The sequence below is a fragment of the Lagenorhynchus albirostris genome, chromosome X, assembly GCF_949774975.1.
Source record: "Lagenorhynchus albirostris chromosome X, mLagAlb1.1, whole genome shotgun sequence".
Classification (NCBI taxonomy): domain Eukaryota; kingdom Metazoa; phylum Chordata; class Mammalia; order Artiodactyla; family Delphinidae; genus Lagenorhynchus; species Lagenorhynchus albirostris.
The window spans coordinates 108,724,264-109,300,979 of NC_083116.1; the positions used below are offsets into that span (position 1 = coordinate 108,724,264).

General features: G+C 36.7%; 2 pseudogenes; both read right to left on the minus strand.

Moving 5' to 3' along the window:
• Window positions 1–105,527: 105,527 nt before the first annotated feature.
• On the minus strand, window positions 105,528–106,948 carry LOC132513882 (melanoma-associated antigen B4-like; annotated as a pseudogene).
• Window positions 106,949–416,796: 309,848 nt separating this feature from the next.
• LOC132513204 (ferritin light chain-like) lies at window positions 416,797–420,697 on the minus strand (annotated as a pseudogene).
• Between the last annotated feature and the right edge of the window lie 156,019 nt (window positions 420,698–576,716).

The following is a 576,716-nucleotide window of genomic DNA, read 5'->3' on the forward strand; positions in this document are numbered from 1 at the left end:
CTTCTTGAAAATTTTCTTCGTGTCTGGCTTAGGTTGCTCTCCTGTTTTCTTAAGCACCACAGACATCTGTGTATAATTACAGTGTATTGCACTGAATGGCAAATATTGACTTATTCATACTTTCCACTAGGTTATAAACTTTGTGAATGACTGAATCTTTCTTGCTAGTCGTTGAAAAACTAGCAACTAGCAAAAATGGCAATATAGTGCACTCAATAAAAATAGCTCAAATTAATTAAAGAAAACATCTTAAGTGATTTATTAGGTGGTGTCATTGCCAATGATTATCATAGTCCAAAAGAGACAGAACGTATTATATTTCCTTTAAAAAATTCTCCTGGGGGAAAAAACTTCAAAAAATGAAGAGGAGAAATTCTTAATATTATTGGGAAATCTAGTAGCCAATATGTCTTTAAATTTTATTTTTGTTTAGTTATAAGTCCATACAAAATTTTCATTATTTATTTTCTAATTAAGGCACATTTAATATCAATGTAGTCTTTTTGACCAGACCTATTACTTAGATTTAAATGAGAGCATACTCACGGTCAATTTTGGCAAATTGAGATGCTGAGTTTCATTACGTATGCAATTGAATGTGAAGAAATCCAATTCATTCCAGGTGCCATCTTTAGGAATAGACAGTGATTGCCTTTACTGAAGATTGTGTGCTCCTTATATTTATTTATTTATTCATATTTCAGAGTATGCGTATATTGTGGTTGATTACATTAACTTCCTGATCCCTCACCTCTGCCTATATCCATGCACTTTTCTGTGTTTTTTGTAGCCTCCTGGCTCTTAGCTTGCTTTGGCCTAAGGGATATTAGCATATGTGATGTTAAGCAGAGACTTGAAATGAGCTTGCACATTAGGTTATGCACTCTCTTGTGCCTCTGTTATTACCATGAAAACATTCCTGACCTAGTCTACTGGAGGATGAGAGACATTTGGGCACAGCCAAGTCACCCAATACACCCCAGCCAAAGTCAGCCTAGATCAGTTGACCACCAGATCACCTCAGAACATGTGAGTGAGGCCCGTCAAGATGGGCAGAGCTGCTTAGCTGACTTCCAGTGGAGTGTGTGCACAATGAGTGTTTACTGCTGTATGCCACTGAGGTTTTGTAGTTGTTTGTTGTGCAGAAAAAGATAACTGGTACATTGCAATCATTTCTATATTCAAAGTTCATTCAGAGTAGTTTCTGAAGAAACATTAAAAAGTTACTCTTACGTAAGTGGCAAACTTGAAATCAGTTTCTTTAAATAATTGAACAAAGTGATAAAAAATATTCTGACCCTGTCAATAAACCATAAACAATAGAAATTGAAGGAGTATTTAATAGTACAAAATCTCTCTTTGAATGTATTGAACATCCCTTTTTCATTACTTTGGCTCTAAAGCAGGAGCCAGGTGGCAGAAACAATGTTACCTGTAAAATATTTCCTCTTCCTGGATCCAGGTGACTTCATTTACCTTCCTCTTTTGCATTTTGGCTAGACTTGTATACTTGAGTTTTTACCTATAACGATATGAGAGAAGTGATGTGTTATTTATGGTTCAAGGCAATTAAGGATGGGTATGGGTTCTCCATGTTCACTCTCTCTCCCTCATGTACAGCTGAAAGTGAATAAATTTTAGTAGTGGGTTTTTTCAAAAAGAAATCCAGATCCACAATGCACTTTTGAGGGAAAGTCACCAGGCAGAACCAATGGATCTGAATTGGACTATGACATGAGCAAGAAGTAGACTTTGGTCTATTTGTGTATTGTGGCCATTAACATTAATTATCCTAAATAATACAAGGTTACATTCTCAAAATCCTTTAAATACTATGCAGGTGAATGTTCTAGGTATAAAATTGTACTCATTATCTACTGCTGCATAATATATTTACCCCAAAACTTAGTAACTTGAAACAACAGTATGGATTATTTCATAGTTTCTGTGGGTCAGGAATTCAGGAGTGGCCTCAGTAGGTGGTTTTGTCTTAAGATCTCTCATGAGGTTGCATTCATCAGGTTGGTTGGGGCTGCAGTCATTCGAAGCTGGAAGATATGCTTCCAAGCTCACTCGTGTGGTTGTTGGCCAACTCCACTTCCTTGCCGTGTGTGTGTCACTCCATGAGCTTCTATGGAGAGCCTTCACGACAAGGCAGCTAGCTACTCCCATAACAAATGATTCAAGAGAGAAAATGCCACAGTCTTTTATAATTGAATCTCAGAAGTGCTGTACCATTACTTCTTCTGTATTCTACTGGTCATACAAGGCAACTCTGATACAGTGTGGGCATGAATACTGGGAGAAGGGGATCCCTGGAGAATATCTGAGCATCCCTGTAGCTACCACAAACACAATAGAGAATGGGGAGGCTTGAGATGAACTGGTGAGTGAATGCCCTACTCAAGTAATTCTTTTTATACTTTTTAGAATACTGTATGGGTCAAAAAAAGCAAATCTGTGGGTCTCATTACAACTGGAAGGAAATACTCTTTTAAAAACACTGTATGTATCCAGGGAAAAGGTGGGTAACAGGATGTTTCAGTGAAAGAGAAAATGATATACTATTGTAATTGTGGGACTCGAGAGACATTGTTCCAGCTAATGATTAAGAACTCTCCAGACAATAGGGGCTTCTTAGACAATGGGTGAATTTCCAGGATGTCCGGCCCCCTTCCGAGAAGGAGGGAGATAACAAAATGTGAAAAAGGTGTCTGTCAAAGACCAATCAGGCAGCTGGGGAGAAGGAGGGAGATAACAAAATGTAAAAAAGGTGTCTGTCAAAGACCAATCAGGCAGCTGGGGACAAGTTCCCTCTCTGGTCCGAGCCTAAGCCGGGACCAATCAGCAGGAGAACACAACCAAATCTATAATTTACATACGGGGAAGTGGGAACCTATAAAACTGACATATTCGCGCCCAAAAGGGTTCCTTCTTCGACCTCCTGCGTGAGGACCAAGGAACCCCGGTGCACCGGCCTTCAATAAACCTCTTGCGTTTTGCATCGACTTCCGACTCTTGTTGTTTCCTGGGCGAGTCGAAACTCCTAGGAGACCGCGCAGGTCTAACAGTAATATGTGTTATTTTCAAGTTGTATCAAGAGAGAAAAGAGAAAATGTCCTTTCTGTGTATCTTTGACTTGAAATGGTAAGATCTTCTTTTATTTCAGTTAGTGTTGAGGGGCAGGTGGTATAATTGTTTCAAGCTGAGTACTTAGTAGCTATCATTATAGGCACATTAAGATAATGTAAAAATGTAATTTGCATAAAATGTCATTATAATAATCTTTAAGTCATTTTGCCCACTGTAAAGAGGATCCAAAAGAAAGCCACATGGGTAAAATTTTAATTTTTACTGCTTGTTTAAAAAGAAACATAAAAATTGTAGTCATACCTTGATTCTCATGAATGTACACTAGGTCTCCCATTTTTAGCCATATATTCAATATTTGCCAAAAAAAAAAAAGTAGGAGTTGGAAGAACATAACTATAAAAATAATTCCCAGTACGTGGCTCACCAATTGAGAAAAAAAGAGGTGGGTGGAATATTAAGGAATATAAAAGGAAAACAGTATATATTATAATTTCTGGAACTTGGAGAAAATAGAGGTGCATTTCTAACATAGATTAAGTTAATGGCATCTCTAATTGATAGAGACAGAAGGAAGAATTCAGAATCTGAGGAGAGAAAGGCAAGAAAATTGGAAAATAGATTTTGTTCTATTTTAAATGTCACAATTTTTTTTCAGCTTACATATAGATCCCACATCCTTATTATTATGGATGTGTGGTGTGTATGATCTTTAATCACACAGTTAACAGTAAAACATATATATGCTTATCTTTCTATTGTGACAGAGTTCATTTTCATGTTTTCTAGAGCAATTACCAAAACTCTGTATTAGAAAAACTCTCATGGCAGATGAGGAAAATGAATTATAGCTCATATTGATATTCCCCAAAGGGAGTTCTATTAAAATGGAAATGACCATTGAAGATGTCCAGATTAGGTAAAAATACTGGATGATAAAAAAGGCAGCATCATGGTTTTTATTTGGTATAATGAATAACTACTTCAAATTTCTGTAATGGTATCTTGGCTGTCAATAATGGCAGAAGAGCTATTCAATAAAACAGAAATTTTAAGATATCTAACATATACCTGTTTAGGTGGAAATCAGAACAGATGGTTTTAGAAATCAGTATATAGTGTTGATTTTATGCTCTATAAGCATATAATATTGACTCCACTTTCAACTTTTCATAACAGTTTGTGGGTCATCGTTAGGGTATGGGGGCAGAAGACTGATCTCGGACTTGACCTAGACCTGGAGCTCCTATTTTTGGCTGTGCAATATCTGGTGATCTGAGGCTCAAATCAACAATTGTGAAATGAAGGTAATGAGGCTTGCCTCAAAGGACAGTTGTGAGAGTTAAATGAGCAACACATTTGCAAATAATTTGGAACTTGAAAAGTACTATGCAAATGTTGGTTATTAACACATATCTCCAACCTATACTGGAAAACAGTTTTTCTCCTTTTCTGCTTTATTTTCCTTCCTTTCTACCATTTTGTGCCTCTGTCACTGCTGCTGTCATAGGACTAGTATCTAAACAGTTCCTGCACTTATAGCCTACTTATAGTCTGCTGTTTCTGATATGCTGGGCACTGAGAATCAAAGTTAAACAAAAAGCAAACTATCTGAGTTGCTTGTTGGAATTTTTGCATTAAATAAATAAGACTGTAATTTAAAGACTCTGGTGTAAAACAGAAGGCAATAATTGTGCAGTAAACTGGTAGCCTTGTTTGGAATGATCTGGATCATCTGCTATTTATTTATCTCCTGGTTCCTGCTGAGTTCCAGAAAGATGAAATCTAAGAAGTGTGAAATAAGAATAAATGAAATGTTATAGTATTGTGGTTATGTGGATATTATATATGAATATATAAATATATTTTGGGATATATAAAATGACACAGCTCTTCCCTAGGTAACAATATGTCCATGTGGAGTTTGCTTACTATTTCTCAAATCTAATGCCTAATCTCATGTCATTCTCACATCTGAATGGTCTCAAGAAAAATAAAGCAAATTTTACTTCTAAAATAATTCCCAGATACTGCCACACTAAAGTTCCAGTATAATATTTGTGTCATCAATAATAGACTGAAATGTACAAGATGTTTAATAAATATTCAATCAGGTAAATAGTGTAATATATGTATTTCTGAAAACCCCTTCCATTGTCTCCTTTGGCTCCTGTGGATAGCAGTGTCAGAGAGTGTAATACAGTGCCCCATACAGGATGATTTTCTTGAATGTCTCCCACACTAATCTGTAAATGCCTTTAGAGTGCAAATCACATCCCATTCTCCTTGCATTCCAGATACTAGCATAAGACTGATATTTAGTAGTTCTCAATAAATGTTTTTGAATGGATGAATCAAAGATGAGAGCAAAGAGGAGGGATGACTAAATACAGCCAAAAGTAGTGAGAGAAAAATTCACGTATAGTATTAACAATTAATGTCTCTCTCTCATTTTGATTTTTTGTTATTTGGATTTTATTTTCTATTGTTTACAAATTCATTTAGGAATAATTAACATATCATTGATGCCACCTATTGTAAGTGTTCAATTCAATCATTTTTGGTAAATCTGTGCAGTTGTGAATCTATCACTACAATCCACTTTTAGAACATTTCCATCACATCAAAAAGTTTCCATTTTCCCTTTTGCAGCCAATCCTCACTCCCACTCCCAGCCTCAGGCAACTAACTACTCATCTACTTTCTGTATCTATAGTGTCTTTTTTTTTTTTTTTTTTGCCTAAAAATCTCATATAAATTGAAAAAACAAGCTATAGTCCTTAGTGACTGTCTTCTATCACTTAGCATAATGTTTTCAAGATTCATCCATGTTGTAACATGTATCAGGATTTCATTCTTCTTTTGCTCAAATGTATTCCATTGTATGTATATATCACCTTTTGTTCATCCCTTCATCTTGGTTTTGCAGACCTACCCTTTTTTGGATTTAATCTTTCTTTGAGCTCTGATAGTTTTAGGAGTAGTTCCTGAGTCTGGCTGGCCCCAGCTCCTGGAAGGAGCCTTTTTATAAGCTTCCCAAGAGGCTTTCTGGTTTTCACACTTAGCTTTTAATTGTCAATTAATCACTCTACGCCTCTTTTAAAAACTTTTCTCCGAGTGTCAATTATATTTAACATTATCTATTTCCACTGTCTTTTTAAAAATTTATTATTATTATTTATTATTATTATTTTATGGCTGCATTGGGTCTTCATTGCTGCGTGTGGGCTTTCTCTAGTTGTGGTGAGTGGGGGTTACTCTTCGCTGTGGTGCATGAGCTTCTCATTGCAGTGGCTTCTCTTGTTGCAGAGCACGGGCTCTAGGCGTGTGGGCTTCAGTAGTTGCAGCACATGGGCTCAGTAGTTGTAGTGCACAGGCTCTAGGGTGCGCGGGCTTCACTAGTTGTGGTGCAAGGGCTTAGTTGCTCCGCGGCATGTGGGATCTTCCTGGACCAGGGCTTGAACCCTTGTCCCCTGCATTGGCAGGTGGATTCTTAACCACTCCGCCATCAGGGAAGTCCCTCCACTGTCTTTATAGAAACTACTCCCTTCACTTTTCTCAAATGCCTGATACACAATCACACCTACTCATTCATTTCCTTTCACTAGAATACCACCCCAGTTAACCATAGTTAAAGTTTTTTTAATTTCACTGTTACCTGTTCCAGGGAATATGTGTGCTCTACATACCAATAGTGACGGAGTCGTCATTGCCAGCTGAACAGTTGAAGATCCTATCTTAGTATTTGGTCTCTCGGACCACTCCTGGCCCAACTATCAATGGTGGGGTTCTCCAAGAAGCAGACTCTAAGATGAAGATTAGTGTGCAAAAATTTTCTTAGGGAGTGCTCTTTGCATCAACATCTGCCAGAAGGAAGTAGAGGAAGCAGGATTTGTCAGAAGGGGAGGTTGGGCTGTGATGCTGTCAATGAAAGCTTCATACAACTGAATGGAGCTCTGAAGCTGAGAGGGATGGCCCTGTAAAGTTGTCCAGAGTTGAAGCAAGGGAAGCATACCCTTGTATTGATCGTTGAGAATGACTTTGAGCAAGATAACTCCATCAGTGGAGACAATTCTTAAGGAGGGCTCCTCTTCTAAGAGTAAGAGATTAGGGTTGTCTATTAACACTGCTCCTTGCAGCTGGGGGAATAAATGCTTCTGTCCTGAAGGGGAATCCAGATGGTATATCACAGCATCATAGAATCAAAAGGATTTTCTCACTGATGACATGAAGGGGATAAGGTAAATTGAGGCATGAATCCAAGGTTTTTGGCCTGAGCAACTAGAAGGATGGAGTTGTTGTTAACTGAGACGGCAAAGGCAATAAGTGAAGTTTTCTGAGGGGGATTTCAGGAATTTAGTTTAGGCCATGTTGTGTGTGACATGTCAATTAAACATCCAAGTAGATATGTTACGTTGACAGTTGGATATATAAGACTGTCAAAGACTCAGGATGATTTTATGAATAGCTGCCAGTATTTTTCAACTGCACTTTCCCGTTCTTGTGTTGTTGTTTTGTTTTCTGGTGACCTTTGAAAATATTTTCAATCAACTTCCTTAGTACAAGTACCTGGTTGTTCCATTTACTGAAATCTTGGACATCTAAGCATAACTTTTTTTATATTTTCACACTTGAATGGCAACTTGAGTACATATTAATTCCTGTGGAATGCGAAAATGCCCTTATTACTTTTTTCATGCATAGGTATTTATGACTATTTCTAGACTATTTCTCTTCACTTCAGCTATAGTGTATTGTCATAGAACCCATGCTTTAGTTATTGTTTGTAGATTCATGCTCGAACATAATCAACAGCAAAAATCTACCTACACCCTGTGTTTTAAGACGCTCAGAATGTGTTGATTGATTTTGGCTTTTTCTCAATCACTGAGGCCAATAAGAACTTACTTATTAAGATGGGGCATCTGCTGATATTTAAAAAGCTCAATAGTATTCTTGGTTAATATTTTGTCCCAATTATACAGATTTATTTAGGATGGTTAATATCAAATCAGCTGTTAACATTTTTGTCTTATCTCTGTTGTTATAAGAAGTCATATAAAATACTTCTGGCCTTAGAATATGTTCTTTTCTTATTTTTTGGTTTCAAACACTACTCTTGTTGGGCAGTTAGGAATAAGACTAGTAAATCTTTCAGTCACTCAAATATCTTAATATCAACCTAGAATTTTTAATTTGTGTATTAAAGATGAATAGAGGTTTATCACATAGATAGTGGTAAGGAATACAAGTAGCAAAGAATAGTAAGTCCTAAATAATAATATCACAGGTTATGTACAAGGAAATGTGAAGTCAGAGTGAGGATATGGGCAGAAACGGACCTATTTTTATACTTAATTCCAGATATATATAATACATTTCACATATATATTATATAAATATATATCTGGCTTTAGGTTCACAGAAATTCTTTACTCTTACACTAGCCAGGTAATAAGGAGTTTTATATGCTGACTACGCTTTCATTCATATTTCTACTGTTGAGCTTAGCATCAATAACAAAATTCCACAGCTTGGTAGGCAGATCTAGGACTTTGAAAAATTACAGGCAATAATTATGGTGAATATGTTCCTACAGGTTAAATCCTATGGTCCTCTCTTAGAAATACTCAATTCAATGACACTTCAATAACAAGACCATGAATTAAATTAGGAAGAGAAACTAAGTCTTTAAAAAGGTGTTGCTTTTTCAAAGTCAACGATAGTGACTATTTGGAATAGAACCCTGGTGCCTTGTGTACCAGTGCAGAGCTATTTCCAATATTCCTCATGACCACAAAATCCAAGGCTTCAATCTGACATTTATTTTCTGTTGTGGATATTGATTTCCTAGGGAAAAAAATGAAATGTGCTGTTGTGGTCCTGTGTGCTTTATTGACCAAATAAACTCTAATTGATTAAGAAGGCTTATGTACTGTCCTTTAGTTTGTATATTACTGCAAATTTATTTTAATAAGCTTCTTCAGTGATGGTTGATTGCAACTACATATATTAATAAACAGTACTACTAATGTACAAACAGTTATTACAGACTTATATGTTTTATAGGCCTGCCTTAGCCCAAATAAAACCTTCAGTGTATTTTATAGTACTTCGTGAGGAGCTTTATAATTAAGCTTATGTTTAATTGGGAAGAGGCATGACAATACAATGCAGTTCCTCGAATCCTTTGATTTTTGCTGACTGCATTGAAAACTACAGAAGCCAAAGAACGCTACCAGATATATTTATGACTAAGTTATAAATGATGCCTTTCGTTAAATATTTTTCTAAAAATGTAATATCTTGGTTAAGTTAAAAATTTTTTATCCCACCCAAGATATTGAAGGCTCGAAAACTATTACATTTCTCTTCAATATTCCTTATCCCCACATTTCGTTTAATATTAGCTTAGTTAATTTTTCCTGTGTATTGATTATTATGAGCAAACTGGGTATAATTCAGTTTACTTAGGTATGCTAAATTAACCATTCTTGGCTACAAACAAAATTAATTTAGTGTAAACACGTTTTTTTTTGGGGGGGAGATATAATACTAGCCACTAGATGGAGATAAAGATGAACTCCTTTATGATTTTCCTAGTCTCCACTGACAGTGTCCACTGCAATAGTAGAAAAACTTAACGGAAAAATGATTTTGTTACCCTGTGCAACCTTGACTGTTGCTTCTTATTTTATCTCCCCTAAACTGTGTTAAATACAAAAGTAGGGATAGGATATGGAAAATATCCAGCAGCAAATAAAGTGTATATTGGCTTTAAATATTTTAAACTACAGCCTTATTTTGACAATCATGGTAAATTGCCTTGCTGTCGTAAACTATATATCCAACTTCGAATTGTAAAACACTACAGGGCACACAAAATAAACTTTCTTAATTCAATCATTCTGCATTGCTATGACTCCTACTGAACGGCATGATTCAGGTCTGTCTACTTCATTGAGCAATACCATTAAACAAGAGAATATAATCAATATTTTTAGAATACTTCAGCCCACAGCAGAATACACCTTTTTTCCAAGTCCACAGGAACATATTCCCAGACAGGCCATATCCTAAGACACAAAACTAACCTCAAAAAATGTAAAGGAATTAAAATATAACTTATGCTCTTTGACCATCAGGGAATCAAACTAGAAATCAATAACAGAAACAGGAAAATCTTCAAACACTTAAAATTAAATAGCACACTTCTAAGTATTTTATAGGTCAAAGAAGAAAGCTCAAGAGAAGTAAAAAATACATCAAACTAGGGCTTCCCTGGTGGCACAGTGGTTGAGAATCCGCCTGCCGATGCAGGGGACACGGGTTCGTGCCCTGGTCCGGGAGGATCCCACGTGCCGCGGAGTGGCTGGGCCCGTGAGCCATGGCCGCTGAGCCTGCACGTCCGGAGCCTGTGCTCCGCAATGGGAGAGGCCACAACAGTGAGAGGTGCGCATACAGAAAAAAAAAAAAAAAATCAAACTGAATGAAAATGAAAATGCAAGATATCAAAATTTGTGGGACACAGATAAAGCAGTACTGAGAGTGAAGTTTATCGCACTAAATGTTTGCATTACAAAAGAGGAAAAGTCTTATCAATAATCCATGCACCCATTTCAAGCAACTAGAAAATAACAAAATATATCCAAAACAAGCAGAAAGTGATAATAAAGATAAGACCAGAAATCAATTAAATTGGAAACACAGAACAGTACAGGAAAACAACAAAAGCAATTGCTGGTTCATTGAAAAGATCAATAAAATTTATAACAACCATAAAATGGAGAGGAAAATATTTTACTAGTATCAGGAATGAAACAGTAGATATCATTACAGATGAATAAGGGGATACTATGTGCAACTAACAAAATCTGTGCAGGGTCTGTATGCAGGAAACTACAAAATCCTAATGAAATAAAGAGAATCTGAGTAAATGGACAAACATGCCATGTTCTTGGAAGACTGACTGACCATAGTAAAGATGTCAGTTCTCCCCAGATTGGTCTATAGGCTAAACACAATTGAGTCTATCGTTATTTAAAAAACAAAACAGGAGGAGAGCTTCAAGATGGCAGAGGAGAAAGACGTGGAGATCACCTTCCTCCCCATAAATACATCAAAAATGCATCTACTTGTGGAACAACTCCTACAGAGCACCTACTGAATGCTGGCAGAAGACCTCAGACCTCACAAAATGCAAGAAAATCCCCACGTACCTGGGTAGGGCCAAAGAAAAAAGAATAAACAGAGACAAAAGAATAGGGATGGGACCTGCACCAGTGGGAGGGAGCTGTGAAGGAGGAAAGGTTTCCACACCCTAGGAAGCCCCTTCATGGGCGGAGACTGCGGGTGGCGGAGGGGGGAAGCTTCGGAGCCACAGAGGAGAGCACAGCCACAGGAGTGCAGAGGGCAAAGCGGAGAAATTCCCACACAGAGGACCATTGCTGACCAGCACTCACCAGCCTGAGAGGCTGGGGTGGGCGGGGGCTGGGACCTGAGACTCGGGCTTTGGTCAGATTAGAGGGAGAGGACTGGGGCTGGCTGCGTGAGCACAGCCTGAAGGGAGCTAGTGCACCACAGCTAGCTGGGACGGGGTCGGGGAAAAGTCTGGACCTGCTGGAGAGGCGAGAGACCTTTGTTTCAGGATGCGCAAGGAGAGGGAATTCCTTCCCCATGTGCCCACAGAAGGCAGAGCACCACCTAAATGAGCTCCAGAGATGGGCGCAAGCCATGGCTATCAGCTCGGACCCCAGAGATGGGCATGAAGTGCTAAGGCTGCTACTGCTGCCACCAAAAATCCTGTGTGCAAGCACAGACCACTATCCACACCCCTCTGGGAGCCTGTGCAGCATGCCACTGCCAGGGTCCCGTGATCCAGGGACAACTTCCCTGGGAGAACGCATGACCCACCTCAGGCTGTTGCAACATCACGCCAGCCTCTGCCGCCTCAAGCTTGCCCCACATTCCAATTATGACTACCGTACCCATCCCTCCCCCCTGGCCTGAGTGAGCAAGGAAGCCCTAATCAACTGTTGCTTTAACCCTCTCCTGTCTGGGCGGAAACAGACTCCTGAGGGCAGCCTACATGCAGAGGTGGGGCCAAAACCAAAGCGGAACCGCAGGAGCTGTGCGAACAAAGAAGAGAAAGGTAAATTTCTCTGTGAAGCCTCAGGAGCAGCACATTAAATCCCCACAATCAACTTGGTAAACTCTTCATCTGAAGAATACCTGAAAAGACAACGAATGTTCCCAAAATTGAGGCAGTGGACTTTGGGAGCAACTGTAGACTTAGAGCTTGCTTTTTGAGTCTAATTTGTTTCTGGTTTTATGTTTATCTTAGTTTAGTATTTAGAGCTTATTATCATTGGTGGATTTGTTTATTGGTTTGGTTGCTCTCTTCCTTTTCTTTTTCTTTTATATATATATTTTTTCCTTTTTCTTTTTTCATGCCTGTGTATGTGTATGCTTCTTTGTGTGATTTTGTCTGTGTAGGTTTGTTTTTACCATTTGTCCTAGGGTTCTGACTATCCGTTTTTTTGTTTTTTTGTTTTGTTTTGTTTCCTTTACTTTCTGTTGTTTTTTGATGGTTGTTTTGTTTTTCTTCCTTCCTTTTCTTGTGAGCTGTGTGGCTGGCAGGGTCTTGGTGCTCCAGCCAGGTGTTGGGCTGAGCCTACAAGGTGGGAGGGACGAGTCCAGGACATTGGACCACCAGGAACCTCACGGCCGCATGTAATATCAATTGGCGAGAGCTCTCCCAGAGATCTTAGTCTCAACACTAAGACCCAGCTCCATCCAACGGCCAGCAAGCTCCAGTATGAAGCCCCATGCCAGACAACTAGCAAGACAGGAACACAATCCCAGCCATTAGCAGAGAAGCTGCCTAAAATCATAATAAGTTCACAGACACTCCAAAACACACCACTGGATGTGACCCTACCCACCAGAAGGACAAGATACAGAACCACCCACCAGAACACAGGCACCAGTCCCCTCCACCAGGAAGCCTACACAAGCAACTGACCCAACATCACCCACTGGGGGCAGACACCAAAAACAATTGGAACTATGAACCAGCAGCCTGTGAAAAGGAGACCCCACACATAGTAAGTATAACAAAATGAGAAAAGACAGAAATGCAGCAGATAAAGGAGCAAGGTAAAAACGAACCACACCAAACAAATGAAGGGGAAATAGGCAGTCTACCTGAAAAAGAATTCAGAGTAATGGTAGTAAAGATGATCCAAAATCTTGGAAATAGAATGGAGAAAAATACAAGAAACATTTAACAAGGACCTAGAAGAACTAAAGAGCAAACAAACAATGATGAACAACACAATAAATGAAATTAAAAATTCTCTAGGAGGAATCAATAGCAGAATAACTGAGGCAGAAGAATGGATAAGGGACCTGGAAGATAAAGTAGTGGAAATAACTGCCACGGAGCAGAATAAAGAAAAAAGAATGAAAAGAATTGAGGACAGTCTCACAGACCTCTGGGACAACATTAAACGCACCAACATTCGAATAACAGGGGTCCCCAGAAGAAGAAGAGCAAAAGAAAGGGTCTGAGAAAATTTTGAAGAGATTATAGTTGAAAACTTCCCTAACATGGGAAAGGAAATAGTCAAGTCCGGGAAGTTCAGAGAGTCTCATACAGGATAAATACAAGGAGAAACATTCCAAGACACATATTAATCAAACTATCAAAAATTAAATACAAAGAAAACATATTAAAAGCAGCAAGGGAAAAGCAACAAATAACATACAAGGGAAGCCTCATAAGGTTAACAACTGATATTTCAGCAGAAACTCTGCAAGCCAGAAGGGAGCGGCAGGACATATTTAAAGTGATGAAAGGGAAAAGCCTACAACCAAGATTACTGTACGCAGTAAGGATCACATTCAGATTCAACGGAGAAATTAAAACCTTTATAGACAAGCAAAAGTTAAGAGACTTCGGCACCACCAAACCAGCTTTACAACAAATGCTAAAGGAACTTCTCTAGGCAGGAAACACAAGAGAAGGGAAAGACCTACAATAATGAACCCAAAACAATTAAGAAAATGGTAATAGGAACATACATATCGATGATTGCCTTAAATGTAAATGGATTAAATGCTCCAACCTAAAGACACAGACGGGCTGAATGGATAAAAAAACAAGACCCATATATATGCTGTCTACAAGAGACCCACTTCAGACCTAGGGACACATACAGACTGAAAGTGAGGGGATGGAAAAAGATATCCCATGCAAATGGCAATGAAAAGAAAGCTGGAGTAGCAATACTCATGTCAGACAAAATAGACTTTAAAATAAAGACTATAACAAGAGACAAAGAAGGACACTACATAATGACCAAGGGATCAATCCAAGAAGAAGATATAACAACTGTAAATATTTATGCACCCAACATAGGAGCACTTCAGTACATAAGGCAAATGCTAAGAGCCATAAAAGGGGAAATCGATAGTAACACAATCATAGTAGGGGACTTTAACCCCCCACTTTCACCAATGGACAGATCATCCAAAATGAAAATAAATAAGGAAACACAGCTTTTAATTACACATTGAACAAGATGGACTTAATTGATATTTATAGGACATTCCATCCAAAAACAACAGAATACACTTTCTTCTCAAGTGCTCATGGAACATTCTCCAGGATAGATCATATCTTGGGTCACAAATCAAGCCTTGGTAAATTTAAGAAAATTGAAATCATATCAAGTATCTTTTCTGACCACAACGCTATGAGACTAGATATCAATTACAGGAAAAAAAACTGTAAAAAAATACAAACACATGGAGGCTAAACAATATGCTACTCAGTAACCAAGAGATCACTGAAGAAATCAAAGAGGAAATCAAAAAATACCTAGAAACAAATGACACTGGAAACACGATGATCCAAAACCCATGGGATGCAGCAAAAGCAGTTCTAAGAAGGAAGTTTATAGCAATACAGTCCTACCTCAAGAAACAAGAAAAATCTCAAATAAACAACCTAACCTTACACCTAAAGCAATTAGAGAAAGAAGAACAAAAAACCCCTCAAAGTTAGCAGTAGGAAAGAAATCATAAAGATCTGATGAGAAATAAATGAAAAAGAAAGGAAGGAAGCAATAGCATAGACCAATAAAACTAAAAGCTGGTTCTTTGAGAAGATAAACAAAATTGATAAACCATTAGCCAGACACATCAGGAAAAAAAGGAAGACTCAGATCAACAGAATTAGAAATGAAAAAGGAGAAGTGAGAACTGACACTGGAGAAATACAAAGGATCATGAGAGATTACTACAAGCAACTCTATGCCAATAAAATGAACAAGCACGAAGAAATAGACAAATTCTTGGAAAGGTACAATTTTCCAAGACTGAACCAGGAAGAAATAGAAAACATGAACAGAACAATCACAAGCACTGAAATTGAAACTGTGATTAAAAATCTTCCAACAAACAAAAGCCCAGGACCAGATGGCTTCACAGGTGAATTCTATCAAACTTTTAGAGAAAAGCTAACACCTATGCTTCTCAAACTCTTCCAAAATACAGAAGAGGGAGGAACACTCCCAAACTCATTCTACAAGGCCACCATCACCCTGATACCAAAACCAGACAAAGACGTCAAAAAAAAAGACAACTACAGGCCAATATCATTGATGAACATAGATGCAAAAATCCTCAACAAAATACCAGCAAAAAAAATCCAACAGCACATTAAAAGGATCATACACCATGATCAAGTGTGGTTTATCCCAGGAATTCAAGGATTCTTCAATATATGCAAATCAATCAATGTGTTACACCATATTAACAAACTGAAGGATAAAAACCATATGATCTCAATAGATGCAGAAAAATTTTTTGATAAAATTCCACGCCTATTTATGATAAAAACTCCCCAGAAAGTAGGAGTAGAGTGAACTTACCTGAACATAATAAAGGCCATATATGACAAACCCACAGCCAACATCATTCTCATTGGTGAAAAACTGAAAGCATTTCCTCTAAGACCAGGAACAAGACAAGGTTGCCCATTCTCACCACTATTATTCAACATAGTTTTCGAAGTTTTAACCACAGCAATCTGAGAAGAAAAGGAATCCAATAAAGGATTCCAATAAAAGGAATCCAAATCAGAAAAGAAGAAGTAAAACTGTCACTCTTTGCAGATGACATGATACTACACATAGAGATTCCTAAAGATGCTACCAGAAAACTACTAGAGCTAATCAATGAATTTGGTAAAGTAGCAGCATACAAAATTAATGCACAGAAATCTCTTGCATTCCTATACACTAATGATGAAAAATGTGAAAGTGAAATTAAGAAAACACTCCTATTTACCATTGCATCAAAAAGAATAAAATATCTAAGAATAAACCTACCTAAGGAGACAAAAGACCTGTATTCAGAAAATTATAAGACACTGATGAAAGAAATTAAAGATGATAAAAACAGATGGAGAGATATACCATGTTCTTGGATTGGAAGAATCAATATTGTGAAAATGACTCTACTACACAAAGCAATCTACAGATTCAATGCAATCCCTATCAAATTACCAATGGCATTTTTCCAGAAGTAGAACAAAAAATCTTAAAATTTGTATGGAGACACAAAAGACCCCAAGTAGCCAAAGCAATCTTGAGGGAAAAACACAGAGCTGGAGGAATCAGACTCCCTGACTTCAGACTGTACTACAAAGCTACAGTAATCAAGACAGTATGGTAGTGGCACAAAAACAAATATAGATCAATGGAACAAGATAGAAAGCCCATAGATAAGCCCACACACATATGATCACCTTATCTTTGACAAAGGAGGCAAGAATATACAATGGAGAAAAGACAGCCTCTTCAATAAGTTGTGCTGGGAAAACTGGACAGCTACATGTAAAAGAATGAAATTAGAACACTTCCTAACACCATACACAAAAATAAACTCAAAATGGATTAAAGACTTAAATGTAAGGCCAGACACGATAAAACTCTTAGAGGAAAACATAGGAAGAACACTCTATGACATAAATCACAGCAAGATCCTTTTTGACATGCATCCTAGAGAAATGGAAATAAAAACAAAAATAAACAAATGGGACCTAATGAAACATAAAGCTTTTCCACAACAAAGGAAACCTTAAACAAGATGATAAGACAACCCTCACAATGGGAGAAAATGTTTGCAAATGAAGCAACTAACAAAGGATTAATCTCCAAAATATACAAGCAGGTCATGCATCTCAATATCAAAAAAACAAAGGACCCAATCCAAAAGTGGGCAGAAGACCTAAATAGACATTTCTCCAAAGAAGATATAGAGATGGCCAACAAATACCTGAAAGGATGTTCAACATCACTAATCATTAGAGAAATGCAAATCAAGACCACAGTTAGGTATCACCTCACACTGGTCAGAATGGCCATCATCAAAAAATCTAGAAACAATAAATGCTGGAGAGGGTGTGGAGAAAAGGGAACCCTCTTGCACTCTTGGTGGGAATGTAAATTGATACAGCCCCTATGGAGGTTCCTTAAAAAACTAAAAAGAGAACTACCATACGACCCAGCAATCCCACTACTGGGCATATACCCAGAGAAAACCATAATTCAAAAAGACACATGCACCCCAATGTTCATTGCAGCACTATTTACAATAGCCAGGTCATGGAAGCAACCTAAGTGCCCATTGACAGATGAATGGATAAAGAAGAAGTGGTACACATATACAGTGGAATACTACTCAACCATAAAAAGGAACGAAATTGGGTCATTTGTAGAGACGTGGATGGATCTAGAGGGTGTCATACAGAGTGAAGTAAGTCAGAAAGAGAAAAACAAATATTGTACATTAACGCATATATGTGGAACCTAGAAAAATTGTGCAGATGAACCAGTTTGCGGGGCAGAAATAGAGACACAGACGTAGAGAACAAACGTATGGACACCAAGGGGGGAAAGTGTCCGGGGGTGGGGGGCACGGCAGTGGTTGTGTGATGAATTGGGAGATTGTGATTGACATATATACACTAATATGTATAAAATGGATAACTAATAAGAACCTGCTGTATAAAAAAATAAATAAAATTAAATGAAAAAAAAAAGTCACGTACCCCAGTGTTCATTGCAGCACTATTTACAATAGCCAGGACATGGAAGCAACCTGAGGATCCATTGACAGATGAATGGATAAAGAAGATGTGGCACATATATACAACGGAATATTATTTGACCATAAAAAGAAATAAAATTGAGTTATTTGTAGTGAGGTGGATGGACCTAGAGTCTGTCATACAGAGTGAAGTAAGTCAGAAAGAGAAAAACAAATACTGTATGCTAACACATATATATGGAATCTGAAAAAAACGAATGGTTCTTATGAACCTAGGGGAAGGACAGAAATAAAGATGCTGATGTACAGAATGGACTTGAGGACATGGGGATTGGGAAGGGTAAGGTGGGACAAAGTGAAAGAGGAGCATTGACATATATACACTACCAGATGTAAAATAGATAGCTAGTGGGAAGCAGCTGCACAGCACAGGAAGATCAACTTGGTGCTTTGTGTGGGATAGGGAGTGTGGGAGGGAGGCACAAGAGGGAAGAGATATAGGGATATATGTATGCATATAACTGATTCACTTTGTTATACAGCAGAAACTAACACAACCTTGTAAAGCAATTATACTCCAATAAAGATGTTAAAAGAATAATAATAATAAAAGCAACAAAACAAAACACCCAGAGACATTGTTTATCCAGTGCTCTCCATATTACCATATCTAATGGATCTTTTTCAGGTTTTTAAAAAAATTAACTTCTGTGTGATGATTATTAAATTATCTGCTTCAGCCATGGTGAACAATTGTAGTTTCTCAAATGCACTGTTCTGTTTTCTCCATATATCTTCTTTAATTTCATCCACCAAAATTTAGCTCATGCTAATATCCCTCTGGTAGGGTTTCCTGAACCTCATTTTCATTTAAACCTGTCTCATAGGTGTTCCCATAGCACGTTTGACTTACCTACTATTAAATTTAACTCATTGTGTTGACTTCTTTGACTCTTTTGGTAAAACAACCTTTGGCTATTTTTTTCTGACTCCTGATTCAGGTTTCATTCATCCATTCATTCAATAAATGTCTTCTCTTTGCAGGCGTTGTGCTACTCAATGTGTGTACAATCATTTGTAACACACTTCTTAAATTCCTCACTCTTCTCTAATCCACATATTGGTTTGAGGGTAATAAGAAATTTATTTTCATTTTTGGTCTTATTTCCTTAAAAATATAGCAAATTCTTAATTTTTTTTGTTTCACATAATTAAGGGCAATGCAATGTGAAAGTAATTGACAGATATAAGCTACTATGTACCATGCTTTTTGAAATGCATTGAAAAAACATTTATCTGGTTTGTGTTCTCATGGAGGTTAATATATGATACCGACTAGATTTTCAAGAATTTTTTTTTGTCTTTGACAGACACAAACAATAAATGTTATATGAAGAATGCTTTAAACATATTTTCATATCTGGACACACATAGTTTTAATAGTACAGCTGCCCCCCAAACCCATGTTGTGCCTCAAATGACTTCATTTGTGTGAGAAATTTGAGTGAAAAATATGCTTACCTTATTTTATATTATTTTTCATCATAGTGAATATTAAAAAATGTGGACTTACATTTATCATAGAAAATAATTTTGAGCCTCATATATTTTGCAGTTTTAGAATGTAATTTCTAAACTTTTGATATTTTAAGATTCATTCTTGAGAGTATTTTAATCAAGTGATAGCAGAAAAGATCGATAAAACCACAAAATGGTTTTAACTATAGCTAAAATTATTCTCTAATTGGAAGACTAATCAAAATATGCTGATGTCTTAGTATTACTTATCATTTCAACTACACAAGGCTATTTGCATTGAACGTGGGAGAGCAGAATCATCTTCAAGTCAACCTCTTAAATTTACTGCATGGAAATACTTACAGGAGACAAAATACCATAGTACTGTCCAACTAGTATTTTATATTATAGGATATTAGAAATGCATTCCTTTTTTCTTCCTGGCCTATTAGTAGTATACATGTTTTGTTGTAATTATATTGGTTTTGTTTTACATTTTATCCATCTGTTGTTTACTTAGAACTGTATGTTCTAGGGTATAGTCAGAGCCACCTTTCATATTTCATACCTTCTGGGATGTATCATTTAATTCTTCTTTAAGGTATCACTCAGTTCTACATCTTGCTATAGCTATATTCATAAGTGGCAAATACCTGTTTTGAACATTTTGTCTGGGGACAGATTTTCCAGTTATTGTTTTTAGCTATAGTTAGATGAAACTATGTAGCAATATTTTAAGGGCAGATAATGACTATAATATTGATGATATTAATGGAAATTAAATACGTTTTTGTAAAATAAATGATATTGTAATTTGTTCATTATATTCTTCATTCTTCCTAATACTTGGATTTCTGATGCAATAATAAGAATAGAGAATGGAATAATAAGTCAGAAATATCACTGAAGTCCAGAGCTTCCCTACTCTAAGTTACCTCTGCAAATGCACAATCAAATCCCTAAATGTTTTGTGCTAACTTTAGGGCCTCATTTATATCTATCACTGAGGAATTTTATTTCTCAATTGAATCTAGATAATCTTCCCCCAAAAGCGATGACATTTCCATGGCTTTACTAAAAAAAGCTAAGTGCATTTTTGTGTACTTTTCCAAAATATCTGAAAAAGCCATTGGCATATATTCATTTAGAAGACCTTACCGCACATTTAACAACCTCTGAAACTTCAGATTGTGAAGTTTAAAAGTAAGTGGCTCTTGTTAGATAATTAATTTCCTATCAACATCACAACACATAGTTTCCATCCCCTAGAAGAGTTACTGAGGAATTTAATTGCGATTTTCTAGACTTGAATAATTTGAGATTGCTTGTGTCGTGGCAATACGATTACATATATAGAGTAGATCCTGAGGATGGTGTGTCATATTTATTTTATTCTCAATACCAAGTAATGTAAATATTTTAAATAGAATGCTCAGTTAATCTTTTTCTACTAATCTGTCATAGTAAACTCTTTCCCAGTCTCTAAAAACATTACATACATATGTAGGTGGATATGTACACACACATGTGAGTATAAGCATATATGATATATGTTAAGGATAAAAAGTTTATGAAATTATAAATTAAAAACTTTAAGCTTCTCTATCATACCTCACTACAAGGATCCTTAGCTCCCTTCCTAAAAGATATTATTAATATTTTTATTAAAATTAGCTTTTTATCATTCCCAAGTTATTGAACATATGGGTTACGTTTTGCTTTTAAAATCAATACAAAATTAAATAACATTATAATTAGTTCTTGTCATAGTTTTTGAAGAGGGATTTGGGGTAGTTTCCCAGCACCCCCCCAAAAAAAAAATAATTGGTAAGTCAGCCAGTTTCTGGAGTTTAAATTTTCTTGTACATGGAAAAATTGGCCTCCAAAATTGTTGAACTTATTTAGATGCTCACGAGTAGTTTTGTTTGTTTGTTTTGTTTTGTTTTTTATTGGAGTATAGTTGCTTTACAATGTTGTGTTAGTTTCTGCTGTACAGCAAAGTGAATCAGCTATGCGTATACATATATGCCCTCCTTTTTGGATTTCCTTCCCATTTAGGTCACCATAGAGCACTGAGTAGAGTTCCTTGTGCTGTACAGTAGGTTCTCATTAGTTATCTATTTTATACATAGTAGTGTATATATGTCAATCCCAATCTCCCAATTCATCCCACCCCCCCGTTCCCCCTTGGTGTCCATATGTTTGTTCTCTACATCTGTGTCTCTGTTGCTGCTTTGCAAATAGGTTCATCTGTACCATTTTTCTAGATTCCACATATATACGTTAATATATGGTATTTGTTTTTCTCTTTCTGACTTACTTCACTTTGTATGACAGTCTCTAGGTCCGTCCATCTCTCTGCAAATGGCACAATATTGTTCCTTCTTACGGCTGAGTAATATTCCATTGTATATATGTACCATATCTTCTTTATCCATTCCTCTGTTGATGGACATTTAGGTTGCTTCCATGTCCTGGCTATTGTAACTAGTGCTGTAATGAACTTTGAGATGCATGTATCTTTTCAAATTATGGTTTTCTCCAGGTATGTGCCCAGGAGTGGGATTGCTGGGTCATATGGTAGTTCTATTTTTAGTTTTTTAAGGAACCTCTATACTGTTCTCCATAGTGGCTGTATCAATTTACATTCTCAACAAGAGTGTAAGAGGATCCCCTTTTCTGCACACCCTCTCCAGCATTTATTGCTTGTCGGTTTTTCGATGATGGCCATTCTGACTGGTGTGAGGTGATACCTCATTGTAGTTTTTATTTGCATTTCTCTAGTAATTAGTGATATTCAGCATCTTCTCATGTGGTTTTAACTGTTTCCACATCTGTGCCAAATTGTAATTTTACTTAATTTTATAAATTTTACCTATTTTACAGTTGAAAAATGTTTTTTACATTTCACTATTAAACATCCTTTTATATTTTTAGCCATTTGTATTTCTTTTAACTGCCTGATCATAAACCTTTCACATTTTTTCTATTTTATATCTTGTCTTACACACACACACACACACACACACACACACACACACACACATACACACACACACTGCTTACATTTGATATTACTTGGAATTTTAGAACAAATCTAAATAATAGTGTTGTTATTCAGGGCTCTTTAGTTTTTCTAAATTTTCATGGAATTTTTCTAGTGTCTTTTTATTAAGCATGATGCTTTCCTTGATTTTATAGATATAGATAAATAAAGACAATTATTTTAAAAAATTAGGACTGCAGGACTTATTTATCTACTAGCTACAAGTTTGTACCCTTAAACAACATAAAGAAGTCCTGGGATCTAATGCAGAGCATAGTGGTTATAGTCAATGATATTGTATTACAAACTTCAAAGTTGCTAAGAGACTAGCTTTTAATTGTCCCCACCAGAAAAAAGAAATGGTAATTATGTGACATAATAGAGGTGTGACCTAACGCCATGGTGGCGATAATGTTGCAGTACATAAATGTGTCAAGTCAACACGTTGTATACCTTAAATTTATACAATGTTTTGTGTCAATTATATCTCAGTTAAAAAAATCAAGACTGAATATATTTTTTTTTGTTTTTAATGCCACATGGTAATCATAAACATAAATTTTTACTCTGATATACTTAAAATATAAATGTATATATATACACATACATACATATATAACTGGCAATTTTGAACCACCCTTGTATTCTTGTCCTGCCATTATTCATTCATACTACGTGTACTTAGTGTGTGCCTAAAACGTGGCAGGCATTTTCTCAGAAGCTAGAGATTCAGAACTAAACAAAACATGTAAAATCCTTGCCCTAAAGGTATATAGTTATTTTAATGTATCAGTATTTCCTCTTTTCTAACACTTGATTTCTTACCTGGGTATTGATATTAATAAATTATACTGATTTGAATTTTGTTGTCAATATTATTCTGACATCAAAACAATATTTTAAGCATTACCTTAATTACTGCTCTGGAAAATTTTAAATTACATTGGAATTAACTTCTTGGTTTGAAATTATTATGAAATCATCTTGACCTTTTAATTTTTAGTGAGGTATTTTATCAATATTTTAAAATTAATTTTCATGCAGTGATTGGCTTGTATAGATTTTCCGTCTCTTCTGGGGTTAATTTTGGTAATCGATGTTATTTACTTAATCCTGATTTTCAAAGAATTTTGTGCAAATTATTCTAAAGAATTTTGAGATATATCTTTTAATTTCCTATCTTTTTTCCTTTCCTCATTTCTAATTTTGCTATCATAGCATTTTATCCTTTTTCATATATTAATCTAGTAGCATTATAATATCATTAAAATATATATAAACTAACTAGTTTAGGATTTTGAATACTATTATTGATTTAATCCTTTAAAATTTTTCTTTTTTCCATGGCTATATTTTTTTAATTTAACATGGAAAATGTAACAATTTTAAAATATTATTTCTTATTTAGGGATATATGAGTCAAAGGGCATGAATTGTTTTTCACTGAAAATAGCTTTAGTGTTATCTATTTTTAAAACATGTGTATCCTTAATCATGATTGTGTCTATACTATGCAGTGTTGATTTGGGTTTCATCTTTAAGAGTTGTATGACAGTGTTTTCTTTGTAATTTAAAAATATTTTGAGATAATTTCAGGGTTTTTTTCCGCCTTAATTTTAAATATTACACCATTGTGGTCAGAAAATATCGCTCTTTCTTTTTTACTTTCTTAAATGAATTGTGATTTTCCTTGTGGTCTAACATATGCTCAATTTTAATACTTGCCTTATCATCACATAAAGTTTTGTGTTACCAGGTTATAGAGAATAATATATGGCTATAGCAGATACTAGTAGTCCCCTGCCCGTATCTCTCAGACCCTACAGTTTTCAGTGTGTGCCTTTGAACTTTCAGCTGCCAGTATCTGTATCTCTCTGCCACAAAGCTTTTTCTGAACTTTTAAAAGGCTGTTTTGGGGCTTCCCTGGTGGCACAGTGGTTGAGAGTCCGCCTGCCGATGCAGGGGACGCGGATTCGTGCCCCGGTCCGGGAGGATCCCACATGCCACGGAGCGGCTAGGCCCGTGAGCCATGGCCGCTGAGCCTGCGCATCCGGAGCCTGTGCCCCGCAACGGGAGAGGCCACAACAGTGAGAGGCCTGCGTACCGGAAAAAAAAAAAAAGGCTGTTCTGTTCCCATGCAGCAGGCCAGAAGTTCTGGTGAGTTAATACATGCCCTGCAACCCTCAACCCATGTCTGCTGTGATATGGTATATAAATACCCTAGTTGCCTCCCCACTTGTGTACGAAAATGTGGTCATATTTTATACTATTTCTTAGAGTTTTTCCATGTGATTAATCTGTGGCAGGTAGTTTAATTATGCATGTTCTATTGGATGCTTTCCCTTAACTAGATAGCTTCTCTGTTCCCTACTTGTGTCCCTAGTCTTCCCTAATGAACACATTTCAGTGGGATTCTTATCTTAAGACCTGCTTCTGGGAGAATTCAAAATAAGACAATACCAATCTTATTAATACATTTTTCCTGATAGGTTACATGGTTAACTGCTCAAAAAGATTATGTGAATTCTTCATTAGGTATTCATGGTGGTTTAAAGTCGGTTTCTCATTCATTGTTTCCCTTAATTTTGTTCTTGCAGTCTGTGTTTCATATTTTGGACATTTGGTTTTTCACTATATAAATATTAATCACAAAGTTTTATTATCAATGTGGACAGTGCTCTTTATCATCATCACATGCCCTTCTTTTTCTTCTTTAAGAAGTCTCCATTGTCTAGGATTAATATCATGGCACAACTCAGTTCATACTTTCACTTTTAAGTCATTTTAGATACACCTATTAGATGCAGTATGTATTTGCTACTGTTATTTTATCTGCTTAGCCTTTTGCTTCTAATATGTACCGTATCCTGTTTCTACTTATTGATATACAAATATTTGGTCTTAATTCTTTCATTTTACTTTATGTTATTTTATATTCAGTGCTTCCTTTGTTTTCTCTTGTCTGCTGTGGGAATTGTGTGAGTGTGGGCTTCTTTGTTCTAGTGTTTAGCTTTATAACCTTAGATGACAATATGATGAATTCTGAATGGAAGGAACCTCTATTCTTCAGGTTGCCAAAGGGTGAAAGACCTTCCTTGAAGAGAGATTAATATGTGCCCTTGCTCAGGAGGCGAATATTGTTCTAGAGAGAATGAGAGTAGGTATAGCCTTAATGAAACACTGGCCCTTTCTCTGTTATTGTCCCTGAGTGGGGAAAAGAATTACTTAAAAGAAAAGCACTGTAGTGTGGTCCTTGTAGTTCAGGCATTTAAATTCTTCATGATTTGAAGTACCTTAAGATATCAAATATCCTAGTTTTCCAACCCTTTAAAACAGTGCATTAAATTAGTTCAAATTCAAGCGAATCTCTTCCAGTTTTAAAAAATCTGCTAAAGCTTTCCTTTTTGATGATTCTTGCTTTCACTTTGTGATGGGGGTGTGGGGCATTAATAATCATTGGCATGATGTTTGTAAAGTCATTTGTCAGTACTTTTCCAGATAATTATTTTTTTAATTAAAAAAATATCTTTATTGGAGTATAATTGCTTTACAATGTTGTGTTAGTTTCTGCTGTACAACAAAGTCAATCAGCTATATGTATACATATATCCCCATATCCCCTCCCTCTTGAGCCTCCCTCCCACCCTCCCTATCCCACCCCTCTAGATCTAGATAATTATAATAAAAATGATATAGTGATATCTAATACATAGAATTTACTATGTAACACTGGTCCATATTTTTTATGTGTAGTAATTCATTTAATCCTCATGAGTTAAATTTGGATTACATTGCATACAACTATGAGTTGTATATTAATACTACTACAAATTTACATCTGAAAAAATTGGTTAGCAGGAGGCTATGTATCCTTGTCCAGGGGTTCACATGCCTTGAATAGTATAGCCATGAGTTGAATTCATAATTCACGATACTTGGTTTCTGAACTCTTAACCACTCTTAACCGTGACAATACACATTCTCAGACAGGAGTCATCTTTTAAGAATATATACCTGGAGGGATAAGAAATTTCACTCTAGTCTTCCTACTTGTTACACCTAAAACCTGGATAAGACAAATGAAAGCAAACAGCAGAAGACTATGAAAGGGAGAGAAAAGAAGTCAGACCCAGCTAGGGACACTGGGATTCCAGGAAAGACTCAGAGTTGAGTCTTTTAGGGTTCTTTTTTTCGTCTCCTATATATCCCCAACCTGAGTGCCAGAGAAATTCTCAACCCAGAAATGCCAACAGGTGTTGAAAAAGACCCAAAGAACAATGGAAAAAATCAGCTTAAGTCTGCTCTCTTTGGCCAGGAGACTGCGAGGGCAGTGTTTCTCAATCAGGGATGATTTTGTTCCCCAGGGTATGTTTGGCAATGTCTGGAGACATTTGTGGTGGTCACTTCCAGGGTTCGAGAGTTCTACTGGGTTGATGGAAAGAATCAATAAGCAGTCTATAATAGGAATAGAAAAGGGTTTTATTCAAGCCAAACTGAAGACTGTAGCCCCGATACCACCTCTAAGATAGATAGCTCTGAGTAACTGTTCTAGAGAAGCATGATTTTCAGCACAGTTTTATATCTTGTCAGAACAAAGAACATCAAACATGAAAATTATCTGGCCCCAAATATGAATAGTGCCGAGGTTGAGAAATCCTGCTCTAAGTGGTCCAATCAAGGATCAGTAAACTATGGCTCTGCTCGCCAAATCCAGCCTACTCTGTTTTTGTTAATAACATTTCACTGGAACTTTGCTTGTGTATAATACATATGATGTGTGTGTGAGTGTGTGTGTGGGAGGTGGGGTGGGAGAGGCACTTGTTATGGACACTGTTAATAGGGATTGTTTTTGTTCAAAGTAACAAAGAAAAGGATTAGCTTTTAAGCAGAATCTTCCTGAAATATACAGAGGCTGAAAAGAAGGCCAAGCCTATACTCTATTTTTTGCTTCACAGTTTCCCTGAGATCTGGTGGTGTTGTTTCCCTGATCAGCATACTCTGGGGGAAAGATATTCTGCTATAGGCCTTGCATATTCTGTTACACTTCTCTACTCAGCTGTTTCTCTTTGCATTTGCAGATGTACTAATAAAGTAGGCAAGAAATAGCAACAGACTATCTCTATAAGTGAATATTACCAAGGAAAATATTCTGTTGGCAGGAAAATGAAATTATATTTAAAAGTTATTATTTTCAGTGGAATTTATTACTTCCTCATCATGCCTTCACTGTAATTTCTACATAAAATAATATTTTAATAATATTTAACATAAGTATGAACTAGGTAACACACTGCAAATTCCTCAGTAAAGGATATTTGCACAGTTTTATAGTTATTCTTCTTCAAGATACATATTGATTACAAAGGAGAAAATAGGAAATTTACAGTGGAGAAACCTGACAGACACCACCTTAACCAAGTGATGATAAAGGTCAATATCATCAGTAATAAGACATATTGATATTATGAATCCCTTGATATGATGCACTGAGAAGAACTCACCGTCACTTCTGTGGTATTCTTGGCAAAAAATGTGTAACTGAAATTCATTATGAGGAAACATCACACAAGCCTAAATTGAGGAACATTCAGCAAAATAACTGGTCAAAACTCTTTAAACCTGTCGAGGTCATGACACTTCCCCAGGTTGGAAGGCATGACAACTAAATGCAGTGCGCCCTTCTGGATTGAATCCTGGAACAGTAAAAGGACATTATTGTGATAATTGGTAATATTAGATTAAGTTTTGTAGATTAGCTGGTAGTGTTCTATCAGCGATAATTTCCTGGTTCTGATGTATTATGATTATATAATATGATAATTTTGGGGGGGAGCTGTATAAAGATAAAGGAACTGTGTACTATTTTTGTAATGTCTTTTGGTTATATATATTGCTTTTTGCTCCACCAAGCCTAACACAAATTAGCAGCTCTAGGAAAGCTTGAATTAATAAATATACATGCATTGGTTTAATGTTAAATTTTATTTGTCTATACTTTCTTTTAACTGTTTGTTTCCTGATACTAGATCTTACTTTCATCTCCAAAGAAGCCAATTATTTTCTCTTTTTATGTAGAAACCTGAAAAATTCCAGTACTTAACTGTGTCTGCATTTATTTTCAAAGATTAATGAAACCCCAAGTCTTCTACTACAAGACATTGCGCTAGGAGCCTCTCTAGGACAATAAGGAAATCACTGATGGTACAGATAACACCAGCAGAAGGGCCTGATTTGAAGTGTTAGCATATAATTCATATTTAGCATTGGATTCGTGAACCTATGTTAATAACTGAAATATACATGTATATATTTTTTTAACCTTTTAATTTTTAAAAAATTTTTGTTGTTTTCTTTCATTTGTATTGAACCTTTTGACTTATAGCACTCAGACCAGCCATTATGAACACTTCTTTAAAGCTGTCATAGCGTTTGATATTCACACATCTCCTCTCACTTAAAAGGTACTTATAGTAGATGTATGAGATAGAAGTAATTCCACAAGCCTCACATGAAAACCTCTGCTTGTATGCATTCCATATGTTTAACAGTTAAAAAGAATAAAATTTATTTTGTTTTTATAATCTCGATAAATATCATGACTATTGTAAAAATATTTGGTGGCGCCATTGTTTCAAGGCTCTAGGTTGAAACAAATTAATTGTAACTTGGTCATCCTTTGGATTAAAACAAAAAATAAATCTAAAAATCTTGTTATTTGGGAGCAGCTAAGTCTATTGATATATGAGCATTGATATCTGTTACTCCATATTTAAATAGAAATTAACTTAAAGTTGAAATGTAGTATTTTATTGTCAAGACAAGAACAAAACTCGGCATCACCTCCCCGGAATCAATAACTCTTACATAGCTAGATTTATTATACTAAAAAAGATGTTAATAAGGCTAAAATATTATAAGTGAATGGGCTCCCACTCCAGAATTGCTTTAAAATGAAAGGAAGCTTAGGAAAGTTAATTATATTAGAGTCGTAGTGAAGAGTGAGCTTGAACATCTCATTGTAGTTAAAATAATGGATTTGGTCTGCTGACATATAAAAATTCTTAAGTGAAATAAGCTAACCTGCATCAGAAAAAATCGCCTCATAGTCCAGTATAACTATCTGCAATAAGGTACACATAGAGCACTAGGCAACCCACTTTAAAGATTGTCATCCTGCAGGTGATCGACCTCTATAGTGGAAATTGATTTCAATATTATGCTCTTGAGTTATCCATTTGTAATCTGCAATGAGAATTTTAAATATTGATTTTGCTCTAATTAAAATAACTTCTAACATAAAATTGAAAACTATTTTCTTAAATTTAAGTATAGTTGACTTACAACATTATATTAGTTTCGGGGTGCAACATAATGGTTTGATATTTTTATAGATTACACACCATACAGTTATTGTAAAATATTGATTATATTCCATGGGTACATTACACGCTGTACATTCCACTCTGTGACTTATTTATTTTATAACTGGTAAATTGCACCTCTTATTCCCCTTCAACTATTTTGCCCCTCTCCGCCCCCTCCCTTCTGGCAACCACTAGTTTGTTCTCTGTATCTGTGAGTCTGTTTCCCTTTTGTTATATTTATTTGTTTGTTTTGTTTTTTACATTCCATATATAAGTGAAAACATACGGTATTTGTCTTTACCTGTCAGACTTATTTCACTAAGCATAATACCCTCCAGGCCCATCCATGTTGTTGCAAATGGCAAGGTTTCATTCTTTTTTATGGCTGAGTAATGTTCCGTTGTGTATGTATGCACACACACAGATACACACCGTATCTTCTTCATCCATTCATCTGTTGATGGACACTTAGATTGCTGCCATATTTTTACTGTTGTAGATAATGCTGCTGCGAACATTGGTGTGCATATATCTTTTCAAATTAGTGGTGTTGTTTTCTCCAGGTAAATATCCAGGAATGGAATTGCTGGATCATACGGTAGTTCTGTTTTTAAATTTTTTGTAGAACCTCCATTCTGTTCTTCATAGTGGCTGTACCAATTTACATTCCCACCAACAGTGTGTTAGGGTTCCCTTTTTTTCACATCCTTGCTAACACTTGTTATTTTTTGTCTTTTTGATGATATCCATTCTGACAGGTGTGAGGTGATATCTTATTGTGATTTTGATTTGTGTTTCCCTGATGAGTAGTGATGTTGAGCATCTTTTCATATGCCTGTTAGCCATCTGTATGTCTTCTTTGGAAAAATGCCTATTCAGGTCCTCTAGCCATTTCTTAATTGGATTATTTGGGGTTTTTTGGTATTGAGTTGCATGAGATTTTTTTTAATGTATTTTGGAAATTAACCCCTTATCTGACATATCATTTGCATATATCTTCTCTCATTCAGTAGGTTGCTTTTCATTTTGTTGATGATTTCTATCACTGGGCAAAAACTTTTTAGTTTAATTTGATCCCATTTGTTTATCTTTGCTTTTTCCCCCTTGCTTGAGGAGACATATCCAAAAAAAATATCTCTCACACCCATGTCAAAGAGTACTGCTTATGTTTTCTTCTAGAAGTTTTATGGCTTCAGGTCTTACATTTAAGTCTTGAATCCTTGTTTTTTTAAATTATTTTATTTTTGGCTGCATTGGGTCTTCATTGCTGCATGCATGCTTTCTCTAGTTGCAGTGAGTGGGGGCTACTCTTTGTTGTGGTGCGCAGGCTTCTTATTGCAGTGGCTTCTCTTGTTGCAGAGCACAGGCACTAGGTGTGCAGGCTTCAGTAGTTGTGGCACGCAGGCTCAGTAGTTGTGGCTTGTGGGCTCTAGAGCACAGGCTCAGTAGTTGTGGTGCACGGGCTTAGTTGCTCTGAGGCATGTGGGATCTTCCAGGACCAGGGCTTGAACACGTGTCCCCTGCATTGAAAGGTGGATTCTTAACTACTGTGCCACCAGGGAAGTCCCTTTTTGAGTTTATTTTTTTATATGGTGTGAGGGAATGTTCTAATCTCATTGTTTTATATGTAGCTGTCCAGTTTTCCCAACAGCACTTATTGAAGACTGTCTTTTCTCTATTGTATATTCTTGCCTCCCTTGTCATAGATTAATTGACCACATGTATGGGTTTATTTCTGGGCTCTCTATTCTATTCCTTTGATCTTTGTGTTTGTTTTTGTGCCAGTACCATGCTATTTTGATTACTATAGCTCTGAAGTATAGTTTGAAGTCACGGGACATGATACCTACAGCTTTCTCAAAATCACTTTGACTATTCAGAGTAAAAAATAAATCTATTTAAATCAAGCAAACTTGTAAATAATTAGATTGATTTATATGAAATCCCGGTTGCTATTAAAATGTGACATACGTAGTCTTTGAGTAAGACATTTGTCTAATGGTTCTTCAAATGATTTCTCAGAATCAAGGCTTTCTTCTTACATTTTATGATAGTATGTCAAAGTTTCAAGTTTAATATTGTAATTCTATAAATTTCCCCCCCACAATAATGTAGTACACAATTTTGTTGTTATTGTTCTTGTTGTTTCTGTTGTTTTCTACTCAACATATCCTATGTTATTCTAAAGAACAAACAGAGGAAATGATAATATGGAACATTCAAATCCACACACATCAGGTATTAAGTTACATATAAGCAGACAAAATACTCCATTTTAAAAGTTAAGAAATATTAGAAAACATATATATAATCTTAAAAATGAATTCTGTGTCCTGTAAGAAAGAATGAGAAAAATGTACAATGTGGCAGTTAACCAAAGAAAGTTGGTGTTGTTACTCTTATATCAGACAAAATAGATTTAAGGAAGGAAATTATTATTAGGGGGAAAAAAAGACTTATTTAAATATAATAAGAGGCTGAATCCAAGAGGAAGATAGAAACATCCTAACCTTCTATTTAGATAATAACGTAGCCTCAATTTACAAGACAAGTGATAGAACTAAAAGGAGATAGGAATAACCACAGTGTGAGAGTTTAACTCACCTATCTCTGAAAAAAAAAGAAAAACAAGGGGAGGGACTTCCCTGATGGTACAGTGGTTAAGAATCCGCCTGCCAACTCAGGAGACACGGGTTCGATCCCTGGTCCAGGAAGATCCCACATGCCGCAGAGCAACTAAGCCCATGTGCCACAACTGCTGAGCCTGCGTGCCAGAACTACTGAAGCCCACACACCTAGAGCACATGGTCCGCAACAAGAGAAGCCACCATAATGAGAAGCTTGCACATTGCAACAAAGAGTAGCCCCCACTTGCCGCAACTAGAGAAAGCCTGCGTGCAGCAACGAAGACCCAACGCAGCCAAAAATAAATAAATAAATATTTTTTAAAAAAGGAAAGAAAAACAAGGGGGAAAAATCACAAGGAAGCATAATATTTAAGCAATAGTGTCCTAATTGACATATAGAAGAATAGACTCAACAACTGCAGAATACATATTCTCTTCAAGTACACATGAAAAGATGTACACAATTTGATCAGATACTGAGTCATTAGGCAAAATTTGACAAAATTCATGTAACTAATACACAGTATATTCCATATCCAGAGTGGAATTAAGCTACAAATTAGCTACAAATTTAGTTACTCTCAAAATGTTTTCAGATCAATTATTCTTCAAATTTTGCATATATGGTGAGTTTTGGTTTAGATTTACTGTAGAAATATATATATATATATCTGAATCACTTTGCTGTATACTTGAAACTAACAAAACTTTGTACATCAACTATACTTCAATTAAAAAAAAAAGAAAAATCCAAACTGACCCAAGGAAGAAAAGATAATTAGAGATTCTGGGTGACTTTGTCTTCTTCCAGGGAATATTTGCTTTTGTTTCTGAGAGGTGGGGGCAGGTCATCTCATAGCTATCAGATATGCAATTTAAAATGCCTAATATGTCCAAAGAAGAAAAAACAAAATTAAGAATTTAGTGGAGAACTGGAAGTTTAAACAATTATGTATTTGAAGTTCTGTTATTAGGCATCCAAATATTTAAGTTTGTAGTGTGTCTGTTAAATGGATCCTTTAATTGTAATGAAACATCCCTTTTTATCTCTAGTTATACTCCTTTTCTTAAATTTTATTTTGTCTAGCATTAATGTACCTATTCCAGTTTTCTTATGCTTACTTTTGTTTGCTATATCTTTTTTCACACTGTTATTTTACACCTAGCCATTTCTTTATAAGTTGTGTCTCACATAAACAGCATGTAATTGAGATTTAGTTGTTGTTGTTGTTGTTTTTATCTAGTCTGACAGTCTCCACTTTTAACTGGAATGTTTAGTTCTTTTAAAATTTAGTTATTATGAATACAGTTTGTTTAAAAGTTGATCATCTTGCCCTTCATTTTCTGTTTTCCACTCTCTTTATTTCTCTTTTCCTGCTTTTGTGCCTACATTTGTGGTTTTTAAACATTTTTTATTATTCAAATTAAGTTATTCTATTGCATTTTTATCTGAGGCTTTTAAAAAACACTTCCACACATTCTTTCATGTGCTTTCCTGTTAATAGATGAGATTTATGGCTCTTCTTAGTATTCTGGATCAACCTCATGACTCTTTTTAATTGACAGATTGCAGCACTTCTGATGCTGCATAAATTCCTAGGCTGAGGTTCCAAACAACTGCCATTACCAAGTGCCGCCAATGGAGGGCGCTATCTTGGCCCACCTCCCAGTATTCTTTCCTCATATTTCATTGGTTCTCAGTTCTCATCACGTGTCACTTCCCTTTGGCCAGTAGAACTTCTGGTAGCTTGGTGAATCACAGGCCCTTAAGAGACAAATTATCTCAGATTCGTTTATGTGGATGTGTCTTATTTCAGTCTCAGTTTGGAAGGATAATTTTGCTGAGTATAGAATTCTGCCTTGACGGTTTTATTTGTTCTTTCACCCTGGTTGTAGTTTTCCATGGACACTATTGAGAAGGCAGCCATCTTCTCAAAGCCCATGAAGACATCTCCCCACTGAATGCCGCTTGGTTTCTAACAAGACGTTAGTCATCATTTAAATCATTGTTCCCTTCTTGGCAATATGTCCTTATTTCTCTGACAATATTGGTGGAAATACATTTGATCACTTCATATTTTCATAATATTCTTCATATTTCATGTATATGACTAATATATAGTATGGTAAAATATTTCAACAAATTTATAGCTATTTTTTAATCAAAATTATTTAAGTTCTGTAGGTAAACAGATTAATTTATATAAATAAACTGATTTCCCTGGCAGGAACAACAAAACAAAGCAAAAAAGAAAAGCTATCATAAAAATAACAAAAACCAAAAAAATTAAATTTTCTTTTTTTCTTATTAAAATATTTGTTTGAATAATTTGTATACAGGTTAAAGTAATTTAGGCATATTTCCAAGCAAAATCTCCAAATATTAAAGCTTTTTTTGTTATAATTGGTGATCTGATGGTAATGTTGACCTGGATGAAAAATTATATAACAACAGCCAAATCTGTTAATAAAGAAAATGAAGTGACACTTGTATTACCTATGGCAAAAAGTTTTATATCTGCACTAATTATATAATATCCAATAACATTCAGTTTTTGCAAAGCATCTTATATACAGTAATTTATATAAAATAGTTCAAATCATAATCAATGCAGTAACACAATTTATAGAACAAAAGTGAAAGTAAAGTGAAAATATGCATATATACATATGCTTAATATGTAATAATTCTGGTATTTCAAATAATAATGAAATGATAGCCTATTTAAACAAGTAGTATTTGTAAAAAACATCAAAGAATAAATATGAAAAAGTATAAAAGACTGATAAGTATATTAAATATATATAATATTAATATAATATATTAATATAATATTATTATTATAAACTAAATAAGATTATTTTTACCCTAGTATTAGATTATGAAGGATTTTAAAACGTTACACCCATCTTGGAAAGAAATTTGACACTGTTCCACAAATTTATTTTGCATTACCTTGCACAGTAATTCTGTTTCTAGAACTGTATTTGACACAGCTACTTAAACGTGTGGGGGGGAGGGGCGGGTTCTGGGGTTCCTGCTCCCTGCCTGCCCCAGCTGGGGCTGTCCTTGTCAGACTCCCCTCCAGCTTTAGAAATTGACCTCAGGTGGGCAGCTAGAGTGGCGGGAGTGGTGGTGGGGGTCCCAGACCCAGGAGAGGAGGTGACCTGTCCAAGAGAAGGCCTGCTAAGCTGGGACCTCTGAGCTTCCCCCCAGGTTCAGGATGGGACCAGGAGGGCCTTAATTTACTTTTGGTTGTGCCATGCTCCTCTAATCATTTGCAAAAAGCAAATGTTCCATGTGGGGCCCAGGCTGCCTGTTGTGAGGCCCTCTCTGAGCTGCAGTGTAGCAAACTCCACACCCTCAAATAAACAACAACAGACAAAAAAGTATGGAAACATAACGAAAAACAGTTACAAAATAAATTACAGTGTGTCTATACTGTGAATACTATACAGCTGTTACAGTCAGTCTGATAAATCTGTATACACTTACAGAAAACATCTCCAATACACATTGCCAATAAAAAAGTTAAATTGTAGACTTTCAGAGAAGTACACATATATATAAATGTATTATTTATATAAATGTGTATATATGTTTGCATTTGCTAATATACATGTTTGATGGATAATCATGGTTTCTTTCTGCAAAGGGATATGCATTTGTATTTTTTGGAAGTTTTACACTGAATACATGCCATATTTGTAATTAATAATATAAAAGTGAAATAAATAGTCACATGATGGCATATTGCTAAAAGTTACTTTGAAATGTCTATGACCCTGCTTTATGTCTCTGTACAATTGCCTTTTTGGGTAATTTCATGTTGATGGATTTGTATAATATGTGGTCTGATTTGTCTCACTTCCTTCACTTGGCATAATGTTTTTGAGGTTCATCCATGTGCTAGCATGCATGAGAAAGTAGTTTCTTTTCATTGCTGAGTCAGAATTCCTTTGTACGGTTATATCACTTATTGTTTACCCATTTATGAGTTGATGGAGATTACAATTCTTTCCATATTTTGGCTATTATGAGTAAAGTGACTATGAACATTTTTGTGGAAGTCTTTGTATGGACATAAGCTTTCAGTTCTCTTGCGTAAATACCTAGAAGTAGTGGGGTTGGATCACATGGTGTGGTATGGTTAATTTTGAAAGAAACTGCCTACGTGTTTTTCAAAGTTGCTGTACCATTTTGAGTCTCACCATCAGTGTATGAAGTTCCAGTTTTTCCACATTCTCGTCAACTTTTGGTTTTGTGACACTTTTAAAACTTAGCCATTATAGAAGGTGGGAATTGGTATCTGATTGTGGATTTTATTTGTATTTCCCTGAGGACCAAGGATGTCGGGAATTTGTTCATGTGCTAATTGGATATTCATTAGTGAAGTATTTACTAAAGACAACTGTGCATATATTTAAAGTTGTCATATATTTAAATTTTATATATTTAATGAAATTGTGCATATATTTAAAGTTGTGTATATATTTAAAGTTTATGTATTTGATGAAATACAGTTTATTTATTTTTAGTATAGTGTCTAAGATTTTTTTTCTATGGTAAGGATTGAAAGATTTTTTTTTCTATATGTTTTACAGTTTGTACTTTTATATTAAGTTCCAAGATCTATTTCAGGTTTATTTGTGTAGTGTGGAATTCATGTCCAAATACATTTTTCCATACGATTATTCAGTTGCGACAGAATTTATTGAAACGACTCGTCTTTATTCCATTAGATTAGCTTGACAACCTTGTCAAAAATTAATTGGCCAGGGCTTCCCTGGTGGTGCAGTGGTTGAGAGTCCGCCTGCCGATGCAGGGCACACGGGTTCGTGCCCCGGTCTGGGAAGATCCCACATGCCGCGGAGTGGCTGGGCCCGTGAGCCATGGCCACTGAGCCTGCGCATCTGGAGCCTGTGCTCCGCAACGGGAGAGGCCACAACAGGGGCCCGCATACCGCAAAAAAAAAAAAAAAAATTAATTGGCCATATTTCTAGACTTCCTATTTTATTTCATTCTCTCCTTATGCTAATACTATACTCTCTTGAATATTAGACCTTTGTAGGAAGTCCTGAAATCAGGTATTAAAGATCCTTCAACTAGCTGTTTTTGTTGTTCTTAATAGATCCTTTATATTTCCATATTAATCTTAGAATAGGTTTGTAAATTTTTACATGAAAAGCCTGCTGACATTTTTATTGAGGGTGAATCTGTGGATCAATTTGGAAAGGAATGATATCTTAACACTTAAAGTTTTCCAATCCAAGAAAATTAGGATATCACAATTCTTTATATCTTCTTTTGTTCTTCTCAGCAATGTATGTAGTTTTCATTCACAGGTTTTGCATATATTTTGCTAATGTTTCTCTAGTTATTTCATGTTTCTTGATGCTATTGTACATGATAATATTTTAATTTGGTTTTTGATGGTTATTTGCTGATAGACAGATGTGCAATTGATTATTTTGTGTACTGATCTTGTGTACCACAAACCTGATAAATTCACTTACTGTTCTGTTTACTTTTTTGTACATTCCTTCAGGTTTTCTATATACATGGTAATTCCATTTCTGAAAGAAAAACAATTATAAGTAATCTTTTCCTATCTGTGTATATTTTATTTTCTTTTTTTATCTTATTAAGCTAGCTAGGACCTGCCTTTCAAGTTTGACTGGAAATAATAAGAACCAATACCCATGCCTTGTTTCCAAACCTGTGGAAAATCATTCCGGTTTTACTTTATTTATTTCTGTGTGTATGTGCATAAAGGTTTTTATTTTCTTAGGATACATTGCCAGAATTACTGGGTTAAAGGATATGCCTTTCTTTAAATTGAGATATAGTTGATTTACAATATTATATTAGTTTCAGGTATACAATATAGTGAATCCAAATTTTTATAGATTATACTCCATTTATAGTTATTATAAAGTACTGGCTACATTCCCTGTGCTGTACAATATATCATTGTAGTGTACTTATTTTACACATAGCAGTTTGTACCTCTTAATCCCTTACTACTATTTTGCCCCTCCCCTGCCACTGGTAACCACTAGTTTGTTTCTATGTCTATGATTCTGTTTCTTTATACTAGGGAATATAAACTAGTTATATTCACTAGTTTGTTTTATTTTTTTAAATTCCACATATAAGTGATAACAAACAGTATTTGTCTTTCTCTGCCTGACTTATTTCACTAAGCATTATACCCTCCAGGTCCATCCATGTTGTTGCAAATAGTAAAATTTCATTCTTTTTTATGGCTGAGTAGTATTCCATCATATATATGGATAGATAAAGAGATATATGCCACATCTTCTTTATCCATTCTTCTGTTGATGGATGCTTAGGTTGCTTCTATGTTTTGGCTATTGTAAATAATGCTGCTCTGAACATCGGGGTATGGGTAGCTTTTCAAATTAGTGTTTCACTTTTCTTTGGATATATACCCAGGACTGGAATTGCTGGATCATACAGTAGCTCTATTTTTAGTTTTCTGAGGAAACTCCACTGTTTTCCACAGTGGCTCCACCAATTTACATTCCCCCCAACAGTGTACAGGGGCTTCCTTTTCTCCACATCCTCACCAACATTTGTTATTTCTTGTCTTTTGTAGCCATTCTGAAAGGTGTGAAGCACTATCTCATTGTGGTTTTGATGTGCATTTCTATGGTTAGCAGTGTTGAGCATCATTTCATGTGCATGTTTTGGCCATCTGTATGTCCTCTTTGGAAAAATGTCTATTCAGGTCTTCTGCCCATTTTTCAATCGGGATTTTTTTCTTTTCTTTTTTTTTTTTTTTTTTTGGTGTTGAGTTGTATGAGCTGTTTATATATGTTGGATATTAGCCCCTTATTGGTCATATCATTTGCAAATGTTTTCTCCCATTCAATAGGTTGTCTTTTCATTTTGTCAATGGTTTCCTTTACTGTGCAAAAGCTTTTAAATTTAATTAGGTCCCATTTGTTTATTTTTGATTTTATTTCCTTTACTTTAGGAGATGGTTCCAAAAAAATATTGCTGTGATTTATTTCAAAGAGTGTTCTGCCTATGTTTTCCTCTAGGAGATTTATAATATTTGATCTTATATTTAGGTCTTTAATCCATTTTCAGTTTATTTTTGTATATGGTGTTAGAGAATGTTCTACTTTCATTCCTTTACATGTAGCTGTCCACTTTTCCAAGCACCACTTATTGGAGAGACTGTCATTTTTTCCATTGAATATTCTTGCCTCCTTTGTCATAGATTAATTAACCATAAGTGCATGGTGTATTTTTAATTTTTTTGGTATGGAACAATTTATGAATATTAGCTAGTTAAGAAAACCATGCATGAGTCACTACATGCAAAACATGGGCACAAAGTGAGAAACTCATCAATCCAAAAAAGCACCACGAAAATAATATCATACCACCCCCCCACCCCCTGCCACTTGCCCCCTTGGTGTCCATACGTTTGTTCTCTACATCTGCGTCTCTATTTCTGCCTTGCAAACTGGTTCATCTCTACCATTTTTCTAGGTTCCACATATGTGCATTAGTATACAATATTTGTTTTTCTCTTTCTGACTTATTTCACTCTGTATAACAGTCTCTAGATCCATCCACGTCTCTACAAATGACCCAATTTCATTCCTTTTTATGGCTGAGTAATATTGCATTGTAAATATGTACCACATCTTCTTTATCCATTCGTCTGTCGATGGGCATTTGGGTTGCTTCTATGACCTGGCTATTGTAAACAGTGCTGCAATGAACATTGGGATGCGTGTGTCTTTTTGAGTTATGGTTTTCTCTGGGTATATGCCCAATAGTGGGATTGCTGGGTCATATGGTAATTCTATTTTTAGTTTTTTAAGGAACCACCATACTGTTCTCCATAGTGGCTGTATCAATTTACATTCCCACCAACAGTGCAAGAGGGTTCCCTTTTCTCCACACCCTCTCCAGCATTTGTTGTTTGTAGATTTTCTGATGATGCCCATTCTAACTGGTGTGAGGTGACACCTCACTGTAGTTTTGATTTGCATTTCTCTAATAATTAGTGATGTTGAGCAGCTTTTCATGTGCTTTTGGCCATCTGTATGTCTTCTTTGGAGAAATGTCTATTTAGGTCTTCTGCCCATTTTTGGATTGGGCTGTTTGTTTTTTTAATATTGAGCTGCATGAGCTGTTTATATATTTTGGAGATTAATCCTTTGTCTGTTGATTCATTTGCAAATATTTTCTCCCATTCAGAGGGTTGTCTTTTTGTCTTATTTATGGTTTCCTTTGCTGTGCAAAAGCTTTTAAGTTTCATTAGGTCCCATTTTTTAATTTTTGTTTTTATTTCCATTACTCTAGGAGGTGGATCAAAAAAGATCTTGCTGTGATTTATGTCATAGAGTGTTCTTCCTATGTTTTCCTCTAAGAGTTTTAGAGTGTCCAGTCTTATATGTGGGCCTCTAATCCATTTTCAGTTTAGTTTTGTGTACGGTGTTAGGGAGTGTTCTAGTTTCATTCTTTTACATGTAGCTGTCCAGTATTCCCAGCACGACTTATTGAAGAGACTGTCTTTTCTCCATTGTATATCCTTCCTCCTTTGTCATAGATTAGATGACCATAGGTGCGTGGATTTATCTCTGGGCTTTCTATCCTGATCCATTGATCTATATTTCTGTTTTTGTGCCAGTACCATACTGTCTCGATTACTGTGGCTTTGTAGTATAGTCTGAAGTCAGGGAGTCTGATTCCTCCAGCTCCGTTTTTTTCCCTCAAGACTGCTTTGGCTATTCGGGGTCTTTTTTGTCTCCATACAAATTTTAAGATTTTTTGATCTAGTTCTGTAAAAAATGCCATTGGTAATTTGATAGGGATTGCATTGAATCTGTAGATTGCTTTGGTTAGTATAGTCATTTTCACAATATTGAGTCTTCCAATCCAAGAACATGGTATATCTCTCCATCTGTTGGTATCCTCTTTAATTCCTTTCATCAGTTTCTGATAATTTTCTGCGCACAGGTCTTTTGTCTCCCTAGGTAGGTTTATTCCTAGGTATTTTATTCTTTTTGTTACAATGGTAAATGGGAGTGTCCTTAATTTCTCTTTCGGATTTTTCATCATTAGTGTATAGGAATGCAACAGATTTCTGTGCATTAATTTTGTATCCTGCAACTTTACCAAATTCATAGATTAGCTCTAGTAGTTTTCTGGTGGCATCTTTATGATTCTCTATGTATTGTATCATGTCATCTGCAAACAGTGACAATTGTACTTCTTCTTTTCCTATTTGTATTCCTTTTATTTCTTTTTCTTCTCTGATTGCCATGACCAGGACTTGCAAAACTATGTTGAATAATAGTGGTGAGAGTAGACATCCTTGTCTTGTTCCTGATCTTAGAGGAAATGCTTTCAGTTTTTCACCATTGAGAATGATGTTTGCTGTGGGTTTGTCATATATGGCCTTTATTATGTTGAGTTAGGTTCCCTCTATACCCACTGGAGAGTTTTTGTCATAAATAGGTGTTGAATTTTGTCAAAAGCTTTTGCTGCATCTATTGAGATGATCATATGGTTTTTATTCTTCAATTTGTTAATATGGAGTATCACATTGATTGATTTGCATATATTGAAGAATCCTTGCATCCCTGGGATGAATCCCACTTGATCATGGTGTATGATCCTTTTAATGTGTTGCTGGATTCTGTTTGCTAGTATTTTGTTGAGGATTTTTGCATCTATATTCATCAGTGATATTGGTCTGTAATTTTCTTTTTTTGTAGTATCTTTGTCTGGTTTTGGTATCAGGTTGATGGTGGCTTCATTGAATGAGTTTGTGAGTGTTCCTTCCTCTGCAATTTTTGGAAGAGTTTGAGAAGGATGGGTGTTAGCTCTTCTCTAAATGTTTGATAGAATTCACCTGTGAAGCCATCTGGTCCTGGACTTCTGTTTGTTGGAAGATTTTAAATCACACTTTCAATTTCGTTACTTGTGATTGGTCTGTTCATATTTTCCATTTCTTCCTGGTTCAGTCTTGGAAGGTTATACCTTTCTAAGAATTTGTCCATTTCTTCCAGGTTGTCCATTTTATTGGCATAGAGTTGCTTGTAGTAGTCCCTTATGATGCTTTGTATTCTGTGGTGTCTGTTGTAACTCCTCCTTTTTGATTTCTAATTTTATTGATTTGAGTCCTCTCCCTCTTTTTCTTGATGAGTTTGGCTAATGATTTATCAATTTTGTTTATTGTTCTTATTACCATTTTCTTAATCATTTTGGGTTTGTTTTTGTAGGTCCTTTTCTTCTCTTTTGTTTCCCACTTAGAGGAGTTCCTTAAGCATTTTTTGTAGAGCTGCTTTGGTGGTGCTGAATTCTCTTAGCTTTTGCTTGTCTATAAAGCTTTTGATTTCTCCATCGAATCTGAATGAGATCCTTGCTGGATAGAGTAATCTTGGTTGTAGGTTTTTCCCTTTCGTCACTTTAAATATGTCATGCCACTCCTTTCTGGCTTGTAGAGTTTCTACTGAAAAATCAGCTGTTAACTTTATGGGAGTTCCCTTGTATGTTATTTGTCGTTTTTCCCTTGCTGCTTTCAATAATTTTTCTTTGTCTTTAATTTTTGCCAATTTGATTACTATGTGTCTCAGTGTGTTTCTCCTTGGGTTTATCCTGTATGGGACTCTCTGTGCTTCCTGGACTTGGGTGGCTATTTCCTTTCCCATGTTAGGGAAGTTTTCAACTATAATCTCTTCAAATATTTTCTCAGGTCCTTTCTCTGTTTCTTCTCCTTCTGGGACCCCTATAATGCGAACGTTGTTGCATTTAATGTTGTCCCAGAGGTCTCTTAGGCTGTCTTCATTTCTTTTCCTTCTTTTTTCTTTATGCTGTTCCACAGCAGTGAATTCCACCATTCTGTCTTCCATGTCACTTATCTGTTCTTCTGCCTCAATTGTTCTGCTATTGATTCCTTCTAGTGTAGTTTTCATTTCAGTTATTGTATTGTTCATTTCTGTTTGTTTGTTCTTTAATTCTTCTAGGTCTTTGTTATACATTCTTGCATCTTCTCGATCTTTGCCTCCATTCTTTTTCCGAGGTCCTGGATCATCTTCACTATCATTATTCTGAATTCTTTTTCTGGAAGGTTGCCTATCTTTACTTCATGTAGTTATTTTTCTGGGATTTTATCTTGTTCCTTCATCTGGTACATAGCCCTCTGCCTTTTTATCTTGTCTCTCTTTCTGTGAATGTGGTTTTTGTTCTACAGGCTGCAGGATTGTAGTTCTTCTTGCTTCTGCTGTCTGCTCCCTGTGGATGAGGCTATCTAAGAGGCTTGTGCAGGCTTCCTGATGGGAGGGACTGGTGGTGGGTGTAGCTGGGTGTTGCTCTGGTGGGCAGAGCTCAGTAAAACTTTAATCTGCTTCTGTGCTGATGGGTGGGGCTGCATTCCCTCCCTGTTGGTTTTGTGCCCTGAGGCGACCCAACACTGGAGCCTACCTGGGCACTTTGGTGGGGCTAATGGCAGTCTCTGGGAGAGATCACACCAAGGAATACTTCCCAGAGTCTCTGTTGCCAGTGTCCTTGTCCTCACAGTGAGATGCAGCCACCCCCTGCCTCTGCAGGAGACCCTCCAACTCTAACAGGTAGGTCTGGTTCAGTCTCTTATGGGGTCACTGCTCCTTCCCCTGGGTACTGATGTGCACACTACTTTTTATGTGCCCTCCAAGTGTGGAGTCTCTGTTTCCCCCAGTCTTGTCGAAGTCCTGTAATCAAATCCCGCTAGCCTTCAAAATCTGATTCTCTAGGAATTCCTCCTCCCATTGCTGGACCCCCAGGTTGGGAAACCTGACGTGGGGCTCAGAACCTTCACTCCAGTGGGTGGACTTCTGTGGTATAAGTGTTCTCCGGGTTGTAAGTCACCCACCCAGCAGTTATGGGATTTGATTTTATTGTGATTGCACCCCTCCTACCATCTCACTGTGGCTTCTCCTTTGTCTTTGGATGTAGGGTATCTTTTTTGGTGAGTTCTAGTGTCTTCCTGTCAATGATTGTTCAGCAGTTAGTTGTGATTCCGATGCTCTCCCAAGAGGGAGTGAGAGCACATGCTTCTACTCTGCCATCTTGAACCAATCTCCCTGCATGGTGTATTTTTAGGCTCTCTGTTCCTGTTCCATTGATCTATGTGTCTGTTTTTGTGTCAGTACTATACTGTTTTGCTTAGTGTAGCTTTGTAGTAGAGTAAAATACCAATGACAGTTTCCACAAACTAGAACAAATAATTTTAAAACTTGTATGGTAACACTCTTTTACTTTATTATGCTAACTGTAGATTTTTATTGATTCACTTAAGATGAGGAAATTCCTTTCTGTTGCTAGTTTGTCAAATTTTATCAAACTGCCTACTTAATGATTGATGATTTTAGATGAATGTAAATTATCCCTCAACAGCAGATTTAAAAACAGGAAGGTCACCGTAAATACTTACTGGGCCTGTTCTTTAGGTAGTTAAAAACCACAGAATATTGACTATTTTATCATATTTATCTAATGTGTCTTCCATCCCTGCCCATTTGTATATGTGCACACACATAAAATAGGAAAACACACAAGTGTCCACTCTAAGTTATTGTTACAACTAAATGATATGTTGTTTAGGAAAGTATTTTATAAACTTTGAGGAATCATGGAATCATTAAATTATTCTTTCTATTCAGAAATTTATATATTTATGTATATCTGATATTTCTGAACATAGTTAAGATTTTGATTTTATTGTTAGTCTTAGTATTTATGCAAGTTGATAGCAATTTGGGAATAAAAAAACTTTAGTTGTCAAAAAATGATTTGCACAATGTTACTGAAACATTATCAGTAGAAATAAACAGGTCTTGGAATAGGAACACATCAAGGGGGAGAAAAAAATGCCATTATATAGTATCCAACAGTGGTATCTGAGCTCAGAAGCAAAACATTATTTCCTTCAGAGGCTTCAACAATAATACATTTTATCCCCTCTAAATTTTACTTGTCTCTAATAGTTAGCAATATTTCCCGGACACTCATCCTAGACTGTTGCTAAGCAATGACTACAAGCTTGTATCTTCTCAGTTTACCATTTGCTACACAGAATTCCTTGCATAATTTTTTGCCAAAATATTGCTTTTTGTTCTAACAATTAATGAAGTACGCTTATCTCATGTAGAATTTAATATATTTTTTTTCTTTAAAATACAGTCTTTAGGGTGACAGAATTAAATTTGCTGGGTCATTGAATCTTATATGATTTGTTCAAATTATAATCACTTTTTCAGTACACATACACACACACACACACACATATACACACACATACACACACACAACTGAACAGGATCTATAAAAGAAAAGCAGACCATATCACTTCTATAACATATGGTTCACCTGTTTTTATTCAGCTCATTTCCCTGGAAGAGATGCCTACTGGGAACTGGATCTTTTCTAATTGTTTTGAATGCGCTAAAAGACCAATTATGAACACTAGTACAGCATTTTATAATCTTATTTGTAGTTTCATTTTCTGTTTTATAAACTTGTTATAGTTTATTTTTCTATGAATCAACTAAACCATCCAGATTTGTTGGGGTAGTGGTAATGATACCTGCAGTCACAGTACAAGAGTCCAAACCTTGGATTGAGGCTTAATGAGTCCTTAAGCAAATAATTAAATTTCTGCACACCCCAACTAACTTCATTGGCAAAGTGAAGATAATGACTATTTCCTCATCATCCTGAGAAAATATACAAATATATGCAGTCCTCCAAAACAATTTGTTGTTATATCATCAGCCAAAATAGTATGATCAATTCAAAGTCTCCTTCCTAGAACAAGGAAACATCATTTCACCTTTCCCCCTTCTTTAAATATTTCTAACAGTATTTTTTCTGTGCTGCTCTCAAGTCTTATATAGTCATAACTATTTCACGATAAGAAAATATTTCACTTCCCTCTGTGTTTATTTAGGTTTTTTTTACTAAGTAGGACCTGAAGTACGTATTTAAAAAAGTTATCCTTCTGTAGATGTTGTTATCATGCTTTCTTTGCATCAGAGATCAAATCACTGTGTTTCTATCTTTGTTATTTGTCCAATGAAAGTCTTTAAGACCTAAAACGAATTTAGAATTTTAGGGGTAGGAAATTTATTTTGGTATATTCAGATTTTTACCATTTTGTCTTCTGTTGCTCAAATATCTAAAATATGATAAACAATCAGTCATATTTATGTTTTTATTATATTTATCTTTTAAGTTACTCAAAATTATATTTTGGTATCTTATGTTAAGAGTGGATAGTATTTTTTTCCAGTAGTTAATTATTTGTCCCAGCAGTATTTAATAAGTAATATTTTTAACCAACTGACCTGGAAGTTTTACATGTATATCTTAAAATTTTATATATACTAGAGTTTAGTTCTAGGCTAATTCACTTTATTAATTTATTTACCTGCCATTTCCGTACTTTTATTTGTATTAGATAATAATTTTGGTATCTGTTAGCCGAGGTTCCTTGCAGTCTCAATTTCCAAAGTTCTGTTATGTTTGCTTTGCCCTTTATTCTTTCCCATTCATTTTGGATTCATTTGGGTTAATGACAAAGTAATCTTACTGGGACCAAATTGCACACTTTTCAAAAGAGATATTTGTAGAGCAAATTGGGCAGCAGGAGTAGGAAAGGAAGAGTGAATCACCACTTTTTGGAAAAATTCTGTTCCTCAGTACTTGGCCTTCTTCCATTGGGGAAAAAATGTACAACTTAAACAATACAGGTTTTTTTCCCCAAAAACATGAGTGACTGAAATATAACAATCTAAGTATAATACTACCTTTACTTAGATCATTATAATTGTATTCCTTTAAGTGTTTTTTTAGGAATAAGGACAAAGAATTAAACTATGGTCTTGTTTCTGGCAGTTAAATTGTAGCTCATACCAGTTTAACCATTCTGAGACTGGTGCATAAAGATTTCTGGCTATGTAATGGTCATATTTTTATATTCAGCCAAGAAACACTGACACTCATTAAAATGAAAAGAAATCAGTGAGTGATATTTCCCTTCAAGTGTTCACATAAATGTTACCTTTTCTCTCTTTTAGTGAGACAATTATTCACTCAATTAATATTCAGTGAGTAAGGCAGTATTAATGGGGAAGAAAAGAAAAATGATAAATCAAGAGAGGATTCTGCTTAAAGAATACTTTACATTGTAAGATATCTGCATAAATACTTTTAATGCATACTAGAATGCAGTGAATGTCACTGGGTATGATGGAACTTTAGAGGAGGGAGAAATTACTGTCATATACAGCAATCTGGTATGACTTCATAGTTGACTTGGTATCTGAGCTACACCTTGACAGCTGGTTTAGATTTGGGGTTGATGAGATGACATCACTGGAAGAGTTGAGATAAAGCCACTGAGGTGCAGAGACTCAGTATATGTTCAGGGAAAACTAGGTAATTTATTTTGGCTGGAACATAAGTGTGTGAGAAAAAACAGTGAGAGAGAATTTTGGGAAGGCAATTGGAACCAGATGGCAGAATATCTTGAATGCCGGCTATTGCATTGTAGATTTTATTTTGTTGGTAATTTGTGGCTTACAAAGTTTTTTTTTTTAAAGGCATTGGTATGAGCAATGCTATGCTTTACAAAGGTTACAAAATAGATTATCTAGATAAGCACTTAGGCTGTTTTGTTTTGTTTTTTTCTTAGCTGGGCAGCATGTGGTATCTCAGTTCCCTGACCTGGGATCAAACTCATGTCCTCTGCATTGGAAGTACAGCGTCTTAACCACTGGACCACCAGGGAAATCCCTAGGCTGGGTATTTGTAGTACCAATGAGAGTCTTAAGATTCTAAAATCCTTTATCACCAGGTTCAGAAAGATTTAGATAACGTTATCTTACTTAACCAATGATCAAGAAAGTTCATCCACTAAGCTACTTCTACTTTTGTGCTGTAATGTTTGATGTCAAATTAATTTTTTTTTCTTGTCTTACCTTTATTTAAAGTAAGATTTTAATATTTTTTAAAGTAGTTAACTGAAGTATATAATTCATTCCTTCTAAATTTCTAGAATAACAACTGTAATATGAAATAGTAAAGATTTTTTAGTGCATTACAATAATTATAAAATATCATTTGAACATAAATTTGTGTTAAATTTGCTTCAGGGCTTCCCTGGTGGCTCAGTGGTTGAGAGTCCGCCTGCCGATGCAGGGGACGCGGGTTCGTGCCCCGGTCCGGGAAGATCCCACATGCTGCGGAGCAGCTGGGCCCGCAAGCCATGGCTGCTGAGCCTGCGCGTCCGGAGCCTGTGCTCCGCAATGGGAGAGGCCACAACAGTGAGAGGCCCGCGTACCGCAAAAGAAAAAAAAAAAAAAATTTGCTTCAAATATAACTAACTGTTTTTCTCAGTATAGTTACAAGTCAGTACACCTTCAAGATACCTCTTCTAATCTCATATTAAGGAACTGGAAATTCACTACAGGCTAATTTAGTGTTTCATATGAGATTATTTTATTTAATTTTTAAGTAAATCCATACTCATGAAAAACTTCATTTTATTTATCATATGCATTATTTATTGAATTATTGAGTCATGCAATTGATATTAATTTTGATAAATACTAAAAATGTAAGTTAAGTAAACTCAATAACTAACATGAGTGCTCATGCATTAAAAAAAATGACTAAAGAAGTAGAAAAATCTCGTTGTAACTGCTGGTGGTCCATTAGTGGAAACCAAATCAGTTCTTAGTGACACATAATCCTGTTATATTGCAATAGCTAATGGATAACTTTTATTAAAAGCCAAATATCTATAACAGCTTAATTATTCATTTTATTTAGGAACTAACATTAATGCTGTATAAAAGCCTGTAGCATAGGAATTTTGGAAACTGACAGCAATCAGGCTTTGTAATTCTTAGGAAGTGATGAGATTTTCAATTTTAATGTTTATCAGTTTTGCATGTGTGAAGTTGCAGTTGCTATGGTATACTTGACCTTTGGTATCTTTTCAGTTGAGATGCTAACATATGGGAGCTATACAGGACTTGATAATGGATTGGATACAGTAGGTAAAAGAAAAGAGTTAAGATTGACCCCTTAGATTTTGGCTATATAACAGAATGGCTTAGTGGCTGCTGTCTTAAGTCAGTTAGGGCTGCTAATCAAAGTACCATAGACTAGGTGGCTTATAAAAAGCAGAAATTTAGTTCTCACAGTTCTGGAGCTGAAAGTCTGAGATCAAAGTGCTAGCATGATCAGGTTCTGATGAGGGCCCTCATCCAGGTTGCAAACTCCTGCTGTCTTCTTATATCCTCATGTGGCAGAAAAAGAGCAAGAGAGCTCTCTGGGGCCCCTATTATAAAGGCACTAATCCCATTCATGAGGACTCCACCCGCATGATCCAGTTATCTGCCAAAGGCCCCACCTCCATTAGGGTAGGATTTCAGCATGAGTTTTGGGAGGACACAACATTCAGTCCATAACAGCTACTGTTTACAGAGATAGTAGAGTGTATAAGAAAAAAACAGGGCTGGGAGATAAAAATCTCAGTTTGGCCTTTTATGTACAATTTTGAAATATTGTTTATCCAACTGGGGAGAAATGGCAAGAGTGCCATTGTATGTTGAGATGTGGAATTCAGAGCTCAAACTGAGACAGCACACCTCAGAGCTCCAGGCATACACAAACAGACATTCACCATAAACGGTGTTGTTACCATCAACTATCTGGTGTGGCCCAAAGCATCAGATATACAAAGACACTTATCAGGCAGGATATTTCAAAGGCTCAGAGGTTACATCCCAGGAGCTGGACAAGGGCCAGTCCGTAAGACCTTAGGCAAGTATAGGTTTTGGGCAATCTAGGCCTTGGAGTTAACCTTGACTGCACAGTATATATATATATATATATATATATATATATATATATATATACACACATATATATATATGTATGTATAGAGTTTTTGTCCTATATATTTTCTTTGTGATTTTTGTTTATATTAAAATGATTTCCAACTATGTATTTATGTTTCTATTTTATAAAATACTTGTTTCAATTCTAATAACTTTTAGCTGTCTAGCTTTGCCTATAAATGTCTGTAATCACAACTATTTGCACATCTCCTAAATAGTTATCTTTGAGTACTTTCTGATACTGCTAGGCCTTATTTCTTATTTTTGTCTAGTTAAATTGGTTGGAACTTCTGGGAAGACTTTTAGATGACTGGGGAGATAATTTTCTCATTGATTACTTAAAATGAGAAAATAGACTACCCTTCAGCATATGCAACAAATTTAGAGAGAAAACAGAATAAACATTTTTATGAGTTAAATGGTTATTGTGATCAGTTATAAATGAGATTGAAAAATGTGCCAAGTTCTTATGCAGTTCTATTTCAATAATTCAGAAAACAAAAGTAATATATTCTAGGGAAAAATTAGAAGGTGCTTCAGAAATGAGAAGAAAAATTAATGCAACATGATAAGCACTGAAATAATAAAAAACAAACAGTAGACAAACTAGAAAACACTAACAAAGACATGGCAATAAAAATTAAGTGCAAGTAATTGATTAATTACACATCTGTGTTTTGCTTTTCCCACTGTCCAGTCACCAATTTTCTTGTGCCTCTTTAAGAAACAACCTCAAATTTCAGTCCAAGTTAAAGCTGACACTTCCCTACACTCCAGGGGAGAAAATATGACTCCATCAATCATTACTCCATCCTCCTGGCCAAAGTGCTTGGTCTAGGGGTGAGTCCCTAATCCTCATTAGGTTCATGTGAGGTCTTTTCTTGACATTGATGAAAAGACAGGTTTTTCCTTTCTGCGTTTGGTAAAGTTGGACAGGATAAGCCAAGAGCAGTGGCTCACAAACTTACTGCACAGTAAATCTGAAGGGGAATTTTTAAAACACCTGTTACTCAGGTGACAACCTGTATCAAGTAAATCAGAATTTCTGGTTTACAAAATCTGTCCTTCAGTTGTATTTACAGACTCCTCAGGGAATTCCAGTTGGCAGTCAGTGTTAAAAAACTGTGGTCCAGCGAATAGTGATTCTCTAATTTGGCGGCTTTGGTAAAATCCAGATTGTTTGGCCCAACCACACCATCTGAGTTTCCTTTTCATTAGGGATGGCTGAGTGGGATTGGGAATTTGTCATTCTCTTAATTGCCTAGATGATGCTGACCCTGGAAGCAAACTCTGAGAGTCACCGCTCTGCTCTATGAGGATCTGAGTATGAGAGTGAGAAGGATGCTTTGCTCCTGAAGAGAGAAATTTAAAGTTAAAAAAAGGACAGAAATCTCAGGTAACTGAAATATCACAGGTAGATCTGGGTGGTGGGCCTCATGAGAACTAGAATTTCTTAGAAGATTACAGTTTATGTCACTATTGCTTTTTATTGATCACATTTTGAGATGACATTTGGTCAGTATGAATAGTCATGTTGTCTACTGTGTTGTGTGCTCATACTAAAGCTGTACTGAAACTTAGTATTTTCATCTTATTTCAGCTTCACTACATGAGGAAGGTATTCAAATATTTCTAGTCTAACAATAAAGAAACTGAGGGTCAGAATTAAATATTTTGCTTGAGGCCCCTGGGCAAATAAGTAGCAGAACTCAGATGGGGAACTAGAAAAACCTGTGCTTCTAAACACAATGAGGAGGAGGTTTCACATCACATGGAAGCGCCTACCCCATGTCCTTCTGAGTGGGCAAACCTCTTCTATAAGGTAAATCTGAGCCACAGCAGTATGTAGCCACTACTGCTTTGTGGTACCTTCAGGCATGTCTCTACACCTCTTGAGAAAGATGGAAAAATGCACCAAGTATGCCGGTAATTAGAAGTGTTGGGAGTGGATGTAGTCAGACACACCCTGAATACCTGCATGGCTCTGGATGTTGAAAGCAAGAGCTCTGCTCATAGGAGAGTCTGACCCCACATTCCAAAGACCAAAGCCATTCATGCCAAGTATCCTCCTATTCTAAAGTGAGGTGCTCCTTTATCGTGCCAAGGGCCTGACCAAAAGTGGTCCTGCATTCATTTGCTTATCTATCAACCCAGAGACATAAAAGAGATGAGGTGGAAAAAGTGGAAAGAATATTGCTAGGGGGTTCTTCATGGCAGCAGTGTTCTCCAGCCTCATGTGAGGGGGAGAAAGTCTGCTTTCCCCTTGTTTCAAGCCAAATGCAAGAGGCTTCAGAAAGCTTGCCCCCAGTGAAGCCAGCTTGGTAGTAAACTCGTTGCAGATACAGTGAATGACCTTTGAACGTCTACAGAAAAGAGGCTCCAAGAGAAAATCCACTAGTCCAAAGATCCCTGCATGAAATTTAGGAACCTTACTTGAATTTTAGGAGATTTTTATTTGAATTATTAAATTTTTCTCTGAGTACAAGCAGAAGGTTACCACTCAAGAAACAGCTGAAGGCAGTCATACATGTGCTGGTTTCTGCATGCACACTTAAGGCTCATAGAATGATGGGACGAAGTAATATTGGCTGCTCTGGAGTCTCCAAAATGTCAGGGGTCAAGACAGGATGCTCTCGTGTCAAAACAGCACACCAAGTGTTATATGGGATTTTGGTTGGTTCTCAAACATTACCATACATCGTAATCACATAGAAGGCTGTTGAAACTCACATGGCTGGACCCCCCCCCTCCCCCAACCCCTTCTACCCTTAGAATTTCTGATTGAATAGATCTGGAGTTGAGGCTGAGGATTTGCACTTCTGACGAGGGCATAGATTATGTTGATGCTGTTGGTTTGGAGACCACACTCTGAGAACCACTAGTTGAGCATTAAGGACTACTATTTGAAGTAAGATCATCTGAGAATAAAAGCAACACAGATAATACAGGAACTTAGAGATTCCTGATGATAGAATCTGAGCACTTAGGTCAGGAATGCCAGAATAGCAGGAATCTCACCATGTGCTTTCTTTTAATTTAAATTAAATTAAATAATTGAATTTCAAGTGAAAGCATCCAAAGCAAAGCAGAATTCTAAATGAAAGTTAATTAAAATGAACATGGACTTTAAACTAAATGAACATTTTCATTAATAAAATAATTATATAACAAAACATACAAAAATTCATAATCAGTGCCAATTATCCTGTCACTGAGGAAAAGCTAAATTTTAATTTTTTTGTATAAAAATGACAGAGGGGGCTTCCCTGGTGGCGCAGTGGTTGGGAGTCTGCCTGCCGATGCAGGGGACACGGGTTTGTGCCCCGGTCCGGGAAGATCCCACATGCCGCGGAGCAGCTGGGCCCGTGAGCCATGGCCGCTGAGCCTGCGCGTCCGGAGCCTGTGCTCCGCAACGGGAGAGGCCACAACAGTGAGAGGCCCGTGTACCACTAAAAAAAAAAAAAAAAAAAAAAATGACAGAGATGCATTCATTAGCAGTTTGCAGAAAGTTTCATAAGTTTGTGGAAGAGAAATGAATCTGCCTGGGAAAGATGAGTCTTTCTGAATCATGTGATTAGTTCCTTAAAATCAGTACTATATATTAGTGATGCATATGAGATTTTGCAAGGTAGATAAAAAAGGAAATTGATTAAATTAAAAACTATATTTGAATAATAACAGGTTTTAAAAAACAAGAAAAGGAAATGAAATTTTAAAAATAAACAGTTAAAATTGAATCATTAATACATAAAAATGCTAAAATTGGTTTCACAGTGGAATATGCTTTCTGATTATATTTAATATTCAGAAAAATATTTCTTGTCTTCAGATTTTTTTCTTTTTTTTGCTGGCTTCAGATATTTTTGATGTGCTTTTATAACCATTTTTGGTGTGTCTTTATATTTGATCATTGGTTATTAGGGAACTTGAATATTTAACAAAGTGAATTTTGGCAATTTGGGAAATACTCATTTAGAAAATTCAATTTCAGTACATTGAATTTCAGTAAATTGATTTAAAGATGGACTCTTGTGGACATCAGTAGCTTTAACTGCCCAGAATAATTTTCCAGTGCGTTGGAAAATTGCATTGTAGGTTTCCTTTTAGCATTTGTCCTTCAGAAATCTCAACTGATGAAGTTTATGTGAAGATAATCCTATGCCTTGATCCACTGGGACTGTATAAACTAAGCTGACTGAAAGGAGTGCTGTATTCAACTACCTGAAGGATTGATTGATATTGGCTACCATAATGTATAAAACGAATTTTTTTTTTTAAATTTTGTATTCCTAATGTTATTAACATACTAGAAATAGCTCTTCTAAATCTGCTCCCTTGATTCTTCCAGGAGGTCAGTTTGTTGCTACCGTCCTGACCTCTGGAGAATCAAATGCTGCTTGTGTAGAATAAGATGGTATATTGAAGCAGGAGCATGAGGTCATTGCTACCTCAGCATATCTTTGTTCTGTATTTCAGGAGACTGTATGGGGAGTTTAAGTGAGGACTGATACACAATTAGTAATTTCCATGCCTTTTTGAGTAGATAAAGCATGTCCACTTCAGACGTCATTTATTCATTGTTATGTTGGGAGTCTGTGACCACCTTCAGGTTTGACTATTCATTACCATAACTCACAGAACCAAGACAAGCTGTTATACTCATGGTTACAGTATATTACAGCAAAGGAATACAAATTATAATGAACAAAAAAGGAAAAGGTCATATAGAGAGGAATCCAGGAGAGAGCAGCTGCAAGCTTCCCATTGTCCTATTCAAGTGGAATCACAAAGTGATCAGTTCTCCCAGACTGATGTGTGGCCACACATACAAGTTATTGCCAATACGATGAGCTGACTCAGTCCTTGGTACATAGCATGGATCATCTCCATGAAAGCTCTTACTACTCAGTCTCCAGCCCCATCCAGAGATCAGACTGACACAGCAAGACCCAAAGCCTCAGGGAAACAAAAACAGACATTCATCATAAATCACATCGTTAGCATAAACTATCTGGGGTGGCCCAAAGTCTCAGGTGTACACGGACACTCTTATCAGGCAGGAGAGTCCCAGGACTCAGATTTATCTCCAAGGAGCCATAGGAGGGCTAGTCCTAAAGAGCTTCGGTGTGTGGGCGCTTTAGGCAACCCAGGCATGCTGAGTTGGAACCCGTTACAGCACAGTTTGTAAATTATTGTTATTTTATGTATGGTATCTTTTATCATATATAATTTCTTCAACAGTTTTGTTGTGAATGAAAACGTTATAAAACTGTTATAAAAAAACTGTTATAAAACTGTATTTTTAATTTTGCCTCCTTATAAAATATTTGTATTAATTATAGTAAAGTTTTCTTGTCTGGTTTTGTTTACAAATAATTAAAATCATAATTATTTATATGTATACAAAAGATTTATCCTGATTACCTTCTAATATTGCTAAGCCTTAATTCTTAATTTGTCTGCTGAAATCGATTTGAACTTGTGAGAAAGCTTTTAAATATTAGGGGTGATAATATTCACACTGTTAAATGAGAAAATAAGGAAGCCTTCAGCATGTTCAACAAAATTAACATGAGAGAAAGAGAATAAGCATTTATATAAATTTAAAAATTATAGCGACAGTAATATGCAAGAAATTGAAAAATATTGTTTTTGTAATTCTGTATCATTAACTTAAAAAAGAAAAAAAGGAATTCAGTTTTTGCTTCACAGTTGAGAACTAAAGATAATGTAGTCATGATAAGCCAGGTTTATCCACTGAAAGCATAAACAAAATGCAAACAGGTAGGCAAGCTAGAACATACTAACAAAAACATGGCAATAAGCATTCTTATGAAGCAGTTATTTAATTAGACACTTACTGTTGACTCTCCCTCTCTGTTCAGTTTATAAATCCCTTTTAGGGACTATTCACCCTGATTTTCAGGACGAGTTGCTTAAGAGGAGCTGACACTACCCCACGTGCTATAAATGAGAATGCATAGAGTCCATCAAACAATCCTCTGTCCCCCAGGCCAAAGAGCTTGGAGTTGGGCTGAGCACATAACCATGTTAGGGTGATATGAGGTCTTTTCCTGAGATTTCTAGGAAGACTAAGTCTTTTCCCACGTTACTTGGTAAAGTTGTACAGGTTAGGCCTAAAGCAGTGGTTCACAAACTAACTGCACATGATAATGTCCAGGTAAAAGGTTAAAACACCTGCCAATGAGGGCACACCACACCTCAAATTAATGAGAATTTCCAACTGTGAAAACCATTGTATCAGTTCTAAAAGAATCCCCAGGGGATTCGTGTTTGTACATAATATTGAAAACAAGTCATCAGTGGAATAGGTTTCTCGAAGTATGGCATTCATTGGAATTAATGGAGTGCTTGTTATAATCCACATTGGTTGACCATACTACTCCCTTGGACTCACTGACTGTATAGGTCTGGATGAGTGGGGTTGAGTATTGGAATATTTACCAAGTGCCCAGGTGTTGCTGCTCTGGGGGCCATATTTTGAGAACCACTGCTCCACTCTTACGAGGTAAAATCTGAATATGCCAGTGAAAAAGTTGCACTGCTAATGATGACAGTGTAACATAAGAGGATTTTTTGTTTTGTTTTTAAAGAATAGAATTTTAGGCTACTGAGGTCTTCCAGGTAGGCCTGCACATAAGGGCCACCTGGGAATTTGATTTCTAAAAAGATTACAGGTTATGCCATTGCTGATGTTGGGTGGATCACATTTGTAGAACTACTGAGGTAAATTATACACTCTCCTTTGAAAATTTTAGACTGGGTGATATTAACATGACTACTAACAGCTTCTGTATTGTGTACCTGGAGATGTACTAAGGCTTTATAATTCTCATCTCATTTCAGCTCCACTGCATGTGGAAGATACTGAAATATTTCCCTTCTGGCAAAAAAGAAACTGAGAGTCAGAAATAAAGTCCCGCAGGCCTCAGGAGAAAAGTGGCTGAGCTCCAATTGAAAACTAGAAAAGTAAGTCCCAAAACCTGTGCTCTTGAAGATGATGAGAACGACGTTTCACACCTAATGAAGGTGACTGGCCCCTGCCCTTCTGGGCAGGTCAATGTCTTCTCCATGGAAAAGCGGAGCCGCGGCGGTATGCAGCCACTACTGCTTTGTGGTAGCTTCCTGGGGAAGATGTAAAAATGCACCAAGTGTGCCAGTAATTAAAAGTGTTGGAGTGGATGTACTCAGACACCCCTGAATACCTTCATGGCTCCGGATGTTGAAAGCAACAGCTCTGTTCATAGGAGAGCTTGGCCCTAAATTCCAAAGGCCAAAACGATCCATGCCGAGCGCCCTCCTATTCTAAAGTGAGGTGCTCCTTTATCTTGCCAAGGACCTGACGAAAAGTGGTTCTGCAGGTATTTGCTTATCTCTCAACCCAGAGACATAAAGAGTTGAGGTGGAAAAAGCGGAAGGGCTATCAGGAGAGAGTTCATGGCAGGAATGTTCTCCAACCTCATGCGAGGAGGAGAGAGTCTGCTTTCCACTTATTTCAAGCCAAGCGCAAGCGGCTTTCAAAAATGTACCCCAGTGAGGCCAGCTCAGCAGTACCCTCATTGCAGACACAGTGAGTGGCCTTAAACTTCTAACAAAAAGGAGTTTTCCCAGAAAGTTCATTAGTCCAAAGATCCCTGTTCAAAGCTGGGATCTACCTTATCATTGGAGATAATCCTTCATTAATGTTTTCTCTGAGAGCACAGGAGGTTACCAACTCAGAGACACCTGAAGGAAGTCCCATCTTTGGCAGTTTCCGCATGCGCACTGGAGCTTCATAGCGTGCTGGTCTAGAGTCTAAGAAAATAAAGGATCAAGAAGAGATCCTCTGGATTCCAAAGAACACAGTAAGTGTTATGTCAAGTGTGGTTGGTTCTCATACATCATTATGCATCACGTTTGTGGAAACAGGATTGCGGGACCCTCCTCTACTTCCAGAGTTTATGATTCTACATGTCTGATGTGGGGTTTGGTTATGCATGTTCACAAGTGCAAAGGTGACGTTACAGTTGCTGTTTTGAGTAATCCTCTGGTAACCACGGATGCAGCATGTAAGCGTGCCATTTGTAGGAAAATATCTGAAGATAATATCAGCACAGACTATATATATAATCATTATTTTGCACACCTAAAGTTATACAATCCTTTAGGTAATTACATCTCAATCAAACTGGAAGAAAAAAAAAGGCAGACAAATTGGGAACCTAGGGATAAGTGATCTGCTAGCCTGGTGTCAGATTACCACAATAGCACACATCTCAACATTAAAAAGAAAGTCAAATGGAAAAAAATAAATTTAAAGTCAAAGCTTAAAATGGAAAATAGAATTTTAGCACTAATTGATATATGCATATTAATTAAAACATACGTAACATATACAGTAACTAGATTAATTTCATTGATAGCTGACCCTTCCTCAAAGACCATCTGTGAGATGCCAAGTCTCCCCTGGTCAGTCCTCTCTTCCCAAGGCCAAATGCTTGGAGTTAGTGTGAGGACATAACTTAGGTTGTATCAGTGTGAGGCCTTTAACTGAGAATTCTTGGAAGACAAGGTCTTTCCTCGTGCTTTCCATAAAGATGGGCATGATAATTCTTGAGTCGTGATTCTCTAACTTACTGGCCATTAGAATCACCAAAGTTTAAAACGCCTGTTGCTCAGGCTGCACAATTAAATTAATCAGGTTCTCCAGGTGTAAAAACCATGCTTCAATTGCTTTTTTAGACAATGTCTAAGGGATTCCTATTTGCTGATAACATTAAAAACATTTGATCCAGGGAAATAGCTTTCTCAAACTCTGGCACTCCTGGGAAACAATGAAGTACTTGTTAAAATCAACCTTGGGTGCTCAGAGTGTCTGACTAGGTAGGTCTGGGAGGGTGGGGTAAGAATCTGCATCTCTAACAGGTGCCCAGATCTTGCTGATCAGGAGACCACCCACTTTGAGAACAACTGCTCTATTCTATGAGTTAAGGTCTGAAAATGCCAGTAAAAAAGTTTCTCTTTTTCTGATCAGAGAATAACGTAAAAAGTTTAAAAACAAAAACATAGGATTCTTAGCTTACTTAGGTCTTACAGACAAGTATGTGTATGTGGAACTTCTAGCAATTTGCAGTTCAAAGGACTCCTGTTCATGTGACTACTGTTTCCGGGAGGATTACATTTTGAGAATGTCTACTGTATTTTCTAACTCTCCTTTGAACATTTTAGACTGAGTCTGAAATTTGGGTAAAGAAGTAAACAAAGCTACTGTGTTGTTTAGCAGGAATTGTACTAAGGCTTTCATTTGTGATCTCATTTCAGTTTCACTGCATTAGGAAGATACAGAAATAAAACGCTATTAAGAATATAGAAGCTGAGGATAAGATATAAATAATTTATTTCAGAAAAAAGGAAAAAATGGGGAGAGCTCCTCTTGGATTCTGGAAAAGCAGGACACAAAACCTGTGCTTTTGGAGGCAAAAAAGAGGATGTTTCACAGCAGATGGAAGTGCAAGGCCTGTGCTATTTTGGAAGGTAAGCGTCTTCCCCATGGGAAATCTGAGCCACAGCAGTGTGCAGCCACTACTGCTTTGTGGTAGCTTCAGGTATGCCTCTGTACCTCTTGGGGAAGATGGAAATTTGCACTGAGCGTGCCAACAATTAAAAGCGTCGGGAGTGCAGGTGCCATGGGTCAGACATATGCCAATACCTGCATGGCTTTGGACGTTGAAAGCAACAGCTCCGCTCATGGGAGAGTCTGACCCCAGACTCCAAAGTACCCTCGTATTGTAAAGTGAGTGCTCCTTTAGCTTGCACGGACCTGCCCAAAAGTTGTTCTCAGAGTTCGGGAGAGGGTTGTTCATGGCAGCAATGTTCTCCAGCGTCGTGGGAGGGGGAGAGAGTCTGCCCTTTCCTTGTTTCAAGCCAAGTGCAAGAGGCGTCGGGAAGTTTGCCCCGGTGAGGCCAGCTCAGCGGAACACCCATTGCAGACACAGTGAGTGGCCTTTAAAGTGCTAAGAAAAAGTAGCTCCCCCACAGAGTTCACAAGTTCAAAGTTGCCTGTTTAAAGTCGGGCTCCAACTTAGCCTTAGAGATAATCCTTCATGAATGTTTCTCTGAGAACAACCAGGAGGTTTCAAACCCAGAGACAGCTGAAGGAAGTCCCATGCTCAGCAGTCTGAAGGCTCATGGAGTGCTTTGAAGAAGTGCTATGGGTTGGTCTATAGTCTAAGAAAATACACCATGAAGAAAAGTCCCTTTGGATTCCAGAAAACACTTGTAAGTGTTACCTCATATGGAGTAGTGGCTTTGTTGTCATACATTAGTGTGCATGATGTTTGTGGAAGCAGGATTGTTGGACCCGGCTCTCCTCCCCGAGTTAGAGATACCGTATGTCTGAGGTGGGGCTTGGTGGTGCATGTCCACACAAATGGTCAAAGGTGATGTCAGAGCTGCTTATTTGAGTAACACGTTCTGATAAACACTGAGGCAGCATGTAAAGCTGCTATTTGAAGGAGAATATGTGAGTATAACATCAACACAGATGTGTAATAAGTAAACTTACTGAGGTAATCATGTCACAATATATACATACATCACATCATTATTTTGTACAACTTAAACTTATATAAGGCTTTACCCAATTTCAACTCTATAAAACTGGATGTTAAAGAGACAAATTGGGAAACTAGAGATCTATGTCTGTGAGCCTGCTGTCAGGTTACCAGAAGAGCACACAGCTCAAATATTAAAAAATAATTTGACCAAAATAAATGAAATTTGAAGTCAAGTAATAAAATGCAAAATAGAATTTTAGCATAAATTTAATTAATATATACCTATTAATTACAGAGTGTGTAATGTACATAGTAATTTGGTTAATTTCACCGATAGCCCTCCGTTCCCCAGCAGCATGGTTGAGATGCCAAGGCTCGCCCGAGTCAATCCTGTATTCTCAAGGCCAAAGTACGTGCGGTAGGAGAGAGGACATAAGTTACGTGATGTTTGTGCGTATCTAGGAAGATAAGGCTTTTGCTCATGCCCTGTACTAAAGGTGGGCATGACACTTCTTGACTCACGATGCCCTGATTTACTCCACATTATCCCCAAAGTTTAAAACACCTGTTGTTCAGGCTGTATCACATTCAAATTAATCGGTTCTCTAGGAATGAAAGCCATGCTTCCGTGGTTTTTACAATATGTCCAAAATTTTCTTATTTTCTGATCATATTAAAGACATTCGATGAAGCGAATCGTTGTCTCAAACTCTGGCACTCATGGGAAGCCCTGGAGTGCTTGCGGAAATCCACCTTGGGTGCCCCAGGCCTCCCTCAGAAGGTCTGACTAGGTAGGTCTGGGTGGCTGGGGTGAGAACCTGCATCTCTAATAGTTGCCCAGGTCTTGCTGATTGGGAGACCACACAGTTTGAGAAGAACTGCTTTACTCTATGAGTTTACGTCTGAATATACCAGTGAAAAGGTTGCTTTTCTTCTGAATGGAGAGTAGCGCAAGAATTTTTTAAAACATGAAGACGAAACAAAACAAAACAAGAAAAAACCCCGTAGAATTCTGAGCTAACTGTGGCCTTGCAGATAAGTCTGTGTATGAGGAGCCTTCAGATGTGTGCAGCGTCCCCATGCCGTGGTTTCAAGCTGTTTTCGTGACGGTTTGGGGGAGGATTGCATTTTGAGAATATCTACTGTGTTTTCTCACTCTCTGTTGACCATTTTAGACTGAGTCTCACATTTGGGTAAAGGACTAATTATGACATGTATTATATTGCGGACCAGGAGTGATACTAAGGGTTTTGTTTCTCATCTCATTTCAGTTTCATTGCGTGCGGAAGGCGTGGAAACATTACCCATCTAACAATACAGAAACTGAGGACCAGGCAAAAATAAGTTTCCTCAGGCCACAGGTGAAATAACTGGGTGCACTCCGACCGGATGCTGGCCAAGCAGGGCACCAAACCGGCCCTTGGGAAGTCGATGAGGTGCAGGTTTCACACCAGGTGGAGTTGCCTGTCCTCTGCCCTTCTGGGCCAGTAAACGTCTTCCCCGTGGTAAACGTGAGCCACAGCAGTATGCAGCCACTACTGCTTTTTGGAAATTTCAGGTATGTCTCGACACGTCTTGGGGACGATGGTAAACTGCTAGAGCATGCCAATAATTAGAAGTGTTGGGAGCGAAGGTTCCATGGGTCAGACACCCCCCGAATACCTGCATGGTTTTGGATGCTGCAAGCAACAGGTCCTCTCAGAGGAGAATCTGGCCCCAGATTCCACAGTACCCTCCCATTCTAAAGTGAGGTGCAGGAGTATATGCCAGGGACCTGACCGAAACTTGTTCTGCCGGCATTAGTATACCTCACAATCCAGAGACATGAGTTGAGGTGGAAAAAGTGGAAAGAATATTGGGAGAGGGTTTTTCATGGCAAGAATGTTCTCCATCCTCATGGTACGGGGGGAGAGTGTGCTTTTTCCTTGTTTTAAGCCAAATTCATGAGGCTTCGGAAACTTTGCCCCAATGAGGGCAGCTCAGCGGTACACTCACTGCAGAGGAAGTGAGTGGCCTTTAAACTTTTGAGGACAAGCAGTTCCCCCAGGAAGTTCACTAGTCCAAAGGTCTCTGCTCAACGTTGGGCTCTCCCTTAGCAGTGGCGATAATCCTTCATTAACGTTTTTCTGTGAGAAGAACCAGGAGGTTACAAACCCAGAGACAACTGAAGGAAGTCCAGTCCTTAGCAGCTTCTGCATGCGAAGGCTCAGGAGTGCTGGGAAGCAGTGGTGGTGGCTGCCTGCGAGATTCCGAAAGTACAGGATCAAGAGGAGACCCTTGGGGGCTTCCCTGGTGGTGCAGTGGTTGAGAGTCCGCCTGCCGATGCAGGGGACAAGGGTTCGTGCCCCGGTCCAGGAAGATCCCACATGCCGCGGAGCGGCTGGGCCCGTGAGCCATGGCCGCTGACCCTGCGCGTCCGGAGCCTGTGCTCCGCAATGGGAGAGGCCACAACAGTGAGAGGCCTGCGTACCGCACAAAAAAATGAGGAGACCCTTGGGTTCCACAGAACACAGTGAGTGTTTCCCATGTGGAGTCTGGTTGCTTCTCATAGAGCAGTGTGCACGCTGCTGTGGCAACAGGAGTGCTGGGCCCTCTTGTACTCCTAGAATTTATGATCACATATATGTGAGTGTGAGGTAGAACCTGGTTTTGCACTGCAACAAGTGTAAGATGATGTTAATGGTGCTGTTTTGGGTTACACGCTGTGAAAATCAGTGATGCCACATGTGAGGCTACTGAGAGAAGGAAGAATTCCTGAGAAGAGCAACGCAGAGAAATTGAAACCCAGACATTCCATGTCATGGTCTGAAGTTGAGGTTCAGGAATGCCAGAGTAGCCGGAATATCACTGAGGTACTTTTTAGTTTATATGGTTAGAAATAATGACATCTGAATTCAAGCCTCAAAAGGAAAGGGGAATTTAAATTAAGTTACAATGTATGTGTGTGTGTGTGTATTTATATATAAATTAAATTTGTCATTCAGATTAAAACTTCCTTATAAAATCAAAATCATACAGGTGTACATAATTATGTGTAAATATCCTGTCAGTAAATACTAAAACTTTCAGTTTTCTTCAAAAATGATCTACCCACCTTCGTCAACTAACTGATTTTAGCTATATTCAAAGTTCCAGAAGAAAAGTGAATCCATCTTTTTATGATCTTCCTGATTCACGTTTAGCTCCTAGAAATGAATATTTATTGAAGTCAAATATGACATTGCAAGAGGCACATTAAAAGGAAATTCAAAAAATTTAATATACTATATTTGATTAGAAGGTTTACAAAATTGTCATAAATGGAATTTAAAAATTTTTATTAAAACAGACGGATTCATTTTTAACATGCTGAAGCTTGTGTTATATTGAAATATGCTTTTCTGAAGATATTTAATACATGAAAACCAGTTTTGATTCCTAGATAGTAATGACATTAACAAAGTTATTATATCTCTTTTTGATATGTTTTATTTGGTTATTTGTCAAATTGCTTATTTAGAGAATTACTCATTTGGAAAATTAAATTTAAGCACCTTTACTTTTTGTAAGGTGAGCTAAAGATGGATTCTAGTGGACATCAGTAGGTTTACTTGCTCAGAAAACTGCCAGTGGGTTGAAAAATTGCATTGCAGGTTTACTTTGGGCAATTGCATTTCCTAAAAATCTCCATTTATGAGCTTTAAGTAGAGTCAGTGCCATCCCCAACACCGCTGGTGCTGGAGAAACCAAACGGATCCAGATTGGGCCATGTTCACCTATCCAATGGATTGATGCTGGATACCCTGATACTATAGAAACATCTCTATTTTAAACTTTGGCATCAAAACTTAATATATATTGTAGAACTCTGTCTTCTGAATCTGCTACTCTGCTTTCTTCCAGAGAGTTGACTCCTAAGTCCTGTCAGGCGCTGTGGGAATTCCAGTGCTGTCCTCCTACAAGATGATGGCCTGTTGAATCAGGAGCATGGAGTCAGGCCTCCTTCAGCGTATCTTTCTCCTGGATTTAGACAACGGCCTGAGGGATTTCAGTGAGGGTAACTTCACATCAAACTGCTTATTCTCATGTAATTAGAGTTGGGGAAAGCTTGTCCATGTAGGACATCATTTACTCATCGGACTGTCTGGGGTCTCCAAGACCACCCTCAGGTTCAGTGTTTCTTTGAAAGGACTCACAGACCTCAGAAAAGCTGTTAAGCTTATGCTTCCAGTTTATGGCAGCAAAAGAATACTTATTAAAAGTAGCAAAGTGAAATGGGGCATTAAAGAGGAATCCAGGAGAAACTAGACAGAACCCTCCAGTCATCCTGTTCAGTGGAGTCCCATTCACTGAGCTGAATCCTCCCAGAGGTGATGTGTGACCACATGTGCAAGTGTTGCCAACCAGGTAAGATCCCCCTAACCTTGGTCACTTAGGCGTGGAGAGTCCCCGTGACTGACCTTAGCTCCTCCTTCTCTAGCCCCAGTGTGACAGAGGTCAAAATGATACAGTGTGGTGCATAGCCCCAGGCCTAAACAAGCAGACACTGCCCCCAAATCACATTGATAGGATCAACTGTGTGGTGTGGTCCAAAGCCTCAGGCATACAAAGATTCCTGTCCCAGTGGACATCTAAGGGCTGAGTGGAGCAGATCCATCCTTAGTACTGAAGACCTCTGCCAGGTACTGGTTTTTAGCAACTCAGGCCTGCCAATTTTGAATTTTTACAGCAGAATTTATAAATTCATATTCTTATGTGTGGTACCTTTTTTCATATATAATTTATATTTTTGTTATATGTGTATAGTTTTATAACTCTGGATAATTTTAAAATTTTGCCATTGTATCAATTCTTTGTACCTAATGTTTCAGTTACCTTGCAGCGCTTACTAATATATACAGTCACGATTATCAACACACCTATAAAATAGTTATCTTGATTACTTTCTAAATTTTTTATGCCTAAATACCTATTTTTGTCTACTTCAATTGATTTCCACTTCTAAGAATACTTTTAAATATTTCTGGTGATAATTTTTATATTAGTAACATATATGAGAATACAGTCAAGACTTCAGCATGTACAACAAATTTAACCTGACAGAAGATGGAATGAGTATATGAATTACAAAATTATTGTGACCAGAATATATGAGAAATTGAAAAAATGTGACAAGTCCTTATGCAATTCTATATTAATAATTCGGAAAACAAATATTTTTCTAGAAAAAGTAACTTTGAACTTCACAATCAGGAAGAAAAGATGAATACAACCATGATAATCATTGAAAGCATAAGTTGAACAGACAAGTAGAAAATACTAACAAAACATTTGGCAATAAAAATTCCGCCCAAACATTTATTTAACTGCATATTTGTTGTTTGCTATTAGAACTACCCTGTCCCCAAATTTACAATTCCACTTTTAGGAACCAATCACCGTGAATTTAATTCTAAGTTATTTTAATGTAGTTCACCCTTCCCCACACACTAAGGGTGAGAATGCAGAGGTTCCATCAATCAATCCTCTATCCCCCTTACCAAAATATTTGAAGTAGAGGTGAGCACATAACCCATTTGGGGTCAGTGTGAGGTCTCCTCTTGAGATTTCTGAAGAGGTGAGGTCTGCTCCTGCCCCCTTTGGTAAAGTTGGGCAGCGCAGGCTAGAGCAGTGGTTCTCAAACTTCCTGCATATTAGAATCCTCAAGGTAGCTTTCAAAATTTTTGTTTCCCAGTTCCTATCTCATGTCAAATTAATCAGAATCATCTGGGGATTCCATTTTGCAAAAAGTATTGAGAACCAGTGATCCAGGGAAGTGTTCTCAAACTCGGGCAGGCATTCAATCCCTGGCAGGTTTGTTAAATCTGATTGGTTGGCCCAACCTCACCCTCTGAGTTTGTTGAGGTAGGTCTCTGTAGGTGAGGTTGAGAATTTGCATCTCTAACCACTGTTTAGCTGATGCTGATCAGGGGCCACACTTTGAGAATCACTACTCTATGGAAAGATCTGAGTATGCCATTGAGAAGGGTGCTCTACTTCTAAAGAGAGAGAAGTATGAAAAAATAGTTTTTTAGGCTAGAATTTTCAGGTTGCTGATCCCTACTGGATTGTCTGATTGAGTGGGACCCCTGAGGATTTGCTTTCTAAGAAGATTCTAGGCTATGCCACTGCTGGTTTCAGGATCACCTCTTGAGAACTACTGCTCTAGTCCACCCTCCTGAGGCTGCTGTTTGTTTAATATAACTATTAATGAGAACTACTATGTTATGTACCAAGAGTTATACTATGGCTTTATGTTTATCATCTCATTTCAGCTCACTGCATGGAGAACATTGAAGTATCCACCGTCTACCAAAATTCAGTAGTGGCGATCAGAATTAAATTGCTTTCTGAAGCCTCAGGGCCATTAGGTGGCAGAGCTCAGATTGGAACCTAGAAAAGCAGGACCCCAAGTCTGTACTCTTAACTGCAAGGAGGAGGTTTCACACCAGATGAAGGTGCCTACCCCATGTCCTTCTTGGCAGGTAAACCCTTTCTTGATGGTAAATCTTAGGCCACAGCAGTATGTAGCCACTACTGCTTTGTGCTTGCCCTAGGCCCGTTTCCTCACTCTTGGAGAGGATGCATCTACCCATATTGCCTATAAGTAAAGGTGTTATGAGTGATGACATTGTGGGTCAAACATATCCCTGAAAACCTGCATTGAACTGGATGTTGAAAGCAGCAGTTTTTCTTACATGAGAGTTTGTTGGAGATTCCAAAGGCTGAATCTGTACCTGCCAAGTACCCCTGTATTCTAAAGTGAGTGGTGGATGACCTTGCAAAGTAACTGGACCAAAACTGGTTCTGCAGACATTAACCCGTCACTCAACTAAGCAATATAAAAGAGTTGAGGTGAAAGATGGCTGAAAGACTTGCCACCCTGACAGGCATTTCCTCCACACTTGTAAGAGGAGAAAGATTGCTTTTCCCATGTTTCAAGCCAAGTGCAAGGGGCCTCAGGAATTTTTCCCCCATCCAGGCCAGCTCAGCAGTAAATTCATTACAGACACAATGAGTGGTCTTCAAACCTCTAAAAGAAAAGAGGCTCCCCGAGAAAGTCTACTCATCCCAAGATAGCTGTTTGGATGATTGGTCCAAGATATGACAGGAGATGATCCATTAGTAAAAATATTCTCTGAGAATAACAAGGAGCTCACAAAGCAAAAGAGAGCTGAAGGAACTAATACATGTGGCGGTTTCTGCATGCACACTTTAGGCTCCTAGAATGATAGGAGGAAGTGATATTGGCTGCTCTGGAAGCTCTGAAACTTCAGTGGTCAAAAGAGGATCCTCTTGTGTCAAAATGCACAGTAAGTGTTATTTCACATGCAGTTATGGTGACTGTCAAATGTTAGCATGCATTATAATCACCTGGGAGGCTTGTTAAAACTTAGACACTGAGCCCCTCCTCTGTCCCCAGAATTTCTGATTCAGTACATCTGGAGTGGGGTCTGGGATTCTGCATTTCTAACAAGTGCATAGGTGATGTTGGTGCTGCTGGTTTGGGGAACCAGTGGTTTCACATCTAGGGCTACTATTTGAAGGGAGATATTCTGAGAATTAAACCAACATAGATAAATTGGGAACCTAGAGATCCTTGATGATGTGGTCTGAGTGCCTACTGTCAAGAATGCCAGAATAGCAGGAATCTCACCATTTTTCTTTTAATTTAAATAAAATAAAATAACTCAGTTTCAATGAAAGCATCTAAAGTGAAGTAGAATTTTAAATAACTAGTTTAAACGTGTATATTCATTTAGCTAAATTAAATTTGTCATTTAGTTAATAAATTGATCATTTAACCAAAAGATACCCCCCAAGTCTAAAACTCGTTGCAACTATGGAGTCACTTAGGAAATGCTGTCATTTTGTTTTGTGAATAAAAAATGTTGGAAATACTGCAAACTGATGCAAAATTAATGTAAGTTTCAAAGGTTTGCAGAAGAGAAATGAATTTGCCTATTAAGGATGATTCTTATTGAATCATGTAATTAATTCCTCAAAGCCAATATTTATCGGTGATACATATGTGAATTTGCAAGACAGATTTAAAGTAAATTGATTAAATTAAAATACTAGGGACTTCCCTGGTGGCGCAGTGGTTAAGAATCTGCCTTCCAGTGCAGGGGACATGGGTTCGAGCCCTGGTCCGGGAAGATCCCACGTGCCACGGAGCAACTAAGCCCGTGTGCCACAACTACTGAGTCTGCTCTAGAGCCCATGAGCCACAACTGCTGAAGCCCGCACGCCTAGAGCCCATGCTCCACAACAAGAGAAGCCACTGCAATGAGAAACCCGTGCACCGCAACAAAGAGTAGCCCCCCTGCTTGCCACAACTAGAGAAGACCCGTGCGCAGCAACAAAGACCCAATGCAGCCAAAAATAAATTAAAAATAAATAAATAAAATACTATATTTGAATGCTGAAATGTTTAAAGATTTTAAAAATATAAAATAGCATTTGAACACTAACAGTTAAAATAGACTCATAGACTCATATTTACATAATATGTTGAACTTTTTATCATGGTGAAATTCTTTCTGAATGTATTTAGTGTTCAGAATAATGTTTTTCATCTTCATACACTGATAATGGACATTAACATTGTTCTTATAACCATTTTTGGTACGCCTTTTTATTTGGTCATTGGTTTTAGGAAACTTGATAATTTTGCAATGTAGGCATTTGCAAATTGGCCATTCATTTAATGACTCGTTTGGAAAATTCACTTTCAGTAGGTTGGTTTTCAGTAAGTTGAGCTAAAGATGGACTCTAGTGGACATCATTAGCTTTAACTGCTCAGAATCATTCCCATTGTTTTAATGAACTGCATTGCAGCTTTCCTTTGGAGAACTGCCCTTCATATAATCTGAATTGGTGAAGTTCATGTGAAATTAATTCTTTCCTCAGCTACCCTGGGTTTGTATAAACTAAGCTAATGAAAGGTTACCATATTCAAGTACCCGATGGATGGATTGATATTGGCTTCATTGATTAACAAGCTCTATATTTTTAAAAAATGGGAATTCTGGGCTTCCGTGGTGGTGCAGTGGTTGAGAGTCTGCCTGCCGATGCAGGGGACACGGGTTCGTGCCCCAGTCTGGGAAGATCCCACATGCCACCGAGCGGCTGGGCCCATGAGCCATGGCCGATGAGCCTGCGTGTCCAGAGCCTGTGCTCTGCAACGGGACAGGCCACAACAGTGAGAGGCCCGCGTACCACAAAAAAAAAAAAAAAAGGGAATTCTGACTCTTAATATAGTAGAAATATCTCTTCTAAATCTGTTGCTTTACTTTCTTCCAGAAGGTGGATTCTTTGCTACTGACCTGCTCTGTGGACATTCCGGTGCTTTCAGTGAAGTCACATAGACATCACTTAATTCTCGCAGCAATGATGTGTGCAAACATGTGCATGTTTTAGTGAAATAATCCCGTCCCCAGCTCCACTGTGGTTGCATAAACCAAACTGGTCAAAAAGAGCGCATGCTGTTATTGGCCTTGTTGATATATAATCCTGTGTTCTTTGGAATCTTAACTCTATTAATAGAGTTGCTATATAGTAACTAAACCTGCTGTCTTGCTTTCTGCTGGCAGGTTGATACCCTACTACTGCTCTCATCAGTGGTATTTCTGATGCTATTTTTCTTAAGTGGCATGTTGAAACAGAAACATGGGGTCAAGGTTCCCTGGTGTAATGCATTTGGGCAGGGATTTGGCCAGATCTTTGTTCTGGGCTCTAGGTGACTGGGGAATGTAGGCAAGTTCCCTTCCAACAACCAATCAGCAATTCTGTTGTCTGAGTTGGTTAAAAAATATTTTTGGGGCTTCCCTGGTGGCGCAGTGGTTGAGAGTCTGCCTGCCGATGCAGGCGACACGGGTTCGTGCCCCGGTCCGGGAAGATCCCACATGCCGCGGAGCGGCTGGGCCCGTGAGCCATGGCTGCTGAGCCTGCGCGTCCGGAGCCTGTGCTCCGCAACGGGAGAGGCCACAACAGTGAGAGGCCCGCGTACCGCAAAAAAAAAAAAAAAAAAAAATTTTGGAAATGTTCTGAACCCATCAGAAACCTGGAACAAATAAAATATTATATTTGATATACTGTTATTTATGTTTTCTATTTTATATAGCTGAACAAAATTTTGGCCGATAGAAACTTTAATATAAGTAAAACTAATTTGAATCACCTATGTGGTTTTCTGACTATACAGTCACAAACTACTATTCATATTAGCAAATTCTGTTTTATGTAAAACCAAATGTTACAAGTGATAAAAGAAGTTAATATATGGGACTTAATAAAATGAAAATATTTCAAAGACACCATCAAGAAAGTGAAAAGAAAACTCACAGACTAGGGGAAAATATCCACACTTTAACTTGCTTTTGCAATAATCCTGACTATACAGTCACAAACTACTATTTATATTAGCAAATTCTGTTTTATGTAAAACCAAATGTTACAAGTGATAAAAGAAGTTAATATATGGGACTTAATAAAATGAAAATATTTCAAAGACACCATCAAGAAAGTGAAAAGAAAACTCACAGACTAGGGGAAAATATCCACACTTTAACTTGCTTTTGCAATAATCCTGACTATACAGTCACAAACTACTATTTATATTAGCAAATTCTGTTTTATGTAAAACCAAATGTTACAAGTGATAAAAGAAGTTAATATATGGGACTTAATAAAATGAAAATATTTCAAAGACACCATCAAACTATACAGTCACAAACTACTATTTATATTAGCAAATTCTGTTTTATGTAAAACCAAATGTTACAAGTGATAAAAGAAGTTAATATATGGGACTTAATAAAATGAAAATATTTCAAAGACACCATCAAGAAAGTGAAAAGAAAACTCACAGACTAGGGGAAAATATCCACACTTTAACTTGCTTTTGCAATAATCCACACTTTTAACTTGCTTTTTCCAGTCATAAAAGATATGTTGACCCTGGGATGTTATGGACTGAACTGTATTCCCACAAAATTCATATGTTGAAGACCTCACCTTCAAGGTGACTGCATTAGACGGCTTTTAAGGAGATAATTAAGGTTAAATGAGATCATAAGGGTGGGGCCACAATCTGATAGGACTGTTGTGCTTAAAAGAAGATGAAGAGATGCCAGAGATCTCTCTCTCCACATTTGCACAGAGGAAAGGCCATGTGAAGAGGCAGTGAGAAGGCAGAAGTCTGCAAGCCAGGAAGAGATGCTTGACCAGAAACCAACCCTGCTGGCAGCTTGATTTTGGACTTCCAGCCTCCAGAACGGTGAGAAAATAAATTTCTCTTATTTAATTTACCCGGTCTGTAGTATTTTATTATGGCAGCCTGAGCAAACTATGCATGGTATAACGCTTGACATCAGCTGACAAAATTGCAAGTCATCAATGATAGCCCACCCTAACCTAGACAAACTATAAATGAATTTTTTAAATTCTTGTGAATTCTTCCTCCTAATTATAGACTTTGTGAGAACTTTGCTCCATCATGCTAGTATTTCCATAGTAAAGGCCGCTTTTACTCCTCTGCCTTACTAAGATATTCATATCTGCTCTCCTACACTGATCTTACCACTACTCCACCCAAATAAACCAAACACATTTCTCACACTGTAGTTTGAGTAATCAGTTTTAAACGAAAATCTGATTGCATCAATACACTGTTTCCAGGTCGTGATAGAGCCATCCAGTTTATATTTATTATCTACCTTTTCTCAACTCTCTAAATATACCTATACCATCGCCTTATGGGACTTAGCTATATTAAATGAAACAAGTACAGAATTTAAATGAACAATTGTTAATGCTATAACGGGTGACACTAAGATATGCAGAATACAAATCAGAAAGAACAGCTATGGAATTTCGGAGTTAAATAGTTTGAATAAAAGAAAGCTCAGGATGTTCATACACAGTACGTGAAAAGAAGGGTGTCTAGATTTTTTTTGCTGTAACCTTCTTCAGGCAGGATATGTTTCTTTTCTTTTTTTTTTTTTTTTGCGGTACGCGGGCCTCTCACTGTTGCGGCCTCTCCCGTCGTGGAGCACAGGCTCCGGATGCGCAGGCTCAGCGGCCATGGCTCACGGGCCCAGCCGCTCCGCGGCATGTGGGAGCTTCCTGGACCGGGGCACGAACCCGTGTCCCCTGCATCGGCAGGCGGACTCTCAACCACTGCGCCACCAGGGAAGCCCCCAAGGCAGGATATGTTTCTTAGTCATATCCACATCACTGGCTTCTAAGACGGTGTCTGTCTCAATAAAGGCTCTTATTAATAAAGATTAAGGAGCTGACATCTCCACTAGGAAAACACCTAGAAAATTCAACAGTAGAGCTCAGAGGGGTGAAAAGGCTGATTCCATCTCTCACAGAAGAATGAAGAGTTGTTCTCCCTAGACTCATAACTTCAGCAAAGCTGATCTTCATGAATACATATTTTTTCAATTCCTATATTCGCATTTTAGTGTTTTGAAATTTCTTTCACTTATTTCTGCCTGTAATTACAATTATGGTTCTCTTTCCTCAAATAATAACCCTTTGGTGAGTGAGACTAAGTGGGACTAAATCTCTTCCCTAGGGTTCAACACTTAATAGATGATTATTGCATGTTTACTGAATAGAAAGCACAGAAAGTGACATTTTTGATCATTTGTATTACATCACAGCTAAAGATTTCTGTTTCAATTACCATGGACATGGTTTTTGAGGAGTGATTTAACACATGATATTTACAATGTCTAAAACAGACAAGTAATTAGTATCTAAATTATGCAAGAAACTGCTACAAATATAAACACATAATCTCTGATAGATAAGTGAACAATTTCCAGAACAGGAAATCCAAAAAGTGAAATTAGCATTGGTAGAGCTGCTCACAGTTAATCACAAAAATGTTAATTAAAACAACAGTGAATTAATAGGAATTTGTAATAATAACAGATTGGCAACATTTAGACAGCTAGATAATGCCAGGTTTGAGTGAGGGTGTGGAGTTATTGTCCTAATGGTACAAATTCTGGAGAGCAATCAAGCACTACATTATCAAACTAAATATATGTGACCTATGATCCAGCCATTCTTCTATGCATATTTCCCAGGAAAATCCTTCTGTAGGTCCATGAGGAGACATGCAAGGTGATGTACATTGCTTTATTATTTGTACAACATTGGAGGCTACCACTGCGTGCCTCACTGGGAGAGCGTATAGTAAAAAAAACTTTCAGAATGACCGTTACGCGATATTTAGAAACAAGTGATTAGAAATGCATGTAGCAATGCAGATGAATCCTAAAAATAAGGCTCAGTGAAAAATACCATTTACATAAATTAAAAATACATAATCTTAAAATAATAATACTTATTTTGCAATAGTATGTTTAAGTAAAAAGTTAAACATCAAATATAATGAGGAAAGGAAGGATAAGATCCAGGTTTGGGGATATAAGGGAATTTTTTTTTTTTAAAGTTTACTGAATACAACTTTCAAATGAATATGTTTAACATGAGACTATCAAAATTATGTCACCTTTTGTCTCTATGTATCCAAAATGAATCAGGATTTTAATGGAAATTGTGTTTGTGTGTAGGTAGGCATACATATATATCCCTTATCTTCTTTGTGATTATTGTTACCCAGGGGACAATTTTTTGGTTCTTTGAAAAAATCAACATGTCTCTTAGATTCTGGGCTTTACAGAGGTCTATCACCCCAAATTTTGAAAATAATCTCTTGTGAATGGTTACTGCTGTTTTAAGTATTCAGTTTGTCGGTCCAGATTTTGCCTCTGAGCTTTCCAAGCACCTTGAGCTTTCCAAGATGCTAGGGGGTGACAGGGTTGCGTGGTGGAGTGAAGAGTTCTGCCTCTGCTCAGAACCTTTTTCTGACACTGCTTCCCTGACCTACAAAGGCACATATGGTTGGAAGAATATACATTAACGAGGTCCAGCCTAACGCACCGTAATGGCTACAGCTGAACTCTGAATCCTTGTCATGGCTAGAGAAAACATATGTAGTGAAACACAGGTGGAATGGCTAGAAAAATAAGTACCATCTTGGGACCAGAAGAGCCATCTGTCATGAAGTTCTTTCCACTTGACCTAACCAAACTGAGTATGTAGTGAGGCAAAAGAATCTATTCAAAGAATTTATTCTTTTTACAGGCCAAGCAGATGATGGCTATGCAATTAAAGAAAAATATATTTGGCCTTTGTTATTTATGTTGACTTCTAGTCAGTGGTTCTCAATCGGGACAGTTTTGCTCCCCAAGAGACATTTGGTAATATCCGAAGACATTTTTAGTTGTCTCAACAAGCTGGCTTCTAATGGGTAGAACCCAGAATGCTGGTAAATATCCTGTAACACACAGGACAGCCCCCATAAAAAAACAATTCTCTGTCCAAATATATCAGTAGTGATGGAGTTGGAAACCCGTTCCCTAAACTAAAAGGTTAAGTAAATCAAATGTTCCGTAGGGCTCACACACCCTGAGTGGCAACCTTCCACTCCTTTGACCTTTCCTGGACTGCTCTTCTAAAGATATCCCCATGGTTTTCTCCTCTCTTCTTTTAGGTTTTAAGTCAAGTGAGACCTTCTCAGTGAGACTTTGTTTGACCAATTTATTACTTTTGGGATCTTTATCTCATTCCTCAAAAATCCTTATCCATCTCCCTTGCCTTATTTTACTCCATATACTTTCCAACACATGGCATATGCTTTGCTTATTTATTTTATTTTTTGCACAGCCTCATTATGATTTAAGCAACATTTGTTATTGCTGGATCTCCAATGGTGCAAGGAGTGCCTGACATAATAGGTGCTCAATAATTTTTTGTTTACCAAATGAACTCAGTCCTAAGAATCTTAAAAAAGAATTCAAATACAGATGTGATGTGGCACTTTTCTCAGATGATAGTACGTTTGCAGTTTCACTGTCTTAAGATAATACTGATCAATGCATGAGCTTATCCTGACTTTCTTTTTCCCTTTGCTCTATAACAAAGACCAAGGGAAATGGAAAGCTACTCCAGATTGGTTGTGAAGATTCAGAAGAAAAAAAGTTTTTGTTCACATTCAAGTGTCATACTCTATTAAATCTCTTTCAATGATTACCATTTAAGACAGTGCCTAAACTGAAGTAGATTTTTTTTAAAAACTGATTTTAGTTTTTACTGGTTGTTCTTATGCCAGGGAAAGCCAACATCTGGCAAACAGGGGCCTATAATTATCTAACTACCATAGTGATTTTTCTATCCCCACCAGTCCATACTCATTTGCCACTCTTTCAGGTACACTCATGGAGAGAAGTGGACAAGAAAAAGTCCCTTGATGGGCATAAGGGTGGTATGTACTAAAAATTCTGTCCACTTACAACCATTACCATTCTTGTCCATAAAGAAATGGTATACACACACCATTGTAAAGCAATTATACTCCAGTAAAGATGTTAAAAAAACAAAATGGTATATGCTTGGAGCTAGTAACCACTATGTGCGAATTCCTCTTTTCTGTTTTTCTAAATAAAATATACTTTGAAAAATTGCTGTTAGGCCATTTTTTCCCTACCATCGTATTTCAGGTGTGTTGAGGTGGTTCAATTATTTTTCACATAGACTACATCTCACTGGTGAACAATATTTATAGAATGATCTAATTATTAGAGTCTAATACAGCAACAACTCTATTAAGAACTTTCTATTTCAATGGATCTCTAGACTTTTCTTATAAAGATAAGATCGATTTTGGTGGCCTCTTATCATATCTACATTAATCAGGATCACCTCAGAAAACAGAAGGTTAACTTCAAAATGTCTGATTGAATTTACTGAAGGGTTTATATAAGAGGTAAGGACAGGGTTAAGGGAACCAAATAGGAATGCTGGAACACTGAGAAAGCCACAAGCCACAGTGAGAATCCTTTTAACCTACCCTAATACTGGGAGGCAGGGGGACGAAAAGGTGTTACTGGAGTCCTTCATGGGGTCAGGAAGGAGAGATGCCTAGGAGGAGCTGTAGGGCTTTAGGGGAATAAAAGTAGCTAATACCAAAACTGCAATAGCATGTTTCACCTACACTGCCCGTAAGTCACTGTAGAACGGTTTCACAAGCTCTCTTTCTATAGAAAGAGGACAAAATGAGCCCCTCCAGGTTCTGCCCCCTAAGAAGAATTCCCTTCCCCATGGTTTAGCAAGGCTCTCCATCAGTGAGGCTGTAATGCGGGAACCTGGTGCTTCCAGCACATATGCAGACTCATTCATGAGTCAGGTCCATGCTTTTTCTGACTCTTAACTTGTCTTAGGGAATGTCTTTGAAGCCAGAGGTGTGGGCTAGAGGGATAGGTAGCTAAGCCAGAGAAGTGGGTACAGTAACAGCTACATGCTCATCCTATTTACTTATGCTATTAAAGCTGCTTGGCACTGATATCCTATGTTTCATTTTCATTTAAAGAAATGGAATACTGACATAAATTCAGATGTATGAGGATGTGTGTCAGTACATAATCTACAATGGGAAGCCGAGCTTACATGGGCACTTGATTTTCCATACTCAGACATTCATTCTCTACTGAGGTCTAGAGCCAATTAGGGCTTGATCTTCAAATGCTGCTGGAGGAGGTCATCAAGAGGACATGACCTCTGATTGACCCTCCAGGTGGACCCGGAGGGTTCTCGCCACGCCCCGGCCTTAGAAGGTACGCTCCGCCTACAGCTCCCACGGCCAGAGCCATTTTAAGGGCTCAGCCTTGACAGAGTAAAGTGTATTGAGACCATCCAGATACGCGACTGAACCTCGTTAAGGCCTCCATATAAACTTTTAAGATTCTGGCGGGCAGGAGTGGAGACCTTCTCATCTTGCGGTGCCCAAGACACGCCTTGTGGGTAAGTTTCTTTGGTGCTTAAACCTGCCGTCTACCAATCTGGAGTAGCTGCCTCTTCGGTCTCTCCCTTCCCTGCCGGTACCGGGGCCGGTTTGCAAACCAACAAATGAGGACGAATTTTTAGCAGAATATAGTATAGCCCTCCTTCAAAACACTAGGGCTCTCTGCTTTTTTTTGTTGTGGTTTGCCTACATGCCACAGACGCTTTAAGTATCATTGCCACTACTAGGTCATGAGGTCACTTGCTAAGGCATTTTGTAATGCCAGCCTGAGCTGGCTATAGAACTCTCTCTTATTTTAGGCCTTATTGAAAAGCGGCTAGCTCCTGAGTTACCTGAATTGATCAGAGAAGCGCTCGTGAATGTGGTAGGTATTGCTTCAAAGTTTTAAGTACTGTGCTGCTTTCTTCATTGTGGAAAGTTTGAGTTAGAGGAACTTGTTTTCTCACTTTAGAGGGAATATCCCGGTGTGCAATAGATTAGTGTATTCCTAGTAACTTCAGTGATGAGGCCCATGAACTTTCCAAGGATGATATGTCTGTATTTTGGCATCAAGCGTGCTGGCTACTTCTTTGTGAAAAGATTCAATTAGCATGATCAATGTAGTGGACCAGAGAGATGCTCTGTGGGACAGGAGTAAAACCAAAGTCACTGAGCCTTGTATTTTAAACAAGGTGGTGATACAGTCCTTAGATAAGACAAGGAACGTGTACTGCTGCCCTTGGCAGGAGAAAGCAAACAACTTCTGATTTGCTTTACTGATTTATATTGAAAAGAAAGTGTTTGATAGGTTAGCTCTGTATCAGGTGCCACTGTCAGTGTCAAGATACCCCAGTAAAGATACCTTTTCTGGAAGAGCTGGAATCACTATGTGACTAAATTTATAATAATCTACAGCTGTTCCTTGAGACCCCCCACACACACACACACATAGGCCTTCGGCACTGTGAAATAAGTGAGTTAAATGAGAATCCCTGATGCCACACCTTTTAAGTTTTTGCAGGTGGTACTAATCTCTGAAATCCTCTAGTGATGTGGTAGCATCTTGGCTTACTATTTTGGAAGATGGGCACAGTTCCACAGTCTTCAAATTGGCGCTTCTTTTCTTCATAGCTCTCACTCCAGGGATCCAGGAACCAATGTGAGGTTTCTGCTAGATACTTCATAAATCTTTGCCAATATCTATTCAGTAACTGAGGAAATAAGCACAGGATAAGTCTGTGGCCTGTCCGAACCCACTGTTAGATGGACTTAGCCCAAGACTCATTGTATATCTGATTTCCCTAAGCCCCCACTTTGGTCAGCGGATCAAGGTGGCATTAAAACTCCCCAGCGGTTAGAGACAATTCATACCTAGCATCAATAATTCCCCAAAGCTTAGGGTGTTTTATTTTCCCCAGTACCCTTACATCCTAGTAAATGGCTGTCATTCCCTCTAGGAAAAGGCTCAGAGGAGTCACTGCAATGAATTCTGGCTGCATTGCAGGGACAACGTTCAATATGACGTAGCCTCCCCCGGAGTCAAGGTGCTGTGGGTCTCTGAACTGACTTGAGTGTAGGAGCTGGGTAAATTTACCCACTTTGGTGATATATCAGGCTTCTGCTCACTCTACCAAGAACCTGAAATATTACCAGAAGGTTAGCCTAAAACAACATTCCGCTTAACCATTCTAGCAAAATTTAGGCTCCAGTAGTGTTTTATCTTTATTTGGGAAACCTGAGATTGTCCTTCTTCTTAAATCTACTAATTACTAGATATCTCAGGTGTGTGAGACACTGCATTACATACTTTTATGGTTCAATTCCATGATTTTAATTGGAAGGAGGGGGAAGGACCACCCTGCGATCATTTTATTGATGACTATTCATTTGACAAATATTTATTGAACATCTACTACCTATTAGACATTGTTCTAGGTACTGTAGATAAAGCAGTGAGTAAATCAGGAAAAATATCCTTGCCCTCATATGCAGCTTGCATACTAGTGGGTGAAGACAACAATAACCAAGATAAATAGGTAATATATATTGTATGTGAGATGGTAACAATACAAAGGAAACTAAAATATAAAAGGGAAATAGAGATGGTGAGAGTGGAGAGTTTGTGATTGTATAATTGCAGTTTTGAATAGGTTGGCCAGGTATATCCTTACTGTGAAGGTGACATTTCATTGAAGACCTGAAGGAGGTAAGAGAGTGAGCTCTGCAGGTATCTGGGGTCAGAACAATCAAGACTGAGAAAAGAGAAAGTGTGTCTACACCTTGGGGAGGGAACATGCCAGGCACGTTTGAAGAACAGGGAAGACTAATAAGTGATGCAGAGATAATTGAAGAAATATATATTAAAGTGTTAGCAAAGCTTAACATGAACACTAGTAGAATTCAAAACAATTTGTACTTTTTCATCGTTAGGCAAGATAAAATCAAACAAACGAGTTTCCCATAACTGTTAGAAAGCAGCAAGGGAATGTTTAATGATATGGGGGAATGCTTACAAAATGAGCCGAACATAACTCTCTGTATTATGTGACCCGTGATCTATAAAATGATATATCATCTTGAAATAAAATGTAAAGCAGCAAGGAAATTCACCAAAGGGTTGCTCTGAGTTGTTGATTTGAGTAACGTATATTTTCCTCCTTATTCTTTTCTGTATTGTCTACAGTGTCTACAGTTTTGCTTTGTTTTGCCTTCTCTAAAGAAACTATAATACAGGCATACCTCATTTAATTGTGCTTTGCTTTATGGCGCTTCACAGATACTGCTTTTTTTTTTTTTAAACATGCTAGAGGTTTGTGGCAACCCTGCATGCAGTGTCTTTTGGTGCCATTTTTCCAACAGCATTTGCTCACTCCGTGTCTCTGTATCACATTTTGGTAATTCTCACGATATTTCAAACTTTTTCATTAGTGTTTGTTATGGTGATCTGTGATCAGTGATCTTTGATGTTACTGTGACTTGGTGAAGGGTCAGATATTGGTTAGCACTTTTTAAAGAAAGTACTTCTTAGTTAAGGTGTGTACATTTTTTAGGACAGTGATGTTGCACATTTAGTAGACGACAGTACAGTGTAAACATAATTTTTATATGCATTGGGAAACCAAAAAATGTGTGTAACTTTATTGTGATACTCGATTTATTGCAGTGGTCTGGAACCAACAATATCTCCAAGGTCTGCCTCTGTAATAGTTTAGAGCTAAGGATTTGAATTAGACAAACCTGAGTTGAAGTGCTGGCTCTACTTATTGTGTTACCTTGGATAAGTGTTCACATCTGTGAAATACGGATAAGGATAATGACTTCATAGGGTTGTTTTAGATCATTAAATGCAGTACTGATTTAACTGTTAATATAGTGCTTGATTTGTCACAAATACTCAATAAATGGTAACATCATTGTTAATCAAAAGTATAGCTCTTGAAATGAGATTAATTTTTTTAATTTTTTAAAGGACAGAAAGAGATAAAACCCAATAACTCAAACATATACATGTTATACCATACCTGCTCCCCACTGAACTTAAAACAGTGAGATTTCAGAGTGATTTCTACTCAAAGCTCCCTTCACAGAGGCTGCTTCTTTTTTTTAGCTACTTTTTTCATTTTTGGCATCTGTGGTGAGAATACAGGATCTACTTTCTTAGCAGATTTCGAGTACATGATACAGTATGATTAACTGTAGTCACCATGCTGCACATTTAAACCCCAGGACTTATACATCTTACATGCAACTGAAAGTTTATTCTCTTTGACCAATTTCTTTAACGTTCAAACAAGATCCACTTTCTGGTTGATAGCTGTATAGATAAGAAAGGACGTTTACTATATTTAAAAAAAATGCATTGTTCTCATTTTATGAGTGCTACATGATTATTATAGACACTTTGGAGCAGCTAGAGCTTCTGAGAAAAAAATAAAGTCAAAGATAACCAGATAACCAATATAATCTCTTTCCTTCCAATATTTTACAGTATGTATTTAAGAAAAAAATTTAAATCTGGAAGATGTTTAAATTATATAATTTGATTAATGTAAAATAACACTTTTGAAATGACTTAGTTTTTCATAACTGAAAAATAATATGGGAGGAGCTTCAAGATGGCAGAAGAGTAAGACATTGAGATCACCTTCCTCCCCAGAAATACATCAGAAATACATCTACATGTGGAACAACTCCTAAAGAACACCTACTGAATGCTGGCAGAACACCTCAGACCTCCCAAAAGGCAAGAAACTTCCCACGTGCCTGGGCAGGGCAAAAGAATAAAGAAAAAACAGAGACAAAAGAATAGGGACGGGACCTGCACCAGTGGGAGGGAGCTGTGAAGGAGGAAAGCTTTCCACACACTAGGAAGCCCCTTCGAGCGCGGAGTCTGCGGGTGTCGGAGGGGAAAGCTTGGGAGCCGTGGAGGAGAGCACAGCAACAGGGGTGCGGAAGCCAAAGCGGAGAGATTCCCAGCTCGGGCTTCGGTCGGATGCAGGGAGAGGACTGGGGCTGGCGCCGTGAACACAGTTCTATTTTTAGTTTTTTAAGGAACCTCCACACTGTTCTCCATAGTGGCTGTATCAATTTACATTCCCACCAACAGTGCAAGAGGGTTCCCTTTTCTCCACACCCTCTCCAGCATTTATTGTTTCTAGATTTTTTGATGATGGCCATTCTGACTGGTGTGAGATGGTATCTCATTGTGGTTTTGATGTGCATTTCTCTAAGATTAGTGATGTTGAGCATTCTTTCGTGTGTTTGTTGGCAGTCTGTATATCTTCTTTGGAGGAATGTCTATTTAGGTCTTCTGCCCATTTTTGGATTGGGTTGTTTGTTTTTTTGATATTGAGTTGCATGACCTGCTTGTATATTTGGAAATTAATCCTTTGTCGGTTGCTTCATTTGCAAATATTTTCTACCATTCTGAGGGTTGTCTTTTCGTCTTGTTTATGATTTCCTTTGCTGTGCAAAAGCTTGTAAGTTTCATTAGGTCCCATTTGTTTGTTTTTATTTCCATTTCTCTAGGAGGTGGGTCAGATCATATGGTTTTTATCCTTCAGTTTGTTAATATGTTGTATCACATTGATTGATTTGCATATATTGAAGAATCCTTGCATTCCTGGGATAAACCCCACTTGATCAGGATGTATGATCCTTTTGATGTGCTGTTGAATTATGTTTGCTAGTATTTTGTTGAGTATTTTTGCATCTGTGTTCATCAGTAATATTGGCCTGTACTGTTCTTTCTTTGTGACATCTTTGTCTGGTTTTGGTATCAGGGTGATGGTGGTCTCGTAGAATGAGTTTGGGAGTGTTCCTCCCTCTGCTATATTTTGGAAGAGTTTGAGAAGGATAGGTGTTAGCTCTTCTCTAAATGTTTAATAGAATTTTGCTGTGAAGCCATCTGGTCCTGGACTTTTGTTTGTTGAAAGATTTTTAATCACACTTTCAATTTCGTTACTTGTGATTCGTCTCTTCATATTTTCTGTTTCTTCCTGTTCAGTCTCGAAAGGTTGTGCTTTTCTAAGAATTTGTCCATTTCTTCCAGGTTGTCAAATTTTTTGACATATAGTTCCTTGTAGTAATCTCTCATCATCCTTTGTATTTCTGTAGTGTCAGTTGTTACTTCTCCTTTTTCATTTCTAATTCTATTGATTTGAGTCTTCTCCCTTTTCTTTTTCTTTTTTTTTTTTTTGCAGTACGCGGGCCTCTCACTGTTGTGGCCTCTCCCCCATTGCAGAGCAACAGGCTCCGGACACGCAGGCTCAAGGGCCATGGCTCACAGGCCCAGCCACTCCGTGGCATGTGGGATCTTCCCGGACCGGGGCACGAACCCATGCCCCTGCATCAGCAGGCAGACTATCAACCACTGCACCCCCAGAGAAGCCCCTCCCTTCTTTTCTTGATGAGTCTGGCTAATGGTTTATCAATTTGGTTTATCTTCTCAAAAAAACCAGCTTTTAGTCTTATTGATCTTTGCTATTGTTTCCTTCATTCCTTTTTCATTTATTTCTGATCTGATCTTTATGATTTCTTTCCTTTTGCTACCTTTGGGGCTTTTTTGTTCTTCTTTCTCTAATTGCTTTAGGTATAAGGTTAGGTTGTTTATTTGAGATGTTTCTTGTTTCTCGAGGTAGGATTGTATTGCTATAAACTTCCCTCTTAGAACTCCTTTGCTGCATCCCGTAGGTTTGGGTCTTCGTGTTTTCATTGTCATTTGTTTCTAGGTATTTTTTGATTTCCTCTTTGATTTCTTCAGTGATCTCTTAGTTATTGAGTAGCATGTTGTTTAGCCTCCATGTGTTTGTATTTTTTCTGGGTTTTTTTTCTGTAATTGATATCTAGTCTCATAGCGTTGTGGTCAGATAGGATACTTGATAGGATTATAGTTTTCTTAAATTTACCAAGTATTGATTTGTGACCCAAGGTATGATCTATTCTGGAGAATATTCCATGAGCACTTGAGAAGAAACTGTCTTCTGTTGTTTTTGGTTGGAATGTCCTATAAATATCAATTAAAAGTGATATGTTTAATGTATCATTTAAAGCTTGTGTTTCCTTATTTATTTTCATTTTGGATGATCTGTCCATTGGTGAAAGTGGGGTGTGACAGTCCCCTACTATGATTGTGTTACTGTCACTTTCCCCTTTTATGGCTGTTAGTATTTGCCTTAGTTAGTTAGTATTGAGCTGCTCCTATGTTGGGTGCATAAATATTTACAGTTGTTATAGCTTCTTCTTGGATTGATCCCTTGATCATTATGTAGTGTCCTTCTTTGTCTCTTCTAATAGTCTTTGTTTTAAAGTCCATTGTGTCTGATATGAGAATTGCTACTCCAGTTTTCTTTGATTTCCATTTGCATGGAATATCTCTTTCCATCCCCTTACTTTCAGTCTGTATGTGTCCCTAGGTCCGAAGTGGGTCTCTTGTAGACAGCATATATACGGGTCTTGTTTCTGTATCCATTCAGCCAATCTATGTCTTCTGGTTGGAGCATTTAGTCCATTTACATTTAAGGTAATTATCAATATGTATGTTCCTATTACCATTTTCTTAATTGTTTTGGGTTTATTATTGCAGGCCTTTTCCTTCTCTTGTGTTTCCTGCGTAGGGTAGTTCCTTTAGCATTTGTTGTAAAGCTGGTTTGGTGGTGCTAAATTCTCTTAGCTTTTGCTTGTCTGTAAAGGTTTTAATTTCTCCATCAAATCTGAATGAGATCCTTGCTGGGTAGAGTAATCTTGGTTGTAGGTTTTTCTCCTTCATCACTTTAAATATGTCCTGCCACTCCATTCTGGCTTGCAGAGTTTCTGCTGAAAGATCAGCTCTTAACCTTCTGGGGATTCCCTTAGGTGTTATTTGTTGTTTTTCCCTTGCTGCTTTTAGTATTTGTTCTTTGTATTTAATTTTTGATAGTTTGATTTGTATGTGTCTTGGTGTGTTTCTCCTTGGATTTATCCTGTATGGGGCTCTCTGTGCTTCCTGGACTTGATTATCTATTTCCCTTCCCATATTAGGGAAGTTTTCAATTATAATCTCTTGAAATATTTTCTCAGTCCCTTTCTTTTCCTCTTCTTCTTCTGGGACCCCTATAATTCGAATGTTGGTGTGTTTAATGTTGTCCCAGAGGTCTCTGAGACTGTCCTCAATTCTTTTCATTCTTTTTTCTTTATTCGGCTCTGCAGTAGTTATTTCTACTATTTTATCTTCCAGGTCACTTATCCATTCTTCTGCCTCAGTTATTCTGCTATTGATCCCTTCTAGAGAATTTTTAATTTCATTTATTGTGTTGTTCATCACTGTTTGTTTGCTCTTGTCAAACAAACATGTCCTTGTCAAACGTTTCTTGTATTTTCTCCATTCTGTTTCCAAGATTTTGGATCATCTTTACTATCATTATTCTGAATTTTTTTTCAGGTAGGCTGCCTATTTCCTCTTCATTTGTTAGGTCTGCTGGGTTTTTTCCTTGCTCCTTCATCTGCTGTGTGTTTCTCTGTCTTCTCATTTTGCTTAATTTACTGTGTTTGGGGTCTCCTTTTCGCAGGCTGCAGGTTCGTACTTCCCGTTGTTTTTGGTGTCTGTGCCCAGTGGCTAAGGTTGGTTCAGTGGGTTGTGTAGGCTTCCTGGTGGAGGGGACTAGTGCCTGTGTTCTGGTGGATGAGGCTAGCTCTTGTCTTTCTGGTGGGCAGGACCGCGTCCGGTGGTGTGTTTTGGGGTGTCTGTGGCCTTACTATGATTTTCGGCAGCCTCTGTGCTAATGGATGGGGTTGTGTTCCTGTCTTGCTAGTTGTTTGGCATGGGGTGTCCAGCACTGTAGCTTGCTGGTCATTGAGTGGAGCTGGGTCTTGGCATTGAGATGGAGATCTCTGGGAGATTTTTGCCGTTTGATATAACGTGGAGCTGGGAGGTCTCTTGTGGACCAGTGTCCTGAACTTGTCTCTCTCACTTCAGTGGCACAGCCCTGATGCCTGGCTGGAGCACCAAGAGCCTGTCCTCCACATGGCTCAGAATAAAAGGGAGAAAAGAAAGAAAGAAAGAAGAAGATAAAATAAAGTTATTAAAATAAAAAATAATTTTTAAGAAAAAAATTCTTTAAGTAATAAAAAGAAAAAAAAAACAGACAGAACCCTAGGACAAATGGTAAAAGCAAAGCTCTACAGACAAAATCATACACAGAAGCATACACATACACACTCACAAATAAGAGAGGGAAAAAAATATATATCTATTGTTGCTCCCAAAGTCCACCTCCTCAATTTGGGATGATTCGTTGTCTATTCAGGTATTCCACAGATGCAGGGTATATCACGTTGATTGTGGAGATTTAATCCGCTGCTCCTGAGGCTCCTGGGAGAGATTTCCCTTTCTCTTCTTTGTTTGCACAGCTCCCGGGGTTCAGCTTTGGATTTGGACCCGCCTCTGCGTGTAGGTCGCCTGAGGGCGTCTGTACTTCGCTCAGACAGGACGGGGTTAAAGGAGCAGCTGCTTCGGGGGCTCTGGCTCACTCAGGCCGGGGGGAGGGAGGGGCACGGAGTGAGGGGAGGGCCTTCAGCGGCAGAAGCCGCCATGATGTTGCACCAGCCTGAGGCGTGCCGTGCGTTCCCCCGGGTAAATTGTCCCTATATCACGGGACCCTGGCAGTGGCGGGCTGCACAGGCTCCCGGGAGGGGAGGTGTGGAGAGTGACCTGTGCTTGCACACAGGCTTCTTGGTGGCGGCAGCAGCGGCCTTAGCGTCTCATGCCCGTCTCTGGTGTCCGTGCTGACAGCCGTGGCTCGCGCCCATCTCTGGAGCTCCTCTAAGCGGCGCTCTGAATCCCCTCTCCTCGCGCACCAGTAAACAAAGAGTGAAGAAAGTCTCTTGCCTCTTCGGCAGCTCCAGACTCGTTCCCGGACTCCATCCCGGCTAGCCGTGGCGCACTAACCCCTTCAGGCTGTGTTCACGCAGCCAACCCCAGTCCTCTCCGTGGGATCCGACCTCTGAAGCCCGAGGCTCAGCTCCCAGCCCCCACCTGCCCCGGCTGGTGAGTGCTGGTCGGCATGGATCCTCTGTGCGGGAATTTCTCCGCTTTGCCCTCTGCACCCCTGTGGCTGTGGTCTCCTCCGTGGCGCCGAAGCTTCTCCCCTCTGCCACCCGCAGTCTCCGCCCACGAAGGGGCTTCCTAGTGTGTGGAAACCTTTCCTCCTTCACAGCTCCCTCCTACTGGTGCAGGTGCCATCCCTGTTCTTTGGTCTCTGTTTTTTCTTCCTTCTTTTGCCCTACCCAGGTACGTGGGGGAGTTTCTTGCCTTTTGGGAGGTCTGAGGTCTTCTGCCGGCGTTCAGTAGTAAATGTTCTGTAGGAGTTGTTCCACATGTAGTTGTATTTCTGATGTATTTGCGGGAGGAAGGTGATCTCTGTGTCTTACTCTTTCATCATCTTGAAGCTCCTGGTGTATTTTCTATTAACATGATCTAAGGAATTGTTGATTTTGTTTCCTGCCAGTCTCCTGATTTCGCTGTGGTGATCTTCTTTTCCACCAGGGTTCTGAAGTTCCTTATATGTTTGACTATTTTCTGTGCCGATTCCCTTAGAGTTTTAATTAGAGGGTCGAATTATTGGCATTGTTATCTTTTGCTTTTCGTTACTCATGACTCTTATTTATTTGGTATTGTTGTGTACAGCTCTGTACTGGCTATGTGTTCTTGTCCAGATTTTTTTCTAGTTTTTAAATCAATAGACTTTTTGAAAGAACAGATTCAGGACTACAGAAAATTAAGCAGATAGTGCAAAGAGTTCCCATACAGCCACTCACTTCTTCCAGTTAGAGTCTCCTATTAGTAACATCTTATATTGGTTCAATGGATACAAGTTCATTTGTTATAATTGATCAACTAATAGTGATACATTATTATTGACTATTGTCCACTGATTATAACACATTTCACTTTTTGTGCTTTACACTTCTATAGTGGTTGATAGAGGCATGACGTCATCTACTCACCAACAGAGCATCATGCAGAAGAGTTTCACTGCCCTAAAAATCTCCTGTGCTCCACCTGTCCATCCCTCAAAACCTCACTCTGAGCCCCTGACAACTCTGAACTTTTTACTCTCTCTAGAGTTTTGCCTTTTCCAGAATATAATGTTGATGGAATTCTACAGTATGTAGGCTTTTTATTTATTTATTTATTTAACATCTTTATTGGAGTATACTTGCTTTACAGTGGTGTGTTAGTTTCTGCTTTATAACAAAGTGAATCCGTTATACATATATCCCCATATCTCTTCCCTCTTGCATCTCCCTCCCTCCCACTCTCCCTATCCCACCCCTCTAGGTGGTCTCAAAGCACCGAGCTGATCTCCCTGTGTTATGCGACTGCTTCCCACAAGCTATCTGTTTTACGTTTGGTAGTTTATATATGTCCATGCCACACTCTCACTTTGTCACAGCTTACCCTTCCCCCTCCCCATATCCTCAGGTCCATTCTCTAGTAGGTCTGCATCTTTATTCCTGTCTTGCCCCTAGGTTCTTCTTGACCACTTTTTTCCCTTAGATTCCATATGTATGTGTTAGCATACAGTATTTGTTTTTCTCTTTCTGACTTACTTCACTCTGTATGACAGAGTCTAGGTCCATCCACCTCACTACAAATAACTCAATAAGTAGGCCTTTTAAACTAGTTCCTTTTGCTAATCAATATACATTTAAGTTTCTCTATATCTGTTTGTGGTTTGAAATGTCATTTCTTTTCATGGCTGAATAGCATTCCATCACGTGGACTACCACAGTTTGTGTACCCATTCATGTGCTGAAGGTCATCTTGGTTGATTTCAGTTTCTGGCAGCTATGAATTAGTGTACTATTAACATTTGTTTGAAGGCTTTTGGATGGACATAAGTTTTCAACTCTTTTGAGTAAATACCTAGGCGTTTAATTGCTAGATCATGTGATAAGATTATGTTTAGCTTAAAAGAAACTTCCAGACAGTTTCCAGTGTGTCTCTATCACTTTGCATTCCCTTTAGCACTGAATGAGAGTTGCTATTGGTCCCCATCCTTGCCAGCATTTGGTATTGTCTGGTGTTTGTTTTTGTTTTAGCCATATTGATAGGTATCTCATTGTTATTTTAATCCCAAATTCCGTGAAGACCCGTGATGTTGATCATCTTTTCGTATGCTACTTCCCATCTGTGTATATTTTTGGTGAGGCGTCTGTTCATCTCTTTTAACCACTGTTAAATTGACTTTTTTGTTCTCTTATTGTGGAGTTTTTTAAGAGTTCATTGTATATTTTTGATTCATGTTTATTATCAGATATGTGTCTTACAATTATTTTTTTCCCAGTCTGTGGCTTGTCTTTTCATTCTCTTAATAGTACCTTTTACAGAGTAGAAGTTTTTAATTTTAATGAAGTTCAGCTTATCATTTTTCTCTTTCATGGATTGTGCTTTTGGTGTTGTGTCTAAAATCTCGTTGCCAAACCCAAGACTTTCTCCTATATTACCTTCTGTTTTGTTTGCTTTTTTTTGTTTATTTTCCCACTCCTCATGGCAGGCAGGATCTTAGTTCCCTGACCAGGGATGAAACCCATGCCCCCTGCAGTGGAAGTGCAGTCTTAACCACTGGACTGTGAGGGGAGTCCCTGGATTTTTTTAATTTTGAGTTTTCCATTTAGGTCTGTGATCCATTTTGAGTTAATTGTTTTGCAACATGTAAAGTCTGTATCAGCATTCTTTTTTGTTGTATGTGGATGTCTAGTTGTCCCAGCACTGTGAGTTAAAAGACTCCTTTCTCTATTGAATTGCCTTTGCTCCTTTGTTAAAGATCAGTTGACTGTATGTGGGGTCTGTTTCTAGGTTTTCTATTCTGTGCCTTGGTCTATTTGTCTCTTCTTTTGCTAATAGTATGTGGTTTTGCTTATTGTAGCTTTAAAGTCTGTTTTGAAATCCAGTAATATCAGTTCTCTGACTTTTATCTTCTTTGGTATTGATTTGAGTTGGTTATTATGGATCTTTTCATTTTTTATATAAACTTTAGATTGTTTGTTGCTATCTACAAAATACCTTGCTGCAGTTTTGAGCAGAATTGTATTGAGTATATAAATCAAGTTGGGAGTAACTGACATCTCAATAATCTTGCATCCTCCTATCCATGAACATGGAGTGTTTATTTATTTAGATCTTCTTTAATTTTTTTCAGTGACATTTGTATTTCTCATATAAATCTTATACTTATTTTTCTAAGAATTATTTATAATCGATCTTTTTTTGGTGGTAATGTAAATGGCATTAGGTTTCTCAATTGCAAGTTCAATTTGTTTATTGGAAAACAATTGACTATTGTATATTAACCTTGGCTTACTGATACCAGGAGTTTTCTTGTTGTTGGTTATTTGAGATTTCCTACGTAGACAATTAGGTCATCTGTGAGCAAAAACAGGTTTATTTTTTCCTTTCAAATCTGTATGTCTTTTTCTTCCTTCTCTTACCTTATTGCATTAGCTAGGACTTCCAGTCCAGTGTTGAGTAGGCATGGTGAGAAGGGATATCTTAGCCTCGTTCCTGATCTTATAGTGTGAGAGCATCTATCTTCTCAGTATGAAGTAGGATGTTTTACCTGTTTTTTAATTTTTTATTTTTAGATGTTCTATTCAGTATATGAAGCTGAGCCAATGCCTCTCTACTTCTAGTTTGCTGGGAAATTTTATGATGAATGGGTATTGGATTTTATCAAATTCTTTTCTTCACCTATTGATATGATCATGTGATTATTTTCTTTAGCCTAGTGATATGATGAGTTAGCATTACTGATTTTCAAATGTTGCACACCTGAAATAAAGTCCACTTAGTTGTGGTATATAATTCCTTTTATACATTGTTAGATTTGTTTTGCTTATACTTTGCTGGGGAATTTGCATCTATGTTCATGAGAGATATTGGTGGTCAATTCTCCTTTCTTTTAATTTCTTTTTCTGGTTTTGACTTTAGAGTGATGCTGGCCTCATAGAATGAATTAGGAAGTGTCCCCTCTGCTTCTGTTTTCTGGAAGAGATTGTAGAGAATTGTTTTCATGTCTTCCTTAACTTTTTGTTAGAATTCATCAGTGGAATCATCTGGGCCTGGTGCTGTCTTTACTGGAAGCTTATTAATTATAGATTAAATTTCTTTAATAGATACAGACCTATTCTGATTATTTATCCTTGTATAGTTTTGGGAAATTGTATCTTCAAGCAATTTGTCGATTTAACTTTTCAAATTTGTAGGCCTAGAGTTGTTTATAATATTCATTTATTATCCTTTTAATGTCCGTGGAGTCAGTAGTGATGGCCCTTCTTTCATTTCGATTTAATTGGCGATTTCATTGGTGTTTTCTCTCTTTTTATTTTCCTTGAGTAGCCTGGTTAGACTGTTGTCTTGTTTTTTCTTTTTTTCTTTTGGATATGTGCAAAGAAACAGCTTCTGGGTTTGTTGCTTTTCACTATTTTTTTCCCCTTTCTTCAGTGTCATTGATTTCTGCTTTGATTTATTATTTCTTTTTCCTCTGCTTTTTTTCTCTTCTTTCACCAGTTTACTAAGGTAGAGGCTTAAATTATTGATTTTAGATTTTTCTAGTATAGACATTCAATGCTATACATGTCCCTTTAAGTACTGGTTTTGCTATATTACACAACTTTTGATAAGTTGTAATTTTGTTTCCATTTAGTTAAACATATTTTAAAATTTCTCATTAGATTTTCTCTTTGGCCCATGTGTTATTTAGAAGTATATTGTTTAATCTCCAAATACCCTTGATTTTCTTGCTACTTTTTTGTTATCAATTTCTAGTTTATTTCCATCGCAGAATGAGATTATTCTTTGTATCATTTATATTCTTTTAAGTTTGATGATGTGTGTTTTATGGCATAGAATGTGATCTATCTTGGTGTATGTTCCATGTGGACTTGAAGATAATGTGCTTTCTGCTGTCAAGTATTCTATGAATGTCATTTAGATCTAGTTAATTGATGTTGCTTTTCAGTTCAACTGCACCTTACTGATTTTCTGCCTAGTGGATTTGTCAATTATGAAAAGAGATGTGTTGACATCTCCTATATGAGAGTAGATGTGTCTCATCAGTGTTTGCCTCATGTATCTTAACAGAATTTTTTGGTGCATACACATTAAGGGTTGCCATGATTTCTTTGAGAATTGGCCACTTAATCATTAAGTAATGCCCATCTTTATTCCTGACTTTCTTGTTGTGAATACTGTTTTGTCTGAAATAATATAGCTAGAGCAGATTTTTTTTTTCCACTCATATTAGCATGGTAGAGTTTTCTCCATCCCTTTACTTTTTTTTTTTGAATTTTATTTTATTTTATTTTTTTACACAGCAGGTTCTTATTAGGTATCTGCTTTGTACATATTGGTATATATACGTCTATCCCAATCTCCCCATTCATCCCACCCCCGCTTTGCCCCCCTTGGTGTCCATACGTTTGTTCTCTACATCTGTGTCTCTATTTCTGCCTTGCAGACTGGTTCATCTGTACCATTTTTCTAGATTCCATATGTAGGCATTAATATACAATATTTGTTTTTCTCTTTCTGGCTTACTTCACTCTGCATGATAGTCTCTAGGTCCATCCACGTCTCTACAAATGACCCAATTTCATTCCTATTTATGGCTGAGTAATACTCCATTGTATATATGTACCACACCTGCTTTATCCATTCATCTGTCGATGGGCATTTAGGTTGCTTCCGTGACCTGGCTATTGTATCCATCCCTGTGCTTTTAATCATTTCATGTCTTTATATTTAAAGTGTGTTTCTTGTAAACAGCATAGGGTTAGATCTCCTTTGTTTTCATTCTTTTTTAATCAATCTCTACCTTTTAATTGGTATATTTAGACCATTCACATTAAAAGTGATTATTGATATAGTTGGATTAACATTGACCATATTTGTAACTGTTTTCTACTCCTTGAGCTTACTTTGTTTCCTTTTCAATCTCGTGCTCTTTTTCTGCCTTCTCTAGTTTTAATTCAAGATTTCATGTTATTCCATTTTCTCTCCTCTTTCGCATATCAGTTATACATTTATAAAATTTCTAGTGGTTTCTGTAGTGTTTGAGTTATACATTTGCAACGTATTCAAGTCCTCTTTCAAATAACACCATCCTGCTTCACGGTTAGTGCAAGTATCTCGTAACAGTGCAAGTATACCATTTCTGCCATTTATTTTTCTTATCCATAATGTATAATCACTGGATGCATTGCTGTTATATTATTATTTTGAAGAAATAGTTATCTTTTTTGATCAGTTGAAAATAATAAAAATAAAAGGCTTTTTTTAATCTTCATTTATTTCTTGTGTTACTCTCTTCCTTTCTTTACATCAGCCAAAGCTTCTGACCTATATCATTTTCCTTTTCCCAGAAGAACTTCTTTTAACATTTCTTGCAAAGTAGATCTGTGTGACAAATTTCTGTCAGTTTTTTTGTCTGTCAGAGAAAGTCTTTATTTCTCATTACTGTTGAAGGATTTTCTCCCCCTGGCTACAGAATTCTAGGTTGGTGGTAGTGTTTTTGTTGTTGTTGTTGGGTTTTTTCATTTCAATGCTTTAAAAATTTAACTGTAGTCTTTTCTTGATAGCATCGTTTGTGAAGAGAAATCTTGGTAATTGTTACCCTTGTTCCTCGATAGTAAGTTCTTTTTTCTCTAGCTCGTCTCAAGAATTCTCTTTCTGTTTGGTTTTCTGCAGTTTGAGTATGATATGCCTAGGTGTAGATTTTTTTTTCTATTTATCCTGCTTGGTGTTCTCCGAGGTTCCTAGATCTGTAGTTTAGTGTCTGTCATTAATTTCGGGAAATTCTCAGTCATTATTACTTTGAAAATTCTGCTTCTTTCTCTGTTTCTTCTCAGATTATTCCTACTATGCATATGTTACATCCCTTGTAATTGTTCCACAATCCTTGCTTACTCTTTTCTTTTTTAAAAATTATTTTGTTTTCTCTTTGCTTTTTAGTTTGAGGGTTTTCTGTCAATGTATATCTTTAATTTCACTGATTCTTTCCTTAGCCATGTGCAGTCTACAGGTGAGCCCATCAGTGGCATTCTTCATGTCAGTTTCGATGTTTTTGATTTCTCACATTTCCTTTTGATGCTTTCCTACAGTTTCCGTCTCTCTACGTACATTACCTACTATTCTTGCATGTTGTTCCCTTTTTCCATTAGAGGCCTAGCGTATGAATCATAAGTATTCTAAAATCCTAGTCTGATATTCCAGATTATCTCCTATATCTGAGTGTGGTTAATTTACTTGCTTTGTTTAATCAGACTGTGTTTTTCTGCCTTTTAGCATATCTTATAATTTTTTGTTGAAGGCTGGACTTGATGTATTGGATAATAGGAACCGATTTAAAGGGCCTTTAGCATGAGAGTTTGTGTTTATCTGCATAAGAGTTATGTCGTGTTTACTGTTTACTCTTACTGTAGGCGCCTGAGATTTCAATTTCCTTGAGTGCTCTTGTTGTCTTTGGTTTTCCCTAGGAACACCTTCATAAGTGGTCTAAGCCTTGCAGTTCTTTCAGCAGGAATCCTCTGGTATTATATTGGAACCTTGTTGATGCCGTGGTAAGGTGTCCAGGAAGTGTTCTATAATCCTGTGATTAGCTGTCTGTGTTTTAGTGGCTCTGTGCCCCTGGGCTATTGCCTTCACGAATGCTTCTCAGCTTTTATACCCCCTGTTATGTGACATAGGAAGTCTGGAGGGGGCTAGAGTTTGGATTTTTCCTTCATCCAAGGTAGTTGGTGTAGGAAAGTACACAGAACAGAAACATCTGGGCCTGTGTTTCAGAATGGTTACTTTTTCCTAGGTGTATTTCAAAAGGGTTTATGTCCCCCTCATGCCAGAAGCATGAGAATATTTTTCTTGGATCTTTACGGTGAGAACCTGTTAGGACCCCAGGAGGTAAAACTCACAGAAGTGTGTGGGGTCCCCTAAGACTAGGCTCCTAGGAGTTTTGGGCTCTGAAGCTTGTCACACATAGCTTCCAGTGTTGCATCAAGTACAATGTAAATTTTTCTCCTCCTTCCTGGATCCAGGACTTTCCGCTCCCAGTGAGCTGTGATTCCCTGTATTTCCCTGCATCTTCAGTTTTGAAGCATTGGTTTTCCCTGTAACTTCAATTCTCTGATGGATCTAAGAAGAATTGTTGATTTTCAGTTTGTTCAGCTTTTTGTCATTGTGAGGATGGGAGTGATGACTTCCAAGATGTTCACGTGGCAGAGCAGGAAAATTCTTGTCAAATAGTAGAGGTGGTACCATATATCCGTGTCTTGATTCTTATTTTATTGGGAATTCTGATAACATTCCACATTTAAGTATGCTTAATACGTATAGATTTTACAGAAGAGAAATTTCCTACTGATGTGAGTTTGTGAAAAGTTATTACCATGGACTGGTGTAAAATTTTTATCAAAGGCCCTTTCTTTCCCCTGCATATAATTAAATTGTGATTTATACTAAGAAATATATATTTGGTCTTTGTCCCCAGAGCTGCTAAAACTGTTGGGGTTTCCTAAGTGAAAAGAGCAAGAAAGGTGAAAGGAGTGTTTCATGTTACTGGTAACAAGCCCCTTTCAACCACACCTGAGTTTATGTTGATGAGGTGACTTTTGGAAAGCCCCTAAGGGTGGGGGGCTGCCTGGGGGACCCACCATGTGATCAGGGGCTAGGAACTTTCAGTCCTACCCTCTGAGGGAAGAAGGGCTGGAGATTGACTTAATTACCAGTGGCCAATGATTTAATTAATTATGCCTGTGTAATGAAGCCTGCATACAAATCCTAACCAAAATGGTCTGGAGAGCTTCCAGTTTGCCGAACGCACGTAGGTGCTACGAGGGTGATGTAGCTGGAGAGGGCATGAGAGCTCCACACCCCTTCCCCACACCTCACTCTAAGTATCTCTTCCATTTGGCTGTTAGGGAGTCACATCCTTTTATAATAATCCAGTAATCTAGTAAGTACACTGTTTCCTTGAGTTCTTTGAGCCACTTTAGAAAATTACCAAACCCAGGGAGGGGGTTGTGGGAGCCCCCAATTTATAGCCAGTCAGTCAGAATTATGGGAGACCTGGGTTTGGATTAAGTGTAGGGCAATCTTGTGGGAATGAGCCCTTACCTTGTGGGATCTGATGCTAACTGCAGGTAGGTATTGTCAGAATTGAATTGAATTGTAGGATACTCAGCTGGTGGTAGAGAATTGGTTTGTGTGAGCAAAACAAAACAAAACAAAAAGCCCATACATTTGGTGTCAACAGGCTTGAGAATAGAAGTGTAGAGACAAATATTCTTTCCCTTTCAGTATTTTCTAATATGATATCTTTGTGTTCCTTAGTCATAGCCCATTTCTTCATTTAATCACATGGTTATGTGTGAGTATCCTTTTATTGGGGCATTCTTATCTGGACTTTGTATCAAGGAGGGCTACCCTATTAAAATGCTTGATCCGTTTTCTATCTTTTTGTGTGGTTTGGAAGAATTCAAATAAGGTGGTGATTAGTTTTTCCCTGATCATTTGGTGTGAGGGAGCTCCAAACCTGGATTGTCCTGGAACATTTTGATGGTGCTCTGGGTTTGGACTACATTTTCACTTTAGTGATTTATAGTTTGCTAAAAATTGTTCCGTTTTACTTGGGTTTTCAAGTTTAAAGGCATGATATTTATAATAAAAACAATCATATACAACATTACAGAGAATAAAATAATGAACCCAATATACCTGGAACTCAGCATCAAGGATCCTCCATAATTGTAGGAAACAGCTTGTTCAGATTAAGGCTTATTGATTTACCAGTTTGTTTATTGGCAAGTTCACCCCTGAGACCAAGCTGTGTGCTTCCATTAGGAGATACATAGTGTCTGTTTTCTGCTTCCTGGTGTTATTGACAGGTAGTGAGGATCTTCACCCTTATCCATTAATCCATTAGGGGCTGTAGAATGGTAATTCTCTCATTCTATCTGATTCTATCATTCCCTTGATTTTACATACATACATACACCTATATGTTATATATATTATATGTATAGTGGGATCAATCAATCTATTGATTGTATTATATATAATATTAAAAATATAACTCATTGATATATATATTTACCCTTGAAAAGACTGGGAGACTTAACAACTGATTTATTACCTTTGTTTCTGTTACTACTCCTGTCTGATAACAGTCTTTTGTTGCTGCATTCTTTTATTCCCTTAAGGTCATTATTATGGAGGTGTGTTTGAAGGGCAAACATTGTTTCCAGGTTCACAAAATAATCTTAAAATGGCTTAGATCACAAAATGGCTTAGGCCAAAACTGGCTTCTCTTATGTCAAGAAAGCCATGCCTGGTTCTCTTTCTCCAGGGACCGCCTATCCTATCTGCTTACATAATCTCTTACCCTTCAAAAAGTTCCTTCTCATTCATACCTCTCCCTAGCCCCGGGCAACCATCAATCTGCTTTCTGTCTCTATGAATTTGCTTATCCTGGACAATTCATGTAAATGGTGTCATATAATATGTGACCTTTTGTTTCTGACTCCTTTCATTTATCATTTATCATTTATCATAATGTCTCCAAGGTTCATTCATGGTCTCTCAGTTATCCGTACTTCATTCCTTTTCATGACTGAATAATATTCCATTGTAAGAATATACCACATTTTGTTTGTCCGTTCATTCAGTGATGGAAATTTTGGGTTGTTTGCATTTTTTGGCTTTTATGAATAATGCTTCTTTGAATATTTGGGTACAAAGATTTGTTTGAATACAGTTTTTAAGTTATTTTGGTTATATACCTAGGAATGGAATTGCTGGGTCATATGGTAATTCTTGGTTTAAATTTGAGGACCTACCAAACTGTTTTCCAAAGAGGCTGAACCATTTGACATTCTTACCAGCAATGTATGAGGGATCCAATTTCTTCATATCCTCGCAAACACTTGTTATTTTCCATTTTTATAACCAACCTAGTGAAATGGTATCGCACTGTGTCTTTTTTTATACATTTCCCTAGTGACTAATGATATTGAGCATCTTTTCATGTACTGTTTGGCCACTGGTATACCCTCTTTGTAGAAATGTCTATTCAGGTCCTCATCTCCAACTTATGAGGGAGGCTTTGGATATTGACCTCCTAGGTAAGCTCACTCATTGGTGTATTTATTCAGAGGCCAGTCTCAACACACCATTAACAGATTCCAGAGTTGGACTTGAGGGCACACTGGGGAAGTCTCAGGAGAAAGGAGCTCTAACGTGGGAAAGTGCTGGAGCTGAACACACGTGCTGGGACCAGGGCAGTGAGCTTTCAGGGAACCCTGGCGCGAGGGGCAGGAGGACTCTAGATAAACGAAGCCCACAGACAATCCCCAAATTACGGTTTATTCTTGTATTAACCTTCCTTCATCAGGACTGTTTATAGTCCTTTGGCTACAGGGCTTTTTATTTGCTTGCTTGCTTTTTATTTTTTAAATTGTCTGAAATACAGTTTGAAGTAGTGAGGAGACAAGTGAATTAAAGGATACTAGGTCTGCCTCAGGCCGGGAAGAGTGGAACAGTGTGGCCTCTAGACGAATTCAGACCAAGGGTCTATTCCCAGCTCTGTCACAAGTCTTGTGAACTTGAGAAAATTGCAAGTTCATCATCTGCAAAGTGAGTCTGATAAGCCCTATCTTGTAGAGCTGTTGTAATATACGTGATGTTTGTAAAGCACTTGCAACAATGGTCTTTCAAGAATGGCATTTATTACTACGATAACTATGACCCCAGACCATAATACCAACTCTTTGGGATTTTTTTCTTTAATCTCATGAGATGTCAGAAAATACGATACGCAGCACCTTTGGAACGAACAAAACTGGTTAGACACTGAAACTATGTAAAACTTCCCCATTTGTAAATATGTCATTTGAGTGTAGAGGAATCTCTCCCAGCTGGATGCTACTCGGAGGTTCTAGAATTTGCGTCAAGGACCAACAACTTCCCTCCCAGGTGCCTTTTCATCCAAACCACCCCTAGTTTCATTATAATTTCACCACCACCAAAAATTGTAGCCTTCCTTTGGAGTTCCCCAGATTACACTTAAGGTAAGTAGTAGAACATCCCTTTAAGGGAGTGGCCTCTGGCCCTTTGACCCCAGTGCAAAGAGTGCTATCACAGTGCTTCTTGACATCTCACTTCAAGGAAGTATCATCCTTGTTTCTCAGAAACTCCCTGGAGGCGATGGGATTAAAACACCTAGTTTGTGCACTGTGTTCACCTGCACTGGGACAGGAACACGGAAGCCATTTTATTCCTGCCCCGGGTGGAGATTCTCTCTGTTTTACCCACAGTCGCAAAGTAAAAATTCAGGGTAAGCTTCCATTCCAGTCTTGAGCCTGTCAACTCTGAGGCCCACCATCTAAGGGTCCCACCCTCCCCCACCACAATTCACTCGGCCTCATTTAGCCCACCATCCCGCCTAACTTAAAATCACCTCCTCAAGGGAACTGCAGTGTCCCAAAGCTCCAGACTTCCTTGCTTCAGAGCATTTACACTTGACTGCTCTCGTCTGGAACCTCCTCTCTTTCTCACCCCTTGTTGTAACTTGCCATTTATTTAGGTCTCAGAGTGTGTCTCACCATCTTGACATGGCAGCAGCTCCTAGGCTCCGAAGGTCTATGGACAGTGGCTCAGTCTTCTTTTTCTTCCCATCCCCAGTTGTGCCATGGAGCCTTCCAAAGAGTAGCTGCTCAATTAATGGTTGGGAATAAGAGTGGCAACGATAAGGATGTCTACTTTATTATTGTTTAATTTCTCTCACAATCTTGAGTAATCTAAGAAAACATCTTTCAGGTTTACAAAAAGAAGCACTAAAAGAATAAAACAAACCAAAAATGTACCACCATGTACGCTTTTTCTTTCCTTTCTTTACTTGACCCACATGATTTTACTGCCGAGTCTATTCACAGTTCCATGGAAATCCCTCTTCCATTGCTGTGTTTTCTTGTTCTAGGTCATAAAAAAAAAAAAGGAAGGTTTTTAAATTTGTTTTATGAAATATCAAAACTTTAACTTGTACCTGATAAAAGTAATGAATATGCGATCCATACTGTCACCGGCAGAATGGCGATTTCCTGGGCTCTTGCCCTCCCAAAGAGGAAGAGTTCAGTCGAGAGGCGTAGAGCAGTTTTAAGTAGCAAGAGTTCAGTTAAGCAGAGCAAAGGTATGCTCCCGAGAAAGCAGGAGAGCGGGCTGTCTGGAAACCAGAAGCAGCCCCGCGATGGGCTAGGGCTGTGTTTTGTAGAGTGGTGGTCCCTCCCTGTGTCCTGTGTTATTTGACTGACAAATCGATCGACAGCTTTAGGCTATATAACTTTCCTGCTAGTATGCAGGCACTTACCCATAAGCACCCAAGCAGAACCCATGGGGTGGGGCGGGGAAGCAAAAGCCGCAATGCTAAGTTATTACAAGTGAGGCGTAATGAACCCTGGGGTACCTCGAGTCACCTTGTAGGTCTTGGTGCGCCTGCGTCAACCTGTGCTGGCGGTTTTGTCTTGCTTGGTCCTGGTACGGCTGGAAACCTAGCAGTGGTCCTTGACCACGAGAGGGAGGATCTCTGGGCATGCTGCAACCACCAGTGTCCAGGTAGGGGAGGGAAAGGCGAACCGTCCAGGATGGGGCAGGCCCGCTCGTGTGTGACTCGCTCTCCTCACCTTGGCTCTGCGCACCCTCTTCAGATCCTGGGCATGAAACCCCTGCATCACGAGGGCTCGTGGCTGGGGCTCCCGGAGGCTCCTGGCGAGTGCCAGCAACAGGGGAGCTCGGGGGAGTACCCCGAGAAACAGAAGCGGGGGAGGGGGGCGGCTCTTCCATCTCTTCTGCCGCCGCCGCCGCCTCAGTGGCCCGGGCACCCTTGAGACTCTGAGTCTCCCCCCGGGCCTGGTGGCGTTTCTCGCGGGCACGGCGCTTGCTCTTCCGGCCCCGAGGCATGATGACACAGGTCAGGGCCAGCAGGCGGGAGTGTGGGCAGGAAGGCAGGCAACGAGGGCACCTGGGGGAGGGACAAGGAGATGCTGTGAGCACCTTCAGCGGGGAGATTCCTCCCTGGCTTTAACCAAGGCCGCCTCTGCAGGGTCCTTGAGGGCACTGCCCGAGGACCCACAGGGCTCCTGTTCTCCTGCTCAGCCTGTCCCCTGAGACCCCTGTGGCGGACGGTAGAGTGAGCCTTGGGCTACAGGCTGCCAGCCTACCTGAGTGTCACTGGGGTGACAGAAGGGGCTGCCAGTGGGACCTTCCGTGTCCTGGGGCGGGGAGTCTGCTCAGTTCATCTTCAGGATCTTTAGGTGGACGGCAGCCAGGGCCTGGGCTTCCTCCCCTCCGTTGCTCTGCAGTTGACACCTCAGTGGTCCCGGGGACCCATGAGGAGGAAGTGAGTGGTGGCCCAGCTCACCGGCCTGACGGGGAACACCGTGCTGACAGCTCTGTGGAGTCCTTTCTATCCTGGGATCACTGGGTCCTCAGTCCCTATTCAGTGCTCTCAGCTGGCTTCACGTAGGGCCTGGGACCCACCCTTCTGCCCTCTGATGGCTTTACCTTCAGGCTAAGGGTCTCACCTCCCTTAGACCTGATGTAAAGGAGCCTCGGCCCGACTGCCCTGTCCTGAGCCTTCAAGTGCTGAAAGCAGGGGCAAGGCTAGCCTCTTTGTCGTCCCCACAGCTCAGCGGGTGGGGCATGTTCCCCTTAGTCGTCACTCAGGGTTCTCAGTTGGACCCCTGGGAAGGCCTGTGGCTCCTGTCTCTTGACCTGAGGACATGTGCTCATAGAAAGGCCCACCGCTCTCTGAGAGCCAACAGAAGAAAGTGAGGGTAGCCTGATGTCCCACGTCTGCCTGTGGTCTCTGAAGGCAGGAAGCTGGGGCCGGCAGATCCAGGCCTTGTTATGCTTGGCCGCGCCGGTCCTCACTCAGGCTCTTCCTCAGTTTGACTCCTGGGAAGACCTATATTTCTCCCTCTCTTCACCTATTACTGTCCCCACTTCTCTGTCACCCTGGGAGGAGTTAAGGGTTGCCTCTGCTCGGCCTGACATCTCTCCAGGCGTCTCCCAGGACTGACAGCAGGGGAGAGATGATGTGCTGCCCCCATTGTTATGGTTTTCATGCTCCACTCCAGCCTTAGGTCCTCACCCCAACTCCTAGCACAACCTGGAAATTTCCCCTGTGCTGAGTCAGCCAGCCTCGGAGCAAAGTCCTCACCACCCTGAGTCCCCAGAAGCAGAAGTCAGAGTAGGCCACGTGTAGCCACAGCTGTTTCTGAGGGGCTTCTGAGGACTAACACAGAGGGCAAGATTCCCCGGGCTCCGCTCTTCTGGGGTTTGTGACCTCAATAGTCCTCACTCTGTCAGGATCTGGGACTCTTCCGTCTACCGACCTGAGTCCTCCAGAGCCGGAGGCAAGTGGGTGACACATGGAACTACCCCTGCCTGGGGCTTCCCTGGTCCGAAAGGGTGGTGGGGCTATGCGTTTGTTCCTGTCTCTTTTCGGTTGGGCGTTCCCCTTGGTCCTCACTCGGAGTCCTTACGCTGGCTCTTCCCGTGACCTAGAGAGGCCTGTGCTCTCATACTACAGCCTTTACTTCCCTGAGACCACCTAGGAGGATGTGAGGGTTGCCTCACGTGGGCATGACTGCCTGTGGTCACTCATGGCCGACAGTAAGGGAGGGATTCTGTGGCGTCCCCGCTTTTATGACTTGGGTGGTTCCCTCAGTCCTCATGGTCCTCTGCTCGACTCTTGGCATGACCTGGAATTCCTCCCTGTGCTCCCCTGAGGCTGGCCCCTGGGACCAAGTGCCTCATCTACCTGAGACGCTCTAAAAGGAAAGGCGTGGGGCGCATCATGCCAACATTCCTGGATTTGCCAAGGGGAGGTATCCAGTGGCAGGGCTCTGCTCTAGGTGGAGTCCCTTTATCCTCATTTAGAGTCACTAGATTTCCAGTCTCTACTGAGTGAGGCTGTTCCCCATAGACCAAGGCCCTCGCCTCCCCGAGACCACCCCCAGTGGAAAGAGGGGGCAGGTCAGCCAGAAAGCTTTGTCCTGGGCCTCCTGGGGCTGACCTCAGGGGCGGGACTCTGCATTCTCCTCTGTTCTGGAGTGAGTGGTCCTCTTGCTCCTCATTCAGGGTCCTCATCGTGATGCCTGACCAGACCCAGGACTCCACCCTCCACTCCCCTGAAGCTGTGCTCCTCAGCACAAAGGCATTACTTTCTTGGGAATTCTGAATTGGAAGTCAGGATGAACCAGATCTGTCCAAAGCTGTTGGGGTCTTCTGAGGAGCAGGACTTTACAAGGCCCCACTCTTCTGGAGTCAGTGGCCCCTCAGTCCTAACTCTGTTTTCTTACCTTGACTTCAGGTAGCATATGGGACTCCACCCTCCCTACTGTCTGTCTGCCAGCCTCAGGCCAAGGCTTTCACCTTCCTGAGACACCAGAAGGGGAGATAAGAGACCTATTCTCTGGCTACTCCTGCCGGGGGCCTCTGTGTGGTCCCCTTTGTTATGGGGAGTCCACTCATCAGCACCCAGTGTCCTCACCCTGAAGCAAATTAAGGCCTGTTAGGATCTCCTACTTGGGCAGAATTGGAGATGCTGTCACAAGACCAAGGAACTCACCTCCCTGAGAACCTCTCCACCCTTGCCCCGGAGGAAAAGAAGGGGTACCTTCAGACAGACAGCTCTGCGCATGGCCACACAAGGGAGAAAGCAGGGTAGACTTTGTGGGGCCCCCTTCTGTTCTAAGGTCCTCACCTTGAGTAACTATCAGAGGCTGGGGCTCCTCCCTCCCCTGACCTGAGGACACAGCTCTTAAACCAAGGCTTTTATGTCCCTGAGAAACTTGAAGAGTAAATGAGGAGATGCTGATCTTTTCAGGGTATCTGACATTGCATATGTAGAAGACCCCATTGTCACCGAAAATTTTTCTTTTTATTCATACCATTCACTTATCCAGCATTACTGTTACTGTATTCCAAAACAGTGCTTTGGGAACAGGGCCCCTTTTATCCCATGAGATACATTTTGGAGTGGTGAGAAGAAAAATGAGTTAAAAGACGTAAGGTCTGGCTTAGGCTGGGAGGAGTGGAAGAGTGTAGGCTCTAGACTATTCCAGACCAGGGGACTAGACCCAGCAAGGTCACTTAATCAGTCTTGTGAACTTGAGAAATCTGCAAGTTATTCACCTGTAAAGGGAGTCTGCTAAATCCTATCCTGCGTGAATGTTGGAATGTTATGTACTACATGTAAAGCAGTGGCATACTCATTAAGCAATATTGGGTTTTTGATGAATGGCAGTTATGATATGATTATTATGAACCCAAAGTGCCACCCTCCCATCAGAGTTTATTTTTAATCCAGTAGGTAGCAGAGAATATGCAGTGCACTAGGGCAAAAGAAACAAATACTCACAAATGAGCTAAATCAAAGTATCTTTTATTTCTACCAAAAGAAAGTTTAAACGAAGTAAGGCAAACCACGAGTTAAATGGCTTTTACTCTGTTTTCTCCATTTTTTGTTTCTAAATATTTTCTGTGGTCGCCTTTCACATTTCCATGAAAATCTCTATTGCAGTGCCATGTTTTCTACTTCTGGATCATACAGAAAATATAGATGGTTCGTTTTTCTGTTACATATACCAAAACTGTAACTTTAGAACTCTTTAAACAGCAATAAATATGCAAGCAATGTCATTCACAAATTCCTATTCTTAAGAAAATACACTATCTATTACAAGAAAAAACATTTGAAAAACCTAAATCAATCAATAATATATAGAAGTTACTAGTTTAAAACAAGAAGATAAATAAGATCTATACTTTGTTCCCTCCATCCCTACTACTCTGCACTATTTAGGAGCTTGACTGCTCTCTTCCAAAACAAAGTGAGCAAACTGCCCATGGCCTCCCTCCCTACATGTGGGAGGAGCTGCGGGCCTTGGCCCTGGAAGGGGCTCTGCCCTCAGCAACAGCTGCAGCCCTGGCCACGGCGCTCTCTTCCTCATCTTTCAGAGCCTCCTCATAGCGATCTGCGAAGGCACTGGGGACGGTACCAATGATCTTGCCCAAAATCTCCAGCACTTTCATCTTGCTGGTTTCAGCGTGGGCTCTCGGGCCCCACAGGAACTCATAGCGTGGAGGATGGCTGTTGGGCACCTGGCGGTATGTCAGGTACTTTTGCTGCACGAAATCTTTGCTGATGAGCCTCCCGGGATCCCCGAAGATCAAGTGCCTCCTCCCAGCATACAAACCCAACGCATTGAGGAATTTCCAGATCTCCTCTTCGGTGGCACGGTTGCCCTTCGTGAAGATCAGGCCCAGGAGAATCATCAGGAGACCGGATGTGGGCAGCCCCGACTCATCACTTGGACTTCCCTCACTGGGGAGGGCCATCTTGCTGATGAGGGCGTAGGAGTGACTGCTGGGGTCAACTTCCTTCAGCTCGAGGCCAAAGACCAGCTCCATGATCTCAGAGGCTCTGCTGAGGATCTCAGGGAAGTGCTTATCGTACTTCCTGTTGATAGCCTTCAGCAGTGCTGCCTGCGGGATGGGCTCCTTCGTCTTGTACTTCTCCAGCAGGAAGTGCACCAACATTGTGGACTCCCTGATCAGAAAAACTCTGCAACTGCTCTGAATGAAATGTGCTGCCTGGGAGGTACCTGTACTTTTCTCATCTTGGCTCTGGGCACCCTCTTCAGATCCTGGGCATGAAACCCCTGCATCACGAGGGCTCGTGGCTGGGGCTCCCGGAGGCTCCTGGCGAGTGCCAGCAACAGGGGAGCTCGGGGGAGTACCCCGAGAAACAGAAGCGGGGGAGGGGGGCGGCTCTTCCATCTCTTCTGCCGCCGCCGCCTCCTCAGTGGCCTGGGCACCCTTGAGACTCTGAGTCTCCCCCCGGGCCTGGTGGCGTTTCTTGCGGCCATGGCGCTTGTTCCGGCGCCGAGGCATGATGACACAGGTCAGGGCCAGCAGGCGGGAGTGTGGGCAGGAAGGCAGGCAACGAGGGCACCTGGGGGAGGGACAAGGAGATGCTGTGAGCACCTTCAGCGGGGAGATTCCTCCCTGGCTTTAACCAAGGCCGCCTCTGCAGGGTCCTGGAGGGCACTGCCCGAGGACCCACAGGGCTCCTGTTCTCCTGCTCAGCCTGTCCCCTGAGACCCCTGTGGAGGACGGTAGAGTGAGCCTTGGGCCACAGGCTGCCAGCCTTGCCTGGGCGGTACGGGGGTGACAGTGGGGGCTGGCAGGGGAGGTAGGTCCCCACGGTTCCCATTCAGAGTCAGGATGACAGTTGTTGCCAAGACCCCCACCCCCACCCCCTCCCCTCTGCTGCTCTGAAGTTGACACCACTATCTTCCACGACACCCAGGAGGAGGAAAGACGGGAGCGTTCAGCCCACCTCCGAAGGGTCCTGGGACCCTCCGTTCTGCTGCCTGGTGGCTGCCCCTTCAGAACAAAGCTCTAACCTCCCTCGGACCTGGCAGAGGAAATTACGGGCGGTCTCAGCCTGAACCTGGCAGAGGAAATTACGGGCGGTCTCAGCCTGAACCTGGCAGAGGAAATTACGGGCGGTCTCAGCCTGAACCTGGCAGAGGAAATTACGGGCGGTCTCAGCCTGAACCTGGCAGAGGAAATTACGGGCGGTCTCAGCCTGACAGTCCTTTCTTGGGAGTCTAAGGGTTGACAGGAGGGGACGGGCCATATTCTCTCTTGTCCCTTCTCTTCGGGGTGGGTGACTCCCTCAGTCCTCACTCGGGGTCCTCCCTGGACGGCCGGTGCAGCCTGGAGCTCCTCTCTTGCCCCGAGGGCCATCTGCTCGCACCAGTGCCGGCACCTCCTTGCGTCCCATTCGGAGGCGGTGAGGGTGACCACGCGGCCGCACGTGGCAGAGTTTTACCAGGCCTGCAGCGTGCGGCAGACAGGTCGAGGCCCTGTGGCTGGCGGCCCCACTGGCCCTCACTCAAGGGCTTGGGCTGACTCTTGGGAGTGCTTAGGGACGCGCCTTCTGCTGGCCTGCACCTCTCCTCTCAGACAGCAGCCCTCCCTCCTCCGTGTGTGGCCAGAAGGAAGCGGCTGACAACAGGGGAGGGGTTCTGAGGTGCCCTTGCGGCGGGGAGGACGGTCCTCGCCCTGACTCCTCCCGTGCCCTGGAAATCCTCCCTCTGCTGACCTGCGGCCAGCCCCTCAGGACAAGGCCCCCTCCTCCCTGGGCCTCCCGCGTCTGTCCGTCCGTCCGCGTTCGCACTGAGGGAGCCCCTCAGTCTTTACACCTGCCCGGAGGCTCCCAGGCCGACGTCAGGGGCGGGGTCCGCGTGGCCGCCATTCTGGGGTGTGGAGCCCCTCGGTCCCCACGAGGGTCCCGTCCTTCACTCCACAGGGCCTGGGGCGCTCCCTGTACTGAGCTGAGCCAGGGTCCACCAGCCTCAGAGCGAGACCTTCCTTGCCCGAGACCCCGCTGGGGAAGCGGATGGACTTTGGGCCTAACAGCCAAGCCCGAGCCTCTGGGGCCGAGAGCAGGGGCGGGGCCTGTGTGGCCGCCTCTTTTCGGAGGGAATGCGGATTGGGGGTGTCGGGGGCGTGTCCCCGCACTTCTAACTGGGGTCACCTCACACCTTGACACCTGACGAGACGTGGCACTCCTCCCGCGGCTCACTCTCGCTGGACGGCAGCTCTCAAAAATGGCGCAGCCCCACAGCGCGGTACGAGGACGTCACATCCGGTCATGCGCATCTGGGCTCCAGGAGGACAGCAGGGGCGGGCTGCGGCCGGGGCGGGGCGGACTGGGGCCGGGGTGGGGCAGGGCGGGGGATCAGGGAGGGGTTCCGGGGGAGCTTCCCGCAGGCCTGGCACGAGGGCCTTTCATTGACTCTTGGCAGGTCCTGGGACTTTTCCCTCTGCTGAGGTGAGTCAACAGGCGTCGCAGCTTGGCTCTCATTTCTCTCGGCGCCCTCAGCCGGAAGTATCTGGGGCCCTGAGCCTCACAGCCATGCCTGGGTCCCCCGAGACTGACAGTGAGGGCTCTTCGGGGCCCCCTCTTCTGTGGTGGATGCTGCTCTCAGTCCTCTCTCAGTGTCTTCTCTTGACTCCCTGTAGGTGCTGGGCTACCTCCCGTCTGCTGACCTGGCGCCAAGGCCTCACATCAAAGACATCAACTCCCTGAGACTGCTGGTGTGAAGTGCAGGCACATCCCATGTGGACTCTTCTGCCTGGAGCCTCCCAGACATGGCTGCTGCAGGTAAGATGAGCTGAGGGGAAAGGAGGCGAGACTCTCTTCTGTGGTTGGGAGTCCGTCAGGTCTCACTCAAGGTCCTCACATTGACTGCTGGCGGGGCCTGCGATTCCTTCCTTCTCTGGTATGAATCCATCCCTGTCCCCAGCCATGCCCCACAGAATCCCAGAGGAGTTAGTGAAGGGGCGCCTTAGCCTGACAGTTCCCACTGTGGTCTCTCTTTGTTGACAGCAGGGGCATTGCCCAAAAGTTCAGAAATGAATTTCTGTCCTTTTGTACAGCTACTGTGTTACTTGCTTTTCTCTTTTAGTCCGTGTGCGATGGTCTATTAAGATGATCACTTAAAAAGGCCAGTTGTCATGCACTAAGAAAGTTTCAGATGGTTATTTCACAGGCTGTGGACCATACTGCCACATCCAGCCCAATCTTTGGTGTCCCATGCTCCTGGCATGCGGGCTCTGAAATGCTGCCTCAGATTCCTTTAGTGAAGCAGTAGAGATTCATGGTCCCAGAGCACAGTGGAAGAATCAAGGGCTCAACGTTATAGGCTTTTCTCTAATCAATCCTGTCATCTGCCTCTCTTGCAGGCTATAGACCTGTCTCGAATTCAGGGCATCCCCCTACCTGCCCACACTCAGGTTCCAGTTCAGTGGAGACTTATTGTCTTTCAGGGATTATTTAGTTTTGTATTTTTGCTTTTGTTAATGTTTTTTCTTTGTTCCTTCTGTAATGTTTCCATGGTTGATTTTGGGTACAGGAAACAGTAGCCCATGTTAGACTGTAATCAGCTGCTGTGGATAAGGTACTAAGTGTGTAAATGAATTAAGGAAAATAGATATTCTTACAGTATCTGTGTCTCACGAATACACATAACATACTATTCTGGTTGAGACTTCTTTTTCCTAAGTCAATCAGGAAATTCTTATTGTGGCCTCCATGTAGATTATATACATTTTTGTATGGTTTCTTTCTAGGTATATTTTTTATATTGTTGCTTTTGTCTATGGTGTATTTTCTTTCTTTTTTTAACATCTTTATTGGAGTATAATTGCTTTACAATGGTGTGTTAGTTTCTGCTGTATAACAAAGTGAATCCGTCATACATATACATATGTCCCCATATCTCTTCCCTCTTGCGTCTCCCTCCCTTCCTCCCTCGCTATCCCACTACTCTCGGTGGTCACAGAGCACCGAGCTGATCTCCCTGTGCTTTGCAGCTGCTTCCCACTAGCTATCGATTTTATGTTTAGTAGTGTATATATGTCCATGCCACTCTCTCACTTTGTCCCAGCTTACCCTTGCTCCTCCCTGTATCCTCAAGTCCATTCTCTACTAGGTCTGCATTTTTATCCCCATCTTGCCCCTAGTTTTTTCATGACCAATTTTTTTTAAGATTCCTTATATATGTGTTAGCATATGGTATTTGTTTTCCTCTTTCTGACTTACTTCACTCTGTATGACAGTTTCTAGGTCCATCCACCTTGCTTCAAATACCTCAGTTTCGTTCCTTTTTATGGCTGAGTAATATTCCATTGTATATATGTGCCACAACTTCTTTATCCATTCATCTGTTGATGGACACTTAGGTTGCTTCCATGTCTTGGCTATTGTAAATAGAGCTGCAATGAACATTTTGGTACATGCCTCTTTTTGAATTATGGTTTTCTCAGGGTATATGCCCAGTAGTGGGATTGCTGGGTCATATGGTAGTTCTATTTGTAGTTTTTTAAGGGACCTCCATCCTGTTCTCCATAGTGGCTGTATCAATTTACATTCCCACCAACAGCACAAGAGGGTTCCCTTTTCTCCACACCCTCTCCAGCATTTACTGTTTGTAGACTTTTTGATGATGGCCATTCTGACCAGTGTGAGATGATACCGCATTGTAGTTTTGATTTGCATTTCTCTAATGATTAACTATGTTGAGCATTCTTTCATGTGTCTGTTGGCAATCTGTTTTAGTTCTTTGGAGAAATGTGTATTTAGGTTTTCTGCCCATGTTTGGATAGGCTTGTTTGTTTTTTTCATATTGAGCTGCATGAGTTGCTTGTATGTTCTGGACATTAATCCTCTGTCAGTTGCTTCATTTGCAAATAACTTCTCCCATTCTGAGGGTTGTCTTTTCGTCTTGTTTATTGTTTCCTTTGCTGTGCAAAAGATTTTAAGTTTCATTAGGTCCCATTTGTTTATTTCTGTTTTTATGTCCATTTCTCTAGGAGGTGGGTGAAAAAGGATCTTGCTGTGATTTATGTCATAGAGTGTTTTTCCTATATTTTCCTCTAAGAGTTTGATGGTGTCTGGCCTTACATTTAGGTCTTCAATCCATTTTGAGTTTATTTTTGTTTATGGTGTTAGGGAGTGTTCTAATTTCATTCTTTTATATGTTGCTGTCCAGTTTTCCCAGCACCACTTATTGAAGGGGCTGTCTTTTCTCCACTGTATATTCTTGCCTCCCTTATCAAAAATAAGGTGACCATATGTGCGTGTGTTTATCTCTGGACTTTCTATCCTGTTTCATTGATCTATATTTGTGATTCTGTGCCAGTACCATACTGTCTTGATCACTGTAGCTTTGTTGTATAGTCTAAAGTCAGGGAACCTGATTCCTCCAGCTCCGTTTTTCTTTCTCAAGATTACTTTGGCTATTCGGGGTCTTTTGTGTTTCCATAGAAATTGTGAACTTTTTTGTTCTCATTCTGTGAAAAATGCCAGTGGTAGTTTGATAGGGATTGCATTGAATCCCTCCCTCTGTGTTCCTCCCTCTGCTATATTTTGGAAGAGTTTGAGAAGGATAGGTGTTAGCTCTTCTCTAAATGTTTGATAGAATTCGCCTGTGAAGCCATCTGGTCCTGGGCTTTTGTTTGTTGGAAGATTTTTAATCACAGTTTCAATTTCGGTGCTTGTGATTGGTCTGTTCATATTTTCTGTTTCTTCCTGGTTCAGTCTCGCAATTTGTGCATTTCTAAGAATTTGTCCATTTCTTCCAGGTTGTCCATTTTATTGGCATAGAGTTCCTTGTAGTAATCTCTCATGATCCTTGGTATTTCTGCAGTGTCAGTTGTTACTTCCCCTTTTTCATTTCTCATTCTATTGATTTGCGTCTTTTCGCTTTTTTTCTTGAAAAGTCTGGCTAATGGTTTATCAATTTTGTTTATCTTCTTGAAGAACCAACTGTTAATTTTATTGATCTTAGCTATCATTTCTTTCATTTCTTTTTCATTTATTTCTGATATGATCTTTGAGATTTCTTTTCTTCTGCTAACTTTGGGCTTTTTTTGTTTTCTTTCTCTAATTGCTTTAGCTGTAAGGTTAGGTTGTTTATTTGAGATTTCTCTTGTTTCTTGAGGTAGGATTGTATTGCTGCAAACTTCCCTCTTAGAACTGCTTTTGCTGCATCCCATAGGGTTTGGGTCATCGTGTTTCATTGTCATTTGTGTCTAGGTATTTTTTTATTTCCTCTTTGATTTCTTCAGTGATCTGTTGGTTATCAAGTAGTGTGTTGTTTAGCCTCCATGTGTTTGTACTTCTTACAGATTTTTTCCTGTAATTGATACCTAGTCTCATAGCGTTGTGGTCGGAAAAGATACTTGGTACGATTTCAATTTTCTTAAATTTACCAAGGCTTGATTTGTGACCCAAGATATGATGTATCCTCCAGAATGTTCCATGAGCACTTGAGAAGAATGTGTATTCTGTTGTTTTGGGATGGAATGTCCTATAAATATCAATTAAGTCCATCTTGTTTAATGTATCATTTAAAGCTTGTGTTTCCTTATTTATTTTCATTTTGGATGATTTGTCCATTGGTGAAAGTGGGGTGTGACAGTCCCCTACTATGATTGTGTTACTGTCACTTTCCCCTTTTATGGCTGTTAGTATTTGCCTTAGTTAGTTAGTATTGAGCTGCTCCTATGTTGGGTGCATATTCACAGTTGTTATAGCTTCTTCTTGGATTGATCCCTTGATCATTATGTAGTTTCCTTCTTTGTCTGTTCTAATAGTCTTTGTTTTAAAGTCCATTGTGTCTGATATGAGAATTGCTACTCCAGTTTTCTTTTGATTTCCATTTGCATGGAATATCTCTTTCCATCCCCTTACTTTCAGTCTGTATGTGTCCCTAGGTCCGAAGTGGGTCTCTTGTAGACAGCATATATACGGGTCTTGTTTCTGTATCCATTCAGCCAATCTATGTCTTCTGGTTGGAGCATTTAGTCCATTTACATTTAAGGTAATTATCAATATGTATGTTCCTATTACCATTTTCTTAATTGTTTTGGGTTTATTATTGCAGGCCTTTTCCTTCTCTTGTGTTTCCTGCGTAGGGTAGTTCCTTTAGCATTTGTTGTAAAGCTGGTTTGGTGGTGCTAAATTCTCTTAGCTTTTGCTTGTCTGTAAAGGTTTTAATTTCTCCATCAAATCTGAATGAGATCCTTGCTGGGTAGAGTAATCTTGGTTGTAGGTTTTTCTCCTTCATCACTTTAAATATGTCCTGCCACTCCATTCTGGCTTGCAGAGTTTCTGCTGAAAGATCAGCTCTTAACCTTCTGGGGATTCCCTTAGGTGTTATTTGTTGTTTTTCCCTTGCTGCTTTTAGTATTTGTTCTTTGTATTTAATTTTTGATAGCTTGGTTAGTATGTGTCTTGGCCTGTTTCTTCTTGGATTTATCCTGTATGGGGCTCTCTGTGCTTCCTGGACTTGATTAGCTATTTCCTTTCCCATATTAGGGAAGTTTTCAATTATAATCTCTTGAAATATTTTCTCAGTCCCTTGCTTTTCCTCTTCTTCTTCTGGGACCCCTATAATTCGAATGTTGGTGTGTTTAATGTTGTCCCAGAGGTCTCTGAGACTGTCCTCAATTCTTTTCATTCTTTTTTCTTTATTCGGCTCTGCAGTAGTTATTTCTACTATTTTATCTTCCAGGTCACTTATCCGTTCTTCTGCCTCAGTTATTCTGCTATTGATCCCTTCTAGAGAATTTTTAATTTCATTTATTGTGTTGTTCATCACTGTTTGTTTGCTCTTGTCAAACAAACATGTCCTTGTCAAACGTTTCTTGTATTTTCTCCATTCTGTTTCCAAGATTTTGGATCATCTTTACTATCATTATTCTGAATTTTTTTTCAGGTAGGCTGCCTATTTCCTCTTCATTTGTTAGGTCTGCTGGGTTTTTTCCTTGCTCCTTCATCTGCTGTGTGTTTCTTTGTCTTCTCATTTTGCTTAATTTACTGTGTTTGGGGTCTCCTTTTCGCAGGCTGCAGGTTCGTACTTCCTGTTGTTTTTGGTGTCTGTGCCCAGTGGCTAAGGTTGATTCAGTGGGTTGTGTAGGCTTCCTGGTGGAGGGGACTAGTGCCTGTGTTCTGGTGGATGAGGCTAGCTCTTGTCTTTCTGGTGGGCAGGTCCACGTGTGGTGGTGTGTTCTGGGGTGTCTGTGGCCTTACTATGATTTTCGGCAGCCTCTGTGCTAATGGATGGGGTTGTGTTCCTGTCTTGCTAGTTGTTTGGCATGGGGTGTCCAGCACTGTAGCTTGCTGGTTGTTGAGTGGAGCTGGGTCTTGGCATTGAGATGGAGATCTCTGGGAGATTTTTGCCATTTGATATAACGTGGAGGTGGGAGGTCTCTTGTGGACCAGTGTCCTGAACTTGGCTCTCTCACTTCAGTGGCACAGCCCTGACGCCTGGCTGGAGCACCAAGAGCCTGTCCTCCACATGGCTCAGAATAAAAGGGAGAAAAGAAAGAAAGAAAGAAAGAAGAGAATAAAATAAAGTTTTTAAAATAAAAAATAATTATTAAGAAAAAAATTCTTTAAGTAATAAAAAGAAAAAAAACAGACAGACAGAACCCTAGGACAAATGGTAAAAGCAAAGCTCTACAGACAAAATCATACACATAAGCATACACATACACACTCACAAATAAGAGAGAAAGGGAAAAAATATATATCTATTGTTGCTCCCAAAGTCCACCTCCTCAATTTGGGATGATTCGTTGTCTATTCAGGTATTCCACAGATGCAGGGTACATCACGTTGATTGTAGAGATTTAATCCGCTCCTCCTGAGGCTCCTGGGAGAGATTTCCCTTTCTCTTTTTTGTTTCCACCGCTCCCGGGGTTCAGCTTTGGATTTGGCCCCACCTCTGCGTGTAGGTCACCTGTGGGCACCTCTTTTTTGCTCAGACAGGACAGGGTTAAAGGAGCAATGGGGCTCTGGCTCACTCAGGCTGGGGGGAGGGAGGCGTATGGAATGTGGGGCGAACCTGTGCCGGCAGAGGCTGGTGACATTGCAACAGCGTGAGGTGTGCCGTGTGTCCTCCCGGGAATATTGTCCCCAGATCACGGGACCCTGGCAGTGGCGGGCTGCACAGGCTCCCGGGAGGGGAGGTGTGGATAGTGACCTGTGCTCGCACACAGGCTTCTTGGTGGCGGCAGCAGCGGCCTTAGCATTTCATGCCCGTCTCTGGGGTCGGAACTGATAGCTGCAGCTCGCGCCTGTCTCTGAAGCTTGTTTAGGCAGTGCTCTGAATTCTCTCTCCTTGTGCACCCCGAAACAATGGTCTCTTGCCTCTTAGGCAGGTCCAGACTTTTCCCCGGACTCCCTCCTGGCCAGCTGTGGCACACTAGCCCCCTTTAGGGTGTGTTCACGCAGCCACCCCAGTCCTCTCCCTGGGATATGACCTCCGAAGCCGGAGCCTCAGCTCCCAGATGCCATCCGCCCCAGCCAGTGAGCAGACAAGCCTCTCGGGCTGGTGAGTGCTGGCCGGCACCGATTCTTTGTGCGGGAATCTCTCCGCTTCGCCCTCTGCTCCCCTGTTGCTGCGCTCTCCTCCGTGGCTCCAAAGCTTCCCCTCTGCCACCTGCCATCTCCGCCCGCGAAGGGGCTTCCTAGTGTGTGGAAACCTTTCCTCCTTCACAGCTGCCTCCCACTGGTGCAGGTCCCATCCCTATTCTTTTGTCTGTTTTTTCTTTTTTCTTCTGCCCTACCCAGGTAGGTGGGGAGTTTTTTGCCTTTTGGGAAGTCTGAGGTCTTCTGCCAGCATTCAGTAGGTGTCCTGTAGGAGTTGTGCCAAATGTAGATGTATTTCTGATGTATTTGTGGAGAGGAAGGTGATCTCCACATCTTACTCTTCCGCCATCTTGTAGATCTCTTGTTTTATTTTAAAAGTAGAGTTTATCTCTCACAGGAGTCCCCCCAAATAATTTACCTGGACATTTATTTTTGCAGTTGGAACATGCCACTTCTTTGCATCTCTCTCCAGGGCAAAATATCTTTGCATGAATATCCTGCCCCTTTTTTATGCTATTTTATGTTAGTAAACAAGAATGATCTTTTTCACATAAATTTTCTCTCCACTAACTACTTTTACTTTCAGAGATCAAATTTTGAGTAGATAACTTTCCTGCATCATGTGATTAAGGAAATGTATATACAGTGTTCACGGTAAACAACTGGATTAGAAATCTGATCCAACCTTTCTGTCCCCAGTCTGCATCATTTCTTGTTTCAGTTCAGCTTTAGAAATTTATTCATTTGAATCATTGTCTTTAATAGAGCATCTAAAAATTAATGTGCCACTAGTGGGGATGACTCCATAATATCTTCCTATGAGTTAATATAAATGAGAGAGATCCTGAGGAACTGGTAGGTGCTGTAGCAGTAGTTTCAACAACAGTGAGTAAGATGGCAGGATTAAGCCCAGGGTACGGTGGGTAGCAGGGGGATGCTGGGTACTAGGATGGATGGATAGCACAGAAAAACTGAAGATGTCAGTAGAAATGACGCATAATCCTCTCCAGTTTTACAGTTCTGCCTAGGGCCAGAGCTGCTCAGGAGTTCGGTATGCTGACTATTATTTTCCTTCAGAGAGAGAGTATGGGGGAGAAACAGAGAGGAGGAGGAGGAGGTGTAATGGAGGGGAGGAGGATGAGAGAAGAGAAGAGAAAGAAACTCTGCCTATCTGTAGTTGCTTGCTGCTTTAGGAATTTCTGACGAGAGGGTCTAAATGACTCTTTCCTATCCTGGGACTTTGTGTTTTTGCCTTTCTGGATCCCATATTACTTTGTGTCTATTATTTAAGTAGTTTTTTCAGAAGAGTATTCTCCTAAATGAGATTACTTTGGCAGAGTGGCAGAATTATTACAATTCTCATCATTATTGGGTTATGGCTGCAAAATTTTCCATTAACATATATAAAATGTGTTCACCAAGATATAATAGAATGCTCTGGGCCCTTGGAAGCGTCTCATTGCACAATGAATATGCAAAAGGAAATGTTATCTGGCATGGTAACAAAAAGCATAGAATCAGGGAGACAGTGAACAGTTAGCTACACTTTTCTTTGTTTTTTATTTTTAGTCTAAAAACTGATTTGACAGTCTATACGAAGGAAATTATCTCACCCTTCAAATAACTGTTAAATATTTGTATTGAGTTAGAAATGGAAATGGGAATAGGAAATAGAAATAGGAAATGGATAAGTCTTATGAAATGGAAGGTAGTAGTTTTAACCAGAGGAATATTTTATTGATTTATTTGTACATATCTGTCACAGCCTTGGGTCACAGAGGTTCAGTGCTACCTTGTGGCTATTCATTGACCCAAAGTAACAGACTTGTCCCTCAATGGATCACAAGCTAGTCATGGCTCTTAGGGTATAAAATGACAATAGTGGTAGGAAAAGAGATAGAGTAGGTGTTGTAAAATCCTCAGAGAGGATGTACTTGACAATAAGCATGTTAATGTAAATTATCCTATTATATTCTATTCTCTGTTGTCCCAATGAAAATTGTGCTATTTAAGCCCACTGAACACAATGCTTAGCTGTGCTTTTAGCTATTCCACTTTATCTGAACATCCCTTTTCTTCTCTTCCCCCATTTTTTTAATGAAGCCTTAGTGAAAAAAAACAAAACAAAACTTTGACATTTTTAATTTACTGTGTCTTGGGAGCAGTTACTGTTAATTCAAATGCACATTTCTTTAATTTAAAATAAAAATGAGGGGCTTCCCTGGTGGCGCAGTGGTTAAGAATCCACCTGCCAATGCAGGGGACACAGGTTTGAGCCCTGGCCTGGGAAGATCCCACATGCCACGGAGCAACTAAGCCCATGCGCCACAACTACTAAAGCCTGTGCGCCTAGAGCCAGTGCTCTGCAACAAGAGAGGCCACCACAATGAGAAGCCTGCGCACCACAATGAAGAGTAGTCCCTACTCACCATAACTAGAGAAAGCCCGTACGCAGCAACGAAAACCCAATGCAGCCAAAAATAACAAATAAAACAAATGAAATAAATAAATAAAAATAAAACTTTAAAAAAAATAAAAATGAGAAATATACAAAATGATTATATTTCATTATGCAAATTTATTTTCTTGCTAAAAAGATTTGGTTATTGCCTTTGCTTCAAATGGAACACAAATGAGGCATGAGAACTCCCATTGCTTTTTCACAGTTGAAAACAACATTGAGTATTAACACAGTCATTAATATTATATAAAAGCTCTAATTCAGTTGGTAATTGATTTGTGTGGTACCACACAATAAAGAAATAGTAACTATTTGAAAGAGCTTACAGCTGAACTGTGATAAAAATCCCTATGGACTATTGACGAGCTAAACATACTAGAGATTTCTTTGCCTAACAATATAATCAACATATATTACTTATGTTTTTAGGATTTTGAGCTGCTTTTTACATTGCTACATGGATGATTAGTAAACAAGGAGTCTGAGCTTTATTGAACATGTACAGTTTCATTATTCTCCTTTTCTGGTAAAACACTGATTATGAAGTCAAATATAAACCTTAATTTATATTAGAAAAAATTTAAAACCATCATTCTTCAGATGTGATTCACAGTTGTAACCAGGGAATTCAGAGAAAGAAGATATTCACATTAATATATTGTTTATGTAAAGTTGAACTGGTATTGTCATTTAGAGCATGTATTTGTCATTATGAAAAATAACATGATGTCTTGAAAAGATGATTTTTTTTTTTTTTTTTTTTGTGGTACGCGGGCGTCTCACTGTTGTGGCCTCTCCTGTTGCGGAGCACAGGCTTCAGACGCGCAGGCTCAGCGGCCATGGCTCACGGGCCCAGCCGCTCCGTGGCATGTGGGATCTTCCCGGACCGGGGCACGAACCTGTGTCCCCTGCATTGGCAGGCGGACTCTCAACCACTGCACCACCAGGGAAGCCCAAGATGATCTTTTTTAAAACAAATATTACATATTGAAATTTTAATTTCATTTTTTGTGAACTGTCTTTATTTTATATCTAAATTAAGGAAATACATGTTTGAATTCAGTTTTATGAACACATTCTCAGTCACAATGACATCATGTTTCCAAAAGAAAATAATATTTTGAAAAATAATTCTCATGCTAAGCATATCAAATCAGCAAATGCAGTGCATTTGAAGTTCTGATAACTGTGTTTTTCCTTTTGCAAATTTGGTATTGCCAACTTGTCTTGGTATAGTGATATGAGAGTAGTTTGGATACTGCAGACCAGTGGTTCTCAAGTGGAAGGAATTTTGCCCTCAGAGGGTATTTGACAGTGTCTGGAGACTTTTGGGTAGTTACAACTTGGGGGAAAGTGCTCTTGCATCTAGCAGGTAGAGGCCGGGGATGCTTTGAAACATTCTACAAGGCACAGGAAAGCCTCCCACATCAAAGAATTACCAGATCCTAATGTCAGCGGTGTTGCTTTACTGTGGGTTAAGAAATCCTGCTGTAGGGCAATGCTGCCCAATAGAAATACAATAAGAGTCACAAATGAGAGCCATATATACAATTTACAATTTTCTAGTAGTCACATTCAAGAACAAAAAAGAAACAGATGAAGTTTTTTTTTATTGAAGTGTAGTTGATTTACAACATTGTGTTAGTTTCTGGTATACAGCAAAGTGATTCAGGTATAGATAGATATAGAGATAGATATAGAGAGAGTTTCTTTTTCAGATTCTTTTCCATTATAGTTTATTACAAGATATTGAATGTAGTTCCCTGGGTTATACTGTAGGACCTTGTTGTTTATTTTATATATAGTAGTTTGTATATGCTAATCCCAAACTCCTGATTTATCCCTCCCTGCCCTTTCCCCTTTGTTTTCTATGTCTGTGAGTCTGTTTCTGTTTTGTAAATAACTTCATTTGTATCATTTTTTAAGATTCCACATATAAGTGATATCAAATATTTCTCCTTCTCTGTCTGACTTCACTTTTATGATAATCTCTAGGTCCATCCATGTTGCTGCAAATGGCATTATTTCATTCTTTTTTATGGCTGAGTAATATTCCACTGTGTGTGTGTGTGTATACCACAGAGATGATGTGACTTTTAATAATGTATTTTTAACCTAATACACCTAAAATATTATCATTTTATCATACATGTAATATATGAAAGGTATTTTACATTATTAAATACTTTGAGAAATCCAGTGTGTATTATACACTCAGTACCTCTGAATTCAGACTATCCACATTTCAAGTGCTGGATAGCTGCTTATAATTGGTGGCTACTTATACTAAGGGTAGCTTGCCTATATTCTCACCTTTACCACTGTTCACCCATATCTTACATACAGAAAAAAATAATAATGTCTATACTGAGTTGCGCCACCAAGTGTGACCAGTGTGTTCTTCTATTTATCAAAGGAATTTATCCAAGGATTTATTAAGATTAACGCTTTCATATTAATGTTATATCTCATCTTGAAAATTACCAGTTTTTATGATCTTTAGTCACAAAGTCAGAAGGAATATCAGGGGAATGTATGGGTTGGCCAAAAAGTCATTCGAGTTTTCGCATGCTATCTTACGGAAAAACACGAACGAACTTTTTGGCCACCCCAATAGTACAACCTCCATTTGAGTCCATCAGTTCTGTCACTTACAGTGTCAAGTCTATTGAGCTATATCACCTATATCTCTATCACAGCCTAAAGTCAGTTTAATAATATTAAAATAGGGAGTAATTTTCTAAGAGGAATCTTAAATACTGTTTTTTATTTACTCAAAGAAATTTTAGTATACTAAGACAGACAAAATATTTAAGTAGACTTCTCTCGTTTAACATTAAATATACTATTCCTGTGATTTGCTCCCATTTAATGTGACACTAGAGTGCTCACTTGTATTTTCATGAGGACAGTGAATCTATTGTTAATGGCTTAGAAATGGTGATGTTAGGTCAAAAATACCCCCCCTTTTTAAGTACAGTTATTATGGAATTAACTTTACTCTGGGCAAATAAGCAGTAAATTAGGGTTAACATATGAGTAGCCAGTGCTAACCAGAATCCTGACGATTCTTAGAGGAAGTTGGAAACCCATCTTTCCTTAGTTTTTATTCTCCTGAAAAATATAGGGCTGTCATAAATATAAACATAACAACTATCATTTTAATTGCTTCTTTAAAGGAGTAAAAAAAACCTTGAAATACTAATAAAATATTATATTTTTCCCACAGAAAACATAAACAAATTGTTTAGATGATTTAATCTATTGTTGAAAACTCCTGTACTACTATATATGGTGTCTGCGATGAATTTGAACACATATTTTGGTCCATTAAGTAACTTATCTTAATTTTGGTGCCTTTCCTCCTGTGGAATCTCCCTCAAATGGCCAGGAATTATGGGGGATTTCTGTTTGTGATTTGAAGAAGTAGCTTCACACTTGCAAATTTTAGATGGAGTTGGTATAATAGCAAAGTCTTTGAATTTCTTTAAAACACATTAAGAAAGTTCTCCACTCACAAAAGATGGGAATCTTAGAATTGAAGAGAACAGATTATCAAATGAAACATGATGGTAGGTGGTAGAAATTAGTTTAAAAGTTATCTACTCTTCAATAATTGTTGCTGAAAATGTACTGTCTGCTTTAAAAGAATAATCATTTGTGGCATATCATGTTAATACATTCATGAGAAGGAATGAGTTTATTTTTGAATGTCCATTTACTAGAGTCATTAAGTATATTTGGCCAATGTGCTAGGGCAATATTAGAAAATTTTCAGTGAGCTATGTGATATATCTTTCAGCCAGGTAATCTGTATGATCTGGTTTGGAATCACTACCTCAGTTCTTTCAGAATTCTTTGGTGAAGAGAATTAAGAGATGTCTTACAAACGAAGATACATTAGAGGTGCAGTATTGGTCAGATTGATATCTAAATGCTTGAAATATTTGGGGGGAAGTTAAGTTTCATAAATATTCATTGTCAGGGTTTGACAAATATCTTGCAAGTAGGCTGCTATGTGTATCAATAGTATTCTTTACCAGAAAATATAAAATGGTTTCTGTTTTATAAGCATGTAATCAACAACAGTGGAATAGGTAATATTAAGTACTCAGTATTTTATGTTAGATATGATACATTCATTTTTTCACAATGTGCAAAACAAAGTATGTTCTAGGCAGATGATAATAGTAGATAATATGCCAAATATTTTGGTCTGTTCCTTTAAGGGTCACCTAAAGCATCTTTGCATCTTTTTCATTTCCTCCTCAATGATCTAATGATTGATTCTCATTCTATAATACGGAAGCTATTCATATTTTCTTGAATTTCTTTGGCATGTATTTTTATCTAATTCCCCGTTAACTACTCCCTTCCTTTTAGAAGACAAGCACCCTTAAAGGAAGTGACTATCTTTTATTCTTCTGAATAATTTTTCTCTAATCTAGCACATGTGTTACATATAGTAGATGCTTAATCAATATTGGTTTTAATTAAATTGAATACTATATGCTACTCCCCATTTTGAGATTAATTGACTGTCACGTATTAAGGAAGGAGTTTAATACACAGCTCATTTTTCAAAGAGAAATCAGCCAGATGGATTTTTTTTTCCATTCAAATGGTTGACACTTTTATATTTATTCCATGTGAAATGTGCTCTTTCTGTCACATCTCTCACTTTAATGAGTTGATAATGTCACCAAATGGTTTTTGGCTATATCAGAACAGGTATGTGTAGGAAGTAACTAGAATTCCCTTATGAATACCTGCAAATGTCAAATGAATTTCTAATGTAGGCATTAGGGGAAAAGAAGAGAACATCTGAGTTAGTGAAAAAAGTGAAGACACACTCTTTGGTAGATCTGCAATGGAAAGTACCTAGAATGGTGCAGTCTCCTCTTCCGTAACAAAGGAAGTACATCTGTCTCTGTCTCTATGTATGTATGTGTGTGTGTGTGTGTGTGTGTGTGTGTGTGTGTGTATATATATATATAAATTTTAACTCACCTTGATTCTTTGCTCACTTAAAAAAAGAGTTATCTAGTATACTAGATACTAGTATATTTACCTACATCTGTGGAGTTGGTTTACTAGTGAACATTGAAGAATTTTGCAAATACAAATATATTATTTAAGCTTCCTATAGCAAATACAACTAGCCTTCAGGCATTAACTCAAAGACTGGTATCTGCCTACTGAAATAGAGCATGCTTGGAGCTACTAGCTTCCTAGTCTCATCTTAGTTGTTCATTTAGTACCTGTATGACCTTGTCAAGACATTTAACCTATGAGTCAGTTTCTACATCTGTAAAGTCAGATTTGGATGTCATATATTTTAATGAGTCTTCACTCTGAATGTGTTTACGTGTGACTGTGTGAATAAGACAGCCTTGATTTAATTCCCTCCTATATCACTTGTGACCTTTTTACCTTGCACAAGTTATTTACTGTGCCTAAGATGCAGTTTCATCGTTTCCAAAACAGGTATAAATAAGCATGTGTTATGAGGATTGAACAAAAATAAGGATGTAAAGTGCTTATGATATATAAAATCTCTGAAATTTTAACTATTATTATGAGAGTTTTTCAAGCCATCAAAATGCCTTAACTATTTTTGTTTAATTTTAGTATAAATCCTTCTATTTGCAATATGAATGTAAAGTCTTCTGGTTCACCTTTCTTAATCATGCTCCAAGTTTGATCATAAAAATAAAAGAAAAAATGTAGTATGTTTTATTACATATGCTTTATTGTATGGGAAAGTATTTCTGAAGATATGGAGTGTCAAGAGCTAAGCTAATTAGTCAATGAAAAATATAACGTGAAACTCTTTAATGAGTAAGTCAATATAAAATGCTTATTACTTTAGGGATTTTAGAGTAGTTCACATCTTTACTCTTGAGAATTTATAATCTAGATATCAAGGCAAGAAGCAAATAGTAAAAGCAGTATAATTCATAGTTGATGATAAGTAGAGATATTAATAATTACTGGACTTTGGACAAGTGAGAATGGCATGTGCTTTGCTGATGAGAAAAATCCTGAGATAAGAGACACGTGTTCACCTGAACATTGACAAAGGGCTAGACTGCAGCAAACAGAGAGTGATGCACAGGAAGTGGGAGAACAGCATGAGTATTAGGACAGGAGTGGGGAAGACCATGATGTGTTTTGGAGACAATGGATAGATAGGTCTGGAGATTTTAAGAAGATAAGGCTGAAATGATGAAACTGAGATCTCTAAATGCCAGTTTAAGAACTAGGATTTTTCCTTCAAAGAGGGAAATAGAAGAGAGGAAAGTTTTTAAATTTTAACACAGAACTTCAAGGAATTTGCACAGGTGTACCTAGCCTTAGAGTGTTGAGTTAAGTGAGAACAGTAGGAAATGAAGATAAAGTCAGAGGAGCAACATGGGAGAGGGTATCCAGATCATGAAGGGTCTTTTTGGGTCGTGCTAAGGATTTTGACTTGAACACTGTGTGAAATGGGTAGTTGAGGGCTTTGGGGAAAATTAATTATTTGATCTGACTTACTTGTAATGGATTATTCCAGCTTTTGCAATGTAATTAGACTGGAGGAGAGCAAGGGTGGAAGCAGGGAGACAGGTTAGGAAGCTCCTTCAGTCATCCAGGCAACAGATGATGGTAGCTTGGAATGAAATAATACCAATGGGAATGATGAGAAATGGTGGATACTATATATTTTGGAGGTAGAGCGACAGAATTTTCTGACTAATTGTATGGGAGTCGTGAGAGACATAGAGTAGAGGCTGACCCAAAGATTAGTGGTTTGAGTAGGTAAAAGGATGCAGCTGACACGAGCAAAGGGGAAAACTGCGAGTGAAGAAAGTTGGAGGTATGTGGGATATAGAATTTTTCAGTTAGGGGTATGTAAGTTTTGAGGTATCTATTAGATATCCAAGTGGAGATAACAAACTGGCATTTGGATATGTTACTAGAGTTCAGAAAGGAAATTCAGGCTGAAGATAACAATCTGAGAACCAAGGGCATATAGATGAATTTGGAAGCCATTTGACTAGAGGAGATCAACAAGGGAGTGTATATGGAAAAGAGAAGAGGATTGGAAACAGACACCTAGAGTACATCTGTGTTAACAGTGTAAGGTTAATAGGAGTCAGAAAAGGAGACTTTAAGTTGCGGTCAGTGAGATAAGAGAAAAATGAAGAAATTGTGATGTCCTGGAAACTAAGGGAAGAACGTGATAGTAGGAGTGAGGGACATTGAGAGTAGGGTTGTTGTGTTGGAAGGATGTAAAACTGAATGTGAATTTCAGGTTGACTGAAGTAATAAGACAATTAGGAGGAGTCTTTCCTCTATGATCTTGGGTAGAGGATGAACTGTAAGCGGAAACAGTCTCATTGTTATGGCACGTAGATAATTTCTAGTGGAGAGTTTCCGTTTTTTCCAAGCATATCTCATCATTGTTTTCACATGTTGTTATAATCATTGATGTGTTTCTGCCACAAAAGTGAAATTAATCATCATATATTCACTTAGCCCAACATAGCCAATATATTATTTCATCATAAATCTATATACAATATTAATGAAATATTTTACATTCTTTTATTCATGCTAAGTCTTTGAAATCTAGTATATATTTTACACTTACTGCACACATCTCAATTTGATCTAGGAATCTTTCCAAAGCCTGATAGCCACATGTGGCTAATGGCTACAATAATGGCAGCACAGATCTAGAGATTTCAAGAATAATAAAGTAAGGCAAAACTAGAAACAGGTCTTCCTCTCTCATCACTGCTTTGAAATTGTATTGTGTCTTAACTTATTAAACCATGTAATGAAATTTGGGGAAGGGCTCTTCCTGAAACCTATTTTAATTAGCTCTAACCAAAATTAAACATGTCTTCATTATTTAAAAAAGAGAATGACTTGGCCTTGTGCGTGTGTGTGTGTGTGTGTGTGTGTGTGTGCGCGTGTGTGCGCGCGCGCATGTGCATGAGTGTGTGTGCGTCAACTATGTTTATGAGCCTGGGAATTCTTTTAAATTATTTTCCAAATTAAAAATTATTATTGTAGTGCCACAATCATTGTCATTTTCCTAATTATTTGGAATCTCACTCCAAAGTACAAATCAATATACATATCACTGTTCAATAGTCTAACAGAAATAGTACAATTCTGAGGCTTGCATGCTATACACAACATCCCCAGTTAAGGACTATACAGCAAAATCATGTGGCTTATAACTAGTTATCTCCTCTCTGGAGGATAAATAAATAAGTAAAACAAAACAGAATTAAAAACTTTGAAAAAATGCTAAAACTATGTTAATTAAAATTGCTTTCAAATGGCTCATATTATTGTGTACATTATTATATGGAATTTAAAAATCCATGCTTTTTCTTTATCCTCAAGTTAAAATGTAGATGCCTTGAAACTGAGAGGTAGCTTACAATTCCAAAATCAATGGTAAGGAATATATCTCATTTCCTGAAGAGTTAGTGATATAGTACATAATTGTGTTCATAATATGCATTCCCCACTACCCTTGAGGAATTAATGGGGACAATGTCAGTGATGTTTCTCATATATTGAAATCATTGCTATTGTTAGCAGAATAATATCAAAAGCAGCTAGCTCTGACCTATTTAGTTAGTCACTTAATTTATGCTTTACCACAAAGTAGTATGCCAACAAATAAGACAAGCGTAATTCTTGGATAATGTCACTATGATTCCTTCTCATAAAGTATAATTTAACTTTTCTCTCTTTATTAAAGTTGAAATGTCTAGATGAATCAAGTTACTTCCTTTTCAAGGCAAAAACACATATTGTGTCTATTTTACGAATATTTCTACAAGTACATTAATACTCATAGATGTGTCAGCAAAGCACACTTTGACAGTGATAAATGTAAAAATGTGTGTGTGTATGTGTGTGTGTGTATATATGATATAGTTTCTATCAACATGATGTCAGCTTTGGGAGCACCAAAGGAGGTATGTTATCCATGTTATCTACAAAAAGGAAAAAAATACATTTTCACTATACTTTACTTAGGAAAGATATATTTTCACTATATTTATATATTAATGAATATATTTCTCTATATTTATATATATTTCACTATATTTTATAGAGCACATCAGAAATAAGTTAAGGGTTGAATAATATATCTTGACATGTAAGTTCATATATTAACAAGTTGATTAATGTTTCTTCTTATCATCTCTAGAATAAATAAAACCCACAAATTAAAATTTATCTTAATATGTTTATACATTACAGTATGTACAATACCAGGTACTTGAAAAACATTTGCCAAAATACCACTGGCTGGCAAATGCTTTTCCATCTTACCAGAAATGAAGAACTTGAAATTGTTGTTCCACTGAGAGTTTGTGGAGTCCTGGAGACCGTGTGTAAGTTACTTAACACTTAGAAACCTTCATTTTCTCAGTTGAAAAGTGAGGTCTAGGAAGTAAAAAGGTTCAAATACACCTTATACTGTTGACATTTCCTAGAAACATAATGTTATCTGTTACTCCAGTGATTCTAATATTATTCTATTATTAATGTATCTGATGACAGATATACTTTATATGTATATAAACAATATAATTTTTCTTTTTAAGCCATTGTAAAATGGCTTAAACAGTGTACACACTGTTATTTTTATCAGGGTATAAATAATTTTTTTAAAAATGTATCCTGGAATACAGGTCTAGGGTCAAACTTTTCCTAAAATTCAGAATTTGCCATCATGCTAGTTCCTCTTTGTTGCTGCATTCAAAAATATTCCTTTTCTTGTTTTTGAAATATTAATTTGATTAATTTATATGATTTTAACTCTGAAAGGAAACAAGGTAAAGAGAATTTTTTAAAAACCTCACAACCCTAATAATAATTTGAATATGTGATATTCTTCAAGTTTGCAACTGTCCCATATTTCCCTTCATATAATGATATTACCCTAAAAGTCAAATAAAAAATGGTGAATGTCTTTGAAAGACATTCTTTTTACTTTCCATTTCATTAAATTTTAGCGATATTGTTAAACTTTCTTCTCTCAATTTATTCATAGTTTTTTTTTGCGTTTTCTGATAAAATATTTTTAATTACAATTATATATATAGCAACTTGATAGAAAGTAAACTTTGGTAAAATGTAGTTTAATATAATTCTATAACAAGGAAATATATTTATTTCCATGTAATTTTATAAAATATGTACCTTTCTTAACTTTATATATATATAGATGTATATATATAAATATGTTTCCACATACATATATATAAAATCTCCAAGACAGGACCTGGGTTTTTGACATTTTAGAAAGGTATATTGAAAAAGGGGTGATGGGAAGGCTATCAAGATAAATGGAAATTTTTTACAATTTTATTGCTGGTTTGTTCTGTTTTGCCTGACGTATATAAGGCATCCAGTGGTGCGTTGGAGCCAGCCCGTAGCAGCTCAAGAGAGCTGGTTTTGTACATCTCTTCCCAATTCATGTTCAAGGATCCCACTTAATAACTTGATATCAGCCATGGAACGAGTATGCTACAGATCAGAGCTTTTCTTGTGTTTTTAGAGCCTATTGTTAAACATTTCCCAGCACAGGACTGGATATATTCATTGTTTTCCGAATTTAATATCTGATGATTTTTTTTCTTCATTCATGCCAGTTTATGTTCAGGACTATCCCAGAATTTAAGTAGAATAAATAATAGTAAATAACACCTTGCTTCACATGGTTATGGTGACTTGGGAACAGAGACACTGATGGAACACTGAAGAAAAGCATGCAGGTTAACACTCAGGCTTAGGGAATAGACTTTCAGTGCTTGGAGTTAGGAAGTCCCACAGGACTAAGTGGAAGTCATGGATTAGAAACCGCTTTGTCAGATCCTGATTCTAGTCTTCAGCAAAAACTTGCAAAGACGAAGTAGGGACAAATTGTTTGGTTGAGTCATCAGACTTATTACATATTCCACCAAATTATAAGATTATGTTGAACAAAATAATTTCTGCCCAATTAAGACTTGGATCATTAATTGAGGTGGATAAGAGGTTGTAGATGTGATACCTAAGTAATATCTAGCTGTGGTAGCCAGGGAAGAAAAATAGTAGGTGTTTATAATGTTAATTGATTTCACACATTCTTCCCTTACCCATATCCCAAATTCTTACTGATGTAAGAAAGTAGGTATCAAACAGATACACTAAAAGTAAAAGAGAGGAACATAGAAAAGAGCAGACATGGAGGTGGAACAAAGTGTCTCCACATGGGCAGAAATAGTGTCTAATGGTGTTTTATTCATTTCTCTCCAGTTCTGAACATATGAAATTTGGGATTATAACCTCTGAATTCAGGAATAAATATGTGTTCTGTCTAGGGTATTTGAAGGGAGAGGATGATTTAATTTTGAGGGATGGGAAAGAGACTTTTTGATGATCTACATGAGGGCCAAAAGTGCCTTCTGCCTGACTCTGTAGAACTAAGAAGTATAGTATGGTTTAAAGGGTATGGCTAGACCACATGCCAAAAGCTTGTTTCAGGTTCTGGTGGTTCTAACATTCTTAAATATCACAGATATCGTTCAACATCCAGTGCATTATAAAATCTTTGTTTTGAAAAATACACATGCACATTTTACAAGAAATTTCAGAGTATGTTTGGATCATACACAGAATTCATCATATTAAGAGTACATGCTCTAAGCCTTTTAAGAGTTCCATTCTTACTTGTCCAATCCAGTTTGTGTGTGTGTGTTTGCATTTTATTTATTTATTTATTTTTATTGAAATATAGTTGATCCATAATACCGTGGTAACTACCGCTGTACAGCAAAGTGATTCAGTTATACATATATATACATTCTTTTTTTAATGTTCTTTTCCATTATGATTCATCATAGGATATTGAATATAGTTCTCTGTGCTATACAGTAGGACCTTGCTGTTTATCCATTCTATATATAAAAGCCTACATCTGCTAACCCCAACCTCCCACTCCATCCCTCCCCCAACCCCCTCCCCCTTGGCACCCACCAGTCTGTTCTCTATGTCTGTGATTCTGTTTCTGTTTCATAGATAGATTCATTTGTGTCATATTTTAGATTCCACATATAAGTGATATCATATGGTATTTGTCCTTCTCTTTTTGACTTACTTCACTTAGTATGATAATCTCTAGTTGCATCCATGTTGCTGCAAATGGCATTATTTCGTTCTTTTTTATGGCTGAGTAGTATTCCATTGTATATACATACCACATCTTCTTTATTCATTCATCTGTTGATGGACATCTAGGTTGCTTCCATGTCTTGGCTATTGTGAATAGTGCTGCTGTGAACATAGGGGTGCATGTATCTTTTGAATTATCGTTTTCCCTGGATATATGCCCAGGAGTGGGACTGCTGGATCATATGGTAATTCTATTTTTAGTTTTCTGAGGAACCTCCATACTATTTTCCACAGTGGCTGCACCAACTTAAATTCCCACCAACAGTGTAGGAGGGTTTCCTGTTCTCCACACCCTCTCCACCATTTATTGTTTGTAGACTTTTTAATGATGGCCATTCTGACTGGTATGAGATGGTACCTCATTGTAGTTTTGATTTTCATTTCTCTAATAATTAGCGAAGTTGAGCATCTTTTCATGTGCCTATTGGCCATCTGTATGTCTTCTTTGGAGAAATGTCTGTTTAGGTCTTCTGCTCATTTTTGCCAATCCAGTTTTTAACAAAGAATATTAGACCTCTGTTCAAGATAAATCAGTTTATTCTTATCTGGCATAATTTTTGTAGAAAATTATTTCATGAACTAGAAAAGAAGTAGTGACATAAGTTGAAAGGGGCAGAGGAGAAGTGAACCCCAGTATCCTTATCATAATGATAAATCACACTTACTTGGGTGATCAAGTTCTCCAGATTGGCCATTGTTGCATCTGAATTAAGCTATGTGTCCAGATTCAAGGACCATAGTTGTAAGTGGTTCTGCTAATGCTAAGAGCCCTTCAAGATTTCTACCACTTTCTCCATCTGTGTTCATGAGCTTAACTGCTCCCACATCCAGTGGAGATGGTTACTCCATCTCTCTGATCTGTTTTCAGTCATTTCCTCACTGGGGCAATCTTCTCCCAGTTTACAGATATATTTGATTCTTTTCATTTTTAAAAATAATAACAATAAATGTGTCTCCTACAACATTTTTTGTCTGATAATTCCCTAACTCTCTCAACTCTTTTACAACCAGACATTGGGATTTAAGAAACCCAGTAAATAACACTTATGGCTTCCTTTTTTATAATTTTAATGAAGTGAGAAATAAGCACGGGATATAGTTAATGTAAGCCTGGGCACATTTCTCCTCTGCTTATGAATGGTCAATGATTTATCATTATTTCAGCATTTCTTACAAGATCATTCAAAATGGTCTTGCCCCTGTTTATCTTGCCTGTTGTATCTCTTACCAGCCATCATTACATCTACTCACCCAGTCGAAACTTACAGACTTTCCTGAATTATTCTCTCTTCTTCAGTTGGATGATGTTCTCTCTTCTCTAGGCCACGTATTTGGTTTTTCTGTTTGTTTTTAATACAATGCTGTCTCTTCCTAGATCACTTTTTCTGTCTGCGTCCACATTTGCTTATGAAATTGTCTGGTGTCATACAGAGATTCTTAGGCTTTTTCATGCAAGGATATCTTCGATAGTCTGGTGAAGCCTATGGACCCCTTCTCAAGAATAATGTTCTTGCATACATAAAGTAAGAGACATAGGATTACAAATAAGCTGGTGATATTGAAATATAATTTTCAAAATTATGTTACATAATTATATGTCTTTTATTAACTTATCAAATAAGATATAGAGGCAAATTTATTAACTATCGTGATTTTAAGTGACTGGTACTAATGTCCCTGACACTGCTAATACTGCCGTGATGTATGTCTACATTCATAATTTAAGGAAATGCTAATTTTAACAGCTTTATTGAAGTATAATTGATATACAAAAAACTGCACATATTTAATGTATATAGTTTGAGAAGATTGGACATATTCATACAGCCGAGAAACCATCACCACAATCAAGGTGATATATAACAGCTACCTTGAAAAGTTAAAGAAATGCTCATTTTAGTTAGAGATGGATTACAGTTTTTCTACAACCATGTTAAGACTCTTGGAATAGTATCCCAGGGTATTTGTTGACACAGGGAAGAATCTTGTGTCTCTCTTGAGGGTTTTCTCTGACTTCCTACTTTTAAATTAGGTGTGCATTCTTCATTATCGCAGAAAAATCACCAGTTTTTAGATAGCAGTAATGATTCCATTGTAATTACCAATTTAATTTGGTTATTCTAGAAGTCTAAGAGAGAAAGGGCCATTTATATCTTTTGCATGGATTTTGTTCCAACTTGTTCCATGACACAGAGTTTGTGAATGAATAAATGAACAACTTTGAAATAGAAATTTGTGGCTCATTGACTGTTGATTCCTACCCATAGGAAAAGGAAGAAAAAAGTACAAAAACACTTTCTGTTCCTGGTAATTGTTTTTTTCTTTTCCTTATTTTCTACATGAGTGGAATCATCAGTTATTAACATTGATGGATTTTTTTGGATATGGCAGCAATAATATAAATATTAAGGAAAACTCAATTTGAACCTCATAATATTCTATGCCAAAAATGCACAGAAAAGTCATTCTGTGCCTAGAAAACTGCATAATTTATACACAGTTGTAGCTCTGTCTAAAATTGGCTATACGTTATCTCTTCCCAGGCATTCTCTAATTTTACTGATATCAATTTATCAAATCTCCCCATGAAGTTTAGCTAGAGTAGAAATACATAGCTTTTGAACTTCCTTTTATAAATCATCATCTTTCTTAATATCACAGTAAGAGTATCACAAAATATTTTCACTATTCCTGACCTTGGATATTATTCTATCTCCTCACTCCAGCTATTCTTGAATAGAGTCAGCACTAAAAGTTGGTGGGTCTTGGGTAAATAGAGAAGCACAGTAACTATCTAGTACAAAGTAGGTGTTGAACTAATAATAATTTATTTTCTCTTCCATCTCCACATTGGTGTCTTCCCCACATTGTCTGATTGCTCTTTTCTTACCCAGTATATTTATCAGAACTTTCCTTGCCATGAAGAAGTATATATTTATAAGAATTAAAATGATGTAGTCTCCCATAAAACACTTAATAGTTGCCTTTCTCCACTGTTAACCAGGTATGAAGGGATTTCCTGACTTCTAGGAATACTCATAGCATATTCATTCTTTTCTCCTCCAATCATATGCATTCAAAATCATCATTAAATTCCTCCAAGATAGAAGGGCCTCTGACTTTATATGTTATTTGCTAGTGTAGAAAAAAAAAGTATATGCTGTAAAAACCAAATAATATTTTAAACATGAAATAGTAATTTGTGGCCTAAGTAAATTATATGCTAAATAAGATATTTGAATATCATATTCATAAGCTGAGACTCTACTACTAAATTGGTAAACTTCCCAGTTGAAGGTTGGAACTGCATTTTACTCTAGTATTTGGACCCACAATACATTTTGTAAGATTAAATATGCCTGTGATACTTTGGTTTATATGATCAATATCTACTGTGAATCCCATCGTGTATCAAAATGGAGGAGTTCTAATTAGCTAACAAAAGTGGCAACACACATGTCTGTCACACAATATTATTTTTAATTTACTTTGTATTTTCCCAGATTTATTGAGGTATAATTGACAAATATGTATAAAGTATACAATGTGATGTTTTGATATATGTATACATTGTGAAATGATTACCACAATCAAGCTCATTTCCATCACCTTACATATTTATCTGTGTGTGTGTGTGTGTGTGTATGGTGAGAACACTCAAGATCTACTCTCTTAGGAAATTCAAATATATAATGCAGTATTATTAACTATAGTCACTACACTGTACATTAGATCTCCAGAATTTATTAATCCTGCATAACTGAAAATTTGTATCCTTTGACCAATATTTGCCCATTTACCCTACGCTTCAGTCCCTGGCAACCACCATTGTACACTCTGCTCCAGATACACACACACACACACACACACACACACACACACACACATCTATTCCATTATGTATATGACCAATAAGTGATGATAAAATATAAACAAAAACAGATCCAATTTACAATAGTAACCCAGTAAAATTTCACCCCATCTCCAGTGCTGTCACTCTAGTCACCCAACCTCCAATCATCTATGTCTTCAGTGGTCTCTTTGCTTCCACCCTGATTCTTCCCTGCAGTCACTTTCAACAAAGCAGCCAGAAGTATCTTTTTTTTTTTTCCAGTCAGAGTTATCTTTTAAAGCTGAAGTTGGGTTTGTTCATAACCTCTGATAGCTACGTTCTCACGCAGAGTAAAAGCCAAAGACCTTTCAGGACCCTATACAATCATGGCTCCCTTTATGTCTGTGACCTCAGTTTTTGAAACTATCCACTTAGCTCTCTTCTCTAGCCACACTGGCTTCCCTCTTCTTAGAATGTGCCAAATGTGTTTTCATCTCAAATGTTGTTCCTCTCATATGCTGTTTCTTTGCCAAACTACAATTTCCCAGTTATCCATAGGACTTACTCTCTCACTCCCTCCAGTTATTTATTTAAAGATCATCCTGTTTGTGAAGATCTTACAGCTTCATCCTATTCAGACTTGGGTTGCCCACCCCAAGTCTCTTCTTTGTTTTCCCCCTTAACACTCATCACTGTGTTACGTACTTTATATGTTCCTGATTTTCCTACTGATTTCTGTCTCCCCAGTGACAAGGGTCTAAGACCATGCAGGTTGGGAACTGCACAGCTTCAGTAGAAACATTCACATAGATTACAACACTTTTTACATGCTATCTTTGTGTAATGTGCAACCTGCACAAATGTATAAGGTGGCCCTGTTCTCACAGTGGTAATTCAAAACCTGTTAGAGCATCGATTTTTGTTTGGCTTTTTTTTCCTGTGATATAAAAAGTGAGGTTAAGAGTCGTGGGAGATGAGATCAGAGAGGTAATGAGACCAGATTGTGGATGGGTTTTGGAGGCCTTTGTAAGAACTTGGAATTTATTTGGAGTGAGGTTGGGAAACCACTGGAGAATTACAATGAGATGAGTGGTCTAATCCAGCTTTTGCTTTATAAGGATTATTTTGGCTGCTATGTTGAGAATATACTGGATGTGGAGGAGGGTGGTGTAATGGACATCCATTAGGAGGCTATTATAATGAATCAGGACAGAAATGATGGTGACTTGGAAAAAGCAGGCACCACAGTGGATGTGGAGAGTTGTGCTCAGGTCTTGGATATACTGAAGGTAGAACCAAGACTTGCTGATAGATTGGATGTGGGGTATAGGAGAAAAAGTAGAGTTAAGGATAACCAGAAAGGTTTTGATCCTGAGCAACTAGAAGTATGCAGTTGCCAGTTATGGAGGTGGGAGAAGTACCTGGAGGGGCATATTTGTGTTGGTGGGAGAACAGTAGTTGGGCTTTAGTTTTTATATTTTATTAGATATTTGGATATATTTGGATAAATGACATTGAACTTTAAGGGGAGACATGCTTTAATGGGAGACATACAAGGTGAAGATATAAATTTATGATTTATCAGTCTATAGATGGGTTTTTATTTTGTTTTTATTTTGATCAATAATTGTGGTAAAAATATACAACGTAAAATGTACCATCTTAACCATATAAAGTATGCAATTCAGTAATGTTAAGTATCATAGATGGTTTTTAAGCCATGACCATGAGTAAGATCAACAAGAGAATAAGTGTAGAGAGCAAATAGAAAATGTCTCAAGATTGATTCCTGGGGTATCCAGTGTAAAAAACGATGAGGAAGAACCAACAAAGTATAGAAGGAAAAGCCAGTGAGAAGGAAGCAGGAAAAACTAGGAATATGGGGTGAGTTAAAAGTGAAGGGAAAAACAGTTTCAGTGTGAAGTAGTGATCAACTATGTCACATGGTACTGAATATACAAAACAGGTGAACATTTAGATTTGACTATTTGATTTAGTACTGTGGGGCTCATTAGTGACAGTGGTATAGTAACATTAATATTTTGTCTCCAGTTCTTCACCTCTGTCTTTCCCCATGTTCTTTTCCTTGTGGCTTTTTAGTTCGTCCTACTAGAGGCAAAGTGTATTCCTGTCCCTGACCTTGTACTCAGCCACGTTATCTGTTTTGGCTAAAGAAACACAGAAAAGAGTTCTGGTGTGCTAGTTCCTTAAGAGATACGTGTATTTCCATTTGTCTTGCCCTTCTGTATCACCATGAGAAGGACGTGGTCTAGTTAGCCTGTTGGTCCAAGGAGGAAGAGTTACCCATGAGACAGACCCATACCTAATCTGCAGCTTAGAGCTGTCCAGCCTACCACATGTCTCTATCAACTAACTCCTAGGCAATTGCTTTTGATGGACGGATGCCAGAGAGATTATGTGCTTGTTATAGAGTTGACTGATATGGTGACCTTGACAAGAGCTGTGTTGTTGGAATGATGGATAGAGAGCCTGTCTGAAGCAAGTTCAAAGGAGAATGGGAAGAAAATTATTGGATGTGGATAGTATCTCAAAACTTCTGTGCAGCTTTTTACAGTTTTCTCATAAATGGAGTATAAGAAATTGGGAAGTATCTGGAGAGAGATATGGAGTAAAACATGATTTCTTTTTGGATGACAGAAATGACAGCATGTTTAAATGCTGATGAGAATGATCCAGTACAATGGAAGGGGGTGGGTATGATGATGTAAGAAAAAAGGTAGAGAATGATTCCACTCACTCTGGAGGATACCATGTACACAGTGAAGATTTTGGCTTAGGAAAGTTTCAAATTCAGATTGTCCTGATGCAAAAATCCACGCATTTTCTACTGAAATATGCTGTAAAGCTTCTCTATCTCTCTTAACAGCAGTAAATGTGGAACAAGAGTGGGAAGATGTGTAGTAAAGCCAATTTAGTGGAATGATAATTTAAAGTCCGGAGATCTTCCTATGGTGTACCTTTAATTAGATGCATGATCTCAGGTAGTCCTCTAATTATTTGGATCACTTCATTTCCTCACCTATTAAAAAATGAATAGAGATATGAGTTCTAAATTTCCTCATCTAGCTCTAAAATAGTATTATTCTAAGACCCGACAATTATGCTTCAAATGCCCCTCTGGGAGCTGTTGCCATCATTATGTAAGTGCATAGCTTACTGGCATCCTCTGATATAACAGATCTCAAAATGCCTCTTTCACAGTAACATCCCAAACTCACCTAAAGTCAGATATTTTAGAATATCTGACATCTGCTTAGTCTCCCAAGACTGGCAGAATGGATTGAATAATAGTTATTTTAGGATGTAATTGCTGCACTGTTAAAAAATAAATCCCTCTGCAACTAAATAATGTCACATTTCTGAGCCACTTATGTAACCAAAATGATTTATCCAAATAAAAGAGCATGATTTTGGGAAACATTTAAAAAGTCATTGCAAATGGTTTTCATTACTAGCCCGCTGTGCTGTAAAAGTGTGATTCTCCATAGTTTAGCTGGTAGCTATGTAGAACAATGACAGTTTTCTAATATTACATGTTAAGAAATCTGAGCTTAATAGCAATAGAGAAAGTTAGGATGTAGATTACAGGGAAAGGAATATGAAAGTGCCTATAAGGCCCTAAGTAACCTTGGGGCAAATAGAAGGTAGTGGTAAGCAATTGTGGAAGGAGATTAAAAAGCTGACAGTACTTGATCAGTTCCTAATCAAATAGTAGAGGAGTAGTTGGCAACCAAGAGTAATGGAAATGAGGACCTGAGGGGAACAGATTGAGAAGACAGGGGAAAAAAAAGGAGGAAGTTTCTAGTAAAATTAACTTTGAATATTCAAGCTCAGGGTAACTAACATTTGTAGTTTTAAAGAGCAACCCACTGAGCCCAGGGATTAGGGGTATGGATAAATAATGATAGGTGAATATATACTAAATATCGATAGATAGAGCTAGCATTTTTTGAGTATGAATAACTACATTTTATTTAAAATTTGTATAATTTTAAAGAATATCAAGAAACTAAGTTTGGCATGGCATACTAACTAGAATTGAGCAATGCCTGTGCATATTAAAATCCTCAGTAGTCTGTAAATTAAAAATTACAATGGCCTACTGTGGGTGACTGGATAAAAAGCAAGACTCATCTCTATGCTTCATACAGGAGACTCACTTCAGAACTAAAGACATAGCCAGACTTAAAGTGAGGGGATGGAAAAAGATATTCCATGTAAGTGGAAACAGAAAGCTGATATAGCAATACTCGTATCAGACAAAGTAGACTTTAAAACAAAGTCTGTAATAAAAGACAAATAAGGGCATTATATAGTGATAAAAGCACCAATACAAGCAGATGATATAGCATTCATTAATATAAACACACTTATTATAGGAATACTTAAATATATAAAGCAAATATTAACAGACATAAAGGGAGAAATTGACAATAATACAATAATATTAGGGGACTTTAACACCCCACTTATATCAATGGACAGATCATCCAGACATGAAATCAGTAAGGAAACAATGGTCTTAAATGACACATTAGACCTGTTGTACTTAATAGATATCTATAGGACATTCCATCCAAAAACAGCATAATACACATGCTTGCAAGTGCACATGGAACTTTCTTCAGGATAGGTCACATGCTAGGACACAAAAACAAGTCTCAACAAATTTAAGATAGAAATTATATCAAGCACGTATTCTGACCACAACAGTATGAAACTGGAAGTCAATTACAGGAAGAAAAATGGAAAAAACACACATACATGGAGACTAAACAACATGCTATTAAAAAAACAATGAGTGAGTGAGTAGAGAAATCAAAGAGGAAATCAGAAAATACCTTGAGATGAGTGAAAATAAAAACACAACTTTTCAAATACTATGGAACACAGCAAAAGCAGTTTGAAGAGGGAAGTTTATAGCAATACAGGCCTACCTCAAGCAATAAAAAAATCTCAAACAACCTAACCTGCCATCTAAAGGAATTAGAAAAGGAAGAACAAACAAAGCCCACAGTCAGCAGAAGGAAGGAAATAATAAAGATCAGAGAAAATAAGTAAATAGAGGCCAAAAAAAAAAATCAGTGAAACCAAGAACTGTTTTATTTTTAAGATAAACAAAATTGACAAGCATTTAGCCAGACTCGTTAAGAAAAAAGAGGACCCAGGGGACTTCCCTGGTGGTCTAGTGGTAAAGAATCTGCTTTCCAATGCGGGGAATGTGGGTTTGATCCCTGGTCAAGGAGCTAAGATCTCACGTGCCGTGGGGAAACTAAGCCCGTGTGCCACAACTAGAGAGAAGCCCGCACCCCGCAATGAAAGATCCCATGTGCCTCAATGAAGATCCCATGTGCTGCAACTAAGATGCAATGCAGCCAAAATAAATAGATAAAAGAAAATAAATAAATAAAATAATAAATATTTAAAAAAATAAGAGAGGACCCAAATAAACAAAATAGGAAATAAAATAGGAGAAATTATAACAAATATCACAGAAATACAAATAATTATAAGAGAATACTGCAAACAGTTATGTGCTAACAAATTGGACAACCTAGAAGAAATGGATAAATTCCTAGAAACATACAGTCTTCTAAGACTGAATCAGGAAGAAAAAGATAGCAACTGGGATCTTATATAAATCCATCTAATTATTTACAAGCTTCCTTGATTTAAATAGATTTCTTTCCGACTCTGAATAGCCAAAACAATCTCGAGAGAGCTGGAGACATCATGCTCCCTGACTTCAAACTATACTAAAGAGCTATAGTAATCAAAAGAGTATGGTACTGGCACAAAAACAGACACAAAGATCAATGGAACAGAATAGAGAACCCAGAAATAAACCAACACTCAGATGGTCAATTAATCTAAGACAAAGGAGGCAAAAATATACAATGGGGAAAATACAATCTCTTCAGTAAGTTGTGCTGAGAAAACTGGACAGCTACATGTAAAAGAATAAAATTATAACGTTTTCTCACACCATATACAAAAACAAACTCAAAATAGATTAAAGACCTAAATATGACTGGAAAGCACAAAACTTCTAGAAGAAAACATAGGCAGTATACTCTTTGACATAAGTCTTAGCATTATTTTTTCAGTTCTGTCGCCTCAGGCAAGGGAAACAAAAGCAAAATAACAAATGGGACCTAATCAAACTTAAAAGTTTTGCATAGCAAAAAAAAAAAAGGTCCATAAAACTAAAACACAACCCACTGAATGCGAGAAGATTTTTGCAAATGATATGCTGATAATGGGTTAATATCCAAAATATATAAAGAGCTCATATAACTCAATATCAAAAAAACAAACAACCTGATGAAAAAGTGGGCAGAAGACCCAAATAGGCATTTTTCCAAGGAAGATATACAGATGGCCACTGGCACATGAAATGATGTTTATCATTGGGGAACTGCAAATCAGAACTACACTGAGAAATCACCTCACACCTGTCAGAATGGCTATCATCAAAAAGACAGCAAATAATAAATGTTGGTGAGGATGTAGAGGAAAGGGAACCTTAGTAGACTGTTGGTAGGGATGTAAATTAGTACAGCCACTATAGAAAACAGTATGGATGTTCCTCCAAAAACTGACAATAGAACTGCCATATGATCCAGCAGTCCTACTCCTGGTACATACCTGAAGAAAACAAAAACATTAATTGGAAAAGTTTATAGCAGCATTAATTATAATAGTCAAGATTTGGAAGCAACCTAATTGATGACTGGATGAAGAAAATGTGGTTGTGTGTGTGTGTGTACACACACATACATACACATATATGTATATATATAAACACACCATATGTACATACAATGCAACATTAGTCATAAAAAAAGAATGAAATATTTCCATTTACAACAGCATGGATGGACTGGAAGTTATTATACTTAGTGAAATAAGTCAGAGAAAGACAAATACTGTATGTTTTCGCTTGTATTTGGAATCTAAAAAACAAATCAAACAAGTATAACAAAACAAACAGACTCACAGATACAGTAGAACAAGCTAGTGGTTACCAATGGGGAGAAGGGTGGGAAGAGGGACGGGATAGGGGTAGGAGATTAAGAGGTATAAACTACCATGTACAAGGATATATTATACAGCACAGAGAATATAGCCAATATTTTATAATAACTTTAAATGGAGTATAATCTATAGAAACATCAAATCCCTATGTTGTATACCTAAAACTAATATTATAAATCAACTGTACTTCAATTAAAAATGAAAGAATTACACTATCCATATCACTTCATGTTTGACATGGAAGCTCTGAGTGGGTGTGTCTAGGTGTATCCTTCTATGTGTGATATAAGGAGTTTAAAAGTACATCACAAATAGGGCAAGTAAATTAAGTTGAAATAGAAGTTGGAGTAGCACCTAATTTGTGAAACTTAGTCAAACTATGATTTTTAAAAATGCTAAAATGACTCATCAAAATATCATTTTAACTAATAGTTTATTATAATTATATAAGCAAATAAGTTGTTAAATGATATATTCTGAAATTTTATTGGATTTCAAAATAGTTTCAGTACTTGCATATCAACAAACAGTTAAAGTGTAGCGCAACATTCTGCTTTAATCGCATCTCCCAAAGAAAGACCATAAGCAGTGTCACTGAGATGCATATTGGCCCAATACTGAAATGTCAAATGCATGGTAATAGATAGCCCATCACTTCTTTCAGGTTCCCTAAATAAAGGTTTAAGGAGAAAGTAACTAAGTTACAGAGAAATAATTTGCCATTATTGTGGCCAGTAAAATCATTTTAAGAAAGCAAGCAAGATCCTTTTTGACCCACCTCCAAGAGAAATGGAAATAAAACAAAAGTAAACAAATGGGACCTGATGAAACTTAAAAGCTTTTGCACAGCAAAGGAAACCATAAACAAGATGACAAGACAACCCTCAGAATGGGAGAAAATATTTGCAAACGAATCAATGGACAAAGGATTAATCTCTAAAATATACAAGCAAGTCATGCAGCTCAATATTAAAAAAACAAACAACCCAATCCAAAAATGGGCAGAAGACCTAAATAGACATTTCTCCAAAGAAGATATACAGATTCCCAACAAACACATGAAAGGATGCTCAACATCACTAATCATTAGAGAAATGCAAATCAAAACTACAATGAGGTATCTATCACCTCACACCAGTCAGAATGGCCATCATCAAGAAATCTACAAACAATAATTGCTGGAGAGGGTGTGGAGAGAAGGGAACCCTCTCGCCCTGTTGGTGGGAATGTAAATTGATACAGCCACTATGGAGAACAGTGTGGAGGTTCCTTAAAAAACTACAAATAGAACTACCGTATGACCCAGCAATCCCACTCCTGGGCATATACCCTGAGAAAACCATAATTCAAAAAGAGACGTACCACAATGTTTATTGCAGCAGTATTTACACTAGCCAGGACATGGAAGCAACCTAAGTGTCCATCGACAGATGAATGGATAAAGAAGATGTGGCACATATATACAATGGAATATTACTCAGCCATAAAAAGAAATGAAATTGAGTTATTTGTAGTGAGGTGGATGGACCTAGAGACTGTCATGCAGAGTGAAGTAAGTCAGAAAGTGAAAAACAAATACTGTATACTAACACATATATATGGAATCTAAAAGAGAAAAAAATGGTTCTGAGGAACCTAGGGGCAGGACAGGAATAAAGACAAAGGTGTAGAGAATGGACGTGAGGACATGGGGTGGGGGAAGGGTAAGCTGGGACGAAGTGAGAGAGTGGCATGGACATATATATACTACCAAATGTAAAATAGGTAGCTAGTGGGAAGCAGCCACATAGCACAGGGAGATCAGCTCAGTGTTTTGTGTCCACCTAGAGGGGTGGGATAGGGAGGGTGGGAGGGAGAAGCAAGAGGGAGGAGATATGGGGATATATGTATACGTATAGCTGATTCACATTGTTATATGGCAGAAACTAACACACCATTGTAAAGCAATTATACTCCAATAAAGATGTTAAAGAAAAAGAAAAAAGAAAGCAAGAACTCCTAAATCTCATTCTTTTAATTGAATTTCCTGTCGCCTTGCCACCTTTCTGTGGGCATTGGCCCCCTATAGATGCAGCCACAGTAAATCTAGTAAAAATAATCAAGGACTTCCCTGGTGGTGCAGTGGTTAAGAATCTACCTGCCAATGCAGGGGACACGGGTTTGAGCCCTGGTCCAGGAAGAACCCACATGCCGTGGAGCAACTAAGCCCGTGTGCCACAACTACCAAGCCTGCACTCTAGAGCCCGTGAGCCACAACTACTGAGCCTGCGTGCCACAACTACTGAAGCCCACACACCTACAGCCCATGCTCCACAACAAGAGAAACTACTGCAACAAGAAGCCTGCGCACCCCAACGAAGAGTAGCCCCCGCTGACTGCAACTAGAGAAAGTGTGTGCACAGCAACAAAGACCCAATGCAACCAAAGATAAATAAATAAATAAATTTTTTAAAAAATCAGAAGCTAAAAGTTAGATTTTTTTCTTACAAAAAAAGATTAATTTTTAAGTAAATTGGGTCTTCGACCCCAAACTAGTTTATCATATCATTTGACTTAGTCTCTGTGTTGCTACAATGACACAAGACTGAATTTGACTTTATTTTTTTAAAAATCTTCATTATTACCTACATACTATGCTAAGTATTTGCGGTGTCACCTCATTTAACATCCTATATTCCTGATTCGAGCCAAAGATATGCTAATAGATCAGAGAGCCAGGATTCAGATCTAGATCTACTTCCTTCAAAATTATGTTTTATTGCCACAGACTGTCTTTGAAATACCATCTGGGCACAGGGTGTGGGGTGAGGAGTGAGGATAAGTAATGATAACTAGGCAAATGGATATATTAATATAAATCCACAGCTAGATAAATTGATGGAAAGATTTGTTATATATTATGGGTGAATATGTAAACTTTATGGACAATTTAAATTTTAAAGTATATCAAGCATACTAATTTTGTTATAGCATACTAATTTCACTTTCATCATCTGTATAAAATTATAACTATAGCATATTTACCACAAAGGTATTCAATATTACCATAGCCAGAGGGTAAACGATAGGCAAATCTGAGTTCAAATCCAAGCTCTGCTACCTACTGGCTATGTGACCTTGGCAAGTACCATAACCCATATGAGCTTTAGTTGTAAAATAGAGTTTTAGAATATTTTGTTCTCAAAATATTCTTGTGACACTGGTGTACCACCCAATATGCAAGATGAACTTAGGCCAAATGCCTGGAGTAGATAAAAATCAGAATAATTTAGTATCTAAAAGTTTTTATCAGTTCTTTGATATAGGATAGTTCCAGACTTCAGTGTGTTTTAATGATTTGGATTCAACTACTAAATGGAGTAGGTATCAACTGAGTAATTGCATCGACTGGTTGAATATATCAACAGCATAATGACTGATTGCATTGTTTCGGGTACTGCAATAAAAGGTCATTTTAATTTAAAATTTTTTTACTTTCAGATAAATTTTTTTAAAACCTAACTTTTCATGACTGGGCCAAAAACTGAAGTGGTCTATATTTTTTACTCTATGTATCATTACAACCCCAGTGCCTAGAACAGTGTCTGGCAAATTGTCAATATTAAAAAAAAAGTATGTTAATTAAAGTGAGTTGGGTAAATAATAAAATTACAAAGTGATTACTATACTTTAAAAGTAATATTTTAAATAGTTTTGTGTAAAATTCAGTTCTGTGCTGCAGGAGCTATGTATGAGTTATGCAGACAGCCATAATAATAAACCTTTGTAGTTTATAGCCATTAGCATTCATTAATGACTTTGAAATTATGTATGCAGTAATAGAGAGAAATAAAAATGAAGCATAGGATGAAAACATCATTTCTTTGTAACACCTTTCTGAAAACTTGTGTACACAAAGAACATATTTAAGTTAAGGGCACACAGAATCCTATGAATAAAAATTTAAAAGGCACTTTTTCTAGTTCTGAGGTGGATTACACTTCAATTGATGTTTTTGTTTGTATGTTTCACTGTTAATGGAACATAGAATTATGACATTTTACAGAAAAGTTACATCTGAAATTAGGAAATATATTCTTGGGAATTTAGGTTGGATATCTGATCAATTACTCCTCAACTATAATACATACTTTCCCTTTCAACTTGTGAATCTTTAGCCTTAAATTACCATAACTAAATCATCAAGGGATGATTTTTACCAATTGGCCAAAGTAAGGAGCAGTCATGTTTTCTGTAGCTGTGGTTGTTATTGTTGTTGTGTATTTTTATTCCTTCCCTAAAGGGCAGACTATAAGTAGAGACTAGTCAGTGTGTGTGTGAAAACAAAATTGATCATTTGTATTCTCAATCAATGGATAGTCTTTCATATAGTGCTTTTTGGTATCTAAATGAATATTCTCAGTGATGAAGTTATAGACTTGCCTTATTAACATAGAAAGTTCAGATATGGACCATGATCGATAGGGAAAGTTATATCAGGTAACTGCTATGTATATTTATTTCTTATGATGCCACACACGCTGTTTTCTCTCTTCAGGGGAAGAATATTCTCCTGATACTTTCCTCCTACTTTTTCTGCTAACTAGAACAAGTGAGAGATTTTGTAATCCCTGGCCATGGTTGATAGACAGTGTTCTATTAGCATTTTTTTCATGCTAATAATGCTTTACACTTTATTTCATTGTACATATGTAGAGCTAATTTTAGCTGTAAATTGCAAGCTACACTTGATAATACCACTGTCCTATATGTAAATTCTTTGAACAAATGTTAAAATTATTTTAAAAACAAATGACAGTTTCAGCTATTTCAGGATAAAAAATACAATATTACTTCATGATTATGTAGTAACTGTTTAATCAGTAATTTTAGCAGGCAAGAAACAGAAATAAAGATAAAAGTTATGAAGGTAAAGGAAATATGTATCTATATATATACATATATAATATCCAATCCTTAGAACAATTTCTTGCATATAAACTATATATTTTATACACACATATGCACATATACATATAAATATATTTATTTACCATTATATAAGAAAAAATCTCCCCCTCCTCAAATTTTCATAAAATTGTAAAATATTATTTATGCTTAAAATGCAGATACATATCCAGTTTGAGTTTAACCTATAATATATGTTTTTACCTTCCTTATTTTATTGTTGGTATACACATTTGCTGTTCATAAAATAGTCAATAATAGAACTATGAATGCATTCCTTATATCACAAACAATGCAGAGTATCAATTATTAGATATTATAAATTGTATTTCAAATTGAAATTACTATTGATTCAAAAAACGAAGAATTTCCCTACAGTTAATAGAAATACTTTAAAATTTCTACCCATTGGAAGAGCCACACAATGCTATAATGACCACAAAATTATTTTTACTCTTCTAAAGCACAAAATTTCTTACATATTACAGTTAGAAAAAGATGTGGGATAAAATACATGAAATGAATGCTATCCAATCACAGAGAGAAAAAATAGAAGTTATGACAACATAATAAACATCCATAGTAGTTACCTGATTATGTGTTATGTAGTAACTAATGGCATTGCAATTGAACATCAAACCTGTTATTTGAAAGAGCTATCATGGTTTCCATGATTGCAAAAAGAAGAGTGATTTCAGGAATTAGTTTTGATTACACACTAAAGGCTACATTTGAATTCTGTTAACATCAACAAAGATTAAATATTTCTTCATAAACACGGTGGAAGTCAAAGTAGCTTTGAAAACACCATAGTTACTTCATTAATCCATTTGTTGCAAATGGAATAATCGTTTAGGTATATTAAATTTAAAAAATTTTGTGAAAAAATACACCATGTTTTATGGATAGAAAAATTTAAAAAACATTTAATATTTGGATTTCCCAGAATCTATTTACCCCTTGAACACAACTGGAATCCAGTGGGAATAGAATATATCCTCTCTTGTTATTCTAGTCACTAGTACTTAGTAGTATCACTTAGTGGTTGTCCTTCATGCTACCTGTCCCTGATTTGTGTCTTGAGACTGGTACACAAGGCACATTGTAAATGAGAGATTACGTGTGTAGAAGTTGCAGTGAATTTAAGAGCGCAATGGGGCAGTGAGGTGTGAGGTTTTGGAGGCTGGAGAGTTCAGCATCCCAGTGGAAGTGTGCAGAGAGGATGGCAGCAGCAGCTGGTGGTAAGCAAAAGTAGTATTGATGGTGAGCATCAGTAGTGTTTCTGGGACAGGATGTTGGCTATATCTTTGTCCCTTGGTTCCTGTTCCCACCTGCTCCTGAAGTTTTTCAGGGAGGTCTGTGAACTCTCCAATTTTCTTCAAATACGGTCTTTTTCTGCTTAAGATAACCAAAGTATGTTTCTGTTGTTTGCAAACAAGAATCCTCACTAGTATTGCTTCTTTTTTTCTGAAGTACTTATTTATTTAATTGTTAATCGGTTGTGTAAATCTTATACTGCTCTTTGATAACTTTGAGCTTTAGCAAATTTATGAGCACATAATGGCTAACCAGGGTGTTTTGACCGTATCCAAGCATTATTGAAGAAATGAAAGAGCCTATGGATCTTAGGAAATAAAATTCAATAACCAAAAATTTTTTATTTTTTCCACACTTAAATGGAAAAATAAGGACTAATTTCAGGGGAAACAATGGAGCATGAGTAGTGGAACTGTGGGGAAAGTCAACAAAATTCTGACATAATATTATTGTGTATAAAATTGACCACACACAACCTAAAACCATTGTCACCCTCAACTATTCATCCAAACGACATCGTGAGATAAATAAGAAAACAAGAAACTCTACTTTCTGAGCCTATATGTAGGAAAGATTTTTGTGAGAAATCAATCTATTTTAGAACTTTAATTTGAGCTGTAATAGTATAGAGTTCAAATGGTCCAATTTAAATTGGTCCTTACTAACCTATATTTTCCTGCCGCTGTCCCACCCTGAATTGCAATTCAAAATATCCAGATATTTGGGGTCAGGACAATAGATGAATGAATAAATAAATAAATACCTTAACAAATACTATTTTGCAGTATGAATATAGTGTTAATACAGACAACCCAATCTAAAGAGTTATTAACATTTTTAACTAGAATCCAATCTCATGATAAATATGGTCTATACTCCAAGGAGTCGTTAATAAAGTTTAATGGAAGTTTGTCTCATCCATAGCTGATTCCAGGCCTTGTTGCTCAGCAACTACGTGCCAGATCACATTTCCAAGCGGTAATGTAACTGACTCCCTGGAGAGCACTTCAAACAAATGGGAGTTTTCAGCCACTTAATTCAATGCCCTCTACACAGGGATTGCTTTGGAGACCATGAGATTTGGGATTTAAAATGCCCCAGGACCCCTGTTAACTCTAGAATTTATGTAGAATGCTGGTTGCAAGTAAGTGCCTAGAACTCCAAAAGAAAAGCATACAGGCACAACTGAAAACAGGGGTCTGGCAGGCACCTCATTTCTGAACTGCCAGGAAGTGAACGAAATTGCCAATGGAGAATCTACTGGCAAAATTGGAAAAGAGTCTGCGAACAGTCTTATATCATCATTTACCTGAATATAAGGAGAGAGACATCAATAAAGATATACAGATGGAGAGGTGGTTAAATCCTGGAGCATATAATGGTTAATGAAGGATGGAATTTTAAGATGGTATGTTCATCAGGGCCCACTATATCCATGAAGGCAAAGTGAGTGAGATTAAGCCATGGGATTTGAGGTAAAGTTGCTGGTGAGGCCAAAATAAATTGGCCTTATGAATGGGTTGTTTTTCTATTCAGCACTTCACTAACTCACTTTTTAGGTGGTTCATTAGTAGTTTACCTTTAAAAAAAATTTCTATTCAGTTACTCACGATCTTTATCTATGGCCCAAATAAAAGAAAGTACAGCCAAGGAGACGGAAGGGTGGGCCATCACAGTCATTTCTTCATTGTTAGCATGAGAACAGAATGGAAGAAGTCAATCAGAAAGTCTATCACACAGTCGAAGCATAGGAGCTGTAAAAGTATCCTTTGTCAGGGCTTCCCTGGTGGCGCAGTGGTTGAGAGTCCGCCTGCCGATGCAGGGGACACGGGTTCGTGCCCCGGTCCGGGAAGATCCCACATGCCGCGGAGCGGCTAGGCCCATGAGCCTGCGCGTCCGGAGCCTGTGCTCCACAACAGGAGAGGCCACAACAGTGAGAGGCCCGCGTACCGCAAAAAAAAAAAAAAAAAAAAAAATATATATATATATATATATAGGATGGGGATTGATAAGGGCAAACTAGAAATCAAGAAAACAAAAAGGAAAATTTTGGAGAGTATTTCAGGAACTCTGAGATTCCTCCAGACTTCTCCTTTATGCATGTAAGGAAGTCCATTTCACTGACCACAGCTTGAAACCTTAATAAAGAGAGTAAGCTGGGCCAGAGTGGAGTGGAACCCACCAACTCCTTCTGAGGAATCTAAGACCATAATTCCCATTGATCTCTCTCTCTCTGTCAGTTTCTCTGTCTCTCTGTCTTTCTACACACACACACACACACACACAGACAGGTATGCAAATACATTAAATTCTGTATAATATTAAATCATTATTAGCTATCTTTATTACGAGTACATAAGATCCTTCACAGCAGGAAAAAAATGTCTCACACAATGTACCTAGTGCCTAGCAGAGTGAATTGCCAATTATATGGCTTGCTATTGAAATGAAAAAATGCATAGAAACTGAAATATATTTACTTAAAACAGAGGTATATCAAGAGAAATATAGAGATATCCCTAGACATCTATTTCTGAGTTCTATAACCCTCTAGCAGACCTTTTAAACTGCCGACCCAATATTCAGTTCTCCTCTTTTACTAATTATAATTCTCTTTAAGGTAGACATGTGTAGGGTATTAATGCCTCTGGTTAAAAATACTCCCCTCTTCACAGCTCCTTAGCAGATAGGGTGGCTATGTTAACCAAGTTCTGGTCAATGAGATATAAAGAGAAATCAAGTGTGTTGAGCTTTCAAGAAATCTCTAATTTTCCTAATGAAAGGGGGCAGATTCAACATCCCTTAAATCTGTTTTTCCTCTGCCCTTTTTCATCTTCCTGCCTTGAGCAAAGGCTTGATGTTTGGTAGTGGAGCTGCCGTCTTGCAACCATGACTTAAAAGGTCATATTACAAGCATAATGAGGAAGGAAGCTAGAAAAATGTTGTAGACTTGATATCTTTCTTAAAGACGTACATCATCCCTGAATTCCAATTCTCTGTGCTTCTTGTTGCCTGAGAAATTAAGATCCCTATTTGTTTGAGACATAGATAATTCCCTGAGAGGTGATTTTATTAACCATAGTTATAAGTTATTTCTGTGTCTATACATCTAAATTTATAGATAAAAATGATTTAATATATAGATACACACATTTATTTTGGCTTTCCAAGTAGCATTATTTAAGTATAGCAGCAGAAAAGACCACCATGACTATTGTTTTATATATAATTAGGCAATGATATACTTTTAGAAAATATTATTGGATGTCAAAGTGGAGATATTTTTAATAAAAAGACTGTGTCAACATAGGGGCAGTAACAACAGTAGAAAATTCATTATAGGAAACAAAACAACACTATGCTATATTTGTTCTAATTAAAATTCATCACTGTGAAAGGACAAGATAAGTTTTATTAAATGCCTCCATTTAATCCACATGAGAAAGAGAACTATGATTAAGGACACGTTGAAATCTTGACTGTTAAACTTATGATTTCTGAACATCTAAAAACCAGAGAGCAAATAATTATATTTAGGCTGACGGCCCACCATTTCAAGAAGCATTTTTTGTAAAAAGTGATTCCATCAAGGATTTGTTAAACATCATCTAACATAACATAAATATTGATCCTTGGGTCTAATAAATAGTAGAGGTGAGATGAAATGTCAAATGTCTTATGCAGGCAGATCTCATAAAACACTGGCAACATGTAGCCATTTACCACCTTTTATTTTGTTTTGTGTGCATGTTTGTTTTTCACGATATATGAAAAGTGGCAGAGTGAAAAAAGTATTAAAGGGCATTTTTGTTTGGGGAGATTAAGGGTTTGATCCCATGCTTTTGTGGAAAGGGCACATTGCATGAATATATTTGAGCACCAGAAATATCATACATTAGGGACCACATAAGAAAGACAAGAGTTAGGTTTGTGAGGGAGCAACAAATTTGATTCTTTCTACATCAGATTAAGAAAATGTACTCTTGGTGAACAGCAACAAGTAATTGAGTACTTTTTTGCTGAAACTCAGACAAATAAAATTATCAGGCCTATAGAACAGACACCATGGTTGCCCAGTTTATTTCTGATACATTTTTTCATTTATAAATAGTAAGAAATTGCAAGGCTTTCCAGATATGAGAGATTATCTTTGCTCTGTCAGCCTCCCTTTGTCCCCCACTCTATCCACTGCATCATCCTTAAAGAGTTACTGGACTAATAGAGTATTGTGAATAACAGTTCATTTTGCATGTGAGTTACACTAAAGTCCTCTCTAGGATTATGATATGTTGTTTTTTCTACTCTTCAGTTCTATTTAATTATGGTTTTTAAATTTTTTAAATAACAAATTTCCATCCCCATATACCTATGCATTACTTTCAAAGAAAGTCCATGGCCTATGTTTACCTAGTGTAATGCTTATCAGTGCATCACACACCCATGAGGGGAAAACTTGGCAGTTTTGAATCCTTTGATAAAACCATCTCACTTCTGATTATGTGTTTTCTTACACTATCGGTGATAACACCTCTCGAGAAAGCTATTTACTGAGAAAGTTGTGACAGAGCAACACTTGTAAGCTACAAGACTCACATTGATGTGATGTTTATGAGCAGAGACACACTATGGATTTCTGCAGTGATTTTTCCCCCCCTGTAGTAAATAAAGGAAGCCAGACAGTCTTTCCATTGAAAGTGGTGAATGGTTAACTGTAAACTCTGCCTGGGTTTAAAAGATCTCAGGCTTTAATGAATTTCTGATTTCTCTCTGGAAGGCTTTCTGTGAGTTCCAGTGTGTTCATTCATCCTGGAGGTACACCCACACAAGGCTTTCTTACAATTAGAAGAGCTAATCAAGAGTAGCCGTGGCCTCATGGTCAGATGTTACTCTGTATTTATCAATCAATTTGGCTTCCCACTTTCAAGTCTTAGAGGTAGGAATGTGGGGAAAACAAACTCTGCAAAGTATAGATTCATGTAAGTGGACAGATCATCCAGGCAGAAAGTTAATAAGGAAACACAAGCTTAAAATGACACAATAGACCAGATAGATTTAATTGATATTTAAAGGACATTCCATCTGAAAACAGCAGATTACACTTTCTTCTCAAGTGCTCCTGGAAGATTCTCCAGGATAGATCATATCTTGGGTCACAAATCAAGCCTTGGTAAGTTTAAGAAAACTGAAATCATATCAAGTATCTTTTCTGACCACAGCACTATGAGACTAGGTATCAATTACAGGAAAAAAAAATGTAAAAAATACAAACACATGGAGGCTAAACAATACACTACTAAATAGCCAAGAGGTCACTGAAGAAATCAAGAGGAAATAAAAAAAGTACCTAGAAACAAATGACAATGAAAGCACAATGACCCAAAACTTATAGGATGCAGCAAATGCAGTTCTAAGAGGGAAGTTTATAGCAATACAATTCTACCTCAGGAAACAAGAAACATCTCAAATAAACAACCTAACCTTACAGCTTAAGCAATTAGAGAAAGAAGAACAAAAACCCCAAAGTTAGCAGAAGGAAAGAAACCAGAAAGATCAGATAAGAAATAAATGGAAAAGAAATGAAGGAAACAAAAAAGCTGGTTCTTTGAGAACATAAACAAAATTGATAATCCATTAGTCAGACTCATCAAGAAAAAAAGGGAGAAGACTCAAATCAACAGAATTAGAAATGAAAAAGCAGAAGTAACAACTGACACTACAGAAATACAGAGGATCATGAGAGATTACAACAAACAACTCTATGCCAATAAAATGGACAACTGGAAGAAATGGACAAATTTTAGAAAAGCATAACCTTCCAACGGAACCAAGAAGAAATAGAAAATATAAACAAACCAATCACAAGCACTGAAATTGAAACTGTGATTAAAATTTTTCAAATAAACAAAAGCCCAGGACCAGATGGCTTCACAGGTGAATTCTATCAAACATTTAGAGAAGAGCTAACACCTATCCTTCTCAAACACTTCTAAAATATAGCAGAGGGAGGAACACTCCTAAACTCATTCTACAAGGCCACCATTACCCTGATACCAAAACCAGACAAAGATGTCTACAGGCCAATATCACTGATGAACATAGATGCAAAAATCCTCAACAAAATACTAGCAAACAATCCAGCAGCACATTAAAAGGGTCATACACCATGATCAAGTAGGGTTTATCCCATGAAATCAAGGATTCTTCAATATATGCAAATCAATCAATGTGATACACCATATTAAGAAACTGAAGGATAAAAACCATATGATATCTCAGTACAGATACAGAAAAAACTTTGAACAAAATTCAACACCCACTTATGATAAAAACTCTCCAGAAAGTAGGCACAGAGGGAACCTACCTCAACATAATAAAGGCAATATATGACAAACCCACAGCCTACATCATTCTCAATGATGAAAAACTGAAACCATTTCCTCTAAGACCAGGAACAAGACAAGGTTGCCCACTCTCACCCTATTATTCAACATTGTTTTGGAAGTTTTAGCTGCAGCAATCAGAGAAGAAAAAGAAATAAAAGCAATCCAAATAGGAAAAGAAGAAGTAAAAGTGTCACTGTTTGCAGATGACATGATACTATACATAGAGAATCCTAAAGATGCTACCAGAAAACTACTAGAGCTAATCAATGAATTTGGTAAAGTAGCAGGATAAGAAATTAATGCAGAGAAATCTCTTGCATTCTTATACACAAATGATGAAAAATCTGAAAGAGAAATTGAGGAAACACTCCCATTTACCATTGCAACAAAAAGAATAAAATACCTAGGAATAAACCTACCTAAGGAGACAAAACACCTGTATGCAGAAAACTGTAAGACACTGATGAAAGAAATTGAAGATGGTACAAACAGTTGGAGAGATATACCATGTTCTTGGATTGGAAGAATCAACATTGTGAAAATGACTCTACTACCCAAAGCAATCTACAGATTCAATGCAATCCCTATCAAACTGCCAATGGCATTTTTCACAGAACTAGAACAAAATTTTTCACAATTTGTATGGAAGCACAAAATACCTTAAATAGCCAAAGCAATCTTGAGAAAGAAAAATGGAGCTAGAGGAATCAGGCTCCCTGATTTCAGGCTGTACTACAAAGCTACAGTAATCAAGACAGTATGGTAGTGGCACAAAAACAGAAATATAGATCAATGGAACCGGATAGAAAGCCCATAGGTAAACCCACACACATATGGTCACCTTATCTTTGATAAAGGAGGCAAGAATATATAATAGAGAAAAGACAGCCTCTTCAATAAGTTGTGCTGGGAAAACTGGACAGCTACATGTAAAACAATGAAATTAGAACACTTCCTAACACCATACACAAAAATAAACTCAAAATGGATTAAAGATCTAAATGTAAGTCCAGCCACTATAGTACTCTTAGAGGAAAACATAGGCAGAACACTCTATGACATAAATCACAGCAAGATCCTTTTTGACCCACCTCATAGAGAAATGGAAATAAAAAACAAAAATAAACAAATGGGACCTAATGAAACTTAAAAGCTTTTGCACAGCAAAGGAAACCGTAAACAAGATGAAAAGACACCCCTCAGAGTGGGAGAAAATATTTGCAAACGAAGCAACTGACAAAGGATTAATCTCCAAAATTTACAAGCAGCTCATGCAGCTCAATATCAAAAAAACAAACAACCCAATCCAAAAAGGGGCAGAAGGCCTAAATAGACATTTCTCCAAAGAAGATATACAGATTGCCAACAAACACATAAAAGGATGCTCAACATCACTAAACAGTAGAGAAATGCAAATCAAAACTACAATGAGGTATCACCTCACACCAGTCAGAATGGCCATCATCAAAACATCTACAAACAATAAATGCTGGAGAGGGTGTGGAGAAAAGGGAACCCTCTTGCACTGTTGGTGGGAATGTAAATTGATACAGCCAGTATGGAGGTTCCTTAAAAAACTAACAACTACTGTATGACCCAGCAATCCCACTACTGGACAAAGACCCTGAGAAAACCATAATTCAAAAAGAGTCATGTACCACAATGTTTATTGCAGCACTATTTACAATAGCCAGGACATGGAAGCAACGTAAGTGTCCATCGACAGATGAATGGATAAAGAAGATGTGGCACATGTATACAATGGAGTATTACTAAGCCATAAAAGGAAACTAAGTTATTTGTCGTGAGGTGGATGGACCTAGAGTCTGTCATACAGAGAGAAGTAAGTCAGAAAGTGAAAAACAAATACCGTATGCTAACACACATATATGGAATCTAAAAACCAAAAATGGTTCTGATGAACCTAGGGGCAGGATAGGCATAAAGACACAGATGTAGAAAATGGACTTGAGAACACGGAGAGCGGGAATGGTAAGCTGGGACGAAGTGAGAGAGTGGCATGGACATTTATACACTACCAAATGTAAAATAGTTAGCTAGTGGGAAGCACCCGCATAGCACAGGGAGATCAGCCCCATGCTTTCTGACCACCTAGAGGGGTGGGATTGAGAGGGTGGGAGAGAGACGCAAGAGGGAGGGGATATGGAGATATATGTATACGTATAGCTGATTCACTATGTTATACAGCAGAAACTAACACAACATTGTAAAGCAATTATACTCTAATAAAGATGTTAAAAATTTTAAAAAGACAACCCATTGAACAAAAGAAAATGTTTGCAATCATATATCTGATAGGGGACTTGTATCTAGAGTATAATAAAGAACTATTACAACTCAATAATTAAAAGATAAATAACCCAATTAAAAATTGACAAAGGAGAGACTTCCCTGTGGTTCAGTGGTCAAGACTTTGCGCTCCCAATGCAGGGGGCACAGATTTAATCCCTGTTTGTGGAACTAAGATCCTGCGTGCTGCACAGCACAGCCGAAAAAAAGAAAAAAGAAATTGGCAAAGGATCTTTACAGGCATTTTTCCAAAGAAGATAAATAAATGGCCAATAAGCATATGAAAAGGTGATCGACATCATTATCTGTCAAAGAAATGTAAAGCAAAACCACACTGAGATACTGTTTCACACCCACAAGGAGGGATGCAATCAAATAGGCAAATGATAACAAGTGTTGGCAAGGATGTGGAGAAAATGGAAACCTCACACACTGCTGGTGGGGATGTAAAATAATGCAGCCACTTTGGAAAGCAATCTGGCAGTTCCTCAAAAGGTTAAGTATAGAGTTACCATATGACCCAGCAATTCTATTCTTCAATCTATACGTAACCGAAATGAAAATATATATCCACACAAAAACATGTACACAAATGTTCATAGAAGCATTTTTCATAATGGTCAAAAAGTGGAAACAACCCAAATACCCATCAAGTAAAATGTGGCATAGCCATACCATAAGAATATTATTTGGCAATAAAAAAAGAAGTACTGATAAAAAAAGAAAAGAAAAGAAACATTGAGATTATAATCTTGCATTGTAGCAGTGATGATTTCAGAGGGCTGCCAGTCTGAAAGCAGTATATTTTATGGAAAGAACCAGAATAGCATATAGGACTCTTCCTAATTAGGGCTCAGGAACAAAAATATGATAACTCACTCCCTAGGGTTGTCACCCTGAATATTTTAGTTGTTTATAATGTTCTCTCTCTGTTTCTCTCTGTCTCTCTGAATCTGTCTCTGTCTCTTTGTATATGATTGAATAATACATATAAATGATTGAATTTATATATCTATATCTATCTATATATATCGTTTTGACAAAGGAAGAAGATTTTAGGAGCATGTCTACTTGTAATTGACTCAAATAGTCAAACAGAATAGAATAGGAGAGGGCTGAAAACAACCCTCTGTGGTCAAAAGCTCAGGATTTGAACTGAAAAGCAGCTTTTGCAGGGAGTCAGAACAACCCAAATTTGATCAAACTTCTCTCAAGTAAAAGTTATATGATTTCATTTTACTTACCTGAGGCAATGGAATCATGTCACCAACTTTTCTGATCATGGAAAAGAGTACATAAAATATTTAGTATGGTATTTGACACATGAAAATGATCTGAAAGTATATCTGTTTTAAGTATTTTATGCAAATCACCTCTGCTCCTTAAAAGAAACAGGTGTAATTCCCCCAAATATAGATAGTGATATTTGTTTAGTGAATAAAAATATTAAGTAGACAATGAAAGAGGTGAAATTATAAGTTTTTGTGAAAATGTATAGTGTTTTCTCTTGAAAATTTTATCAAATCTGACATGTCATAACTTTATTACATAAAAACTTCCCAAATTGGGAAAGGAATGAGTTTAAAAATAAAAATGTAAAGAAGTATACCTATCCCCAGTGAGAAGAAAAATTGTGTCTACACCCACACACAGAATACACTATAGCAAGGTTATAATGGATTACAAGAAATCAATTTAAAAATACTGTCCTATAGCGAACTAAAAAAATTTTTTTTTGATCTGAACCTGAACTGCAAAAAGTATGAAGTGTTTGAAGTATTTCTTGCATCTGTAATGGAATTAATTTACCAAAAAAGATTGAATTTTTTTATTGCATTGCAATTTCACATTTTAGAGTTAAGTATTGAAATGCTGTTGCCCTCACATAAAAATGTATTACATTGTATTCAGTGTATAATATATGCTGCTATAGTTTAAAAAGTCATTGTCTTGTGTACATGTTTATATGTGACATTTCTATCCATCTCCATTTGATACATTTGAGATGGCACTATGATTTTGAGAATTTATCTTTTTTTTCTATTCTCTTTGATGTGACAGTTATCCCATATACTGCTTACTGCTTCTATGCATATTGTAGCTGAGCTTGTATAATTCTTTCCATCTATTCATTTAACATAGTGTTGTTTATCTTTGGCATATAATTTATTTCAAACTATACTGCCTAGAGTGATGGCAAGTTAGGTTAAGACCTTCAATGTGAAAGATATGGAACATATATATCATGTTGGTTCATATTCACTTTTCAAAGTGAAATATGTCATGGTGAGTTTCTGGGCTGGGGGAAAACAGTTTCCATAATGTTCATAGGAAGCAAGAAAAAATTATAACTGTGTTGTTCATTGCTTTAACAGTGTAGAATCAGGAACTCTTTTTAAAATCAGGAGATGCTGTTAGAAAGAAAAATACCTATCTGTGTTAGGTTAGGTAAGGAGAGCAAAGTTTTCTAAAAGGAGAATATATTAGACAACTTTGTATTGCTTTTTTAAACATTCAGTTTTACATATATATATATTCTTTTTCAGGTTTTTTCCATTATAGGTTATTACAAGATACTGAGTATAGTTCCCTGTGCTATACAGTAGGTCCTTGTTGTTTACCTATTTTATATATAGTAGCGTGTATATGTTAATCCCAAACTCCTAATTTCTTGATAGATTGCTTTTAATCAAACAGCCACTATTGAATGATCATCTCCTATGGACTCGAGACAGGAATAGAAAAAAAAATTATGAGACAAACAAACGGAACTGAGAGTCTAAAGAATTCACTCCACAAGCCTAACAACTCGCAGCCGGTCAGAGAGATCATATGTTCATGCAGATTTATCATCAGGAATTGTTTTTACTGTCTCCTGATGTGTACAGCACTATGAAAATCACTTGAGGAAAAGACGAAGGTCAAATTAATCTGAAGGTTATTAAGTACAGAGATATACTAGAAGAGACAGCTTCTACTGATTATAGCTAACAATTCAGAAGTGGAGATAGGTTCATACTAAGTGAGTCTAACACAGATTAGATTGAGGCAGAAATCAAGTGCTGAGTTAATGGTAGATAAACATGGAGATTTATTTATCCACCCATTTGTTAAGCTAATATTTATTGGCCCCTCTGGGCCAGGCACTCTTTAAACATAGAGATGTAACAGCAGTCATAAAACACACATGATCCCTACCCTCAGGGAGCTGATAAATTTGCTAAATTGATCTGCCTAGACAGGATTTTTCTGTGTTAACTATGTTTTATGATAATATGATTTTCTTTGAGAGATTAAGACCTGCAAATGTTTCAAGGTTTCTACACGTTTGGGGAAAATTCTGAGTGCCATTTAATTTTTCCCAGCTTAGTGGAGTGTGATCTCCACATTGTGAAACAATATGGAGAAAATAGAGAGTAAAGTTGGTAAACAGGAGGGAAAGTTGTCTGCAAACTTCGGGCTTCTAAGTTAGCTGTGGGAAAGGAGATCTGCAATTATTAATGATTCCCTAGGGTCTGTTTGCCTTAGGTGGCTGAAATAAGGGCTCATGAGAGATTTTACCCAGCAGTGGGAATCTGTAAAGCTTCTTGTTGAAGTCTGTACTGACCACAGCAATCAGCCTGACACTTCAAGTGTAATGGACCCGATTATCTTATAAAATCATGTTGAGAAGAGTTCAGGCCAAAAGCTTAAAGCATAAACACAGTCATGCTGTTTTGGCATATCTAAATATGTTTCTGAGTTTTAATGCTAATATTATGGCTAAAGAAAGAAAGGATGCCCTCTGGGCATAAATATAGAAATTTGATTATCAAACAGGAATGATAAGATGTTTTTCTTGGTTCTCTCTCTAACTGCAAAGAAATTTGAAGAGGTGTCTAATGGTGGATGAAAGGATGGAAAGATAATTCCAACTCTTGTCATGATAGTCCTGGCTTATGGCCTAAGCTTGTCTAGTCCCAATGGCCACTGTATCCCTATTTTGGACACATGGATACATCTAAATAAATTATATTGGGTCTGATAGTTTCTTTTTGTTGGAATATCATTTTATGGACTCAGATAAAGAAAAAAGGGAAACCTTAAAATGTAATAACAGCAGAAATTAAAGTAAAAAGAATAAAGAAGAATTTGGTTAATTTTTTTATCCACAATATAAATATAGATTTCTGCTAAAATATGTAAACTCTTATCAATAATTTTCACAATTGCACTACCAATGCAACTGTTACGGCTATGGTTAATCCTTTAACTATTTGAACAATTGTTTTGTTTTATTATTTGTATGCACTCTTGTAGGTATGCCCTCATAATGCTTTTTGTTCCTATTGTTTTTACTAATTTTGTTTTATTGCTTTTACTTTCCTCAGGTTCAATTTGTTAAATATCCTTAGCCCCGAGTATAAGAGAGTGTACTAAAATTTCTTTGAAGCTTGGGAGTGCTAAATTCAATGCTATATTTCTAGTTTAGAAAGAGATACCCTTATTAGAATAGTGTTTTAAAATGAATTTCCCAGTGGTCCTGACCAATATCTTCTTTTAATTTCCCACTCAATTTTCTGCCTGATTTCCCACAAGGGTCTCTTTCAATGCTCACCCAACCCCAGTTTCTTTCTCCTACCAATAGGGATAAAACAGATTATTTTCTCTAAAGTTTTGTTTTACATTTGTCTGAGTCACATATCTGGTACAAGTACTAAATTCTCTTTCATTGGTAGCATTTCCTCCCATTTGACTGAAAACATATATAAATAGACCTATGCCATGTTTGCTTCTTCTTCCTCATCACAGTTGATACTAAATGAGTAGTTCACAGACAATTCCTCTAAATTAGGGACTGCTTATTGTTACATCTTGCTTTTCCTTCTAGAGTAAGTTTTTAGTCCTAGTATCAAAGCTTTTTCAAGGTTTATTTTAATTAAGAAATTGTTTCTTCAAAAATCCTATACATCCTAGATTCATAAAGCTAGATATAGTCTGCCAGTCAATAATGTATTTTGACAGTTATTACCAATTTATAAACTTCCTATGGTCAACAATATGTCTTTAATTTTCCCAAGCAATTCTGTACAATTATTGTTTTACACTTAGTTTTTTCCTCCTATCTCTCCACACTCACCGAATGCATATTCCAGTTGATATCAAGTACACCTGTTGAAGAAATACGGTTATGCAATGTCTTATTCACACACTTTCTTCAAACGGAAGAACCTCTGTGGTTTTCTGGATGTCAAAAGATAACATAGTCTTGAAAATACTGTTTGCTGATTAGTAATTAATTTAAAAATTGCTAATTTAACTAAGAAGAAATTTATCACCTTAATTTTTAAGTAAATTTTCCCCTGTAAATCCAACCTTATAATTATCCCGCTGCCTATGATTAACACTGAACCAAGAGCCACAAAGAGACTCTTACTCATATCTTTTGGAGGACAGAAAGATTTGAATGAGCTCTTAAGTGAATGGTCAGAGTGTTCACTATTCTCTGCCCTCTGGTAGCTATGATATAGGCAGTAAATGGAGACCTAAATTCACTTATCACCCACTCTAAATAAAGTTGAGGTGCCAATAATTCATGAAATCATATATTTTAGATGATAGGAATGCTGTATTATTTTCAACATGCGTGACCCACCTACCCACATATTTGTGCCCCCTCCCCAAAATGGCCAAGAAGATAATTCCCTTCATAAAGGTTTTAAGAATTACATTGTAATTCTTAAAATTTTTGAAAAATGCCTTGGTGGATGTTTTATTTAGTTTTGGATTATTGGTTAGAGATTCTAAAGTTGAAAAGGCTTTTGATTTTCATAGGGATGACATAATCCTTGAGCATTCAGTGGGAAAAGAGCCCAAACAGTAAGCAGAGCGACATGCTTACATAAGCAACAAGGTTAGTACACAGTATTATTTCAAATGATCAGTATACAGGGGTCTTTGGCAATGCTTAATTGATCATAGGATCCTTAGGGCCAAAACAGATGGATAGCCCACTGAAATCATGTTTTGTCTAAATTTAAAACCTCAACTCTGGTGAAAGGACCTCAAACTTGAGTCACTGGTCTCTCTCTCAATTCTTTGCGGTTCCTATGGCACTTTAATTGAAGGAACATTACTTCTTTTAGACCTTGTGAGTGCTTCTTTTGGATCCCATTGCATCTTATTTTTGTTTGTTTCTGTGTACAGGCCTCCAACTTTGGTGCGCCTTTACTTCTGATTCTTTGGAAAACTGCCTTTGGGCTATTGAAACTGCTCTGTCCACATGAACAGAGAGCAGGAAGTGCCTGAGTGTTTGTGTCCCCTCAGGCAACCCTTAAACAATGACTAATGTTGGATGGAGAATATAAAATCCCAGCTCCATTGTCTCTAGTCAGAACATTTTGAGGTATAATTTATACTCTAAGGATTTCCTTTCGGAATAAGCTAAATTTGCTCATTCAATTTCTTTCTCTTTCCTATCCTGCTTTCTCCAATTCTTTAATAGTTTTTCCTGGAGATAATTCCTTAATAAGTCACTTGTACGTTATCGTTTGTCACTGGATCTGCTTCTGAGGAACCCAACTCTTAAACACCCTATAATAACATTACAAATCCTTTGCCCATTCCCCCAGTCTTCCACTATAGGATCCATGGTCCCTTACCAGGGCAAATATACTTAAGAAAGGGAAAGGACAAGATTTTTGAGGGACTTTAAAAATTTAGTTTTGTGGTTTTTTTTTTTTTTTAATTCTTGAGGTGACATTTTAAATTTTGTTTAGTTAAAATTTTTAAATGAGAAGTTTTTACATACAGTGGCATCTATTGAAAATTTGGAAGATGTGGCCATACTGGGTTCCAATTCCTTCCCTCCACCCCACCCAACTGAAGTGGAAGAGCCTGCTGCTTCTGTAGGCAGCATCCTGTGCCCAGTCCCCAGTGCTGCCCTTGCCTTCCAGGTACTTAAAGCCCGGCATCTGTAGATGTGTATCGGGAACTTTGGCTGATGTTGTTTATGGTAGAGTTAAGAGGAAAGCAAAACATTTCTCATAACGCTTCTCTATCAAAAGTGGGAAACCAAAGAGAGACCAAGAGAGAGCCTTGTGTCTCAAGAAATATAGGCGAACTCCTATCTATTTGTGGAAGCTAAGAACATTCTTCTATTGCCCAGCCTGCAGCACTAATTTTTTTTTTTACATCTTTATTGGAGTATAATTGCTTTACAATGGTGTGTTCGTTTCTGCTTTATAACAAAGTGAATCAATTATACATATGTTCCCATATCTCTTCCCTCTTGCGTCTCCCTCCCTCCCACCCTCCCTATCCCACCCCTCCAGGCGGTCACAAAGCACCAAGCTGATCTCTCTGTGCTATGCGGCTGCTTCCCACTAGCTATCTACCTTACGTGTGGTAGTGTATATATGTCCATGCCTGTCTCTCGCTTTGTCACAGCTTACCCTTCCTGCTCCGCATATCCTCAAGTCCATTCTCTAGTAGGTCTGTGTCTTTATTCCTGTCTTACCCCTAGGTTCTTCATGACACTTTTTTTCCTTAAATTCCATATATATGTGTTAGCATATGGTATTTATCTTTCTCTTTCTGACTTACTTCACTCTGTATGACAGACTCTAGGTCTAGCACTAATTTATATTATCAACTGCCCCATGTAGGCATTCGAGTTTGCAACCCTGTCCACGCCCCTCTCATCCCCTCCTGACCCAGAGTAAAACCCTCTCTTTTTCTCACCACTCACCCCATGCACACAGTGCGCCATTTCTTAAGGGACTTTTTTGAACTGACTCTGAACAAACATTACCCCCTGGTAATATGGACCGAGAGCACCAGTTCACTCTGTCCGTCAGGGTGCAGGCTTAGAAGGGTATGGTTATAACTTCAGTTGTTTTCTAAGTCTGCCTCATGGTTGAACTGCAGTGGACTCAAAACATATTCTGCATTCCTTCTACCAGAAGCTGAGTGCATGATTTGTAAATAGTATCAACAAATGACAGGATCCCGCACTGACTCTCTAATTTATGGACCATTGGCTTTTCTGTTGCATAGAAGCAAGTGGATGTCTCTGAAATCATCTGCACAAACTACAATAATAAAGGAAAGGGAATCCAGCATCCTTGAAAGAATTGTAAAGATGAGTTCAAAGAATTTTTTTTAAATGTAGTAATCGAGAGGCCTATCATATCTCCATTCAAGATCACAGATTGACTAATGAAGGAAGTAGATGTGTCTCAGAGGATGACAGTGGATTATTGTGAATGTGCTTGATAAGTCACTGTTCCTTATGGGGCTTCCTTCCTGGAGTCAATCTGTGTAGTTCCTGACATCTTTTAACGGCTATCAGTTTGAAAACAAACAAACAATAAACACTGGCAGTGAGCTGAGAAAGCAAAAACAAAAAATAGATGCTATTTGCTATCACCTGAAAAGGATAGATATCTTGCCTCAAGGCTATGAAATCTAAAGTCAAATTTAATCTGGAACATTTCATTACCATGCAGTTCAACTATATTATGCCATCATATGATAGAACCCAAAGAGTTAGTAGAAACCTCACATATCTTTGTAAGAAGCATGCTAGCCAAAGTGAGAGAAAGAGAGCAATAAACCAATGAAAAAAAATTCTAACATTTCTGAGAGTCTAGTCTTCTGGACCATGGTAAAACAGTCCTTCCAAAGTAGAGAACAGATTACATCAGCTACCACTAAGAAGGAAACACAGTACTTCAGAGTCTTCCTTAGATTTTTAATTCAACAACAGTTAAAGGTACTACTCAATATATACTAAGTTAATGCAAAAGGTGCTTTGAGTTAAATCCAGAAAGTGCTCTCCAGCTAGTTGAAGATGCACTGAGAGCAGATCTTTAATTTGGGCGTTATGTCCAAGCAGATTCAATATTATCTAAAATGCCCATGTTAGATATATAGAGACTATGGCAAGGTTTTGTAAGCAAAAGACAGGAAAAAAAAATACATAAGGGTGTTTAGAAAGGCCATATTCTTGTCATGATATAGATATAGATACAGATATAAATAAAAATATATAGATATATACACATAGATATGTCATGAAGAAAGTATAGACTTATTCTATATATAAAATCTTGGTGGACTCTGTAGCCTTGACCATGGGACAACAGGTGACCATGTAAGCTGATCTGCCCAGAATAAAATGAATGTGTATTTCTGATTCACCAAAATCAGGTATGGGGCCCGGAGTGCTTCAACATCTAGTAATATGATCACAGTGATTAAAACTCTAGGAATGCCTACTTCCACTTCATTCCCACCCCTCCTTAACCTATACTGAAGACTTCATGGGGAGTTTTCTACGAACAATAAACTGAGGATGTCTGAGCCCAGATTATACTGGGTTGGCCAAAATGTTCGTTGGGGTTTTTCCATTCATCTTACGGAAAAACGCGAATGAATCTTTTGGCCAATCCAATAGATGGTTCTGCATGGCCCATGCCAGAAGTTGATGATCATGTTATATTTGATAGGAATATCCCAGAAGGGAAAATCTTCCCCATTTCCAAAATTTCAAATGGCCCATTTAATAGTTCACCGTACTTGAAAGGCTGGCCTGAGCTAAATCTAAATAGCAATTCATGAGCAGACACTAACAGTTTATGGCTTAACTGGATGATCAGGGACTTGAAAGGGATAAGACTGCACTGTCTTACAAGATGCCATGTAAGATGTGAATCAGTGCATAACATATGAAGCTGATGGTCCCTAGCCAGCATTCATGTAATAACAGGAGGAAATGGAGATGGTGTCTCTCGTGATTAAATCTGAATCACTATTTTACTTCAGATCTTTATACCTCTAGGTTCTCATTTTACTACTCTGGAATGCATGCTTCCACCATAAAATATAATAATATTTCTCTTAGATTCTAAATGACTAACACCTAGAAATTTCAGCCTTTTAATGCCATTGGGTAAACAGGCAAAAAAAAAAGAAAAGAAAAAAGATGGAAGAGTAGGGAGAAGTTATGGCATTGGTTGGAGTGATTGATCTTAATTATTAAGGGGAAATAAGGTTGCTGATAAAAAACAGAGGGAAAGAGCAGTATTTATGAAACTCAGGTGGTCCCTGGAGCAACTCCTTATACTACATTGTCTGGAAGTAAGTGATATGGAAAACTACTGCAACTTTATGAAAGAAAGCCACTCAGCGCAGAGGAAAGCCACTGTCACAAGGCAGAGGAAAACTTTCCCCTTCTGGTTCTTCTGGCTGGTGTAAGAATTAAATTGACGACACAGATTAACAGGAGAAAATCAAATTTAATTTCATATGTATGGGAACCCCACACACATAAGAAGGTCAGAGACCCCCTATACATGAGAGGTTCAGAAACAGAAAAGTAAAATGAGATATATATGCCATTCCGAGCTAAGGAATGGGATAGGAGCCTGGGGCTTCCAAGGATGGGAGAAGGAGGAGGAGGAGGAGGGGGAGGGGGAGGAGGAGAAGAGCGGATGTTTGATAATTAGATGTTTGCCTCGCTTTATAGATGGAGCCACTTAGATAAAATTTATCTCCAGTAATAACTCTCTTCTGGTAAAATCCCCGGTGTAATTCTTCTAGGTTAAAGGAGGGGCAGTAGTTTATCTTGAGGCCACAGGGTCTCAATTACCTTTAGCTCAAAATAAGCCTCATGCAAAACGGGCACTTTTGGGGGGAAGCTCGTTGCAAACCCCTACACCGCTCAGCAGTAAATACATGTGCCTAATGAATTCTTAATCGGCTCAGGAGATGGCTGAAGAAATGCAAACACAGAATGGGTGAAGGGAAACCTTGTAAATACCTACAGGCTGGTGAACAATTGCAAAAATAGAGAATGCATCCTCTTACCCATGTTTCCTACCCCTCTTGTTGTGTCATGTATAGGTAGATATTTTAAATAATTTGCCTTTCTTCGTTTCTACTCTTTCTTCCTACTATAAGTGGGATGCATAGTGGTGGTACACTCTAAAATACTGATACAAAATCTTTACCAAATACTGAGACATCATCTAAAGACTGTGACTTGTTACTGTTTGTAGTAACTGAATATGGTCCATTGAATTTGGAAAATTAAGTTTGAAAGGATGGATTTGGATATTGGAAAGTCTATGGTGTGCACTTATTATTTTTGGAACCCAACATCTAAACAACTCTTTTTTGTGGGGGAGGGGAGATGATTCCCACTTGAGTTAATCCTGTTAGGCAGAAGGCCCTGTGTTTCACTACAAAAGCCATCGTGGCCATATTTCCTCTCTTTCCTTTAAGTAGCCATGAGATAGGTGCATGACATTGGCCTGGCAATTAGGGTGTCCTGAGCCTGAGATTTATTAACTTGAAGGCATAACAAAAAAGACCAGGGGAAGCTGAGAAACTGTGCCGTGTGGATGCAGCAGTTATCATGAGTCCGGTGGTTTCAGGGACATTTATTCAGGAACAGTGGTGCTAGCAGAGGTGTCCTGACCAAGCTTTTCACGTTCTTGAATTTGGCTGGGTACACCTATCTTCCTACATGTCTGTTATTTTACTATTCTGATTCTTTGGCTTCCTGATGTTCTTCCAATAATTCTTTTTCTGTTTCTGATCCTCATCTTGCCTGTATTTCTTATAACGTAAATCCTCTCTGGTACAGCACGTAACTTATCCTCTACAGATCAGTTTTTGTTTCCAAAATGAAGAGCAGGAAGTGGGTACTTTAAGATTCTTTCAATTTTTAAATTCATTTGTAAAAAAAAAAATTACTTAATAGGTTAAAAAATATTTTGGAAGTTTCCTTAATAAATGAATTCAGCCATTCCAACCTGTAATTAATTTGATCTGCATAGAAAATGACAGATTTTAAAAAGTTACTCTCATGGTTTAAAAATACTGTACTTTATTCTAAATATTCAATTTAAAACTTTTTCATTTAAATTATAAAGGAAATACTTCATATATGCCTACTATGCAAGCCACCATTTGTATATCTAAATATTTGTTAAATTAATTTTATTATAGTTAATATTTCAACTGAGAAATGAATATTATCTGTCAAAATTCTATATGGCTAGTTATCATTAATTTTTTTCATAAAAAATGGTTACATGTAAGTATTTCCATTCTTAGTAGTTTATTTTGTTAGCTTGTTTATATATTACCAAGATTTGAAGATGCTCCCTCTGAAACTGGTAGCAAGTGATTTATACTTTTTGAAAAATGTAATGAAATATCCAGAAGCCTGTATTCTGCAAAGTATTTGACAAGCACATTCTTGTTTCAATTGCGAGAAGCAAGCTAAACAAGAAAAATAGGAGAGTCATCTGTAGTATCTTAACATAAATATATCTCCTTTTTGAAACTCAAGTTATAAATGGAAAAGAAAAATAAAAACAGATGCTTTGCATGAGTGGCAGCGCTAATTGCTTCTGACCTTAATTTTTTTCCTGTGAATTGCCTTGAGTATCTTTTAAGTTACTACTTCAATGTTTAATGAATAAAATCATCTGTAACAGTGGTTAAATAGCAAATATATTTTTCAAATTTGATTTAAAAAGTGTTGAACACCGTAAGATTTATTTTGTTATACTAGGGTGATTCAACATGAGAAAAGAAGTTGGATGAGTAAAGATATCTGTCAGAAAAATATTACTGTTAAATCCAAGCAGATTTGTTTAGAAGTATCAGTTAGAACAAGTTTAGCCTTATGTCTTTTCAAAATGCAAAGGAGTGAAACCAATCATTTAACAAATACAAAAACAAAACCAAACCAAAGCAAGAAGACTTCCACTAGCTAATTCTCTGTTAAAGAAATGTAACATATCCAAGATATACTTCTTTGTTTTTAATTCTAAACTGATGAAAATATGATTTTTTCAAGCTCCATATAGTTTTCAATGTAAAACACACAAACAAAAGCTTATGGGGAAAAGAGTCGTGGTCCTGAACTCCTTCAATTCAGCAGCCATGCAAACTAGATGAATTTAAAGATGGATTAAGCCATTTGTTAAAAAGTAAAATTTGCCTTGGATGTTTATATATATATATATACACACACACACACACACACACACACACACACAAACACATATGATGTGTGTACTCTAAGAGAATAAACAAATGACTAGTTTAAAAAAATCAGTATATGTAACTAGAAATTTTTATTTTGAGAAGTGAAAATAATATACTTTGGCCTAAATATTTTGTTTAATCAAAATTTATTGATGTAAGATATAAAAAGTCTTGAAGTATTACTGATTTTAAGTATGTAATTATTTCTTCTTCCATAGAAGCCTGCTTGGAATTTCTATGTATTATCACAATGACTTTGGGATAAATGTGTTATTAGATAAGTATTTGTCATAGGTGTGAAATGAGAACTAAGACTTTTAACTAAAGAACACAAATTGTGATCAATTTTAAATAATACATTTTTTGCTCAAGTTTCATAGATTTGATATTGCCTTATATGGCAACAGAATCAATGTTATTCCAGAGTAATAACATTTAAAGATATATATGCATATATATGAAATATCTTAGAAATACATAAAATATAAATATACATTAAATATATACATAAGTATATGTAATGTATATAAAAGTATAATAAGCTTCTGATAATTTTCTCTCTCTCTCACACACACACACACACACCCCCCACACACACGTTCACACACAGAAGCATGCTGAATAAAGACTGCCTCTGCTCCTACAAGAATAACAATTATGGCTGCAAAATAGGGTTGTCATCTTGATGCTGAAGTATATGATTTTCATCCAGTTATGAAATTGCATTTTATTTTTACATGCACCTGCTTCTGTTCCACATTATATTATTCATTTGGACTCTATTTTTTTTTCTAGAATTGAGCCTTTGTGCTTTATTGAAGATTTTCAGCTCCTGAATGAAAAAAATAGTGGGTCAGACACTTTTTCTTTTGCTGGTAGACAAAAAGACGCATATGTGATCCAAAGATAATGCTTTTGGCTGCACATATGCTTTCCTTCATTTAGTATTGGAATCTTTTTCATTCACAAATCTGCTCGAGAAAAAAATAGCCTTTCTCCTCCTCAATTTTAGGGGTTTCGTGTTCATTCTTAAAACCATACATAGCTTCTTTCCAATAGCCTCAGATTTAGAATGGTTAAAAGTTTCAGGTCATTTAATCACTCAAGCCCCATACATATGCTGTAGATAGTCCTCATTCAAAGTACATACAAGTATAAAATTTACAACTTGTATAACTGCAATTAGAACAGTTGTCTCCTGAGTCTGGCCAGTGTATTGTTGCAAATAGCCAGAGCATTAATAGTGTGTTTTCTGTTGTTTGCTGCTTTTAACACAGTATTCAAACATTAGACATTAGCCTATTCAAGAATCAGTCTTCAAGCAGAAATAGAAGGAACAAGAGATTAAAAGCCTGTGTTTTCTTCTATATGGAGCAAATATATCAGAAATGTGCTAAGTTTGGGGGACATTGTAATTAACAAAGAAAGATACCTTTGTGCTGTGAACTAGCCATATATTGAAGTGGCTTATAAAAGCTCTGCAGCATCCAAGGAGGGCAAACTCCCCAATGCTCATTCAGATATACCAGTGGAAGCTAATGATAAATGAAATTTCTTGCAGAGATCAGAATTAAGATCCCAACAGAGTCTTTCCTATGGCAAGGATTCTCCATAATACTTGTCTCACATGTCATCATTTTTTTATGCACCAGTGACTTTTGTATATTTCCCACTCTTTAACTCTGCAATGAATTTATCCATTCTACTATTTATGAACATTTGAGTTGTTCTAAACAGTGCTACCTTGGACATCCTTGCACATGTACCTTTGATCACATGGGGAATACTGGGTATGTAGCTTGGACTAGTGACATCCTCATAGCATATGAATATATTTTATCATAATTGCGAATACCCAGTTTTTCAAAGCAGTTATACTCAAAAAGTGGATCTGTGTGCCCGTTATTCTGCATCTTGAACAACACCCTATGTTATTTGTCTTTTAAAACCTTTGCCTGTGTGTGTGATATGTAGAGGCATCTCATTGTGGTTTTAATATTTCCCAGAAAACTAATGTGGTTGTGCACTTTTGTGTGTATTTATTGGCAATTAGTATATCCTCTTTTGTGAAGTGCACTGTGTGAGTGTCTAGTAGCTTTGTATCCTTCCCATCATCTGACATTTTCAGTCATTTTTGTTTTGGCCATTCAGGTGGTAGGTAATATGTTTCATGGTGGAGTTAATTTACCTCTCCCAGATGAATAATGAAGTTGGGCACTTTAAAAAGGTTTTGGCCTTTTAAATGACTACTATAAAGTTCCTGCTCAAGACTGTTGCCTGTTTTGTAAACATTGAATTTTCTCCCTCTTACTTACTTACAGAAGTGCTTTGTATAGAAATGTAATCTGTAATTTTTAAATTTCCCACAAAGAAGACTCTAGTCAAATATATCTTCATGGTTAAGATAAAACTAACAGCAATCTTATGCAAACATTTCCAGAGAAAAGAAAAAGACCACTTCGTAACTTGTTTTATGAGGTCAGCATTATTTTTATGTTTTAATTTTTTTTTTTTTTTTTTTACGGTACGCGGGCCTCTCACTGTTGTGGCCTCTCCCATTGTGGAGCACAGGCTCCGGAAGCGCAGGCTCAGCGGCCATGGCTCACGGGACCAGCCGCTCCGCGGCATGTGGGATCTTCCCGGACCGGGGCACGAACCCGCGTCCCCTGCATCAACAGGCAGACTCTCAACCACTGCGCCACCAGGGAAGCCCTTATGTTTTAATTTTTAAGTTGAAATATAGTTGATTTACAATATTATGTTAGTTTCAGGTGTACAGCGAAGTGATTCAGTTGTATATATTTTTTTCAGATTATTTTTCATTATGGGTTATTACAAGATACTGAATATAGTTCCCTGTACTATACAGTAAATCCTTGTTGCTTATCTATTTCGTGTATAGTAGTTTGTATCTGTTAATCCCATACTCTTAATTTGTTCTTCCCCCTCCCTTTCCTTTCCCCTTAGGTAACCATAACTCTGTTTTCTATGTCTGTGAATCTGTTTCTGTTTTGTATATAGATTAATGTGTATTATTTTTTAGATTCCACATGTAAGTGTTATCATAAAATATTTGTCTTTCTCTGTCTTACTTCACTTAGTATGATATTCTCTAGGTCCATCCATGCTATGGCAAATGGCATTATTTTATTCATTTTTATGGCTGAGTAGTATTCCATTGTATATATGTGCCATATCTTCTTTATCCATTCATCTGTCGATGGACACTTAGGTTGCTTCCATGTGTTGGCTATTGTAAATAGTGCTGCAATGAACGTTGGGGTGCATGTGTCTTTTTGAATTATGGTTTTGTCCATATATATGCCCAGGAGCGGGATTGCAAGATCATATGGTAGTTCTATTTTTACTTTTTTAAGGAACCTCCATACTGTTTTCCAAAATGGTTGCACCAATTTATATGCCCACCAACAGTGCAGCAGGGTTCTCTTTTCTCTACACCCTTTCCAGCATTTATTATTTGTAGACTTTTTGATGATAACCATTCTGACTAGTGTGAGGTGACACCTCATTGTGGTTTTAAATTATATTTCTTTAATAATTAGAGATGTTGAGCATCTTTTCATGTGCCTGTTGGCCATCTGTATGTCTTCTTTGGAGAAATGTCTATTTAGGTCTTCTGCCCTTTTTTTTTTTTTTTTTTGCGGTACGCAGACCTCTCACTGTTGTGGCCTCTCCCGTTGCGGAGCACAGGCTCCAGACGCGCAGGCTCAGCGGCCATGGCTCATGGGCCCAGCCGCTCTGTGGCATGTGGGATCTTCCCAGACCAGGGCACGAACCAGTGTCCCTTGCATTGGCAGGCAGGCTCTCAACCACTGCGCCACCAGGGAAGCCCTGCCCATTTTTTGATTGGGTTGTTTGTTTTTTTGATATTGAGCTCTATGAGCTGTTTGTATATTTTGGATATTAACCCCTTGTCAGTGGCATCATTTCCCAATATTTTCTCCCATTCTGTAGGTCTTTTCGTTTTATTGATGATTTCCTTTGCTGTGCAAAATCCTATAAGTTTGATTAGGCCCCATTTGTTTAATTTTACTTTTGTTTCTTTTGCCTTGGGAGATTGATCTAAGAAAATATTGCTGTGAATTATGTCAGAGAATGTTTTGACTATATTCTCTTCTAGGAGTTTTATGGTGTCTTGACTTATACTTAGGTCTTTAAACCATTTTGAGTTTAGTTTTGTATATGGTGTGAGGAAGTGTTCTAATTTCATTGATCTACATGTAGCTGTAAATCAGTACAGCTTTCCCAATACCACTAGAGGCCAGAATTATTTTGACACCAAAGTATGTGAGAATAACTTTACAAGAAAAAAAAGAGGAAAGGCCATTCTCTCATGAACAGGAGAGGCATAAGTCCTAGATAAGATATTAAGCAATCAAATCCAGCAACATATAAAAAAGACATTATATCATTAAGTTATATATATTCATAAAATACAACATAGAAAAACATTTGCATATCAATGAATATAAATCACCACATTAATAAAATAAAGAAGAAATTCACGTGATCACTTCAAGAGTTACAGGAAAAAAATGATGTAATTCTGAACAAAGTAGGAGTAGAAAACTTTGCTTAATTTTTGTAGAGCACTTTACCTAATATGGCAGAATATACATTCTTTTCTAATGTATATGGAGCATTCACCAACATAGACCATATGCTAGACCATATAACATACCATATGTCTCCGTACATTTCAAAAATTAATGTTGCACAGAATATGTTCTTTGACCCAAACAGAATTAATTTAGAATTCAATAATAGATATCTGTAAAATCCTCAACTATTTGGAGATTAAACAACCCATTTCTAAATAATGCATTAATCAAAGAAGACATCATAAACTAAAAAAACATTTTCAACTAAATTAAAATAAGAAGCACAACATACCAAAATTTGTGGGTTGCATCTAAAGTGAGATATTCTGTGATCTAAGCTTTCACCTTAAGAAACTTTTTAAAAGGAAGAAAAAAATAATAAAATTAAAAACAAAAGTTAAACACAAAGGAAGCAAAAATAAAGAGCTAACTATGGTAAAAGTGGAAATCAAGGATATAGACAACAAAACATTAGAGAAATTTAATGAAACCAAAAAAAGCTTCTATTAAAACAATAAAATTGATAAGATCTAAGTTGATGAAAAAGAGAAGGTACAAATGATCAGTATTAAAAATTAAAAAGATATAAGTACAAATCTTATAGAAATTAAAAGAAAAAAGAAAATGTAATAAAAAAACTGTCAATACTAAAACAGGCATGATTCAATCAAATGATCAACTCAGTATATGCAAGAAAATTGACAAAATTCAATACTCATTATAAAAGATCTCAGCCAAGCTAACAATAATAGGGAATTTACTTATTATGATAAAGGGTGCCTTCAGAAAACCTAGCAGTAACTTCAAATGTAATGGTAAAGACTACATGCTTTTGCCCTAAAACCAAGGAAAATGTCAAAGATGTCTGCTGTTATGACATTTATTCAATATCAATTCCATTTACAGAAACATTTACAAGAGTATCAAAATCATGAAATACTTAAGTATAAATTTAACAAAATATATGAAAGACCTGTACACTTATAACTACAAAACATTGATAAGAGAAATGGAGACTTAAAGAGTTGGAGTGACATACTTTATTCATAGATTAGGTAACTCAGTATTGTTCAGATGTCAGTTCTTCGAAAATTGATCTATATTTTCAAGGCTATCTCAATCAAAATCAAAGCAGGCTTGGTTTTTTCCTCAGGAATTAAACTGATTCTAAACGTTTACAGCAGTCCCCCCACCCCTTACCCAAGGTTTTGCTTTCCATGGTTTCAGTTACCTGTGGTAAAACTTGGTCTGAGATTATTAAATGAAAATATTCCAGAAATAAACAACTCATAAGTTTTAATTTGTATTCTGTTCTGAGTAGCAGGATGAAATCTCAAGCTGTCTTGCTCTGTGCCTTTGTCCAGCATATCTTGCCCTTTAGTCACTTAGTGGTTGACTGGGTTATTGGATCAACTGTCACAGTATTGCAGTGCTTGTGTTCAAGTAACTCTTTTTTGTTAATTATGGCCCCAAAGGGCAAGAGTAGTGATGCTGGCAATTAGGATATGTCAAGAAAAGCTGTAAAGTGCTTCCGTTAAGTGAAAGGTGTAAGTTCTCAACTTAATAAGGGAAGAAAAAAAATTACATGCTGAGGTTACTATGATCTACAGTAAGAACAAACCTTCTACCTGTGAAGTTGTGAAGGAAAAAAAATTTGTGATAGTTTTTCTGTAGCACCTCAAACTGCAAAAGTTATGGTCATAGCATGTGGTAAGTGCTTAGGTAAGATGGAAGAAACATTAAATGTGTACAATAAGGTATTTTGAGAGAGAGACCACATTCATGTAACTTTTATTATAGTATATTGTTCTATTTCTTATTAATTATTGTTAATCTATTTCTGTGCCTTATTTATAAATTAAACTTTATCATAGGTATGTATGTACAGGAAAAAACCATAGTATACATAGGGCTCGGTTCTATCTGTGCTTTCAGGCATCTACTGGGGGTCTTGGAATATATCCCCTGTGGATAAGGGGACAACTACTGTATATGGAAAATTGAAGGACTTAGACTTATCAAAATAATTTTGAAAAAGGCTACAAAGCTTGAGGGCTTACTCTACCTGCTTTCTAAACTTATTATAAAGCTACAGTAATTAGGACAGTAAGATACTGATATAAGGGATACACATATAGAATAATAAGATAGAATAAGATGTCCAGAAAAAGACTCACATTCAAATATGTTCAGTTAGTATTTTTAAAGTACCAAGATAATTCAATGGGTAAAAAATAATATTTTCAAAAATTGATGCTGAAATTCTAGGATATACTTCTGAAAAAAATGAACCTTGACCAGATCCTCATACCATAAATTCACCATAAAATGGATCATAGTCTTAAAGGTAAAAGCTAAACCTGTATATATTTATAAGAAAACACATTAAAAAATCTTTGCAATCTATGGGTAAGCAAATAGTACCACGCATAAAACACCAGTCATATAAGAAAGATCATCAAAGTTAAAATGTCTGCTCTTCTAAAGATACCATTAATGCCACTCATTACTACAGTAGAGAAAATCTGAAAGATAGACAATTCCAAATGATGGCAAGCATGAGGAGAAAGTGAAACTTTCATATACTGCTGTCAGGAGTGTAAAATTTGTCCAACTACTTTGGAGAACTGTTTCAGTTGTTTCTGATAAAATTAAACATGTGCTTACCATGAATCCCAGCAATTCTCTTCCAAAGTGGAGTGAAAAGAAAATATGTCCTCATAAAGATTTGTGTATGAGTGTTCATAGCAACCTTATTCATAATAACCATAAATTGGAAACCAGTCAATATCTATAAACAGATGATTTGATGGAAAATGGATAACATTTTGTGCTGTATCTATATATCGTCATACTACTTTGCAATAAAAATGAAAAAACTAATGATACACACGACGATGTGAATGAATATGCGGAACAAAAGAAAGGAGACACAAAAGAATGCCTACAGTATGATTCTTCATATATGAAATTATAGAGGAGGCAGAACTGATCTACTGTGACCAAAAGCTGATTGGTGTTTGTCCAGGGCCATGCGTTAGTAGGGTTAACTGCACGGGGACATGAGAAAAGTTTTCAGATGATGAAAGTAAAATATTTTGATTGTAGTGGTGACTATATGAGTATTTACATTTATGAAAACTCGTTCTGTAAACTTAAAAATGAAACATTTTCTTATCTGTTAAATATATAAAATATATGCAAAATAAAAACGAAACTATAAAATGGATATTTTAAAAAATCACAATGAGAAATCGCAACATTGCCAGTAGAATGGCAACAATTAAATAAAAACCTATTTAACAACATCAAGTGCTGGAGAGTATGTAGAGTGACTATAACTCACACACAAGGTGGATGAGTAGAGAATGTTCATCTGCTTTGGAAAACTCTTTGATAGTACTCACTAAGAATGGACATTTATCCAAGATAAATACAACTGTTCAGTCAATAGCACAGCAGAAAAATAAATTGAGATACATAGTACAGGCAACAACATGGATGAACCTCACAGACCCAATGTTGAGCAAAAGAAGTTAAACACAAATGATACGATTCCATTTATAGAAGTTCAGAAAGAGGCAAAACTAAGATAGAAGGCAGAATCATGACTGCTTCTGGTGGGATAGTGGTATGCTGGGCCTCTGGGATGCTGTTGTGTTCTTTTTTGTTTTTTTCTTTTTTGGCTGTGCCTAAGGGCATGGATCGAACCCATGTCCCCTGCAGTGGAAGCGTGGAGTCCTAACCACTGGACCTCCAGGGAATTCCCTAATGTTCTATTTTTATATGACTATTTGTTACTAAGGTCTGTTTCTTTTTAAAATTCATCAGTTTGTAGAATTGTGATTTATGCACTTTTTGCATATCTAATACTTAAACAAAATATTTAAATTTAGAAAATTAGATCATATTGTGGTTCTTAAAACTCTCCACTGCCTTCCCACCACACTTCTAATCAAATCCCAAATCCCTGCCCACTAAGCTCTGGCCACACTGGTTTTTTTCTCTTCCTTCATTTTTATACCTTTTCACTTGCAGTTCCCTCTGCCTGGAACACTACTTTCCAAAACATTTACCTAGCCTGCTTTTTATTGACATTCAGGTCTCTGCCTTTCCTGAAATCTAAAAGCAGTTCTTTGTCACTTTATTTAAAACCCTGCATTTTTTTTTCAGTGTAATTCGTACATCTGAAATTATCTTATTTATTTATTTCATAACAGTTTCTGGCTCCCCTAGTTAGACTGCAACAGCCATTCTTACAGCAACTTTGAATGTCTTGCTCTCTGCTGTGTCCTCAGTGACTAGAATCCTGCCAGACAGGAAGATAGATGTTCAGTAAATAATTGGAATGTGAATAAATTTATAGATGAATGAGTGAATGAATGAACTAAGAAGCGTATTATATAGAAATTAATGACTATCATATAGTCATTCATATGACTATGAAATATTTTTATGGAACTGCATTAGGCAGGGAGAAGTGTTAGGGAGTGATGTTTTTCTTCTATCCCTTAAATGATATTGTTGAAATATAGCCCAAGGAGTGATGATTTCAGCAGCTTTCCATTCCAAATAGTAGAATATTTATTTATTTATTTAGCTCAGGCTTCCCTTATCCTACAGTATTACTGCTGAATTTCAAAGGTGAATAATTTTGGATAATGATTATATGCTACCCTAAAAACCTGAGTAGTATGAACATGCATTTTTTCCAATATACTAAATGTATATTCTAAACAAATTATTCATAAAACATATCAGCATGTCATATTTTTATACTAAAAGTAGCTTATCATCTAATTCGCTTTGTTCACTTTCTAAAGAGTTCCAGGTGCAGGTAGGCACATAAATACCTTTTGATGATGATGATGATAATTTGCTGAAATTTCTTAGACATAACATTTTCCTCACACTGTTTTAGCACCTATGTTCTCTTTTATTCTTGCTAAATTTTGCCACTTGCAATATTTCATTTTCCCAGTTTGAACTATTACATGGTTTACAATTCCTAAGAATTTTTCGTCTTTTAGCCTTGTGTTCCCTCAACCCCTCAGTCTATTGTCAGTAAATGGTGAATAACAGCAAACTATATACAGAATTTAGCAAATGTTTATGAAAGGCCATACTCTCAAAGCTAAATGAATAGAAGTAATCTATTATTAAAATTAGGCATCTTTTTAAAAATTTTATTTATTTTTTATACAGCAGGTTCTTATTAGTTATCTATTTTATACATATTTGTGTATGTATGTCAATCCCAATCTCCCAATTCATCACACCACCACACACCAACCCCCCACTTTCCCCCCTTGGCATCCATATGTTTGTTCTCTACATCTGTGTCTCTATTTCTGCCTTGCAAACCAGTTCATATGTACCATTTCTCTAGATTCCATATATATGTGTTAGCATACGGTATTTGTTTTTCTCTTTCTGACTTACTTCACTCTGTATGACAGAGGTCCTTCCACCACAGAGGTCCATCCATGGACAGAGGTCCATCCACCTCACTACAAATAACTCAATTTCGTTCCTTCTTATGGCTGACTAATATTCCATTGTATATATGTACCACATCTTCTTTATCCATTCGTCTGGCGATGGGCATTTAGGTTGCTTCCATGACCTGGCTATTGTAAATAGTGCTGCAATGAAATTGGGGTGCATGTGTCTTTTTTTAAAATTTTTGTTTATTTTATTATTATTATTTTTTTGGCTGCAGCATGCGGGATCTTAGTTCCCGACCAGGGATCGAACCCAAGCCCCCTGCAGTGGAAGCTTGGAATCTTAACCACTGGACTGCCAGGGAAGTCCCATGTGTCTTTTTGAATTATGGTTTTCTCTGGGTATATGCCCAGTAGTGGGACTGCTGGGTCATATGGTAATTCTATTTTTAGTTTTTTAAGGAACCTCCATACTGTTCTGCATAGTGGCTGTATCAATTTACATTCCCACCAACAGTGCAAGAGGGTTCTCTCTCCACACCGTCTCCAGCATTTGTTGTTTGTAGATTTTCTGATGATGCCCATTTTAACTAGTGTGAGGTGATACCTCATTGTAGTTTTGATTTGCATTTCTCTGATAATTAGTGATGTTGAGCAGTTTTTCATGTGCCTTTTGGCCATCTGTATGTCTTCTTTGGAGAAATGTCTATTTAGGTCTTCTGCCCATTTTTTACTTGGGCTGTTTGTTTTTTTAATATTGAGCTACATGGGAATTAGGCATCTTTTGCAGAACATACTCTAAATGGCTTATTATACTGCTGATTAAGACAAAAGTTCAATCATAGAAACCAAGGTATATTCTTAGGAAGACACATTTGGAGTATAATTCATGTGAAATAAAACTATGTTTGTCTTAGCCTCATTCTAATCTATTATTTCTAAGAATGGTGTTCATAACATCAAGAAATCAGTAGTTACTAAGAAGTTATACGTTTTTCTAGCAATGTCTTTGGAAAGAAAACATTTAAGTATTAAACATTTGTGTGTACATGATTTTACTTGATCCTCGCCACAACCTTAAGTAATAAATATTTAGCTTGTTAATTATGGTTATTTTGAAGTCTTTGTCTTCCAGTTACAGTATCGTTTCTGAGAATGATTTTATTAGGACTTTTCTAGTTACTTTTTCCTGCTTCTTTGTATGTCTAGTTTTTTGTTTTATAGAATGCCATGTACTGGGGAGGATTTTAGAGGTTCTTTATTATGTTATCTTCCTCTTAAGAATATTATGTCTTATTGGTTGATCACCACAATTCTCACAACAAAGTACCTATAGGCAACCTTAATGTATTGTACTCTTAAAGTTTTAAGAAGGTAGATCTCATTCTATGTACTCCTACCACAATAAAATAAAATAAAAGGATGATTTTAGGCTCTACTAAAGTGGGTCTATTTCTGTTTTGCCTGTATTCTTAGAACATCATATTTAGTTCTAGGTTATAGCTTTTCTGGGGTGTCAATTGAAAATCTGGTGTGTTCATGAAGGCCTTCTGCATTTGGAATAGCCTAGGCTCCTATGTCTCTCCAGCATTATGTGATCTCTGAAATCCCTGCCCTCCTCTCTAGCCTCTTCATTCTGTTCTCTGATTGGCCTTCCAGAGTCTCACCCTGAATATGCTCAACTTAGGAGCTGGCCAAGGACCCAGGGAGGAATTTATACATAGATTTTTAGAACGCTTTTCCTACAGTTCTCTCTTCTCAGTTTTCTATCTGTCAAGTTCCAGCTGCCTTTATGTCCACATACTTTTTTCTTTGTCTTCTCCATCCAGTGAGTCCGTAGCGCTCCTTGGGCTCTATTAACCTGTGTTATGGTTTGGAAAACACCTTTAGACGCATGACCACCCAACACCTCCTCTTTCAGTTTATATCTGGTGAGTCGTTGTTTTGCTACCAAAATCTCCCATGATATTTTCTGTCCCTTAAAGATGCAAATTCTGTCTAACTATATCATCAGCTCTAGACCTGTTTATCATGAGTTTTCCTGTCAGTGAACTCAGTCCTACACCCCTAGACTATGTAATATCCAACTTATCCATCCTAAGACCTTAAAACTTTCATGGCCTCAGGTTTCAATATTGCTACAGATTAGCATCTGATTCCTAAACCAGTTTTTTAGTACAATGCCTTTGCCTAAAAGAGTTGCTATTTATTCATCCAGATTCCTTTATCTAGTGTGGAACTGTGTGGTGTATGGTCCCAGCTTCTGAAATATCAGCATTACTTATTTTGACTGAAGCCAGTTGGGCTAAAGCAAAACCAAACTTCCTTCTGCTAAAACTATATCAAAGTGTTGAAAAACCTCAGAGATCCTTCCTTAGCAGGCAGGAATATTTTTCTGTTGAGCATCAATTAACTTGAATACTGCCTCTGAAACTATCCAACAAAAAATTTAAGGGATTTCAGAGCTTTTCACTGAAGGCAGGTGAGTAATATAAACCTCTTATCTTCATTTATCCTGTTTCTAAAATGGTCAGTTTCATAAATGGTTGTATTAGATACCAAACTTGTCCAATATATTGTGCAAAATAGAATGAAAAGAGAGAAGAATTGGTACACAATAAAATGTGAAGACTCCCAGCAACTTAGTCCTCCAAAATAAGTGTGAAATTTTTTTTTCCAGTGTGTGAAAGATTTCCCTTTATAGGTCTGCTGAGTTGTGTTTTGTCAGCTCCTATTAAACTGTGTTGTCATAGGTACCTGTGAATCATATAGAGTGTAGAAAGACTTTATTTCGGCTTTTATAAGCCTCTGCAAACAAGGGGGGAAAAAGATGTAAAATCTCTGATTTTAGTGAGGCTATTCAGTTTCTTGTTTGTTTCTTTAAGTTTCTTGTGCTAAGAAGCCATACTTTTGGTGTCTAGGCATATTCAAGAAGTCTCAAGGGACTTTGGGTATTTATAAATAGGCTGTTTTTTCTAACATGTATGCATAAAAATATAATTATTTTATGAATGTTTTATATTGTTTCAGTGACTACACAATGCATTGTCGTTCCATTCAAAAATACATATCTGGTATGTGTTTTTGTGTGTGCATGTGTGTGTGTGTGTTGATTTTTTTGCCACTTTTAAAAAATTTTTATTGGAGTATAGTTGATTTACAATATTGGTTACTTTCTGCTGTACAGCAAAGTGAATCAGTTATACATATACATATATCCACTCTTTTTTAGATTCTTTTCACACATAGGTCATTACAGAGTACTGAGTGGAGTTCCCTGTGCTGTGCAGTAGGTCTTTATTAGTTATCTATTTTATATATAGTAGTGTGTATTTGTCAATCCCAGTCTCCCAATGTATCCCTCCCCTCCTTTACCTCCCTGGTAACCATAAGTTTGTTTTCTACATATGTGACCCTATTTCTGTTTTGTAAATAAATTCATTTGTACCTTTCTTTTAGATTCCACATATAAGCAATATCATATAATATTTGTCTTTGTCAAACTTACTTCACTCATAATCTCTAGGTCCATCCATGTTGCTGCAAATGGCATTATTTCATTCTTTTTTATGGCTGAGTAATGTTCAATTGTATATATATACATTATGCTTTCTTTATCCATTCCTCTGTTGATGGACATTTAGGTTGCTTCCATGTCCTGCTATTGTAAATAGTGCTGCAGTGAACATTGGGGTACATGTGTCTATTCAAATTATGGTTTTCTCCAGGTATATGGCCAAGAGAAGGATTGCTGGATCATACAGTAGCTCTATTTTTAGTTTTTTAAGGAACCTCCATACTGTTTTCCATAGTGACTATACCAATTTACATTCCCACCAACAGTCTAGAAGGGTTCCCTTTTCTCCACACCCTCTCCAGCATTTATTATTTGTAGACTTTTTGATCATGGCCATTATGACTGGTGTGAGGTGATACCTCATTGTAGTTTCGATTTGCATTTCTCTAATAATTAACAGTGTTGAACATCTTTTCATGTGCCTTTTGGCCATCAGTATGTCTTCTTTGGAGAAATGTCTGTTTAGATCTTCTGCCCATTTTTTGTTTGCATTGTTTTTTTGTTATTGAGCTGCATGAGCTGTTTGTATATTTTGGAGATTAATCCCTTGTCGATCGCTTTGTTTGCAAATATTTTCTCCCATTCTGTGGGTTGTCTTTTTGTTTCATTTATGGTTTCTTTTGCTGTGGAAAAGCTTTTAAGTTTAATTTTGCCACTCTTTTGAAATACACCCAAGTGGTAATTTAATGTATATGACCTCAGCTTCAGTGAATGCCAGGACTTCATTAATGGATCCTAAATACAGAAAAATTGATTGAGACTGTGACTAGGGAAACTAACACAGTGTCACTCATAAGAGGTAGCAATAATTCATATGAATGTCCAAGGGTTGGTGGTAGAAATGTAAACCTTTGTAAATGAGATCACTGTTGGGAAGAGCCTGTTTTCAGAAATGTCTAAGCAGTTGCAGTGTTTAGTCATGTGGATAACAATATTTGAAGAAGGTCCATCCATTTTGGAGCTAAATCTGAAGGAGTTGTTGAGATACAGGGAGAGAAGATTAGAAAGACTATGTCTGTTATGAGGGTCCAAATTAAGCAAGTTTGTGTTTAGGGTATGTTTCTAGGGCCATAGGTAAAACAGCATGTTATTTAGTAAATAGAAGTCGAGATCTACTAAAAAGTCAAACCTAGAAAGATTAGGGAGAAAAGAGACAATTTGGGTAGACATGAATACCTAGTGCCTCATGTCAGATTTATGACAGCAAGACTAATTTCAGCAGCTACCTGATGATAACCTTGATTTTCTAATACAGTGACAAGTTTGGTCTGGATCTGTGCATGAACAATATTTCTAGCATACCCAGGTATGAAAGAAGTAAACTATACCTGGTTTTATTCATTCCACAGGGACATATGATCGACAAAATAAGTCTTTTTTTAAGTGATCAAAAAGAGCTTTCATTTTCAGCAGGACTAAATGTGTAAGGGAAGCACTGCCACAGCTTTGACCAGCTTGGTGTCTTGTAAATACTGCCACATATAAAGATCTTGGAAGTTGTTACTCTCATCTTTACAACAGGAAAAAACTGAACAAACTGAAAATCAGTGATTTTTCTTGAACTGAGGTCACAGAGCAAACCAACACTCTTAAATCTGGAGAGACAGGTGGATCCAGGGAGTATGTCACGATCTGCTTACTTGGAGTGGAAGCTGCTAGAGACATAAACTGGTGTGAACACCTAAATGGCAATTTTGATAACACTGATTGTGGACTAACATGAGAGTGAGAAACTCTTATTGGCCAGAGTCTTATGGAGGTTCCCACACTTTGAGTTTTACCTCTGGGAACCCCACCAGGTTCTCACAGTGAAGCGTCGAGAAAGAGTAATCATTGTGAACAGGGCCCAGAGCATTCTCCATAACAAAGGCCTACTCTACATGGGAAAACGCTTTATCAGAACCTTATCAGAGATGGAAGAGGGGCATTTTCCCTCTAGCTTTCCTTCTCACCTAAGGGGTAATATAACTAAGAAACAATTTTGAAAGTCACAGGCCAGGGACATGAGCCTACTAAAAGACTAAGAGTTAATCATAAAATTACGAAATACTTCCCCTCCCTACACCTTACCACCACACCAACAGAGCTTCAGTATAATTGGATTACAGCTGAAAGACCTGAAAGCTGCAGACTCCCTCAGAGGAGTTTTATGAAAAGTACAAAGTGAAGAGGGGAGACCAAACAAGGACATTAGAGGAATTTGAAGTCTCTGACACATACTATGAGGTCAGCATTACCCTAGTACCAAAATCAGACAAAGACACTATAGGAAAAGAAGCTACAGACCAATATTTCTCATTAACATAGATGCAAAATTCTTTAACAAATTATTTACCAATCAAACAACAGTGTATAAAAACTAATTATGCTCCATGACCAAGTGGGATTTATTCCAGTTATGCAAACCTGGTTAGTTATTTGAAAATCAATCATTGCAACCCACCTGTCAAAAGCTAAAAATGAATTGATCATTCAATTGAAGCAGAAAAAATATTTGAGCAAATCCAACACCGACTATGACAAAACTCTCAAAAAACTAGGAATAAAAGAGAACTTCCTCAACTTGATAAAGTATATCTACCAAAAGCACCCCCTAAGCTAACATTATACTTGGTGGTGAAAAACTGGACACTTTCCAAGATGGGCAACAAGGCAAGGATGTCCTGTCCCACCATTTCTATTCAAGACCATACTGAGTCTCCCAGCTAGTTCAGTAAGACAAGAAAAGGATATAAAATGTATACAAATTGAAAAGAAAAATAAAACGAAACTGTTAGCAGATGACATGATTGTCTATATAGAAATTCCTAGAGAACTGGAAAAAAAGAAAAAAACCTCCTGTAACCAAAAAGGGAATATAGCAAGGTAGCAGGCTACAAGTTAATGTGCAAAAGTTAACTGTTTTCCTATATACCAGCAATGAACTATTGGAATTACAAAAGAAACCCAACAACCTTTTACAATTGCACCAGAAACATGAAATAATCAGGTAGAATGCTAAAAAACTAAGTGCAACATCTAAATACAGAAAAGTACAGAACTCTGATGAAATAAACAAAAGAAGATTTAGACAAATGGGGAAATATTTTGTGACCATGGATTAGAAGACACAATGCTGTTGAGATGTCATTTTTCCCTGCCTTCATCTATAGTTTCAATGCAATCCCAGTCCAAACACCAGTAAGCTATTTTGTAGATATTTGTAATTTTTTTCTAAAGTTTATAATGCAAAGGTCAAGATCTAGAATAGCCAACATAGTACTGAAGAAGGGCGAAGTTGGAGGATTCACATTACTTGATTTCAAGAATTATAATAAATCTACAATAATCAAGACAGTGTGTTTATGGAAAAAGAATAGATACATTGATCAACTGAACAGAATAGAACCTAGAAGTAGACCCACACAAATATAGCCAACAGAGCTTTGACAAAGGACCAAAGTCAAATCAATGGAGAATGACTAGTCTTTTCAGTAAAGGGTAAAGGAGCAATGGATGACCACCTTTCACAAAATATATTTCAAAATTGATCATAGGCCTAGTATAAAACCCCAAAGTATAAAACTTCCAGAAGACAACAGGAGAAAATATAGGTAACTTCGGATTCGGTAATGAATATTTAGCTACAACACTAAAGGCACAATACAGGAAAGAAAAAAATGGTAAGTTGGACATGTTTTAAATTAAAAACTTTGCTCTGTGAAAGACAATATTAATATAATCAAAAGACAAGCTATAAACTGTGAGAAAATATTTTTAAAACACATATCTGATAAAGGACTTGCATCCAAAAATACACAGAGTACTCTTAAAACTCAACAATAGGAAAACAACCCACATAAAAAATGGGCAAAAGTTCTGAACCGATACCTAACCAAAGAATGTATACATGTGGTGTATAAGTATATGAAAAGATCCTCAACATCATTTGTCATTAAGGAGTTGCAAATTAAAACAGTAATGAGATACCACAACACACCTATTTGTATGGCTAATATAATAAAATTGGCAATACCAATTGCTGGCAAGCGTACAGAGTAATGGGAGCTCTTATTCTTTGCTGGTGAGAAAGCAAAATGAAATAGCTATTTTGTGAAACAGTTTGAAAGTTTCCTACAAAGCTAAATACTGTCTTACCATGAAGTCCAGCAATTGTACTCCTAGGTATTTACCCAACTAATCTGAAAACTTACGTCTACACAAAAACCTGAACAAAAAATATTTATAGCAGCTTTATTCATAATTGTCCCAAGCTGGAAGCAACCCAGATAATCAGTAGGTAAATGGATAAACAAACTTTGGTAGATCCAGACAATGAGATATTATTCAACAATAAAAAGAAATGAGCTGTCCAAGTCAAGACATGGATGAATTTGAAATGCATATTGCTAATTGAAACAGGCCAATTGGGAAAGCTATATACTGAGTGATCCCAAATGTGTGACATTCTTGAAAAGGCAAAACCATAGCAAAGTTGACAGGGGGCAGAGGAGGGTTGTATAGGTAATGCACAGGGGATTTTTTTTAGGACAATGAAGCTATTTTGTATGATACTGTAATTGTAGATACATGACAAAATGCATTTGTCCGAATCCATAGAATTTTATATCACAAAGAATGAACCTTAATTTATGCAAGTTAGAAAAATCATTTAGAAGGTCAAGATGGGTTGCAGAATGTGAGAAAATCTAGTTGTTTGTAAATATATGAAACAATCTGACAGGGGTGGGAGTGGTGGTGGAGGGGGGAGTTGCTGACCTAAGTAACTTTGTAAATGAATGGAGTCTGTAAGACTAAAGGCAAAAGAAACTAAATAAGCATTGTACTGTAGTTGATACATGAGGTTATGGGTTAACATTTATGATACTGCTATGAGTGTACACTGTAACCGAACAATTAAGCAAATGGATGATGGATGGTGGAAGGTAGGAGCCAGGAGTCAGGTTTTTCACTGTTAGAGTGAAAATTTACAAATAAGCAAGGGCAGGAGGCAAGGGGAAGGGGGCTAAAATGTAACAGACTAGAGTTGAAGTCATCAGTTTAAATTCATATTTAACTTAATATGAATAGAGATAGTTATATATAGAATTAGTTATAGGTATTATATATCTTGGGGTTAGTATACACATATATATTTCCTTGCTCTGTCAGCTGAGAGGGCCTAGAAGCAATGATACTCCCAGTAACAATTAGCACACCTAGTGTCCAGATCTTGGTTTCTAATATCATTCTCCAATAAAAGGTACCAGGGCTCCTTGGAGAAATGGGTGATTCTAGGACTGGGGCAGGAAATATTTAAGATGAGCTTGGAGCATCTTGTAGGTACCAGCAAGGAAGGAAGTTCTCAAGAAAAAAGGGGAAAGTATGCCAAAAGAGCACCAGAGCCAACTGAAAGAGCTCCTAGTAGCCAAAGCTGGAACAATTTAAGGAAAATAATAAATAAAGTAGTATTGGATTATAACCCAAAATGTAAAATAAATACCTACAAATTCATACTAGTATCAATAAATTATTTAACAAGTAAGCAAGGGAGGGGAGACAAGTCTCCTTTGCAAAAAAAAAAAAAAAATCAAATATTTAATGTGCATACTTCACCCTCAAGGAGGTGGAGTATAACTCTGCCTCTAAATGTCAGCTAATTATAGTGACTTCTTTCCAAAGAGCACAGTGCAGAATGAGGGCAAAAAAGACTAACTTCACAGTGGAGAAATCTGATAAAGAGTACCTCAGCCAGGTGATCAAGGTCAACAGCAACAGTGAAAAGTCATGTTGATATTATATTCCCTTGATATGATGTGATTAAAGTGGTATTTTATCTCTGCAATCTTCCCAAACATGCATAACTCCAGTCTAATCACGAGGAAAACATCAGAAAAATCCCAGCTGAGGAGCATTCAACAAAATACCTGAGCAGTATGCCTCAAAACTGTCAAGGTCATTAAAAATATGGAATATTTGAGAAACTGTCACAGTCAAGTGGAGCCTAAGAAGACATAAATAAATGTAGTACCTGGCAAGCCCCTGGCCGGGTGAGTTCTTGGGACAGAAAAAGGACATTAAGTAGAAACTAAGAAAAATCTGATCAAAATATGGGCTTTAGTTAATAATAATATGTCAGTATTGGTTCATTAATTGTAACAAATATACTATACTAACATAGGACGTTAAAAATACGGAAAACTGGGTGTGGGGTGTATGGAAACTCTGTACTATCTTAGCAACTTTTCTGTAAATTTAAAGCTGTAATAAATTTTTTTTAAAGCAATCAGAATTAATTTAGACATACAATGAATAAATGTATATATTTATACATATATAGAAGTGTTAAGTCATTCAAGTAAATGTAGATCTACATCTATCATGCATTAAATTGATTTCCTAATATTCTTTGAATGTATTTTTTAACCATATAAAAGTATTACATTAACATTGTGTTAAGTTTTTTTTTCAATTTTTTTATTTTATTTTTTTATTTTATTTTATTTTTTGGCTGCACGAGGGCTTTTTCTATTGTGGCGAGTGAGGGTTACTCTTCGTTGCCATGTGCGGGCTTCTCACTGAGGTGGCTTCTCTTGTTGCGGAGCATAGGCTCAAGGCATGTGGGCTTCAGTAGTTGTGGGACGTGAGATCAGTACTTGTGGCCTGCGGGCTCTAGAGCGCAGGCTCACTAGTTGTGGTGCATGGGCTTAGTTGCTCCGTGGCATGTGGGATTTTCCCAGACCAGGGCTTGAACCCGTGTCCCCTGAATTAGCAGGTGATTCTTACCCCCTGTGCCAGCAGGGAAGTCTCTGTGTTAAGTATTATAACACAAGGTATTACAAAAAATATTATCTTGACTGAAAAACTTCAGATTAAGATTTCAGTAGCATTGAGGGTTTATTATTTACCAGGATATTTAAAAAGCACTTTCTCAAAATAACTTTACACATATATAATATATATAATTACATATAGTAATAATATGTAACTGTTAATAATAATATATAATCTATTAACATAAAATATTATTCCAAACATATTTGATATAAAGTTCTTTTCAAGGATTCATAAATCTAATAAAAGCACTAAAAATGATCTTTTAACAGTTCTAATTTGGTTGATGAATATATATATTATATATAAAATAAACATATATATTCCTCTAGATACGTTTCTGAAGCGGATGGAATAATTATTCTTACAAGTGACTAAAATCTTATATATGACGTTCATTAAGGATACAATAACTCTATGGCAGTTATTGCCATGGCTGCAAAACCTTTTATTTATTTATTTAGCCTTGACATTGCTTTTATTTATTTATATATATTTTTAACATCTTTATTGGAGTATAATTGCTTTACATTGTTGCGTTAGTTGCTGCTGTATAACAAAGTGAATCAGCTATATGTATACATATATCCATATATCCCCTCCCTCTTGTGTCTCCCTCTCACATTCCCTATCCCACCCCTCTAGGTGGTCACAAAGCACCGAGCTGATCTCCCTGTGCTATGCAGCTGCTTCCCACTAGCTATCTATTTTATATTTGGTAATGTATATATGTCCATGCCACTCTCTCACTTTGTCCCAGCTTACACTTACCTGTCCCCATGTCCTCAAGTCGATTATCTACATCTGCGTCTTTATTCCTGTCCTGCCCCTAGGTTCTTCAGAACCTTTTTTTTTTTAGATTCCATATATATGTATTAGCATATGGTATTTGTTTTTCTCTTTCTGACTTCTCTCTGTATAGCAGACTCTAGGTCCATCCACCTCACGACAACTCAATTTTGTTACTTTTTATGGTTGAGTAATATTCCACTGTATATATGTGCCACATTCTTTATCCTTTCATCTGTCGATGGACACTTATGTTGCTTCCATGTCCTGGCTATTCTACATAGAGCTGCAATGAACATTGTGGTACATGACTTTTTTTGAATTATGGTTTTCTCAGGGTTTATGCCCAGTCGTGGATTGCTGGGTCATATGGTAGTTCAATTTTTAGTTTTTTAAGGAACCTCCATACTCTTCTCCATAGTGGCTGTATCAATTTACACTCCCACCAACAGTGCAAGAGTGTTCCCTTTTCTCCACGCCCTCTCCGGCATTTATTGTTTCTAGATTTCTTGATGATGGCCATTCTGACTGGTGTGGGGTGATACCTCATTGTACTTTTGATTTGCATTTCTCTAATGATTAGTGATATTGAGCATCCTTTCATGTGTTTGTTGGCAATCTGTACAACTTCTTTGGAGAAATGTCTGTTTAGGTTTTCTGCCCATTTTTTGATTGGGTTGTTTGCTTTTTTAATATTGAGCTGCATGAGTTGTTTATAGAGTTTGGAGATTAATCCTTTGTCGGTTGCTTCATTTGCAAATATTTTCTCCCATTCTGTGGGTTGTCTTTTCGTCCTGTTTGTAGTTTCCTTTGTTGTGCAAAAGCTTTTAAGTTTCATTAGGTCCCATTTGTTTATTTTTGTTCCTATTTCCATTTCTCTAGGAGGTGGGTTAAAAAGGATCTTGCTGTGATTTATGTCATAGAGTGTTCTGCCTATGTTTTCCTCTAAGAGTTTTACAGTGTGTGGCCTTACATTTAGGTCTTTAATCCATTTTGAGTTTATTTTTGTGTACGGTGTTTGGGAGTGTTCTAATTTCATTCTTTTACCTGTAGCTCTCCAGTTTTCCCAGCACCACTTATTGAAGAGGCTGTCTTTTCTCCATTGTATATTCTTGCCTCCTTTATCAAAGATAAGGTGACCATATGTGCGTGGGGTTATCTCTGGGCTTTCTATCCTGTTCCATTGATCTATATTTCTGTTTTTGCGCCAGTACCATACTATCTTGATTACTGTAGCTTTGTAGCATAGTCTGAAGTCAGGGAGCCTGATTCCTCTAGCTCCATTTTTCTTTCTCAAAATTGCTTTGGCTATATTGGGTCTTTTGTGTTTCTGAACAAATTGTGAAATTTTTTGTTCTAGTTATGTGAAAAATGCCATTGGTAGTTTGATAGAGAGTGCATTGAATCTGTAGATTGCTTTGGGTAGTATAGTCATTTTCGTAATGTTGATTCTTCCAGTCCAGAACATGGTGTATCTGTCCATATGTTTGTATCATCTTCAATTTCTTTCATCATTGTCTTATAGTTTTCTGCATACAGGTATTTTGTCTCCCTAGGTAAGTTTATTCCTAGGTGTTTTATTCTTTTTGTTGCAATGGTAAATGGGAGTGTTTCCTTAATTTCTCTTTCAGAGTTTTCATCATTAGTGTATGGGAATGCAAGACACTTCTCTGCTTTAATTTGGTATCCTGCTAGCTTACCAAATTCATTGGTTAGCTCTAGTAGTTTTCTGGTAGCATCTTTGGGATTCTCTATGTATAGCAACATGTCATCTGCAAGCAGTGACAGTTTTACTTCTTCTTTTCAGATTTGGATTGTTTTTATTTCTTTTTATTCTCTGATGGCTGTGGCTAAAACTTCCAAAACAATGTTGAATAATAGTGGTGAGAGTGAGCAACTTTGTCTTGTTCCTGATCTTAGAGGAAATGGTTTTAGCTTTTCACCATTGAGAATGATGTTGGCTGTGGGTTTGTCATATATTGCCTTTATGATGTTGATGTAAGTTCCCTCTATGCCTACTTTCTGGAGAGTTTTTATTATAAATGGGTGTTGAATTTTGTTGAAAGCATTTCCTGCATCTATATTGAGATTATCATATGGTTTTTATCCTTCAGTTTCTTAATATGGTGCATCACATTATTTGATTTGCATATATTGAAGAATCCTTGCATTCCTGGGATAAACCCCACTTGTTCATAGTGTATGATCCTTTTAATGTGCTGTTGGATTCTGTTTGCTAGTATTCTGTTGAGGAATTTTGCATCTATATTCATCAGTGATATTGGCCTCTAGTTTTCTTGTGACATCTTTGACTGGTTTTGGTATCAGGGTGATGGTGGCCTTTTAGAATGAGTTTGGGAGTGTTCCTCCCTCTGCTATATTTTGGAAGAGTTTGAGAAGGATGATAGGTGTTATCTCTTCTCTAAGTGTTTGATAGAATTTGCCTGTGAAGCCATCTGGTCCCGAGCTTCTGTTTGTTGGAAGATTTTTAATCACAGTTTCAATTTCAGTGCTTGTGACTGGTCTGTTTATATTTTCTATTTATTCCATTTCAGTCTCAGAAGGTTGTGCTTTTCTAAGAATTTGTCCATTTCTTCCAAGTTGTCCATTTTATTGGCATATAGTTGATGTATTAATCTCTCATGATCCTTTGTATTTCTGCAGTGTCAGTCGTTACTTCTTTTTCATTTCTAATTCTGTTGATTTGAGTCTTCTCCCTTTTTTTCTTGTTGAGTTTGGCTAATGATTTGTTAATTTTGTTTATCTTCTGAAAGAACCAGCCTTTACTTTTATTTATCTTTGCTATTGTTTCCTTCATTTCTTTTTCATTTATTTCTGATCTGATCTTTAAGATTTCTTTCCTTCTGTTAACTTTGGGGTTTTTTTTGTTCTTCTTTCTCTAATTGCTTTAGATGTAAGGTTAGGTTGTTTATTTGCTATTTCTCTTGTTTCTTGAGGTGGGATTGTATTGCTATAAACTTCCCTCTTCCAACAGCTCTTGCTGCATCCCATAGGTTTTGGGTCTTTGTGTTTTCATTGTCATTTGCTTCTAGGTATTTTCTGATTTCCTCTTGATTTCTTCAGTGATCTTTTGGCTATTTAGTAGCATGTTGTTCAGCCTCCATGTGTTCGTATTTTTTACAGTTTTTTTCCTGTAATGGATATATAGTCTCATAGTGTTGTGGTTAGAAAAGATACTTGATATGATTTCAGTTTTCTTAAATTTATGAAGGCTTGATTTGTGACCCAAGATATGATCTCTCCTGGAGAATGTTCCATGAGCACTTGAGAAGAAACTGTATTCTGTTGTTTTTGGTTGGAATGTCCTATAAATATCAATGAAGTCCATCTTGTTTAATGTATCATTTAAAACCTGTGTTTCCTTATTTATTTTCATTTTGGATGATCTGTCCATTTGTGAAAGTGGGGTGTTAAATTCCTCTACTATGATTGTGTTACTGTCAGTTTCCCCTTTTATGGCTGTTAGCATTTGCTTTATGTATTGAAGTGCTCCTATACTGGGTGCATAAATATTTACAATTTTTATATCTTCTTCCTGGATTGATCCCTTGACCATTATTTAGTGTCCGTCTTTGTCTCTTGTAATAGTCTTTATTTTAAAGTCGATTTTGTGTGATATGAGAATTGCTACTCCAGCTTTCTTTTGATTTCCATTTGCATGGGATATCTTTTTCCATTCCCTCACTTTCAGTCTGTATGTGCCCAAGTGTGTCTCTTGTAGACAACATATATATGGGTCTTATTTTTGTATCCATTCACCCAGTCTATGTGTTTTGCTTGGAGGATTTAATCTATTTACCTTTAAGGTAATTATCAATATGTGTATTCCTATTACCATTTTCTTAATTGTTTTGGGTTTGTTATTGTAGGTCTTTTCCTTCTCTTGTGTTTCCTGCCTAGAGAAATTCCTTTAGTATTTTTTGTAAAGCTGGTTTGGTGGTGCTGAATTCTCCTAGCTTTTACTTGTCAGTAAAGCTTTTAATTTCTCCATGGAATCTGAATGAGATCCTTGCTGGGTAGAGTACTCTTGGTTGTAGGTTTTTCCCTTTCACCACTTTAAATATGTCCTGCCACTCCCTTCTGGCTTGCAGAGTTTCTGCTGAAAAATCAGCTGTTAACCTTATGGGGCTTCCCTTGTATGATACTTGTTGCTTTTTCCTTGCTGCTTTTAATGTTTTTTCTTTGTATTTAACTTTTGATTTTTTGATTAATATGTGTCTTGGAGTGTTTCTCCTTGGATTTTTCCTGTATGGGACTCTCTGTTCTTCCTGGACTTGACTGACTATTTCTTTTCCCATGTTAGGGAAGTTTTCAAGTATAATCTCTTCAAATATTTTCTCAGACCCTTTCTTTTTCTCTTGTTCTGGGACCCCTATTATTCAAATGTTGGTCTCTGAGACTGTCCTCAGTTCTTTGCATTCTTTTTTCTGCTCTGCAGTAGTTATTTTGACTATTTTATCTTCCAGGTCACTTATCCGTTCTTCTGCCTCAGTTATCCTGCTATTGATTCCTTCTAGAGAATTTTTAATTTCATTTATTGTGTTGTGCATCATTGTTTGTTTGCTCTTTAGTTCTTCTAGGTCCTTGTTAAACATTTCCTGTATTTTCTCTATTCTATTTCCAAGTTTTTGGATGATATTTACTATCATTACTCTGAATTCTTTTTCAGGTAGACTGCCTGTTTCCTCTTCATTTTTTTGGTCTGGTGGGTTTTAGCTTGCTCCTTCATCTGCTGTGTATTTCTCTGTCTTCTCTTTTTGCTTATCTTACTGTGTTTGGGGTCTCCTTTTTGCAGGCTGCAAGTTCGTAGTTCCCCTTGTTTTTGGTGTCTGCCCCCAGTGGGTAAGGTTGGTTAAGTGGGTTGTGTTGGCTTCTTGTGGAGGGGTATGGTGCCTTTGTTCTAGTGGATCAGTCTGGATCTTGTCTTTCTGGTGGGCTGGACCATGTCCAGTGGTGTGTTTTGGGGTGTCTGTGAACTTAGTATGATTTTAGGCAGCCTCTGTGCTAATGGATGGTGTTGTGTTTCTGTCTTGCTTGTTTGGCATGGGGTGTCCAGCACTGGAGCCTGCTGGTCGTTGAGTGGAGCTGGGTCTTAGCGTTGAGACATAGATCTCTGGGAGAGCTCTTGCCAATTGATATTATGTGGGACCAGGAGGTCTCTGGTGTTCCAGTGTTCTGAACTCAGCTCTCCCACCTCAGAGTCTCAGGCCTGACACCCAGCCGGAGCACAAAGACTCTGTCAGCCACATGGCTCAGAAGAAACGGGAGAAAAAAAAAGAAAGAAATAAAATAAAATAAAGTTATTAAAATAAAAAATTTTAAAAATATATTAAAATAAATAAATTTTTTTAGATAATACAAAAAAAGAAGAGAGCAACCAAACCAATCAACACATCCACCAATGATAATAAGTGCTAAAAACTGAACTAAGATAGCCATATAAATCAGAAACTAGTCAGTCGCAGACAGCAAACCCCAAGTCTACAGTTGCTCCCAAAATTCACCGCCTCAATTTTGGCATGATTCGTTGTCTGTTCAGATATTCCACAGATACAGGATACATCAAGTTGATTGTGGAGATTTAATCCACTGCTCCTGAGGCTGCTGGGAGAGATTTCCCTTTCTCTTCTTTGTTTGCACAGCTCCTGTGTTTCAGCTTTGGATTGGCCCTGCCTCTGCATGTTAGTCGCTCTCTGGCATCTATTCTTCGCCCAGACAGGAGGGGGTTAAAGGAGTGGCTGATTAGGGGGCTGTGGCTCACTCAGGCTGGGGGGAGGGAGGGATATGGAATGTGGGGTGACCCATCGGCCCAGAGGCCGGTTTGACGTTGCAACACCCTGAGGTGTGCCATGTTGTCTCCTGGGGAGGTTGTCCCTGGGTCACGGGACCCTGGCAGTGGCGGGCTGCACAGGCCCCCGGAGTGGAGGTGTGGACAGTTACCTGTGCTCGCGCACAGGCTTCTTGGTGGCTGCAGCAGCAGGGTTAGCATTTCATGCCTGACTCTTGTGTCCATGCTGATAGCCGTGGCTCGTGCCGGTCTCTGGAGCTTGTTTAATTGGTGCTGTGAATCCCCTCTCCTGCTGCACCCCAAAACAATGGTCTCTTTACTCTTAGACTGGTCCAGACTTTTTCCTGGACTCCCTCCCAGCTAGCTGTGGTGCCCTAGCCCCCTTCAGGCTGTGTTCACGCAGCCAACCCCAGTCCTCTCCCTGGGATCTGACCTCCGAAGCCCGAGCCTCAGCTCCCAGAACCCACCCACCACAGTGGGTGAGCAGAAAAGCCTCTCGGGCTGGTGAGTGCTGGTCGGCACCGATCCTCTGTGCGGGAATCTCTCCTCTTTGCCCTCTGCACCCCTGTTGCTGTGCTCTCCTCCATGGCTCCAAAGCTTCCCCACCCAACCACCCCCTGTCTCTGCCAGTGGAAGGGCTTCCTGGTGTGTGGATACTTTTCCTCCTTCACAGCTCCCTCCCAGAGGTGCAGGTCCCATCCCTATTTTTTGTCTCTGTTTTTTCTTTTTTCTTTTGCCCTACCCATGTACGTGAGGAGTTTCTTGCGTTTGGGGAAGTCTGAGGTCTTCTGCCAGTGTTCGGTAGGCATTTGTAGGAGTTGTTCCATATGTAGATGTATTTTTGATGTATTTGTGGGGAGGAAGGTGATCTCCACGTCTTACTCCTCTGCCGTCTTGAAGGTGCTCCCCCAAACCTTTCTTTAAGCCATGCTCAATGACTAACATTTGGTATGTAATTTCCCCTTGTTTTTTGCTGCTATATCACCCAGATAATAGAATACCATTTCTATCTCCATCTGATCAACATGACAATTTATTAAAAGAAATGTGAAAAAGGAACATTTTGTTAGTAATACATTATTAGAGTTGTGTAATACTTGTTTAAAACTGCTCAAAACCAATTACTTGTTTCTGCTTCATTGCAAAAGGCATAGCAAGCGGGAATGTAATTTTGTTTTCAGACAATGAAAGCTCTTGCTTTATAAAGAATTACTCTTTTCTGGTTTAAGAGATAGGACTTCAAGATCACCTTTTCTTTAATGCATGTCACCTTTTCAAGTAAATGTCTCTCAGGTTGATAACTCTTAAATCACCATCATTAATTGATTAGGATAAGAGATATTTTACGTGGTCAAAGACCATTGAAATTATACCTTCCTCCAAGGACATCTAGAGAATGGTTTCCTTAAAGAAACACCTGACATGTATTGGTGATTATTTTTCAGAATACATTAAAGGAACCTGCAAACAATTTGAAAATAATAAAAAGTAGAAAGATTTCTACACCCTCAAGCTGTTCTGGCAGGAAATAAATATTCCTATTTATTTTCATGAAAATAACACCAATGACATAAATTTATTCTAGAAGAAGAAAACTGATGATAGTAGCAAATTAATACACGTTGATGAAAAGAAACATGATAACTTAACATTTAAATGAAACACAGCTTTTCATTTGGAAAGGTGAATCTGTTTAATATATGTGTATACACGTAAAGCATTTTGCCGAATCAAATATTTACTCACTGATTTGCCAGGTAGTGCAGTATGAATATATCTTTCTTAGGCAGTGCTTTACTTTTCTTATTAGAATAAATCATTGCCATGTATGTTGTTTATATACATTTGCTTATTGTTTTTCCTTAACCTACATCATCTTCCACCAGATGTTCCAGCATCTCGTTCTCACAGGACTTACAGTAATATTTCACACATGGGTTGAATTTCGTTCTCCTTGGAGTCCTTCATTTGGAGGCCTCTGTTCTTTCTCAAGGTGGACTCATTCCTCCCCAGACCAAATCTATAACCATTCCTCCTGGAGCTGAATTTCCCTGTCAACTCAAAACTTTATGTAGTTGCCCCTCCATTTTTCATCTCCTATTTTCCAGATCCTAAGTTGTTCTCTTGTTTTACTCAGTCCTTTTTGTCTGGAGACATATTTCATGAACTTCCTAATATAAGGTCTTTGGGAAGTAAAACAAAATGCTGTATTTACATCTGGTAATATATTTATTCTTCTATTATAAGTTAATCAGTTGACTTGGATTTTAAAGTCTAGGTTAATAAACTCCCTCCACAATGTAAAGGCTTTTTTTTTTTCTCTCCCTAGCCTTTTAGCTTTAGAAAAATTTCATGTCATTTTAATAGCCATTCTCTCCTTTCATTATGTGTTTTTTTTCTTTCTAAAAGTTTTATTGATCACCTGCTTGGCACTCATGTTCTGAAATTTCACCATTCTTTAACCATTCTTATGGTTTATTATGCATTTAAGAAATTTTCAACTGAAACTCTTATTTCCTTCATTTCCTTGCATATTTTCTTTTATAATTTTCTATACTCTGTTTCATGATTATGGTTTTTTGGATTGGATATCATTTACTTGGATATTTGACCTTCTGAATCAGTTGTCTAGTTTTCTTTTTATTTCTCCAGTATTTAATTTTTTCACTCTACTTTCCAAAAGAATTCTCTCAGTGTATCTTTCATCACTTCTACTGTAGTGCTTATTTTAGCTATCCAATTTTAATCTGCAAAAAAGCTTTATTTTCCTCTAACTAGTCTTCCTTTCATAGCATTCTCTTCTTGTTTAATAGCTACAATAACTTTCCTATCCTCTGATTATATTTTTTTTGAATTTTTGAATTTTATTTATTTTTTATACAGCAGTTTCTTATTAGTTATCTGTTTTATACATATTAGTGTATATATCCTCTGATTATATTAATTGCTGTTTTACTTTGATGCTTTCTTCTGCCAGTTCCTCATACTTTCTCTATTTCCTTTGTTTTTTAACTTTTATATTTTATTTATTTATTTATTTATTTATTTTTTGATGGATGTACTTGATATTCTTTATTTGCCCCTCTAGAACTACTCTTTTTTTTTTAACATCTTTATTGGAGTGTAATTGCTTTACAATGGTGTGTTAGTTTCTGCTTTATAACAAAGTGAATCAGTTATACATATACATATGTCCCCATATCTCTTCCCTGTTGTCTCCCTCCCTCGCACCCTCCCTACTTTTATATTTTAAAAATAGAAGTTATTTTAATATTTCATGTTTTGTTTCCTTTTCTAGTTTCATTTAATTCTCTTGTAGACATTCACCACATATCTGTTCATATTTAAACTTCTGATACTAAGAAATGTTGAAATTTCTGTGTGTATAAGGTAATTCTCCCACCAGTTTATCTGGCAGTGAGGGGTAATTTTAGTGAGGATAGCCCCCGATACAGTATCTGTAGCAAAATAGTCTTCTGAGCGAATTTAATGATGCCACAGGATGTTATCAATGTATGATATCAATTGCTTCATGAACATAATCCTCTTATTCTTCAAAGCATATCCCACCTTCTTAAGGTAGGAGAATAACCATGAGAGCATGGTGTCATGGAAGTAAATTGGGAAGTGTTTTTAGAAATGTCAGATGCTATTGAAAGGATAAAAAAAATTGGCCTCAAAAATGGCCACTAGATTTAGCAAAGCATAAGTCGCTGGTGAGTTTACCAAAGAAGTTTCTGGAAAGAACTGGAGATTAACAGATGAATGAATGAGTTCCAGGGAGAGAGGGGAGAGAGAAAATAGAGGTAGTGAGTATATTCAACCCCTCACTTTATACCAATACAACAGATTTTACCAAGAGCAAATTATTTCTTCATATCTTGAAATACTTTAAGGACTCCTGCCAGCCATATATTTAGAATTGGTATAGTTAAACTCGAGTTTCAAATGAGGAAATTGAAGTCTAGGATAAACTTGTGTATGTCTTTTATTTCTAGTTTAAATCATACTCCCCAAGGCAGATTTAGTCCTTCTTTTCTCTGTGCTACCTAAACACTTTATACAGACCTTATCTGTGAGCTTCCCTTTTGATTGCTGTCTTCTTTGATTCCAATACCTAGCACCTTGTCTGGGACATAGTGGTTTCATAAGAAGTATTTGTTTCATTAGAATAGGCCCAGGAGTTTAACCATTTAGGTGTTACAGGAGTAATATAGTAGCAAAGGCCTTTAGAAATTATATCAGAACATAGTTATTTGTGCCTTGGTTCAATATGGCCAAGGAGATCAATTTTTGATGCCCAATATAGGATTTAAAACCTATATACTACAACCCCATATCTTGCTAAATAAAATATCAAACACTCCCTAATCTCACTCACATATAAACTCATATGTATGCTTTAGTGCCTGTGGAGAAGATCTACCATAAGCCCAAGCTGAGATTAAAATTTGTCTTGAAGTGTCTGGAAAATCAATCTCATGTAGATGAGATGATTTACATGGGCTGACTTATTTGTCAGTTTATTATTTTTGCTGGTATAATTATAAGAGGATGGTTTGTGCCATAGATCCAGGGAGAGGAAATGGAACAATGATGGAGGAGAATAATGTGTGTTTCCCATTCAGATCTGGTTGATGAGCCCATTGGAGAGAGATGTTTCAGGCAGAAGCTGAAGAAGACATTTTCATAAAGGACACTGTACAATAAGGGAGTCAGGATGGTGACAAAGTGGCTCAGAATGCAGAAAGCTGGGTATTTTTTCCAAGTTTGTATGGTACATAGTTCCACTATTATAGCACCCTGGGTGCTCTAGTGCAGTAGAGATGATGCTAAATAGAACAGTGGAGAAGTAGTAATGAAACTCTGACTCTTGTGATGTAATGAATAGCTCTTAGACGTAGAAGTACTTAACATGTTTGAGAATAAGCAGGATTACCTGGAGTTATTGTGAATTTGCGAATGCATATAATAAAATATTTAATGACTCTCCCAAATAATTCAGTTGTATTTTACTTGAAGGGAACGTATGTATGTGGGGACAAGAAATATAAAAACTTGAGCCATTGTTCTTACTGGGGTTTTATTCACATCGTGGGATTATGGGGAGGTGCAAGAATTTGATTATGTTTCTGTGTGTGTTTGTGTGTGTGTGTGTCCATCTATGACTGTTACTTATACCAAATTAATTTACCTGAAAGAGTTAATAACACGTTCCTCAAAAGAGCCACTTAGCTTTTTTTCAAGCCCAAAACGTGGCTTAGTCAGTAAAAAGACTGAGTGAGAGAAATTCTATAAACATCTAGAGGACATTGAAACCATGCAAAATAAACACAGTGGGATCATTAACAGTAAATCATGCTGGACAAAGTTAAGAGGTTTTTTCTTGACAGATTATAAAATTAGCAGGGGGGACTATGGATAATAGTCCCAATACAGTGGTTGATATAGTGGTTCAAGTAAGTGTATAAAAATTGTCAAATAAGTTTTGATAAGAACCCAATAAAATGGATTAAAAACAAACTAAGAGATATAAATGTGGAGAATGATGGATGAGAGTGGGACCTTGGAAGTACCAGAAAATGATTCTTGGCTCTACTAAATGGATTTCTGACCATAAATAGAGGGCAAATAGGCCCAAATTAGATTGGCAGATTATGTCAGTTTGGAAGGTGCTGTAGAAACCAGTTTGGAGAGAGAAATGATATAACTGGTTGTAAGTAAGTCCATGGGCAGAAAAAAACAAATGAGATTTAATTTGTAAAAGAGCAAGCAGGAAAAATATTACTTAACAACTGTATGACAGTACCATTTCTTCCTAATAAAAGTGATGGCATAGCATTTTGCAGTATATAACATGCCTAGTAAAGGCTTATTTTTATGAACTCATTGTGTAGCAAGCCAAGTGAACAGACTACTTTCTGGAAAGAGGTTGCTTATCCGAGGAAAGTCATTGAGATCTCCTCAGACTGCGCACTAGAGTCTGTGTGTTTGGCAGATGGGCCAGCTGCGTATCTTGTTTCTATCTCCATCTGGCTCCTTCTGATTCTTGGAGCCTTTTCTGCGTGTCAGGAAACAGGCAGCAAGTTTCTCTTATTAGTATAGCAACATGTCCACAGTACTTCCTGATGTTCAGTCAGAGACTGTATTCTAAATTGTATCCCAAGACATAGTCCATATATTGTCTTCTCTAATGTGTTTTTGGTTTCTGTCAAATGTAATTTCATAAAATAATTGCACATCGTCCATCCACCCCATTTGGTCCAAAAGAAAACAGACAAACAGAACTCCTCCCGTTTGCAGTTTGATGGGCCACAGGTGTTGTAGGTAAGGTGGTGCTATTAGTGGGAGATGCGAACTTTCCTCCAAGTAAAACTACGTAATTTGTCTCCAGTTTTAAAAACATGAATTCAAATTAGAATACAATGTATTATTTTGTTGTATATGCAACAAAAAAGGGGAGTAATGAGTTATGTTGGAAGTTAGGTTGTTAGCCACTCAAGATGTGAATGTGTGACTCTGCACAGAAGACAGAGATGGAAGTAAACAAGGAAACTCCCTTATTGTACATAGTTAAAATATGGTTTGTTTTTATTAGCCCAAAACACTGCTGTGTTAGCTTCTTTATAGCCTTAGTAATTGTTCTATAACAGCAATTAGGACTCAGCACATTTCCTTACAACCAATATGCATGCAATAAAAATATTATCAAAATAATACAAAATCTTCTAATTACTTTCTTCCTTCTCTTTGAAAGTTCCAGTGACTTTCAGGTCTTAGAATGCCAACTGAAGCCAAAGAACAAAAGTTATATAGAAATCTTTAAAGGATGATAAATGGATTAAAGAGTTCCAGTAGAACTGGGTGGTAAAGGAAAAGCATAGGTGGGAGGTATTTAGACTGAGAAAGCCAAGTCGTTTCATGAGAAATATGTAAGGACGGCCAGCACCCCCAGAGAAAGAAGAACGTGTGAATTAAGAACTTGTCAAATGTGGGTCTATTGTTACTTATAAGAGGGTAATTATGATGACAAAATTGAATGCATTGTCATCAGGTTTCCTAAATAAGGGAGCATTTCAACATCTTCAGAGCTTGTGAGGTGCTTAAGCATTCACAATTAACTTTGACATTATATTAACTGGGCCAAAGGGAAACTCTTGAGGCCTCATAACTGGGCAAATCACTGTTGGAAGGGAATTTGGGTCGAGAATGCCTATGTCACTTAAGGAAAAAAAAAAAGCATTCTCAGTCAGGATATATTTTCTGACAAAGCTGTATATGTCAAGAAGAAATGAAATTTAAAATCACTCAGAACTTCCATTTGGATTCTCAGTAAGTGACAACGCTTATGAAGAATCATGAAGAATTTGCCGTTGAGGTTGAGATTTCACAGACTTGAACAGGAATTGTCATGACTCCAACAGAAAAAAAAGGAATGCCTGGAAGATATAACTGTTGCCTTGACCATGCAAACACTTTATACCTCTACCAAAACTCAACCCTATCTTGAAAGCTTTCCTTCATATGATCGGTCTTAGATTTCCCCTAAATGACAGAGAATGAGTTATATTTTACATACATTTTCTTTTTTTCTTAATTTTTATCTTATGTTGGAGTATGCTTGATTGACAATATTGTGTTAGCTTCAGTTGTACAGCAGAGTGATTCAATTATACATATACATGTATTTATTCTTTTTCAAATTCTTTCCCCATTTAAGTTATTACAGAATATTGAGCAGAGTTCCCTGTGCTGTATAGTAGGTCCTTACTGGTTATCTATTTTAGATATAGCAGTGTGTAGAAGTCAATCCCAACTTCCCAATCTATCCCTCCCCCCCACCCTTCCCCCCTAGTAACCATATGTTCGTTCTCTAAGTCTGTGAGTCTGTTTCTGTTTTGTAAATAAGTTCATTTGTATCATTTTTTAAGATTCTGCGTATAAGCGATATCATATGATATTTATCTTTCTCTGTCTGACTTCACTTAGTATGATAATCTCTAGGTCCATCCATGTTGCTGCAAATGACATTATTCATTCTTTTTAGGCTGAGTAATATTCCATTGTATATATGTACCACAGCTTCTTTAGCCATTCCTCTGTCAATGGATATTTCTGTTGCTTCACTTCTTGGCTATTGTAAACAGCACTGCAGTGAACATTGGGGTGCACATATCCGTTTGAATTATGGTTTTCTCCAGGTATATGACCAGGAGAGGGATTGCTGGATCATATGGTAGCTCTATTTTTAGTTTTTTAAGGAACCTCCATACTTTTCTCTATAGTGGCTGTACTAATTTACATTCCCACCAACAGTGTAGAAGGGTTCCCTTTTCTCTACACCCTCTCCAGTATTTATTGTTGTAGAGTTTTTAATGATGGCCATTCTCACTGGTGTGAGGTGATATCTCATTATAGTTTTGATTCACATTACATACATTTTCTCTTTCCTGTTGAACTTCCAACAAGTTGCTGATGTTTGAAAAGAACTGAGGCTGTAGCTAATATGAAAATATCATATAAAATTTAGGAATTATATTAAAGTAAAAGGAAAAGTTTTAAATGCATTACAGTTGTAATAGCTCAATAGCTATTGCTGATCCCCTATCATCTGTAAATCAGTGTGAAGCAGACTGTGGAGGCTGCAAAGATGAGGAAGCTGAGTCCCAAACTTTCAGGAAGTAAGCAGTATAAGGGTAGACAATGACATACGAAACTAAGTCTACATAAACAGAGGACTATTAAGTAGAAACAAAATAAAACAGCAAAATACTAAAACAATTGGTTTGGGGAATTGAACATTTCCAAAATAATCCCAGCCTTGTATATAAAGTAGGGACTCCTTTAAATTACAACTGGTAAAGGTTAAGGAATGAAACAAGTCATGCCACCAAGGGCAGATTCTCAACGAGAAGGCTCGTTTTGTCATTATTGTTGTTTCTTTAATTCGTTTTGTCCAACTTAACTTTCTTTTTTATAATCTAAGCTAAAAAGGCAGCACAGTACTCCTTCAAAGATGAATCAAGAACATATTCCTAGGTTCTCTATTTTTTTGGTCGCATCCTGTTTCCAGTGCTACTCATTGCCATCTAGAACACAATGTACGCTCACAGTTTGCAATGAACATGTATTGCAGTATGAGGGAATTTGCCATTACTAATGTTACATGCTAAGACATAGACCTTATATCCCAGGGCTTGAAGATGCTACTGAGCCCTGATTTCTAAGAGAAGCAGGTCTGTTTTCTGCTGGGTCCGTTCTACTTCTATTTCATCTGTCTTGGAACCCACTTGTCATATCGATTTCCTTGAGATCTAATTTGTCTGAAGTCATGAACAATCCTGTTGTTCACTTTTATTAAATAATTTATCATTTCCTTTTATGATCGATGACGTGAGAATTCATTCATTCTTCATTCTGCATACACTGAGTGACTTTTATGCCCCAGACAGTGTTCTCTGAATGAGAAATACAGTAGTGAGTGAAACCAACAAAGATGCTGCCTTTCCAGAATTCACAAAGGCAGGGCACAAACAATAGCCCTCAAAACAACAAAATTAATAACTGAATAAAATTCCAGGTAGTGATAAGTAATTTGTATTAAAATATAGCTGAATAAGGTTCTAGAGGATGACATTACAGATTTTGATATGATGCTCAGGAAAGGCTGCTGAGACGAGACAGCTTGAGACTGGAATGAAGTGCAGGAGGTAGCCCTGTGACCTTCTGGAGGGAAAGAGTTCCCAGGAGATCTGATGAAAGGCCCTACTAGGAGGAAGTCTTTGGCATGTAGGAGGAGCAGCAAGGGACCAGGTGGCTGAAGTGCAGTGAGTGAGGCAGAAAGGCTAGGAGTTGAGGACAGAGAGGTAGTCAAGGACCAAATCTCATTAACCCTTTTTTTCCCTAAGCTAAAACTGTAATTTCCATTAACATTTCCAGAGTCCCATGACACTCTCCCATTGCACCTACCCTCTCAGGCCTTGGCCTGGCTTTGCCTGTTTCATCCTCTCCTCTTTAGCTTTTGCTGTAAACATACTTCTATTCATCCTCCCTCTTCCTGCGTGCATCGGTGTGATTTATTTGTGAAATAATTAGGAACAAATATAATTGTATTTGTCAAGAGATCTTACATATGGGATATTTATAAAGTTCACCTTTATAGCAGTAAATTGTTTACAGTAAAGACATAAAAGGGTGTTAGAAATAATCTGAGGGCTCAGGCAGGGGACAACAAATCTCTGTGAGAACAAATGCCAAACTAAAAAAGAATATATTTCATTATCAGGGTCTTAAAATACAAAGGAGGTGGTGGGGAAACTCCACCACAGGTGAAGAAACCACTCGGGTCTGTTTTCCTGTGGCTATGACCGATGATTATCACTTCACACATGAGATCACACTCAGTGAAAGGGCAAACACATTGATCCAGACACTTCAAAATGGACAAGATTTCAAAATCACATCCATATCATAATTTCTTGAGAAGCCCCTGTCATTTCCAGTCATCAAACTCTGAGGAATGATAAGTGGCTCTAACATCATTAATCCTTTGATCCAAGAGGAAGAGGAAAAAAGTGATGTCTAATACTGCCGTCTCACTTTATATGTTCTATGGTTGCTATTCTTTCTTTAGGTAAATAGTGAGGGTGGGGAATGAATACAAAGAAAAAAGAAAAGAATAAAACTTAAAGCAACCTATTCTTTGTCCCCCCCCCTTATTTTTTTGGTCCATAAATAATTTCTGGGCAAAATTATATGTTACAAGGAAATGCATTACAAAACTTAATTAGGGTTTTTAAAATTCAAACCCAGCATATTATTTTACTTAATTTATATGGGGAATAGGAAGCTCTAGCTCAAAGGAAACAATTCAGTTTGTAGCCTGCTCTCCAGAAGAGGGAGGCCAAGCCACATGTACCCTTAAGTTTAACCAGCACTCATACTAATATTAACTCTAGCCCCTTCTAGCTCTGGCTGCTAAGGTCACCTAGGAATTGTCCTTCGTGACAGCATTTCTACCTGAGCCTTCAAGATACAGATTTGTCTCAGCATGAGGTTTGTAAGAGAGCAGAATGACCTACTCAGAAATAGTTTAGGTAATCAGAATGATCTAAAACTTTAACCTCAGTCTTTTATGAACTCCCTGGTAGTTGACTAAGCTCTATCTACCCTGGCTTTCCTTTGTTTCTTGGTCTTACAAAGCATTGTCCAATCTCAAGGACACCTGTTTGGATGCCCTTTCCTAAGATATCCCTACGTTTAGCTCAGTTAAATATCATTTCCTCTGGGAAGCCTTCTGGTATCAACATATATAAATAACACCCTCCATGCCAATTCTTTCTACCACATTATTGTACTACCCCATTATATTTCTTTCACCGTATCACTATTCAAAGTTAACTAGTTTATTTACTGAGTTTCTATTTTTATCTGTTTTCATCAACTAGAATGCAAGCCCCATGATTTTTAGCTACATTATTTTCTTGTTACTCTAGAACAGTGCCTGCCACATGCACTGTTTAATAACCATTTTTTATACTTGCATTTAAAAACTATTGCAAAATTATAGAAAGGTTGTAAGAAAAGAATAAAGGATGCCCTTACATACTTCAACCAGATTCATCAGTTTATAACATTTTGTCACATTTGTTTTATCACTTTTTTCTAAACATGTCTATCTACCTACCTATCTACATATATATATATTTCCTAAGAACATTCTCATACTTAACCTCATTGTAGGTAGCAGTCAGAAAATTTATTATTTTAAGTAGTTTCATTAGCTAATTTAATTTCCACATTCAACTTTTATAATTGTCACAAAATATTATTTTAGCATATTAAAATTTTCTTCTGATGTAGGATCCATTCCCTAGTTAACTGTTGCATTTAGTTGTCATGTTGTTAGTATTATCCTTTAATATGGAATGGTTTCTTGGCTTTTCTTTGTCTTTCATGACCATGAAATTTTTTAGGAGTACGTTTATATAGGAGTATTATTATTTTGTAGAATACCAATAACTGTTTCTTGGAATTTGAATATATGAATTCTGACTGCTGTCTAGAATTGCCCTTATATGAAAATTCCTGAGAATTGAAAATGTGTAAAATTTTCAAAACTTCACTCAGTCCATTCTGAGATTAAGAATAAAATCGGTACTAAACCATACTTTGGGAGAGTCCCAATTTCTTGTCTTCCAATGTTTTTAATTTCCATAACTAAATAAATAATCTCAACAGATTTCCTGAATTTTTGTATTATGCTAATATAAGGTATACTATGAAAAGTTAACTAAGCTATTATAATATATTTTATCTGGAGCCGTTTTAAGGAGCATACATCACTGAATATATCAATCTCTTTAAAAATCAAGGCTTTAGACAAATACCGTATGCTAACACATATATATGGAATTTAAGAAAAAAAAAATGTCATGAAGAACCTAGGGGTAAGACAGGAATAAAGACGCAGACCTACTGGAGAATGGACTTGAGGATATGGGGAGGGGGAAGGGTGAGCTGTGACAGGGCGAGAGAGAGTCATGGACATATACACACTAACAAACGTAGTAAGGTAGATAGCTAGTGGGAAGCAGCCGCATGGCACAGGGATATTGGCTCGGTGCTTTGTGACAGCCTGGAGGGGTGGGATAGGGAGGGTGGGAGGGAGGGAGATGCAAGAGGGAAGACATATGGGAACATATGTATATGTATAACTGATTCACTTTGTTATAAAGCAGAAACTAACACACCATTGTAAAGCAATTATACCCCAATAAAGATGTTAAAAAAATAAAATAAAATAAAATACAGCAAAAAAAAAATATCAAGGCTTTACTAGCTTTATTTTCCAGTTTCATGTTCCACAGTTACCCTTGTTTGATCAAAAAAGCAAAGGAGACATTATCTGACTTTAGATTTACTTTCAATAAAGTTTTGAGAATGGAGGTTGCCCTGTACCAATGTATCACTCTCCAAAGGAGAGAATCAAAATATGCTGTGGAACAAAAATCAATTAACAATCTCAGATTTTAATATTTTTGGAAGCCCAGCACAAATATATCATGTCCTTGCCATTATATCTACTTATCTTCTATAAAGAAGTTGGCTGAATACTCAGTTTAAATAAATTCATTCAAACAACTGGAAGCTAAGAGTTATCACCTTGTTTCACAAATTATTAATAGCCTCAGCGTCAAAAGGCCCTTAAAAAATCTTGTAACTCTATTAAATTTTTCTCCTATCCGATGGGAAAATCAGCCTCATCTTTTCAGTCTATTCAGTGGTTCCCAGCGCTGGATATTTATTGGAATAAGTTGGGGAACTTTGAAGAACTAACAAATCTTGAGTTATCACTACTGATTCTGATATAATTGGTCTGGAGTGGACCCTTAATAATTGGTATTATCTTAAAAGAACTTCACGTGCTTCTAAAGTGCAACCAGAATTAAGAATCACTCATCTGAACCAAAGAAATTGCCATCACTCAGTGACATCAGTCAAGTAGAATGCTGAAGTATCTTCCAGTCTGATAGCCCTGCTCCTTATATTGGTAGAATATACTCATCCTTCCCCTTGGTGACAAATCAACATCTCTGGCTGATTCTAATCATATCTTTTTATTTCATTTAGATGCAATGGATTAAGACTCTTGACTAGAATAAACTGGACTATTACATTACATTAATTTGTGACTAAGGAAACCTAAAACCATGCTGTCTAATTTTGTCAATGCCATTACCTTAAACCGTGGAGTCGATTATACCTCTTATGTCCCTTTACGTTAAATGTTTGATCATTTGTCCGATTACTTCTTTAGGCATCGCCATGGTCTTTTATTGCCATGATGTCTCACTTAAGGTTTTCAAATGTATAGAAAACAAAAGAATTTGATTTATCACCAAATAATGAAAGAATATCATAGATTATAAAACTGTTCAAGAGATCCTTATATAGTTAAATCATTTATATATCCCCTTTTTTATTTAGACTCTACAAATATGGATGTTATAATGCAAACAGTTACTAAAAAAAAAAAAAAAAAAAAAAAAATCAATGTCGGTGTCATCTGAACTTTCCCCGTAATTTAATCCGGGCATTTGAACTACCCATTTCTGAGCTCATCAATGGTTCTTGAATGTCAGTTGCACCCTATTTAATCAATAACTAAGCCTTCATTAGAGTCAATGAGCTGCTGATATGTACCTTTACATATTCAAAATCTGTCCCTCAGTATAGAATCTAACTGGACCTTTATCAAATGAAAAAGTCAAGTCAGGCTTCCCCTTGGCAATTATGTTAACTCCTTCAGATTCTCATTAACTGAACCATATGATTACTGCACAAAGAATGCTTATAGGGAAAAAAGAGTGACCTCAGTGTATTATATTATATTCTTTAAGAAGATTTAGTAGTGGGCATTAGTTATAGAGATGCAAGGAACATGACAGCTTATTGATTATGCAAATATGTTCCCTGCATTTATTTAAAACAAACCAATTAGTGCAAGGTTGGTCTCTTTCTTAAAGGGCCAGATAGTTACAATTTTAGGCTTTTCTGGCTACATAGTCTGCCACAACTATTTAACTCTGCTGTTGTAGTGGAAAAGCAGCCACAGGCAGTATGTAAAGGAACAGCTATGACTGTGTCACAGTAAAAGCTTGTTTACAGAAACAGGTGGCAGGCTGTGAGTTATAGTTTGCTGACCCCTTAATTAGTGGAGCAAAATGTTTCCTATGTATAATATACGTACGCATATATGTATATATGTTTTTGTTTACAAAATGAAATTGAGTACCTCTTTTAGTAAATTGAACACCGTGAAGTAAAGCTACAAGAGATGTGAGTGAATTTTCCATATATTTGAAGCCATCACATTTTTTATTTTTAATTAGCATGTCATGTTAGAAGACGTAAGAGAGAAACGCTCTATCCATGCCTCCTTTACTTAAGTAAACTCTTCTCTGAACATATGCGGTATAGTTTTTCCTAAAGGAAGTCAATTAAAGAATTAAGCTATTCATTAACTCAGCACACTTTAAGTAACTAAGTAAATAAATACTCTTCTATTTGTTTGGCTGGGTTCTTGGACGTGAGATACTTCACGCTGTCCTGACAGAGTTCACCATCTCAGAGAAGACACCAGAGGTCAGGTTTTAAGAGACCTTCTTTCATGTGTTTGTTGGCAATCTGTATATCTTCTTTGGAGAAATGTCTATTTAGGTCTTCTGCCCATTTTTGGATTGGATTGTTTGTTTTTTTGATATTGAGCTGCATGAGCTGCTTGTAAATTTTGGAGATTAATCCTTTGTCAGTTGCTTCATTTGCAAATATTTTCTCCCATTCTGAGGGTTGTCTTTTCGTCACTAATCATTAGAGAAATGCAAATCAAAACTACAATGAGGTATCACCTCACACGGGTCAGAATGGCCATCATCAAGAAATCTATAAACAATAAATGCTGGAGAGGTGTGGAGAAAAGGGAACCCTCTTGCACTGTTCGTGAAAATGTAAATTGATATAGCCACTATGGAGAACAGTATGGAGGTTCCTTAAAAAACTAAAAATAGAACTCCCATATGACCCAGCAATCCCACTACTGGCCATATACCCTGAGGAAATCATAATTCAAAAAGAGTCATGTACCGCAGTGTTCATTGCAGCACTATTTACAATAACCAGGACATGGAAGCAACCTAAGTGTCCATCGACAGATGAATGGATGAAGAAGATGTGGCACATATATACAATGGAATACTACTCAGCCATAAAAAGAAACGAAATTGAGTTATTTTTGTGAGGTGGATGGACCTAGAGTCTGTCATACAGAGTGAAGTAAGTCAGAAAGAGAAAAACAAATATTGTATGCTAACACATATATATGGAATCTAAGAAAAAAGAAAAGGTCATGAAGAACATAGGGGCAAGACGGGAATAAAGATGCAGACGTAGAGAATGGACTTGAGGACAGGGGAAGGGGGAAGGGTAAGCTGGGACGAAATGAGAGAGTGGCATGGACATATATACACTACCAAATGTAAAATAGCTAGCTAGTGGGAAGCAGCCACATAGCACAGGGAGATCAGCTCGGTGCTTTGTGACCACCTAGAGGGGTGGGATAGGGAGGGTGGGAGGGAGGCTCAAGAGGGAGGGGATATGTGGATATATGTATACGTATAGCTGATTCACATTGTTACACAGCAGCAACTAACACAACAATGTAAAGCAATTATACTCCAATAAAGATGTTAAAAAAATTTTTCATGAGATAAAAAGTTAAAGTAGACAATATATATAAAAATATGAGCAATAATCATTAGAACTCTATTAAACATTGAAAACAATTACAATAACCTAAAATATATATATATAATGTTGAGAGATGAAAGCAAGTTACAGAATATCTGTACAATATAATTCTATTCATTATTATTTTGAGCATTCCAACTCTAAAAATATGCAATTATATAAAACACAGAATAGAATGAAACTCACTAAATATATGGTATTTATTGCCTCTGTGTGTGGAGGGAAATGAAATTGAAAATTGAATAGGAGACAATGGTACCACTCCTTACTCTATGGGTAATGTTTGATGTCTTTTGTAATGCACCACCACCAAACCTGAGAGAGTCTGAGGAAGGGAAAAGGGAGAGAAAGAGGATGACGGAGAGGGAGACCAAGAGGCAAGGAGGGAGGAAGGAAGGTGGGCGGAGAGAGGGAGAGGTTTTGACACAAAATCTGTGTGGTGGGTCCTTGAGTGTTTCTTATTTCTCATACTACTCCATATTCTTCTGTGTTTTTAACATTTATCAAGACACATTTAAAAATCAACAAATCATTTGAGTACAACTCTAGATATGTTAAATCCATGTTTTATACATGATTGCAAGTCAAAGAAAACTGGAATTTAAGTCAAGAGACTTGATTTTCAGTGCAGTCTCTACCACTTACAAGCTCGTGTGAGTCACTATCACTGAACCCTAGATCCTTTATCTATAAAATGTTAATAAGAATGTTTGCTCTGCTTAGTTCACAAGAGTATATGTACAAAGCATTTTATAAAAGAGAAAATGCTTTCCAAATATAAAGGATACTTTTTTCTAATGAGTACTAATTATTACAACTTCCATGTATTTAATGCCTACCAAATGACAGGCATATTTAAAATATTGTTAATACTCAAAATACTAAAAATGAAAATTAGCTATTTTTATCCCCAATTTTTTTCCTTAATTTTGTTTATTTATTTTTGGCTGCGTTGGGTCTTTGTTGCTGTGCATGGGCTTTCTCTAGTTGCGGTGAGCGGGCGTCTCATTGTGGTGGCTTCTCTTGTTGTGGAGCACGGGCTCTAGGCACACGGGCTTCAGTAGTTGTGGCTTGCAGGCTCTAGAGCGCAGGCTCAGTAGTTGTGGCGCACAGGCTTAGTTGCCCCGCAGCATATGGGATCTTCCCAGACTAGGGTTTGAACCCGTGTCCCCAGCATTGGCAGGCGGATTCTTAACCACTGCACCACCAGGGAAGCCCTATCCCCATTTTGAAGAGGGGAAAATTGAGGCTCAATGAGAAACCATCCAAGGGGTGGTAAATGGCACTGGCAAGAAAAAGGCAGACCTTTTCTCTCTAACGTAGATTATAACTTTCCTTTTGGTAAAAACATCTTTTGCAGCATATGGAATATTTGAGGGGGGCAGTGGGGGGAAATTACCCATTTAAAGGGCTTTTCTCATTTCTAGAGCTTGTAAAATTTATTAGTGATTGTGTAATAAATCATTTTTCTGGGTTAAATCCTTCACTCTCATTTTCTAATAGAAAGTATCTATCATTTGAATACAAAGTTTACCAGATGCCTTCATCTGGGTCTCCTGAAAGGAACTCTCCTGCCTATAGAACTGCGAGTTCTGGTACAGTAATTTTTATATTTCCATGTTCTTAATGATATGTGGCCTTCTGCTGGTAACTGAAGTGGCAGTCTGTCACCCTGCTGCTTCTGCTCGCTGTCTGCCTGACAGCTAGGACAGAAAAGAGCTCCTGGCTGTGCCACTCTTGCTCCCAGGAGTCTACAGCTCTGCCACCTCATCTGAATGTTGTGCTTCAGTAACTCCCTAAGAGGGTTCTTCTGCCCACTCGGCTTATGTTCCCTAACTACATGGCAGCTGCTGGTGAAGCCAGCTCTCATCAGTTCTCTACACAGACCCTCTCAACAGACTTGCTCTGCAGCACGTATGGATTGGCAGCCTCCTACCTTACTGATGCTTAGGTCGTCACAGCATTCAAAGAGAAACATGAGTCACGATACCACTTACAGAGCTGTTCACAAAACCATCTGTGATCCGTAGTAGCCTTCCTGAGTTTTTCATGCCATCAGAAGACACCTCTGTAGACTCCGGATAGAGCAACCCCGTAATGAAGTGCTAGAGAAGGAAGACTGCCTATTTTGTGGAAGTGCAGTAAATCCTGTGCTCAGAAGAACTTTGCTTTTTTACTTTTTAACATCTTTATTGGAGTATAATTGCTTTACAATGGTGTGTTAGTTTCTGCTGTATAACAAAGTGAATCAGCTATACATATGCATATATCCCCATAACTCTTCCCTCTTGCGTCTCCCTCCCACCCTCCCTATCCTTTGAAAATTCCATTGTCCTTGTCATTTACTTCAGTGGCTCTCCAAATATTTGTTCGTAAAATTATTTCTGTCATTCTAAGCATAATTTGCTTTGGAACTCAGATCTTCATCTTATTAGTCTTGATTCTGTGATTAATAGCAAAAAAGTAACCAACTGTAGTAATCCTAACACTATATTTTCTTTTGCATCTTTGGTTCAATTCAGGTTTCCAGCAGTTGTGCTTATGAACAAAGCTATAACTCCCTAACACTATGAATAAGTCCATGTATGTTTTATTACTATTTTAAACATATTAATAGTTAAAATGTGTATGATGAGGGGTTTGGAATATGCATCCAATATTCACATTTTTTAAAATTTTATTTATTTATTTATTTATGGCTGTGTTGGGTCTTCGTTTCTGTGCGAGGGCTTTCTCTAGTTGCAGCAAGTGGGGGCCACTCTTCATCGCGGTGCGCGGGCCTCTCACTATCGCGGTCTCTCTTGTTGCGGAGCACAGGCTCCAGACGCGCAGGCTCAGTAATTGTGGCTCACGGGCCCAGTTGCTCCGTGGCATGTGGGATCTTCCCAGACCAGGGCTCGAACCCGTGTCCCCTGCATTGGCAGGCAGATTCTCAACCACTGCGCCACCAGGGAAGCCCCAATATTCACATTTGGCTTTGAATACCTTGTTTTTGATTTACACTGATGAGATCATTTCAATATTTCAGAATGATTGACTCTGTATACCAGTGGAAAAGACTAGCAATAGTGAGATGCTGATGTTTCATAAATTTGTTCTTGCATGTCTCTAAAATATATTTACATGATTACTTTAAATAGTTTCCCTTTGCATTATACTTTGAAATGGAATTTTTATAGTCTCCAAAAATGTATATGACTTGATCATCAATTTATATATTCTAACTATATGTGGAGTTTGAAATGAAGACCTATCTTTTTTATGGATATATAAAATTTCAAAATTCCTTATTTTCAGGCTCGTTTTAATAATGTCCAATTCTAGGTAATTTTAAAGTGAGGTAAATGTTAATGCACTAAGTGTTTAATAGAATTCCCAAGAATAGAAATAATGTGTGGGTAGTGCTATATTCGCAAAGTCTCAGGGGTGGAAGTTTGTAAAAAAAAAAAAAAAATAGGGGAATAGGAAATCAATTTAGAGCAGAGCAAGCCTTCCCATTCTTTTTTCCTAAGTCAGTATATCATCAAAAGCAGACAGGGGACATCCACAGAGTCTCAGGCACTTCCATTACCATCTGTTACTCTGACCCTGACATTATCAATTAAAGTCTGAACTAGGAGCTAATAATAGAGCTCTGGGCTCCTTGGCAAGAAATTCTTCTTCATATGCTTCCCCCACTTGGATAGTCTGATGATTACAACTTATGAACAGATGATTAGTTTCAGTTCAGTAACACAAAGTCCCTTCATCTCAGTCAACGAAGAGGCCTGGGTCCACAGTTCATCACTCATTGCCTAGACTGTCATCCTCATCCTCACATCTGACTTAAACCTCTACCAATCCACGATCCAGCAAGCCATTTCATTCTTTATATTGGAATTCCCTGTATCCTTGCTACTCAAATTGTTGGCATTACCTGGTAATTGTAGTAAAGCAGAATCCTAGGCCAAAGCTCAGAATTTGCATTTAAACAAGATCTCTGGGTAATTTGCATGTACATTTAAGTTTGAGAAATACTGCTCCTGGTATTTCCTTACATTTTTATCTAAGTGCAACATGGCTTTCTCCGTAAGCCACTACTTCTTATGTAGTGGCTTCTCAAAAGGTAGTGCTCTCCTCTTGGTGGGAATGTAAATTGATACAGTCACTATGGAGAACAGTATGGAGGTTCCTTAAAAAACTACAAATAGAGGGGCTTCTCTGGTGGTGCAGTGGTTGAGAGTCCACCTGCCGATGCAGGGGACACGGGTTCGTGCCCCGGTCCGGGAAGATCCCACATGCCGCGGAGCGGCTGGGCCCGTGAGCCATGGCCACTGAGCCTGCGCGTCCAGAGCCTGTGCTCCGCAACGGGAGAGGCCACAACAGTGAGAGGCCCACGTACCGCAAAAAAAAAAAAAAAAAAAAAGAACTACAAATAGAACTACCATACGTCCCAGCAATCCCACTACTGGGCGTATACCCTGAGAAAAACATAATTCAAAAAGAGTCATGTACCACAATGTTCTTTGCAGCTCTATTTACAGTAGCCCGGAGATGGAAACAACCTAAGTGTCCATCATCGGATGAATGGATAAAGAAGATGTGGCATATATATACAGTGGAATATTACTCAGCCATAAAAAGAAACAAAATTGAGCTATCTGTAATGAGGTGGATAGACCTAGAGTCTGTCATACAGAGTGAAGTAAGTCAGAAAGAGAAAGACAAATACCGTATGCTAACACATATATATGGAATTTAAGGAAAAAAAATGACATGAGGAGCCTAGGGGTAAGACAGAAATAAAGACACAGACCTACTAGAGAATGGACTTGAGGATATGGGGAGGGGGAAGGGTAAGCTGTGACAAAGTGAGAGAGTGGCATGGACATATATACGCTACCAAACGTAAAATAGAAGCAGCCGCATAGCACAGGGAGATCAGCTAGGTGGTTTGTGACCACCTAGAGGGATGGGATAGGGAGGGTGGGAGGGAGGGAGACGCAAGAGGGAAGAGATATGGGAATATATGTATATGTATAACTGATTGACTTTGTTATAAAGCAGAAACTAACACACCATTGTAAAGCAATTATACTCCAATAAAGATGTTTAAAAAAAAAAAAGGTAGTGCTCTCGATTTTACATTTGGTAGTGTATATATGTCCATGCCACTGTGTCACTTGTCCCAGCTTACCCTTCCCAGAAGTAGCCGCATAGCACAGGAAGATCAGCTTGGTGCTTTGTGACCACCTAGAGGGGTGGGATAGGGAGGGTGGGAGGAAGGCGCAAGAGGGAAGAGATATGGGGACATATGTATATGTATAACTCAAAAAGAAAAAAAAATTCTTCAAAAAATAAAAAAATAAAGCAGAAACTAACACACCATTGTAAAGCAATTATACTCCTATAAAGATGTTTTAAAAAACCTAGAAATTAAAGAGCATAAAGGTAAAAATTATCCAGAATTCTTCGACCCAAAGATAACCATTAATGAACATTTTGATATCTTTTCTTACATTTGTGTTTCTTCATTTTTTTAAATAAATTTATTTATTTTGTTTATTTAAAAAAAAAAAGGTAGTGCTCTCTGTCCTATATTCGTCATACAATTCTGAAGGTTAGAAGAGTTCCCTCTTTGTTTCTCATATTGTTTCTAAATTGTTCTCTCTCTCCTCCCTAAGAAAACATATCTATACTGAAGCTTTGTGCTCTTTGGTTTCACCATTCTCCTTGTCGCAAACCTCTGTAGATCTGTGTCACTCCCCTCATCCCTTGAAGATATTCAGACCTGGTTAACTCATTCTCCCTTGCATACTATTCCTGATATAATGCATGGTGGTTTAAAGATAGAGAATCCTTCCAATAGATGGGCTCCAGTTTCTTGACCCCCTCGCTTATAATTACCTTGGCCTCCACTCCACATACACCACCAATATTCTGGCCATGCCAGACATTATCATACCCAATATGTACCTCTCCTCCATAATCTCAGTTTCATAAATTCCACTCTGTCAGCCTCACCTTCTCTCTTTCCAGTTCTTTCCCTCTAGTACCTTGACTGCAACAATTTTTTGCTCCCATCGGCACGCATAATTTATTGACATGCCCTGTTTTCACTCTTTCACCCACTACCCTTCTTGCCTGGTTACCGTAGTCATCTGAAAAACTTGAAACCTGTTTAAATCAAATTCTATAACTATCCAGTTCTTACAGTTTATCGCTTGAATATGTCATATAATTTTATGTTCATGTTACCAGAAATCTTAAATGTGCCTTTTGTACTGTAGTATATTTCAGGTGGGGTCATTTTTCTAGTTAAATAAGACTTCCCCTCTTTCTGATAATTATTTCATACTCTCTCCTCTTTTCTCAAGCCTCAACACTACACAGCCCTTTCACTATCCGTTGATTATCTTTTTTCTTACTTCATTGAGAAAACAGAAGCAATCCAAAGAGAAAACAACAAATCTGTTTGTGTAGCCACATAAACTTCCTACCCACCCCTTTCAGTTGATAACCTGTCTGAAATCCTTTGTAAGGCCAACCTTCAGTGTATGCAATGGATCCCATGTCTTCATGCCTTTTCAAGGACTTTGCTACTTTGTCCCTCTTTCTCCTGGATAAACACATTCACCAGCTCATTCTGATCTTTCTTTTAAGATCCTGTGACAGTGGGATCCTAAGTTTTTTTTTAATTGAAGTATAGTTGATTTACAGTACTGTGTTTGTTTTAGGTATACAGCAAAGTGACTCAGTTATGTATGTGTGTGTGTGTATATATATATATATATATTTCAGATTATTTTCCATTACAGGTTATTACAAGATATTGAATGTAGTTCCCTGTGCTATACAGTAAATCCTTGTTGCTCAGGATCTTAAGTTTATCTCCAGCTATTGTCATTGTTCATTTCACTTCTGGAGAAAAATTCTTTGAAATAATTGTCTTCACTTTGTAATTCACTATTTTCCTCTCATTCTTGTTTCAACCCACTTGTATTAGTCTAAGTTATCCAGAGAAACAAAACCAATAGGAGGTACATACATATTACTCTAAGGAATTGGCTCATGCAATTATAGAGGTTGAGAAGTCCCAAGATCTGCAGTTGGCAAACTGGAGACCCATCACAACCAATGGTATAAGTTCCAGTATGAGTGCAGGAGAAGATCAATGTCCCAGCTCAAAAACAGTCAGCCAGGTCAAGGGGCTTAATCCCTTGACTTCTTGTCTTTTTGTTATACATCCACTCTGTTAGTGAACTCATCTAGCTTTAAGGAAAATCTCTATACCAATGACTACATATTGTTTTTACTACAGCCCTGGCTTCTTCCCTGAACTCCAGCACCGTAGTTGACATCACCTGTCTATATAATAGGCACTCCAGTTTTAACTTAACGCCAAGCTTTTGATTTACCATTGACTGAGCCTAATCCATGTTATTTGCCATCTGAATAAATGACATTTCCATTTTACCAGGTGTTTTAGGGGGAAAAAGCTTGAAATATTTTGTTTTACTCCTCTATCCCTCATATTTCACATCAAACCCAGGAGTAAATTCTGACACTAACTTTGAAATATATCCCACTTATTCTCTTCACTGAACAAAGCCACTAGCACCTCTTCTTTTGCCTTCAAGTAAGAGCCTTCTGATTAGACTACTTGCTTCTGTCTTTTTAAAACAGCTTTATTGAAATGTATTTTACGTATCATAAAATTCATAAAACTTCAAGTTTACGATTCAGTGATTTTAGTAACTTTTCTGAGTAGTGCAGCCACCACAATACAACAGTTTTAAAACATTTTTGTCCCCTTGATAAGATGCATCATGTCCATTCCCCATTCCCAACCCCAGCTGTAGCAACCACTAGTCTATTTTCTGTCTGTGGCATTTCACATAAATAGGATCATATAATACATAGTCTCTTGTGTCTGGCTTCTTTCACTTAGCATAATATTTTTGAGGGTCATCCCTGGCATAGCATGTTTCAGTAGTTTGTTCCTTTCTATTGCTGTAGAGTATTTCATTGTATGGATATACATTCTGTCTATCCCTTTATAAGCTGATGAATACTTAGGTTCTCTCTAGTTTGGGGCTATTGTGAATAATTCTGTTATGAACTTTGACATGTAGGTCTTTGAGTGTATGTTTTTTTCTCCTAGATTGATATCCAGGAGTAGAATTTCTGGATCATATGGTAGTTGCATGTTTAACTTTTGATAGCAAAATTGTTCTCCAAAGTGGCTGCACCTTTTCACATTTCCACCAGCAATGTATGAGGGTTATTGATGCCCCACAGCCTTTCTTATCCATACTCACCATTCTAGTGCGTGCAAAATGGTATCTTATTTTGGTTTTAATTTGCATTTCCCTAATGACTAATGATGCTTAGCATGTTTTCATGTGCTTATTAGCCCTTCATATATCTTCTTTGATAAAATGTTTGTTCCTATCTTTTGCCCTTTTTTTTTTTGCGGTACGTGGGCCTCTCACTGTTGTGGCCTCTCCCGTTACGGAGCACAGGCTCCGGACGCGCAGGCTCAGCGGCCATGGCTCACGGGCCCAGCTGCTCCGCGGCATGTGGGATCTTCCTGGACCGGGGCACGAACCCGCGTCCCCTGCATCGGCAGGCAAACTCTCAACCACTGCACCACCAGGGAAGCCCTGCCCATTTTTTTGATTGAGTTGTTTGTCTTCTTATTGAGGTGTCAAGGTTTTTGTTTTTTAATAGAAATTCTGGACACACGTCTCATATTGGATATGTGTTTGCCAATATTTTCTCCCAATTTATTCTTTATCTTTTCATTTCTTAATGGTGTCTTTTGAGATGCAAAAGTTTTGAATTTTGATGAGGTCCAGCTTATCAATTTTTTTCTTTCATGGACCATAATTTAGTGTTATATCTAAGAAATCTTTGCTTAGTTCAAGGTCCCAAAGATCTTCTCCTGTGTTTCCTTCTAAAGGTTTTCTTTATTTAGCTCTTACAGTTAAGTCTATGATCCAGTATGAATTATTTTTTGTGTATAGTGTCACGTTCCCTGCTCCATCTTTATTCACCCACATGCTGTGATCAACACCAGGAAAAATGGTCATTTAAAATTTCAAATCACATCATATGACTCCTCCTATTAAGGTCCTTTAATGGCTTCCCATTTCATTCCAAGTGATATTCAAAGTCCTATAATGTGCTGAATCTCCTACCTTTTGATATCATCTCCTACCTCTTTTCAGTATGCACCTTTCACTCCAGGATTACAGGCTTCCTTGCTATTTCTCAAAGAGTCTAATATTTCTACTTCACAGTTTCTGCACACGGTGCTTTATCTGGCAGGAATGTTCTGCCACCTTCTCATAGACATCTTCCCTGACTACTCTCGGTAAACTAGTGTTCCATGTCATACTCTATCCCCTTATCCTTTCATATTTTCTTTATGGCCCTTAGCATCTCCCAGCACAATATACGTATATTTATTAATGTGTGTGTGTGTGTTTATATAATGTCAGCTTCCCCCATTACAATGAAAGCTCTGTAAGGTCAAAGGCATTTTTCTTTTGTTCACTATTTTATCTTTATTAGCTAGAAGAGTATCTGACACATAGTAAAAATGTTTCTGAATTAAAAATATAAATGACTCATGGTCCCTATCTTTGCTCCAAGAAGATGTCTAGGAGTGGTATGTGAGTCCAAAAATGCTTATACTGTTGAGGAAAAATAAAAGTGGAGTAATATGGAGTTTGCTTTGTTTCTACAGAGAGACATATCATTAGGCAATGTTAAATGTTATAAATGATTATCTGAATGGTTTTACAAAATGAAAATCCCCTATTACCTGAGAATCATATTGATTATAATTTTGAATTATCTAATAATATATTTCAAGTTCTTGCATAGGTATTAGCAAAAGATTTTTCAAAATAATTTATATAGACATATTCAATATAAATAGAAGGATATGTGCATATTATTTCTTAGATGATATAATCCTTTTCTGAGTACCATATCTAGAAATAATCTTTCTCTTTCTCTTCCCATCTACAGTAATATATTTGTGCCTACTTTTATGAGAGTTATCTTTTGGTTATCAATCTCTGCTTGTATTAAAGCCATCTCTTCCACGTCACTTTAAATCTACATGAATGGATTATAAACTACTAGTGAGCAGGATCCATATCTTATCTGTCTTTGCATTTTCTGGAAGTGCTTTGCATAAAGTTCACACATAAATTTTTGTTCAATAAATAGTAAAAAAAAAAAAAAACCAAAAACTTTAGCTAATATGCCAAAATTTGAAAGTCATGTCACCAAGTTAGATTGATTGAACAATGTAGAGTAATAACGCTGACTTTATTTTTAATCATTCATGGAACATATGAGCTCTTTCTGTATATTTGAACTAGGCATCTAACAATATGGCATTGCCTTCTGGGTCCTCATACTGAGAAATTCTGGCAGTATATTGCACAGATATTTACATGACCACATCCAAAACAAACATTTTTAAGGAAACCATTTGACAGAAACCATTTTGAATGATACTCTATTTCATCTACACGTAATTATCATTGTTGCTTCATGCATGTATATGAACTGAAACAGTAATGCTATATGTGTGTATATATGTTTATGTGTCTGTACTAGGGATCTGATCACATAAAATGTTAACTTTTACTCAGATGAAAGCTATGTTTTACAACTATGAGGGGAATGGTAGAGCAAGACTTGCTTTTAGTGCCTAACTAATAAATTGTGATGCTAGAATTTTAATACGTAGAATCTGAGTCCAGATTTCATGCCCCTAAGCACAGAAATGTACTGCCTTCTCTGTGAAAAGTATTCTTTAGATAATCTGTGTCTCAGTTTAATTATCTATGTAATAGGTGTGTTAATTTAATCTACCTCATAGAGGTGTGAGGAATTAATAATATTGGGTTGGCCAATATATATGTATATATCAGTCCAGTGTCTAACATATAGAGATTGATATTAGCATTTTTATATTTGAAAGTATATTACTTTTGTAATGAAAAGTGCAGGAAAAGTAAAATTAACTGAAGAAAACAAAGCTGTTGTGACCATAAGCCTTAAATAAATAAAGGACATCAGTGGAAATAGAATATTTAAAACTTACTTGATCCAATGCCCAGGTGATGCCCAAATTAGATGTGGAAACATAGGTAGAAAAGATCTGGGGCCGGTGATGCTGGATTATGAAACACGACTGTAATTTTAACATTATGTTGTGTCAGGTATAACCCAGTTTTAAACCATCCAAACTTTACGGAAGGAAGGATATGATCAAAAGAGGGAAATGTGTCTAATGTTTTGTCCTAGATACAGGAGGTTTAAATGGAGATTGTTCTTTTGACCAAACTCCTTAAAATATTGCCTATGCAGAGAGAGAACTGCTGAATGTGTTTAATTGTTACCATTACTGAGGATTCATATTTGTAGTCTGTAGCCCGTCAGAAGTTAGAGGCAGAAAAGAAAAGAATCAAATGCCACCATCCTATATTTCTTCTCCTTAAACACTGCAAGAGGATTTATTTTAGGGTGTTTTCAATAGCTGAGAAATGGGAGGAGAGCATGAGGAATCTAAAATTTTTTTTAATTTTAATTTTATTTTGTATTGAAGTATAGTTTATTAAAAATATTGTATTAGTTTCAGGTTCATTTTGTAACAGCGCTGCAATGATTCAGTTATACATATACATGTATCTATTCCTTTTCAAATTCTTTCCCCATTTATGTTATTACAGAATATTGTGCAGAGTTCCCTGTGCTACACAGTAGGTCCTTGTTGGTTATATATTTTATTTTATTTTAAATATTTATTTATTTATTTAGGCTGCGCCAGGTCTTAGTTGCGGCATGCGGGACCTTTAGTTGCAGCATGCAGACTTCTTAGTTTCGGCATGCGGACTCTTAGTTGAGGCATGCGTGTGGGATCCAGCTCCCCGACCAGGGATGGAACCTGGGACCCCTGCATTGGGAGTGTGGAGTCCCACCCACTGGACCACCAGGGAAGTCCCTGGTTATATACTTTAAATATAGCAGTGTGCACATGTCAGTCCCAAACTCCCAGTCTATCCCTCCCCCGCACCTTCCTCCCTGGTAACCATAAGTTCGTTATCTAAGTCTGTGAGTCTGTTTCTGTTTTTTAAATAAGTTCATTTGTGTCATATTTTAGATTCCACATATAAGTGATATCATATGGTATTTGTCTTTCTCTTTCTTACTTCACTTAATATGATAATCTGTAGGTCCATCCATGTTGCTGCAAATGGCATTATTCATTCTTTTTAGTGGCTAAATAATATTTCATTGTATATATGTACCTCATCTTCCTTATCCGTTCATCTGTCGGTGGACATTTAGGCTGCTTCCATGTCTTGATTACTGTAAACAGCGCTGCAATGAACATTGGAGTGCACGTATCCTTTTGAATTATGCTTTTCTCCAGGTATATGCCCAGGAGTGGGATTGCTGGATCATATGGTAGCTCTATTTTTAGTTTTTTAAGGAACCTCCATACTGTTCTCTATAGTGGTTGTGCCAATTTACTTTCCCGCCAACAGTGTAGGAGTGTTCCCTTTTCTCTACACCCTCTCCGGTATTTATTGTTTGTAGAGTTTTTGATGATGGCCATTCTGACTGGTGTGAGGTGATACCTCTTTGTAGTTTGATTTCCATGTCTTTAATAATTAGCCATGTTGAGCGTCTTTTCATGTGCCTCTTGGCCATCTGTATGTCTTCTTTGGAGAAATGTCTATTTGGGTTTTCCCATTTTTTGATTGGATTGTTTGTTATTTTGATATTGAGCTGCATGAGCTGTTGGCAAATTTTGGAGACTAATCCATTGTCAGTTGCATGGTTTGCAAATATTTTCTCCCATTCTGTGGGTTGTCTTTTCATTTTGTTCATGGTTTCCTTTGCTGTGCAAAAGTTTTTGAGTTTAATTAGGTCCCATTTGTTTGCTTTTATTTCCATTACTCTAGGAGACAGCTCGAAAAAGGTATTGCTGCGATTTATGTCAGAGTGTTCTGCCTATGTTTTCCTCTGAGAGTTTTATAGTATCTGGTCTTACATTTAGGTCTTTAATCCACTTTGAGTTTATTTTTGTGTATGGTGTTAAAGAATGTTCTAATTTCATTTTTTTACATGTAGCTGTCCAGTTTTTCCAGCACCATTTATTGAGGAGACTGTCTTTTCTCCACTGTATATTCTTACCTTCTTTGTCATAGATTAGGTGACCATAAGTGCATGGGTTTATGTCTGAACTTTCTATCCTGTTCCATTGATCTATGTTTCTGTTTTGGTGCCAGTACTATACTGTCTTGATTACTATAACTTTGTAGAAAAACGTTGTCTGAAGTCAGGGAGCCTGATTCCTCCAGCTTCATTTTTCTTTCTCAGGATTGCTTTGGCTATTTGCAGTCTTTTGTGTCTCCATACAAATTTTAAGATTTTTTTGTTCTAGTTCTGTGAAAAATGCCATTGGTAATTTGACAGGGATTGCATTTAATCTGTAGATTGCCTTAGGTAGTAAAGTTGCAGGGTACAAAATTAATGCACAGAAATCTGTTGCATTTCTATACACTAACAACGAAAGATCAGAAAGAGAAATTAAAGAAACAATCTCATTTACCATCGAATAAAAAAGAATAAAATACCTAGGAATAAACCTCCCTAAGAGACAAAAGACCTGTACTTTGAAAACTATAAGATGCTGATGAAAGAAATTGAGGATGACACAAACAGATGGAAAGATATACCATGTTCTTAGATTGGAAGAATAAAATTTTTAATTTTATCTTTCTTTGAGTGACATGGGGCATGTTCTCATGTTGAACCATATAAAAGAGAATGTTAAGATCTTAACTTTCTTAAGACTTTCTTAGGAAGTTGTAGGAGGTCTCTTGGGAAGTCTGAGGTGCTTTTTTTAAGAACGTGCCATGCTTGTTCCACTGTGGTGGTGTGTACAATTCTTATTTAGGCTGCTTGTATTAAAACCCATGCCCGTTAGTGTTTGAATTTTAGAAAAGTTACTCTCAAATCCCTATGGCTAATGAAGACAGAGGGGCCAAATATCATTTGTCTTTGTTTATCTAGGTAATGTAACTACATTTTGCAAGCTCTTATAGGAGGATTAGCAGAGAATCCTTAAGGGACTGAGGAGTAGAATCACAGTTGTCCTTTGACAGGCGCCAGTTCTGATGAACAAATATGTAAGTCATATACTATTAAAATAAGGGACATGTCAAACACCCACTTCATCAGATAGCACTCAAAATTTTAGAGAGTTAAAACTATTCTTAGGGGTCAAGTGACATGATCTCAAGTTCGTCAAAGAAAAAATGATGATTTCAGTGTTGCAAAACCTTTATTTACTTAGTGAGTTATCAAGTCAAGGCTGTGGTACTGAGAAGAAATAGAAGGCATCAGATCTCGAGAGAACCAGGCCTCTGAAACCTCAGTCTCTAGAACTCACTGGTGAGAAGTCAAACAGGCTCCTGAAATAGTCCTCAGATTCTACTTTTGACTTAGCATTTCCTTGTCTTGCTAAATCTCTTTTTAACTGCTAATTTTGGATTTGGGGCCTTAGGGCCCATACTAGATTGAGACAGAGAAAGAAGAAAAATATAACTTTGGTCAAAATATAGCTATCTGATAGTGACACTCCATGCTTTATTTACAAATTATATTTCCTGTCTCATGACAGAGAAGCCCAGACATATGTGTGTGTGGATCTTTTTTCAGGCATGCATTAATAATGTAACACTTACCTATGTGCCTACATGTAGTAAACTAAATGGATTTTGTTGACTCTAATGTCAGTGTTTATAATAAAACCTGCTCAGCAACAAGGATGTTGAGGCTCTCTCTCAGTGATACCAACCTATACGCATTGAGAGAGATTGAGAGAGAGAAAGAGAGAGAGAGAGAGAGAGAGAGAGAAAGAGAGAGAGGGAGGGAGGGAGGGAGGGGGGGAGGGAGGGAGAGAAAGAACTATGTGAGACTTTCAAAGTGTTGGGTTGTGTGGCTTCAGAGACGTGGTAGAAAGCTTGGGACCGTGGCAGACCACAGACTGTGCCCTTGATGGTTGCAACCTGGCTTCTGGGTTAATTAGCTATCTTATTTGGTGTTAAAAGAGCAGATGAAACACACACACAAAAACCCCACCAAACCATCTAAAAAATACTTAGCCCACCTGATATGCATCAAGGCTAAAAAGGAAACAGCTTTCCATTCGGTATCTGAAAGTTACTACTCTGGTACATCAAGGACTAAGGAACATTAATTGAATGATGAGTAAGAAGAAGAGAGAGAGAATAATAAACTAGAGAGGAAAGTCATTTAGCCTTCATCCCTAGGATGTAACCCATTTATAGTGCCCTTTCAACTAGTCAGTGCATGCAAGGAAGTCCTAGTGAATGGGGAAAGCTGGTGGACACAGATATCCCACTCTTGGGGAGAAGTCACCAGCAAGGAGAGAAAGATGTATTTGGTCAACAAGACTCAAATGAACACATAGTGATTCCAGTAGACGTGGTCGAGTATCTGACATCCAACTCATACTACTAATGTTCATAGATTACGACTAGCAGAATGTGTAATTATTTTGAGTATGGGAGGTAAAATTTCAGGGAACAAATTCCCAGAACTGAATCCTTGCATCCCAGCTGTGAGATTGCTGCCTCTACCTTCAAAGAGTGATCATTGGGTGGCTAGTGATTCAGTGCCACCAAGTACAGCCTCATGGGTTGTGCAGTAACATATGGTGTCAGGTCTGAAGGAAGAGGAGCATTCACATAATACATGTCATCGATGTGAATATTTTTTGCAAGAATACCCTGACAGATAGAAGCAATGTGTCTTGTTCTAAAACAATCAGTTTATTGTAACAAATTTCCAGTAGATGCAACAGTGTCTTGATATTGGTTCACTTTTCTAATTTGCATAAAGGCACTAGCATAACACCTACTGTTTCTCCTTTAAAAAAGACTGCAAAGGGCTTCCCTGGTGGCACAGTGGTTAAGAATCCGCCTGCCGATGCAGGGAACACGGGTTTGAGCGCTGGTGCAGAAAGATCCCACATGCCGCGGAGCAACTAAGCCCGTGTGCCACAACTACTGAGCCCACGTGCCACAACTACTGAAGCCTGTGTGCCTAGAGCCTGTGCTCTGCAACAAGAGAAGCCACTGCTATGAGAAGCCCGCGCACCACGGCGAAGAGTAGCCCCTGCTCGCCGCAGCTAGAGAAAGCCCACGTGCAGCAACGAAGACCTAATACAGCCAAAAAAAAAAAAAAAGAAGAAGAAGAAAAAAAGACTGCAAAGGATATTCTAAGTGTGTGAATAGCATGTCTCTGGGGGAGGAAAAATAAATATGTTTGTGTTTTATTTTTGTGAGAGATTGTATCCCTGTGACACACGTTATCTCTTGTTGTTAAATTAGTTTTTCTATCCTGTCTTTTTTTTTTTTTTTTGCGGTATGTGGGCCTCTCACTGTTGTGGCCTCTCCCGTTGCGGAGCACAGGCTCCGGACGCGCAGGCTCAGCGGCCATGGCTCACGGGCCCAGCCGCTCCGCGGCATGTGGGATCCTCCCGGACCGGGGCACGAACCCGTGTCCCCTGCATCAGCAGGCGGACTCTCAACCACTGCGCCACCAGGCAAGCCCCTATCCTGTCTTGATATTGGCAATGTGTCTGGGACCAAGGTGGTAAATTATGTGGAAACTGAAATGTATTCATGAAGTCTAAAAATTCAGTACAGATCAAAATCACACGGCATATCTAAGCCCAGCTTTAAAGTCCCACAATTTTTTTTTGAAATGTGGACTGCTTAGCTCTCAGGGGCTGCTGCTTTCTATGTGTCAGATATCCACAAGAAAGTTAAAATATACTTTTCTTTTTTAATAGAGGCTATATGAACTAGTGGTTAAGAGCATAGACTCTGAAGCCAGATAGTCTGGATTCAAATCTCATTTTCCTTTCTTACTAGCTCTATGCCTTTGGGCAAATCATTGACACTTTCTATGCCTCGGTTTCTTCAAATATAGAATGGAACTGAGAATATTAGTACACGTCTCATAGGGCTACTGTAAAGATTAAATTAATTAACGTATGAAAAGCATTTGAATTAAACTGACCTACTAGCACAATATAATTCTTCACTGCTGCCACTTCTACTACTACTACTACTACTACTATTAAATAATACTAGCAAGGTTGTGGTTATATTTTTGTCTCTGTTCTTTATCTCAAGTAGGAAATGAATATGGAAATTTTGTGCTAGAGGGAAAATACTTGTGCCTATGTGGGCGTTTTGGCATTCTGCAAATTAATGTTACTAGCATACTTATTAATTTTTTTTTTACATTTTGTCAAAATATCTTTACAGTATAATAGGTAGTTGCCTATCTTTGCTAACCTTTTGAGCACAGCTTTGGATCTATGTCCATGAAAACTTTCTACATACACAGAGAAGTATTTCTTACCCTGTCTGGCACAATTATGACAGTGTTCACTATGAGTGTCTGTATGTAAGGCTGATAGAGACATAGATTTAATACATAGTGTCCCTCTCTTCCCTCTCTTTTTAAATTTTTTAACAAAAACTAATATGTATGGAATAAAAACTAATATTTAAATCTAAAAAATAGAATCTTAGTCTTTGATATGAAATTTTTAATGTCTAAGTCTGGTCATATCCAAGACTAAGATTCATGTTTTAGATTTAAATATTATTTTTTATTCCATACATGTTTTATAAAGAAAGAAAGAAGAGATGAGCACTAAATATATATTCTTAATTTGTAACATGAGTCACACATTGAACAAGAAACATTTTTACAGGAGCAGTTTCACTTACTAATTCAAAAATGTGGGTTGTAGTAGAATGTTCTGGGCAGGGGGAAGAAATTTTCTAAAAATCTCCATTTCTTGGTCATTTTACCTTATTCTAGCTTTGTTTTATAAATCAGGCAAGTGATTTGAAGTGATACTAAATAGATGAGAATTTAGATTATAATATAAAATAGCACCACAATAATTTATTGACGACCAAATTTTATCTAACACTGCAGACTTCTGGGGATTGCGAACTGATGGTTCTCATGGTTGGTGGCATTGACTTTAATTGCATGCTGCAGTTTTTTACTTGAAATTTTTTTTTAATTAATTTATTTATTTTTGGCTGTGTCGGGTCTTCGTTGCTGCACGCGGGCTTTCTCTAGTTGCGGCGAGCCAGGGCTACTGTTTGTTGCGGTGCGCGGGCTTCTCATTGCGGTGGCTTCTCTTGTTGCAGAGCACGGGCTCTAGGCACGCAGGCTTCAGTAGTTGTGGCGCACAGGCTCAGTAGTTGTGGCACACGGGCTTAGTTGCTCCGCAGCATGTGGGATCTTCCCGGACCAGGGCTTGAACTCGTGTCCCCTGCATTAGCAGGCGGATTCTTAACCATTGTGCCACCAGGGAAGTCCCTGCAGTTTTTTATTTGAATGGCAAAAATATGTGATATGGATAAGTCACCCAACAAGGAGTGCTTTTAATTCCTGTTTGAAGATACTTCTTTACCTTATAGCATGATAAAAGGTGATCCACCTGGAAACCTGAGCTATGCAACACTCTATTTCTTATTTAAACCCTTGTTATGTTAGCACCACATACAAATAGGCAATAAAGGTATCTGCCTGCCTGCCTGACTGGTTCTTAAACTGCTGTGGTCCTGATTCAGCTGCTAAATTACTTATTGCTTTGAATAAATCATTTTAATCCCTTAACCCTTCTTTTCCTGGGATGTAAAATTAAACTATGGATTCAAGCTCATTATGGTTTTGTTTATATTCTTCTTATAGGGCTCAAGTTGGAGGCTTTTACTTTTAAATGATTTTAACTTATCTTTCCAATTTCTCAATAGCTTTTCTATTAATTTGCAATTTGTGTTTTTAGAAGAACATAAAATATTAAAACGATTGAAAAAATGTTCTTGCTTACCAACAAGTACTAATGTAATATTTATGACACTTTTCAATAGAAATCAATTACATGAGATCTCAAAGGCATAAAAAGTAATCTTTAATTGTTGAAATGACCTTTATTGTGCATTATAGACCTGACCCAAAGTATTCCACAAATATTCTGGTGCTCCAAATTTTAATATGAGTGGTTTTAGCATCTCCACAACTGTATTATTGTACATACTAAAGTCTCCCATATCATATGAAGACATTTATGCCATCGGATAAAACTATAACTTGAAACAGAAGATTGAGTTCCTTTTTTCAGGTCCTTTTATGCTGCCACAGTAAGAATGCTTAATTCTGTCACTAAAATCTCAAACTATTTCCATGAAACAAGTTTAGTACCTTTTTGTTAATATGCCAGGTAATACTATTTTCTTTGTAACATAGCAATTTCATTTTATTTCAGAACATTTTTAATAAAGTTAAACACCATGAAAAAGATATACAGTCCTTTAGAATAACTACACTGATAGCAAAGGTATTTCAGTCATTGAGAGGGAAATAAAATTAAGAGTATTTCTGATAAAAGTTGGCATCTCTAGTCCATCTGTCAACTGAGCCGTGCAAATTCATGCTCCATATCTTTCTGAAACTTGTCATCATCAACACATATCGATTATAGATGTTATTAAAGAAAATTGTGTACTTTACAATCCAAGTTGTTAATTGAGGACAATTTGAACTTTGAAAGAGGAAACTTATTAGATGTTGGGAGAAGAAACTAGGAACATGTGAGTTAGAGGATGAAGGAAGTAATGGAATGAATATGTCATACACATGACAACTGTCAATAATTCAAAGAAGATGTTGGTTGGTTTCTTGGTTGGTTTGAATGATTATAATCTTTTGAGTATATTTATAAACTTAATAGAGAGAAATTAACAAAGAGAAAAACTCGACTCATAAAAGAGAGCCAGCTTAATCTGATGGCTCCTGAGAAAGAAAATGTTAGTGAAGTCAAGAGTAAATGAAGGGGCTTCCCTGGTGGCGCAGTGGTTGAGAGTCCGCCTGCCGATGCAGGGGACGTGGGTTCGTGCCCCGGTCCGGAAAGATCCCACATGCCGCGGAGCGGCTGGGCCCGTAAGCCATGGCCATGGCCGCTGAGCCTGCGCGTCTGGAGCCTGTGCTCCACGAAGGGAGAGGCCACAACAGTGAGAGGCCCGCGTACCACAAAAAAAAAAAAAAAAAAAAGAGTAAATGAAGGATATATATAATTGGCATCACACAGTAATTCCCTTTTTTTCTGAACAAAAAAAGAGGGGGCATATTAAAGTAAAGATAAACTTTAAGAGAGTAGGGAGGAAAATTGAAGGAGTTTGCATCTTTTGACCTCTATCTTCCCATTGAAGTAGAAGGCACATTCATTTACTAACTGGGATCTAGTGGTGGATGAAGGTGTAGATGGAGACTTTGGAAGCTCAAAAATAAAAAAAAACACAATAGATTTGATTTAGGATTTGAAATATCATATGTGTCTATATAGCCAGGCATTATGTCCTTTCAAATTGCCTTCAGTCTGGGCTTCTAATACTCACTCCATGGACATGGATTTGACCGTTTAGACGGAATTGGTTTACATTTATGTAGACATAGCTTCAGTTCTCCAAATGTTGTATTTCTTTAATGTTGCCTATTTCCTCCCTAAATTTCAAGCATCTTTCTAATTCACATGTAGATTTGCATTAAATATTTTCTCTTTATTAGAATAGTGTCTGTAATTCTGTAATTGCACTGCCCAGTATAATAGCTACTATCTCCATGTGGCTATTTAATTATTTCCTCATGTTCACTGGTCATATTGTAAATGCTCAGTAGCCACATGTGGCCAGTTGCTGACATGTTTAATAATGTAGATATATTTCCATCCTTGCAGAAAGTTCTACTGGATAATGGTGGTCTAGAATCATGCCATTCCTACTTGGGTAAATTTTACTTAAATAAAGATGATCTGTTAAAAATATGTTTATTGGTGATTTTAAATTGAGTGCATTCCTGACAGAGTGGTTTCCTGTCCCCATGCTATTCCCAAGTTCATAGGTGAAAGAGGTATATGCCCCAAACTAATTAGAAGGTTTAGCCGCAGGAGTCTTAATATTTATAAAACTGTAGTCTTTGACTTGTACTGGCAATTCAACCCCAATCCCAACTTCGTGTCGGAGGAATTTAAGTAATTCATCATCAGCCTTCCTTTCTGACTCATTCTTGATCTTGTAGAATAAATGAGCTTCTAAATTTTTCTCAAGGCTTCAGCCATACTTTTAAACTCCATACTGGTTAACAAACACAGGAAGTTTTGTTTTTCTATTTTCTTACCCAGGAAGGGTCATGATATTGCAGGAAAAGAGTAGTCCTTAACTAAGGACTTGGGTTTGTTGCCAATGCCATCACAAACAAGTTATTTGATTCTTCTGATATTCCATTTACATGTTTATTGAATTCATTTAAAAATTGCATCTTTCAGTCTAAAATGATAAAATCCATTTAACGTAATGCTACAAAATGATCACCATCATCATTGTAATTCTAAATACATAGATGTTACCTATGTATATACTTTGTACAAAGAGGTTTCTACAAACGTGTTAACATTTGTTCTCACAACACCCCCTCAAAACAGGTACTCGCTCAATATGTTTTAATTTTTTTTTAATAACAGAGTCTGTCTTAGTGATTAAGAGGACTGTGTTAGTGTATATTAAGATAGATACCATAACTGATAAGACCCAAAACTCAATAAATGCTTCTTTCTAATACAATAATTAAACATGAACATTCAAGGATGACTTTTCAACCTGGTAATGGATAAGGCCAGATTTCTGCCACCTTATTGCTCTACCATAGGCCTGGGCCTTGGAGATATTTGTTTACAGCCAGAAAATGAAAAAAACAAAAAAGAAATGATGGAGAAGTTACTTTGACTACTTACACACTTTGACCTAGAAGAGACACAAATCACTTTCACTTACTTGCCACTAATGAGAACTAGTCTTATGGACTCAGCTAGATACAAAGGATGCTGGGAGCCTCTGGCCAGGCAGTCATCTCTCAGCAATCAACCCTTCAGTATGAAAGAGGAGTGTAAATCTAATATCTCCTTACTGTGTGACCATAACTTTAACGTACGTAAACTTTGTTTTCCTGCTTTCTGTAATGGATTAAATAACCCTATCTCATAAGTATTAAATGAATGTAAACTATTAAGTTCAGGGCTCAAATATAATAAGTACTCAGTAATAGTAGCTCATTAATTCATTGCCATCCTCCTTAATAAGCTATAAAATATTCTGGTCCCCGCAAGATTGGGGCTTATTTGATTCTGACAGTTTCTTTAACAATCAGCCTACTTAGGGGGACTCTATCATGGCTGCCGGCTTTTCATGATGCTGAACACCTGCCTGCTCATGGTCCCTGAATCTCACTTTGCTTTTAATTACCCATCACTGTGCTATGCTTATTTATTGAAATTTCTCTTTTTCTTTTGTTTATTGCCTTTTTATCTTGGGCTCCTGATGCCAAATGCACGTGTTTTTTCCACTTACTCATTGAAAACTGTGCTTTTCCCATAAGTGGATGCTTTCTTTGTGGCTGAAATTGAGGACGTGTCTCTATCAGCAGCCTCATCCAAATTGCAGATTTAATTCAGACCTTTATTAGATTGGTCCATGCTGTCTGTGTGCCATCAAAGTACAGCTCTGAGCAGTGAACAACCAAATAGGCCAAATGAAACCAGACAATATGTACAGAAGAAATAATGTGTACATGAATCTATCTCTTTTTGCATTCCTTTTTAGTGTATCTTCCTCGGATATGACAATGTGTGTGCATCTGTGTGTATGTTGTATAAAGTGTGTGTGTGTGTGTGCGCGTGTGTGCATTTAGTTTGTGGCTGGATGGTGAGAAAGAAGAAGTTTATATAATTAAAGCCAATTTTTGTCTTTAGGAGGTCTGGTTAAGAAGTTAGTGAGGAAGGCTTCGCTGGCAATAGTCAAGGTGAATATTAGCAGAGACCCAGTGGCTTCGGGTGAAAAAAATAGCAGAATTTATACTTATCTTCCAGAGTTGGAAATACTGTATGTGTTCAAGAAACTCAGTATAATAATATTTCAAAATGAAAGTGTCAGTTAAAACACATTACAAAATGATGTATTAGACCAAGGTGTGAAAATGTTAAAGGTAACAGAGAAGCATTCACAGAGGAATTTTAGTCTTCTTAACCCTATAAGGAATATTAAATGGTGGGTTTGATTAGAGAAAGATTGGGAAGAGCACCTTCTTTAGCGACAACTGTGCCTTAAGAACTTCTTAACCCCCAAATTGGGAAACTATTATACTTTCTAAGCTCAAATAGAGTCATAATATCTTCACAGAGTTTATTTGAGAGTATTTTTAGCATATTTAGATAGAATCATGTTGTGAATTCCTTCCCTCCCAAAGGAGAAGAATGTGGTATTACTTCCAAATCCCAAGTCAAAAGAGAGGGGCCAAGGAGATGCCACAACGAGCTTAACATGTGTCCCCATAAATTTCATGGACACTGGAACTGGCATTTAACTGGCATAGCAGTTTGATTTCACTCCAAATGTTTATTTGGGTAAAAATTGTATGACTATTTCCTGTGGCCCAGATGTGGGCCATGAACAAGAGAAAGTAAGAATATGATTTTCTCAGATTTTGTTCCATGAAACCTCCAGAAATGTCTGTCAGGTCCTAGAATAATCAGGAAGTTTTTCCAGATGTCTAGGGGCTGGAGAGTGAAAGGGCAACTCATGAGTGTAGAAATGCCGATAGTTTTCCTCATCAGTGAGAAAGTATGTGAGATATTTCTCCATAATTAGGGGAACCCCAAAGGAACTCATCAAAGAATCTGTATCACATACCCAATTGTCACAATAATATTGCATAACAGACAAGCAAGAAAACCTCTTCCACATACAATAATAACTTTGTGGTTCAGGCATCTAGGGTTTATCATCGAGATGTCTCTACTGATCTTGGCTCACCTCATACACATGTTTAGGGATTGGGTGACTCTGAGCTTTATCTAGGATGCTTTTGACTGGAACAACTGAGATGACACGTGCCTCTTATCCTCTAGCAAGCCAGCATCAGCGTGTTCTCATGGCAGTGGCAGAGGCCCGAAAACGAGGGCAAGCCCATTTATACAAGCATTTTTCAAGCCTCTGTTTACATTGTGATCATTCACATTCCGTTGGCCGAAACAAGTCATGTGACCATCCCCAGCGTCAGAGTGAAGGAGTACTATCAAGTTTGGGGGAAAAGGTGGTGGATAAGGGAGGGGTGATTTGGGGACATTTTTAAAGTTAATCCATCACAATGACCATGAAGAAAACAAAGTCAGCTTTAATCGATGACCAGATCCAAAGAGTGCTGGAGTGAGAGAACTATGCCATTACTAAGCAAACAAGAACTTTCCTACTCAGTCTACCTCTGTCTTTCCCCAGTATTCAGCCATGGTGTAATCATATACTATGAACGGTGAGGTGGGGGAAGAGTATTAAAAAGCCTAGGTGATAATAAAGTTGACTTCCACCTGAAGAGGAACCAAGCTCAGGCGGATGAGAAGGCTAAATTTTAGAGCAGATGGAGACATTTTGAAAATCATTTTATGAGACTCGTTATCTTAATTACTGAATTGAGACTGTGTTTCGGAACAAAAAGCAACAGTTGAATTTTATTTATCACCTTAGTGTAACTAGAGAAGCCATGGGGCTTTCCTTGAATTTTCATCATGAACCTGATGAATAAAAATAAAAACAAAAATAGAGATACAACGGGAAACAAAACTGAAGTTCCTTAATGATTAAATCCTATCAGCCATTCTTATTTAAGTAAGTACATTACCTCAACAAATAATACTACAGCGTAGTGATTGAGAATTAGAAATCAAGGGCCAAACTTCAGGATCCTTGGGTTCAAATCCCAGCTCTGCTTCTTGTTGACGTATGTTTATTTTTTAAATTTTATTCAATTTTTATATTTGTGCTTCAGTTTTCTTACCTAGACAATTAGGATAATACCTCTTACCATCGTCAAAGTATTGTTGCAAGGGTCAGTTGAGTTAGTACATTTAAAGCATTTTCAAACAGTGCTTGTTACATAGTAAACACTTGATAACTGCCACTGCAATTTCCTATTTCCGTTTAAAAATAAACTTTTCTACAGTGGTATGTGAAATGGAATAAGCTGACTGGAGACCACATGAGCCCATGATGAACAACCTGTCAAAGGTGTAACAATTATACAGTATTTGGGGAGAAAAACATTTGGTTACCCTCATGCAGAAGCACCGTAGGCAATCCATTCCTTCCAAGAATTGGAAAGTCTCATTTTACCAAGCTCATCTCGGAATGATATTCCCTTGGAAATTTTCTTGGAATTTTTACGACTAGTGACATTTCTCTGGGTTGTCACGTGTGAGTCCTTTGTTCAGTTAGTGTGCATTTGTTGTCTATTAGTGATTCTTCAGCACACAGAGTGATTGTTCTAACCTCCATAAGGTGACTACTAAAAAGTATTTTCATATATTTGATTTTTAAGGCAGATGATTTTATCCGTTTCCTTAGATAAAAGAGGATCTAGGTCTTAATATGATATACAGAGTCATAAGTTTAGGGCTAGAAGGAACCCTAGAGACAGTTTATTCAACTCCCTTACTGTACAGATGACAAAATCCAGGCTACAATGTTTACAGTTATGCTTCCAGGGTTACAGACTATTTTCCAAGTCAGGGCTGCAAGTAATGTCTTCAGATTCACAAGTCCACTGCTCCTTCCATACCTCATAGCTTCCCACATGAGCACAATCTCAACAGGGAAAAGAAGAATTTGGATAATGTGGGTAAGCAGGGGTTAATGTTAAAAAATAGAATGCAGATCCAAGGCCAGTAATAGAAACCAATTTTGGTTTTTTCTAATTTATTTTTTATTGTAAATAATACCGCTGTGAACACGAGTATATAAATATCTCTTTGAATCCCTGCTTTGAATTCTTTTGGATAAATATCCAGAGGTGGAATTACTAGATCATATGGTAATTTAATTTTTAATTATTTCAGAAGAAGCCAATTTTTTAAATTGAACACTGATCATAGTGACAGGGTCTTAAATAGTCTTTTGCACAAAAATGTGGTGAGAAATGCTTAACAGGAGGAATGAGGGAGATGAGGCACATCCTATACACCTTTGCTTCATGGTAAAAGGACTATTGAGAATTTACTTCCTTTTTGCAATCACACTCCCCTTTTCACAATGATGAAATACCACTGAGTAGTATCATTGTCTTTGTCAGTGTCATGTATCAGTCACCCAAAGAGCTTGTTAAACACAAATCCCTGGATTTCTCCTCCAGAATTTCAGATAAGCAGACCTCTGGATGGGGGTTGGGGGGAGGGGAGGCGGTGGTGGTACTGGTACTGAGACTACATTTCTGACAAGTTCTCAAGTGATTCTGATGCTGTCAGTCCCTGGATCAAACTCTGAGAATCACTGACTAATGTAAATAGTAGTAAATAGTAATATGACAAATATGTACAAGGCTGTGCATTATGCTAAAAATTCCACACATTTTATGTGTGTATGTACTACTTTTAGCATAAAAGGAAAACTTCCTGATAGAAGTAAAGAGAATCAAAGAGCTTATGGTATGTGATGTAGGGTTTGTAGACACATTTCATCTTGACTGTGTAAGTGACTGATTACTTTAGAGATGTTGCTGCAGCATTTTTATATCTCGAGAGAGAGAGTTTAGGATTGTCTTGGCTGTAGCTTCATAACTACTATCAACTACTCTAAGATCTGCTTTAACCTAAAGAACTCTTCATTTATTTTATTTCAATAAGAACAGCTCAGCAAACCCTCTCTTGAACAATCTCACCTCTCTCAACATGTCTTTTCTTCCTTCGCAATCTGTCTGCACACTGGTACGATCTTATAATCCTTACACACGAATGTGAATTCTGGCTGCTATACATTTAAGTCATGTGATTCCACGTTGTTTTCTGACTTCCAAATGACACATTTGTACCAAAATATTTCTGGAAGTCTTTTGGGGGGTTCAAAATACCTTATGCTCTTTGAACAAAACTTTCCTATGTGGTCTTTAGATTTTAACTAGAAGGCATTTCATGAGGATGTCTAAGGGCAAGTATATGAAATATGGCAGGAAGAGACCATGACAAGCATGTAGACAAATGAAATGTATTTTCACAAACAGTGGCCTTAAACCATCACCACATCCAGAGATGCTTCTCTTCCTTCATTCTCTCTCTTCAACTCTGGGCCCTTGCAAAGTCCCAGCCCACCTTCCAGGTATGAGCATCCAGCACTGCCCATCTGTCCCAAACTCTCTCCCTCCCTTCCATGTCCCTCACTCTCTTTGTTACACTTTCTGTGAAACTCTCCTGTTTGCTGGAGTTCAGGAAAAACCAATGGATCATCAAAAACCTTCTCACCTGTCAACTCCCAAATGACATTTTTATGTTTCAGTAAGAGTCTTATGGATGTACGTGGCCTCAATATGAAATTGAGAGTTTCAGGTAGCCTGGAGAGAAAAAAATATTAATTCAAATATGATATTTAGTTTTCCTTAGCATAACATCACATGTACAGTTGTTTCCTTGCCTGTACAGATGAATAGTTCTGAAGAGAAAAAAAAAAGAAAGAAAAAGGCAAATAAGACCAGATGGTGATATTGCCGATTTCTGTTATTTTCGTATTTGAAACTTATAAGTATGATGAAAGTGATGGAGATAAACATGTTTACTGCCAGCAATATAATTATCTACTTAGATTATAATTATTTGAGATTAGGTCATCTCTACCTTCCTATAAATTGTGAATGACAAAGGCCATGACGTTTTCACCTGCCATAGCACCTATCATGGTATTTTTCGCATAGTAAGCATCACTAATAAAAAATAATAATGCTATAGTAGTAGTAATAACTACCATAGCTATTAAAGGGAAAAATCACAAAAATGAAATACAAATAAGTAACATGCACCCCAGCGTTCATTGCAGCACTATTTACAATAGCCAGGACATGGAAGCAACCTAACTGTCCAGCAACAGAGAAATGGATAAAGAAGATGTGGTACATATATACAATGGAATATTACTCAGCCATAAAAAGAACAAAATAATGCCATTTGCACCAACATGGATGGACACAGAGAATAGCATACTAAGTGAAGTAAATCAGGCAGAGAAAGACAAATATCAAATGATATCACTTATATGGGGAATCTTAAAAAAAAGGGTACAAATGAACTTATTTACAAAACAGAAGTAGAGTCACAGATGTAGAAAACAAACTTATGGTTACCAGGGGATGGGGGGCGGTGGAGGGATAAATTAGGAGATTGGGACTGATACATACATACTACTATATATAAAATAGATAACTAATAAGAACCTACTGTATAGCACAGGGAACTCTACTCAACATTCTGTAACCTATATGGGAAAAGAATCTTAAAAAAAACCAAAAAGAGTGGATGTAGGTATATGTATAACATTCACTTTGCTGTACACCTGAAACTAACACAACGTAAATCAACGTTACACTCGATAAAATTTTTTTTTAAATACAAATAAGTAGAAGAGAGATTTTTTTCAGTTTCTCTATTTCTTTTATTATAAGCTTTCTTTTTAAAATTGAAGTATAGCTGATTACAGTGTTTCAGGTGTACAGCAAAGTGATATGGTTATATATAATATATATCTATTCTTTTCATATTCTTTTCCATTATAGGTTATTACAAGATATTGAATATAGCTCCCTGTGCTATTACAGTAGGTCCATGTTATTTATCTATTTTATATATAATAGTGTGTACCTGTTAATCCCAAACTCCTAATTTATCCCCCACCACCACTTTACCCTTTGGAAACCATAAGTTTGTTTTGTATGTCTGTGAGTCTATTTCTGTTTTGTAAATAAGTTCCTTTGTATCATTTTTTTTAGATTCCACATATAAGTGATATCATTTGTTACTTGTCTTTCTCTGCCTGATATACTTCACTTAGTATGCTATTCTCTGGGTCCATCCATGCTGCTGCAAATGGCATTATTTTGTTCTTTTTTATTGTTGAGTAATAGTCCATTGTGTGGTGTGTGTGTGTGTGTGTGTGTGTGTGTGTGTATATATATATACACACACACACACACACACACACACCCCAAATCTGGAGAAGAGAGATAATTTAAAGGAAAGGAATATCCATTGCAAAAAGGAACAGTATTTTGAGGACAGCTTGGTGATTCTCAAGATTATCCTTAAGTCATTCCCAAAGATCCTGTCCCTGAATTTCAAGGAGAAATGGAGTTTTCAAGGGGGAAACTGAAGAGTGCTGTTCATATGATTCTGTGAGATGTTAACAGGACACCTGGACACTTCTGCCAACATTGGGACAGAAGGGTGCTTAGTGATGAGCAGAGATGGGATTTTTTTTTCAGAGTCTAAGGGGCAGCCTCAGTCCATTGTGGTCATGAGACTTTCAGGAACGTCTGCAAGGGGAGGAGGTGAAGGAAGCATAGCAGTGGCCTGTCCCCATGTCATGGATTTCACTGTCTCTATCACCAAAAGGAGAAAGACAAGGAAAAATAAAAGATACCTCAAAATGTTGGGCAAAACTTACCGGAGCATCATTGAGATCACTTCTGTGGATGCCAGAGTAATTTAGGAAATTATTTGGGTGGGGGAATGAATGCCTCAAGATCGTGATGGGATTGTGTGGAAAAAACATGGCACACTATCATTTATTGAGTAGCTATTTGAGAGTGCCAGTGTGGCTTAAATACTTCATATACATATGGTGCTGTCCAATAACATGTAGTTATTTAGCAATTGAACTATGGCTCGTGTGTCCAAGAAACTTGGTTTTAAATTTAATTTAAATAATTTACATTAAATTTAAGTGGCCACATATGGCTAGTGGCTACTGTATTAGACAGCATAGGATGTAATCCTCAAGAGAAGTCAGAAATTATGTTTTTAATACACTGTATTTTAGAAATGTGGAAACTGAGTAAAGGAAGTTAAGTAACTTGATGAAGATCACATCTAGAATATAGCTGTCTACAACATAAAAATACATCCTCTTTTCTCACTATTACATCTCTTTATCCAGTTTTCTGGAATGACTGATAAACTGACTTCTCTTAATTTAAAACCAAATATTATGCATACCAAAAGACATGGGCTAGAATAGTTTGCAATAGCCCGGTACTGGAAACTACCCATATAACCAACATGTCAAATGAATAAGTAAATTGTGGTTTATTCACACAATAGAATTCCCTGGTGGTCCAGTGGTTAGGACTCCACGTTCTCATTGCCAAGGGCCCGGTTTCAGTCCCTGATAGGGGAACTAAGATCCTGCAAACCTCACGCAGTACAGCCCCACCCCCCCAAAAAAAAGAATTATACAGCAATGATAATGAAGTATCTACTCCTCTATGTAATGATTCATATAAACCTTACTAACAATATTGTTAAAGAAACCGAAGCCAAACGAGCATATAATGGATGATTCCATTTATATAAAGTACTTAGACTAAATGAATCTATACTGTTAAAAGTCAGGACAGTTGTTACTCCTGGGGACAGAGGTGGAGGAATGGTGAGAGGTGGGTGTGGTACGGAAGTGAATTCTGAGAAGTTGTACTATTTCTTGTTCTGGATACTGGTTATACTTTGTGAAAATTCACTGAGTTGTGCACTTATGATGCACGTGTTATATTTGTTTTCTACTGCTGCCTAACATTACCGCAAACAGAGTGGCTTAAAACAAGACAAATTTATTATCTCACAGTTTCTGTAGGGAGAACTCTGGGCAGAGCATAGATGGATTCTTTGCTCACAGACTCACCAGGCTGACATCAAAGTGTTTGTCTGGGCTTTCATTCTCAGGTGGAGCTCAGGCTCGTCTTTCAAGCACACTGGTTGTTAGAATTAATTGCCTTGCGGTTGCAAGGCTGAGGTCCCCCCTCTTCCTGCTAGCTGTAGACTACTCTTAGCATCTGGAGCCTGTCTGTAGTGCCTTGCCATGTGGTCCCCATAGCAGTTCACAGCATGTGTATTTACTTTCTATGCCAACTAAAGCACGTCTCTCTGACTTCCTCTTCTTTGATGAGCTGGAGAAAACTGTCTGCTTTTAAAGGGATCAAGCCCACCCGGATAATCACTCTATCTTAGGTCAACTGATTTGGGCTCTTAACTATATTAGAAAAATCCCTTCTCAGCAGTACTTAGATTAGTGTTTCAATGACTATCTGGGAGGTGTGCATACAGCAGGGGCTAGGAATCTTCTGGTATCAACTGTGAATTCTGCTTACCGCAGGTACCTTTTTTATGTCTAGGTTAAAAAGTTAAAAATAATCCTTGATGTTACCTATGAAGTACCAGGGATAAACTTCTCCCTCAAGATACTACTGTCCTTTACTTGCACTGCCTTAGAGCAAGAATTAGCAAGAGGAAGGAAATTCTGTGGATGGCATTATAGTAACAGGCAATGGGAAACGATACAGCTAATCATTATTTTCATTCTGTATTCTCAATTTTTTCCTTTCTCCAAATATTGATGAGAGGGAATATAAGCCTCCACATTTACCATACTCCTAAATATGAATTCAGATGTCCTGGTCCAGACAATTTATCTGTGAATATAGTGAGAAATTTATGGCAATGGTTGTTGACCTTGACAACTTTGAGAATGCTGTGTTGGTATAGCAGGGATAGTTTCATACATTAAAAAGAGATAGGACTAAGGTGAACATGGACCTGCATAGTCTGTTAGGATGGAGGGCCCTGTGTCTTACGACAAAACATGTTGCCTTGGCATCCCCAGGTCATGTAGGACTTGATAGATTGTGAAGATCTCCAGCTCTAGGTCAACTCCAGTGAAGTAACATTCAAGTAAACAAAATCCCAGTTCCAGAAGAAGCCTTTATCAAGAGTGCTCAGACAGAGTTCACAAGAGCAAGCCATGTCAAGCTAAACCTCTTTCATTTCATGACTGATCATTAGGATAGTAGAGCAGGGAACTGTGTATATCTGGACATCAGCAAAGCATGTGACATTTTCTCCTATGATATTTTCATGAAAAGCTGTAGACACAGACCCTGGATAGGAGTTCAATTAGGCAGAATTATATGTGGTTGACTACACAGAGAAGAATAGGCTCCGTCTTGCCTAGTATCGTCAATCACTGCAGCCAAGTTTGGAAAAACATGATTATCAAAATTGCAGATGACACAAAAGTGGAAAGAATACATTTGCTGGATAACAGAATCTGTATTCAGAAAGATGCCGATAGACTGGAACGATGAGCCAGATCTAACAAGGTGAAATTTTATAATGAAACATTTAAAAGCGTCGCCTGTGAGCTCCCTAATTAAAATGACCCTAGCTACCTAGTTTAAAGTATCACATTATCGTGCATAATTAATTTGTGCGTTCAGTATGTGCTAGGCGTAACACCGAGAATTTAATTTGTGTTATCCAATTTTCTTTATTTAACCACACTATTAGGTGCGTTTATTTTCCTTAATTATGCACTAGTGGAGGTTCAGAGAAGTTAACGTATTTTGAGCAGGCCAGAGTTGGTGTACTTAATTACCCTGCAACCCTGGAAGTACATATATAAAGGGTTAGAGGAGCTTGTGCTTTAGGGATTGTACTTTTAGAGTGGATTATAATTTTAAATTTATTAAACTCAATGTATGAAAGGTAAGATGTGGCAAAAAATAGTTAAAATATAAGTCTGAATCCCTTATAAATATGGTATCTACAATGCCAAAGATGAGATTTTTTTCTTTGCCTTATCTGCTGAGACCCAGAGCTTTGGGTTCAGATCTTAACACCATAATTTTACATGAATATAGACAAACTAGAGCCAGTTCCAAAAAGCCACAATCACTGTTGTGAGAATGCTCAATACTTTGTCAAAAGAGGGAAGAGTAAATGAGATTTATTTTATATTTCTGAAGAAAAGATTTACTAGGATCCCTTACATCTACAAATATTAGAAGGATTTTCTATTAAAAATCCTAGTGAAAAAGGAATCAGACTTGCAAAGGGGGGAACTAGGACACTGGTAGAATTTATTCTAAGAAAGGATTTATTTCTATACAAGGAAATATATTTAGTAATATTTATAATATCATATTTTATGGTGTTATGATTATTAATTATCTTATTTAGCAAAACATAGTTATGAATGGTTTGATTAATAGGAAAAATAATACTAACTGGTAGAAACAAAATCTACTTTCTTTCATGTAACATTGAACTTGAGGTGTTTTGCAAAGGTGAACAGCTTTCCCTATTAGAGACAGAGCTTAATTTCATAGCATTTGGTGATTTTAAAAGTCTATCTAACCTCTCTCTCTCTGTCTCTCTGTCTCTCTGTCTCTCTGTCTCTCTCTCTCTCTGTCTCTAGGTTAGATTTCAAGAGACATTTTAATTTTCTTATGTTAAGTATATTATCAATTAAACTGAATCAACCTCTAAGTGGGTTTATTTTTTAAAGTTTTAGGTTTCAAATTTAAAGACAAAGTATATATACGGTAGAAAAATAAAGTTTTTAAATTATACAAATTAACTTTATTTTTTGGCATAGAAGTTTCATTTCAATATTTCATGGGTTACTGTCGATATTTACAAAAATGATTTCCTTTCCCACAGAGTTACACTCCTGAATTTCTTTTTCTTTACCATGAGGAAAACTTTCATTTATCCTCTTTATAAAGGTGCTCTGTAGTACAAAATTTTATGTTGCTTCCTTTTCTTAGAAGGGCATTGTAATTGTGGTTGGAAGTGAAAGGGGGGGAAAAAAGACAGAAAGTGAATTCGTTTTCTCTAGTTCCCAATTAGAGACTTTTTCATAACAACCCTTCTCCCTAGCTCATTGTTTTTTCTCACACAATTTTCTGGAGTATTTTAGAAGTTACTGTAGGATAACAGTAATATTATATGTCAGTATTCTCACTAAATTGAAGTAGTTGTGCTCTTTGTCAAATGACTGTAAGACAGTTAAGCTTCATCTATTTGCATTTAGATTTTGTGCCATAGCTGCAAAAGTAAAGAGAATGAAAGATAAATCAGACGATTCAGATATAATACTTCTTCTCTAGGTTGGTATGACTAGTAATCGATATTGTCATTTAAATGCTGGCTTATGTAACCAAGATTACTAGTAGTACACAAAACTAACAGCCTAGAATCAGAACTTTAAAAATTGCAACACATTGGCCTAATTAAATGAAACATCTAAGAGGGTTAAAATACAATGGAAATGAAAATCATACATATAATAATCTTTCAAATCAAAAGACATAGAATTTATAGGTTATCTGCTATAATCCATAGATAGTGATATATGGATAAAACCAAAAAAGTGAAATTCAGTAGGAGATAGTGTGAAATCTGTCAGTAAATTCTGAAATAGCATATACACATTCAGTCTTTCAGTTATCTAGTTTAACAGAAATTCATGTTAAAATATACTGCAATGAGTTGTTAAACTGGATGGTTTTTAATGTCCCTTTCAATTGTACAAGTCTATGATTTCATGATTTATGGCCTCTACTTAAAGGTTGATAAAATAGGCTTATTTCATAGAATGTGATGTCAAAACAAGTGAGGCAGTCTTGCGTGACTGAAACTCTACACCCGTAAACAGCAAGATAAAGAACTCCTAGAGATCAGCTGTACAAGATTGTGCTTATAGTTCATAATGCTGTGTGTACACTGAAAAATTTTTTCAGGAGAGATCTCATGTTAGCTGTTTTTTACCACTCCCACCAAGAAAAAAACCAAGAAAGGCAATAGTATTAATCTGTTTTGAATGGCCAAACATTGATGAGGTCTGTGTTTATTTAAGAAATCCATATTTTTAGAGACAAGTTGACAACCCATGATGAATCTGGTAGATTGACCAGAATGAAAGTAGAATTTTGAAACTATTTCATTTGCAGAAAGTTTGAGGACATAGAGATGTTTAACCTAAGAAAAAGAAAGCCTCTTCCTGTGTTAGTGTGTATATGTACAGTTGAGTTTGATGCATGCATGTGTTTAAGTGAGAGGCAGGTGTGCAGGACATTAAGATTTTCAGTTATTATGAAAGGAGTGTTAAACACATTCAGGGGTTTTTCCTGATGGTTGATTTGGAAAAACAGCTGGGTCACAGCAGTTACAGTAATAAAATCATTTCTGCACAGCATAAGGAAGAATTTTAGAGCAATTAGAGATGTCTTTAATGAAACTGACTTCCTTGTGAAGACATGATGGAGATTCACGCATCTTAGTTCCCAAAGAATTTTAATAGTCATATAAATAGGGAGATAAAACAGTTGAAACTGATACCTGGGCACCAGTCCTAGATCCTAAAATATTGCATATTCAGAGAAGTAGACTAAAAAAATCCAGGTGTCAGCAAAAGGAATCCAGGATGCTTACCTGCCTCTGATTAGCCATTAGATGGAATTAAAAAAAAAAAACAAAACATGAAAAATCAAAAGCACAGTCCTGCCTTACATAGGTGTCTGATTCTATTTTACATTTCTCCAGGCTCTCCAATTTGAGAAATTAACACAAAAAGTGATGCCTCACTGCAGATGGCCATACTATATCTGGGAGGAGCCAATTCAATACTACTATTACCATCATTAAGAATAAGTACAGTAAGAGCCATTTTCAGACAGACAAAAAGAGAGAAGGAGAGACTGTCACAGAACTTCCAAATATACACTTGAAGATCAAAATTAAACCAGATAGAAAAGACAGGTAAATCAGAAGGACGAATGAGCAAAGACATTAGTAAACATGTTGGTAAGTTTAAACAAATAATGAACATATAATATGAATGTAAACAATGGATGATACTTTGTAATATGAAATATTGGGTTGGCCAAAAAGTTACTAGAGTAAATATTTTTAAGGTTATTATATTGTTTCCGAGAAAGACAGTGATGTTACCTTCAAAATTTGTTCATTTCAAATGTGGCTGATTCACTTTGGTGTACAACAGAAACTAACGGTATTGTGCAGCAATTGTACTCCAATAAAGATCTATTAAAAACAAAACAAAACTGCATGTGCAGTCAGTGAAATAATACATATGAAATATCCAATGCAGTAAAGAGAATAATATATCATGAAACTTAGGCAATAAATGAAGGTAAGAAAAGAGAAAACCCCAGTAAAATTAGAACAAATGAAAAATGAATATGTTAAAATTACTTAATATATCAATAATCACTGTAAAAGCAAATAGTCTGAAATCTTCATATAAAATATATATAAAAATATTAGAGAGATATAGGTCTAGATAGATACATAGATGATATAGGTCTCTCTGTCATATATATGTATAACCATTCTTTTAATTTCTAGCAATTTGCTTCCTTATGTTTTAAGTGCATCTCTTAAATAGTCCTTCAATCATTGTGAAATAAACATTAAGATAAATATTTCTAGATAGTATCAAAATATAATGATAATTTCAGTTCATTCAGTATAACAAAAAATACTCAACTAGTATGCACCTAATAACTTTATGTTATGTCCCAAAATATGTAGACCAAAAGTGATTAGTATTTCAAAGAGAGAGAGTCAATTCCAGTATTAGAGTGGGAGTGTTTTCAAATGTTGCTCAAATAAAGAAATTGAAACAGATTTTTAAAGTATGGATTTAGAGTATGTTAAGACAAAATTAACAAAATTAACAAGCTTATTAACAGTTATCTTATGCTTATGTCCAAACAAGAAAGTACACATTTTAATAACAAGCACACAAAGAATATTTTAAAAATTTGGTCATAATCTAGGTTAGGTTATAAATCAAGACTTAGAAAATTCAAAGGCTGTAGCACACAGACTACATTCTCAACAAAAGTATAATTTAGTAATCAATTACAAAAAGAATACTAATAAGCCACATATATTTTAAAATGAGAAAACTGAAAGTTTATGTGTTGAAGAAATCATAACGAAAATTAGAAAATTACTAGGAACTGAATTAAGACCATTGCAGGTAAAGATTTTTGTTTAAGGTCACTTAGAAGAAAATTAAAATATAGGAAAGATGGTTGAAAACTAATTTTTTAGGTATTTAATATATGAAGATAGAAACAAGATGAAAAACATCTAAATGGTGTCAGAAATTAAAGAGTAGGCACAACTAGAGATAAAACAGATTAAAGGGAGTATCATAAACAGCTTTGTGCCAATGTGTCAAAACGGTAAAAATTTACATTTTCCTCACCCATATACAGAGACACACAACACATAATTTTGCAATTATAAATCTAAAATATACACCATATATGCTTACACACCAGCATGGAAAGACTGGAAATATTTTGATGGCTTTTTGTGGACTGTAAGATTTTGAGTACTTTTTCAATATTTTTCTTTATTATCAGTTTTTGGCAAAAGAGTCTAAGTGACCAGAGATTTTAACATAAAGTCGATGCGTTATTTACCAGTAATGGAATTCCTATCATTCTTGTATCAATATTGGAATTAGCACGACCATTTTTCTCGTCATATTTACAAGTATTCTTTGCCAATATGCTCTTCCTGGATAGCTCTATAAGGAACGAGTTGCCTGGATTAGAATCTGGGAGTGGCCTGGCCAATTCACTGAGAGTGTCTTGATCAACTCCCAGACTCTTCTGACAAATGCTGGCATTAATTTTGTTGCAGTTTGAAAGTTGGATACATAAGTTAATCCCAATAAATGCTGTAAAATAAAATTGCAAACGTTCATTGATGATTTTATATTGGTGTTGATATCCCTCCATTAAATAGGTATATATTAGGAAAAAATTCAACTGATTTTAAACCCTTTTGAAATTGCTTTACCCAGCACCTTTTCTAATCAGATCAGAAGTTTGTTCTGAATCATTTCACTGCCTGCAGATGTTGCTTGGATATCTAAAAGCATTCAGTGAACTAAACTTGACCATTCCCTTGAGGTATTGTCTAAAAGGGTAAGGAAAGGTGACTTCACCTTTCACCAATGTTCAGGTATTTCTCTATATTCAGAGCTTTAACATTCTGTGAACAGAAATTCTCAGTGACTGGATGGATTTTATAGAACACTTCATATTTGAAGTAAATTTCATTGTTTTGTAAGCATCATCAGATGCATTGCCTTACATCTAAAGTGTCTAAACACAACCTCTCTTCTATGCACAAAACCTGCTCCTCTTCAGATTGGCAAATAGCACCTGCATCCAGGGCATCCCGGGCATGCAATCTGTGAAGTTTGCGTAAAGCCCTACTGTCATAATCTTGACATTTTCAATAATTTTTTAACAAAACACCCTGAATTTTCATTTTGCCCTGAGCTCCACAGATTACGTGGCTGCTTGACTGACTGCCTCTTCCACCTGCTTAGTCAAAAAATCTTGATTCATACCCCATATCAAAGCTATCAAGACTTCCAATTTTGTTTGCCTTTAGATTATATTTACTTCTCATCAGTTGCACTACTACCACACAAGTCCATGCCCCCAGCATCCATCCAGAGCCTCCTAACCTGTCTGCCCTCCTCCTTTCTTGGCCCTCTCCCCAGTCTCTTCTCAATAGAGCAGTTGAGGTGATCTTCATAAAGGAGAAGTTGAGTCATATCACTCCTTTGCTCAAATCCCTCCAATTATTTGTCTCACTTGACTAAAAGCCCAAATCCTTGCAGTGGCCAGCAAGATGCTACAGGATCTGGTTGCCTAAAATATCTCCTTCCTGATCTCTTGACGTCCCTTTTATTGTCCCCTCAATTTTACCAACACTCCTATCCTTCCCATTCCTGCAACCTCCCAGCCATGGGCCTTAAAACTTTCTCCACAGTTTCTATTTCTCTGCTGACATTCATCCTCTGTTTATTTAATACATATATTTTCCTTCAGGTCCCTGGAAATATTTAACATCTGCTTTAAAGTCCTTGTCTGATAATTGTAAATCTGGGCCATCTTAGAGTTGGTTTATTGAGTATTTATTTTCTAGAGTATACTCAGATTTTTCTGTTACTTTACATGGCTAGTGATTTTTGATTGAATAGTGGACACGAATAATATGTGGTAGAGACTCTAGATTCTGTTCCTCTGAACAGTGTTTCCTTTCCAGCAGGTAGACAACTTGGAGGAACTTGAGTTCCAAGTTCTATCTCCTCTGTGGGCTACAAAGAATGAGGTCACCACTCAGTTCTTTCAGTTTTCAGCTGGTGAGATTTTGTTGTGCCTCTTAGGGTCTTTACTGCGTTTTAGAGCTTAGCCAAAGATCTGGGTAGATTTTGTGCACAGATACTGGGGTTTTCCCCCTCTGCAGCTCCCTCACTTCCAGGGTTACTAACTTTCTGTCTGCTCTGCTTTCCCAAACTCCATCTTCTGTTAGGCTGTAGCTTTTTATGCCCCCATACTGTATAGAGTTTTAGGAATACTACAAGACAAAAAGATGTAAACTCACAAATTTCACCAAGTACAGTTATGTTCTTTCAAGGGTAGATTTCCCCACAGTTTCTGCCTGTTTTTGTTCTTTCTTCTATGGCTTAAGATTAGCATTATGTTATATTTTGTCCAAATTTTATAATCCTAGGGAAAGTTAAACGTATTCAGCTGCATGTATTCAGGCAAATTATTTATCTTCTCTGTGCCTGATTTTCTGAGGCAGATAAGATGCAGATAATAATAGGGTTAGTGTAAGGGTTAAATATGTTACATATGTGTCAAGAGTTTTTACTGTGTCAACTTACCTGAGCTGGAACTGTGCTTCTCAGAATTCCCTTTCCTTAAAAGAAACATTTTGCATGGGAATTGGAAGGTGAGAGTGAGGAATACACCTTTTACACTTGGAAGCAGAGCGCAGGGCACCAGTCCCTGCTGTGGTCACACAGGTTGTCGCTGTTCTACTGGCTCACCTTCTAGGCTCCCACCTGGTCTCCTGCTTCAGTTTCTCTAACTTTTATGCCCCAGCCTATTTAGTTCTGGAAAAGAAGAGCACTAACTAGAGTACGATACAAGGATTAAAAAGATACGACCAGGAAAGCCAGAACAACCTGGTTTATAATTCTCAATGTTATCCTGTCCCATATTCTAGAAATAAATCAGTCTGTACTTCAGATGGTATCTGTTGGTTGGGTTCCTGGAGAAGCTGACTTTGTGACTGAATTTAGATCTCGACATATTAATTAGGGAGTATCCTTGGGTATATCTGTGGAAGAGAGAGGGAAGAAGCAGGATAAGGCAGATGAGGAAGGCAAATTGCATGGCAGACCCGAACAGGGAACTCAGGAGCTAAAATGGCCTGTCAGAGTCGCTGTGCATTGAGCTCCCTGAGCACCAACTGGATCAATCAGTCATTGCATGACAGTCTCTCTAGGAAGGGCTTGACCTTGGCCATGGGAACCCTGCAGCTGAGGCAGTCCCTGAGGGGCTGACAGTGAAAGCAGCTGGGAGTACTTTCAATCCTTCATGGGTATTGCTGGACTGTGCATCTTTATGTCCATCCCAGTATCCAGTAAAGGCTTTGAAAGAAAATCTGGGGTGAAATTGTGAATCCATTGTCCAAGAAATATATAACATTTAAATGTGCATAACAAAAGTGATGGCGGCAGAGAGAAAGACAGGTTAACCAGATATCACTTTATGACCCTGACATCATTTTCAAATTTGCCCGTTGGCCACCTTGGGCCATGAGTCTGTTATTTCCCAGGCACGATGCTGGCATCTAGAAGGAAAGTCACTATTAAGTCATCCTTGGGGAGCACTGATTTTATTTCATAAGAAAAGTTTATTTAATAGAATGGTGATGCTCAGGTTTGGGATTCAGACTAAACAATTTTATGTTCAAATTATTTCTAAGCAATTTGCATTTCCCTTTAGAAGTATATTATTCTTAGTATATTAGTTTCCAAATAGGGTATTAATTACCAAGGATTGTCTAGAAGAGAATATTTGTCAGTTAATTCAAGAATCATGGGGTTTGTATAGGTGTGGTGTAATGTCAGAAATTGGAGCTAATTTTGGAGAATGTGGCTTGAATTAGTGAAATGACATGTAATTTTGCTTCAGTGCTGATATTTTTAACACAGTTTTGGCTTCTTTTTTGGAACTGTGCCTGAGGACTTTTGACAGGCTGCACAAGATAATCAGTCAACCATCTATATTGTCATCCTTCATTTTTGATCCAAAGTGGAATTATCCACCTTGATATGCTTTCTCTCTCAGTTAATAGGAAGAATCAATAATTACTGCAGATTTTAATTCTCCTTCCTGATTTTGAAAGGGTAACTTTACATAGCCATTTATTTTCCCCATCCTTATGATAAATATTTTGTTGATGCATAATATATTGAATTAAATTTTGAGGTTGTTTTTTTTGGGGGGTGGGGTATGCAAGCCTCTCACTGTTGTGGTCTCTCCCGTTGCGGAGCACAGGCTCCGGACGCACAGGCTCAGCGGCCATGGCTCACGGGCCCAGCCGCTCCGTGGCATGTGGGATCTTCCCAGACCGGGGCACGAACCCGCGTCCCCTGCATCGGCAGGCGGACTCTCAACCACTGCACCACCAGGGAAGCCCCTGAGGTTGTTTTTAATGTTATTAAAGACAGATTGACATATGTGAATAGAGTAGTTAACTTTCTTCAATAATAATCTACTCCTGATTTCTTTCTTTGACTTCTTTCCCTCTCTCCCTTCCTTCCTTCCTTCCTTCCTTCCTTCCTTCCTTCCTTCCTTCCTTCCTTCCTTCCTTCCTTCCTTCTTCATACACATTATAAATATCTACTAAGTGTTACTATCTGTACCAAGCACAGTGTGGGAGTGGGGATGGAGAGGTTGGGGGAAGAGATTAATTTAATATAAATGAGATTATCCATCATGACTTGGTTCCCTGGGCTCAAAAATACCTCATACATAATGAGAACTGTGTTAGGCGCTAACAATTAGATAGATAGATAGATAGATAATGCAGTCTATACTCTAATTAGATTATTATACCTTATTTATATTATTTATGCTATTTATATATGTTATTTATATCTTAGTTTGGAGGAAGAGAATACATCAAGATCTACTTAGAAGACTGAGCAAGTCAGAGTGACTGATTAGGGATCTAATATGGATAGTAATAACTTTTGAAAGGTGATGAACCTTGAGTATTATGTTAAGAATTTTACACATCGTCTTCTAGGCAATGAGAAGGTACTGGATATCTTTGGGGTAATGAAGTTGTGTGTTACAAACATTGAATTTGTTGGGATACACAGGATGCATCGAAGGAAAGAGATTCTAGGAGCAGATGACCCAAGGAGAAGACTATTGCCACATGCAGATTTGATGCCATGTGCACAATGTATAATATGGAACTTGTCTCCTTGGTGTATCTAATGATGCTACATTGAAAATTAATAGAGTAACAGTAATAATAACCAACTGAAGAAAAATCTTAGAAACATGCCTGATAGATTTGATAGTAATATGAAGAGTTAAAAAATGAGGGTACAGTTTTAAAATAATTTATATTTCAGCAGCATTATAAAACATATACATAAGTCAAGAGATGATGATATTTTAGAAGAGGAAGCACAAGAATAGAGCTTCACGTTTAAGGTCACTTGTCTAGCCAGATGGTTACTTAGTATTTGAGGAACATTCAGAAGGAAAACAGATAACTTTGTTAATTATTTTTGAGCACAAAACCTTCAGGTGTGTAGGTTAACTTCTGTGGAATTGAAAAGAAAAAAATATGGCTTCTATGCTAGGCAGTTTACACAGGTCAGAGCGCTCTTACTAAAAGAAAGATCTTCCATTTGAAACAAAGAGGATTCTCCAGTTGAAGAAGTATCAGTGGAAAAAAAAAAAAGATAAATTTACTGGTTCTCTCTGATAACTTCTGCCTTAATACTTAGCATTTGGCTTGCAGACTGTGTATAAAATCATGTGGCCCTCAGACCATGAGTAGAAAAAAATGAAACAAAGTAAGAGAAAAATAAAACTTTCTTAGTACACTTTCATACTGAAATTACTGTCTAAATATTCAAAGCAGAGATAAGTAAAGGAGTTTTTTACTTTCAATAGAAGCAATTCCATGCTTCAAGGATCAGTATGAAAAAAGGGAGACATATCACACATAAGGCAGAGTGGATTCATTCTCCTTTTTTCTTCTCTTTCTTTTCTCTCTTTTTCTTCCTTTCCTTTCCTTCCTTTTATTTTTCATTAAAACTATTCCAATTTGGGATATTCCTATATTAATTATGCACATCAATAAAGGTGTCCCTACACAGGCAAATGTCAGCCTTTTAATGGAATTGGTAACATGATGATCCACTGATTAAAAATATCCTGTTTGGATGAATTGGGAGATTGGGATTGACATATATACACTACTGTGTATAAACTAGATAACTAATGAGAGCCTGCTGTATAGCACAAGGAACTCTACTAAATGCTCCGTGGTGACCTAAATGGGAAGGAAATCTGTAAAAGAGGGGATATATGTGTATGTATTACTGATTCACTTTGCTGTACAGCAGAAAATAACACATCACTGTAAAGAAACTATACCCCAATAAATTTTTTTAAAAAATATATCCTCTGTTTAAGACAAGTGCAAAGGTTGGGACTAGGGTTGAAAATGAGAAATTTTTTAACCAGTGCATATTATTGCCCCCTTGTCTAATTCAGTGTCAGCCTACTAGGTGGCATATTTCACGAGCTTTAAACAAACTGCGGAGCACTGAGTGATAACACAAATCCCAGAACACATGCAATGTCATATACTGTAATAAAATGAGCATGAGGTAATAAGCAGACTGTAGTTCACAGTCCTAGTTGGACACTGGTTATCTATGTGTCCTTGGGTCATTAATACAACCTCTGTGAGAATGACTTTGCTGAATCAGCTAGGAGTTGCGTTTGGCTCTCATGAAGGCAATCTGACTAGACAGGCTTAAATACATAAAGTGTGATATCCTCATCTAATAAATACTAAGTATGGAAGTAGGAGATTGATGATGTGGGTTCAGCTGCTCAAGGCTGGCAAGGCCAAGTCTGTGATATGCTCTTGACCTTTGTCTCATAATCCTGAAATGGCTTTCCAGAGCTCTATCTAGTTAGCAGCAGGAAGGTGAATGTTCAGATAGTCATGAAGTACTTTCCTGGATGTCACTCTAACTTCTGCTTCATCTTATTAACCACTTCTATCTTTGAAAGCTTGAAAAATATGTGAGCATATTGCCTGGGATTTATTGATCAAGAAGAATAAATAAATGGATAGAAAAATATGATGCCTCTTATACAAAAATCTCATAGAATTGTGGCAAAAATTAAATAAGAAATGTATGTGACTCATTACAAGAGGAAGTTGGTACTTGTGGATTTTGAGAGCATAAAATAAATAGAACACATTATTCCCTGTATCAGGAATAAATAATTTAAAATAGTGAAGTGTTGCTCCAGTAAAGTCTCTCAGACAGAATTATGTCCAATTTGGGGCTGTGCCAGGTAGTATAGCAAATGTTAGGATGAACACATCACATCATCTTGGGTCAGCTATTATGATGTAATATTTAGGTGGGAAAACTTTATACGTAAGAACAATGTCTACCCTCTACTGTATGTGTGTGTGTGTGTGTGTGTGTGTGTGTGTGTGTGTGCGCGCGTGCGCGTGCTATAAATATACTGTATATAATAAATAGTATAAACCTTCATCTAGGTAAAGTAAACTCTGGTACAAGATATTTCAGAAAAACAAACCAATAATAGAACTTTAGTTTTTAACAAAATCTGAATTTTAAAAGGGGACATTGAAGTATTTGAATATGACTTTCTGAAATGAAATAAATTTATAAACTCATTATGATCCACCAAGTTGCCTTTAGGCAATAATTTCTGTAAAGATATGTTTTGCATAGATTGTTCTCCACTTATGACCACAGATTTTATATTTCTTATTATTGACATCTAAGAAATGAATCAGTGATCATTTATTCCAGATATCTTTATTGACCATCTACTAGTGCTAGGCACCTAGGGGACTAAGGCTAAGACAACACTCCTGGATTCTAGAAGCTCACATTTTGGTGAGTGAGACAAAAAAGTAAACAAAGTAGGGTGGTGTTTACCAGATGGGAGTGAGATAGGCAATGTCTTTTGAATGATCCATAGAGGTGGCAGTATGGAAGCTAGAAGAGAATTCACTGAACACACAAGTGAGGTTAAGGGATATCAGACAAGGAGAAAATGTCTTATGCTAGGGATTGCACGAGTGAGGAATGATAACAAATGCTTCCAGAAATATAGTCAGAGGAGAGATTATGAATTTTTCATGCCCTGCTAAGTAATAAATAGTTAGCCTAGAGGCAATAGGGTGTCACATATAATAGTCAACAAGTGCCTTGATCACAGTTGTGTTCTACTATGATCATTCTGACAGCTGTGTGATACATTGAATGCAAGAGACAAGGTTTTAGGCAGAGTTCAGTTCTTACATCATCTCAGAGGAAAGAAATTATGGGAGTGTAAACATAGGAAGATAAACTGGAAGTAGATATGCATAACTGTGTTGGTAAAATAATTATAAAGAAGTGATTACAGTTGTTGATTAATTAGATATGGTTCTTAAGGAAGAAGCCCAGAATTATTTGATGTTGTCGGGTGAAATATTTAACATGAGAAGAATTTTGGTGAAAGAAGAGGATGACTTAAGTTTTTACCAAGTTGATTTTGCGATTTCTGTGGTATTTTCAGATGTTGTCCAGTAGGTATTGAAAAACTCAACCTCATGGTAACAGAGAGAGAGATTGTAGCAGATATTACAAATTTAGAGATCATTGATGTCAAGTTGGAAGATAAAGCTGTCACTGTGTGTGTATTAGCCAAATAGAGTATGAAGCATGAGGGGAAAAGTAGGTACAAAGTTAGAATCCATGTAAAACCAATACTTAAAGTTAACACAGGAACAATGTGTAGATTTTATCAGGAATCAGTTACTTTGAGAAGACTTCACTGAAAAACACCCTCCCCCAGGCTGATTTAAATGTCCAAAAGAAAAATTTCCATAATGCCCTTTATTTATAACACACATAATATCAATATAATCATCAGTTTACTTCTCTGTCACTTCCATTAAATGGTACATCTTTCTGTGTCAATTTCTAATTGAAACTTTATTCCTAATGCCTAACAATATGAAGTACGTAGTAATCACTGTATTAAAAAAAAGAAAAGTGTGATTTTATTGCACTGATAATTAGGAGGCAAGTCAGCGGAGAGTAGTGCCTTATACACCAAAGCAGAATATTTTCATTAAAGAGAGATTAAAAACATCAAATCCGATGACGAACCTAAGTCAGATATGAATAGTAATGTGTCTACTGGCTGTTTTGGAATTTGTAACTATATTATTTTGGAGTATGTCATTCTTGTTCTTGAAAATGAAAGCATCATATTTAAAGTAGGTACTTTTCTTCTTCAACATGTAATTGTAGTAAGTTATTAAATTGTTTGGGGTTTGGGTATTGTAGTGAACATTCCTCTTTCTTTTTGCTCACCCAACAACTGAATCTCTATCTTGTGTTTGAGGTATAAGTCTCCTCATGAGGCAAAGTCTACCTTTTACTAGAAAAATGAAATATACATAATTTCAGACTCCCTTACAGCTGAGGAGTGGGCAAATGTATCTTTGCTTCTCGATGTATCAGGTGCACTGGATTGGGACTTGGATCAGTGAATGCCATTACACTATTAATCAAATAAATGGCCATGGCAGGCAATTCTTAATTATCTCAAAGATGATTATCTTGTCTGTGTATTAATCATCATCCTTTTCTTTTTCCTTTTTCTATTCACCTTTAGGACAGAAAAAAATGAGAACCTTGCAATGTTCCTATGTATTACATTTAGTAGGTGGGAGCTTAAAATAATGGTTACACTGAGATATTTGGATCAATGATATATTTGACATCTCTATAATTTTCCTATCTATTATTTCTATAGATGACTGAAAAGTTACCTCTATTTTTACATATATAAGTTACCTGTTGTATATATCTATTTTAGTTCAGAAACCACCTTTATTATAAAATTTGTTCCTAGATATTTATAATGGGAAATATTTTCTATTTTCATTGGCCTTGATCCTTTAAAGTGCCACCTAGGGTTGATTGTGATAACATAGCTCACTTTTTAAATTTTAATTAAGTAGACTCATATAACAATTGGCATCTCGCCCATTCCAAAGTGTTGGCAGAAAAAATTCTGAATCATGACCTTGAGCTTCTGAGAATGCTACTTATGTTAAGCAAATTAAGTACAACTGTCTTGGGCACTTTAAGTAAGAATCAATCTGGATCATTAGTTTTGGCAGATTTACAGGTAAACCTAAAAGCAAACAGGGAAAAGATAACAAGTTCTAAAGAACTTGGAACATTAACACGGGAGCAGTGAATGAGGCTAGTGCCAGCTTTGGAACCGGATTTGGCAAGGAGATAAGCAGATATTTCCTGAGCTTAACAAAGAAATAAATACACTACTTGACACTTTATGAGTAATTAATAAAATAAATAATTATTTTATTTGTCATTTTTTAAATAAAGTTGGACCACAGTGAGGAAGAGGAATGCAGTCTTATATTTTGAAAAGGGTATTAACTACATGTAATTAAATTCTATTAGAGAAAAATTGTATCACTTAAATATATTAAGCCTATGAATGTCTTTAGGAATTCCTTTGAAAATTGACCAGCAAGCACTTCATTTATTTAACTAGTTCAGGGGTATAACTGTGAGATTAAATCAATTACATTATGAGATATGTTTATTCCTACTTTGGAGATGTCAGTCACTTTTTTTTCTGTCTATTCACACTTTGTTTTATGATTTTTTTCCAAAATACACATGTTGCAAACCAAATACAATGAATAATACTTTACACCAGGCACTTTGTGTCACAAAACAGATTTGGAAATACTTCTAGGTATTAATATGACTGATATCAATAACATAAGAACATAATTTAACATAGCTGGTTCTTTTTAAGTAAAAGTAAAAAGAAATAATAAATAAATTCAAAAAGTGCCAAACCATTGCTTGTCTATTCTAGCAATTTCCTCCTCCATGAGACAATTTTGAGTGTTTTAATCTTATTCCAGTGAATGCACTCCTGATCTGCCCTGCTCCATTATTTAGGTGTAATTGTGATCTGTTGGCATGGTTCTACCTGCTTGGCTTTAGCTGCTAGAGAGCAACTATACCTGACCATTTCTGGTAGTTATTACTGCTATTATCACTTGCCTGCCCAGGACCTGCCAAGATTTTACCAAATACCATGACAATTTTGTTCAAGAAAAAAAATTAAAAAAAAAATATATATATATATGTAAATGTAAAGAGAGGGCAATTTCATTCCCATATTTGCATCTCTCTTGGGAACCACAACTGTGATGTTTGTTCTTCTGCAAAATTTTCTTTTTGCTGATTTTCATACTAAACTTCATGGGTGTAATGTTAGTCAGACTTGGGTGTCTAGCCCCTCAAATTCTGTTTTTTATGCTCTCTACAGAATTCTGTTCTCTAGCGTGCAGTCCAGCTAACCTATTATTTTTCAGGATATGGTTTACTCTTCTCCATTTCCAATCTAAGACAAAACTTTTTAAATGCAAGTTGCAACAGGTACAAATGTAGTCAGAGTATGCTGTCAGTTTCATATTGCTCCCTCCTTGTTTTCTCGCCAAATAGACCTGATGTTCAGTACTTCCTCTACTTTTGTAGATTTGATTTCTTTGTAGATTTGATTTTTTGTAGATTTGATTTTTTTACTCCATCAGTTTTAATGACTATATACACTATACTGGTCTTTCACACTGCCTGGATGGGAGGAAAGGTTTCATTTAAACTGAAGAATACTTGATAGTGATGTCAACAGTCTCAAATGACACTGAAGGTGACAGATATATGGGAACATTTTGTGAAACTAACCCAGTGTTTGTAGGAACGAGCTAAATAGTAGAATTTTCATATTGTCTTGCATTTTAGATTGTTATGCATGCATATTAGAAGTTACTTTTTGGTCCACTTATTTTGCTTGAATATTTTCTTTTGGCATATAAATTAAATACATTATTTTTTCTTTGTTCATGCCTGATTGAGCCAGATTGAGCCAAAAAAGAAGATAAATTTTGCTACTTAAAAATCATCGATTCAAGTCTGTCAGTAAATCATTCTCACTTAGAGTCAACCATGCTCAAAATCCTATTGATTGTGGGTATAAAATATAAATCCTAAAGCTTGCCTTCCAGGACCTTGAAGTCAATTTGCAGAGAAAAACTGAGGTAGTTTTAACTATAAACACAAATATAAAAGAACTAATGGTCAAGGCAGGTTATGATTGTCAGGGTCTGTTTAGGTCTCATCCCTATCACACACGTCCACAGTCGTCTCTAGACTTGCCCTGCCCCCAGAGCCAGCAGGAGCCCTGCTTGGTTATACAGCACAGCTTCTCTTTACACTAGTAATGTCAGGATTTGGAAGTAATTTTCTGATGCTGTGTGCTAGCCTTCTATCTTTCTCTCTACTTGACCTCATTTCTGGCTGTCCCATTGCTTGTGGTGGTTTCTAACTTCTGTCCTTGGAGTTGGCTTCATTCCCACTTGCTTCCTTCTTACTAGCTCAGCTCCTCCTTACTCTCAGCGTGCCATATGGCAAGTGATGCACAAGAGTCCATGCTAATCCTTTTATGAGTGTGAGTGCCAAATCGGTACTGCAGCTTACAAACTCTACAAGAATGTAAATAAGTGATGGATTACTCCAGACCAGGTTGTCGGAGATCTTGGTCTGCCTAAAATCAGAAAGTACAGAGAAAAAGCAAAAGCTTTCCAGGTAGAGAAAAATCATGAGTAAAATCAAAGATAAGACAATGTTTAATTGTAGAAGGAAGATATGAATTTGCTTAGGCAAGAGGGCTTGTGGAAACATAGGTGAAAATATAGTTTGGGTCTAAATTATGAATGTTCTTAAAACTAGGACATCTGGAATTAAATTGTGTGTAATGAAAAATTATTGAAGATTTTTGAGTACAGGGATGTCATTTTTTTTTTTTAGGGATGTCATTTTTAAGCAGCATTTTAATAATTTGGTTATGTAAACATGTTTATCGTTGCAAACCAATGGACATATGTCCATTCTTGAAACAATCACTGGACTAATATATGGGATTGCCCTTCTTGTTGATATCTACACATTGAAAAAAATCCTGAATTTCTAAATTTTCTACAATAAATCTGTATTACTTTTAAAAATAGAAAAAAAAATCTTACTTAAAGGCAAGAATATGCCAGTGAAAAAATGTTTACTAAAAAGTCAATAAGCATTAGTTGTATTTATTCACTTCACTGCAGAATTTGTTCAGAGTACTTGAGAGTCATTCTCAACACTATTATAATGAATCATAGTAGTCATAAGAACATTTAGAGTAATTAATTCTCATAAGAAATTAATACTGTCTTCAACATTTATTGCATACCTACTGTTCTAGATACTATCTCATGTTCTGAAAATACAAACCTGAAATGAGGCCTGCTATTAAGTAAAGCTAATGGAAGAGATAGTCAGATGCAGCAAGGATTAACATAGATCAGTGGATGGCAAACAGCTGTCCATGGGCCATATTTGGCCTGCTACCTTTTTTTGTAAATAAAGTTTTATTGGAACACATTATGCACCTCTTATGTCCCATTTGTTTATGCATTTGCTAAGGCTGCTATCATGCTACAAAGACTTGGGTAGTTGCAACAGAGACCACGTGGCCCACAAAGCGAAAATATTTACTAACTGGCACTTGATGTATAAAGTTTGCAGACCCCTGACATGGAACTTGACCATCATTCAGCTGAAGGTATACCCCAGATGAACCAGGAGCACAAATAAGGGCACCTCAATCAATTCCATTCACTGAGAGGGCTTTTTAAGCAAAAAGTAATTGAAATTCACTTTTAGCACACTAATTACCCCAAATCTGAATAAGTGTCCATACGTGGATAAACCATCTTGAAAACTAGCTGTACCTGTGAAACATTTTAGTTTCTTTGAGACACGTCATGACAAAAAGTTCTAAGCACAGCTGTGTTCATTATATTTTGTGAATTATCCTTTGACTGTCAAACCGATTAAATCATGGATTATTTTGTTTAAAACAGTCATATTTAAAGTAAAACTCTCTAAGTGTGATTTTTTAATGTAAGGACCACTATTCATTTGCTGCATTCAAGTGGTATGTCATATAAAATCAGTCTTTCCAAAATATCTCTCCTTCCTCATATGAAAGGTCTTATGTATCTTTTTTTAATTTATTATTATATTTTTTTACATCTTTATTGGAGTCTAATTGCTTTACATTGTTGTGTTAGTTGCTGCTGTGTAACAATGTGAATCAGCTATACGTATACATATATCCCCATATCCTCTCCCTCTTGCATCTCCTTCCCACCCTCCCTATCCGACCCCTCTAGGTGGTCACAAAGCACCGAGCTGATCTCCCTGTGCTATGCTTATGTATCTTGAATTATTTTCTTGATTTGTTTTTTGGTTTCTATTCTGGTCACTCATATAATAGTATATTTAAAAGAGACTGAATGCATTTAACACAATTATACTACTGTGATATCAATCATTTGTTGAACTTTTTTTCCTAAAATATTCTGATCTGTGTGCCAGAAAGGAGCAGACAAAAGCTTATAAAACTTACTAAGCTGGTATTTATTCTTGGCTGTATTCTGACCTTGATCCACTTAATGATATACATGCATTAATAATGCATTTTTTATCTAAGCTTGTATCCAAATTAGATGTATATATGAAATAAAAATCAAAAGTTTAGCTGTTTGGGATGTAGTGATCATTCAGTAATAAAACCTGTTTAAGTACTCCAAAATGAATCTCCAAGATGAAGAGCATGCTTATTATTTGTTTTCTTAATTCAGTAAAGAAAAGAGTATTCTAAAATTACCCATCTGCTTGAAGGAAGAAGAGAGTCTAGAACTCCTATTGGTCCCAGTATCATGCACCACCTCCCCAAGTTTCTACTGCTTCAAGAGCAGGATAAAGAATAAGCCTCAGTCACCCAGTGTTCAGAGCGCTCCTGGTAACACTACCTCTCATCCACCTTCATGTGATGGCAAGAAGGAAAACGGGCCCCAAAAGGCCAGTGATCTCTGTGAGAGCCACATTTCTCCTTCTTCTTCCCCAATAATCACATCCTCATCATCTCAAGATTTTCCTGTCTTCCCCATGCAACCTGCTCTAGCCTTCTCCATCACAGTAAGTACCAACAGCTCTTATCCTCTCAATATTACCAGTCAAAAGCAGGGAGTCGTCCTTATTCCTTTGCTCTCACATCCCCCCCCCCTTATTATATCACAGCAAATCCTATTTTCTCTACTTTCAAAGAATATACCAAATCCAAGCACTCCTCACCAGCTGTACAGATAACAAACTACCTTCATTTCTGGTCCAAAGTACTACAGTCTTTGGCCAAAATTATTGTAATATTCTCTTAACAAACCTTGTTGTTCAGACCTTTGACCCCTAATTATTCTCAGTTTATTCTCAGCACAACAGCCTAGGTATTTCACTTATTACTTCCTTGAAGATGTCACACTTCTACTCAGAACATGGTAATGGTGCCCAATCTACCTTAGTATAAAAGCCAAAATAATTAAAACGGCCTATATGTTCTGACTCTCTGCTCTCTTTCTGATCTCAACATCTCACATTAGATGAAATTGGAATAAATATGTTGTGTTTTGCTTTAAGTTGAATCAAAAGAACAAACCCAACAGAAAAAAAGTATTATATAAATGATACTCACTAAAAAGTTATTTTAGGTCTGCTAAACCACCCCCTTCTTGGTCACACATATTCTTTTGATCACAGTGAGGTGGAAGTTTCAGTAAACAAAGCCAATAGTTAAAGAGCCTCACTGATTCAGTCTTCCCAGTTAAGTATGGGGCCAGATACTTCATTTCACCCATCCTCATTTAGGCACTGTCTGAGGCTCAGAATCTCCAAGGATCTTAAACTTTATATCTCCAGAATCAATTTTTTTAACTTGGTGATTGAGAAGCTGATATCTTGAACCATCTAGACCTAGGGTTTCTGTAGGGAACAACTTGCAAGCTGTCCCAGACATGATAGTCACCCTGGGTAGAATTTGAGGATCTATGGGGAAATGCAAGCACAATTCACTTTTGTCATATTTGGGACTACAAAGGACAGGTTACTACTGATTGTGTCAGGAGATGAATATGTCAGTAACATAAAAAATAAGATTATTCATCAAAAAAGACATTATTTTGATCAGTAGTATGCAAACTTAACTTGTTCTCCCTCAGAACAGTTCTCCCTGGTGTCTTTCAGGAAAGGGCCCAGTAATTGGCAGTGTAACTTGGGGATCAAGGGGGCAGACTCTTGAACCAGGCAGTGGGGATTTGAGTCCTGGCTCCATTCCTCAATAATAGCTGTGTTCTGTTCCCCCATGTCCTTATGAATATAATAGGACTCATCTCCCAAGGTGAATTTACCATGAAGCCAATGGAACTTAAAGCACAGGACTCCTCATATGTGTGGGTTCTTTTAAAAATGAGGAAGGAAATCAGTGCTAGCTGGAAGCATTTTGTAAAAGTCATTTCTGAAAAATTAACTGAGTTTCTCAAAAGAAAAGGATCAACTCCAACACTCCAGTAATTTGTTAGGGTATCTTTTCGCACTCAAGTAAATATTCTTTTTCATACCAGTTTTTGTGTTCATAATTTTGTATTATTTTTTAATAAAGAGTGCCTCAGGTACCACAAAATCTGGACTCTGCCCGCCACCTAAGGATTTTGTGAGGCTTAGAGGACATAATATGGTTTAGTTACTTAGAGCAGTGCCTGGCACACAGGTAGGAACTGTTAGGCATTATTGTAAATAGGTTGCTTAACAGTGATTAATATATCGATTGGTCATATAATTTTCTGAAAAGGAATCAGTTTTGAATGGCAGTGTCAAGGATCTCAAGTTTACTCAAGGAAGTTCCTCAAGTTCTCCCAAAGCAAGAAGCAAATAGAATGATTAGACCTCTATTGTCTGAAGTTTACTGCTACATCACTGAACACCGATTGGTTAAATTAGAATGCTTAAGTGACAGAATCCATTGTCTAGTTGCTCAGAAATCTTGGGCTCTTTTTTATTGCAGTGAATATGCATTTAAATGTTTAAAAATGCAATTTAGGGAGTTCCCAGGTGGTCAGTGGTTAGGACTCTGCGCTTTCACTGCCGAGGGTGCGGGTTTGATCTCTGGTCAGGGAACTAAGATCCCACAAGCTCTGCGGTGTGACCAAAAAAATAATACGATTTGATATGTTTTTTTGTCTTAATTGATTATTCCTTCTCCTACACTACCCGTGCTCTTGACTTTTAGAACTCCTGTTATATGTACCGTCTGGAAGGATTATTCATTTCTCTTAACTTCTGTCTAATATTCCCTACGTATTTGTTTAGCTTTAGAACTTGCATAAATTCCCCAATTTTATCTTCTAGAACACCAGTTTGGTCTTTATTACTATCTAGCTAATATTTACTCTGTGCATTAAATTATTATTTTTTAATCTCATAAATAATATATTAATTTCCTGGAATTCCTTTTCTTTCTCTTAGTTTTTTCATAATTGTTTGTTTATAATTACCATATAAATTCAAATTTTTGAAATCAAATAATTTTATTATTTTACCTAAATTTTCTTTACTTAATTTTGGTTTCAATGTGTATATTTGTGTGTGTGTGTGTGCACGTACATGCATGTGTATAGGCTAGGTTTTTATTTTGTTTTTTCCATGGCATTTGTTTTCCATGGTTTTATGGTTGGCTGTTTTTCTGTTCTATATGCATGGATGGAGGAATAGGTCCATTAATTAAGGCATCTAATATTGGATTTCTCTGTAGTTATGGAGAAGTGTCTTCTCAATATTTTTTTTTTTCTTGACTTGGACTACTGACATCAGTGTCTGGAGGGTACTTTATTCTGTGTGGAACTATTTTACTCCTAGCTAAAAGGGGTTTTCCTTGATTCCACTCTCTTACACTTTTCTACCATAATACAGTCTTTTGTAACAATACTAGACATACAATAAATTCTGCTCTGCTTATCTCTTAGGCATGAGTACCATGAGTAGGATCTCTTTTTTCTGATGATTGCACCCATTCTTCCAATACTAAGGTCTTGGGTCAAAAACACATCTTCCTGTAGCCATCTGCTCAGGAAAGGAGGAGGTGACAGTCTACTAGCTCTTCAGGCTGCTAATTCTTAATGAATTGCTCCAATGAGTAACTGTGGTAGGTAATATCAAATACCGGGAACCATGTATCCTGGTACTCACAACCTTGTGTATTCCCCTTTCAGATGAAACTGGACTGGCTCTGTGATTCACTGAATCCAACAGAATGTAGTAAAAGGATGTTGTGCCTGTTCCAGGGCTAAGCTTTAAGAGGACCTAACAACTTTATGCTTTTGTCCCCTTGGCAGTGCTGACTGACTTGTAAGGAGTTTGTGCTACTGGAGAGATGTTGTGTATAGACCACATGGAGAAGCCACAAGGAGGAGAGGCCCTGAGAATACATAGAAAGAGAGCGAGATGAAGTCATCCTAGTGTGCTGAGATCAGCTCTTCAGCTGTCCCCATCAATGTGCCAGACATATGAATAAGGCATCTTGGATATTCCAGCCCAGTTGAGACTCCAGAAGTTTGTACCCCGAGCTAGAATCACATGGAGCAAACTGTCCAACTGATCTAGTCAGCTCATAGAATCATGAAAAAAAAAAAAACAAAAACCCAACAATGACAACAATGATGACAACAGCAAAGCAGTTGTTCGTCTAAGCTACTAAGTTTTTGAGTGGTATTTATTTTTTTCCATAGCAATATGGTCTTATTTGGAAGGGTCTCCAAAAGTCTCTTGAGAAGATCTTGCAGCTTCAGCTAAGTTTCCACTACCCTTTCCATACCAATCTATTCCCAGATTCTCTCTGTTTTCCAGCAATTCCTTTTTAAAAAGTTTCCTGGTGGCATCTTTTCCATTTTTCTGGTCCTACAATGTAAATTTCATATATTTTCTCTAATTTCATTGGTACTCTGAGAAGAAGACAAGGTCATAAATATTCTCAGTTTACCATCATGAACTGGAGGCCAAGAGGTATATTGTACTCTACAATTATATAGATGAGGAAACTGACAATTTGAAAGTTTAAATAGCTTACCTAAAGTCACAGCTAGTCACATCTGGGATTCAAATTATTCCTATATTCTGTTAAGTATTATACCCAAAGGAAGTGAAAGTAGACACTGAATTTGAAAACTACATTACATTACACACACACACACACACACACACACACACACACACACACACACACACACACACACACACACACACACACACACACACACACACACACACATGAATATCATCCCAGAAGTGGTACATATCATGTCCACTCACTGTTCATTTGTCAAAACAAGCCACAAGGCTCCAAACTAACTACAAGGGAAATTAGGAAAAGTTAAGAAGCTCAAGAAATATGTGTTGAGCACTAACTGCTTCTACTTGCACTGCTTGATAAAGTGGCCCACTTAAGTCATCTTGAAAAAGGCCTGCCTGCTAGATAGAGGATCTAGCAGAAAGAAGATGAAATTTCTTACCAAGAAACTTAGATGTGTCTTCAATTTCTCTATTGATCTCTTAAATTGCAACCTAGCATTTAACGTTTAGGTGGTAGGATTGTTTCTAGGCAAGTATTATACTTTTTATCCCACTTAGAAATAGTCACATCCTTTCATTATGTGCATGAATGAATGGAGCTGCAAAAGGTCACGAAAGAGATACCGTCCAGGTTAGAGGATGGTGTGGCCCCTCATCTCACTCTTACCCTAGATGATAACCTAGAAAGCCATGTGTTCAGGAGGCATAGCTTCAAGATGGAGGAGAGCTACCTGGCTACCTGATCCATAAAAGACTCTTCATAAATGAGAAATAGTCATTCTTTTAAGCCACAGCACAATGTAGCATTAACCTCAATAATGCAGGCATTCACTTGGCCCCCAGGGAACATCATATCATCTTACTCTAGCAAATTAGGAGAATCAGTTTGCTTAATGGTAGTTCCCATCACAGGTAGCACTCCTCTGCCTCTTACTGTCACACTTTTTCAAACATCTTCATGGATTCTCCCAGATATTTAAGAAAACGTCAAGTTTTGTCCAAGATCTTGTCAGTGCTCTGTGCCAACAGCGTTATACAGGGAGCCCACCAAATTCTGCCATTCAGTAAGGATCCAGACTGGTTCTCTTGGAGATCATAACACTTGCATTGAGAAATGGAGGAAAATGTCATAGCCCTCTCTACTCCTGTGAAAATCTTCTTATAAAAAATATCATTAAGGAATGTTCAGCTTTCTCTTATATGCAGTAGACAGGGATGATGGTCATGAAACCAGTTTGGTTTCTGCTTTGTCCCTTCTTCACTGATGTGTCCAGGATTTCCTTTGAGAATATTTGAGCTCTTACCCTCAGTTGCTGTGAGCTTTGGGTCTCAGTCAGAAATCTAAAGGACTTTTTTTTATCATTTTGTTACAAGTATTTGAGTAGGCAGTCAAACAGGATTTATTTTCTCAGAGTTTTTATTATATAACCCCATGTTGAGAGCAGATGCAATACATTCTGAAGTATCCCTTTCATTTTTCTTTCTTTCTTGTTTTCCTTCTAATTCCCTGCCCATATTTTTCCCCAAAACTCAAAATGATATATGGATGGTAGTTAACTAGTTTGGGATATGTTGTTGTGGGAAGAGGTGCAGCTCTATTTCCCACGTGTCAAACCCTGGTCATTACTCAGTGACTGCTAAAAAACCACTTTCAAGGTCTGTCCAAAAAGAAGATCAGTTACAGACCCTGATTCTAATCTAAAGTCAATGAGAAAACAAGTTTTAGACATAAATAAAGGGTAGGACTACGTTCAAAAAAGGGAAAAGAAAGACAATAGGTAATAAGTGCAATGCTTTTTCCAAAGCAGTCCTACTACCTAAATTCCGAATAATGAATTATATTTTAAAAAGAAATTATGACTATGTAATGTGATAGAGCTGGTAATTATCTCTTCAATGGCAATTGTATCACAGTATATAAATGTATCAAGTTAACATGTTGTACACCTTAAATTTACACAATATTATATGTCAAATATATTTCAATAAAATCAAAGAACTTAGTTATAATTTAAGCAATCACTGAAAAGCCATCTAGGTTCCTTAGAAGGAATTATTTTATCTCTTGATTGCAAAATATATTAAAAGACCAACAGTCTCTATGGCCATCAAAATCGTTAGAGAACTACATGTCAGTTTGGTCACTGGTAGCCATAATAATGACCTCCTAATCCTCAAAACCTGTGACTATGTTACTTTACATGATAAAAGGGACTTTGCAGCCTTGGTTAAGGTTAAGGACCTTGAGATGCAGAGATTATCCTGGGCAGACCAAATGTAGTGACATGAACCCTAAAAGTGGAAAAGAAAGGCGAAAGAGGAGGTCAGGGAGATGGTGGTGTGAGAAAGACTCAATGAACCCATTGCTGGTTCTGAGATAGAGTAGTGTGCAGGGAACAGAGAGAGGCTTCAAGAAGCTAAGGGCAGCCCTCAGCTGACAGCCAGCAAGCAGTGGAGATCTCCTCATTGAAACGAATTCTGCCAACATCTCATTTCATGAGTAATGAAACAGATTTTCCCAAAAGCCTCCAGAGAGTAATGCGGCCCTGCCATTACCTTAATTTTAATCCAGTGAGACCCACATCGGACTTCTGACCCAAAGAACTCCAAGATAGTGAATTGGTGGTGTTTTCAGCCTCTATGTCTGTGAGTAATATGTTCTAGAAGCAACAGAAGTGACCACCAAGTAAGTATGGTTTCCCTGATGTGGCAACGTAAAGTTTTCTTTAAACGCTGTGCCTGTCAACAGATAATCTCAATGTTGTATTTTACTGGTAGCTCCCAATAGTGAAATCTTGGCGGTGGATTAGATCTGTGGTGTCTCCCATCCACAGTAATTATTCTCCATTGCTTCTTCAATCACGGGTTCTACATGGTGGGGGCTTCCATGGACAGCTGTAATACTCAACTCTTACTCTTTCTGGTACATTTTATGAGTAGCCTGATACTGTTGCTAGTGTATTATTTGGGCAGCCTATTAGATAGATTTTGATTGTCAGATCTGCTGTTTACCACCTGTCAACCCTTGGGTAATTAAATTCACCATTCTGAACTCTAGTTTTCTCTTCTGTTAAAAAATAATGCAACATTCACATTTCCTCCATAAGGATTCATTAAGATGTCATATTATGAAGGGCTCATCACAGTGCCTACATTTGATTAACGTTGTATCCTATCTCCTCTCTCTGTTCATTCTTTCAGCAAATATTAAATGAACATTTACCACATGCTAAATATTCTCCTAGGCAGTTAGGATGCTTTAGTGTACAGAAGACAAAATACCTCTTCTCATGAAACATATTCTAGTGTGAGCTCCACTGCTTACTCTATTTTATCCTATATGGGTTAACAGAAATGATATATTGATGTACTGCATGGCGCCATATTTATCATTTCTAGTTAAGCTTGTTTCTCTTTTCTGGGACCCAAGAACTCTTTGCTGATTCAGAAGTATGTTTATTCTCTAGAGTGTTCTCTCATACATTGTATTGAAGAGTCCCTTGCTCTCTCCATTTAGTAATTTAAGGTACAAATATCTAAAAGTAAAAAGGATAATCAAAGTAATAGCTGGGTGACCCACAACGCAGCCATAGGAAGATAGCCTTTAAACATAGGAAATATTTTAAAAACATTAGAAATTTGTAATGAGTGATTTTTGAAAAAGGATCAAAGAAACAAAAACCAAACCAAGAAGGCCTCTGTAAAACTTCAGAGAAATGTCTTAACCATAAAAATAATTCATGACTATTCTTAAGGGAGAACCAATTTTGGATAATGGGATATTCAAGACTATTGTTAGCTTTACTTAGTAACAATTTCAAAATGAAATTTTCAAGATGCACAGATGGCTCTCTTTCAGCAGTGTCACTATTAGCTATGCAGTGTAAATGTTTTGTTTGTTTGCTTATGTTTAAGTGCCAATTATATTTTTATTTACCTTATTTATTTTTAATGGATTATTTTTTCAGGCCTGGTTTTTCTAAGAAGAAAAAGGATGAGCTAATTTTAAGTCGTAAAATTAACATTCTGTCTAAAAATACACAATGTATCTCTTAGGCAAATGATGGTTTCCATTCAGTTTCCCTTTTTTTGTCATCCAAACGCATCTTAGCACATAGGAAAAAGATTTTCTGTTGAATTATTTTTGCATTTTGTATCTAAAAGTTCCTCTTGGGACAACTGAAAAATCTTACTCTTTCAATTTCTGGAGACTGGTAAAACTGATAGGTGTCTTTCATATGCATAGCCTTCCTCTACACCAAGCCCTTCATGTGCAATTGAGCAAACATCAGAGTAAACACAGGTTTATTTTAGAGGAGAAGTCAACATTTATAGTTGGGAATAAATCCATACAAATTTAAATCAATGCTGACTTCTAAGAGCTGCCCAAATTCCTGGCAGTGGCAAGGGTAAATTTCAGTCTAATTTGGGCTGCCACCAGAACAAGACAAAGAGAGTTCTCCCTTTCAGCTGCAAATAAAAGAAATGAATTTGGCCAAGCAGAAAGTTTTTAGACGAGGAGATAGAACTGCGAGGAGGGCTGGCTGGTAAAAGACTGATTGAGAGATTTGTTTGGGGTGTGTGAGTGTTTTTTCCAGAAGTAGGAGCACTTTACCAAGGAGTATAAGGTGAATGCTCCAGTAAGTAGCGAAAAGCCACAGCTAAAGTAAAGGACTTCTACAGAATGCCTTTTGGCCACTCAGCCAAGTTTCCCTTAGAACTCAGCCCGGGTAAGCTGTTCCCCAATAATACAGGCAGTCACTCTGCCTCTTTCTCCTAGTATCGTCAGAACAGATCCCTTCCCACAGAATCTCCTTCAGCTTGGAAAATGGATCATGTTCTTTATGTATTACAGGGGAGCAAAACTTGCCACTCCAAAATGTACCACTTTGGCATGTGGATTATTTTGAGCTGAAAACAGTTAAGGCCTTAAGACTCAGGAAGAAACTTTGACCTTCTCCCTAACTGCCTAAAAAAACAGAGGACCTGTTCCAGGAAGGGAGCTACCACCATAGATAACTATAGTATGACCTAGATGTGTAGACAGGGAGGAACCTAGCAAAGTCTATCTATTAAAATTCCTCTCTGTGTCCCATTGTCTCCACATGACCCAGCAAACATTTGATTACCATCTTCATGTAAATTACCTTCCTCCCCTTTGAAATCCCAAACCACTACCCTCAACATCCTCTTTTGTCCTTAACTGAAGATAGTATTTAAGGTGAGGACTTCAACCATTTGGGGGATTTACTCAGTTTCCCTGGGTCTCTCCCATATATACATGTTATTAAACTTCTGTTTGATTCTCTCCTGTTAACCTGTCTCATGTCAATTTAATTCTTAGACCAGCCAGAAGAACCTAGAAGGGTAGAAGAAAAAATTTTCCTTCCCAACAGTATCCTCTCTCTGGACCCCACTTCTCTTTTTCACCTAATACTCACTCATCCTTCAGATCTCAACCTCAGTGTCTCTTCCTCCAGAAAGACTTTGACCACTTCCCCAGTCTATGTAAGGCACTTTTCCTCCTCCAAGTTCCCTTGGTATCTGTGACCTCAGTCACAGCACACATCATACCAGAAATTGTGGTTTAATTGTATGTGCTGTTGTGTGGACTCTAAGGGAACTTTCTACCATTATCACCAGTGAATCCTAAGCACTTAGCTTGTAATACTCTATATATTATGTTTGTGGAATGACTGACCTGAAACCTGGGAACAAATTCGACTGTTTAGCTCAATGTGTGACCACAGTTGGTGCTTCCCCCAGGTCCCTTCAGATCTCTGTTATCATTTCTGTGTATTTAGATTTTCATAGTTCATTCAGTCAACTCAAATGCTTTTATATTCCATCATTACTATGTAGAGTATATAGCAATAAGAATCCTAAGGAATCTGTGACTGGGTCAAACTGAAGCAAGCCATCATTAGCACCTTGTAAATGGTCTTATAGCTACCTCAAAGTCAGAATTATATCAGAGAGGGGCTTAAGAAAATAATGCTACCCGACTACATGAATTGGAAATATAAACCCCAACATATGGGGATTTTGGAATTGAGATTTAGTATATAAAAATCACAGACTCTTTTTATAATTTCACTCATCAATAAGCATCTTTGAGCATCAGGTTGGCATAATAAATGTATAAAATCAGAAGCATAAATAATATAAAATTAAGTATCTCTTAACAACTATAGCCTTAACCTTAAATTTTATTTCCAGATGAATAGAAGTTCACAAAATCCTTTCCCTCTTTTCTTTTTTTCTAATCAAAATAACTCCTCCTCCTGATTCTAAAGCAATGAAGTGAAATGGCTAAAATCATGTTATTTTATGATAACAATTTTACAGCTGCTAAGAGGGAGACGTTTTTAAACCTCCCATATCTATTATAAATGACACTGAAATTATCATCCTTAGATTGAAGAAGAGGGTGAAATATTTGTCACAATATAGTCTCTCCACCCCACTATCCTGAGAAGAATGTGGTGCCTAAAATTAGAGAGTGCATGCAGCATTACTTAATTTCAGTCTTCTTGCAGAAGGAGGAGAGAATTGGGCCTGAGAAGATAAACAGAGATCAGAACAAAGAAGCTAGTCAGTTCCTGTGAGTCTCTCAACACCCTGGGTGGTAAGCCCACAGTCATCCAAGAAACAGATGCTAGGCTTAAAACTCAATTCAGGGTGTGGGTGAATTGCATTAAGCCTTATATTTTGTTTTTCTCGTGAAGAAAAGAGAAAAACCGGTCTCATTTATCAAACACAAGCTTGTTTTTTTTTTTTTTTTTAGAGATTTTGTTCTGATGTTTTGCTTTAATATCACATTCCCTAATGTGTTCAAGTCGCCCTTAAAAATGATGTCCACCCAATATTCTAGAAATAAATTAATTTATATCTCACATGATGAGTCTCAGCAGGATAGTCAACATGGCCTATCACAAAATGTTTGACTTCTATTTAACATAATAGAGCATGAGTCATGCATTTAAAGCTTCAGTAGATTTCTGCTGTTTTAAAGTCTAATCTTGGATTAGAGGAGAACAGACAGGTAGCAGAGTGAGCAAATTGCATTAGCGGCAAAACTACAAGGAAATATTCAACTGTCCGTAAAAAAAAGTATCTTGGGTTGCTTTGGTATTGCACAGCCACCTCTCATGCTTATTATGTAGCTTTGAAAAAACTAGACCAGTTCACTGATTGGGTTATTACAGTTATTAAGAGAACAAAAGTTACTCTCCACCAAGTGTTTCTAAGAGAGGTTGCTGTCTCTTGGAGACTTCCATTTTTTACAGAATTGGGAATTCTTGGTCATGCTAAGAAAACGTAACAACTTAAGAAAACGTGACAACTTGGCAGTATTTTAAAAGTACTTAGGGCTTCCCTGGTGGCGCAGTGGTTGAAAGCCCGCCTGCCGATGCAGGGGACGCGGGTTCGTGCACCGGTCCGGGAGGATCCCACATGCCGTGGAGCAGCTGGGCCCGTGAGCCATGGCCGCTGAGCCTGCGTGTCCGGAGCCTGTGCTCCGCAACGGGAGAGGCCACAACAGTGAGAGGCCCGCATACCGCAAAAAAAAAAAAAAAAAAGTACTTAGCAGTACTTTTAAGTACAGATAGATATTCTGAATGAAAATACAGCAGTATGAAAATAGATATTATAATGCGAAGAATTAGGATTTATATTGTCATGGGTATTACAAGCCTAAATTTATAAACCAGTCTTGTTCTTTGTCATCATTTAATGTTCCTCCTTTTTCCCTTCTAGACAGAGATAGTGTATATTGCATGTGATGATTTAATTTCAGGTGCTTTGTGCCTTCATTGGAATGACTTGTGACTCTTGGACATGCCTTTTTCACTGATGACTTTTTTTTTTTTTTTTTTTAACCGGTACGCGGGCCTCTCACTGTTGTGGCCTCTCCCGTTCCGGAGCACAGGCTCCGGACGCGCAGGCTCAGCGGCCATGGCTCACGGGCCCAGCCGCTCCGCGGCGTGTGGGATCTTCCCGGACCGGGGCACGAACCCGTGTCCCCTGCATCGGCAGGTGGGCTCTCAACCACTGTGCCACCAGGGAAGCCCTCACTGATGACTTTTTAACTCAGAGTCTTACTAGACATTGGCAGGGTATTTCATAATCACTATTTGTGGGGGAGGAAAAATCATTTTCCCTCTACCCTTCTAGGTTCTTGGCCGAGACCCCCGCTGTAGTAAAAGACAGTTTAATCAGAGAAAGACAAAAGTTTAGTAACTTGGATACCTCCTGTATACATGGGGGAGACCCGGGAAAACGGAGTAACTCTCTGAAATGGCCCAAGCCACCACCTTAAATATCATCTCCAGCTAAAGTAAAAAGATGTTGGAGGAAGGAAGCCAGTTATGGGAGGTTACCAGGCAAAGCGCAGTAGACAAGGGTACAGTTGTATTGCAGATGTAAGTCTCTGCCTTCTCCAATCATAAGGGTTTCTAGAGATTTAAAGTTATCCTTCTCTTCCTGGTACAGAGAGGGAAACACCCTTACAAATGGAGATTTCCCTTCTACAGGTAAATGTCTGTAACACAAGGGTAACTTCTACTCAGTTTTTAGAGCTTTTCGTACATCATCCTTTTCTTAAAAAATCAGCCTAAAATAATGCTTGTTCCAAAGAGGTATATTTGGTGGAGGTATACTCTGCTCCCCCTCAATATCAAAAAAATAATTTCCCACTATTTAAAAAAATGTATTCATGGATAAAATGGGTTCAAAACATACCATTTAATCTGTATATAGTATTACTCTTTTTAAAATAAACGATGTGGTTAACAAAAGAAAAATATTGTTAAAGAAATGAAAATATAAAGAAACCACAATAATACAGAATTCCAGTATTAAGATCCCCAAGTTTGATTTTAATGAAAATAATTATCTGTGTATAAATTTACATATCTGATTGAAATTTAATAGATTATATATGAAGAATTGTGAGAAGCATTTTATTTTTAAAATATTTCTGTTTCCTCAAACTGCTCGTAAACCCTGAGTGAAAAAGGAAGAGGATTCCCCACTCTTTTTCAGTGGAAGATTTTCTCCTCTCCCTCTTTTAGAATATTGTCAAGGAAAAGACATGTTTTAAAGTTTTTTTAACAAAGAGAATGTGATAAGAGAATTATCAAAAGAATTTATCCAAGATTTATCCAAGAAATTTTAAGAAGTAATATTTATCATTTTATATATAAAAATATGAATAATTATGGCAAATATTCAGATAAAATAGGGAATAGAAATAAAGCATATTCACATAGGTTGTCAAAATAATATTGGAATATTAGGTGCTCTCTGACAGCATTCTTCAAGAGCAAGGTGATTTTGGCAATTGACGTAGTTAAATGAACAATTAGTGCATCCCACAATTAAACTAAAACTGTCAGACTATTACCAAACTAGCCTACATATCAGCCTTTTAGGGGAGAAAAATTCTTCCCTTCTCCCTTCTAGGTTATTTGACTGGTCTAATAATTAAATTGACATAAAACAGATAAACAGGAGAAAAACAATTAATTTCGTAAATAAGGGAATCCCAAAGACATGAGGCTTCCTGACCATCAGGCAAGTGAGGCTTATACACCATCCTGGGCTAAGGAGAAGGCAGTAGGATTTGGGACTTCGAAGGGGAGGAAGATGATTCACAGGGAGATGGGAAGAGCAGAAGCTTGGTCAACGAATGTTTGCCACATTACTGAGTAACCTTTCTTAGTAAAAAAGTTATCTGTGGTAATAGCTCTCTTCCAGGTACAGACCTCCTATCTAAATTGTTTAGGCAGTTAAGGGGAAGGAAGGTAAAAACCTCTTCTTGAGTCTCTTGGGGCCTTAATCATTTTCAGCTCAAAATAATCCACATATCAAAAAGAGGCACATTCTGGGATGAAATACCCTGAACCCCATCAGTCTTTTTGTTTATCTCTGTTTTAACAGGGTATTCCAGCTCAAACATCCTAAATGGGTGTCAGAATCTCATGTCCTCACTCTGTCTTTTCAGTATTACTCAACAAGTATCTTTCAAACAAATAGTAAAGGTGCAAAGGTATCTGTTGACACTTTCTGGAAACATCTGACTTTTAGCTGAAGTGTCATATGTGTATGTTTGAGGGAAAAGGTGAGTCTGTTTGTGTGTGTGGTCATTGCCATTTGGTATTTTGCTTTAATTATTGGGCTCATTGCTCTTCCTTTGGGGGGACATAGATATGACATACTTTCCAAGAGGTATTTATGTTTTTACAGATTTAAAATCCCTACTTAATATTTCCTGGATTCAGTTTGTACAACACATTGATATTTCAATTAGCCAAACAAATTTTCCATTATTCTAGAACATTGTGAGAAGTATAGTAAAATTACTACTAGGATGTGTGTGTGTGTGTGTGTGTGTGTGTGTGTGTGTGTGTGTGTGTGCATGTATCCAGTTCACAGCAATTAAGAGCAAGTACTGTGTCTGTTGAGTCATAAGCCAACAAACAGAGGCAGATAGAAAACAAAAGCCAACAAACAAAAGACCCCTGATGGTGCACAGTGATGGGAAGCATGACAATTTTTCTACAATAGTAGTCTCATTTATTATAACTGAAACATAATGCAATCAAACAATTCAAAATTCAGGTAAAGAAAACTTTTATCTTAGCAGATAATAACTTATTGATGCTTATGTGAATGGCAATAAATTAATATCTAACCCCATTGAAGAGGGAACAATGGATGTAATATTTTCCATTGCTGTGTTTTTTGTAGCTTCAGTTAATTTAAAAAACGCCTTATAGTGTGTTCAAACAATTTATTAGAAAGCTCATGTAATGATAAATAAAGGTTTAAAAACAGAATTTAAATAATATTGTGATGGATATATATTAAAGTATGATAGGACATACCTATTAATCATTTATTGTTTCAAATTCAGAAATGTCATTCCTATTTTCAAAACTGGGACACAGAAAAGTGTAGAGCTCAGTAAAAACATTCAAATCCAAGAGGAAGATTTTCCTTTAAACTTTGAATAATGGATACAGTGAAAATTCCTCTTGATCGTGTGTGTGTGATTCACTTGTGCCAGATGTTGGCCAAGCCCCTGGGCTCTGACCATACTAGCAGGAAGGACAGAGAGCAAAGACTATACATTACCTGATGAAGATGAAAATGGAGCCCCTCACGTCTACACTGATTACTCCTCGTACCAGGGACATCCCCAGGGAATTCTTAGTCACAACGAAAGTTGCGGTATTCCCACACCTCTGTGGGCTTAGCAAAAATGCTGAGGAAATGGCGATGATTGTCTAACATGAAAGAACTAAATATGACAGTAATGAACAGAGTCTTCTTAACAAGCAATTTCTTCTTAGAATAGTGATTCCCAGTTTCAAATCTGTAACTCAAGGAAACTCTGTAAAGAGTAATGAGGGTCTGTGGGATTTGCCTCCTGCCAATATTTCACAAAGTCTAACAGTAGTCTTTGGATAAATTTTCTAAAGACGCTAGTGAAAATAATTTTCAAAACATGAGGTCTAAGTGGGAAAAGTAATAGGAGGGCTCTAGTTAATGGGAAAACCTGGAAGTCATTGTTCTAGTATAGAATTTCCCAACGTATATTACTCAGAAAATTATTTCTGTAGGTTAATAGGCATTATTAGAAACAAACAAAAATAATGCAGTAGTCAAAAATGTTTAGGAAATGCTCTGTTTAAAATGAATAATTTAATAAAATTCAAAAATTTTTAAAAATAAAATGAATAATTTGACTTTCTGAGATTCTCCAAAAGGGGAATAGAGGAAAGTTTCCCAAACTTATTTTTTGGCCACAGGGTGTATGTGTGTGTGTGTATGTGTATGTGTGTGTTTCTTTCAGAGAATATGGCAGGACTAAACTTCTACAGAACTCATCTTGGGTAATGTTTACTGAGGTGATAGAGCCAACAAAACAGGAATGGAAAACTCAAGACAAAACCACTCAGCTGCCCTTAGACTCTGTTAGAATATTTTCATTCTCATAGAATAATCTGGGTGCCTTAAGGTTTTTTATCTGGAGGTCTCTTCTGACCCAGTGACTCAAAATCCTGTCTTGGGACTCGTCTCTGTGATGTTTGCTTCTTGATGACTTCTTTTTACAAACTGTCTGCCCAGGGTTATGCTTTGTCTGACTTTTCATGTCACAGGTCCGGAAAAGTAAGAGCCCGTTTTTTTGTTTTTTTTAACTTTCAAGGAGGTTATGTCATGATTCAACTCAACTGCAGCACTGTGGCCCAGACATTCCAGCAAGGAACACGTAATCTGGGTTGGCTATGGAATTAGGGATCCTTGGAGCATGTGGGACAAATGAGTTAAACCAGGAATGTGATCTGGGCAGATACCAATGTATTATTCCTACTAAGCTTGGCATGTTGAAAAGCTATGGTATTTGCCAGCAAAAAGATAGATCTGAATCTCACCTTGGACCATCGTTAGCTCTGTGAATTTGGACAAGTTATATAACTTTTTTAAACTTCAATTTCTTCATTTGTAACACAGAGGCAACACTGCCAACTTAGAAGATTAAATAAAAATTTCACGTAGAAGATTCTGGTATGTATTAAGTATTAGGTATTAAATAAATAGAATCCTCTTGCCCCTACCACAGTCCTTTGAACCTATTTCTTCCCAGCCCATCTTCTCCTTCTGCACCTCCCCTAACCACTAGACTATAGACAACGATTCTAAGTAGCATAAAGGTGTTTCTGGGAATTCCCTGGCGGTCCAGTGATTAAAACTCAGCCTTTTGGGCTTCCCTGGTGGCGCAGTGGTTAAGAATCTGCCTGCTGTAAAGCAATTATACTCCAATAAAGATGTTAAAATTAAAAAAAAAAAAAAGAATCCGCCTGCCAATGCAGGGGACATGGGTTCAAGCCCTGGTCTGGGAAGATCCCACATGCCGCGGAGCAACTAAGCCCGTGCGCCACAACTACTGAGACTGCACTCTTGGGCCTGGAGCCACAAATACTGAACCCGTGTGCCACAACTACTGAAGCCCACGTGCCACAACCACTGAAGCCTGTGCGCCTAGAGCCCGTGCTCCACAACAAGAGAAACCACTGCAATGAGAAGCTCGCGCACTGCAACAGAGTAGCCCCTGCTCGCTGCAACTAGAGAAAGCCCGCGTGCAGCAATGAAGACCCAACACAGCCAAAAATAAATTAATAAATTAATTTTTTTAAAAAGGTATGGGAAAAAAAAAAAAGACTTGGGCTTTCACGGTCAGTGGACCTGGGTTCAATCCCTAGTCAGGGAACTAAGCTCCCACCAGCCATGTGGTGCGGCCAAAACAAAAAGATGTTCCTGTTTCCACAGATATTTTCTCTTGTGGATGATGTCTGATGATTGAAAACACTTACATATGGAAATAAATTCATTTCTCATGATGACTTTTCAAACAATGTGAAATACTGTAGAGGAGCTATTTCTAGTGTGAACATCTCCCCAGTGTTCCAATTTATATCATCTGTGGGGGAGACTAAGTCTTCACAAAGCTGACCGTTGACCCCACTCACAACACTCACACTTCTATGAACCTCTTGAACCTTCTACCCTAACGTATTTGATAACAGAAATTGACAGCATATTATCTATTGCTTGTCTAGCTATTTTTCATTACTCTATGCAAACCCAGAGAATAAAAATCTTATTTTACACTGATGATGTTCACTTTTAAAATACTTCTCAAATTTTAATTTTATTTTCCATTTCATGTCTTCATTCTGTCTCCTTTTTCCAACATTATAAACCAAAGTGAATTACGTGATGGAAGTACTAATTGTGAACAGCAGAAATATGTGTGAAATTCAGGTCTACCACTAAACTTACACAGCAATCGCTCACACTGAAATTTTATGTAAATGCTGTAAATAAAAAACGAGATCTGGGCTTCCCTGGTGGTGCAGTTGAGAATCTGCTTGCCAATGCTGGGGACACGGGTTCGAGCCCTGGTCTGGGAAGATCCCACATGCCGCAGAGCAACTAGGTCCGTGAGCCACAATTACTGAGCCTACGCATCTGGAGCCTGTGCTCCGCAACAAGAGAGGCCGCGATAGTGAGAGGCCCGTGCACCGCGATAAAGAGTGGCCCCCGCTTGCCGCAACTAGAGAAAGCCCTCGCACAGAAACGAAGACCCAACACAGCCATAAATAAATTAATTAATTTTAAAAAAATGAGATCATTTAGTGCCACTTAAATGTTTATATATTGCAAAATTGCTGATAGTGCCCCCTGGTGTTTGAAGTTATTTATTTGCTATAAAACATTTTAATGATTTTTCTCTATTATTTAAGTCAAGATTTAAGTCATATATAATTTTACTAACAGCTCTACCAAGAGACAACTCTACTCATCTGTGTTTTCTTATAGCTTGGCCCTTGTTCTGTGCATGAGCAATGTTGTTTTGTTTGTTTTTGTGTTTTCCCAAATGGGTTGTGCAGTCTTACACTGTGGAGCCTTTATTCAAACTGGGTTGAAAAGATTCTCATGTACTTTCCTACTCTTTAGTACTTACTTGCATCATGGTTCTCACAGTCTTCTGGGATTCTCTCTTTGCTTCTCTCTCTCCCCAGATCTAAGCCCTTGAAAAGTAGATAAAATGTCTTGCCCACTACTGCCTCCTCAAAGCCTATCACAGCATCTGGCCCATTAGATGTGCTTAAGAAATCTTTGTTCCATGAATGAATGTATGAATGAATGTTATTGTAGAATCCTAACTGTAGAAGGGGTTCATGTTCCATTTCCAAACAGAAATCACATGTACAGTAACACCCCTGGGGGTGAGATACATAATTTCCAGTAGAACAATTCTAGTAATGTTGAACTTATTATAGAGCTCATCTTATTTCTAAGCAGTTCAGATTATTAAGAACTTTTTTGGTTATGCTGATCAAATCTAACTGATTGATATTGAAAATACTCTATTTTCTGTCTTTTGCTAAAATAAAAAGTAAATGTAGTTTTATATCCTTTTGGCATTTTTGTCTTATCTGCACAGAGTAATTAATTCCTGACTTTTTATCTTGCTTTAGATTAAACCTCATCAGGTATTTTAATAGTCTTTGTATGCTATGCTATAAGGTCCTAAGTCAACTTTTCTGTGGCTTGAACTCTATCCCTTTTATTCAGAAAAGACCCAGAGGGTGAAAATCCCAGTAATTATAAAAATCAGCTTCCATCCAGAATCTGGTCAAATGTCCTGTGTCTGTTTTCATAGGCAAAAAAATGAAGAATGATGAAAATAAGAAGACACAGCCTTATTGTCATTTAAAGAGACCAGAGAAGGCTTGTTTGTGGAGCTGCTGAACTGCAGATCCAGTGAAGAAAGTACCAGGTAAGAAAACTGACAACAGTGATCAAAATTGTGCTTTAAAAATAGTGTATTGGAAATACAGGTACAGGTTCCAAAAGACAATTTAATTTGCTAATTTTGAAGGCCTATAAACTATCTTGTCTCTTGAGGATTCATTCTTCTCATAATATAATGTTTGTAAGATCCTATCTCTCACAGTTCCCCAGTGGAAAAATATGGGTGTAGTAAACTAGGTTTTGTCTTCAGCTTGTGTTAGTATAATCATCTGCCTCATTGCACAGCAAGCTTAGATCCCGTTTATATATACCCTCCTCAGCTTGACTGATTTCCCTGTTAATGATCAAACTGAAAGCACATTTCATTTCATACCTGAAACTTCTATCACAGTATGCCTGCATATCATCTTATATAGATAGTAAAAATCCAAATCCTAGGAAAATGTATTCCTATCATCTTTACTAACATCCATGAAACATGGACATTACTCCAATAATTGAGAAATATGAAAAATTAAACTGATAAGGCTTACAAATAAGTCCCCAAACATATATGAAATGTATAGCATTCAATAAATGTGTCATAAACAGGAGCAAGCAGTTACAATATAACACAACTGATAGAGCTTGCGATACTATTATATCGACTTGATGAACTACCCCTTTGTAGACACTACCTTGCGACTTTATTTTTAAGATAATTTTATTTTGACAAATTCCATCTTTGTATAAAATTTGTGAAAATAATTCGAAAAGACTTTTATTGAGTTAATGTATTCGGTGAGCCATACTGTATTCATTTTACTTCTCTGGCAAGTATTTTCATTGATCCTTTAAATCTATAAACACAGTAACATTAATGTTGTGCTTTTTTTTTTTAACTGGACAAGACAATTCCATAGCTAGTGATGTTTACATTTTAAACTACCACAGGTTTTCACATTAAAAAGGCTAATGTTTGGGCAGATGATAAAGACAACATGTGGGAGGGAAAATGTGGGCTCTGCCTTGACTCTCAAAAGTATTTCTATGTATTTTGGAAGCAAAGTTGAAGTTACTCATTTTGCTTCTTAGTGAGTTAGACCCTGAATGGCCAATGGAAATTAAAAAGCTTTAAGTTAAAATGTGCTTTAAGGCACTCAAATGAGCAAACTTGAATTATTTCTTATATCTTAGGGAAAAAAAATAGTGGAAGGAGTTTTCCAATCACAAAATAGTAGTCGGCTAAGACTTTAATCATATCAAAAGTTTATTCATCTTTAGGACATAATTGAGGCAATTGCTTATTTAGTGGAGAAATAAAATAAGGAAAATAATCCATGCAGCACAGGGGATCATGCTTTTGGCATGCAACTCTTTTTATATCCAGTGATACATTACTGGTGAATGTTCCTTACTTAGTTCAACCTGACTTCCTACCAACAAACAACATATAATTGCAATGTTCATAGATTGATACTGGATGAGCTTAATAAAGGGTTCTACTTCTGTACATCTCTGGAATTAAAACAAAAGGCACCAGACCTACAATTAACAGCTGGAGATAACATATAATTTTCCAGAGCCCAATAGCAGTTTTTTATGTTACTGCATTGTGCTTCATATATTGACATATTTGCTGTGAATTCTGCCCTGGGAAAGCTGAGAGTTTGTATATGCTGAATTGGGATGTCATTTTCTGTGACCTCTGAAAGTTAGCGATAAGTTTTGCTGTCGGGGAAATATAGGCACCATGCTGCCTTTTTACCGTCAGAGATGTTGTCATTTGCTTCTCACAACAGAAATGCCTGTGGGTTGCACCACAGCCGAGACATGGTTTGTCAAGCATCCTTAATCAGCAAACACATCAGAGTACAGTCACTCTTGGAGCATCCATTCCATCACTGTGAATCATGTGTTATTTAGCAAAACACTCTGCCAAAGACATCACTGAAATAATTTGATGTGGTTAAAAGAATAATACTACATAAATCAAGGAAAGAAGGAGCAAAGCTTTTAGATTTTTCTTAGCAGCCTACTGTATGTAGTTAGTAATTGGTATGAGCATTTTCCTTTAAAAATAAAGAAATATCAAGTAATTGAGATGATTTCACTGAATTGCATATACTCAAATTTAATAGTATAAAAACAGGGACATTTAGAGCCAAAAACCTAAGCCATAATGTCATAAGACTATAAAAAAAGATGCCATCTCTACTCTGTGAAAATAGCTTATATAAAAATGCACATTTGCAGAAACATATGCACATATATAATGTCTAAGTGGAATTTTTGATACTTACATTTTTTTAAAATATACACAAGAATCACAGAGAAAGAGTCTTCATCATTTTATACTAACTGTTGAGCAATGGATGATAAGTTTTTTTAGTAAGAGTAAAGAAAATAAAAATAATTTGGAAAATATTTGTTAATTAAAAAAAAAAAAACTCAGGTGATGTACTAAGGTTCCAGGCTTAGTAGGTTAAAAATTTAGTCCTATTTTTTTCATATATATATATATGGGTTTATTTTTAGATTTCTTTCTTTGGAAGTTTCTGCTAAATCTGGGTTTCTGTGTTTGGGTTTCATTTTATACATACTTCTCTTTTAGTTTTTCATTTTAATGCTACTTAAAAAAAAAAATTTATTGGAGTATAGTTGCTTTACAGTGTTGTGTTAGTTTCTACTCTCCAGCAAAGTGAATCAGCTATATGTATACATATATCCCCTCTTTTTTGGATTTCCTTCCCATTTAGGTCACCACAGAGCATTGAGTTGCCTGTGCTATACAGTAGGTTCTCATTAGTTATTTATTTTATACATAGTATCAATAGTGTTTATATGTCGATCACACTCTCCCAATTCATCCCACCACCCCTCTTCCCCCTTGGCATCCATACCTTTGTTCTCTACATCTGTGTCTCTGTTTCTGCTTTGCAAACATGTTCCTCTGTACTATTTTTCTAGAGTCCACATATATGCGTTAATACATGATATTTGTTTTTCTCTTTCTGACTTACTTCACTCTGTATGACAGTCTCTAGGTCCATCCACATCTCTACAAATGACCCAATTTTGTTCCTTTTTATGGTTGAGTAATATTCCCTTGTATATATGTACCACATCTTCTTTATCCATTCCTCTGTTGATGGACATTTAAGTTGTTTCCATGTCCTGCCTATTGTAAATAGTGCTGCAATAAACATTGGGGTGCATATGTCTTTTTGAATTATGGTTTTCTCTGGGTATGTGCCCAGTAGTGGGACTGCTGTGTGTGATGGCTTGCAATAATAAAGATGATACATATACTATGTATTATATTAATTATATATAATATTAAGAAAGATGGGCAAATATATAAATACTATGAAAACAGATATAATGTTACTCTAGAAAAATACACATTGTAATGTCCCTGCAATACTCAAGATGGACTGCAAAATTGGTTCTGAAATTCCTGCAGATTAAAACAAAAAGTGAAATGTGGGGCTTCCCTGGTGGTGCAGTGGTTGAGAGTCCGCCTGCCGATGCAGGGGACACGGGTTCACGCCCCGGTCCGGGAAGATCCCACATGCCACAGAGCGCCTGGGCCCGTGAGCCATGGCCGCTGAGCCTGCGTGTCTGGAGCCTGTGCTCCGCAACGGGAGAGGCCACAACAGTGAGAGGCCCGCGCACCGCAAAAAAACAAAAAAAAAAAGTGAAATGTGCTAGGTTACAAATTTACACTGTGTATTGCCTAAATCTCATACCACAAATGCATAGTAAGGAAGTATAAAAATAATATGGGAAGGCAAATTCCAAATATAGCAGATAAAAGATGTAAATGTAATAAACATATTGTGTCAAACAGACTAAATAAAATATAAAGGTTTGTAGGGTTTTTTGCTTTTGATGAAAAAAATTTAACTTATTTGTATGCAGTCCATGAAATGATGTACAGGAACAATCGAGCCAAAGCTAGAAATATAGGCATGAATTTATGACCTTACAAAGCAAAATGTTTGACTTATTGAGATTGTACATGAAATAATCCTTATTTACTCTTAAAACAAGCCTTTCTAATTCTCTGGGACAGGAGGACTTAGAGGTAGTCTGGGTAGTATGTTTTGGATCAATGGTAAAATGTATTCAATTTTAAAAACTGATCAAGTTTCTACTTTTTCTCTTAAATCACAATTGAACAATAAATATTAATTTTATAAAATATTTTCCACTTTTCCTAAGTTTACCTTTCTACTGGCATATTATTCATAATACCGTATTATAAATTTTAAAATACCTGCTATTGCTGTGATTACTTCCCTTTTTATGTTTTCTTCTCTATTTTATGTTTTTTTAATTTTTTTTATTTTTTACCTTGTTTATTCTCTCTTTTTGACATAATCAATCTTTCCAGAGGAGCATCTATATTATTATTCTTTTAAAAACTGTGTAAATTAGCATGCAATAATTTAAAACATTTTCTTAAGGAGTCAGAGTTTGCATTACAAACAATATTTCTACAACTTCAGGAAAAAAAAAAAAAAGAATTACCTAGAACAGTGAAAGGAAAAAGGCAGACAGTAAGATGCAACAAATATATCTTAGAAAGCCCGCATAAAATTGGCAACAAAATCAAGCAAATATTGCACAATAAAAGAATATGAAAAACAACCTCTAATGAATTTTGCCCTCTTTTCTGTTACTTTTTTCATTTATTGAGGTATAATTTATGTATAATAAAATTCACCCTTTTTTTAGGTGCGTAGTTCAATGAAATTTGTCTGTCTTATATAATCATGTAATTATCACCAAAATCAAGATATAAACATATGCCTATCACCTGAAAAAGTATTTATATGCTCCTTTGTAGTCAGTCCCTCCCTTCTACTCCCATCCCTGGAAATTACTAATTTTATTTCTGTCTCTAGTTTTATCTTTTTCAGAAGGTCATATAAATTGAATTGTGCAGTTTGTAGGACTTTGGGTCTTGCGTCTTTCACTTAGCAAGTTTTTGCATATATCAGTGGATATTGTTCCTTTTTGTTGCTAAGTAGTCTTTCATTATATGTGTATATCACAGTTTGTTTATCCATTCACCCACTGATGAACATGTGTGTTGTTTCCAGCTTTTGTCCATTGTGAATGAAGCACTTACACTTTTTGTGTATAAATATGTGTTTATTTCTCTTGGATACATACATACATGTAGAATGGGTGGACAATATGGTAAGTATGTATTTATTTTTTATTTTTTTGTTTTTTGTTCTTGTTTTCAGCCATGTTTATTCCAAGATGATAATAAGTGGAGACGTTTGAAATATCTTTGAAGACTTTTCAAAAAATGCCATGGATTATATGCAGAAGACATAATTTAAAAACTTTTTTAAACTTTTCTCCCACCTTACTAAAGACAGTAGCTCTGACTAACATTAGCCTGAAGGTGTTCTATTTCTCCCTCGCTATTTCTCTACCTTCTTTTCTTATTCGTCTAATAAATAATTCTGAAATTTTGTTTCTTGTCTCCCAAGACTCTGACTATGCAACAGGGAGCACTAGAAAAAGACTTAACTGACTAACTTAAAGTTACCCTGAGGATGTTTGTTCACTTTTCTTTTCTTTTGTCCTTAGATTGGCTTTAGGAATCTGTAGTCTACACTTCCACATATAGTTAGGGGCAGCAGAGATACTGTATGTATGATTTCTACTTGTATATATTTCCCAATTCCATCTGTTTTTTTTTAACATCTTTATTGGAGTATAATTGCTTTACAATGGTGTGATAGTTTCTGCTTTATAACAAAGTGAATCAACTATACATGTGCATATATCCCCATATCCCCTCCCACTTGCGTCTCCCTCCCACCCTCCCTATCCCACCCCTCTAGGTGGTCACAAAGCACCGAGCTGATTTCCCTGTACTATGCGGCTGTTTCCCACTAGCTAGCTATTTTACGTTTGGTAGTATATATAAGTCCATGCTACTCTCTCACTTTGTCCCAGCTTACCCTTCCCCCTCCCTGTATCCTCAACTCCATTCTCCAGTATGTCTGCGTCTTTATTCCTGTCGTGCCCCTGGGTTCTTCATGACCATTTTTTTGTTTGTTTTTTAGATTCCATATATGTGTGTTAGCTTACGGTATTTGTTTTTCTCTCTCTGACTTACTTCACTCTGTATGACAGACTCTAGGTCCATCCAGCTCACTACAAATAACTAAATTTCCTTTCTTTCTATGGCTAATATTCCATTGTATATATGTGCCACCTCTTCTTTATCCATTCATCTGTTGATGGACACTTAGGTTGCTTCCATGTCCTGGCTATTGTAAATACAGCTGCAATGAACATTGTGGTACATGACTCTTTTTGAATTATGGTTTTCTCAGGGTACATGCCCAGTAGTGGGATTGCTGGGTCAAATGGTAATTCTATTTTTAGTTTTTTACGGAACCTCCATACTGTTCTCCATAGTGGCTGTACCAATTTACATTCCCACCAACAATGCAAGAGGGTTCCCTTTTCTCAACAACCTCGCCAGCATTTATTGTTTGTAGATTGTTTGATGATGGCCATTCTGACTGGTGTGAGATGATATCTCATTGTAGTTTTGATTTGCATTTTTCTAGTGATTAATGATGTTGAGCATTCTTTCATGTGTTTATTGGCAATCTGTATATCTTCTTTGGAGAAATGTCTGTTTAGATCTTCTGCCCATTTTTGGATTGGGTTGTTTGTTGTTTGATATTGAGCTGCATGAGCTGCTTGTAAATTTTGGAGATTAATCCTTTGTCAGTTGCTTCATTTGCAAATATTTTCTCCCATTCTGAGGGTTGTCTTTTGGTCTTGTTAATGGTTTCCTTTGCTGTGCAAAAGCTTTGAAGTTTCATTAGGTCCCATTTGTTTATTTTTGTTTTTATTTCCATTTCTCTAGGAGGTGGGTCAAAAAGGATCTTGCTGTGATTTGTGTCATAGAGTGTTCTGCCTGTGTTTTCCTCTAAGAGTTTGATAATGTCTGGTCTTACATTTAGGTCTGTAATCTATTTTGAGCATATTTTTGTGTATGGTGTTAGGGAGTGTTCTAATTTCTGTAATAGCTGTCTAATAGCTGTCCAGTTATCCCAGCACCACTTATTGAAGAGGTTATCTTTTCTCCATTGTATATTCTTGCCTCCTTTATCAAAACCAAGGTGACCATATGTGCATGGGTTTATCCCTGGGCTTTCTATTTTGTTCCATTGATCTATATTTGTGTTTTTGTGCCAGTACCATACTGTCTTGGTTACTGTAGCTTTGTAGTATAGTCTGAAGTCTGGGAGCCTGATTCCTCCAGCTCCGTTTTTCGTTCTCAAGATTGCTTTGGCTATTCGGGGTCTTTTGTGTTTCCATACAAATTGTGAAATTGTTTGTTCTAGTTCTGTGAAAAATGCCATTGGTAGTTTGATAGGGATTGCATTGAATCTTTAGATTGCTTTGGGAGGTAAAGTCATTTTCACAATGTTGATTCTTCCAATCCAAGAACATGGTATATCTCTCCGTCTGTTGGTATCATCTTTAATTACTTCCATCAGTGTCTTATAGTTTTCTGCATACAGGTCTTTTGTCTCCTTAGGTAGGTTTATTCCTAGGTATTTTATTCATTTTGTTGCAATGGTAATTGGAAGTGTTTCCTTAATTTCTCTTTCAGATTTTCATCATTAGTGTATAGGAATGCAAGAGATTTCTGTGCATTAATTTTGTATCCTGCTATTTTACCAAATTCATTCATTAGCTCTAGTAGTTTTCTGGTAGTGTCTTTAGAATTCTCTATGTATAGTATCACATCATCTGCAAACAATGAGAGCTTAACTTCTTCTTTTCTGATTTTGTTTCCCGTTATTTCTTTTTCGCCTCTGATTGCTGTGGCTAAAACTTCCAAAACTATGTTGAATAATAGTGGTGAGTGTGGGCAACCTTGTCTTGTCCCTGATCTTAGTGGAAATGGTTTCAGTTTTTCACCATTGAGAATGATGTTGGCTATGGGTTTGTCATATATGGCCTTTATTAAACTGAGGTAAGTTCCCATTATGCCTACTTTTTGGAGAGTTTTTATCATAAATGGGTATTGAATTTTGTCAAAAGCTTTTTCTACATCTATTGAGGTGATCATATGGTTTTTATCCTTCAGTTTGTTAATATGGTGTATCACATCGATTGATTTGCATATATTGAAGAATCCTTGCATTCCTGGTATAAACCCCACTTGATCATAGTGTATGATCCTTTTAATGTGCTGTGAATTCTGTTTGCTAGTATTTTGCTGAGGTTTTGCATCTATGTTCATCAGTGGTATTGGCCTGTAGTTTTCTTTCTTTGTGACATCGTTGTCTGCTTTTGGTATCAGGGTGATGGTGGCCTCCTAGAATGAGTTTGGGAGTGTTCCTCCCTCTGCTATATTTTGGAAGAGTTTGAGAAGGACAGGTGTTAGCTCTTCTCATAATGTTTGATAAAATTCACCTGTGATGCCATCTGGTCTTGGGCTTTTGTTGTTGGAAGATTTTTAATCACAGTCTCAATTTCAGTGCTTGTGACTGGTCTGTTTATATTTTCTACTCCTTCCTGGTTCAGTCTCAGAAGGTTGTGGTCTTCTAAGAATTTGTCCATTTCTTCCAGGTTGTCCATTTTATTGGCATATAGTTGCTTGCAGTAATCTCTCATGATCCTTTGTATTTCTGCATTGTCTGTTGTTACGTCTCCTTTTTCATTTCTAATTCTGTTGATTTGAGTCTTCTCCCTTTTTTTCTTGATGAGTGTGGCTAATGGTTTAACAATTTTGTTTATCTGCTCAAAGAACAAGCTTTTAGTTTTCTTGATCTTTGCTATTGTTTTCTTCATTTCTTTTTCATTTATTTCTGCTCTGATCTTTATGATTTCTTTCCTTCTGCTAACTTTGGGGTTTTTGGTTCTTCTTTCTCTAATTGCTTTAGGTGTAAGGTTAGGTTGTTTTTTTGAGATTTCTCTTGTTTCTTGAGGTAGGATTGTATTGCTATAAATTTCCCTCTTAGGACTGCTTTTGCTGTCGTCCCATAGGTTTTGGGTCATTGTGTTTTCTTTGTCATTTGTTTCTAGGTAGTTTTTGATTTCCTCTGCTTTCTTCAGTGATCTTTTGGTTATTAAGTAGTGTATTTTTAGCCTCCATGTGTTTGTATTTTTTGTAGATTTTTTCCTGTAATTGGTATCTAATCTCATAGCATTGTGGTCAGAAAAGATACTTGATACAATTTCAGCTTTCTTAAATTTACCAAGGCTTGATTTGTGACCCAAAACATGATCTATTGTGGAGAGTGTTCCATGAGCCCTTGGGAAGAAAGTGTATTCTGTTGTTTTTGGATGGAATGTCCTATAAATATCAATTAAGTCCATGTTGTTTAATGTATCATTTAAAGGTTGTGTTTCCTTATTTATTTCCATTTTGGATGATCTGTCCATTAGTGAAAGTAGGGTGTTAAAGTCCCCTACTATGATTGTGTTACTGTCGATTTCCCCTTTTATGGCTGTTAGCATTTGCCTTACGTATTGAGGTGCTCCTATGTTGGGTGCATAAATATTTACAATTGTTATATCTTCTTCTTGGATTGATCCCTTGATCATTATGTAGTGTCCTTCTTTGTCTCGTGTAATAGTCTTTGTTTTACAGTCTATTTTGTCTGATATGAGAATTGCTACTCCAGCTTTCTTTTGATTTCCATTTGTATGGAATATCTTTTTCCATCCCCTCACTTTCAGTCTGTATGTGTCCCTAGGTCTGAAGTGGGTCTCTTGTAGACAGCATATATGTGGCTCTTGTTTTTGTATCCTTTCAGCCAGTCTGTGTCTTTTGGTTGGAGCATTTAATCCATTTACATTTAAGGTAATTATCAATATGTATGTTCCTATGACCATTTTCTTAATTGTTTTGGGTTTGTTATTGTAGGTCTTTTCCTTGTCTTGTGTTTCCCACTTAGAGAAGTTCCTTTATCATTTGTTGTAGAGTTGGTTTGGTAGTGCTGAATTCCCTTAGTTATTGCTTGTCTGTAAACGTTTTAATTTCTCCGTCAAATCTGAATGAGATCCTTGCTGGTAGAGTAACCTTGGTTGTAGGTTTTTTGCTTTCATCACTTTAAATATGTCCTGCTACTCCCTTCTGGCTTGCAGAGTTTCTGCTGAAAGATGAGCTGTTAACCTTATGGGGATTCCCTTGTATGTTATTTTTCCCTTGCTGCTTTTAATATTTTTTCTTTGTATTTAATTTTTGATAGTTTGAGTAATATGTGTCTTAGCGTGTTTCTCCTTGGTTTTATCCTGTATGGGACACTCTGTGCTTCCTGGACTTGACTATTTCCTTTCCCGTATTAGGGAAATTTTCAACTATAATCTCTTCAAATATTTTCTCAGTCCCTTTCTTTTTCTCTTCTTCTTCTGGGACCCCTACAATTCGAATGTTGGTGCATTTAATGTTGTCCCAGATGTCTCTGAGACTGTCCTCAATTCTTTTCATCCTTTTTTCCTTATTCTGCTCTGCAGTACTTATTTCCACTATTTTATCTTCCTGGTCACTTATCGTTTCTCTACCTTTTATTCTGCTATTGATTCCTTCGAGAGAATTTTTAATTTCATTTATTGTGTTGTTCTTCATTCTTTGTTTGCTGTTTAGTTCTTCTAGGTCCTTGTTATACATTTCTTGTATTTTCTCCATTCTGTTTCCAAGATTTTGGATCATCTTTACTCTCATTACTCTGAATTCTTTTTCAGGTAGACTGCCTATTTCCTCTTCATTTGTTTGGTCTGGTGAGTTTTTATCTTGCTCCTTCATCTGCTGTGTGTTTCTCTGTCTTCTCATTTTGCTTATCTTACTGTGTTTGGGATCTCCTTTTCGCAGTCTACAGGTTCGTAGTTCCCATTGTTTTTAGTGTCCGTCTCCAGTGGCTGAGGTTGGTTCAGAGGGTTGTGTGGTAGAGAGGACTACTGCCTGTGTTCTGGTGGATGAGGCTGGATCTTTTCTTTCTGGTTGGCAGGTTGGCATCCAGCGGTGTGTTTTGGGGTGTCTGTGACCTTACTATGATTTTCGGCAGCCTCTCTGCTAATGGGTGGTGTTGCGTTCCTGTCTTGCTAGTTGTTTGTCATATGGTGTCCAGCACTGTAGCTTGCTGGTCGTTGAGTGGAGCTTGGTCTTAGCATTGAGATGGAGATCTCTGGGAGAGCTTTCGCCGTTTGATATCACGTGGAGCTGGGAGGTCTGTGGTGGACCAATGTCTTGAACTCGGCTCTCCCACCTCAGAGGCACAGGCCTGACACCTGGCTGGAGCACCAAGAACCTGTCTGCCACACGGCTCAGAAGAAAAGGGAGAAAGGAAGAAAGAAAGAAAGAAAGAAAATAAATAAATAAATAAAATAAAATTTAAGTTGTTAAAATAAAAAATAATTATTAAAAATTAATCGGGCTTCCCTGGTGGTGCAGTGGTTGAGAGTCTGCGTGCCGATGCAGGGGACACAGTTTCTTGCCCCGGTCCGGGAAGATCCCACATGCCACGGAGCGGCTAGGCCCGTGAGCCATGGCCACTGAGGCTGCGCGTCCGGAGCCTGTGCTCCGCAACTGGAGAGGCCACAAAAGTGAGAGGCCCGCATACCGCAAAAAAAAAAAAATGTAATAAAATTTTAAAAATTAAAATTAAAAAGTAATAAAAATAGGAAAAAAAAAGAAAGAAGAGAGCAACCAAACCAAAAAACAAATCCACCAATGATGACAAGCACTAAAACTATACTAAAAAAAACAAAAAGCAAAAAAATACGGACAGACAGAGCCCTAGGACAAATGGTAAAAGCAAAGCTATACAGACAAAATCACACAAAGAAACATACACATAGACACTCACTAAAAGAGAGAACGGAAAAAAATGTGTATATCGTTGCTCCCCAAGGCCACCTCCTCAATTTGGGATGATTCGTTGTCTCTTCAGGTATTCCGGAGATGCAGGGTACATCAGGTTGATTGTGGAGATTTAATCTGCTGCTCCTGAGGCTGCTGGGAGAGATTTCCCTTTCTCTTCTTTGTTCGCACGGCTCCCGGGGTTCAGCTTTGGATTTGGCCCCGCCTCTGTGTGTAGGTCGCCTGAGGGCGTCTGTTCTTCTCTCAGACAGGACGGGGTTAAAGGAGCCGCTGATTCGGGGGCTCTGGCTCACTCAGGCCGGGGGGAGGGAGGGGTACGGAGTGCGGGGCGGGCCTGCGGCGGCAGAGGCCCGCATGATGTTGCACCAGCCTGAGGCGTGCCGTGCGTTCTCCCGGGGAAGTTGTCCCTGGATCACGGGACCCTGGCAGTGGCGGGCTGCACAGGCTCCCGGGAGGGGAGGTGTGGAGAGTGAGCTGTGCTCGCACACAGGCTTCTTGGTGGTGGCAGCAGCGGCCTTAGAGTCTCATGCCCGTCTGTGGGGTCCAAGCTGACAGCCGCAGCTCACGCCTGTCTCTGGACCTCATTTAGGCGGTGCTCTGAATCCCCCCACCTCATGCACCCCAAAACAAGGGTCTCGCCTCTTCGGCAGCCCCAGACTTTTTCCCGGACTCCCTCCGGCTAACTGTGGTACACCAGCTCCCTTCAGGGTGTGTTCACGCAGCCAACCCCAGTCCTCTCCCTGGGATCCGACCTCCAAAGCCCGAGCCTCAGCTCCCAGCCCCCGCCCGCCCTGGTGGGTGAGCAGACAAGCCTCTCGAGCTGGTGAGTGCCGGTCGGCACCGATCCTCTGTGCGGGAATCTCTCCGCTTTGCCCTCCGCACCCCTGTTGCTGTGCTCTCCTCTGTGGCTCGGAAGCTTCCCCCCTCCGCCACCCGCAGTCTCTGCCCATGAAGGGGCTTCCTACTGTGTGGAAAACTTTCCTCCTTCACAGCTCCCTCCCACTGGTGCTGGTCCCGTCCCTATTCTTTGTCTCTGTTTTTTCTTTTGCCCTACCGAGGTTCGTGGGGAGTTTCTGGCCTTTTGGGAGGTCTGAGGTCTTCTGCCAGCGTTCAGTAGGTGTTTTGTAGGAGTTGTTCCACATATAGGTGTATTTCTGATGTATTTGTGTGGAGGAAGTTGATCTCAACTTCTTACTCTTCTGCCATCTTGAAGGTCTCCCCTAAGTATGTATTTAAAAATATAAAAACTGCCGGCTTATTTTCCAAAGTTGCTGTATCGTTTAACATTTTCACCAAAAAATGTATGAGAGCTCTGTTTGTGTTCAGATACTGAAAGACTCAATATGTCAAGATGTCAGTTCTCCCCAAGTTAATCTAAAGATTCAATGCAATCTTATTCAGAATTCCAACAGGTGTTTTTATAGAATGTAACAAGATGATTCTAAAATTTGTATGAAAACACAAAAACCCTAGACATACTGATTTTTTTAATGAAGAAGAACAAAATTGGGAGAGTCTTGCAACCTGATTTCAAAAATTAATGTAAAGCTACAGTAATCAATTTTGTGTTTTATTGGTAAAAGGGTAGACACATAGTGTAATGGGACAGAATAGAGTATGGAAATAGACCTACGCATATATGGTAAAATGGATTTTTTCCTTACTCAGGAGATACTTTATTCAAAAACATTATTGCAAGCAGGAAGGAAGGGATTTTTATAGTAAGAGAACAAGGACTATTGTAATAGGATGCTGTGACTATAAGATCTGAGAGGATCTCAAAGAGTTAGGCAAATAGGTTTCTTTTATAGAGAGGTGTAAGCAAGTCTAGAAAGAACTGGGTTTGGAAAGCAGAATGAAAGCATGGCTTGATCAGACAGTGTTCTCTCTCCCTCCAGACTTGGCCTGAGACCAACCTGCTTTCCTGGAGGAGCCTTTAAGGAGGGCTGTATGCTAACTCAGGCTGGAGGAAGGGGGGGCGGGGCAAAAGTCAGGGGGTTGAGAAAAGGAGGCAATGCTTTGTTTCTATTGATCAGTGAAGTAACAATTTAGCTAATTTACGAGACAAAAAATGGGAATTTGGAGGGTCTGTGTTTGGCCTTGTCATAGGTAAACATGGGTACTGAGGACTGCTCTTGGCATTGTTTCTGAAAAATCAGTTGACCCATCTGTTGAGGGCTGCTAGCAAAGGTCACTTGTTTTAGTGTCAGGCATGTTAAGAGAGGGATACCTAAAATGAAAAAGAGAAATATTAATATAACATGTTACATTAAACATTAGTATATTAAACCATCCAAGAGATTGGTGGGTGGAAATGTTCTGATCGTGTAGCACTGCTTTTTGAGTTTCTTGAAGCTATGGTATCAGTGCTCTTGGTGGTGTTGCCCAGTCTTGCTTATCTCTTATGTAACCACCTGCATGATCTGAACATTTTTCCAGATTTGCTTAGTGACCCAGACAGTGACTTTCACAGGAAGAAACCCAGCCCATGTGTGATCAGTTGCAGGGACATGTCCTTTGTTGTGTATATGAAGTCATTGGGTTTATCTCTCAGTGCTTCTTCAGCTCCTGGGAGAAAGGGCCAACCTCAAAGCAACCTAGAGTTTCGATAGGGATCTCGCCAGTCAGGTTTCAGTTCTCAGTGATGCCAAGTCTGGAGGGAGGGAGAAAAATTGGAAATGTTCGTTTGGAAAGTTGTAGCCAGATAATATGTTTGACAATATGTGCAAGATGATAGGTCCAACATGCAGGTAGATAATAAAAGCATGCAGTTGCAAAATAGCTCAAAGACAATGAACAGGACCAGAATATGATAACCCACAACAATGTGCTATAGTTCACAGTTGAAATATAAATTTCTCTCTACAGTCACACACTTTTTCATCAAGGATAATGTCAAGAAAGGTTATTCTTGGTCACTAAATAAGTCTGTCTCATTAGTTTTGTCTGATTATATACACAGGTACAGCAAGAATGGCAAGTTACTAAATAGGCCCTTTAAATCTCGCTTTGCTGGAAGTTTTTATAAGGAATGTTATAGTGGACTTTTAAAATACTCTTGAGTCTAGTAAGCCAAGCCGAGAACTCACCACCAGATTTCACTTGCAGTACCTATTGATTTGGGTAAAATTCCTTTCTTCTCAAAGCCCCTCAAATATCTTAATATTCCTGGGCCTGCGAGGAAGCAGACTTCCTTACTCACCTGAAAGGCTGGGGATCCTCTAAGCTAGGTGCCAGGCAGGCTTTCCCAAGAGGGCTTTGTAAGCATTGGTTTCAAAAAGTCAACTTTAGCTCTTCAGGAGTGTTTGTTCAAATTTGATTCTATGAGCATGATTCTCAAATATGATATTCCAGTCAAAGCCTTAGTTATGTAACCAATGTTTCCAATTATGTTCTGTTGATGAGGAGAACAGTTTCTTATTAAAACCATGAAAACAATTATTTTGCCATGAAAATAAGAATGTTCAATTAGGAGTTTCTGAATTCTGCAAGGATCAGGCCAGGAGAAAAAATGAATGTTGCATCTCTGTTTATAAAATTATAAGCTACTAAATTGTTATAAATTCTAGCTAAAGTAAAAAGGGTTCCTTTTTTCAGAAAATAGAATAACATCAATATTCCAAACAAAACCGACAATTATCCTGCATAAGTTCATTCAGTCCTATGCAATTAATTCTTGTTTGGCTCCATCTAGAATGAGCAGTTTCATGAACTCATCAACTTCTCTACTAAAGTTCTACAAATCCTGACTCAATACAATGGTTTGACCTCAGATATTTAAGCAAGGCTATCAGAAGTCTGTGCTCCAGAGTACTTGGAATGGTCCTCTCCACAGAGATCATAGACAATCTTTTTTGTTGAAAATTAGCATTCTAGTCTGATGGCAGACTTTCTGGGAAGCCTCAGAGTAAAGCAGAAAACTATCTGTGGATGCCAAAAGAGTAAAAATATCTGATGAGACTTAATTATAAAAATAAATGCAATTGACAAGGAAATTTGGTTGTTTCTGTGTTATACAACATTTGAAAAAATAACTGAATTTGTGATCAAAATAACCTATTTTGTGATCAACAAAATGACCAGTAACACTATACTCTTGTAGTCTAATATCAGGCAAAGCAGTACCAGGACGTATCATGGACAGCAAGGACATTGACAAATCTCTAAGAACTTCATACAATTTCTGAAATATTTATGTTAGTAACATCTTCCACATACAAATATAAACTAGGAAATGTTAAGCATCTCCTCTGATTTGATAACACTTCCTATGCAACTCTAACATATCAAATAAACCTAATTATTTCTAGCCCCACTCTTTTTACAAGGTGAAAGATCATTTGTGATTTTCCAGGGGTCCTCTGGGAACTCTCAAAAACAGTTTGAGATCCAGAAGATATCATTTAGGATTTGTTTTCTAGAATGCAAAATGTCAAAGATTGTCAGGTTTGAGCACTTGATTAAATAGAGTCATGGGTCACTGAGAAGCCATATTTGGCTCCCCATTTAACCAAAGTGGCTATAAAAGTTTTCAAAAGTAAATATAGGAGGTAACATGATTTTATAAAACCTTCACTCTTTCAAAAGAGAAGACTTTGTTTTCTTAATCAAGGGCATGATAAAGTCAACACAAAGCGCAGGATGTTATTCTGATAAAACATAAAATCTTTACCTTCTAGGCAGATTATTTAGAAAGTACAGAAAGTACCTTTTACAACCACTTATTAAGAGAAGACCAATGATCCTAGAAAAACTTGTCGTTTTAACAGAGAGAAAACCAAATTCTAGTTTTGTATCAGTACAATATTTTATACTAAAGCTCTTTTTTAAAAAAATCTTATATATAAATCCATCAAATCTTAGCTAGCTTTGACCAAGGCAAATAAATTCCTTTTCTGCAAACTTTGTACAACTTTCCCCTTCCATGCAAATTTTGTTGTACATTTCCTCTTTCTCATTCTTGAACAACAAGTCATTTTACTTCAGGACAAAATTATTTTTTGCTTACCAAAAGGATATCCTGCATACCTTGCATACTTAATTTTAATTTTCATGTAAGTTTAAGGTGTTGAAGTATGCATGGTTAGCTAATTCTTTTTTTTTTTTTTTTGCTAATTCATTTTTAATCAAGAAGAAAATATCAAAGAACATATTGCCTTCATTTTAAAAAATCAAACATTATCATTTCTTTTAGAAACTATATAATGAAGTGGTCTCAGAAAGGGGGAAAATGAGAGAAGTACATTATGAGGAAATCATTACTATATTTAGATGAGCCCACAAAATCCTGGCAAAGCAATTTTCAACTGATTTTAAAGTTTACTTCTTTGTTTTCCAGAACTTAATTCATATATGATGATCTCTTCTCAGAATACCCTAGATTACTTTTTATTTGGGTGCATAATTCATTGAAAAGAATTAAACATTATTCTTAAATCAATTGAAATACCTTTCATCACTTACTAAATACAAGGGACATTTAACTGTATGTTATAAAAATGGAAAACTATACACACTGCTTTAAATGTCTGCCCCAAATTTATCGGTACTAATGGGATTTTTCAACATACTGTACTGCATATTTCTATAAATAGGTTGTGTTAACTGTGCCACTTTCTTATTTTGAAATATATTTTATCCTTGTCCTTTTAAAATTAAATACATTTATTTTTCTAGTTGGTCATTTCTATTAGTGGGGATTTTTGTAACTTTCTGTTTATGATACTTCTTTTAAGGGCATAAAGCAAAAATATTTTTTCTTTCAGATATTTTCATCTGCTCATTCTTAATATACTTTTATCAGATTTCTATACCACTTTGCTTCCTCAAATAATTACAAACTCATTTGTGACAAAGACTGCAGTAAATATTGAGAAGTATCTTTGAACACAGAACAAGTAATCCTCTCATTCTGGTTGTATTTTATTTTAGCATATTTTTTCAAATATTTCAGGCAAAAGCAGGATTTTTTTCTTTAACAAAAAAAAAATCCCTTTGTGGATTTTTAAGAAATGGGTATAACCAGGTTTTGGTGCATTTGTAATTTGAATTGTTACAGATATTTCTTTCAATACCTGGTTATTGTATTCCTTGGTTTTTCAAGTGAAAAATCTAAGAAATACTATTATCTTTCTCAAGAAACCCAAATGTGAAGGATAAAAGAAGAGTGGCTGAGAAAAGGGATATAGTAGAAATTGTTTTTGCCCTCTCAGACTCAAAGGTTAGAGTGACGCTCCATTATTGGAATGATGGCAGCCCTGGTGTGTGGTGTGCTACCTAGGTGAAATCCAGCTTTTAGTTTAAAAAAGACAGAAGCTAGTATTCCTTCATAATTGTGCATTAAAGACAGAAAATTGACATTGAATAAACTAGACATTTAAAATATCCTTAATGCAAATTATCTAGAAGCTGTTGACTGATAGCCTCAATCAAACCCACAGAATTACAGAGGCATCATTACCAAGAAAATAGGTCCTCCCATCTGTTGTTTTCACCACTGATCCTCTTTTCCCTGCCAGAATATGAAGGAGGCATTACAGGCAGGTGATGCAGGGTCAGATCGAAGGAAATCTTTTCCAGTATAGAATTGTTTTTCCCCAAAAATTAACAAGGTAGAGACTGAAAAAAATAATTTGGGACAATTACAACTTCAGCTGTTTCTAAGATTTCCTTCCTTGTCTGTTGATTTGCCAAGAAATACAGGGTTAGGAGAAGAAATTACAGACTTTCTTATTTCATTAGATTAATGAAATGGCATTCACGTGTCCTTACTGTCAAATTCAGTTACAAAAATCTCCATTAATAAAAACCATAAACTAAAAATGAACACATTTAATTTTTAAAAGATAAAGGAGATATATATATATATAAAATATATAACTATATAGGCTATCTATATTACATATAGATATTATTTTCAATATCAGTGGGTATTTAAAAGGACAAAGGAGATATATATATTATATGTAACTATATAGGATATCTATATTAGATATAGATATTATTTTCAATATCAGTGTAACCAATATAGTATCAATAATATCAATAATATATTACATACTATATTATGATACATATATATATATATAAAATTAACCATCCAACTTAAAATACTACTAAGAACATACCCTTCTTAGTATTCTAGATTTTTAATATTCAAGATCTTTTTCTCTTTATTGCTGAAGAACACAAACTCCTCCTGGCCCTTGATAAGCTGTGGTAATAGTTTTGTCTGCTTCTTTCCAGTGGGTCTTTCCTCCCTTTCAGGCACTGAGCTGTCCGGCTGAGGGCTCCCATGGAACCCTCTGCAGTTCTCTTGAGCTTTTTCTTTGTGTGGTTATTTTCTTTCTGTGCAGATCTTTCTTCACTAGTACTCTAACTTGCAAACTCTAGCCTGTCTGGTTCTTAGGTATCTCCCCTCAAGCTCCTGTGAACTGCAGCCTGGATACTCACTCTACGCAGTAAACTGGGGCAATCCTAAAGCTCACCTAATTGGTTTCCTGTCTCAGGAATTGCTGTCCTGTGCTGTGAATTGCTCAATTTCTGAAAACTTTTGTTTTGTGTATTTTGTCCATTTTTTTAGATGTTTAAAGTGAAATGATTATTTTGGTTGCTATTATTCCATCATGGCTAGAAGCAGAAATTTACCCTAAATTTTGCATTGCAGTTTTTCTGCTTTGCTTGTAGTTTTCCCACGTATCTAGATATTCTTTTCCTCAGCTTTATTGTGGCAAAATTGACAAAAATGTATACACTTAAGGTGTACAACTTAATGTTTTTACATACGTATGCATTGTGAAATTATCACCGCAGTCAAGCTAATTAACATATCTATCGCGTCACATAATTACCATTTTCTTTGTGTGTGTGTGTGTGTGTGTGGTGAGAACACATAAGGTTTACTCTCTTAAGGTGTGGAGAAAAGGGAACCCTCCTGTACTGTTGGTGGGAATGTAAAATGATGCAGCCACTACGGAAAAAGGTATGGAGGTTCCTTAATAAACTAAAAATAGAGTTATCATATGATCCAGCAATCCCACTCCTGGGCATATATCCGGAAAAGACAAAAACTCTAACTCAAAAAGATAAATGCGCCCCAATGTTCATAGCTGCACTATTTACATGGACAGAGAAAGACAAATATCATGATATCACTAATTTTTGGAATCTAAAAAAAATGATACAAAGGAACTTATTTACAAAACAGAAATAGACTCACAGACATACAAAACAAACTTATGGTTACCAAAGGGGAAATGTGGGAGGGGGAGGGATAAATTAGGAGTTTGGGATTAACATATACACACTACTATATATAAAATAGAAAATCAACAAGGTATGAAGTGTCAGTTATGCAAGATGATTAAGTTTTAGAGATCTGATGTACAACATAGTGACTAGAGTTAACAATACTGTATTGTACACATAAAAGTTTAAGAGGGTAGATGTCATGTTAAGTGTTCTTATCACAATAAAAAATAAATAAAACCCCAAATTTCTTTAATTATACATTTTCCTTCTTTGTCTATGCTCTGGAAGAGTTTAGGTAAAGTTAGCAGCATTTGCTCTTTGAGGATGTAGGAGGATTCCTCTTAAAACAACTGAACCTGCTCCTTTTTTTTTAGAGGGCAGTTCTTTGATAACCTTCTCTATTTCTTCCATGAAAATTAATTTGGAATTTTTTTCTATAGGGATACATTTTGGTAAATTATATTTCCTAATAAATCATCCATTTCACAGAGAATTTCAAGTTTACTTGAAAAGAGTTTTGCAAATGATGTCCTCTGTTTCAGTCGTTATTTCAAACTTACTGTGAATTGTACTTTTTTTCTAGGTTAGTTTAGCTGAGGATATCTGTTTCATTAACTTTTCACAGAAATAAGACATTCATTTATAAGTAGTACTACTTTTCTGGTTTCTAATGCATTAATTTCTGTTGTAAGCCCTATTATTTCCTTCCTTTGCTCTCTTTGACTTTATTTTGTTGTTATTAGCTTTTTGAGTGGGATATGTAATTAATGTGTTTTCATCTTTTTCATTTATGTTGATATGAATATTTAAGGGTGTGACTATTCCATCACTGCTTTAATTGTATCCCATAAAATCTAAAATGCAGTATTGAATTTTTAATTTCCAAATAGAATTGTCTTTTTAAAAATATATTGACTCTACATATTGAAATGTGAACCAAGTATACTGTTTATATTGTTTATACACATTGAGCTTTTCTTTCTGACCCAATTAATCTCATAAATGTCCCAAATCCATTTGAGAAAAAATGTGCATCCTCAATTATCGGAGTGAAAAGTTTTATGTATACTCCATTAGACTTTAATAATTAGTGTGCTTAGGTCTTTTGTATCTAGTGATTTTCAGTTCACTTGTCTTGATTTGAAAGTAGTGTGTTAAGAACTCATGTTTTTGGTGTGTTTCTATTGTTCCTAGTATCTCATGTAATCTCTGCTGTGTGTAGGTATGTTATTTAGTGCATAGATATTCATAGCTATTATGTCTATATTGTGAATTTGACTTTAGAATTCTACTGTGTTTTTTTTTTTTTTGGTATGTGATTATTTTGACCTGAATTCTGCCTTGCCAAATATCAAGATCACAAACACCACTTCCTCCTTTTTTTTTAGTCTCCTGACATTCTTTTTCTTATCCCTTTATATTTAGCCTTTCTGGACCACCTTTTAAAAGTTATATCTCTTCATTTCAGCATAGACTTGGCTTTTGCCTTATGAGCTACTCTGAAAATAATTTCCATTTAATAGGTGAGGCAAGCCTATTTGCTTTTATTGGGATGGCTGATAAAATTAGATTCAGCTCTGTTAGATTGCTCTATATTATGTTTAATATGTGGTATTTCACTCTCTGGTCTCCTCATTTGGGTTTTCTTTTTGGACTTACAAAGGTTTAGAATATTTCCTAGTTGTTACCTTAAACCAATATTCTAATGTAATGCTATTATTTTTCTTTTCCTTATTTAGTCATATCTTTGGTTTGTGAGCTTGAACTGTTATTCCTTCCTATGCACATATTATCTAAATGCACACAGTGTGTTTATTCTACATTTTAATTCTCCTCAATTTTTAAGATTCCATTACGTCTATTTGATGGAACAAATAACATTTATATTTGAGTCTTCAGGTCTTACCTCCAATTGCGTGTGTCCTTGATCTAAACCAACCATTATATCCATTTGATGTTCACTAGTAGTCATCCTCCTGAAGTATCTCCTGTCATCAATGGGTTTATGAAGCTTATATTCTCTAGTTACATGAATATAGTAGATTTGGAAGTGTTTATAAGGACAATACAGACCTCTCTGAGTCTGGTGTGTATGTATAATGATGTTTTTCTTTAGCCTTGTACTTGAAGGACACATTAGCAACATATAAACTCCTTGATTCTCATCTTATTTTCTTATATTCCTTGGAAATGTTGCTTCTCTGTTGCTTTACTTTGTGTGTTGTTGTCTAGAAGTCAGATTTAAACTTGATTTTTTTTTCCTTTGTAAGTGACATTCCTTTTACCTGGAGGTCCACAGGAGCTTTTCTCTGTCTTTTAAGTTTAATCATTTTACTAGCATATGTTTCAGAATTTACCTATCTGGATTTTGTTGCTGATATACATGTCTCGTATGTTCTTTTCTGTAATTGCCTTCCATGTGCTCCTTTAGCTGCCTTCTGGAGAGAGAGAAATAGAGATAGAGATATATCTTCCTGTTCACTCATTCTCTCAAAAATATTGAGTGTAATTCTTTTCCGTTTTTTCTTTTATGCATGGTTATGTTTTATTTAGTACTGCACATTTCATTTTAGATAATGTAGAAATAATTTGAGGATCTAGATAATGAGGCTTTCCCCTAAAGATCTGTATTTGTTGGCTTCCTTTCACAGCAGGGTAGCTTGTAGCTTGTAGCTTGTAGCTTTTCTGGATGTTTTCACCAGCCCCTCCTTTTGGCAGGACCTGAATTCCATTGTTGTTTACAAATCCCTCGGAGTCTGAAATCACTCTTTCGCAGACTCTTAGCTGCATCTTTAAATATTAGTAAATGTTTCAATGGGAAATTTAACACAAAATCTGGGATTATCTCCAGAGTTTACTCTTTCTCTTTGCTGATCAACAAGGTCTTCCAATGGTTGTTTCTGTTTCATAATTTCTCCAACTTTTTTAGATATTCTCAGCAGGAAGGATAAAACAGAACAAGTTAGTCTTCATTACAAGAGGAAGTACTTTATTTCCTTCTCACCACTTTGGAATGTTTCCCTTTACTTAGCTTGTTGTGAGTTGTTGATGCTTAGGAGCAAAGATTTAGTGGCCAAGGTAAGTGGTGTTCTTTATAGCATTTATAGTAATCTACATCTTTATAGAAAATACTATAGCAGAGAACTGGTATTTACTTTCCTGGATGAATATTGACAGGATGAAACTAAGTCATGGACAATACTAGATAAGTGCATGAGCTAGATATGAAGGTACCACCATTCACCACTGAACAGAAAGAAAGTGGATTTTCTACAGATGGCTAATTCCAAAGACCTATTATCATAATGTTTTGCATATTTTTACTTAGTATCTGTTTAATTTGTGCAGCTCCTCTGGTTTTGTCATTGAAAGTAAATCTCAATATTGTTTATTTCTTTGCTGTTTTTCCCTTGCTAAATCTCACTAGAGTTGCATCAAATGTTTGTCTTTTACACAATTAACTTGTGACATTGTTCACCATATATTCCCTTTGTCTTTTTTTTATATTTCTTCTACTGTTTCTTGATAACCACTTAAATGTGATAATTAGCTCATTAGTTTTCATCCTGACTGGTTTTCTAGTATAATCATTTAAACCTATAATTTCTCAGCTCTAGTTGCAACTTTCACATTTGATTTGGAGTGTTTTTGTTATCGTTTGGTTATAAAATTTATCTTTATTCTAATGTATTTTTGACCTATTAGTTTTGAAAATCTTTTGAAGATTTTTAATTATCTTTTTATATTTTCCCAAAATGTGTTTCTAATTTACTTTCATTTTTTATTAAAGATTATGTATTTGTTATATTTTATCTGTTTAATTTAATACTTTTTGGAATAATTGTGTTAAAATCTTCTAAAATATTGGTTTCTTTGTTAAGGGCTCCTTGTCACTCTTTTACATTTTTTTGCTTAAATATTATGAACCATGTTGGTAGATCCATACAAGTTCAGAATTGAAATATTCACTATGTATGAAGTAATCATTGTAAATATAATAATGACTTAATGTCTATTTTAGTTGATAACTCTTCCTTTTGTCTTTATTTTCCTATTTTTTCACATTCATTTATGTTCAAACTTTTTGTACTCTTGCTTTATACATGTCTCTTGTAAACAGCTTACTTTTGACTGTTCCTTGGGTGCCCTACCATTTTAGGACAATTTAAAATTAAAAGAAATTTTTAAAAAATCAATATATATATATATATATATATATAGTGTCTTTAAATGGAAACATACATAAAACAAGGTTATATATTCATCAGATGATGAAAATATTGTGACTGGAAATTCACAGGAGTCTAACCCTGTATTTCCCCTAGGAGTAACGGTTCAGTATTCACTAATCCAGTGTTTGTGGTGACTTTATAGAATATAACTACCACAAATAATGAGAATTGACTGTACTTCAATACTTGTGATTGACTGAAGGTTGTGATTGCTTCTTTGGAAATATTTTCTTTCTCTCTATTTCCGCTTCACAATTTACTTCATTTGGGATGATTTCATGGAAGATAGTGAAAACTGGCTTCACTTTACCATCTTTAACCAAAAACATAATATGTAATTTTATTTTTAAAATACTGACCTAAGGGTTTTTTTTCCAAAGGATATTTCATTCTGCTATCAAAGGACCCATGGTTATGTCTTCAGAGGTTCACTTTTGATGATCTGTAACTTTAGTATGTGATTTTCAACTTAGGGTTTGGAAATTTGAGTTCTTTCAAAATCATAGGACTCTATTTGCTCGTAGTTTTGTGCAATTTTGATTCCCTCACCACTAAAAAACATAACCCATTAAGTATCTTAATTCTAAGTAAGCTTTTAAAAAATAAAATAACATGAGCCTAATCACAGTTTTCTATACAGGCATATGGTAAATACTTCCTCTCCCATTGAGTTTTAGAAAAAAAAATCTCCCTTATTTTATTACAATTTGTATTTTCCATATCTTGAATTTGATCTATACTGAATTTTGGACAAAATAGTATGGCATTTCTTGGAGAAAGACAGTCAGTAAGATACTCTCAACTTCAAAAATAGGTTAATTTTTTTGAGTTATTTAAAAAGCTAATGCTAATTTATTCCCCTTTTTCTTTTGTTATAATTTTGTGCAATCATAAGAAAAAACTAGACATCTTACCTCTATGGTCTTCCTCTTAAAAACCCATAATGCTGTCTAATCATGAGAAAAACATCAGAAAAGTCCAAATCAAAGGGCATTCTACAAAATGCTTGGCCAGTACTTCTTCAAAATCTTAAAGTCATAAAAAACAAGGAAAGTCTGAGAGACTGTCACAGTCAAGGGAAAGCTAAGGAGACAAGATGATTAAATGTAATTTGGTATCACAGATGGGACCCTAGAGTAGAAGAAAAAGGACACTAGTGGGAATTCCTTAGCAGTCCAATGGTTAGGACTCAGTGCTTTCACTGCGTTACCCTGGGTTTGATCCAAAAAGACCGTAAAAAGGAAGGAATTCTTAGTTAATAATAATGCATCAATATTGGTTCATTAATTGTGACAAGTGCACCATACTTAATATAAGATGTTAATAACAGGGAATACTGGATATGGGGTATATGAGAACTCAATTATCTTAGCACTTTTCTATAAATCTACAACTATTTTTAAATTAAAAGGTTATTTTAAAAAATCATGGTCACATAAGTAAAGTTAAAGAAGATATCTCTTTTTGTTTTAAATTACAGCATTGAATGTTACATTTGTGTCTTCCATCAAAATGCCATCACAGCACAAGATTATAAAATTTCACTCTTCTATGATTTGTTTTTCATATGAAAACGATAAATACTGCCTTAGCTGAAAATATCCATAAATAACCCTAAAGAGTAGGCTCTGCTCTTAATTCTTAACTGAGATTCTGTTAGCTAAGGAAGGAGACAAGAAAAATACTTTCCTTCACATGAAAAGTATTGTGGAATCTTTAATTGTCCTCTCTAATTCTAAACTCAAAAAAAAATTCCTTTTTGGCAGAAGTACCTAGGAGTTAAGCCACAAATAAGAAGAAAGTGTTTTCACCCATTCTTTTATCCTCTGTACCATGTTATTTTTGTATCATCAGTGATCACTTTTATCCCAGGTTTAAACATTAAAATAAATATTTATTTCCCATGCATATTTGAATAAGTGTAGCCTTTCCATGATTATTACTTCCTAAAAGTCATTCCAACCAGGTTTAGATCTTCATTGTATTTTTTAGGTAACCTTGAGCAAATTTGTAAAACATGGACTTTTATGGGTTTAACTTCTGCTATCATTTACCTAGTTAGGTAAAAGTCATTCTAATGTTTATAACTAGCCACTGTAAGCTACAAAGTAGAAGAGAATCTTGGAGAATATAGTGACAACCCAGAAAAGAATAATAGGAAAAAAATGGTAAAAGAAAGATTCAGCTGGAGACATTTGAGTTAGTCTACTTATTACTAAAATAATTTCTGTAAGTTGTAACTGTAGTATACTTGTCTTTTTGTCTTCTGAGTATGTCTTCTTTTCTTAAATGACCTGCAGTTATTCCATAGTAATCCTGCTTAGCCCAGGAGTTTCAGAGCAGGGCTAATCCGACCACACCATCCCCAAAAGGGACCCCTTATTGTTTCCCAGAGTGCTCCTTCTTCCTGGCCTCACAGATTTGCCACCCAAGAATCCTTCTGGGACTGTTGACGGAACTACAGGGAATGATGTTTCCTTCGCCTCTGTAAATACAAATTGTAAATATCAGTATTCTCCTATCACGTCAAGACCCAATATGAGAATAAAGCCAATACAGGAAGCAGATCTGAGAGATGGAAAGAAGTGTCAGTGACATTTTGGACATCTGTATCTAGCCAGGCCCAGGGAAGCTCTGTCACTGGGCTTTCGACGATGTGGGCCAATTCATTCCTCTTTTATGTTTTTATAACTCTAAACTGAAAATCCTGGATAATACCTTGTTATTTTTTTGAGCATGGGCTATGTGCTAGAAACTGTTAAATGCTTTAACTATATGATCTCATTTAATTCCCACAGTAACTCTATGACAGAGATTCTATAATTAATCCCTCTGAGGTAATAATTAACACTATAATTAAAGATAAAAGAGTTTAAGTAACATGTCTAAATTCCTGATTTTAGAGATGGAGAAACAGAGGCCCAACAAAGTTAACCCAAAGTCACAAAATGAAGTTTATTGAGATCAAGGCCTTTATGCTACATCTATCAGCACAAAAATCAGTGTGAGAAAATGAATAATTGCTTAGCAGTCTAAAGGATCAAATCGATTTAACTAAAAACATGAGTTCATTGACTGAATTCTACTTTTTATTTTCAAAGCAATTTGTAAAAAGAAAGTGTGCTTTTTATACATATATGTGTATATGTATGTATATTTTTCTTCTTTTCCACAGAACCAAAATAATTCCATGAATAGATAACACATTAATTTAAACATGTGACAATCCATCAACAAAGTTTTTATTGACTTTTAAAAACATCAAAATGCATTTGTGGGTATGTGAAGACACAAAACATATTGGCCACATGATATTATTCAGACAAATATTCCATAAGCCTGTAGAAGATATATTTTTTTTATATTTATGTTGCCTCTTTCCTCATACTATGGGAATACTCTGAACATTCCTAATTAATAGTCTTTCCTCAAAAACAATTTTGAAATAGCATATCACAAAAGTATATTCACAATAAACCTATTAAATTCCAAATTCCAGTTCTCAAAATTACCATTCGCTAAGAGAAAGGTTTGAGAACTAATAAGTCTGTAGGGGAGCTGAATACTGAAGCCAAAATCTTTGGTTCTAGGATACATTTCTAAAACAGTAGTTGTCCATGCATTTAGAATTCTAGTAGTAATGGACAGCATATGGTTATGTGCTCTTCTGCTTGTATGTCTTGTAATCTAAGTAATGGATACTGGCACCATGGCATATATATATAAATTTTCTCTTAGTTCTAATTTTAAATATATATGTTAAACAGATTTGCCAAAAAAAACCCAAAAATAAAACAAAACAAAAAACCTACTCCCATATGCTCATTTATTTCTTGTTTTTAAATAAAAAAATCAAACTTCATATAGAATAGAAGAAATATAATTGTTGTCATAGTTTAGAAACACATTTTTAGCACATGGTTCCTTTGAATTTATGATAGCTAAAAGTGTTTTATGGAAACTAAATGTCAATTTTGGAGGTAGTTTAAATTTTAATAACCCTTTCCAGCACTCTTCTCATTTAAAGTAACTCAGGTATTTCAAAAATTTTTTTATTTTCTAAAAATTGGTATTAAGGAGGGAAAACTTTTGCCTGTCCTCTTTTCCACTCTAGTTAGTTGAGTCGTTCTTAATTTAACATCTTAAGTTTACCAAAGTAAAAACAGTTTAGCCAATCATTATCCATAAGCTATGTATGTATGTCCTTAGGTTTTAAGTACGGCTGCCCTGAAATTAGAACTAAAGATGGAAAGCACATGGCTATGAGCTCATCACAACATAATGAGATGGGCTTCAGAGATTGCAAAGTGTTTCACTTCCACAATATGCAAATTGTGTACAATGCCAGATGCAGAAGCGCTGATCCAGTTGCCAAGTTCTATGGAGGGCATGGTGATTCATTCACAAATTGTCACAAATTTAGATACTCAGGAACTAAGCAGCCTGTTTAGGACTGCCTACATGCATGGTTACGGTGGACTATTGTATGACATTCTGGCACCTGGAAGGAGAGCTCAACCTTAAATTCTGTTGAAGTCTACCATAATGTCAGACTCGGTTAACCCCAGAACATAACTCAATATTTTTATGTGCCTGTGGATATTGGATCTGCCTGTTCCTGACAGAGAGAAACCAATTCAAAGAGAAGAATTGACCTCGATGTAAATTAGCACCTGTTAGCACCTCTTTCCACATTCAGATTTATAGATTTCTCCTTTGAAACAAGTGATCTTCTGTCTCCATAGGCCAATTTTTAACCTCTATATTTATGAAATTACCAATCTTAGATTCTATGTGACATATGATTAGAGCTATCTTACCATCTTAGAATAATATGTTCATTTATTCAACAAATATTATTTGATAACTTACTGGGAGCCAGGAACTAAGTTAGATATCAAGAACAATATAACAAATTAGAGTATGCCTTAAAAATATCTAAGTCTAGTGGAAATATAAATAAGTCATATGTTCTTTGCTATATGTGTGTGGCCAAAACTATTTACTTTTTAAAATATTTGATTTGTGTTTTTAGGAGTGTTTGGGAGTGGACCAAAAATTTGATACTAAAAAAAATAAATCCTGGCCAGTTGTTGAGATATTATTCATCCTTCACAATAAGAGTGTAGGCAGACTTTTACAAAAGAGTTAGTTGGCTTGTTCCTTCAATCAATTTTCTGCAGGTTTATCCCGGAGGTCTAATGTTTTGGCCTAATGACTCTTTTTCCAAGATATCGATCTTTTAAAATAATGAAATACTGAGAAAGTAAAGGCTAGCAGGTCTTGGAAAAGTTGACTTTCTTAAGGGAAAGAAGCTATATTTTTTTCTCTGTGTGTAAAACAATATAGATGCGTGTGGTGTGTATGTGTGATATCAATGGGAAAATATGCATTCAAAAGTCTAGATAGTTTATAATGAGGTCAGAAAACTATAGCCTATAGGACAAATCAGGCCCACCACCTTTCTTTGTAAATAAAAGTTTTATTGGAAGACAGCCATGCTCACTTATTTACATATTGACTGTGACTGCCTGCACGCTATAGCAGCAGTGTTGAGTAGTTATGGTAAAGACCATATGGCCTGCAAAGCCTAAAATATTTACTATATGGACATTTACAGAAAAAGTTTGCAGACCCCCTGGTTTATAGTTTTGCATTATATTCCTGTAAAAATTAGTGTTTCTTTCAAAAATCAACTCATGTTTGCAAAGTATTGCCCAAATAGAAAGTGTTAAATGATAATGCTTATGCAGGTTGATTTATATCAGATTGTACATAAAAATACAAAATATTAAATAGAATCAAAATAATCCTTTTGTATAGAAGCCAGCCTGTAGAATATATTTAACAGAAATTAAGGAAACACAAGTATTTCCCAATAATACTTTCTACAAAAATTACTAAATTTGGTACTATATTTTCCCTATGTATAAGGATCCAGTAAGGAAAGCAGAAATGACACTAAGTAGTTTATTACAAGGTATTAGTATAGGGAACTAGATATAAAAACATTAGAAGAAATAAAACTAAGGACGGTGAGCCAACTCAGAAATTACCAACTGTATGGGGCAACTACCATCAGTAGGGCTGAAAGAATAAAAGGATACCCGTGTTGAGGAGCTAGGGCTTCCAAGTAGAAGCTGGAATCACAGAGGTGCCCCCACTGGGAACTAGGACCATGAAGGGATAGTGTGTTAGTTTCCTTGGGCTGCCATAATAACTTATCATAAACTGCGTGGCTTAAAACAACAGAAGTTCATTCTCTTACAGTTCAGGGGTCCTGAAATCCAAAATCAAGTTGTCAGCAGCAACACACTCCTTCTGAAGGCTCGAGGGGAGAAGTCTCCTCGCCTCTTCCTAGCTTCTAGTGGTTGCCACCAGTCCTTGGCATTCCTTGGCTTGTTGCTGCATCACTCCAATTTCTGCCTTCACTTTCATATGGCCATCTTCTCTCTGTGTCTCTGTCTCCTCCGTGTCTTTAAATTTCTTTCTTCTTATGAAGACATCAGTCATTGGATTTAGGGCCAACCCTAACCTAATACGACCTCATCTGAAGTTAATTAAATCTGCAAAGACCCTATATCCCAATAAGGTTACATTCACAGGTTCCAGGTGGGCATGAATTTGGGGGCGGGGGGGGCACTATTCAACTCAGTAGAGCTGACTGCCGGCAAGAGCTGGATCCACTCAGGAAATTGTTGGAGATGTGACCGGAAGCATTCTCTATCCAGGGCCTTCCATTTGCCAAACCTAACAAGAAGCCAGTTGGCAATGGAGGCTGAGAAATGTGGTTTGCAGAGGACAGCTCTTTGGAACATGAAGCAGATCAGGGGCTGGCTAGGTGGGTCTGAGAAACAAGCAAGCAAGCAAAGAAACAAATAGAAAAACAACCTACTCATTGTTTTTAAAATTCTTCAGCAGCCCCTAATCTTCTTTTAGTTCTACACTAAATAAATTATAGATGAAGTTACATGATGTTTGGAGTTTGCTAACAATAATACAGAAAAGGGACAGAGTGAGTTACGATCCAGAAAAAGATATTTCAATAGCAGCAACACTAACATTTTGGACTGGGTAATTCTTTGTCATAGGAAGGTGGGGGGATGTGCATTGTAGAATATTTACCAGCATCTCTGGCCTCTACCCACTAGATGCCAGTAGCTAACCACCCCCCCCTCCCCAACCAACGGTGAGAACCAAAAGTGTCTCCAGACATTGACAAATGTCCACTTGGGGGCAAGACTGACCATTTTTGAAGATCACTGGTTTAGGTGAAATAATACCGACTTTGAGTGAATAATTGTTAAAGCTGGAAGATGGGTACAAGGTGGTTTGTTATGCTATTCTCTCTACTTTGGTATATTTTGAATATTTCCGTAACTAAAACTGAACAACACAAAATAGACTGCCTTAGAGAGTGTTCTGCTTCTGCTAAATTTAGTATTTGAATTAAGGTTCTTACTAAAGGTCACAAAAGTCAATATTTGAGTCAATTAGTAATGATGCTAATGAATTCTGAAGGTCAACTTGTGAAATGACTTCACAGAGAGAAATTGAGCAATTTTACATACTCTATATCTTCATCATCAATATTCATGTACTAAGTATATAAACATATACAACACCCAATTAGATATTTATTTTTTAAATATATTTATACATATACAACCCAAGTCTCCAAAAATCTTCAGTCAAATAAAGATAGTTCCTTTGCACATAAACTGGCTTGACTTTGCATTTGCAATGCAAACAATCACATCATAACACATAACATAAGATTATGGTGCCAAAAACTCGGCCTCTGTGCACCGGTGCCGAATCAAATCTATGAGACAGAGTTTTGGGCGAAGTAGAAAAGAATAGCTTTATTGCTTTGCCAGGCAAAGGGGGACACAGTGGGCTCATGCCTCAAAAACTGTGTGCCTCAACCGGAGAGGATTTGGTGAGGAGTTTTATAGCAATGGTTCAAAGGTGGGGTTGCTGATAAAAATTAAGGTTTGTGCAGGGCCTGCACTCCTTTGATCTGGTCTCAGGTGGTCTCCTAGAGCCTCTCTGTTTCCTTTAATCAGGACTCGGGTGGTCTTCTCTGGAATGAAGAATGCTAACATCTTCCATTTGTTGGGATTTTAGTTCTGTAAAGAGCTCAAAGATACTGTTATGTGTATCCCTTGGAGCGGAACAAGGACCTGCCCCAAGGCTGCACTACTGTACTGTTTCTTGGCTGCTCCTCCTTTGTCTCTGCATCCCCTCCCTTCCCTGATTAGCAACAGTTTGAAAGACTTCCATGCTGGAGCCCCAAAGGGTCCTGCTTGGTTTCAATAGCTGCATCCTAAAGTGAACCAGAAATGAGTCTGATGAGTTTAAATTCCAGTTTTGATAATCCAGATCCCTATTTTGGACATATGATCCCTAGACCTCAGTCTCCTGAGGACAAAATAATTCTGTATAGTATGACTATCATGATCTTTCTAAAATATATACCATAATCATTTCCTTCTTATATCTTTAAGGATAAAGTACAAAATCCTTAGTATGGTATCTGCATTCCTTAAAATCTAGTCTTTGCTTATCTCTCTAGATATGTCTTGCCACTTCTGACACCTCTATGCTCCATTCATGATAAACCACCTATAGTTCTGTGTATGTGTCATGGTTTCTGATTTCTCTATACTTATCCACATTCCCTAGATCAACACAGTTCTTATCATTTCACTTTGTTATATTACTGGTGTCAGGGAGGAAGAAAGTTTCCTCTACCCTCTAGGTTCTTCTGGCTGGGCTAAGAATTCAATTGACATGAGACAGATTAACAGGAGAAAATCTCAACAAAAGCTTATTAACATGTATACATGGGAGAGACCCAGGAGAACTGAGTAACTCGCCAAAATGGCCAAAACCCTCACCTTAAATACCACCTTCAGCTAAAGACAAAAAAGGATGTTGTGGTAGTGTTTTGGGACTTCATAGGGGAGGAAGGCAATTCACATGGAGATGGAAAAGCAAACATTTCATAAACAAATGTTTGCTGGACCAGGCAGAGATAATGGGACCCAAAGTGGACTCTGACCTCTAGGCCCTGCAGAGTTTCCCCGACCACACCTAACCTACATTCTTTGCAGATATCTCTGATGATAGCTCTGTTCCAGGAACAGGCCCTTTATCCAATTATTTTTAGGCAGTTAAAAAGGAGGTAACAAGAAAAACTTCCTGAGTTCTGTTTCTTAAAAATAATCAGCCTAAATTAATCCTCATACAGAGACACATTTGAGGTAGCAAATTTTGTACCCCTGTACTGGCCCAACCAGGTTTTGCCCCTCTGTAAGACACTAGACATTCATCTAAATATCAAGAAAATATTGAAATTTTCTTGTTGAAATGTTGAAATTTGTAACATACCTTATTACAGAGTATCGCTAATGTCGATGAAAAATTAATCAGTCGATCTTAGAAAGAAATGGAAAATTTTATTCAAGCCAGATTTGAGGATTATAACCTGTGTGAGCATCTTAGAAAGCTCTGAGAACTGTTCTACCCATTAGAAGTCAAGGCACAGTTATATAATTTTTTTAAGACAAAGTATCGTATTATGTAGATAGTTTACATAATCCAGATCTAAGTGGCATCATGATGGGTCATGTGACCCCTTACAAGATCAGGAAGGAATGTTATATTTTAAGGAGTTGACTCATTGATGCTAAGACAGTGTTGCTCTTTTCAGTTGAGCAGGTATTCCTGCCAATGGGGGAGGTCTGGCTGATGCATAATGCAGATACACAATGCACAGGGCAGGGAGAGAGGAGGCCAAAGGGCAGAGAAGATTTTTTGTTTAAATTTCTCTTGTCTTGCTGTAAAAATATGACTTTTATTTCACACTAATATATATTTGAATGTGTAACTATGCAATCTATCATTTTTCTGTGACAATTGTTAGTAATGATGATTTAACTGTCCAAAATTTCTAGCTACTCTTTTCATTTTGTAGTGTCTCTCCCCTCCCTTTCCCTATACTTACTGCTTTTCAACAAAATGCTTCTATCAGTAACCTCTCTTTTTAATGACTTCCACTTCGTGGTTCACTTTTATTACTCATGAACTTCCTCAGGGACTATGAGATGAGATCCAGGCATCTGGCTTTGTGCCACTCAACTCCACTTCCCTATAAAAAACATTGCTAGAGCCAAGGGACTACGGACAAGACAACTTTCAGCTTATTTTAATCTTCAGATAAACTTGGAATTTGCCTTCACCTACTTTAGAGGTATGTGTAATAAATTCCCATGGCAAACACACAATAATGTCAAAAAACCCAACAGATCTATTTTCTTCAACCTGAGAGGAAATGGTTAAGTTTTAGAAATGTAGGCAACACTATCTGCAAGCTTAGAGCAGATTTTGGCTTCAACTCACAACTAGGTTGGCATATTATTATTTGGAAACAGTGGTTAAGCAGTCTGATCATTTCCTTGAAGTCCTTTCTCCATATGTTGGAAACACTGTTGAGTAGTCAGTGATGGTTGAGTCAGCTGAGTTTCACGAAATATCTGGTACTGATGCTGAAAACTCGGCCTCTGTGCACAGGTGCCATATTGAATCTCAGAGATAGAGTTCTGGGTGAAGTAGAAAAGAATAAGCTTATTGCTTTGTCAGGCAAAGGAGGGCACGGTGGGCTTGTGCCTCAAAAGCTGTGTGTCCCAACCTGGGAGGATTTGGTGAGGAGTTTTATAGCAATGGTTCAAGGGCAGGGTTGCTGATAAGGATCAGGGTGTGTGCAGGGCCTGCACTCCTTTAATCTGGCCTCAGGTGGTCTCCTGATGAGTTTCTGTGGTTCCTTTAATCTGGTGTCACGTGGTCTCCTGATGAGCTTCTCGAGGTTATCAAACTGTGACCTTCTCTCTGGAACATCTTCCATTTGGTAGGGGTTTTAGTTCTGCAAAACAGTTTAAAGATATTGTTCTGTGTATCCCTTGAGGTGGAACCAGGACCCTGCCCCAAGGCTGCACTATTGTTTCTTGACTGCTCCTCACTTTCCTCTGCACACCCTCCCTTCCCTGAGTAGTAACTGTTCGAATCTGTTTTTTATGACTCAGGGAAGGTCATGGAGCCTGGAGTCTATTCCCTACAAACAAGAAACAGGGGACACAGGAAGGCTTTCTTGCCCAGGAGCCCCACAGGGTCCTGCTCCGTTTTAGTAGCAGTAAGGCATCAGTTTATTTGGAAAATCACATTCCGGATTGGAAACATTCATTCTTCCAAATTTCCTGCCTGGTGAAAATCAGAATCATTCTAGGTATGGAAAAAAAGGATAATCCAGCAAGATCACTACTTCTTATATCAATGTGCAGTATTTTAATCTTTATGAATTATGTAATTATTACACATTACACATATACCATAAAGAAGAGAATATTTATTAAAATGGTATAATCAGACTCTACACCTATTGTATAAACATGGAACTCATTCCCATTCTTTATGCATACCTCTGTAAGAGGACAAAGCAAAACCTTTGAAAATGTATGAGCATACATATCTTTCAGTAAATATTTTTATGTCTTTGTGCATTGTTTTGTAGTATTTATCTAAAATGTGAAAATTCCCATTAAGGTTTGGTCTATAAATGTTTAGCATATTTGAGTAATTTGAAGGAATAACTTAAGTAAAGTTACATTTAATAAGCCCAAATGATCTCTCTTACCTACTTGGGTTTATTAAATATTATAAAGTACAAGGATGTAAAGTGATCATTGTGTTAGAAGAGTTATCTTCTTCCAGTTTCCTCTCCCACTTACACTCTAATATCAGAACTTAATAGTTCTTTTAATATAAAACCCACAGAAAACTCACTTTTTATAAATTGTTTAAAATAAAATTTCTTAACATATTTCATTATTTAATTTTGCTCCTGAGCAGCAACGTGCCTCAGCACAAAGCAGACAACAGATTTACTCATAAACTGGAAGCCAAAGCATCAGGATGGAATGAAAGCCTTCCTGGTAAAGGAATTTTTAAACAGCAGATTATTTACTGTCCAACTCTAAATAATACTACGTTAGGAATGCCTCAGTGTGTCTTAAAACAAGTTGTCCCCATTTCGGATTTCACAATTAAAAGGGAAGGAGGACTTCCAAACATCCTTCATTCCAGAAATATGAGCATGTCTGGAGTTACAACCCTGGCAGCGATCAGTGGTGGCCGTGTTAGAAAAGCGTGCCCCCAATTGCATACCTGGGATGGCGAGGATGACTGGCTTGGTGAGTCACTCAACCCCTGAGGACATTTTTGCAAATAGAGGCAAAACATCAAGACCTTTCTCAAAAATTAAATCAGCAAGCTTCCTAGTTATCCTCCTGACTTAAGCAGAGGGAGTAAATTCCTATTCCCTGATGCATCTTGTAAGAGCAGAGCTGACTGAGCTCGGTTCAGAGATGCCTTTAGCGTGAATGGGGGCTGGAAAGAAATAGCCTTTTCAGAATATAAAGCAGGAAAACTTTTCTCTTCTCATAAACCTATATGTAATACTTTTGTAAAAAATAATTACTCTGTACAATTGATGCATAGGAGTTTCGCTGGTGATCTCTAAGCAAGGTCAGAATTTTAAGGAATAATTTCAGTTACTTATAATGTGCTTTTTATAAACACGTATGAATCTCTGTTTCCATGGGTATCTATTTCAGATACTACAATCTATCTTCAGCTTTCTATATATATTTTAAACGTGCCTTTGCCCAATGACTTTAAATACAAGCAGGCCATACTCTCAGCAGCGCTTTCGAATAGTACTTTGTGCTGTGATGAAAATGTTCTCTATCTACATTGTCCAGTATGGTAGCCTCTGGATACATTTGACTACTGAACCCTTGAAATGTAGCTGGTGAGACTGAGGAACTGAATTTTTAATTTTTAAATTGTAATTAACTTGAAATAGCCACGTGTGGTTAGTAGCTAATCTCTTGGTATTGGGCAGCACAGCTTTAGAACAGCACTTTCGAGGTTTAATAAGCACCAGAGGATCTTGTTCAAAGGAAAATTCAGATGCACTGTATCTGGGGTGAAACCTGAGATTCTGCAATTCTAGCAAACTCCCCGGTGATGCCGATGCTACCCACCACAGATTACACTTAAAGTGGCAAGGCTTTAGAAGAATGATTCTCAAACTTTGATGAATATTAACATAGCCTGGGGAGCATTAAAAACCCCATGGCCCAGCCTGAACCCAGTACCAAACAAGTAAGGAATTCTCTTGGTAAGACACAAGAATCGGTATTTTTTTTAACCTCTCTCCAGGTGATTCCCAATATCTAGCCAAGTTTGAGAACTAGTGCTTATTATACTTAAAAGTGCATGGGAATCATCTGGAGATTTTGTTTAAATATAGATTCTGAGTCGGTGTGGTCTGCTGTAGACATTGCTTTGTCATGGACCAGCGTAATTAGCATCACCTGGGAGCATTTTAGATCTGCAGGATCTTGGGCCCCGCCCTAGAATAAATGAATCAGAATCCGTTTTTGAATAATGTTCAATGGGCAATTTGCATGTACATTTTAGCTTAAGGGGCACTATCCTGAAATTTTAACCATTTTTGTTAATGTTGAATTTAAAGAGTGTAGGGAGTGATTTCTAAGGTTACAATTCAAGCTCAGTGATTCTCCAAGTATGGTCCCAGGTCTGCAGCGTCTGCATCACTGGCAACTTACCTGGGGATAGGGCCCAGCAATTTGTGTTTTATTGAACCCTTTTGGTGATGCTCGTATATCTTAAATTTTGAGAAATAATGCTCTGGCTTTTGTTGGTTGCAGATTTCTGGAGAAAAAGCTTTATTAATATTTATTTTTTATATTCTTATAATATATGCAAAACACATACCCAATGCTTTATACACACAGTATGGTGTATCATGTAAGAAGGGACTATGTATCCCAAGGAAGAGTACTGTCGCATAGATGCTCAATTAATATTAGTTGAATGAATGGTTGAATCGTTATTTATGAATAAAATACATAATATGTAGAATTCTTAGCATCTTCCAGGAAGATCTTTTAAAATGCAAATCTGATCATTTTATTTCCTCACTAAAATCCTTTAATGCCTTACCATTTCTGTCAGGATGAACCTAAAACTCCTTAAATTGATTTGCAGGATCTGGCCATATCCTATGCCACTGTCCACTATTACCACTCAGAATCCCCTATCCACCACCCAGCTCTTCATTATACAATTATTCTACCCTTCCATCACTTTTGTCTTTGAACCATACAGCTTCCAACCTCAGGACCTTTGCTTGTGCTTCCTAAAGAGATTGTCCTTTGCATATCTGCCCCATTACCTAGTTAATTAATTTTCACCCTTTGGATAACACGCCCCATATCCCTTTGAAGAGAATTCTCCCCTGAATAAGCCCACCTCTTATATTTTCTTATAGCTCTTTGTATTTTCCTTTAATTCACACATATTAGTATGTATCCATTTATTTGTTTAATTGTTTAAAGTCTGTCTTTCATTGCATATTGTAATCGCCTCAGAGATTGGGTATGAATTATACCTCCAGTGCCTAGCATATAGTAGCACTGTATATCTGTTGAATGAACAAAGTTATTCATTCAAATTAGAATGATCTATCAACTGTAATACCTCATCTCTTTTTCTCCTTTGCTCCCCATATCTGCCCATTTCACAAATTAGAAAATTGAATGACTGGACTTCACCCAGAAATATTCAACTAGGAATACTCAAAGAGTTCACCTAATATATTTTCTTTATATAAATTTGAAATTCCTGGCTGACAACTTTCCAAAAGAGAGACAATAGTCCAATTGGAACTGTTTCCTTTATTGTCTTTTAAAATTAAATTTTAGATTTTTTCAAACTTTCATTTTTTCCAAAGCAGATAGATTTATAACTAATTTACTGCCTGTACCACCCTTTTAGTAGATCAATAAGAATTCAGAGTTAAATGTGTTTTTTCTGTGTTTGTATGTCCTCTATATTAGTTTCCTAGGGCTGCCCTAGTAAATTACCACAAAGTCGATGGCTTAAAACAACAGAAATTCTATTCTATTCTCTCACTGTTCTGGACTCCAAAAATTTGAAATGAAGATGTTGGCAGGGTTGGTTGCTTCTTGGAGGATCTGAGGAAGAATCTGTTCTGTCTCTCTCATAGCTTCAGGTGGTTGCTGGCTATTCTTGGCATTCCTTTGTTCGTGGCAGCATAACTCCAATCTCTGCCTCCATCTTCACATGGCCATCTTTCTTCTGTGTGTGTCCAAATTTTCCTCATCTTATAAGGATACCAGTTATTTGATTAGGACCCACCCTAATCCAGTATAATCTCATCTTTACTTGCTTATATCTACAAAGACAATATTTCCAAATAAGGTCACATTCTGAGATTCTGGGTGGAGATGAACTTGGGGCAGGAGGTACTATTCAATTCAGTATAACTTCTGTCCCTAACAAAGGGATAAAGATTTAGTTAAAAGGCAAGCAATTATCATTTATTAGGTATTTCCTTATTCATTTAGTCGATATTTCCTTATTCATTTAGTCTATCTCATGTAATTTACCCAATAACATTGTGAAGTAGGTACTACTAGCTCTATTTGACAAATGAAAGACTAAGGTTAAAAGAGAGTGAGTAACTTGTCTAAGGACATATGGTCAATTTGTAGCAGAATCAGAACTGAAATCAGATTCTGATTTTTTAATCAAATCCTGTGCTCTTTCTACTTCACCATGCTCCATACTGGTCCATACCAGGCCTTCCTACCCTACCACTTTCCATAAACTAGAATAATATACTTTAATAGCATTAACTCAATATTTATTCACAATATTGTTAAAATTTTGCAAAGACAATATATTTACTCTTTGCATTTTACATATACTCATTACCTAACTCCCAGACCTAAGATTTTACCAATTCTGCCTCTTTATCATTTTGACAACCTACCATCTGATATGATGGGCAGGGATGTAGTGAAACACAGCATTTGCCAAAGGTAAATCCTGTGCCCCCTTGACTTATGTATCATCGTTCTCCCCTTTCTTCACCTGCGTATATATTTGTTCTAACTGGCCCATTGGGGTCATAGGTCATGCTCAGACAAGTCATATATGTACTTTTTTTTAGAAACTAATAAACCAATCTTAACTACTGCCATCAGAATTTACCATTATTTTCAACATCATCCTAAGCATTCCCTGATTAATGTTTTCTATCAGCAGTGAGTCTGATGTCATTTTGTTACTGGTATATGTAATAACATACAAAGTAATTTTTAAAAGTATGTGCTCTTGATGATTTTCAGATAATTTCTGTAATGAGTATAAGGAACATCTAATTCTGTACATGCAATTTTTTTGTTTGTTTTTTGTTTGTTTTTTTATTGGAATATAGTTGACTTATAATGTTGTGTTACTTTCAGATATACAGCAAAGTGAATCAGTTATACATATACATACATCTACTCTTTTTAGATTCTTTTCCCATGTAGGTCATTACAAAGTATTGAGTAGAGTTCCCTGTGCTCTACAGTAGGTTCTTATTAGTTACCTATTTTATGTATAGTAGTGTATATATGTCAGTCCCAATCTCCCAATTTATCCCTGTTCCACTACCGCCCCCCCGCTTTCCCCTCTGGTAACCCCATAAATTTATTTTCTACATTTGTGACTCTATTTCTGTTTTGTAAATAAGTTCATTTATACATGCGATTTTATTAGACTAGAAGTATAAATTTTTTTAATTAGCCTGAATCCTGGTAATAAATCATTTTAATTCAAGTAAATATTATAAATAAAATATTTTAGTAATTTCTAGAGGGAGGAATACAAACATCATCTGAAGATAATTCTGAATTAATATGCGTGTATATTATAACTTTCCTGTTTTTAAGTTATCTGATACTGTATTATAAATAAGTCACCACCGTCTCTAAAGGAGATTAAAGCTATCAATTAGTGCCTTAACTGAAATTAATTAATTAGGTAGGCTAGTTTATTCTGCAGTAAAACCAACCTCCAAAATTTGACGACTTAGAAAACAAAAATTTATTTCTCACTGATGTTCCATGTGCTTGGTGGATTGGCTGGGAACTCTGCTACACATCATCTCAACTCAGGACAAACTCTGATGCAGCATCCATTGTCTCAAACATTAGGGTTGCTCTGGCAAAGTTGTGAATCTCCTATTTAAAAAAAAATTTTTAATATTCAAAAAATTTTCCAGCTTTATTGAGATATAATTGACATATACCATTGTGTGTATTTAAGATGTACAATGTGTTCATTTCATATATATATATATATATATATATATATATATATGGCAAAATGATTACCACCATAACCTGACACATTCATGATGTCACATAATTACCATTTCTTTTTTGGTGAGAACACTAAAGATTTACTTTCTTAATAACTTTCAAGTATATAATACATGATGGTTAACTATAATCACAATTCTATGCATTAAAGCCCCAGAATTTATTCATCTTCTAATTGGAAGTTTGTACCTTTTGACCAACATCTCCTACTGCTTTTAAAGCTTCTTAAAACTTCTTCTTGAGAGTGGCACAAGTCACTTCTACTCACATTTTATTAGCTAAAACAATTCACGTGGTTTCAACTCCAAGGGGGCAGATAAATGCAATCTTGACAAATATCTGGAGAGAGAAAAAGAAATATTAGTGAAGAGCATTAATGATTATCACACTTTGTCCTGATGGTTACCAAAGATTTGGTTTATTCTTCTTCTTGCATACAAAAATGCACACATCTCCCTGACACCTTTTCAAGGTAAAAAGTCTAAAAAATCCCATCTTATCATTATTTGGTGGAAATTTCAGAATTTCTGAGTGATGTGTGAGAACCTTTACATCAGATCCACACATGGCCAGTCTTGATCCAGAGACCTATGACCTATGAACTAATAAAACAGGTAAATAAATGATACGTCCCACAGCAATATTTTATATATATATTGGGAAGGTGTGTCCAGTTCATTGCTTTCCATGGTCTCTAGGTACAAGCTTTGAAGATATTTTCTTTTCCATTATCCCCCTTAGACACATTTGAAAGAAACATTGGAGAATATCTCTCCTTGGGGGTCTTTGAAATTTTCTCATTCTGCTGCCCCTGGAAAGGTTGAGATGCCAAGGATATCTTTGAGTCTTAAACAATCATAAAATTTTCTGATTCTTTTGCAGTAACGTTCTCTTGGGAAACTCGTAGGCTTATCATTTATTTAATTCTAATCATTTCTATGATCTAAAAGCCATATACACGGTCCATTTCTGTACTTATTAGATTTGCTATATTTCTTGACTTTCTCATCCCCATGTCTTCCTCTTTCAGCTTAATTGCTTATTTCTTGAGCTTATCAACTTCCGGTAGGTGAGCCATAATTTTATTCTCTTTTTCTTGAGTTATTTTGTCCAATCGAAAGGGTTTACTGGGTGTCAAAGCTTTAATTGGGGCTTTTCTCTGAAAGATCTTAATTTTTTCAAAGCTGGTAATAGTGCATATGGAGGGAATACCCTTATTTGATTTGTGTCACAAGGCTGGGTTTTAATTGGCCTTTGTCCCTCAAAGCCCTTCTCAGATGTATATTTTACCAATTAGTGTTAAAAAGCAGTTTCCTCTTCAAATCCTACAAGTATCCAACTTTCTGGATTCTCAGTCTTTCCTTTTATTTCTGCTTGCAAACCAGCCAGTCCTTTTCAGAGCCAGTCTCTTTCTTGTAGTACTTTATCGGAGGTAGCATCAAACAACCGACACACACACTTGCATTCTTTTTTTTTTTTAATCTTTATTTCTTGATCTACAAACTCACAAGGTATATAATTTGTCTTCCAGATTATCTGTCCACAACTTTATCAGATGATTAGATGCCATATAACTGTAATTCTGATAGTCTCTGATAACAGTTTCCTCACCATCCACTTCCCAGTCTTTATTGTAAGGTTTTGTTATGGCAGTACTACGTTTCTAGGTACACTTTTCTGTAGTAATAAAGATAGATGAGATTATTCTGCAGTTTAAAAATTATTAGTGACGTATCATCAAGATTTAGTTCTTGCTCCCACTACATGGAATAGCTAGAGGCCATCCTCATTCTAGGGTTGAGGCAATGGTACAGGGACAGAGAGAGGATGGTGATTCAGCTTGGTAAGAACACATCATGTTTTACTCATATTTGTTCAGCTAAAGCAACTCACATGTTCAGTTACAAACTCAGTGGTGGGGAGATACAAGCTCCCCACATGCCTGGAAAAAGAAACAAAAATTATTGTACTTTGTAAATTGCACCAATGATTATCCTATCAAATAATAAATGAGTCAATTTGGCTTTCAAAAATGTTGGAAAGAAATTTGACATGAATCCATAATTTTACTAACACTCCAAAATAATTTAAAATACATATACTTCCTCCTATATATAGTATACCACATAATACTTACATTATATTACATATATTTTCCTAAATATTTTTGCTATTTACAGTAATAAAAATAGTGGTTATGTAAAGTGGTCTCTGCACTTTCTACATGTTAATTAATTTTATTCTTACAATCACCATAAGTGTTACTAATTCCTTTTTCAGAGATGTTGAAACATTAGTATTCAATTATCAAATTGTCTAAGAAGTGCACTCGTCACTTGGTAATAAGTGAAGATGGCCAATACTCACATTTCTAGTCACTTTCCGGACAGCTTGTATGATTGTTCTACAGGCACTCAGATTAACAAATTCTAAACAACAACAACAGTAGTAGTAATAGTACTACTACTATGAAAAGGCAACTACCACCTCTAACCAAAAAGGTTTTTTATCTTTTTATTTTAATCTATTTAATTAATTTATTTATTTATTTTTGGCTGAGTTGGGTCTTCTTTGCTACATGCGGACTTTCTCTAGTTGCAGCGAGCGGGGGCTACTCTTCGTTGCAGTGCACGGGCTTCTCATTGCGGTGGCTTCTCTTGTTGTGGAGCACTGGTTCTAGATGCACAGGCTTCAGTAGTTGTGGCGCACGGGCTTGGTTGCGTGGGACCAACCAAGATCCCATGTGGGATCTTCCCGGACCAGGGCTCGAACCTATGTCCCGTGCATTGGCAGGCGGAATCTCAACCACTGCGCCACCAAGGAAGCCCCTTATCTTTTTTATTGCGGATAATGTAGCAACCTAACCATTGAGGTTAGGTCATTGAACTTTGCTTTTTGCTCTTTCCTATCATCACTCCTCACACCAAAGTTCTACTAATTTTGTCTCTTTAATTATTCTTAAGTATTCTCAAAGCAGCTCTATTTCAGGCTGTCAAATGAGTTCTGTTTGGTGTCAAAGAGTATAATAATGCCTAGTAAATAGAAGCAATATAGATATTTAATATGTAAAAAACATAAGGGAATTTCTATCACTAATGGTGCTCATGTTTAATAAATGTGCTCTGGACTGATACGTTGTGGAAAACTTTCAAACATATAGTGGGTCAATAAATTAGATAAACTACAAAGTGCTTTTAAAATCTAGGATGCCATGACCCTAACGTGCTTGTAGACCTACTTTCTTCTTCCTTTCATATTGCTAAATCTTTTATGCAAATCAGTACATCTATACACCAATTTGAGTTTTGCCTCCATGTTTCCTAACTTAAAATTTGTCATCTCTGAAGTCATTCTTCTATCCTTCAAATTCCGTCTTGATTGTCCTCACCGTGCCCTCTGCTAGCATGCTCCTTCCTAGTTGCTATTTTGCCCACCTTTTTTCATTTCTTATTTCTCACTCTACCAGTCTAAGTTGCAATGGTTCAGGCATGTCAGTGCATCCCTACTGGCTCCTTAGCTATAAACCGTAGTATCATCTTAATATGTGCTGAAAAATCCTTTGATAAATTCCCATACCTATTTATGATAAAAAATATTCGGCAAACTAGGAAGTTCTTTTAGGGAACTTCCTGAGCCTGACAAAAGGCATCAATGAAAACTTCTACAGCTAAAATCGTATGATTTGTGAAATACTAAGTTTTTACCCCTAAAATCAGGAACAAAGCAAAGATGTTCACTTCTACCACTTCTATTCAACAATTTAGTGGGGGGATCTAGCCACTGAGAAGACAAAGAAAAGCGATAAAAGTCATAGAGATTAGAAATGAAGAAATAAAACTGTTTTAAATGTAAACAATATGATTATGCACTTAAAAAGTCCTAAGGAATCTCCAAAAAGGTCTTAGAACCATTAAGTAAGTTAAGCAAGTTTGCAGGATACAAGATCATATGCAAAATTCAGTTGCATTTTTATAAACCAGCAACTGAAAATTGCATCCCCAAACATGCGATACCTAGGTAAAGTCTAAAAATATACATGTACAATTTCTACATTAAAAATTATAAAGCATTGCTTAGAGAAGACTATTTTAAAAAGCTAAATAATTGGAGAGTGTACCATGTTCATAGATTCAAAGATGCAATCTTATTAATATGCTGATTCTACACAAATTCATCTATAGGTTCAATGCAATTCTAGTAAAAGCCACAGCAGGCAGGCTCTTTGTAGAAATTGATGAGCTAGTTTCAAAATTTACATAGAAATGCAAAGAAACTCACATAGCCAAAATCATTTGAAAAACAACAAAGTTGAAAGACTTACAGTAACTGTGAGTCAACTGTAATTTGAAAACTAACTGTAAATCAACAGTAATCAAAACAGCATTATATTGTCGTTAAGAATAGACATATAAGTCAATGGAATAGGATATGGTAAATTGATTTGCATCTAATGTGCCATGATGTTTCAACGTAGAAAGGATAAACTTTTCAACAAATGGTGCTGGAACAAGTGAATAACCAGATAAAAATAAATGAACTTTGACCCTTACCTTGTACTGTACAAAAATAACATGAAATAGATCATACACATGGAATAAAACTACAAAACTTCTGGAAGTACCCATAGGAGAACACCTTTGCAGCCTTGAGCTAAGCAAAATTTCTTAAAATAGAACAACAAAAATATGTCATAAAAATAATTTTTTGTTGTGATAAAATATACGTAATATAAAATTTAGAATTTTAATCATTTTAATGTATAGTTCAGTGGCATTAAGTACATTCATCACCAGAATGCTCTAGAAATTTTTCATCATTGCAAACTGAAATTCTGTACCCATTAAACAATAATTCTTCATTCCCTTCTCGCCCTCACCCCTGATAATTACTCTTCTGCTTTCCGTCTCTGTGAATTTGACTATCCTAGGTACCTCGTATAAGTTGAAACGTACAATATTTGTGCTTTTGTGTCTGGCTTATTTCCCTTAGCATAATGTTTTCACGATGGGTCCATGTTGTAGTATGTATCAGAATTTGATTCCTTGTTAAAGCTGAATAATATTCCGTTGTGTGTATTTACAACATTTTAGTTATCCATTCATCTGTCAGTGGACGCGTGGGTTGTTTCCACCTTTGACTATTTGAATAATGCTGCTCTAAATATCAGTGCACAAACATCTGTTTGAGTCCCTGCTTTCAGTTATTTGGGGTATATGCCTAGAAGTGGAAGAGATTCCTTCTGTTGGCCTGGAGGATTTAGGGGAATTTGTGAGTTTAATATTCTCAGGCTCAGCCTCCATATGTTCCCTTTCCAGATTTCAGGACTGCATTCTTTTTCTATCAGAGTCCTTTGTCATAGGGTACTTTTGACACCATATATCCCATCTCTTTTCTAGCTCTGCTACATTTGCAATCAAATCCTAGGCCTGATCTTTTTAAATAATAATATATGTTATGGACATTTTCAAATATTTATAGAGGTAGATATAGTGGTAAAATGAACACACACGTACCCATCACTCAGGTTCAACAATTATCAACACATAACAAATACTGTTTGAAATATACCCCCACTTGCTCCCACCACCTGATCATTTTGTAGCAAGTCTCTGACATCAGTATTTTATTTGTAAGTGTTTCAATATATATATTTCAAAAAGATAAGGCTCTTTTTAATATAATATAAACAAAGTACTTAATATAGGGCTTCCCTGGTGGCGCAGTGGTTGAGAGTCCACCTGCCGATGCAGGGGACACGGGTTTGTGCCCTGGTCCGGGAAGATCCCACATGCCGCGGAGCGGCTAGGCCCGTGAGCCATGGCCACTGAGCCTGCACGTCCAGAGCCTGTGCTCTGCAATGGGAGAGGCCAACAGTGAGAGGTCCGCGTGCCGCAAAAAAAAAAAAAAGTACTTAATATAATTACTTTTTTAATGTAAACACAGTATTGATACTTTTATAACACCAAAAGGGAATAATAATTCCTTAAAACTATCAAATATCCAGTCAGTGTTTACCATATATTCCATAATACCTTATAAATGTGTGTGTGTGTGCGCGTAACAGTTTGTTTATGACAAGATCTGGGCCTGTCTGCCTTGCAGCTGTTGGGAATGAGAGGCCCTCTGGCTTTTACAGCATGCTATCCATTGTCAGTTGGCTTCTCTGAGACTTTCATTTCATTTTTGCTAGCATTTCAATGCTATTAACAGAAGCCAGACTACTCTACAATCATTCTATATTAGCTTTGGTCTCATACAGTTAAATTGCTACAGCAACCATATATTCCAAAATCTCACCGTCAACCTGCATTTCATCCCAATTAACCAGAGGTTTGAAAAAAGCCTTTTTGATTGTAATGCTATTGCACGTCACAGGTTATCACCACCTCACTTATCACGAGAAATGGCATGCCTATTTGCATTGATCTGGTGAGTAAGCCAAATCCAAAACTCCATCCAAAAGATATGGGATAGGTCTGTTTTCTAGGGCCACTCCTGATGCAGACTACCAGGCTGGATTCTCTGTAAAACCAAGCCTGAGGGAAATCTTATATGCTGATTTATTAGGGAGTGAAATCCCAGGGAAGCAAGAGGGAGGTAAGTGAAGACTGAGTCATGGGCAGGAGACAATGTGAGGAAGGATTACCAAACTGGCCTCCACTTGGCATCAGGTGTAAGTTGTTATTCAACATCAGTGGACTTTCTTATGAGAAGTTTTATGAACTCATGAGTCTCAGGAAAGCTGACTGGAGGGAAGAGTAGGGAAAATTGTTTTCATTGGCTTCCAATCCCATTAGTTAAAGCTTCTTTTCCTTGGGTTTCATCTCCCTCACACTTCTGGGTTACACTTTGGTCTCATACCTCAGTGGCAACAGGCACGTTCCAGGTGGAAAGCTAGAGGCATAATATATATAAAAAAAAAAAAGTGAGATTATGTTGTGTGGTGCATACAAGTAGTCACACAAAGTTGGTAACTTCGGCAGTGGCTGGTATGTGTAGTAGAGGGGGTGTCGAATGAAGTGGACAAGAGCTGGAGAGATGAGTGGGATCAAGAGAATCTGAGGTGACCCAGAAGATGTGTCTGATCCAGAGCACTGTCATAAATTATCCTGACCTCACTCAGTCCTTCATTATCCGCATAGACTGTGTCTTGTCAAGTTAAAAGAGAAGTGACATAAGTCACTAGTCAAAATTATTTGAGTGAAATTCTTAAGGGAACTTCTTGTACCAAAATGATCTATCGCTGTCCAGTTCGAGAGTGCCTTTTGAAGTCGAGAATGGCAGCAGTCCACTTACATAAAACATTACCAGCAACACAGAAAATAGGTGACAGCCATGGGTGGCTACCCTAACTGAAAATTCCATATTCATTACACATCCGATCAAGTATCAAAGGGATGTAGATGTGTTTTTCTACTCTGTGAACACAAAAATCAATTAAAACATTATATTTCCTAAAAGGGAAGGACAAATTTGGGCCACTAAAGGGGAAAATGTGAGACAGATGAATTTTTGAGTCATCCTTCTGCGGCAACGTTCATGGTAACCATAGGACACATGCCATTGGGGAAATTACAACTACTTCAATCAGACTGGAAGAGGGGAGAAGTAAACATCGGACTAGTTCCTAGCTGAGAGAGGATGAAATAAGAAAGAGCCAATAACTCTCTGCTAAAAGAGTCAGGGATGCCTCTAAATGTCTTGAAACTAAAGTACTTGAATAACTAAAGTAGGTGTGAATTCATTGCTGTGAGTTCTGCTAAGTATTAGGTGGGCCAAAAAGCGCCTTCGTTTTTTTTAAGTAAACATAAAAGATACATTTTTTCATTTTCACCAAGAGCTTTATTGAACAACGTATTCACCCTTTTGTTCCACTACCTTCTGCCATTTTTCAGGCAATTTCATAATTCCATCTTCCCAAAACTTTTTATCGTTTTGAGCAAAGAACTGTTCCAGGTGCCTTTTACAGTCTTCCAGGGAATTGAATTTTTTTTCCATTAAGAGAGTTTTGTAAAGAAATGGAAATCTGAACGTACAATGTCTGGTGAATATGGCGGATAAATTAGAACTTCTCAGCCAAGCTGTAACAGTTTTTGCCTGGTCATCAAAGAAACATGCAGTCTTGCATTGTCCTGATGGAAGATTATATGTTTTCTGTTGACTAATTCTGGACGCTTTTCATCGAGTGCCACTTTCAGTTGGTCTAATTGGAAGCAGTACTTGCTGGAATTAATCGTTTGGTTTTCTGGAAGGAGCTCATAATAGAGGACTCCCAGTCCCAACATATACACAGCATCACCTTCTTTGTATGAAGACCAGCCTTTGGTGTGGTTGGTGGTGGTTCATTTCGCTTGCCCCACGATCTCTTCTATTCCACACTGTTGTACAGTATCCAGTTTTCATCACCCGTCACAATTTGTTTTAAAAACGGAACGTTTTCATTACATTTCAGTAGAGAATCGCATGTGGAAATATGGTCAGGAAGGTTTTTTTTTGCTTAACTTACATGTAACCCAAACATCAAAGCGATTAACGTAACCAAGCTGGAGCAAATGATTTCCAGCACTTGATTTGGATATTTTGAGTATGTTGGCTATCTCCTGTGTGGTATAACGTTGATTGTTCTCAATTAATATCTCAATTTGATCGCTATCAACTTCAACTGGTCTACCTGAGCTTGGAGCATCGTCTAGCAAGAAATCTCAAGCACGAAACTTCGGAAACCACTTTTTACACGTTTGATCAGTCACAGCACCTTCTCCATAACACTGCACAAACCTCTTTGTGCATTTCAGTTGCGTTTTTACCTTTCTTGAAATAATAAAGCATAACATGCTGAAAAATGTTGCTTTTTTTCTTCCATCTTCAATATTAAAATGGCTACACAAAAAATAACCAATTTTGATAAGTTTTTTTAAAATGCACGTTGATATGACAGCTGTCACATACAGTCTAACAAAATTGTTTCGAATGAAGATAAAGACAACTAAGTGCTACTAGAACCATCCTATGAAAATAAAACAAATGAACCTTTTGGCCCAGCCAATACTTCAGTGCCTAGTGCAAATGTCACCAAAATTATTGATATCATCACCAGCATACTACTCTCTGTGTTGGAGAAGGTTATCTGATGACTCCAGTCACTTGGTGAGAGGAGATACTTTAGAACAAATCTGAGCCCAGTGATTTGAATTGATAACAGCAAAAGGTATTCAGGTCAAAAGTCTGGAGACTTTTCAGAGCTGCAAGTACCTGCACTTAGAGTGCACTGACTTCATCTCCCTAGAACTTAATGTCCTTATCATGATGCTCACTTCACTGACTATGCACAGACTTATTTCATCAGGAACCAGAAGGTATCTGCCATTGTGTCACTCTGGGTGAAGCACCATTCACTACATGGTTTCATTGGCAGAACTCAATCTGATCAAGGGTTAAATTTTGAGACGTGTTTTCTGTGGAAAGCACACAGCTCTCTAGAATGTAGAGGGGCAGAATTTTCCTCAGAATCCACAATAAAATATAAAATACCCAATAAGAGAGAATTAACCACATTTGGCTTTTGTTTTGTTTTGTTTTACACAAATTGCTACTGAACAGAAGAAACTTTGTAGACGGTAAGTGGAATTGTTAGTGTGTACCTATAATCCCATGAGGATTTACACCATTGTCTTTCTCTTATTTCACAATCTTTGGAAAGAAACTAATTAATGGAGGCCCATTAATCTCCTTTTAGGGATTCACAAGGGAGATGAGATATCTGAGAAGCTCACTCAGAATTCAGCTAAACTTAAGTCTACTTTGTAGGAAGTAAGTTGACTAATCCACATGTTGCTCAGTGTTAGAATAGAAACTGATACATGGCAGAATCTTCCAGTATTGCTACAACTGTGAGGAGTCCTTATAGGAGTGAAAAAAACAATACTTATATCTGCCTTCTGTTTCAAGGGTAGGAGAGTAGACTTATGTCTTATATACCAATAGTGAGGTGAATGTGGTTAGCGAAATTTAAGATGATTCACACAAAAACTTTGTGGTTACGTGGAAATTTAAGGGAGGAATTTACCTCCATTTTATAATGCAGAAGGAGCCTGTCAGAATGAAATTTTGACAAGCTGAAATAATAGATTCCTCACCTTAACTTACTAGGGTACCCAGAGGAAAAGTGGGGCAGTCATTCAGAGTAGAAAAATGGGGATAATAATGCCACAGACCCAGTGCCTCAAAATTGTTATGAAACAAAGATGTGACTCACTTTTTATTATATCAATTGGAATTCAAGTGTAATTGTACTCTATGGTAAAAATACTTTGATTTCCTATCAGAAAGTTCATGTGGGAAGGATATAGAAAAAGAGTTGGAATCTGTCCTGGAATGTCTTCTGATATAAGAATGATAAATATTTTGATGTAAGTGTCAGAAATTTCCCCAGAAGTGAGTCTAGAATTGAATTTTTTGTCCCTTTTATTGCTCATCATTAAATTGCCTCTTCCAATCTGAATATATATGATTGTTTCATCAGATCGTAAAATTTTTCTCTATATTTTTTAGTATTTCTTTCCCTTTCCTTTGTTCTTTGTTATCTCTATACAAAAATTTCATTGGATGTATTGACCTAAAACAAATAAATTTCCAGATGTTTGTCAAGCAAGGATGGATTTATTTGGGATCAACGGAGAATAGCGGTTCAGGGTCTGCAGTCATGGTGAGCCACGTGCAAGTCCCTACATAGCAAAGGCAGGAGGATGCTTTTATGGAAAGGAAAAGGAAGTTAGGAGGGCACTAGTAAACAAAGAGTCCAGGGCTTTTCACTGGCTGAGTCCTTGAAGAAAGGAGTCTTTCTTCTTCCTGTTGGACTTTGTTATTTTCTTAGAACATGAGAGCTCCCCTTTCCGGTCTCCTGACTCTATTTAATTGTGGTTTCTGTTTATTAATTTTTTGCAGTTGGGTTCTAGTGTATCTAGTTTTATCCTCCATGTCACTTAACATTTTTCTCATATTTATCATCCCTTTATTCTTTTCCCTTGAATTGTGAAATATTCCCCAGTTCATGAATTTGATTCTCTTAGCCTGGTTTGGACCACAGTCTTCTGCTACCCAGGATTTTAGATCCCCCTGCTCTAGGAACCAGTTGTCAGTTTAAGAAATCATTGGCCCCTTCCCAGCACATCAAGTGGCGAAGAAACAGGCTGTGATTTAGTCCCCGAACACTAACTTCACTTCACTTCAGTTCTCCCTGGAGAACACCCTCTCCGTTTAGCCCCTGCTGTAGGATAACACAATGAATAACACCTAGTCATTGAAATCAGTCTCTGGTTTGTTTTGGATTATGTTGTACATCATTAAAGATCTAAATACAAAGGATATAGAGTTTTGATGAATCTAAAGTAATTTGCTAACTATTTTGATTCTTCAGAGAGAACTACTAATAAAAATCTAAAAGGTAAAAAAAATCATCCTTTCTATAATGTAATGTATAATTTTGAGTTTTTAACTTCAGAAACAATGATTTAAATTTGAATTACATTTAATTATTTTATCCTTAAAGTCTTTTCTTTTGGATGTGGCATCTGCTGGTATTACTTGGAAGATATGCATTATACTTATTTTAAATATGTGCTGTTTTCTCTTTTAACTCTCACTGTGACTTTGATTATTTTGTTGAGTTTAGTACCTCTCTTTTGTGCTCTTATTTTTTCTCAAACACTTGGTGATACTTGTTTTTCTCTTCATACTGTAGATGGGGTTCTTGATTTAGCAACATTTATAGCTTGCATATGTCTGTTTAGCTCAAGTGAAACTCTTAATCTAGCATTGTTTAAGGATTCTGAGGACAGGATCCCTAATTCTGGAAGCTTCATGGTGGAAGGGCATATAAATGGACTGCCGTTTATTCATTTAGGATATTCAAGCAGTTTAAATTCCAGAAGTCGTAATTCACCTTCCCTTGTGACACCTGTAAGTTACCAGAACACTTTCTATTTATACCGATTTATACTGCCCTGTGATCATTATGACATTACCTAGGGTCACAAAGACCTGCCTTAGAAAACTGTATAGTACCAAGTGTATTGAAAGCAGTATCTTTGTAAATGTCATGGGTGTATTAGGTGCCATGAAGTATTTGCCATGAAATTGAATCTAATCTAGAAATGTCACTTACAATTCAAAATACTAAATCATTTTATCATCCAATTAATTTAATTTAATTACTTTTTATCCATATTAGTGTAGTGAGTATGGGCATGTGATAATATGCTTTTGATATAGTGGTGAATGACATAGATGGGGTTCCTACCCTCTCATGGTTTATAACCTGGTAGGAGAGCATAAAACACAGTACAAAAGAATACAATTGCTGCTATGATAGAAGTATTGTTTAGCACTGGTAGAACACAGCAGGGGTGATGTAAAGAAGACTTCCTGGGAGCAGTGAAATCTAAGCTGGGAGGGATATGAAAGATAACTAGAAATTATCCAAATGAAGTTGAGAGAAAAAGTGTTCCAGGTGTGAAGAATAGCAGCTATAATGGCCCAGAAGTAAGATAAAGTGTGGCACCTTCAAAGGACAAAAAGGAATTTGAGTGTGGCTCAGAGCACGGGATACAGTATAGGAGGTGGAAAGATGTAAGACTGGGAAGGTAAACAGGTTCAGATCATGGAGAATCAGGTATGCCATGTTAAAGGATTTGGCCTTTATTTTAGAGATATAGTTAAAGAGTTTTAAGAAAGAGACTGGTGTAATCAGATTTTCACTTTAGAAAACTAAACCTGGTTGTACTATGAAAAATAGAATGTTGGGATGGGAAGCTGGAGGGATGGATAGTGACCAGGAGTTGCACAGTGGTAAGGCAAGAGATGTCGGTGGCCTTGAGATGAAGTTAGTAAGAACTATCAAACTTGGTTATTGTTGGGCTGTGGAAGACTGGAAAGAGGTCAAGCAAGACAAATGCTCAGGTGCGTGGCATTGGGGACTTGGTGGAAGTTGTGTTTATTTCTTAGAATCAGAAATACAGGAAGAAGAGCTATCATTGGCAGATGGTTTGGGGACAGTGAAGATGAATTTAGTTTTGGATAGCTTATGTTGAATTGACGATAAGATATCTATGTTTATATGTCCAGTAGGCAGTTCTATATCAGAATCCTGGAAAAAAGTAGCAGGCATATCCAACATGTACAATTAAAGAGATTTTAAGGAAAGACTGTTATAAGATGTATGTAAGGTTTAAGGAAAAAGGTGAGTGAAGCACTTGAGGCTAGCAAGAGAACAAGACAACAGGACAAGAGATGTAGCCTTCAGTAAAATAACAAAACCACGGCAAAACCATGTTCTGTCAATGAAGGAACCAGTGGAGTACATATCTTGACCTTTCTCTCCTTTTGCCCTCCCATTTCCCACTAGTGCCTCCGCTTGAAATAACCCAATTAAAAGCAAAAGGCAAGGGAGCCCAGTCCAAAGAGCTCAGCTTTTCCATAGAGAAAAATGGATGGTAGACATAAAGAAATAAAGGGGAGACATCCAACACAAGATCCGAATCTATTAATGGGTTAGGAGATGGGATTTTTAGGAGCTATCCACTACATAGAGATGAATTTCATTGTGTGTTTGTGGTGGGGAAGGATGAACTCATTCAAGAAAGTTATATAGTGAAAACAGAATAGAACACATATCAAAGCTCTACATCAGGGGTTGGCAAACTTTTTCTGTAAAGGGCCAGATAGAAAACATTTTAGACTTGGTGGACCACACGATCTGTGTTACAACTACTTGTACAATAAAATTCGTATTTGATGGCAAGACAAAAATTTAAACAAAAAACGTTTTCTGCCCTTTGGCCTGCTCTCTCCCCCAAGCTCCGCTGCACATTGTGTATTTGCATTATGCATCAACCAAAACCCCCCCTCCCCCATCAGCAGAAATACCTGCTCAGCCATAAAGAGCAACATTTTCCTGGCATCAATAAGATAACTCCTTAAAGATAACATTCCTTCTTGATAAGGGGTCACATGGCATTTAAATCTGGATTGTGTAAACTGTTAATAAGAAGTCACTTAATGTACAGCCCTCTGTCTCAAAAGACTTATATAACTGTGTGTTGACTTCTAAACGGTGGAACAGTTCTCAGAGCTGAGATGCTCTTTCTGGGTTGTAATCCTCAAATTTGGCTCAAGTAAAATTTTCCATTTCTTTCTTAGATCGACTGATTAATTTTTTGTCAACATACTCAACTCAGTCATTTGGCATTGGTCAAAGCTTTAGACAGTACATCAATGAATGAGTCCATGCTCCAATGAAACTTTATTTACAAAAGCATGTGGAGGTCAGGATTTGGCCTGTAGGTCACAATTTGCTGATGATGGGTCTTAAGGAAATAAGAGTGAACAGAATAAAAGAAATGATCAGAGGATACCAAAAAGGACAGGATATTTGTTAGAGTACAATGAGAATATTAAGTGTTATAAAGCCAAAGGTAGAGAGTGTTTAAAGAAGGGAATGACCCATAATATCAGGAGACACACGAAAATTCAGTCTGAAAAAGACTAAGAAATTTCCATCGGGTTTAGGGATAGCAAGATAAATCAGTTTTAGTGGTGCTACAGAAGTCAGATTTCAGCGCGTGGAAAAGATGAAGTGAGAGTAACATTACTGATTGTAAACAACTCTTTAAAATTGTTGGGTTGTAAAGAGAAGTAAAGTGAAGAGATCTGCTGCTAACTGGAGGTGATGATAGGTTTAAAAATATATTTTAAGATAAGACGGAACAAAAGATATTTAAATGTGAATAGGAACTAACTGAGAGGTAGTAGAAGATGCATGATACACGTGATAAAGAAAGCATACTTGACATAAGAAAGGTCCCTTGAGGGCTTCCCTGGTGGCGCAGTGGTTGAGAATCTGCCTGCCAATGCAGGGGACACGGGTTCGAGCCCTGGTCTGGGAAGATCCCACATGCCGCGGAGCAGCCTGCCCCGTGAGCCACAATTACTGAGCCTGCGTGTCTGGAGCCTGTGCTCTGCAACAAGAGAGGCCGCAATAGTGAGAGGCCTGCACACCACAACTAGAGAGAGCCCTCACACAGAAACGAAGAGCCAACACAGCCATAAATAAATAAATAAAAATTAAAAAAAAAAAAAAGCAAAATCCCTTTAAAAAAAAATAAAAGAAAGGTCCCTTGAGAATGCAAGAGAATGGGCAAGGATGGAAATTCAGTCTTAAGAAAAGGAATATTATTTTCATTTTAACTAGATGGAAGCAGATAGTGGCATTTGAGGCTTGGATCCATTATCTATCCTTGCATATCAAACCACCCCTCAAAATCAATAAGGATTTATTATTCACACTTCTTTAGGGTAGCAGTGTTAACTTGACTAGTTCTCTTTCATTTATGTTGGCTGAGATCACTCATGCAGTGGCAGTTATCCAGAGACTCACCTGGGACTGAATGACTTAAAAAGGCTTCACTCATGCCTAATGATTGATGCATCCAAAAGACCTCTATTCTCTATATCTGTGAGTCTGTTTTTGTTTCATAGATATGTTGATTGTATCATATTTCAGATTCCAGGGGGAGGGCAGGTAGGGGAGGGGAGGAATGGGAGTTTGGGATTAGCAGAGGCAAACTATTATGTACAGGATGGATAAACAACGAGGTCCTATTGAACGGCTCAGGGAACTATATTCAATATCATGTAACAAATCATAATGAAAAAGAATATGTATATATGTATAACTGAGTCACTTTGCTGTACTGAAGAAATTAACACAACACTGTAAATCAACTATACTTCAATAAAATTAAATAAAAAAAAAAAAAAGGAAAGGAAGAAAGACCTCTAGCTCATGTTGCTCTCCCCCAGGGTAGCCATGGCTCGTCAGTACTTAAAAGGGTGAAAATTGAAGTGGCAAGGCCTTTTCAGGCCAAGCCCCAGAGTTTGCACAGTATCTCTTCCGCCACATACTATTTGTCAAAGAAGTCACAGGGCCAGCCTAGATTCAAGAGGAGAGCAAACAAGCACTGCCTGCTAATGGGAGGGAGGAAAAGTCCCGTTGCCTGAGGGCATGTTGAGACTTGCCCTCAGAGATGTTGTTTCTGATATCTTTGTGAACCATCTCCCACAAGCCTTCATAAAACCCATTCATTTTGAAACGTGCCTGTTTCTCTTCCTTTTCTCAACAAAATAGACTGATTAGAACTGGAGTGTTAAAGGTATTATAAGCCATAATAACTAATGGATAGAATGAAGAAGAATCTTGATTTTATTTAGCTCTTCCTGATAATACAGAAATAGTAAACAAAAGCAGCTAGAATACTTTAGATTCTATAATCCTTAATGGATGGAAAAAATATGAAAATGCTTCTTTATGGTTGTTTCAAAAACTAAAATCCAAAGTATAATATGACAATTCCATTGATTTTTGTCTTAAGGTTTCTGTTTATAACTTGCTTTCTACTTTCTGCTAAAGAGCGATTAAAACTTGGTCCCACTGAAATCGAGATTCAAAGGGTTGAGATAGGACAAAAAGGCTTTGGAATTATTTGGTATATTCAGTTGATTTCTGGAAATATGATTGAAAAGTGGCAGATGCAGTTCTTAACCATCAGAATTTAGATTGATCCTTTTATCTGAATAGAGTCTCAGTGGGTGAAATCACTGAAATTGTAGAATATCTGAAACAACTTCAATCAATCACACTGCAAAATATCATCAGTGTGCTGAAAGGAATACGAAATAATGTTTACTTGCCTATTTTTGTTTCAAAAGTTTTCACTCTAAAAACTAATAAGTGGTTCAAGGTTTCCTAGTTGACATCTTTCTTAGAAACTGCCTTTATAAAATTTCTCCTTTATTCAATAATTCTGAAGTGCTGAATTCAGTACTGATGATTTTTGAGAATGCTTTTTTGGTCTCTTACTCTGTTACTCTCTCTTTTTTGGTCTCTCTTCCCCCTGCTTCATCCTTCCCTTCCTCCCTTCCTCTGTTCCCTGTTTCCCTCTTTTCTGTCCATAGATCGAAAGGGAGGATATGTATGTTTGAGAGCCCTTATTTGCAAATACACCAATTTGAGATTTTATGCCTAAGCTCGTTTTAGTTCAATTTTATATTAATTTAGGAGGGGCTGTTCTTAACCCTGAAAACCCATGGAAATTGAGCCATGCCCAGATAGGTCTGAAGAGGTGCTGCATTGGGTATCACCAGGGGACAGTCTGTGTACTAAGAGTTCCAGGCTAAAGGAGAACAAGGAAAAACTTGTGTTTCAATATTTAAAGGGAAATTTGAGGCCAAGCAGGAAGTGGGGAGACAATTCTGGCCAATCTCAGTTATTGTCTAACTATCTGGTTCTATCAATTTCTGTATAAACTAATTGAGAGCAAGATGCAGGCATGTCTTTTGCCCTATATCTTGGCAGTGGTGAGGCACCATCTTCAAGTGGCTTCTATTGTAGTTACCATCAACAAAGCAGTCCAGAGCAGACCATGAACCACATGAGACACCACTAGGGACCCAAAAACTGAGTAAGACTTTGAGGGGCCTGGGTAACCTGCATAGGCAAGTAAGAGGAAGAAAGAGTGAAATGTAATCCATCATATTAATGTCCTCCATGTTTATATACATGGCCTGGTTAGGTTTGAGAGACTTAGGCTATTCTTAAACAATTTGCAACAGAGCATTTAGAAATTTGGTTGCCAAGCAATTTCTGATGTATGTATCCAGGACTTGATATTGAGCCTGTTAGGATGTATTGGCTATGCCTTATGACTCAGTAATTTTTTTCTTTGATAACTTTTAAAGGTAATACTAAACAGGAATAAATAGCTTCTTATTTGGGCTGAAGTTTATGAATTTCCCTCTTCCGAGTCCCAGATAATTGACTAAATTATACAAATCATTGTCTGTAGTTTGGTTTGGGCCATCAGGTCATTAGGAATTTTGGATTAATTGATCACAGCTGCTACTGGGTAAATTTACACTTGTTGGCAGTACAAACACCCACACATGAACAGAATTATCTTGTGATTAACATACACTTTGGGAGTGAAACTCCCTTATTAAATACTGGTTATCTTTAAGAAATATTCTTAATTTAGGGCAGCCATACTGGCATGGATCATTTATGTCCCTGTTACTCTTCACATGAATACAGATGTGCAATGCAAAATAGCTTACATACATCATTGTCTGAATATTTGGTATACACATTGCTAAATATTAAAAAAAAACTGTCATCACTTAAGATGTTCTTTTGCACATCCTTAGCCTTGCTTTTCTAGTTTTTTTTTTTTTGTCTTTGAGTCAGTATGTTGCAATTTCCTATTCTTTTATTGAGATTACTTCTCACCAAAATCTAATTTTCATTTGTTCAATTAATTGATTATACTCTTTTTAAAAAAGTTTCAATGTGCAGCTTTTTTTTTCAACTTAGTTCCGGTGTGCCACTCCTACCATCAAATTACCGTTTAAGCCATTCATCTTCAGTGATGAAATTAAAGACTTTGCCTTTCCTAAAAGAGCCTGATTGGTCAGCAAGGAAGTCTGCTGAATCGCTTTAACACAGGAAATCTCTGTATAGAGCCTCACTTTGGGGCTGGGTTCAATGCGTTTATAAATGAATCGCGTATTTGGGGAAAAGGAGGTTTAGTCCAATTAGAGGTTGAAATCAAGTTTTAAGAATTAAATATATTTTATACATTTAGTCATGAAAATTGAGATGAAAGGTAGAAAATTTTAGTCAGAGGTCAGTCTCACTGGACTGCAAAGAAGCTATTGGCTAAGAGAAAGTGACTCAAGCTAAGCCACACCTGCATCTTTACGCAGCCAATTAACACCACCGTGCCTCGTGAGCCTTTCCATTAATGTAAAGATTTGTCACTTTAAAAAATGTGGGCCAATTTAATTAATTCAGACTTTCCGCAGACACACTCTGGTTCATGCTGTGCTTAGGAACCTTGTAATCCGGGAAACTTGTTATTCACGTATAATGAAGTCTCACTTGGGGATCTGAGTCTCCCTTCAGGCCGTGGGTTAGCTTGCCTCTCATCTAGGAGGATATCAACATAGTGAAGTGATATGATTAGATATATTGAGTTTGCATTTTCATTTTTCTTAAAATTGGTGACTAGGCTCTGTAGCTAAAGAAAGAAGAAATAAGTACCTATAGATCATTGGGAGTGAATTTAGAGTCCAGCAATGCAGCCTTACGTTACGGTCAATTGACATTTGACCAGGGTGCCATGACAATTCAATGGAGGGAAAGAAGAGGTTTTTTTCAACAAATGGTCCTGAGAAAACTGGACGTCCACATGCAAATTTGAAATGGATCATACACCTAAATGTAAAATCTATAACTATAAGACTCTTAGAAGGAAATATAGAAATGAATCTTTGTGACCTTGGGTTAGGAAATGGCTTTTTACAGAGGACGCCAAAAATAAGTGGCAAAAGAAAAATTAGATAAATCGGGTGTCATCAAATTTAAAACTTTTATGCTTGAAAGGACACCATTAAGAAAGCGAAAAGGCAACCTACAGAATGGGAAGAAATATATTTTCTGATCATATATTTTATAAGGAACTGGTTTCCAAAATACATACAGAACTCATACCTTAATAATTAAAAGCAAAATAGAGGGCTTCCCTGGTGGTGCAGTGGTTGAGAGTCCGCCTAATGATGCAAGGGACATGGGTTCGTGCCCTGGTCCGGGAAGATCCCACATGCCGCAGAGCCGCTGGTCCCGTGAGCCATGGCCGCTGAGCCTGCGCGTCCGGACCCTGTGCTCCGCAACGGGAGAGGCCACAACAGTGAGAGGCCCGCGTACCGCTAAAAAAAAAAAAAAATAGAACAAATAAACTAGTTTAAAAATGAATAAAGGATCTGCATAGACATTTCTCCAAAGAAGATAAACAAATGGCTAATAAACCCCTGAAAAGTTGCTGAAAATCATTAGCCATCAAAGAAAAACAAATCACAATGACAATGAAATAACACTTCACACCCACTAGAATGGCTGTAATAAAAAAAGACAAATAATAACAAGTGTTGGTGAGAATGTGGAGGAATTGGACCCTTACACACTGCTGGTGGGAATGTGAAATGATGAAGCTGCTGTGAAAAACAGTCTGGCAGTTCCTCAAAAGGTTAAAAAGAGAGTTACCGTATTACCCAGCAATTTCAGTCCTACCTCTATGCCCATGAGAAATGAAAGCATATGTCCACACAGAAACTTGTATACGAATATTTACAGCAGAATTTTTCATCATAGCTAAAAACTGGAAACAGCCCAGATTTCCATTAACTAATAAACAAAGTTAATATATCCGTATAATGGGACATTATTGAAATATAAGAAGTAATAAGGTATCAATACATGCTACAACATGGGTGAACCTTGAAAAGATTGTGCTGAGTGAAAGAAGGCAATCACAAAATGATACATATTGCATGATGCTGTTTATATCAGATGGCCAGCGGCAGATCTGTAGAGACAGAGAAGCTTAGTAGTTGCCAGGAGCTGGGGTTGTGGTTGATGGAGATTAACTACTAATGGATATGTGATTACTTTGGGGGGTGATGAAAATATTATAAGATTGTGGTGATGGTTACATAATTCCATGGATATAATAAAAACCTTTGACTTGTGTACATTTTGTTGTTTGAATATTTTGCTTTTTATTTATTTTAATTTTTTTATACAGCAGGTTCATTAGTCATCAGTTTTATATACATCAGTGTATACATATCAATCCCAATTGCCCAATTCATCACACCACAATCCCCACCCCCCCTGCGGCTTTCCCCCCCGTGGTGTCCATACGTTTGTTCTCTACATCTGTGTCTCAACTTCTGTCCTGCAAACCGGTTCATCTGTACCATTTTTCTAGGTTCCACATACATGTGTTAATATACGATATTTGTTTTTCTCTTTCTGACATACTTCACTCCGTATGACAGTCTCTAGATCCATCCACCTCACTACAAATAACTCAGTTTTGTTCCTTTTTATGGCTGAGTAATTTTCCATTGGATATATGTACCACATCTTCTTTATCCATTCGTCTGTCGATGGGCATTTAGGTTGCTTCCATGACCTGGCTATTGTAAATAGGGCTGCAGTGAACAATGGGGTGCATGTGTCTTTTTGAATTGTGGTTTTCTCTGGGCATATGCCCAGTAGTGGGATTGCTGGATCATGTAGTAATTCTATGTTTAGTTTTTTAAGGAACCTCCAAACTATTCTCCATAGTGGCTGTATCAGTTTACATTCCTACCAACAATGCAAGAGGGTTCCCTTTTCTCCACACCCTCTCCAGCATTTGTTGTTTGTAGATTTTCTGATGAAGCCCATTCTAACTGGTGTGAGATGATACCTCACTGTAGTTTTGATTTGCATTTCTCAAATATTTAGTGACGTTGACCAACTTTTCATGTGCTCCTTGGCCATCTGTATGTCTTCCTTGGAGAAATGTCTATTTAGGTCTTCTGCCCATTTTTAGATTGGGTTGTTTGTTTCTTTAATATTGAGTTGCATGAGCTGTTTATATATTTTGGAGATTAATCCTTTGTCTGTTGATTTGTTTGCAAATATTTTCTCCCATTCTGAGGGTTGTCTTTTCGTCTTGTTTATGGTTTCCTTTGCTGTGCAAAAGCTTTTAAGTTTCATTACATCCCATTTCTTTATTTTTGTTTTTATTTCCATTACTCTAGGAGGTGGATCAAAAAACATCTTGCTGTGATTTGTGTCAAAGAGTGTTCTTCCTATGTTTTCCTCTAAGACTTTTATAGTGTCCGGTCTTACATTTAGGTCTCTAACCCATTTTGAGTTTATTTTTGTGTATGGTGTTAGAGAGTGTTCTAATTTCATTCTTTTACATGTAGCTGTCCAGTTTTCCCAGCACCACTTATTGAAGAGACTGTATTTTCTCCATTGTATATCCTTGCCTCCTTTGTCATAGATTAGTTGACCATAGGTGAGTGGGTTTACCTCTGGGCTTTCTATCTTGTTCCATTGATCTATGTTTCTGTTTTTGTGCCAGTACCATATTGTCTTGGTTACTGTAGTTTTGTAGTATAGTCTGAAGTCAGGGAGTCTGATTCCTCCAGCTCCGTTTTCTTCCCTCAAGATTGCTTTCACTATTCGGGGTCTTTTCTGTCTCCATACAAATTTTAAGGGTTTTTGTTCTAGTTCTATAAAAAATGCCATTGGTAATTTGATAGGGATTGCATTGAATCTGTAGTTTGCTTTGGGTAGCATAGTCATTTTCACAATATTGAGTCTTCCAATCCAAGAACATGGTATACCTCTCCATCTGTTGGTATCATCTTTAATTTCTTTCATCAGTGTCTTATAGTTTTCTGCATACAGGTCTTTTGTCTCCCTAGGTAGATTTATTCCTAGGTATTTTATTCTCTTTGTTGCAGTGGTAAATGGGAGTGTGTCCTTAATTTCTCTTTCAGATTTTTCATCATTAGTGTATAGGAATGCAAGAGATTTCTGTGCATTAATTTTGTATCCTGCAATGTTACTAAATTCACTGATTAGCTCTAGTAGTTTCCTGGTGGCTTTTTTAGGATTCTCTATGTATAGTATCATGTCATCTCAAAACAGTGACAGTTTTACTTCTTCTTTTCCAATTTGGATTCCTTTTATATATTTTTCTTCTCTGATGCCAAGGCTAGGACGTCCAAAACTATGTTGAATAATAACGGTGAGCATGGACATCCTTGTCTTGTTCCTGATCTTAGAGGAAATGCTTTCAGTTTTTCACCGCTGAGAATGATGTTTGCTGTGGGTTTGTCGTATACGGCCTTTATTATGTTGAGGTAGGTTCGCTTTGTGCACACTTTCTGGAGAGTTTTTATCATAAATAGGTGTTGAATTTTGTCAGAAACTTTTCCTGCATCTACTGAGATGATCATATGGTTTTTATTCTTCAATTTGTTAATATGGTGTATCACATTGATTGATTTGCACATACTGAAGAATCCTTGCATCCCTGGGATAAATCCCACTTGATCATGGTGTATGATCCTTTTAATGTGTTGTTGGATTCTGTTTGCTAGTATTTTGTTGAGGATTTTTGCATCTATATTCATCAGTGATATTGGTCTGTAATTTTGTTTTTTTGTAGTATCTGTGTCTGGTTTTGGTATCAGGGTGATGGTGGCCTCAAAGAATGAGTTTGGGAGTGTTCCTTCCTATGCAATTTTTTGGAAGTTTGAGAAGGATGGGAGTTAGCTCTGCTCTAAATATTTCGTAGAAATCACCTGTGAAGCCATCTGGTCCTGGACTTTTGTTTGTTGGAAGATTTTTAATCACAGTTTCAATTTCATTACTTGTGATTGGTCTGTTCATATTTTCTAATTCTTCCTGGTTCAGTCTTGGAAAGTTGTACCTTTCTAAGAATTTGTCCATTTCTTCCAGGTTGTCCATTTTATTGGCATAGAGTTGCTTGTAGTAGTCTCTTAGAATGTTTTGTATTTCTCCGGTGTCTGTTGTAACTTCTTTTTCATTTCTAATTTTATTGTTTTGAGTCCTCTCCTGCTTTTTCTTGATGAGTCTGGCTAATGGTTTATCAATTTTGTTTATCTTCTCAAAGGACCAGCTTTTAGTTTTATTGATCTTTGCTATTGTTTTTTTTTGTTTCTAGTTCATTTATTTCTGCTCTGATCTTTATGATTTCTTTCCTTCTGCTAACTTTGGGTTTTGTTTGTTCTTCTTTCTCTAGTTCCTTTAGGTGTAAGGTTCGATTATTTATTTGAGATTTTTCTTGTTTCTTGAGGTAGGCTTGTATAGCTATAAACTTCCCTCTTAGAACTGCTTTTGCTGCATCCCATAGGTTTTGGATTGTCATGTTTTCATTGTCACTTGTCTCTAGGTATTTTTTGATTTCCTCTTTGATTTCTTCAGTGATCTCTTGGTTATTTAGTAATGTAGTGTTTAGCCTCCATGTGTTTGTGTTTTTTGTGGTTTTTCCCCTGTAATTCATTTGTAATCTCATAGCGTTGTGGTCAGAAAAGATGCTTGCTATGATTTCAATTTTCTTAAATTTACTGAGGCTTCATTTGTGACCCAAGATGTGATCTATCCTGGAGGATATTCCATGCGCACTTGAGAAGAAAGTGTAATCTGCCTTTTTTGGATGGAATGTCCTATAAATATCAATTAAATCTATCTGGTCTATTGTTTCATTTAAAGCTTCTGTTTCCTTATTTATTTTCATTTTGGATGATCTGTCCATTGGTGTAAGTGAGGTGTTAAAGTCCCCCACTATTATTGTGTTACTGTTGATTTCCTCTTTTACAGCTGTTACTAGTTGCCTTATGTATTGAGGTGCTCCAATGTTGGGTGCATATATACTTCTAATTGTTATATCTTCTTCTTGGATTGATCCCTTGATCATTATGTAGTGTCCTTCTTTGTCTCTTGTAACATTCTTTATTTTAAAGTCTGTTTTATCTGGTATGAGTATAGCTACTCCAGCTTTCTTTTGATTTCCATTTGCATGGAATATCTTTTTCCATCCCCCCACTTTCAGCCTGTATGTGTCCCTAGGTCTGAAGTGGGTCTCTTGTAGACAGCATATATATGGGTCTTGTTTTTGTATCCATTCAACAAGCCTGTGTCTTTTGGTTGGAGCATTTAATCCATTCACGTTTATGGTAATTATCGATATATATGTTCCTATGACCATTTTCTAATTGTTTTGGGTTTGTTTTTGTAGGTCCTTTTCTTCTCTTGTGTTTCCCACTTAGAGAAGTTCCTTTTGCATTTGTTGTAGAGCTGGTTTGGTGATGCTGAATTCTTTTAGCTTTTGCTTTTCTGTAAAACTTTTGATTTCTCTGTCGAATCTGAATGAGATCCTTGCTGGGTATAGTAATCTTGGTTTTAGGTTTTTCCCTTTTGTCAGTTTAAATATGTCATGCCACTCCCTTCTGGCTTGTAGAGTTTCTGCTGAGAAATCAGCTGTTAACCTTATGGGAGTTCCCTTGTATGTTATTTGTCATTTTTCCCTTGCTGCTTTCAATAATTTTTCTTTGTCTTTAATTTTTGCCAATTTGATTACTATGTGTCTTGGCGTGTTTCTCCTTGGGTTTATACTGTATGGGACTCGCTGCACTTCCTGGACTTGGGTGGCTATTTCCTTTCCCATGTTAGGGAAGTTTTCGACTATAATCTCTTCAAATATTTTCTCGGGTCCTTTCTCTCTTCTCCTCTGGGACCCCTGTAATGCGAATGTTGTTGTGTTTAATTTTGTCCCAGAGGTCTCTTAAGCTGTCTTCATTTCTTTTCATTCTTTTTTCTTTATTCTGTTCTGTAGCAGTGAATTCCACCATTCTGTCTTCCAGGTCACTTATCCATTCTTCTGCCTCAGTTATTCTGCCATTGATTCCTTCTAGTGTATTTTTCATTTCAGTTATTGTATTGTTCATCTCTGTTTGTTCTTTAATTCTTCTAGGTCTTTGTTAAACATTTCTTGCATCTTCTCGATCTTTGCCTCCATTCTTTTTCCGAGGTCCTGGATCATCTTCACTATCATTATTCTGAATTATTTTTCTGGAAGGTTGTCTATCTCCACTTCATTTAGTTGTTTTTCTGGGGTTTTATCTTGCTCCTTCATCTGGTACATAGCCCTCTGCCTTTTCATTTTGTCTTTCTGTGAATGTGGTTTTCTTTCCACAGGCTGCAGGATTGTAGTTCTTCTTGCTTCTGCGGTCTGCCGTCTGGTTGATGAGGCTATCTAAGAGGCTTGTGTTGACTTGTTTACTTTAAATGAGTTAATTATATGGTGTGTGGATAATATATCAATGAAACTATGAAAGAAAAATATAAGAAGAGGAAATAATCACCCAGAATTCTAAAGAGAGCTACCAAAATGTGGAGCCAGACACTTCCCATGAGGCATATGAAATTATTGCCACATTGATTTTGCACCCTGTAGTCACTATCCAAACTCTCCTCCCTTTTCTAGTCTATATCAAAAGGTCTTAGGAGTAGAGATATAGAGTAGAAACAGTTGTCAGAATTGTTGAGTATGATGGTTTTAAAATATGTCTGTACATTCTTTGACACACCTCCCATTGAAAGGTCAGTTTTCTTGAACTTGAGCTGACCTTAGTGACAACCAGCAGAATACAGCAGAAGTGTCACAGCAGAACTTCCATGGCTAGTTCAGAAAAAAAAGGCCATGGAGCTTCAGCCTGGTTTTCCTTGGCTACTTGTCTTTGTGTCCCTGAGCCACCAAGTAAAAATTCTAAGGACAACATGCTGTGAGGAAGCTCAGGCCACGTGGGGAATCCACATGTCAGTGCCCTGGCTCACAGCCCCAGGTTAGATCTCAACCCATAACCAGCATCAGCTGCTAGGCATGTGAGTGATGGTGCCTCCAGAGGATTCTACTCCCTGCCACCATGTTTTCTTTACTTAGACAAAAGCTGTCCCCACTGTACTGTGTTCAAGCTCCTGACACATAGTACCTATAAACATAACAAAAGTGTTGTTTTACGCCACTAGGTTTTGGGGTGGTTTCTATGTAGCAAGAGTAAAAACAATGTATAAGGAAAGGCTTTTCCCCAAATTTGAGGCCTCATGAAGGGGAGAAGTTCAAAGAGAATTGTTTACAGAGATGAAAGTGTATGAAAGAGAAGACACTGGCTTTCCATTAACCATTTTGATGTCTGCTATTGGATCAGATTCTATAATCTGCCTGTCTGGTTATCCAAGTACAGTAGAATGGAAAGTTGTCAGGGCGTAGAGAACAAGAGGCAATGAATCAGCCTGCATTACCCATTTTGTATGGCAAGTGAATGCCACATCAGGTATTTGGGCTCAAGCCATCTTGCTGGTATCTTTCCCAAGATGACTGTCAGGCTACCAGTCTAGGTGATTTGAGCAGCTCTGGGGAATGCCTTTGTGACAGGAGCTGGGATTTGGTTTGGAGTAAGTACACGTGATTGAAGAGCAGAGCCAGAGCCAGATCATTAAGAGGTACTCGTGGGAACTATTCAGGTTACAAGCCCGAGATACTGCAGCCAATTAACACAGATTGTCTATTCAAGATTAATGGAAGAACATACATCTGAATAAAGCCCATGATAGTGAACACAGAGGCAAATTTAAGAAATCAAAAAGCAAGACAAACTACAAACAAAAAGGGATGGACACTAACTGGTATAGGGTTACAAGGCTCAGGACCACTTGGGGACAGGAACACTGTGTGGTGAGTTTCCAGAACTGGTCCAAAAGTAATGAGTTAAGAGCTTGCTTCCGTAGTTGTTTGGAGAGTAGTCTGACAAAAAGACCTGGGTCTGACAAATTCCAGTGAGGTACTAAACATTAATCCAGAGTTAGGGAGATGGGAAACAGTGGATCAGGAAAACCCCTAATGATGTATCTATCCCACAGAAAAGATTGCCTTTGCGTACTGCCACAGGTATCAGTCAGCAGTAGCCAGAGATGCTGTAATAAGAAAGAAAGCGAGGGGGGAGGGATTATAACCAATACCAGTTTAAAAAAAAAGACCTTTTTCGCTTTCTCTTTTCTTCCTTGTTATGCCAACTCTTTGGCCTTTGAAAAGAGTTGGAGGTAGGAGTAGGAGATGTCTACCAGCTGACCTTGCTTCCCTCAGCCACTACACACAAAGTTCCAGATCAAGCTTGAGCTGGGAAAGAAGATAGAGACTGAACTGAAAGTGCCTAAAAATGACATTAAGGGAACAAGCTATACACAATGTTTTGTTTTTGTTTTTTGTTTTTTTTCTGGTACGCAGACCTCTCACTGTTGTGGCCTCTGCCGTTGTAGAGCACAGGCCCCGGACGCACAGGCTCAGCGGCCATGGCTCACGGGCCCAGCCGCTCCGTGGCACGTGGGATCTTCCCGGACCGGGACACGAACCCGTGTCCCCTGCATTGGCAGGTGGACTCTCAACCACTGCACCACCAGGGAAGCCCAATACATAATGTTTTATTACAGGTGGTAGCTTATATTCCCCTTAGTTAAGATTCTTTAGTAAGCAAATCACTTGAATAATACGACTTTATATCCTTGAGCCTTGGGTAGCTCTTGTAGAGTACTGGGGTACTAAAAGTACTGGCTTTGTAGGCTTATCATGATAATTAACTGCAAAGTTCCTAAAAAGATAAAAGAGCAAAGCAGGATCTCAAGATGTAACCAGTATTATCGATGTTTTCATCCTCCCATGGGAGGAAGGACCAGAGGACCATTTTGGATTTCGAATGTTTAAACAGAATTCTAATAAACTGCTCTGAGTTGCAAGCTTGAGAGATACAGATTTTCTAAGGATTTCTACTTATTCTCTATGGAAAGATTTTATTTTAGTATTTTAGCAGAGCATTGAAGTTTACAGATACCTTTAACATGTATTATCTTTCTTTGACTTTCATAATGCCCTTGTAAAAGAGAGGGTTAATTTTAGGATCATCATTTTATATATGAGGAAAATGAATCACACATCTCTTAAAACTTGTTCAAAGTTATAAAATTAGACTAATGTGGTGTCTAGTGGTGACTCTAAATTTCTGACTCTCTTCTTATTTAGTGACTGCCAACTTGTATTTGTATTTGTCATTAGATCTCTGAAACTGCATACTCAAACGTGATATGAATACAAAGGTAGATATTATGTGACAGTGAAATCATACAACAGTACCATAAAGTACACAGGAAAATTAATGATTTTAAGTCAGAAAATATTTTGTTGAACTTTCCCAAGAGACTTAAAATGTTAAAATGCATAAATGTAGAAAATGTGAATTTATCCAGTTTGTATATTGAAATAGGATAAATAGCCCAAAGTGAAATGTTTAAAAAATCACCTTCAATTTCTTATGAAAAAAAAGAAAATATATCAACATTGTATATAAAATTTAGAATTTTTATTAAGGGTTGCTGATCTAAAGTAAAATTAGATAATGCATAATTTTCATTAACTTTTTGGCTCCTAGAATACCTATGGGTTCCTTATGCCACAAAAGACACTAATTTAATTAAGTACCACATACCAAAGATAACCTGGGTCTGAGTATTCTAATGATCATTGTCTTTTTGGACTGGACCATGGAATAATCAGCATGTTAGTCTGTGATACTTTTTCGCTTCTTTTCTTCAGCTTGGTGATCCTAGTTAAAATAGCTATATGATTGATTCTTGCCTTGACTTCCTGTTTTTTTCTGTTGCATATTTTCTCCAGCAGTCAATGAGAATAAGGAAATGTTTTATATATGGCTTATATAAAGCCATGATTATATTGCTTCAGCAAAATGTAATATTCATAAGACTTGGAACATTCATTCTTCTGTGTTAGTGTGTGGGTATGTGTAGGTGAGTGTGTAGGTAGCTAGCTAGCTAGCTGGTGAGTAGGAGGGGAGGTTTCAGACCCCAAAGATAGAAAAAAAGTCCTTTTATAATAATACAGTGGACCTCATTGTGCTTAATGAACTGATTACTATTTTAATCAGTTCAACTTGGATTAATGTCAAGAACCACACAAAAATTTGTCAAACTCAATTCAGGTCTTTTTATCAGACTAGACTCCAAAAAACTATGGGAAGCAAACTCTGAACTGTTCCGTACTCTTGGACCAGTTCTAGAAACTCATCACAGTGTTTTTGTCCCCAATTAGTGCTGAGCCTTAATACCCTATATGAGTTAGTTTCCATACCTCTTTCTTTGTAACTGCAGTCTTGCTGTTTGATTTCTTGCCCAAACTGTAGATTTGAGTGTAAGATAAATGTTGGTTTAATATGTAACATGGGCAGCTACTGGAATAGATTTTTTTAGCCTGGAATTGTGGTGCTTCTGTAACAAAATGTAAAGCATATGACCTTGGGATGAGGCAATATACAAGGAGGGAGAATCTTTGGTTTGTTTGTTTTTTTTTTAATTGAAGTATAGTTGATGTACAATACTGTATGTTACAGGTGTACAATATAGTGATTCAAAATTTTTAAACTTTATACTCCATTTATAGTTATTATAAAATACTGGCTATATTCCCTGTATTGTACAATATATCCTTGTAGCTTATTTTATACATAATAATTTATACCTCTTAATCCCCTATATTCTCCTCCCTCCCTTCCCTCTCCCCACTGGTAACCACTAGTTTGTTTTCTATCAGTCTGTTTCTTTTTTGTTATATTCACTAGTTTGTTTTACTTTTTAGATTCCATATATGTGATATCATACAGTGTTTGTCTTTCTCTGACATATTTCACTAAGTATAATATCCTTCAAGTTCATCCATGTTGTTGCAAATGGCAAAATTTCATTGTTTTTTATGGCTGAAGAATATACCATTGTATGTATACACCACATCTTCTTTATCCATTCATCTGTTGATGGACACTTAGGTTGCTTCCACCTCTTGGCAATTGTCAATAATGCTGCCATGAACATTGGGGTGCATATATCTCTTCAAATAAGTGTTTTCTTTTTTTTTTTTTTGCGGTACGCGGGCCTCTCCCTGCTGTGGCCTCTCCCGTTGCGGAGCACAGGCTCCGGACGTGCAAGCTCAGTGGCCATGGCTCACGGGCCCAGCCGCTCCGCGGCATGTGGGATCTCCGGACCGGGGCACAAACCCGTGTCCCGTGCATCGGCAGGCGGACTCCCAACCACTGCGCCACCAGGGAAGCCCAGGTGTTTTCATTTTTATCAGATACATACCCAGGAGTAGAATTTCTGGGTCATATGGTAGCTCTATTTCTAGATTTTTGAGAAAGTATACTGTTTTCCACAGTGGCTGTTCCAATTTACATTCCCACCAACAGTGTATGAGGGTTCCCTTTTCTCCACATCCTCACCAATATTTGTGTTCTTTTTGATGATAGCCATTCTGACAGGTGATATCTCACTGTGGTTTTGATTTGCATTTCCCTGATAATCAGCGATGTTGAGCATTTTTTCATGTGCCTTTTGGCCATCTGCATATCTTCTTTGGATATGCAAAGTCTTCTGCCCATATTTTAATTGGATTTTTTTTTGATGTTGAGTTGTATGGGTTGTTTATATATTTTGGATATTAACCCCTTATTGGTCATATCATTTGCAAATATTTTCTCCCATTCCATAGGTTGTCTTTTCATTTTGTCAGTGGTTTCCTTTGCTGTGCAAAAACTTTTAAGTTTAATTAGATCCCTTTTGTTTTGGGGGATTTTGTTTCCATTACTTGAGGAGATGGATCCAAAAAAATATTGCTGTGATTTATGTCAAAGAGTGTCCTGCCTATGTTTTCCTCTAGGAGTTTTATGGTATCCAATCGTACATTTATGTCTTTAATCCATTTTGAGTTTATTTTTGTATATGGTGTTAGAGATGTTATAATTTCATTCTTTTACATGTAGCTATCCAGGTTTCCCAGCTTATTGAAGAGACTGTCTTTTCTCCATTGTATATTCTTTGCCCCTTTGACATAGATTGATTGACCATAACTGCGTGGGTTTATTTCTGGGCTTTCCATCCTGTTCCATTGATCTATGTGTCTGTTTTTGTGCCAGTACTGTATGGGTTTGATTACCATAGCTTTGTAGTATAAGTCTGAAGTTAGGGAACATGATTCCTCCAGCTCTGTTCTTCTTTCTCCAGATTGGTTTGGCTATTTGGGGTCGTTTGTGTGTTTCCATGCAAAGTTTAAAATTATTTGTTCTAGTTCTGTGAAAAATGCCATTGGTATTTTGATAGGGATTGCATTGAATTTGTAGACTGCCTTAGGTATTATGGTAACTTTAACAGTATTAATGCTTGCAATCCAACAACACAGTTTATCTTTCCATCTGTTTGTGTTGTCTTCAATTTCTTTCATCAGTGTCTTATAGTTTTTTGAGTATAGGTCTTTTGCCTCCTTAGGTAGGTTTATCCCTAGGTATTTTATTCTTTTTCATATGATTGTAAATGGGATTGTTTCCTTAATTTCTCTTTCTGATAGTTTGTTCTTAGTGTATAGAAATGCAGTAGATTTCTATATATTAATTCTGTATCCTGCAACTTTACCAATGAGCTCTAGTAGTTTTCTGATGGCATCTTTAGGATTTTCTATATAGTATCATGTCATCTGCAAACAATGACAGTTTTACTTCTTCTTTTCCAATTTGGATTCCTTTTATTTCTTTTTATTCTCTGATTGCTGTGGCTAGGACTTCTAAAACTATGTTGAATAAAAGTGGCAACAGTAGTCATCCTTCTCTTGTTCTCAATCTTAGAGGAAATGAGTTCAGTTTTCCACCATTGGGTATGATGTTGGCTGTAGGTTTGTCATATATGGACTTTATTATGTTGAAGTATTTTCCCTCTATGCCCACTTTCTGGAGAGTTTTTATCATACATGGGTATTGAATTTCTCAAAAGCTTTTTCTGCATCTATTGAGATGATCAAATGATTTTTACTTTTCAGTTTGTTAATGTGGTGTGTCACATTGATTGATTTGCAGATATTGAAAAATCCTTGCATCCCTGGGATTAATCCCACTTGATTATGGTGTATGATTCTTTTAAAGTATTATTGGATTCTGTTTGCTAGTATTTTGTTGAAGATTTTTGCATCTATGTTCATCAGTGATAATGGCCTATAATTTTCATTTTTTGTGATATCTTTGTCTGGCTTCGGTATCAGGGTGAAGCTGGCCTCATAGAATGAGTTCAGAAGTACTTCCTCCTTGACAACTTTTTGGAATAGTTTGAGAAGGATAGGTATTAACTCTTCTCTAAATGTTCGGTACAATTCACCTGTGAAGACATCTCATCCTGGACTTTTGTTTGTTGGGAGTTTTTTAATTACTGATGGATCCAATTTCATTACATCAGTTGGTCTGCTTATATTTTCTCTTTCTTCCTGGTTCAGTCTTGGGAGATTGTACATTTCTAAGAATTTGTCCATTTCTTCTAGGCTGTCCATTTTATTGGCATATAATTATTTGTAGTAGTTTCTTTTGATCTTTTGTATTTCTGTGGTGTCAGTTGTAACTTCTCCTTTTTCGTTTCTGATTTTATTGATTTGGGCCCTCTAAGGGTGGAGAATCTTGACTACAGTGTTAGTAAAAGACTAAAGGGCTTCAAATATGCCAGAAGAAAATGAAAATAATCTAAAGAGTATCTCACTTTCAAACCAGGCCTCAAATAATTTTCTACTTATAAAGTTACAAGGAATATAATATCACCTTAAAAAAAATCTCAAAATACACAAAGAAAGTAATCACCATGAGCATGAGTCAAAAGAAACAACAGCAAAATGAGACCAACTAATACAATAAACATTAGAATTACTGGTCATATATTATAATACAAATAACTGAATAATTTGAGAGAAATCAAAGGAAAGACCAAGAATAAAAGTCAAAATGGAGTCAGTAAACATTACAAAACATGTATTTAAAAAAAAAACCAAAAAGTTCTGTTTCCGGTAATGATAGACTCGTTAATTTGGATCAACTCTCCCACATAGAATAACACAAATTTGTACAATTAAAAATTTTTATTGATTTGAAAGTGTTGAAGAACTAACATGGAAAGCAACAAAGAAAGAAAACCCAGAAAGGTAAGTTGAGGATTGGAGGATTTTTTTTCTTTCCTAGGGATATCTGACAAGGAGGAAAGAGTCGATAGTGAGACTAAGAAGCTGTGCAATGCTTCTAATAGATATGCAGGGCGAGGGAAACAAAAATTAAGAGTTAGTTTCCCTATCAAATTCTAAAAGTTTTGTATTGCTAGTAACACAGGGCCTATAGACGATAAGAAAGTGATTGAACTATCTGGAAGAAAAAAAGAATGTTTTCTCTTGAGGAAAAATATATCAAACTAGGCTTAAAATTATTTGTATGGCTTTTCATATACTATGTCTTACAATCAATTAAAAACTATCAAGTAGACAAGAGAAATATTATTAAAATCAAAAGACACAACAGAAAAACAGAAACAGATTCAGAGGGAAACACAGACAATGGAATTAATAGACATATGTTTATTTTATTTTAATTTTTCCCCAGCTTTATTGAGGTATAATCGACATACAATATTGTGTAAGTTATGTGTTGTTTAATGACCATGCTCAATACGTTATGGAAATAATGACAATAGCAACTTTGGAAGTGATACAAAAATTATAAAAAGAGCAAGATAAAAATTCTTGAACTAAAAAAAATCAATAACTGAAAATTTTTAAAGAGTGATGCATGTGGTTAAGAGCAGAGTAGACAGAGCTGAAGAGATCATAGGACCATATTCAGAATCATGCATGATGATAAAAAAGAATGAAAATATGGGAAACTAGATAATGGTTATATGGAATACAATGGAAAAATTATATATATTTGAAATTGGAGTCCCATAAACTGGGAAGAGAATGGGAAAAGAACAGTATTTCAAAAGGAGAATACATGAGACAGTTTCAAATGTCATAAAAGACATCAAGCCACAAAGCTCTAGTGGTTCCAGAAAATAAATACAAAAATCCACACCTTGCACATCATGTAAAACTACTGAAAGCCAATAATGGAGAGAAAATTCTAGAATAGCAGAGGAGAAAAAAACTATCCTACAAGAGTAACAGTAGTTTTGATTTGCATGTCTCTAATGATTTAATGATGTTGAGCATTCTTTCATGTGTTTGTTGGCAATCTGTATATCTTCTTTGGAGAAATGTGTATTTAGGTCTTCTGCCCATTTTTCGATTGGGTTGTTTGTTTTTTTGATATTGAGCTGCATGAGCTGCTTATAAATTTTGGAGATTAATCCTTTGTCAGTTGCTTCATTTGCAAATATTTTCTCCCATTCTGAGGGTTGTCTTTTCGTCACTAATCATTAGAGAAATGCAAATCAAAACTACAATGAGGTATCACTTCACACGGATCAGAATGTCCATCATCAAGAAATCTACAAACAATAAATGCTGGAGAGGTGTGGAGAGAAGGGAACCCTCTTGCACTGTTGGTGAGAATGTAAATTGATACAGCCACTATGGAGAACAGTATGGAGGTTCCTTAAAAAACTAAAAATAGAACTACCATACGACCCAGCAACCCCATTACTGGCCATATACCCTGAAAAAACCATAATTCAAAAAGAGTCATGTACCACAATGTTCACTGCAGCACTATTTACAATAGCCAGGACATGGAAGCAACCTAAGTGTCCATCAACAGTTGAATGGATAAAGAAGATGTGGCACATATATACAATGGAATATTACTGAGCCATAAAAAGAAACGAAATTGATTCATTTGTAGTGAGGTGGATGGACCTAGAGTCTGTCATACAGAGTGAAGTAAGTCAGAAAGAGAAAGACAAATACCATATGCTAACACATATATATGGAATCTAAGAAACAAAAAAAAGGTCATGAAGAACCTAGGGGTAAAACAAGAATAAAGACACAGACCTACTAGAGAATGGACTTGAGGATATGGAGAGGGGGAAGGGTAAGCTGTGACAAAGTGAGAGAGTGGCATGGACATATATACACTACCAAACGTAAAATAGGTAGCTAGTGGGAAGCAGCCGCATAGCACAGGGAGATCAGCTCAGTTCTTTGTGAGCACCTAGAGGGGTGGGATAGGGAGGGTGGGAGGGAGGGAGACACAAGAGGGAAGAGATATGGGGACATATGTATATGTATAACTGATTCACTTTTTTATAAAGCAGAAACTAACACACCATTGTAAAGCAATTATACTCCAATAAAGATGTTAAAAAAAAGAATATATATATATATATGTATAACTGAATCACTTTGCTGTACACCTGAAACCAACACAATGTTGTAAATGAACTATATTTCAATAAAAATTTTAAAAAATAACAATAATACAACTGACATTGCACAGGAAAAAATAAAGCCAGAAGACACTTTAAAAATTTAAATCTGTAATTTGCAATTCTCCTCACAAAGAAAACTTCATCTCAAATGTCTTTGTTGTGGATTTTATCAAAGATTTAGTGCAAATAAAGCCAAATTCTTCTTGAAAATTGAAAAAATTCAAGTAAACATAACTCAGATGCCAAAACATATCAAGACATTAAAAGGAAGGAAAGTTGCAGATCAAACACATAGGCTGAAAGTGAAAGGTTGGGAAAAAAATTCCAGGCAAATGGTAAACAGAAGAGAGCGGAGGTGGCTATACTAATATCAGACAAAATAGACTTTAAGACAAAAACTACTACAAGAAACAAAAAAGGACATTGTATAAGTATAAAAGGGTCAATTGACCAAAAAGATTTAACAATTATAAATATGATACACCAAACATAGGAGCTCCTAAATATATGTGGCAAAATTTGACAAAGTTGAAATAGAGAAATAGACAGCAACACAATAATAGTAGGAGACCTCAATACCCCACTTTCAGTAATGGATAGACCAACCAGACAGTAGATCAACAAGGAAACTGAGTACTTGAATAACACTATAGATTAATTGGATATAACGGACGTATACAGAGTACTCCACCCAACAGTAGTAGAATATACATTCTTCTTAAGAGCAAGTGGAACATTCTACAGGATAGGCCACATGTTAGACAACAGAACAAGTCTCAACAAATTTTAAAAGATTGACATTATACAAAGTATCTTTTCTGATCACAGTGGAATCAAACTAGAAAATAATAGCATAAGCAAAACTGAAAAATCCACATCTATGTAGAAAGTAAGCAACACTCTCATAAAACAACCAGTGAGTTAAAGAATGAGTCACAGTGGAAATTACAAAATATCTTGAGACAGATGAAAACAAAAACACAACATACCAAAACTTATGGGAAATAACAGAAGCAATACAGACATACGTTGAAGATATTGCAGGTTCAGTTCTAGACCACCACAATAAAGGGAATATCGTAATAAAGTGAATCACATGAATTTTTTGGCTTCCCAGTGCATATAAAAGTTATATTTACACTATACTATAATCTATTAAGTGTGCAATAACATTATGTCTAAAAAAATGTACATACTGTAATTAAAATGTACTTTATAGCTTAAAAATGCCAAAATAATTATAATGGTAACATCAGCAATCACTGATCACAGATCACCATAATGAATATAATGATAATGAAAAAGTTTGAAATATTGCAAGAATTACCAAAGTGTGAGAGACATAAAGTGAGCAAATGCTGTTGGAGAAATGGTGCAAATAGACTTTTTCGATGCAGGCTTGTCACAAACCTTCAAATTATTTTTTTTTAAAAAGGCAATATCTGCAAAGTACAATAAGGGGAAGCACAAGAAAATGAGGTATGTCTATACTAAGGAAAGTTTATAGCTGAAAATGTGTACATTTTAAAAGAAGAAAGGTATCAAATTAACAAGCTAACTTTACACCTCAAGGAACTAGAAAAAGAATATACTAAACCAAATGCTAGCAAAAGGAATAAAATAATAAAGATTAGAGCAAAGGTTAATGAAACAGAGAATAGAAAAACAATTTTAAAATACCAAGTAAACTAAGAATTGGTTTTTTGACAAGGTCAACAAAACTGATAAATCCTTACCCATTTTAATTAGAAAAAAAAGCCCAATAACTAATATCAGAAATGAAAGAGGACATGTTACAACCAATGCCACAGAAATAAAAAAAGGGTTATAAGACAATACTATTAAAAAAAAGACAATACTGTAAATAACTGTGTACCAATAGATTGGATAACCTTCGAAAAAATTGATAAATTTCATAGAAACACACAACATACAGAATCATGAAAAGAATAAAAATCTGGACAAATCTATAACTAGTAAGAAGATAGTATCAGTAATCAAAAACCTCCCAACAAAGAAAAGCCCAGGATTAGATGGTGTCGCTGGTGAATTCCACCAAATATTTAAAGAAAAATTAACATCGGGCTTCCCTGGTGGCACAGTGGTTAAGAATCCACCTGCCAATGCAGGGAACATGGGTTCAAGCCCTGGTCTGGGAAGACCCCACATGCTGTGGAGCAACTAAGCCCATGTGTCACAACCCTTGAGCCTGCGCTCTAGAGTCTGTGAGCCACAGCTACTGAGCCCACGTGCCTAGAGCCCGTGCTCCGCAACAAGAGAAGCCACCACAATGAGAAGACACCGCATCGAAGTGTAGCCTCCACTGGCCACAACCAGAGAAAGCCAGCACGCAGCAACAAAGACCCAATGCAGCCAAAAATAAAATAATATGGTCATTAAAAAAAAATTAACATCAATGCTTCCCAAATTCTTGCAAAAATTTGAAGAGAAAGGGAATACTTCCAAACTCATGAAGCCAGCAAATGCACCAAAGAATAGTTTATCTGAATAACTGCAAAAAATTCAACCTGCTGTTTAATAAAGTTCCTGCAAAGGAACCTCTGGACCCAGGTAGTTTTATACTGATTTTGTTGTGGTCTTTTTAATAAACTTGCCAATCTAGCCCTCAAATTTATGTAGAACAAGCTAATTGCCAAGAATACATAAGATGCTCCTTAAGGAAAACATGGTGGGGGTTATTTTATTAAACGTTCATTATTATTATACTTTAAAGCAATCATTAATTAGGATAACAGGATGTTTGTGCAGAGATGGCGAAATGGAAGGAAAAAAAATTTTTAAGCCTCTGAAGGAGAACCACCATATATGAAAACTTAATTTATGTCAGAACTGTAACATTTTAATAAATGAAATGGAGTGCCCTAATAAACATTGATTGCTTTAAGTTTTTCAATTGCTGAAAGAACTCAGTAGGACTTAGTCAGTTATATTTACAGCTTTATTAGAGGTAAAAGATACATTACAGCAGCAGCAATTGAAGCATATGCACTGAAGGGTCCAGAGATATCAGAAGCAGGCTTCTTTGTCATCCCACCACTGGGTTGCAGAGGACATTCTCTGCCTCCAAATCTCAAACCACTACTGCTCTGCATGCAACTGGAGACTAGCCTTAACCATCAGAATCCCCCAGGGTCCACTGAAATCAGACACAAATAAAAAATCCAATCATTGTATAGCCACTATGGAAAACATTATAGAGGTTCCTCAAAAAATTAAAAATACAACTACCATATGATCCAGCAATTCCACTCCTGGGTATTTATCCAAAGAAAACAAAAACACTAATTCGAAAAGATATATGCATCCCTGTGTTCATTGCATCATTATTTACAATAGCCAAGATATGGAAGCAACCTAAGTGTCCATCAGCAGATGAATGGATAAAAAAGATGTGGTATATATACACAATGGAATATTACTCAGCCATTAAAAATAATGCAATCTTGCCATTTGTGGCAACATGCATGGACCTAGAGGTTATTATGCTAAGTGAAATAAGTCCGACAGAGAAAGACAAATACTGTATGCTTTCACTTGTATTTTGAATCTAAAAAACAAATCAAGTATAACAAAACTGAAACAGACTCACAAATACAGAGGACAAACTAGTGATTGCCGCAGGGGAGGGGGATAGGGGCTTGGGAAGAATAGGTGAAATGTATTAAGAGGTACAAACTACCAGTTATAGAATTATTCCCAGGGATGTAATGTAAAGCGCAAGGAATATAGTCAATAGTATTGTATTAATTTTATATGGTGCACAATCTATAAAAATATTGAATCACTGTTTTACACCCAAAACAGTTATAATAAGTCAACTATATTTACCTTTTAAAAATCCAACCATTATTAATAAACAGTGTTGACAGGCTGTGTCCTACCCTGAAACAAGTCATGTACTCATGGCTGCAGAGTATAGGCATACCTCATGTCTCTCAAGTTCATGTATTCCACAGCTTTGCCCAAGAGTCATTACCAGGCCTCAGAGTTGCCTGGATTAAGTATTTGGTCAGTCCAGTCCTGTTGAGATTAACCCATGCTGTACATGAAGTGAGAAAAATATATTATCCACAGGGAAGAGCATTGGAACTGAACCTCTACTATAATGGATGAAATCATTTTCTGATGGATTATAGTCTTAAGTAAGAGGGCCATATCTGCAGTATATTAGAAAACAACATAAGAGATTAACTTTATGACAGTTGGGAAGGGGAAGGTTTTTAAAACAAACACAGAAAGCATAAAAAACATTTTAAAAAGGATTGATAATATTTACTACTTTAAAATTAAGAATTATCTTTTATCTCAGAATATATTTTTAGAAAGGGGAAAATATTTATCAAATGAGGAAAAACTGTAACACATCTAACTGATAAAATCATTAGTATTCACAATATAAAACAAAACTCCTAAAATAAGAAAAAGATCAACAACCCAATAGAATAAATGTATGGGAAAATTTTGAACAGTTGAGAAATATAAATAAACCCCAGATATGTGAAAAAATGTTTAACTTCATTAAAAGTCAAGGAAATAGAATTTTAAAACACAATGAATTATAGTTTCATACCTAATAGATTCAAAACGAAATGAGGGAAGAGAGAAAGAAAGGAAGAGAGGGAGGGAGAGAAAATAGAAAAGCAAGTCAATCTAGTTATGGAATTTGTCATATGGACCCACTTGGGGCCTAGCCGGGCCAAGACCCCCCACCTTGGTGGGGAAGGTTCACAAAGCCAATAACAAAACTGCTGCTGAGACTGAAACAGTACAGGCTTCATTAAATGGCCAGAGAATGGAGAAGTGGTAACTTAGTTCGCAGATTAACTTCTCAACCAGGGGGGCGATTAAAGCAAGATTTTAAAAGCAAGGTTCATGAGGGGGAGATATATGTATTGGTTTTCTGGGAAAAGGCCACGTTCTTCCTGGAACTGGGGTGCCACTTCTTTCCTGCCCTTGTATGGTCCTTTGGCATCTGGGTTGGAAGTGGGTTGAACCATGATGGCACAGCTGGGTGCATGCACACCAGGAGACAGGTAAAATGATGTTCTTAGAGGCACTGTTCATAACAGAAAAAAATTGGAAAAACTCAAATATATATCATTCATTTAATAGACGAATTAATTTTGGTATGCTCGTTCAGCACACCATACGGCCATGTAATCGAACGAGCTACTGCTAAACACAACCACACAGATGAATACCAAACATATAATCTGAGAGAAGGGAGCAAGCCACAGAAGAATATTCCATTTATAGAAATTCAGAAGCTGGCAAATTTAAACAATATATTGTTAGGAGTACATGCAGAGAGGCAACCATTATAAAGAAAAGCAAGTTTATGATTTACAACTCATCATCTTTTTTAATTGAAGTATAGTTGAATTACAAGTTATGTTACTTTCTGGTGTAGAGAAAAGTGATTCAAAGACCCCGAATAGCCAAAGCAATCTTGAGAAAGATAAACGGAGCTGGAGGAATCAGGCTCCCTGACTTCAGACTATACTATAAAGCTACAGTCATCAAGACAGTTTGGGGGAATTCCCTGGTGGTCCAGTGGGTAAGACTCCACACTCCCAATGCAGGGGCCCTGGGTTTGCTCCCTGGTCAGGGAAATAGATCCCACATGCATGCCACAACTAAGAGTCCGCATGCCACAACTAAGAGTCCTCATGCTGCAATTATGAAGTCTGCATGCCACAATTATGAGCCTGCATCCCGCAACTAAAAAAAAAACAATCCTGCATGCCGCAACAAAGATCCTGCGGGCCGCAATGAAGGCCCAGCACAGCCTAAATAAATAAATAAATAAAAAAAATATTTTTTTAAAAAGACAGTATGGTACTGGCACAAAAACAGAAATACAGATCAGTGGAACAGGATAGAAAGCCCAGAGATAAACCCACGCACATATGGTCACCTAATCTGTGACAAAGGAGGCAAGGATATCCAATGGAGAAAGGACAGTCTCTTCAATAAGTGGTGCTGGGAAAACTTGACAGCTACATGTAAAAGAATGAAATTAGAACATTTCCTAACACCCTACACAAAAATAAACTCAAAATGGATTAAAGACCTAAATGTAAGACCAGACACTATAAAACTCTTAGAGGAAAGCATAGGAAGAACACTCTGACTTAAATCGCAGCAAGATCCTTTTTGACCCACCTCCTAGGGTAATGGAAATAAAAACAAAAATAAACAAATGGGACCTAATTAAACTTAAAAGCTTTCGCACAGCAAAGGAAACCATAAGCACAATGAAAAGACAACCCTCAGAATGGGAGAAAATATTTGCAAGTGAAGCAACTGACAAAGGATTTATCTCCAAAATATACAAACAGCTTGTGCAAATCAATATCAAAAAAACAAGCAACCCAATGAAAAAATGGGTGGAAGACCTAAACAGATATTTCTCCAAAGAAGACATACAGATGGACAACAAACACATGAAAAGAAGCTCGACATCACAAATAGAGGAATGCAAATGAAAACTACAATGAGGTTTTCACCTGACACCAGTCAGAATGGCCATCATCAAAAAATCTACAAACAATAAATGCTGGAGAGGATATGGAGAAAAGGGAACCCTCCTACACTGTTGGTGGGAATGTAAATTGGTACAGCCACTATGAAGAACAGTATGGAGTTTCCTTAAAAAACTAAAAATAGAACTACCATACGACCCAGCAATCCCACTACTGGGCATATACCCTGAGAAAACCATAATTCCAAAAGAGTCATGTACCACAATGTTCATTGCAGCTCTGTTTACAATAGCGAGGACATGGAAGTAACCTAAATGTCCATCAACAGAGGAATGGATAAAGAAGATGTGGTACATATATACAATGGAATATTACTCAGGCATAAGAAGGAACCAAAATGGGTCATTTGACGTGGATAGGCCTAGAGACTGTCATACAGAGTGAAGTAAGTCAGAAAGAGAAAAACAATGATCGTATATTAACACATATAGGTGGAATCTAGAAAAATGGTACAGATGAACAAGTTTGCAAGGCAGAAATAAGAGACACAGATGTAGAGAACAAACATATGGGTACCAAGGGGGCAAACTGGGGGCGGGGGTGGTGGGGGGGTGAATTGGTAGATTGGGATTGACATACATACACTAATATGTATAAAATAGATAATTAATAAAAGAAAGAAAAAGAAATATATCTTTTTTTTTAAGAAATGAAAAGTATAAAGAATACATTCAAAGAAATGTAGACAAAGTTGGGAAATGTTGTTAAAGTTGGGAGCTTTCAGTGTGGTTTGATTTCCTGACAATAAATAACAGTTTTGAGGGCATGGACTAGGCCTTTTGCACTAGAACTTTTTATATAGTTGAATCCTCTCCAACCCCTGCCCCCAAAATAGGCGTTATTCCTATTTTATAGATAAGGGAACTAAGTCTTAGAGTTCTATGGAAATAGCTTTAAGCATGTCTTGACCAAGGTTCACGTATTTCCATGGGGAAATAGTAACCTTGAAACTAAGATCCTCCTTCCTTTACAATAGATTCCTCACATATTTGCTTTCTGCACTTATAACACTTTAAAAAGCAAAAACATGGGCTTCCCTGGTGGCGCAGTGGTTGAGGGTCCGCCTGCCGGTGCAGGGGACACGGGTTCGTGACCCGGTCCGGGAGGATCCCACATGCCGCGGAGCGGCTGGGCCCATGAGCCATGGCCGCTGAGCCTGTGCTCTGCAGCGGGAGAGGCCACGGCGGTGAGAGGCCCGCGTACCGCAAAAAAAAAAAAAAAAAAACCAAAAACACTTTAAATTTCCTCTCCCTTTGTATTGAGGAAAGAGGGGATACTAATGTGATATAGAAACTACATTAGTAAATCTATAGAAAATGCCTTCCTTAAGGATGGGTTTTAAGAGAGCTCGACTTGTATTTTTCAAACTTTAAAGGAATGTACATTTTTCAAATGAGATCTTACCCAAAACTATATATAAACAGATAAAAGAGGAGCTGCCCTGGCCAAATTGAGGGTGGAGGAGACTCATGGATCCTGAATTCCCTTCCATTCTAGCTGAGGTGTCCTGGGGCAGCTCTGGAAAAACCCAGAGCCCTGAGGTTTAGAGCTGGTACATTCAGAGGGAAAGGAGGATATAAAGCCCTGGAGCTGGTGTCGGGGGGAGGTGGGGGGACATCAAAGTAGAAGTAAAATAGAGCTTTCTCCTCATCATTTTAAAAATATGGCTGAACTTCATTTAAATATTCATGCTTCAATCATTCTTTACCATTATTTTTTTCCATACCGCTTCCAGACATATGTTGTTTGGACATTTCTTTAGCTGTCTGAAAAGTTACTGAATCCCAGCTGGTGAATTCCAGTGTTCTGGCTTTCTCCTCTTAGGGTACTATTTGACCTATGCATCTTGAGAGTTTAGTGTGGAACAGGGGTACTGCTGTTCCCCCGGCATTACTAATACAACCATGGCATTCAAAATCATATCCCAGCAGAGGCCTGCATACTATTTCTTGACACTCATTTTTTAGCCATCTGTACTAATTTCTCATTGCCATTCAACTGTATATGTGTTTTTATATTTAGCTAATTTAGCGTTTTTCCCTTTTATTCTTCCTTGCTCTTGACTTGGTTTCTTTCTTATATGTCCAGAATTTTTGTAAAAATGGTAACTACCTTCACCTATTAATTATACATTTATTTAATACTTACCAAACTACTAATGGAAAATTTACTTTTAATCTTAATTACTCATTACAGATGACGATAAGCCCTATGTGAAAGGCTTTATTTTTCTTAGTATTCACATCTTATAATGATACTATACGATATGTTATCTCTTTCTCTATTTTGCAGATGAGGTCATTTTTTTAGTGTTTTAGTCATATCAATGTGACCTAATTTGGTATTTAAATAGACAGGGGGTATTAATTCTGGTTTTGGCTCCCTGAAGTATCAGATAAAAGCCTTATTTCTGCCATTTTCACGTGGAAAAAAATAGATCCCTTTTTCAATAGATCAATATTGAAATGGCATAATTTGCCTCAGTTAATGAAAGTTCTTAAAGAATACAGTGTTTTGTAATGATGCTGTCCAAAACAAAGGAAGAAGAATCATGGATTACGGGAAAGCTCCTAATACTTGATTCTAATTTAGAGAAGGCTCCAGCATTTATACCACTTTTGATAAGATTTAGCTTCATAATCATTAGAGTAATACCTGCTTGTGTAGTGATAAGGACACATGCACTGATTGTATGTAAAATTATGAAATTTTCACATAATCAGGAAATGACATTGCCAAACAAAATGTCCCATTTTTCCATTCATAAGTAAAAAAAATCCTACCTTATATTTTTTTCTACATAAATATTCAACATCTGTACCCTATACATATAAAACAAAATAAGCTCAGCATTTAATTTACTGTTAGTTATCATTCCTAGATAGTGCCATAATAGGGTCTAAACCATCTTTTTCCAATTCAACTGAAGAAACATTTAGTGAGTAAAATTCTCTAAAATTTCTAAAAACCATAAAAGTAAATGCAGTTTTGGTCCTTTGAGTTGTTTCTGATAGAATATGAGTGAATATGAGTTTCTACTTTCCAATGTTTAATCCATTCCCACATCACTAGGTCTTCAGTCATTTATACTTTAACTCGTTCAACAAATATTAATTAAGAATCCATGATGCTAAGGTGTCATGCTAGTCACTGATGCAGTATATGATTGACATGATTTTTACCCTCATACATCTAATGGAGAAGATATAAAACTAAGCAGGCAAAAAATAAAATGCAATAAGTCCTGTGATAAGGGAAACACTGAGTGGTAAGGCCATACATTGCAGGGACATGAGGAGCTTGGGGAGACGTTGAATTCTTAGGTCACATCCACTGGCTTTTTCCTTTTCCTCTTCTAGCAGATGTGTTGATGCTCTGCCTATATTCTCTTGTTACTCACAATTCTAGTAAAAGCTTACAGCATCCAACTGGAAGCACCTGCAACCCCCAGCCTATGTGTGGGACAGGCTAGAATTCCTGATGAGTTGATGCCCCTAAGAGCAGCCCTTAGCCAATAACAGATGGGTTTTGGAGGTAAATATCTAAGCTTCCTTAGCTCTCAGGTGGGAAGTCTCTGAGGCACATTCTGCACAGATTCCCAGCGTTCTTCAGTGGGATTGCACCTTGGTTGCCCACAGGAGTAACTCCATCAGTAACATACCCTTTCTTGGCTTCCTTTCCTGACCTGTGTCATGTCTCCCCTCCCAAACAGGTGTTTCCAGGGTCACCTTGTAAATAAACTACTTGCACCCAAATCCTTGTGTCAGGATTTACACTAGGAGGAACCCAACCTATTATATTCACACTCCAAAACCTACAGAAGCTTCCTTAAAAATTCTAGATGCCTCAGTGCTGGTCAATCCATATGATATCTTTGACTTAAGCCCCTCAGAAGAAAGAAATGAAGGCCATCAAAATTTACCACCAAAGCCAAAACTAAAAGACAGGTTTTCTGAATCTAAGACCATTGATGTTTCTACAAAATCATGATAGTCTCTCCCCAAACAGTTGATCTCATGGGAATAAATAGCATGTCATATAAAAGCCTTTTTAATTATCTGGTAAATATTTTCTCAGCTAGATAATTGAAATTGAAACACCAATCTTGAGTACTGAAAAGACAAGAATTGTCTTGTGCCTGGACAACCCACATTTATTCAGCCATATAAGTAACTTGATGTCTGAATTCTTATGTAGAACTTTGCCATGCAAAATAAAAATTAAATATATCAAATTTCAAGATCCAAATTCTTACAATCAAAAGCATACATAGGACTTCCCTGGTGGCGCAGTGGTTGAGAGTCCGCCTGCCGATGCAGGGGACACGGGTTCGTGCCCCGGTCCGGGAAGATCCCACATGCCGCGGAGCGGCTGGGCCCGTGAGCCATGGCCGCTGAGCCTGCGCGTCCGGAGCCTGTGTTCCGCAACGGGAGAGGCCACAACAGTGACAGGCCCGCGTACCGCAAAAAAAAAAGAAAAAAAAAAAAAAAGGGAATGATAAACATGTATATTACTAGATAAAAACACCTAGATTATTATTTAGAATAGAATAGAACTAATGACAATCACAAGCATATAACTAACTTTCTTGTATCAATATTTGGCACATCAAAACTATACAGAAATTATCAGAATAAGAGAGAACTTAGTGCAGTTGACCCTGCATGTATTTGGGGTTAGTACTAAAAGCAGATTTGAAATATTTTCCTCAGGGACAGAAAATGCCATTTTCTGTATGTCTTTCTGGTCTTGAAATGAGTCTTTGATCATTTTTAGAAATGTCAAGTAACTATACCTTAAACCATTTGAAGTATAACTGGAAACTGATATTTTTCTGTTGTTTGGTATAGAAGATAGGTTTTCATATTACTTCTCTAAAAACACATTTCTGAATATCTGTGCAATGATGCTTTTTCTAAGATTTTTGGATAAATAAAGTTATCAGGGCTGGACTCTGGCACTTGAGTGCTTTTGTTGGTCAGAGGCACAAATTAAATATAGAATAGGTGCATCAAGTAATAGATAAAGTGATAATGTCTTTATATGTTCAAATATTTATTTATATTCTGCTTTGTTCCAAAAAGAGGTACTTGATAAAAAATATTTTTACTGAAGAAAAGTTTAAAATATGTATTTCAGATATCAAGACAAAGGGAAAAGAACTACAGAAAAAGAATAGAGTCGAGAGTAAAAGTTGTGTACTGAGAACTATATAAATGTAGACAACCATAGATTTTATGGAGGATTCCAAATTTATTGCTAAGACCTCTTTGCTAGACATCTTCCATTCGGTCCTGTAGTGCAATTCTCTATCCTTCTATACTTTGAACTCTGCCTCTTTGCATCTGACCTGTATGGACTATGCCAACAAGCTTCCTAGCCCTCTGGTTTCTAGTTGAGTTCCGCCATGGGTATACCCAGTAGGAAGCTGTAGAGAAGCGAGAGAATGAGGCCAGGGTTTTTATTTCTTTTGTTCTTACCTATGGGTCACCTCACCTGGTTGTATCCCTCAAATGAGAGTCACTGTTGCTTTGAAGGAAGCCCTCTGTGCACAATAGGTTCTGGGTTTTCATCATCACTTTATTCCTTCATAACTTCTGGCCTGTGATTGATACAATCTTTGCTGTTACAGAGGATTCCTGCACTATCCTGAATGGCTTCCCTACAGACTGCTCCCACCTTTGCAAATGGTCCCTTCATTAGACTCTCGTGTTCTGAAATTGGACAGTGTTTAGGGTTGACCATTTGTTTCAGGGAGCACTTTTGTAGGTTCTTCAGTTTCTTTCCTTTATTTCCAACCTCCAGGCCCAGGGTTTCCTCACCTATATTTCCCTGGATGAAGAATTATTCTCTAGTCACTTCTTTCTATTATCACTTCGTTACATCCTAGGCATCTGGTGGTAATTTCTAGCTTATTAATTAATGGAGTCGCTTCTCTAAGAGAATCTTTAGAAAGGACATAAGACAATTCCATGCATGTTTTTTCACACCGAACTCCAAGGACATTTACACATTCAGATCTCTGAGAAGCACTTGGAGAAGTGCAACTAGATACTAAAACATGGTCCTCAATTCTGGTACCGAAGACCAATTCAGACTGCCTCTTGTCTGTTTTGTTTTTATGCCATCAGTCAGATCCCCAAATATTGTTCCCTCTTTCATCCTAAAACAAAAACAAAAAGTGATGCATATCCAGTTCTCTAAGTAGAGTCTTTAGCAGTTCCTCTCTCTTGAATCAAGACTGAGGGGAGGGCTTCCCTGGTGGCGCAGTGGTTGAGAGTCTGCTTGCCAATGCAGGGGACGCGGGTTCGTGACCCGGTCCGGGAGGATCCCACATGCCGCAGAGCGGCTGGACCCGTGAGCCATGGCCGCTGAGCCTGTGCTCCACAACCGGAGAGGCCACAGCAGTGAGAGGCCCGCGTACCGCAAAAAAAAAAACCAGTTATTGGTCTTATATTTAAGTATAAAATTTTAACAACCTGGCATTAAATAGTTCCCTTCCAGGTCCCAAAATTAAATGTAAACTCTTGAGCTTCTTGCACAGTGAAATAGCAAATGTTTCATGGAAGATTTTACAACCTCAACATGGAAATCAAGACTATACAAGACCGGAGCCTGTGCTCCGCAACGGGAGAGGACACAACAGTGAGAGGCCCGCGTACCGCAAAAAGAAAAAAAAAAAAAAAAAGACTATACAAGAGCTTACACGTTACAGAGGGCAATGAGAAGGAAAATATAAAATTTACTATAACTTAAAACTTAGGTTGTGGAAGACATAGAAAACAAACTTGCGGTTCCAAAGGGAAAGGAAGGAGGGATAAAATAGGAGTTTGGAATTAGCATACAGAAACTACTATATATAAAATAGATAAACAACAAAGTTCCACTGTAGAGCACAGGGAACTATATTCAATATCTTATAATAAACTATAATGGAAAAGAATCTGAAAAAAGAATATATATATATATCTATATATATATATATCTCTGAATCACTGCTGTACACCAGTTGTAACACAACATTGTAAATCAACTATACTTCAGTAAAAAAAAAAACAAAACTTGGGTTGTAGGTTGTGGACCAACACACACACACACACACACACACACACACTCATTAAGAGTAATAGCTGGACTGACAATTTTATTTTTATTTTTTTCTATTTAATTTTGTGTCCATATGAAATGATGGATGTTCACTAAACTTATTGTGATAATCATTTCATGATGTATGTAAGTCAAATCATTATGCTGTACATATTAGACCTTAGACTTATATAGTGCCGTACATCAATTATATCTCAATAAAACTGGAAGAAAAAAAGTTTATGTACAAGGTATTTATTGCAACATTATTTCTAATCATGAAAAGGCAGAAATATCCTAATTGTGCAACCCAGTCCTGGTACTTGCTCTCTGCTCCATGTACAGCAGCAAATGCTAGGAGGTTGTGGTGGATTCCCAAAATGGCCACATCTTTCAGTCTTCCTTATATACACCCTGGGCAATATGACTTTGCAGCAATTTCCATCTGGAAATGGAGTCTGTTTCCTCATCTCTTGAATGTTTGTTGGCTTTGTGACTTGCTTTGGCCAACAGAAAGTAGCAGAAAGGAGGATGTGCCTATTCCTGGTACATGCCTTGCATATTTTCACCCTCTTGGAATCCTACTGCCACCATGGCAGTAAGCCCAGGATGGCCTGCTAAAGGATGATAGACAGGTGGTCCAAACAACCAGCTGTAGACTGAGCATTTTAAATACTTAAATATCTACCTCAAATATATGAACATTTAAACTCATTTTAGTGTTACTCTTCCCTGTCCCAAGAGGAGGTAAACTCAAATCTATTCCTTAGGAAATCCCTATAAAGTGTTTTCCAAATATTGATATTGACTTCTCTTTAACCCACCCTACTGTCTACTCAGAGAATTCAAGATCAAGGGAGAATCAGCAGAAGGTGCAAACAACTTCCTTCTGCTTTTGAAATGTTTCTCTATAAGTTGTTATAGAGGAAACAATGAGGAGAAGAAATGCCTAAACTTTTTCTGAGCTTCATGTAGAATATGGATCAAATAAACCTGGGCTTCAGTAAGAAAATTTTACAGAGTTTGGAAGGAATGTCCAAGAATGATATAGTCCTGTATTTTATATATATATATATATATATATATATATAATGAGTATAATAGAGAATTGACTCTTAAATGATTTTATACATGAAATGATAGCCATATTTACTGAGGAAAAGTAACGTAGTAGGAACTGGAGTCTTTTCTTCGGAATTCTAATAAACAAAAGTTGAAGTGCATGATCTTTATCAGCTTCTTTGCTTATATGAGTATTAGAGGATGATAAGTCTTCTAGTTTCTGGTTTGGCATGTAAGGAGCTTAGAAGTCACCACTACACTAACAAGAAATTTGGTGGTATCTTACAAAACTAAACCAACTCTTACCATACGATCCAGTAATCACCTTCCTTGGTATTTACCCAAAGGATCTGAAAACTATGTCCACACAAAAACCTACACACGGACGTTTATAACAGCTTTATTGATAACTGCCAAAACTTGGAAACAACCAAGATGTACTTAGTAGGTGAATGGATAAATAAACTGTGGTACATCCAGACAATGGAATATTATGGTGTTAAAAAAATGAGCTGGCAGGCCACGAAAAGATATGGAGGAACCTTCAATGCATATTACTAAGGGAAAGAGAAGCCAGTTTGAAAAGGTTACATACTGTATGATTCCAACTATATGACATTCTGGGAAAGACAAAACTATAGAGACAGTAAAAAGATCAGCTGTTGCCATATGATTGGGGGAGAGATGAATAAGTGTAGCACAGTGGCTTTCTAAGGTGGCGAAAATACTCTATGATATTGTAATGATAGATACATGTAATTGCACATTTGTCCAAACCCATAGAATGTACAATGCCAAAAGTGAACCCCAAAGTCAACTTTGGACTTTGGGTGATTACCATACATCAATTTAGGTTCATCAACAACAATAAAAAAATTAAAATTAAAAATAATAGCCTTTTAAATCTATTTACAAAAGGAAATTTATTTCAAATGTAATGTATATGGAAAACAGTGTCATTTCCTTCCCCCTCCCCCCAAAATAAAGCATCTTGATTACATTTAAGTATCTTTAAATTGTGGGGCTACGTTCTTTTATCCATAGTCATACAAGCAAACACACACACACACACACACACACTCACACACACACACGAGTTTATTCTAAGAGAGATCTTACTGCTCTGCAGCTTTCTTCTGTGTCACCCACACCTTAATAGTGTAATCATTTTACAATATCATTAAGCATCCTTTTCTACATTTTAGTTTTAATGGTCAGACATTATTGCATCAGTTTGCCAGTTACCTTTTGATTACAAATATTATTCTAATACTTATCATTTTAAATACCACAGTCATGAACTTTCTTCTGTATCAATCTTTGCACACATTATGATAATTTTCTCTGAGTAAATTAATAGTCAAGGGGTCTGTACACTTTTAAATTTTTGCATGCTTATTTATCTCAAATTTGTGCCAATGTGATCTCTCATCAGGTATATCAAAAAGGCCCATTTGTCAATGAGCTGGACTCCCTGGGGATAATAGTATTCGTTTTAATGGCTAGTTTCATAGTTGACATATTTCATTCTTAATTCAATATGCATTCATTGGATTACTAGTATTTTCTCCCAGTTTACGTATGATTATGAATCATTTAGTAATTTTGAATAGTCTATGAAATGTGTTTGTTTTTCTACTGGCATGTTCAGTTAATTGGGCTATTAAATCAGTTGTACTATATAAGGAAGCTTTAGGTGTATCTCTTTGGGAAAGGGGTCTGGGATCTACAAAGGTCAAGGTATTTTTCTTTGGACTGAAAGTTCTTGACTTCTTTTCATTGTAGAACAGCTATACTTATAACCTACTTTCTTCCGATCTAAACATGTAGAATTTACTGAGAAAATATATAAAAATGTATGAGTTGTGTGTGGGACATATATATTGGCAGTGAGGCTGGGTATTAAACTACTTTCAGTGGTTAGGGACCCAAAAGACTAAACAGTGTCATGGAACGAAGCCAGTCCCCCTGACTGAATCCAGGGCCAATGCTGTGAACCCCCAAAAGTAGTAGCTTCCTTGTGGCAAGGGGGAAACAACTATAATGGAAAGATTGACAAATGTAACTACCTCAAAATTAAATATTCTATTAAAAAAGAAAAAAAAAAATCAGTGCCCAGGCCGGGTTGGGGGCACCGAAAAAAAAAAAAAAGATGACACAAAAAGTTAAAAGGTAAAGATTGCCTGGGGGAAGTTATTTGAACATACAGTATATCAGACAGTATCAGAACTCAGAGTATATAACAAACTGTTGCAAATAAATAAGACTAAGGCAAACAATTCAATAGAAAATTAGATATAGAATTAGGACAGTAATTTCACAGAAGGTAAAAAACCCCAGTGGCCTGAAAATACATGGAAACAGTTTAAAACACACAAATAATGAGAGACTAGAGAAGTAAGTGTCTTCTTTACTCTCACTGCTGCTTTTAAACTATCTTCCTTCTTCAAAACTCCAGATCTGGAATTCATGCCATGGTTCTTCAGTAACTGATACTTCTCTCAATACTTCCATCTACCGGCCAAAGTCACTTCTCATTTACCTTGTATTCAGCACGTGGCTTACTCTAGTCCTTTCTCCCATTTCTCGTGTCATCATATACTTGGATAATGCAGTATGCATAAGGATGACCTCTCCCATATTTTGTCTTCACAGTTTCTGAACATCCTGCTGCAATTTTCATTTTCTCCATCAACCCCGTCTCTGACTCTCGTGCTCTTATCATTACTATCGAAAAAAATCTCTGCTGCAGTTGTCCCACGCTCTAGCCAAGATTTCCTATCTTTCCAGTTTATCTAGTCTAGAATTTTATTTTCTGTAAATTTTCAACCTCACTGAGACCTCTAGCTATTTGGTTTACTATTTATTTTTATCATATATTAACCCCACAGCTTCACGTCTACTCACTTCTTTCATTATCCAACTTGGGTTTTGTGTTCCATAATTGTAGTGACTCATTTCAATTCTATTGCCCTTCTCTTCCTCCATAGTACACAACTGGCCAAGGTCCAGTCTTGGCTATAACTGAGTGTGTTTCTACTGAATGTTTTTTCCCTAAGCAGTTAGATGATTGGAGAATACTGCACATTATTGTCAGTATCTTTCCCATTAATGCCTATTAATATTAAAAAGGCACTCTCTGCTGGTCAGAATTTCCACAACACTTCTCTGCTATATTTACATTTCTGTTCTTCCAGAAGATTATTTCACACAGTGTACTTGTTTTCCAATCCCTGTATATGTCTTCCCCAAAAACTGTATTGAAAGAAAAAATTTATAGGAAAAAAAGCCAGTAATTTCCTCATGTCTCACCAACAATTTTACCAAACTATCTGCATCTGTATGCATATTCACTGCCTCATCCCATATTGTAAATTAAATACATTGCATGCACCAAAGCCAGTTCCTCTGGATCCTGCCCTCTCTCAACATCTCAAAGACTTAATTTCTACAGTTATCACATTCTCTCTGTCTCACTGTCTCTCTCTCTTTTTCTCATTTTATCCATTAATCTCACTGTACTGGATCATTCCCATCAGCATACAAATGTATTCTTCTCAAAGAAGCATTTAATTAGTTAAAATTTTAGAACAACTTCAGTTTTTAAAATGAGAAAGTAAAATAAATTCATACATAATATACTTATAAGTTACTAAAAAGAATGAAATAGTTCTATTAGTGTTAATATGGGATGTCTCCAAGAAAAAGAAATTCATATATACATACATATATGCTTATGTTTGTATACACATTTAAAGTTTGTGCATTTGTGCATGAAATTTGTGGGAGTTATATAACAAATTTTTTGTAATAGTTACTCCTAAGAGGTTGGGGGGTAGTGGAAGTTGAATGAAGGCAGTCGAAAGGTATAAACTCCCAGTTATAAGATAAATAAGTACGAGGGATGTAATGTACAACACGATGAATATAATTAACATTGCTGTATGTTATATGTGCAAGTTGTTAAAAGAGTAAACCCTAAGAGTTCTCATCACAAGTAAAAAAATATTTTTTGTATTTTCTAATTTCCATCTATATGAGATGATGGATGTTCACTAAACTTATTGTGGGAATCATTTCATGATGCATGAAAGTCAAATTATCATGCTGTACACCTTAGATTTATACAGTGCCATGTCAAATACAATAAATACAACATCAATAAAGCTGGAGGGAAGAAAAAGAACATATAAAGAGTAATAGGAAAACACCTATACCCGAACTCCAGAAAGCATAATGGTTAAGCACATTGTCAGCTCCTGACCGCCCCTTATAAGATCTCAGATCTTCTACCTATAAAATGGGAGTAATAAAGTGTTTCATAGAATCATAAAAGTCATATGTAAGAAACTAATAGAAATACTCTTATAGTAGGGAAAAAATAATAGTTGTCCCTAGAAAGAAAAGATTTTGTTGTCGAAGTGAGATTTATAACTTGTTAATTTTACGTATCTCTGTATTGTTTGCAGAAGTGTAATTTTGTAAACTTAATCTGGTAGTAATGAAGTAACAGAGTGGAAAGGGTAGTTTAGTTACACATTCAAATTGTTATTATTGCAATAATAATACAAGCTTCAGAGGAAGCTAACAGGAAATAAATATTTATTTTTTTATTGAAGTATAGTTGATTTACAATGTTTCAAGTGTACAGCAAAGTGGTTCAGTTATACATATATATATTATTTTTCAGATTCTTTTCCCTTATAGGTTATTACAAGATATTGAATATAGCTCCCTGTGTTATACAGTCGGCCCTTTTTGGTTGTCTATTTCATATATAGTAGTGTGTGTCTGTTAATCCCAAACTCTTAATTTTTCCCTCCCCGACCCCCCACCCCCATTGGCAACCACAAGTCTGTTCTCTATGTCTGTGAGTCTGTTTCTGTTCCATAGGTAGGTGCATTTGTGTTATGTTTTAGATTCCACATATAAGTGATATCATACTGTATTTGTCTTTCTCTTTCTGACTTACTTCACTTAATATGATAATCTCTAGGTCCACCCATGTTGCTATAAATGGCATTATTTCATTCTTTTTTATGGTTGAGTAATATTCCATTTTATATATAGACCACATCTTCTTTATCCATTCATCTGTCAATGGACATTTAGGTTGCTTCCATGTCTTGGCTATTGTAAATAGTGCTGCTATGAACATTGGAGTGCATGTATCTTTTCAAATTAGAGTTTTCATCTTTTCCAGATATATGCCCAAGAGTGAAATTGCTGGATTATATGGTAGTTCTATTTTTAGTTTTTTAAGTCACCTGCATACTGTTCTCCATAGTGGCTGCAGCAATTTATATTCCCACCAACAGTGTAGGAGGGTTCCAGGGAAATGAATATTTCTTGAGCGCCCACTACCTCCTGTGCTTGACTTTCACATATAGCATCTTACTTATTCACCTAATTTTTATGTGTAGCTAGTAATGTAATGCTTTTGGCGGAAAAGATAATTCAGTGTTCCTATGTGGTTTATGGAAGGAAATTGTGAGCTCTATGTTTAAGTTCTTTCTTTTAAGACTTTTCCCCCTTCCTCAATTGAGGGTTAATCCCTGTTGCAAATAAACAATGAAGTCCCTCCTAATGATTTAATAGGAGGAGCCAACAAATTGGAATGAGTAACATGTTCTAAGAACTAAATACATATTTTTTAAATTAATGAATAGATGAATCTTTATCAGTTCACTTTTGCTTATATAAGAAAATAAACACAAAATTAATAGTCACCTGATTATAATTCACAAAGATAGATATTGAATCTTCTGTGAAATAAAGGCTGCATACAATTACACAAACCTCAAATTTATTATTTTTTCAATCCTTCAGAAATATCTTTTTCACAGAAATAATAGGTTTCCAATTATAACCATAGTTTTATCCGTGTGGTGTTCTCTGTGATTAGGCAATTCATTATTATTCTATTAATTAGTGCAGTGATTTTCAACCTCAGCTGCACATTAGAATCGCTTGGGAAGCTTTTAAAAATACCATGCCCAGGGAAGCTGAACTCCGAACCAGTTACCTCAGGATCTCTGGGGGTGTGACCCAGGCATCAGTCCTGTTAAAGTTTCCCAGGTGGTTTCATTGTGCAGCAATTTTGAGAATCACAAGTTTAACGGAAGTTGCATGATTTGCCCTCATAGAAGAAGATGTGAATTCTCTCTGAAACGTGCAGCATGCAAAGTAAGCAGCAACATCAGTGGTTTTTATTTTTTTAAGAAAATTATCATTTTAAATGTAAAACAGGAACAGAAGGCTCACCTGTTAAAATGTAATACTGGATCTTCATTTAGGCACAGAGCCTGAGAGCACGGTGGTAAAATTTATTTACTCCGGAAAGGTTGGCATCTGATGAGTAGCTTCAGCTAAAGTTGGGATTTGCCCAGGGCAATAGCACAGTTAATGAAGACAGCGAAGTGTTAAATCACAAGCCCAATGATTTGTGTTTTGATTGACTTCACGGAATTGTGAGAGCTACATTTTAAGTCTGATCCTCACCGGCTTTCTATAATCAATTACAGCCTAAAATAATCATATCTGCTTATTAAATCTGAACTTGGGAATGCAAATACACGTATGTGAATACAGATCAGAATGTGAAGATAAATGGAAACTAATGCTTCCTGTATATTTGATTTCTCCTTCCAGCAGAAAGAGTAACTCAACTGCATGTTTAATTTTCCTTCATTAATTGTACATTATACTTTTAGATGTTCCTTTAATATCTATGACTCAGGATGTTGTATGTTTTTATTCTACATAAGCATAATCTTCAGAGATTTTGTATGATTTCCTGGGGCACCAGAATAAATTTTTCGGAGTGATATTTTTTCATATAGTTTCCAATTCATAATGTTTTAGAATTCTTAAAATTACATTCATCACTTAAATTATTCCTTAATTTGTTAATTGTTTCTATTCTCTTCAAAAAATATTTTTTATAATAAACCATATCTCAATATTATGGTCATGCTTAAGTAGAATACTTAAGAAAAATATACCATTGGTGTTGCTCTAGAGGATGTTAAAATATTTTGAGTCAACATATATACATGAGGGCACAGAAATATATAAAATATAAAATATACAGAAGAAAGTGGATAATAGGTAAAAATCAAATTTAGTCATCCTATGGTCTAGGACTTGTGTTTGGCTTTGAGCTCACTTACATCAACAAGATGTAATGACCAATGTCTTCATAGGCTTTACTGACGTGTGTGTGTGTGTGTGTGTATGCATGTGTATGTACGTGAGAACAAAAATATTATATATGTGCATTCGTTGAAAATTGATCATAATGGAAGTAAATGCACAAAGTGCACGCACTGTAAGAATATTTTACAGGAGGAACTAACCTTTACCTATGTTAGGGCTTGGGAAAATTAAGACCAAACGAAACTACTGTACAATATTTGTGGCAGAGATCCACATGAGAAAAGGATCCAGATGAGAAAAGGGGTAGGTATAGCATGATAAAGTGTATATTTCTATCAGAAGGTAGCAGGTATATTGCCATTAGTATAATATCGATAAAAGATATTCAAATAAATATTAGAAATCAGGAGGCAAGGTGACAAAGGTGAGGCTGAAGAGGGAGGCAAGAGAGCGGTAAAGCTAAGCCAAAGCAGACTAAGTATTACATCTGGGCTGTGTGAGTGCCCTGCACCTTTATGATTTCAGAAGACAAAACCCTGGTGCCTGAGTTGGGCTGCTGGAAGGAAGGAGCTCCAAATACCTTCAGGTCCCACCATGCCCCCTCTTTATAGGAAACCACTCTTGGTTCACTGGAAGCACACTCTCCCCTCCTGCTCACCACAAGTCAGCAAGTCTGCGTGGAGAGGGGTCAAGCAGCATCAAGTGATCAAGACATGCCTGCTCTGGTACCCAGGGGCTGGTAGATGAGGTCAAGTCCTCCCTGTACCAAAAAAGCTGGATGAGTATGGGCTTCACTCCCTGGGAGACATTTCCACTGCTCTGAATTTGAACCCCAGGAACTTTTCCCATTCCAAAACGCATGGGTCTCCTCCCACCTCCACAGTTTACAACTACCCCAAGATTACCACAATTGCTTAGCTGACTGCCTTTCAATGCTCAAGGGAAAAACTTACGGCAAAGAGAGGCCCTGGATCATCATTACATTGACAGGTTTAACTAATGATCCCTCTGGCCAGGTGCCAAATTTGGAAAGGACTTGTAAGCACCTTGAAGATTTTGGATCTGATTCTACAACCCCAATAAGTGGTCTTTGAAGAATTTTACACACAGGCATAATATGATTGATTTTGCATTACTATAAAATGTAATTCTAGCTACAGTGTAAAATAACGAATTAGAGGTTCTAACTGAAGATGTCATATAGGAATATACTGCTCTCTCCTCTCCTACTTCAAATGCATAGAAGTAACAGAAAAGTTATGTATCTTATAATCCATAACCAAGACAGGACATGAAAAAAGAAGTAATGAGAAATTCTGAAAAGCGGAGGGGAATGTTTCACATACCATGAAGGACTAGGTTAGCCTGAAGGAACTTCTGCTGTGAAATAGCTAGAAATTTTGGATTAAATATTTAACAAAGTCTTAAATGCAGAACAGAGTTTAAAATAAATTAAGAGGAAATCCCCATAGATTTTTAAAAAATGCATAGGAAAGGAGAGCCACAGTGGTGTTAAAAGGTAAAATGAGGCACATTAAACTTTTCTAGAGTTTGAGTTTGCAACAATTCAAATTGGGCAGCGCTAGATCAAAAATGGTTAAGAGCACTCCACCAACAGGAGATAGGAGAGAGATTTTTATAGAGAAGACACAGAAACAAAGCAAGGAAATTATTTGATCAGCTGTAGCTTAAGTAGTTACCTTATTTGAGAAAGCCTAGTGGGCTGTTTGTGATTGGTTGTTCTGAAGTTTCATTTTCTAGGGTTCGAGTGCATTGATTCCAGCTTAGGTTTTGGTTTGCTTATGTAGGCTACCAAGGCATTAGGGCCATCTCAATCTGATGGCCTCCTTATTTAATACTTTAAACAGTGGTAAATGGGTATAGAATCTTTGATTGCCTTAAAATACTTCGCTGGCTTCATTAACCAAATGCTTGAGTTGTAATGACTATATAGATATAGAATTCAAAATAAATACATACACGAAACCCCTGAAAATGGTTGTCCAAGAGGAGACTACATCGTCAGTGATATATTGGGGGGCAATAAACTGCTGGACTTTGGGTGAAAAAACAGTGACCTAGGACCAGTTCTGTTATTTATTCTAATTCCAATGCTCTAATTTCATATTTATCTTGTTCATAATATGAAGAGCTGATTTATTCTCCTTTCTCTTTTTTTGTGAGGGGGGGTGTTCAAAATATACTTTATCTTTAAATTTATTAGTAGAGACCCAGAATGCCCTCTGTCCTTGCCAGCATTGTTTGCATCAGTACTCATGTTGGACACTATATATGTGGAAATGCTCTGAGCTCCCTGTGGGAGATTTATCATATTTAATACCAGTGAAAGTACCTCACTGTTATAAACCTGGCTCCATGACAAAGTAGAGAGGAAAAAGTTCCAGGGAGTTATCTCACCATCCATTGTAAAATCATAACATTTTAGAACAGGAAGAGTCTTTAGTGATGATCTGATTCAATGATCTGATTCAAATGATTAAATTACAGCCTACCAAAGCTAAGTAGAGCCTGACGTTTTCTTTAGGGAGTAATTTCGCATTGTGGAGAAAAAAAAGGACCTTTCTAGATCACTTATTAAAGAATTAAACATGGATCCAATTACTTGCAGGTGTATTTCAGATTAATTCAGACAACTAGTACTCCTTCCTCTAATCCCTCTCACTAGTCCTTGAAATACTGCAATATGGTGTCTTCACTCCTATCAAGAGAAAAGGTAAAGAACAATCAGTATTAATTGATACAAGTCACTGAAAGAAAACCAAGCAATGATGAACTATATCTACTGTCAGACACCACTTACTTGCTTAGTTGTCTCATCCAATATTCTTTAGGAAGAATGTTGAGCCTTACTATTCACTCTATAATATGTGAAAAAAATCTTCTGGCAGTGTATGAGTTTTGTGGATTACCTTGTGTGACCAAAATATTCATTTTCAACAGTCACAAATTACCTATATATAGAATCCTAAAAATTTGCACTATATTATCACCTTTCCAGAGTCACTCAAGAAAAAAAAGGGAGATAAATGATGCAGCGTAATATAACTTCTCTCCTCCACCTTACTATTCTTTGCTATCATTACATTATGATTGTTATTGACATATAACTTATATTTTAATACTGTATCAAAACAACATATTTTTTCCTGGGGAAAATTTCATTTGCATTTTTGAGGATATGACTCTCCATACGTATGAATCTAAACATAAATGTTGATTTATATTAAAGAACATAAATGTATACATGTATCTTCTAATCTATTTCCCTTCAGTTTTTCTCTGTAAACCAATACAATTTTAACCAATACTCAAGAACAAACATGACATATTTAGTAATGCCAAGTCACATGTCCAAAAGGATGGAGAATATGTGTGAGGAGTTGATGAATAATGATTAATGGTGATTATGATGATTAAGAATAAATGATAGGTCCTGGATATTTTGGGGTTCTCACCCCTCCCATTTGTATAACAGATGACAAATGCAATGTACAGCTGCATCACAATTAAATGCCTTTTCCCTTTGTAGAATTAGAACCCTTTTTGATACTGTTTAATATGCTGGGTCTATAAGGCAACTATACAAATAACTGAGCCAATCTGTAACAGTAATGATTTAACCAAAATTATGGAAAATGATAACTGGTCTAAATAATTTACAAAATCACAGAAGACGTTCATGATATGTGGATAAGTGCTTAAAAAATAACAAAAATGTGATCCAAATTTATTTAAACCATTAAAGTTTACAAAAGAGAAAAATGTTTCTTGTCAGAATTGAACAGGTAGATTATTCCCTTTGCATGTAAGGCATTTATAAAAAGGCAGAAATGCCAATTTTTGGCATCGATGTTCTCTTGGAATCAGTTCTGTCAACATCCCTACAGGTGGCACAAGAGAAACAGATTGAGAAGTTTGTTGATAATATGGGGTCATTCCAAAATCCTATTTTGGCTGTCCTCTTCAGCATCATTTTAAGCACCTGGATGCGACTCATAAAATCTTTTAGATTTGGAAAATAATTTTTCTGTATCCTGCCATAAAAATAAAAATGTTATTTTGTAGCAAAAGTATCTGTTAAATGTCAAAAATTTGCCATGTGTTCAGCAGAGTTGAAACGCTCCCATTGGTTCAAGAATATGCCAGCTGTAGCTTAGATGACTCACAAGAGAGGTAATGATCATGGTACACGTATTCTTTTTGTTTCGACTCTAGACTGACTACTGGGATGTGGACCAGAAAACTGTCCTAATACAAATTCAGCTCACTTCCTGAAGACTTTTGAAATAACATATTTTTTCATCAAATACAATTTTTCACATTTATCATTTTGCTAACATAATTGTCTCTTAAACTTGTCATGGATTGAGACCATGAATTAATGAATTTCATTTTGCTTATTTTTAAATCCTCAGTACTTATCACATGGCAGATAGTATGCATTAAATATAATATATGCCTACTGACTAATGATAATGAATAGGTAAATTATTCTCTTAATACTGCTAACTCATTTATTTCACTATGAAAATAATAATAACACTTTTAGTACATTTTCCAATGTTGTTATTAGTAATTAATAAAAGCACCCTGATTATTAGTATCTGCCCAGTTAGAATATTGGAATATGAGTAGCACAGCAAAAGCCATTACTTTGAAAATCTCAGCCATCCACCTAACTTAACTTTTCTCTCAGTCAATATTTGTTGTAAAGCAAAATCTGCATAAACCATGATAGACAATTCAGGCATCATAATTAAAACTGACCTTCTCTGTCCTTTGTCTATCATGATTCTTTTTGCAAAAAAAATCACCAGAGCTTTTGTTTATCACATTGACTGAAATGTCAAGGTCTCTGATGATTTTGACTCTCAGAGAAAAGCTTTATCAGAAATATGTAGCACTTGGAATACTCTAAAATGAAAAATAATACTATATAAAAGTTTTTATTTGAGCTCTGTGGTATTCTAACATTATAGCAATTCATTTTTTCTCTGCATTTCAGAAATTAAATAAATACAAGTATAAGAGTACCTCAGGTTTCTCAATGGGAAACAAAGAAACAAAAAAAAAAGTAGCAAAACAGTTGTTATAATAGTATAAATGAAAATGGCATCTAGGATTAAAGCATCAGCCTTCACCAATGTGAATCCAGTTGATCAGCCAATTTGTGAGACAGTCTGGTGTGGGTGAGGAAGGATGGGAGGAGGAGAATTAATCCTGTAAAATATAAGGCATAAAAGGAGAGGCAGAAAAAGGGTATAAAGGGGCCAGGCCTCTGGGAGATCCTAAAAGATTAATTTCAAGGTCTAGCCAGATTGAAACCTGTGTAAAATTTCCCAAATTATCATGCAAACAAAACTAGTGTACATTAATAGAAAATTGTCATATATTATAATTGGATCTATGCAGAAATGAGGACAAAAACTTTCAATGTAGTATATTAAGGTGTACATGACTTTCCCTGTCCATATTTCCACTTTAATCTCTCAGCGATCACCTCACTGTATATGTTCCTATAATAAGGAACTTTTTGAGTTTGATTGAACTCCCTTGTTGTTTCTCAATTTTGGCCTTTTTCAGAGTGTTGTTTCTGTCTATAATACTTCTCTGCCCCCCCAGTTCTTACTTCCTTGGGTGATTCCTATTCACCCTCTGTAACACAACTTAGCAATCACTTTGAAAAGGCTTGACTGACTCCACTAAACCTGTGCTGTGTATTCCTTCCATGTTCCTATATATCAACCCAGAGTTTATCATATTAGATTGTAATTCAAGATATGCTTTCAACCATAATATGCTTCTTAAATTCTGTGAAGGCGCCAGGACATGGAAGCAGCCTAAGTGACCATCAACAGATGAATGGATAAAGAAGATGTGGCACATATATACAATGGAATATTACTCAGCCATAAAAAGAAACGAAATTGAGTTATTTGCAGTGAGGTGGATGGACCTAGAGTCTGTCATACAGAGTGAAGTAAGTCAGAAAGAGAAAGACAGATGCTGTATGCTAACACGTATATAGGGAATCTAAAAAAAAAAAATGGTTCTGAAGAACCTAGGGGCAGGACAGGAATAAAGACAGAGATGTAGAGAATGGACTTGAGGACATGGGGAAGGGGAAGGGGAAGGTGGCACGAAGTGAGAGAGTGGCGTGGACTTATATATACACTACCAAATGTAAAATAGATAGCTAGTGGGAAGCGGCCGCATAGCACAGGGAGATCAGCTCAGTGATTTGTGACCACCTAGAGGGGTGGGATAGGGAGGGTGGGAGGGAGGGAGACGCAAGAGGGAAGAGATATGGGGACATATGTATATGTATAACTGATTCACTTTGTTATAAAGCAGAAACTAACACACCATTGTAAAGCAATTATACTCCTATCAAGATGTTAAAAAAAAAAGAAAAATTTTATGAAGGCAGGAGATATATCCAGTAACAATATCTGTCTTGTTCATCATAACATGCCTAATTCCTTGCACAGAGCCTGTTTCATATAGTAAATACATCTGTTGATTTAAATCAAAATTGAATGGTGAAGAAAGATGGTTATTCATTAAGCATTCATTAACTACTTAGTACAGAGCCCAAATAACTCAGAAGAAACAGAAGCTAATACTAGGGGGCTTCCCTGGTGGTGCAGTCGTTGGGAGTCTGCCTGCCAATGCAGGGGACATGGGTTTGAGCCCTGGTCCGGGAGGATCTCACATGCCGCGGAGCAGCTGAGTCCGTGTGCCACAACTGCTGAGCCCGTGTGCCGCAACTACTGAGCCTGCGTGCCACAACTACTGAGACCCGCACACCTGGAACCCGTGCTCTGTAGCGGGAGAGGCCACCTCAGTGAGGGGTCCCCGCTCACCACAACTGGAGGGGGCCCACACAGAGCAGCGAAGACCCAACACAGCCGAAAATAAACAAAAATTTTTTAAAATAAATAAATTTATTAAAAGAAAAAAAAGCTAATACTAGGCAAGGGGATAGAAACCAGGACAAAAGCTCAGCTACAAGGGGTTCAGGAATTCAGACCAATACTTGGGCGGGAGGACCATTATATCATATGACAGCCTGGGCACCAAAGTGGGAGAAAGGGGTCATTTTGTGGTAAAAAGGGGATCCAGAATACAGTAGCAGATAGAATTGAGGCAAACCTCAGCTTTAGACAGAAAGTATTTTGTGTGGTTATTTTTAGGACAAAAACCGATCTTTGATCAAAGTTGGAAAGAGAATAGAGTGCGGTTTAGCATTTTCCCTGCGATTAAAAATATATTTTTTATTTAATCAGTTCTATTGAAATATAATTTACAGGTAGAAAAATTTATCCTTTTCGGAGTGCAGTTCTGGGAGTTTTAACAAATGTATACAGTCATGTAATCATCACCGTAATCACGATATAGACCAGGTCCACCAGTCCATCACTTTATGCCCTTTTGTAGTTATCCTTCACCCTAACCTCCACCCCTGGCAACCACTGATCTGTTTTCTGTCCCTATAGTTGTGCCTTTTTCAGAATGTCATATAAATGGAATAATAAATTGTGTGGCCTTTTGAGCCTGGCTTCCCATAATTAGAGTAATGCATTTGTGATTCATTTGTATTTTTATGTGTACATATTAGAGTTTTTTTGTTTTTTTTTTTAACCACACAAGCATAAATTCTGCAATCAAGTTTCCCACATGTGGGAAAATCACAGGGGGTCAGCACATCCGCAGTGCAATTGGCAAGACTTGGCTTGGGAAAACCAACTTTGTGATCATACTATCTCTCCTGTCAAATAAGTATTTATTAGATTATCTTTTACTGCTGAGCAGTATGCTGCTGCTAGGTATATCACAGATTATTTATCCTTTCTCCCATTGAAAGCTATTTGGTTTGCTTCTAGTTTTTGGCCATTATGAATAAAGCCACCATACATACTCATGTACAAGTTTCTTGCATGAAGATAAGTCTTTTTCCCTCTTTAGGTAAAATAAAAATTTGACTTTAGCAAAAGGGCCTGACTTTTTTCCAAAGTTGCTATAATATTTTGTATTCTGAGCAGCAATTTATGAGAATTCCAGTTGCTCAACATCCTTGCCAATGCCTTGAGACTGTCAGGTTGTATATCTGAGTGTTCTCTTTTGTTTTTCATTTTATTTTTGTTTTAGCACTTCTAATCAGTGTATAATGATATTTCATGGTGGCATAATGATATTGAGTATCTCCTTTTCTTGTGTTCAATGTTAGACATATCTTTTCCTCATTGAAGTGTTTGTTTAAATCTTGTCCACTTGCACTTGTGATGTTTATTTCCTTCTTATTATTTATTGAGTTTTGAGATTCTTTTATATATGTGAGCTACAAGTCCTTTACCAGATGTATGTTTTGCAAATATTTACCCTAATCTGTGATTTTTCCCTTTCATTGTGTTAACAGCTTCTTTAGAAAAGCAGAAATTTTATATATACATTTACATTTATAGTGTCCAACATAAATTTATTATGCCTGTTTTGATGTTGTATTTAAGAAATGCTATGTACCTCAAGTTCACAAAGATATTTTCCTCGAAGAGTTTTATGATTTCAGGTTTACATTTAGGTCTATCATTCAAGTCAATTTAATTTTGTATATTATATGAAATGTGAGTGATATTCATATTTTCTTATGGATATCTAATTGTTGCAGGATCATTTGTTGAAAATACTATTCTTTCTCCATTGAATTACCTTTGCAACTTTCTTAAAATCCTTAAAAAACTAAAAATAGAACTACCATATGACCCAGCAATCCCACTACTGGGCATATACCCTGAGAAAACCATAATTCAAAAAGAGGCATGTACCACAATGTTCATTGCAGCACTATTTACAATAACCAGGATATGGAACCAACGTAAATGTCCATTGACAGATGAAGGATAAAGAAGATGTGGCACATATATACAATAGAATATTACTCGGCCATAAAAAGTAGAATATTACCTGGCCATAAAAAGAAACGAAATTGAGTTATTTGTAGTGAGGTGGATGGACATAGAGTCTGTCATACAGAGAGAAGTATGTCAGAAAGAGAAAAACAAATACCGTATGCTAACGCATATATATGGAATCTAAAAAAAAAATGGTACTGATGAACCTAGTTGCAGGCAGGAATAAAGCTGAAGACATAGAGAATGGACTTGAGGACACAGGGTAGGAGGGGAAAGCTGGGGCAAAGTGAGAGTAGCATCAACATATATACATTACCAATTGTAAAATAGCTAGCTAGTGGGAAGCAGCAGCATAGCACAGGGAGATCAACTGGGTGCATTGCAATGACTTAGGGGGTAGGAAAAGGAAGATGGGAGGGAGGCTCAAGAGGGAGGGGATATGGGGACATACATATGCATATGGCTAATTCACTTTGGTCTACAACAGAAACTGACAGTATTGTGAAGCAATTGTACTCCAATAAAAATCTATTTAAAAAAAATCAATTGGCCTCCCTCTCACCACTCCTTTTCACAATGGTATTAGTAGTCCTTGCTAATGCAATGAGGGAAGAAAAGGAAATAAAAGTATACAGATTGGGAAGGGACTAATAAAACTGTCTTTGTTTACAGATAGCATGATCCTCTATATAGGAAATCTGAAAAATTGGCCAAAAAAGTCCTGGAATTAGTAAGTGATTATAGCAAGGTTGTAGGATACAGGTTAGTATACAAAAATCAATCACTTTCCTATATGCCAACAATGAACAAGTGAAACTTGAAATGAAAAACACAGTACCATTTACATTAGCATCTCTCCAAAATCTAACAAAATATGTATAAGATCTATATGAGGAAAAATACAAAACTCGTGTGAATGAAAACAAAAAAACTAAATAAATGGAGAGATATTCCATGTTCATGGATAGGAAGACTCAGTATTGTCAAGATGTTAGTTCTCCACAACTTGCTGTATAGATTCAGCACAATCCCAATCAAAATCCCAGCAAGTTATTTTATGGATATAGACAAACTTATTCTAATGTTTATTTGGAGAGACAAAAGACCCAGAACAGGCAAAACAGTATTGCAGGAGAAGAACAAAGTTGGAGGACTGACACCACCCCACTTAAAGACTTATTATAAAGCTACAGTAATCAAGACAGTGTGTTACTGGCAAAAGAAAAGATAAATAGATCAATGGAACAGAATAGAAAGCCCAGAAATAGACCCCCACAAATATATTCAAGTGATCTTTGACAAAGGAGCAAAGGCAATACATTGGAACAAAGATCATGCTGGAACAACTGGACATCCACATGAAAAAAGAAATCTAGACACAGACCATATGGCCTTGACAAAAATGAATTCAAAATGCATTATAAACCTAAATATAATATGCAAAACTAAAATTAGAAGATAACACAGGAGAAAACCTAGATGACCTTGGGTATGGTGATGACATTTTAGATATAATACCAAAGAAAAAAATCTATGAAAGAAATAATCGATAAGCTGGACTTCATTAAAATTTAAAACTGCTCTGAGAAATACAAGGTCAAGAGAATGAGAAGGCAAGCCACAAATGGGAAAATATTTGCAAAAGATACATGTGATAAAGGACTGTTATCCAAAATATACAAATAACTCTTAATACTCAACGGAAAGAAAATTGAATTAAAAAATGGGTCAACAGCCTTAATAGAAACCTCACAAAAGATGATAAACAGCTAACAAATAAGCATATGGAAAGATGCTCCACATCGCATCTCATCAGTGAAATGCAAATTAAAACAATAATGAGAGACCACTACACACCTATTAGAATGGCCAAAATCCAGAACACTGCCAAGAAGTATGGGTGAGGATGTGGTGCATTAAGAACTTGTAAATTGCTGGTGAGAATACAAAAAGGTACAGTCACTTTGGAAGACAGTTTGGCAATTGCTTACAAAACTAAACATACTCTTACCATACGATCCAGCAGTTGTGCTCCTTGGTATTCACTCAAAGGAGCCGAAAACTTACATCCACACAAAAACCTGCACACAGATGTTTATAGCAACTCTATTCATAATTGCGAAAACTTGGAAGCAGCCAAGTTGTCCTTCAGTAGGTGAATGGATAAGTAAGCTGTGGTACATCCAGATGATGGAATATTATTCGATGCTAAAAAGAAATGAGATAGAAAGCCATGAAAAGACATGGAGGAAACTTCAATGTATATTAATAAGTGAAAGGAGTCAATCTGAGAAGTCTACTGTATGATTCCAGCTGTATGACATTCTAAAAAAGGCAGAACTACGGAGACAATAAAAAGACCAGTGATTGCCAGAGGCAGAGGGAGAAGGGAAGGGATAAATAGGCAGAATATAGACGACTTTTAAGGCAGTGAAAATACTCTGTATGATACCATAATGATGGATACATTATACATTTGTCAAAACCCATAGAATGTACTACACCAAGAGTGAAATCTAAGGTAAACTACGGACTTTGGGTGATTATGATATGTCAATGTCGGTGTACGTCCTTTGTAACAAATGTACCATTCTGGTGAATGATGATGATAATGCAGGGAGGCTATTCATGTGTAGAAGAAGGGAGTGTATAGGAAATCTCTGTACTTTCTTCTCGATTTTGTTGTGAACCTAAAACTCCTCTAAAAAAATTCTTTAAGAAAATCAATTGACCAACTACTTGTGGGGCTATATTTGGACTCTATTTTGTACCATGGATTTATGTTTCTATTCTCTCTCTCTCTCTTTTTTTTTTTTTAGATTTTAAAGGTAGTCCTTTTATTATTTTTTTACAGCAAAGTAATTCAAACAATCATAGAACACAATATACATTGTGCAGATTCTTTTGAAATTATTGTGGCTCTCTTTTTGCCTTACATATGATCAGATTTTGTGAATCTATGCTCTTTTGGGGGTCTATTCTCTCTTAATACCACATTTTCTTGATTGCTGTAACTTTAGTTATTGAAATCTGGTTAAGAGTATCTTCCACCTTTATTCTTTTTCCAAAATGCTCTTTTAATTCCTTTGCATTTTCACATAAATTTTTAGCATCAACTTGTTGATTTTTAGAAAATTCTTCCTAGGATTTTGACTTTTGCTGGGTTAGTTGAATCTATAGAACAGCTTATGGAAGAAATAACATTTAAATTTGCATCGGTGTTTGGGACTCCGTGCTATCACTGCCAAGGGCCCGGGTTTGATCCCTGGTCAGGGAAGTAAAATGCTGCATGCAGTGCAGCCAAAAAAAAATTTTTTTGCATCAAAACCATAAAACAGATATAAATCTGACAAAATATATGCAAGACCTGTACACTAAAAAGTATAAAACACTACCCAGGATACAACATTACATTTAGTTGTCATGTCTCCTTAGGCCCATCTGGTCTGCGACAGTTTCTCACCCTTTCCTTGTTTTTGGTAATCTTGACAGTTTTGAGGAGTATTAGTTAGATATTTTTAGAATTTTTATCGATTGGGATTTGTGTGACATTTTTTGTATGATTAGACTGTAAAATGTATAAATGTATAAAACGTATTTATGTATATGTTTGTGTAACGTATGCATGTATTTTTACAGTTTATAAACATATGGAATATGTATGTATTTATATGCTTAGTATAAATGTGTGAAATGTATAAAGTGACATTGGTGACTGATGACTCTAGTAGAGCTCAAACAATGCTTAGCAAACTTCTCATCACATCATTCTGCCAGCAAAACCAGTAATTCAGAGTTGACAAATGAGATCATACCTATCTTCCCCAACAAAGTATTGTGTTCTTCTTCACTGTCAGCTGTCTAGGAATCCCCTGCTAAAACAGTGGCCATTACCATGCCAGATGGGGTCCATCAGCTATCTCAGAAGACTCATACCTTTTATTCTCACATTAGTCTTCTAAGGAAGGTCACTACCCCAGAATCTAAAGTGATTTTCTACATGTACATGATTGGCCATATCTCTCACTACTAAAAACAAACAGAAAACCTAACTGCTCAAATACAACCTCTAGTCAGGTAACTCATGACAAACTCCCTCCTCAAAATTACTCCTAACTCTACAAAGAATAACTAAAGAGATCAGGAAGTTTACAGTCATCAGCAAAACCATCAAATGCTGCTCCAGAGAAGGTTCCCCAAACAATAACTTTACTACATCAGATAGTAGTTCACTTTGTGTGTGACGGTTTTGTCAGGCATTGTGGTATTCTTCTTGGTTATTCTGAATACAGGATAAATTTCATGTGTCCATTTTGGGCTCATCTCCTGGAAATGAATTCTCTTTCCCCAGATTCTCAATCTTTCTTAATCACTAGATACAAAAAGTGCTTCTGCATAGGTATTGAAGAGTTGGGTATAGACTGGCCAACCCTCAGTCCAGTGTTTTGTTGTGCCCAACTTACCATTGTTTGACTTCTCAATTACTTGTTGTTTCTGTTTTTCTACACAGAATCAAGAACAACCTTCTATAGGATGTTTTCCCTAGTGAATTGTTCTCTTTACTCACCAATATTTGATGTGGATAGGCAAGTAAGCATCTCTCACCATTTTTCCTATGGATAGGAAAATAACTTGGAACATCACCGTGATCTACCTAGTCCTATTTGGCTTAATTTTTATATAAGATATTAATAATATTAGCTTTGCTATTAGATATAATATTGTTGTAATTATTCTACTAATATCAATAGCAGCAGCAGTAGTAGTAATAGTAGTAGCATCAGTAATTAAATATTATCCCTTAATGGAAACTCAGTAGATAGGGTTGGAAGACTGACCTTGCTTTTAATGACCTAAATAATCAAGTATGATAGAAAACCAAAATATCTCACCTTCTTTTACATTCCATAAGTTCCAAGAATCTTTTCAGAGGTATTTTGTGGGCAAGGTGGGAAAGGTGAGAAATCATTAAAAGGCAGTCCCACACTTGTTCACTCTTTCCCACATTCTTTTTACCAAGCTGAGAGTGCTGCATGCCACTACTGGGCACACATAGACTTTAAAAAAAAAAGGTTTTTTGTTTTAGACCCTAAACTACCAGGAGAGACAAACCTACTCAATTATGTATGTCAGTACTTGACTTTTCCTTCCAAGACTCCATCCATAAGATACACTAATGTTCCTTATTAGAAGAAATATTTTCAGCAGCTCTCATGAATGAGATAAAGTTTACATGGAGTCATATTAAAAATATATATTAAACTATGAGATATAGGGTTCTTTGTTTCTTAAAAAATATCTTTGTATAGGCCAACTTTTTCAATTATTTTTAACTAAAGTCCTAAATCATTGAATCTCTGAATACATAGGAGAGTTAGCAAATAAATTAATAAATGTTATACTTAATTCAGTTGGTATTTTGAATGTCCCAAAGTTAATATTTTATGGATTAAATAAAATATGCATACTGGTAGGCTATTTATAGCCACAGTTTTACATGTATCTTACAAGTAAGAGGAAAAATGAACTAAAGGTAATTTTAAAAGAGCATGACTTAGCATGGAGGGTATTTCTTACTTTGAGAATCTTTTGTCAGCTGAAGAGAGTGGAGATGTAAAATAACAACTCCTGACTTGCATTCTCTATAGTTCCTTCTTCAGTATGTCTCTGTCATAGTGCCCTATCATATGAACTAGAAGCACTCAATATTCTGCCTCAAGATCTCATTAAGCTTATGGTTACCAAAGGGGAAAGGTGGGGCGGGATAAATTAGGAGTTTGGGATTAAAATATATACACTACCTATATGTAAAATAGATAACCAACAAGGACCTACTGTATAGCACAGGGAACTATAGTCAATATATAATAACCTATAAATAATGGTAAAGAATCTGAAAAAGTATATATATATATATATGTATAATATATTTATATATATATATAATATACATATAAACTACTTTGCTGTATACCAGAAACTAACAAAATACTGTAAATCAACTGTACTTCACTAAAAAAAAAAAAGATTTCATTAAGCCATTCCTCATATTCACTGAGGAATTCACTATCTTCCAGATTATTGTAGGCCATTTTTTCTCCCAGCCTCCTCCAGAACGTTACTCATTGCTTCCCCAGCCTCCTTGTATAGGTTCATTGTACTCTTCCAGCTTCCCCTTGCCACTTAGTCTCAAAGCCAACGCCCCATGTTTCAAGTTTTTGTTGTGGCACCACTCCATTTCTAGGTACCCATCTGTACCAGTTACCTATTGCTATAAAACAAGCCATCTCAAAATTTAGTGGCTCAAAATACCAACCATTTTATTTGTTTACTTTTCACTATTCTGAAAGTCAGCAGTAAGGCGTGGATTCAACTGCAGTTTTTCTGCTGCTCTTTTCTATTGTTTTTCAAATGGCTGCAGTCATTTTGTTGTTTGATGCTATCTTGATGGTCTGTACTCACATTTCTGACAATTCATGCTGGATGTCAGCAGGCCCACATGTCTAAAGCAGACTAGCCTGGGCTACCTCACATAACTGAGAAAGAATTCCAAGAAGGTGAAAGTGGACATTCTCAGGGCCTTTTAAGATCTGTATTCAGAATTCCCATTTCAATTCTATTGGTCAAAATAAGTCACAAAGAATTTCTGGCCAAAGAAGAAACAGTTAAGTGATAAGATGGCAGTATGATTTGTTTTAGTTTTTACTGAATGAAATTTTCTAAACTCTTCTCTCTAACACAAAAATATATCATCTATTTAATCACAACATTTGGATAGAAAATCATATTTATTTTCTAGAAGTCATTATTCAAAGATAAGGATATGAATTAATTGTTATATAAAAACAATAATCTTAATATGAAAGCCAAAATTAAGTTTAAAAACCCTACTTGTGGACTTCCCTGATGGTGCAGTTGTTAGGAATCCACCTGCCAATGCACCTTCTATGTGTGGAGGCTATTTCACTTCCTCTTGAATCTGGACTCTGCAATAGAATGTGGAAGAAGAGACAAAGTGTAACTTGTAATATTAAGCATTAAGTAACCACATCTATACATCTGTAACCACAGTCCTTTTCAGAGAGCTTCCATGTTGGGTACCACATACCATCATGCTGACTCCCAAGCTCCACAAAGATAGAAACTGCTTTGTTCGGAACCTTGCCCTATGTATTCTTTATCTGGCTGTTCGTTCATATACTTTAGTATCCTTTTATAATAAATCTGTAATCTACTGAGAAAAGAAAGAAAAAGAAAGGAAGGAAGGAAGGGAGGAAGGAAGAAAGGAAGAAAGGAAATCTGTAAATGCAAACTGCACATCTTATAATGCTCCCTCCTGAGCGGGGGAAAAAAACTTATCAAAGACATACAACTACACTAAGGCAACAATGCTGTGAGGAACCTCAAACTAGCCACATGAAGGGAGAGAGGGAAGCCACATGGAGGAGCATGAAGATGCCAGACATGTGAGTGAAGCATTTATGTACTTCCAGCCCTGTCCCATCACCAGTTGATTGCAGCCGAGTTACTAGAGTAGAAGAACAACATAGCTGAGCTCTGAATTCATGACCTAATATATTCTGAGCAAATAAAATGGTTGTTTAAACTTGTAGTTTTTGTATGCAACAATAGGAAACTAAATCAATGAGAGTGTATCTATTACCTGTCACCCTTTTCCTCCTAAGCACAAATAATTTTAATGATTAGTGTTCTATGGAGAGGTTTTTTAAAATTAACACATACAGAATATTTATAAAGATTAAAATAACAAATACATATATTAATTACCCAGTTTAAGAAACAAAACATTATGAAAGGTAATAACAACCCCCCCATACATACTTGTACAACTGTATTTTCCTCCCTCTCCTTATGAAATATCTACTATCATGCACTGTTGTTTGTTCTGTTTTGTGTAGTCTTATTATTTTTTAAGTGAAGTATAGTTGATTTACAATGTTTCAGGTGTATAACAAAGTGATTCAGTCATATATATATATATATATATATATATATACACACACACACACACATATATGTATTCTTTTTCAGGTTATTACAAATATTGAATATATTTCCCTGTGCTATACAGTAGGCCCTTGTTGGTTATCTATTTTATATACAGTAGTGTGTATGTTAGTCCCACATTCACAATTCATCCCTTCCCCCCCTTCCCCCTTTGGTAACCATAGTTTGTTTTCTATGTCTGTGAGTCTATTTCTGCTTTATAAATAAGTTCCTTTGTATCACTTCTTTAGATTCCACATATAAGTGATATCATATGATATTTATATTTCTCTGTCTGACTTACCTCACTTAGTTTGATAATCTCTAGGTCCATCCATGCTGCTGCAAATGGCATTAGTTCATTCTTTTTTATGGCTGAGTAATATTCCATTTCATATATATACATATATATATATATATATATTTACACACACATACACATACACACACACCCCACATCTTCTTTATCCATTCATCTGTCAGTGATTGTTTAGGTTGCTTCCATGTCTTGGCTATTGTAAATAGTGCTGCTATGAACATTGGGGTGCATGTATCTTTTCGAACTAGAGTTTTCGTCTTTTCCAGATATATGCCCAGGAGTGAGATTGCTGCATTATATGGTAGTTCTAATTTTAGTGTTTTAGTGAACCTCCATACTGTTCTCCATAGTGGCTGCAGCAAATTATATTCCCACCAACAGGAGGGTTCCCTCTTCTCCATACCCTCTCCAGCTTTATTATTTGTAGACTTTTTGATGATGGCCATTCTGACCAGTGTGAGGTGATTGTAATCACATTGTAATTTTGATTTACGTTTCTCTAATAATTAGTGATGTGCAGCACGTTTTCATGTGCCTATTGGCCATCTGTATATTTTCTTTGGAGAAGTGTCTGTTTAAGTCTTCCACACATTTCTTGATTGGATTTGTTTTTTATATTGAGCTGTATAAGCTGTTTGTATATTTTGGAAATTAAGCCCTTGTCAGTTGCCTTGTTTGCAATATGTTCTCGCATTCCACAGGTTGTCTTTTCATCTTGTTTATGGTTTCCTTTGCTGTGCAAAAGCGTTTAATTTTAATTAGGTCCCATTTGTTTATTTTTTCTTTTGTTTCCATTACTCTAGGAAGTGGATCCAAAAAAATATTGCTGTGATTTATGTCAGAGTATCCCACCTATGTTTTCCTCTAGGAGTTTTGTGATATCCAGTCTTACATTTAGATCTTTAATCCATTTTGAGTTTATTTTTGTGTATGGTGTTAGAGAATTTCTAATTTTGTTTTTTTACATGTAGCAGTCCGGTTTTCCCAGCACCACTTATTGAAGAGACTGTCATTTCTTCATTGTATATTCTTGCCTCCTTTGTTGTAGATTGACTCTAAGTGTGTGGGTTTATTTATGGGCTTTCTAGCCTGTTCCATTGATCTTTATGTCTGTTTTTGTGCCAGGACCATTCTCTTTTGATTACTGTAGCTTTGTAGTATAGCCTGAAGTCAGGGTATACTACAGCTCTGTTCTTCTTTCTCAAGATTGTTTTGGCTATTAGAAGCCTTTTGTGTTTCCATACAAATTAAAATTTTTTATTCTAGTTCTGTGAAAAATGCCGTTGGTAATTTGATAGGGATTGCATTGAATCTGTAGATTGCCTTGGGTAGTATGGTCATTTTAGTAATATTGTTTCTTCCAATTGAAGAACACAGTATATCTTTCCATGTGTTTGTGTGGTTGTTGTTTATTATTCTTAATGTCCTATTCAGGCATGACTTATTTTCTTGCATTTCACTTTATTGTGTTTTGCAGATAATGCACTTTTTACAAATTGAAGGTCTGTGGCAACCCTGCATTAGGCAAGTCTATTGGTGCCACTTTTCCTACAGTATTTGCTCACTTCATGTCTCTGTGCCATATGTTGGTAATTCTCACAATATTTCAAACTTTTTCATTAGCGTTATATTTGTTGTGTTCTGAGTTGTTTCCAGTTGTTTGTACTACAAACAGTGTTGCTATAAATATTCTTGTCTCTTATGCACCTAGGAGTGAAAATGCTGGGTTTTAGGGTATGCACAGTATCAAATTGTTTATCAAGTCACCAGTACATTTTTTACACAATTGTCCTTACTTTCTTGAGATTTGCTGAGCTCAAAATATAACAGTGGAGATATGCTTCCCTTTATAGTTTTGCTTTGGTAAGGTCAATATGCAGGTTATTTCACCTTAGCATTTGATATGAAATAATATATTAATATTAATTCAATAATATTAATATATTAATAAAATATATTAATATACATGAATTAGAAATAGCTTAATATATAAATGATATATTTATAATGTTAAATTATATATTTATTAAATATATTATATACTATATTTTATTTATTTGTATAGCTACAAGAATAATGGTTCAGAGTGTGGGAGCAAAGTCAGAAATGGTTAAAATTCATCTCTTATGAACAAAATCTGGGAGTCACAGGTCATTCCTCCTCCTCCTTTTTCTCCTCTTTATTTTTAAAATTCATAACCAAAAGCAAAAATAAAAATTTCAAACAGACTTATTTACTCCCCATGCCAGCATATTCACCTCCTGGTTATTCTTTTTTTAAATCAGAAGATTAATTTATCTCCCCTGCCTGCCTCTTTGTCCCTTGATGCAATTCTGATATTTTATATAACACTGACTTCTACAGTTCCTCTGTAACTTAGTCTCTTTCTGCAGGACATAACTCTAAAGAACACAATTAAACAGAACAGAAGAGGGTTTTAAAGTAGAGATAAAAAGTTATTTCTCCACAATAATGGTGGAATAGATTTATATATGTTTATACAAACTTATACAACTTATACAAATTTATACAACTACTATTGGTAGTTCCCAATCCACCGCCAGAAATCAACAGCAAAATATCTACACAGTAGCCGTCTGAATTGTTGCCCAGAGTGCTGTATTTGTAAATATGTAATGGAAAAGAACTCTAAACTGGGTTTCACATTTGCCTTGATAACACACTCTTACACACTCTTCACGCAGAAAGCAGTACCTGAGCTACGGATTCTACCAATTTAAATTCCTTGCAGTAGGAAAAATACATACGTGGAGGAAGCATTTCTTGTCTCCAAATATTTCACCCTTGTCTCATATTGTTTCAGGGAGAATACTCTCTCAAACTCCATACAAACTCTATCTAACAGCAATATTTTGTATAACTTAATTTCAGACATCATTTCAATAGTCTCTCTTTCGTGTCATCTAAAGTTTAAATCAAATTCTTGAACAGAGTTGCAGAGAAAAACCAAGGTTTTCAAAGATTTATATTCACAGGAGAGCAGTGTATTTAATTCTTGATGATCATTAGTTTGAAACTAATGATAACTCCACTCCAAACTTCAGGAATGAGAGGAAGGAGACATAGTTTGAATTTTTAAGTATCTAGCATGTGAATCTCCTTTACCTCATTATATATAATGTGTTTTTGTTTGAATCTTATAGTACCTTTCCTCAATTTTCTTCAATTTGCAATTGCAACTGAAATGAAATCATAATTACTAACACTTATTAAAATATTATTAAACACTTACCATATGCCAGATACTGTGTTAATTGTTTTACACACATTTTATTTAATTCTCTCAATCAATTTATGAATCAATAATGCCCCATTTTACATATGAGAAAACTGAGGCATATAGACTTTCACTTATTATTGGTGTTTATAAGAAAATCTATCATTGTGTTTATTCAATTTCAGACATTTGAAACACAGTAAAACTGAGAATATATAAACTTAACAGTTAACATTATTTAGAAATTATTCAGTTAAAATTAACAAAAATATAAAGAAACATAGTAAATTAATTATATGGAAACTCTTTAAATAAACCTATTCAACCCCAAATCAATATGAAATTGAGACTAAACTGTCCTCTAACTAAAATATTTTAACTAAAATATATTTAATGAAAATATCTTCATTCATACTTTAATTCCCTATATGAATTGCAGGAAACTATTTATAATGAAAAATAGTCCTTTACATACTTTATAGCCTTTCAAAATGGCATTTTTGTTTCCAGCCATTGGTGAACTCATTGGTTTTTGCGTCGTGATCATGACCAATCACTTCATGTTCTCTTTGGCTTGTCATGGAATTCCTGATATTTTACTCTATACATCTATGTTCCATTAATTGAACAATCAAGTTTATGATGTGAATAGATAAAATATTTGCTAATAAATTCTGTTAAGTTTATCAGATTTCTTTTTCTTAAAAATGGATGAAATGAGGAAGAATGCAAGTGTGTAGGTTTTTTTCTTTTATGCTTGCTAATATTTAGTAAACACTGGAAGGAAATAGGAGAAAATTTCCTGCAATACCTAAGCAAATAATACCACAATTAGTTTATTTAAAAAAAAAGATGATTGCATATAATTGTGTATAGTTACTGAAGTAACAGTTTAAAATAAGTAATGAGGGAAGCATAAATTTAGAAATGTCATTTTATATCAAGCTATTTATTTTGTCTTTTGATAAATTGTTGGAATTTATACCTGGTATTGGGGAGAAAGAAATTTTTTTGTGCCCTTCTAGGTTCTTATGGCTGGCCTAAAAATTAAATTAATATGAGACAGATTAACAGGAGAAGGTCAAACAAAAGTTTAATAACATGTATACATGGGAGAGACCCAGGAAGACTGAGTAACTTGCCAAAATGGCTGAGACCTTCACCTTAAATAGCATCTTCTGCTAAAGATAAAAGAGGATATTGGGGGTAGTGGTTTGGGACTTCACAGATGAGGAAGGCAATTCACATGGAGATGGAAAAGCAAAGGTTTTGTAAACCAGTGTTTGTTGGGCCAGGCAGAGACAATGGGACACTGAGTGGACTCTGATCTCTAGGCCCTGTAGGTTTCCTGCACCACACCTACCATGTATTCTTTGTAGATATCTCTGGTGACAGGGGAACAGGTCCTGTATCTAAATTCTTTAGGCAGTTAAGGGAGAGGTAACAAGAAAACCTTCCTGATTCTTCTGTTTCTTAAAAATAATCAGCATAAATTAATCCACATGTCAAATGGACATATTTTGGTGTGGCAAATTTTGCTCCTCTACACTGGAATATAAAATCAATTAATTTATACCTCTAGGAATAATCGAATCATAGTTATATGTTCTACATTGAAATATGTTTCCTTCTTTATAAAATAACTCATTTATCATTTTTTATCTGCTTCCTCTGTATGTAGAACTTGAGGTATATTTTTTAATATTACATTTCAATGAGATGAAAGTAACAATGACAACAGGAAAAATACCTGAATTTTATATTGTCACACATGTTAAATTTTAAGGAAATAAGCATTCTTGCAACGTAAGAATTTAGAAATTTCACAAAATGAAATGTCTTTTAAATGTTACCACATCACTGTCATTCTAAGGAGGATTTGTTACATGCTTACTTGTTTGATAGATTTAGATTCCACATGGAATTCACTCATTCATTTGTTCATCAAATATTTATTAAGTCCCTGTCAGGCCCTAGGACTGTACTAGGTACTAAGGATGTAGGATATGGCTCAAGTATCTTACAACAGTCAGAAAAGAAAAAAAGCTGATAGTTTAATTTAAAAAGCAAAACAGAAGTGTTTATGTCTGTTTCCAGAAGTAAGAAATTCTCTTATGGGGAAGGAAGATAAGAACAAGTAATGATAAAATGTATGTGTATGTTCTCTCTACCATTAAAATAGTAAGGACCTCAAGTAAAGATGCCATGCCTTATTTTTGTCTCATTCAAAGTGGGATTTTCTGTTATAACCAACAACCCCCAGATCTCAGCGGCTTACCACATGGAGTTGTATCTCTTCTTTTGTCACAGATAAATTGGCTGTTTGGTGGAAAGCTTTTCAAAAGAGGGATTCAGAATGAGATTTTCCATTCATTCAGTGGATGCACCGTTTCTAGAGCCTTGGAGTTCTCCTGTGAGCCTTCTGCAGCAAGCCTAGAGGCAAAACGTAACAGACATTGGGGGTAGCAAATTGTCAGGACTGCAAGCGCCACATATCAAATCTGCTCACATTCTATAGGCCTGAACTCCCAGGTGACTGAAACTTAACTCCAGGGGTTTGTGGAAAAAAAAAGAACTTGGATTATTTTTGAACAGCTCGCCAAATTCTACCATATATTTTTTTCTCCAAACCAGCCCAATGCCTGACATATACTTGCTATTAATAAATGTTGAACTCTTAGTTTGTATGAAAAAGAATTTGAGCAAAGTAAATATACTTCTATAGCCCCAAATATCTGTTTTTGATTTGCATTTTATAGACTTAATCTTTATTCAAAATTTATTGCGTATACTAAGCAACTAGCTACACTATATCCTTTAATCCTTATAACAATAACCCTTTATTTTCTGCATTCTTCTCACAAGGAAAACAAGGATCCTCAAAATTAAATTACCTGCCCCAAATCATATAAGTAAGGCAGGCAGTCTGGTTTCACTGAGCTTTGTTATTTGGTGGTGATTTTGATCATTTTCAGTTTCTTAAGATTGTTGTTAGGTGTGCAGTGTTGGTCCCAATAAACTTAGGCAAAAGAACTTTGTGAGTTAAGTAAGAAATATATATTTGGTTTTCATCCCTGTTTCTGACACAGAGCTCCTAAAACTCTTGGAATTTCCTAAATGGTGAGAGTAATTGAGGTGTCTTTTTTATGTTAATGAGGTGACTTTTGGACCCACCTAAGGTTGGTGGCTGTTTGCCAGGGGAACCAACCAAGTGCTTAGAAGGTTGGAACTTTCAGTCCCACCCCCCAACCTCGGGAGAGGGGGAAGGGGTAGTGTGGGGAGGAGAGGGGGGAGCTGGAGGTTGAATAAATTGCCAATGACCAATGGTTTAATTAATCATGCCTAAGTAATGAAACCTCCACCAAAACCCAAAAGGACTGGGTTTGGAGAGTTTCCTGGTTGGTGAACCTGTAGAGATTGGGAGGGTGGGGGGGAGTGATAGGCTGGAGAGGGCATGGGAACTCCATGCCCTGTCTGCATACCTTGCCCTATGCATCTCTTCCATCTAGATGTTCCTAAATTATATCCTTTTATAATAAATCAGTGACCTATTAAGTAAAATGTTTCTCTGAATTCTGTGAACTGCTCTAGCAAATTAATTGAACCCCTTGAGGGCATCTTAGGAACCTCTGATTTATAGCCAGTTGGTTAGAAGCACAGGTAACAACCTGGCCTTGTGACTGGTGTTGGAAGTCAGCCAGGGTGGTGATGGGGAAGGGCAGGGTGGAGCTGTGGTGTCTTGTGGGACAGAATCCTTAACCTGTGGAATCGGACATCATTTCTGGGTAGATAGTGTCAGAACTGAGTTGAATTGTAGGATACCCAGCTGATGTCCCAAGAGTTGCTTGTTGTTGCAGGTTACCCTCCCTGACATTGGAATTGGTACCAGAACCTAGTTAGGGTTTTATTCTCTTAGGTGGAGATGATGTTAGGACACAGAAAGAGAAGGTTTAGAGCAGATTGAATAATGGCAGTGTACTCTACATGTGGGTACAGAAGCAAACTCGGTAGCATTGACTTTAAATATACTTACTAATAATCTACATTTTCTGAAATAGGCCAAATGGTGTTTCATAAACCTGGCTAGCCTAGCTGTTAATAGAGGGTGTTCTGTCAGTCGTGGAGATGTGGGTCAAAAATATTTGTTAAAAGTAGTGCACCAAAATGTTTTAAAATGGAAGATAAGTGTTCTGAATGTTCATCATTAAATAATTTTATGTCTATACCTAAAAGAGGAGATTTTTAATATAGCCTCTCTCCATTGCTGGGACACACTGAATACAATTAATCAGATTCTGGGGCTTAGTATGACATAACATTGAGCTACAAGACTGATCTAGTAACCACAGTTTATGGGGTTGTTATGTCTTCTTGGAGAATTGTCCCCTTTATCATTATGTGATGTCCCTCTATATTCCATATCATTTTTCTTGCTCTGAAGTTGGCTTTATCTGAAATTAACACACCTAATCAACTTTCTTTTGATTAGTGTCAGCATGGTACATATTTCTCCATCCCTTTACTTTTCTTTCTTTCTTTTTTTAATCAATCTGTGTCTTTACATTTACAGTAACTTTCTTGTGAATGATGTGCAGTTGGGTCTTGTATTTTTATCCATTCAGATAGTCTGTATCTTTTAATTGGTGTATTTAGACTATTCATATTTAAATTAATTATTGATAGAGTTGGATTAATATCAATGACATTTTAACTGTTTTTGTATCTGTTGCCCTTTTTCTTCATTTGTCTCTTTTTTTATTTTTATTTTTTTGCCTTTCTTTTTCTTCCTTCCTTGGCTTTAATTGAGCATTTTACATAATTTCATTTTCTCTCCTCTTAGCATATCAATTATTCTTTTTTTTATTTTAGATGTTTGCCTTGGAGTTGGCAATATACAACTAATATAAGTCTATGTTCAAATAACATTATACTGCTTCATAGATAGTGTGGGTACCTTATAACAATATATCCCGAATTCCTCTCTCTCATCCTTATAACACTGTTGTCACTCATTCCACTTATCTTTAACCTATAGTCACTGAATACATTGTTGTTATTATTATTTTGAGCAAACTATTATCTATTAGATCAATTAAGAATAAGAAAAATAAAAGATTTTATTTTACTTTCATTTATCCCTTCTCTAATGCTCTAAGTCTCTGACATATATCACTTTCCTTCTCTCTGAAGAACTTCTTTAAAATTTCTTGCAAGGCAAGTCTACTGGCAACAAATTTTCTCTTAATTTATGTTTGTCTGTGTAAGCCTTTATTACTCCTTTACTGTTTTTCTTAATTGTAGTAAAATACAAAGAATGTAAAATTGGTTATTTTTTAAGCATTTTAAGTTTATAATTCAGTGACATTAATTATATCACTCCTATCTCAAAATTTTTTTCATCATCCCAAACAGAAACTCTGTTCCTTTCTTTCCTCTTCTTCTGGTATTCCCATCCCAGGTATGTTATACCTTCTGTAATTATCCCACAGTTCTTGGTTATCTGTTCCATTTCTTCTCTTTGCTTTTCAGTTTTGGAAGTTCTTATTGGCTTCCTCTAAAGCTCATTTTTTCTTTCTTTAGCTGTGTTCAGTTTACTGATCAGCCCATCAAAGGCATTCATTTTTTATTTAAGTGGTTTTGATTTCTAGCATTTCCTTTTGATTCTTTCTTAGAGTGTCTGTTGCAGAAAAGGGGACCCCTTCCAGGGCCTGAGAATGAGCTCTTGTCTAACACTCGGAAATGAATTGTCCGAGGAGATGCACGTGCTGACAAAGTAAGAGACTTTATTGGGAAGGGGGGCCTGGGAGGAGAGCAGAAGGGTAAGGGAACCCAGGAGAACTGCTCTGCCACGTGGCTCACAGTCTCGGGTTTTATAGTAATGCGGTTAGTTTCCGGGTTGTGTCTGGCCAATCACTCTGACTCACGGTCCTTCCTGGTGGCACTTGCATGGCTCAGCCGAGATGGATTCCAGCGAGAAGGATTCTGGGATGTTGGTAGGACATATGGACTGGCATCTCCTCTCTCCTTTTGACCTTTCCCGAATTCTTCCAGTTGGTGGTAGCTTGTTAGTTCTGCATACCTTACAAGGACCTCCTGTTGTAAGAGAACTCATGCAAGTGGTTATTATCTTGTCTGGCCAGGGAGGGTGGTTTCGGTCAGCGGTTCCCTAACATTTCCATCTCTCTGCTTACATTGCCCGTTCTTGCATGTTGTCCACTTTTTCCATTGGAGCCCCTAGTATATTAGACTTAGTTATTTTATATATATATATATATATATATATATATTTTATGTCTTTATTGGGGTATAATTGCTTTACAATGGTGTGTTAGTTTCTGCTTTATAACAAAGTGAATCAGTATACATATACATATGTTCCCATATCTCTTCTCTCTTGCGTCTCCCTCCCTCCCACCCTCCCTATCCCACCCCTCTAGATGGTCACAAAGCATGGAGCTGATCTCCCTGTGCTATGGGGCTGCTTCCCACTAGCCATCTATTTTACATTTGGTAGTGTATATATGTCCATGCCTCTCTCTCGCTTTGTCACAGCTTACCCTTCCCCCTCCCCATATCCTCAAGTCCATTCTCTAGTAGGTCTGTGTCTTTATTCCTGTCTTACCCCTAGGTTCTTCATGACACTTTTTTTTCCTTAAATTCCATATATATGTGTTAGCATACAGTATTTGTCTTTCTCTTTCTGACTTACTTCACTCTGTATGACAGACTCTAGGTCCATCCACCTCATTACAAATAGCTCAGTTTCGTTTCTTTTTATTTTAGATTTCCAGTCTGATAATTCCAGCATCTCTGCTATATCTGAGTCTGGCTCTGATTCTTGGTTTGTTTCTTCACACTGTGTTTTTCACCTTTTGCCATGCTTTGCTCTTGTTGTTGAAAGATGTAATGTGGTGGGCAAAAAGAACTAAGGTAAATAGGTCTTTTGTGTGAGGTTTTATGTTCATCTGGCTGTGTGTTAGGCTGTGTTTATTGTTTGCTATAATGTTGGTGTCAGAGGCAAAAATTTCCTCTGGTGTCCTTGTTTTGGTCTCCCCTGTTGTATTTAAATTATCCTAGAGAGTTCTTATTTATTCAGGAGCCCTGTTGTTGTGGTGGTAAGTAAGGGGGCAGAGGGGAAGTGTTCTATAGTCCTGTGTTAGGTCTCAGTGTTTTAGGGGGCCTGTGGCCCTGGACTGTGACATTCACACGTACTTCTCAGCTTTTTCAAACATTACAGGATGGCTAGAATGGACTGGATTTGGGTTTTTCCCTTCCCCCACATGGAAGGCTAGAGGGGCCTGGAGTTCGATATGTCTCTTCCCCTACCCGAGTTAGGCTTTGTTAACACTCACATTGGTTAGGCTCTGGTAAAATCATTTCCCTTGAGGACAGTCTTCTGTTAATGAGAGCAAACGCTATAGCTTTTATTCAAAGTGGTTACTTTTCCCTTCCTACTTTTTTCCAACTCATGGATGCATGAGATTTTTATCTAATCTTCACTCAGATAACATGGTGGTAAAATTCAATATCTGCTGGTAAAAGTGTAGAAGCCCCCACTAAGGACAGGCCCACAGGAGTTTTTCTCTCTCAAATTAGTACACACTCAGTCCACAATTATTCAGTTACCCTTTAAGTGTTCCTACAAATCTCCAGCTGTGGCTTCTGCTCCTGGGAAGCTCAGGTTCTCTGTTTCATCTCTCTTTTTGGACCAGTGGATTGCCCTGTGACCTCAGTTCTCTAACGGATCTCAGATAAGTTGTTGATTTTCAGTTTGTTCAGCTTTTTGTGAGGATGGGAGTTTATGACTTTCAAGCTATTTACATATCTGGTAAGCAGAAGTCACTATAATTTGTGGGAAGCTTACTGTTAAAGTCTATTTCCTTTAAAAGTTTCCTGCTGAATAGCAAGGAGTTCTAAATATTTTGGGAAGAAATTTGTCTTGGAAAAATACATATATAATTTCTTAATAATTAGCAAATTTTGTGAAGAGCAAACCCAACAGTAATTAGATATATGATAGTTGTTTGGGTCAAAATACTTCAAAATCCTCACTTCAATTCACATAACCTAGAATTCCTCAGTTTTTGTCTTTGAATTACCACTGTGAACTACAGGCTAGAGGTTCCCTGATTATTCATTTATTAGAGGTTAAATGCACTAGTTTTCTAAAGCAGTTCGACTACACTATTATTACATAGTACCCTAATCAGAGCAATCTGATAATTTTTTACATAAGACATCAGTTGAAGTCTTTGCTCAAGTTATTTTTAGAAAATATCTGTCTTGTCAGTTGCAGAGAACATCTATGACATTTAAAAATGCCTATACAGGGCTTCCCTGGTGGCGCAGTGGTTGAGAGTCCGCCTGCCAATGCAGGGGACACAGGTTCGTGCCCCGGTCTGGGAAGATCCCACATGCCACGGAGCGGCTGGGCCCGTGAGCCATGGCCGCTGAGCCTGCGCGTCCGGAGCCTGTGCTCCGCAACGGGAGAGGCCACAGCAGTGAGAGGCCCGCGTACCGCAAAAAAAAAAAAAAAAAAAAAAAAAAAAAAAAAAAAAAGCCTATACAATTATTTACAGGTACTCAGCTGCAATGTAGTAGATTTTAAAAACAAGTTACATTACTTGTACAGCACACTGTGAATAGATGTATCATAGGTTGGGTTCCCTGGGAAGCCAACTCTGAAACACAGTTTAATTTGCAGGTTTTTTATGCTGGAGTGTCACTGGGTTCAAAAGCAGGGGAAGGGAGGAGAAGAAAGCAGAAGTGGGAGGAGGGAGAAGTCAGTTTTGAGGCAGGCCCATCAGGAGTCTCAGTCCATCCTATGAGGGAAGGTCTGGAATAAGACTGGTCCTTCAGAATTGTCCCTCATGGGATCAAAAGACTGGGCGTTTCTACTCCCATCTTAAGCAGTCATTGGATCTGGGCTGCCTGGAGGCATGACCTTGAGTAAGGCAGCTGAAATGATACCTAAACGAGCTGAGAGTAAATGGGGCAACGAGTCTCTCCTTGAGGAGAAACTGTGTGTTGCATCTCTCTGCTTATCATGACCTGATAGTTGGATAAAAAGCACATGTCAATACCTTCTTCATTTAAATATGATTTGAGGTTAAACAACAGTCAAGGAATTGAGAGACCTTGATTTTATCACCTCAACAGATATTCATCTATATGTGAGATTAGCTAACATAAAAAGCAGATATTCCTTTTTACAGGGAATTTTTACAAAGGGATGCATTACAAACAAGAAATAGTTCAGAAATTTACAACACTGTATGAACCCAGTAAAAGTTGCTCTTATAGAGTGGTGCCCTTTTTATTTTAGTAAAATTGAAGTTAAGACTTTTTATTTGATGGCATCTTGCTAAAATGTATTACATGTGCTATTGCCGTTAAAGTCCAAGTGAGATGAATACTATTTCAATTTTTTAAGAACGATCTTTGGTCAACATTTTGATTACATATTATATTATACTATATTATATTATATTACATTATATTATATATAAAATTGGTGTATACCCAAGAACTCCCCAAGAGGGTGGGTCCAATTCGGTTGGGAAAGTGACTATAGAGACAGTATGTGTCAAAAGGTTAATTTAGAATTCCACACTGAGCTAAAGAGAAAAAACAGTGTAGTTGAGAAAGACCAGGACGTTCACTGAAGCGAAGGTTAAGTCAAGGTTTGCCAGTTGTTTTAAGGCCAGGATGCTGAAGAGTATTGAAAGAAAAGGAGGGAGAACAGGGTTGAGAACATTAGAAAGGCAGATGGAGAGCATCCTTAAGAATAATCATCTAGGCTGAAAATTTGTGATAATGTGCTGAGTTTGTACAATGCCCAGCAGAATATTCCATATGAATATTATAAAATTAAAATTTCTTACATCTACTCGCTTTATGTTCATTACTTCATTCAACACATACTTCTTGCTTTCCCACTGTGAAATGTTATGAAAATTTTGAATCTTAATTTTTCATTCTGCAACTAAATGTATACAGAAGTCAGAGAAAAAATCCAATATATTTATAATTTCCCATTTATTTACCATACCCTTAAACTTATTTGGCAAGAATCAACCGTACTTTTCTCCTCCCTTAGTTGCTTTCACATATATGAAAATAGTAATGAAATTATGCTTTATGACATTTCTGGTAAGATATATGTCTACCATTGGCTTGTATAACAAGCAATTAAGAATAAACATTACTTAGAATTCCACAATACCCTTTCTTAATTTTCTTTTGTCAAGAGCATAAATTTATAAAGCTTTCAACACCAAACCTTAAAGGTTTTAGTGAGGGAGCAAAGAAACAATTTATTTCTATTTTGCACTTTATTAATTCTTAGTTGTTTGTAGTGCCATTGAAGCAATTTAAGTTCATCTGTGGAAATTTAAGTTTTTCACACTGGAACTATGACAAACAGATGTAATTTTAAAATATTTTGTAGCAGTAGAGATAAAGAAAACAGGACAGATGTCTATATAATCTTTTCATGCTCTGGGTTGAAGGTGAAGATTAATTATAAGGATAAGATGTTAGACCACAGAGAATGTGACTTTTATTAGGGGAATTTTCATGAAGCTCTAAACGAGCACTTCTGAAGTATTACTATCTACTGATTTTTCTAACTGGACTGGATATACAAATAACTACTTTTAGGATTTAGGAAAAGGAAGTAATATATTTTTTCTACACATTTTGAACTCCCTTCCCCCAAACAAAAAATGATTGAAGTATTTTGATTAATTATAAATATAAAAATTTGGGAAAAAATGTCCCTTTGAAATTAGCATGCAATAATTTTAAAACACTTCCTTAAGGAGTCAGACTTTGCATTTCAAAAGTATAGTATGTAATTTGTATTTCCTATTCTTGGTTGTGTAAGGTAGCACAATAATATCTTAAAACAAAATAAGCTTAATAGATTTTATTTGTTGATTTAGTTTGGATAAACATTTCCAATTTTCTCTAGAAAGACAATATGAGCTTTTTTATTGAAAGGTTTATAAGAAATAATATGCAGAATATTACTTGATATATAAATACGCTAGATGTGTTTAGTTTCATTCCCACAATATTGTGGCAAAATGAATACTACTGTCCCCCTGATAGCATTGATTTCAATTGTGTTATTAAGAAATATAACCTTTTCAGTAAATTAAGCATATTACAGTTTCCGTCAAAATCAAACCAGTTTTTTTTTTAAAAAAATTGAAAGGTAACTTCAGTAAAGATGTAGAATTCAGTTAAATAAACAGTAACAGTGATTTCATTTAGATATAATCTCACTAAGGACTGCTAGAAAATTCTACATTTGTTTAGGGTTTGGATAACCTAATCTGTGGAGCATGAAGGTAACATACACCTTTCCTGTGCATGTGTGCTTTATAACCATTTTGGAAGCAAGGAGCTTAAAAGACTGTTTTTGGTCTGTAAACCTGCATGCTTCTAAACCTTATTCATATTTTGAATTTTAGTTGTTCCCAATATGCTGGCATGGTGGTTTTATTTTAGCTATTGATCTTAAAGACAACAGAGGAGAAATTTAATGCACTTTATGGAAACATAGATATTTTAAAATTATTAAAGTTCAGAATCATTATGCCCATTTCCCTAAATAAACTGCATGCATCTTGTTCGTCTGCTTCTCTTTAAGCTTGGTTACATCTCTGCTCAATTACAGAAATGAGCTTTTAATTGGACTTCCTTAATTGGAAGCTTGGTGGTTGCAGAGCACAACTGCTCACTTATTCCTTAAGAATCAGTTAGGTCTGATCTATGTGAATGCAATATGAAAGAATGACGAATATTGGTGAGGTCTCCATTAGTATAATGTGATTCCTAATGCAGGCTTCTAAATTACAAACGATACACTATGATTTGCCATATCCAACCCTGTCATTTTATTTGTGTCTCCTTGGTGTCTGGTAGTCCTTACAAGACATCTGTAAATGTAAATGTTTTAAAGTATCTTTAATAAAAAATAATGACAGTATGGTTTATTAAAAATGGAAACATGTTCATTTATAAAAATTCAAATACTCAAAAATTCTACTCATTTTACAAAAATAGAATCATACTCTATGTGCTCTTTTTAAATTAGAAAGTAATTTACTTTTGTGAAAACAAAATAAACTGAAGGGAAACATGGAATAGCAGCACTTCACATAAATGTTTATTTGAAAAATCTAAGTGATACGACTAAATGTAAAAATAGACTTTGAAAAACAAAGAATTTGGAGCCATTTTGGTGTCAATACATGTTTATGTTTCAAATCTACGTGATACATTTTGACACCTTTTTGGGAAATTTGAGAAAATTGGCACTCAGCCACTTATTCCAACTTTACCTTCTCCATCCTCAGCTTTTATTCACTTATAACAATTTTACTATTGTCAAGTTTTATCACATTTATGTACTGTTTTCGAACTCTAAACTTACAATAGGATCAATTCAGTAAATTTAAATTGATTCATTGCTTATCATCGTTTACATCATTCCACAACTAATTAGTTGTATTTCATGATCAGATAGTATTTGTGAGTTTAATCTATAAGAGGGAAGCTGTATTATCTGGGTATTATATGCCTTAGAGTACTTTCTTTTCTTTCTTTTATTGCTGCAAAAAGCTTTATTGTTTCCATTTGGTCCAAGGCTTGGGAGAGAGCTCCAGGGTGGTTAAAAGCTGCCTAGTGGCTGCAGAGCGGGGCTTCAGGCAGAAGCCCTGACACCACAGGGGCTCCTCAAAGGCCGCTGGGCTCCGGACGCTCCTACTCGTGCTGGAGGGCGAGCCTTTCGACGAGGGCCTCGCCCAGCCCCCCCTGGGGACCAGCCGGCCTGCGGAGGTTGGTCAGGTGGGCGTGCATCTTCTGGATGAGTTTCACCTGCTCATCTAGGAGGCGGCTCTCCGGGAAGTCACAGAGGCGGGGGTCTGTGCGGGCAGAGCCCAGGCCGTGCAGGTCCACAAGGGCCTGGTTCAGGTTCTCCTCTGCGAGCACGACGGCTTCCACAGCGTCCTGGGTTTCACCCCACTCATCCTGAGACGCTTCTGCACGTCCTGGAAGAGGGCGCGAGTGCCGCGCTGCTTTTGCATTTTCAAGAGGCGCTGGGCGTCCTCACGCTTCCCCTCGGGCACTTCGCGGAAAAAGTGGCCCAGGCCCTCCAGAGCCGCGTAGTGGTGGTGGAAATAGGAGCGCAGAGAGAGGTAGGTGCGGGAGGCCGGCAGATGCATGTTGACCAGGCGGTTGACGGCGGCCTCCACCTCGACGGAATCATTCTGACGAATCTGGGAGCTCGTGGTGGATCGGTCATACGGAGTTAAGCTCAAAATATGGTGTTGGTGGTCCCGGTGGCCGAGAACAGCTGAGCGGCTGGTTCTGAAGGTTGCGAGTGGAACACAGGTTGGAGGTGGTCGGAGGCGGTAGCGAGGGGCACCCCTGGGTCTGTTCTGTCCAAACACTATTGTAGCAAGAGACGGAGCTGCGGGACTGCCCAGCGCACTGCTTGCCTTAGAGTATTTTCTGTTGTGTTTTCACTTGAAGAAAAACTTAGCTGGGTATAAAATTCTTGAAACATGGTTTCTCCCTCACTATGGCATAACGTTACTGCATAATATTAAGTTGAATGTTGATTGGTAGAAGGTTGAAGTCAATGTACAGTTGACCCTTGAACAACATGAGTTTGAACTAAACGGGACCACTTACATGAAGATGGTTTTCAAGAAATACGGTAATACCCCATCCGCAGTTGGTTGAACCCAAGGATGCAGAACCAGTATATGGAAGGCTGATCATAAAGTTATAGGTGGATTTTTGACTGGGGAGGGGGGGTGGTCAACGATGGGAGGTTGCCCCTAACCCGCCCCCATTTTTCAAGAGTCAACTGTACTTTCCATCACCTTCTACACGACTTGCTCTGCCTCTGCCAAAGTCCATTTATATAGTTTTAATACATTTAATGTTCAGTGGTTTACCACAATATGCCTTGGCATTAAGGATTTCATTTCAGTTTGTCTAGAGACAATGTGCCCTTTTGGTGTACATATTAAAATCTTTATATCATTGAAAACTTCTGTTTTACATTTAAATACTTTTTAAGTTTAATTTTTATTCCATATTTATCATTTTGATAATCCTTTATTATTCTTCAGGTCTGATCTTTTCAGTTTTGTTTTGGTAATAATCTCATGCCTGCTAGCCACATTATTCATTAGGTTTTCATTCAAGTGCCTCTTCCATTTGTGTTGATTCTAATTTGTCTTTAATCTCTAAATTGTTTTTTATTCTTCGTTGGCTTCCTGGAGCCCACGGTCTCGCCCGTGAAGGGGCTTCCTAGTGTGTGGAAACCTTTCCTCCTTCACAGCTCCCTCCCACTGGTGCAGATCCCATCCCTCTTCTTTTGTTTCTGTGTTTTCTTTCTTCTTTTGCTTTACCCACGTACGTGGGGAGTTTCTTGCCTTTTGGGAGGTCTGAGGTCTTCTGCCAGTGTTCCATAGGTGTTCTGTAGGAGTTGTTCCACTTGTAGGAGTATTTTTGATGTATTTGTGGGGAGGAAGGTGATCTCCATGTCTTCCTCCTCCACCATCTTGTAGGTCCCTACCACTTATTTCCTTAAGATGATGAAAATACTTTTTAGAATGCTTTTTTTCATGGTGTAGTTTTCCTTTGTTTTGAGTGTGTGTTATTTGTACAACTGATGCTGGTTTCATCATCATTATTTCAAATTTGAATATGAATGGCTACTAACTAGTAATTCTGTGTGTACATTGTTCTGGAAGTGATCATTTCTTATGGAGTTTGGCCTTTAGAGAATATTATGGGCCTTACACAGTGTTGCAGGGAATGTTGCTAACAGAAGGTCATTTGTGTATGGAGAGGAATATTTACCACTATTTTCTGATACTCAATAAAGTTATATTTCCATGAATCGATTAAAAATATTTAAATATTCTGGCACAAATAATATTAAAATAAATACACTAAGTGTTGCTACACATTTAAATGTTGATTACAGACTTAGTCACATACTCTTAAATGTATCTATACAGTAAGTCCAGTATGTCAAAGATTCTCAATTTTCTAATACATTCATCATATATAAATTTTTACTATGATAATAAAACTTATTACTATTTATACACTGAAACCAATATTAAAATATCAACATTGAAGACTTGTCCTATTTCTTTATTAATTCTATACATGTGTAATTCTATTTGAGATTACAGAAATACTAGTAGATCCCCAAGAGAAACAGTGCAATGTCAGATCAACCACAGTTGCTAATTCTGGACAAGACATGGGCTATAATTTTATCTTTGAAAGGGATTCACACCTAAGCCAAAATTTACTGGCTGGGTCCCTTGTAGAGTTCATATTCATTGCTAATTCAATTGGAATTTCCAAATCCACACCTGATCTCAGATTGTGTGTCTCCCTCTACTTACATGCCCAACAAGTTTTGATCTGAGAGTATTCTTCCTCAGTTTAGAAGTTACTTCATAATACCTTACAGGAATTTATTATTAGATATTAGGTTTATCTAAATGTGTCTGCTCCAAGAAAAGCACACATTGTGTCTATGTGATCAGTTCCTGTCTCTGGATTTTCAGCTAACCTATCATCTTGGAACTCATCGCTGTACCCTCATTTGACAGGTCGTTGTGTCAGAACACCAGTGCTACTTATTTGTCCTGATTTTAATACAGTGCCTAACTTCAGAGAATTATGTATCTTTCCTACAGTTCCTAATAGCCAGTTTTCCTTACTTAATGGAGATACAATCTATGTAGCAAGCCATAACTAAAATGAAAAGAAAATTTTAAAAATAAGAAATTCTGAATAGGTTGCCATTGTATTTAAGCATATTCTTCTGTTAGTCATCTTCTTTTATATTTATAATTAACTTGTGTACATTTTTTTTTTTCTTTTTTGCGGTACGCAGGCCTCTTACTGTTGTGGCCTCTCCTGTTGCGGAGCACAGGCTCCGGACGCACAGGCTCAGCAGCCATGGCTCACGGGCCCAGCCGCTCCGCAGCATGTGGGATCTTCCTGGACCGGGGCACGAACCCGTGTCCCCTGCATCGGCAGGCGGACTCTTAACCACTGTGCCACCAGGGAAGCCCTTGTGTACATTTTAAATTAACTTTTCCATTGGCAAGTATCATTATGGACCCAAGGCTTTTCACAGATGAAACAAGTTCCAAATAATTGTAATTATTACTCTCTTTTTGATTTTTCAGTGTTTCACAACTTGGCCAGTGGGAGCTTTTATAGGGCACAGCTTTGATCTTTTAGCCCTACTGTAGATTTGCTTTAAAGGCATCTTTCTTTTCTGGCAACAAAGTCTTCCAGTTCATTATTTAGTTTTTCCTGCCTCAAGATATTAAATCAGTTACTCCAATGCACAATAATTTTGAATTAAGAAAGACTTTTAGAACTGTAGCAATTGGAACTATATTCAGGTGCTGGTAACAAGGTCCAGAAATGACATTTATTTAAACAAGTTAGGGGTTTATTTTTCTTACTCTCAGGAAGAGTTTCAGAAGTCAGCAGTCCAATATTAATTTTCATATTAAATGGTTTTGCCTTCTTGTCACCCTCAGGTCTCTGCTTTGACATATGTGTTGGAAAGAATCCCTGAGCAACAATATGCCTAGAAAAGTACATTTTAAAATACATAGAATAATTATAGCAACAATCATTCAATATTTTTCTAAGTCCATATTTCTTCTCATTCTAAAATATTGCTTGACAATGTCAATGAATGTATCCTAGTAGAGTGGCTTTTTACCCCCACCATTATTGAGATATAATTGAAATATAATATTATGTAAGTTTAAGGTGTACAACATGATGATTTCATACACATATATTGTGAAATGATTGCCACAATAAGGTTAGTCAACACATTCATCACCTCACAGAATTACAATTTTTTTCTGTATGATGAGAACATATAAGATCTACTCTCTTAGCAACTTTCAAGTAGATAATACACTACAGTCACCATGCTGTACAGTTAATCCTCAGAACTTATTTATCTTATAACTGGAAGTTTGTACACTTTGACCAACATCTTTCAATTTCCTCCACCCCCCAGCACCTGGCAACCACCATTCTACTTTCTGTTTCTATGCGTTTGACAGTTTTTTTTAGATTTCACATTTGAGTGTTGGTCTTTCTCCGTCTGCCTTATTTCACTTAGCATTACACCGTTCAGGTCCATCCATGTTATCACCAATGGCAAGAATTCATTCTTTTTTAAGCTGAATAATACTCCATTGTGTGTGTGTGTGTGTACAACCATTCTTCCATCCATGATAACTTAGGTTGTTTCAATGTCTTGGAATAGTGCTTTACTGAACATGGAGGTGCAGATATCTTTGAGATACGGATTTTATTTCCTTCACATATATACCCAGAGGTAGGATTGCTAGATGGTATGGTAATTCTATTGTTAATTTTTTGAGGAACCTCCGTACTGTTTTCCATAGTGGCTGCACCAATTTGCATCCCCACCAACAGTGCAGGAAGGTTCCTTTTTCTCCACATTCTTGCCAATACTTGTTGTTTCTTGTCTTTTTGATAATAGCCATGCTAACAGGTGTGGGTGATATCTCATTGTGGTTTTGATTTGCATTTCCCTGATTAGTGATATTGAGAATCTTTTCATGTGCCTGTTGGGCATCTGTATGTCTTCTTTGGAAAAATGTCTATTCAGGTCCTCTGCCCATTTTTTAATTGGATTGTTTGTTTTCCTGCTAACGAGTTGTATATTTGGATATTAACTCTTAATCAGTTATATGATTTGCAAATATTTTCTCCCGTTCAGTAGGTTGCCTTTCATTTTGTTGATGATTTCCTTTGCTGTGCAGAAGCTTTTTGGTTTGATGTAGTCCCACTTGTTTACTTTTGCTTTTGTTGCCTGTGCTTTGGGTATCCTATCCAAAAACAATCATTGCCAAGACCCATGTCAAGGAAATTTTCCCCCAGCTTTTCAAACTCCTTGGTTATTATTGCTCTGTTAAGATTTTTTAAGATCTTGCTAGGTTTTATGTTTCTATGAACTTTTCCATTTCTTCTAGTTTATCCAGTTTATTGGCATATAATTGTTCACAGTAGCCTCTTACAATCCTTTGTAATCTTTTGGTGTCAGTTGGATAAATGTCTCCTCTTCATTTAGAATTTGGGGGGTTTTTGCTTTTTTTTTTTTTGAGTCCTCTCTTTTTTTCTTGGTTAGCCTAGCTAAAGTTCAATCAGTTTTGTTTATCTTAAAAACAAACAAACAAACAAAACCCAAACTCTTAGTTTCTTTGATTGTTTTTTCTGTTTTCTTTCTAGTCTCTATTTCATTTATTTCTGCTCTCATATTTATTATTTTCTTCCTTCTACTAACTTTGGGCTTAGTTTTCCTTTTTCGAATTCCTTGAGGGGTAGACTTGGGTTGTTTGAGATTTTCTTTTTATTACTGTAGGAATTTAATGCTGTAGACCTCCCTCTTGGAACTGCTTTTGCTGTATCCCGTAAGTTTTGGTATGTTGTATTTTAATTTTTGTTTATCCCAAGATACTCTCTGATTTCCTTTTTGATTTCTTCCTTGACCCATTGGTTATTTAGGAGTGTGTCATTTAATTTTCACATATTTGTGAATTTTTCAGTTTCCCTCCTGTTATTGAGGGTTTTCTTTCCAGTATCTAAAATGTTTGATAAAGCACATGAAAATATATAATAATAATAGGCTTCTAAACACTGATTCAAAAATTTGCTGATTTAAAAAAATTTTTATAATCTCTGATCTTACTGGTCTTGACTAAAGATGAGAAACTTCACCATGTGAGATATATAAATAATTTGTTTTTTTAATTTATTTTTATAAACTTATTTTATTTTTTGACTGCATTGTGTCTTCGTTGCTGCGTGCGGGCTTTCTCTAGTTGCGGCGAGCAGGGACTACTCTTCATTGCGGTGTGCGGGCTTCTCATTGCAGTGGCTTCTCTTGTTGTGGAGCACAGGCTCTAGGCACATGGGTTTCAGTAGCTGTGGCACTTGGGCTCAGTAGTTGTGGCTTGCGGGCTCTAGAACGCAGGTTCAGTAGTTGTGGCACATGGGCTTATTTGCTCTGCGGAATTTGGGATCTTCCCAGGCCAGGGCTTGAACCTGCATCCCCTACATTGGCAGGTGGATTCTTAACCACTGTGCCACTAGGGAAGCCCCTAATTTATTTTCAAATTGTTTAGTACCTCCAAGTTATATGCAGGTAATTTAATTTTAGAAGAAAAAAAAAAAGCTTGTCAGGTAGATTTACTTTTGGACCTGCTTTAAGCAAAAGTTAGAATATGTTAATCATTTTAATTAGTTGGTATGTGTTAGGCAGAATAATGTTCCCCAAAGATAAAGAAATCCTAATCCCTGGAACCTATGAATATGTGACCATAAATGGCAAAAGGGATTTTGCAGATGTAATTTAGTTAAAGATCTTGAGATGAGGAGGTTATAACCATATTGTCTGGATGGGCCAATATAATCACAAGACTCCTAAATGTAAAATGAAAGCAGGAGAGTCACTGTCAGAGAGAGATTTGAATATGTTAAGTTGCTAGATTTGAGGATGGAGGAAGGGACCATGAGCCAAGGAATTCAGGTAACCTGTAGTAGCTGGAAAAGCAAGGGAATGATTCTCCCCTAGAGTTCCCAGAAGGAAAGCAGCCTGGTTGATACCCAGATATAAGACCCATTTTAGGCTTCTGACCTCCAGAACTGTAAGATAATACATTTGTGTTGGTTTTTCTTTTTAACATTTTTATTGGAGTATAATTGCTTTACAGTGGTGTGTTAGTTTCTGCTTTATAACAAAGTGAATAAGTTATACATATGTCCCCATATCTCTTCCCTCTTTTTTTTTTTTTCTTTTTTTTTTTTGTGGTACGCGGGCCTCTCACTGTTGTGGCCTCTCCCGTTGCGGAGCACAGGCTCAGCGGCCATGGCTCACGGGCCCAGCCGCTCCGCGGCATGTGGGATCTTCCCGGACCGGGGCACGAACCCGTGTCCCCTGCATCGGCAGGCGGACTCCCAACCACTGCACCATCAGAGAAGCCCCTCTCTTCCCTCTTGCATCTCCCTCCCTCCCACCCTCCCTATCCCACCCCTCTAGGTAGTCACAAACCACCGAGCTGATCTCCTTGTGCTATGCGGCTGCTTCCCACTAGCTATCTATTTTACATTTGGTAGTGTATATATGTCCATGCCACTCTCTCACTTTGTCCCAGCTTACCCTTCCCCCTCCCCATATCCTCAAGTCCGTGCTCTAGTAGGTCTGTATCTTTATTCCCGTCTTACCCCTAGGTACTTCATGACCTTTTTTTTTTTTCCTTAGATTCCATATATATGTGTTACGTTTGTGTTGTTTTAAGCTCCTAACTTTGTGGTACTTTATTACAGCAGCAGTAGGAAGCTAATATAGTATATAAACAGAAATCCTGATTAAGTTCACTGTATATTTTTAGTGGATTTAGAGGACTCAACAGTCTTTTACATTATTTATTTTTTAAATAAAGCCTTAACTTTATCTAACTTGGTTTTACATAATACTAATACAGATAAGATTATATATGACATACAACAGATCAATCACGTCACCTGTTTTACTGCACTAAGGTAAACTGTCCCAAAACAACTATACTAGGGGAAAAAAATACCTTTACCAGTTTTCTAATCAAGTAACTTAATCAGCCAAACATTTGTAATCAATTAATAATAATAGCACAACTACCTTAATGAAAGTAAATTGCTGTGTATTAACTAGTGCTATATTTTTTTCACATTTTCCAACTAAGACACCTTAAAATATTTTTAGTTTAAAGTAAACATAGTGTATTATTAATTTTAAGTGAATATATAACATTCCCAAGTAATTTATTAAAACAGTGTATCAACATTCTAAGTCACTTTACCACCCTATACTAGGTTACATATAAAAGAAAATCAGAGTTGTGTAACAGAGAAGAAAGTAGCTGTGCTGCATATTTTGAATTTGCTAAAATTCTAGTTTTCAAACATTTTTGAGACTGCTTTTGTCTCCCGTATCTATGTCCAAAAAGCCACGTTATGTGTTTCTCCTCTCCTTCGCATTTTCTCTGCAGTTGCCTCCGGTAATTTAGATTTATGCTTAGAACCGGTATTCAGCTAGTATTCACCTATACAACCACACAGGTATCCATAATGACTGGTTGTTGCCTGTGCCACACTGGCTGTTAAATATTTTGTATATCACTATTCTTAAACTTGTATATATAAACCCACAAAAAACTGATTATCTAACCTTGGTGTATTCAATCTTGTGGAAATAATGAGACTCCAAAATTTTGGAATTAATACTATATTGATCAAGGTAAAATACTGTGAATTATTATCATATTTGGGTAGTACCTAGACCCAGGCCAAGGCAAAGTACGTCCCAGTTTGCTTCTCAAATCCAGGGTATGGGAGTCATATTAATTGCAGTGGTGAAGTGAAGCCTACAATTCTGCTATTCTCTAAAATTGTCAAAAAGCAGCTAGGATCTGAAGACTGTATCATCCTCAGCTTCTCTACCAAGGGATGTGCCATTAGCAATAATTGTTATTCTTAGATTAAGCTAGTTCATGGGGAAAAATTGTACAGAAACAGAACTATGTAATGTTTTGGGAGGAAAACTTGGGGAGGGATGAGGTCATAAGAGGCGATGACATTTTTATATATGTAGAGCAAGTATACAACATCCATCGGTTTGCCTAAAACTTATTTACAAAACTATGCTCATGTTTAGAGTTGTCAGAAGGTCTGTAAGTAGCACATCACTTAGATGTAAAAATGAAACTACAGTGAATTCACTATAGTGATAATGTTCTTTATTTGTACTCTGATGCAGGGAAATGGGCATGAGTCATTTAACCCAAGATGTCTTTGCAACATAGCAAAGTGGAATTAGTTTCTTGGAGTTGAGTCAAATGTAACAGGTCAAAATATCCCCACTAAAGTAGAGAATAAACTTCTGACTTTTTCTTCTTTCACCAAAGTCAGCAAAGGAAACACAAGGCTGATGGGACATTCTTAGTTATGGCCTCAGTTCTCAGTCTTAACTGTTAAACTATGTTGATGCAGGTGGTCCCAATTCTTACTAAAAGTTCATCATAGCAAACATCTAGAGTCTCCCATTGTGCAATACCAGTGTCCCAGGACATTAAGCTAAGTAAAGCTTTCCAGCACTGCCAAGAATCTCCTTCTGGGCCATTCAGTAGGTAAGATACTGATTGAAATCAGAGCAAATATGTCTTTGGAAGGAGGATCAACAAGCTTGAGAAAGTGACATGAGTTTTATTCAGGGAAAGAATTGGTGGTTCACAGGTGAAGAATCAGCTTCTACACAGATATCATGTATTAAACTCTGCTTCATGAGATATTCCATCTTATTTCTACTCCTCCACATCTTCCCAGAGAGTAAGCCCCAATGCGTTTTCTGCAGCTACCTCAGAATCAATAACTAAGCTTTTGCACCTACTTCTCATAACCAACACTAGTTCCTCTTCTTTGAAGTCTTCCTCTATCCCACATACGCTCTCTATTCCTTCATCCCCATTTCCTCTTATTTTTGTTCCCCTATTTCCCTTACATAATAAATTAGGATGGCATTTGATCTCAAAGACTGAATCATTAGCAACTAAAATTATTTTCTCTCCTTTTTGTGGTAATAAGGATTTACTTAATCTTCCAAACCCTCCTAAGGATGAGGGAAAATAATTATAAATAATTATATTTATTCATCTATTGTACAAAAGAAAACCGAAACAGTTAAGTTTCTGTGATGATACAGACTGAATATTTACATCTGTAAATGCAAATTTCGTTGATATCCTGAGAACCAAGGCTTATAAAAGTTGATATTCGGAATAGCTGAGTGCTGTAAGAGGAATGTGTGTTGTGAACAGTGCCTTTACTTGGTCATCATCAGTATTTCAAAATTAGTTAATAAAACATAAAGATGCAGGCAAAAATGGTAGAATTGGTGGGTATGAAATGGTCATTGTGGAGGTGTGTCTGAGCAGGAAAGAAAATGTTGTAAGTTTCAGCAGATACTTGTTATATTCTGTTGGGGAGGGGGAAATTTCTCCCTCTACCACTCTTGAGTTCTTGAGGCTGAACTAATAATAAAGTTAAGACAAGACAGATTAACAGGGGAAAAAGAAACAAATTTAATTTGTGAGTACAGAGGTCTCATAGAAATGGGACTCCTATGAAGTGGTCAAAGCAGGCAGCTTTTATACTTTTGAGACAAAGAAACAATAAATTTGAGAGGAATTGACAGGACAAAGAAATTTAGGATTGGGGGCTTAATTAGAAAGGAATTTAAGCAAAGTTTGGGCTTGGGTAGTCCATTAGTAAGGAAGTAGCAAGTTTGTGTATACAAGCTTCTCAGCCCTGAATTCCCTGTCTCTGGGATAAGGGTGTCCTTCTACCTCCAGTTACAGGGAGTGCACCTTTCACATGGGAGATTTATTTCCCGCTTTCAGGGAAACAGAAAGGAGGGTCAGAGTGCCCCTCTTGCAATGGCCATTTCTTAAGTAACTTTAACTCAAAATAATCAGTATGCCATTGAGGCATATTTTGGGGTGGCCTGCCTTCGGCCCCAATAATTCTAATCAGTACAAATTCTGTGATATAATCAGTGGATATTAATGAAGCAAAAAGAATCAATATCTATGCAGCTTCCCAGGAAATTGAAGACTATCAGGAAGAGTAAATCCCATTTTGTCATCAGTTTATCAGGAAATGACCTTTGGGAAGGTCATATGTACTTCAATCCACTCATTTTGTACCCATTCATAAGGTATGCTCTGAAAGACTCAATTGAGCTTCTTCTCCTAAGGATAGCTTTTAAAAGAGAATTATGGGCAAAGTGACTACAATGCCAACATTGTAATCGGTTCTGATACACTATGACAGGATTCTGTTAGGCTGATATATTACTTCTTCATGCATCTTAAATTAGTTTTATTTTAAAGATAGTAAACTTCAATAAAAATCATGATTCCCCATGTATCATAAATTTATGTGACAGTTGGGGAAATTTCCTGTTGAAAGAATGAGTATGAATTTATTGAACATTAGTATGAATAACATTGAAGTTAATCCATTTTATTGACATTTTACAGGGAAGTGAAACAAAAAATATTGATAGTCATCCTTAACAGTCTATAATAGAGCATAGCTATTCACTTGAATTAAAAGAAATAATAGATCTAAAAATATTATTTGTGATCCTAAAAAAATTTGCGGTAGATGACCTTTATTTAACCATGGCAGTTCTACCTTCTAAGTGATTCCCACTCCTCACTGTGAGATGATAAAAGTATATACATTTATTTCCCCACCTACCCCAAGCTCTGGTTCCTATCAAGTTGTAGAACTAATTCAAGCTATTTCCGACTGTATTAGTTTTCTGCTGTTGCAAAACAGATTACCACAGAGATAGTGGCTTAAAGCAACACAATTTTATTGTCTTGCAGTTTCTATGGGCCAAGAGTCTGGGCATGGCTTGGCAGGGTCCTGTACTCACACTGCAATCAAGATATTGGCTAGCTAGAGTCTTATGGGACGCTTGACTAGAGAAGAATCTGCTTTCAAGCTTATTCAGGCTGTTGACAGAATTAATTCGCTTATGGCGGTGTGACTGAGGTCCCTGGCTGCCTACTGGAGGACAGCCACAGTTCTCTGCCACATGGCCCCTTTCACAGGCAGTTCACAAAATGGCTCTTTGCTTCTTCAAAGCCACCAGGAGAATCTCTGTCTCTGTCTCTGTCTGTCTCTCATCTGCTATGACAGATTCATGCATAACAAAACACCATCATGGGAGTGGCACCCTATCACCTTTCTCATATTCTACTGGTTAGAATCAAGTCACAGATTCTGCCTGTACTCAAGAGGATTATATATGAGTGTGACTCATTGGGGGTTCACCTCAGAGTGTGTCTGCCACACATCCCATCCCCAAAATCAACTCTAAGGACACTGCACAGATTAAAAGGTAGCATTGATTCGAGCAAAAAAAACAAAAAATTGGGAAACACCTGGAGAGTCATAGGCTCCCTTGATGGAGTGTGCGTTGAGCAGGTGTGCTGCAGCTTGGGGCAGAGAGCAGCCTGAGACAGCAATACCAGAAAATAATGAAAGGAGTATGTTAACTTCTGTTTTTACCTCTCTCTTTTACTCTGGGACAACAGCCACCAGCCCCTTAGCAAAGAATTCTGCAGCAACAGAGTAGACTACCAGTGTAGAAAATAACAGTATGGAACAAAAGTCCTGCGAGGATGAGTTCAAAATAACAGACATGGGCTAACTAGACAGTTGAGCGAGTCCATTTCTCTGTGCCTTTACACTACAAGCCTAAAGGCCAGTGAATGATCACCTAGGGAGACCATCTCTAGCCAGCGCTGCTTTTTCTGAAGAGTTGAAAGTGAAATCCTGGCCAGAGGGGTTATTTTGTTGAGTGGCAGCAACTGGGAATGACATACAGTGCTTCTACGGTACCATATATTCTGCCTCTCTTTAAATTCACTCTGAGGAACTGCCCAAGACCTTGACTTTGACTTTATTCCAATACCAAGCAGAATGGCTGACACTACCAGGGAACATGCGCTCTCAAACCAAGTATATTAGACACCCAAAGTACAGTCACCTCAAAAGAAAGGCAACTAACTAAACAACAGGTATCATATGGAACAGAACAGAAGCACCAAAAGTTTAGGTATACTTAAATAGTTGAGATGACATAAGCAATAAAAATCATTAACAATGAAACTTCAATAAGAACCAGGTAGAAACATTTGATGTAAAATGTACAATATTTAAAATAAGAATATAATAGTTGGATAAATAGTAAGATAGATCTATCTGAAGAATTACTTAATGAGTTTAAAGATGTGGTTGATGAAATCTAGATGGCAACCTGAAAGGGAAGATAAGTCAAATTATAAAACTAAAGCTGAGAGTGAAGTACGGTAGCATTGTGAGTTGCAAAAAGAAAACTAAAAGGAAAAGAGAAAAGGTAATGTTTGAAGAAATAATGTTTAAAGGTTTCCCAGAATTTAAGAAAAACACAGACCAGAACTTTAGATTTACAGTATTTCTTGAGAGCTAAGGGGAAAAAAAAAATCCACGCCTAGACACATGATAATAATATTCACTAACACCAATAATAGATACAAATTTTAAATGATTCTAGAGTAAAAAGAAAATAATCTACAGAAGAATAAGGATGAACCATTATATCAGAATTATCAACAGCAAAATTGAACACAAAAATGAAAGAATGTTATAAAATAAAGAAAAATATGTTTAGATCAAGAATGCAATATTGAGCCTCATAGTCATTCAAATGTGAGGACATAATAAAAAATAATTTTCAAAAATGATGTCAGAATGTTTGCCAAGAAAAGAAAGATATTATAGATACACTTGGAAAAATTATAGAAGAAACAAACCCAGTAATACACTTCAATATGTACGCGATGTAAGAATGTTATAATCCGTTACTAGACTTTGTAGTCTTAAAAGTAAATAAAAGCTAATTCCCCAAAGGGATAAAAATGATGTCTATAATATCAACCTAGAAATAAAAATCCAGACAAACAACATAATAGAAACTTTCCAGAGCAAGTATAAAAGGGATATATTTAAATACCTGCCTCTTAAATATCTGATGGTTAAGGGATAAAGATTTATAGGTTTAAAATTTCAAAATGAAAGGATTTTCATTTTGATTCAAGTCTGAGTATACAAAGTCACAAGAGTATTGCCCTCACCCTAAGAACCAGAAACTAAAGACACAAAGAAACTTATATGAACCAAGCTCCAGAGAATGAAAAGTTCTTCTTAGCTGAAAAGAGACCCATGGCTGTTCTCATACCTGGTAGAAAGGAGGAAGAGGAATCCACCATAGTTGTGAGGTGCTGGTGAGGGGAAACTAGCTGAATTTTAATGTTCGGTGATAAGACAGATTTGAATGTGGAGGTTCCTCAGCTGCAGAGCAACTGAACACCCATCTGCCAACTCTTTCTCTGAGGTGTTCCCTGAATGCTCAGTAGTAGTGCTCTATATACTAATGAGATTTAGAAAATATATTAAAATTCATCAATTTCTAGAAAAACTATTATATACACAGATTGATTGCTTGATCTCTACCATAAAGCTTTAGAAAGTAAAACTGATCAATATTTTTGTAATCCCATTGATCAATATCAGAGAATATAATCAATATTTTTGAAATGCCCCTGTGGATACTTCCTATTCTCTGGAGAAAACTACTATCCAAAATTTTCCATGGGTAATTTGTTTTATTTCACGGTTTTATAAGGTGTTACAATCTTTGCAGGTTTTTAACCTTTACATGTATGGAGTAACATAATTCTTTTTCTGTAACTTTCTTTTAAATTCAATAATATATTCATTCTTTTTGATTTGTTAGTGTTTCTCATTCATTTTCACATAGTATGCAATCCAGTGAATGTACCACAGCATGCTTATCCGTTCTACTGGTGCTGATCATCTGGACTGTTGTACGTTGCCTGCTATTATAAACTATGCTACTGGGGCTTCCCTGGGGGCACAGTGGTTGAGAGTCCGCCTGCCGATGCAGGGGACACGGGTTCGTGCCCCGGTCCGGGAGGATCCCACATGCTGCGGAGCAGCTGGGCCCGTGAGCCATGGCCACTGAGCCTGCGCGTCCGGAGCCTGTGCTCCGCAATGGGAGAGGCCACAAGAGTGAGAGGCCCACGTACCGCAAAAACAAACAAACAAACAAAAAAAAACTATGCTACTATGAAAATGTTTGTTTTTTCCTTTGTGCAAATGTTCAAACATTTATGTAGGTTATAGATGCATAAAATTGGAATAGCAGATATTTAAACCGTTTTAAAGGTGTGTATACCAATTTATGAGAGTTTCTGATGAACAATATTTTTGGCAATGCGAGATACTGCCAAACGTTTATTAAGGTTTTACAATCTTATAAAATTATATCTTATAGTAGTTTTTTTTTAAATTTTCATTACCTGATCACTAACAGAATTGAACATATTTTCATATACTTACTGGTCATGTTTTCTCTTCTAGGAAATGTCTGCTAAAAACTTTTGTTATATTTTTCTTGGAGACACACTGTTTTATTCTTATTGTTTGGCAGAAATTCATCATATGTTCTAGATTAAAATTATACTTCATTATGTATGTTAGAATTATCTTTTCCCATTTGTGGCCTTGTTTTTAAACTTTGCAGACTTGTTTTTTTACTTATCATGCTAAAAAACACATAACACTAAATTTACCATCTTAACCATTTTTAAGCGTATACTTCTGTAGCATTAAGTATATTCATAATGTTATGCAGTAGATTCCTAGAACTTTTTCATCTTGCAAAACTGAAACTCTATACCCATTAAACATTAATTCCCCATCCCCTCAGCTCTTGGCAACCACCTCTCTACTTTCTCTTTTTATGATTTTGCTACTATAGATACTCATGTGAGTGGAATCATGCAGTATTTGTCCTTTTGTGTCTGGCTTATTTATCTTAGCATAATGTCCTCTGGGTTCGTCCATATTTTAGAATGTGACAGAATTTCCTTTTTTAAGGCTGCATAATATTCCATTATATGTATATATCAGATATACATTGATATGATATATACATATCACATTATCCATTCTTCCTTTAATGGGCATTTGTGTTGCTTTCATCTCTTGGCTATTGTGAATAATGATGCAGTGAACGTGGATGTGCAAATAATTGAGATCCTGCTTTCAATTCTTTTAAATATAGATCAAGAAGTGTGGTTGCTGGATCACATAGTAATTCTATTATTAATATTTTGAGGACCCTCCATCATGTTTTCCACAATGGTTGCACCATTTTACACTCCCACCAATAGAGTATAAAGATCCCAATCTCTCCACATCCTTGTCAATATTTATTATTTCCTGTTCTTTTGATAGTGGCCATCCTAGTGTGTGTGAAGAGATACCTCATAGTGATTCTGATTTGCATTTCTCTTGTGATTAGTGATGTTGAGCATCTTTTTGTATGTTTTTGGCCACTTGTGTCTATCTTCTTTGGAGAGTTCTTTTTTTTTTTTTAATGTGGCTGTGTCAGGTCTTAGTTGCGGCACACGGGCTCGTTTGTTGCAGCATGCGGGCTTCTCTCTAGGTGTGGCTCATGGGCTCCAGAGCACACGGGCTCAGTAGTTGAAGTGCATGGGCATTCTAGTCATGGCACATGAGCTCTAGAGCGTGGGCTCAGTAGTTGTGGTATGTGGGCTTAGTTGCCCCACGGCATATGGGATCTTAGCTCCCCAGCCAGGGATTGAACCTGCATCCCCTGCATTGGAAGGCTGATTCTTAACCACTGGACCACCAGGGAAGTCCCCTTTGGAGAGTTCTTTACCTATTTTTTAATCATGTTGTTTTGTTGTTGTCGTTGTTGAGTTGTATGAGTTCCTTATATATTCTGGATATTAACCACTTATCAGATCATGATTAAAGTAAATATTTTCTCCTGATCTGCAACTTGTCTTTTTATCCTGTTGATCATTTGCTTTGGTTCATAGAAGTTTTTATTGAATAAGTGTGATTTACTCCCATTTGTCTATTTTTGCTTTTGTAGGCTCTGCTTTGGTGTCATATCTAAGAAATCATTACCAAATCCAATGACCTGAAGTTTTTCCTTATATTTTCTTCTAGGAACTTTACAGTTTTAGATCTTACATTAAGGTGTTTAATCCATTTTGAGTTAATTTTTGTACGTGGTGTAAATTAAGGGTCCAATTTCAATTTTTTGCATGTGGAAATCCAGTTTTCCTAACACCATTTATTGAAGAGACTGTCTTTTCCTCATTGTGTGGTCTCAGCAACATGGTAGAAGGTATTTTGACCATATATCCAAGGATTTATTTCTGGTCTCTCTATTCTTTTCCATTGGTCTATATATCTGTCTGTATGCCTGTATGACATTGATTTGATTATTCTATTGATAGCTTTGTAATATGCTTTAAAATCAGGAAGTGTAAGGCCTTCAACTTTGGTTTTCTTTCTCAAGATTGTTTTAACTAATCAGAAGGCCTTGAGATTCCACATGAATTTTAGGATTCTTTTTTTACTATTTCTGCAAAAAATATGATTGGCATTTTGATACAGATTGCATTAAATAAATAGATTGCCTTGGGTAGTATGGATAATACAGATTTTAACAATATTGTCTTGTAACTGATGAATATGGGATATCTACTCATTTATTTATATGTTCTTTGATTTCATTTAGCAAAGTTTTATAGTTATCAGTATACAAATCTTTTGGCTCCTTAAGTTTATTTCTAAGAATTTTATTCTTTTTGATGCTATTGTAAATGGAATTTTTTTCTTTTTTTTTTTCAGCTTGTTCATTCTTAGTGTATAGACAGACTAATTTTTATATTGATTTTGTATCCTGAAATTGCTGAAGATGTTTATTAGTTAAATACTTTTTTGGTGCAGTCTTTTTAGGGCTTTCTAGATATAAGATCATGTCATCTGTGAACAGAGATCATTTTACTTCTTTTCCAAGTTGCATGCTTTTTATTTCTTTTTCTTGTCTAATTGCTCTGACTAGAACATACACGTGGTGAGGGTGGATATCCTTGTCTTTTTTCTGATCTAGAAGAAAAGTTTTCAGTCTTTCACCATTGAGTATGATGTTAGCTGTGGGATTTTCATATACCACTTTTATTATGTTGAGGTGATTTCTTTCTGTCCTGCTTTGTTGAGAGGTCTTATCATGAAAAGGTATTGAATTTTGTCAACTTCTTTTCTGCAGCAGTTGAGATGACCTTGTGGTTTTTGTCCTTGACTCTGTTAATGTGGTGCATTACATTGATTGAGTTGCATATGTTGAACTATCCTTGCATCTCAAGGACAGATCCCACTTAACTGTGGTGCATGATTCTTTTAATGTGTTATTGAATTTGGTTTGCTAGATTGTTTTTTTGTTTTGAGGATTTTTGAGTCAATATTAATCAGGGATATTGGTCTGTAGTTTTCCTTTCTTACTGTGTCTTTGGTTTTCCTATCAGGGTAATGATAGCCTCATAGAATGGGTTCAGGAGTACTCTGTCCTCTTCAGTTCCTTGGAAGAGTTTGAGGAGAACTGGTGCTAATTCTTCCTTAAATGTTTGGTAGAATTCTCCAGTTAAACCACGTGATCCTGGGCTTTTCTTTGTTGGGTGTTTTGATTACTGGTTCAATCTCCTTAGTAGTTATAGATTTGTTTAGACTTTTTATTTTTTCATGATTCAGTCTTGGTAGGTTGTACGTTTCTAGGAATTTGTCAGTTTCTTCTGGGTTATCCAATTTTCGACATATAATTATTCATACTATCTTACACTCCTCTGTATCTGTGTGGTATCAGTGGTAATTTCCCCTCTTTCATTTCTAATTTTAGTTATTTGAGTTTTTCTCTTTTTTTTCTTTGTTATTCTAAGGGTTAGTCAGAATAGGGTCAGTTTTGTTGATCTTTAAAAAAAACCTCTTGGCTTCATTTAGTTTTTCTACTGTGTTTATAGTCTCTATTTTATCTCTGCTCTAATATTTATTGTTTCCTTTCTTCTGCTAACTTTGAATATAGATTGTTCATCTTTTTCTACTTCCTCGAGGTATAGATTTGGATTGTTGACTTGAAATCTTTCTTCCTTTTTTTTCTTTTTGGTAAGCATTTATAACTATAAACTTCCCTCATAGTACTGCTTTTGTTGAATCCCATAAACTTTGTTTTGTTTTGTTTTCATTTGTCTCAAGATATCTTGGGAAATGTTCCATGTGCACTTGCCAAGAATGCTCATTCTGCTGTTGTTAGGTGGAATATTCCATACGTGTTTGTTAGGTCCAGTTGGTCTATGGTGTTGTTCAAATCCTCTGTTACCTTATTGATTTTTAGTATGGTTGTTCTATACATAACTAAAAGTGGGGTATGGAATTCTCCTATTATTATTGTGTTGCTGTCTATTTCTTTTGTATTCCACTGATGTTTTTGTAGTGTTAAGTTTTAATTCCCTTCTCATGTCCCTTTGTATATATTCTAAACATATTTTCTTCTTGGTTACCATTGCAATTACATAAAACATATTAAAGTTATAACAATATATTTTAAAGAGATAACATCTTAATTTAAACCACTATAAAAACTCCTTTAAATGTTCATACCCCTCTCCCCCAGTTTATGTTATTGGTGACACAGATTACCTGTTTTATATCACATATCCATTAACACAGATTTATAGTTACTTTTTTTGCATTTTTAAAAAAAATTTCTATACTGAATTTTAAAGTGATTTACATAGCTATATAGCTATACTACAGGATTCCATAGTTGTCTATATATTTACCTTTACTGGGGAGTTTTACATTTTCATGTGGTTTTGTGCTGCTGGTTAGCCTCTTTTCATTTCAGTTTGAAGGTCTCCGTTCATCAGAAAAAAAGCAAATTAAAAACACAGTTCATTATCATTACACATACATTAAGATGACTGGAATTTTAAAATCTGATAATAGTAAGTTTCGGTAAACATATACAGCAGCTGGACCTTTCAGACTTTGCTGATGTGAATGTAAAATGGTACAACAACTTTAGAAAACAGTTTAACAGTTTCGTATAAAGTTAAATATAGATTTAACAGTGATTCAGCAATCCCACTCCTAAATATTTACTTAAGAGAATGAAAACATGTCTACCCAGAGACTTGTACTTGAATGTTCATGGCAGCTTTATTCTTAACAGTCAAAAAATGTATAAAAACATTCTGATACTTTCAATTTGGTATTTCTGTGCTATTGAACAATAAAATGTAATGAATTATTATGTACAACAAAATGAATGAAAGTTAAAAGCATCTTGTTGGATTCCATATATATGTACTTCTAGAAAAGACAAAATTATAGTTACGGAAAGTGTATTAGTAGGTACCAGAGACCACTGGTTTGAGGAGGGGATTGACTTCACATGATCACAATAGAATATGTTGGGCTGATGGAGATGGTCTATATCATGATTTCGGTGGTCATCTCATAACTAAATACATGTTAAAGCTCACTAAATTGCACAGATAAAACTGATTAATTGTATTGCATGTAAACTAAATCTCCATAGATTTAATTTTAAATTTAAATATAGAAATGACATTTTTAAAAATTAATTTTTATTGGAGTATAGTTGATTTACAATGTTGTATTAGTGTCTTTTTTATTTTTTTTATTGGGGTATAGTTGCTTTACAATGTTTTGTTAGTTTATACTGTACAGCAAAGTGAATCAGCTATATGTATACATATATCCCCGCTTTTTAGATTTCCTTCCCATTTAGGTCACCACAGTGCATTGAGTAGAGTTACCTGTGCTATACAGCAGGTTCTCATTAGTTATCTATTTTATACATATTAGTGTATATGTGAGACGTATTACCAAATATATGACAAAATTTGAATTCAAAAAAATCTCAAAAAGTTATACTGAAAATTTTAAAAGGGAAGAAAGGAACATTTGCATATGTGGATGTCTGGCATACCCTAGATTCACTTACCAAATTCATGCCTTTTGGTAATAGCTAATGGAAAATAGCTTACTAGTGTCCTATGCACATTAGAAATTTTGAAAGTTAATGAAGAGTTAATTTAGTTTTAATAATACAATTGGAGTGCTTAGCTTGAATTTATAAGTTTTTAGTATATGTTATGTTAATAACAAATAGAAACTCATCAATTAAGTGCAAATGTTCAATTTGGTCTTATAGACAGTTATGCTACACAGTTATCTAATAGGCAATTTAAAGTTAATATGTACCAAATACAACTCTTTAACTTGTTGATATGCAAATCCACCAATATGTATGTTCCTGGTTATTTAGGAGTAGTTCTTAATTTGGAAGTCCTCCTTAATTTCTCTTTATTCCTTACCCACTACATAGAATTTGTCAACATATTTGGCTAGGTCTACTTTAAAATCTCCTCTGAATGTGTCACTTCTTATAAGCTGTATTACAACAACCATAGTTTCAATCCCAATTAGCTCTTGTCTGAACAATTGCAATAGCTTTCTAACTGGTCTTCCTGCATTCAATTCTTGTCCCTCTATAACCCATTCTCTACAAAATCGCCACACTGACCTTTTAAAAGCCTAAATTTTAGATTACTCCTGTTCTCTCCATATAACCCACAATGTTTAGAATAATATCCAAGAAGTTTCTCAAGATTATAATGCCCCTTATATCATACTGTAAAGTGGTTCCTTTTTTATTGCTAAAAAGAGCAAAATTCAATGATATTGCTTTATTAAAAGATTTTAGACTTTAGAAATATGAACTTGGCTTTAAGTTGTTATATACACACATACTCTCTTTCTTTAATTCACTTAGTATATGTACTGTACTTATAACAGTACTTGGCATGAATTACATACCAAATAAATATGAATTAAATGAAGAAATGAATTAATGAATGGGAGCATCATTACATATAAGTCTGAATTTGGTAAGTTTATCTCTTATTTAGTGAACAACAAATTACCTAACACAATTAGTTTAACTTATCCTAGTATTTATGCTGTAGAATGATAAAAGATGATTCTATATGTATCATGTTGTGAACACATCATCATCATCATCATCATCATCGTCATGCCAGAGTACTTCTCCGTAAGGGTTTTATAAAGACAGTGAAATAAGAATAACAGTGTAGGCCAAATTACAGATTCCTGAACTGTATACACATGTTATACATAAAATCACAAATACAGTTTTTCCCATCCTACCTAGTCCTCATTAACAAGCCCCTCATATCATTCCTGATTCCAGATAGTTATCAAACAACAGCATCATGGAGCGACCTAGGGTTTAGGATAGGGAAAATTCACGAATCCATTCACGAACTAAAGCATGAAGCTGAGAATGATTCATTATCTAATCTATTCAGTCAGCAGTCTCCATGTTTACTGTGGGAAACTGAGGCCCACTGAGACCCTTTCAGGTATCTGTGAGGTGGAAACTATATTCATAGTAATATTAAGATGTTATTTGCCTTTTCACCCTCATTCCCTCATGAGTGTAGTGTGGAGCTTTCCAAAGCCTACATGAAATGAGATGTTGCAACAAATTGGACACAGAAGCAGATATGAGAACTCAGCTAGCCTATATTAAGCTGCTAATTCAAAAGATTTACAAAACTGTAAAAAAAAAAAATTGCCATTCTTTTTACTAAATTCTTTGTGAAGGTATATGTAATTTTTCGGTTAATATGTAAAGTGCTTATTAGTTTCATTTTAAATGAAGTAATGAGTATATATTTAAAATTTATGTTTTAATTTCTAATATGATGAATATTGATAGATATAACCCATATAAACAGAAGCTCTTCGGGATCCTCAATAACTTTAGGTTTATAAAGCATCCCTGAGACAACATAGGTTGAAAAGTGCTATGTTAAGAGAACCCTCAAAAATTCTGGAGAACAGATACATGTGTATACATGTATATGTATGGCTGAGTCCCTTTGCTGTGCACCTGAAACTGTCACAACATTGTTAATTGGCTATACTCCAATATAAAATAAAAAGTTAAAAAAAAATTCTTTGTTTTTCCATGACTTACTCTCCTTCCATCTCTACTTCCATCAGCACAGGGAAATAATACCACATTTGGTTATTAAGTGAAAATAAGGTAAAGAATGCAAAAACCTCATAGCATAGTGCTCAAGAAAAGTTAGCTATTATTATTGTCGTTGTTGTTATTGTTATTATATTATTAGTAGAATCATGGTTTAGAATAGGAAAGCATTATTTTAAAATCACAGTTAAGATATGTGCCTACATAGTTTGACTAAAAGCAGACCCAAAGTGATCTTTAGCCAAATCTACTCTTTTTCTACATAATATCAAGTGATATTTTTTTTTTACTGTTTTTTTACTTCAAACAATTTTGGTTAAGTAGATATAGCCTTAAATTACAAATACAGCAAAAACAAACAAACAAACTTTAACATGAATCTAAAATGCTGATTTTATTTATGAATAAAAGGGCAACATCATATTCAAATTTGAGGGAAAGAGATCTCAAAATGCCTTCTTCCTATTTCAAGGTATCTTTAAGATAGTTATGCATTTTCATTTTATGGTCCATGGTGGAGAAAGGAATTGTATTTCAGGTACAAATGTAAATTTGTATGAGAACTATTGGCAAGACTTATGTTGAGATTTGTTGGTTAAAAAAATCATAGTATGGCAGGCTGTTTAACAAATCACATCCCCAAACCAAGTTTCCTGGCAGTGGTTATTTGCAGTCATCTGTAAATATTTGACTTGATTTTAGTTTTTACACCTAGAGAGAAACCAGAGAAAAATTATGGTGAAACATGCTCCCATGAAACACGGGAAAGTGAGGTAGAGAAATGAGAATGCAGATTGCTTTCTTCTCTAGGCCTTTCAACCTGTCCACCCTAGAACCAAAACTAGACTTTCTGAAAGAATGAAAAAAATCACAAAATTGCTTACATCATATATACATGATTTAGAATTAATGGACTACCTGCGAGCACACATCGCTGAGGTCAAGTTTCCCCTAGAATTATTTGATGAACTCTGACTTCATATGAAATAATAAAGGTCAGTAAAGTCCCTCTGTGTTACATGAAAAAGTAAACTTGAACTGATTCAGGGAGTAGTGCAACAGATACTAATTAGCATGAAAGTACATAGATAGAAAAGTAGTTTTAAAATCATCTAAAAGAAGATTGGTGTTCAAGATAAGACTAAAGTCCCCTTGATAAGAAAGTGAAGGAAAATCCATTAATGTATATTAATAGCATATTACTGTAGTAGTAATAGAAAATATATAGGAAGTAAAAATAAATGAATATTGAAACTTGAACAGAATATTTATTGCAGCGTTCCAGGTAAGATAACATTCATTATATATCTAGAGAAAGAACATATTAATAAAAGGGAGTTGGTTTGCAGTGAATGTACAGAAAAGCTGAAGTAACACAAGAAATACTGATAGAACTCAGCAAAACAATATCCAGGGGAGAAATCTTGACCAGCACATTTTGAGTGGTAGAATCCCAAGGCAAAGCTATCCCTCCTAATTTCATTATATCATTGTTTTAATATGATGAAATGAAACGTTTTTTAAAGGATTTTGAAATCTTTTTTCCTTTATTCCCTGCAGACCAAGCCACCTTTTGAGAATAGGTGGTATCAGGCACAAATCGGTCTACGTGGAAGCACATTGCTGGTCATGGGAATACAGTTATGCCATGGAAGTTCAATTTTTTTCCAACCCAGACCTCTGTGCTAAGGGCACTAACTATTAATTTTTTCTCATATATACTTCCAGACATCTTCTGTATCCTCGTGTATCAGAGATTATTTACCAATTTAATGGCTAGTATTCTATGACATGGCTCTAACTTAATTTATCATGCCTGCTCCCTTTTAATGGGCATAAATTATTTTAGGTTTTGTATAGGCAAGGTTTCTAATTTTAAGATAATAAAATGTCTCACATATATTTTAATGCCCCATCTCAAAAAAATGGTTAATATATGACTGGCCCTAAAACATGCATCTATTTTCAGTATGATTACTAAGTGCTGGTGATTTTTTAAAATTGAAGAAAAATCCTGAATCAAGACAAATTTACCAAGATAGTAACCTTGTGGAAGTTCAGGATGAATCCTACATACTAGAGAGGGGATAAACCTGCAGATTAGGAAGTATATGAAATCTCAAGAATATTGCTGAGATTAACTGAATTGATGTTAAAAATGATGGTTAATCACCTAGACTAACTCACAAATGTTAATTTCATTAATAATGTACCTGAGTTAGAGAAGTTAGTATTTATGTATGACATGACGCCAAAGGGAATGGCAGGTTTCCCATTTGGGACTCCAACTATATCTCCTTAGCTATTGACAACTCTAAATAGGTTCACAGGGACTCTTCCTGTCCTAACTTGTCAGGGCACAGAATCCCAGTGGAGCAAAGACTAAAGGGACCTTATTAGAATGATGCCAAATGTGTTCATATTAATCTAACCAAACAATTTGTATTACTAAATCTATAACATGTTGCTAAATTTTCTTTTTATATTAATTCTAATCTACATGTAGTAAAAAGGTGCATTATTGGCATAGACCTATTTCTGGATGATGTCCCAAATCAGATAAATCTAAGTATCTGTGGTCTTGAAAGTACAATTGCAGGCATTTCTAACAAATGCTCATATATACTGGTAAAATAGGCTGTCAGTGTTTGGTTGGTTTCAAAACCTCCTAAATTGCCTTGGTGAAATTTCCAGCTTGCACTAAACTCCATGCTTGGAGGGATAATACTGACCCTGCACCTGTCAGTGAGGCTGCAGATGGTGCACGTAACACACACGATTGCCTTCAAAACAGGAAGGAGGAGGAGATGAAGGAACAGATTGCTGTGTGAAATGAACACACACTTCCAAAAGGCTAATTATTTGTTCCCTAAAACTATTTCCAGTGTGTTGCATCCTTAAACACTGAGGCTCATTTCTATGCATCATTAAAAAGCCAAAGAAAATTTACAACAGCAAATGCAATACATAAATATATTGTGATATCATTCACCAAAATGCATACTTTGTATTCTTTTGGAATTATTTGAAGTTGTGGTAGAGAAATGTAGATTGTAGATTAAACTTTCCCACTTAAATTATGGATAGATGAAATAATAAATGTTGCATAATATATTTTTCTTCTTTTTTGCAAACTGAAAATTGGTATTAGTTTCAATGTAACTCTTCCCGATGACCAAATTAAACCAGAGTATTGATTTAATTAAATCACACTTAAAAAGGAGACGGCTACCAAAAGAGCCGTCTTGAGCCGTCAAGATCAATTTGGCATTGATCTTGAAATGTAAAGATGAAAAGTATTATCACAAATGATCTAAAGTAGAACTTGTTTGTAAAGAAATGGAAAGTTAATAATACATTAACAAATAAATATATTTAAGCAATAATTATATAGTAGTGATTGTATATATAATTATATAGAATATATAATAATACTTATATGTAGTAAATTATTATATAATGATATGTATTACATATATAATTTTTGTGATTAAATTTTTTTTTTTTTATATTTTGGCCACACTGTGTGGCTTGCAGGAGCTTAGTTCCCCGACCGGGAATCCAACGCAAGCCCCTGGCAGTGAGAGTGCAGAGTCCTAACTACTGGACCGCTAGGGAATTCCCTGTGATATATTTTTATCACGAATGAAGCTTATAGGCTGATAATTCAAAATTCAAATTATTTGATTTAAAAATAACTTAAAATATACAAAAAGTATGATTCAGTGGTGTTAAGAAATCAAATTTTAAAATCAATACATTTATGTAAGCTGAAACGAATATAATATTTAGTAGAAACAGTTTTCTGGTTCTGTAACATCTGTGTCCACACGCAAGTGCACAGATGCACTTATTTACACATTTTAAATGTTTTAGCAAGATAAAGTAATGTGATCCCTGATCGTATTTTTCTATCCCACTCTTCATATCGCCAAACCTTCTGAGAATAGAAGTTTGGCTTTCCAAGCTGTTTTTGGAGCATTCTTTGCACTCTCTTATAAAAACTCCTATTTCTTTTGGGCTGATACCCTCATTACATCATCATTTGCTTCCCAGATGATCTGAGTTCTGGCTGGTAGATTTCCTCTCCAAAACAACTTTCTGGTAAAATTTAAGAACAGTTAAATGCCTATGAAGACAATGCATCTAATATCTTAGTTCTGGGGCTCAGGACTTGCCACTGTTAGCATAATCCTACTCAGGCCATTCCATCTCAGGGCCACAGCCCTGCTCAGCCAGGACTATTTCCCACCTGAAACGATATACAATAATTCTTGTTATTGACCCTGTGTCCTCTCATACCCTGGACCTATCACAGTTTGCCTTTTCATTCATTTCACGTGGGTGGCTGAGTGGCTTTAATAAAAATCATGTATACATGAGGATTAGTAGTACCATGACAAACCCAAAGATTCCAACTTTATCTCAGCCCTCCAGAATTTTCCCAAGAATCTATGTGCTTGTCTGTATGCAGCTCCTAATCCCATCCCTGTCCTTTCAGTGACTATTCCTAATCACCCCTCTTCTGTAGCCCTCTGTTGGGCATCTAATTCTCAGGGGATAACCTAGTTTACATTTATACCATTGAGAAAATTGCTACCATAATTTTCTTCCCAAACCTAAAAACACCTGCATCCACCTTTTCTTACTACATTGAATCACATTTGAGGATGAGATATCTCTCACTCTGATCAAGGCCACTCATTCCATCTGTAGCTATGACACCCTCCTTCCTTGGAATCTTATTTCAGTGATGGTCACCATTCTCTGGTCTCTTCAGTCTCTTTACTTGTTCTTCATCACTGTCACAACACATGCTGAGGTGTCTAGCAACTTAAATATTTCTTGAATTTTGACCCCATCTAGCTGCCATATAATCTTTCTTTCTTCATACAGACTTCCTAAAAGACTTGTCTAGCTTTTCTGTTTCTACTTATTCTCAAGAATTTTCAACCCATCAGAATCTGGCTTCTTCCCCTTCTTTTTTCTCTGAAACTGGTAATGTGACCCCTAATGTTACCCAAGACATTCTCATTTACAAAACCTGTGATATTTTAAAAATATTTATTCTTGTGACTCCGTCTGCTGAATTTGACACTGTTGAGCACCCGTTGTTTTGTATTTTATGCAGATAGTAAATATTCATTATAAAATAGCAAATAAGCAAAATACAATAAATATTTGGTATACATCTTTCAATTTTTTGTTTTGTGAATTATTATTAATATCTATATATAATGATTAAGCAAAAATGGGTTTATGATGTAGGTAGTCATTTGGAACATAACAATTTTTACTTAAGATTTTATTGAGAGTGTAGGTCGATGATAAGTATTATTTTAGAACATAATCATAATGCGGCCATTATATTTTTCTTAATTTATTAATCAATTCTTAGATTCATTGGTAGACTATCCAGTTTCATTACTTTTAGAAGTAATGCAACAAATGATATTTGACTTGGATCTTTAAAAATTTTAGCTAGTAATCTGTTAGGATGGATACACAACTGAATTTGGAATGTTGAGGCTAAAATGAAAACACATTTTTTAGGTTTTTGCTATATACTTTAAACAGTCCTCCAAAGGGTTATCACGATTCACAGAAATAGTAGATCCTATGAACCCTTGCTCCTCAAAATAATGAATGTATATGTTTTATTCAATTTGATTGACAAAGAATATAACTTATTTAAATTGGTTTATCTTTGAATACTAGTGAGATACATATTCAATATTTCTTCATCTATATCATACTTTACTTATTTTAGTGATTTTTAAATTCATATCACTTGCCTTTGTTCAAATAGACTTTTTGTAGGTGAGACTTGACAAATATACACAACTTTTTAACCACTATAGAAATGTATCTCTTTGCAGTGAGTACAAGACTACCCCCACTCAAAGAGGCATCAGCTATTCTGACCTTTATCATCATCGTTTTGCTTCACCTGTTTCTTTTTAAATTACAGCTTTATTGAGAATTAATCTACATACTATACAGCTCACCTATTTAAGGTGTACAAGTCCGTATTTTTAGTGTATTCACAGATATTTGTAGCCGTCCTATCACATGGACACAGTTTTAGAACATTTTAATCACCTCAAAGTTACCCCTATACCCCTTAGCTATCATGCCCTATCACCTTAGCTATTAAGACCTAGATTTTCCTATTTGGATGTTTCATAAACATTGAATTGTATATGTGATCTTTTGTAACTGGTTTGTTTCACTTAGCATAGTGTTTTTGAGTTTCATCCATGTCATAGCATGTCTCAGATCTTCATTCCATTTTATGGTTGAATACTATTCCGTTGTATGGATGTGCTACATTTTATTTATCCATTCATCATTTGATAGATATTGAGTTGCTTCCATGATTTGGCTATTATTAATAATACTGTTTTAAACATCATGTACAAGTTTTTATTTGAACACTTCTTTTCAATTATTTCGGATATATACCAAAACTATACAGGAATGGAATTGCTGGATCATATGGTAATTCTATTTTTACCTTTTTGAGGAACTGCTATACTGTTTTCTACAGAAGCTGCACCATTTTGTATCCCCACCAGGAAAGCTTGAGGGTTCCAAATTCTCTGAATACTCACCAACACTTGTTATTTTCTGTTTATTATAGCCATCTTAGTGGATGTGAAGTGGTATCTCATTGTGGTCTTATGATAACTGTATGTTTAATGTCCTATCTCAATATTTGGGAATTGCCATCATAAAATTGGTATCTAAAGCAGAGATAGTGGTTGAGATCATCAGTGGGTTAACTGTAGATAGAGAATATAAGAGGGGTATGGATTGAATCAGAGGTAATTTAAGTTAGAGAGGGAGATGGAAGGAATCAGTAAAAGAATATAGAGGAAGAGCATGTGTTATGAACAGTAACTAGAGGGAAATTTGATGAAAAGAATTTTATTTATTTAAGATGGTAGCTATGACAGGATGTTGGTAGGCCAATGGAAATGATAATATCAGTAGTGAGGGGAAAATAATGACACAGGAGGGGGATGGAAAATTTGTTTGAGTGAAGCCCTTAAGTGGGCAAAGGTGAACAGATTCTAGTGCATAAATTGCCTTTATGTAGGACTCTTTGAAATTTGTCTACACCAAAAGGAAGAAAAGCAAAAGATATAGGTACAGAAGATGGTAGGTGGATGATCCGGTTATGGAAGCCTACGGATCATCTCTGATTGTGTCTGTAAACATGAGGCAAAAATCTGACTTTATATTTTTCTAAATATATATAAATTATCATTTATTGAAAATCCCAACTTTTGCCCATGGAAAAGATGTCACATGTTTAATACAAATTTCATTATTTATTCCTAGTTTTCCAATGATTCCTCTTTACTTACTTGAGTTTACTGGCCCCTCTAGTACTTGATTTGTATACTGTATGTTTATAGAATATTTTCACATATGTATTAGTGAAAGTATCCTATCACTTTATTTTAAATATTTTATTTTCCATTCTTATGTATTTTTAATTTTGCGTGAACTTTATAAGGTTCTAAAAGTCCGTTGCAGAGTTTTATTTGAATTATACTAAAAGTAGAGATCATTATAAACAATTGACATTAAAATATAGCTTTTTTCCTATCAAAATATTCTAGGTACCCTTTATTTAAGAATTTTATGTTCAATAAAATGTTCTTACTTTCTTCATAGATATCATATATTTATTATAACATATGTATAACTATTAGGAAAATGATGAGTGTTTATATAATTGAAATTGCTGATATGTAGAAAAACATTAATTAAAAAAGTATACATATTATTGAGTAGTCTGATAACTAGATATTAGGTCATTCTCCTGTGAGGCTGTCACATCATATGAAAATTATAATATACCCCTACATTTTCAATGACCATAATTGTTCTCCCTTGTCAAATCTAACTGGATTTACTTGGACTTCTGGAAACAAAGAAGAGTTACTTAATAATACTAAGTGTGAGAATCATTCTCCTCCCTATATAATGAAAATTACTATAACATATCTACACTAATTAGAATCTGAGTAATAACTTGGCAATGGATAATTTTTAACATAATAAGGAAAAAGTAAGTTTGGGATATCTATGTTGGACTTTGGCAAATAAATTTTCAGCATGTTTTGAGAGAAATATATTCTCTTCTTTATAATAATGTACAAAATCCTTTAATATAGTTATAATATTTGAATTATATAAATTATATAATTAATATTTTCATGAATTAAGACTTTAGACATCAAAACTATATTAAGGTAATTTTTTATATTATTATGTTAGAAGAGAAATAAGTTTCAAAAGATGCTGAAAAATTATTTGTAATTTAAGAAATGACTTATACTTGATGACAATGACCTTCAAAATATGCTTCTGTTTTTCATGTCTTAGTACTTTGAGAATTTCTACATTATTATTTCTAAGTGACATTGGTTCACACTTTACTATTCTGAATTATCTTTTACAGGATTTGTTATGAGGATTTTTATATGCTTTGTAAAACAAGGTGGGAGGTTTCAATCATTTTAAAATTCCTGAAAAGAATTTACATAGAATAGAGTATAACTAGATCTTTTAAACATTAAAAGCATTCTCTTGAGTTTAATATTAACTTCTCATATTTTGATAGCATAGTGTTGAAAATCATGTGATTACCTTTTCCCTCCAGCACTTCATTATTTTCCTGAATATTTTATTGTCTTGTTTTCTATCTTAAACTGAAAAATAACATAAGTTTATAGTACCAACTCAGAAATCCAAGAATGAGGGCTAATTTATTGATTGATTTATCTATCCCTTTAGCATTTCAATTACCGAGCAAGGTTACAACAACATGGCAGGCATAATTATATAAAGAAAAAAGGACCTAGTATGGAATCTCAATAGCTGTAAGACCGTGAATATGTTAATCTCTCTGAGTCTTATTTCCTCTTTTATAGGTGAGAATGATAGTAAAACTAGCGTCACATCATTATTAAAAGCTTGTAATGATATACTGAATACAAGTCTGCTGCATAATGTATAGAGTTCAGGAAGTACTGAAAAATGACAGTTATTATTCTTGATTATTTATAAAATTACAAATGAAAAAATTGATGAATGAATGAAGTATAAAATAGATGAAACTGCACTGTGTCACATTCTTTTGCTATTCTGAAAGAGCTAGTATATTACATTTGCAAACATCTTCAGTAAAAATAATCTTATTTTCACAAATATAGCAGTTCAATGATGGTGAGATTATAACTGTATTACCTCTAAAAAACATTAAATAATTTAAACCAATGTGAATTTAGTGTGCTAGATATGTACCCTGTTCTATAAGATGAATGTAAAAGATTTGCGTGCATTTTCGAATTGCATACTGAATGATCGGTACTCCTCATTAAATTTAAATGATAGAGTTGGCATTTGCAGTGGCTAAGTCGTAAAGAATATTATACTAAAACTCAGCCCAGAATGTAGGCATAAAGTCATAATTTATTGGCTTTGTTGTGTGTTCTTACTATAATAATAATCATAGGCTCAATGATGTAAAAATTTTTGGGGGGTGAGGAGCAAGTGGCAAGTATCTTTGTGTATCACTTTGCCCAATTAGGCACTTACAGTGGAATTTCAATCAATCTTTTTAACCTTTCATTAGACACAATGAGGCCTGTTAAAAAGTATGAAACTACAGCCTTCTTGAAGGCAGGACATGTGCCTGCCCTTATTTTATTTTTTCCTTTTGAATTCCTTGTACATCAAGTTCCTTGTATATGATAAGTGCTCAATTGTTAAAATAAAGGATTCAGTATCATAAAGGACTTTTTATGTGTCTTTGGAACCTCAAGTTAGAAAGCTAGAATTGAAAATTGATGAGAAACATGACAGCTGGAACTAGACCACATGAGTCTTCAGAGGTTGTTTTGGTACCACTGTAACTGCTGTGAACTTGTCGCTACTTTCCAAGGATGAAGGAAATAGCAGCGAGAAGCCAAAGAGGCCAGATTTGAGGTGGTAGAACTCTGGCAAAGGCCATGACAGAATGGGGCTGCTGCTTCTGCTTAGCTAGTTGTCTACAAGAGGCACTTGCTAATCTCAGTTCCCACAGCTCCCTTGGGAATCACTGAAGGTATGTGGCAGCAATCAGAGCCCCAAAGAGAAGGTTACCTATTACATTGACACATCAAAGTTTCTTCTTACTTCCCTCACTTTTTTCCTCATCTCTTCCTTCCTTAACTCACTTCCATATTCAGAGAAAAAAGAAAACATGCCTAACTCCCATCCTCCACTTCCATCTTAAATATGTTCTCAGTTATTCAATTATTTTTCAAATATCGGGGTCTATATAAGTGATACTTATATTGCCCTACAACTAGTTAAGTATTCTTCATGAAAGATAGAGGTGGGGATGGGAGAGATGGGGATTTTATTGAGACATCATTACCTCCACTTATGTAACTAAGCATCAATAGTTGTCTAAAATTTATGTAACAAAGAAAATGAGATTTTAGTAGATTGTTGAAAATTACAGTGATTGGAAATTCTGGTTTGAAGGTGGTGGTGTAAAACCAGGATTCCTTCTTCTTATCTTTTGAAATTATCCATGAGCAACAAGGGGAACTAGAAATGAAAGTGCAAACTCCATTTTTCTTTCTTCTTCTTTTTTTTTTGGCTGCACCACATGGCATGCATGACCCATTCCCCCTGCAGTGGAAGCACAGAGTCTTAGCCATTGGACTGCCAGGGAAGTCCCATTTTTATTTTTATTTTTAGTGGATCAATGAGACAACTAAACCCTAATCCATAAAATAAATGGAACAAATGCAGTGTAGTTCAGGCATAGGTGAAAGTGACAATCATCGTAGGTCTACGTCTCAGAAAGAACCATGAAGACTGAAAGGATACTGCAGAAAAAGAAACAAAATTATAACAAAATCAATGATAGAACTAAAAATAATAAAGCTACCCAAACTTAGTAATGGGAACAGGAGAAAGATGGTAAGTAACTTGAATTAAATTTTTCTTCCTTCATTTTGGAGTAAATTGAGACTTTCAAAAACTAAGTTACAGAGAAGTCTTACTTAGGAGTTTGATGGTAGGAAAACACACACACACACACACACACACACACACACACACACACACACACACACACACACACAGACTGAGAGCATAAAGAGTTCAAAGTAATAAGCCCTAGGATTGAGACAATTATTTTCTGCCAATTATGTTTCCTCTCACTGCTGAATAAGGGTCTGAAAGTTGGTAATTCATAACTCTTATAGACACGCAACATCAAAGTCCATGTAGATGTTTTTTTAACATTTAGTGCTACTTCCAACTTATTCCTAAGCAATCAAAGCTTCTGAGAAGTAAGCCCCATTAGTTTAATCTAAATATATCTCTTTATAAAATCACCAAATTGAATCTGGAAAGTCTACCTCTCCTTGAACAAAATTACTTTTGTCAGTTCAGATCTTGATGGTGAAAACCTATGAAGCTTTTTGACCAGGTGGGGTACTCAAAGGCAGAGATCACTAAGAGTTAAAAACTACTATTGAGTAAATTTGAATAGAGTATTGAATGGTAAATTTCTGAGAATCTGAGCCCCACTATGGAAATGGGCACAAAAGCACTCTCTCCATGGAATTGGGGGTGTTTTGGGAAAGGTATACGGCAGGACAAAGAAAGTGCTATTTCTTGTTTTGAGAGAAATAAATCATCCACAAACTTATCGTACAGTGGTTCTCAATCCTTGGTACACACTGGAATCATCCAGGGAGCTTTTTACAAATATGGATGCCTAGACACCAACTTCAGAAACTGATGTAATTGGTCAGGGACACAGTCATGGTATTGTTAGATTGTAAATTTCTCCAGGTGATTCTAGTGTGCAGCTAGTTGCACACTATTATGTTAGAGCAGTGGGTTCCCCAAATTTGCTCATATTAGAATTATCTGGAAAGCTTTTAAATATTCTGATGCCCTGGTGTTATCCAAGATTGATTAGATTGGAAAGTCTCAGTATGGGAGACAGGAGTCATTATTTTTATATGACCCAAAGGCGATTCCAATTTGGGAACCACTGGTTAGACAAGTAAAGAAATGAGAATGACATTAGAAATGTAGGGGAATTCCCTGGCGGTCCAGTGGTTAGGACTCTGTGCTTCCATTACAGGGGGCATGGGTTCCATACCTGGTTGGGGAAGTAAGATCCCGCGAGGTGGGTGGTGCGGCCAAAAAAAAAGAAAACTGCAACCCACCTGAGCTACACAGCTGGTAGCTCTGATAATGACTACCTATGTGATTTTGGTCATTAGTTTCTTTGTCTACAAAATAAGCCCAGTGATTCTCTTCCAAGATTGTTTAGGAAAGAAAGTAGAATACAGGGTAAAGTAAGCTATTGATATTTTAATTCTAACTTGATGACTTCTATGATACTTCTCATCTATATAATATTTATTAGCCTTGTCACATGCTTTGTTGTACCATTCTTTTCACTTTTTTTTTTTTTTTTGGTCACATCATACTCCAAACTAGGATGACCAATTATTCTGCTTCTATAAGGACTGAGGACTTCCTGGAACGTGGAACTTTTAATTTTAAAACTAGGACAGTTGTGGCCCATCCTATGCCAAACCTCTGTTGAATCAAATGCAATTCATTTTTTAACTCTAGTTGTTACATTAAACTTCAAAATACTTAATTTTTTCTTCATTTGATGATTGAATTATCTACAGAATTTTAGAAATTATTAAATGGTGAAGTGAAATCCGAGGCAACTCAGAAGGAAAACCAAAAATAAAGGACAAGAAAGATGGATATGAACTTAACGGATTGCCTCAAACTGGAACAGCCGGCACAAAGCCCACCCCTAATTCTGCCATGTTTTGCTCAACATTAGTATAGGGAATTACTTTGCACCTACTTTTACGCCTCCTATATTTCCCACCCATCTCTGTGTACCATTCTACACCCAGCAGAGATTATTATATCCTGTTGCACTATGTGCGAACCTCTCAGATGAAGAAAACTACAGGTTTTAAAATGTCGTTCTTCATTTTACTGCCTTATCAACTCTTTCAAAACAGTGATTGAACACTTATGGTGCTCTTTGTAGCAAGATCAGTGTCTTTATCATTTTTTATTTTCTTTGATTAATGTTATTTAATCTGGTATGATACTTTAAGTTATTATTATTATTCAGCACTTCACTTAAGATCCAGAATACAGAATCCCTGGTGACTAACATAACAAGGTTAGGGGCAATAGAATATCAGATTGGGCTTTTAGAAACTTTCTGGTTTCAGTTACTTTATAATACCTTCAAAAGACTGTGGCAGTGGGCTTAAGAATCCGCTTGCCAATGCAGAGGACACGGGTTCGAACCCTGGTCCAGGAAGATCCCACACGCCATGGAGCAACAAAGCCCGTGCACCACAACTACTGAGCCTGTGCTCTAGAGCCCGCGAGCCACAACTACTGAGCCCACGAGCCACAACTACTGAAGCCTGCACGCCCTAGAGCCCATGCTCTGCAGCAGGAGAAGCCACCGCAATGAGAGGCCCGCGCACCGCAATGAAGAGTAGCCCCCTCTCGCCGCAGCTAGAGAAAGCCCGCACGCAGCAACGAAGACCCAATGCAGTCAAAAATAAATAAATAAAATTAATTAATTTTAAAAAATGACTGTGGCACCAATAACTCAATATATCTATATCTGAAACAAAAAGTGACTAAAAAGTTAATTGATTTAATAGTCATTGTAAATAAAAACACAAAATATAGTGTTTCTGTAAATGCCAAAGGAAGTTTTTAAGGATCACACAGTAAAGAGATGGTGTTATAATTAGCTCCATAATTTCATAATCATGCTCTGTATAATCAGAATTTTAGTACAGAAAATAATTGTAATATGGCAAAGAAAATTTAAACTCATTTAAATTAATTTTTAAAATGAGTGCAAAACACATTTAAAATATAATGTCAAACAAAGTTAAGGATTTAAAATGGTAATTTCCTTCTATTTGAAATAAGTTACATAATTAAAATTTTTCTCCTGAGCAGATTAACTTGACATTAATTCTCTCCCTCTGACCCTTGGCATATGGCTACCATTCTCCCAGTTAGGAAACTTAGAGTTATTTACTGGAACAACTGATGAGAAGAGTCTCCTGATTCAGGTTTAGGAGGCATTCCTGTCTGGCAGGATTGGGCAGGGAAAGATAGGAGGCTAAACATAGTGGCAGTCATTGGCAGTCTGTAGAGTGAAGCCAAAAAAATCTTCATCACCCACCCCCTGTCCAGGTTTGTAAACCTTTTAACCTAGGAACTCCAGGCACGATTCTGAAGAATTATATTCTAAGGATATTCAGTAACCATAGAGATAAGACTTCCAGCTTCTAAACTTTGAGGATTCCCCAATTTAAAAGTCATCACCCAATCACTGCATTGTGAATTCTATCAGTAAATAAACCTCTTTATACACACACAGTCATCTTTTCAATCACAGACGATTACACATTTGAAAAAAGCCTGTAAGGTGAAAGACTAGCATCTTAAAAACAGCAACAACAACAACAAAAAAACCCTAAAGGTAAAATTAGTAAAAACAAAAATGATACAGAGGGGCTTCCCTGGTGGCACAGTGGTTGAGAGTCCACCTGCCGATGCAGGGGACACGGGTTCGTGCCCCAGTCCGGGAAGATCCCACATGCCGCGGAGCGGCTAGGCCCGTGAGCCATGGCCGCTGAGCCTGCGCGTCCGGGGCCTGTGCTCCGCAACGGGAGAGGCCACAACAGTGAGAGGCCCACATACCGCAAAAAAAAAAAAAAAAACAGAGGATGTAAAATGAGTTCAAATTTTATATAATTAGTAGCCTCATTGTAATATTATAAATGAAAGAAGAATAAAGTATTTTAATGAAATAATCATAGGATAAGAAAGGGTTCTTGGAAATTGAATATAGGTTAACTGACATTAGAACTAAATGTAGGGGAGTACACCTTTTCTCTGCTGCAAAATTCTGCCTTGGCATTTGGCTTGCTGCATGTCAGACAAAGGAACCTATGCACAAAGAACAAAGGACCAAGTACACAGTCCTGAAAACTGAGATGGAAATCACTGGATACATTTCAGGCAGAAACCAGGCTCCAGTCAAAAATATAGGCCTACAAAGCAGAGCTGTGCTTTTTAGTTCAGTGTAGCTGGGGACAGGAGATAGCAAACAGCTGCACCTCAGCAGCTGAGCAGAGTGCACACCAGCTCCAGCTCTTCAGTTTTCTAGGGAGGGCAGACAGCAGAAGCCAGAAGAACTACAATGCTGCAGCCTGTGGAATTAAAACCACATTCACAAAAAATAGACAAAATGAAAAGGCAGAGAACTATGTACCAGATGAAGGAACAAGATAAAACCCCAGAAAAACAACTAAATGAAGTGGAGATAGGCAACTTCCAGAAAAGGAATTCAGAATAATGATAGTGAAGATGATCCAGGACCTCAGAAAAAGAATGGGGCAAAGATCGAGAAGATGCAAGAAATATTTAACAAAGACCTAGAAGAATTAATGAATGAACAAACAAACAGAAATGAACAATACAATAACTAAAATGAAAACTACTCTAAAAAGAATCAATAGCAGAATAACTGAGGCAGAAGAACGGATAAGTGACCTGGAAGACAGAATGGTGGAATTCACTGCCACCGGACAGAATAAAGAAAAAGGAATGAAAAGAAATGAAGACAGCCTAAAAGACCTCTGGGACAACATTAAACTCACCAACATTCACATTATAGGCATCCAGGAAGGAGAAGATAGAGAGAAAGGACCAGAGAAAATATTTGAAGAGATTATAGTTGAAAATTTCCCTAATACGGGAAAGGAAATAGCCACCCAAGGCCAGGACGTGTAGAGAGCCCCAGGCAGGATAAACCCAAGGAGAAACATGCCAAAACACATAGTAATGAAATTGACAAAAATTAAAAACAAAGAAAAATTATTAAAAGCAACAAGGGGAAAACAACAAATAAACATACGAGGGAACTCCCATAAGGTTAACAGCTGATTTCTCAGCAGAAACTCTAGAAGCCAGAAGGGAGTTGCATGATATATTTAAAGTGATGAAAGGGAAGAACCTACAACCAAGATTACTCTAGCCCGCAAGGATCTCATTCAGATTCGATGGAGAAAGCAACAGCTTTACAGACAAGCAAAAGCTGTCCAATATTTGAAAGTTCTTAACTTCTTATCACTTCTCTAGAGTTTAACTTTAATATTCATTAATTCCTGCTTTTGTATTTTTAAAATGTTGGAAATACAATTTTGTTATTCTGTTCTACTAATAAAGCATGTTGTCTATACCAGGGGTCAGCAAACTCTCTGTTCAGAGCCAGGGTATGAATATTTCAGGTTTTGTGGGCTGTGTGATCTTTGTTACAACTACTCAACTCTGCCTTTGCATCTCATGAAAGCATCCATAGACAGTATGGAAATGGATACGTGCAGAATGTGTTCCAATAAAACTTTATTTACAAAATTACAAAAATAGCAGACTGGATTTGGCCTGGAGGCCTTTGTTTGCTGACCACTAGTCTATACTCTTATTACTCAAAGTGTGTTTCATGGACCAGCCAAATCATCATTACCCAGGAGTTTATTAGAAATGTAGATTCCAAACCAGAGCTAGAGAATCAGAATCTGCAATTTAACAAGATCCCCAGGTGAAGTTTGAGAAGGACTGGTCTATACTATAGATTATTTAGATTATTTATGTTTGCTGGTATACATGCTCTTAGGCAACAAAAGTTCTAAGAATGACAGTGGTTTTTCTAGTACAAGGATTAAGGACTTATAAACTGCCTCCCCAAGTACTTGTGCTATTTCAGTGTATAAGAATAAATACTAGATAACATTGTTCAGGGGCCTGTTCTGTGACAAGTATTGTTATAAGCATTTGTAATCTATATAACAAATCTCTAAGGTATGTGTTACTAATCTCATTTGCATATGAGGAAACTGAGAAAAATAATTTGCTCAAGATCAAAGATCTCAGAAATGAAGAAAATGAGAAATATTATGCACATTATAAATATTGTAACATCTAATTTATATTTTGTTATATCAGTCTATCCATAGTGAACTGTTTTCTTATTGAAGTACACTTGAGTTTGTGTTCATGTGTATATACATGGCCTGCAACTCCTATTATTTATTTACGATACAATCTAAGAAGAGAAATGATGTTATCAAATGGTGGTTAGTTTAATTAAAGCTCATAATGCATTAAAAAATAGTTTTAAGGCACATTCTATGTAGTTCCACGGCCACTGACAGTAAAGAGGAATACTTCAGTGACTCTATCCACACCAGCCCATAGTATTATTTATTCTTATGATTTCATAATCCACACGTTTAAAAAGATAACACATTTAATTTTATATTCTTATGATTTCTAATAAATTTGAATAGTGTTCTCTTAATAAGTATAGGTATTTTTTCTTGGAGGAATTGCAATTTTACACCCTCTTACACATTTTCTACAGGTGTTAATATATTTTTCAATGCTTAACATTTTTTTGTTTCAAGCATACAATTTTTCACACTGTTTACTTTGTTTGCTTTTAAAACAAATGAATATATATGCCGGGAACTGAATTCTGCCAATAACTCAAAGAGGAGGAAAAGGATTCTCCCCTAGAGTCTGCAGGAAGGAATGTAGCCCTGCTGTCACCTTGATTTTAGCCCAGTAAGACCCAGGTCAGACTTCTGACCGAGAACTGTCAGAAAATAAATTTGTGTCGTATGAAGCTACTAAATTTGTGGTAATTTGTTAAGACAGTAATAAGAAACTGAAACTGAAGGCTATAGTGTGATGCTGGTATAGGACTAGACAAAGTAGTAAATGGAGTGAAATAGAGTTCAGAAATAGATCCATGTATGTAATCATTATTATATGAGAAAAAGTGACATTTTAAACTGAGAGAAAGCATAGGCTATTTCACAGAGTTTAGGGCAGTTGACTGTTGTGAAAGAAATGTTTGATACTTTTCCCTTTAGAAAAATTAATTCAAAATGAAACACAAAGGTTAGTAGAAAACATATGTGAATATGTTTATGATCTTAGGTTACAAAAATATATTTTTAAGCTGACACAAACAGCAAAAAACTTGAAGAAGATCAAGAAACGTAACTTCATTAAAATTAACCATATACATGAAAAAAGAAAATCTAAACAATTTTGAATAATTCAAGAGGAAGAGAAGAAGTATATATATTTATTTAGATTCTATACATATATTTCTAAATATATATATTTAGATTCTATATTATTTAAGGAAAACAGAAGCAAGTGAATGGAGGTACAGGCAAAGAATAAGAAAAAGAGAATCAAAGAAAAGGTCATTTAAGTTATTAAAAAATATGTGAAGTGAGAGTCAATCCCATTAGTCATCACAAAAGGGCAAATTAAAAGTAACAATGAGGTTTTCTCAACCATTAGATTGGCAGTCATTCAGAAATTGGAAAATGTGTGTATTGATAAGGGCTCAATATACAGATTCCAGGGAAAGGGTGTGCTCCTATAATCCTGTTGTGTGTTTACCTAAGTTCAAACAATTTGAAAGGTAACTTGACAGAATATATTAGAAATAAAATGATGCAGAAATTCTAAGTTTCTGTATTTCAGAAAAAAAAATGTGCATGAACATGAAGAGGATTCTATACATGGATGTTCATTTCAATATTGTTCATAATAAAAACTACTTACCAGTCCGTCAAAAATAGTATAGCTCAGTTCACTGTGGTGTCTCCATCTCATGGAGTGCCATGCAGTAATTAGAATAAATGGCCAAAATGTATGACACCGACAGAACGTCCAGAAATATTGCTTAGAGACAAAACAAGTTGAAAAATAATATAATGTTTGGAAAATACACAAAAATACTATGAATCTCTATGAGTATGTACATAGATGTTTATGCACGTACATGGCTCAAGTACCAATATGTTAGATATCAATCTTATAATACTGATGAGCTCCAGGAAAGGAGGAATGGGCATGCAGAAGAGTAAGGAAAACTGTCCAGAAAAAGTAGTCAGAGGGGACTTTTAGCCTTCTTTGGGAGATTTAAAATATTTACCAAGAATATATATTCATACGCTATATGTACAATTATAAATTAAGCAAAAATATTCCTTTCACTATAGCTAGATATTTACAGAGATTGACAACATTATTCTGTACCACCTACAAAAAGAGTCATATAGTCACTTTTTTTCTTCCTAGAGGTAAGTATTTCTTCACTTAAGGAAACTAACAACTATGTTTTCCTTTCTTGCACGAGATTAAACTATATAACTTTCCATCACATTTTTGCTACAAGTTCTAGGAATTTTGGAGTCACATTCATTGCTCAAAATTCAGTATTCAAATTGTCCAAATTTCTAAAATTCCACATTATCTGTTATCTGATATTTAACTTTGTCGTGACCTTCTTTTAGATAGAGAATGGTTCTTATTTTAATATATTTTTAACACTTTTTTCCCACATCCATCACCTATAGGCTATCTCTTTGGAGAGGAGAAAGACTTAAATAAAAAAATGATTTTTTTGAATAATGTAATAAATAAATTGACCAACAAATATATCATTTGGAAATTTAGTAGGAAGTAATCGAAATTGTAGACAAGGTGTCTTCATATAGTTGAAGGGATTGTGATTTTGAAAATAAAATGGGTAAGAAAGAATTTGTTTTGAGGAAAACCTAGATTCAGTGAGTTGAAGAGAGACGGATGCAGATTTCACCTCTTGCTTTCCCTCCAGATATAATCATGGCCAACTCTCTCCCTCTTTCAGATCTTTGTTGTGTCAGTTGCCATCTCTATGAGTCACACTCATTTACAATTCTAATCTCTCTTTGAACCACCTCCCTATTTCACTCCCCTTATCCTGTTCTTGTTTCATTTTCCTCTTTCTTCATAAGACTCATCAACTTAATATTCTGCATGGTTCAGTATAGTTCCACTAACCACATGTGGCCATTAAAATATCAATTTTAGGGCTTTCCTGGTGGCGCAGTGGTTGCGAGTCTGCCTGCCGATGCAGGGGACACAGGTTCGTGCCCCGGTCCGGGAAGATCCCACATGCCGCGGAGCGGCTGGGTCCGTGAGCCATGGCCGCTGAGCCTGCGCGTCCGGAGCCTGTGCTCCGCAACGGGAGAGGCCACAACAGTGAGAGACCCGCGTACCGCAAAAAAAAAAAAAAAAAAAAAAAAAGAAATCAATTTTAATGAATTAAGTGTAAATAAAATTTCTAAAATATTTATTTAGCAGCACTAGCCGTGTTCTCAGTGCTCTGTAGCCACGTGTGAATACTGTCTACTATATTGTACAATGCAGATATTCCAGGACATTTCCATAATTGCAGAAAGTTCTATAGGACAGCACTGTACTTTATTATATTTACTGCCATTCAGTTAGAATGCCAACTCCATGAAGACGTGCCCTGGGAACATAGTAGGCCTTCAATAATATTTGTTTAATGAATAAATGTAGGAACATAATGAGAAGTTATGATAAGAATAACAAATTAGGCAATCTGGATCTGACCAGATTGTACCCCAAAGTACTCAGTAGGCACACAGGAAGACTAGGAGATCTAGAATGAGTGATTATAGATACTAAAAAGAAAAACTGTTTTTCTAAGGTCACTGTAATGGAATGAATATTGAAGAGTCTGATTTATGTCTTCCTGAAATAAAGAATTTGATAAACCCGCCACGTGGATGTCAAGTTTGATTCAGAATTCTTAGCAGTGAGTTTGGAGATAGCCAGATTTGGAAATCATGGAAGAGATTTGATCTGAGTACCCTGAGGATATGAGCTTATCAAATGAGTCTATGCCAATGGAAAGCAAAAAAGTTGAAAACAGAATGTTGGGGAACACACCAAATCTTAATCAAGAAGGAATTTTTTCCTTGTGTTTTTTAATAGCAAATTTCAAAATGCCCTTTGGAATGAAGACAACTTTATTTATTCTATTAGCAAAATTGCATTATACAAAAGAGACCATGGTAAATAATTAAAACATATATTATGTTTTCATCACAATTAGTACATGAGTCTGTCTCTAACTGGCTTTGTCTCTTATTGTTAACAACTTATAGAGGTATTTATGAGCACCAATAAGGAAACCTTGTTTCTTCATTTTGTATTTGGTTATTTAATAATTTTAGTGCTACCCTTTAGTTCTGTTTATGCTTTAGTAATCTTGCTCCTATACTATCTTAAGCATATTTTTCTTTAACAAACTGGCAATACTTCATTTCAAATCAGTGTGAAAAATAGAGGATATTTTGATAAACGAATATAAGATCTACCTCAGCAACATTAGGAGAGGCACTTACTTGTTAGTGTATAATGGTATATATGTTTGTATATATGTATGTGTGTATCTTTATTGAGATATAATTGGCATATAACATTTTGTAAGTTTAAGGTGTACATCGTGTTGATTTGACACACTTATATATTGTAGTATGATTACCACTGTAGCATTAGCTAACGCCATCCTGTCACATAATTGCCATTTATTTTTTATTGTGAGAACAAGATCTAATCTCTTAGCAATTTTGAAGTTTATAATACAGTATCATTGACCATAATCACTGTGCAGATTATTAAGATCCTCAAGACATTTACCAGTTGCACCTTTGTATCCCTAAACATCTCCCCAATATCCCTCAGCCCCTGGTAGCCACCATTCTGCTCTCTGTCTTTATGAATTCACTTTTTTTTAAGATTCTACATAAATGATATCATACAGTATTTGTCTTTCTCTGACAACTTACTTAGCATAATACCCTCAAGGTCCAGCCATGTTGTCACAAATGGCAGGATTTCCTTCCTTTTTAAACCTGAACAATATTCCACTATATATATCTTCATTACCCTTTCTTCCATTCAGGTATGCTTAGGTTGTTTTCATATCTTGGCTGTTGTGAGTAATGCTGCAATGAACATGTGAGTGCACTTACTTTTTTGATGTCCTGTTTTCATTTCCTTTGTATATATACCCAGAAGTGGGATTTCTGAAGCCATGTATTGGATAAGGGATTGATATCCAAAATGTATGAAGAACTCACACAACCCAATAACAAAACCCCCAAAATTCAATTTAAAAATGTGTAGAGGAACTGAATAGACATTTTTCTAAAGAAGACATCCAGGGCTTCCCTGGTGGCGCAGTGGTTGAGAGTCCGCCTGCCGATGCAGGGGACACGGGTTCGTGCCCCGGTCTGGGAAGATCCCACATGCAGCAGAGCGGCTGGGCCCGTGAGCCATGGCCGCTGAGCCTGCGCGTCTGGAGCCTGTGCTCCGCAACGGGAGAGGCCACAACAGTGAGAGGCCACAATAGTGAGAGGCCCGCGTACCGCAAAAAAAAAGAAGACATCCAAATGACCCATGGGTACATGAAAAGATTCTCAACATCACTAGTCATCAGGAAATGAAAATCAAGACCACAATGAGATGTCACCTCACACCTGTTAGAATGGCTATTGTTAAGAAGACAAGAGAGGGCTTCCCTGGTGGCACAGTGGTTAAGAACCTGTCTGCCAATGCAGGGGACACGGGTTCGAGCCCTGGTCTGGGAAGATCTCACATGCCGCGGAGCAACTAAGCCCATGCACCACAACTACTGAGCCTGCGCTCTAGATCCCATGTGCCACAACTACTGAAGCCCACGCATCTAGAGCCCGTGCTCCACAACAAGAGAAGCCACTGCAGTGAGAGAAGCCCACGCACCACAATGAAGCGTAGCCCCCACTCGCCGCAACTAGAGAAAGCCCATGCACAGCAATAAAGACCCAATGAAACCAAAAATAAATAATAAATGAATAAAAATAAATTTTAAAAATAAATATAAATAAATACATAAATAAAATTTAAAAAAAGAAGAAGACAAGAGATTAGACTTGGAGGGTATTATGCTTAGTGAAATAAGTCAGACAAAGACAAATACTGTATGTTATCACTTATATGTGAAATCTAAAAATCAAAACAAACTATTGAATATAACAGAAAAGAAACAGACTCACAGATATAGACAATAAACTAGTGGTTACCAGTGGGAAGGGGGAAGGGGGAGGGGCAAGATAGGTGTAGGAGATTAAGAGGTACAAACTACTGTGTATAAAATAAGCCCCAAGGATATATTGTACAGCACAGGGAATATAGCCAATATTTTATAACAACTGTAAATGGAGTATGATTGGGACTTCCCTGGTGGCGCAGTGGTTAAGAATCCACCTGCCAATGCAGGGGACATGGGTTCGAGCCCTGTTCCAGGAAGATCCCATATGCCGTGGAGCAGTTAAGCCCGTGTGCCACAGCTACTGAGTCTGCGTTCTAGAGCCTGTGAGCCACAACTACTGAGCCCACATGCCACAACTACTGAAGCCCGAGCGCCTAGAGCCCATACTCTGCAACAAGAAAAGCCACAGCAATGAGAAGCCTGCACACCACAACGAAGTGTAGCCCCCGCTCGCTGCAACTAGAGAAAGCCCGTGCACAGCAACAAAGACCCAATGCAACCAAAAATAAATAATTAATTTTAAAAACTAATAAAATAAATGGAGTGTGATCCTTAAAAATTGTGAGTCACTATGTTGTACACCTGAAACTTATATAATATTGTAAATCAACTATACCTCAATAAAAAAAATTTAAAAAGAGATAAATGTTGGCAAGGATGTGGAGAAAAGAGAATCCTTGTGCACTGTTGGTGGGAATGTAAATTGGTTCAGCAACTTTGGAAAACAGTATATAGGATCCTCAAAAAATTAGAAATATTGTATGTTTTTATTAACATTTGAGGGAATTTTCTGGTACTAAAAGCAAGAAAACTTTCTTTGACTTATACACTTTATACATTCTTGACACTAATACTTTGTCACACATGCAATTTGCAAATAATTTCTCCAGGTCTGTGGTTTACCAATTAATTTTCTTAATTGTATTTTGATGAGCAAAATTTTTAATTTTGTTGAAAGCCAAAGTATATTTTTTAATCTATTAGGTTTTTTTTTCTATGTCTTTGCTAAGAAAACTTTGCCTACTCTAAGTTAGTGAAGATATTCTCCTATGTTTTCTTTATGAAGTTTTATTTGTTTAGCTTTTTATAGTTAGGTCTGTGATCTATCTTATATTAATTTTTGTAGAGGTTGTTAGGTAAAGATCAGGGTTTATTTTCCATATTCAAGTTATTCTAGCATTGTTTGTTAGAAAGACTTTCCTTTTTGTATTGATACGTGTGTACATGTGAGTGCCTTGGTCATATATCATTCAGCTATATAAGTGAGGTTCTATTTGTGCACTATCTGTTCTATTGCATTGAACTATTGTCTTTCATTATGCAATGATTACTATAGGGTGGTATAAGTCCTCCAGTGTAGTTATACTTTTTAAAGTTTATTTTAAATCCTCTGCATCTTCATGTACATTTTAGATTCAACATATTAATTTATGTAAAAAATATCCTGCTTGGATTATTATTCAGACTGAATTTAATCTATATGTCAATTTGGAGAGAATTAACAAGTTGACAATATTAAGTCTCTTCAAATCCCGTAGACAGGCTATTTCTTCATTTATTCAAGCCTTCGTTATGTTTGTTTTCAATGTTTTGTTGTTTTTATGGTTGAGATCTTGAATGTCTTTTATTAAATTCATTTATCAGGATTTTAAATATTTCCAGGTTATTATAAATGTATGTTTTTCTTTTTTATTGCTAGTGTATAGAAGTACAAATTATATTTGTATATCAATCCCCTAGCCCATGACCTTGTTAAAAATCACTTATTTTTTGTAGTTTTTAAATGGATTCCTTAGGGTTTTCTACATAAATAATCATGTCATCTGTGATTAAATACAGTTTTACTTCTTTTCTAGTCTTTCTGCTATTTCTTTTCTCTCTCTTTTTTTTTTTTTCCTCCACTAACTAGTAACTTCAGTTCAAATTGAATAGACAGCAGACTCTGTCTTCTTCTCAATCTTAGGGGAAAAGCATTCCATATTTCTGAATTAAGTATAATGTTAGCTGTAGGTTTTTGGTACATTTTGGGCTTTTTCTCTTGAGTCCTATTTCTCTGTTTCTACACAAAATTAGCAAAATTTTATTATTTAGTGCACATTGTGGATGAGATATTGTAGAGATTCTGGATTCTGATATCTCTCTCTTATTCTTCTTCTAGCTGGAAGTTAACTTGAATCAACTGAATCCCAACTCTATACCAGCCCAGACCACATCTTAACCCCTAACTCCGTGATGGGCAGCCGCTGAAACTGTTTAGTTCTTTCAACCTTTTAGCTGTTGTATGCTCTCCAACTTTATATCTATATTTGAGGACTGCCCCTTCTGTGGCTCCCTCCTTCCAGATATCCCTATCACTTTTCAGCTGTGTTGATATACACCAAACTCTTCTGACTCCTAAAGCCAGTAAGACTCCTTTCCTTCTAGCAGCCGCACACGAATTGGGAAGTGCCCTCAGGCAAGAAGTCTTATTACTCAGGAATTTTACTCAAAGCATTTCCCTTTCCTCCAGTTTTTGTTTAATTTTGGCCATTCTTTAGTGCCTTCAAGTAGCTTTTACACCAGAGTTGATAATGGTTTTCTGCAGGAAGGTGATTCTGAAAGAAGGTATTCAACCATTACCTGAAGTGAAACAACAGTGACTAGTATTTATTTCTGTGCAGTCAAATCTATCTTTAAATCTAGCTGAATGTATTGATTATTCATTTATTATATAATACTTTCCTTCTTCTTTGTCTGTTCAAGTTCTCTGCATTATCCATTATATTACCTTGAAATTTCTGTATGTATTATCTGAACAACTAGCTCAAAACTTATTTGAAACAGGAACTATTATATGTTTTAGTGTCATTTGTTCCATGCTTAGATGATCACTTTACACATTATATATATGTTCATTAAATAAACATTAATTGGTTTGCTTCTAGAACTTGAATGCTTCCTAAGTGACCAGTTTCTGATTTTCTTTTTCTCTATCAGAACCTTATTCTGTAAGAGATGGGTGCACCAGAAAAAAAAGAGAAACCCATCTTAAGTACATTATTTATTTCTTCTTTATTATATGAATTTTACTATGGACTTCATAGAGTAATATGTTGTTTTGATATCAGTAGTAAAGGTAACCTGTTTCAACCATCTCAGACTTTTAAAATTCAATCTCCTTTAGAGAAACTATTTCATCTACAGATAAATCATTATTATCAAAATGTTCTCTCTACATACGCATTGTAATGCAAATACTGAAATTCAAATTACCAGTTGCCTTCTTGTGGTTTAATAATCATAACATTTTTATTTCCAGGTAAAATGCCATTGACTTCAACTCATGAGATTATGAAATGCATGAATTTAGAATGTGTACCAGAATGAAAGGGAGGGTGGTAATGGATCAAGCTAAGTGAATCTATAAAAATAAAATCATGCCAGAGTGAAGAAGAGTTAAAATATGCTAAATTCCTTTCCATTTTGAGTTTAATGTTACTTCAGCTCATTACGTACGTAGAGAATGGATTAGGCTAATCCCAACTGTAATTATACATTCTATCAGGCATATAAAGGTAAATGAGAGAGTGTATCTGCATTGCCATAACATTCAGGTTTGAGATAATCAGCACAACAGAATTAAGCTGTCACCAAATGACACTCATTATGCAGCACAAGCCTAAAGTAGATGGAACTAACTCACTGTTGGCTGTATACTAGATGTCCAGAAACAAATATATTTAGCTAGTCTCAAATTTTAGCAAAATGCTTTTATGGTAACTGTACTGACACTCTTTTAGATAATACACGTTAGAGCTTGAAACCAATATTGTCTTACCCCTGTGGGAAAGCAAGAAGAAATCAAAATGATTATAATACTATGTTCTTTAACAGTGTACATTTGAGACTAAACTTTAGGTTTCTGTCCTTGATTTGCTGACTCTTGGGAACGTGTTTGTATTTCTTAAGTTACTCAACAGTAAAAGAAATAACTTTTAAGTTTAACTTATAAGTTAAATTTTATATCGCAGAATTCAAAAATAATTTAGAAATTTGGGTCTTCTCCATGTTTGATTTTTCTAACTCATGTCATATACTATTTCCCAATCACTGTAGCAGTTGAGTCAGATATTTTTGTGGTACTGTAATCATAATTCCTCTACTTATTTTGGTAATGACTTCCAGTCCATTCCAAACCTCCACCAACATTATTATATTTCAGATCCTACCTCAAGCTGTTGCAACTCAAGATTTCGGGCAAGTGTAATTGGAAAAAAAAAGTAAGAAAGGATTAGATTGAGGGTGCATGTAAGGCAGCTATCATAATTTTGTATTGTGGAATCTAATCTGAATAAAGTTGAAAGTGAGGTTATTATAGTACACTTAGAGGAGTGGGAAGCATGTGAAAACCTGGTAACATTCATAGATTGTTTGTTCTTATAAGGTCAAAGAGTTGTTGCAGGGGCTTCCCTGGTGGTGCAGTGGTTGAGAGTCCGCCTGCCGATGCAGGGGACACGAGTTCGTGCCCCCGTCCGGGAGGATCCCACATGCTGCGGAGAGGCTGGGCCTGTGAGCCATGGCCGCTGAGCCTGCGCGTCCGGAGCCTGTGCTCCGCAGCGGGAGAGGCCACAACAGTGAGAGGCTCGCGTACTGCAAAAAAAAAAAAAAAAAAGAGTTGTTGCAGTCAAGGTACTAGAGGGAGTAATCTTTAGAGAGTGAAATGTTTGAAGCTCATATTATTTAAGGATGAGCAAGCATATATTATTAATGACTAAGTGTGATCATGGAATGGTGGCTAAGGAAAAGCACACGGAAGGAAAGAAGGTCCAGAAACTGAGAGGCCAGACTTGCTAAAGAATTATCTCCATTGATGTTAGAGTCATTAATAATTGTGAAAGGTTTTATTGAGAGGGTCTTGCATATGGTTAATGAGTGAACGCAGTTGTATATGTATGAATGAATTAATGTACGTACATAGGTATGTGCATATTAGAGGGTTTAGTTCATTTATAATGTTGCTCGCATTAGAGGGCTTAGTTCAATTATAATGTTGCTCCAATTTAGTCTTAGCTGGTGCATTTAATAAGTAAAAATTAATAATAAAAAACATAACCACTATCCAGGTGTCAATCAAATACTGTTTTGTAAACAGAAATAGACTCACAGACATAGAAAATAAACTTATGGTTACCAAAGGGGAAAGAGGGGTGAGGGAGGGAAAATTAGGAAGTTGGGATTAACATATACACACTACTATATATAAAATAGATAACCAACAAGGACCTACTGTATAGCCCAGGGAACTATACTCAATATTTTGTAATAACCCATAAGGGAAAAGAACCTGAAAAGGAGTGTGTGTGTGTATATATATATATATATATATATATATATATATATATATATATATATATATATCTCTCACAGTACTGTACACCTGAAACTAACATGAAATTGTAAATTAGCTATATTTCAATTAAAAAAAATTTTTTTTAAAAATGTACTGTTTTGTATCATGGCTAAATGAGGACATGTCTTGCCTTCTCTCCAAGATAATCACAATGGCTAATTCTTTATTTCTCCCACAGCTATGGTTTATAAGGAGTAAGTAAATAGAGACAGAGTCAGCTTTGAAGAGGGAACATTTGTTTTCATCAGATCTTGACATTTAGTGGCAAAGCTGTTATGCACATATGAACAGTGGAATTGTCTTTAAAAAATACCATTAGTGACAAAGTGAGAGAGTGGCATGGACATATATACACCTCCAAATGAAAAATAGATAGCTACTGGGAAGCAGCCGCATAGTACAGGGAGATCAGCTCTGTGCTTTGTAACCACCTAGAGGGGTGGGATAGGGAGGGTGGGAGGGAGGGAGACGCAAGAGGGAAGAGATGTGGGAACATATGTGTATGTATAACAGATTCACTTTGTTATAAAGCAGAAACTAACACACCATTGTAAAGCAATTATACTCCAATAAAGATGTAAAAAAAAAAAAAAACATTAGCCAAGGTTTAATGACCTTTTTACTCTACACCTGATGTGCGAAATGCTTTGCATGCATTGCATTACTCTTATTATTTTTCCCCTAACTTGAATTTTTCATTTGTAACTATTCAATGATTTTTAGTAACTTTCCCGAATGATGCAGCCATCACCATAAACTGGTTTTAGAACATTCTAATCCTTCTAATAAGATCCCTCATGCCCATTTATAGTTAATCCTCATCACCCCTAGGTCCAGGTGACCACTAACCTACTTTCTGTTTCTATAAGTTTGCCACTTCTGGACATTTCATATAAATGGAATCTTACAATATATAGTCTCTTGTGTTTGGATTTTTGGACTTAGCATAATGTTTTTCAGCTTCATCCACGTTGTTGCATGTATCAATACTCGTTCCCTTTTATTGCTGAATAGTACTCTATTGTATTGATATGCCACTTTTTATTTCCATTCACCAGTTGATGGACATTTAAGTTGTTCTCAGTTTGGGGCCATTATGAATAAAGTTGCTGTGAATATTATTGTACAAATCTTGGTGAACATATGCTTTCATTTACCTTGGATAGATACCTAGGGATAGAATTGCTGGGTGGTATGGTAACAGAAGTATTCTTAAGGATAGATTTTTGTTTTCAAAAGCAGAACAGATGCTGATTATACTTAAATATATATATCTTGATATACTGTCCCAGATATAGAGCTCCTGTCTAAAACTTTAGATACCTGGAAATTTTAAAGTCCACGCACACATATCTTATTTAATGGAAATCTCATTGTTATATGTCTTTTTTTGCTGAAGGAAAGGAATGTGATCGTATGAGATGGAAATGTTCTGGAGTTGAATGTAGTAAGTGATCCGTGATGGTTTCGCTGGGGGAAATAATGTTTAAGTCAGTATCAAAGGATGAATATGAATCACTCATGAATATGAGTGAGCTAGATGAAGAGAAACTTAGAAGAGCATTTCAATTAGAGGGAACAGCATGTGAAAAATCCCTGTGGCAGGAGGGAGCTTGAAGATTTTTGAGGAATGGGAAGAAATACAATATGGCTGGCACTTTGTCAATGAGAAGACAAGTAGAGTCTTGGCCTCAAGGGTTTGCTCATGTTCCTAAAATCAGTGAGAATCACTGAAGGGATATAAGCAGGTAGGTGACAAAATCCAATAATCTTGTCTACATTGGAAAATAGTGATTAGTCAGGATTCGTAGTGAATGTTGGGAGACCACTTACAGTCTAGCTGGGTTTTTTTCTCTCGCGTGAATGTTTTTGGGGGGAGGGGAGGAGGGGGTAAGATATTTGCCATGTTGATGTGAACAGGAAAAACACACCAGTGACTGACAGTTTGTTAAGTCATGTGTCCTGTGCCCAAGAAGGGTGGTGTTAGAAACAGTGAGCGATCCCTAAATATATGGTAATGGATCAATTAACAAAAATGGTTATGCAAATATAAAATCAATTACAAAGCATAAAGACAAATATATAAACTTTTCTTGTAATTCATAGAATGATAAGCTTCATAACAAAAAACAAAACTAAATGCAAACTTTTGACTATATACAATATTGTCCATTGGATAACTGCAATTTATAAACACCCAATATTTGTATCACTAGTAATAATAATAACATTATTAGCTACCAATTATTTAATGCCAACTGTGCGAGCTACTCTAAATACTTTATATAGCTTATCCTCAAAAAACATTACTAAGTAGTTATTTTTAACCCCTCTTTTTAGATTAGAAAACTAAGGTTCAGGAACATGAAATGTCTTGCCCCAAATCTCACAGGTAATAAATAATGGAACAGGTTTCCCAGTAATGTTCCATGCATAAGTAACCCCAGGAAGGATGCTTACTGGTTCTGCAGTTTTGCCTCCCTCCAAGCTCTTTGTAAAATAAAAGTTACATATTTCAAAACCATTTCTCTAACAAATGGAAAATAAGTCATAGGTTTTTAAAGTGGCATTTGGAAAGCCTACCTTTCATCCCATTTGTCTCTGCCAGGCTCTCCACCTTGGATGAAGTAATTCATATACAGAAAATATAGTAACCTACCCTGTCATTAATAGGTAAATGGACCTTTAGAAGTGAGCAATTTTTTTCCCACTTCCTGCCTATCAGTTTGACAAGGCCAACTATTTAAAGGGCAGTTTGTTATATTTCTAAAATTTATCTTAAGGATATAAAATTGGGAAAAGATAAATAGAATGAAGGGCAAATGACCTCCAAATGAAAAAAGACAAATGGTCAAGGCAAAGAAGTGAACTATTTTGGATCCTATAATTAAAAGGAACTAATTGAATATTTCATGGTCATCCTAAGCATTCTGTTTTCCATATTAAAGTTAAATCGTACTTATAATCACATAATATTCCCCCTTTTCTCTAGTTGCTAGCATTATTCCTAAGATAGAATATTTCTTGCTGGCACTATATCCTGAAATAATACACACAGATTTTTCTCAGATTTAGTGATAAATTTTAGAAGCTGCAAATGGTAAAACTTATTGACTTGTCATCTACTGATATTCATGGTCATAAACTAGGCAATATTCTCGATGGGAAAAATATTACTTTTTGTAGCTCTTGCTTCCTTTTTTTCTTTAAAAGAAATCCAAATAGTGCGTGAAATAAAACCTAATTTTAAAATTCTGTTAGACTTATGTCAGTGGGCTTTTATGCAAATGGCCAATTGTACACGTAATAACTAAACAAGAGTGAGAAATGCTAGCAGAGTTCACTTAAGCAATGTCAATGAATGTTTCTGTTGACAATAAATAATGACAGATGGCTACCTTCTTAGTGACAGTTTCCAACTGTAATGGTTTGACACTTAAAAAGAGCACTTCCCTAATGACACAAGAATGCCCTTTACTGAAAATCATTTGTACATCATCCTTTTTATAATATGACTATTAATGTGATGCTAAATGAGTTATTTTCAAAACAAGTGTTTCAATTTAAGCTCACAGTCATAGGCAATCTATAAGAATTGTTGCAATACGTGTGTGTTCTGCCTTGCAAAGATGTCAGTGCCTGTGTGTGATCTTTCTTTTTTCTTCTAGTTTTATTGAGATATAATTGACATACAGCACTGTATAAGTTTGTGTACAGCATAATGATTTGACTTACATACATCATGAAATGATTACCACAATAACTTTAGTGAAAATCCATCTCCTATAGATACAAAATAAAAGAAAAAGAAAAAAATTTTTTTCTTGTGATGAGAACTCTAAGGATTTACTCTCTTAACAACTTTTATATATAACATACAGCGGTGTTAATTATTTATCATGCTGTATCAATACATTACATCCCTAGTACTTACGTATCTTATACTGGAAGTTTGTACCTTTTGACTACCTTCATCCAATTCCCCTTCCCCAACCAACCCCCTTCTTCTGGAAACCACAAATCTGATCTCTTGACCTACAACACAATATTAGTTCCTGTTACAGAACATAGTGATTCGATATCTCTATACATTTCAAAATGATCACCACTATAAGTCTAGTTACAATATGTCACTATATAAAGATATTACATAGTTACTGACTATATTCCCCACACTGTACATTTCATCCTCTTGACTCATTTATTTTGCAACTGGAAGTTTGGATCTCTTAATCTCCCTCACCTATTTCTTTCCTCCCCCCAACCTCCATCCCCTCTGGCAACCACCTGATTGTTCTCTGTATCTATAACTCTGTTTCTATTTGGATATGTTTGTTCATTTGAATTATATTTTACATTCCACATATAAATGAAATCATACAGTATTTGTCTTTCTCTATCTGACTTATTTCACTTAGCATAATACCCTCTAGGTCCACCCATATTGTTGCAAATGGGAAGATTTCATTCTTCTTCATGGCTGAGTAAAGTATATACAATGAGATATACATATACCAGATCTTCTTTATCCATTCATCTATTGCTGGGCACTTAGATTACTGCCATATCTTGGCTATTATAAATAATAATGCAATGAGCATAGGAGTGTGTATATCTTTTCTAATTAGTTTTTTTTCTTTGTATTAATACCCAGGAGTGAAAGTGCTGGATCATATGGTAGTTCTATTTTTAATTTTTTGAGGAATCTCCATACTGTTTTCCATGGTGGCTACACCAATTTATATTCCCACCAACAGTGCATCAGGGTTCCCTTTTCTCCACATCATCACCAGCACTTGTTATTTGCTATCTTTTGGATACTGGCCATTCTAACAGGTATGGGGTGATATCTCACTGTGGTTCTATTTGCATTTCCCTGATTAGCGATGTTGAGCATCATTTTATGTGCCCATGGGCCATTTTTCATGTCTTCTTTGGAAAAATGTCTATTCAGGTCCTCTGCCCATTTGTGTATTATCAATATATTTGTTAAATCATTGACATGTAATGTATTTTAGGGATCCATCCATACAATGAGATAAAAGAGACACGATATCTGACAAATTGCAGAGAATTGTTAAATATTTATAGGGAATTGATGATGCCATGATAATAGTAGATAAACAATATATATCATAATTTTAATTAAGGATACATATCAATGCATCCTAGTTTAATTCAATTCACTCATGCTCTTACACTTAAAAAGTACCAGCCTGCAAACATAGGATTATATTAGAAACTGTACTATTTGGGGCTGCCTCCTAGACCCAGATTCCCGATTTCCTTCTTACCACCCTCCTTGGAACTGGGTCTCCCTACCTATATTTTATAATGTCATATGGTTTTATTCATTGATTTGTGACCCTGCTGCACTCTCTTTCAAATTTTTGCTTATGCTAGTCAGACACTTCCTAAGGCTTGTGACTGAGAAAAACTGATCCATCATCTTTTTGAAAAATGGCAGTGAGAACTTTCTCTAATATTACAAGAGGCTGTGCAGATGAAAAAAACAAAAAACATTGATAAGTCCATGTTAGAGAGACCTATTATTGGAGAATGGTGAGCTACTGTGTTTAAAGCTACATCTTTTACTTTTTAAAATGACGTCAGGGGAAAAATCATGCCTCCACTCATATTTCCTCTAAGATCCCTATTGGATGTGTTCATTGAGACAGCATAGAGTTTGGGTAGTATACAGAGTAGTCCAAACCTTGTATGACAATTCCTAAGTTCTTATTGGAAATATTTTTTAAAGTATGATATATTTATCAGTAAATATGGAATAAATGATTTACACATTCTAGCTAAATTCTTTTGGTAAATAGAATTCTACAAAATAGTGTTACCTGGAAATAGAGCTATTTATGTGGCCCAACTTAGAAAAAAAAATCCTTTGAGAAGATATAAGGTTTTTATAAAATATTGTTGAATTGGTTAACATGAGGTTGATATAACAATGGAAGGAAATGACTTGAGGTTTTTTTTTTAATTAGACACAAGTGCACATGTGCACACACACATCTACATAGAGCAATTCCCTATCACATATTGTGTAAACAGTCACCTGTAGCTATGAGTGCAGAAACAGGATCTTTAGCACAAAATAATGAAAACTAATTCAAACAACTGGGTGTCAGGATCCTTAGGTTCCTGCCCAAATCGGTCATCAAAAACCTGGGGGACATTGGTAATGTTACTTGCCATTTAACTTTTTAGAACTTCTTCATTTGTTAATGTGGGGGTGGGAGGAGAGAAGTGGCTGGATCTTCTAAATTTTTCCTTTAGTGCTATTATTCTATAGCATTTCCAAAGAATTCTTTATTTAGAACCAATTCATAATTGGAAGCACCATCTGGTGTCATGAAAGGGAATTTCAGGGAAAGTTTTAGTTAATTGTCTTTCCAACAACAACATGTGTCATTAGTTGAAGGGGACAAAAAGAATGTATCAGAATGTGTCATGTATTATCTTAACAAATCCTCATTCAGTGATATTCAGGACACCACCATGTAAGCATGTCTGACATGTTACCTATTACTATTTTCCAGATCACAAGTATAGCCTTTTGATTATTTTACTTAATTTTCTATGCTTTGTTTTAATATTATTATTCTAATATCAGTTTGGGAGCTGACATGACCTGACCATTTAGTTTGGAGAAGTACTCAGATAAAATACTATTAAATCAGTGGATTAAAATAAAATATTATCTCGATGTAGTTTTTAACCTACACACACTCAGATGTAAATTGTGAAAATGTCTGAATAAAGATGCCATTGAATATTATAAAAAATACATGCTTAAGGTGTGTTATGGGGTGATTCAAGTCACCTATTTTAACCTTTTCTGTCCAATGTATTTGTTCATTTGGATAACCATACCTGGGGTTCTGGCATGAATTTATTTGCAAAGAACCTAAGTCCTCTAAACTCTACATACTGGAAGAAATGAAGTGAAACATTTAAATGAGGACATTTACATGTGCATGAATTATCTTCACAATATGGAGTTAATAGGTCCCTAGTGCTTTAAAGAGTAGGATCCTGAAAGAGTTATTGCCCTGTTGGGAAAAATCATGGTTAAAGTTATCGAACACTATCGTACCTTGTGAGGGAACGGACTTCATATAACTTAGCTTCATGAGTTAAAAGAAATGAACAGAGAATCTGCTGATTTTCTCATTGATGATTAAGCAGCAGTCTTTTTAGAGTTACTCTCCTGGAATTTACTACAACAATAGTAGAAGAAAAACTACCTTGTATATCTTTAAAGTTTTAAAAATAGAATTTTGAACAGTAAATAGTGTGGCACTAAAACATTTTAACCAGTTTGGATTCAACCCCATAATAAAAACGAAATCAGACTAATTAATGATAGTTATAAACCATTCTAAATTCAGAATTAAACTTAGCAAGTAATTATTCTGAAACACGCACAAAATTTATCTTAAAGAATATTTGACCATAATCAATCACCAGGTGTCTATTTACCTGTAAGGATGAAGCACATTCTAACATTTAACCATCTGTCAGTCAACATTATTTATGGAATACCTGCTGTGTATGGAACAGTTAACCTTAAAACAAATCAATCACAAAAAAGTCAAGATTTTAATACTGAATAAAGCAAATGAAAGCACCTACATCCATTTCTGGTCAATTTAATAGGAAGTTCTTCATCATTTTGTATTTCTACTGTGTACTTACTCTTGGGAATGTATTATTTGCATACACTATGTATAGCCTTTAATTAAGTAGTCAAAGTATATGGTATGCAAGTATTGCAAGTATCCTATCAGCAACTGCCTTATAGTTAGGATTACCCCACTACCTCCACACAACATTTAATAGAGGGATTTTCCTGTATCACCTAATGTGTCATTAATTAAAGGATTAACACTGGCCTGCTACCTAATTATCCTTAGATAAGATGCAATGTGATAACTTCTCTGAATCTTATAATGTTATTACCAATATTCTAAGTGAGCATTGTCGAGGAGGAAAAAATTTCCCTCTACCCTTCTAGGTTCCTCTGGCCGATCTAAGAATTAAATTAACTTGAGATAGATTAATAGGAGAAATAAAAGTTTAATGTGTATACATGGGAGAGACCCAGGAGAACCGAGTAACTTGCCAATACCATCTTCAGTCAAAGACAGAAGAGGATGTTGGGGGTAATGTTTTGGGACTTGAAAGAGTAGGGAGGCAATTCACAGGGAGATAGAAAAGCAAATATTTGGTAAGCAAATGTTCGCCGGCCCATATAGAGACAATAGGACACTGATGGACTCTAATCTCTAGGCCCTGTCCAGTCTTTGGCACCACACTTCACCCATATTTTTGGTTGGTGATCTTTCTATTCTGGGAACAGGCCCTCTATCTAAATTCTTTTAGGCAGTTGGGGGAAGGTCAGCTTCTTTGGGAATCTTTTGGGCCTTGATTTTTTTCAGCTCAAAATAATCCACATGCCAAAGAGACATTTTAGGGTGGAAATTTTTTCTCCCCTACATCATTATAAAGAAATCCTCACATGGTTATTTTTTTTAGATGTGGATAGAGTATTTCTCTATTAGTTTTCTAGTTGAGTCTATTAAATTCCATGTACATATGGGCACTTAATATATTTTAGAGATTTTATTTATTTTGCTATTACCTCCAGTTTAAAATGCAACTAGGAAACAATATTAGGATATTACCTAATGTGGGCTGTTAGATTAAAGGTGTCTCACCCCCAAAATGAGGATACTTCAAGGCTGGACTTTGAAAAGTGAGCAGTTCACTACTTTAGTGTAAACTGGAATGAGAGGAAGAAAAAAGAGAAGGAAAGGAGGAAGAAATAAAAGAGGGAAGGAAAGAAGAAAGAAAGGAAAGAAGGTAGGGAAGAAGAAAAAGAAAGAAAGAGAAGGGAGGAAGGAAGGAAAGTCTTAACATTAAAAACATTAGTTCCTGTAAGAAAATAGTTTTCATTCAGAGTTTCATTTTATTACCTTAAAATAAGGAGTATATTGACTTTCCTGAGAAAGAATGTCTATGAATATACACAAAGTTTTTGCCAAAGATCTAGAACATGAAAATTATATTAAGTCTAAATTATTTTGTCTTATTTCTGGTTATTTAATTTTTTCAGCTTTATTGAGATATAATTGATATACAACCATGTATTTGTCAACAGATGAATAAACAAAATGTGGCATATTTGCACAATGGAATATGTTTCTGCTTTAAAAACGGAGGACATTCTGACACAAGCTACAACATGGGTGAACCTTGAAAACATTATGCTAAGTGAAATAAGACAGTCATGAGAGGGTAAATGCTATATGATTCCACTTATATGAGGTACCTGGAGTAGTTAATAGAGACGGAAAGTAGAATGGTGGTTTCCAGGGGTTAGGGAAAGCAAGGAATGAAGTTATTGTTTAATGGGTACAAAATGGGTTTTGGTTTTATAAGATAAAAAAAGCTATGGTGATGGATAGTGGTGATTGTTGCACAACAATGTAAGTGTATTTAATGCCACTGAACTATATACACTTAAAAATGATTAAAATGATAAATGTTATATTTATTTTACCACAATTAAAAATAAATAAGAATAAATTTTAAAATTAAAAAAAACCATCTATCTCCTTACTCTCATAAAAACCAATGATTATTCTTTGTAGCAATTAAGAAAATGCCAAAATTTAAAACTATAGTTTTCCATAACTCCATAAACCTATAAAAACATATCTTCTTAGTTTACTTCATCACTACGTCTTTCATTCTTTCCTCTGCATATTTAAATATGCATTTTCTAATATAAACTATATTTTTTCCTTTCCTGTGTTCTCTGGTTATTTTGTATCCATTTTAATCCTAATACTTTTAGATAATGGCAGGCAGCCTCATCAATTCATGAATAAATATGTATATAGATGGGTTTTTAAAAGAATACTGAAAGAATAAAATTTACTTAAATCCAATTACCAGTGTATTTAAAATAACTAATTATTAACCAGTGATAAAGTCCAAAGTTAGCAATTAAAGGCCTACCTTGTTTTATTGCGCTTCACTTTATTGCACTTCACAGATAATGCATTTTTTTTACCAATTGAAGGTTTATGGCAACCCTGCGTGGAACACGTCTGTTGGTACCATTTTTCTAACAAAATTTGCTTACTTCATGTCTCTGTGTCACATTTTGGTAATTCTCCCCATATTTCAAACTTCTTCGTTATTATTATATTTGTTATGGTAATCTGTGATTAGTAATCTTTGATGTTACTACTACAACTCACTGAAGATTCAGATGATGGTTAGCATTTGTGAGCAATAAAGTAATTTTTAATTAAGGTATATGCATTGTTTTTTAGACATAATGCTTTTGCACACTTAATAGACTACAGCATAGTGTAAACATAACTTTTATATGCACTGGGAAACCATAAGATTCTTATGACTCACTTTGTTGTAATATTTGCTTTACTGCGGTGGTCTGGAACTGAGCCTGCAATATCTCTGAGGTGTGCTTGTATTGCATTTTTCAATGTAACTGAAGTCAATTAAAACATTCTATTTTTATTTGATTTTAGCATTGGAAAAATTTAAACCACTGTATTTGCTTACCATTGCTACTGTAATAAATTATCACAAACAATGGATGAAAACAACATAAAATTATTACTTTACAGTTCTGAAGGTCAGAATTCCAAAAAGGGTCTTAATGGGCTAAAATCGTGAAATTGGCAGGATTGCATTCTTTTCTGGAAGCTCTAGTGGACCATCTGTTTTCGTGCTTTTTCCAGCTTCTAGAGGCTACTTGAATTCCTTGACTCATGGCCTTCTTCTATCTTCAGTCAACAGTCACATCACTCTAGCCTCTTATCCCATCAAATCCCCTTCTCTGCTCTCTTCTCCTGCCTCCCTTTGCACCTGTAAAAACCATTGTGATTCTACTGAACCCACCCAGATAATCTAGGATAATCTTCCCCTTTCAAGGTCATGTGATTAGTAACCTTAATTCCATCTACAACTTTGATTCTCCTTTGCTGTGTAACCTAACATATTCACAGGTTCCAGGGATCAGGATATGGAAATCTTTGGGGGGCATTATCCTGCCTGCCACAATCACATTGGTGAATTGGAAACTCTAGACAGCTAAACTTGTATTTTTTTATTTGTTTTTCAAAATACATTTGAGTTGCTAAGTTTTTATTTGATTTCCAAAGATAGTAGGGAGACACAGAAAAAAAACAACTAAAAGGGCAATCTAAAAAATGCTCAAAGGACTCTTGACAAGGATTCATGTGTATTTTATGGCTACTGCTAAACAATAATTAGGTACCTGGTATATGATCAGGATGATGTTCAAGTGACTAATCAGGCCTAGAAACATGAAACATATAATTGCAAAGAAACAGACATGTGATGCGAATAACTCCTATCCAGATCAACTTCTCTCACAGCAAATCTACAAGCATAAGTAGAAATATAATTCTCTTTGTTAATTTAGATATGGAGAATATTGAATTAATGACCCCATAGGACACCATGATATATTCTGTAACTATCATGTCAATAATTTACATTTATTCCCCAAAAGACAAAAGTAGGAGATAAACATTTTATTAACCTTTAAAATCTTCCCAAACACAATTATGTCTTTCCCGAGACACTGACAACTTCCATTTTTAAGCCTATACTTTCCTCCCTGTGTTCAGACATAACATTTTCCTGTTCTATGTGCTTTTTATCAGTGCTCGTTCACCTTGTTAAAGGGTTTTGAATCTAAGAATGGAAATCTGAACCATACAATTTATGATTCATTCCTGTACACTCTTTCCTCTAAACTTTCCAACCCTATTACAGCCATTCATTCATTAATATCCATACCCCTGAGAAGTGAAGTGGACAACTAACTCCTTTGATAGAAAGGGGAAAGAAAATTTAAATGACTTTGCTTTTAATTAAGTTACTACAGTCACAGAAGCAGATCCTTATTTCTTCACTATTTTCATTATACTAATAGCATGGGATAGTACAAATATGAAACACAAGAAACTACTTCCCTTTTTGCACAAAACTCAATATTCTTGTAGTTTTTTTTTTACCATGGAAAGAAAGAAAAAAGATTTATTTGCCCCTTCTTCATATTATATTACTGAACAATTTATGGAAGGAAATTGGGAGGCAATATGCTTGGTGGTTAAGAGTATAGAATGGAAGAAACATGCCAGGATTTGGTTTATAATCCTTTTCTTAAAAACTGTGTGATTTGAGACAATTTTCTGAGCCTCAAATTCATCATATGTGAAGTGGGGATGAGAATAATAGGAGGTACATCACAGAGTTGATGTGAGAAATAAATGAAATATGATGCACTAAGCATGTAGAATAGTCCTGGCTACATTCTCATCAACAACCCCGCTTCTTTTGTTTCACATTTAGAGTCAATGAATAATTACTGACTGTCCATCATAAACCAGTCATTGTAACATGCACTTTCATGTACATGTTTAATAAACTGTCCTGTTACATGATTTTTGAGGTGAAGTGCCTTGCATCTTAGTGAACCCAATAGAAACAGATCATCTCACTGAAGGAAAATTTTTTACTAACCGACCCAACATTTCCAACTGGCCACAGGTTCTGTCAATTAAGATCCCATGTATTGAGATAAGTCCCAGAAAGTTCCATTGTGAAATGGAAATAAAATTTCAACTAAGGCTCACATTTATCCAAGTTCTCAAACTGGTGGGTGCCCACTTTTAAAAATCTGTATGGCTCTATCTTTTGCTTTACACAAACTGCTGGTGCAAGGGTGGGTACGTCTCCTCCAAGACTTCTATTTGACAGGCTTCTTCAAACAAGATCATTTTGTAATGTATAAAAATATCAAATTACTACGTTGTATACCTGGAACTAATATAATAGTGTAAGTCAGTTATACTTCCATTAAAAAAAAGAAGAAACTTCCATTATTATGTAATTGACTAGATAAACTGTCCCTCATGTACTTTTCCTATAAATATATCAAGCAACATGGTGGGTGGGGTTTTTTCTTTTGGATCACTTTTCCTGGTACATCTAGCTAAGCCAGATCCAGAATAATAAAACAGAAGATTTTGTTCACTGTAGACTTTCTCCCTATAAGTTTTCCCAATAAAATTTATATTTAAACCATATAAGTATGGGACTCTGTTCTTTTTATGATACACATATTTCCTGTGACTCTCTAGTAAATACCAAAAACATCTATGGAATAATGAAATCAATGAGTGAAGATAGAGAAGAACCTATATGGTGGTGGAATGGTCATTCTAATGTATTTGCATACTATTTTTATAGGTGATGTTTTTCCAGCTACATTGACAGTGTTCTTGCCAAGAGTCAAGAGAAGCTGAACACCCATTTTATTCTTAAATCACTTTATCACAGGTCAGTAAGTTGATGGTTATATCATTTTGGATTCCTTGTGGTTACATTTAATAGAAACTCAGTTATATTTACAAAGTTTTAAATATTGTTTAACTCAACATATGGTTTTCAAACAGTAACTATGTGCCAGACACTTTTCTAGATACTATGGAAATGTGAGTGACCAAAAGAGGCAAAAATATCTGCACTCATGGAAATTACATCTTAAGAAGTAAGAGAGAAAATAAAGAAATGAAATATATAATATGTTAGAGGGTAATAATTACTAACAATAACTGTAAAGGGAAAAAGGTGCTGAGATTTTAGATAGGATGTGAAACAAGGGCCTATTGAGAAAGTGACATGTTGCATATAAGACTCAAAGAAACTGGGATAGGAAACTATGCAGATGTTTGGGGTGAGATTATTTCAGAATGAAATAGCACAAGATCATGACAGGCTTATTCAGGAAACAAGAAAGAAACTGATGACTAGAACAGAGTGAGCAAGTGGAAGAGTAGTAGGAGATAAAGTTAAAAGGGGTGATGAGAGGAGGGCTAGACCTTGTATAAATATATGGCTGTTACTGTGATTGCGATGGGAATCTAGAAGGTTCTGGGCATAAGAATGACAGGATGAGATGTATATTTTATCAGTGGATTCAAGAGGGCCTTTTACAAAGTTATTATAGTATTCCAGGCAAAAATTTATGGTTGCTTGGATCAGGGTCATATCAGTGGAAGTGGTGAACACAGACATCATATTTCACAGTAGCAGGGGTATATTAACTTTGCAATCTATGTGAGTGGTTATGCACTGTACTGTTTTAGGGGGCAACATTCACATCGATGCCAAAAACTTGGCCTCTGTGCACAGGTGCCGAACCAAATCTCAGAGATAGAGTTTTGGGTGAAATAGAAAAGAATAGGTTTATTGCTTTCCCAGGCAAAGGGGGCACAGTGGGCTAGCCTCTCAAAAACCGTGTGTCTTAACCTGGGAGGATTTGGTGAGGAGTTTTATAGCAATGGTTCAAGGGTGGGGTTGCTTATAAGGGTTAGGGTGTGTGCAGGGCCTGCACTTCTTTAATCTGGTCTCAGGTAGTCTCTTGATGACCTTCTCTGATTCCTTTAATCTGGTCTCAGTTAGTCTCTTGATGAGCTTCTCTGGTTCCTTTAATCTGGTCTCAGTTAGTCTCTTGATGAGCTTCTCTGGTTCCTTTAATGTGGCCTCAGGTTGTCCTCTCTGGAATGAAGAATGCTAACATCTTCCATTTGTTGGGGGTTTTAGTTCTGCAAAAGAGCTTAAAGATATTGTTCTGTGTATCCCTTGAGGTGGAACCAGGACCCTGCCCCAAGCCTGCACTGTTGTTTTTGGCCGCTCCTCCCTTTTCTCTGCATCCCCTCCCTGATTAGCAACTGTTCGAATCTGCCCTTTGGGACTCAGGGAAGGTCATGGGGGATGGAGTCTACTCCCTGCAAACAAGGAATGGGGGACAAGGAAAGGCTTCTGTGCCCAGGAGCACCACAGGGTCCTGCTCAGTTTCAACATGGCATGCATATTAACATGCTTCCTGGAATTATACTATACAATAACCCTGAAAAGCAGTCACATTCTGTGTGTACTTTGAAGGTAGAGATGATACATTGTGACAGGATGGATATGGGTTGTAAGAGAATGAGAGGAGTCAAAGATGACATCAAATATTCTGACTGAAGAAGCGTAAGGATATAGCTGTCATTAACTAACCTAGTTAAAACTGAAAGGGGTGCAGGAATGGGGAGAAAAAATAGAATCTCAGTCTTGGACATTCTGTGCTTGAGATATCCAGCAGAGACACAAGTGAATATTGAATAGTCTGGTAGATATAGAAGTCCAGAGATCAGAAGAGAGGAATGGGCTGGAATCATACATTTAATAGTAATCAGCATATAGATAAATTTAAGGATGTGTGACTATATAAGATCATCAAAATTATAAAACTAGAGTGAAAATATAAGAGGTCACAGAAATGAATTGTGGGGCACTCCAGTATTTGGAGGAGGTCTAGGAGAGGAGTAGGAGACAGCAAATGAGCCTAGAAAAACATGGTAAAGAATATCAGAAAAATTACGTCACCTCTCTTCAATGCTGGTGACTTAATGTTTCATGAGCTTATAAAAATTCAAAACTGGGGGTGTGGGGGGTGTTCTCTGGTGGCTTAGTGGTTAGGATTCCAGGCTTTCACCACTGTGACCCGGATTCAATCCCTATTTGGGAAACTGAGATCTAAACAAATTATATTGAAATGATTGGCCAGTGGGTCACTATTGAAAATGCTAAATGTATCAATATGAAAATGTGAATTTCTAAGTTCAAAAAGCAGAAAAATACAATAACATTTTTACCTGAGATATATGTATATATACATATATATGTATATGTGTATGTGTATAAATTATATATTATAAAAATAGTAGAGCATAGAGAATTACATAAATAATTTTTTTGAAGTTGTAGCACTGCGATTATTTTATTTTTTTAAGCATTTTACTTATTTCTTTTAACATGTTTATTGGAGTATAATTGCTTTAAAATGGTGTATTAGTTTCTGCTTTATAACCAAGTGAATCAGCTATACATATACATATATCCCCATATCTCCTCCCTCTTGTGTCTCCCTCCCTCCCACCCTCCCTATCTCACCCCTCTAGGTGGTCACAAAGCACCGAGCTGATCTCCCTGTGCTGTGTCTGCTTCCCACTAGCTATCTATTTTTCATTTGGAGGTGTATATATGTCCATGCCACTCTCTTACTTTGCCCGAGCTTACCATTCCCCCTCCCCGTGTCCTCAAGTCCATTCTCTACATCTGCATCTTAATTCCTGTACAGCCCCTAAGTTCTTCAAAACCATTTTTCCTTTTTTTTTTAGATTCCATATATATGTGTTAGCATACGGTATTTGTTTTTCTCTTTCTGACTTACTTCACTCTGTATGACAGTCTCTAGGTCCATCCACCTCACTACCAATAACTCAATTTCGTTTCTTTTTATGGCTGAGTAATATTCCATTGTATACATGGGCCACATCTTCTTTATCCATTCATCTGTCGATAGACATTTAGGTTGCCTCCGTGTCCTGGCTATTGTATATAGTGCTGCAATGAACACTGTGGTACATGACTCTTTTTGAATTATGGTTTTCTCAGGGTATATGCCTAGTAGTGGGATTGCTGGGTCATATGGTAGTGCTATTTTTAGTTTTTTACAGAACCTCCATACTGTTCTCCATAGTGGCTGTATCAATTTACATTCCCACCAACAGTGCAAGAGGGTTCCCTTTTCTACACACCCTCTCCCGCATTTACTGTGTGTAGATTTTTTGATGATAGCCATTCTGACCAGTGTGAGGTGATACTTCACTGTAGTTTTGATTTGCATTACTCTAATGGTTAGTGATGTTGAGCATCCGTTCATGTTTTTGTTGGCAATCTGTATATCTTCATAGGAGAAATATCTGTTTAGGTCTTCTGCCCATTTTTGGATTGGGTTGTTTGTTTTCTGATATTGAGCTGCATGAGCTGCTTGTATATTTTGGAGATTAATCCTATGTCAGTCGCTTCATTTGCAAGTATTTTCTCCCATTCTGAGGGTTGTCTTTTCGTATTCTTTATGGTTTCCTTTGCTGTGCAAAAGCTTTGAAGTTTCATTAGGTCCCATTTGTTTATTTTTGTTTTTATTTCCATTTCTCTAGGAGGTGGGTCAAAAAGGATCTTGCTGTGATTTATGTCATAGAGTATTCTGCCTATGTTTTCCTCTAAGAGTTTGATAGTGTCTGGCCTTACATTTAGGTCTTTAATCCATTTTGAGTCTATTTTTGTGTATGGTGTTAGAAAGTGTTCTAATTTCATTCTTTTTCATGTAGCTGTCCAGTTTTCCCAGCACCACTTATTGAAGAGGCTGTCTTTCCTCCATTTGTATACTCTTGACTCTATTATCAAAGATAACGTGACCATATGTGCATGGGTTTATCTCTGGGCTTTCTATCCTGTTCCATTGATCTATATTTCTGTTTTATGCCAGTACCATACTGTCTTGATTACTGCATCTTTGTAGTAGAGTCTGAAGTCAGGGAGCCTGATTCCTCCAGCTCTATTTTTCTTTCTCAAGATTGCTTTGGCTATTCGGGTTCTTTTGTATTTCCATACAAATTGTGAAATTTTTTTTCTAGTTCTGGGACCCTGGCAGTGACGGGCTGCATAGGCTCCCAGGAGGGGAGGAGTGGGTCGTGACCTGTGCTTGCACACAGGATTCTTTGTGTCTGTAGCAGTAGTGTTAGCATTTTATGCCCATCTCTTGTGTCCGCGCTGATGGCCGCAGCTTGTGCCTGTCTCTGGAGCTCGTTTAGGTGGTGCTCTGAATCCCCTCTCCTTGCGCACCCAGAAACAATGGTCTCTTTCCTCTTAGGCAGGTCCAGGCGTTTTCCCGGACTCCCTCCTGGCTAGCTGTGGCGCACTAGCCCCCTTCAGACTCTGTTCAGCAGCCAACCACAGTCCTCTCCCTGGGATTTGACCTCGGAAGCCTGAGCCTCAGCTCCCAGCCCCTACCTGCCCCGGGGCATTAGCAGACAAGCCTTTCAGGCTGGTGAGTGCTGGTTGGCACTGATCCTCTGTGTGCTAATCTCTCCGCTTTGCCCTCAGCACCCCTGTTGTTGCGCTCTCCTCCATGGCTCTGAAGCTTCCCCCCTGCCCGTCCCCCATCTCCACCAGTGAAGGGGCTTCCTAGTGTGTGGAAACTTTTCCTCCTTCACAGCTCCCTCCCAGAGGTGCAGGTCTCGTCCCTATTCTTCTGTCTCTGCTTTTTCTTTTTTCTTTGCCCTACCCAGGCACATGGGGAGTTTCTTGCCTTTTGGGAAGTCTGAGGTCTTCTGCCAGCATTCAGTAGGTGTTCTGTAGGAGTTGTTCCACATGCAGATGTATTTTTGATGTATTTGTGAGAAGGGAGGTGATCTCCACGTCTTACTCCTCTGCCATCTTGAAGGTCCCGCTGTTTTATTTTTTAATTTTTTTGGTCATACCACTTCCTCCTGTACTTCCTAAAGGTATTTTGCAATATAGGAGTCAAATATTTTTTAACAGTCTTATAATTCTTAAATGAAAAATATTGGGAGCTGATAATTCTGACACCCATTGGTCATTAGAGATATCCCTGGTATTGCAAAAGCTAGTCAGGGAATCACTAACCTAGAAAAACAATTGAAAGTAGTAAGCAATTCAGCAGAGTTTAGAAATCCTACATAATTATGCAGCTGGCAGTATAGAATAGTGGTTAACTGTTCACACTCTGGCTTGTGGTTTTGAATCTTTTTAAAAAATTAAGATAAAATTCACATACCATACAAAATATTCACCATTTTAAAGTGTACAGTTCAGTGGTTTTTAGTATATTCACAAACTGCAATCATCACTGCTAATTCCTAAACATTTTCATCATCACTGTCCATTCCCTCCACCCTCCAACCACCCACCCCCCCAGGCCCTTGACAAACACTAATCTACTTTCTGTTCTTATGGGTTTGCGTATTCTGGGCATTTCCTATAAAGGAAATCATATAATTTGTGACCTTTTGTAACTAGTTTATAGTTTTCCTGGCATATCCCATGTATACAGGAGGTATACATGCTATGAAACTTCTGTTTGTTTTTTTCTTCTGTTAATCTGTCTTTTACTACGTGGGTGTCTCAGCCAATAACCTAGAAAGGTAGAGGAAAAATTATTTTTCCTACGCCCACCAGCAAAAGCAGTGGTACTGTTTAAACGCAAAACAAAATGAAAAAACCAATCGCAGGCCCAAAATGGAGTCACTTATGCTAGGCCACACCACTAACCTAATTGAAGGTCAACGTCCCCCAGAAATGTAGTCTTAACCGGTCAGTCAGGAATTTTCTGATCAGCACCAATGAGGTAACTTATCACAAGGGCCTTCTCCGTCCCCCAAAGGAAGATGAGGTCATCTGCCCCATAGATCCCCTTCTGTACCCCAGAGGTTGGTTGAATGATCTGAGCCTGAAATGATTTTTTTTCATTTATGACTACCTTGTCTTTAAAAACCTTTCCCTTTCTGTAGCGCTTTGGAGCTCCCCTCTACTCCTCAGGTGGAGTGCCGCCCAATTCACGAACCATTCAGTAAAGTCAATTAGAGCTTTAAAATTTACTCAGCTGAATTTTGTTTTTTAACAGTACTGAGCAGGTAGTTTCAATGGCCTGTTTGAGGAGTAATCAGGCCTGTGGCTCAAGCAAAGGGAACAAAGGGAAAGTGAAATAAAAGGGGGCTAGATCATATAGTGCCTTAAAGGCATCGTAAGTACTTTGTCTTTAGTAATATGGGAAGCTATCAGCATGTTTGAGAAATGACATGATTTAACATAGATCTTAATAAGATCCCCATGGATCTCTATACTGTGTTAAGAATGAGCTGAAGATTGTAACATATTCTCCATGATCTCTGTGCTTCAGGATATCCTCCCTCCTTCATCTGAGTTATGCCAATTAATCCAAGATTAAGCTCATGTGTCTCCCTTCTGAAAAGCATTTGCTTTTTTTTTTTTAAATTGGATTATAGTTGATTTACAATGTTGTGTATGCATTTGCTGATCTCCCATTCAGGGAGAAGAAATAACAAAGGTACAGCATTTAGGCCTTTAAAGGTCTGTTAAAAAAGAAATAACAGGCCCCAAGTAGAGTCATTTACCCACCATGACAGTGTTAGCGAACACAAGTTCTTGCGCCTGATGCACGGTGAAGCCAAACAAACCGAAATGTCGGAGTTTGGATTAGAGAAAGTTTTATTTCAGGGCCAAGCAAGGAGAAACGGGTGGCTCATGCTCAAAATCCCCAAACTCCCCAGTGGTTTGGGGGGAGAAGTTTTCATAGGCAAAATTTGGGGTAAGGGCTGCAGGGTGTAACAGGGCGGTGCTCCAGGAATCCTGTGCTCAGCCTGAAGTTACCATCCTCCACCTGGGTGGGAGCCTTAGTTCCTGCAGAAGGACTCAAAAATATTGATATGTATATATTCCTTGAGGTACTAGGATCCTGCTTTAAAGGCTGCACTATTGTTTCTCACTGCTTCTTTGGTTCTGCATTCCCTCCCTTCCTTGATTAGCAACTGTTTGAATCTCCTCTTTGGTACCCCGGGAAGGTCTGGGAGGCTGAAGCCTTTATCCTGTAAATAAGAAAACAGGGACAGGGAAAGGCTTTGTACTCGGGAAGCCCCGACAGGGTCCTGCTGGGTGTCAATAGTAAATCAAGACTTAATTGCAGTTTTGACTTTCTGTAGATAGGTAATCTTAATCAACCAATCTAAGAATTTTCTGATCAGCTTCAAAAAGTTGATCTGTCACATAGACCCTCTCTATTCCCCCAGTGGAAGAAGAGGCAATCTACATGATAAAACCCTCGTCATTCCTTCCACCACCCACCCTCCCCCTGCCTCCAACGATGTCCTGGCCTAAAAAATTTTTTTTCTCTTACTAATAGCTCCCTTGCCCCACTTTTCTTCCTGTAAAAACCTTCCATTTTGTACAACCCCTCAAAGTGCCTTCTAGTTGCTAGATAGTATGTTGTCTGATACATGAATCGCCTAATAAAGCCAATTTGTTTAATAGTTCTTTATTCTGGAAGTTTCATGCATATACAATGCCATGATAAACAAAATGAGATCTAGACACCTTCTAAATGCTATAATGATTGAACTAGATGAAATAATTTTGGCTACTAAAGCCCTAAAGGGAGTAATTCAGGGAAATTTTCTCAAACATGGAAAGAGAATGGTTGATCTGGTCCATTACCTTTAAACATGGTCTTTAATATTTGCACAATTTAAGCGTAGAACTACGTCCTAGTGTTCAAAACATTACTGACTTTGAAGCAGTTTCAAGCATCCACCTCATCATTAAAACATATTTACAGAGTAAACTTTCTGTACCCCTCTATCCCACCACCACCCGCCTTGCATGTATGTATCTCATTCATGGATGTGTTTAGCAATTGTGCTGTATTCTCTAAAAGTTCTCTGCAAGATGGGCTAAGTATTTGGAATAGTTTTTCTCCTGGAAAGTTACTTTCAGTTACCAGTTTGGGCATTAAATTTTCAAAAATAATCAGCAAATAGCCATTTGGGTTTTTCCCTCCAATATGACTTAACAGACTACTGTGAACATTCATAGCTAATTCCCCTAAGACTTCATTCCAAAATAAATGGCCGTTAGAAGAATTGATACACTCAACTTCTCCCTGACAGACATTTTTTAGGGATCTTTGATTTCTGCCCTTTAACAGATATAGAAACTTTAGTTTTCTTCTAGGCTAACACGTTTCTGCAAATGGTTTATTATTAAAGAAGAATTAATTACTTCACATGAAGTCGAAAAGGTAATTTCCAAAGGAAAATTCAAGTCCTAAAGTATGCAACCTATAAGACAAATAAGGAACAAAAATTCCATGAGGAAAAAAAAAAAGTCAAGAGAAACTACCTTCATCTACAATGAATTGGGTGAATCTCCGAGCCTTTAAAATAAGAGAAAGGGAAAATTAAATACCATCAGCTGTTTCTTTTAACATACATACCTTAATTCACTTAAATTTAAGCTAAATTTAAACTGCCAATTCAATGTCGTCATTAAGGAACTGTTTACTTTCTTGCATTTACTTTTCTTTTGCTTGTTTGTGGGGTTTTTTTGTTTTGTTTTTTTAAATATCCAGCATGCCGATTTTCCCTGCTTCCCTGCCCTACCTGCCTAATTATCTTGGTAAGACAGAAAAAAAAAAAAAGAGACCATGACTCTGATGGCATGATTGTGTCAGGGAGGAAGACATTTTCCTCTACCCTTCTTAGGTTCCTCTGGCTGCTCTAAGAATTAAATTGACACGAGAGAGATTAACAGGAGAAAATCAAACAAAAGTTTAATAGTATGTATACATGGGAGATACCCAGAAGAACTGAGTAACTTACATCAAAATGGTGGAAGCCATCACCTTCTGTACCATCTTTAGGTAAAAAGGAAAGAGGATGTTGGGGGTAGTGGTTTGGCATTTCAAAGGGGAGGAAGGCAATTGACATGGAGATAGAAAATAAATGTTTGGTAAACAAATGTTTGCTGGGCCCTGCAGAGAAAGTGGGACACTGAGAGAAATTTTAACTCTTCGCTATCACACCTACTTCTTATTATGCTATAGTTATCTATTGTGATGGCTCCCTTCCTAGAACAGATCCTCTATCTGCATTCTTTTAGGCAATTAGGGGGAAGGTCAAAGATTTTCGGGGAGTCTTTTCGACCTTGATTGTTTTCAGCTCCAAATAATCCGCATGCTAAAGAGATGCATTTTGCGGTGGCAAATTTTTCTCCCCTACAATAACATACCCGAAGTTTATTTTTAAGGTGGTTTGTGTTAGTAAAAGTTTGTCTACTTAAAGTGGGGTCCTGAGATTAGTAACATGATTATCACCTGGGATGTTTTACAAACACCTGAGCCCCACCTACGGAGTCAGAGTCTCAAAGGGTGGGCTCTCAGGAGTAATTGATTTAAAAGCCTCTTCAAGTGATTCTTATGCACTTAAGGCTTTGAGAAGCCTTGATATAGCAGTTGTTGGTCCTTTGAGAAAAGACCCAGAAGACGGGAATGCTTCTCTACCAAGCAGAAAACCAAAGGAAGTGAGCTAAAACGCAGGGGTCTTAGTGAGAGGTAGACGAGCAAACTGGCCGGAGCACCATAAGACAGAAGGAGAAAGGAAAACCAGATCAGAAGGGACTCCATGATTCTTCTCCAAGGTAGGCTCTTATGATCTGTTGTGGTGTTACCAGTTCTACGTGTACAGTGATATTCTGAGAGTAATGTTTTATTTCTGGTAATGGACCATCTGTATCTTCCTGATATTTAAAATGTTACAGCTACTAATACATCAACAGAATTGAGGTAAATGGATTTTCGTGATCCTTTCAACTTTAATTGCTTAAAAGTCTTTTTACGTGAAGACATCATGTAACATTGTATTGCCAGTACACAGCACTGGCATACCTAAATGTTAAAGGGATGCTATTAACTGTTTTATGTGTTCACCAGTGGTGGTGGTAACTAAAATATATTTTCATAGCATTTATTACTTTACGTAAAACATTCCTTTACATTACCTCATTTTGTCCTTACAAATATAAGCTGTTAACTTTGGGAAAAAAAGATCCCACGAATGGCTCATTCTTTTTTCCCAACAATATAACTAGAAAATTGCAGACATAGAACTTGAATCCATATATTCAGTCTGTGTTTAGACTTCTCCTTTGGCCCTCAAAATATGTTCTACCGAAGTCTCGGCATCAATGAGACCATTTTCAGGTGGTCTGTGAACGTAAGGAAATCAATAATTATACGGAAAAATTATTTCTCTTTTTCACTGTGTTAATATTTGCGCCAAAGTTACAAAAGCAACAGGATAGAAGAGCTGGCACCTTAGAACGTCAAGACAGTGGCACCAAAATATATGCACACTATTTTAAAAAAAATGCTGGGTTCACTTAAAAATATTCTGGGAAAAGCGGGGAAAAAAATACTAAGTTTCCAAAATCTCAGCTGCACATCTTTCAGCATTTTGTCTGTTGACCTGGGAAGTACGGAGAAAGCATTTCTGCTGTATGCTAAAGTAAATATTGTCTCAAGGGATTTGTGCAGTTGTTTTAGCTGAAGTAGATGTTTTGTTTTTAATGGAACATTATTATTATTTTTTATTTTATTTTATTTTTTTATGCGGTACGCGGGCCTCTCACTGCTGTGGCCTCTCCCGTTGCGGAGCACAGGCTCCGGACGCGCAGGCTCAGCGGCCATGACTCACGGGGCCAGTAGCTCCGCGGCATGTTGGATCTTCTCGGACCGGGGCACGAACCCGCGTCCCCTGGCATCGGCAGGCGGACTCTCAAGCACTGCGCCACCAGGGAAGCCCTCATGGAACATTATTTTTATTTTATTTTGAAAGAACTCCTGACAGAAAAGAACTGGTTATTCAGACTTGGGCAGTTGGAAGATAATGTCTGAAAATAATTAAAACTGAGACTGCCACTTCAAGGAAAATGATTGACATATTTGTTGCCAAAGAAAAATTTTGAAATTTCATGCAAAAATTAGAATTTTGTAAAACTTGTAAATGCTTCCATAAGCGTGACACCTTCTCAGTACTTAAAGACTTTTCTGGGGCTTCCCTGGTGGCGCAGTGATTGAGAGTCCGCCTGCCGATGCAGGGGACACGAGTTCGTGCCCCGGTCCGAGAAGATCCAACATGCCGCGGAGCTACTGGCCCCGTGAGTCATGGCCGCTGAGCCTGCGCGTCCGGAGCCTGTGCTCCGCAACGGGAGAGGCCACAACAGTGAGAGGCCCGCGTACAGCAAAAAAAAAAAAAAAAAAAAAAAAAAGACTTTTCTGATGACAATACTGGTGGTATTAAGATGATTTTTATATTGCATAATGAAATGTCAGTGAACCAAAATTCTCCAGGGATCAATGTTCGATGTTACAAAATTGCAGGTGCATAAAAGATACATTAAATGTGTAAGATATATCAATGGATTTTAATGCAACAGTACAAAAAGTCCATTGATAGTTTTACTCTGCATTGTAACTCTTATGAAACTATCACTTGTAAAGAATATCCAAAATGATCTCAAAAGGCTATTAAAATAGCCCCCTTTTCCAAATACTTCTCTATGAGAGGCCATATTTTGTTCATATGTGTACTTCTACCAAAGTAACATCACAACAGATTTAAAGTAGAATGTATGAGAACGCACCTGTTGTCTATTAGGCTAGACATTTAAAAGATTTGCAAAAATGTAAAACAGTACCACTCTTCTGAGTAAATGTTTCATATTTTGTCAAATATCATTCTTTAAAAATTATCTTTAATTTGTTTTAATTTCTAATTGGGTAAATATTAATAAATATACCCCCTCGCCAACAAACAAAAACACTCTTTGAGGGTCTTCAATAATATTTAAGACTGTAAAGAGGTCCTGAGACCAAAGTGTTTGAGAACAGCTCTAGCGTACCAAGCAGTAGCAGTAAAACATAGCGTCTCATATTTGTTTAGTTCTTCATATCTAAAATGTTTTCTTTTCAAGAAATTATGACCTTTGGTTTTCAGATAATTTTCAGATAACTTATCTTACGATAATCTGTTGCTTACAGATACATACACTGTTGCACAAATAATTTGTTTAATGTAGAAGTATGAATTGTGGAGTTTGTTACATCTATGCTGTGTTAATTCTAGTAGGCCTGAAATTGGCCTGTGTTGTCTTGCTAAAGTGAGACCTGTACCTGCCCAACCCTGACCAATGGTCAAAACATGAAACATACTGATTAATAGTGTTGTTTTGTAACCATGGGTTCAAGAGGTAATATGGGGCATTTTATACCAGCTTTTCAGCATTATTTTCTGATTACATAGAGATTGATGGTTTACACCTGGTTTAGGGGAATCCCCACCCCACCCCCAGCCCTCCCAGAGGGCTCTGACACAAGCTGGTTACATAGCAAGAATATGTCTAAGTGAACAGAATTGTATAAGAAACCCAAGCTGACACTCCCTTTGGGCTCCCCGATTTCACGGTGTCCTGTATACATATCAGTGGTTCCTGAGGGAAATGCTGTCTTTGTACAGCCATTACAGAGGGAGGATAATTGGTGCTTGAACCTGGCCTCTTCAGATCCTACTGTGAGGCAGTCTTTGGCTGTGGTACACAGCCTGGCTTTGATGCTGTTTCTATATCATATCCTTTGCTCAGAATAAACTGTATGTTCATAAGCCTTGCCATTTCAGTCCTTTGAGTTGTCTTTTGCAATCACATCCTTTCTGGTTGCCACAATTAGTACATGAGCTAATCAAATTTACTAAGAACAATAACCATGTGTTACTTCTTTAGAATCTATAAATACATCTAAGAAAATATTCTTTTAAAATACTAGCTATTAACATTTCTAGATACTGTATGTTGAAGTATACACTCTAAAATATATCAAACCATTTATTAACATAAAATCGTCTAGTAAATGGCCATAGATAAATATATATATATATATATATATAATGTATCCATTAGCAGAGTTTTGACATCAAGTACAGTACTTATCTTACCAAAAAGTCTGGAGAGAAGAATCTCCAGGATAAGTTGAGATGCTTAGCAATGTCATTAAGTAGGCTTTTGCCAAAATGATTTTCCTCCACACTAGAGTACTGGCTTTTCATTCTCAGGAATGTTACTGCCTGGTGATACTCAGGCCAAATAGGTGTCACATCTGTACAGTGTTAAGTAGATAAGGGTTTTTGTTTCGTTATCAGTCCTGACTCTGACTCTTAATCCTTCTCAGAGACCTTTCTCTCCTCTCTCACAGACTTGCCTTTGGGCAGAGTTCAGTTAAATAGACACAATTAGCAACAAGGGTGGTTGGGGGAGGGAGAGAAAACACCCATGGTGTGCAGTCACCATTACTGCCGAAGTATAGTACACGTGTGTGAGTCCCAGAGTCGCATGTCAGGTGTAAAGAGGGGAATGTGTGTGGGATGGTAAAATAGGATGATTGATAGCCCTCAGATCCAACTAACTGGATGACCTTCCTCTCTGTTTAAACACAGTCCTGGGTAGATTTTTTTCAAATTCTACTACGTGATTCCTCTTTTCCTTAAATAACTAGATAAATTGTATTTTGTCGACCAAGATATGCAGAAGGCTGCAAATAAGAACCAGAGTTTATGTGGAGTCTTGGGAACTTTAATTCAGGAGGCACTGATTTGAGGAGCAACCCAAATATGCTCTGAGGGCAACAGAAAGTGATGGGGGTTTCTAAAGGCAACAGACAAAGACATTCCAGAGAAGTGATACAGGTTATCTTTGCAGAACTACAGTAAGTGCTGGCGAGCATTCAGGCATTTGCCAGCAGCAGCTTGGTTGCTATGCTGTGGTCTCTAGGGAGTTAAAACAGCAAGTTGCAGGTGGTCTCAGGATGGCTGGGACAAAAGTTTGTTGCATTGGGGGTGGGGGTGGTGGCTTCCATTTTTGATCCTTTTGACGTACGTGATTCCATTTTCATGTTCATGGTCCACACTCTAAAGGTCACATATCATTTCCTCTTTGAAATTCTCCTAGACACCAAAAGAAGGAAGTTTCTTACAGTTTTCTGTGAGAACTTACAGTTTTGTGTTCAAGCCACTATTACAGAACTAGTTGTATTGAAGTAATCTGTTTATCTCCTGACTGCTCCGGTAGATTGAGGTCCTATAGGAATAGAACTGTACTTTATTTTTATATGTATTATCAGCTTCCATGTAATGGGTATATTATTACATGTGGATCAGATGGAAAAACAGATGGTTGAAACCATCTTTTTCACAAAGACTATAAAATGGGGTTGAAGAAAACAGGAAAAAAACACTATTTATTCAACACCACTTCTTAATGACCGTGCAAGGCTACATATCAAGATGTTATAGACAAATGAGGCCCATAGTGAGTTCTATACTAAAATGAATCTCTCCATTCATGGGTTAAACAGGGTGCAAACACCAATGATGTATACTCTGTGATTAAAAAGGTTTGATAATATATGCACCCCTTTCATGCATCAAGCACGTTTGACCTTTGGGTTTAACTGCTACAGTATAGTATTTATATCTTTCAAAGTTATTAACAAGAAAATACCAGGCATCCTCAGTAGTAAAAATAACCTGCATTAAAATAAAAGAGCTATAAATATGCGTGCTTTACAATATAAACCCGAATGTCCCCTATGGTATAATTAACCGATCCATAGCATTTAGAGAGGGCTTTTCATCTGTGGATGTAAAAGTGATTCACACATTATTAATTCCAGAAAAATGCCTCTAAGGTAGAAAAGCTATAGATAAGAAAATTGAGATTTTGTGTTTATTTGCTAAAGGCTATAATGCTGGAAGGCCTTAGAGATGGGTTTTAAGTCCAAATGATAGATTATTTTAATCCTCTTCTTAGGTCACTAGTTAGTGTTCTATTACAACATGTTTTAATAAGGAGCCAAGTGTCCATGGTACAGTGCTGGGCACTGAGCACCTTGAATGAACACAGGCCACACCACAGACTAAAATCTAAGGCAGAAAATGTAGATGCAGACAAATTTCAAAAAAACAAAAAAACAACAAGGCTTGTGATACAACATTTGTTGGCATTGGAAAAATTATGAAAATATCAAGTAAAAATCTAACTGGTATCTCACAGTATAATGGCTCCCTCATGGCATATATATAGTTAATATATAGTGAGAATTATGTATCAAGTGTTATAGATAGAAAGGGAGGGATAAGAGTGGGGGAAGGATGGAACGAGGGAGGCAGGGGCAGAGGGAAGGGAGAGGTATTTTGGGTTATTAATATATTCTAAACATTATTTTGATTTAAATCAGGAATAACCTGGAAATATGTGTGGTCATGAGCACAGACTCGGGAGAACTGGAAGAAGTAAGATGGGCATGTAAAAGTGAATGTATGAATTAAGATTTCTATACATAGATACATACACACACATATACACGCATACACCCCGCACAAAAAGAAGATTTATTGTCTTCTGAGGAAAACTCATTTCATGCCCCTGTATGACCACTGTTATAGTCCAAAGCTGAAATGGAATTTTCCCTGCACCAGGAGATTAACTGCACTTAAAAATGATCATCTGTACCCATAAACCTCTTTATATCTTGACTGCCAATGCTTGAGAAGTAAAATGCTTAGAAAAATGAATTCACATTCTCACAAAATACTTGTGTATGCTCTATACACTTTTTTGAATTTTAATTTTTATAAGCAGATTCTTATTAGTTACCTATTTTATACATATTAGTGTATATATGTCAATCCCAATCTCCCAATTCGTCACACCATCACCCCCCCCCCACTTTCCCCACTTTGTGTCCATACGTTTGTTCTCTACAGCGGTGTCTCTATTTCTGCCCTGCAAACTGGTTCATCTGTACCATTTTTCTAGGTTCCACATATATGCGTTAATATACGATATTTCTTTTCCTCTTTCTGACTTCACTCTGTATGACAGACTCTAGGTCCATCCACCTCACTACAAATAACTCAATTTCATTTCTTTTTATGGCTGAGTAATATTTGATTGTATATATGTGCTCCATCTTCTTTATCTATTCATTTGTTGATGGACATTTAGGTTGGTTCCATGACCTGGTTATTGTAAATAGTGCTGCAATGAACATTGGGGTGCATGTGTCTTTTTGAATTATGCTTTTCTCTGGGTATATGCCCAGTAGTGGGATTGCTAGAACATAGGGTAATTCTATTTTTAGTTTTTTAAGGAACCTCCATACTGTTCTCCATAGTGGCTGTATCAATGTACATTCCCACCAACAGTGCAAGAGGGTTCCCTTTTCTCCACACCCTCTCCAGCATTTGTTGTTTGTAGATTTTCTGACGATGCCCATTCTAACTGGTGTGAGGTGATACCTCATTGTAGTTTTGATTTGCATTTCTTGAATAATTAGTGATGTTGAGCAGCTTTTCATGTGCTATATATTTCTGTTTTTGTGTTAGTACCATACTGTCTTGATTACTTGATTACTGTAGCTTTGTAGTATAATATGTAAAATTTTTTGTTCTAATTCTGTGAAAAACGCCATTGGTAATTTGATAGGGTTTGCATTGAATCTGTGGATTGCTTTGGGGAGTATAGTCACTTTCACAATATTAATGCTTCCAATCCAAGAACATGGTATATCTCTCCATTTGTTTGTGTCATCTTTGATTTCTTTCATCAGTATCTTATAGTTTTCTGAAGACAGGTCTTTTGCCTCCTTAGGTAGGTTTATTCCTAGGTATTTTATTCTTTTTGTTGCAATGATAAATGGGATTGTTGCCTTAATTTCTCTTTCTGATCTTTCTTTGCTAGTGTATAGGAATGCAAGAGATTTCTCTGTATTAATTTTGCATCCTGCAACTTTACCAAATTCATTGATTAGCACCAGTAGTTTTCTGGTGGCATGTTTAGGATTTTCTATCTATGGTTTCATGTCATCTGCAAACAGTGATAGTTTTACTTCTTTTCCAATTTGGATTCCTTTTATTTCCCTATCTTCTCTGATGCCATAGCTAGGACTTCCAAAACTATGTTGAATAATAGTGGTGAGAGTGGACATCCTTGCTTATCACTTTTGACCCACTTCCTAGGGAAATGAAAATAAAAACATAAACAAATGGGACCTAGTTAAACGTAAAAGCTTTTGCTTGGCAAAGGAAACCATAAACAAGATGAAAAGATAACCCTAAGAATGGGTGAAAATATTTTCAAACAAAGCAACTGACAAAGGATTAATCTCCAAAATATACAAACAGCTCATGCAGCTCAATATTTAAAAAACAAACAACCCAATCAAAAAATGGACGGAAGATCTAAATAGACATTTCTTCGAAGAAGACATACAGATGGCCAAGAGGCACATTAAAAGATGCTCAATGTCATTAATTAGTAGAGAAATTCAAATCAAAACTACAATGAGGTATTACCTCACACCAGTCAGAATGGCCATCATCAAAAAATCTAGAAACAATAAATGCTGGATAGGGTGTGGAGAAAAGGAACCCTTTTGCACTGTTGGTGGGAATGTAAATTGATACAGCCACTGTGGAGAACAGTATGGAGGTTCCTTAAAAAAAACTAAAAATAGAATTACCATATGACCCAGCAATCCCATTCCTGGGCATATACCTGGAGAAAACCATAATTCAAAAAGGTACATGCAGCCCTATGTTCATTGCAGCACTGTTTACAATAGCCAGGACATGGAAGCAACCTAAATGCCCACCAACAGACGAATGGATAAAGAAGATGTGGTACATATATACAATGGAATATTACCCAGCCATTAAAAGTAATGAAATTGTGCCATTTGCAGAGATGTGGATAGACCTAGAGACTGTCATAGAGTGAAGTAGGTTAGAGAAAAACAAATATCATGTTAATGCATATATGTGCAATCTAGAAAAATAGTGCAGATGAACCTATTTGCAAAGCAGAAATAGAGACAGATGTGGAGAACAAACGTATGGACACCAAGAGGCGAGAGGGGGGTGGTGGGATAAATTGGGAGATTGGGATTGACATATATACACTACTATATAGAAAATAGATAACTAATGAGAACCTGCTGTATAACACGGGGAAAATAAGAAGGTACAATCTGTTTGTAGGACATATATTAAGTTAACCTTAAAAATGCATTCCAGTATGTATTAAGTGCAGACAAATACTGTTTGATTCCACTTATGCGAACTACCTAGAATAGTCAAATTCATAGAGTCAGAAAGTACATTGGTAGATGCCAGGGGCCGGGGGTTGAGGGGGAGTGGGGGGGGAATGGGGAGTTAGTGTTTAATGGGGACAGAATTTCAGTTTAGGAAGGTGGAAAATTCGGGAGACGGATGATGGTAAGTGTTGCACAACAATGTGAATGTAGTTAGTGCCACCGAAGTAAGTTAAATATGGTTAAAATAAATATGTACAGTTAAATATGGTTAAAATAGTATGTTTTATATTATGTGACTTTTACCACAATAAAAAAAATTAAAAGAAAAACGAATATACAAGAGAGACAGATTTTCGCTTATCAAACAATTAGTTAGCTTTATTTTACCATAACACTAAAGTACCGAAGTCATAGACAAGACAAAAAGTTTACATAATCTGGGAGGCCTACCAAAATGTTATTTTAAGAGAGAAAACACAAAAACAATGTAAAGCAAGTTATTGTAATGTAGGCCTGTTGCTTTATATTTAGTATCTCTGCCCTAATTCCTTTTTAGTTGTAAGGAACAATTACTACTGTTTATTGCCAGGACTGTGTTATTTATGGGCTGAAGTCCCATCCAAGAGGGTCTTCTTTCTCCGTCAGCAGTGGGTTAATGCAATAGCCTTTCACCTTCGAGACAGGCCTTTAAATTCTCTCTGTGCAAATGGAAGTGCTGTAGGTCATTTTCTTCTAATTGCTTGTGGACAAGGATTGACAAGTCACCACACAATTTAGCTTGATTGGCAGATAGTTCTCAGTAGTCCAAGCCTGGACCAGCAATTTCAGCACAAGATTTAGATGTCTTGTCAGTGCTTGGTGGTAAAAATTAGCCTCCTTCTGACTCTCTCAAATAATTCTTTTTAAAAGAAAGAGAAGTATATCACAATTCTTTAACGCCAGATAGGGAGTTTTGTTTGACCATCCTATGAAATAATTTTGGTAAGTTGCTTTGTATTTGCCATTTGGTGGCTCCTTCATAACCCTCAAGTGAGAAACACATGCAGGAAAAATACTTCTGTGTTCAGATTATTTTTAAATTACATATTGTTTAAAGTATTAAGATTAAAATTATTGATTAAAAAATTAAGATTTAAAAAATAGTCAGTATATATTAAATTGTGATATGCTGTAAGAAATGGTTAAGGGTAATGCATAAACATATGTAACACTTTTTCTCTGACAGAAATGCTGCTCTTCATTTCTCAGTATTTCACCCATCATTGCAAATTGCCAAAAGAGTTGAACTTACTGCCGTATGTGCCTTCACTTTGGACCAGATCTTTTAAGGCACATTCTGAAAATAATAGAATTACATATTTGTTTTATTTAAAAGAAGGTCAAAATTTTTGAACTGTTACAAAAATAACAAAGGTCAAAGTTTTGAGATAAAGAACAGATAATCAAGTCTTTAGATGATCAGTCCTCACTCTTTGGCCTCAGGAAAACCATTTAAACTCTTAAAACGTTAAGGAGGATCCCCAAAGTCTAGTGTTGATGTGGATTAAACCTATTGATATTTATCACATTAGAAATTAAAACTGAAAAGACTCTGAAACATATCACTTTAAAAATAGCAATAATAAACCCATTACCTGTAGATATAATTTTATTTAAAAATATATCTTGATAGTAAAAAAATAGTGCTAAATATGGCATTGTTTTACATGTCTGAAACTCTCTTAAATATCTGGAATTATTTTGTTAGGGGAAAAAATGGTGCCCACTGGCTTTCGCAGAGTAAGAGCATGAAAATGACACCCCACAGCCTCCCTCGCCAAAGAGTGTCCCAGCAGGCCCCTGCCCCTCTGGTGAAGCCTTGAGATTAGGAAATGAATCTTTTCCACATTTTCAAATGGCTGCTTCTATGCTGGACCCTGCGGTGTGTGGGTCCAGGTGCAGGCCCTTTAAGAGCTCTTAGATCCCTACAGCTCTTTGGGTCTCGTGGAGGTGACCCCCAGTGTTTTTGAAAGCCAGATATTCTGGGGGCTCGTCTCTCAGGTGCGGGTCTTAAAAGTTGGGGTGCCCAATATAGGGTATGAACACTTTACTCCTCAGGTATGTGAAGGTCCAGGTTCGCGAGTTCCCTCCCTATTATGGGTTGCTCCCCAGGATGGAAGGGGGTGTGTTATAGTAAGATTGGTTCTCAGCCTCTCTTACTCGCTTCAATGTGGCTTTTTTTCTCCTTTGCCTGATGTGATGCTCAGCTAGTTTACAGGTCTCTTTCAAGAGAAAATCCTTCCGTATTCGGGGAAGGAGGTGAGTTCAGGAGCTTCCTAAGCAACCGTCTCGAACCACGTGGCTTAATAGAAGGCACTTGATTTCTCATATACATTTCTGTGTCTGTTGCAGCATCATGTGTCACAGAACCACTGGGCAACTTGATTGTAATACCTGAAAGAGAATGAGACTGAAAAAAGCAAATGACGTAATTATTATGAAAATAGATTTGCTTGCAGACCCCTGGGAGGGTTTCAGGGAAGGCCAGGGGTTCCTGGACCACCACACTTTTAGAATCCATGCTTTAGACTGAGATTTATATTCCATAGAAGGTGAATATGTTTTATTTTTCTATTTGAAACTAATGTTCCCTTTGTTTGAGGCTAGCATGAGAAGTGTAGGTTTTTGAGACCAATTTTATTCCTTTATTTGATGGTTGTATTTCACCTTCTGTAGAAAGCCTTCTCATATTTGGGCCAACCCTGCCACTGACAAGAGTATTATGGGGATGGCATTCATAGCGTGGTAGAGAACATATTTCTTAATAAGACACTGAAGGCTGCTGAACCACGAAACAAATCCAATTCCATCAAAGATCAAAAAAGAAAAGCACCACTATTTATATTGTATTTTTTAGAAATACTCTTTTCATCTACTCATCTGTGAGGAACAGCAGTAGTGCCCAAAATGACCCTGAGGGCCAGGAGAAATAAAGCTAAAAATCATGGCCTCCCATTTGTGTATGGATGGAATCAGTCCATTCATTTGTTAAGATTTTATATAGGTAGCAGTCATACTATTGGTAATTTTTTTCATAGAATATCGCTTGTTTGTTATAATCTCTTATTCTAGCATTCCTGGAACTCTCTGAAATAATGACAATTACTCTTACTACAGATTCCTATAAATTAAATGAATATAAAAGTAATTTTGGTGATTGATCTACACAGTTTACACATACCTTTACCCCTAAATAGCAGAATCCCTGACCTTGTGCTTACCTCACCTAGATTATGGCAGCCATATTTATGGCTTGACTTTACATTTTTACATCTTCTTTCAAGTTCATGCTAAAGTTTGTGTCACAGTCACCTAAGGATCTTTTTCAAAACTCAAAAGTCAGACAAGCTTCCTTCATGTTCCTGTTGTAGACAACTCCCTGATTTATTTTACATCCACCTTTTCTGCAATTCTTAAGACATGTAAAGAATTATAGACCACCTCAGTGGTGTGCTGACATGCCTTGTATCTGAAATCCACTGCTCAGGAACTACTACATACTTACCACCATCTCTAGGGGAAAGGGTTATTTATTTATATATTTATTTAATTAAAAAAAATTGAATTATAGTTGATTTACAATATTGTTAGTTTCAGGTGTACAGCAAAGTAATTCAGTTATCTATTTTTCATATTTTCCATTATGATTTATTATAAGATATTGAATATAGTTCCCTGTGCTATACAGTGGGTCCTTGTTGTTTACCTACTTTATATATATAGTAGTATCTGTTAATCCCATACTCCCAATTTATTCCTCTCCCCTTCTTCCCCCTTTGGTAACCTATGTTTTTTTTCTATCTCTGTGACTCTATTTCTGTTTTGTAAATAAGTTCATTTGCATCATTTTTCAGATTCCACATATAAGTGATATCACTTGATATTTGTCTTTCTCTGTCTGATTTACTTCACTTAGTATGGTATTTTTTGGGTCCATCTATGTTGCTGCAAATGGCAATATTTCATTCTTTTTTTGGGCCAAGATGAATGGATAAAGATGTGGTGTATATATGTATATACACACACACACACACACACACACACACACACACACACACACACACACACACACACACACACACACACACACACACACACACACACACACACACACACACACACACACACACACACACACACACACACACACACACACACACACACACACACACACACACTGAAATATTCCCTGGCCATAAAAAAGAAAGGGTTTTTAAATGTTTCTCACCAGACCAGATATCACTTCCTGTTTCCCAAGGAAGCAATTTCTTTCCAACCAACTCCACCCTTTGCTATGGGAATACCTGCAATTCCAGGGTATATTTGCTGTTTGCTCTAGTGTAGGATTATATTGATCATCTTTAAGGAATCTGAAAACCCTTTTCTAGGCATTTGAAAGAGAGGAAGATTCTTTTTTTAAATTTTATTTATTTTATTTTTGGCTGCATTGACTCTTGCTGTGCGCAGGCTTTCTTTAGTTGCGGCGAGCGGGGGTTACTCTTCGTTGCGGTGCGTGGGCTTCTCACTGCGGTGTCATCTCTTGCTGTGGATCATGGGCTCTAGGCCTGTGGGCTTCAGTAGTTGTAGCTTGCGGGCTCTAGAGCACAGGCTCAGTAGTTGTGGCGCACGGGCTCAGTTGCTCCGCGGCATGTGGGATGTTCCCGGACGAGGGCTCAAACCCGTGTCCCCTGCATTGGCAGGCAGATTCTTAACCACTGCACCACCAGGGAAGCCCCAAGGAAGATATTTTTAATGTGGTTGATATGAGAATCCCCTCTAGGGGATCCCCATGTGTAATCAGAGGATGCTTGTATTTCCCCAAACTTGTAATTGGAGGAGGTGATGAAGGTGGGTGAGTTGGAATGCAGTGCTGCGAGTGGCATCATAAGGCCCCTCTCATTATTCTCCCGGGGGAGAATAATCTGTCCATACTATATTGGTTACTAAACATTTATTTGATAGTTTTTGTTTTTGTTTTTTTTTAATTTGAGAGGTTGCAATCAATACGTGCTAGATTCTATCTGTTGGTAGTTGAAGCAAACACATAAACTACCTGCATAGTCAGGATTTGGATAACGAGGTGCTAGGAGAGACCTGAGATCCTTTTGTTTATAAAAACAAAGCTTTAACAATATGGTTCAAAGTCCTTGAGACTGTTCCATGATGATCACTGTATACATACAAAGTTGTATTATGTGGTTATGAATAACCTCGCCCTGGCAAGTGCAAAAAGTGGTGTGACCTTCTGGCTTAGGTAGAATCAGCTACTAGATGCAAAAGTGAAACCTATAAGGCCACTGTTGGTGTTCTGAGATGTAATGGCAATGCATCCATTGAAATGTGTGCGGGGGGGCTTCCCTGGTAGCTCAGTGGTTACGAATCTGCCTGCCAATGCAGGAGACACGGGTTTGAGCCCTGGTCCAGGAAGATCCCACATGCTGTGGAGCAACTAAGCCTGTGAGCCACAACTACTAAGCCTGTGCTCTAGAGCCCACGAGCCACAACTAGTGAGCCCACATGCCACAACTCCTGAACCTTGCATGCCTAGAGCCCGTGCTCCACAACAAGAGAAGCCACCGTAATGAGAAGCCCACGCACTGCAGCAAAGAGTAGCCCCCGCTCGCCACAAATAGAGAAAGTCCGCACGAAGTAACGAAGACCCAACACAGCCAAAGATAATAAAAATAATAAAAAGAAATACATAAATACAACTCTCATAAAAAAGATAAAAGAAATGTGTGTGGAAATCACTTCTTTTGTTAGAGAAAAGAATATTCCTTTTGATCGTGTTCCTTCAGGAGTTTCTTTTTACCTCGTTTTGCTTATTTGAGCTGGTGGGTAAATAATAATTATGCACATTGAGAATTCCATGACAGTCCAGTGGTTAGGACTCTGCACTTCCACTGCAGGGGGCACAGGTTCGATCTCTGGTCGGGAACTAAGATACTGCATGCTGCAAGGCATGGCCAAAAAAAAATCACGCACATTATCTCTTCTTTTGTTTGCTTGTTTTATCTCTTCTTTTACCCTGTATCTTCAGTATTATTTCTGTTTTATGGATAAAACTGAGACCCACAAAATCCTGTTTCACTTGGCTAATAAGTGATTGGCTTGATATCTTCACCCTGATCCCCTCTCAAATCCCAACTCCAATAGAATCTGGCCTCTGTTATCCATTTATAGAAAATTAGATACCTGAAAAAATTTAACAATATAAATTATATAAGGCCAATTTATTGATCATCTAAGCTTAGTAGGAGCAAAAGAGAGCCTTTGGTTTTTAGCTCTTGAACCAAATCACCCTTGATTTTTTTTTTTTTTTTGCAGTACGCGGGCCTCAGTGTTGTGGCCTCTCCCGTTGCGGAGCACAGGCTCAGCGGCCGTGGCTCACGGGCCCAGCCGCTGTGCGGCATGTGGGATCTTCCCGGACCGGGGCACAAACCCGTGTCCCCTGCATCGGCAGGCGGACTCTCAACCACTGCGCCACCAGGGAAGCCCCACCCTTGATTTTAGCAAAAATAGAAATACAAAAATGGCAATTGAACATTTCAGTTTGAGTTCACTTGGGTATTTTGTGATATTTTAAATATTTTCATGATTTTGGTATAGCCATGCTTCATGCGGAGTTTCTTTGGCTCATTCTCCTTTTTTTAGCATGCGTCAGTGTTATTTTATACACGTAGATGCCCTATTCTAGAAAAAAAATCTCGGGAAAATAATTACCTTGCCCTGTTGACAAATTATTTAGCCTAAATCACAGTGCCATCTGCTGAAAAGGAGTAGTGAGTCACAGAAAAGTTTTCAGAGGGCTCATTTTGGTCGGAGATACAAGGGCTGAAAATATAAAAAATAAAAAGACACCAGAAGAGGTGAAGTCAAACAAAGGCTAAACCTAGAGGGAGAGAGAACTTCAGGGTACAGTAACCTCCCCCCAGTGATGAGGAACTTTACAAGCCTTGATATGATGTAAATTAAAACAGAGCAACACTTCAGTCATGTTGAGAATTTCAAGACACTGTGATTGAAATCATAATTGTAATACAAGTGAAACGTTACAGTTAATGGAAAGAGATTTGAGGAAACGTTATGATTTTATTAAAAATAGGTCAATGAGAATAGGTTCTTACTGCTCTTAAGCCTTCTCAAAAATATTTTGATGAAAGATTGTTGATAGATGGCATTATTAAGAGATCACGATTAAGAAAGAAACATTAATTATTGCTTCTCAACAATACTTGAATTTTAGTGATGTGTTCTGCAGTTTGTTAAAGGCATATCAAACAGGTAAATTCATTTTCAAAGGACTGTCTTTAAAATAAACTTCTTAAATATCGTGTTATTACTTCCCATAATGTTTGTAATTTCTAGTTGTCTCTTTTCTAACCCTATCTCAATGACAGTTCAGCAATTACTAACTGGTGTTCTGAGCATGAATGGATGCTGTGATTATAATGAAAGGTTTGTCCTAGAATGCTTTTGAATCAAAATAAGTAGTATGTGGCCCCTTTTATTACCATTAAAAAGAGAGAATCTAGAATGTCCTAATGATAAGACTGTATTTCAAGAACTCTGTATCTCTGTGTTAGAAGTAATGTAATCCTGGAAATATAATATATGGCCAGCAGTCTTAAAATAGGCTTATTGAATATATTTTGACGAAGTTAAATGGATCATTGCATTTTTCCTTGTTTTAATGTATTTCCCTATTAAAGTTTTATGTTTTTCTTTTATGATATTATACAATGCCAAATATCTAAAGGGAAACTGAAAATTTAGAACCTCCTGAACTCTGCATTCCATTTATGCACATCTTTTAAATTTTTTTAATTTTCTGAATTTATTTGTTTTAAGTTTATCTTTTACACACAGCATATTATTGGATTTAGCATCGTTAGTGTGAAAACATATATTTTTGATTGGGTAAATTCAGCCCATTTATACTTCTTGATATGTTTCTCTCTCTCTCTCATATATTTTTTATATATTTAGTCTCCTTGGCCTCCTTTTTATTTGGCTATACTTTATTGGTTTCCAACTATGAAATTAGTTTTAGCTAATTAATACCTTCTTTTCCATCTCTTCCCTTTCTCTTAGCATCTCTTAGATTTGAAAGTCATTTTTCTTTTACTTAATGCTTATTAGGCAATCTATAAGTTTATTTTACTTTTCATGTACTCTCCCCATCTCTCCATTTTATTTTATTTTATTTTATTTTATTTTAATTAATTAATTTAGACTGTGCCAGGTCTTGGTTGTGGCACGCGGGATCTTCATTGTAGCATGTGGCATCTTTAGTTGCAGCATGCAGACTTCTTAGTTGCGGCGTGCAAACTCTTAATTGTGGCATGCATGCAGGCTCTAGTTCCCTGACCAGGGACTGAGCCTGGGCCCCCTGCATTGGGAGCATGGAGTCTTACCCACTGGACCCTCTCTCCATTTTAGTTGAGAACATCTGTATTTTCAGAACATATTGGCCATTGCATATTATATTGTTACCCTTATAACCAACCTATGGTCTTAAGTACAGGTAATACTTAATTCTCACTACTGCTCTCTCCAGTCCTTTGAAATGTCTAAAGTTAATTCTCTGGAACTTTGCTAGATAAAGTCTCATGGGAAAAATATTTGCTGAGTTCTTGATTGTTGAAAAGATTGTCTCTGGCCCTGGCCTTAACACTTAAATATTTATTGGCTGGATACAAAATTCTTAGCTAAGGTTTTCTTTACTAAAGTGTAATAACTAGACATTTCCATTGCCTTCTGGCATTAAGTATATACTCTGTGGGAAAATCTGACAACAAATTATCTTTCCCTTATATGTGACTTTGAATTTTTGCCTGAATATTCCTCTTTTTTCTTACAGTCCAATACTTCCACTCAAATGTGTCAGTGTTGATAGCTTTGGTCAGTTTTTCCATTTATGTTGTGTGTATTCGTTCTTCATCACATTTCTTTGATTTTCTTCCTCTATTTTTTTATTATCTCCAATTCCTTATGATAAAAAGTCCCTTCTTTTCATCTTGTTTCCATAAGACAGCATTCCTGTGTTTATTGGTTTTTCCTTCCAGTTTAGTTTTCAAATCTGAAATATTTTTGATTTATTTATAATTCTTTTCTGAGTCTTGATGTTTCTTATTCCAAATCTTCCTTTTCTCCAGTCACCTCATTACTAAGTTCTTCAAATTCGTGACAAGGTATTTCAAAAGATGCTCAACATCATTAATTATCAGGAAATTGAGAATCAAAACTACAATGACATATCACCTCACACCTGTTAGAATGGCTACTGTCGAAAACACAAGAGAAAACAAATGCTGGCAAGGATGTAGAGAAAAGGGAACCCTTGTGCACTGTTGGTGGGAATGTAAATTGTTAAAGCCAGTGTGGAGGTTCCTCAAAAAACTACAAATAGAACTACTGTTTGATCCAGCAATCCCACTTCTGAGCATATACTGAAAGGAAATGAAATTATAAGCTGGAAGAGATACGGGCACACCATGTTCATTGCAGCTTTATTCTCCATAGTCAAGATATGGAAATGATCTAAGTATTCATGTACCAGTGAATGGATAAGGAAAATGTGGTGTATATATACAGTGAAATAATATTTATTGAAAAAAGATAATCCTGCCATTTGCAACAACACAGATGGACCTTGAGGACATTATGGTAAGAGAAATAAGTCAGAGAAAGACAAATCCTGTATGATCTCACTCATATGTAGAATCTAGAAAAAAAGCTAAAGTCATAGAAACAGATGATAGAATGGTGGATGTTAGAGACTGGGGGCAGGGGTAATGAGGAGATGTTGATCTAAGGGTACAAACGTCCTGTTGTAGGATAAATAATTTTGGGGTATCTAATGTACAGCCTGGTGACTATAGTTGAATGTTGCTAAGAGTAGCTCTAAAATGTTCTCACCATAAAAAAAGGTGATCAAAAAAAAAAAAAAAGGTGATCATGTGTGGTGATAAATATGTTAACCTTATTATGGTAAACATTTCACAGTATATACCTGTATCAGATCATCACACTGTATACCTTAAACACAATGTTATGTCAGTTTTATGTCAGTAAAGCTGAAAAAATAGTTTTTGAGTGAAATGTAAGTTGCTTTTTAAAAATCTACTTTGTGGGCACGCATTTCTTTTGTACCTTGAGTGTCTACATTATTTTGTTCTTTATTTTTTTTAATAACCTAGTTTTGTATGGAGTTTTAACCAGGATCCATTTTTTGTTTGGTATTTTGAAATCAAATGTCTTTTCCTGTGCTTTACGAGAGTAAACTGGCCAGGATATCCTTCCTAACTTCATCATCCTAGTGTTTGTTCTTCTACTGTTTTCATGAATTAACAATAAATCCTGCTTCATATATTCTGGGATCTGCTTCCTCTGTTCCACTCATTAAATTTTATTTGAAACTTACCTTTTCTTTGCTCCTATTGGTCCTGTCCTCCTTAACTTGGATTATATTACCGGTAATTTCTCCTCATTGATGGGCTTTTTTCTGGTAGAAAGTTTGTTTAAGCAGTTGACAGTGCTCACAACACTGTAACCCCTTCATTTCTTATTTCAGTCCTTTTATATTCAGTCATAAATTTAGGGATATGGAAATATGAATATATGCATAACATTTATAATCTTGTTTCCTTTCAGTATATCCAATCTTTTATTACTATATCAGTTGTGAAAATATATCAATAAACTATTAATATATTAAAATATATTAATAGCTGTTCTAAGACACTGCATATTCAATGTAGGTGTCCAAATATTATTTAATATTTGAAATCTGTAACTTTTAGAAAGGTCTTAGAAATATTTGCATTAAGTAGCTATATGGCTCTTGTTTCAGTCATGTGCGTTGAGGATCAAAAATTTTAATAATTAAATTTCGGTATTCTATATTTGAGAGTCAATGTGTGATGAAGTTAGATTAAAAAGTTAGATAAAATTATCTTAAGTACTCTTTGATATTATCTCCTAAGGAATCCTTCCCCAAAATGCCAACCCAAAATGTCAAGTCTGAAAATGGATGTTTAAATGTAAAAGTAAATTGATTGGTAGTGAGTGTGAAGGGACCAGATGAAACGTGTGTGATAAGAGGGTAGTTCTGGCTGACTTTATATTTGAACTGAAACTTCCCCTGTCCCTAATGTTCTTTGGAAGGAAATAAGGGAATGTCTTAGTAGTTTATTACAAATAATATTCATTGATTGCAATAATGTTTTTTGTATCAAAGAACGAGTGTTATTTTTATTTTTGTCTTTATTGTTTTATGGTTGTTTTTTTAATGTTTTACTTTCATGTATTTATTCCCAGGTATTTCTAAATGGGTTTAGGAGATGAGCATGCTTCATTTCCAGAATGTTTCTGCCGTGATTCAGGTAAGGAAATTGCCTTATTATTAAAAAAAAAAATTTCTTTAATATACTTATTTTGTGAAGAGTCTGTTCACAAAAGAGACTTTCGAGTTGTAAGAGTCTTTAATACACTCTGGATACAAGGTCTTTGTGAGATATGTGTGTTGCAAACATTACTTTTTCTTTTTCGTTTAGTGCATTTATTTTCTGTCTATATTGGCCTTAAGACTGTAGAGATCTGAGGTTTTTTTTTTTACCTTTATGTCCATATGTCATGTTGAATTCATTTTTGTGTGTGAGTAGAGGTTGAGGCTTGTGTTTTCCTTGATGGATATTCAGTTGTTGCATCATCATTTGTTGAAGAGATTTTTTTCCTGGTTGAATTGCATTGACACTTTTGTCAAAATCAGTTCATCTATATATGTGTATATTTCTGGACTTGATGTTGTTCTATTGATCTAATAGTATAACCTCATATAAGTACCACACTGCCTTGACTGAAACTTTATAGTAAGTCTTGAAATCATGTCGTATAAGTCCAGCAACTTTGTTCTTTTCAAAATTGTTTTGGCTATGCTAGGTCGTTCGCATTTCCATATTTCAGTAAAGCCCACTGAGATATTAGTTGGGATTGTGCTGCATCTATAGATCAATTTAGAGGGAAAGCACATCTTAATAATACTGAGTATTCAAATATATAAACTTGGTATAGATTACATTTATTTAGCTTTTCTTTATCTTGGAAGTGTAGAGGAGTGGTATATCCTTTGTTAAATTTATTCTCAATATTTACGTTTTATGCCATTTTAAATAGAATGGTTCTTTCATTTTCCACGGTTTTTCTTTCATACGGAAATAAAATTGATGTTTGTATATAAATTGCGTATCCTACATATTATGTGGGTAAAATCCACATTTTAACTCGCATAGGATTTTTTAGACTCTTTAGGGCATTATATGTAGACAAGTAAGTTGTTTGTGACAATTTTGCTTATTGTTTGACAAATGTTACAGCTTTTATTTAATTTTCTTGCCCTACTACAACTTGATGTGACTTCCAGTACAATGTTAAATGAAAATGGTAAGAGCAGATTTTCTTGTTCTTTTTCCGAGTTTAGTAAAGAATGTTCAATGTAGCATGATTAAGTAAGAAAGTAAGATGTTAGTTGTAAATATTTCATATGTGTCCTTTATCAGATTGAGATACTTTTAAAAACTTTAAAGAATCGTGCTTCCTCTTCTAGGACTGAAAAAAAGTAGCTATTCATGAGAGTTGCAAGGGGACTCTATAAGAGGTTTTAAAGAATCCAACAGATGAAAAACCTAGCTACAGTACCATTAATTGATAGGTCCAAGATACGTATTCTTCAGCACGTCTCTTTAATACAAAAATACTAATAAGAAATTCTGTACTTCACAGTATATATTCCATAAACAAACCCACAATGTAGCCACACTTAGATACAAGCAAATAAATACAGATTTTTTCCTGAACATGATGTTTTAAAAAAGCAATTATGGGTATTCTGTACTCAAAATGATGATATATCCTTACAAGATATGAATTAAATAAAAACAACTTAAATAAAAATATTTCTCCACTGAAATCTTATCCTGCAAACAGATTAATTCAATGTTTTTAAAAAAACTACCTTCAAAATTATAATTGTAGCTTACTTAATGAATATTATACATTTGCTTTCTTCATACCCAGGGCTAGTAAGATCTATATTGTGATATAATGTGAATATTTGAGTCACTGTGATTTAACTAACATTACTGTAATTTTGTGAATATTTAATATTTAAGTAGATAAATTAGCCGCACGAGTTAAAATATAGCTTCAGCACGTCTTCATATATTTCAAAAATAAAAACTCTAGGTAATTTATAAGCAAAAACATTATTAGCATGATTCCATATGCTCCACATAGAGTATTCCCTAACAGGGGTCCCCTCAAGGGGTAAATAGTAGGCAAATTCTTCATTGTTTACCTACATATATCTCTAAATAAGAAATTTGGAAAGTCACATTTAATACATAGGAGATGAGGCTAATGTGACAGCCCTGGGAGAAAGAAAAATTCATCCTATCAACAAAATCACAGTGAAGCCCTGTATTCAGTTTTTATCCAGAGCTACTGCTGCAAATAGGCAACTAATAGTAGCCAACAATTTAGACTTGGATGAATAAAGGTGATATATTGAGAGAAACATATCCTAAGAACAAAATCAAACCCCCTTACTGTCATAAAAACAAAGTCGAATGAGTGGTTAGCTAAGGTACCTCTAGAAGGTAGAATAAAGAGGAGCAAATTTTAAAGGATTAAGTGAGAAGAAGTTTAAGCAAACCAAATGAGGTACATAATTATTAGGAGAAATTTATTATAAACATGCATAAGCATATCTAGTATGGCTTATCCCAATTTGGACAATCCAGGTACCACAACTATGACTTTGTTTTTAATATATTTAATTCACTTAATCCCTTTATTCAGCAAATGTCTATTGAGTGTTGGCCACATTTCTGGTACTTTATATAGTGCCACTGAAATCATCAGGGGAACAGCATGGCCTAGCTTGTGCCTATCACACCAGTTACCATAATACCAAGACCTAATTGTTGGCATCAGGACACCTTGTAATTGCACTGAGGCCTGGTGGTGAGTGCTTGGATGTCAGGGGCTGATTTTTTCCTTTGGCTTATTTGTGCGATTAGCAAGAAGACCAGTTGGCTGCAGTTGAGTGAGTGAAGGGAGGGAAGTAGAATAAAATGTCAGGGGAGTCTCAGAGGACCAGATCGCGTAGAACCTTGTAGATCAAGGGGAGCGTTTTGTTTCTATTCTGAGAGAAATGACAGGAATGGGAAGAACAGGTTTGGCAAGTGGGGGAGACAGGGAATTCAGTTTTTAACCTAACAGGGTTGAAATGTCTATTAGACATTCAAACACAGATGTCAAGTGGGTAGTTAAATAAATGAGTCTGACATTCAGAGGATATATGAATTGGGAAGTTAACCTGAGTCTGTCTGAGATGACCTACCACAGACACAGAAGTAATCAGAAGACAACACTAAGACCCTCCATCACTAGAGGATGGGAAGATAAGGAAGAATTGCTGAAGGTGACTAAAAGAAGGCAGAGGGTTGGAGAAGAACCCAGAGTGAGAGGTGTCCTTGAAGTGGAAAAAAAAAAAAGAGGAAAAAACGGTGTCAAATGCTGTCAATAAACCTAGTAATTTAAGAACTGAGAGTTGGCCAATAAATTTGTTAATACTGAGGTTGTTTGTGACCTTGGCAAAAAGAAGTTTTTGTTATAGCAACCCCCACTCTTCTGTGGCATGAAACCAAGAAAGAGTCAGAGGAAAGGAAGTACAAGGGGCGAGTATAGACAATTTTTTGAGGATATGTACTGTAAAGAAAGCAGAAAAATTCAGCCAGTAGTTAGGTGATATTATAGCATATTCCACTGCGTTTAGAATTATCTCATAGAGTTAGAAAGGAATAATATGAAGTTAAGAGAACTGCAGAACAAAAGAGATGAGTTAGCCTTAACCAGGAGCACAGCCAATTCATTCATACTAATGAGAGAAGTCCAAGTACGTGGGCATTGATTGGGAAATAAAGATCACCAGGAATCATGAAAGAAGTAATTTTAGAATGAAAGTGAGCCAGCTGCTAAATGTGTTAAATAATGAGAGAGGGGACCCGGGTGCATGTGATGATGATAATAATAATAGCAAGCGATATGTCAATAGTATTTACGTTTAAAGTTGAAATTTCCAGAGATAGGGAGTAACAGTACCATTGCCTGGAAGTGGCAATAACAAACAAGGAAGACATTGACCCTACTTCTAGGCACAGTGGTAAGGTAACAAACTCTTGAGAAGACTACATGGGGAACAGTGTCCTAAGAGGAATGTGTGCTTTCAGTTAGAGGAAGAACATTCAGGAAAGATGGGATTTTCCAGAGAACAGAGTGAAACGACGTTGAATGTTGGAAAGCGGTGATAATGGTGTAAAATTAGAGGGTGCCCAGAATATATGGGATGAGTTCCTGGTGATGGGAAATAAAGTAGGGGTCTTGGGTTTCTTCTTACTGATTACATGTAAGTATATTGAGAGTGCCTAGTGATGACCTTCCTGGTAGTTTTGGTGGTGAAGTTTATTTTCTGAAAAGGTGGTAGTTTTCCACACCCACTTCTCCTGGGATGGGTAGGCTCAGAACAAGGCTGTGGTGGTGTTATGGAGAGTAGGGGGCAGGGTATGTTTCAATTACTTTTAGTCGCGTGTCTCTGGAGAGACTTGAAACTGAAGTCTCAGTTTTCTTTTGGTTGAAAAAAGTAGGGTTATTACCGGCATTAAATAATGTTTTGGGTTTTTTCCGATAGTGTTTATACATAACCTGACACATAGATGTTCATTAGCTAGTGGCTTTTAGATATTATTGTAATTGCTGAAAATGATTTTAAGGACTTGATATTTAGTGAGCTTTTTGGGTTATTAAAATGTATAGATATGCTTAAAATAGCATGTTCTGGAAGAGCAAATGGATGTAGTTTCTGATGATGTATGCAGCATTAAAAATTTTTATTTATGGATTTATTGACGTCTCTGTTTGTCAGAGTGCCTTTTTTAAGCTGTTCAAAGAGCATGTCTTTGATGTAACAGTAATAGGGCTTATAACTAATTATAATTCTGCATACCACCGTAGTTAACTCAGTGAATCAAAAAGGTGATGAATCAACAAGCCCTATGATGTCTATAAGGCATTTCTGGCACCAGCACAGCCTTTAAACCCCAGTATTTGGTCACTCAGTTTTCTTCTGCATGTTTGCTTATATTGATTCTATGGGTTTCTTTGACTGATAGGTTATTAAAAACATAACTTTTCCATTTTACTAATTCTGGTCTAAGAAATGAAACTTCTCAAAGGTGGGAAACTAATTACAGTCTGTTTATTTAGAAACCTTTTAAGTATGCAATGATATGCTCTCAACATGTACTTTAGAAATCTCTCAGAATTTTTGCTCTGCCCATTCACTTGGTGCTAGCATTTAGGCCCTGACAAATAGTGACCTAAACTGAGTATGAATAGAAACGATTGGATTGCCCTGCTTTCTTGAAATAATAACCTTTATAAATGCACGACAAACTTTGTAAGTCTTTTTGTGTTTCTTTCCGGAACAATTTATCATTTTTGTCATATTTCTAGCCATGACTGCCTGCTTTTGGAATCCTTAGAAATTGTGGACTTAGGATCCAAAAAGATCTTAGCTTTTTTAAAAAAACAAAACCATCAAGTGGATGCTCTTTATGAATATTATAAACCTGGACATAAGGTGAACCATGTAGTCAAGGTTAATAATTCTCATTATTAGCTGGAAAATGTATCATGATTTCTTACGGTTACAATGCTTGGGAGTATACCAGGCACTTTCACCCACACTGTCTCTGATTCTTAAGTCATCCACTGAGGCGTGTGTTATTTATTTATTTATTTTTAAACATCTTTATTAGAGTATAATTGCTTTACAATGGTGTGTTAGTTTCTGCTTTATATCAAAGTGAATTAGTTATACATATACATATGTTCCCATATCTCTTCCCTCTTGCGTCTCCCTCCCTGCCACCCTCCCTATCCCACCCCTCTAGGTGGTCACAAAGCACGGAGCTGATCTCCCTGTGCTATGCAGCTGCTTCCCACTAGCTAGCTATTTTACGTTTGGTAGTGTATATATGTCCATGCCACTCTCTCACTTCGTCCCAGCTTACCCTTCCCTCTCCCCTCCCCATATTCTCAAGTCCATTCTCTAGTAGGTCTGTGTCTATATTCCTGTCTTACCCCTAGGTTCTTCATGATATTTTTTTCCCTTAAATTCCATATATATGTGTTAGCATACGGTATTTGTCTTTCTCTTTCTGACTTACTTCACTCTGTATGACAGACTCTAGGTCCATCCACCTCACTGCAAATAACTCAATTTCGTTTCTTTTTATGGCTGAGTAATACTCCATTGTATATATGTGCCACATCTTCTTTATCCATTCATCTGATGATGGATACTTAGGTTGCTTCCATCTCCTGGCTATTGTAAATAGAGCTGCAATGAACATTTTAGTACATGACTCTTTTTGAATTATGGTTTTCTCAGGGTATATGCCCAGTAGTGGGATTGCTGGGTCATATGGTAGTTCTATTTGTGGCTTTTTAAGGAACCTCCATACTGTTCTCCATAGTGGCTGTACCAATTCACATTCCCACCAGCAGTGCAAGAGTGTTCCCTTTTCTCCACACCCTGTCCAGCATTTATTGTTTCTAGATTTTTTGATGATGGCCATTCTGACTGGTGTGAGATGATATCTCATTGTAGTTTTGATTTGCATTTCTCTAATGATTAATGATGTTGAGCATTCTTTCATGTGTTTGTTGGGAATCTGTATATCTTCTTTGGAGAAATATCTATTTAGGTCTTCTGCCTGTTTTTGGATTAGGGTGTTTGTTTTTTTGTTATTGAGCTGCATGAGTTGCTTGTAAATTTTGGAGATTAATCCTTTGTCAGTTGCTTCATTTGCAAATATTTTCTCCCATTCTGAGGGTTGTCTTTTGGTCTTGTATATGGTTTCCTTTGCTGTGCAAAAGCTTTGAAGTTTCATTAGACCCCATTTGTTTATTTTTATTTTTTTATTTTATTTATTTATTTTTTTTTGCGGTATGCGGGCCTCTCACTGCTGTGGCCTCTCCCGCTGCGGAGCACAGGCTCCGGACGCGCAGGCTCAGCGGCCATGGCTCACAGGCCCAGCCGCTCTGCGGCATGTGGGATCTTCCCGGACCGGGGCACGAACCGGTGTCCCCTGCATCGGCAGGTGGACTCCCAACCACTGCGCCACTAGAGAAGCCCCCATTTGTTTATTTTTGTTTTTATTTCCATTTCTCTAGGAGGTGGGTCAAAAAGGATCTTGCTGTGATGTATGTCATAGAGTGTTCTGCCTCTGTTTTCCTCTAAGAGTTTGATAGTTTCTGACCTTACATTTAGGTCTTTAATCCATTTTGAGCTTATTTTTGTGTATGGTGTTAGGGAGTGCCTGCAATAGAGCCATTATCCCTTTTCAGAACTGTCCCATATTCTGAGCTGACATCAGCAGAGCAAGCCCAGGTTTTTCTTCTTTCAACTCATCATTCAAGGCCTCTTATACAGAGTAGATGAGAGCTGCAAAAAGACCAATGTGGCAGTGGTGGGGAGTGACATATTAATCTGAGCTTATTTTCTGGGGATAAATAAGAAGAGTAGGCTCAGCTCAAGCTGAGTTGACCTCTGAAGGTGCTTAGAGCTGGAGACGGTCTGCTACCCACAGTCCTTGCTACTGATCAGCGAATCCTTTCATAAATCTAGGGTAATGTCATTTGTATTCTTTCAGATTAAGTTCAGAATCAGTTTTCCAAGTTCCAAATTCTAATGTAATTTAATTACAATCGGAATTTAGATATTGATTGGAGATAAATTTTTTGTAAACAATGTTGAATCTTTCTAAAAAAGATCATGATGTGTCTCCATTTTACCAAACCTTCTTTTGTCTTTCAGTAGTTTTAAATTTTTATTCATATTCCTGTTTACATTTCTCATTTGTTTTATTCCTCTTTTATTATTTTTGTCATCTCAGAAAATGTTTTTATTGGTTATTGATTTTAAAACAAAGGGTTATTTGCAAATAAAAACATTTAAATATTGAATAATTATTACATGAATAGAATAAACCCTACCTGATCATAGTGCTTTTTGCTTACACATAAGACATATATTTTTTCTTTTATAAAACATGTGAACTTCTACACCAGTTTTATGTACAGGTTGCTACGTCTTTCTTCTAATACTGTATATCTGCGTTTTCTGTTTTGTGGATTTAGTTTTGCTAGAGACTGTTATCAGTGGTTCTTGAGCTTTTCTAATGCCTGTTCCTAACACACCTAGTGAATTCAACTTCCTGGGTTTCTGCAAGAAGGATAAAGTTTTCCTTTAGACTCATGTTTTATCAACAAATCCATGTACATTTTGCAACGTTCTATGATATATACCCATTTGTTTTGATAATTAAAATAAGTACATTTGTTTTCTTTTGCCTTGTTTCCTCTGAATAGTCAAGGAATATTGGATAGTTGTTCATGTCCTAAAGGCTTTTGTCATCCTAGAAAACTAATAGTCATTCTTGTTGAGAACACTCAGTCTAATCCAGAAGTCAGCCAACTAAGGCATACAGACCAAATCCTGCCTGTTGCTTGTTTCTGTAAATAATTTATTGGAACACGGCCACACCCATTCATTTACATATTTCCTCTGTGTTCCTGCTACAGTGACAGCTTTGAATAGCATGGCCTGCAGAGCTTAAAATATTTACTCTATGGCCCTGTACAGAAAAAGTTTGCCAATTGTGGATCTATTAATTTATTAAAAAAAGGTTCCTGTATTTTTCAAAAATGTAATGTCTCTCTGTTTTCTAATGAACTCATATCTAATTATATTTTTATATTATCTCTTTTAATTTTCTTGGTTTTATTTGATCATTGCTTTTCTAACTTCTTGGAGTTAATTTTTTTCACTTTTTATTGTGATTTATGCATAACTGTGTAAAATTTCTATTTTAATTTCTTCTTCCCCCCCCAAAAAAAAAAATATATATATATATTTTTTACGGTATGCGGGCCTCTCACTGTTGTGGCCTTTCCCGTTGCGGAGCACAGGCTCCGGACGCGCAGGCTCAGCAGCCATGGCTCACGGGCCCAGCCACTCTGCGGCATGTGGGATCTTCCCGGACCAGGGCACGAACCCGTGTCCCCTGCATCGGCAGGCGGACTCTCAACCACTGCGCCACCAGGGAAGCCCCCAAAATATTTTTGGAAAAGTGTTTTCCCTCAAATACTTTGATTTTTTAAATTTAAAATTTTGTTTTGATTAAAATCCATGTTTGGAAATGGGTTTTACTTATGGCCTATGATGTCATTTTTGGAATATTCTAAGAATATTTAACAAGATTTTGAAGTCCCTGGAAGGGAAAAATTTAGAAGTACATCTATTCAGTTACTCTACTTGTCTACTTTAGTTGCCAAAGCCTGTAAGATACATGTTAAGCATTCCTCAAGCTACATCTAGACCTTGTGAAATGGACTAAAGCTTTGTCCAACTGAGTAAGAAAACTTTATTAGGTTAGGAATGTGGAAAGAAAATGATAAAAAGGAGTTTTGTAGATAAAACAGGACAAGTCCATGTGTTGCCAAATCCATATTAAGACAAATGCACCACGATGGCATGCCTGTGGACACTTGCCCGTTCTTCAGAGTTTTAGGATCAGAAACCTGCCATTTACAGTGCCATTAGGGCCCCAGGCTGCCAAGATAATATAGTTCTTTCTGATTACAATATCCTTACATTAGTAGAAAACTTAGATCCTGGTAATGAATCTTTGAACCTATCTTCTATTCTTTAAAACATTTGCTTTGACCTTCTGATTCTTCCCTTATTGATTTAAATACGTGGCAATGAGTTCAGAACCAGCAGTTAATTTAAATCTATGACATGAAATAAATACTAGACTGGGGAACCATTTCTTAGCTATTTCTTCTTATAGCAAAACAAAAAGGCTATTTGCCTCCTGAACATAAATTGTTATATTCATCGAGTCTAGTTTTTGTAACATAAAGAGTTTTATGAGTACTTGGATAATCAGCTAAGGGTAATAATTTACCTTTTATAAACAGTGGAAAACTAAGAATTCATATTGGTAGGCTGAAAAAAAAGGTAACTTTTTGAAACAATAAAATAGAATTTACATATTAGTAGTTATAAGATAAATATGTAATGTCCGAGAACCGTGCTACTTTGACTTCATGAATCCATCTTTTGGAGTGAGATATAATGAGTATTAGGTAGAGCTGATGTCACAAAGATGAACATTTATAGAAATGAATTAATGAATTAAGAGTTGCTTTTAGTTAAGGAAAACTCTAATCACAGATACTGGAAATAATTTACTACTGGGCATTTTAGGAATGAAAGTTATTTTTTTCATATTTTAATAGAGTTTGCAAGGATTGCTTCCATTTCAGTAAGGTTTCAAATACCCTTTTTTCAGGGGGATAAAGTGTTTAATCACCATTTACTTTTATTTGAAATGCTGTATAATATGGAAAGGCAATTAAGAGGGAAAATATGCCAAAAATTGGTACAAACTGGCACTATTGCCAGTAGAAGACAGATGCAATACAAAATATTTTTATTATCTTTAAAAAATGGAAAGTAGGATTCAAATTAAGAATCAGTCTATGGAAAACTGCCACAAATCAACATTTGAAAAAATAGTTTGTAAGCGTATCTGGCATCTCTTTAACATCTTGCAGTGATACATCAGCTCCTCCTAGAAAATATCAGTGGTAAGTCACAGGGCCTTTCCACGTCTTTTAATTTAACTTTTAAAGTGCTCTTTTTATAAAAGGAAAAAACATGGCATATTTTTCAAATCAGTGCTTCACAGTTTATCCTATTTAGGGACAGCAGCCTTTTCAACATATGTTTTAACATTTAACTTAAAGACATGATTGGCCAAAACTGGTCCTTTTACTTTCTCTTTGTGTACAGCAGCACAGTTGACTCTTGAACAATGTGACTCTGCACTCCCCCCGCCCCTCCCCCCCACCAGCCCCCGGGCAGTTGAAAACTTTTTACTCTCCCAAAACCTAACTACAAATAGCCTGCTGTTGATGGGAGGCTTTACTAATAACATACACAGGTTACATGTATTGCATACTGTATTCTTACAATAAGGTAGAGAAAAGAAAATGTTATTAAGAAAATCATAAGGAAGGAAAATACATTTATAGTATTGTACTCTACTTATCAATCCTGTAAGTTTACGTCCTGTTTATAAGATGTATCGTCAGTACCTCCATCCATGTTGTCTTATGTGATACAAAATACTCTAGCTATTATGTGTATAATTAACACTAGACATCAAAAATGAAAAGATAATACAAAAATTCATATTTACAGGTATAACTAATCACGTATTGAAAATGAAGACGTGGCAGTATGATTGCGTTCTGGTAGGCTAGTGTAATTGATACAATTACTTCATGGCAGCCTGGCCTATACATTAATGAATGGATCATTATAAAATTTTTATGGCATACAGTATTACAGTCATAATCATAATACAGTACTGGAAACATCGTTGCATTTTTTAAAAAACCACTTACCTGTGATGATAGGCTGATATGCAGTTTCTCCAATCATAAGAGGCATACTGTACAGTAATACAATTCTTTGAAAGCAAATTATAAAACAGTAAGAAAACTAACACACTTAATTTTATGTTAAATATCACTCACTTTCTGCCTATGTAATGGTAGGCTATCCACTTCAATACAAGTCTTGCATACAATGTTCTACATGATGAATACTCTGATGATGATGATGAAGGCGATGATGATGACACAAAGACATCTCATACAGTTCTTGCCATACTGTTATTAGATTTTCACACGAAAACACTCACAACATACCCAACAGATAAGTTTATTAACTGTATGGCATGATGATTATTTACTACTCACTGAGTGGAAGTGGATCATCATAAAGGTCTTCATCCTCATCATCTTCATGTTGAGTAGGCTGAGGAGGACGAAGAAGAGGAGGGGTTGATCTTGCTGTCTCAGGGGCGGCAGAGATGGAAGAGGTAGAGGAGGTGGAAGGGGAGGCAGGAGAAGCAGGCACACTCGGTGTAACTTCATGGAAATACATTGTAATTTCTGTCCGACAATTTTACTTTTTCGTTTCTCTAAAGAGGTTTCTGTATGGGGCAAATCCTCCTTCCACCATTTGCTTTAGTTTCACTGCCCGTATCATAGAAGGGTCCATGTCATACAAGAAGTCAAAAGCAGTCCTGAGTAATCATAACCCTCCTGCCAGACTGTCTAATGTCAATTTGTTTTCTGGCACTGCTTTTTCTAGTCCTGTTTCTCACTGTCTGGCTCTGGATCAGAACCACTCATCTCCATCCCAAGTTGTGTTCTGTTAATTCCTCTGCTGTAGTGCCTATTAGCTCTTGGATTTCTCCAAGATCATCTCTTGGAATCCTTCACCCCCCACCTTCTTTGCCATATCCAAAGTCTCTTTCATGATTTCCTCAATTGGCTTTGTTGTAAATCCTGTGAAGTCATGCACAACATCTGGACACAGTTTTCTTCAGGAATCTGTTGTTTTGAGTGTGATGGCTTTCACAGCTTTTTCTATAACAACAATGGCATCTTCAGCGGTATAATCCTTCCAGACTTTTGTGTTGTTCTAGCGGCGTTCTCTTCTATAGTGTTGACAGTCTTTTCCATAGAGTACCATGTGCGATGAGCTTTAAAGGTCCTTATGACTCCCTGATCTACAAGCTGAATTAGAGATGTTGTTTGGGGACACGTAGACCACTTTGACACCTTTGGTATTGAACTCGCGGGCTTCTGGGTAGCCAAGGGCATTGTCCAATATCAAAAGAACTTTAAAAGGCAGTCCCTTACTGGCAAGGTACTTCCTGACTTCAGGGACAAAGCATTGATGGGACCAATGCAAAAAAAGGGTTTTTGTTGTCCAGGTCTTCTCCTCGTGTACAACCAAAAGATTGGCAGGTGGTGTTCATCTTTTCCCTCCAAGCCTGGGGGGTTATCAGCTCTATAGATAAGGGCAGTCCTGATCATAAACCCAACTGCATTTGCACAAAACAGTGGTTAGTCCATCCCTTCCTGCCTTAAATCCAGGCACTAGGTTCTCTTCCTTACTAATAAATGTCCTTTGTGGCATTCCCCCCCCACCCCAAGAACAGGGCACTTTCATCTGCATTAAAAACCTGTTCAGGGGGCTTCCCTGGTGGCGCGGTGGTTGAGAATCCGCCTGCCGATGCAGGGGACACAGGTTCGTGCCCCGGTCTGGGAAGATCCCACATGCCGCGGAGCGGCAGGGCCCGTGAGCCATGGCCGCCGAGCCTGCGCGTCCGGAGCCTGTGCTCCGCAACGGGAGAGGCCACAACGGTGAGAGGCCCACGTACCGCAAAACAAAAACAACAACAACAAAAAAAAACAAAACCTGTTCAGGTAGATCTTTCTCCTCAATGATTTTCTTAATAGCATCTGGGAACTCTTGGTCGGCAGAAGCTGCTTCTCCTATTATCTTGACATTTTTAAAGCCAAACCTCTTTCTCAGATTATCAGACCATCCTTTGCTGGCATTAAATTCTCCACCTTTAAATCCTTCACCATCCTTTTGCTTTAGGTTGTCATATACAGTAATGACTTTGTTTTTCTCCAGTCATATTAGAGTCTATGGGTAGGCCTTGCTTATAAGCAATGCTGCACACATAAAAGCTGCATTTTCAATATGAGATAAAAAGATATTTTTTGCAAAAAGTGCAAGGTATAGCTGCAGGTCCAGCTTCATGAATTTTTCTTTTCCTTCCTTCCCTCCCTCCCTCCCTCCCTCCCACAGTGGTCCTTATGCTGGATTCATTCATCTTGAAATGGTGGCACCTGCAACTACAAACTTCAATCTATGATACAAATCAAGCAATTCAAATTTTCTTGTAATGTCATGACTTTCCTTTGCTTCTTGGGAGCATTTCCAGCAGCACTAATGCACTTTGTATGGGTCCCATGGTGTTACTCAGGGTTTATGGTATCATACTAAACACGAGAAATACCCAAGAACCACAGGGGATCACTGTTTACTGAAATACACAGTTTAGGAGGGATAAACACACATCATCCCAGGACATAATTAGTGTCACATGTCGTTTCAAGCAGATACTCTGGACCCTTGAACTCTGTAATAGCAACAGGAGACACATAGGGAGTTATTACAGTAGAACAATATGTACTATGCAGTTATGATGTAATACTGCATCTTTACGTTTGTTCACATTTCTCTTGACTGTGAATGGTGCTATGCATGTTCTGTAAGTGTGTGTGTACATAAGTTTTGATGAATTTTAACCTTTAATGATTTGCATATATTTTATGGTAGTAAATGATAAAATAGACTAGTATCTACATATATTGTATGCATTCTTGACTTACCTAACTTGAGATATTTCTAGGCTACACGGTTTGTCTGTGAATTTTTTCAAATTGTCACCTATATCCAAAACATTTTCCAATATTTGTTGGGGGAAAAAACCCATTTATAAGTGGACCCACACAGTTCAAACCTGTGTTGCTCCAGAGTCAGCAGTACTTTCAACAAATCACAGATTTTACCAATGATCTGGGTTTGTAAATGTGTATATTAGTTTCTGCAAAAAACCGATTAAACTTCAGTTGTCTAAAATATCCCATCAGGAAAAATCAAAATGATCTAAGTGACAGCAAATCCCTAATCATTTCAAACAGCAAAAATAATTTTTGTCTTAATGATTATTTTGTCTTTTTGTAACCAGATATTTGCAGTATGGCGTAATAAACTCTTGATTTCTCTCTGTGTTGCAAATTAACAGGTTTCACCACAGATAAGGAGTTAAATCTGTATTGTGAACACCAAACAGGCTTCCCCAAACTTTAAGATGTTGAATAGTATTTTGTTCTGGTTTGTCTCAAGAGAATGGGACAACAATAAACGGGCAAAGAGTCTAGCCAAAAAATAAATAAATAAATAAATAAAAAAGAGGAGGAGACCATTATATTGGAAGGATTCACAGAGCCCTCAGTTATTTTTTTCTTAAATTGCAAAACCTGTATCTCCTACTTTTAAGGGATCATTGAAACTTTTGTTAGCATTTTAGTAAATTGAAAGAAAAACAATAACTCAGATTGCTTGTATTGCTGAAGAGGAGAGAATCACATAACTTATTTACTTTCAGACATAAATTCTTTAAAATCCATGTGTCTGAAGGAAGTTTTTTGTCTGAATGAGATATTCCAGAATGATCTCTATGTAGAAGATTTCTCTAAGGCCATGTGGATTTTATACATAATACATTGTGAAGTTGCTTTTTGGGGGGAAATGGTGATTTTAACATTCTGTTTCACACCCATGAGCATTTCTATGAATGGACTTATCTGATGGACAGTGTTACTAATTCTTGTTTCTTTGTGGATCGGCCACATTGCCTAAATCATTTTTGAGATTTTTCACATTCAGATCCTGAGCATGTGATTGAAATCTTGTCAGGGCCAAGAGATTTATCAGTACCTAAAATAAAATTTTAAAAAATTTAAGTAGGTAACAGTCAAGGCAATTTACCAAGGGTTCAGTTCTGAAGTCTGGCATTTACTGTGCAGTAATTATAGAATATAATTTTAAAAATACACTGAGTGTCCCCAGATACATAGTACTTAAGCACTATGTATGATATTTCCATTTTTCTTTTTACATTGTTGGATCTTATTCCACTCAGCGAATAGGAAGGAGAAAAGGGAAGAAAAATCTGTTTAAATTCTAGAACAAAGTACAAATCCTTACCAATACAATGCTGGGGGTTCTTGCTCTAATTTTTCTGAATTGAAAAGCCTTATGTGTTTGGGAGTGTGTGTGTATGCATGCAGATATATTTAGAGGCTTGGGATGGGGGCAAGAGAGGGTGAAAGAGAAATCAGATAGATTTCAAGAACTATGAATATTGGAAGTTACACTGAATGTGAACAGACATCAACAAGATGGCCACATGTGGAGGAAAAATGAAAAACCAAAGGAACACATCAAAGTGAATCACTGAGAAGCAGGAAGGGAATATTTAGAATGTTATTATGTATATGTACTTTCACTCTTTGTGTCTTTGTTAATGTTGTAATTAGGGAAAATATTGACTTAAAATCAATTGTCTACATTTGGAATTAGTCACAGAATCATATCTAAGATTAATTTTTAGTTCAGAAAGAGCTTTCCAGGGGTAGTTTCGTATTGCTGCTGTAACAAATTACTGCAAGTAATTTGGAAGAAAATAACACTCTTTTCTTCCAGTTCTATGGGTCAGAAGTCCAAGAGGGGCTCTCACTGGGCTAAAAATGCAGCATCAGCAGGCCCATATTCCTTCTGGAGGATCTAGGGGAGAATGTTTCCTTACCTTTTCTAGTTCCTAGAGGCCGCTTAGATTCATTGGTTCGTGGCTCCTTCACCACTTTCAAAGCCATGTTTGTAACAGTTTTTCTCCTTTCCTGACCTCTCCTCCCATCATCACATCTTTCTGTGGCTCTGACCCTTCTTTTATTTTTAATGGATTTATTTTTGGCTGCGTTGGGTCTTTGTTGCTGTGCGCGGGCTTTCTGTAGTTGCGGCAAGCGGGGGCTACTCTTTGTTGTGGTGCGATGGCTTCTCATTGTGGTGGCTTCTCTTGTTGCTGAGCACAGGCTCTAAGTGTGCAGGCTTCAGTAGTTGTGGCTCGTGACCTCTAGAGTGCAGGCTCAGTAGTTGTGCGTGCGGGTTTAGTTGCTCCGCGGCATGTGGCATCTTCCCGGACCAGGGCTCGAACCCGTGTGTCCCCTGGATTGGCAGGTGGATTCTTAACCACTATGCCACCAGGGAAGCCCTCCAGACCCTTCTTTATCTGTCTTAAAAGGACCCTTATGATTATACTGGGCCCACCTAGATAATCCAGGATAATCTCGTCTCAAGATCCTTAATCACATTTGTAGAGTCTCTTTTGCCTATAAGTTAACATAGGCACAGAGTCCAGCAACTAGGATGTGGGCATCTTTTTTTTTGGCATGTGGTGGGGGCAGGGCGGCAGCTGTGGGGGCATCATATATCCCACAATATCTTATACCCCTTTTATTCTCTCATTGTACCCAAATATCATCCCTCGTAGCCATCATCACTTTCTATCTTTCACATTAGACTCTATGAGAGTTGAGGACTTTCGGGGTTAGTTCACTCTTTTATTACCCCAGTGTGTGGTGCAGTGGCTGTCATACAGCAAGCCCTCTAAAATCCATCTTGAATGGACAGCCAAAATATATCCACATCCCAGATGTCTTGATTCCCAGCCAGAGGCTCTATCTAAAACGTCATAATGCTGCTTTTTTGATTATTATTATTATTGTATTACAAATATTATTCTGAAAGTAGTTCCTATAGATTTTTAATTATTTTTGGCCGCGTTGGGTCTTCGTTGCCGCGCGCGGGCTTTTCTCTAGTTGCGGTGAGCGGAGGCCTCTCTTCGTTGCGGTGCGCGGGCTTCTCATGGCAGTTGCGTCTCTTGTTGTAGAGCAGGGGCTCTCAGTAGTTGCTGCACGTGGGCTCAGTAGTTGTGGCTCGTGGGCTCTAGAGCCCAGGCTCAGTAGTTGTGGCGCATGGGCTTAGTTGGTCCGCTGCATGTGGGATCTTTGCGGACCAGGGCTCGAACCCGTGCCCCCTGCACTGGCAGGCGGATTCTTAACCCCTGTGCCACCAGGGAAGCCCAGTTCCCATAGATTGGTTTTATACCTAAACTAAATAAAATGCCTTCTCAGCTTTAGCACAACTAAGAAGGTGCTGCGTGCTCACATGTAATCTGCATCAAGTATTCTCAGGTTCAGATTGTAGTTAAACTGGATCATGACCCATGCTAGAGAATTTAGTCAGTTAGTCCTATTTTTACTGCTCATAGTTAATCAAGGAAAGAGAAAACATGCCGTGTTAAAGAAATTGCAGTTTTGTTTTGGAAAACATATTTTGAAAACTTTGAAAAAAAATGAAAAGAGTCACTTTTTTTTACGTATTTAATTAGTTTAGATACTATTAAAGTATGCAAAATAATATATTTGGAGCTATTTCAAGTTTTAGGAAAATACGCTCCTGCTATATATCTGTAGTAAAACAATTTTCATCTGAAAGGTTAGTCTAAGAAGATTGAAATTCCTTTAACTCAGGAGAGAAAAACTGACATGCTGCATCTACAGGTTGCCATGGTTTCAGTTTAGCAAAAAAAAAAAAAAATTGGAAGGTCACCAATAAGTACTGAGTATATTCTTTTTTTACAGAAAGAAATCATATCAATGTTGTGTAAAATCCTAACAAGATTTGGAACAATACAGGCACTTTGAAAATTACAAAACCATTAATCAATACATATTAAGCTGACATTACCTTCTAGTGAGTGTCACAGCCTTTTAGCTGCTGATGGGGATCCAGTTAAGAAACAAGATTACGACTCCTTTCTTAAGGTTTTCACATGCTATTTTTTCAGAAAATAAAGTAAATTAGACAATAAGTCATCATTCATATTACTTCTCAACTACTACCAATTTAAGAGGTTGATATTCAAGCTGAAAAATGTTTCCCTTTCCCTCTATCAAAATCCTGTACAGTCACTTTCAGGCAAATAATGCAGAAGACTCCTTAATTGCAAGGAAAAACACCCCATTTGAGCTAGATTAAAGAACAAAAGAGAATTTTTTTTCTTAAATTTTTAATTTTATTTACTTTTTTATACAGTAGATTCTTATTAGTCATCAATTTTGAACACATCAGTGTATACATGTCACTCCCAGTCACCCAATTCATCACACCACCATCCCCACCCCTCCACAGTTTTCCCGCCTTGGTGTCCATACCTTTGTTCTCAACATCTGTGTCTCAACTTCTGCCCTGCCAACCGGTTCATATGTACCATTTTCTAGGTTCCACATACATGCGGTAATATACGATATTTGTTTCTCTCTTTCTGACTTACCTCACTCTGTATGACAGTCTCTAGAAGCATCCATGTCTCAACAAATGACCCAATTTTGTTCCTTTTTATGGCTGAGTAATATTCCATTGTATTCCAAGATGTACCACATCTTCTTTATCCATTCGTCTGTCGATGGGCATTTAGGTTGCTTCCATGACTTGGCTATTGTAAATAGTGCTGCAATGGACATTGGGGTGCATGTGTCTTTTTGAATTATGGTTTTCTGTGGGTATATGCCCAGTAGTGGGATTACTGGATCATATGGTAATTCTATTTTTAGTTTTTTAAGGGACCTCCATACTGTTCTCCATAGTGGCTGTATCAATTTACATTCCCACCAACAGTGCAAGAGGGTTCCCTTTTCTCCACACCCTCTCCAGCATTTGTTGTTTGTAGATTTTCTGATGATGCCCATTCTAACTGGTGTGAGGTGATACCTCATTGTAGTGTTGATTTGCATTTCTAATAATTAGTGATGTTGAGCAGTTTCTCATGTGCTTCTTGGCCATCTGTATGTCTTCTTTGGAGAAATGTCTATTTAGGTCTTCTGCCCATTTTTGGATTGGGTTGTTTGTTTTTTTGTTATTGAGCTGCATGAGCTGCTTGTAAATTTTGGAGATTAATCCTTTGTCAGTTGCTTCATTTGCAAATATTTTCTCCCATTCTCAGGGTTGTCTTTTGGTCTTGTTTATGGTTTCCTTTGCTGTGCAAAAGCTTTTAAGTTTCATTAGACCCCATTTGTTTATTTTTGTTTTTATTTCCATTACTATGGAGGTGGATCAAAAAAGATCTTGCTGTGATTCATGTCAAAAAGTGTTCTTCCTAAGTTTTCCTCTGAGAGTTTTATAGTGTCCGGTCTTACATTTAATTCTCTAATCCATTTTGAGTTTATTTTTGTGCTTGGTGTTAGGGAATGTTCTAATTTCATTCTTTTACATGTAGCTATCCAGTTTTCCCAGCACCACTTATTGAAGAGACTGTCTTTTCTCCATTGTATATCCTTGCCTCCTTTGTCATAGATTAGTTGACCATAGGTGTGTGGGTTTATCTCGGGACTTTCTATCTTGCTCCCTTGATCTATGTTTCTCTTTTTGTGCCAGTACCATACTGTCTTGACTTCTGTAGCTCTGTAGTAAAGTCTGACGACAGGGAGTCTGATTCCTCCAGCTCCATCTTTTTCCCTCAAGACTGCTTTGTCTATTTGGGATCTTTTGTGTCTCCATACAAATTTTAAGATTTTTTGTTCTAGTTCTCTAAAAAATGCCATTGGTAATTTGATATGGATTGCATTGAATCTGTAGGTTGCTTTGGGTAGTATAGTCATTTTCACAATATTGATCCTTCCAATCCAAGAACATGGTATATCCCTCCATCTGCTGGTATCATCTTTAATGTCTTTCATCAGTGTCTTATAGTGTTCTATAAGAAATACAGGTCTTTTGTCTCCCTACGTAGGTTTATTCCTAGGTATTTTATTCTTTTTGTTGCAGTGGTAAATGGGAGTGTTTCCTTAATTTCTCTTTCACATTTTTCATCATTAGCATATACGAATGCAAGAGATTTCTGTGCATTAATTTTGTGTCCTGCAACGTTACCAAATTCATTGATTAGCTCTAGTAGTTTTCTAGTGGCATTTTTACGATTCTCTATGTATAGTATCATGTCATCTGCAGTGACAGTTTTAGTTCTTCTTTTCCAAGTTGTGTTCCTTTTATTTCTTTTTCTTCTCTGATTGCCATGGCTAGGACTTCCAAAACTATGTTTAATAATAGTGGTGAGAGTGGACATCCTTGTCTTGTTCCTGATCTTAGAGGAAATGCTTTCAGTTTTTCGCCATTGAGAATGCTGTTTGCTGTGGGTTTTTCGTGTATGGCCTTTATTATGTTGAGGTAGATTCCCTCTATGCCCACTTTCTGGAGAGTTTTTATCATAAATGGGTGTTGAATTTTGTCAAAAGGTCATAGCAGGTGTCTGATATACATTGACTAATAAACAGTATCTATTATGTGTATTATTATACTAAACTATTTGTGTGCCTTGTATATGACTATAGTTTAGGTATTATGTCTACTTAAAATAACTAGGTTGTTTCTTTGATATGGCAGGGAAATTACAAATTATGCAATCTGGCTATATATGAAGAACATACAAGCCAATAAATGAAGCTCATAATATTTTCACACTGAATCTACATTAATCTGAGTCATCAAATACAGATGCATGCTCATTTAATACTACAAATACTACTTTCCAAGTACATTCGTCTCTAGCTAATCTCAAAAAAGTCTAATATTAAAGTCTTGATAAGCTGAAATCACATTTTATTGATTTGAAAACAAATACAGATAAGATTTTGAGGTTCTAGTATTGCTTGATAATAACTCATTCTTTACAGAAGAACCGATCGAAATTCAATTCCAAATTAAACTATAATTACATCTCTAGTATTATTAAGGTATCAGTCTTGGTTAATGACAATTTCCTTGAGATAAGATCTGACCATTTATTTTCCTAATCTGCTTGATGCACAGAGATTTTCGCAGTACACACAGAAACTCTGATAAAACCGTCTCTTTACAGCAGTACAGAATTGGAGAGTGAAGTGATTCTAGAGAGTGTTATTCTTTCTTTCCTTCCTTTTAAATAAAGTTGTAGATAAGATAAATCCTCTAGCATTACACGTTGCAGGATTCTGTGCTGAGCATTTTACAAAACTCTCATTCATAAGAAATAACTATTTCAGGCAACCTGTACTTAAAGTTGAAGAGAATTAAGTGGGATTATATACTTTGTTATCCTAAAAGTTTAAAAATGTTTTCAGAGTTTATTTTGTAAAGACCATTGAGGTGCAATGTGTCTGAAGAAGGATAGTAAGGAAAACTTCCAGTGATTCTATTAGCGTAAATTTTCTAGCCTCAATTAATTAGCACTTCATTTAAAAATCATTTTTGTGGATATTGTTAATAAACAGCTCAAATATAACAACCCATCATCTATGTTAGCATGGAGTCTTTCACTGGACTACTGTCATTATTACGATATTAATACATTGAGTAGATTTTCATGATAAAGCACCCATGGCCATAGCTTGAAAAAATGAGAGTAAAACAGAAAAAAGAAAAATCTGTAAAGCAGGTGGATGGGCAGTAATTGATTTATCGGAATAATTAGATTACAGAAATCTGCCTTTCTGGGTTCAGTGGCAGTGTTACATTCAGGCCAGAGACTGAGAAAGTCCTTTGGGAAATTGACCTGCTCAAAAGGAGAGAGTCCTCTGGGAAACTGACCTGCTCAAAAGGAGAGATACTGCCACCAGGATTTCCCTAAGAAATCCCTATTCATAAGGATCTAAGATAAGCTTAAATTTGCTAAGTTTCTTCCACATACTTAGAGTTTTAGTCTCTCCATTATAAGTGTAGGCAGGTGCCCAAGTCTTCCTGGCAAGTTTCACACATAGAATATGATAACTAGAAAGAAAAAAAATCAGAAGTGGAGGAAGACAAAAAATAAAACAAAAACAGCAAAGAAAAAAAACAGGAACTATAACTTAGAGGAACAGACACTATATAGGGAGAAGAAAATTTCAGTATCTACAGAGATAGAAAATACCACATTCATGATATTTGGTCAGAATGTTATAAAAAATGAAATCTTCAAAAACAATAAAAGAGTTACTGTTTCTCACTTCCAAACCCATCCTTCTATACTCTGCTTTGTGATGGTGGAACAGGGACTCTGTAAACTCTGTTTCTGCTTTACCAGCTGTTCCAGGTTAGACTTTTGTCACTAGGGTAGGGGGCGGTGAGAGGGAGGCTGTGAGGCTGGGGCAAGGACAGAGGACTTATTCCCATTTGCTTCCCCAAAATGCTTCTCCACCCCAGCAGCATCGCTTTCTTCTAATAGCAACGTCTAGATAAGTACGGTTGGCATCTTTTTTTCCAACATTGGCAAAACTAGCTTCATCATGCCCTCCCACATCAGAGGTATCAGTGCTCGTCTACTGGAGCCCCTCCTCAGATGTCACGGTCACAGGCCCAGAAGGCCCTTCCTCTGAATTCAGAGACACCAGCACCAATGTACTAGTATCTTCTCAGAAATCAGTTCCAGGACACCCCTCTTGTATATTTCTAGGTTTTAATTATTTCAACCTCTTACCTTTGTTCCTTTAGCACTAGGGTGGAGGCCACTTCCTGCCATCACTAATTTTGTGAGCTTTCTTTTTTAAATTTAATTAAATTAATTAATTTTAATTGAAGTATAGTTGACTGACAGTGTTGTGTTAATTACTGCTGTACAGCAAAGTGACTCAGTTATATATACATTCTTTTTCACATTGTTTTCCATTATGGTTCCAATATCACAGGATTTTGAATATAGTTCCCTGTGCTATACTGTAAGACCTTGTTGTTTATCCATTCTATATATACCAGTTTGCCTCTGCTAATCCCAAACTTCCAATCCATCCTTCTTTCACCCCCCTACCCCTTGGCAACCACTAGTCTATTCTCTATTTCTGTGATTCTGTTTCTGTTTCACAGATACATTAGTTTGTGTCATATTTTAGATTCCACATATAGGTGATATATGATATTTGTCTTTCTGACTTACTTTACTTAGCATGAAAATCTCTAGTTGCATCCATGTTGCTGCAAATGCCATTAGTTTTTTTTTTTATGGCTGAGTAATATTCCATTGTATGTACCACATCTTCTTTATACATTCATCTGTTGATGGACATTTAGGTTGTTTCCATGTCTTGGCTATTGTGAATAGTGCTGCTATGAACATAGGGGTGCATATATCTTTTTAAATTATAGTTTTGTCTGGATATATATGCTCAGTAGTGGGATTAACCTTTCAGTTACCTAGTCAACAAACAACAAATTGGCTATAAGTTTATTGGCTAGGTAATTTTTTTTCTACTAAATTCTCTCCTTTCAAAAAAGGAGAGAATTTCTTTCTCCTCAAAGGACTCTGACACTACATAATTAGGAGAAATGAAAATCTCAGTGAATAGATTGGAAGATAAAATTCTGTAAATCTTCAAAAGGAAAGAAATTAGGAAATTAGCAGATTGTTCCAGGAAGCCTAATGGTTGAATAATAAGCATCCTAGAAAGAGAAAACAAAAATCCATGGAAAGAAATAAGCAAATATTTCAAGAAAATTTCCCAGAACTCAAGTATGTGAATTTCCAGATCACAAGAATCCAGAGTGCCTAGCACAGTAGATGAAAACAGACTCCCTCCAAATAACATAATGGTGAAATTTCAGAATACTAGAGCCAAAAAGAAGTTCCCATAAGATTTCCCAGAAGAAAAATGAATGTCCCATGCAAAGGATCTGTAATCAGAATAGCTTTGGACACCTCAACAATGACACAAGAACAAAGAGACATTGGAGCAATATGTTAAAAAATATAATTAATCAAGCACATGAGATGAAAATAAAAATACTTTTCAGACAGTCAAAAATCTCAAAAGTATACCTTTTAAAAAAGTAACTTAGTGTAAAGTATGACCTCCAGCATCACAAGCCAGTAAGTAAGGCAAGGGGAAGAAATGGCCTTCAGAAAACAGGAGCCACAACACAGGAAGGACTCAAAGGGAGTTTCCAGATTGGTCAGGAAGGGAAGTTACAGGGTTACAAGTGTGCAGTAGGCGTAAAGAGCAGCCGTCCAGATTAAAGCATGATAGTAGTTACTCTAAATACTAATGTAATTAAAATTTGTGCTATAGCGATAATGGGTATTTGAAAGAAGGAAAACACACGAATGACAATGTGAAGAGCTGTTCTATCACTTACAGAAGATGAAAACAATAGCAGCCTCCCTCGTGTTACGTGTATGTGTGCATGCACGTGTGTGTGTTTTCTCCGAATTCATCTGTATGGTTTTCAGGGAAGATTTAGAACTAAGTGGCAACTGTATTTATGCTGAAACTTGAAGTTTGGTAATAATATTTGAATTAAAATAGCCATATGCACATCACGTGGAAATATGGAGATATAAAATTCCAGATTAAGCAGCCGAAAGATGCAAAAGTATTTGCCTTTAGAACAGAGGAATTGGGAGATTGGTGAGGGATGGGACACTGTTATTCTATTTTTTTTTGAAATTGAAGTATAGTTGACACACAATATTATATCAGTTCCAGGTGTACAACGTAGTGATTTGACATTTATATACATTACAAATTGCCATGATAAGTCTAGTAACCATCTGTCAACATACAAAGTTATTACAACATTATTGACTATATGCCCTACTCTGTATATTACATCTCTGTGACTTACTTATTTTATACCTGGAAGTTTGTGCCTCTTAATCCCCTATTTTACCCCTGCCCCTCTCCACTTTGGCAACCATCAGTTTCTTCTCTGTATCTGCGTCTTTTTCTGTTTTGTTTTATTGGTCCATTTGTTTTGTTTTTTAGATTCCACATATAAGTGAAATCATTGTATTTTATTTTAAACTGTAGTCACATTTAATTTGTTAAACTATGTGTGCTCTTTGATAGAGTAAAGAATTTAACAATACCAATCTTACAGGTCAAGTTAGTTCATTTTATTAACCTATAATGGGTTTTATTTATTTCTGGGCAAAAGCTGTAGGTCTTTTCTACAGGTTTTAAAAATGTCCAAGTGAAAAAAATATTTAACCACCAAGATGCTTTATCTGCCTGAAGACAAACAGAAATTTCCAAATGTTCAAACAAAATACTAGATCATTTACTGGATCAGTATCTGATGTAAAATGTTCTTTTAATAAAAGTTCAAGCGAATGAACAGGTAATGCCACACTTTATTCACAGTATGGCTTGATCATTGTTCATGATTCATTTCTATATGCATTGGGAAAGTGGAAATAATGTTAATTGAGTGCCTAGCTGCCAAACAGTTCGTATTCTCAATAGAGTAAGATTCCTTGTATTTTAAAAATGTACATTTATAAAGACATGAAATAGATTCATTAAGATTCAATAATTTGCTCAATTTTTGGAGAAAATGGACTAAGTATCTTTGTAGACATTATTCTCAAATGAAAGGATGAAAAGAAAAGTAAATGTCACTCCTGCCTACCAGTGATTCATGGTATATTGTTTAACAACAAACAAATAACAATTTACACAAAACAGTTCCGTTACCTTCACTTCACAGGTTCTAGTATACTTAGCTATTTAATAATCTGTCAGAAGTCAAATAATTTTTAAGTGACAACATTGGGGTTTGAACTTAGACTTACTTTGCTCCAAAGTTTACTTTCAACAAGAGAAGATGACCTGTATCATTCTCAGAAATAATTGTTTCACAAATTTATCAATTGCTAACAGATGTTGTTCTTCTAAGATTAACTCTATATGTGTTACTATTTAACATTTTCAACAAGGTTAATACAATTAAGTGTATAGATACAGGTTTGATTATTCCTGAAATCCAAGAGGATTATGTTTTGCGTATTCCTATGAGGAAGAATACCAGTGCCAGCATCTTGAGCACAATGCAAATCCCGTGCCTTTCATGTTTAAACCCTCATTAGACAAAATTTCTATTTTCTACGTATTCTAAACAATTGAGAGTAGCTTAGAATTTTAGAACCTAAAAGTTTAACACGATATAATCTAACTACAAATCTTATTAGTGGGGGAAAAAAAGTCTAGAGACATTAAGTGACTAATGAAAGATCAGAGCTTCTGTAGGGCAGTTTTTGGATTAAATCCACAGGCGCTAACACCCAGTCCTGTGCTCTTTCGACTGGAGGCGCTGAAAAGGAACATTGAAGAATCACCATCAAGACTCTGTTTTCATTATGTTACATTGCTGGCTTTTGTTTCCTAATGATTTTCTTATAAAATCTTTATAAAAATGACTGGTGAAGGCCTATATTTATTCTTTTAGAAAATTTGTATGTTGCAGTCAGTGAGTAAATAATAGGTATTCTCGAAAAGTAAGACGAGTAAAAGTGGACTATTTTTAAAACTCTAATAAACTCTGTGAATACTATGCAGAATTAAGGAACAATTAATTAGCTATACATAGAGCCCAAGAATAAATCATAAAACTGGGCCTATTAAGGAAATGTGACACACAGTAAGAAATACAAAATAATATTATAATGTGATTATTAAAATGCATAAACAATAATATATTATTCAAGTGTAATATGTTAGAATATAACTCATTCTAGTGAGTACCCTTGGTGGTGCTATATGGAGGGAGGAAGTGAGAGGGGAAATTAGGATAAATGGACAAAAATCAAGTCATATTGAAAAAGTGAAATAAGCCAAGAGTGGGGACCTTGCACAGCCTGCTAATCTGATAAATAGGATTAACAGAATTCCCTGAATCTAAAGTTCAAAAAGTAAATTAAAAAAAAAATTTGTTGAGGGACTTCCCTGGTGGTGCAGTGGTTAAGACTCCGCCTGCCAATGCAGGGGACACGGGTTTGAGCCCTGGTTGGGGAAGATCCCACATGCCGTGGAGCAACTAAGCCCATGAGCCACAACTACTGAGCCCGCGCGCCTAGAGCCCGTGCTCCGCAACAAGAGAAGCCACCGCAATGAGAAGCCTGCGCAGTGCAACACAGAGCCAAAAATAATTAATTAATTAAAAATTTGTTGATAATCTCTATTGTAATGGAGTTATTTCTTAAAAGGTAACTTACAAGTATGGGTGATTAATACCATCCTACACAACTCATAAATAGAAGAAAAACTTTGGAATGTCGTGACATTTAGAAGAATGATTTTATAAAAAACAATGTTTTCTAGGTTTATTGAGATATAATCAACATATAACATGGTATAAGTTTAAGGTGTACAAAGTGACGATATTTGATACACATGTATATTGAGAAATGTTTACCACAGTAAAGTTCTTTAACACATCCTCCTTTTCACATAATTACCATTTTGTTATGGTGAGAACATTTAAGATCTTTACTGCAAATTTCAGGCATACAGTGTAGTATTGTTAATTATAGTCATCACGCTATACATTAGATCCCTGGAACTTACTCATCTTGAAACTGAAAGTTTGTACCCTTTGACCGACATTATGCTATAAAAAACTTTTAAGAAATTTTATAGGACCCAGATAATTTAACATCTTAAATTTTATAGGACCCAGATAATTTAACATCCAAATTTAACATTTGGAACAGTTGCTAAACTTCAGTGGGAATATCTGGTTGTATTCTGAAAATTTATTTTCAACATTTTTATGGTGTGATTAATTACATCACTATTAATTATGTCACTGATGTTTTAAGTTTTGCTTTTCCACGCTGCCATTGTTCATTTCATAGTGCCAATAAATGAAATATATATTATTAAACATTTTTGCTTTCTATCACACTTTGCCATCTCTTAGAATTTAAGAATATTCATGCAAACGAAGGTAGCATTGGTGGTAAAGTATTCTTTATATTGGAAGACCTAGCACTTTATAGGGACTATGCATCACATGTTGGCTATTAGATAAATCAGTAATTTAAGTTTTGATAGGACAGTTTTTGCATAAATACATAAGATCCTGATGATAATATGGAAACCAAAGTTAAAATAATCTTTAACATTTAGGTATTTTGGCTGAGTCTTGACAGGATAGTTGACTTCATATTCCAGGTAGCTACGGCAAGCCCTATATACTTCATATTCAAGTAGTGGTTGTATCAATTAGCACGCTTTTGGACACATGTAACAGAATACCCAACTAATAGTGACAAAATTAGTTATGGTGCAATATTGGTGAGAGCTAACTGGACACTTGGAATGGGCACCAGTCTGGCATGTCATTTAGACTCTCAGAGCCTCATTGTGTTTATGTGAAAAGTAGTGATGTTAGATTACACAAATTCTTACTTTCAAATATACTTTAAAATCATGTAATTCCAATTGCATTCTAATGGCATTAGCCATTTATAGGGATGTTTTAAGGTTATGTTTCTGACTAACCTTAATTGAGGTGAATTAAAGCAAAGCAGAAGGAAAGTTCTGTTTCAGAATTGTCTTACAGAGTATGGTTCTGATTTGAGTGGGGAAGCAGGAAATTAACTAATGAGAGAGGAGTTACCACCTGTGATGCAACAACATTGGGGAAAAGAGAAAACTTTGCTCACAAGGCCATGATGGGTGAGGATAGGAGAAGCATGAGAAGGTTGATTGCCCCTCTTAGGTTTTAAAAATGAGTCTGGGTACATCCTTGTTTTTCATATGAGGAGTTTCGACAGTCTTCAACACCTAATGATATTCTTCATACGAATAGGATCATCAATCAGTCAAAAATGACTACTACATTTTTCCTTTTTTGTCTACAGCTACATAATACATTTTTTTCCATACCTTTTGTTAAAAGATGGCTAATTTCGTTGATATAAGCAAAGGAGAACTGAAACACTATCTGCGCAGGTAACTTAGATCAAGATAGAAGTCATTCTGAAAATGATATATAAAAATTCATTTGAAATAGTTTCCATTTCTGTGGACAGTTAATGAAAGGAAAACTGATATGTTATATGCCAGATTCTCTTATTTTACAGTCACTGGGAACAGCTTTGCTCTAATTCATTCATTCTCCCTCTCTCTCTCTCTCTATATATATATAGAGAGAGAGGGAGAGAGTATCTATATATATAGAGAGAGAGACATAAATAGATATAGGGGTGTGTGTACAGGTACACATACCAGACAAATGTAATTACCAATTAATAAATAAAATTATTTGAATATTATTTCAAATTATTTTAATTATATGAAAGTTTTAAAAATATTAGTTTATCTTTTATTCATTTTAATAATTGATTAATGGATCTGTGTGATTTATAAGCTTACATTTTTCAAGTTGGGACAAAAATATACAAGAGTTTTATTGGTTGATAATTATTAAGTGGAAAGGTAAATAAAATTACAAACATAAGCATGTTTCATAAAGTTTCTTATTGTCCTTGCTAATGATGGACATTAAGTTCATCTGGTCTTTCAGTGCTGGTACCAAGACACAATAAAATATTCTTATTTAAAAGTCAGAGAATTGTAATTAGTCTTAATCATTCTGTTTACAGGATGCTAGTTAGAAAGTACTTAAAAATTACTGGTTTTAACAAATGAAATACACTTTAGATTCGTAGAGAGTACATATTTATACACCAATGTTATGTTACTCGGTAGATTAAACTCGTAGGTCCTGAGCCACATGCTGTGATGATGGATTTAACACTTCATAATGAGCGCTAAGTAATATTTACTGTGTATCCTCATTTGCATTAAGTCGCTTTATGTTAGAGAAATAAGAACCTTATGCTGAGTTTATTAGGGTAGTATTAGGTTTAAGACCTCCAGACTTTTCCCCATCTGTTAACTGAAATAACTTTTACTTTTGAAAGCAGACCAAAATTAATGTACTTCAATTAAGCTACTTGTTTCATAGCCATAGAATTTATTTTAGATTTTATATTTTCTGTCTTTGTGGGAGTTGGAGAGTATGCAGAGGTAATGATGTCTTTATTAAACTACTTGACTCTATTCAAGAAAAAATAAATATGTTTAATGAAAAGTATTTTGTAAATTAAAGACAAACAAGGCAAGAAAACTGGAAAAGTTGCTCAAGCACCTAATTAATAAATCTTATATAGCATCTATTTTTCATTTTGTATATAAATAACATTTCTAAAGAAAATAAGAATCAAGGTTATTATTTCTGTCCTGAGCTCATTTCAGCACTTTGTTGTTGTTGTTGTTGTTGTTGTTGCTTTTTGCGGTATGCGGGTCCTCACTGTTGTGGCCTCTCCCGTCCCGGAGCACAGGCTCCGGATGCGCAGGATCAGTGGCCATGGCTCACGGGCCCAGCCGCTCCGTGGCATGAACCTGTGTCCCCAGCATCGGCAGGCGGACTCCCAACCACTGCGCCACCAGGGAAGGCCCAGCACTTATTTTTTAATCATTTAATTCATTTCTAGTTAAGGAAAATTGCAGAGTCTCTTTATGGAGAGTGCTGACAGCTAAATTGAGGGTAACCGTTTTTAAGACATGTATGTTCAATTGAATTATCATATTAACTACTTTTTATCACAGTTGAATATGTGTGAATCCTGGGCTACTACAATTAATTCCTACAGAAAGGTCAAGTGTGGCCAGATACTGGCCATCAAAAATGATGTTTCTCTATTAATGCCCTAAATCTTTATCTTTATCATTCCTATTTAATGGAAAATATCTTTCCTGCAATAGCTACAAAAAACATTTGACCTACCTTTATATTTGTTGTTGTTTGACAGTCTTCAATTTCCTAGCTTTATCCCTATTAACGTAGGCCACTCATAGTCTATATATACATACATACACACACACACACGTATATATATATATTGTTTTTTAAGTATCAAAACTAACTAGCTGCAGGCAAGCTTGTGAACCTGGTGAATGTCTTTCAGTGACTTATTTCCCCCTTTATTAGTTTTTCTTGATTTCTCTGATCTCTGAAGCCATCTTTTTTTCTCTTTTACCTCTAACAAAATCTACTCCAATAAAATACCTGTCTACCAAATCATTTTTATACTTAAGGTCATAATGTCTGTGGATTAACTTTACTTTAAACAACAAGAAGAATTAGTAGTACCTGATTCTAATAATGAAATTTCAGGATTGGGGGACTGGTCATTGAGATCTTTTGAAGAGTAGAAGAGCTACTTAAACTTTATCATGAGGGTAGTTTCTTATCCATTCTGTGGAAGGAATATGTTTTAAATGAGAAAAAATAGCACAGTGACAGAGTGTGAAGTCACTGTGCTTATATCTTTCCCTTATTTGTAAAATATTTAAAGAAAATGTTGATCTCATTTGTAAAAGCAATATCAACAGAACCATCATAAAGAACTAAATATATTAGACTGCATGAGTTGTCAAGTCAAAATTCAGTCATTTTGCTCAAATTGCATGAAATGGGATCATTCAACTCTTTATTACATATGGCCTTTATATTTATAGATTTTACTAATAATTGTGCTATTGTTAAAACGCATAAGAAGCTTGGAATATAAGAAAGTTCCCCATTTTACCAGTTTTTAAGTGAAGGTTATAGAGAAATTGAATGAATTAAGGAAGAGCTGATCTATAGAGAACAGCTATGAAAAATTTTTAAATGATTTGAGGAAATTGATGGTAAATGATAATTAAATGTGTTTATTTTAAGAAATAAAATTAGGGTAATTTACATAACAAGAAGTCTTTTCTAAATCCTAACTCTGGGAAAGTTTTCTTTTATTAATACTTCTAATATTCAGGTTTTATTCTTTTCTTTGTTTCTTTTGTGTTGTTATTTTTTGTTTTTTTCTAATTTTTGATTTTTATTTTTTTTTAATACAGCATGTTCTTATTAGTCATCAATTTTATACACATCAGTGTATACGTATCAAACGCAATTGCCCAATTCAGCACACCACCATCCCCACCCCGCCACAGGTTTCCCCCCTTGGTGTCCATACGTTTGTTCTCTACATCTGTGTCTCAGTTTCTGCCCTGCAAACCAGTTCATATGTACCATTTTTCTAGGTTCCACGTACATGCATATTAATATACGATATCTGTTTTTCTCTTTCTGACTTACTTCACTCTGTAAGACAGTCTCTAGATCCATCCACATCTCAACAAATGACTCAATTTTGTTCCTTTTTATGGCTGAGTAATATTCCATTGTATATATGTACCACATCTTCTTTATCCCTATGACTGTCGATGGGCATTTAGGCTGCTTCCATGACCTGGCTGTTGTAAATAGTGCTGCAGTGAATATTGCGGTGCATGTGTTTTTTTGAATTATGGTTTTCTTTTGGTATATGCCCAGTAGTGGGATTGCTGGATCATACGGTAATTCTATTTTTAGTTTTTAAGGAACCTCCATACTGTTCTCCACAGTGGCTGTATCAATTTACATTCCCACCAACAGTGCAAGAGGGTTCCCTTTTCTCCACACCCGCTCCAGCATTTATTGTTTCTAGATCTTTTGATGATGGCCATTCTGACTGGTGTGAGATGATATCTCATTGTAGTTTTGATTTGCATTTCTCTAATGATTAATGAAGTTGAGCATTCTTTCATGTGTTTGTTGGCAGTCTGTATATCTTCTTTGGAGAAATGTCTATCTAGGTCTTCTGTCCATTTTTGGATTGGGTTGTTTGTTTTTTTGATATTGAGCTGCATGAGCTGCTTGTAAATTTTGAAGATTAATGCTTTGTCAGTTGCTCCATTTGCAAATATTTTCTCCCATTCTGAGGGTTGTCTTTTGGTCTTGTTAATGGTTTCCTTTGCTGTGCAAAAGCTTTGAAGTTTCATTAGGTCCCATTTGTTTATTTTTGTTTTTATGTCCATTTCTCTAGGAGGTGGGTCAAAAAGGATCTTGCTGTGATTTATGTCATAGAGTGTTCTGCCTATGTTTTCCTCTAAGAGTTTGATACTTTCTGGCCTTACACTTAGGTCTTTAATCCATTTTGAGCTTATTTTTGTGTATGGTGTTAGGTAGTGTTCTAATCTTATACTTCTACATGTGCCTATCCAGTTCTCCCAGCACCACTTATTGAAGAGGCTGTCCTTTCCCCATTGTATATTCCTGCCTGTTTTAGTAAAGATAAGGTGACCATATGTGTGTGGGTTTATCTCTGGGCTTTCTATCTTGTTCCATTGATCTATATTTCTGTTTTTGTGCCTGTACCATACTGTCCTGATTACTGTAGCTTTGTAGTATAGTGTGAAGTCTGGGAGCCTGATTCCTCCAGCTCCGTTTTTCGTTCTCAAGATTGCTTTGGCTATTCGGGGTCTTGTGTGTTTCCATACAAATTGCGAAATTTTTTGTTCTAGTTCTGTGAAAAATGCCAGTGGTAGTTTGATAGGGATTGCATTGAATCTGTAGATTGCTTTGGGTAGTAGAGTCATTTTCACAATGTTGATTCTTCCAATCCAAGAACATGGTATATCTGTCCGTCTATTTGTATCATCTTTAATTTCTTTCATCAGTGTTTTATAATTTTCTGCATACAGGTCTTTTGTCTGCTTAGCTAGGTTTATTCCTAGATATTTTATTGTTTTTGTTGCAGTGGTAAATGGGAGCGTTTTCTTGATTTCACTTTCAGATTTTTCGTCATTAGTGTATAGGAATGCCAGAGATTTCTGTGCATTAATTTTGTATCCTGCTACTTTACCAAATTCATTGATTAGCTCTAGTAGTTTTCTGATGGAATCTTTAGGAAAATCTATGTATAGTATCATGTGATTTGCAAACAGTGACAGGTTTACTTCTTCTTTTTCGATTTGGATTCCTTTTATTTCCTTTTCTTCTCTGATTGCTGTGGCTAAAACTTCCAAAACTCTGTTGAATAAGAGTGGTGAGAGTGGGCAACCTTGTCTTGCTCCTGATCTTAGTGGAAATGCTTTCAGTTTTTCAACATTGCGGATGATGTTAGCTGTGGGTTTGTCATATATGGCCTTTATTATGTTGAGGAAAGTTCCCTCTATGCCTACTTTCTGGAGGGTTTTTATCATAAATGGGTGTTGAATTTTGTTGAAAGCTTTCTCTGCATCTATTGAGATGACCATATGGTTTTTCTCCTTCAAATTGTTAATATGGTGTATCACATTGATTGATTTGCATATATTGAAGAATCCTTGCATTCCTGGAATAAACCCCACTTGATCATGGTGTATGATCCTTTTAATGTGCTGTTGGATTCTGTTTGCTAGTATTTTGTTGAGGATTTTTGCATCTCTCTTCATCAGTGATATTGGCCTGTAGTTTTCTTTCTTTGTGATATCCCTGTCTGGTTCTGGTATCAGGGTGATGGTGGCATCGTAGAATGAGTTTTGGAGTGTTCCTCCCTCTGCTATATTTTGGAAGAGTTTGAGAAGGATAGGTGTTAGCTCTTCTTTAAATGTTTGATAGAATTCGCCTGTGAAGCCATCTGGTCCTGGGCTTTTGTTTGTTGGAAGACATTTAATCACAGTTTCAATTTCAGTGTTTGTGACTGGTCTGTTCATATTTTCTATTTCTTCCTGATTCAGTCTTGGCAGGTTGTGCATTTCTAAGAATCTGTTCATTTCTTCCAGGTTGTCCATTCTATTGGCATAGAGTTGCTTGTAGTAATCTCTCATGATCTTTTTTATTTCTGCAGTGTCAGTTGTTACTTGTCCTTTTTCATTTCCAATTCTATTGATTTGAGTCTTCTCTCTTTTTTTCTTCATGAGTCTGTCTAATGGTTTATCAATTTTGTTTATCTTCTCAAAGAACCAGCTTTTAGTTTTATTGATCTTTGCTATCGTTTCCTTCATTTCTGTTTCATTTATTTCTGATCTGATCTTTATGATTTCTTTCCTTCTGCTAACTTTGGGGGTTTTTTTTGTTCTTCTTTCTCTAATTGCTTTAGGTGCAAGGTTAGGTTGTTTATTTGAGATGTTTCCTGTTTCTTCAGGTAGGATTGTATTGCTATAAACTTCCCTCTTAGAACTGCTTTTGCTGCATCCCATAGGTTTTGGGTCGTCGTGTCTCCATTGTCATTTGTTTCTAGGTATTTTTTGATTTCCTCTTTGATTTCTTCAGTGATCACTTCGTTATTAAGTAGTGTGTTGTTTAGCTTTCATGTGTTTGTATTTTTTTACAGATCTTTTCCTGTAATTAATATCTAGTCTCATAGCATTGTGGTCAGAAAAGATACTTGAAACGATTTCAATTTTCTTAAATTTACCAAGGCTTGATTTGTGACCCAAGATATGATCTATCCTGGAGAATGTTCCGTGAGCACTTGAGAAAAATGTGTATTTTGTTGTTTTTGGATGGAATGTCCTATAAATATCAATTAAGTCCATGTTGTTTTATGTATCATTTAAAGCTTGTGTTTCATTATTTATTTTCATTTTGGATGATGGGTCCATTGGTGAAAGTGGGGTGTTAAAGTCCCCTACTATGAATGTGTTACTGTCGAATTCCCCTTTTATGGTTGTTAGTATTTGCCTTATGTATTGAGGTACTCCTATGTTGGGTGCATAAATATTTACAATTGTTATATCTTCTTCTTGGATGGATCCCTTGATCATTATGTAGTGTCCTCTTTTGTCTCTTGTAATAGTCTTTATTCTAAAGTCTATTTTGTCTGATATGAGAATTGCTACTCCAGCTTTCTTTTGGTTTCCATTTGCATGGAAAATCTTTTTCCATCCCCTCACTTTCAGTCTGTATGTGTCCCTAGGTCTGAAGTGGGTCTCTTGTAGACAGCATATATATGGGTCTTGTTTTTGTATCCATTCAGCCAGTCTGTGTCTTTTGGTGGGAGCATTTAGTCCATTTATATTTAAGGTAATTATCGATATGTATGTTCCTATTCCCAATTTCTTAATTGTTTTGAGTTTGTTATTGTAGGTCTTTTCCTACTCTTGTGTTTCTTGCCTAGAGAAGATCCTTTAGCATTTGTTGTAAAGCTAGTTTGGTGGTGGTGAAATCGCTTAGCTTTTGCTTGTTTGTATAGGTTTTAATTTCTCCATCAAATCTGAATGAGATCCTTGCTGGGTAGAGTAATCTTGGTTGTAGGTTTTTCTCCTTCATCACTTTAAATATGTCCCACCAGTACCTTCTGCTTACAGCGTTTCTGCTGAAAGATCAACTGTTCACCTTATGGGGATTCCCTTGTGTGTTATTTGTTGTTTTTCCCTTGCTGCTTTTAATGTTTTCTTTGTATTTAATTTTTGACAGTTTGATTAATATGTGTCTTGGCGTGTTTCTCCTTGGATTTATCCTGTATGGGACTCTTTGATTCCTGGACTTGATTGACTATTTCCTTTCCCATATTAGGGAAGTTTTCAACTATAATCTCTTCAAATATTTTCTCAGTCCCTTTTTCTCTTCTTCTTCTGGAACCCCTATAATTCGAATGTTGGTGCGTTTAATGTTGTCCCAGAAGTCTCTGAGACTGTCCTCGGTTCTTTTCATTCTTTTTTCTTTCTTCTGCTCTGCAGTAGTTATTTCCACTAGTTTATCTTCCAGGTCACTTATCCATTCTTCTCCCTCAGTTATTCTGCTATTGATCCCTTCTAGCATATTTTTAATTTCTTTTATTGTGTTGTTCATCGTTGCTTGTTTCATTTTTAGTTCTTCTAGGTCCTTGTTAAATGTTTCTTGCATTTTGTCTATTCTATTTCCAAGATTTTGGACCATGTTTACTATCATTATTCTGAATTCTTTTTTAGGTAGACTGCCTATTTCCCCTTCATTTGTTAGGTCTAGTGGGGTTTTGCCTTGCTCCTTCATCTGCTGTGTGTTTCTCTGTGTTCCCATTTTTGCTTAACTTACTGTGTTTGGGGTCTCCGTTTCGCTGGCTGCAGGTTCATAGTTCCCGTTGTTTTTGGTGTCTGCCCCCAGTGGCTAAGGTTGGTTCAGGGGGTTGTCTAGGCTTCCTGGTGGAGGGGACTAGTGCCTGTGTTCTGGTGGATGAAGCTGGATCTTGTCTTTCTGCTGGGCAGGTCCACGTCTGGTGGTGTGTTTTGGGGTGTCTGTGACCTTATTATGATTTTAGGCAGCCTCTCTGCTAATGGGTGGGGTTGTGTTCCTGTCTTGCTAGTTGTTTGGCATAGGGTGTCCAGCACTGTAGCTTGCTGGTCGTTGAGTGAAGCTGGCTGTTGGTGTTGAGATGTAGATCTCTGGGAGATTTTTGCCATTTGATATTATGTGGAGCTGGGAGGTCTTTTGTGGACCAGTGTCCTGAAGTTGGCTCTCCTACCTCAGAGGCACAGCACTGGCTCCTGGCTGCAGCACCAAGAGCCTTTCATCCACACGGCTCAGAATAAAAGGGAGAAAAAGTAAAAAGGAAGGAAGGAAGGAAGGAAGGAAGAGGATAAAAGAAAATAGAATAAAGTAAGATAAAATAAAATACGGTTATTAAAATAAAAAATGATTATTAAGAAAAAAATTTTTCGAAAAGTAAAAAAGTAGTAATAATAAAAATGGACCGATAGAACCCTAGGACAAATGGTGAAATCAAAGCTATACAGACAAAATCTCACACAGAAGCATACACATACACACTCACAAAAAGAGGAAACAGGGAAAAAATAAATTTTGCTCTCAAAGTCCATCTCCTCAATTTGGGATGATTTGTGGTCTATTCATGTATTCCACAGATGCAGGGTACATCAACTTGATTGTGGAGTTTTAATCCGCTGCTTCTGAGGCTGCTGGGAGGGATTTCCCTTTCTCTTCTTTGTTCTCACAGTTCTCAGGGGCTCAGCTTTGGATTTGGCCCCTCCTCTGCGTGTAGGTCACCTGAGGACATAAGTACATTTGGAGTGGAACTTTACCTGGTGCTATTGGGATTGTGAACTCTGTCTTCTACTGTTATGCTATATTTTCTTAAAAATTCCCAAGCATCTTTCAGAAGTGATTAGTAGTCACCAAAAACAGAAGTTTGAAAAGAAAAAAAAAAGCTAGGTAATCAGATAAAAAGAAATTTCATTTATCAACATTATATCATGTAATTTTGCTTTCTATAGAAGTAGAAGAGAAGAATCAGAAATTATGCCCCATGCATGACATCCTATAAATATTTAGGAACTTTGTTTCTTGAAAAAGTATCTGTATTTTGCTCAAAAATGTCCAAATGAGGTGGGAGAGGGAAATAAGTGGTTTTAGTTAGTAATATTATCTAAGAATTTGCATTAGTATTTAAATGCCATAATCTGAATTGGACTTGCCACAGGTTTGTCAGCACCTATTACAGTACTAGATCTATTACTTGGTATCATAAGCCTACCACCGTATCAAAATATTCATTATATTATATATACCAATAGAATATAGGCCACTTCAGGTGAATTATAAGAAAATAGTAAAACTGAATAATTATTCTGTCTTTTCTAAACCATTATTTATGTTTAAGAAGGTATTTTCTTCTAATACTTTCTTCCTATTTTGTTTTTCCATTTTATGTAATAAAAATGAGAAAATAAGGAGAAAATTATCAATTGGACTATGCTTAAAATCTTAAAAAAAGATTTAGAGAATTAAAAATTGTAATATATATTTGTCTTGAGCAGTAGGAGCAATTTGCTATTCCTGGTCTGAAGAACAGTGTTCTTGGCCATCACTATTATTAGAAGTGCAAAACTTAGCCAGTGAATATAAATTATACCTGAAGGAACCTGGATATTTTTAATCACATTTTTCTATTTTTGAATGCTTTGCATCAAAATTCTAGATTAGAATACGTGACCAAATGGTGGATTAGAAAGAGGACCCTGAACTCACCTCTTTCAACCAATGCACCAAAATTACAGTTATTTACAGAGCAACTCTCTATGAAAATGACCTGAAGACTGGCAGTAAAGCTTTTCTACAACTAAACACATAAAGAAGGAACCACAAGAAGGGTGGGACAGGTGGAGGCACAGTATGGTCCGGACCCACACCCCAGGGATGGTGACCCATGAATGGGAGCAATATCACAATCATAACAGTCCTCCCCAAAGGGTCTGAGCCCTACATTGGGCTCCCCAGCCTGAGGATCCTGCACTAGGAAGACAAGCTCCCAGAACATCTGACTTTGAAAATCACATAGAAATAAACACTGAGAATTGTGCAAAAGAATGAGACAGAGGAATATGTTCCAAATGAAGGAACAAGACATAACCTCAGAAAAAGAGCTAAATGAAGGAGAGATAAGCAGTCTGTCTGATAAATACTTTAAGTTGATGATCATAAAGATGTTGAAAGAACTTGGGAGAAGATTGGATGAACAGGATGAGAAATTAGAAGTTCTTAACAAAGAGTTAGAAAATATAAAGAAGATACAGAGATGAAGATTATAATAACTGAAATAAAAAATATACTGGAAGTAAGGGAGAAAGCGTTTAAATAAGTTTTACTCAAAATCAATATCCTATGACCTAGGGCTAAGAATCTCACCTGTATGTGTTCATCTGTATAACTACACCTGGGATGTCCCCACTCCAACCTGTGGATGCGTGTGTAGACTTATCAAGTATTTCCAATTTCAGAAGTTATCTGCTAAGCCTAGGCCAATCTGATATACAAAGCCATGCAGAAGATATTTACTGTGTTGTCTAAGTAAACTCAGTCTCTATTTCAGTTAAAAAAAATATATATATATATACACACACACACTAGAAGTGATGCACAGCAGATTAGAAGATAGGAAGGAACAGATCAGTGATCTACAAGACAAAGTAGTGGAAATTAGTCAAAGTGAACAGAGGGCAAAAAATGAATTTAAAAAAAAAGAGAGAGACCTCAGCAATCAGAAAAGAAAAAGACATAAAAGAAATCCAAATTAGAATCGAAGTAAAACTGTCACTGTTTGCAGATGACATAATACTATAGAAAGAAAATCCTAAAGATGCTACCCTTGTGCACTATTGGTGGGATTGTAAGTTGGTGAAGCCACTATGGAAAACAGTATGGAGTTTCCTCAAAAAATTCAAAATAAAACTAGTATATGATCCAGCTATTTCACTTTGGGTATTTATCTGAAGAAAATAAAAACACTAATTTGAATATATATATATATATATATATATACCCTAAAGTTCATTGCAGCATCATTTACAGTATCCAAGATAGGGAAGTAACCTAAGTGTACATCAATAGATGAATGGGTATAGTAGGTGTGGTATATATATATGCAGTAAAAAGTAAAAAAAGAAAGAAAGGAATCTTGCCATTTGCAACAACATGGATGGATCTACAGGGTATTATGCTAACTGAAATAAGTCAGACAAAGATATATACTGTATCATCTTATATGTGGCATTTTAAAAACAAAAAATGAAAACAGATTCATAGAGAATAAATAGGAGTTTTCAGATGGTAAGGGGATGGGGGGAGCAAAATAGATAAAGGGGATTAAGAGGTACAAGCCTCCAATTGTAAAAATAAATAAGCCTTGTGTATTTAATGTACAGTGTAAAGAATATGGTCAATAATATTGTAATGTATGTAAATGTCAAATCACTATGTAGTACACCTGAAACTAAATAATAATGTATGTCACCTATATCTCAAAAAAAAAAAAATTGACAACCCATGCTGAAAGCTCTTCAGTGGAGAACCATTCCTTCAGGACATGATCCGAGTTCCTTTGTATGGGTACAGGGACCTTCATTTTCTGCGCTTGCCTATCTTTCCAATCTCCTCTCCTGAGCCCCCCAACCTAACCCATAAAAAAAAATTCTAGATGAGTATATGTGTGTGTGTGTCTGTGATCGTGTGTTGACTGAAGGATTGAGTGCCTACAGCAGAATCCTCTCAGTTTCAGTGGTACTCAACACAGGAACAGACAAGCAGAATATCATAGAGGAGTATTGCGCTCACGTTAATCATTTTGGGAAGTTCTGCTAAAAAAAGAACTATAACTGTGGACTTTATGGCTATAATAGGAAGTATTGCTTTTCATTATTCTTTCTTATGTGAGTTTTTTCATCTGCCTTGCCTGTATTTTGAAAGGTTTCCCAGTTGCCTCTCAATAAAAGTTCAAATAAACAGGGTAGTTAAGGTTGAATATGTTGTAGGCTTAATGGTACGTATTTAGATCAAAAGAGGACCTTGACTTGAAACAACCAATGGTAGATTGGCTACTTCCAAATAAAAATGATTTTTGTCCCCAAAGCAAAAACCTATTAAAAACTACTGTGAATCTATGTGCAATGTGATATGCGTTTCTCTTCTTCCCCTTTAGTTTGTAAAGCTTAAGAGACCATTCTCATATGGCACCTTTGTCTTGGACTAGTGTTTTACTCGCTAGTTGCTTATTACACTGTAGCAGGCAATATGCTTATCACCTACCCAAAGGGTAAGTGGTGGGAAAAAAATCGATAGTTAGCAGTTGAATAATATGGTAAAGAAATCTGTCAAAAATAAAATTAATAATACTGGAGAAAACAAATATGTAACATTTATTTCATTTATTTCAGATATCTTATAATATTGTATATCTATATAAAATAATACTCTATTAAATCAATATAGCACTTTTAAGGAGGAGTTCTAAATAAGGTTCCATGGACTGGCTGTAGGACAGTGTTCTAGTGGATTGTGAACATACTATGCTCATGAGCAAAATTTCATGTGTATGGTAATATGGGCATTTTGAAAAATGCCCATAGTTTTTATCACATTCTCAAAAGGTTCTTTGACAGTGCCCCTCAAAATAACATTACCTTTGCATTACAGTTCTCAAAGCAACTTTACCTTGATTATTTCTTTTGATTCTGAAAATAACACTGTGGAGAGAAACAAAAAAATGTATCATCCTGATTTACACATAGGAGAATCAGATATGTGAATGTTAAGTAACTGGCCCAGTCTTACAAGCAATAATTTTAGAAATCAAGCTGAGGTCCCAGGAAATTTGATGGCTAATTCAATGATATTTCGTATAAGATGAAGAATGATGCAGTTAATTTCAAACACATTGGATGCCCTTCTTTAAAAATAAAACCATAGATTCAAATTTATTTTGCCTGAAAAATAAATACAAAATTTTTATGTTTAGAAACTGTCACTTTATTTGTCAAATAGATCTTTGGTCTAATACCATAGCCCATATCCCTGCAATGTTATATTTTGGATTCTGCAGGAGAGAATAGTGCTCTATGAATACTGAATATTGAATTCTGTGGAGAGTCAGAGGATGAGGGGAACTTACTTGCAAAGTAGAAGTCTTGAAAGAACAGTATTTCAGGTCTTTGCTCTCAGTGGTAAAGGAAGGTTATTTAATAAGCAAAGTCAAATTCTTTACACATAAAAGGAAGTACAATACTGATGTATCCAAACAAAAGATTACAGAAATAAAAATGAGTTTTTATATTTTTTCCCTCTTTTGATTTGGCTTGACTCCCACCCATCCCCCCACCTGAGCATTCAGGCAGTACTAATAAAATAGGAAGTAACCTTTGTCACCAATGAAAAGTAGTATATCTTTTGGATGTCACAGTTAGGAGGAATATATAGGATTTTAAGACTTAAATAATTTTTCATTAGTAATAAGTTAACATTGCCCACATTCAAATAAAAGAAATGAGACTTGCATAATGGATTGAAATAGGTGGCCAAGTGTAAAAAGATCTTAATGTCTCTCTATCAGGTCAAGACAATATTGATAATAATACTACTCAAGCCTCCTATATAAAGGTTTAAACATGTTTCAATACATCTTTCCTGTTATTAAAAATAAAGCTCATTCCAGTAAAGGAGTTTAACTTCTTTAGATCACAAAGGTACACGTTATCTGTCAAGGTTCAACCAAAGAAATATAACCAATAAGAGATACATATTAAGGGATTTATTGCAAGCAATTGGCTTATGCAGTTGTGGTGCTGGCTAGTTCAGTCTGAAATCTGTCTGACAGGCCACCTGAAAAAGGTTGCCTGGAAATTTTTTCTTAAATTTTGGCTCTTAAGGCCTTTCAAAAATTGAATTAGGGCTACCTAAAGGTCAAGCATAATCTCCTTTACTTAACATCACCTTATTATGGACTTTAATTACTGCTACAAAATAACTTTGCAGAAATATTTATAAGTGTTTGAATGAATACCAAGCGACTGTATCCTAGTCAAGTTGACACATAAAACTGGCCATCACAATGTATTACTTATTAATTTGGCACTCAGTGTATTAAATAGTGCCTAAACTAAGTTAACACACTGTACACCCAAGTATATACTATTTATTCCCATGACTGTACTAGTCTAGATTGTTCCAAACCCCAGGTGTCAGCAAGATTTTCCCATAAAGAGATAGAGAATAGATATTTTAGGTTTGCAGACCATATGGTTTTTGTCATAACAAAAGTACATAAATGAATGAGTGTGTTCCAATAAAACTTTAGTTACAGAAATACGTGATCTTCCCTTGGGCTACAGTTTACTTACCCTCTGCTGTAAACAAGCATTTAAATTCTTAATATCATCATGGATTATGGAACACTTGTGAACAAGACCCTGTGTTGGGGCCTACACAAGCTGGAAGTAGCATAAATATCTTAACATCTAGCTGGAAGAATGGATATGCAGATAATGGGATACAAGTCAAGGTTAAAATTGATAAAGTTCAATTTACAGTGTTCTGGGAAGACAGATACGACTGTCTTTAAGTATACCTGTGGGGTTTAGGTAGGGTTTCCCCAAATAGTTGACCTCTGATTTGGCCCCTAAGGTGGTCTCTAAATAGAGGGGGTAAGGAGAAGAGGACAGATTCACAGGAAAGTTTTCGGAGTCAGAAAACTAAATATGCTTGATGGGCAATGAATAATCCAGTGTCACCAGAGGATGTGTGGAAAGAGGAGGAATTTTAAAATGCAGGCCAGGGCGTTATTGGAGAAAGAGAAAGACTGGATTTTATACTAGGAAGTTGAGCAATTATCCTATAGGAAATGGGGAGGCCATAAATTACATTTGAGGAGAATATATAGTTGCTTACAAAGCTCCTTTGAGTCTCATTACAAACAAACAAAATCCAAGTTACCTGCAAGGTATTCTTGATTACCTGCCTGGTACTTATTTCTCCCTTTCCTTGAGTACTCCAATTCTCTTTTAAATATGAATCTCTTACAAAGTGAGAGAGTGGCACGGACATATATACACTACCAAATGTAAAATAGATAGCTAGTGGGAAGCAGCCGCATAGCACAGGGACATCACCTCGGTGCTTTGTGACCACCTAGAGGGATGAGATAGGGAGGGTGGGAGGGAGGGAGATGCAAGAGGGAAGAGATACGGGGATAGATCTATAAGTATAACTGATTCACTTTGTTATAAAGCAGAAACTAACACACCATTGTAAAGCAATTATACTCCAATAAAGATGTTAAAAAAAAATATGAATCTCTTCCCATGCAGACCACACAGTTTGAGGAGAACAGTTCCAGGAGTAATCCTGAATGTTCTAAGAATTATCTCATCTGCCTTACTATGGGTACAAAACAAATAAAGATGCTTTATTCTATGAGAAAGGAAAATGAAGATATATATATATATATATATATATATATATATTTAGTTTGCAAAACTTTCCATTTGCAAATAGTTTCAATGACAGCTAAAGACCAAGTTACTAAATATTTTATTAGTGTAGAGACACAAATGTGGAGAACAAACGTATGGGCACCAAGGGGGGAAAGTGGCAGGGGGGAGTGGTGGTGGTGGGGGTGGGATGAATTTGGAGGTTGGGATTGACATGTATACATTAATATGTATAAAATGGATAAGTAATAAGAACCTGCTGTATACAAAAATAAATAAAATTCAAAAAAACTGTATGAGTTCTTTGTACTAGATATAAAATTGGGAAGTAGATTTAAAACATTTAAAATATCTGTGGAAATTAAATAACCCAGTTAAATTAAGACAGGGCTTAGATAGGAGTGCAAAATAGAGGTTGTGCTGTATCCCTTTTTGGTAGTTTCATGTTTCTACTGTAACGCTAAAATGTAAATTTTTATGGTTTTTGTTTTTTTTTTTTTTTTTGGCCATGCTGTGTGGCATGTGGGATCTCAGTTCCCCGACCAAGGATCGAACCCGTGCCCCCTCCGTTGGGAGTGTGGGGTCTTAACCACTGGACCACCAGGGAAGTCCCTAAAATGCAAATTTTATTTTAAAAGTTAGACCCTCATGTGAAGCAATCCACTGGGGACATGTTTATAGAGGAAAGTTGTTTTCATTTTGTAGATGTTCACCGTGGTTCTGTTCTTTTTTTTTTTTTTTTTTTTTTTTTACTACAGGGAATGAATGTCTATATCCAGGAAAAATAAATTATGCTGCTAGAAACTGTATGCAGCAAATGATTTATTTAAGGTATACTTTGAAAAGTGTACACGAAATGCTAAGGAGACAAATAGCTATGAAGTGTCTCAGCCCCTTCTCAAGAAATTATGCATCTTGTAAATTTAGTGTACCTGCTGGTGTCTGTTTACAGTTTATACTTAGCTTTTCGAGGACCAAAAAGAACTGCTTTTGATCTCCTAACATTGGTAATTATCTCTAATCATAGGAAGAGTTCTCTTTGCGTGTGTCTAACAGCCCACGATTTTTTTCATTTCTGCTGGTTGCACATTTTAACTTGCGCTGTGCTTCTGAGCATCTGTTGGATTTAGATCATTAGCATCTCCACCAATATAGCAGTCCAGGAGACCACAAGAGTGTCTGCCTGCTGATAACCATGAGGAGAAGAAACCCACCAAGTCATTAGTTTTCCTATTTCCAGTTATAATCCTTTCAGTGAAAGTTCGATTAATGTTCAGTCACAGAATCTACACTATTACAAAGGAAAACATGCAAAGTTAAGTTCAGGATAAATTACTATTGAGTCTGGATGCGTTTTCTCCAGATACACTACTCTGAAAATTGCAGAAATGGTATTTGGGTTATGTTTTCGTTCATCAGAGGCACATTCCATTGATACACCAAAATCCAGAAAATATGAATGTTCCCTCATCTTGGAAATAGCTAGTGTTTTTCGTTTTTCAGAGCTGTCAAAGTACAGATTCCATAGCTTACTAAAGTAGAGCTGAAAGGCATCAGAGTAGGTAGTCAGGGGTTGAGTGGGACATCTCACCACCACCGATGTCACACTTTAGCCTCAGCTCACAATGAGGGCTTCATCAGCTTACCTCCTTCCCTGGCTTCTCCACTGTAGTGCCTGGGCCTAAACTTCCTCTGGATTCCAAGATTTACAGGACCATTTACTCTCTCTGGGCATTGCTGATACAACTCAAAGCGGAACCATGTTACCTCCTGAAGGACCAACAATTTTTTAAGTTTAAACATCAAAACTAAAATACATATTCCACACAAAAAAATTCAGGTACACTTTCAGTAAACTGTCTTCCAACCATCAAGTTGGTCTGGTTATATATATACTTTCCTGTGTGTTGGAATTAGTGCATTAATGGCTGTATTCATTCACTCCTCCTCCTACCCGTGCCCTGTAGTATTCTCCACCTCTGGCGCTGGGCTTGGCCACGTGTTTGCTTTAGTCAAAAGTATGTTCGCAAGTACATTGCAAGAAGATTTTTGGAAGGCATTCGTGTTCTTCTGCTTGCTGTTTTCTGTCCTCTGTCATCATCATGAGAAGGTCTTGCCTGGGCTAGCTTGTTGCGGGATGAGACACAGGAAGCTAAACCGAGTTGTCCTGTCATCCCAGCCAAGGCTCTCCTAAGATGATTCAACAGCCATCCAACCTCCAGAAATGCTGATGATCCCAACCAAGATCAGCAGAGCTTCCTAGCCAACTCGCAGCTTATCACAGACAGAGGGACAAGTTCTGTCAAGATATGTTGAGTCCAGATCAGATTATCCCTGCAGACTCCTGAGCTGAACTCATGTTAATATTTGTTTGACACTGAAGTTTTGTGGCTGTTTGTTATATTATTGTAGCAGTGGAGACAATGGATCATGCCCAGAAGACTTCCTGCATGCTGAATTCTCCCTCTGGCTACTAGTCTTGATGAATTTTTTAAACGTGTAGACATACCTGGATGAGTATCTCACTGGAGGCTTTACTCTTGCCTGATCACCCATCCCTGGAAAGATGATCTGCATATTGCACAGATGACATTCATATTCTAAACTCACCCACACTGGTCTCTCTAACCCCAGTTAGCATGACTGTGCAATTCTGAGACAGGTGGTTGGAGGCCTTATGTCTTTAGCAGCTGCTGGCAGACAGGAGAAAGTTTGTAGAGAATGTTCAGAGCAGGGCCTGGATAGAATGTAACTGTGTGTACATGTGTATGTTTTAGTTGGTAACTATCTGTGTGCTTTCTAGAGGGTGTGTAGTACCCTGTGAGGATTAGAGTAGGCTCAAGAATTCTGGTGGGAGACCATGAATCTCCATGTCTTCATTCTCATTTAATTCAGAATAAGTCTGTGGTTGTGAATTGTGTCCTGAAGATGGGGAAGCCATATGCAGTACACAAATTGAGAGACTGGTATATCGCGGGCTACTTGTGAATCCTATGATTTCATAATTGGTGAGGTATTTCTCAGAATGTCCTTAAAGTTTTTCGTTATTCTGCCCAGATTTATCGATCTTCTGTTGTGTACCCTGGGGGTACAAAGACAACTAAGGCACCCTCTCAGCCCTCAAGAGTTTCAAAGCCTAGACGAAAAGCACATGCCAAAGAAGTACTTTTTTATAGTATTCTAAGTGGTCTTTTTCAGCAATGATTAAGGTACTATGGAGAAACACAGAGTTGTTAGGCACAGGAGTATAGTCAGAGCTCATGGAAGGCTTCACAGAATATAATTTTATAAATGAGTAGGTTAAGTAGAAGTTCTTAGAAAAGAGGAGGAAGAAGATAAAACCTCCTAGAGAAAGGGAACAGCAAGAATATTTGAAGAACTGCAGAGAGATACAACGTCACTAGATTGAAGATCAGTAAACTCGATGGCAACATGAGTCAGGACTTAACAAATGAGGAAAGAACAAAGGTATGGGAATATAGAGGATTATGGGAGACAGGAAAAGAAGGTTTGACTTTGTCCTATAAGCCATGGATAAATATATGAAACATAAAATATAAAGATCAGATTTGCGTGTTAGAAATGTCCCTCCAGTAGTAGTATTGTGGAGGATGGGCCTGGAGGTGGAGAAGCAATTCCAATAGTTTAGATATATGCTATCCATATGGTAGCCACCAGCCACATTTGGATGCTGAGTACTTGAAATGCCTCAGTCAGAATTGAGATACATGTGCCGACCAGTGTAAAATATACACTGGATGTCAATGAAACAATTTAAATAGAGAATGTAAAATATCCTGTTAATAATCTTTGATACTGACTGTGTTTTGAAAATGATAATATTTTGAATATATTGAGTTAAACAAAATGTACTATTAAAAGTAATTTCATCTGTTTCCTTTTAACTTGTTTAATGTGGCTACCAAAATTTTTTTAAAATTATGAATGTGGCTTGCATTATATTTCTATTGGACATCCCTGTTCTAGGTGATACAAGACTGATGAATCTAGGCTGTGACTGTAGCATAAAGACAGGGAGAAGATTTGACAGCTATTAAAGGAGGGGAAACTGGCAAGGATACATGTGGCGTTGGAAGAGCTGGAGAGGTCTAGAGTTGCTCTGAGAGTTCTGACTTGATTGACAGAGACGAAGCTGAGTTCAATAAACAGGATACAGAACCTAAGAAGAATAGGAGCAAAAAAATGAGTTTAGTATTCAATGTATTGAGTGTAGTATTCTGGTTTCTAATGGGTAAAAAGTGGCAAGTAAATAACAACTTAAATATTTCTGGCATTGAGAACCAAGATCGTGCCTAGAAATAAAGACTTATGAGTTATTAGCCTATAGAAGAGAAAAGAAATCATAATGATCAATGATATTGTTTCAGAGAACAAGGATGGAGGGAAAGAAATACAAAGCATGGGATCTGGGGAAAGCAAATACAGTCAGCCCCCTGTATCTGCAGATTCAACCAACCATGGATTGAAAATATTTGGGGAAAAAAATCCAGAAATTTCCATAGAGCAAAACTTGAATTTTCCATGTGCCAGCAACTATTTACATAACATTTACATTGTATTAAGTATTATAAATAAGCTAGAGGTGATTTAAACTATACGGGATGATGTGCATAGTTTATATGGAATACTACACCATTTTATATAAGGGACTTGACCATCTGCAGATTTTGCTATCTATGGCTGCTTTGGAATCAATCCCCCGTAGATACCAAGAGATGACTGTATTCTAAAAAAGAACGAGGCAGAGGAAGCCATTAAAGAGCTAAGTGAGAGAGATGGGGGAAACTTCAAAGACTTGTGGTCTATGAAATTTGTGGGAGAGAGCATCAAGAATAAGGGAAACTGAACATTGTTTTATGGCAAAGGAGAAGTCATGGAAAATAAGACCTGGTCTTTGGATTAAAAAATTAGCACTTCATCCTTATTCTGGTTCTGAGGATTTTTGTCAGCGTCCAAAATATTCTGTTAATTCAGTATTAGTAATAGCTTCAACAGTCTTATCAGCTTCAGTCCATACGTCTTCCTCTCAATTGCTGTAATTGTAGCTAGAATTTGAAAACACAGATTCTGATGATCTATTTCAATAACTTGATTTGGGGGGTACAGCGTTCAAGAATTTAACATTATTCCTGTTACCAGTTTGGATATTCTTTTGATTTACACAAATTGTCTATAATCTCTATTTCTGTCTATTTCTGTCCAAATTTGAGGATTTTTAAAAATTGAAGTAGAGTTGATTTACAATGTTGTGTTGGTTTTATTTATACATGTATGTTTTTTTCAGACTCTTTTCCATTAAAGTTTATTACAGGATATTGAACATAGTTCCCTGTGCTATACAGTAGGTCCCTGTTGTTTATTTTATACAGTGTGTGTGTGTAGTAGTGAGGATGAGTAAGTTGGGGAAAGCATTTGCAGGAAATGAGATAGTTTGTCCAAGAAAAAGAGCTACAGAGGACTGAAACCACTTTATTATGACTAGAAGATTCTTTGGATGTACTTAGGTCTCCTCTAAGGTACTCTTCCTCTTAAAACTGAAGTGTAGGCTACTTATGTTTTCACAGTCCCCAACACTCTCCTCGATGTCACTTCCCCACCGTTATGTCATCTTCTCAGAAGAAAGCCTGCTCCTTGTTGTCACCTACTAAGCACCTCGCCATCCTCTCAAATCAAGATTTTGACCCTGGATCACAACTTCCCTCTCATCCCCTAGGTCTGTGATCATTCTGGGAAAGTTTCACGATCATGTGCTTATCCACCCAGCACACAGGCCTCTCAGCTGTCGACTAATGTTCAAGAATCGTTCTTTCTTATGAACCCTACTATTAAAAGAGTTCTTTTAATTTCAAGAATAGTAACTCCCCCAACTGTGGGAATCTTATTTCTCAGGGTATAGTAGAGATGTCAGTATATTTTCCTTCATTGCCCTCAGCTTCTACTCAGGAAATTTATTTAAACTAGAATGGCTTTGATTTTGGCATCAGGTCACATGATGCTACCCTTTCTGATATAACTGTTTTGAACCGGGAGAAACTAACTCAAAGCCAGGCAATCCATTGCCAGCCAGCGATCAATCAGAATCTCTGATTAAGGGCTAGTCATTGTAGCTGGGAGACAGTGAACACCCACACGGAAAGATCTGGTAAAGTAAGATCCACAATCTGACAAGCCAGAAAATGTGCACATGTCAAATGTATGAAGGAGCAAACATTAAAAACTTTTCAGACATGAGCAGTCTTCAGAGAGGGCAGTGGAACAGATGTAATAAAGAAGCACAGATGGAAAGCTGTGGTCAGAAAGAGAAATTGAGAGGATACATCTTTGATGATTTTATATTCGCCATGAGGCTCAGTTATAGTTTCTGCAATTTTCTGTTCAGTGTGATTCTCCTATATTTTTATGATGAATTCTTTGTTTATTTGAACTTGCTTGACTGTACTTCTGCATTTTCCTCAAAATGATCTCTCACCAGTACAGATACTACCTCTGTTTGTTTCTACCACTACACCCAGGCTTGTGAAATATACATGTAAGTGATCCAGAGCCTTTCCCATTCCCGTTTATGGTAGAGGGAAAGGCAATCAAAATCAGTTGTGGAATTTCAGCCTTACAACTCCTGAAAAAATTTATTTTTTCTTGTTCACTCCTAAAACTAAGGAGTGATATTTATCATTTTGATCATTTAGACAGTAAAACTGTCATTGTGTAAAAGATTAAATAAATCTTTTTCAAATCAAGCAATGACTTCATGTTTTGCAAGAATGTCTGATATATGAGAGTGCTAAATTATACTAGTAATACAATTTTCACGTTTATAGTATAAAAATAATTTCATGGGTAAACATTTTCTCATTTTATTTTGAAACAGGAAATAATATTTACAGAAAAAATTATGAAATATTTGATATTGTAGAATAGGGATCGGCAAATTGTGGACCAAATCTATTTTAAAAAGGTGACAGACTAAAGTATTATTGGACCTACACCCACACCCATTCTGTGTATTGTCTGTGGCTGCTTTCATTCTACAATGGCAGGATCGAGTAGTTGCAACAGAGACCATATAGCTCACAAAACCTAAAATGCTTCCTCTTTATTCCTTCCCAGAAAAAAAAAGTTACTTACCCTGTTGTAGAAATAGAGGACAGATTATTTACCAACTTAACAGCCTAAACACTAGATAGAAAACAAGTGACTTAAGTGGGGCTTAATTTTCTATATGTTTTCTGAGTTATGAATTCACAAAATGCTCTACCTTCTGGGGAATAACTGGAATATTTTTTTTTTTTAATGCACAGAATCATGATAAACAGGGAAGGATTGTTTGGTGATTTTAAATACAAAGCATCTTTAATAAAATGATAAGAAACAGATGGTATTTTATTATCTGGAATGAATAAAGTTAAAACAAAGAAATCAGTTCAAAGTTAAAACAAAGAAATCAGTTCAAAGGAATTCATTAGGGAAATTAAGAAGATTGGGATTGGGCTTCCCTGGTGGCACAGTGGTTGAGAGTCCGCCTGCCGATGCAGGGGACGCGGGTTCGTGCCCCGGTCCGGGAGGATCCCACATGCCGCGGAGCGGCTGGGCCCGTGAGCCATGGCCGCTGAGCCTGGGCGTCCGGAGCCTGTGCTCCGCAACGGGAGAGGCCACAGCAGTGAGAGGCCCGCGTACCGCAAAAAAAAAAAGAAGATTGGGATTGACATATATACACAAATATGTATAAAATGGATAACTAATGAGAACCTGCTGTATAAAAAATAAAAATTCAAAAAAAATTAATAATTAGTAGTGAAGTATAAATTATAACCATTTTAAACAGTTTATGAAGCAAAACCAAAATTCGGGCACATTGATACATATTTGTTAAGCAATGTCTGTTTTGTATGTAATTCATACGTAGTTCTTTATTCACGTTATCATTGTGAAAACCTAGAAACAATAAAAAAAGAAATAGAAAAAATGGGATTGTATTTAAAAGTATAGGGTGGTTTCAAAGAAGTAGGCAAAATAATAAAACTACAGTGATCTAAAATTCAACTGTAAGTATCCGTTGGATGGAAAGTAGGCTAGGCTATTATAAAGGAGAACAAAGATATTTCACAATTAAAATTAAGGTCAACTTGTTTAAAAATACAGAGTTGTGAAACTGAAGAGACAAACTAAAATATGAACTTTATGTATCTCAAATCGTAAACAGCATCAGAAAATGTCCATTGAAGAAAACGTACGTTAACAGGATATTAAATAAAGCACACCATCATAAGCTAAACTGTTCTTTAAGCATGACGTATTACAATTTTCTACTAATTGTTCTCTTTCCCTCCAGACTCCCTCCTCCACCATATATGTTTGCCATTTCTTTTTCACGTCCCTCTCCCCAATCAAAACCTCTAGTGATTTACTGTTGAACCGTGGTATTTTAGAGCTGAAAACGTAACACACGAGGGCAATGAGAAACGTAAGGTGAAATAGTTTTCCCCTGTGGTATATCTGAACAACAAATGGATGTTCAGATCGAACCCCAATGTCCCTGACAACTAGATCCGTGTTTATGTACCATACTGAGCTTTCTTGTATACAATTTTGTTTGATCTTTATTTTTACTGGTCTGTTATTTGAAAATCATGCTCTTGATAGACTGCTTTTCTAGTCTGCTACTTACCTCACATTTGGCTATAAGAGTCATGTCCAATCTCTGTTTTTCTGTATTTCTCTCAAGGTAATAAAAAGTGGTGGATAGCTTTGCACAATGTTCATTACATAGAAAGCACTGGTAAAGTTAACTGTATTTAAGGGCAAAATAGGATGCTCCTTTCTTCTTCTATGAAGCATGGTTATCTCCTTCCTCTGAGTTGCTTTAGAACATACGACCTGATGTACTCTTGGCTTTTGGCACCTTCTCCCTGTATTGTTCTTTATTTTTCTCTGTACTTACAAGTGTGCTGTTAATCCAAATATAATGTGAGCCCTTAAAGGCAAAGATGATCTGTAACACTCTGAACATAATAATTGCTCAATAAATGCTTATTAAACACAGTAGAGATTAAAAGTACAGTTTTAAACTTCGTAAGTTCCACAACACAGTCAGTTGTGATAGTTTGATAATGAATTAGAATATAAGGAATTATCCAAGGAACACTCTAAGGGTCTATATTTAACCATACAAAAAATTTAAATCTTTATGTTTGGAAGTAATAGAACCACAAAATGGTTCTGTTCATTAGATTAGAATGTTAGTTGTAATATATTTGTGTTAGTGCTGTGGAGCTCAGTCTTACTTTTAGAATAAAATATGGGCTAATTTTAAGTAAGATTAACAATGCTCATATTTTCTGAAAAATATAAGATTTATTAGATTTAAATTATTAAGGCCTTCTGTATGAGAGTGGGGAGAATCACTACTTGATCATAATTCACTTATTTCAAAGCCCCCAACTTAAGTGAATTATGTTAAGAAATAAGTTTATTTCAAAGCCCTTACTTAGGAAACTGATTGGATTAGAAGAAAAAACAGCATGTCAGAGAGCGGCATGTAATGAAAAGTATTCAGTGCAATCCAGTACCACCACACTTCTACGTCAGGATCTTAATCTAGACTTTGCGGTTAAATAACATTTCTGTATCCTTTAGCCCATTTAAACCACACTTTCAAATGTCTAAATTTAAACAATTAAATTTAAGGCTAAAGTAAGCATACATACTTGTATGCAAACAATCGATGTCACATTTTACCTTGTGTATTCCTTAATTAATTATTGTAAACATAGCTATTTTTACTACTTTTGTCTTTTATCCTTTCTACTAGCTTTAAAAGTGATTAATTCACTACCTTAACTATATATTTGCCTTTCCAGTGAGATTTATTCTTTCATAGGTTACTAGTTAGCGCCCTTTCTTGTCAACTCAAATCTGTTTAACATTTCTTGCAAGACCAGTTAGGAGGTGATGAAATCCTTTAGCTTTTGCTTGTCTGGAAAACTTTTCATCTCCTCTTCTCTACTGAATGATACCTTACTAGGTAGAGTATTCTTGATTGGAAGTTCTTTCTTTCATCACTTTTAATAATCAGGCCACTCCTTCTGGCCTGCAAAGTTTCTGCTGAAGAATCTGCTGCTAGTCTTAAAGGGGTTCTCTTGTATATAACAAGTTACTTTTCTCTTCCTGCTTTTAATGTTCTCTCCTTCTCTTTATCTTTTGACATTTTAATTATAATGTGTCTTGGTGTGGGTCTCTCTGGGTTCCTCTTATTTGGAACTGTCTGGGCTTCCTGGATCTGGATGTCTGTGTCCTTCCCCAGGTTTAAGAAGTTTTCAGTCATTATTTCTTCACATAAGATTTCTGCTCCTTTGTCTCTTTCTCCTCCTTCTGGGAGCCCTATGATGCAAATCTTCGTTCAATTAGTATTGTTCCATAAGTTCCTTAAGCTATCATCACTTGTTAAAATTCTTTTTTTCTTTTTACTACTCTGGTTGAGTTCTACTGCCTTGTCTTTGATTTTGGAGATTAATCCTTTGTCAGTTGCTTCATTTGCAAATATTTTCTCCCATTCTGAGGGTTGTCTTTTCATCTTGTTTATAGTTTCCTTTGCTGTGCAAAAGCTTTGAAGTTTCATTAGGTCCCATTTGTTTATTTTTGTTTTTATGTCCATTTCTCTAGGAGGTGGGTCAAAAAGGATCTTGCTGTGATTTATGTCAGAGAGTGTTCTGCCTATGTTTTCTTCTAAGAGTTTGATGGTGTCTGGCCTTACATTTAGGTCTTTAATCCATTTTGAGTTTATTTTTGTGTATGGTGTTAGGCAGTGTTCTAATTTCATTCTTTTACATGTAGCTGTCCAGTTTTCCCAGCACCAGTTATTGAAGAGGCTGTCTTTTCTCCACTGTATATCGTTGCCTCCTTTATCAAAGATAAGGTGACCATATGTGCGTGGGTTTATCTCTGGGCTTTCTATCCTGTTCCATTAATCTATATTTCTGTTTTTGTGCCAGTACCATACTGTCTTGATTACTGTAGCTTTGTAGTATAGTCTGAAGTCAGGGAGCCTGATTCCTCCAGCTCCGTTTTTCTTTCTCAAGATTGCTTTGGCTATTTGGGGTCTTTTGTGTTTCCATACAAATTGTGAAATTTTTTGTTCTAGTTCTGTGAAAAATGCCATGGGTAGTTTGATAGGGATTGCATTGAATCTGTAGATTGCTTTGGGTAGTAGAGTCATTTTCACAATGTTGATTCTTCCAATCCAAGAGCATGGTGTATCTCTCCATCGTTTTGTGTCATCTTTAATTTCTTTCATCAGTGTCTTATAATTTTCTGCATACAGGTCTTTTGTCTCCTTAGGTAGGTTTATTCCTAGATACTTTATTTTTTTTGTTGCAGTGGTAAATGGGAGTGTTTTCTTAATTTCACTTTCAGATTTTTCATCATTAGTGTATAGGAATGCAAGAGATTTCTGTGCATTAATTTTGTATCCTGCTACTTTACCAAATTTATTGATTAGCTCTAGTAGTTTTGTGGTAGCATCTTTAGGATTCTCTACATAGAGTATCATGTCATCTGCAAACAGTGATAGCTTTACTTCTTGTTTTCTGATTTGGATTCCTTTTATTTCTTTTTCTTTTCTGATTGCTATGGCTAAAACTTCCAAAACTATGTTGAATAAGAGTGGTGCGAGTGGACAACCTTGTCTTTTTCCTGATCTTAGTGGAAATGATTTCAGTTTTTCACCATTGAGGATGATGTTGGCTGTGGGTTTGTCATATATGGCCTTTATTATGTTGAGGAAAGTTCCCTCTAAGCCTACTTTCTGGAGGGTTTTTATCATAAATGGGTGTTGAATTTTGTCAAAAGCTTTCTCTGCATCTATTGAGATCACCATATGGTTTTTCTCCTTCAATTTGTTAATATGGTGTATCACATTGATTGATTTGCGTATATTGAAGAATCCTTGTATTCCTGTGATAAACCCCACTTGATCATAGTGTATGATCCTTTTAATGTGCTGTTGGATTCTGTTTGCTAGTATTGAGGATTTTTGCATCTCTGTTCATCAGTGATATTGGCCTGTAGTTTTCTTTCTTGGCAACATCTTCATCTGGTTTTGGTATCAGAGTGATGGTGGCCTCGTAGAATGAGTTTGGGAGTGTTCCTCCCTCTGCTATATTTTGGAAGAGTTTGAGAAGGATAGCTGTTAGCTCTTCTTTAAATGTTTGATAGAATTCGCCTGTGAAGCCATCTGGTCCTGGGCTTTTGTTTGTTGGAAGATTTTTAATCACAGTCTCAATTTCAGTGCTTGTGATTGGTCTGTTTATGTTTTCTATTTCTTCCTGGTTTAGTCTCGGAAGGTTGTGATTATCTAAGAATTTGTCTATTAGTATGAACTCATGTTTAGTTTGTTAGAGATACAAATGGTACATGTGGAAATATTTATAGATATGGACATGTATTATACGTGTTTTAGTACACACACATATTTTCTTGCTTTGTCAGCTGAGAGGGCCTGAAAATAACGAGTCTTCTGGAGCAATGAGCATACTCAATGCCCAAATCTTGATTTCTAATATCACCTCCCAAGAAAAGGAACCAGAGCTTCTTAGAGAAATGGCTGATTCTAGGAATGGAACAGGAAAAATAATAGATGAGCCTAGAGCATCTTGTAGTGCCAGAATATAAGGAAATGCTAAAAACAAAAACAAAAACCACAACACTGTGGTAACGTCGAAGTACTGAAAGAGCTCCCAATGGCCAAAGCAGAAACAGTTTGAACAACAGAATGAACAATGTAGTATGGCATTTTAACTCAAAGTATTTCAAAAATCCATGAGACCATACTGAAATAAATTAATGGGAGAGAACAGACAAATATCCCATATAGAGAAATTCCAAATACTTTTTATAGATTTTTTTCCCTCTTAAGGAGGTGGCACACAACTTCCAACCCCTTAGGTATGCGCTGTACATAATGACTTCCTTCCAAAAAGTAGAGTATGCATGGGGGGAAAAAAGTGACTTTGTAATGGGGACACCTGATAAACACTATCTCAGCCAGTTAATTAAGGTTAACATCAACAATGCTAAGGCATGATGACAGCATGACCCTTTCATATGATGTGGCTAGAATGGTAATTTACCTCTGAGGTCTTCCTCCTAAAACCCATAACTCCAGCTAATCATGAGAAACACATCAGACAAAACCAAATTGAGTGATATTCTGCAAAATACCTGATGAGAACTCCTCAAAACTGCCAAGGTCATCAAAAACGAAGTCTAATAAACTGACACAGGCTGAAAGAGCCTAAGGAGACATAAGGACTAAATGTAACATTGTAACTTGAATGGGATTCTGGAACATCAGAAGGACACCTGGTAAAAACTAAGGAAATGTGAATAAAGTGTGGACTTCAGTTAATAACAGTGAAGTTAATAATAGGGAAAACTAGGTGTGGAGTGTATGAGAATTCTCTGAACTGTCTTTGCAACTTTTCTGAAAACCTAAAATTATTGTAAACTGAAAATTTTCATTAAACAATAAAATGTGACTTTTTCATGTAGTTGGACTAGATGGAACCTGTTAAGAATTGTGTGATCATTCTTGTCTTGTGGGAAGTGTGTTACATTTGGGAAGTTTTGTTATGTATCAAGGTGGTGATCATAGCTCATACATGTTTTGCAAGTATGATAGGCGTGCACTGTATTAACACACTTTATGATTAAAATATAGATTTAAACAACTCAGTGGCTGATGAGGAAAGTGGAAAACCCTTTTCCTCCTCCCCTGCTGTAATGCCTCTTCCAACTCAGTGAATGCAGTTGACACTTAGATTATTTAGAAATATAGGAGCTTCTTTTATTCAGTCTCTTTAACAATTATTACAACCATTTTCTTGATCCCCATAATTAAATGGGCTCCGTGTATAAACCTCTTCAAAATCTGTATACAACGGAGATAACAATCTTCCCTGTTCCCTTAAAATAATTGTACTCAAAGGCATTTAAAAAATTTCATAGATGATAGTCATCTTTCATTTTAAATTTCATTTCATTTTCATTTCAAGCTCATCATTTTGAGCTTTACCTTGTCTTTATATTTTCTTTTTGGAGCAAAAGTTTCTTCTAGATTTCTTTGGGAATTGTCTCCCAAATTTTCTGCTGAGTCACTGACTCAACCAATAGTTAATTGAGCACCTTCTGTATGTCAGATGTTGACTTAGGCTTTGGGATATAGTGGTGTACAAAGTCTCTCCTTTCATGGAGCTTGAATTCTGATGGGTGTAAATGAGAAAGATGAAAAGTATAGGAAAGTTAATAAATTATATGACGTCAGATGATAAATTCTGTGAAGAAGAGCAAAAGAGAACAAGATGATAAAAACTGATGAGGACTGTGTGTTCTTTTTTTAATATAGGATGTCAGAGAATGTCTCCTGATAAGCATAAACTAGTGAATATCAATCAAGTGTGACACAAGTGGCTGTATAGAAAGGTAGTTATCAAAATCCCCGAACCAGCAACATCAGCATGACTTGGTAACTTGCTGGGAATGCAAATCACTGCATCCAATGTTAGACCTAATGAATCAGAAACTCTGGGAGTGGGATCCAGCAGTATGTATTTTTTTTTTAACATCTCTATTGGAGTATAATTGCTTTACAATAGTGTGTTAGTTTCTGCTTTATAACAAAATGAATCAGTTATATATATACATATGTTCCCATATCTCTTCCCTCTTGCGTCTCCCTCCCTCCCTCCCACCCTCCCTATCCCAGCCCTCCAGGGGGTCACAAAGCACCGAGCTGATCTCCCTGTGCTATGCGGCTGCTTCCCACTAGCTATCTACCTTACGTTTGGTAGTGTATATATGTCCATGCCTCTCTCTCGCTTTGTCACAGTTTACCCTTCCCCCTCCCCATATCCTCAAGTCCATTCTCTAGTAGGTCTGTGTCTTTATTCCTGTTTTACCCCTAGGTTCTTCATGACAATTTTTTTTTCTTAAATTCCATATATATGTGTTAGCATACGGTATTTGTCTCTCTCTTTCTGACTTACTTCACTCTGTATGACAGTCTCTAGGTCTATCCACCTCATTACAAATAGCTCAATTTCGTTTCTTTTTATGGCTGAGTAATATTCCATTGTATATTTGTGCCACATCTTCTTTATCCATTCATCCGATGATGGACACTTAGGTTGTTTCCAACTCCAGGCTATTGTAAATAGAGCTGCAATGAACATTTTGGTACATGACTCTTTTTGAATTATGGTTTTCTCAGGGTATATGCCAGCAGTATGTATTTTAACAAGTCCTCCCTGTGCTGCTAATGTAGCTAAAGTTTGAGAACCCTTGGTGTAGGGGACTATCGTTTCATGTGGAAATAATAGTAAATGCAAAGGAACAGAAAAAGGAGTTATTTTGTTTGAGGAACAGCAAGGACATCAAAGGTGGCTGCCGCGGAGTGAGTGAAGAGGAGAAAGCAGTAATAATTAGGAGATGAAAGTAGAGGTTAGTGTGGGGATTAGGGAAATAGAATGTATTGTGACTTGTAGATGCTGTGACCTTGGCTTTTATTCAGAGTTGGGTAGCCTGTGCAGTATATTGAGCAGAGACTTGATTGGACTGGCGTTTTTACAGGATTTCTCTCCAATGTGTGGATGGTAGACAGCAGATGTGGCAAAGTGGAGGCAGATAAGAGGGAAGGTTATTGCATTCATCCAGCTCTTATTTGTTCAGATGGGCATCCCAACTTTACAGCTTTGTTGTGAGGATTGAAAGACTTATGACTATTATACTACTTTGTATTTCCTAAATGATCATTTATTTAAAAATCATGTCAGTGTTGGGGTAAATCCTTTGAGGTAAAGGAAGAACCCATCAATGTTTGTCTACTCATATTCTTCAAATTATCTGAATAAAGGCACTTCAGAAAGTTACAAAGTACAAAATATTCTTACTGTAGGGCTTCCCTGGTGGCGTGGTGGTTGAGAGTCCGCCTGCCGATGCAGGGGACGCAGGTTCGTGCCCCGGTCCGGGAGGATCCCACATGCCGCGGAGCGGCTGGGCCCGTGAGCCATGGCCGCTGAGCCTGCGCGTCCGGAGCCTGTGCTCCGCAATGGGAGGGGCCACAACAGTGGGAGGCCCGCGTACCGCAAAAAAAAAAAAAAAATATTCTTACTGTAAAGTAATATTCCTCTGGATTTTCCTCGTTACATTTTCTGCATAAATCTTCTGCAAATTCTCATCAGGTGACCGTTGTGTCACATATGGCAAATGATTTTCGGTGTCTGGTTCCCTCTCTTCTGAGGCCCCTGTGGAAACGATCCTTCCACATCTCCTTTATGATGGATGACCATATCACTGTTGAAGTTCTGCTTAATGAGAGTGGGCCAAGGTGGTGTGTATCAGGGTGAGGCACTTTGACTCACCTCAGCCTCTGCCTTGGTGATCATGAAAACACTTCAGAAGACCCCTCCTTTAGCTTGGGTTCTTGAGTAAAAGCATGAAAAGTATAAAGTAATTACTTAACAAATACTTACTGACAGTGATGTGGCAATAGGAGCAGAATTAAGATTTGAACCCAGGAACATCTAACTCTAAAGCCAGAACAGTTTTCTCGATGATATGGCATTTCCCTTATTAGCAAAGACAGGTAGAATTGTATCTCCTGTGTAGACTAGGGTAAAGAATATAGGGCATTGTCTTGGTTCTGCAATGAATGAGCTCTACTGCCTTAGTACAGATGGGGTCCTACTTCTGTGCTTCCTTTCTTATAGACTGAAAGGAAAGGACTAGATGATGTTACGAGGGGCTGTGGACTTGATGTATGGGCTGTGGGGTTGAATAGAGCTAGACTCATGCCATTGCACCTGTCTTTTCCCAGCAGTTAGTTGACTCTCCATTCTGTCCTATGCAAAATAGGGGTTCTTGCTCTCTGGAGCACGCTCTCTGTCTCTCTCTGTCTCTCTGTCTCTCTGTCTCTCTCTCTCTCTCTCTCACTCACTCACTGTCTCCGTCTCTCAGATTTGTTGTATGACTTTTTTTTTGTTCTCTATTTTTGAAATTGAAGTATAGTTCATTTACAGTGTTGTGCTCATTTCTGCTATACTGCAAAGTGACTCAGTTATACCCATATATACGTTCTTTTTTTAAATATTCTTTTCCATTATGGTTTATCCCAGAAGATTAGATACAGTTCCCTGTGCTATACAGTAGGACCTTGTTGTTTATGCATTCTAAATGTAATAGCTTGCATCTAATAACCCCAAACTCCCAGTACATCCCTCTCTTCCCCACCCCCCCCCCCGCCATTGTATAATTTTAAATGTATAAAGGTAGCCGGTACAACCCCACATCCTTTCACACATCTATTATTTAACACCTAATTTGTGGTAGCACCATTCTAGACAGTTGGGATAAAGCAGTGAATAAAACATACAAAATGCCTGTCTTCATGGAACATAAAAACATGAGGACAGTCAGTACAAGTTTCTTTCTTTTCCTTTTCTCCAGTGTTCCTTTCACTTCTGAAAATTTGCTATACTATCTCTCCTTTTCTTTCTAAAACCCTTTCCACACCCCTCTTTTTTTCAATAGTATGGAGTGCTGTGCATGGCCAATTTTTTCACTGACATTTTTTAAAATTAATTTATTTTTGGCTGCGTTGGGTCTTTGTTGCGGTGAGCGGGGGCTACTCTTCCTTGTGGTGCACAGGTTTCTCATTGCGGGAGCTTCTCGTTGCAGAGCGTGGGCTTCAGTGGTTGTGGCTCGCAGGCTTCAGTAGTTGTGGCTCGTGGGTTCTAGAGCGGAGGCTCAGCAGTTGTGGCGCACGGACTTAGTTGCTCCACGGCATGTGGGATCTTCCTGGACCAGGGCTCGAACCCGTGTCCCCTGCACTGGCAGGTGGATTCTTAGCCACTGTGCCAGTGGCTAAATGTCCCTTCATTGACATTTAAAGACAAAATGAAATTGTCTGTCTTTTTCACTGTATAATCTACTTATGGTATGGAAAATGGCAGATCTATCTTAAGACTGCATTTTGTAACCATGCAGCTAAGATAATCTGAGAGTAGCATAATAATAAAAATCTTTCATCAAAAGGTGGCTATTTAAAAACATTTTCCCACATTTGCTATAACTAGTCCTATATCTATATCATCATCTTTACTGAACCATTTGAAACGAAGTTGTAAATATGATGCAATTACATCAGAAATACTTTATCCTGTGTCTCTTAAGAATATGGACATTCTCCTACATAATGCCCAAACTAGTATCCCTCCCAAGCAGTTTAACAATCATAGAGTAATTTAGTCAACATACAGTTCGTATTCAAATTTCTCCAAACTTCCCCAGATACTCTTACAGATTTTTGTTTCTGGCCCAGGATCCAGTCAAGGATCATTTACTACATTTGATTGTCATGAGTCTTTAACTTATTTTAATCGAGAAAATTCCCACCAACACTTTCTGTCTTTTATGACAGTGATAATTTGAAGAGACCAGGTCAATTGTCTTGTAGAATGCCCCACATTTTGATTTATCCAAATGTTTACTCATGATTAAATGCATGTTAAATACTGTTTTATAAGAATTCTATAAATGTGCACTTCTTAAAGTGTTTCAGAAAACACGTAATGTCAGTTTGTCCCGTGATGGGTATCCTAGTTTGAAGACTGAATTAAGATGGTGTTCTCTAGCTCTCTTTGTTGTAGAGGTATTTTTATCCATTGTAAGTAATAGCAACTGTGGCTTCATACTGTGAGACCATATTAATGTCCTGTCCTCCTAAAACATTTCACCTAATGGTTTTAGCATCTGTGGATGGTTCTCACCTAATCAATAGTTGTATTAGTGGTTGCCAAGGTCATTGGTGGATTTCTAATTGTATCGTTACATACAAATGTATTAGCTAGTGTTTTTCTATAACAAACAGCTTTCCCTTGTGTCCTTTTTGTTTTTGAGTATTACTGTGGACTCAGTGATTTTTTTTCAATATAATATAAACCATTATCATTAATATGTATTTTTTTTTAGATGTTTAGATCCCAAATTGACCAGTAGGAGCCCTGTCAAGGCATCTCTTGTCCCTTTTGGTGTGACATAATGGAGTGTTTAAAATTTTAATGCAAAACTTTATTTGTTTTAAAACACTAAAATACACACTTTATTATACTAGTGACAGAAACTTGTCTGTTCCTTTGATATTTCCTCTAATAACTTAGAAATGATCATTTTAAGCCTATTTCTCCATTTTTTGCAACAGAATGAATAGAGTGAAAAAAATTATTGAATCACTTCATGAGTGATGAACTACACCCAAGAAACTGAACATAAAACACCTGTATCACAGCTGTTCTTAGCTGCATTTGTGCCATCGCTGATCATTCTGAGGAAAAAAAAAACCCTGCAACCTTTTAATGAGGGCTAATTATGGAGCAAAAATTTCACAGAGTTCTCAGGAAGCTTACTAGTGTTCTTGAGTAGTATTAGTGATGGGTAATGATGATTTATCACTGTGCCTAGTTGCTGATAAAGCAATTCTCAGTAAAGTCTTGACAATTTGTTATCACTGATATCAAGTATATTGTTTTTTAATTGGCCCTATCATCTATAGCTGAGAAACAGGCCACACCGTCTATCAGGCGTAAAGTTTGTTTTCAAATTGCTCCTGCATACCTGTAGTGTATGTTTAATCTCTGGTCTTCTGTGATTCTTGAAGTTTGGTATTTTATCACTTCTAGGTAGAGAGCAAATGTGCATCATCTTGAGTGGTTGTTTCCTGGTATTTTGTATAATTATTTGCAATGAATGTTTACCCTTTGGGCTTAACTACATGAAATTATTTTGCCAACTGAGAATGACTTTCACAAGGAAATAAATGACCTTCACAGTTCTAGCACCCTATGTGGCACTCATAGATATTCATTAAATACTTTCATAAGGAATTAGATGAAGAATTTAAGAGAGAAATACACAGCAGAGTGTGATGGTTTCTAATAAAGATGCACCTTATGTTCTTGGGTGACCTTCTGGGCCTCAGTCCCTCACGTCGCTCTTGCAAAGCCTGGCCCTAGCTACGCTAAAATAAACAACCCAGGAGATGGGGTAGGAGATGTGGAAAAAATCAGACAAGAACCTCAGCCATAGGAAAAAGGAAAAACATCAGAATACAGGCTAAGTGAGAAATAACTCATCATTGTGAGCGTCTAACCGAGAGTGTCATAATCAGATTAAATATATCAATTCAGAGTTGGTGAAGGGGAGCGATTTGACTGTGGGGAAATAGCCCTTATGAAATATTGAAGCGCTGAAACCAAAAAGCGGTATTATTCAGGAACAGTTCTGCACTGACTCGGTTTTCTTTCCTTGGCTGAAGATGCATCTCTGCTGACTCTGAGTTCAGTCTAGGAATTCAGAAAGCCTAAAATTTATAATCATTCTCCTGAACAGAAGCATTTGAACTATTAATGTGAGTTCTTCCAAAATGAGTAAATCCTTTATGTAAAAATATTTTAAAAACACCTTAAGAGAATTAGTCTCCTTTTTCAACTCTAATAAGACCGTACTTGTTCCGGAAGTATCCCAGCTGCCCTTGTAGAGAAGGAGAGGGAAAAGCTATGCTCCACAGAAATGCTTGCTATTCCCCATCTTCTTTCTCTTAAAGAAGTTGGCAAC